General features: G+C 36.3%; 2 protein-coding genes across 7 annotated transcripts; one reads left to right on the top strand and one right to left on the bottom strand.

Moving 5' to 3' along the window:
• Positions 1 to 84,683: 84,683 nt before the first annotated feature.
• GABRA6 (gamma-aminobutyric acid type A receptor alpha6 subunit) lies at positions 84,684 to 101,810 on the bottom strand. 2 transcript variants are annotated; one of them, XM_003900470.4, is made up of 9 exons: positions 101,339 to 101,810; positions 101,023 to 101,141; positions 100,370 to 100,437; positions 98,203 to 98,423; positions 98,036 to 98,118; positions 97,593 to 97,736; positions 97,024 to 97,176; positions 95,170 to 95,429; positions 84,684 to 85,778 (listed from the first exon to the last, which is right to left on the bottom strand). In XM_003900470.4, the coding sequence occupies exons 1-9, from the start codon at positions 101,374 to 101,376 to the stop codon at positions 85,503 to 85,505; spliced, it is 1,362 nt and encodes a 453-aa protein (XP_003900519.1). In that variant the 5' UTR covers positions 101,377 to 101,810; the 3' UTR covers positions 84,684 to 85,502. The 2 variants fall into 2 exon arrangements, with proteins under 2 accessions (XP_003900519.1, XP_009207789.1); XM_009209525.2 differs by having other exon boundaries at positions 98,203 to 98,393.
• A 124,534-nt stretch (positions 101,811 to 226,344) lies between these two features.
• GABRB2 (gamma-aminobutyric acid type A receptor beta2 subunit) lies at positions 226,345 to 489,210 on the top strand. Of its 5 annotated transcripts, none has more exons than XM_017960104.2 (11): positions 226,447 to 226,584; positions 227,691 to 227,919; positions 228,071 to 228,162; positions 229,200 to 229,267; positions 314,990 to 315,210; positions 364,316 to 364,398; positions 440,320 to 440,457; positions 442,180 to 442,332; positions 445,647 to 445,891; positions 450,277 to 450,390; positions 483,198 to 489,195. In XM_017960104.2, the coding sequence occupies exons 2-11, from the start codon at positions 227,843 to 227,845 to the stop codon at positions 483,543 to 483,545; spliced, it is 1,539 nt and encodes a 512-aa protein (XP_017815593.1). In that variant the 5' UTR covers positions 226,447 to 226,584; positions 227,691 to 227,842; the 3' UTR covers positions 483,546 to 489,195. The 5 variants fall into 5 exon arrangements, with proteins under 5 accessions (XP_003900517.2, XP_017815593.1, XP_003900516.3 ...); XM_003900467.5 differs by lacking the exon at positions 226,447 to 226,584 and adding an exon at positions 226,813 to 227,018 and having other exon boundaries at positions 483,198 to 489,210; XM_017960105.3 differs by lacking the exon at positions 226,447 to 226,584 and adding an exon at positions 226,813 to 226,992.
• The last annotated feature ends 87,506 nt before the right edge of the window (positions 489,211 to 576,716 follow it).

The following is a 576,716-nucleotide window of genomic DNA, read 5'->3' as shown; positions in this document are numbered from 1 at the left end:
GGTATGATGGCAGGCACCTGTAATCCCAGGAACTTGGGAGGCTGAGGCAGGATAACTGAATTTCTTGAACCTGGGAGGTGGAGGTTGCAGTGTGCTGAGATTGTGCCTCTGCACTCCAACCTGGGCAACAGAGCAAGGCTCCGTCTCACAAACAAACAAAACACAAAACAAAAGTAGACACGCTAAAAACCAAGATTATTTGGAAGAAGAAAACAATGGGGAATTGTCCTACTATATACTAGTTTTTATCATAAAATATTATTTTTTCTTAAACAATGTACTATTAGTGCAATGACAAGAAGGTAGACCAGTAGGATCTAGGACAGACAGACACACACACACACAAACATACATTTAGTTACTTGGCATAGGGGTACATTAAAGACATGTACAGAGAGGATAAAGCATGCAAAAAGTTATGCAGAAAAATTGCAAACCATAAAGAACAAAAAGATAAAACTAGATTTGTATCTCCCACCAAATACAATGACCATTTATGGATGGATTAATAACATCACTGTGCTTGAGAGTTTATTTAAATATTACTTTTGAGAAACACAAGAGCAAATTATTATGCTCTCAGTATAGGAAACAATTTGTAAATAAGAGATTAAAATCATAAACCATAAAATAAAATGTCTGTATGTCAAAACAAATTGAAAATTCAATCCATATACAGAGACTGATATTTGCAAATCATTAAACTGAAAAGAATTTGAACTCAGAAATAAGAATAACTACAAATCAAAAAGATAATTCAATAGAAAAATAGATACATTATATGAAACATACAAGTGACCTTAAACAACAAATGAATATGAAATTATGTCAAACCACATTAGTAATTTTAAAAGTGACAATTTAAAGAAAAATTGTATACATCAGTTTGACAAAATAATGTACCTGAAACCTTAAATTTGGATAGAATATTGGGGGGAAAGTTTATCTTATACCTTACTAATAATTTGTCCAATATATTATTGGCAAATTGATACAACCCCTTTCAAAAGACATTTGGTAATAACAATTTGAAATAAATTTACCCACGATAGAGCAATTTTACTTTAATGGTGTCTCTTGTAGAAAAACAGTAAAGAACTTGCAAGATTAGACAGTTACAAAGATGTTCATTTACACAGTGCTTAATATATTGAAAGAGTGGAAATATATTAAGTATAACTCAGTAGGAGCCTGAAAAAAATCAAAATATGGTTTATTAATACAATAAAATATGACACAGAAGCTTAAATAAACTATATCTGCATGAGTACATGTCATAAAATGTTATTTATTCAATATTTTAAAATGCACAAAGTAGTAATGACTGTGGTTGGTGGATTCACATATATGTAGAAAAATTATCAAAATAAATGTCTGGAGGTGATAGTCTCCAACTCCAGTGATGTTACATGAAGGCAGCAAGAGGAAAATTATGGGAGCCAAAAACTCTAGCTGGATTTCAAATAAAAAAATTATCTGTTACATGATTTTACATTATTTTAGATAAGACTGATGTTTTACAACTAATTTTTAGTTAAAATTTAATTTTAAAAACTAAATAGTGAAAGGCAAAGGGATGAAAGCACTGGAGTATTTAATCACTTTATAATATCAGAGTCACCAATTATAGATAGGACTAAAAAAATCACAGAACCTCCTTCCAAGGGAGAGGGTCTTCTTTGCAGCGTGCATGCGAACATGATTTACCTCATAGAGACACAGATCAACTCTTTGGAGGAATAAGCCATAAAGGATAGCTTTTCTACAATCAGCTGAATATGGTTGCAAGATTGCAATCGTGTTTGCTGAGTATTTTGGCCAGGATTACCTACAGACAAGCTTACTTTTATCCTTAGCTTTAATACTGTTTTACAGTTAATACTGGTCCACAGGCAACAGTAGCACAGGTGACAGGAGAGAAGATGTTATTAACTATCAATTCCACCCACTCTTCTCGATTACAATGTTTTAATATCAACATGTTTCTTTAGGTGTGTATTCCTGTGCAACAAACTACCACAAAGTGTATTGACTTAAAACAACCACAATTTCATTATTCTGATGATTCCTGGGTTGAAACTTCAGACAGGGCTTATCAGAGACTGCTTAGTGCATTCCACGTGTTGACTATGAGGACAAGATAGCTTTTTCATTCACACCTCTGGAACCTCAGCAAGAATCACTCAAACAACCAGGAGCCAGCTGGAGACACTTCACTGAGGTCATACGTCTGAGGCCTTGATTCTTCCTATCTACTGGGTTTCCTGGTCCACCTCCATGTGTCCTCACGGATTCTGCTCTCCCCATGCCTTGCATGTCATCCCCCAGCAGCGTAGCCAGAATTCTTACATAGTAGCTCAAGGCTGCCAAGATTACTAAAGCAGATACTTTCAGACTGTTTTAGATTCAGACCTTGAACTGAGATGGGGTCATCTGTGTCCCATTTCATTGGCTAAAGTGAGTAACCAGTCCAGTCCAGGTTCAATATGAAAGAGGACTATATAAAAGGATACATTTCAGAACACATCACGAAGAGCTTTCTGGGAAACTCAGCTACTCGTTGTGTGATATAAAGAATATGATGACAGTAACTTTGTTTTCCTCTTCTTCTTCATTTCTAGTTATTCTCATTTTTCCATATAGAGAAATTGAAATCTCAGTTAATTAAGGGATAAATCTCCAAGTTTTTACCAGATTTGGTCTTAAGATTTTTCTGGTTCACTTAATGATCAGAGAGTCGGGGGGGTCATGATCTTTCCATGACTGCCTCTGTTGCAGTCTGTGTCAGCCCAACCATTCCTCTGTGAGTATCAACACCAGAGGGTGTGCCATAACTTGCTTCTAAATCAACGTCTCAGCTATAACCCTAATCCCCTGTAGACCTGTGGAAACATTTTTCTGTATTACAGTAGGCTAGAGGAAACTGCTCCGGTACTCACCTGGATTACATGGGGTTTTTGCCCCTGTGTTCCCAATCTACCCTGGAATTCTAACATTCTTGTTTCTATGACTAGACTCTGAAATTGATAAAATCAGAAGTTGAAACCTCTTTCAGGGGACCCTCAAGATAGACCCATAATCTAGTTTACTTCCTTGAACCTCCCATACCATAATCAACAATCAACATATTTCTTATCTGTCCTAATAAAGGGTGAAGCAGGAAGTTCTGTTTCTGACTCTATATATTATCTATGCCTCAGTTTCTATCACCTTTCGATCAAAGTTTTGTCCTAAGGAAAACCCCTATTGGCGTGGAGATTTATTCATCTACAAGGAAAAAGTCCTGAATGGCTTAGAAGAACTGAAATATATCTTATAGAGAACAGATCTGGAATAAACAGGATGCACTGCAGGTTTTACCTGTCTGTATGGGTAGAACCTGTGCTGTCCAACATGGGAGCCATTAAATACAAGTGGTTACTGAGCATCTAAAATGTGTCCTGTGCGAATTACAAAGTGTTCTAAGTATAAAATTCACACCAGATCTCAAAGAATTAATATGACAAACATATAACCTAACTTTATATTGATTACTTGTTGAAATAATATTTTAAACATATTGGGTTAAGTAAAGTGTATGACTAAAATAAATTTCACCTGTTCCTTTTTATTTTTCTAATTTGGACAGTACAGTATTTAAAATTGCATATGCAGCTCATAGTTATGGCTTGCATCATATTTCTATCAAACAGTACTGGAGCATAAAACAAAGGATATGATAAACCACAGTACATTGCAGCAGAAGTCAACTTGTATAGAAGAGCCAGAAGCTTACCTCCCATTCCTTTCCTCACAGCATGGTACTACCCCAGACACTCATAATTCAGATATAACTTCATTAAATATAGTGAGAGACTGATTTCCTTGACATTTGGGTTTTTTTTACCCAGTAAAGTGCATAACTGAAGGGGAAATCAAATGCAGTAGTAGAAAATGTTTGAACTTTTCCTACACCCTAATTTGTGGCCTAAGTTTTACGTCTAAGTAAGAGTGGGGGTGGGGGAGTGGGGGTGGGAGGGTGGGGGGACGGGGGGGGGGCGGGGGGGTTAGTGTATACGAAAGAGAGAGAGAGAGTTCCACAACAGGAATTGAGATATTAAGGTCAAAGTAGTCTGGACACATATGCTCCAGCTCAATCTCCATGAGCAAGTAAGAAATCTCGACAAATTATTGGAAATTAGAAACAAGATAGGATTATGGATTTCGTAAACAGAAATTAAAACTAGACACAGGAAAATGGAATCTCAAATACTAAAGTGATACTACCAGCAGAAATAAAAACACATTTTCACGTAGAAAAATAAAACCAAGAAACAGAGTCACCTAATTAACAAATAGAAGAATGAAGATTTGAAAAAAACGTTACTAAAACAAAACAACAGAAAATTTAACATGACATCCAACCTCAGAGAAATAACAGTGGACACTACAGCAATAAAATAAAAATAAAGTATTGTTCCATTATTTCATTTATTGCTTATTTGTTTACAATTTGCTATTTTAAAATGCTAAATAGAAATACTAAACTTAAAATATTTTAGTTAAAATAAAACCCAATAGATTGACTACAGCTCATTGATTACAGAAAGAAGTAGTGACCTTAAAGATTGAATTCAGGGAATCTTTCAGGGAAACAAAATTACTAAACAAACAAACAAAAAGGTAAGACAAAAATTAAGAATAATAAAGTCCAAAAATTTCAATACACTCTGGTGTTACAGGAGAGCCTGTACAGCAATAAAGAGAAGGATAGAGGTTTGTGGCTGCCTGCCACAGTCCAATTCTAGAGCTATTACAGCAGGTTAAAAAAAATGTGGAGGGGAGCATCTGCAAAACTTACATAAAGACTCCAAAACCACTTTAGAGAAAGAAGAAAGTTGTACTTTGCTGGGGAAAAAGGTGAGCCCGGACACAGGGTGACTGAAGAATTGACTGCAATCCAATCTTTCCTTTTAGTTGTTGGTTTTTTTTTTTTTAATGGAAGTTTGAAAGATACACAAAACTAGAAAATAGTTTATATACCACCTTATATTGCAAATATTTTCAATCTTGTTTAACTAACCCTCCGCGTATATTTTATAATTTTCGCGAGTGTATTTCAAACCAGTAACTTTCATTTCACCCTAGTACTGCAATATGCTTCTTGACTACATAACCCCCGACTGTTTTTCATTTCATAACCATACTGCCATTACCACATCTAATAAAATTACACTAGTTCTTTTGGTATCATCCAATAACTACTCTATATTAAAATTACTTAATTGTCACAAAACCCTTTGAGAAGTTTTTTGCTTTTTGATTTTTAAGTCAGGATCCTAAGAATTCATATATTGCATTTGAGTGACATATTTCTTGACTTTTTTTTTTAATTAACTTTTTTATTTTGAGATAGCCATAGATTCACATGAGTTATAAGAAATAATACAGAGTGATCTGTGTGCTCCTTACCAAGTTTCCCCCAATGGGAATGTGTGGCATTACTACTGTGCAATATCACAATACTGACATTGATGAATTGAAGAGACAGAACATCTCTATCACCACAAGGATCACTCATGTAGCCCTTTTGAGGGCACGCTCCCTTCCCTTCTCCAACCCCTCCTTAACACCTGGAAAATAATAATCTGTTCTCTATTTTTTTAAATCTTGTCATTTCTTGAATGTCATCTAAATTAAACCATAGTGTATATAGCCTTTTGAGATTGGCTGTTTTTCACTCAGCATAATTTTCTGCAGATTATTCAGGTCATTAAGTCCATCAATATCAGGTCATTTTTTTTCCTTCTTATTGCCAAGTAGTAATGCAAGATTTGTAGGATCACAGCTTGTTTAAATATTTGCCAGTTGAAGAACAATGAGGTTGCTTCAAACTTATAGCCTTCACAACTAAATCAGCTATAAACATTCATGTGCAGGTTTCCTTGTGAACATAAGTTTCCATTTCTCTGGGATAAATGCCACAGGAATGCAACTGCTGGGCTGTATGCTTGTTGTTGTTTTTAATGGAACCACCAAACTGTTTTCTAGAGAGTCTGTACTATTTTACATTCCTAACAATAATGTATGACTGGTTCAGATGTTCTGCATCCTCACCGATATTTGATGTTGTCACTATTTGTGAATATTAATTTTTAACCATTCTGACAGATGTGTAGTGATAGCTTACTGTGGGTTCTTGGTCTTGCTGACTTCAAGAATGAAGCCACGGACCCTCGCAGTGAGTGTTACAGTTCTTAAAGATGGTGGGTCCAGAGTTTGTTCCTTCAGCTGCTCAGATGTGTCCAGAGTTTCTTCCTTCTGGTGGGTTTGTGGTCTCGCTGACTTCTGGGGTGAAGCCACAGACCTTCACAGTGAGTGTTACAGCTCTTCAAGGTGGCACGTCCAGAGTTGTTTGTTCCTCCTGGTGGGTTTGCGGTCTTGCTGACTCCAGGAGTGAAGCCGCAGAACCTCATGGTGAGTGTTACAACTCATAAAGGTAGTGAGCAGCAGCAAGATTTATTGTGAAGAGCAAAAGAATAAATCTGCCACAGAGTGGAAGGGGACCTGAGCGGGTTGCCTCTGCTGACTTATTTGGCGTGTCCACATCCTGCTGATTGGTCCATTTTACAGAGTGCTGATTGGTGCGTTTATAACCTTTTAGCTAGATCCAGAGTGCTGATTGGTGCATTTTTACAAAGTGCTGATTGGTCCATTTGCAATCCTTTAGCTAGACACAGAGAGCTGATTGGTGCGTTTTTACAGAGTGCTGAGTGGTGCTTTTATAATCCTTTAGCTAGACACAAAATTTCTCCAAGTCCCCACTTGACCTAAGAAGTCCAGCTGGCTTCACCTCTCAGTTTTAATCTAATTTTTCTTAATGGGTAATGATGTTGAACATCTTTTCACGTGTTTACATGCCATCTATCTGTCCTCTTTGGTGAAATGTCTGTTCAGGTCTTTTGCCTATTTTCTAATTAGATTGCTTGAGTTTTTTTCTTGTAGATTTTTTAGAGTTCTTTATATAGTTTAGATAGTATTCTTTTTTTCTGATATGTGGTTTGCAAATATTTTCTGCCAGTGTTTAACTTGTCCATTCATCTTCTTAACAGAGTCTATTACACAAAAACATTTTTAGTTTTGAGGAAGTCCAAGTTATATACTGTTTTTTTCCCCGTGGATTGAGTGTTTGGTTTCGAGTTTAAGAAATATTTGTTTAGCCCTATGCTTGAAGATTTTCTCCTATTTTTTTAACTTCCACAATTGTACATTTCACATTTCAATCTGTGCTCTACTTTGAACTAATTTTTGTATAACACATGAGTTGTGGATAAAATTTCAGTTTTTCCCTATTGATGTCCAATTGCTTCAGCACCATTTATTGAAAATGTTATATTTTCTTCACTGAATTGTTTATACATCTTTTCAAAAATCAGTTGGCTGTATCTGTGGGTCTATTTCCAGGTTTCCTAGTCTGTTCCATTGATGTATGTGTCTATCTCTCCAGCAGTTTCATACAGTCATGATTACTACACTTGTATACATATTAGGTCTTGAAATTAGGTAGACTATATCCACTTTATTTTCTTGTTTTCAATATTGCTTTAGCTATTCTAGTTTATTTGTTTTTTATATAAATTTTACAATAAGCTTGTCTATGTTTATTAAATTATTGCTAAGATTTTATATGATTTTTTCTTAAATCTCTGTGTGAGTTCAGAGAGAACTAATTCTTTATGTTGAGCCTTCAAATCCTTGAAAACTCTATGTCCCTCCATTTATTTAGATCTTTGATTTCTTTCATCAGAGTTGTGTACTTTTCAGCATGAGTCCTGAACATTTTTAGTAGATTTAGTGCTAAGTACTTACATTTTGAGAAATTAAGAATAATACTACATTTTAATATCTGTATTAATGTTAAATGCTGTTGTATTTTTAAAAAGCAATTGCTTTTTGAATGTTAATCTTGTGTTCTGTGACTGCTTAACTCATGAATTCTCAGGTTTTTTGTAGATTCTTTGAGACTTTTTACGTAGACTATCCTGTCATCTGGAAATAGGCATGGTTTCACATCTTCCTTTCCCATCCATATATCTTTTGTTTTCTTTTCTTGCCTTGTTGCACTGAATAGAATTTTCATCACCATATTAAATAAGAGTGGTGAGAGTGAATATCCTTTCTGTCTCCAAACTGAGGGGAAAACTTTATCCAATAAATATAAGGATAGCTGAGGTGTTTTGTAGATCTTCTCCACTGGTTGAGACAATTCCTGTCTGCTTTTACATTCAAAGGGTGTTTGTCATGAATGAGTGTTGGATTTTGTCACATTATTTTTTTCTCCATCAGTTAATATGATCATGTGTGTTTTCTACTACAGCCTATTAGTATGGTGGATTGCACAGATTGATTTTTGAATATGGAACCTACATTCATCCTTGAAATAAACCCTAACTGGTCATGGTCTTGATTATTTTTATGTATTGCTAAATTATATTCGCTAATTATTTGTTTTGACTTTTACATATATATTCATGAGTGATATTGATCTGTATGTAGCTTTCTCTCTTTCTTTCATATTACTTTTCTCTGATTTTGTTAATGAGGTACTTCTAGGTTGCTGAAAGAAATTAGTAAGTCTTCATTCATCTTCTATTTTTTGGTAAAGATTATGTAAAATTGGTGTCAATTCTTTGGTAGAATTATTCAGTGCAACTCTGCCTAAAGATTCTTTTTGGAGGAATTTTTTATTAAAAATTTAAACTCTTTAGTGGTTCTAGGGCTACTTATATTATCTGTTTTGTAATGGATGAGTTATGGTAGTATGTGTTTTTGGAGGAATTGGTCCATGTCTTCTAAGTTGTAAAATTTATGAAGGTGAGTTGCTTGTAGTCTCTGTTATCTTTCTGACGGTTGCAGAGTCTGTTTGATATCCCCTCTTTTGTAACAGATAATTTGTGTGTTTTCTCCCTTATTCTTTGTCAGTTTTCCTAGATTTTAGTTAAAGTTACTGATCTTTCCAAAGACATGACTCTTTATTGATTTTCCCCGTTGGGTTTTCATTTTTAACTTTACTAATCTCTGCTCTTGTTGTTATTATTTGCTCCTTCTGCTTATTTTGGGTTTATTTTGTTTTTATTTGTCTAAGTTCTTCAAATGAAAATTTAGTTTACTAATTTGAGATTTTCATCTTTCTAATGTCTGCATTTAGTACTGGGTAGTGACAATAGTTGCAGTTTTCACTAGGTCCCCTCTAATGTCACTTCAGTGGAAGAAGGCTGGAGGGTAGAAGCTTCTCACTGGCACAACAAGAAAGTCTTCTTGTTACTGACCCTGCTACCAACTTGGCTTTCTCTGACACCTCCCAGATTGGTTCACTCATTACAGTTTGGTGAGGTGGAAGTCTAGGCTCCCATCTCAACCTTTCCTAGCACAAAGTACCACTGCACTTCAGCCTGAGTGACAGAGTGAAACCCAGTCTCAAAAAAAAAAAAAGAAAAAAAGAAAGAAGAAAAAGAAAAAAAAAACCTGTAAGAGTTACTCACTTTTTATTATTACATTTATTTGATGAAGAAGTCAAGTTATTTATCTTATAGAAAGTTCCATGTTCTCGATTTAGCTACTTGGAGTGATGCCATTTAACTTGTTCTTTCATTTCCTATATTTCTTATAAATATATATTAAGTCTTATAGAAAGTTTCACGTTCTTGATTTGTCCGATGGTAGATGAGATATCATTTAACTTATTTCTTCAACTCCTATTTTTTCTCATAAACCAAAAGTTAAATTTTGAGACTCATACATAGGTTTAATTCTTTTGAGAAAAAAATATTTTGAGTGGTGCTATATGCTTTTACAACACTATATCAGGAGGCACATTGGGCCTGGTTGTCTCACATTAGTGATGCTAAGGTGGATTGATCGGTTTGGGTATCGTCAGCCTATACCATTTCCTATATTTTCCCATTAACCATTGAATTTAGCATTTTGAGTTGTACTTCTGCTTCTCTGTCATATTCCCCTGATTGGATCATTGCCTGCTTCTTTACCATTTTAAAACTGCAAAACAGCAGCTCCAGGCCAGGGCTACTAGGATCAACAGTATATCATAAGAAAGTTGTAGGAGTCCACCTTAGCTATGAAACAGATACAACAGGTGCAGCTATATCTGCTGTTCTATGAACATTCTTCCTTCCTGCCTCTGTCTCTAGACTGCTCTAACTAAGCAACACAATCTAAGGAGAAAAGCTACTGTAAGAGAGTAATGCCAATGTCAGAAGAGTAGAGAGCTTCCCAGAAGAGAAGGGTCACATAGAGCAGGGATGGCCAAGTCCAGACCTTGACACCTGGAGCTCTTTGCTCCGTTGTGGCCACAGTACTATCACAGGATACTATACAAACTAAAGCCCAGGCCTTGGTTTTTCCATTCCACACACTTTACCAGAAAGATAGCTTATACCCTTGGGGAAAATAAAAACTCAGGCAAAAATAATGATATTTGAGGAGGACAGATGTAATAAGAGGGACAATAAACTGAACATCTCATGCTAATGAAGGCAAAATTAACATAACTGACTGATCAATAAATTTAAACAAGCATAAAGTATCCTCAAGTAGATAAATAATTTTGTTAACACAAGCAGAAAGAAGCATGAAAGACAATACTGGATATAAACATGTAATTGTTGACACAGGGAACTCAGATTTCCTGAGAACATAGTGCCTAGATTCAGACCTCTTGTTTCCTTTGAGCCAAATTAATGCTTGAGCCTAAGAGTAATTATATGTGGCTAAAGCCCTGGGATTAGCTAGGGACGAAAATGTATGGGCCACTCCTTCATACCATGGGCGGCCAGCTGCACAGCAGCACCGGGATGCAGGCACCGGTACCCAAAGGTGGACAATCCCTGAGGAGCATAGCATTGCTGAATACAGAAACCTCCACAGAGAGGTTCGAGAGAGGTTCCTGTCATCACACACGAATGTGCTGTCATGCTTACTTCCCCAAAGGAGGCCATGAGCAGCTGAAGCAATGGTCTGAGGCTAAGATCATGCAGAAAAACAGAGTGGAAAAACTTGTCCCAGGTACATCAGCAGAGAAATGGCCACCTACCTTTACATCATGAGACACTATGTCAGAGAATACATACATACATATATATGCATATATTTATTATACACGCACACATACACATATATACAAGATTTTCACCACTAAAGATACCACAACATGACACACTATGTCAGAGAATACATACATACATATATGTATATATTTATTGTACACACAAATATATATATATACAGTTTCCACCACTAAAGATACCACAACAACCAGACTTGAGCCTTCATGAGCCAACTTAGGAAGAATGCTACATGTACCGAGCAAATGAGAGAGCAGGATCAAAAACGAAAATCATAGCCAGGCATGGTAGCTCACACCTGTAATCTCAATACTTTGGGCCGAGATGGAAGGATCACTTGAGGCCAGGAGTTCAAGATCAGCCCAGGCAACATAGAATATCTTGTCTCGACAAAAAATTTGATAAACTAGCATGGCTTGGTGGCTTGCATCCATAGTCGTAGCTGCTTGGGAGACTGAAGCAAAAGGAAGGCTTGAGCCCTGCAGTTTGAGGTTGCAGTGAGCTATGATCACACCAGTGAACCCCAACACTGACAACAGAGCAAGACTCTGTCTCAAAAAAAAAAAAAATCACAACAAACATCTTCAGTGAAATAGACAACTGTGGAGGAAGGAGATGAATACCTGAGTAAATCCGTAACAACAATAGAAGCACTTTAAAAGATCTACTGTAGAAGAAAATAAAAGACTTAAAAATTTCCCGAAGCTTTACAACAATTTCAAATTTTAAAAATCAGCAAAATTAAATAAAAGAGACAACAGGTACAGCTAGGAACTACATTAGAGGCTTAGCAGAGAAAATGTAAATAAAATAAATGCCTCAAAGTGTACAGTAAAAATAATATAAAAATATATAACTTGCAATGTAAGAACTCTTGAAAACTAGAATATATACATTGTAAGATAAATTCTATTTATTTCTAAACTGTCTTAAAAGATAGAATGGAATTAGAATTGACAGGAAAAGGAAGAGATAAAATCATTCCAACGGTCTGATTATGAGGAGGAGAAAGAAGAGGAAGAAGAAGATAATATATGAAAAGTATAGCATCTCAAGCCCTTAGCTCATTGATCTTATTGAGGACAATAAGATTAGAATAGATGAAATATTATTTACTCAGAATTCTCAGTGGGGAAAACGTTATTTGGTTCACGAATAAAAGGGAAATTATACATATCTTATTAGGAGAAAGGAGAAAGAGAAGATAAACCTTACAGAAAATGAAAGGTATAATAGAATCTACGTAGTAAAGAAGGGCGAAATAACTTCATTAGACAGCAAAAGAATGGAATAGAATAAGACAAAACAAGGTGAGAAATAATAGCCATATTGTAAGATTGAAAGGATAAGTGTAATTATTATAGTCGTTATATTAAAAACCAAGTATTAAAGTTTTTCAGTAAGAGATAGAGATTAAAAACTAATTCCAGCTATAAATTGCTGATAGGAGTATATGCAAAAAGAGAAGATATATACAAAGTTTCAAATTAAAAGAATGTGCAAAGAGATTACAGTCAAATGTAAGCAAAATTACAAAAGTGGCACTATTCATATAGAAAACATGAATTTTGAAGCTAGTACAACAAAAAATGAAGTAAACCATTGTAATGATTACAACAAAATTTATGAAAATGCAAAACTTTAAAAACTATGTATGAACAAAAAAGTAGATATTAGGGATGCAAGAATTTATTTTACTTTTCTCAGAATTGGATCTAATAAGAAACATAGAAGTACAGACACAAAAGAATTAAATAATACTATTTGTCTAGCTATAAGGGAGCTTTTAAAACTTTTTTGTTAGTACAACATATTTTCCTATATTCATTAGAAATTTTAAATTCTTTGTCATAATTTTGATTTCAAGAGAAATTTTAATGAAAAGACATTAACAAACTATATTCTATGAGTCTAACATAATAAGGTAATAAAATGATAAATAATAAAAAGCAAGAAAATGTTTAACTTGGAAACTAAGAATCACAATTTTAGAATACTTGATTAAAAGGGAAAAATAAAAGAATATTCTGAACCACGTAAGTAAATATAAATAAAAACGAAAATACTTTATATTAATTTTTTCTTTTTTGGAGATAGAATCTCACTGGGTCACCCAGGCAGGAGTAATGGCGCAATCTCTCAGCTCACTGCAACCTCTGCCTCTCAGGCTGAAGAGATCTTCCCTCCTTAGCCTCCCGAGTAGCTGGGACTACAGGCATGCACCCCCATACCTGACTAAGTTTTCGTATTTTTGGTAAAGACAGGGTTTCACCATTTTTCACAGGCTGGACTTGAACTCCTGGCCTCATGCTATGTGCCTGCCTCAGCCTCACAAAGTGTTGGGATTACAGGCATGAGGCATCACTACCAGCCTTATAACCAAATTTTATGGGACACAGTGAAAGCAGTACATGAAGAAAAATACACAGCTCTAAATTCTTCATTTTTAAAAAGAAAGAAGACACATAAAGGAAATAAGTATTACTAAGAAAATTAAAATAATAATCAGAAAACATCCCAAAATACTTAATAATAATTAAAAAAATAAGACACAAAGATTTTGATAAATTAACAAAACTTATTTTTTGTATTTAAACAAAATATAAAAAGTAAAATTATGGAAAGTTAAGAACAAAAAAGGACATTTAATTATAAAAAATCATTACATGAAATAGTTTGTTAGCAGATTTGAGGTCTTATAAAAAATAGGGGACTTCCTAGAAAAATTAATTTGCTAATGATTTGCAGTGAGCTATGATCATACCAATGAACTCCAGCATAAACAACAGAGTGAGACCCTGTCTCAAGAAAAAAAAAAAATCACAACACACATTATCAGGGAAATAAACAACTGCAAAAGGAATGAGATGAATGCCTGAGTAAACTGATAATAATAATACTCACAATGGAGACACTTTAAAAGATCCACTGTAGAAGAAAATAAAGACAAACTTAGGATTACATAGCTCACTACAAATCATTAGCAAATTAATTTTTCTAGGAAGTCCCCCATTTCTTAAAAAAACTCAAAATTGCTTAAGAAGAAAAGGAACTTGCTTAGAGTATATTAAATAATGATTAGAAATATGGTTAGAATTTTAATATTAAAAAGGATACAAGAAAAGATGACTTTAGAGTTGAATTTTATATATTATATGAAAAATAAAGAAATCAAAAGATTTTTAAAATATTGTAGGGCATTAAATAACAGAGAGAGTGGAAAATAAATACAAAACTCCTCAATTCATATTCTGAATCTAGTTAAACTTTGGTATTGAAATTTGTCAAAATTAGTTTAATTTCTTTTCAATGGTTAGTGTGAACAAAGCAAATATAAAGTTTGGTAGATAGAATTGTATAATACCCCAATAGAATAATAAACCATGATGACAGAATTTATTAGAGTAATGAAAGGGCAATCCACATCAGGAAATTAATCAATGATCCATTATATGAATATTTAATAAATCAATGCAAAAAATTCATTGGTAGATGTTGAGCAGGACTTTGAATAAAAATACCAAATATTTCTAACTTTTAAAAATCCATTACATAATAAATAATAAAATTTATTATTTATCTTAAAAAATAAAATTCTAAAACTAATAATAAAGTTTATTATTTATTATCTTAATAAAATTCTAAAACTGTTTCAGATAAATAGTCAAAATAATTGTTGGAATTTGAGTTAGAGATTATAAAAATTCACCTAGAAAGTAAGTAACTAGTACAAACAATAGAAAAATAAGAAACTTTTCTTTGGAGGATGTTGTTTTATACCTTGAAAATCCAGAGAAATGAATTTAAATATTCTTAAAATTAATAAATGGCAATTTCTGAAAAAGAATATCTAGTGACCAAAAGCAATAGAGGAATTGATGCCAAAATCACTAATAATCAGAAAACATGCAAATTAAGCTGAAAAAAAATTACATTTATCACTGAAAAACTTGTAAAAATAAACATACTTATTAATGTATTGCTATCAGGAATATAGAGGAAAATGCCTATACATTAAATATTTAAAATGGTGTTTTCTAAAGCAACCTGGTAACATACATAACATATAAAACCTTTGATCCAGCTACCTTCTGTGATGGGAGTAGAAAGTCCAGAGACCACCTGGGGATCCTATTCCAAGATGGCCAAATAGGAACAGCTCCGGTCTACAGAAGACAGGTGATTTCTGCATTTCCAACTGAGATACCTGGTTCATCTCACCGGGACTTGTTGAACAGTGGGTGCAGGCAACGGACAGTGAGCCAAAGCAGGGTGAGGCATCACCTCACCCGGGAAACACAAGGGGTCAGGGAATTTCCCTTTCCTAGCCAAGGGAAGCTGTGACAGACTGTATCTGAAAAAAATGAGACACTTCCACCCAAATACCGCACTTTTCCCACAGTCTTAGCAACTGACAGACCAGAAGATTATCTCCCGTGTCTGGCGTGATGGGTCCCATGCCCACAGAGCCTTGCTCACTTCTAGCACAGCACCCTGAGATCGACCTCTGAGGCTGCAGCCAGGCTTAGGGAGGGGCATCTGCCATTGCTGAGGCTTGATTAGGTAAACAAAGTGTCTGGCAAGCTCGAACTGGGTGGAGCCCACTGCAGCTCAGCAAGGTCTACTGCCTCTGTAGACTCCACCTCTGTGGGCAGAGCATAGCTGAACAAAAAGGAGCAGAAACTTCTGCAGAATTAAATGTCCCTGTCTGACAACTCCGAAGAGAACAGTGGTTCTCTCAGCATGGCGTTTGAGCATTGAGAACAGACAGACTGCCTCCTCAAGTGGGTCCCTGACCCCTGTGTAGCCTAAGTGGCAGTCACCTCCCAGTAGGGGCCAACAGACTTCATACAGGCGGGTGCCCCTCTGGGACAAAGCTTCCAGAGGAAGGATCAGGCGGCAATATTTGCTGTTCTGCAATATTTCCTGTTCTGCAGTCTCTGCTGATGATACCCAGGCAAACAGGGTCTGGAGTGAACCTCCAACACCTCCAACAATCCTGCAGCTGAGGGACCTGACTATTAGAAGGAAAACTAATAAACAGAAAGGAATAGCATTAACATCAACAAAAAGGACCTCTACACCAAAATCCCATCTGTAGGTCAACAACATCAAAGACCAAAGGTAGATAAAACCACAAAGATGGGGAGAAACCAGAGCAGAAAAGCTGAAAATTCTAAAAATCAGAGAGCCTCGTCTCCTCCAAAGGATCACAGCTCCTCCCCAGCAATGGAACAAAACTGGACGGAGAATGACTTTGACAAGATGACAGAAAAGTAGGCTTCAGAAGGTCAGTAATAACAAATGTCTCTGAGCTAAAGGAGCATGTTCTAACCCATTACAAGGAACCTAAAAATCTTGAAAAAAAGCTTAGATGAAAGGCTAACTAGAATAAACAATGTAGAGAAGACCTTAAATGACCTGGTGAAGCTGAAAACCATGACATGAGAACTTTGTGATGCATGCATAAGCTGCAATAGCAGATTCAATCAAGTGGAAGAAAGGGTTATCAGTGATTGAAGATCAAATTAATGAAATAAAGCAAGAAGGCAAGTTTAGAGAAAAAAGAGTAAAAAGAAATGGACAAAGCCTCCAAGAAATATGGGACTATGTGAAAAGATCAAATCTACATTTGATTGGTGTACCTGAAAGTGACAGGGAGAATGGAACCAAGTTGGAAAACACACTTCAGGATATTACCCAGGAGAGCTTCCCCAACCTAGCAAGACAGGCCAACATTCAAATTGAGGAAATAGCAAGAACACCACAAAGACACTCCTCGAGAAGAGCAACCCCAAAGCACATAATTGTCAAATTCACCAAAGTTGAAATGAAGGAAAAAATGTTCAGGGCAGCCAGAGAGAAAGGTCAGGTTACCCATAAAGGGAAGCCCATCAGACCAACAGTGGATCTCTTTGCAGAAAACCTACAAGCCAGAAGAGAGTGGGGGCCAACATTCAACATTCTTAAAGAAAATAATTTTCAACCCAGAATTTCATATCCACCCAAGCTAAGCTTCATAAGTGAAGGAGAAATAAAATCCTTTACAGACAAGCAAAGGCTGAGAGATTTTGTCACCACCAGGCCTACCTTACAAGAGCTCCTGAAGGAAGCACTAAACATGGAAAGGAATAAATGGTACCAGCCATTGCAAAAACATGCCAAATTGTAAAGACCATTAATGCTATGAAGAAACTGTATCAATTAACAGGTAAAATAACAAGCTAACATCATAATGACAGGATCAAATTCACACATAACAATATTAACCTTAAATATAAATAGGCTAAATGCCTCAATTTAAGGACACAGACTGGCAAATTGGATAAAGAGTCATGACCCATCAGTGTGCTGTACTCAGGAGTCTCATCTTCTGTGCAGAGACACACATAGGCTCAAAATAAAGGGCTGCAGGAAGATCTGCCAAGTAAATGGAAAGCAAAAAAAAAAAAAAAAAAAAAAAAAAAAAAGCAGGGGTTGCAATCCTAGTCTTGGATAAAACAAACTTTAAACCAGCAAAGATCAAAAGGATAAAGAAGGCCATTACATAATGGTAAAGGGATCAATTCAACAAGAAGAGCTAACTATCCTAAATATATATGCACCGAATACAGGAGCACCCAGATTTATAAAGCAAATCCTTAGAGACCTACAAAGAGACTTAGACTCCCACACAATAATAATGGGAGACTTTAACACCCCACTGTCAACATTAGACAGATCAACGAGACAGAAGGTTAACAAGGATATCCAGGACTTGAACTCAGCTCTGCACCACCGGGACCTAATAGACGTCTACAGAACTCCCCACCCAAAATCAACAGAATATACACTCTTCTCAGCACCATATTGCACTTATTCTAAAATTGACCACATAATTGGAAGTAAAGCACTCCTCAGCAAATGTAAAAGAACAGAAATCACAACAAACTGTCTCTCAGACCACAGTGCAATCAAATAAAAACTCAGAATTAAGAAACTCACTCAAAACCACACAACTACATGGAAACTAAACAACCTTCTCCTGAATGATCACTGGGTAAATAACGAAATGAAGGCAGAAATAAAGATGTTCTTTGAAACCAATGGGACACATTTAAAGCAGTGTGTAGGGGGAAATTTATAGCACTAAATGCCCACAAGAGAAAGCAGGAATGGTCTAAAACTGACACCCAAACATTACGCTTAAAAGAACTAGAGAAGCAAGAACAAACAAATTTAATAAGCTAGTAGAAGACAAGAAATAAGTAAGGTCAGAGCAGAACTGAAGGAGATAAGAGACAAAAAATTCTTCAAAAAACATCAATGAATCTAGGAGCTGATTTTTTTAAAAGATCAACAAAATTGACAGGCCACTAGCAAGACTAATAAAGAAGAAAAGAGAGAAGAATCAAATAGACACAATAAAAATGATAAAGGGGATATCACCACCGATCCCACAGAAATACAATCTACCATCAGAGAAAACTATAAACACCTATACACAAATCAACTAGAAAATCTAGAGGAAATGGATAAATTCCTGGACACATACAACCTCCCAAACTAAACCAGGAAGAAGCTGAATCTCTGAATAGATCAATAACAGGCTTTGACATTGAGGCAGTAATTAATAGCCTTCCAACCAAAAAAAGTCCAGGACCAGAAGAAGTCACAGCCAAATTCTACCAGAGGTACAAAGAGGAGCTGGTACCATTGCTTCTGAAACTATTCCAATCAATAGAAAAAGAGGGAATCCCCCCTAACTCATTTTATGAAGCCAGAATCATCCTGATACCAAAGCCTGGCAGAGACACAACAGAAAAAGAAAATTTTAGACCAATATCTTTGATGAACATCAATGCAAAAATGCTCAATAAAATACAGGCAAACTGAATCCAGCTGCAGATCCAAAAGTGTACCCACCACAATCAAGTTGGGTTCATCCCTGTAATGCAAGGCTGTTTCAACATACGCAAATCAATAAATGTAACCCATCACGTAAACAGAACCAAAGACAAAAACCACATGTTTATCTTAATAGATGCAGAAAAGGCCATTGACAAAATTTAACAGCACTTCATGCTAAAAACTCTCAATAAACTAGGTATTGATGGAACGTATCTCAAAATAATAAAAGCTATTTATGACAAACCCACGGCCAATATCACACTGAATGGGCAAAAACTGGCAGCATTCCCTTTGAAAACCCATACAAGACAAGGATGCTCTCTCTCACCACTCCCATTCAACATAGTTTTGGAAGTTCTGGCCAGGGCAATCAGGCAAGAAAAAGAAATAAAGAGTATTCAGTTAGGAAAAGAGAAAGTCAAATTGTCCCTGTTTGCAGATGACATGATTGTATATTTAGAAAGCCCCATCGTCTCAGCCCAAAATCTCCTTAAGCTGATAAGCAACTTTAGCAAAGTCTCAGGATACAAAATCAATGTGCAAAAATTATAAGCATTCCTGTACACCAATAACAGACAAATAGAGAGCCAAATCATGAGTGAACACCCATTCATGGTTGCTACAAAGAGAATAAAATACCTAGGAATCCAACTTACAAGGGAAGTGAAGGACATCTTCAAAGAAAACTACAAACCACTGCTCAACAAAAGAAAAGATGACACAAACAAATCAAAGAACATTCCATGCTCATGGATAGGAAGAAACAATATCATAAAAATGGCCACACTGCCCAAAGTAATTTATAGATTTAATGCCATCCCCATCAAGCTACCAATGACTTTCTTCACAGAATTGGAAGAAACTACTGTAAAGTTCATATGGAACCAAAAAAGAGCCCACATTGCCAATACAATCCTAAGCAAAAAGAACAAAGCTGGAGGCATCACGCTACCTGACTTCAAACTATACTACAAGGCTACAGTAACCAAAACAGCACGGTACCAGCACCAAAACAGATACATAGACCAACGGAACAGAACAGAGGCTGTAGAAATGACACCACACATCTACAACCATCTGATCTTTGACAAACCTGACAAAAACAAGCAATGGGGAAAGGATTCCCTATTTAATAAATGGTGCTGGGAAAACTGGCTAGTCATATGTAGAAAACTGAAACTGGATCCCTTCCTCATACCTTATGCAAAAATTAATTCAAGATGGATTAAAGATTTAAATGTTAGACTTAAAACCAAAAAAAAAAAGAAAAAAAAAAAAAAGAACCCTAGAAGAAAACCTAGGCAATACCATTTGGGACATAGGTTTGGGCAAGGACTTCATGACTGAAACACCAAAAACAATGGCAACAAAAACCAAAATTGACAAATGGAATCTAATTAAACTAAAGAGCTTCTGCACAGCAAAAGAAAATACCACCAGAGTGAACAGGCAACTTACGGAACAGAAGAAAATTTTTGCAATCTACCCATCTGACAAAGGACTAATATCCAGAATCTCCAAAGAACTCAAACAAATTTACAAGAAAAAAACAAACAACCCCATCAAAAAGTGGGCAAAGGATATGAACAGACAGTTCTCAAAAGAAGACACTCATTCAGCCAACAGACACATAGAAAAATGCTCATCATCGCTAGCCATTAGAGAAATGCAAATCAAAACCACAATGAGATACCATCTCACACCAGTTAGAATGGCGATCATTAAAAAGTCAGGAAACAACAGGTGCTGGAGGGGATGTGGAGAAATAGGAACACTTTTACGCTGTTGGTGGGACCGTAAACTAGTTCAACCGTTGTAGAAGACAGTGTGGTGATTCCTCAAGGATCTAGAACTAGAAATGCTATTTGACCCAGCCATCCCATTATTGGGTATATACCCAAAGGATTATAAATCATTCTACATTAAAGCCACATGCACACGTATGTTTATTGCGGCACTATTCACAATAGCAAAGACTTGGAACTAACCCAAATGTCCATCAGTGATAGACTGGATTAAGAAAATGTGGCACATACACACCATGGAATACTATGCAGCCATAAAAAAGGATGAGTTCATGCCCTTTGCAGGAACATGGACGAAGCTGGAAACCATCATTCTCAGCAAACTATCACAAGGACAGAAAACTAAACACCACATGTTCTCACTCATAGGTGGGAATTGAACAATGAGAACACTTGGACACAGCACGGGGGACATCACACACTGGGGCCTGTTGGGGGGTGATGGACTGGGGGAAGGATAGCATTAGGAGAAATACCTAATATAAATAACGAGTTGATGGGTGCAGCAAACCAACATGGCACATGTATACTTATGCAACAAACCTACAAGTTGTACACACGTACCCTAGAACTTAAAGTATCAACAAAAAAGGACAACTTTGATCCAGGAATTCTAATTCCACTCCTGGAGTCAATCACAAATGCACTCAGGAAAATGGTTTGTCCTTTGTTCTCTTCTGGGAATTGTTGACTTCAGAGGTGGAGACTGACCAGTCATCTTAACACCAGGTGGAAAAGAACCAAAAAATCACATGGAACTTGACATTGACATTATAGAATTACTGAATTAATGTCAGGGTTTGATATCTTTCAGACCTCTTATTACCTGGGAAAAATAATTTACTATATGTAGATTTACATTATTTATGTATGTTTCCCTTATCCACAGTAAATACAAAGTCTAACCGAACATGGATACTATCCTAACATATATTGAGATATGACTTCAAAACCATTTTCATTAAAATAATTATGGTCCTGGGATAGAAAAAGGTTAAATACACCAAAGGACAACGGGAAGGCAAATACACCTATTAATACATAAAAACCTGATAGACAGTAAAGAGACCATCAAAAAAAAAAAAAAAGAGAAAAGAAAAAAAAGTTCTGGAGCATGATAGCACACATTCTCTATTCCCTGATCTTCCCTTCTAAACACAACTGAATACCCTGAAAATAATTCTACAGTCATTCATAAAAGGACTCTAAAAGGTGGAAAGAAGCTAGGCTGTTCATGGTCTATGAACCAAGGGCTTAAAGAATGACACCACAGTGAATTCCTAGTTTTTGTTTTGTTTTGTTTTGTTTTGCTTTGTTTTGTTTTAATTCCCATGTTTCTTATACTAGGCACAAGAAAGACCTGCAACTCAGAACTCCAACAGACATAAAAATAAAAAAAAAGAAAATGTCACTCTCTCTGTCTAAAGGATTAGCAAAGGGAAAGCCCAGAAGCTGCTTAATGAGGACACCTATACTCAGTAACTGTGGTGGGCTTGATCTGCCAGCAAGAATAGCACTAGTAGAACCCAGATGACCTGATCCATCCCATGCTGGACATGTGTCAGCAGCCGCAGGCCTGATCTGCCTATAGCCATGTTACCAGCAGAGTTCAGGCACCAGCACATACCTCACCCATACCTGCTGACAACAGTGGGGCTGATCCCTACTGAGTTGGAGTGGCAATGGTGGAACCTCGACTGGTTGATTCATCCTCTGCCCCACACCAGGTGATAGTTCTGGCACCTCATAGTTCTCAAACCAGCAAGAGAATACCACCTAGGCCTTATAGCTTCAATAACTGAAAACCACCCAATCTCAGTGACTACTGTTTCTCCACCTAACAGCAGAAGATGATCTAGATCCAGGTATCTCCTGCTCCTTTATACAAAAGCAGAAGGCGATCCAACCCTGAAATCACATAAATCTCAACCTAGGGAAAGAAAGTCACTGAGTCCCCACAGATCCTGGTTCTCTAACTGACGGCAGAAAATACAGACAGTCACTCCACACTTCCATCCCAACAAGTATGGCAAATACTGGGAAGTCTTCCATAACTAGGTGGGTAAAAAATAAGCCAGGGGAAATGCTGACAATCTTATAAGCTAAGCATGTCCTTACCTTCATGTACTAACAACAGATGGTCCAGAGAATTGCCTTCCACAGTGCAGGAGACATTAGTAAAGATACAGCAGTAGCTCAACACAGACAGAAGAACAAAGTAGAGCAGAATAGCATACAAGGGCTCAGAAAACTAAACTGCCATTGGAACTGCAACCCACAAAAATAGATCAGAATATACACAATGAATCTAAAGAGGGTCACTTCTTTGTTTTAATTAAAATATGTTAAAATATATGATTTAAATGAGATAAATTGTCTTTAAAAATAATATCAAAGAAGCCCAGGATACAGTTTATTATAGAATCACTCTATGTCAGGAAAGCAACAATTTGAGTAACAAAGGACAATCAATCTCTACCAATACAGAAATTAATCAGATATTTAAATTACCTAACAATGATTTTTAAAATTCATCATAATATTGCTTTCAGTGTAATTATAAATGTCTTTGAAACAATTAAAATAATCTCAGCAAAGAATTAAATATTACAAGAAAGGGAAATATAGAAATAAACTAATAAAATAACTGAAAAGTTTTAAAACTTTACCTGGTAGAAACTGACCTGAAAATATAAAAACCAAAGTGGAAAAGTAGATGGGCTTCATAATACAGTAGAGATGATGATAGAATTAGAAAACTTGAGAACGTATCAATAGAATTTATCTCATCAAAACAATGTAAAGAAGATAGAGAAAAGTGAATAGAGACTCAGGGATGTCTGGGACAAGAATAAAAGAGCTAATTTATGTATCACTGGAGTCCCAGAAAAGAGGACAATGAACATGGAGCTAAAATATTAATCAAAGAAATAATGACTACAACTTCCCTGATTTAGGAAAAGGCATAAGTCTATAATACAACAAGCTGGCAAAATTCTCAGTAAAATAAATCCAAAGAAATCCACACTATGACACACTACAATTAAAGTTTTGGAATCTAAAAATGAGGACAAACTATATGAGCAATCATACAGAAATGACACATTACCTATAGAAGAACATAAGTTTGAATGGTGGTCAAATTCTCCTTTGAACCCATGGAAGAGAAAAGGAAGGAGCACATGCTTTTCAGACACTAGAAACAAAGACATGTCACCAAGAAATTCTATACTCCATGAAATTGTTCTTCAGCAATATAGAGGAAAGCAAGATATCCTTAGTTTAAAAAAAATCCAACAAAGTATAAAATAAGTTGTATATAAACTTCAAAAATGGACAAAAGACATAAAGTGATCAAATAGAATATGTCATTGGCAGATAAGCAGGTGGCATACATTTATCTTAATTAGCCATTAGAACATGCAAACTAAAATTACAATGATATATCACCACAGACCTATTAAGAAACAGGGAAAACACCAAATTCTGACAAGGACACAAAGAAACTAGATCATGATCACCCAAAAATCCCCATGAGTAGGTAAAAGTGCACAGCCCCCCTGGTAAACCGAAATATCTGTTTCATATAAAACTAAACATGCATTTAACAAAAACCCAGCAACTGTACTTGTCAATATGTAGCCCAGAAATAATGAAAACATACACACACACACGCGCACACACATACACACACACACACACAACACACAATGTACATAAATTTTCCTGGAAGATTTAAATTAGATTACCTAATTTTAAAATTAGGTAGAGTAAGAGATCAACCATAAGAGCTGATAACAAAATCGAATAGTTATAACAACATGTCAGCATCACCACCTTTGCACTCTGGGACAATTTTAAAAAATTATTTTATTTTTATAAATTTATGGCATACAAATATAATTTTGTTATCTGGATATATTGCAAAGTGGTGAAATGAGGGCTTTCAGCATATCCATCTCTGAGGTAATGTACATTTTACCCATTAAATAGTTTCTCATCTTCTACCCCATCTCATCCTCCCACTCTTTTCAGTTTCCATTGTCTGTCATTCCACACTCTACATCCACGTGTACACACTATTTAGCTTCCATTTTTACATGAGAACATGTAATATTTTCCTTTCTGTTTCTTTTGAGTCATTACTAAGTAAAATAAGGATGTCTTGAACACAAGTACTGCAGTGCCTTGACATTCAATCTGATAATCAAGATGGCTACTAAGTAAGTAATGGGCCTGTAGCATATATACAGTGTGGATATGCTGGACAGAAATGGAGCAGGATAGAGCAACATCTCCTTGAGCTACTCAGTACAGCATGCTATTAAAAGTTATGAAATCGATCACACAGCCATAAAACAATTCTCAGAAAATTCAGAAAAACTTGAATCATACCAAACACACTCTCAGACCACAGCTCAATTAAAAATAGAAATCAATACTAAGAAAATTGCTCAAAACTATATAATTACAAGGAAATTAAACACCCTGCTCCTGAATGACTTGAGTAAACAATGAAATTAAAGCAGAAATCAAGAAATTCTTTGAAACTAATGAGAACACAGATGAAACATACTGGAATCTCTGGGACACAGTTAAAGCAGTATTAAGAGGGAAGTTTATAGTGCTAAATGCCCACATCGCAAAGTTGGAAAGTTCTCAAATTAGCAACCTAACATCACACCTAGAGGAACTAGAGAAACAAGAGCAAACCAACTGCAAAGCTAGCAGAAAACAAGAAATAGCCAAAATAAGAGCTGAACTGAAAGGAAATTTAGACACAAAACACCATAAAAAAAGATCAATGAATCCAGAAATTTTTCATTTGAAAGAATAAATAAGATTTCTAGACCATTAGCTAGAGTAATAAAGAATAAAAGAGAGAATACTTAAATAGACACAATCAGAAATGACAAAAGTGACATTATCACCAACTCCACAGAAATACAAAAAACCCTCAGAGACTACTATGAACATGTCTATGCACACCAACTAGAAAACCTAGAAGAAATCGATAAACTCCCAGAAACATACAATCTCCCAAGATTGAACCAGGAAGAAATTGAATCCCTGAACAGAATGATAATAAGTTGAACTGGTAATTCAAAATTGAACTGAAATTGAATTGATAATGAAAAGCCTACCAACAAGAGAAAGCCCAGGAGCAGATGATTTCACAAGCGAAATCTACCAGAAGTATAAAGAAGAGCTGGTTATCATTCCTACTGTTACTATTCCAAAAACTTGAAAAGGAGAGACTCCTACCTAACTCTTTCCATGAGGTCATCATCATCCTGATACTAAAACTTGGCAGAAACACAACAAAAAAAGAAAACTTCAGGATGAAGTTGATAAATGTAGACACAAAAATAATCAACAAAATACTAGCAAATCAAATCCAGTCCCACAATAAAAAGGTAATCTACCATGATCAAGTAGGCTTGATACTATGCTTACTACCTTAGTGACAAAATCAGTTGTACTCCAAACCCCTAGTGATATGCAACTTATCAATATATCAAACATGCACATGTATCCCTGAACCTAAAATAAAGTTTAAAAAACTTATGAAATTGTTTATTTCTGGAATTTTCCATTTAATGTTTTCAAATCAAGGTTGGCCACAGTAACTGAAACCACGGAAAGCAAAACCATGGACAAGGGATAAGGGGAGACTACTGCATAGAGTTTACTACACACACATACACACACACACACACACATACATACATGAACACATACAAACACAAATGAGTAGAAGTAAAACTGGACATATCTGAATAAGTGGCTTATATCATCATCATATCCTGGCTGTGACATCATGCAAAAGTGTTTTACAAAATGTTGAGTGAGAGATTCTTAGCCCTCTTTTCTTAAGACTGCATGTGTATTTACAAATATCTCAAAATAATAATTTCATTTAAAATAAAGCAATGAACTTCAAATTTCAGCTCTGACATGCAGACGGCTTGAAAGTTGTATTTCCCATCATTACCATAAGATAGAGCTGAACAAGTTGAAAATCAATGTTTTTTCTTTGACCCATTAGAGGACAAAGACTGCATGACAAACCACCATCCCAAAATCTGGGGAGAAAGGATCATTTAGTGATATGCAGCTGAGATCTGCTTACCTGAGGCAATAACTTCAGGAAACATAAACTGATAGGAACATGTAAATAACAATTTTGACAAAATGATGGAGGTTAAATATGGACTACTATGTGGGTAAGAAATCCCTGAAGCTGCAGTCTGAGGGAAGGGCCCCACATTTTTGTGGATTTTACTTACAGGAACACCACAGGATTCCCAGATTGAAGATTGGAGAAATATCTAGTCGTGGTTTTAACAACAGGAAAGGAAGTGTAATCATTTTGAAATAAGCCCTGAGATCCCTGCATAGAAAAGATGTATCCTCCAGAAGAAAAGACTCTTAAGGGCATGTCTCGCTCTCCAGCCCCCTTTATCCTTCCTGTGTCATCTAAGGAAGGGAAAAGACACTAAACTGGGGCCAGGATTTCAAAAACCACATTGGCATTGCTGCAGCTGGGGCAGAGAAAAGGGTCCTGGAGAGAAAGAATAGTCATATTACCAGAAATATATCTGTGCATATTATACTCCATCAACACACTACACGACATTACAATAGTGAGATTTAATCAGAAGATTATAGAATACTTTCCTTCCCCCAAAACTTCCTATCACACCAACAGGGCTCCAGTATAATCATGAATCTGAGGTGAAAGAGTTCATAGTCCCTCTAAGAAGAAGTGCTTAGAAAAGCCCAAAGTCAAGAGGAAAACAAAACTAGGACACAAGCGGAATGTGAATTCTGACACCTATGGCTACGGCACACATTAAGCACAGCCTAACTCCTAACTTGATGACCATAAACCCTCACGCAAGAGGCCTACGTAACTCAGTTTCAATGATCTGATACAATATACCTGGTTTTAAACAACAACAACAAAAATTATAAGGCCTGCCAAAAGACAAGAAAAACACAATATGAAGAGATAATTAAATCATCAGAAAAAGATGCAGATATGATACAGGCATTGGAGTGATCAGACAGACTTTAAAATAACTATGATGAGCATACGAGAATCTTTATTCTTTAATAGAAAGAGTAGACAACATGTAGGCATAGATGTGTAAAAGGAACAGCAAGATGGAAACTGTAAAAATCAAAAGGAAATATAACAGAAATGAGAAATGCCTGTGATGGAATCATTGGTACATGCAAAAAGCAGAGGAAAGAATCAGTGAGCTTGACAATAGGTCAATAAAAACTTCCCAAACTAAATGCATAGGAAATATGAATGAATAAAACATAACAGAACCCCTAAGAACTGTGAGACAACTTCAAAAGCAAAACATACAAGTAATTGGTGTACCAGAAGGAAAGGAAAGAGAGAATACAACTAAAGAAGTTAATGTAATCATGACTGAGAGTGTCCTCAAATTAATGGCAGACCAAACAACGAATTCAGGAATTTCAGAGAATACCAAGCAGAAAAACGCATGCGCATACACACACACACCACCACCACACCTAAGCATGTCATATTCCAACTGCAGAAAACTAAAGACAGAGTCTCGAAAGTATCTAGAGAAAAGAAACACCTTACAAATGGAAGAACAAGGATAAACATCACAAAAGACTACTCGTCAGAAAGAGTGTAAATGTTGAGAAAGTGGAGTGATATAATTAAAAGTATTGAAAGAAAATCCCCGCCTACCTAGAATTCTATAGTCAGTGAAAGTATTTTTCATACATGGAGGAAAAATAAAGGCTTTCTGAGACTAACAGAAAGTGAGGGAATTCACAGCCATCAGATCTACCCCGCAAGAAAAATAAAAGGAGTTCTTCAGGAAATGAAAATCAATAGATGTCAGAAACGGGTATCTACATAAAGAAAAAAAAAAGCATCTGAGAAAGAATAAATGAAGGTGAAATCTTTTATTTTTTTAAATTCATTTAAAAAATAACTATTTAAAGTAATTATAATAAAAATGTATTGGGTGAGTATAGCCAACAACATTGTCACAAAGATAGGAGGGAGAAAATGGGAATTCTTTGTTATTGGGTACTTGCACTACCCATGAAGTGGGACAGTATTATTTGAAAACTGAGATGAGTAGAAAATATATATTATAAATGATCAGGGCAGCCACTCAAAAAGTAAAATGATAATAATAATAACAGGCTAACGGATGAGGCAAAATTGAATCATATAAAGCACTCAATTTAGACTAGACAAAGAAAATAAATGGGGTTGGGAGACAAAAACAGAAGTGTAATTGAAGTTATACATATGTTGGTATTAATCTATTTCACTCATCAGTTTACATAACAATTATCTAATTACATAAATTAAAATAAATTATCAGAATGGATTAAAAAAACACCCAGAACCCAATTATATGTTGTCTACAGGAAGCCCACTTTAAAAATAAAGATACAGATCGATTAAAAGCAAAGGAATAGCAACAGAAGAAAGTTATAGCAATTAGCAAACACAAATTATATTTTAAGTGTAGTAGTTGTGTTTATTTCAGACAAAGCAGACTTCAGAACAACAAAAATAGATCTAGCATAAAGAGGGGCATAAAATAATTATAAAGGATTGAATCTCCAAGATAACATAACATCACCTAACAAAAGAAAATCAAACTACATGAGGAAAAACTGCTAAAACTGAAAATTGACAAATTTACTATTACATTTTGAAACGTCAAGGCTCATCTGCCAGTAACTGACAGATTATGTGGGCAGAAAGTCAGTAAGGATATAGACAAAATGAAGAGAACTATCAGTCAATTTGTTCTAATTGACATTTTTAGAATACTCCATCAACAGAAGCAGAATAGAGTTTCTTTTAAGCTCAAAGCAAAATTCAATAAGACAGACTATATTTTGTACAATAAAGCCATAGATTAATATTGTATTAGGGAAAGAATATCACGAAGTATGTTCTAATACCACATGGAATTAAACTAGAAATCAAGGAATAGGAAAGTAGGAATAGAACTGGAAAATTACCAAATATTTGGATATTAATTTGTACACTTCTGAATTTCACACGGATACAAGAAGTCTCAAGATGAATGAAAAAATATTTTGAACTAAATAAAAATGAAAATGTAACCTACCAAACTTTTTGGATGATAGAAAAGCAGTGGTGAGAGGGAATTTTATAGCATTGAATGTGTACTTTAGTAAAGAAGAAACATTTAAAAATTAAGATTCTAAACTTTCACTTTAAGAAGCTAGAGGAATGACAGAGATATAAGCCAAAAGTAAGTAGAAGTCAAGAAAATATAACACAACAAAAATCAATGGAACTGAAAACAGGAAAGCTATAGAGAAAATAAATGAAACAAAAAAAGTCATTAAACTAATAAACTTGTAGCCGGGCTAAACAAGAAAATAAGAAATCAGACAAATGAAAAAAGAATAATCACTGCTGATCATATTTTTAAATCTGTGGGAATACAGTTGTTCCGAATATTAAGAGGAAGATAAGATATTCTGAACAACTGTATGCCCAAAAATTTAAAAACATGATGAATTAAATAGACAAATTTCTTAAAAGGCACAAAATGCCAAAACTCACAAGAGGTAATTATATAACATGTAAAACCCCATATCTACTATATACATTGAATCAACTAAAATAACCTCTGAAAAGAAAACAGAGCCAAACTGTTACACTGTTGAATTGTAGCAAATTTAAAATTCTTAACAATGATTCCCAGATTTTCTGTGCCAGCTTCCCAGTGTGAGGCAAGGTGCTCACATTGCCTTTTATCAGTTCACTGGGCACAACAAACTTGTATCCTTTTGAGGGCCCTTTTAGATAATGGTTCCATTTCCTTACATTTATTCCCCTCTTCTATCTTGCCTACCCCTACTTCAAAGCTTAAGTGTTATTTTCTTAGACAGAACTTTCCTCACAGTACCTCTAAGTTTATTTTGTCTGTTATATTTATTACCATGTATGACTTTAAATTTGTATGATGTACATATGTATTTAACGGTATATATATTTGTATATGTTATACATATGTATTTATATTTATATATGTATTTGTGTATATATACACAAATACAAATATATATTTGCATACATATATACATATGTGTGTGCATGTATGTATAGATAGAGGAATGGAACCAACCCAAATGCCCACCAATGATAGACTGGATAAAGAAAATGTGGTACATATATGCCATGGAATACTATGCAGTCATGAAAAGGAATTAGATCATGTCCTTTGCAGGGACACGGTTGAAGCTGGAAGCCAACATCCTCAGTAAACTAACACAGGAACAGAAAACCAAACACCACGTGTTCTTATTCATAAGTGGGAGCTGAACATTGAGAACACATGGACGCAGTGAGGAGATCAACACACGCCAGGGCCTGTTGGAGGATGGGGGATGAGAGGAGGGAACTTAGAGAATGGGTCAATAGGTGCAGCAAACCACCATGGTACACGTACACCTACGTAGCAAACCTGCAAGTTCTGCACATGTATCCCTTTTTTTTTTTTTTTTAGAAAAAATAAAGGAAAAACAAAATGAAATAATACCAATTTTCCATAAGCTCTTCCAGGAAATAGAAGCAGAAAAAAAAAAAACCTCTTAACCCATTTGATGAGGTCATAGATTGAAAACATTACAATATTGAAACCAGATAATGATATCACAAGAAAGAAAAAGCACAGATCAGTATCTGTCATGAACTGTCATGCAAACACCCTCAACATAAAAAATTAGCAAATCAAATCTAACAATGTATTATAAGAGTATAAACCATGGACTAGTGGAATTTAATTCGGGTATACAAGATGACTTTACATTAAAAAATTAATCAAGGTAATCTACCAAATCAACAGGCTAAATATGCAAAATCATACAATACAATCAATTAACAATGAAAAAATGGGAAACACTCAGCACCCATTCAACACAACAACTCTCGATAAAGTGGAATGGAGGAGAACTTCCCTAACTTGATAAAGAACATTTATGAAAAATGTACAGTTAACATCATACTGACTCATGACAGACTGGATGGGAAAATGGGAAACTAGGTGAGAATGTCCTCTTTCAGCAATACTATTTGATATTGTACTAGAAACTCTAGACAGCACAATAAAACAAGAAAAAAGAAATGAAAGGTATACAAATTGGAAAGAAGAAATAAAACTGTTTTTGATTTGGAAATTACAGTATTGTTTATGTAGAAAATTTAAACGCCCTTGCCTCTCCCAAAAAAGAAGAACTTCTTTAGTTAATATATAAGTAAAGCAAAGTCTCAGGAAACAAGGTCCATATATAAAAAGTCAATTGCTTTTTTATATATCAACTATAAACAGTTGAAAATTGAATGTTAAAAGAAAACAATGCATTCGTAATAGCCTTGAAAAATAATACTTACACATCAATATAGCAAAATGTATCTTTCTTTTCCTCATACGTTTATTCACTTCTCTATCCATTCATCTATCCATTAAAAATGTGTATGAGCACATTCACAATGTTATAGGCACTCTATATATAAAAATTAATGAAAAATATACTGTTCATAAGTTTATAGGAAGACAGGTTTTAAAATATCATACAATAGCTGGGTATGGTGGCATGCATCTGCAATCTCAGCTACTCAAGAAGCTGCGGTGGGAGGATCGCTTGAACCCTTGAGGTTGAGGCTGCAGTGGGCCGTCATTGTGCCACTGCACTCCAGCCTGGGTGACACAAGAAGACCATGTCTCTCACTCTCTCTCTCTCTCTCTCTCTCTCTTTATATATATATATATATATGCTTATATACACACATATATACACACACATACACATACAGATGTAGATATGTATGCAAATATAGATATTTGTATATGCATATATACAAAAACAAACATATGCAAATACAAATATACAAATACATATATACAAAACAAATATTTATAGTTGTATATATACAACATACAAATATAAAGTCATACATGGTAATAAACATAACAGAGAAAACAGAATTACTGTGAGGAAAGTTCTGTCTAAAAAAGTAACATTTAAGCTTTGAAGTAGGAGTAGGCAAGATAGAAGAGGGGAATAAATGGAAGGAAATGGAACCATTATCTAAAAGGGCCCTCAAAAGGATACAAGTTTGTTGTGCCCAGTGAACTGATAAAAGGCAATGTGAGCACCTTGCCTCACGTTGGGAAGCTGGCACAAAAAAGCCGGGAATCATTGAGGCCATGTTAAGAATTTTAAATTTTTGTCCTTAGTAAAGTACATTACCTGTGTGACTGGTTTTTATTACAATACTAAATAAATACTAAAACTAAATTCAAGTGCCTCAAGTCAAAATGAGAATTAACTATGATGCTAACAAGGTGTGTCAAAGAAACCAAAGGCAAGATTATTATAGCCTCAGGGAGAAACCAAAATATGATACTGACATCTGAGAGGACTCTCCTACCATGAGTCATCTCCACATTTCTGCCCTGTTTTTTTCTAACTAACCCTTTCTTTCAGCTTCTCAGGCCACATGGCTGAACTTTCCTTGTAAATATAGATAAATGGGGGAGATGCGGAACAGCCAAGTTCCCAAGCTCACTTTGATATCTATTTATACCATGCTGTCCCAGCATATACCCAAAACTCATTCTCCTTGCTACACTTTTATTTGTGTTGTGTAATCAAGAATAGCCTCTAGTCTTTTTCCATCATTTTCTTAAAGCTCAATTTGAATCCCATACATACTAGAGAATTGAGGAAGCAGGATGGAGGAATAGAAGGCTCCACTGATTATCCTCCACACCCACAAGGACACCAATTTAACAACTATCTACACAAGAAGCACCTGAATAAGAAGTGAAAATCAAATGAGTACTCACAGCACCTGCTTTTAATTTCATATCACTGAAAGAGGCAATAAAGAGGTAGGGAAAGCAGTCCTGAATCAGTAACACCACTGCTCCTGCATCCCCTGACAGGCAGCATGGTCCAGAGAGTATTTCTGTGTTCTTGGGGAGGGAGAGCACAGCAATTTTGGGGCAATGTAGCGGAAAACAAAACGAGACCAAACACAGCTGATGCCCACCCATGGAGGGATCAGTTAAACCATCCCTAGACAGAGGGGAATTGCTGATCCCGGTGGTCCAAGCTTGACTTCCTGCAAGCCTCGCCACTAGGAGCTAAAGTGATATGGGGGGCCTAAATATACTTGAAAGGCAGTCTAGGCCACAAGAACTGCAACTCCTAGGTGAATCCTAGCGCTCAACTGGGACCAGAGCCAGTGAGCTGGGAGAGCACATGACCTACTGAGACACCAGACAGGGCGGCTGAAGAAGTGCTAGCATCACCTCTCCCCTAACCTCCCCACAGCTCTTGGCTCCAAATGAGACCCCTTCCCTCTGCTTGAGGAGAGGAGGGAGAAGTGTGGGAAGGACTTTGTCTTACATCTTGGATATCAGCTCAGCCACAGCAGGGCACCAGTCAGAGTCACGAGGCTTCCCTTCCAGGCCCTAGTACCCAGGCAACATTTCTGTACTCACCCTGGGCTGAAGGGACCCCACTGCCTTGACAGGAAGAACCCAGTCCTAGCAAGATTTGTCACCTGCCAACTCAAGACCCCTTGGTCCCTGAATAACCAGCAGCAATACCCAAGTACTATGTTGAGGGTTTTGGGTGAGACTCTGAAATTTGCTGACTTCAGGTTAGACTCAGCACATTCCCAGCTGTGGTGGCTATGGGACAAGATTCCTTGCACTTGAGAAAAGTAATGGGAAAAAGTAAGAGCAACTTTGTCTTGCACCTTAGGTGCCAGCACAGCCACAGAAATGTAGAGTACCAAACAGGTTCTTGGGTTCCTTATTCTAGGACTTGGCTCTTAGATAGCATTTCTGGACCTTCCCTGGGCCAGAGGGTTCACTGTCCTAAAGGATGAGTTCCAGGCCAGGCAGCATTCACCACAAGCTGACTGAAGAACCCTTGGGTCTTAAGGGAACATTGCAGTAGTCTGGCAGTACTCTTCATGGGCCTGCAGTAGTGGTGGTCATGAGGTGAGATCCTTCTGACTTTGGAATGGGGAGGAAAGAGCAGGAAGGACTGCATCTTGTGGTTTGACTCCCAGCTCAGCTGCAGTACAACAGGACACCAGGTAAACTTTGAACCTTTTTGACTCTAGTCCTTGACTCCTGGACAGCACCCCTGATCTGCTTTGGGACTGAGGAAACTCATCACCCTGAAGGGAAGGACACAGGCCTGGTTGGCTTTGCTGCCTGCTGATTGTAGAGCCCCAGGGCCTAGATGAAACATAGGTGGTAGCCAAGGAGTAGTTATAGCAGGCCTTGAGGGAGACCTAGTGCTGTACAGGCTTCTGGCTGGACCCAGTGCAATCCTAGTGGTAGTGGCCACAGGTGTGCTCATGTCACTCCACCCCCAGCTCCAGATAACTTAAAAGAGAAAGAAAGACTCCCTTTGTTTGGGACAAAGTAAGAGAAGAGATTAAATAGCTCTGCCTGGTAATCCAGAGAATTCTCCCAGATCTTATCCAAGACCATTATGGTGGTACCTCTACAAGTCTGTGAGAACCACAGCATTACTGGGCTTGCAGTGCCCCCTAAAGCTGATACAACTTAGAACACAACACCCAAGCCCTTTCAAATATGTGGAAGCCTTTCCAAGAAGAATAGGTACAAACAAGCCCAGATTGAGAAGACTACAATAAATACCTCATTCTTCAGTGCCCCGACACAGACAAACATATACAAGTATCAAGACCATCCAGAAAAACATAATGTCACCAAATGAGCTAAATAAGTCACCAGGGACCAATCTTGGAGAAACAGAGATATGTGACCCTTCAGACAGAGAATTCAAAATAACTCTTTTGAGAAAACTCAAAGACATTCAAGATAACACAGAGACAGGATTCAGAATTCTATCAGACAAACTTAACAAAGAGATTGAAGTAATTTAAAAGAATCAAGCAGAAATTACGGAGCTGAAAAATGCAATTGGCATACTAAAGACTGAATCAGAATCTTTTAACAGCAGAACTGATCAAGGAGAATAAAGAATTAGGGAGCCTGAGGACAGGTATTTGAAAACACACAGTCTAGAGGAGACAAAAGAATAAAAAAAAATGAAGCCTGCCTGCAGGACCATTTAAACAAGAAAATCATCCTATACCACTGCAGTCTAGATAAATTACTCTGGTTTTCCTACTTTAAAAATATCTATTCATATATATATGTATATATATATGAATGAAGCTTTAGGCCATTTTATTAAATTTCACCTTCACCTACTTTAAAATAAATTTCTCTTTGTAATTTGTATTTTACTAACAAAAACTCTAGATATTTCAGGATTTAGATTATGCCTGTACCATTCCTTGTATGTCTCCCACTGTGCTGCACACATAAGGAGTGCTCAACAAATATCTGCATGGTTAAATAAATAATAAAGTCAGATGGAGTGCATAAAATATTATTTATAAAATTTGTTTAAATTTGTTTGTGATGTCTGTTTGTGGAGATTAGGAATTACATATATAGGACCAGCTTAAATTTAGCTATATGAAAGATTTACATTACTCCACCCAGCCAACAAGATATGGAAGTACTAAATTACTGGTCATTCAGATAGTGGTACTACCACTGAGGAATAAGCTCCTTCCCATATTTTGAAAGAGTTTTACTTAAGTGCTTTTATATCTTACTTGGATGAGTGTATTAACATTTACTTTGGAATCCTTCCTTGGTCTTGTTTCTCTTTAACCAGTCCTCCACATTGCCAGATGAGTCCCTCTAATGTGTAAATCTGAAAGATTGCTTCCTTTGTTAAAAACCTTCAATAGATTATCTTTACCATTAGGATAAAATCAACACTTTAGCATGGCACTCAAGGTCCACTATAATTAGGCATCTCTTTGCCTATTTCTCTTGAGTTATCTATTGCCGGTCCTCTAAAGTGTTACTGACTATTCTGTGTTTTCTTTCATCCAATCTACTCTCAGTCGTCACTCACTCTTCGAGCTAAAGCTCAAAGATTCTCCTGCAGTCAATGAGATGAAGGACTGATAATTTCACTGTTTAGTCACCACTGATCAGCTTGTGCTAAACCATGAATCTCTTAGAGGAAGGAAGGTATCTTTCATCTCTTTTTAATCATTCCCTAGCAAAAAACCTGGCATTTAGTGGAATCTTATCTAGAATGTGTGTGTGTGTGTGTGTGTGTGTAATTACCTGTACCCAAAGGGGAAATGTTAATAGGACCCAAACTGCTTACCTGCTTACATTGCCAGAGGAGAGATATTTGAAAAAAAAAAAAAAAAAAAAAAAAAAGCTTTGGGGATTGATTAATATTCCCAGAATAGAGAATGTCCAAGCTATTTAAGAATATCTTATTTAGAAATACTTAAAAATATCTAATTTTTTTTTTTTTTTTTTTTTTTTTTTTTTTTTTTTTTTTTTACATAAACTGGCCTTTTGTAACCTCAGTGACCATACCATCTGTTACACATTTTAGTAACATCACTTTGAGTGAATTGCATTTTCTAAGTTTGGCCCATTGCTCATCTGTTCTGTGTTGTAAATGGCATGGCATTTTTAGCATGTTCAAATTGCAAGTAATTTAGCATTTATGAAAGTTCCTTGGTGATTTGAGTCATATTCAGACAGTAATTATGATTTGTTTGAAAATGGACTATAATGCGTGATTATTGTATCATATACATTGAAATGCATTTATTGACTTTCTAAGTTTCGAGTACAGTAATTACTCTGAAATGGAGCAAAGCCAATTTTACTTGTTTTTATCAACTTCAAAATGTGCATGTTAATGAGATTTGTATGCCGACAATTTTCATACTTTTACTTGTCCTGACTGTTGTGAATTTTGGCATGCAAGATCCCTTTGATCTGATGAGAGAAATAGGTTAGGTTTTGCTGTATCATTTTTTAACCTACGTGGTACTTTAGATCTAGAGGACAAGTCAGGATGAAAGGAGTTTATCCCTTCCCTTCAGAACCTCTTTAATGACAACAAGGAGTAATGTACACATAAGCCAGTCCCACTCCCATGCCCACTTTCCCACAAGTCCCATGTAAATGGCATGGCAGACTTAGAATCCATGGTGAGATGGGTCTAGCCATTTCTGTTCCTTATACTTCTCTAAAAATACAATAGGTAAGTCTTTAATTCATTCATCTGTTCTTTTCTTCATAGGTATTTAGTAATCACTTAGAATAGACACCATTATAGAACTGAAAATTATCATTGTTGATGAAAGAAACTCCCTGCTCTTACAAAGCTTATAGTGAAGTAGAAGAAAGACGCAAGTAAATGGTCAAGATAATACACCAATATGTGCTGTGGCTCCCCAAAATAAATAAAGCACAGTAAGCAAATCTACAGGAAGGGCATCAAGACCCAGTTAGAGGAATAAAAGAACAACTTCCTGACCAAAGTGGAAACTCAGCTAAAATCTAAAACCAAATAGAAGGCACCTGTTCACTTAAGTTATGTAAGCACAGATTGATATTAGGAGACTTATGTATAAGATTAGCTCTGAATCATGAGAGGAAAAGCAATCTGAACTCTGGTCCACAAGTACGCAGTCACAATTACTCCTCAACATCGCTACTTTCCACCTTCATCAAAATTGCTGTAGTCATTGTTAAATAAGTCAGTAGTATGTCTCATTCTAAAAGGGATAACCTTGTATTTCTGCTCTCCTTTGAGAAAAGCACAGATTTCTGCCAGCTTTTCCATGTTTAATCATGTGTTGAATCTCAAGAGCTCCTGTAAGAATACTTTGTCATTAAATAAGTCCCTCAGCAAGTCTAGATGTTAAAATCACACGTCCTCACCTGGATATACTTCAGAAAGCTTGGTGCTATGCACGAGTCCTCATTAGGAAAATGACAGAGTCCTGAAAGTTTTTCAATTTAGAGAAAATGCTACCTCATGTCTGGGCATGCTAGTTTGTGGTTTTAAAAATAAATGTGAGATCTCAGAGTCAGGTGGAATTAGCTAGCTCAGACTGTGGAATTCTGAATAGAGAAAATGATTCAGGGACTAGGACAACTTAGGGGAACTATTTATATTTGTTCTTTAATTTTCTTTTTAAAGGATCTTCAGATTATTTGCAGATTCACCACAAGAAGCATTTAGTACATGAGTGAAAATTTTCAAGGCATACATCTTTTGCTATTGAATTAGAAGTGTATATAATTGATCTGTAATTAGAATTCTGTATGATCTTAGGCAATAAACTCCTTCAAAGGGCTTCAGTTTTGCCATATATAAGATGAGGGAATTAATTTAGATAACAAATGACAAGCACCTGAGAGACAGCCATAAACACCTGAGAGATAATCACAATTTTCACATTCTGCACCCATGGCAGACATAACTAGTCAATCGCAGCCCTATTTTCTACTTAAGTCAAGTGCAACTTCTGAATCATTCTTAGCATATTGTACTAGGCAACTGTGAATCAACTGAAGCTGGCAAATAAGACACAATCTATTTACCAATCAGCAGCCAGATTTCTTATGCTTCTAATGCTGCTAATAATCCTCAAATAGGATAATTCTATAGAATGCTGTAATTGTTTTAGGTCAATGCTGTTTTCATGTGAAGTAGAAATGTGGATTTAAAAAATAATAACAAGAATGAGAACTCTCAGGCAAGCATAAAGAGCAATAACCAGCACAAATTTCATACCCAAAGATAGCTACTATTAATACTTGTAGAATTTTTTTTCTTAGTTCTCTATGCAGTGCTAATTTTTTCTTAAAAATGCTTTGGTTGGACTATTTTTTTTTATTTTCAAATTTTATGCCACACAGGTAAACAAGATTTCTTTATGTTAAACTTCAACAGATTAACATGATTCATTCTCAAGGCATTTTAATGATTTTTTTTTCTCAATGTGAGATTCAATCCTTACAATTTTTGTCTTTCCTCTAAGAAAGCAGATACTGGTGTGACAACTTAGGATATTTATAACTGTAGATATCAAAATGGTTCCCTGCGGGAACAAATTTTATTTCATGACCTCAGAAATCCTCATATTCCAGGAGACTGGGTCGACTACCTAGTACACCACATTCCTAGAAGGGACCTGTGGCACAGTTTTAGCCTCATGGTCCAAGACTATGCTGTTAAAAGAAAAACCTTGGACAAATTAAATTTAAGAGAGATTAATGGAGCAGAGAAAGATTCGTGAATGAGGCAGACCCCAGAACCAGAATAGATTCAGAGCGACTCTGAGGCCGCCATGTTTTTGGATAATATTTATGGACAGAAAAAGAAAAGTGATGTTCAGAAAATGAAAGTGAGGTACAACAACTGCATTGGTTACTACTTAGAGTTTGCCTACTCGAACATAGTTTAAACAGTTGACCACCTGTGATTGACCAAAACTCTGTGGTTGGTAAAAGAGGAGGTTACAGTCCGTTAATACATCCAGTTAGGTTATTAGTTCATTGTGTATGGAGAAACTTTAGATCAAACTAAAATTATGTAAAAAGCAGTTTTAGCTTAATTTAACACTGCTTATAATCTCTTTGGAGTCTACACCAAACTTTTTAATTCATTCTTGATTTGTATGTTCTTTTTTATCATCTTATAGTAGCAAAATCAATCTGTCTAAAATGCAAATCAGGCAATACTTCTGTGGGTCACCATTGCTCTTAAAATTCAAATACTGTCAAGTTGCATGGGGCATCAGTTGTGATCTGGCCCTTTCTGAGCTCTTTGTCTTTATTCCTCTGAGGGCCAACCCTCAACTTGCACTGTAGGCAGACTACACTATTTTCAGCTCCCATATGCTCTCCAGAGCCTGTAGACCTTTCTACAACTTATTCCTTATTCTTTATTTCTGGCAAACTTTGACTTCCACACTTGTGTTTTTCAAATATTACATTTAGAACTGATTATCCTTTCTTTGGAAGGTATTTATTTTCATAAACTGAATTGATTTACTCTTGCTTGTTGTCCTAAATTACTCTAGTATTGACAGTTACAACCATAATGGAAGGTAGCACACACTGTGGGTGCTTGGCACTCACCTCAACAACAAAGGGCCACCTGTGATTAACATGAATAACTCTCCACCTGACAACTTTTGTGGGTGATGATAGGCATAATGAATCCACACTAAGTACAAGTCAGAAGTGTAAGGGAATTAATGTCCTAGCAATCCCTGTTTATCCAATGGTGGTCAATGCGTTGGAGAAGTATTGTTAGTGTCCACAATCCATGGAGTTGGGGTGGAGAATGATTCTGAATTGTGTTCTTATGATCTACACCATCTCCCTGAGTTCTCCAGCAGGACCAAGATCCATTTACTCAAAGTGATAACTAGTTTCATAGTATTAATGCATGGTGTTGGTACTCTAGAATCTCTAGAATCATCTACTAAGTAGTACAATTACACTCAACTCCTTGTTTTAGTATCTGCTTCTGAATATTTGAAACCAAAATAAAGAGCAATGAACTAACAGTTACTTGCACTATCATTTAATGAGCACTTACTTTGCAACAGGTACTAAATTAAGCAATTTTTATGCATTATCTCATTCGACCCTAAGAAGAGCACTCAGTGAGAGGCTACTATCTCACGACAAATGAAACTGTTATGAACTATTTATTCTTTGGATCTTAAATTTTCTTATATTTCATGGTAATTATTTATTTACTGTTTTCTTTTTTTTTTTTTTTTTTTTTTGAGACGGAGTCTCGCTCTGTCGCCCAGGCTAGAGTGCAGTGGCCGGATCTCAGCTCACTGCAAGCTCCGCCTCCCGGGTTTTACGCCATTCTCCTGCCTCAGCCTCCCAAGTAGCTGGGACTACAGGCGCCCACCACCTCGCCCGGCTAGTTTTTTGTATTTTTTAGTAGAGACGGGGTTTCACCAGGTTAGCCAGGATGGTCACCGATCTCTGACCTTGTGATCCGTCTCAGCCTCCCACAGATGCTGGGGTTACAGGCTTGAATGCAGCGCCCGGCTATTTACTGTTTTCAACAAGACTAAGCAACTTAAGGTCAGAAGCAATGTTGGTAGATGTCAGCTAGTAGATATGATTCAGGCTCTACATAGCATATTTCTTTTGCCATGTTCTTTAGTCTTTTGATCTATTTTTATGTCCTTTATCACACTGAATTTAGTTATAAAAGGATATTGTTGAGAATTCTTTGATATTTTGGCTTAATGAAATTATTCTAAGATGTTACCATCTTTGAAAAATATATTAAAATTTATTGTAAAGTGTAAATGTTTAATCATGAAAAAGTCTTCTATTTGCCAAATTTATAATTCACATATAATTTTAAAAATCTCAGACCAATTATTCTGGCCTTCTTATTCTGAGACAGAAATAAAAAAAAAATACAAAAATTCTTGACTTTCAAGATGTATATATATAATAAGCCAAAATATCAAAGAATGCTCAACAATATCCTTTTATAACTAAGATCCAGATAAAGGATATAAAATGAAACAAAAGAGGTATATAACAAAATAATGAAAAGAGTAGGAAAATTAACATTACAGAAAAGAAAAAAGAGGATTAAAAAAACACAAATGCATCTAAAATGGGCTCACTTAGTCTACTTATAATAACCGACATCCAAGCCTATGCATTAGGTTAGAGAGGATACAGCAGAAAGGAGTAAAGGGGAAAGATAATATAATAAAAATTCAGTGATGGGATAATTAAGAGACTTGGATACTACACAATCATTCTTGTATCCTAAAAGTTTGCTCCAGGATTTCTCTCTCTCCTATATCATTTTTTTACACTCTATTAGATTATTTCCATCAGTAAATAAAATATGTTGTTACCCTTATTTTAAAAAATCATAAAACGCAACAATAATAAAACAACCCAATTACAAAATGGGCAGGAGTCCTGAAGAGACATCTCACCAGAGAAGATACACAAATGGCAAATGAGTGTGTGAAAATGTGTTCCCCATCATGTGTCATGAGGGAAACAACAAGTTATAGGAACAGAATTCACAGGTTCACAGCAAAATTGAGCAAAAGGTACAGAGAGTTCTCACAAACCACCTCTGTCCATACCTGCACAACCTCCCCATTCTCAACACTCTCATCAAAGTGAAGCATTTGTTAACAATTGATGAACCTACACTGACACATGATTGTCACCCAAAGTTGATAGTTTATGTAAGAGTTCATTCTTAGTATTAGCACATTCTATGGGTTGGTTTGAGCAAATGAATGATGACATATACCCACAATTACAGTATCATGCAGAGTAGTTTCATTGCCCCCAAAATCTTCTGTGCTCTCCCTATTTATACCTTGTCCCACTCCTACCCTTGGCCACCACTGACCTTTTTATTGTTTTCAGAGTTTTGCCTTTTCCAGAATGTCACATAGTCGGAATCATACAGTACGTAGATTTTTCAGATTAACTTCTTTCACTTAGTATATTGCTTTTAAGGTCCTTACCTGTCTTTTCACAGCTTGAAAGCTCAGTTCTTTTTAGCACTGAACCATGTTTCATTGTCTGAATATATCACGGTGTATTTATACATTCACCTATTGAAGGTCATGTTGGTTGTTTCCAAGTTTTGGCAATCATGAATAAAGCTGCTATAAACATCCTTGTGAAGGTTTTTGTGTGGACATAAGTTTTCAGCTCCTTTGGGTAAATTCTGAGGAGCAGCGTGATTGCTGGACCATATAGTGAAAGTATGTTTAGTTTTATAAGAAACTGACAAACTGTCTTTCAAAGTGACTGTACCATTTTGCATTCCTACTAACCATGAATAAGAGTTCCTATTGCTCCACATCCTCACAAGAATTTGATATTGTCAGTGTTCTGGACTTGCGTCATTCTAATAGGCATATAGTGGTACCTAATTATTGTTTTAATTTGTATTTCCCTGATGACCTATATAATGGGAAGCGCCTTTTCATATACTTATTTGCAATTTGTATATCTTCTTTGGAGAGTTATCCGTTCAGGTCTTTGATCCATGTTTTTTTGTTGTTGTTGTTGCTGTTATTGTTTTTTGTGGTTTTTTTGTTTGTTTGTTTTAATTGAGTTATTTGTTTTCTTAAGTGTTGAGATTTAGGAATTCTTCTTACATTTTGTATAACAGTCTTCTATAAGGTACATTTCTTACAAAGATGTGATCCAGTCTGTAGCTTGTACTTTTATTCTATCGATAACAATTTGTGCAGAGCATAAATTTATAATTTTAATAAAATGCAGCTTATCAATTTTTTTTCCGTCATAGATCATGTCTTTGGTGTTCTAAAAGGTCATCAAAACATAGAGTTTCTCCTGTGTCAGCTTCTAGGAATTGTGTAGTTCTCATTGCTTTTAAGATCATTTTTTGAGTTGTACATACAAATAAATTGTCAATTTTTGTACTCAATTATTTATACTTCACACCTTCCCTTTACTTAGTTGTATTAGATGGTGCTTCCAAGATAATATTGTGCAATGATGTTGACAATACTGAAGTTAGAATTTGATTGTGGAAAGTCTGTCAAATATCAGATATTTAAAGATATCATAAAATAGGGTGACTGTAAAATAAGTCATTCATTTAGTCGAAGTGATAATTGAAAGATTTCAAAAGGTAAAAACCTTTTTTACTCTTTGGCAGTGAAGAGACTCAGTTTCCAAACAATTGAGAAGGCCTAATAATGACAAAATGAAAGACAAACTGAAAAAGAGGCAAATTAGATCTCTCTCTTCCCTTCTTTTTTTTGCAGTTCACTCAAAATGTAAACAAAACTCTTTTACTATACCTTATTAATAGTACATGAAAATTTTGTTCAAAATAGAAAACCAAATTTTACCTTTGCATTAGTGTATTAAACCCTTTATAAATTTTGATAATTTCTTTCTTTCTTTACTAAATTTCTACATTCATGCAGTTTTATCCTGTCATTCCATTTATTCTATCAATTAAAAAAAAACTTGAAAAGCATTAAACTAGCCAAAAATTGCTTTTCCCTTAACAAAAACTACATTTTTATACCTTTTTGAAAATGTTTTTACTAAAAAGACATCTTTCTTTATACATTCTGTGTATAGAATTGTTTCTCTTTACCTAATAGTATTAATTTCGTAGATTAACTACTGTACTAACTCTTAGTAGATCTAATTTTTGGTGAAACACCTAGGATTACTTAATTTAATATAATATGACTTTAAGATTTTAAATTACTATAAAAAATTTGAAACTACTTTTACTTACCAAAGATTACTGAAGTCATGTGAATTATAAGGCATTTCAATGTTTTCTTGATAAAATATTTGATTAAAGCGTTTACTTTTTCCTTAAGTCAGTTAATTAGAAGTCTTTCATAAAATTTGGTAGTAAAATATAACAAACACATGACTCATATAAACATGTAGACATGCAAACACACAGAGCAAATTTTATAGATTTATAAGATTTTTCATTTGCCAGTTCTCAAATATTTTTCTCCCTGACTTTAGACTACTAACCTCTTGATTATCTGTTTTATGTCATAAACAATTGTAAACCAGGCAACTCTAAATTTGGATCTCCAAAGCCCATGAGTCTTAGGTGGAGCCAAGTAGAAAATGTACATCTCAAAGGCAAAGAACTTAGATCTAAACAAAGGCAAGATTTGTTTTACGAACAATTTCTTCCCCAATCTTCCCCAATCTAAAAGTTAATGGAGGCTTAGGTGCAGGGAGGGAGATGCCCTTACAAATGAAGAATTCTTTTCAGAAAACTGTATTTTGGCCTATTAGCTACTTTGTTTCTTAATTAGATTATTGGCTTTAGGGTGAAGCCCTTTAGTGAGTAGAGGAAAGAAAATATAGAGTTTTTTGGGTCGCATATTTAAATATGTGAGAAGCAGGCACAGATGAAAAGCCAAACCAGATACCTCCAAATCAAGGATTTCTCTTTTTCTTTTCTTTTCTTTTCTTTTTTTTTTTTTTTTTTTTTTTGAGATGGAGTCTCACTCTGCTGCCCAGGCTGGAGTGCAGTGGCGCATCTCAGCTCACTGCAAGCTCCACCTCCAGGGTTCACGCCATTCTCCTCCCTCAGCCTCCCGAGTAGCTGGGACTACAGGTGCCTGCCACTACTCATGGCTAATTTTGTGAGTGTGTGTTTTTAGTAGAGACGGGGTTTCACCGTGTTAGCCAGCATGGTCTCGATCTCCTGACCTCGTGATCCGCCCGCCTCAGCCTCCCAAAGTGCTGGGATTACAGGCGTGAGCCACCGTGCCGGGCTGGATTTCATTTTTACATTAAATCCTAGGTCTTCAAAAACAAGACAATGCCATGGGGCAAGATAGTGAAATGTTTCCACAGTGCACCCCCCTGCAAGGACTGCCCACTCTGTTATCACTCCATCCCTTATGAGTAGGCTTTTCCCTTAGTAGAGGAGTATTTCCATAACCTGTAGGTGTTCCAAACCATGCTTTTCCTACTCAGACATGCAAATAGACAAGCAACCCGCTGTAGTAATAACCATTTACTCTAACCAACAGCTACCACGAACCTCTAAAACTCTATCTCTTACCTATCCATCATACATATCAAGGTCAAGTTTTCTCACAATACAAAGTATTTCTGCCATACTCAAAAGCCAAAGAGATCAGATAACACAACGCTGTAGACATCCAGGCTTTCGACCTGAGAAGAATATGCCTGTTACTCTTGAAAATCCACAAAGAAAACAGATGACCCCTCCCCGCGCAAAAGAAGTGAATGTGCCTTTTCTGATTTTCTTAAAAGGTCTCGGTCATTAGAAGTCTTCTTTAGATTTTTCCGTGTGGTATCTAAGAGGGCAAAGAGGAAGAAAATGTAGGGAAAAGTAAACAGGAGAACAATTCTTAAGAAAGGAGGCAAACAGAAATCAAGCACATAATTCTAAAAAAAGTATTTTAGTCAACTGAAAAAAATTCCAAAACAGGATCTAAAGAGAAAAAGCAGAAAGCCATTTACATATAGTTTGGATTAGTTTTTAATTAAGCTGACTTTTAAACATAGAACTCATAGAAAACATTCTTTCAAACCTGTTATTACCAGATTTTGGCTGGGACAAACAGCTGATAGTTCAGGCTTTTGAACTTCTTTACCAAAGGTATCCTCCTAAGTCCCTTAAGAAAGGTTATGACTTCACCAAGGATGTACAAAATTTCTCCAAAGTGGTGGCAACTTGTTTTTATGAGATCCAGAACCATCGAACACAGCTCCAAGATGGGCAAGTTTTGCTATCCATAAATAGAGTATAACCTGCATTTCTTTTTTGTCATATTTTCTGGAGTCTTAGTTTCTCAGCTGACCATCCACCCACGAAGACCCAAAAGCTCCATGTACCCCAATAATGGAAGATGACAGAAAATTAAAAGCAATCCCCAAAAGAGAAAAGGATCAATAATAAATTAGGACTCCCAATGTCACACAAATATCAAAACAAGAAGAACTGGTTCTCTGACCTGGAATTAAACCCATGCTATGGAGGTGAAAGTGCAGAGTTTTAACTATTAAACCATAAAGGAGAGTGGCCACTGCTGTTCACTTATCAGGAGGTGAACCCAGGCTGCAGCGGAAATTTTAAGTACCAGACTACTAATGGGAGCAGGCTCCATCGTTAATCCTGCATGCAAGCCATGTGGGCAGTTTAGGTTTAACTGTTTTAGGTCAGATTTTGGCTCTTTAATTTAGTCAAGAGAATTTTAAATCTAGCTATGACACTATTATGTGTCCTTCGTTTAATTTGGTCTTCTCATCAATTGTTTATAATAAGAGATCTCTAAAATCTTTTGTTTTAAATTTAGGAATTTTAGTCCGATGTGAAGGATCTATCTTTTGGCTATTACAGTTAGAATTTTCAAGGGTGTACTTAATTCCAACAGTGACTAAACCACAAAGTCTCTTCATGTAAAGTCTAGGTGGTAATTTCCCAAGTTTTTACCATATAAGCAAGAGGTGTTCCTGGAGAGGGCACAGAAGGAGCAGTCCCCATGATCCCCAAAACTTCAAGCTTAGATATAGACTTCAAATAACAAAAGCCCCGTAGAGATGAGAACTTTCAAGAAAAAAACTCACCTAAAGCTTTGCACTTTCAGAACAAAAAGTGTATATTTAAAGTTTTACATGTCTCGGGCTCACAATCTTTTCAGATTGGCCGCCTAAGTGACCTGAGAACTTACTCTCTCTCGATGGCAGAGACCAAGAGAAAGTTTTCCCATGTGGTGAGAAATCAAGCTCTGGAGGACATAAAATAAGATGAGAGCAAAATATCACCTGTTTTTTATTTTAGAGAACCGCAGAAAAGTTTGTGTTAACGGACACCGGTCAAGTCAGCACCATAAAACTCACCGGTCTGCAGGGCCATCTTGAACAGCAGGCTAATAGAGGTTCCATGACTATGGTGACCTTCTTTATGACAGAACAACACAAAAAAGCAAAGACAAAGGAAAATGGCAGCAAAACCAAATCTATTTCTGAGCAGAAAGAGATCAAGCAATATAAATATTCATACCGTGAAGTATGAAAAGTACACCAGAGTCACTGTATCAAGCCTAGTCACACAAATCCTTTTTCCCCGTTAATCAAAACCTTGAGACAGAACAGTGAGTTTTACCATCCACCCAGCCAGATTGCACAGAGAGAAGACTGGGAGCCTGACTGGAGAGAAGTTCTTACTCTTCTGCCGGCTTTTCAGTTTTCTGGGTTCTCTTCATGGTGGCTTCCAGAAGAGGAGAGTGGCTTTGGGGATCCTTCAGACTGTGCCATAACTGTGGGGGCCAAGAGAGAGATTTCCCCTTGGCCCTCTGAAGGTTCACTGAAGGCAACTCACAAAAGGCAGACTGATAGGAGAAAAGGCATACAAATTTCTTTAATGTGAATCACAGGATCCTTCAGGATGAAGACCCCTGCACCCCTTATTTACTTTCATTTTTTTCACTGGAAAATGTTTGCTTTTGATAATCAATTTATAACATTTATATTTATTCATATAAATGTGATTTATTTAGTTCTGCTATTTTAGTCTCTCCTTTAAATGCCTTCTTAATGTCTTCGTTATATTGAAATTTTTGCTATGGTTATTAAACTCTTTCTTCTTTTTAAATTTTTGTCCTGAATATTCATAGAATTTTAGAATCTTTTTATATTAAGAAACTTATCAGCAAATGTCTCTGTTTTCACCACGCTGCACTTTTTTTATTGTTGTTATTGATCTTCAGATTCAGATCTTCCTTTATCATCAAAAACAATTTATTTATTGCCGTTTTTGCTGTTTTTGTTTCTCTACCCTCAACCCTTAATAACATCACATATGCATATGTTCAATGTCATTTGTCCCTCTTCTATATCTATAGCTTCCTCTCTAGGCTATTGTGTCTATTCTTTTTCCATTTGGTTTTGCTGAATTTTCCCTAGTTTTTTTTCTCTTCCTATATCACTAACATTTTAGTAGTAATGTTTTCCCTCCTCTTTGCCATTTCTCATCTGGCTTATATATTTCAGAAAGTATTTTGTGTTCCTAATTATAGTTAGTTTATTTTCAACATCTTCTTGTTTGTTTTGAATCCTCTGTCTTTTCTTCTATGTCTCTCTTCTTTGAGATTTTTGTTCCAATGTCATCTTTCTTAAAAAAATCATCTGACAATATGGATACATACTTGCTTGAACTATTATGTTTTCTTATGGACTTCTTATTCTAATTTCTACTTTTCCATGTGCCTTTCTTTGTTTTATGTTTCCTTTTTTTAAAAGAATATATGTATATGGTGATATGGTTTGGAACTCTGTCCCCACCCAAATCTCATGTCAAATTGTAATCCCCAATGTTGGAGATGGGGCCTGGTAGGAGATAATTGGCTCCTAGGGATGGGTTCTCATGAATGGCTTAGGAGCATTCCACTGGTGCTATTCTTGTGAGAGTGAGTGACTTTTCATGAGATCTGGTTGTTTAAAAATGTGTAGCCCACCTCCACACTGACTCTGTCTCTTGCTCCTGATCCTGCTATTTAAGATGTGCCTCCTCCTGCTTCAGCTACTGCCATTATTGTAAGTTTCCTGAGGCGTCCCCAGAAGCAGAGCAGATGCCAGATTGTGCTTTCTGTACAGCCTGCAGAACTGTGAACCAATTAAACTTTTTACTTTATAAATTACAGTCTCATTTTTTTATAGCAATGCAAGTCTGGCCTAATACAATGGCATATGTAACATGGGTTTGAAGACTTTAATTTTTATTAAATTTTGAATCATTGAATTGGGAGCATTAAATCTAGATCTGCTGCATGGCAAAGACAAATCTGAGGAAATGCCAGTGTAATAATTGGGCGTAGTAGTAGTCCTCAGCTCAGAAGTGTTATACTGAAACTCTTCCTCACTAGTTGTCTACAACCAAGGCTTTGATAGAGAGATGTTCACCACTGCTCTGTTTATTCATATCCTAATCACTCATTCACTACATCTAGAGATCCACTTCTTATCTTCCATTGAAAAATGTTTCTATCAGATTATCAGTAACTCTTCTTTTGCTTAATCACCCTTTCTGCCTAGAAAAAATTACTTATTTTTAACCCCTGCCTCATTCAGTATTAATATTCTTCTGTTCTTGAAATTATTCTCTTGAATTTTGAACACACTAACATTGTAATTGTCTTCCTATTACTCAATAACATATTAGTATTATCTGAAAGCTATTCCTCCTATTCCAATTAATTCTTGCCACAGCTCAATTCTCATTTTTCCTACTTTGTAGCCTTACTCATTCTCCCTTAGTGACATTCACTATTGGTTTATAACTTTGTAGACACTATTAAATCTTGAACCTAGACTTCTCTGTTGAGCTCTTGAATATACACACAGTCTATGAAATAGCCAAACCTGGGAATTATCCAAATATCTTAAGCTTACAATATCTGTATGAAACAATTAATTTTCCACACAAATTTAATTCTTGTTCTTACTGTTTCTATCTCAGTGAAAGGAAGCTCAATTCGAATCTCTCAATTGTGTGACCTAGACAATAAAGACTTCATCTTAGAACACTCCTGTATTTTCCTTCATATTCATTCATCAACTTTTAATATGATTTCCACAATATTTCTAGATTCTGTACCCTTGAACTCAAGGAATGGTTTTCTATTGTATACAACAGATATATAACTGATCTTCCTAATTCTATAATATTTGCTTCTCTCTAATCACATCTCTGTACTTGCCATTACTGTAATCTTTCTTTAACACAAATCTTACATCCCTGCCTAAGCCCCTTCAATGTCATCCCAATACCTCTAGGAACGGATCAAAAATTTCAACATGCATATAAGTCCCCTACTAGAAATATTCCCCTGCTCACCATTCCATACCTTAATCTAAACTATTTTCATTATTCCCACTCTTTTGACTTGGTGATTCCACTAAACGAGTTCCTTGTACAGCATGAATGGATCAATGTCTCAAGACTGAGCACTTTCCATGTCCTCCACTTATAACTCCTTCTGCTTTTGTTATACCACTGATATGATTTGAATATTTGCCCACTCTCCCAAAAAATCTCATGTTGAAATGCGATCCTCAATATTAGAGACGTGACTTAGTGAGAGAGGTTTGGGTCCGGCGGGCAGAATTCATGAATGGCTTGGTGCCTTCTCTGAGGTAATGAGTGAGTTCTCACACTATTAGTTCACAGGAACTCTGGTTGTTATAAAGAGCAAGTCACTGCCTCCTATCTCTTTTACTTCTCTTTCTCCATGTGATGCACCTGGCCCACTTTGCCTTTAACCATGACCAAAATCTTCCTGAGGACTCCCGAGAAGCAGACGCCCATGCCATGCTTCTTGTACAGTCTGCAGAACCAAGAGCCAAATAAACATTTCTTTATAAAGTACTCAGCCTCCAGTATTCCTTTATACCAATGCAAAATAGACCAACACAACCAACTATTCCCAAATCAGGCTAAATTCTTCTTAAACTTCAAGATTTTTAGAAGTCACTTTGTTCCTTCGCGGAGGAAGTCTTTCACCCATCTTTTTTGCTTTATTGTCCTACCCACCTTCCTCCAGTTGAACTTTGTTTCCCTCCCAGGGCCTCCATAGTTGTCTATTTATATTCTTCAGAATAGAACTCGTATTTAAGGAAAATGATTTTTTTATATTTAAGAAAAGGATATAGAGCTTTTAAAAATATTTCTATCTTCAGTGCATAGCACCATTCTTGGTCTAGGGAAGTTAAATAAATGTTTCATTATTGAATAGAAAAGTTTAGAAAATGAATGAATGATCACATTACTCCAAAATAAATTAATCTGGAAGTTCTCGATATAAGGAAAATAGACCTACAAATGCATCTCAATAGTCTTTAAGAACCCCCATATATTACAATGCAATAAAAAATCAATATTCATAGTAAGGTCAATGAAACCTCAAGAAAATCCTAAATGGTGTTGATAGAAATGTATGAGATGTATTTTAGAAAGATATTTATCTGAAAGCTAACATGAATTTGTTTTTAAAAATAAATAAAAGTCACATGGCGGTGTATACAATTTCCTAATAATTTCTGAAGAATAAACCGTTATTCAAATCCCATTAACTTCTACTAAAGTTTCATTTTTTTAGCCTCTTTTTTAAATTTTGGAAATTGTTTTTCAGACATGAGAACATTAATGTGGGATTCTTAAAAATAATTAGTTATCCAGATTCCTTGCATGGCATATAAGAAAATTTATATTTTCTAACAAATTTCAGCCTTGAGATACAGCTATACCTATCTATCTATATCTCACTAAACAGGTATATCTATCTATCTATATGGGTTGCATCCTGTCTGCACATAATTTCCCATGTTAAAGATTTTGCAGACAAATCCAGAATACATAATACAGAACAGCAAGTGAAATTATGTATCTTAAATTCAAAAACAGAATAGTAAAACATGGCTGCATTACCAGACTGTATGAATATCATTTGCACACAGTGGCATATACACACAGTCAGAAAGAGAAAGATATGGAGGAAAATGACAGTTTAGTGACTGTGGGTACTGGTGACTATAGCAGTGACACATTTTCTACAGAGTTTATAATTCAAATTATACAAGAAACACTGTTGATAATAAAACAGAAAAGAGCTTTACATAGTAGATATACTAGGCTATGTTTAAAAGCAAAGCAATAAATATCATTGATTATTATGTCTAACATGATACTTCGTATACGGTAGAAGCTTCATTCATACTTGTTGATTGATAATTTTGCCAGGCTGCTATGTAGCTAAGCTATTTAAAGATCATCTCTTTAGTATGGATTTTCTACTAGCTACTGCTTTAATGTGCTCTTCTTGGGGAACTGTACATATAAAACTCAATACAATCTCTATCTTTTACAGAAAATTTGAAGGAATGATACTTTCCCCCATATCTCCATGTCTTTTCACTCCATCTAAGTACTCCATCACATGGGAGGAAATGAATAATATGACTTAATAAAGATATATCTTAATTATTAATTGAAGTGTGAAAAACACACTTTTAATTGGAGTGTGGAAAACAGATGAAAGTCAAACATAGGGAGATCAAAGGCACATTATACAAGACGTTCATTGAAAGGAGGTGAGAAATTTTTTAATATAAGAAAATAAGGCCTAAAAATAAGGAACACTTTTATTTTATTTTATTTTCTCAGACAGGATCTCAGTCTGTCACCCAGGCTGGAGTGCAGTGGTGCAATCTCGGCTCACTGCAACCTCTACTTCCTGGGTTCAAGCGATTCTTCTGTCTCAGTCTCCTGAGTAGCTGGGATTACAGGCACCCACCACCATGTTAAGCTGATTTTTGTATTTTTAGTAGAGACATGGTTTCACCATGTTGGCCAGGCTGGTCTCGAACTCCTGACCTCGAGTGATCTACCCCCTCAGCCTCCCAAAGTGCTGGGATTACAGGCCTAAGTCACCATGCCTAGCCTTAAATAATGCTTTTAAAATGTGAGTCAGATCATTTTATTCTGCTTAAAACAGTACAGTGGCTCCTCATTACATTGAAAGTTGAAGCCTCTAAAACAGTGCTTCTCAACGGTTGGAGAGAGGTGGGTTTTACCTCCTCTGACATGTAGCAATACCAGAAGATGTTTGAGGTTACCATAATATTGGCTGTGTATGCTACTGGAATCTAGTAGGCAGAAGTAAGGGATGCTGTCAAACATCTTATAGAGCACAGGACAGTCCCCCACCACAAAGAGTCATCCAGCCCAACATATCCATAGTGCTGAGCCTGAGAAACTGCTCTACAGTGGCCTGAGGCCCTTCACTAGCAGACTCCAATCACTTCTCCTTTCCCATCTCCTCCAATTTTCCATGTATTTGTTGAACTCCCATCATAGTGGCTCCCTTGCTCTTTCTTACACTGTTTCTTCCTGAAAAGGCTTGTACTATACCTGCTCTCCTTACAAATCATTTTTCTCAGAAGGCTAAGTTCTCAGTGAGCCCTTCCCAAATTCCTTGCTTAAAATTTTCATTCCTGTCACTGCCCACATTGCCTAGCTTCCTTCCCTATTACACACTGCATTCATTTATTTTATTACCTACCTCTCCACACCATCTAAAACCTTAAAAGGGCAGGAAATTGATCTATTTTGCTTACTGCTATATTTCTGGCTCTGGGAATAATAGTAGGCACTCAAATCATATTTTCCAATGCATAAGAGGAAGGTACACACAAAATAACTCATGTAAAAAATATTCTGTGTTTACGAACAAAGCAAAAATATATGACCAATGCATTCAACCTATAGAGAGACTGATTTCAACTCAATAAATAAAACTCATTAGACAAGGTTTCAAAAATGGGTTGATGGAGAGTTCTATCTTGAGGAGCTCAAGAAATGACAAAGGAACCACTTAATATGAATGGACAAATGGAATTCAGGCATTAACTCTTCAAGTTTCTTACAAGCTTCAACAAGGTGGTGATAGGCACCAGATTTGAAGTTAGACCAGTTCAGGCTTCGCTCCAGTCCTGCCACCCTCTTACTGTCTGCAAACTCTTGGGCAGATTATTGAATCTCTCAATAATAAAGCCTCAATTTCTTTTTCTGTAAAATAGGGGTACTAATAATATATTTTGCAAAAGATTGATTGGAGGAGAAAATGTGAAATTGTTTGTGAAGCAAACCATATATAGTCACATATATAATTAGTTAATGATTGTTATTAGGGTTATGATAATTAGTTAATGATTGTTATTATGTTATTATAATAAAGTTTCCAAGATATATAATTTATCATTTTTATATTTTAATAATTCTAGATGTTTTATCTTTTACCTCATCACTCACCATATTTTTCATGGCTTCTTTCTAAGGACAGAAGCCAAATCAATCTGAAGTGCCACACTATTTTTCTATCAACCCAGACCCTCTATTCTCAGAATCTTCAGGATAAGTTCTTATTCTCAATAATGTTCATGCCTGCTATATTTTAAATGTGTACAAATTAGAATAAATAAATATTTTATTCACAGAAATTGTTCTTCAGTGCTTCTCAAGGAGTAAAAATTGTATATGAAATGAGATGTCAGGAATTTGCCTCCTTGTCATATATAGCTTTTATTGTGTTGAGGTACCTGTCTTCTTTAATCTGCTGAGAGTTTTTATGATGAAAGAATGGTGAATTTTGTCAAATACCTTTTCTGCATATATTGAAATGGGTTTTGTCCTTCATTATGTTAATGTGATGTACCACATTTATTGATTTGCATACGTTAAATTATCCTTGCATCCCAAGCATTGTGAATGGTGCTATTACTGTGCTGTTAGATTTGGTTTGCTAAAGATTACACCCAAAAACTGTTAGAACTAATAAAGAAATTAAGTAAAGTTATAGAATACAAAATCAACAAACAAAAATCAGTAGTTTATATACACTAACAATAAGCTTGCTGAAAAAGAAATCCAAAAAACAATCTTTTATAATAGCTAAAACGAGTATTTTTAATTATTAATTAATAATTAAGGAGCAAAAGAGCTATACACCAAAAACTATAAAATATTGATAAAAAATTCAAGAAGACACAAATAGAAAGGTTTTCTGTGTTTCATGTTTTTAAAATATGCATACTACCCAAAGCAATCCACAAATTCAATGAAATTCTTATCAATATTCCAATGCTATTTTTCATAGAAAGTAGGTGCTAAGTATCGCAGTATTCCCAACATTTTAATAATTACAATTTGATTCCAACACTACCTGCAATGATTTCATTAGATTTACTTCTTCAATCATGTGTTTCGATAAATTCTGTTTTTTCATAATTTCATCTAGTAATTGACCAAAATTGAAGAATTGGCATAAATATATACCCCTGACTTTTATTCCTCTTTGATCACTTTTTTATAACATCCAGTTTCCAGAATGTTTTTATGCAACTGTTAGAAATCTAATACTTTACTAACCCCTACTCTAAGGTATTTCTATTGATGACTCTAAATCTAGAGATTTAATGCACAACTACTGTGCTGAAAATACATTACCGTCTTCATTCTTTATTACTATATCTTTAGACTTTTTTAATGATCATATTATAATCACACAAATTCAATCCTATTTTTTTTAGCCAAGGAAAGAAAAAAGAATGGGGGTGAGCAGAGAAGAGGAGGAAGGGAGGGAGAGAAAGAGAGAGAGAGAAAGAAACCGAGGATTTCATTGGATTGGTCATTCCCCACTGATATGGCTTGGCTCTCTGTCCGTATCCAAATCTCACTTTGAATTGTAATCCTCATAATTCCCATGTGTTAAGGGCAGGACCAGGTACAGGTAATTGGATCATAGGGTTGGTTTCCCCCAACCTATTCTCATGACAAGAGTGAGTCTCACAAGATCCGACGGTTTTGTAAACATCTGGCATTACCGCTGCTAGCACTTATTCTCTCTCCTGCTTCACCTCTGTGAATCGGTGCCTTCTGCCACGATTGTAAGTTTTCTGATGGTACCCAGACATATGGAACTGTGAGTTAATTAAACCTCTTTCATTTGTAAAGTACTCAGTCGGATATTTCTTCATAGCAGTGTGAAAATAGACTATACGCCCACCGTGATTATAGAGCCAGAGTGAGCTTGAACTGGCAGAAGGGTATTTCCTGTTTTTCTCATTCATTTCCAAGTACTCAGAGTATCCCTAATGACATGAGATTTTAGGGTTTACAGATATATAATTTTGACCACATGACCCTGTTTTGCATGTACTAAATATAATTAGCATACTGTAAATCCTACATACATTTTGTTATCCATGAACATTAAAAAAATTAAAGCCTATTTTTAATACCATATAATTCTTACTTTAGATACTGACTTTGAAAGTAAATCCCACATACAATGTTTCTTCATTACATACATCCAAATTTCAGAAAAGTTAAACGTGTAACATTTTGTATCGTAGAAACAGGAAAATGTAAACTAAAGTGTTGATATAGCCGCACAGGACACAGTATTGTCTTGAAAAACTGGTACTTTTCAAGAGTAGTAACTAAGATATCGGAACTGTCTTTTAGGGTAAAATAAATACTGATCTCTAAAAGTAATGGTTCTTTACCATTTAGTCCAGTATACATTATGATACATACAATATATCTTTTCAAAAACATATGTGATCCCCATCATTACACAATATTACTCACGTAACAAACATGTACATGTACAGCCTGAATCTAAAATAAATAAATAAACAAAAATTATAATGTTTTTGTATCTTTAAAGATAGAAATTAAATAGTCAAATTGCCTCCTTTGTATGGAGACATTTTGTGGTAGGAATAGACACTTTAAATTATTTGAGGTACAAATATTCCTATACTCAAGAAATCTCCAGAATCCAAATTACAGTAAAATTATTTCTGCCAGGACGGATCCAAAACCAAAATTTTTTAAACCATCAGGGCACTCAGTACACATACACACACACACACACGCAAATATATGTATATATGTAGATAGTTATGTATAAAATGTATGCATAAGTGTGTGTGTGTGAGAGTGTGTGTGAGAGTGTGTGTGTATCGTGTATCTCTAAATTTACCACTTTGATAATAACAATAAAGAGAAAAATGAGAAAACAATTATGATGAAGGTGAAATCACCATTTCAGATATTAATGAAATGCAGCTATTTCCAGACTAACATCTTGGTGATTATAAAGCTTTTAATTTTATTAGTTTTCCAACTTGTCAAGTAAAGCATGCTTATATGTTACATTTACCAGAATGCCATTACCTGAATATTAACAATTAAGCTGCCTTTAAGAGACATGAAATTATAGACATTCTGAGTATTCCTTTTTACTACCTTTGTGCATTTACTTATAAATTTGATCAATAGAGAAAAACGTTCACTCAAGTATTAAGATCAATTCTACTAGGAAATGTGAAAAAAATTAATTCTACTGTTTTAGAATAAGCTCTAGACACTTAAAAATATCATCCAATGAATTACATTATCTATAAGACTAAATAGTGGGTTAACTTAAGCCGTTATTTTGAAATAATAGATTGCAATTAAAGAACTTTTATTATCAATGATGTATTATGAGACTAGTTCTATAAAGTTCTTTTATGTAAAGTCATATCAAAATATTGTAAGTCCTTTGCCTCCTTGAAAAAGAGAATTAAAATTTTGAATATTTCTACAAGATAAACAGAAGAGGAAAACTACAACAATATATTATAAATAACCTAATTATTTTTTTCTCTAATCCTCCCATTTTCAGTCTCCATTAAAATATTTCAGCATTTCTTCAGTTACTTGCACCAATTTTAAATGTTTCTCCAATCTCACAGCATATAATCTCAAAAATATGTAAGTAAACACAGTATAAACCATTTTAGAGGGTTTTTTCCTTCCTAATTTTCCACAGTCGTTCAAGAAACACATCAAGAAAAGCTTTGAACAACAGCTTTAAATCTGTGTCATAGCACTGTAATCAGAGTTTGATGTAAAATTATTCCCTCTCTTACGGTTTATAGAAGACATAGAGAAACTAACTACATTGTACATTTAGCTTTGAAGAAATACTCCAAAAATGTATTTAAAATGTAAAGAAATGAGGAAATAATATCTGTCCCTCTTTCCTTTTTCAAAGAGACTTTGAACAATTTTGTGGTACTTGAGCGCTAAGAAAAATAATTGAATAAAGAAAAGTTTCTGAAATCTTTGCCTTTCTAGCATGCTTCATGTTGTCAGTAAAATATAGGTAGAAAAGTAAAAGTTTCTTGCTATTCAAGAAAAAAAAATTCAGACTAGGTCTTTCATTTGAACTTAAAAAACAATAGCCCAGGCTGGGCAGGGTGGCTCACGCCTGTAATCACCATACTTTGGGAGGCCAAGGCAGGTGGATTTCCTGAGGTCAAGAGTTCGAGATCAGCCTCACCAATATGGTGAAACTCCATCTCTACTAAAAATACAAAAATTAGCCAGGCGTGGTGGTGCATGCCTGTAATCCCAACTACTTGGGAGGCTGAGGCAGGAGAATAGCTTGAACTCGGGAGGCGGAGGTTGCAGTGAGCCGAGATCGTGCCATTGGACTCCAGCCTGGACAACAAGAGCAATACTCCATCTCAAAAAATAAATAAATATATAAAGTAATAGTAGCCCAGTCCTTTAAAGTTAAGCTGCTACAAATTCAAATTAAAATATTATAACTTCAGCATATTAAATGCAACCTCCGTGTAAGCACAAATAAAACAGCTGTAGAATAAATATAAAAGGAAATGAGAAAGATTTAACTTAAACACTTAACTATAGGAAATCGACTGAACATGAAAGAATACGGTAACATAGAAAGTGAGGGACAAAAGAGCTGTAAAGCATATTTTTTTTAAATCTCCAAAAAATTATAGATGTCTTCCTTTGTTAGTAGTTACTCTAAAATATTGGCAGAATAGACAAAAAGAGAGATACTAGAGATTCATTTATATCCAAAAACTCAAGTAGGTTGAAAGTGAAAGGTCTGAAAAAGCTGTTCCATGCAAATAACTAAAACGGAGCAAAAGTGGCTGTACAAATGTTGGACAAAATAGACTTTAAATGAGAAAAAAAAAAAATTACAAGAGCCAAAGAAAGATTATATATTAATAAAAGGTTCAATACAGCAGGAAGATGTAACAATTATGAACATTTACACAATTAATGGCAGACCATCAAAATGTATGAAGCAAAAACTGACAGAATTGACGGGAAAAATCAACAGGTCTACAATCATAGTTGGAAACTTCTATACCTCACTCTCAACAACTAGACAGAGAAGTAAGGAAACAGAGGATTTAAATAATACAATAAACCAACTCAATCTAACGGACAGATACAGAACTGCCCAACAACAGAACGCTCATTTTTTCTCAAATAGACATGAGACATTTTCCAGGATAGACCACATGTTGGGCACAAATAAACATTTAATAGATTATTTTAAATGAGTATATGAGGCCAGGCGCAGTGGCTCATGCCTGTAATCCCAGCACTTTGGGAGGCCGAGGCGGGCGGATCATGAAGTCAGGAGATCGAGACCATCCTGTCTAACACGGTGAAACCCCGTCTCTACTAAAAATACAAAAAAAAAAATTAGCTGGGTGTGGTGGCGGGCACCTGTAGACCCAGCTACTCAGGAGGCTGAGGCAGGAGAATGGCGTGAACCAGGGAGGCGGAGCTTGCAGTGAGCCCAGATAGCACCACTGCACCCCTGCACAGGAGCCTGGGTGACAGAGCGAGACTCCGTCTCAAAAAAAAAACAAAAAACAAAAAAAACTGGGTATATGAATATGAATATTGTCAGGTATCTTCTCTCATCATAATGAGATGAAGTAGTAATCAATAACAGAAGTAAAGCTGAAATATTCACAAAATTGGGGAAATGTAACAACACAGTCTTATTAATAGACACCCAATGAGTTAAAGAAGAAATCACGAGGAAAATTAGAAAATACTTAGAGTCTAATAAAAATAAAATATACAAAAACTTATGGGATTCAGCAAAAGTTGTGCTGAGGGAGAAAATTATAGCTATAGATGCTTACACGACAAAAAAGGACTTAAATCAACAACCTAACTTTACAATTTAAAGAACTAGAAAAAGAAGAAACTTAACCCAAAGCCAGCAGAATAAATGAAATGAAGATTAAAGCAGAAAAAAATGAAACAAAAGAATAAAATCAATGAAACCAAAAATTGTTTTCTGAAAAGATTAACAAAACTTTATTTAGATGTACCAAAAAAAAAAAAAAAAGGCAAAACAGTGAGAGAGAGATAAAATTCTCAAATTGCTAAAAGCAAAAACGAAAGTGGGGACATTACAATGGAGTCTCAAGAAACTAAAAGGATTATAAGACATTAAAGTGATCAATTGTAGCCCAACAAATTAAATAATCTAAATAAAATGGACACAGTTTTTGAAACACAACACCTAACATGGCTAACTTATGAAGAAATAGACCATCTTAATAGACCTATAACTAGCAAGGCTGAATCAGTAATAGAAAAATTTCCTGAAAAATAAAAGTCCTAGACCTGATGGCTTCACTGGTGAATTGTAACAAAATGTACAAAATGTAAAGAACAACTAACATCAGTGCTGCTTCTTCAACATCACAAAACAACGAAGAGGAGGGAACATTTTTTCTTTTTTTTTTTTTTTTGAGAGTCTTACTCTGTCACCCAGGCTGGAGTGTAGTGGCGCAATCTCAGCTCACTGCAACCTCCACTCCCAGCTTCAAGCAATTCACCTACCTCAGCCTCCTGAGTAGCTGAGACTACAGCTACAGGTGCCCACCACCACACCTGGCTAATTTTTGTATTTTTAATAGAGACAGGGTTTCATCATATTGGCCAGGCTGATCTCAAACTCCTGACCTTGTGATCCACCCGCCTTGGCTTTCCAAAGGCATGATTACAGGCGTGAGCCACCTCACCTGGCCAGCAACATTCTTTAACTCACTTGATGAGGCCAGCATTGCCCTATTACCAAAACCAGGCAACAGCACTATAAGAAAAGACAACTAAATACCAATAACCCTTATGAATAGTAATGCACAAATCCTCAACAACATACTAGAAATTCAGCAACATTTAGAAAGGATTATACACTTTGATCAAGTGGAATTTAATTCTAGAACACAATAATGGTTCAACATAAAAAAGCAATCAATATAATACACCAAGTTAACAGAATGAAAGAAAAAAAAAACAAATGATCATCTCAATGGGTGTAAAAAGAGCATTTGGTATAATACAGCACTTTTTTATGACTAAAAAAAAAAAAACACTCAACAAAGTAGAAATAGAAGAAAAAAACTTCAGCATAATAAAAGCCATGTATTAAAAATCCACAGCAAACATCACACTCCATGTTCAAAGACTGAAAGCTTTTCCTCTAAGATCAGGAATAGAAATTCTCCAATTCTTTTCAACCCAGAGTAATTAGGCAAAAATAAATAAATAAATAAAAGCATCAAATTGAAAATTAAAAAAAATATATATGTCTTTCTGCAGATGATATATTCTTATATGTTAAAAACACTATAAATTTCACTGTGTTGTTTAAAAATGAATTTAGCAAAGTAACAGTATACAAACTCAACACAAATGTTAATTGCATTTTGTATACTGACAATTAACACTTTGAAAAGGAAGTTATAAAAACAGTTTCATTCACAGCAACATTAGTAAAAATAAAATATTTTTGGATTAACCAATTAAATGAGAGACTTTTACAACAAAAACTACAGTACACTGCTGAAAGAAAGTAAAGAAGACATATATACATACAAATGTTAAAGAATTGGAAGGCTTAATATTGTTAAAATGTCAATACTACCTAAAGGAATCTATAGATTTAATACAAATGGTATTAAAATTCCAATGATGTCTTTTGTAGGAATAGAAAAACGCTTCTAAAATTTATATGAAACCTCGGGATACCCTTAATAGCCTAATATGTCTTATAAAACAGAACTAAAGCTGGAGGACTGACACTTTCTGATATCAAAACTTACTACAATGTTACAGTAATCAAAACATTGTGACACTGGCACACAGACCTACAACAATAGGATAGATAATCATGAAATAAACTCTCAAAAGTTTGGTTAAGTGATTCTTGACAAAGGGGCCAATACCATTTAATTGAGAAAGGACAGTTTCTTCAACAAACGGTGATGGAAAAATTAGATATCTACATGCAGAAGAATGAAGTTGGATCTTTACCTAAGACCATATACAAAAATTAACTCAAAGTGGATCAAAGAGCTATCAAACCTAAAATGGTGAGTCTTAGAAGACAAAGAGCAAAAGTTTCATTACATTGTATTTGGCAACGATTTGGGGGATGACACCAAAGGCACAGGGAACAATAACAAAATAGAAAAAGTAGACTTTATGAATCGCTTTTCAAGTTGTGCATCAAAAGACATTGTCAACAGAGTAAAAAGGCAACCCATAGAATAAAAGAAAATATTTTAAATCATATAACTGATAAAAACTAATATCTAGAATACATAGTGATCTCCTAAAATTCAACAATAATAAATGAACAACCTGATTAAAAAATGGGCAAAAGACTTGACTAAACATTTCTCTAAAGAAGATATAAAATGGTCAACAAGCATATGAAAAGATGTTTAACATCACTAATGATGAGGGAAATGCAAGTCAAAACTACAATGAGATACTACCTCACACCCATTAGGATGACTACTACCAAAATACCCAGAAAATAAGTGTTGCTAAAGATGTAAAAAAGTTTAAACACTTGTGCACTGTTGGTAGGAATGAAAAATGGTATGGTCACCATGGAAAACAGTATGGTGGTTTCTAAAAATATTAAAAATAAAATTACTATATTATCCAGTAAATCCACTTCTGGGTATATACTGAAACAAATTGAAAGCAGGGTTCAAAGAGATATGTAAATAAATATGTTTATAGTAGTATTATTCAAAGCTAAAATGTGGAAGCAGCCCATGTATCCATTGACTCATGATTGGATAAGCAAAATATGGAATACACCATGGAATATTATATATCCTTCAAAAGGAAGGAAATTCTGACATTTGAGACAACATGGATTAATCTGGAAAACATTGTGCTAAGTGAAATAAACAAGTCATGAAAAGTCTGATTCCACTTATATGAGATGCTTAAAGTAGTCAAAATCATAGTGACAAAAAGCAAAATGGCAGTTGCAAGAAGCTGTTGGGAATAGGGAATGGGGGGTCAGTGTTTAATGGGTTTAGAGTTTCAGCTTAAAAGAAAAAGCTATGGAAATGGATGATGGTGATGTTTGTATAACATTATGAATGTATTTAATAACACAGAACTCTATACTTTAAAGTGGATAAAATGGTAAAGTTTATGTTGCTTGTGTTTTATCATGATAAAAAATTCAAAAAAAAACATCGTCTATGAAAATCCAAAAAAAAGCTGTGAAATGCAACTCTAAGCTAATATTATAGTAGTTTTGAACCATATTACTATGTTTTATGTGAGCTATGTTTAGGTTTGGCATAAATTATAATATTATGGGTTAGAATGCTATAAAATTACTAACCTTTGAGAATTACAACACTTCTAGACAAAGCATAACAATTGACTTACTGTCAAAACTTCAGAAAATCATTTGATCACCCATCTCCCTATATTCTTATGCCTAAAAGGGGAATTATGGCACCTCTTTATATGGATTTCACTGAGATTCCAAGATGATCGACTTGGAAAATGGATTTCAAGTGCCTTGAAATATATAAAACATGAGGACAGCAGTCAAATATTATCAATGAAATGATAAGGGTAAGTGAAACTTTATAGAATGAATAAGTATACAAACATTATACTTATGAATAAGAATACAAATATTTTTCTCTCATTAAACTTAGAAATATTTATTTGTTCTTGCACATTAAGATTTATATGACAAGGTGACATTTAAATTGGTTTGAAATAACCTGGGTGCAGTGGCTCACGTCTGTAATCCCAGCACTTTGGGAGGCTGAGGTGGGCTGATCACGTGGTCGGGAGTTCAAGACCAGCCTGGCCAATATGATGAAACCGTCTCTCCACTAAAAATACAAAAATTAGCCGGATGAGGTGGCAGGCACCTGTAATCCCAGCAACTCAGGAGGCTGCGGCAGGAGAATTGTTTGAACTTGGGAGGTGGAGGTAGCAGTGAGCCAAAGATCATGCCATTGCACTCCAGCCTAGGTGACATAGTAAGACTCTAACTCAAAAAAAAAAAAATTGTTTAAAATAAAACTACAGTGCACACACAAAGACACACAGATACACTAAAAGATATACTGTGGATTTACTCTACCTCATCAAAATTAATAAATAATTCACTATTATAAATTATTGATATTACATTACAAAGCTTATTCCAAACAATGTGAGAATTGCATTGATTTTTAAAAATAAAAATTAAAAGAAACATTTAAGAAATCTTGCAGGAAAGGATGTTTCATTATTCGCTCCCTTTCCTATGGAAGCAACTAAATTGAATCAGGTAAATATGATCTTATAGACATGACTGCTTGAATGAAATGTCACTTATAGCATTATTTAGATTTGTTTGGTCGTTAGTTTAAAAATGTTAATTTTTAAAACAGATTTTTTAAATTATTTGAATGTTATTGAACTTCTGAGTAATTGACTCCACAGATAAATGCATGATTGGTTCCAAGAGGAAATCAAGAAGGTACAATTACAGTGCTTCACAGGAGCCTAGAATTTATGCTAAAACCAAAAAGGAAAGAATTTTGCAACTTAACAAATGGGCTGGTATGGGCTGAATGTGCGTGTTCCCCCTAAATTCATATGACGAAGCCTAAATCCCTAATGCAGTGCAGTTTGGAAGTGGGGTCTTTGAGAAGCACTTAGGTCATGAAGGTGCAGTGCTAATCACGGGATTAGTGTACTTGTAAGAAGAGAACTGAGAGAGGTGATTTTAATCCCCCTCTCCACTGCATGTGAGGACAAAATGAGAAGAAGCCTGTTTGCAAACCAGAAAGAGTGCCCACACCAGACACCAAATCTGCCTGTGCCTTGGTCTTGGACTTCCCAGCCTCCAGAACCATGAGAAACACATTTCTGTGGTTTAAGTCAGCTAGTCTATGGTATACTGTTATGATTACCTGAGCTAAATAAGTTACAAATGGAAGAACATTTATACCTATTGATTTAATACTTTTAAAGTCAGTTTAAACATTAATTTTTTTAGTTGTGGCATCATAGGAAATATCCAATGTGAACTTTATTTTTTAATCTAATTTAGAAAGAAATAATTGATATCATTTATTTGGGTTCAAAACAACTGGTTAGCTATACAGGTTATGCCCTAATAACTTTTACTTTATCGAGTACGTATGTTTTCTCTTTCTCTACCAGAGTCTAGAGTGTTTTTTACATTTCTGTGAGTGGATTCATGACTGGCATTCTCCTGTGGTAATTCTAATTATGGACATATTCTGATCAGGATTTATCAGCTGAACAATTTTCATGCTATATACAAGCCCTGAAGTTAGTGAGCTCCTGCACATGTCAACTGTTAATCTAAATGTTTTTCGTATTCCGTTTGTTTGTTTGTTTCATGTATCAGAAACAACATCTGTTCCAGAGGGCATTCCTCGTATATATTGAAAGTAAAATATATCCTTACGCTTCCATGGGCACTTAAACCCAAAATGATCACAGACTGAAGAGAGAAACATTGAACAATCTAATAGAGTGAGAGGACTAGAAGTCAAGGGTACACCAAGCAAGAGTGTAACTTGGGATAACTCAATTTAATATTCTGGTTTTCATGATTTTGTTGTTGTTGTTGGAGACAGAGTCTCACTCTGTCGCCCAGGCTAGAGTGCCGTGGTGTGGTCTCGGCTCACTGCAAACTCTGCCTCCCAGGTTCATGGGTTCATGCCATTCTCCTGCCTCAGCCTCCCAAGTAGCTGGAACTACAGGCACCCGCCACCATGCCCAGCAAATTTTTTTGTATTTTTAGTAGAGACAGGGTTTCACCGTGTTAGCCAGGATGGTCTCGATCTCCTGACCTCATGATCCACCTACTTTGGCCTCCCAAAGTGCTGGGATTACAGGCGTGAGCCACCGCACCTGGCCACGTTTTTTTAATATCAAATAGAAGTGTTGGTTTCTGCTGAATCCTTTGAGGTACAGCTGCCAAACAGTGGAAGTACACTTATTCTGGGAAATAAAGTTGAACAAAATTAGGTATTCATTAAAGTTTGCATCTTTTTATCCTCCTCATAACTTTTTTTTTTTTGGACAAAGTCTTGCTTTGTCTCAGACTGGTGTGCACTCTGGTGTGCAGTGGCACGATCTCAGCTCACTGCAACCTCTGCCCCCCAGGTTTAAGTGATTCTCCTGCCTCATCCTCCCAAGGAGCTGGGACTACAGGCACATGTCACCATGCCTGGCTAATTATGTTTTTAGTAGACATGGGATTTCACTATGTCGCTCGGGCTGGTCTTAAACTCCTGAACTCAAGTGATCCGCCACCCAACTTGGCCTCCCAAAGTGCTGGGATTACAGGTGTGAGGCACTGTGCCAGGCCCCTTCTCATAACCTCTTAAAAGAGATTGTGCTCTAGCAATCAGTGATTTTCTGTTTTTCTCAAAGAAGCAATAAATGCTATTGAAATTTAAATCAAGAAAGGGAAAAATTGGAGATAATTGTGGTGAAATCATGATAATAATTTAAGGTACTCAATTTTTATTTTTATTTTTTAAATAAATAACTCTCTAGCCATGATTCAATTAATTATCATAATGTTCCCTTGAGGAAGTTAACCTGCTGGCATTTTTTGATGAATAAAGACGCTATATTTTACTCTGAGAAGTACCTCTCCCAGCTTTATTTTTAACATTAATTGTCCTTTGCCTAGAATATGATAAAGTATTGCAATAACACCACATATGTTCTTTTCATGTTGTAGCAGGAGAAGCCACAGACAAAACTCCTCAGACACCAAGTTAAAGAAGGAAGGGGTTTATTTGGCCGGGGTCTTCAGCAAGACTCCTGTCTCAAGAGCCGAGCTCCCCGAGTGGGCAATTCCTGTCCCTTTTAAGGGCTCACAACTCTAAGCGGGTGCATGTGAGAGGGTCGTGATTGATTGAGCAAGCATAGGGTATGTGACTGGGGGCTGTATGCACCGGTAATTAGGGCGGAACAAAACAGGATAGGGATTTTCACAGTGCATTTCTATACAGTGTATGTAATCTATAAATAACATGACCGATTAGGTCAGGGGTCGATCTTTAACTACCAGGCCCAGGGTGTGGCACTGGGCTGTCTGCCTGTGGATTTCATTTCTGCCTTTTAGTGTTTACTTCTTCTTTCTTTGGAGGCAGAAATTGGGCATAAGATGATATGAGGGTGGTCTCCTCCCTTATTCCCCCCTGTTGAGACTTTCACTTGTTTTATTAGTGGGAGATCTCACTTTCATTTTCTAAACTACCCATGTCTTCTTACAAGACAGATCGATAGTGATTCATATAGTACACTTGTGCTGAAGCATTTTGGTGAACTAAGGTAGCGATGAGGCTTTTAATCATTTGAAGAAGTACAGGTAGCAAACAAGGGAGCAGTAAGCAGGTTCCTATTACTATTATAACTCTTATTATAAGAGTTTTAAATTCTCCTAGCGCTGGGAACCATTTTCCAAACATGGCCCCATGATCAAACATATGCCACACTTGTAAGGGCACATGTGCCAGTTTTGTCATATCTCTAACTATGTCTTCAACTACTTGCCCTTGATTATATATGTGTAGGCAGCAATTAGTAAGGTTAAATTTCCTACAGACTTCTCCTTCAGCTGCTAGCAAATAGTCGAGAGCTAATCTATTTTGATAGACAGCATTTCTCATCTGAGTTTCTTGCCTGGCTAGAATAGTTAAGGCTCTGCCGGTTTTATTAGTGATTACTTTTAAGACCGCTTGTAACCGTATGATTCGGTTGATCATGTAAATGGGGGTCCAGTATCCCCACGAGCCATCTTGTGCCTAAGTGGCAGGCCTATAATATTGTATGATTCTCTCAGGGGGCCATTTATCATTTTTTCAATTTCTTATAGCTATGCTTCCCTTTTCCCAGGAAGCATAGACAGGGAAGCCAAGGAGTTCACCTGTTTTTATGGGCAATAGAGAGAAAGATGGTTTAATAGTGCCAGTAACACAACTACCTGCCCACTGGTCAGGTAATTTGATGTAAGCTCTGTGACCACATATCCAGTATAATCCAGTGGGGACTGTCCAGTCCCAGTGGGACTCTGAGTGGGTCCGCATGGTTTGTAACTTTGGGAATTTACTAAATGGATTTCTCTGTGTGTGATTTGAACTCCACCAAGTGACTGTCTTTGTGGTACCATTATACAGTTTCTGTCTCAGACAACTAAGTCATCCTACAGGGTGAGTGAATTCTTTTCCTTCTCTAGCTATGCAATATTGTCCAATAATTGAGGCTTTTAGGACCCAGAAATTATCAGGGTTATTCTTTTGAGCCAGGAATTCATAAGGAACTGGGTCTGTAGGTACTAATTTTCGGGCTTCCCATGGCCATTGATCTCTCATTACAGTTCCTCCACATACATAACATGAAGTGACATTGAGAGACTGGGCTACATGCTCGGCTAATTGCAAAAACAAATTTCTTGGTTTTCCTGGAATTTCTGGTACTGGCACTTTTAGTTTATCACAGAAGTTTTGAAATACTGTCTCAGGAGAGTGTTTATAAACTTTTTCTCAAACCACGATATTTACTTGAAGATCCAATCTAACTCCATCAATTTTTAGGGTTACACGTTCCCCTTTTTTTCCAGCGAGGATCAAGAGGATTGGTTATTACTAGCTCTAAGGGATTACATTGTCCCTTAGTACAGGGAGGGCCATTTTTTCCTTTCTGAAGGTGGACTGGATTTTTTCATATTTTTTCTTTAATCCAAGTGGCCTAAATGACACAAAAGCAGTATTTACATTTATTTCCACACAGTCCTAATTTATGACAGATGTACTTATTTTCTGTCATATAGTCTCCTTTCTAAAGAGAACTACACCTTATCCCTAACTTATTACTATTAATGACAGCACAGGCATCAAATTTTAAGGTGACTTGTTTGGGCACCCTTTTTTTTTTCTGTTTTGGCTAACACTTTACTTGTATCATTTATGAGCCCCTACCAGTCTTCAATTATTATTCTTATTTTAAAAACTGTGGTCATGGGAGGCTCAGATGGTTCACAACACACATCAGGTTGGTCATTTCCTGGGCTACATACCTTGTATAGAATAACATTATACAAACAAGCTCTTTTTAGAGTTTCAGTACACTTATAATAACCATAAAATAATAGGACCATAGCAACCTTTTGTCCTACCTCAGTGACTTGATGTATACACTGGAAACAGCTCTCAGTCTGAGCAAGGTCAGTTGAAGTCCTTACTGTACAAGTCCAAATTTTAAGGAAAATGAGTCCCGCGATGAGTTTTCTCATGCTTTGGCCGTGCGTAGACCAGTTAGCTTCCAGGTGTGACTGGAGCAGGGCTTGTCGTCTTCTTCAGAGTCACTTTGCAGGGATTGATGAAGCAGCTCCCAGCCATGTACTGCTCACAGTCTACTGATGTTTAAGGATGGTTCTGGAGGTTGGGTCTCAAGAAAGATAAACTGGAGTCCAACACCCTACAGTTTTTTCAACTGGCTCTCTGGATACTGGGAGCAAGGTGGTGGGGTTTAGGATGTTGCAAACTTCAATGGTTATGTGGGGATTTTCACATAGCGATCTTTTTTTTTTTTTTTTTTTTGAGACGGAGTCTTGTTTCACGCCTCGGCTGAGTGCAGTGGCCGAATCTCAGCTCACTGCAAGCTCCGCCTGGTTTACGCCATTCTCCTGCCTCAGCCTCCTGAGTAGCTGGGACTACAGGCGCCTGCCACCTCGCCCGGCTAGTTTTTTGTATTTTTTAGTAGAGACGGGGTTTCACCGTGTTAGCCAGGATGGTCTCGATCTCCTGACCTCGTGATCCGCCCGTCTCGGCCTCCCAAAGTGCTGGGATTACAGGCTTGAGCCACCGCGCCCGGCCATAGCGATCTTTGATACTTGGTTAATCTAGCATTTGTTAACCAATGATGTCCTTTGGTATTTATAAAAGTTACCACAGCATAGGGGGCCTTTATATTCAGGTTTTGCCTAAGGGTTAATTTATCTGCTTCCTGTGCTAACAGGGCCATTGCTGCTAGGGCCCTTAGACCTGGGGGCCACCCTTTGGAAACCCTGTCTAGTTGTTTTCAGAGATAGACCTTGGCCAGGGCCCCACAGTCTGGGTTAAAACTCCAGCTGCCATTTTTTCTCTTTCCGACACATAGAGTGTAAGGTCAGGTAGCCTCAGGGCTGGGACTGACATGAGCTTTTCTTTTAACTCATGAAAAGCTCGTTGCTGTTGATTGTAATCAATGTAGTTTATCTCATCTACACTTTTATTCACTGTCACCCACCAAAATATTGAATCAAATCCTGCAGCTATTTGATTTCAACCTTTTAAATTGATCTGGTATTCCTGGTGGGACTCCAATTGCATCTAAATAGACATGAGAGCCCAAGACCCATAAGGGGCTTCTCTCATTTTACAATGTCTTATTTTTTTCCTTCTGGTTGATGAAATGCCAGGGTGAAAGGGATAGCCAATTGGACTAAAGTACAAGTGCCACTCCAGTTATTCGGCAGAGTGCCTAGTAAAGGTCCATCACAATACCACCACACATCCACTCGGGGATGAACAAGGGCTGACTGATTGATAAGCTCTTGAAAATTCTTAAACTCACTGCATCCCTTCAGGTCTCCAACGGATGCTAAGTTTCCCCCCTGTCGTGAGAGACACAAAGTGAACTTAGTGTTGGGAGTCGGAGGCTGGATGGCCCTCAGGGGCTGACCCACAGGGTGCCAGACTTTGGGATATAACAGAGAGAGCTTGGCACAACTTATTACTCCAGGCTGTAGAATCCTGGTAAAGAGCTACCATGCAGCAGCCCATGCCTGGTCGACTGGAGGACCACCTTAGTGGAAAGGGGACAATCTGGGCCTCTGGCCTGCCATGTGCACAAGCATAACAATTGCTTCTGTTTAACATGCAGATGGAATATTTGATCCTTTTTAACCAGGCATTTGCATCTTGGTATCCTGTCTTAATTGCTAAAGTTTGTTTTAAGTCTTTAACTTCTATGATCTTCTAGTGAAATGAATGTATGGTTTTAGGAAATTACAAAAAACCAGTTAGGGTCGTCCATCCTTGCTCTTTAGTGGTCCACAGAACCAACTATGGCATAAAAGCTCTACATTGAGGGGCAAGACTCCTGGTTGGCACAGGGGTCTTTATCAAAGTCTCCTCGGATTAAATGGTCCTAGTTTACTAATGCCCAGTCTGAGGAGAGTCAGGAAGGACAGAAGTACTTTTCTGAAGTAGAAAGCTGCCTTTGACTTGGCAAGTCCTCACAGGGTATATAACAAGGCAAGCATTAAATGCAATAATTTGAGGCAAAATTGACATGGTTATGTTAATAACCAGATGGTCAGCAATAGAATGAGGAAAGAAGAAAGAGTAATAGAATAGATGAAAAGAGTTAAATTTTTCTTAGCTTTAGTTTGGTAGGGTTTTCCCCTGGGACTGTGGCCCACGACTCTGGAGGGGGTGGTGCTTTCTTGACTCCGGTGTGATGAGTCCATTCCTTTTTTTTGCTGTACGAACAGCAGTCTTGGTGGTTAGCAGCACAAGATAGGGTCCTTCCCAGGCTGGCTCGAGGTTTTCTTCTTTCTACCTTTCGATGAGAACGTGATCTTCAGGCTGGTGCTGGTTTACCAGAAATTCTAGGGGGTGGTACATGGGCTAAAAGACTTCTAGTTTGTTTTTTTTGGTTTTTTGGGTTTTTTTTTTTGTTTTTTTGTTGTTGTTGTTGGTGGTGGTGGTGGTGAGAAAGGAAAGTGGAAAATAAACCAAGTATATAATTTTTAAGAAATTGACCTTTTGTTTTAAATGTGGGGACCTTGGCAGTGGACTTTATAGTCCTTAATGCCTTTTTACTGATTTTAGCACCTATTTTTAGTAGTTTTTAAACCAAAGAAAGCCAAATACCATTTTACATTTAACAATGCTTCTCATATGATTTTTATACCAGATAAGCTAAATTTTGTCTTTATATTAATGTGTTATTAATGTTAAACCTAATTTTATTAAAACCTTATAGACATATTTATTTAATTTTTAATGTTTGACCATGAGGTAAAATTTTATAGACTCTTTTTAACCTTTTATAATTTTTGCTGAAGAGCAAGTTGGTGCTTTAAGAAAAACCTGTTATGCTTTTACTTTAATGTGCAGTTCACAGAAAAACTGGGTGATACTTCTTTAGCTAATATATTTACACACAGAATTTTCTTTACAATTAATGTTTTAAAACTTGCTTAAACCTTCAAAACAATAATTTTTTAAAAGTTTTTAATGTAGATAAAAATGTACATTCTTATGCCTCCTTATAATCCTTTTGCCACAGGTATATTTTACTTTTCTTATACACCTTGCACATAAACTGGTTTTTTTTTTCTATAATTTTACATTCAGGAGGCCTAGTTACTTTTAAATCATGCAATAGTTTTTGCATAAATTCTTTTTTATAATATTTTCCTGTTTCATGACTTTTGCAGACAATTCTTGGACATGCCTTAACTTTCTGACTTATTACAAATATTTCTTTCTTTAAACAACCAGTTAATTTATTTCAGGACAAGAATTTACAACATAATACTCTTTTTTTGTATAAATTTCGTCCCCTCTTCCCCCCCCCTTTTCTTTTTTTTTTCCTTAGGATACCTCTGAACTGGTGAGGTGTGCTTACAATGAGGTTGCCTCTAAAAGTTATTTTTTTTACTTTTTTTTGTTGTTGTTGTTAGCAAAGCAGTTTCCGCTACAGATTGAATGCATTTGGGCCATCAGTGTGTTACTGGGTTAAGGTTCTTTGATAGGAAGGCCTCAGTGCTTTGGGGATACGCCCTTGTTTACACTGACAACAAAGTGGTATTGGAGTGTTACAGGGTTAAGGAGAATACCTTCAGTTATCAATTACAGGTTTTAAATTTACCTTGGCTTTTAAAGGAATAGGGTACACTTTTTTTTTTAACTACTCATATATCTCTCTCTTTCTTTCTCTCTTTTTGTCTCTCTCTCTTTGACTTTCCTTTTGTCTCTGTCTCCTCTCTGCCTCTCTCTTTCTTTTTTTCTCTCTCTCTCTCTCCTTGACTCCTTCTTTGTCTGTCTCTTCCTCTCTGTCTCTTCCTCTCTCTCTTCGCCTCTTTTCCTCTTTGTCTCTTTCCTTTCTCACTCTCTGCTGGTCTTTCCTTGCCTCTGCCAGCCGCTTATGCTGCTGTTCTCTCAACCACTGTGTGTGGGGGTTGGGGGGTCTAAAACCAGCTGTAACCAAGTGTCTATATAGGGGAACTGGTTTCTTTGGCTTACAGGTTACCCTGTGCCATATCTTTGAAACAAGGGACTTGTTCAGGCTTCCTTCTTTTTTTTTTTTTTTTTTTTTTTTTGAGGCAGCGTCTCACTCTGTTGCCCAGGTTGGAGTGCAGTGGCGTGATCTCAGCTCACTGCAAGCTCCACCTCCCAGATTAATGCCTTTCTCCTGCCTCAGCATCCCAAGTAGCTGGGACCACAGGAGCCCGCCACTGTGCCTGGCTAATTTTTTTGAATTTTTAGAAGAGACAGGGTTTCACCGTGTTAGCCAGGATGGTCTCGATCTCCTGACCTAGTAATCTGCCACCCTGGGCCTCCTAAAGTGCTGGGATTACAGGTGTGAGCCACCGCATCTGGCCCAGGCTTCCTTCTAATGGCCAACCTACCTCTAATGCTGGCCAGTCTATCTTACACAAAGTTTTAAGTTTTCCTAGTGTCATGGCACTCCATAGTCTCCTTTAAATTCTTTTTTGAAAGTTTCAACATAGTTCCTAGTAGGGTGGGCTTATTTGTGCTTGACCTATGCTTCTTCAAGATAAAACACCAAGCTCACACCACACGAACACTACAAAACAAAGAACGGGTAAAAGGGGCACACACACACTTTTGCTGTTTGCACCAAACCAAAATCAAAACCAAAATCAGAGTATCCAGAAATCTAAGCCAGGTCAAAACTAAAACCAAAGTATGAAGCAATCCAAGTCAAGTCAAAAACAAAAACCAAAGTGCTGGTACAGGCACACCGTGGGTGATCAGGCCACGCTTCCACTCAAATGGAGTAGGCAAGTTCCCAAGACCAATCCTGCCAAGCAATTCAAACCAAGTCAAAACCAAAACCAAACCAAAGTGCCGATAAAGGCATGCCATGGGTGATCAGGCCACGCTTCCACTAAAACGGAGTGGGCAAGTTTCAAAGACTAGTCTTACCAAGTTTTAGATGTCCAGACTTCAAGTGCCCGTTCCTTCCCAGTGTTCAGCCACTGCGTTGATCCTCCACGGGGGCCTGCCACACACTGCTCTGGCGAGGCGTCCCACCGGGGCAAATGCCTACCCGGGAGCGCTCTCAGGATCCGCGTAGCTCCGGCTAGTCGGAGTCCTCCGCAGGGATGTTCCACAGGGCAGGCTTAAGCCGCCTAAGGCGCTGCCTCGACCATCCGCCAATCACCTCGCTTCTCAGTCAGGGACCCAAGAAATGTAGCAGGAAGTGCCCAGACAAAACTCCTCAGACACCCAGTTAAAGAAGGAAGGGGTTTATTTGGCTGGGGGCATTGGCAAGACTCCTGTCTTAAGAGCCAAGCTCCCCGAGTGGGCAATTCCTGTCCCTTTAAAGGACTCACAACTCTAAACCGGTGCGTGTGAGAGGGTCGCGGTTGATTGAGCAAGCAGGGGGTACGTGACTGGGGCCTGCATGCACCGGTAATTACGTCAGAACAAAACAAGATAGGGATTTTCAGAGTGCATTTCTATACAATGTGTGTAATCTATAGGTGACATAACCGATTAGTCAGGGGTCGATCTTTAACTACCAGGCCCAGGGTGTGGCGCCTGGCTGTCTGCCTGTGGATTTCATTTCTGCCTTTTAGTGTTTACTTCTTCTTTCTTTGGAGGCAGAAATTGGGCATAAGACGATATGAGAGGCGGTCTCCTCCCTTAATGTGGTCAAAAATATATCGTCTTCAGGTTTACTTTATGTATTTGCTACACCAAGAAATGTAGTTCTCTACTACAGTTTAGTGCATTCAAGTTCTTCTTAGTTTTCCAAATAAATAAGAATTTAATAACTAAATTGACTTTACCAGCCTTCAGGAGCTTATCAGCTTTTCCATCAATTTACTGTGTGTTGTTGCCCAAGTTCTTTTAGTTTTTTGTTCCTTATTTTTTCCTTTATAAAAGTTGATAATTAAATGACTCTGTTAATATTTTAAGTTCTTAGATGCACTGTACAAATTTGAAATAATTTTATTGTCATTATGCCTAATATCAGTCTTTATCAGTTTAAAGGAAAAGTGTCAGTGGAAACAATGGCTAGATGTTTTATACTCCAACGTTCTAACACTTCCTTAAGTTTTCAGAAATGTCTGTGCAAAGCATACATCTCAATAGGTGTCACTTCCTGATTATTTTGTTTTCTACTGAAGAAGAGAATTATGGATAGGGCAGAAATCGAGTTTGAAACTTTCTTTAGAAGTTTTAGGTATATATAGATTCATAGAGTGCCAGAGCTGGAAATGACCCTAGTAATAATATGGTCCTGCTCTCTCATTTTTCAATACATTAAGCTGTGTGGGATAGTGATTAAGCAAAAGTATCTGGAGACAGACAGACCTGAGTTTGAATGCTGACTCTACCGCTGAAGATCTCTATAGACCTGGCCAAAACCTAGACCCTGATCCTTTTAAGTTTTATAATTGAGTTATTTATTTCTAATTTGTCAAACCATTGGTGATAAATAAAGCAATGCATTCAAAATACTTGTATGGAGAATAAAAGAGGGAGGAATAGGAGATTTTAAAAGAAATGGAGTGGTGTGCTTCTTTTTCCACAGACCTACCAGGAGTTTGGTTTTTTTTTCTTTTTTTTCTTTTTTTACTACTAATGTTCTTTGATTCAATTTTCCATTGCTCTTCTCTTTCTCCTCTTCTGGACTGGGCCATGGATAAGGCGTGTATAGGCATTGACATGTGGATATGTCTACTTTGCCTCTGTATCTGTTAACTTCTATTGCAGTAGTTTCCATTGAGAACTACAAAATGAACAAGTTTGGGGAGTGAGCCAATTGGATAAAGATCACTGTCTCTTCCTGTGTTGCTTAATGCCCCAGCAGAGTATGGCAATCAACTACTCATGTCTTCTTCATTAGTGCCGTATTGTGTTGTAAATATCTCTGTTAGCACTTCTTTTCCTGGATTCCAATTATCTGCTGATGTTTCTTTTCACTAGACTGAGTTCCTTGAAGGCATATGGTATATATATATATTTTTTTCTTTTGAATTTCAGTATAGATTTGGGACATGATAAGTGCTCACAATGAATGGATGAAGTTTACATTTCAGATTAATAATGGAAAATATGTTTATAAAGGGGAAACACAGAAAGCCTTGCATGTGTTGTGTACTAAATTGTAAATCAAGAAGCTGTGAGCGCTTGACATACGTAATTTATGGTCATCATACTTGATAAGTTTGCATGTGTTTAGCATGCCCCTGTCTATGAGGACTCTCTTTTAAATGTAATGATTACACTTGATATGAATATAAATATTTGCTTAATATATGAAGAATGTGACACTTTCTTTGACATTGATTTATTTATGGGTATTTTGGTTTAAAAAACCTGCATACTTCATCTCAATTGCTATTCCCAATGTGCTATAGTTTATTGAGCTCTTAATATGTGTCAGGCACTGTAAAATAATCTCTGTATTTTATATTTTATTCCTTACAATTATAATAAAGTTTTGGTATCCTTATTTTCAACCTAGTACATTGAAGCATTCTGGTGATAAATGGCAATACTGAATTCATAGATAATTTCACGAATGTGTTAGGGGGTTTTTTTCTCCAATGTGACCTGCTAATGAATTTCCTAATGGTCTGATCTAAATCTGTTTTTGATAATAATAATAAGGTAAGAGCCAGTAGATGGACAATTACTAGAAAGATGAAATAGTATGAATAGTGCACATATTTGGATAATAGACCCATTTGGATGGTCTGTGGGGCAATAGCAAGAACACTCGACCTTCATCTACTCTCCCCTACATATTGCTTCTCAATAGCTAAAGTAGACTCACAAGCAGAAAGAGGGTGCATGATTCAATGAGGGGAATTTGCTCTTAAGAGAGTACTGCTACAAATTCGCTAACATAAACAAGTGCCTTATGTCACGCGGGTCCGTGTGAAGAGACCACCAAACAGACTTTGTGTGAGCAATAAAGCTTTTTAATCACCTGGGTGCAGGCTGGCTGAGTCCGAAAAGAGAGTCAGCGAAGGGAGATAAGGGTGGGGCTGTTTTATAGGATTTGAGTAGATAAAGGAAAATTACAGTCAAAGTGATTTATTCTCTGGCGGGTGGGAATGGGAGTCACAAAGTGCTCAGTGGGGGGAGCTTTTTGAGCCAGGAAAAGGACTTTCACAAGGTAATGTCATCACTTAAGGCAAGGACCGGCCATTTTCACTTCTTTTGCGGTGGAATGTCATCAGTTAAGGCAGGGGCAGGGCATTTTCGCTTCTTTTGTGATTCTTCGGTTACTTCAGGCCACCTGGGCATAGACGTGCAAGTCACAGGATGAGATGACTTGGCTTGGGCTCAGAGACCTGACAGGGGATGCGATGGCTTGGCTGGAAAATTTCAGACACATACTAAGTCACAAGTTAATTTATTAACATTAAGAATAAACTACTTTTATTTACTTTAATCACTTTAGTAGAAATATTTTTAAAGGTGTCAAACTCTTCTGACATTTTAAATGTCACTGAAAGCTCTTTATAAAATTATTATAAAATAATATAAATTTAGATTTTAAAAGGATTTTGGAAGTCACTAAATCAAACTCCCAAAGTATAAAGATATAGGGATGAAGGCTCCAAGATAAGTGATTCCCTGTGGATTTACTGATCCAGACTGAGGATCTATTACAGTGCACTGATGGCATCAGGCCATTAAGACTGCACCATTTTTCTCTTATAATGGAGGGCTGTATACCCCCAATGCAAAACGAGTCCATAATTTTGAACCTGAAGTTTACATTCTTTTGTCTTACTACTTCTTGTAAGCTGTCATTTCTACTTCTGCTCTGATTCTAAAGCCCCCCATTTCTTTATATTTTATTCCTCTTATCCAATTTGGGCTAAGAAACAAATCTGAACTAGATTTAATATATGAGTGAGTAATCTTTGAATGAGGATGTAGGGACTACTGTGAATAAAATGCTTGTCTTTCAATTCTTTCATTCGGGTTTATTTATTTTGACTATGTTCTACAGTTGGAGATGGTGGCAAGAGTTGGGAAGATTCTGGTCTGAGTATAACGTAATTGGTTTTCTGAAAAATTAAGAAAAGTGAACTGCAAATGAAAGCGAGGCATTGCTACATAAACATTTGGATAAATGTTTAAGTCAGACATTGAAAACAAGTTAGTAAACCACCACCAAAACAAGAGGAAGAAATAATCCCAGAATAGTAGCAAAATTATGGGATTTTAATGTGTGCAATTAGAACAAAAATGTAGAAGTTCTACAAGAACGTAGTCTTGTCAATTTATTTTGTAATCACTGAAAAGCAAACAATCTAATTTTAGAAATGCTAAGAATAGATATGTGCATATTATCTTTCTGACTCTGTATGTAAAGAGTCTAGTTTGGAAGAATCCCATTCAAGCAAGCATTATGTATTTGGAGAAATACTCTCAGGTTTTCCCTCAGTATTTACTCAAATGCTCACTAACACATGCAGTCAGAAAGACGAATGAAACCCAGGTTCTGGAAGATTTAAAGCAATAATTGTCATCGATTTTTCTGGAACAGAAAGCATTACACTGCCAAAATTGTGTGCTAAGACATTATTAAACAATGAAACATAAATAGTGACATTTTGTGGGAAGCTCTTTAAAATGTACCCATTTGGTTACTAGCACTGCACACAACTCAAACATTTCAGCAGTGATTTGGATTTTTGCTTTGTTTTGTTTCCGATATAATAGCAGGTGTCTTATTTTTGTATTAGCTCATTTTTATTATAAGCAAGTTCATTCATGATTGCATGTTTCACAAATCAGACATGAAATGCTTCTAACCTTTATTGTATCAATTGTATATTAATGTTTAATGCTAGGATATAAGATGATGTGATGATGATATTGTCAATAATTATTACATATAACAAACACTGTTCTAAAGAATTTACATATATAAACTCATTTGGTGTAGCATATGGAAATGAATTTTTAACTAACAACTACTTTATGACAAAAAGTGTGTCTCCTCCTGTATGGCTCTTGCAACAGATTATGGCTCCTGAAATTCAACCATTGAGGAAGCATTTTAAAAGATTTACACTGGATGCCCAAATACTTCAGGTCTCAGGGTGTATTTGTGTTTAAGGTATTGTCTCTTTTAGTTGCAAATCCACCCTTCTATAGTTTACTTTGTAATGCTGGTGCTGATCTGCACTGCTTTCATTTCTCCTTTTAAGATGCTTCCTACTCAGTTCTGAGAATAGAAGGCAGGATAGGGAGATAAAAAGGCAGGAGAAAAAGGAAAGAAAAGACTGCTTCGATTCATCCTATTGCTGTTCCTGCATGAGGACCATCCTGATAATGGCCCTCCAGCCTGGCAGCAGCAGTTGTTTCAGACTCTAAATTCTTACTATATTTCCAGGATTAGCCTCATTGGGCTAATACAGATATTACTTCTTTCTTAAAAGTTCGGGCCCCAGCTTCTTGGGGATCTTCCACCAAGAAGAAAATCCCAACCCCTTTCTTCTCTTGTGCCCCTAGCCTTAAGAATGGTAGCTATTTTTCTGTCTGGAATGCACTTGATACCAAGAGATTCTGGGATATATTTGGTCATGTCTATGGCTTTTAATGAAATACTGACTTCCTTGCAAATGGGAAATGAGGTACTAAAAATTCATGACATCAAGTCACATCAGTTAACTAAAATAATCACTTCTAGTTTATTACAATGCAGTAAAAGACACTAAGTCTTCTACACTTAATTATTATAGTAGTTATGATGACTACAAAAGCTGTGGGTGGGATGTCCTCTTCTGACTGGAGAATCTACAGACAGAAAAGTATAAGTTTGGCACTTTTAATTCCCAGTTTGAATGAAAAAAGAACAAAAGCACTCCTATGGCAGCCAAAATAATTTCTTAGTTTTTGTAGCTGAAGGACTGTCTTCTCTTTAAAAAGCAGATGCATATTTTATTTGTGCTAATTGTAGAATTTCAATATAAATTGAAATCTAGCACTTGCTATGCCACTTAGGAAAAATTCAGGACATGAATTGTGAAGAACAATGAAGCCAAAACTTGTATGATGACATCTGAGTGGACTCAGTTAATACTGAGAATCTTACAACTCAAGAATTTCTGGCCTGGTGCGGTGGCTCACGCCTGTAATCCCAGCACTTTGGGAGGCCGAGGCGGGCAGATCACGAGGTCAGGAAATCGAGACCATCCTGGCTAACACGGTGAAACCCTGTCTCTACTAAAAATACAAAAATTAGTGTGGCATGGTGGCGGGTGCCTGTAGTCCCAGCTACTGGGGAGGCTGAGGCAGGAGAATGGCATGAACCCGGGAGGCGGAGCTTGCAGTGAGCCGAGATCTGGCCACTGCACTCCAGCCTGGGCGACAGAGTGAGACTCCCTCTCAAAAAAAAAAAAAAAAAGAATTTCTAAGATTTTCTTGCTAGTGAAAGGAATCCGTCTTCTTGGATCTGACAAGACTATGGATTAAGACCCTTCAATAACTCTGCCAGGTAAAGAACTCCAAATCAACCAGTTAAGATGCTAAGAGAAAAGGCTAGTGGAAGAAGGAATTTATAAATATCAACTACAGCCATGAAAACTATAGCACCTATACATATCTTACTCTTTACTGGTTATCCTTTACATAGATATGGATATAGTTATAGATACATAAAAGTCAAATGGATATTTAGATATATTTGCATTTGCATATAATAAAAGGTCTCATTCTTTACCTCCCTTTTGCTGTCACCTTACTATTTTATATAAATATTTTTTCCTCCTATATATTTGAAACAGTTTGTCTGTGTCCCCTCCCAAATCTCATCTTGAATTGTAGCTCCCATAATTCCCACATGTTGTGGGAGGGACTTGGTGGGAGGTAATTGAATCATGGGGGCAGATGTTCCCCATGCTGTTCTTGTGATAGTGATAAAGTCTCATGAGATCTGATAGTCTTATAAAGGAGAGTTCCCCTACACAAGCTCTCTCTTGCTGCTGCCATGGAAGATCTCCCTTGCTCTTCCACCATGGTTGGGAGGCCTCCCCAGCCATGTGGTACTGTGAGTCAATTAAATCTCTTTCCCTTATAAATTACTCAGTCTATGATATGCCCTTATTAGCAGCATGTGGACAGTCTAATACAATATTTTGTAATTGAGTCTTTAGGAAACAGAATATTCCACTGGGACTGTGATTGTGAAAGAGCAAATAGCATCACTTAGAAATAGATACTGTGATGGATACTGTAGCTGTTGGGATTTTTGTGTACCTCCTTTTTGGACAAATGATGTGAGCATATTTGTTTGTATGAAGAATACTTGCATCTTATTGTTGTGAAACAGTATAAATATTAATATATACAAAAGTGTGTCAATGGTACTGAATAACCAAAGGGACAAGCTATGCTAGTTAGTAAGCAATTATCTGTCAGCTTTATATCCAACCTCTATACTCTATTTCTTGATGCCTGGACTAGAACTCTGTGATTTTCATTTATTCTCTGACACAAGGATTTCTGTGAGGGTCTGCTGATAGCAGAGGAGTGAGACAGGAAGACAGGAGGAAAATGAAAGGAATTTTGTCTCTTTCATTGACTTACTTTTTCTCTTGATGTTACCTTTCACCTTGTGACAACAGTTGGTTTCAGTCTCCAGTTTTTTGCATTCCCAGAACCAGTCTCATTGTGTCCTCCCACAGTTACTAGTAGCTCTTCCTCAAGAACCTGAGCCCAAATATGCAAGTGCTCTCCTTCAGGCTTTGAGATTTTAGCAGCCATGGACAAACGATAGAGATCTGAGACCTGGCTCTGATGAGCCCCTCCTCAGAGGGAATAGAATAAATAGAATCTTCTGTAGTGTGTTCTAAATTGTTTTCTGGAAAATGCCACTCCCAGGATTTCCTCCATGCAAAATGATACTTAGAGTTATATGAATTTGGGAAATGTTACAGTATTAGAGATTTATAGTGCACATAAGTATCATCATGGCTGTGAGAAGACCAGCAGAAAAGACATTTGCTTCACTTTGCCTCAACATCTCTCCTCCAGTTTTTTCACTAAGGAAACTGTTTTATTATCACTTAACCACTAGTACCATCCTATGGCATACACTGAGAAACATCATTCTCTGGAATCTTGAGAATTTGAAAGTTTTATAGTTGTATAAAGTTTTTTCTTGAAATATCCCTTCATAGGGGAGGAACATAAGGTCTATAATTTTTTTACTTGATTTTATCTATCTGTTCTAGCTCTAAGCATAAATGCTGACTGAGAGTAATAAGTGACATGTAGAATGAAGGCTGACAAGGGGCACAAGTGATGTCAGAACCCCAGGAAAATTCTTACAAAAAGTGACATACAATTGAGACAATACTAGAGAATACAAGAGGGGAAAAAAGAATAGGGATCATATCATATTAGATGAGGACATGTATAGGTATGGTTAAATGAACAAGCTATGGATTCACATCACTTGGGTTTGATTATCAGCTACAGCACTTGAGTGCTCTTTGATTTTGAACAAAATTATTCATCTTCTTTGAGCCTTAGTTTCTTCATCTTTAAATGGAGATAATAGCAGTATATTCTTTACAGGTTTGTGAGGTAGATTAAATGTGACCTAGCATATAAGATGATTAACACTCACCTGACATTTAATTATTTAATATACCCTGTATAATTATACCAATTTTATTTAGATAGAAAATAATAATAATGAAACAAACATACATGGTTCAAAATGAAAGGGTCTTTGAAGAACATCTAATCAGCTCCCTCATAGATGAGAATACAGCTGAGTCTCCCAAAAACAAAGATATTGGGCCAAGGAGCTAAATGATACAGAAGTTGCACAGACACCTCAGTCTCCTCACACTTAGTAGAATGCTGTTTCAATTAAACTTAAAGTTGTTTAGCTGTAGTATGTTTGCATTTTTCTGGGTAAAAGTAAGAGTAGTAGTATTAAAAAATTTTTTTTTCTGGGTTCTGGTCTCAAGGTGATCTGTGTGATGTTTAAGACCCAGGAACATCCAATGAGGGGTTTGTCCATTTAGACAAACCATACCACATGCTTTCTCCTACTCTTAGTTCCTACTTCCCTATAACAATTCTATGTGGGAGAAATACTGTTAGAGCGAAGCATCAGGAAGGAATGGGATTGACTGAGCAGGAAAAGAGGAAAGATGAACTATTTGAATATAAATTCAAATCTTTTATCAGCACTACGTAACTGAGCCTGGTTGTCTCCTACCTCTCATCAGGGGCAATAACATTGGGGTAGAGGTAACCACTTCGCTTCTCCGCACCTAAAGAAAGTCTCTCTAGGTGCATGAAACAGATCCAGAGAACCATGTTAATTGTTGTTTTATTTAGTGTTATAATTAGAAATGTGGAAAACACAAGAGATAACCATAGTCATAATATATAAGGCTTCCTTATAATGACTACTTTTTTCTACAACATCATAGAATTATAGTAAGTGTATTATTTTAAAAGGAGAATTTGGTAGGATAAAATACACTGAATTTTAGTCCAACTACAGCTATGTACATATGCATACATAATTTATGAGCTATGTATAATTTATATGTATACAAACACCACATTTTATTGAGGTAAAAGAGCACAGCGAGGTTAAAAACAAATGGCCAAGCTCAACATAGGCTTTACAATGCCACTGAAAGCCATTTTACTAGCATAAAGGCCTCCAACATGCTGGTATTAACCTACTGATAAAAATTTAGACTGTATTTATATTTTGCTCTCTTGGGAACTAAGCCAAAATAAACATATTTTAAGGCAACCTTTGGAAGTGTCAGCATTTCTTATTTTATCTGCCTTGTGGTAAATGTTATTCACAGTGACGATTAAAAATATTGAACAATGAAAGACAAAGGTTGACAGATTCATCTTGAACCCATTTTATCCTCATAAAATTTTTTTCTGACATAAGAAAAGTCATATTTTTCAGCAACCTTCAACTTTCTATTTCGAGGAGTAGGATTATTGCTTTTTTGCCCACACATGCTTACTGAAGCTGCGTTACAGATTTCCAATTTGATTTCGTGTTCTGAAAAGCATCTACACAAGTCTCAATACTATTTTTTAAGAAAATATAGGAAACAGGAAACAAGAACTTAGAGAATTCAGGTTGTCCTGGCTGCAAGCTATTCAGCACTGCTACTCATTTCCATTGTATCTTTGGAAAGATAAACTATCCAGTATACAAGGTTGAATCCTGCAAATGCAACTGGAAAGAGAATTCGAGAATACTGGTCTATTTTACTGGTGCCTCCAAAGGCTGGAGAGAGTGGTGGGGGCGTGACAGGTGTTGATTGTAGAATGGGCGCTCTAGTGAGCACTTTACTGGCCTCAGAAGATGAAACTATTGGCAAGGACAGAGAAGTGATTCTTTTCTTCAGATGATATTTGGAGTCAGGATGCTGTGGAAAAAAGACAAATATTAAGCCCAAATGAAAGAATAGATATTGCTTAATTGCTTATTTATTCATTCTTTCACCATTGACAACTATTTATTGACGATTTACTTTCTATGTAAGGTCAAACATCAATGACTTCTTAATAGTATTTGATGGTGTTACTTTTCCAAGTAAGGCTTAAAATACATTGTAAAATAATTTACTTGCTTCCATCTGACATTCTATTACTCAATACATCAGCAAATAACACAAAGCATATTTCATGTCATATAACTATGGTAAGCATTGTATCCTTAGGGAGGGACGAGCCAGGTTGCAGAGGCATAGCCACCCCTGGTTGTGCAGTAGTCTGTAGGGCAATGGGTTTGGGCAATGGCGTGTTTTGGGAGGAGGGGTGAATTCCAATTTGGAATATGTAGACAATTAGTACAAAAAAATTACAGCCTGGTTTATTAAAACCATTCTTCTATACACATTCCCAGCCTACATTCTCATCTTTGCACAGTCATAAGCTTGAATCAGCTAAGATTTAAAAAATAAATAAAATTAGCCTATGTATGCCAAAGGCCAGTGACAAAGAATAAATATCCTTAAATTGAGTAGGATGACTGTTCATACCTTGAAATATGCCTGCCTCTTAGCTCAGAATTTCTATATTGTACACTTTTTACTTCCCATTCAGAACTTTCTAACTGGTCTTTCTCTATCCTCAGTCACTAAAAATGATTCATTTACTGAACTCAGATTTGTTATATGCTTCTTTCTATCACTAAACCTCCTGTTTCACTGAAATCATAAGACAATCAACTACAGTCTTGAATGCGATGTTTAACACAGTAACTGGCAAGTGAGGTTAGGGTCCAGATAGGGGAAATGCTTCGTCCATGATGGCAGCAGCGCTAGCAATAAACTCCACTGGTCAGTTTCAGTGCCTGTTTCATTCCAACATTTTTCTCATCTTTATTCTAAAGTATTGGGCTTAGTTCAGAGACTCTGATTCTGTTTGATTTAGATGGCTTTCATGCTGTTGGTGTCTAGGGGGCCCTCCTCTGATTCCTATCTTTTCTTGTCTACATCCTGTAACGATCACCCTCTTGTGACTAGCTTGTCCTTGCTGGGCCTCTGCCTTCAAACACTTGCTGTGCATTACCCCTGATCTTGTAAAATGGCCTTGTTTCCTCACTGGCAGCAAAATCACCACTTTGCTGCCTGGCAGGGTATGTGACCCACGTGGGCAAACTCCCGTGGCTTTAGCCAGCAACACTGCGGCAACAGGATAAGACAGCTGCCTCCCCTTTGCTGGTTGAACCACAGGACCAAAATGACCCGCCGATGTGGTGACATTTGGACTACAGGGACAACAACCTCCAAAACTTCTTTTCTATATTCCCTTCTTGATTTTGTTATTTGGTTTGCCATGAAACTTACTGGGTATCTAAATAATAATAGTTCTCATAGAGAGCTTAGGTTCACTGTTTTTAGGGGCCATGGAGAAATCTGTTTCTTTAACAAGAGCAAAAACAAATGGTGTAGTCAAGATTTGATTTGAAAAGAACCACAGTAAATTCCAACCAAGGGCTATCTTTCTTATCTATTGGCCCAGAACTGTGGTACTTAATTCTGTGGTACAGAATTAAATTAGTCATAGGTCTTAGAGGTAGAAGAGAGTTTAAAATATTAGGAGGGCTAGTATGCTGCTCTTGAAGAGGAGATGAGGGAAACTTTCTATTAAAAACAGATGGGCCAGACGTAGTAGCTGACTCTTGTAATCCCGGCTTTGGTAGGCCGAGGTGGGTGGATCAGAAGGTCAGGAGTTCAAGACCAGCCTGGCCAACATGGTGAAACCTCATCTCAGAAATACAAAAAATTAGCCGGTTTGGTGGCGGGTGCCTGTAATCCCAGTTACTCAGGAGGCTGAGGCAGGAGAATCACTTGAACCTGGAAGGCAGAGATTGCAGTGAGCCAAAATGGCGCCACTGCGCTCCAGCCTGGGGACAGATCAAGACTCCATCTTAAAAAAAAAAAAAATAGATGATAGCTGAGGACTACTGTGTCCAGAATCATCAGGCTGTGTGGGGATAGAAGCAGAGTAACTGTCTCAGTGCATGCTGCCTCTCCTAGAGAACACAGAACCATTTTTCAAGAATTTTCTATCATATTTCTCAGACTCTAAATTTTCACCTATTAAATATAGTATTAAAATATTCTTTACCTGAAAGAGCAAAAGGTGTCACTGTTTCATCCTCCAAAAAGAGCCATCCTCCTCCCACATATGGAACACTAAAATACTTTCCTCTAGCAAACATTTCTAAGAATCATGATAGAGTAGAAAGAAGCCAGCCTTCAGAGCAGATTTTCTTTCTACACTCATTTTGACTTTTAACAGCATGCATTATCTGTCTGAAACATGTTTTTCTATTTTAGGTAGAAAGAGGGAAGACATGCCTAGTTCATTGGAATAAAGCAGTGACTATAAAACATTAATTACCATAAAACTGTAAAGTCTTGCTTATTCTTCCCATTTTTTAGAGATGTGTGGGGGCAGTTATTTGTGAATCTGTGCATTGTCACAGTGTCATAAAAGACTTAATGGGGATTCCCAAATAATCATGGTCCAGAGGTCAGAAGTACCATTCAGAACCAAACACCATGAAAAATTTGTAGTAAAATGGATACTGTAATTTTACTTAAATTAAAAAATTAAAATTAAATTATATTGAAATTAAAGGTTTCCTACATTAGCATTCCCCTTGTCCTCATCTACTTCCCCAAACAATCTTTGTGGAGGGTTTCCTAGGAGTTAAGAGAACAAGGAGAGTCAGAAATCCCTAGATTACAGTCTCATAGCTACTAATTGCGTGCAATATGATTGAAACACCTCCTAAGTGCCATAGACTCTAATTCTCTCTAAGCTTCAAGTTTCTATCTGTGAAGGCAAGGACAAATATTACTTAACACATACATTTTTTCCTATATTTTTAAGAATTTAAGAAAAATGCCTGATATAAAGATATATACACAAACATATATATGTGTATATATACACATGTATACATATGTACATATATGTTTTGCTCAGGAATCTTAGCTATATCTATTTTTTAAATCATTTTCAAAATACGTCTGCTTCTCATTCTCACCACTCACATATCTTTATTTCTTCTTTGTCTGAAATAACATCCGCCTGTCACCCATTTTTATCTTTCCCATACATCTTTTGATATCAAACTCATTAACACCTACCATCACTGATTACTCCAGCCTTTATGCATTTTTCTGCCTAGTTATTATGACTCTTGTAGATATTATTATTTTCTTTCTTGTAGGTATAATTATTTTTGTTGTGCCTTATCTCCTTTCCTAGCATGGAATCTCCTCAATGGTGGAAGACACATTATTCATATGTATGAGCATTCCACAGTGTCTAGCAAATATTTAAAACACGGTATTTGTTTAATAAACAAATGCTGAATCAACAAATGAAAAAAATCTAAACATTTCCCAAGATTTGTTGGAGGAGGTAGGCAAAGAGAAGGGTGAAAAGTTCTATGATTATGTTACATTGTATTTCAATATGGTTTTATATTACATTATAAGCACCAGTTCTAAATACTTATTGTTGACTAGCATTACAAGGCAATTTTCAAATATTATTTCATGAATTTCTTCAAAAAATCCACAATGTCATATTATCTTCATTTGATAGAAGAGCAAATGGAGGCTTAAGCAGGAAGCTCACAAAGGTAATGAGTGGCAGGATCTGAATTCAATTTCCCTCTGATGCCACAGACCACACTCTCAACAATTATTATGCTATACTTCCTATCAACTTTAGCGTTTTGGGCACAGTGTCTCAAGCTCAGAACTACTGACCTTTTGGGGCCAATCACTCTTTGTTATGGAGGACCCTCCTCTGTGTCTTGGGATGTGGAGCGGCATCCCTGGCCTCTACCAACATGATACCATTAGCCACCTCCACCTCAAGTTGTATCTCCAGACACTGCCAAATATCTTTGGGGGGAAATAGTTCCCCATGGGAAATCACTGGCTTAGATTCACAAGTGTCCCACTGCCCAGGAGTGATTGGGGGAATTTCTAACAGGCAGCAAATATGATAGGCTAAGGGAAATGCAAGAGGCCTGGCTACCCTGCATCTGGATAATCAGTTGCTAAATAACTGGCAATTGACAGCACAAGTGGATTGGACATTAGTTTAGAAGGAACATGCTGAATTTCTGAAATGAAAAGAAAGCCAATTTTGTGAGCCGTTTAAGCTACAGGTTTGCATCAGTCCTGCCTGCTCTATTGTAAGCATAGCAGCTTCAGTTGATGGTAAAATAGGCTTTTGTCAGAGTCCAGATGAGGGCTCAGCTTGAGGCTGTCACTGTTTTGAGTGGAACGCCTGTGGTTTTGAATTTTTGCAGGGCTCCCCTGCTGCTGAGTGCCATCCTGCTTTAGGTATTTATAGAGCACTGCTTTGTTTCAAGTAATGCCATATTGCAAAGGTACTTTAAGTCAAACTGGACTTTATGACCATCAACTATGTAATAGAGGGAAAAAGTGTTTTAGGAAGTATTTAGACAAATTTTTATATGTAATTCAATGAGTCTCAGTAGGTCTGAGAGGTAACCTATTGCTCCCACCATTTAAAAAGATACTCTAACCAGGACTGCCTTACTAAGGGATAAACCAAGCATTTGTTTTTAGAAAAAGCAAAGAGGGACAACACAAATAAGAGAAAATATTTTTTGAAAACACTTAGTATTGATAGTTTGCAAAAGTCATCATATTAATCATTATGGGGAAAATTAGAACTCTGTTGGGTTTTCCTGTGTTTGTGTTCAGCTGGTAGAGTTGAAAACAGACACGACTCCAGAATTTCTACAGACACGCAGCTTATTGGCAGCAATATATTGAATAGTTGATTCATGGTACTAGGGAACATGTCTAGAAAACATATCAGAATGTTTGGAGGATTCATAATGAAGTATTGGGTGGGGATTTGATAGAAGGTATGGGGAAGGGACTAACCACTTACAACCCTCATCTAATCCATCCTGCCTGCCCCATAAATCATACAATGGCACAACCAAGAAGGGCACTGTGATCTTTCTGGTACATAGAGTCTTTAATGGTCTTAATTCAGTCCTTAATTGTAGGGAGTAATGACAGTACTCAAAAAAACTCTGCTCCAGCCTGGGCGACAGAGCAAGACTCTGTTTATTTGTGCAATATTTGGAGTAGAAAAGGTAAACCTTTCAGTATTCGATTCTTCACATCTCTCTACACAGATAAAAGCAGCATGGTAATGGCCCAGTGCACCCTACTACCTTAAAAAGGAGCACAGGAAGAGTATATACCTTATTGTCCTCTCTATGCCCAAGTTTGTAGCAACTGGCTTAGAGCTTCCAGCACACAGGCAGGCTAATTTCTTCTCTGTTCTTAGCTTCGACATCACTCTGCTAAAAACGAATACCCCTCCAGACTGAGTAAGACACTTTTGCATGGCTCTTCTGCAGCTCACTATACATCTCTAACGACAGGCTTTATTCCAAGGTATTATTAAGGCTCATTGCTCTCTCTCACTTCCTGCTGTACAAGAAACTCCATGAGGGAAGAGGCCCTCCAATATCACTCACTAATATATCCTCAACACTCTACAAAAGGCCTGGCACATAAAGGCACTTATCAAATATATATGGTATGAATAATTCAATGAATGCCTAAGTAGTCAATAAATAGGTGTCAGATGAAAAGAAAAAAAAGAAATGAATACATAATACAATCAACATAAATATACTAATTGTCCTGACCAATGAAATTTTGGTCAATTTTGTGTTACATAATTTACAAAAGGCATCACACCCATGTAAAGAAGAGAAGCTACATTGAGAGTAATGACACTGCTCAAAGGATTGCAGAGGGGATGGGTGAGTGATTGACTGTCAGGAACGTAGTGATGAGGGCATAGACCTCTAAAATAACAAGAAAACTAGCAAACTATGCCAAAAGAAATCAAGGACCAAAGTTGATCTTACACACAATATAGGTACAGGTATACTCCAGACATGTTAATAGGCTCTGAAACTCATGAAGATATAAATAACTCTCTAATGTTAAGGTAGCATACCAGATAAAAACATTAAGAAAAAAATCACATATAAGTGGGATAAACACTGTTGACAATTTCTTTTCCAGAAATAGTTAATAAAAAATAAAATATCTAATTCCATATGTCTTAAAAACAGAAAGATAGTCTACAGAGCATTTCTGAAGATTTAGCTTTAAGGTGTCCTAGTCTACAGAGCATTTCTGAAGATTTAGCTTTAAGGTGTCCTTTTGGGTTTGAGATCTAGATTTTAAATTCTTGAGTTTCTCCATTATTATTATGTTTTAAGGTCAGAATCAAAGTGATAAAATGAATAAACTTTTACCCACATTCACTGTAAGTAGTTTCCTGTGAAAAGCAATGAACATACTAAAATATACAACATAGAATCACATGAAATATCCAAGCACTTAATTTCACTTCAACTTTACCACATTAGTGTGCTATTTCAATGTCAAACTTACTCGAATAATGTTGTTTTGATTACAACTGAATAGGTATTTTTAAATGTCATGGTATTTGGAAGAAAATGTCTTGCAATCAAAATATACCATTGTGTAGTATAAATTGTAAGTGTGTAATTTATGTTTGTTCCTCTACATCATATAAGACAACTTGCCAAAGTTTGACATGAACAAATGTCCTATGTAATCACCTATATTTAGTTTTGATACCTTCAAGGTTTACATTGTTTGATTTGGTCATTTTGTTTTTATGTTTATTTTTATACTTCAGCCTTTTAGAATTAAAATTTTCCTATGTATTGCTTTAAAATATTTTAAGTAAAACCAGGTTCAGAAATATAACTTTTCATAAGAAAAAATAAATGTTACCTGCAGGAAAAAGGTACTTGGAGATTATTTATATGCCATTTTAAAAAATCTAGCTTCCCAGAGGACCTACTCATTATATGTTACTATTTTAGGTTTACGGGAGGCAGTTTATATCAAAACCTGAGATCTTAAATTCCATCTTAAATTAATAACTTACACCTTTAAAATAATAGCCTGAGGGGGTGATTATGTTTTCTCCAAGGATTTGAAATCATCCTCTTCTCAGTACTGCATGTTTCAAAAAAGGTAAAGCAAAAATATTGGTCTTTCTTTTTATTTCAATATCTGACCTATGAGCATATTCAAAATCAATCCATTTTTTTTCTGTTTCTTACTTTTACTACATTACACAAATAAGAAACTGGTAAGCTGAATTCTGATAAGCACTTTTTTCATTTATAGATATGTATTAATATGTATATGACCTATGGACAATATATAGATTACATACTTATATGAATACAGATATCTTGTAACAGAATCACTTATTTCTACAAACATGAAAAAATTCTCAGAAACATTTGGAATTTATCATGACAAAAAATGGTTTTAACATGGTGAAACAAGTCTGTAGACTAGGATATTTTGTAAAAAAATATATATTTGGTGACCTTTCAAACTACATATATATGAAGAATATATTATTAAGTCAAAGGAAGAATTTTGGGACTCAACTATATTCTTAAAATGTTTTATCCTGTGGTATGCACTCTCATATATTTCAGTTTTTAAGGAATTATTGGGGAGGGTGGCCTCAGCCTCTGTAATGTTGTGGATTTCAGAGGTTCTTCTTCTTCTGATTATTATTATTATTATTATTATTATTATTACAGAGACAGGATCTAAATGTGTCGCCCAGGATGGAGTTTAGTGGCGTGATCACGGCTCACTGTAACTTCAAAATCCTGCATTCTAGCCATCTTCTTGCCTCAGTTTCCTGGTTGCTAGAACTGCAAGCATATGCCACCACCACTGAGTAATTTTTTTAATTTTTTACAGATATGGGAGTCAGCCTGCTATGTTGTCCATTCTGATTTTTAACTTCTGACTTCAAGTGATCCTCCCACCTCAGCCTCCCAAAATGCTGGGATGACAGGTGTGAGCCACTGCACTCGGCTTATAGAAAGTTTTTAAATCAATTCCTAGATTTTCTACCAACTAGAAACTTATATTTTCCCTCTTCTAGACTGTGTTTTCCACTTGTGAAACAAGGTAATTAAACTGGATCACCGAATGGAATTTTTTTTCTTTTATCTTTATTTTTTAAATGAGGGCTAATAAAAACAAATCCTTAAATTATATATTTCTACATATTATGGGGATGGCCTCTCATTTCTTGGAGAAAATATAAATTCTCAAATAAGTTTCTTAGTTTATCAAAGACAAACATTTCAATAAGAAAATGATCACCTTTTTAGTCAACAAGTGCCTCAGATTCTGAAAAGTAAAAAACAAATAGCTTTAAAACTTTCATCATAAAGTTAAACTGAGGATTACTGGGCTGCACATCATTTTCAGATATGAAAGTGCTTACTAGAATTGATCAGTTGTAAAAAAATTTCAGTTCAAAGTATCTGCCTTACTTGAATTCACAGAGCACAATATTCCTGTTCTTAGAGCTACTCTTTAAGATTTGTATTAAAATAAAAATGTATCCCTGTCAATCAGTTTTATTATCCACTAAAATAAGAATGTGCAGCTTAATTGTTGTTATAATTTACTTTTATGCAAAATTGAAATCTGGGGGCATATTAATGGTCCTTAAAATATTAATGTTACCATTTGTTTCTTATTCAAAAACCTCTGGGTACCAGAGCTTAGCCACAGCAAATTTAACATAAATTTATAACTATTTCCCACTGAATATAAGCCACTGAATATAAGCTCATTGATATACATATATTTAATATACAAATGCGAATATGAAAATGTTTTAATATGAATCAAATTCTTGGGTTATGATTCAACATTCAGAGAATCTATTATTCATTATTCACAGATGCCTTGCCCTCTTGAAATAAAGCAGCAAGCAGATTTATAACAAAAATTGTCCATTCCATAGAAGTCCCTGTTTCTTTCCTGCAGACTCTGAAACCTCATTAGAAAAAACATTTTTTCTTTTACTTTTTTCCCCCTAGTTGGTATAAGTGATTCTGTTCAACAGAAACATCTAAAGGCTTAGAATTTTCTAGTCTCCTCTGAGAGCCTGGAATCTGCCAGCATAAGTGAGCATGATGAAAGAAGAATGCCCAAAGTTTAGAGCAAAGATAAATGAAGGATTGTTCCTTAGCTTTTCTCTGTGAAGTTGGAACAGAAACTGGCCTTGCTCTTGAAAGTACAGTTATATAAACTGTGCTCAACTCACACTACTTTTGGACACTTAGTTGTTTCTTAACACTATTTAGGCTGCTTTTTCCTACAGTAGGTAACGGTAGAAAAAAAAAACAATTACCAAAACAATCTCAGCTTCCAAAGGTTCAGTAGCTTTTGATATTGTCACTGTAGGTGGGGCTGCAATCTGTGCCTTCCTTTTGGCCTTCTGTGTCTGAAGATTGGTAAAGTAGTTGACGGCTGCGAACTCGATAAGAGCAGAGAAGACGAAAGCAAAGCAAACAGCTATGAACCAATCCATGGCAGTGGCATATGACACTTTTGGCAAAGAGTGCCGGGCACTAATGCTCAAAGTGGTCATAGTTAAAACAGTGGTGATCCCTAAAATAAAAAAGAAAAGGAAATGTAATATTAGTACTGGGAATCCTATGGCAAAATCAAATGAGAATGTGTCAGTAGAGAAGATAAAACACTCTACCAAGGCAAAGTAATTTTTTAATATTTCGAATATATTTTGTATTATAATTGTTCATAATTATTATCATAAGTACTATCATTTCTGTATCTTTCAATATTTAGTGAAGTGACTTATACATTATAATTGCTCAAAAAATGTTGAGTTTGCTGAATTGAACTAGTTTATTGTAAAATTTAAGTCGTAAATACTTCTAGTTGTTTAGGGCTTGAGAGAACTTGTAACAAATTATTACCGCTTAAGAAAAAAAAACTTGAGACCGGGCGAGGTAGCTCACGCCTGTAATCCCAGCACTTTGGGAGGCCGAGGCGGGCGGATCACGAGGTCAGGAGATTGAGACCATCCTGACCAATACGGCGAAACCCTGTCTCTACTAAAAATACAAAAAATTAACCAGGCGTGCTGGCGGGTGCCTGTAGTCACAGCTACTCGGGAGGCTGAGGCAGGAGAATGGCGTGAACCCGGGAGGCGGAGCTTGCAGTGAGCGAGATCGGACCACTGCACTCCAGCCTGGGTGACAGAGCGAGACTCCGTCTCAAAAAAAAAAAAAAAAAAAAAGAAAGAAAGAAAAAGAAAAAAAACTTGAATTTCAGATCAGTTTTACCAACTAACATATTAAATAACAGTTAATAAATAAATATGGTATAAATATTAGCATAAAATTAGGTTACCTAATTTGATTCTATTTCTAGCTTGATTTTAAGGTATAATATTCACTCATTAGAAGATAAAATTTATCACTCACTTGCTGGCAGTTTTCCTTCTTGAACTATGACCTGGGGAATTTATACAATTAGGAGATGTATAATATTGATGGTCGACATCATTATGTTGGTATTCTTTAGTAATTTTCAAAAAGATCTATTTTAACATAGTACATTTAAAAAATCAAGATTTATGATTTCTATTTAATTCAAGTCTATCTTCAGACTACTAAATTTATAATCATTAAACCCAGGAAAAACATTGGAGTTTGTCACTGATGTTTCCAGTTAAAGCTCCTTTTCTTATTATTTAATTTTGTTTTATCACTGTTAGTAGTGATTCTATATATAAGTGCAACTAAATATGCAGGTTGAATCATAAAAAATTAATGAGATGACAATTATATATGGTTCAACCTAATAAAAGGGGTATACAACTTATGTATTCCTGTGTTCAATATCTTAATCTTTTGCTTTCATGGATTTACATGCAGTTTTTACCTTTCTGCTTTTCTTCAGTTATGACAAAGAAAATCAAGATAAAGCACTGCAAATAGGACACATGAAAGTCATAGGAAACCAGTCATAATTCTCGCTGAGACAAATGTTTTGTTGATTCACCACACAACTTGTGATATAATGACAGTGATTTTGCATGATACATATGTCTGCATAAAACAGGAACCTACTTTCTTTGTGGATTGAAAAAGTGCACCGGTGTGAATATTTACTCAAAATACACAAGCAATGAAAGGTTGAAGATGAACGTACGTGAAGTACAAAATGTGAGACATACCAAAAACAGTTCTTGCTGGGACGGACTCCTTATTAATCCAGAAAGACACCTGGGAAAGAATGACTGTCATAATGCAAGGAGTGTATATCTGTATCATGAAGTAGCCCATCTTCCTTTGCAAGTGGAAGTAAACTGTCATTATAACGTATTCACCTGTTGGAAGACACATACATCAGTATTATTACTGCTGACAGTCTGCAAAAACAATGCAGTTGAATATAAATCTTGACAGTTTTTAAATTAACATTGCCTGGAAGAAAACAAGCAAAGGTACATTTCAGTATACGAGAAAGCTACTTGATCAGCAGATGACAGAGCAAAGAGACACATCAGCTCATTGTTTTCAGTAGGGTTCTTTATATCATATACATAAAAAACTACTTATTCCAAGACCACACAAATCTTTACATGCACCTGGTTGCAAAATCAACTTTAAGGAAAGCTACTCATCACTTCAAAACAGCATGCTTAGCTGAGAATGGCTAAGGCAAAGGAAAAAGAAGATGTTTTGAAAATGTGCACTGGAGTCATCTTGCGGAATTATTTCCATCCTTTGGTCAAATTCTTACCTGTGTTAGATTTAATTGTCTCACTAGATACTGTTTGTCCAATCAGATCATACTGGAGAAGGCTTGAAGATTCTTCTGGGACTTCAACTGAGTAAAGTGGTCCTTTTTTCCATGTATATATGATTTCACTTTTGGGATAAGCATCTACATATTTGAAACAAATTAAATATAGCAGTGAATTTGATGAGTTGTCTTTTTTTCCTTCAAAGTGCACATTGTCTATAAAAAAGGAAATACAAACATAAATTGTATTAAATGTTTTCTTTAATCTTGATGACTAAACCCTCAATTTATGAGATTGACAGAATGATTAAGTATATTCCTAGAACCACACTGATAGTGTCATGATTACATTTCTTCCTTGATTTCCAGTATCAGCTAAAACCAAGTAATTACATATTTTGGATGTATTATTTGACTCTCAGAAGCCTGTTATAACTTACAGCTCCCAAACTTGAGTGGACAAGCATGCCCATCCATAGGAAAGTTAACCAGCCTCATGGGACAATCAGCATTGATGGTAAGCCTAGGAACATTGAAATCAGTGTTTCTGAGTTAGTATTATGGACATATCATTTAGGCGGGGGAAATAGAATTGGAGAAACCTCACCTCATGGTGTATAAAATGGTTCCATTCTGCATTATTCTGAAGAGTTTATTGGGAGTTGTCATGTTGTGTGCAATTGACTTTTTACCATTTCTGAAAAAAGTGTCAGGCGTCCAGATTTTACTGACCATCAAGTTATTCAAACTCAGAATCTCAGTTGGCCCCCCAAACTTCAGCCTCTCATCTGTCCAAGTCTGGCGGAAAAAAACATCCATCGTATACTCCTAAGAGAAAATAAAATATTCGCGCAGGCTGGAAAGACAGTTCGCTAAGAATAGTTTATTCACTAGCCTATACATCCAATCTCTAAACTTAAGCAATAAAGCAAATTTTTATGGCAATAATTCTCACAAAATTATAATTTTAGCGAGTAATTATTATTGTTCTCAAACTTAAAGTTTGTATTGTTATAAAAGATAGTGCTGTGATGTTTACACCTCCCTCCTCCACCTTGACTTTCCTTAATATTCTTCCTCTTTATCTATCCAGTCATCCATATTTCCATCTATCAATATGTCCTCCTTAATCTAGAAAATAGATTATGGAAATATTTAGTTTTGCCTTTGTGCTGGCTGGCCTTTATACCGTCGGTTAGTCTAACTATTACCCTTTGTACCTCGTTCACCCTCAAACGGACCTCAGAGCATCAGAGTAACATTCAGTAAAATTCCACACATAGATAAACCTTACTTGATAAACACACTATAGCTGCACATCAAAATTATTTTATATTGTTCTCAGGGAACATAAAAACAAGTGTTACCATGATTATTCTAAAGAGAGTATCATTTAAGTATGCATAATCAAAATTATGAGTTAATTTGTGGCTTTTATGAATAACATTGAAATGTTTAATAATTATAATAAGAGCTATTGCAAAAGTCAATAACAAATAACAACTTGCAATTACATCAAAGTATTGCCAATAATTGCTTTGCCTACTATATAAATTCCTTTATGAAACTTATTGTGACAAATAGTGATTACATTTTAAAAATATAATTTGACAAGCAATATGCCCATCCAATAATGACCCAGGATGTAATAGGGATCTATTGTACAAATAAACTGTAAAAACAGACACAAGCGTAAGATAGAATATTAAGAATACCCAGACTTCAACAACACAATGGCAAATTGTTGTGGTTGTTTATACTTGGAGTGGCTTAGAACACGAATGGAAAATATGATACTAAAATAATCCAGGATTCTGAATAATGCTGACTCTTTCTCCTTTTATAGTAAGATATTTATCTCTTGAATAAAACCCTTTCTCCCACTTTCCCTTTCTTTCTTATGTTATTTCTTCCTTCTTTTCCTCCATATTCCTTTCTCTTCTTCCTTTACTCCTTCCTTTATTCTTCCTATACATCGTCTTTTCTTGCCAACTTAAAAAAGCAGGAAATGAAAAAGTCTCCAATAACTGTTTCTTTAGAATTACATTTCCCTAATAAAACCTAATGATGAACCTCTTTAAAGACAGTTATGTTTACTTCAGCATTCGTATTTACATTTCAGTTTTAGAGAGAAATGCCACCTGAGAACCGTACAAGAATACCAGGATACACTTTGTTCTAAAAGATGAGTTCAAGTTTTCATTGCGTCTTACTATAAATACCCTCTTACGAATGCTACAGCCATCTGTACCTGGAACAGAGTCCCCAGAACACCTACTGGTCCACCCTCAACGTAAAAGGTGGAGAGCATTAGCCTTTCCAAATGACCTCTTTACTGTTTTAATAAAACATACTGATAATGATGTTTCCACAAAAGACAATTATGTTTTAGGTTTCATAGACATACTCAATAAACTTTTATGTGGAATAGGATCTGTGTGGTTTTTTTTTTCCTCCTCCAATAACTTTGCTAGAGCTTCACAAAGAAGGGGAAAAAACTCTTCTCTTTGGAGGGAAGAATTAGTGCATAGTATGCGGATGGAAGAGAGGACATAATTTTAAAAAGTCCCTCAGCTTAAAATGTTCAAGCCCTTAGTGAAATGTGAAGATTAAGCCAGGAATCTGCTCTAATGGTCATGCCCTCCCAGCATGAATACACATACTGTGTCATGAATCTGGAGCCAAGCTTGGCGGCCATGCCCATTATCATTAGTTTTGGGACTCCACTATCCTCCCCGAAATGAAAATACCCAACTCACTTAGAACTCACTCACCATCTCCACATCTGACACGGGCCCAAAACTGGTCACATAAATGTCTGTTTTGACTTCAGTGACAGCACCTGAAATTAGCCCAGAGGGATGAAACAATTATCACTACTGATGTTAAAGGGATTGATCTCAGCATTCTACTGCCAAACCCCTTATCATAGCTAGTATCTGCAATGCATCCTATTGCATTCCAGTAGATCCTTCAGTCTCTCAACTCTGAAAACTCATGTCAGTGGCCTTATTTTGAATGTATTCCAGTCAATTGGGAGAACATTAAGGAATGAAAGAAGCTAGATTTGTTCTAATGAAAATGATAGCAATTAATGTATATTGATGGCTTTAATGGGAAAATGCTAAGAAAACTGTTTTACATGAACAATCTCATTTTGCACTCATACAACTCTATGAGGCAAACATTGATCATATACCCACACAACAATTCAGGATATGAGGCTTAGAGAGTTCAAATAACTTGAACAAGGCTACTAATGGTGGATGAGGCAGAGACTGGATGGGAACATACACATGGTCTCTCTCCCGTGCCCCTGCCCCTGCCCCTTCCCTCTACCTCGTTTCTGACTCTTCTGGGTCTTCAAGGGGCAGAAACGGAGGAAGGAGACTACAGGTGTTTGTGTAGCAAAGATGCAGCTTCTTACCTCCAAATCCCGGCCGCAGCCGATTGTCATAGCCTTCAAGCAAGTTGTCCAGGATCCGACTGACGTTTTCTGAGTAGAAGTTGCCTTCATCTTCGAGTTTCCCTAGGGCACTTTCTAGCCTGTGAGTAGAGAGTCAATGACCCTTAGTCCCAGACTCAGAGAACATGTTTTATCTACTCTATTCCACCCTGTTACAAATACATTCTACACCACTTCTGGCCTCTTTCATGATTCGATATAGGAGTCACCCAATGGATGTACACTTTTCCTTTCCTCTGAGATAAAAAGAAAACTCAGGAAAAAGAATCTTACTCACCACAGAATAATGCACAGCCAGGGCAGAGGCGACGCCATCCTGCAGTGCACTGAAATGCACAATTCACCCTCCTCCTAGCGTCGTCCTCCCTACTAGCCAGCTCTGCTTTGCCAATCAACTGGAGAAATCTTTCAAACCCTTCATGTCTCTATTCCTTGTTTGCCTCAAGTCAGTAATCCAACAGATAAAGAGGTTGCCAAAAAATTTGCAGGATTCCCCTGACTCCCTTCTTTCTTGTTTCCTTCTTCTCACGTGGAACAAGGTGGTTTGTGGTCTTAGATTATGTCCTGCAGACACCCAGCCTCCTCTGACTGACTCAGTTGGGAAATGAGAGTCTGAAGGGACAGTGCATGGTCGGAGAGCAGTGACAATAATCGAATAAGGCATTAGGGGAGATTAGAAGGAAGAAATCCACTGCCAGTTTTGGCATGGAATTAGCAGGGCCCTGTGAGGAAATCTGGAAAGCAGTGGCATCTTGCTGATTGAGATTATGTTCCAATGGGCTCAGCGTTTATTATTTTTATGGTTCACAGAAGGATTCCTACACAGCTTTTACTGTTTAAAAAGTCTAACACTATTGGGACCCTCTTGGATTCCCTTTCTGATTTTCATCAGCATTACTAGCTACAGCCACACCCTTCTGTATTTAAAAATTATTCCTCATGATTTATTTACCAGCACTTGTAACACAACAGAACAACTCCCAGTCATCTTGCTGTTGAGTAAATATTTTTTTCAAGGTACTTTGCTGACCCTTATTGTCAAAGGTACATCATCTCAAGTGAAGACAGAAATGGGATCTACTGCTATCATTAGAGACCGGGTCAGTTTCTTGAATGCCACCCATAGGAGATAAAGCCTAAGAAATAGCAGGTTAAGGCTCCTCATGCAGAAATGTTACAAAAATAAAGCATCTATACACGTGGTTAATGTTGACAATTCTGGCACTATTTTATTAGGCTTGCCACAGGTCGAAAGGAAAATGTCTGAATCCAAGAAACAGCATTCTATTCTCAGTTCTGGTAGGAGGAAGTTGTAGTCAAGAAAAGTTCCTTTAAGCCTTAAAATTTTAATCTTTTCTTTAAATAAAAATTTTAAAAAGCATTGTGAATATACATGTCTGTGTGTAGATCTATTATATAGAATATATAATAAAATTATAATATATATTATACATACACACACACACATACACATAGATATTTCAATTCAGGAATATAAGATCAAGGATCAAAAGTCTCAATTCACCATCCTTCTGCCAATTTCATTCCTTACTCACCCAGTTCACAGTCTGTACCTTTGGAATCCAAATTCTACAAAGGCCATGGTAACTATTGCAGACATACAGCACAGCCTTAAGAGTCACACTTGAGAACATGACATAAATCATTTGAGGAACATTTGAATATATTATTGTCAGGGACAGACACATGGCAGCCATTTAAATGAAGATGCCTACAATGTTTTCTCTAATGTAAGGGAAACACTCCTAAAACCTTTATGTGTTCATTATGGGATCCAATGTTCACATCTGTACTCATTCTTTTTATTCTCCTTTAAACCTACTCCCACTGGTGACCATAATGCATTTTGAACTCACATTAATTGTGCTATTACCTAAATCCCCTAAATATCTGGTATATATGATGCTATGAAATAATTCTCTTCAGATGAATCACAACTTTTTTTCAGCCAGAGAACCCTATATTTATTTAGATATGTGACTGTTTTTATTTTTCGTATCAAAATGTTTGCCTTTCATCTCTGATTTGTGTCATCAGAGAGAAAGTTTTGTGAGGGTTTTCAGACTGAATGTTTTTGTCTTTTCTTTTTAAAATTTAATTTAATTTTAAATTCCGGGATACATGTGCAGAACGTGCAGGTTTGTCACATAGATAAACGTGTGCCATCGTGTTTTGCTGTACCCATTAACTCTTCACCTAAGTATTAAGCCCTGCATGCATTAACTACTTAACCTGATGCTCTCCCTTTCCCCATGTCCCCAACAGGCCAAGGCCTGTGTTGTTGTTCCCCTTCCTGTGTCCATGTGTTCTCATTGTTCACCGCCCACTTATGAGAACGTGAGGTGTTTTGTTTAGTTTCCTGTTCCTGTTATTTTGCTGAGGATGATGGCTTCCAGCTCCATCCATGTCCCTGCAAAGGACATGATCCCATTCCTTTTTATGGCTGCATAGTACTCCATGGTATATAGGTACCACATTTTCTTTATCCTGTGTATCATTGATGGGCATTTGGGTTGATTCCATGTCTTTGCTATTGTGAATAGTGCTGAAATGAACATACACATGCCAGTATCTTTATAATAGAATGATTTTCATTCCTTTATACCCAATAACGGGATTGCTGGGCCAAATGGCATTTCTGGTTCTAAGTCTTTGAGGAATTGTTACTCTGTCTTCCACAATGGTTGAACTAATTTACATTCTCATCAATAGTGAAGAAAGTTCCTATTTCTCCACAGCCTCACCAGCATCTGTTGTTTCTTAAATTTTTTTTGTTTTTTGTTTTTTTTTTGAGGCAGAGTCTCGCTCTGTCGCCCAGGCTGGACTGTAGTGGCGCCATCTCGGCTCACTGCAAGCTCCACCTCCCGGGTTCACGTCATTCTCCTGCCTCAGCCTCCGGAGTAGCTGGGACTACAGGCGCCCACCACCTCGCCCCACTAGTTTTTTGTATTTTTTTTAGTAGAGAAGGGGTTTCACCGTGTTAGCCAGGATTGTCTCGATCTTCTGACCTCGTGATCCGCCCGTCTCGACCTCCCAAAGTGCTGGGATTACAGGCTTGAGCCACCGCGCCCGGGCCTGTTTCTTGAATTTTTAATAGTCACCATTCTGACTGGTCTGAGATGGTATGTCATTGTTTTGATTTGCATGTCTCTAATGATCAGTGATGTTGAACTTTTTTCCATGTTTGTTGGCTACACAAATCTCTTCTTTTGAGAAGCGTCTGTTCATTTCCTTTACCCACTTTTTAATGTTTTTTTTTCCTGTAAATTTGTTTAAGTTCCTTGTAGATTTCGATATTAGACCTCTGTCATATGTATAGATTGCAAAAGTTGTCTCCCATTCTGCAGATTGTCAGACAGAAATATTTTCACATGTAAAAAAAAATCATGGATGATATTTTACATTTTTACAGATATTCCTATAGAACAGGTATGATTTTCTCATTAAAATGATTTTTTTTAACAAGAAACACATAATAGTTAAGTTATAGTTGTGTCTAAACAAAAGATTAACACACCTGATTTTATTTTTTCATAGGTTTCAATTAATAAGAAATTAATGTAAGAGAAGGAAGACTTTTTCTACTCTCCATAGGAAAAAATAATACTAGAGCTAGAAGGGATAATAAGCTACGTAATCTTAGTCATTTTCCCTCTGCTGAGCTTACCTTTAAAAGAATGTGATAGACCTAGCGACATCCAAGATACTCAAGCTCTGTAATCTGAGAATTTGTATTATGCGTTAACGTCTGTGTGTAATGAACTCCCTTGTTCACACATCTCTGTCAGAATTAGGACAGACAAGATCTATTAGCAGCACTGTTAATTAGATTGCAATTATCGTTTTCCTGTGGAATTAGTAAAAAAAAAAAAAAAGTTTAAGAGTATGACAATGGCTACGACTTTGGGGATGTATGGTCATATTTATGTAGCATTTTGACTATGTAAACCAGTTATCAGAGCTCTCTCATTTAGACAATTATTTCTGTTTGGCAAATTTGAGAATATCTGTCTCATACCTGCATATTTCATAGCTGTTTCTCCAAAATATGTTCTCCTTTATGAATCACCTTAGACAAATACTTGCATGCTCTGTTGTTTGTCTGTACTGGGAAGCCTAGAACTACCATCCTCCTCAACAATACTGCTATTAACTTGCCGGATTTTGCAAAAGAATAATTTGTAATCATTCCTTTTGTGTCCTGTACTTTAATTTCATATACCACCCACACCAACACAGCTTTATATAAAATGACTTATTAAAGATGTAGCGATAATTAGAGAAAATTATTGCACAGAAAGAGCAAACTTGGCACCAGACACTAAATGGCACTTTTCATAATACAAAAAAATCAATATGTCCATGCATGCATATATAAACAAACCAGATATTCAAGATAGCTACAGAATTACCTCTTGGATAACATTTACTTGCACTTTCTCACTAAAAATCTCCATTGATCTTTTCAAAAATAGCATTGGAAGTGTGCTTTCTACAGAAATTGTGTTCCTCCATAAGTGGGAGATTATACACCCTGGCAGCCATTGTGGGGAGGCCAGGAATGCTGTTATCCTACAATGCATAGGACAGTCACCTCAAAAAATAATGATCTTGCCAAAACACATCAGTAGTACCAATGCTGAGAAAACTTGCCCTAGAATAAAACCACTCAAACTTTAGCAAAATGTTCCTAGATGAATGATTTAGCCTCTCAAGTCCACTCATTTCACAGTATCTCCACAGCATTGTATTCTTGTAAGTCTTTACTTCCCCCTTATGATATATTGAGGATAGTCACTTGCCCAAACATACAAACATACCTATGTTTCTGAGACAAATAAGGATGTTAAATGATCACACTATTAAGGGAGTTAAAGGACACAACACAAATATAAAGATTATATTTGTAAATGTGCAAAAGGATTGCTATGTAAATATACAATAAGTTAAAAGCAGGCAGAAAATTTCAATTGATATATGGATATATATATAAAAGTTTACAATTCACAATGAAAATAGTCAAGAAACATAAAAGGTGGTCATTATTAAGAGAAATCAATTTAATTCTAATGAAACAAAAATTTTGTAAATTTATCTCATGGTCATAAAGTATTAAGAATTCATACCGACTGATGTTCAGTGCAGTGTCTGCAATGGGATATGCTCTTTATATTTGAAGAAGAGCAATTCCTCATCAGGCAAGACTGTCCCACACATTTCAGGATACTTAGGATCTCTTGCTTTTACTCACCAAGTGTCTCTAGTGTTCTCTATGCATGCTAACAACCAAATATTCTCATATTTTAAAATTCTTGATGGCAGGGAGTTATTTTTCCCAACTGAGAACATTATGAGTGCAACATGCAATCATTAGACTAGAGTTCATAGTTAAAACTAAAATGTGCTAAAGGCTCCGCGGGTTAAGTTCAAAGAAATGCCTGCTCTTTGGATTAGCCATCTTTCTGCATCCAAAAACTCAGATTAGTTTACAATAGATTAGCAAAACTAATCTCATTAACCTATTCCTTCCCAAATTAAGTACATAATTGGAAAGAAGAAAATAGATATAGATATCTGGGAAAAGTCACTGGATTAGAGTTTTCTATCACCTTCTGTAGGAAGGAAGAGCCAGTCCCCTCTCGGACAAGTAAAAGAGATGGTAAATTGATAAGTTATTCGCTCCTAAAAATTGAAAATGTGTAGAAGAAGAACCTACTGACATCCTCTTTCTTGGCAACACATTTGCTCTGAGAAAAGCAGAAGGCCCACACGGAGGCCCCAGAGAGAGAGACACAGGGAGTTTGGTGTTCTCCTGAAGCATAGGCATACATATATAAACACATAGACTGGTCTGCCTTCCAATTTATACACAGGAGTCCTCCCCAAATAGCAAATGTTGGTGGGGCTCGAACACAGTGTGAGGTAGTATAATTAAGAAAAGAGGAAAGTAACCCTCTCCATTCCAGTTCCTGGAAGAATTACAAGAGTGCACAAGTGGATTCTAGTGGCTCACATGGCTTTGTATAAAGGAACATAAAGGCAGGTGGAAGGGCGGAAACATTCATCACCCCATGTAGCCACCTGACCATGCAAGAAGAGGCCTACCTCCAAAAAAGATGTTGAGGACATATAACCATTGGAAGCTGCATTGTTTGTTCAACCTGTCACAGAAGGAGTTAGAGCAAGGCTGAACAGCAATTTCTTCTCTCCTTCAAATGCAATTGTCTTGAACAGGCTCCTTTATTCTAGCATTATTAAATGGCATCTAAATCTGCACAATGAAGGATGTGTTCCAATAATCTTTGCATTACCTACGGGAACAAATCTCACCAGTTATGTGCTGTACATCCTGTGTTTTGTAATTTGCTCCTCTTTAAACATATGTGGCTTAAAAATGATCCCCAAATACTCTGAAGTCTATTTGGAGATTGATAGAAAGAATAATATTAATGATATTGAGCCAAAAATGTAAGCAGAAAACAAATTTTTAACGTAATTTCCAGAAGTCCTAAGAGGAAATTGGATTTAAAAGTTTCTTTTGAGATATTTGTCATAGGTGAAATTATTGGTAACATGTAAGTTTGATACTATACAAACATATGATATAATTTGCTTTCATTGTGTAGCATATTCAGGTGCATAAATCATTTACAAGTACAATATACATTTTTATCTTCCTCTCCAAACAAATTGAGTAGAATGGTGTTAATATTCTCATTACTTGGATACATATAAGACCTGGAGAGGTCAAATAATTTCTCCATGATTGCAAAGCTATTAAAGGGTGGAGCTGAACACAAGTCTGTAGATTCATAGTCAAATAATTCTTAAGTAAGCCAGATGAACCAATATGCTAGGCTCTTGTTGCCATTAAGTTGATTTTGACTAATACAATTTTCAGTCATCATTTAATGACAGGAGAGAATGAAACTGAGCTTCAAAAACAGAAGCCCTTGCTTTGTCTACTAACAACTCAAGTTACTTCTCTCTGAGTATTAGTTTTCTCAATGACGTGAGAGTCTGAAACCAAAGGATTTCAGTATTTGTGTAACTACTTCCCATCCAGTACCAGAATACTTGGAACTTTTTTCCTTAACTGTCTTAGAACCTGTAATGAAGATCGAATCAGTCAAAAAACAATAAATACAATTGAAGACTGTGTAGGAAGAAATTAATATAACATTAATAATAACAAATTAATATAACATTAATGATAGCAAATTCCAAGAATTATGTCAACAACTCTACAGACTCTAACTCATTCACTGCTAACACAAACATCTATGAGTTGCCTGTAATTGTGCCAATGTGATAGATCGGCAGGATATGTAACTTGCTCAATCTCGCATTGCTAATAAGTGGCAGAATCCAGATTCAAAACTACATTATTCTAACTCAAAAGTAACTAGGTAGAAGCCAAGGCCAATGGCCAGAAGTCAGTGAAAAGTAAGTTTCAGTTCTATTAAAGGAAAAAGTTCTGACTGTCATTATCTATTGAAGGGTGGAATGGGCTATCATAGTAAAAAATGAGTTTCCCATTAACAACAGCATTCAACTATAGTGTGGAGTACGGTGTGTATGGGGATTTTTTTTTTTCTTTCTTTCTTTCTTTCTTTCTTTCTTTCTTTCTTTCTTTTCTTTTCTTTTTTTTTTTTTTTTTTGATGGAGTCTCGCTCTGTCACCAGGCTGGAGTGCAGTGGAGTGATCTCGGCTCACTGCCACCTCCGCCTCCCGGATTCAAGTGATTCTCCTGTCTCAGACTCCTGAGTAGCTGGGACTTCGGGCATGCATCACCATGGCCGGCTAATTTCTGTATTTTTAGTAGAGATGGAGTTTCACCATGTTGACCAGGATGGTCTCAATCTCTTGACCTCCTGATCCGCCCACCTCAGCCTCCCAAAGTGCTAGGATTACAGACGTAAGCCACCGCGCCTGGCTGGGGATGTGTGTTTTATGAGGAAATTACATGGTCCCCATGAACATTCAGCAGGACACTGAGGCTACTTGCGGGTATTCTAAGGAAGACCCAATTGATAGAGATCTCAAGTGAATATTTGCATTAGTGAAAACTATTACAGAGTTTCTTTGCAGTGATGTGAGAAAGAAGATTTAAAGAGATTCATGGTGGTAAAATGTACTGTTAAGGAGAAAAAAGAAGAGGGCTTACTAAATTATACTAAAGGAGGGAACAAAAGCAATGGATTGCATAATAACATTTATTGAAGACAACATATTTCAAGCATATGCAATGATACTGTCTCTAATCTGTGCAACTACCTTACAAATTAGCCTTTTTATGCGCATTTTACGAAAGAGGAGAATGAGACTCACAAAAATATGTTATTACCTGAGGTCTCAGAGCTATTATTACTTCTGATACCAAAATACATTCTTTTATACATTGTGCTTTATGTTTTATATCAGATCTGATCCTTTCTCTAAAGTTAGGGCTGTTAAACTCTCTGGACCAATAATAGTTTTTATATTGTTGTTAAGTAATACCCACCATCTCAGTGGACACTGTGACAAAATCTCCATGTGATCCCTTTGGAGGATCCGGTGCAATAAGGACATAATTGCTCTGGGAAGCAAAGGACAATAAAGCGACACTTCTCTGGACTGCAGCTTTAAAATGCTCTGGCTTGGTTGGGAGTAGAAAGTTGAGTACATTATAGGGCGCTCTGGGACTCCCAAAAAGTATAGGCAGGGAATAGCTGTTTCAAACTTCAAAACACAAATACCAAAGAATGAAAAAACACTCCTTAAAGAGCACATTTATATGAATGTATGAGTTATATTTGCTCAACCGGTATTCATTCAATCTAACTTTTATTTATCAAGTGCTTTTTATATTTTGAGAAAGATCACCTTCAGAAAGCTCACAGTCTAGGTATTCCTCTGCAACATAATAGTACTGACAAGATGTCAGATGCTAAAAAGTAGAAATGTTAGCCATGTGCCGTGGAGACACTGAATGAGGAGGCACCAATGGTAGACAATGGGATCAGGGATTATTTAATCAAAGAAATGATATTTAGGCTAAAATTCTGAGATTGAATAAACTCAGCACATTAGAAATGGCCATTTCAGGCTGCATTATGAGCTCAGAGGTGACACAGTGCATGTTGTGTCTGTAAACAACAAACCGAGAAAATACAGGAAGCAAAGAGAAATGCAATAGATGAAAAGAATGGAGGAGAAGACAGAGTCCTATAGAGGAGTGCGCTCCCCACTGGAGGATTGAGAAAAGGCATGGACTTCTGTAGCAGACCAGAACAGGACTGCCTAAACAATTTTTAACAGCACTGTTTCTCTGAGAATTGCCCTCAGGAATAAAATCAGGGAGGCTGTTAGAAATTTAGGCATGAAATAGGGCCTTGCAATGTTTGTGCTACAGGCTTAACCATGTATTGATTAGATGCCTTTGGAATCAGGAAACTTGAAGTCACCAGCTGGCAAGGTACTTAGAAAAATTATTTACCGTCTCTAGGTATCATTGTCATTACCTCTGAAATGGGGTAATAGGTTCAGGACAAGGATAAAATGAGATGTGCATGGAAGTAATTATCATGGGGTATGTCCATAGTAAACAACAAACAAAAATATCTATCAACATCATTGCCACCATCATCACCATAATCATCATTGTCATCATCATGGTTGGCCATATCAGACCTTTCTCTCCAGCATTTAGAAATGGGGCTGAGAAATTAGCGTTTGCTCAGTATCATTTCCTGAGGCTGTAGGTTTTGGGGGCGGGCATGTTTGACTGAGTTAAGGCAGCAACAGAGACAGAAACAGAACTGCAGCAGCCCCATGGAAGGAAGCATAGGCAAGAGTCACTGCAACCCCAAAATCTGAGAGAGCAGCTGCCTGGATTTCTGACAGCCTCCCTGATTTTATTCCTTCATAATCTAGGTGTCATTTCTGCCTTTGGTTTCCCCCAAGAAAGCGTTGTGTCTTTATTATAAATTCTTCTTTTTTGTTCAAGGCAAATTGAATGTTTCCTGTCGCTGGGTTCTCAAAAGAGCTTTAACTCAGAAGGCTGTATTCCAAAATGAAAGCAGAATTTCAGACTGTGACAATGCAGTATGACACTCAGATAGGTCGTGTGACCCATGAGAGAGCAAACCTAGAAAATGTGGAATCTTGAACTTGCTTCCTGGCCATTCCAGAAGGATCAAGCTAATTGGCAGTTACTTAACGAACTGCTGCTTAGTGAATGTCTCACACCTCCATGGAACAGAGTAAGCACGCTGGGAAACTGCGTGAACCCTTTCAGGCCACTAGGGGACTACTGAGCATCGTCTGCTGGCAGTGCTACTAACGCCCTGGAATCTGCCTATTTATCAAATGCTTGGAGTATAGAAAAGAGAGGACAGAATTTTGGGTTCAAGCCCAGTGATGTGCTCTGGGGAAATCTTATAGAAGCACAAGCAGAATGGAAGTCAATTAAACATGGATTTTGTTGGGCTTGGATAAGATGTAAACTCCAAAGCTACTGTCATGCACAGGGACATTCTCAGAGCAAGAGTACAAATAAAATGTTGAAAGTGCCTTGGAAAGGTCAGAGGGCTTCATGGGAATGAAAGTTCTTCGTGTTATTATATGAAGAATATTAAGGTGTTCTTTATATTATTATCTTAAATGATGGTGTTTTGTATTAGGATTAAATGTAAAAGAATTGCCATTTTTATATGAGTGATTCAATGTGAGAGAAGAAAAATATAAATAACCGTGGGTTCGGGGGACACAGAGATTAAGCTAAGAGGTGTTTGATGCACAATTTGGAGCTACTGTCTCATTGGTGATTGATAACATTGCACCAACAAAAAAAAATTGGTAAATGTTCTGTCTAACAAATCCTAGCTCTCCAAGAAATAAATGAGTTATTGAAAAACAGATTTTTAACAAACAGGCTTTGGAGAGAATGTGCTAGGAGTAGAGTATTTTGTACTGTCAGAATTAAAAGAGCTATATAACTGTAGACTTGCTGTGTGTTAATTGTTGTTGTTGTCCTTTTGGTAATTAAGCAACATGTTAGATATAAAAACAGAAAGATCTAACTTGCAGTGGTAAAACAAAATGGCTTACATTTCTTACACTAGAAAAAAGATGGAGGTAGGCAACTCCTGGCTTTGGGAGCTAAGAGATACCAGAGTTGACATCTCTGCATTTCGTGTTGCCTTATCTTGTGGTTGCCTCAGTTTCATATCGGCATTCAACAGAAGAAGTAAAAAATTGAGTAGCATGGCCACTTCTAGCTACAGTGTGGCTAGGGAAATGGTAAGCTGCCCCTTGATTTCTGAATTAGAATATTAGAAAATTAATAAATACAGATAAATGTTCAGATGAATTCTACAAAATATCTTTTGTTACTATTGAAACCTAGGAAAATGAACAGATTTCAATAGCAAGGGATAGTCTTATTAAGTTTTTCTTTCTTTAAATTGTAGGTGGCAGAGAAAGATGAGAGTTGGAAATCATTATTAAATTGGCCATCTGAAAGATTTGTCACAGTCAGAGAACTCCCTCCAGACATCCTTGACTCTGGGATGAACACTTAGGGAGTAGAGTGCAGCCTGTATTTCTGTTGCCACTGCCCACTCAGCTTTTAGGCCATGCTCAATCTGCACACATATGTACAGAAGCCTAGTGAACTAGTGAATGGCCCATTCTAATGAGAACTATGAGTAGTCCTTTCCTAAAAGTCATTAGTATTTTTAAGATATTCCAAATAATTCCATTGCTATTGAATATGGGTAATGCAGCTACTTTCCAAGGGCTGATGGCAAGAGAGACCTGATATTAATTTAAGAACCCAGGTCTTCCAAAGGCCTAAAATTCATGAGACACATTAGTTTAGCACTTCCCAGAATTTCCCTTTCTGTGTTGTATTTCTAAGTTATATACTGGCAGTTTTTAAAGTTTCCTACAGGAAATGATTTTTACAAATTATAGCTATTCCATCAATTAGTATTCATTTTATTAAGTCCCACCTGAGAAATTTCATATAAAATTAAGTGATAGGAAAATATTTGTCTTCATGAGGATTTGACATGCTTTTTTCTTTCTACAAATGCATAACTGAGGGTATTTCTCCTTGCAGCCTTGCTGCCAGGGAACTCAAAGTCAAAAACGAAGTACAGCTGACTCTTGTTGGTGTTGGTCTTCTATTATTTGTACTTTGTACTTGTCTTGGTTTAGAGAGGTTCCTTGAAATTCTTCAGGAAGGAGTGGGATGCAAATGAATAGTAGTGAATGAAATAGTAATTGATGATTTTCTTGGGCCACCAAGTTAATCGAATCAATTATATTCAAAGTACCTATTGATTACTTTATCTGGAGTAGTGTTTAAACTAAAACCAATAACAACATGGATGAATCCAGAATGGAGAAGACATTAACTCTTAAAGGAGACTTAGAACCAGAAGGTTCTAGGAAAATCAGGCACTAAACTGTAGATTATATGTTTTACAGAAAGGAAACAGTTACTGTTCACCTTCAGCCAACTTATATTTGAAACTACTTGAGTAAAATATTAGGTATCTTCCAGTCTTTAAAGAAGATATTTTTCTTTATGTGAAACTGCCATTTTTAACGTTAAATTTTTTTAAATTTGGTTTTCTACATACATTAATATTTACTTATTTGGTGTATAGCTCTTTGAATAATTATAAACCCAAAAATTTACTCCCCCAAATTTCCCTTATGCTGCTGTTTTGTAGCCAAACCTTCCAAAAATCCCTAATCTTTGTCATCCACCAATGGTGTTTTTCACAGTTATACTTTTGTCTTCTTCAGAATGTCATACACACAGCACATAATCTAATGGTTATGTTTTTCCACTTAGCATAATTCGTTAGAGATGTATCCATGTCGTTGACTTCATTAATAATTTGTTCAACTTTTTAAAGAAAAGTATTATTTTATTGTAACACTGTACCACAATTTGTTTATCCATTCATTGATCAAAGGATAACTGGGTAGTTTCCAATTTTTAGTGATTATGAATAATGCTGCTATAAACATTCATACAGAGATTTTTGTGTAAATGTAAGTTTTCAGTTCCTTAGATTGCAAAATCAGTTCCTTAGATTTTGTGTAAATGCAAGTTTTCAGTTCCTTAGATTAAATATCTAGGAGTGAGATTGCTAGGTTGTTTTGTAAATTAATGGCTAATCTTATTTAAAAACTACCAAAATATCTTTCATAATGTATGTATAAAATAATAAATATATTATTTATTTTTTTCCAGCAATTTATGAGAGTTGCAGTTGCTCCAAATTTATACCAGTACTTGGCATAATTGTTTATCATTCTAATAGGTATACAGTGGCATTATTTTAATCTCCTTTTCCTAATGACCAATAAGCATAATTGCTTATTTGCTATGTATATATCTTGGTTCAAACTTTTGGCATATTTTGAAAATATCTGATTGTTTATTATTTTTAAGCTTTAAGGCTTCTTACCATTTTCTAAATAAACACCTTTTCAAATAGGTAATTTGCTCCCAGTCAGTAACTTGACTTTTCATTATTTAACAGTGTCTTTTGCAAAACAAGGATATTTAATTTTGAGGAAGTCCAATATGTCAATGTTTTCTATAATAAGGTGTAATTTGGTGGTAAAATTTAAACCACAATGAGATACAATCTAATGACAGTCAGAATGGCTATTATTAAAATGTCAAAAATAACAGATGCTAGTGAGGTTGTGGAGAAAAAGGAACATTTACACACTGTTGGTAGGAGTTTAAATTAATTCAGTCATGGTGGAAGACTATGTGGCAATTTCTCAAAGACCTAGAAGCAGAAATACCATTCAACCCAGCAATTCCATTATGGGGTATATACTCAAAGGAATATGAAATAATTCTATTATAAAGACACATGTACACATATGTTCATTGTAGCACTATTCAAAAGTGCAAATACATGGAATCAACCTATATGCCCATCAATAATGGACCGAATAAAGAAAATGTGGCCGGCACATATATACCATGGAATACTATGCAGCCATAAAAAAGAATGAAATTATATCCTTTGCAGGGACATAGATGGAGCTGGAGGTCATTATCCTTAGCAAACTAACATGGAAACAGACAACCAAATACCACATATTCTCACTTATAAGTGGGAACTAAATGATGAGAACACATGGACACATAGCAGGGAACAACACACACTGGGGCCTTTTGGAAAGTGGAAGGTGTGAGGAGGGAGAGAAAAAACAACTAATGGGTTCTAGGCTTAATATCTGGGTGATGAAATAATCGGTACAACAAATCCCCATGACACAGTTTACCTATGTAATATACCTACACTTGTGCCCCTGAATTAAAAATAAGAGTTAAAAAATGTTCACACCCTTTACCTAGATATTTCTCTGCCTAAAATGGATCCTAAATAAGAAACTAAAAATACTGTGGGGAAAATGATTGAAGATACTAGATATAATTTTAAAACTAAGTGTTCATATCTAGAAAAATAAATAATCAAATGTGGTGAAATACCACAAAACTATTACAATTTTTTTACAAAGAATTCATAGCAACATGGGACATACTTATAGAGTTACATGAAACAAAATTCAGAATACAAAATTGTATTTGTACTTTGATTACAACTATGGCAAATACAGTCTATAAATACAATAAACACCTGAAAGAAAAATTTTTAAAAACTGCCTAACTCCAGATTTTCTCCTATGTTTTCTGCAATATTTTTTCAATTGGAATTTGTTTTACAGAATGCTAACTGTGATTCTTATAAAGAGTGGTGAAAAAATAGTTTCTTTTTATTATCATTTTATTTGATGAGTTTTTTTTTAAAAAATACAGAAGTGTTGAGAGAACAGTTAACAGTACACAGCAACAGAATTACAAACATAAACATGCTTTTCCTTTACTTCATTTACTTTCTTTCTTTCTTTCTTTCTTTCTTTCTTTCTTTCTTTCTTTTTTTTTGAGACAGAGTTTCACTCCTGTAGCCCAGGCTGAAGTGCAATGGCACGATCTCAGCTCAGTGCAACCTCTGCCTCCCAGGTTGAAGTGATTCTCCTGCCTCGGCCTCCCAAGTAGCTGGGATTACAGGCATGCACCACCACGCCCAGCTAATTTTTGTATTTTTAGTAGAGACAGGGTTTCACCACATTGGCCAGGCTGGTCTTGAACTCCTGATCTCAGGTGATCTTCCCACCTCAGCCTCCCAAAGTGCTGGGATTACAGGCGTAAGCCACCGAGCCCAGTCTTAACATGCCTTTTCTTATAGAACATTCCAGGTAAAGCTGTAGTCTGTTCTAACAAGTTCGCTAATCTGAGACACTTGACATTCAAGTTGTTTTGCTAATCTGAGGAAGTTGATATTTCATTGTTACTTTAATTTGTATCTCTTTACTATTAAGCTTGAACCTTATTTTAATGTTTAATGGTTATTTGGATTTCTTCATATTTGAATTGCCTTTATCCATTATATAGCCTTTATCCAATTTGTTACTCAGTTATTCATATATTCATTCAATACTTCGCTTTTAGATGTTCACCTGGTGCTTTTTTTCCCCAATGTGTTGCTTTGTTTATTGTATATTTTGTCACACAGATTTAAAAATAATTAATGTGATAAAGTGTGTTTTGTTTTATTTATTAACAAGTGATCTCAGGGCTTCTCAAATAAAGTGTTTTCTTCTGTAAGTTCAAATATCTTACACATTTTCTTCTGATAGTTTAGCAGTACTCTATTGAAATCCTTAGTTAGCTGGTAGAGAATTATTACACTTAAATTTTACCATTTAAATTCTTAATTATCTGGAATATACTTTTATGAATGAGGAGTAGTAAGACTTTATTTTATATTTATAATTATAACGCAATTGTTCTAAGAGCAAGTGGAGGATTGTCTACTTTTTTCCCCACTGGTTTTGCTATGGTTTGAAGCATCTCTCTAAAGTTCATGTATTGGAAACTCAATTGCCATTGTAACAAATACATTGTATTAAGTGGTGGAATCATTAAAGGAAAATTAGATCATGAGAGATCTGCCCTTATGAACAGATTAATACATTTATCATGGCAGTGGGTTAGTTACCATGGGAGGGGCTCCTGATAAAAGGATGAGTTTGGCCCAATTTCCTCTCTCTGTCTTGCACGTTCACTTGTCCTTTCACCAAGAGATGGCATAGCATGAAGACCTTTGCTGGATGCTAGCACTATGTTCTTGGACTTCACAGCCTGCAGAATCATGAGCCAAAGAAACTTGTTTTCTTTTTAAATTACCTAGTGTGTGGCCTTTTGCTATAACAGCGGAAACTGGACTAAGACACATTTGTAATAGCCACTCTATAATATAATTATTTTCCATTTTTGCTGGAGAATGTATTTTGGACTCTCGATTCTGTTTCATTGACTTTTTAACTTATATGAGCACCTGTTTGTTTCACTTTTTTTCCCTTAATTAAATGTGTAATAGATGTTTTGGTGTTCCTCTTCTCACAAATTCCCTTTTGAGACCAAATGATTTATTTCTCTAGCTGCAGCAAGTCCTCTTATAAATTCCCTCAGTTGAAAAGATTTGTTGAACCTTTATTTGGGCAGACAAGATTCAGTGACATATATACATATAGCCCTCTCCACAAGACTGGAAATATATGTCTAGAATCATCTCATCTTCAGAGCTCCATGGGGTTGGCAGAGGCAAATATCAGAATACAATTGTTGAGACTGCAAGTTTTCCAGCCCAATCTCTTCCTTTCCACAGGTAGTAATTCAGTAGTAACTCACTACTGAACCACCTGCAGGCTAACATCTGTCTCAGAATCTGCTTTCTAAAGAATGCAGTTTCTGACTCAAATCAGATTTTATTGACAATCTGCCAGTTTGTGACCTCCAGCACAGTTTTAAATATGTATTAATTTTTATCTCCTATCTTTCTTTTTCTTTTTTTTTTTTTTAGACGGAGTTTCACTCTTGTTGCCCAGGCTGGAGTGCTATGGTACGATCTCAGCTCACCACAACCCTGCCTCCCAGTTTCAAGTGATTCTCCTGTCTCAGCCTCCTGAGTAGCTGGGATTACAGGCATGCACCACCACGCCTGGCTATAATTTCGTATTTTTAGTATAGACACGGTTTCTCCACATTGGTCAGTCTGGTCTCGCACTCCCAACCTCAGGTGATCCTCCCGCCTAGGCCACTCAAAGTGCTGGGATTACACATGAGAGCCATTGCGCCCGGCCTCTCCTGTCTTTTTAGGTTGACTGCTACCTGTGCTTAAGATCTACCACTATGTCAAAATAACAGTTATATCATATATGTAATTTCAAAAGTATCACTAAAGAGTATTTTGAAAGATCATATTATGAAAATGTAAACCCTATGCTTTTTCCCCAAAAAAATTCAATCAGCATTTATATTTATTTTGTACTAGACCTTACACATGACTCCAGAGATTAAAAAAAGGGAGGGAGGTGGGACCATCAACATGAAGCATCTTGCCCATCTATTGGCCTTCTTTTAATGACTATGCCAATATTTCTATTTGACTATATATTTGAAATGCTGTGATTCATATTACAGCATAATATGAAATGCTCTTTCATATTAATTAATTTGCTTAGTGATTATTCAGTGGGCAGTTATTATGAGCCAAATATTGAAGTGTTTTTTGTTAAAAGAAAAGCAAGAAACTATACCTGTCTCAAGGAATGACAATAACATGATGTATGAAATAACATGATGCAAACAGGCTATTATCAGCATGATGCAAAAGTACAGAATGCAGTGAGAATTCAGATTAATGAGATCTCACTTGAAGGCTTTATTTTATTCCAGTTATTAATGAATTATTTGTCTTTGTCCAATTTTTAATTATTTCTTCTGGACAATTATTCCATATTTTTTTGAAAAATGTTTGGAAATAATAATTTATGCTTTATTTTTTCCCCTTTAACTGTGTATTTTTTCCCCTTCAAGCAGTGGCAGATTCTGTCTTTTCTTGCCTCAGGAGTGTTTGTGGCAAGGCAGAAAGCAGATAATACACTAGTTTCTAGATTTGTTTTCAGAAAGACCTAAAGGTGTAGGCATAAACAAGGTTGCTTGGAGAAAAATAAAAAGAGAAACATTTCACACAGACTACAAAGAGATTCCCCCAAGCTAGGGGAGTAAAAAAAACATAGAAATATATGTAGGTCTGGAAAGCACAAAAGAACTGTGCTATGCATCCTAGCTACACCACCTGGACACATGGTACCAGAGTAGAAACAGTGGCACGGGAGGTTAGGCAAATGGGACTACAAGCAGATGTCTCTCCCCGGGAATAGCTCCGAAGCCATAGAAAACTGCTAGATCTCACAAGTCCATCTAGACAGAGACAATGATATTTCACTGTCAACTCAGTGGACTGATGCTTAAGAACAGATGCCCTGTCCTCAATTCATGCCTTGGCACTGAATAAGATCCTATTGCTGTAGTATCAGGAAGGAGAAAGTTTCATTTCTTGTGTGCCAGAATTTGTCAACTGAGATCTATGTCTGCAAGAAAAGTGTAATGTTTTGGTCTCTTGTTTATTATTTGCTTTTTCTTCAAATACTGCTTCATTCATTATTTCATAATCCACCTTTAGGACTGTTGGGGGTCAAAATGAGAAAACAATTTATTCAGAAAACAATACTTAGAACAGAGGAATGAAAGCAATGAACTAGTTTTTCTTCTCAGAAACACTTTTTAACCTGGTTGCAAAATCTCATTTATAATGGTGGTAGAGGGTATTGCTAAATATTCACATACTTGATGCCTAAGGTTTTATTCATTACCTAATGTCGTTCCCACTGAGGCATATCCCTGAGAAATGTATGAATTTATTATCTAAGGAATGAATCTATTGTGATGGATATCACTTGCTATTCCTCATTATCTTTCAGCTCATACTCCAAGTCGCAGTTTAAATGTCAATTCCACAGCTAAATCTACCTATTCCCAACTTCCAAAAATAACAAGTTTTGATTCTTCAATTATCTATTCTCACAGCACATAATAATTCTACTGTGCACTTTCAATCATAGTAAAATCTTTTCTGTGTGTAATTCTTTGTTTCAGGCCCCTTTCCAATTAGAATGAAAGTTGATGAGTTACTTCCATAGCACTTAGCACAATGTTTGATGTACAATAACTATTTAATAAATATTTCTGACTGCCACAGAGAGGGAGTATGTGACTGAATAAACTTCAGTTTACTGTTTCAATTCTTCTCAATTATATATATACACATACATGTGTATATATACATGTATGCCTATGTATATGCATATATCCTATGAAAAGATAACATTCTATTTTTCATTTTTTCCTATGATGAAGACCCCAAATGAGGTACCAGAGTCTTTATCCGTAAAGGGAATGTCTATACATCAGAAGGTAATGGAAATGGACTTGGGGATGGAGCGAGTGGAACAGAGCTTAGCATGAACTCAGAGGGGCAAGAGCTTTTACGTGATGATTGAGAGCTGATGGAAAAACATTACAGACATATACAAAAATAAATTATGTTGATTTCACTTATTTGCATATGACCTCACTCCTAGAGGACTTGAGGTAGGGATTGACTAGTGTTTTGATTCTACTTGTAGAATATGTTCTATCCTCTCCTTAAGTTACTGGTAAGTTAAATATATATATACATAAATAGATAGATATATAGATATAATAAACATTATTTAAAAATCATTTTTATTTTACTTTAAGTTCCAGGATACGTGTGCAGAATGTGGAGATTTGTTACATAAGGAAATGTGTGCCGTGGTGGTTTGTTGCACCTATCAACCCATCACCTAGGTATTAAGCCCCACATGCACTAGCTATTTGAAAGACAGTATTTTAAACGACTGTCATTTTGCAAAGGGTAAGAAATATCTCAGGTGCTAACATTTCTTATGAGAATAAGTAGATTGAAACATGAAAGTTGAATTAAATATTTAGTTGTATTCCTTTCTGTAACCTTTGCTGTTGCACCAAGCTTGTGTAATATTCAAAAAAAGCATACTCAAGGATATCTATGTGCCTAAATGAGAGCCATGATGTGATGAGCAATTCAAGTTTGTTATTCAGTTATATGTCTTTCCTGGAGTACTCTTCATGTATTTGCACATCTGAGAGATTTATGGGGCTCCAGATTAGCTTTTTTATGCAAAAAAAAAAAAAAAAAAACTCATTAAGAAAAAATGTAATTACGTACCTCCAACCCACAGTGTGTTGGATGGATAGCAGAATCTTAATGTCAAAGAACACTGTCAAGAAAAATAATGAAAACAGCAAAATAAAATGCAACTCCCAAAGTGACCAAACTAAGCCATTAAAAATTACTTGTAATTTGTCACATCACATCAATCACATCAATCAGTTACATTTGAGGGTCCTGAGAACACAAGTGTCTGAAGATTTGTGAGAGATAAAATATGGTCTCCCATTAGTGCACAATATCTTATTGTTTAAGAGTGGTAATAAAAAAAAAATTACACAGGAGGTAAAACCCAGTAACAGGCAGTGCATTTCTGTTTTAGGTGACTTTGGTCAGAAATGCCATAAACACATACTCAGCATGTTGTTTTAATAAATGTAAAATAAACATTAAGATAACTTTTATTATTTCGGTTGTATTCCTACTCTTGATGCACAAGATTAGGAAATAATTTTTAAAAGGCACTCATTTTGTCTCATGGTCTGATACAGTTTCTTTAAATTTTACTTTTATGTACTGCTTACATCTGTGAAATAGCATAATTGTAGTGCTTAATGTGAGTATTTAACTAAAAATATATTTAATGGGCTATGAAAATGTTTATATGGTAAGAAATAATGTAATTCACACCCACTAACAAGTGTCAATATGTGAGTGGATTCGAATACAAGCGGATATGGATACTAACACAAAACTAGGTATTTTAGCAGTACTTTTACTTCTAATTTTTTCTGTAGTAGAAAGGTGTATGTAAATGTATACCTATTTCTGATGCTCTTTACTTGAGATTATTTATAAGGACATCTTCCCAACAGATGTTACAATATTGAATTTCCAAAAATGTGCTTTTTCTTTAGTGTGGATTTTTGTTCTTAGGTAAAAGTGTAAATGAATTAGCCATATGAGGTCCTTGTTTAATCTGAGAAACTGCCCAGAAATGCACAGGCAATGCTATATTAAAGCTGAAAAAGAATAAAACCTCAAGCATTCTAATTGAATCACAGTCTTATTTGACTGACGCTCACTAAGTATCTGTTGATAAATAGAACAAAAACTCAATAGAGGAAATCATGATGTTCTTACAATCTGCATGAAGGTAGAAAGGGAGGGAGTAGTAGAATACAAAATGGTAGAAATCTACAATAGCAGCAAAAAGACCTACCCAAATTCTGTTACCTTTTATTAAGTAGTGTTCTTCAGAAAAACCAAAACAATACAATAGATAGATAGATAGGTGTACAGATATTTTTCTCATAAAGCATAGTCATGAAGGGTTGTGGCTGAGAAATCCTACAGTCTGTAGTTGGCAAGCTGGAGACCCTGGAGAACTGGTGGTGTAATTCCAATCCAAGTCCAAAGACCATCGAACCAGGAGAGCTAAAGGTGTGGATTCCAGTCCAAGTGCAGGAGAAGACAAACATCACAGCTGAGCTGAAAGACAATCAGGCAGAGAGAGAGAGGGAGGAAACTGGGCTTTACTACACCTTTCTGGCCTAGTTAGCCCCTGGATTGGATGATGTCTCACACTGGGGAGGGCAGTCTACTTTATTTGGCCAAAATAAATCAACTCAAATGCTAATCTCATCCACAAACACCTCACAGACATACCTAGAAAAAAATGTTTAGCCAAATATCTGGGCACCCTAAGGCTCAATCCAATTAACACATAAAATTAACTATTACAACTCATTTTTATTCTTTCATTGTCAGAATGCCTTGGTTGAAAATAGCTACATTACTTTCAAGTTACACATATTCTGCGCCTTCACTTCATCTGTTTCCCAGAGATAATAGCAGCTCCAACTTCCTAGAGTGGTGGTAAAGTTTAAATGAGATAATATATTTCAGTTGCTCAGCACAGGGCAGAACCAAAAAAATAACTCAATAAATATTAACTGCTATTACCATTACTTAAATTAAATTAATAGAACTAATAAAGGTTTGAGTGTACCTAAAATCTACCATCTTGGTTTTCAAGAGGGCTATGACGTACAATTCTATTATGTATTTGTTGGGCAAAGAGTCAGAATATTAGACAAATAGCATGAGTGACTGCCACAGAGAGGGAGTCTTGTGGATTAGTTCAAATATTTTCATAAAGAAATGACAGGGAATCTAAAGTCAGCTATTCTCCTTTGAGTCACTTAGCCTTATTCATTTAGAAGTATGTTGCTCAGCTTTTATCTCCACTAAAACTTCAATCATAATTATGAGATATTTAACTGTCCATGTAACTGTCTCATCCTGGGTTTATTTTACTTCAACAATGTTCTCTTTGATTGTACTTTATCCACCTATTTCCAGACTCATATCCTAAAATCTTCAGGACCCAAAAAGTCATACAGAACAATATTTACTCTCTGAGCATGAAGCCTTGTCAGCCCATTTCTGATCACCTCATTCTCATTGCTTCTACTCTTTGCTGTTATACAGATGTATAATCTTTCGATATTTCTAATTCCTTCAGTCTTTAAGCCTCTTCTTAGTAGCTCTTCTCTACTGTAATGGAATCACAGGCTCCATTGTCTCAACTTCTTTCTTATCCAGTAGCCCTCATGTGCTGCCACATTTGTTACGTTTGTATCACTAACATACCTGCCAAGCAAACAACCCAATTCTGAGCACCACCTTCTCAGATTGCTATTTACTGTTGGAAAACAAAAACAAAAACTCAAACCATCTGTATTAAAAACACACTTAAATCCATATTGTTCAAGATTATCAGGCTTATGTGTATAATTATCACTCCTTTGACTTATTCCTTATCACCTTACTCCTCCATGCTCTCTGATGTCTGTTAAAAATCTTCACCTGAGTCAATTAATAAGGCCCATTCTCCCTGCTACAGGATTCCACAGAAAGTACTTGGTTAGTAAAAACTTAGGGGATGTTGTTGAATATATAATATCCTCCAAGACCACATGGTGAAAACAAACAAAAAAAGATATTCGAGGAGAATGTATAAATTTCAATATTACAATTATTTGCCAATTCCTTTCTAGTACAAAATATTCAGGAACATTTTAAAAGCATTATTGAACTAATATCATATTTCTGCATAGGGATTTCAAATTATATAACCCAAACGACAAAATATGAGTAAGGAAAGCCAATAAATGTTATTCGTTTTTAGTTCATGGTAGTTCATGGAGTTTTAAAAATATTATATATCAAATTCATTCAATTACTTTTACTACTTCGGTGCTTTTATTTTGATGGAATCTATGCACATGGTTAGATTGCCTGTTGGGTAATACAGAACCTAATACCATAAACAGCCACATGAAAAAAAAAAAAGGGAGAAGAATGTAAAAAAAAAAAAAAAAAAAGGAAAATTTTGCAACGCTAATTTTCGTACTAAGAAAATTTTCCCATTTCTTAATATAAATAACTTATGAACAGCTTCCTAACGCCTCATGCTGCACCTCGAAACTCCAAATTTGGATAGTTTTATCAGGTCAGGAAATGGAACAATATACACATTTTACACCTTTCTCACCTTCACTCTTCTTCACAGACAGCAGTAAATGTGTCCAAAATATGAAACTTGTTTGTTTAATAGAAATGCTTAAACCAATTAGCTCTAAAGAGAAGCAATTATTTAAAGGTTAGTCCATTGAAAGTTACCCATATCAAACAGATTCATCAAAAATGTGGTGGATGTTGGCAGATTTTACAATTTTGCGATTATTAATTTCAATTTTACTTTAATGTTTTATTTCCATGTGTTTTTTTAAAATAACATGCTTATTGATATTTAATTCACAGGTCATAAATTCACCCTTTAAATTACACGATTCAGTAATTTTTAGTATATTTACAAGGTTATGCAACCATCATTACTAAATCCAGAAGACGTGTTTTATACTAAATTGAAACGTTGCACCCAATACAGAGTACAATCCTCATCTGCTCTCGCCCCTAACCCCCCTTTCTTTTTTTTTTTTTTTTTTTTTGAAACGGAGTCTCGTTCTGTCGCTCAGGCTCCTGTGCAGTGGTGCAGTGGTGCAGTGGTGCAATCTCGGCTCACTGCAAGGTCCACCTCCCGGGTTCACGCCATTCTCCCGCCTCAGCCTCCCGAGTAGCTGGGACTACAGGCGCCCGCCAGCATGCCCGGCTAATTTATTTTTGTGTTTTTAGTAGGATGGTCTCGATTTCCTAACCTCGTGATTCGCCCGCCTCCGCCTCCCAAAGTACTAGGATTACCGGCGTGAGCCACCGCGCCTGGCCTAAACCCCATTTCTTGAACTTCGTAACTACTAATCTACTTTCTGCTTCTATAGATTTGCCTATCTGAACGTTTGATAGAAAAGAAATCATACCATTTGGGGCCTATTGTACTGGCTTCTTTCACAGCATGTTTTCAACGTTCATCCATGTGATAGCATGTATCAATACTTCATTCTTTTTTATTTATTCTTAGAGCAGTTTTAGGTTACAGAAAAATTGTGAAGATAGGAGAAGTGTTACCATATACTCCATAACAAGCTTTCTTATCATTAACCTCTTATATTAGTTTAGTATGTTTACAGTAATTACAATCAATATTGATACATTATTATTATTAACTATAAGTCTATATCTTTTTCAGATTTCCTTTGTTTTTGCATAATAAAATTTTGCTGTTCCAGCATCTCATCTAGGATTTCACATTATATTTCTTCTCCAAGTCTCATTAGGCTTTTCTTGGCTATGACAGCTTCCCAGATTTACCTTGTTTTCAATGACCTTAACAGCTTTAAAGAGGGCCTGTCAAATATTTTGCAGTATGTCTCTCAACTGGGATATGTCTGATGTTTTTCTCATGATTAAACTGGGGTTATAGATTTGGGGGAGGAAGAGCCTGGGGGGAAAGCGTCATTTTCATCACTGACATTAAAGGTACTTAATGTCAATGTGATTTATTATTGTTGATATTGGCTTTGAAAACCTGGCTGAAATAGCATTTATCAGGTATCTTTACTGTAAAGTTACTGTGCTCTGTGGAAAGAAATCACTATATCTAGGCCACACATAAGGAGTAGGGATTTTATGCATCACTTCCTTGGGTGAGGAGTATCTAAATAAATTATTTGTAATTCTTGTGCATGGGAGAATTGCCTTTTTCCCCATTATTTACTCAATCATTTATTTATACCGGGAATTAATTGATTTTATTCCTGAATAATGTTCCATTATATAAATATACTTCACATAGATTATCTATTCATCATTAAAAGTATTGTTTCCATTTGGGGCCATTATAAATAATACTGCTATGAATATTTCTATAGATGTTATTGTGAGGATATGGGTTTTCAATCCTTTGGGATTATACCTAGGAGTTGAATTGCTGGGTCACATGGTAAATCAATGTTTAATATCTTAAGGAACTGTCAAACTCGTTTTCTCAGTGGCTGCAGCATTTTATAATTCCTCCCCCAGCAGCATACAGGGGTGTCAATTAGTTTTCATCCTTGTCAACATTTGTTATTTTCTGTCTTTTTTATTTTAGTCATCTTAGTGTATGTGAAGTGGCAATTCACCTTGCTTTTGATCCTTATTTCTTAAATAAGTAATGATTTTGATTATCTTGTTAGGCTTATTTGCCATTTATATATTACCTTTAGAAAAATGTCTACTCAAATCCTTTTTACCATTTTTTCTTGGGTTGTCTTTTTATTGCTGAGAATATGAATTCTTTATTCTGTATTCAAGTTTCTTATTAAAACATTTTTTTCCCATTCTGTTGCTTGCTTTTTCACTTTCTCAATGGTGTCTTTTAAAGTACAAAAGACTTTAATTATAAACTTCAATTAAATGATGAAGTCCAGTTTACCTATTTTTTTTTCCCCATGTGATTTTGGTGTCATATCTAAAAAAATTTCCTCATTCAAGATCATGAGAATGTATTTCAATGGTTTCTACTAAGAGTTTTATAGATTTTATTTTTATGTTCAGGTCTATGATTCATATTGACTACTTTTCATCTATTGTGTGGGGTAGGTGTCCAATTGCTTTCTTTTGCATGTAGACATCCAGTACTTCCAACACCTTTTGTCAAGAAGTCTGTCTTTTCCCTGTTGAATGGTCTTGGCACTCTGTGAAAAATCAATTCACCGTAAATGTAAGAGTTTAATTTTTTTTTTTTTCCAGGTTTTGCTGACTTTTTATTGATTTCTTTTCTGGTTATATTGTTAAACTTATTTAATGTATTAGTACCACAATATATATAAATAACTAAATGTACATTTACTGTTAATCTGGACACAAATATTTTTCATTGCTGGAATATGTAATCAAAGAAGTTTGGAGATCATTGTGTTATGGGATCCTTGGGGTGTCACTTCACCAGCAGGAAACCTCTGTGGCCAGTGGTGCCTTTGCCCCAGTTTTGCTCGGGACCACTGAGCCCACTTGACTTGGCAGGCTGTGCTTGACTTGAGCTATCAGCCTGGATCCCATGCCTGCCAAGGGCAAGTGGAGCAGCAAGGGGGGTGTGAGCAAGTGAGTGTGGGGTCTAGCCACTGTGCATAGCCAGATACGCTGCCTGCAGTGGGGTGGGCAATCCCAGGCGGCAGCACGGGTGCCGGCTGCCTGCGAGGCTGCAGCTGGACCAGGCGTACCACAGGCGGCTTCCACAGCTGGCACTGGGGAACACAGTGACTCTCAGAGGCTTGGAGACGCCAGGAATTGCAGAGCTGTAACTACAACAACTTCGTTCTTTTTAAAATTGTTCTGGCTATTCCAAGACCCTTGCATCTTTATATGAATGTTATAACCACCTTGTGAATTTACTGAAAAGAGTAGCATACATTTTGATAGGTATTGAATAGAATCTGAAGATAAATTTGAGGACTATTGCCATTTTAACGTTAACTCTCCCTATCCATAAACATGAGATTTCTTTTTGTTTATTTAGGGTTTCTTTAGTTTCTTTCAATAATATTTTGTAGTTTTCAATGTACAAGTCTTGCATTCTTTGTTACATTTATTAGAAAGCATTTTATTCTTTTGGTGCTATTGTAAAAGGAGTTATTTTCTTAATTACAGTTATACGTAGCCTATTGCTGGTTTGCAGAAACACAATAGATTGTACATTTATCTTCTATCCCCATACATTCCTGAACTTGTTTATTTATTTATTTATTTCTAATGGCCTTTTCATCGTATCCTTAGGATTTTCTGTGTACAAGGTATCATTTTCAAATAGACAGTTTTACTTCTTCCTTTCCAGTGTTGATATATTTTAATATTTTTTCTTGCTTAATTGCTCTGACTAAAACTTCCATCACAATATTAAATAGAAGTATCAAGATCAGATACCTTTGTCTTGTTTCTTGCTGATCTTCAGAGAGAGCATTCTGTCTTTCAGCATTAACTATGATGTTTACCTATGGGGTTTTGTGGCTGCCTTCTATCACTTTGAGACAGTTTCTTTCTGATTCTATTTTGTTGCACTTTTATCATGGAAGTATGTCGGAAGTTGTCGAATGTGTTTTCTATGTCAGCTGAAATGGTCACACGGTTTTTGCCCTTCATTGTATTAATACAGTACATTGCATTCACTGATTTTTGTAGGTTGAACTAATGTTGACTTCCTGGGATAAATCTCATTGGTTATAGTGCACAGTAGGCTTTTTAGGTTTTGATGGATTTGGTTTGAGAATGTTTAAGAGTTGCCTTTTTGTTCATAAGAAATATTGGCTTCTAGCTTTCTTTTCTTATGATATTTTTCCTTTGATATCTGAGTAATATATCACTTTATTGAATAAACTGAAAAGTGCCCTCTTCTATTTCTTGAAAGACGTTGTAAAGAACTAGTGTTAATTATTCTTTACAATTAAGGTAGAACATATCAGTAAAGAGATATGGCCAGAGTTTTTCTCTATGAGAATTATTTAGATTACCAATTCAAATTCTTTACTTTTTTTTTTAGGTCTCTTCTGATTTGGTATTTGATTCAGAGTCAGTTTTGATTTTTTTTTTTTTCCCCTAGAAATACGGTCAATCCACCTGATTTATCTAATTTGTTGGAATACAATTGTTCATAGTATTCTAATTCTTTTTATATTTTTAAAAGGTCATTAGTAATGTAATTTACTTTATTCCTAATGTTAGCAACATCATTCTTGATTTTGGTTCTTGGTCAATCAAGCTAAATATTTGTTCATTTTATTGATGTTTTCAAATAACAAACTTTTTGGTCCCATTGATTTTCTCAATTTTTTCCATTAACTAGTTTATTTTTGCTCTAACATTTCTTATTTTCTTCCTTCTGCTTGTTTGGAATTTGGCATGCTCTTCTTTATATAGCTTCTTCAGGCAGAAAGTAAAATAATTGATTTGATATATTCTTTCATTTTTATTAATATATATTGGTACATAGTTATGGGGTACATGTGACATTTTGTTACACACATAGAATATGTAATAACCAAGTCAGTATTTAGGATATCTGCCATCTTGAGCATTTATCATTTCTATGTGTTGGGAACATTCCGAGTCCTCTCTTCTACTATTTTGAAATATGCAACAGATTGTTGCTAACTACAGTCACCCTACTCTATTATAGAATATTAGCACTTCTTCCTTCAAACTGTATGCAAATATCCATAAATATTCTTCTAAGCACAGCATTAACTGCATCTTATAAATTTTGGTATACTGTACTTTTGCTTTGGCTTATTTCAAAGCATTTTTAGAATATTTCTCTGATTTATTCTTTGACTCTGGTCATTTAGAAGTGTATTGAATTTTCATGTATTTGTTAATTTCTCAAATTTCTATCTTTGATGATATAAAATTTCATTTCCTTGTGGTTTGATAATATATACATATGATTTTAATCTTCCTAAATTTACCTATTCTTGTTCCATGGCCTAATACATCATCTGTTTTAGAGAATATTGCATATGTACTTGAGAGTAATGTGTATTTTGATGTTTTGGAAACAGTCTGTAGACATTTCTTTAGGTCTATTTCATTTATAGTGTTGCTTATGCTCGTAATTGTTTGCTGATTTTTTGCCTAATCTATCCATTATTAAAGATAGGATGGTGACATCTTCAGCTATTATCGTTGATTTTTCAAAGTGATTTTGAAAGTGATTTTCGTTCTATCACTTGCTGTGGCATGTATTTTTAAGCTTTGTTATTAGTTGCATACACATTTGTAATTGTTATGTCTTTCTGTTGGATTCGTTCTTTTATTTGTATAAAGTATTATTTGTGTCTAATAATAATCTTTGTCTCAAAGTTTATTTTGGGTTATATTAGAATACCCACTTTGTTTGTCATATCATTGTCATTTGTAGCATATATTTTTCCATTTGACTGAGACTGAAATTATTTGTTTTTAAATGTATAATACCTCTTGTAAGCAGCAAGTAATTCAAAATGCATGTACTTTTAATTTATTCTTTTAGACTGCATTTCAATTGGAGTTTCAAATACATTTACATTTACTTTAACTATTGATACGGTTACATTTACATTTTTCAATTTAGTATCTTTCTATATTCCTTTTGAAACCCTTTCCCTCCTTTACTACCTCCTTTTGTGTTAAATTGATATTACCTAGTATATCATTCTAATTCACTTATTTACCATACTTGTATTTGTTTTCTTTGTCACTTCCCTCGAGGTACAATTAACATCTTAATTTATAACCATCTAGATTGGATGAAATGAACTTAGTTTCAAGAATATACAACATTTTTGCTCCTATATATTTCCATTTTTTCTCCTGACTTTGAGCTACAATTGTTATGCAAATTTTATTTTTATATTTTATGAGTTCATTAATACTAATTTATGATTCCTGAGTGCTTTTCTCCTTAAATCAGATAGGAAAAATAATTACAAGCAAGAATGCATTCATACCCCTTTTATATTTAAGCACCTTTATCAGTATTCTTTATTTCTTCCTGTAGGTTCAATTTACTATCTAGTATCCTTTCCTTTCACCCTAAAGCTCTCCTTTTAGAATTTTATGCAGGATATAACTGCTAGAGATTTATTCTCCAAGTTTTTGTGTACCTGGAAAATTTTAAATTTCTCCTTCACACTTGAAGGGTAGTCTTTTTTCCATATATAGAACTCTTTTTTGATAGTATTTTACTATCAATACATTAAATATGGGATCTTTATATTTTCGGAGCACTAGAAATCAGATCAGAAATCACCTGTTAATAAAATTATGGATGTATTTTTACTGATGAAATGTTTATATTGTTCCACAGTTTTATTATGACGTTTCTAGGTGTAGATCTTGTATACTTACTGTATTTGGAGGTTGTTGCATTTCTTTGATGTGTGAATTATTATTTTTCATTAAAATTAGAACATTTCAAACTGTTGTTTATTAAAACTACTCTGCCTATTTTCTCTCATTCTCCTTCTGGAACTTTCACAATATAAATATGCACACACACACACACACACACACATATGTATGTTTGATGTATCCTATGGGTTGTTTTTAGTCATTCTTTTTTATTTCTGTTTCTCACACTGAAAAAATATCAGTTGAATTTTGTCCAAGTTTATTGATTATTTATCCTTCTAGCTGTCATCTGCTGTGACTCTCTTTAATAAATTTGTATTTGAATTATTGTATTTTTAAACTCCATAATCTATTCCATTATTATTTTATAACTTTTAAAAAATATATTTTATTTTTATTTTAAGTTTCAGGGTACATGTGCAGGAGGTACAGGTTTTTTACATAGGTAAATGTGTACCATGGTGGTTTGCTGCACCTATCAACCCATCACCTAGGTATTAAGCCCAGCATGCATTAGCTATTTTCCCTAATGCTCTCCCTTCCCCTTGACCTCTGACAGGCCCCAATGTGTGTTGTTCCCCTCCCTGCGTTCATGTGTTCTCATTGTTCAGCTCCCACTTGTAAGTGAGAATACGTGGTGTTTGGTTTTCTGTTCCTGTGTTAGTTTGCGGAGGATAATGGCTTCCAGCTTCATCCATGTCCCTGCAAAGGACATGATCTTGTTCTTTTTTATGACTTCATAGTATTCCATAGTGTATATGTTGACATTTTCTTTATCCAGTCTATCATTGATGGGCATTTGGGTTGATTTTATGTCTTTGCTATTGTGAATAGTGCTGCAAAGAACATATGTGTGCATGTATCTTTATAATAGAATAATTTATATTCCTCTGGGTATATACTCAGTAATGAGATTGCTGGGTCAAATGGTGTTTCTGGTACTAGATCTCAGAGAAATCGCCACACCATCTTCCACAGTGGTTGAACTAATTTACATTCCGACCAACAGTGTAAAAGCATTCCTATTTCTCTGGAACCTAGGCAGCATCTGTTGTTTCTTGACTTTTTAAAAATCACCATTCTAACTGGTGTGAGATGGTGTCTCATTGTGATTTTGATTTGCATTTCTCTACAATCAGTGATATTGACTTTTTTTCATATATTTGTTGCCCACATGAATGTTTTCTTTTGAGGAGTGTCTATTCATGTCTTTTGCCCACGTTTTAATGATTTCTTTTTGTTGTTGTCAATTTGTTAAAGTTCCTTGTAGACCCTGGGCATTAGACCTTTGTCAGATGAATAGATTGCAAAAATTTTCCCCCACTCAGGAGGTTGTCTGTTTGCTCTGATGAAATTTTCTTTTGCTGTGCAGAAGCTCTTTAGTTTAGTTAAATACCATTTATAAATTATTGCCTTTGTTGCAATTGCTTTGGGCTATTTCGTCATGAAATCTTTGCCTGTGCCTATGTCCTGAATGGTATTACCTAGATTTTCTTCTAGCGTTTTTATAGTTTTGGGTTTTACATTAAATTGTTTAATTCATCTTGAGTTAATTTTTTATAACATGTAAGAAAGGGGTCCAGTTTCAATTTTCTGCATACGGCTAGCCAGTTGTCCCAGCATCATTTATTAAATAAGGAATCCTTTCCTCATTGCTTCTTTTGTCAGATTTGTTGAAGATCAGATGGTTGTAGATGTGAGGTCTTATATTTGAGTTCTCTATCTGATCCGTTGGTCTATGTGTCTGCTTTTGTACCAGTACCATGCTCTTTTGGTTACTGTAGCCTTGTAGTATATAGTTTGAAGTCGGGTAGCATGATACTTCTGATGTTGTTATTTTTGCTTAGAATTGTCTTGACTATACAAGCTCTTTTTTTGTTGTTTCATGTGAATTCTAAAACAGTATTTTCTAATTCTGTGAAAAATGTCAGTGATAGTTTAATGGGAATAGCATTGAATCTATAAATTACTTTGAGCAGTATGGCCATTTTCATGATTACTGATTTTTCCAGTCCATGAGCATGACATGTTTTTTCATTTGTTTGTGTCCTCTCTGATTACCTTGAGCAGTGGTTCATAGTTCTCCTTGAAGAGACCCTTCACTTTCTTTGTTAGCTTAATTCCTATGTATTTTATTCTCTTTGTAGCAATTGTGAATGGGAGTTCATTCATGATTTGGCTCTCTGCTTGTCTGTTGTTGGTGTATAGGAATGCTTATGATTTTTGCACATCGATTTTGTGTCCTGAGAGTTTCCTGAAGTTACTTATAAGCTTAAGAAGCTTTTGGACTGAGACAATGGAGATTTCTAGATATAGGATCATGTCATCTGCAAAGAAAGACAATTTGACTTCCTCTCTTCCCATCTGAATACGCTTTATTTCTTTCTCTTGCCTGATTGCCCTTCCAGAACTTTCAATACTATGTTGAATAGAAGTTGTGCGAGAGGGCATCCTTGTTTTGTGCCAGTTTTCAAGGGGAACGCTTTCAGCTTTTGCCCATTCAGTATTATATTGACTTTGGGTTTGTCATAAATGGCTCTTATTATTTTGAGATATATTCGTTCATTACCTAGTTTATTGAGAGTTTTTAACATGAAAGGATATTGAATATTATAGAAGTCCTTTTCTACATCTATTGAGATAATCACATGTTTTTTGTCTTTAGTTCTGTTTATGTGATGAATTACATTTATTCATTTGCAGATGTTGAACCAGCCTTGCATCCTGGAGATGAAGCCAACCTGATCATGGTGGATAAGCTTTTTGGTTTGTCAGTAATTTATCGAAGATTTTTGCACTGATATTCATCAGGGAGCAAATAACCAAAATCCAAGAGAAAAAGTAAATAATAAAAGTAGACCTATACTGATTCAGATATTTTAGTCACCAGAAAGAAATATTATCAAACCTATGACTAATAATTTTCATAAATATTAGAAAAATTGGAAATGTTCACTAAATAACCTTAATATCTAAGAGAAGAGTCACTGCCAATAATTAAATATTTAAATTTAAATTTAGAATTGAAAGCACGGATTTAATAGTAGATTTGACATGGCAGAGAAAGAATAAGTAACCTGGAAAGTAAATTGGTAGAAAATACCCACATATTTTAAAATGCAGAAATGGACATAATATTTGCATATCAATATGTGTGTGTGTGTCATAGTGAAAAATCTGAGGTATGTATAGTTGAAGTCTCAGAAGGGGAAGAGAAAGAAAGATACTTAGATAGAAGCAATATTTGAAGAAATATCTGCTATAATTTTTCCAAAACAGTGGAAACATCAATGCACAGATGTACAAAAACTTATAAATACCAAGTACAGATACAAAACAAACAAAACAAATAATTTCCTGTCATATCATAGTAAAATTTCTAAAGCCATTGATAAGACATCAAAACTCTCCTGAATTCCTTCATCACATTTCTGATTTGTTTATAATTCTGATTTGCATTATTCTTTCATGTTTTTCATAATTTTCCAAGTATATTTTAACTCATTTTAAAATGATGAGTTATACTTTTGATCTCGGTTGTGCACCTAGCCTTCTGATGTGCTTTTGTCGTCTTCAGGGAGGTTATTCTGCTCCTTATTCTACATCTTTGTACTGGGTCTTATCATGATATTTTTCTGTTGCTCTTCCTCATATAAAATTAGTATCCTTAAACTCTTAGAATTGAAGTGGGGTTCACCAGCCTCACAGAACTTACTCTTCTATTGTTTTTGTGTAAAGTTTAACACTATAGATGCTTGCTTTTTGAGATTTTCTGGCTCTTCCCTCACAATCTTTGGTCTGCAGACTCTCTTCCCTTCTTCATTCTTGTCCCTATCCTGATCAATTTTGATTCCATTCTCAGCAGTTTATTTTCACAGGCTATATTTTGAAGGAAAATTTGTTGAGTGAACTGGAGAAATCGTGAGAGCAAGACTGCCTCTGGGGCAGTTCATTTATCCCTTTCTGGGAATCCTTTGCACTTACTCACAGTGAACAAAACCCCTGCCCATTTCAGCTGTTGCCTTAAAACTAAACTCCTTATGCTACAGTGAATACCAACTGGCTATTTGGGTATTATCTTTTTCTCATGTCCTTTTCTCATGTCATTGTCAGATGCCCCTCCAATTTTGTTTTTCTTATTTCTCCAGCACCAATGCCAATACTATTCAGGTGTCTTGATGGCGTATGTGTACCCACTTTTATTTTAGCATCCATAGGAGTAATTTTTCATCTAGTTTTGTCGTCAGTGTTGTCCAAGGATTTTGTTTTTTTCCTTATAGTTGCTCTACAAATTTTTATTTGTGGATTTGGAAAGAATGAAAAATAAAGCCACTGCTGCAACCATTTTTACAAAAGTGATCATGCCTTTTATGAGATAAGCATTGATTTCACAACTTGACCAAAATATTGCAAGTTAGTAAGATCAGAGGACACATGTCTCATGAATTTAAGCGCCGAAATCCTAAACAAAACATTAGCAAATAAATGTTAGCAATATGTAAAAAGGATAAAACATTATGACGAGTTGGTACTTATTCCAGCAATGCAAAGTTTTCCAAACATAAAATAATCAATCAATGTCAGTCACCATATTAATGAAATAAAATAGGAAAATCACAATATCATTTAATATATACACAAAAAAGACATCTGATAATGATAATTACCCATTTATAATTTTAAATGCCTTCTCAAATACCTAGGGGAAAAAAATGAAACTTTCTTAAGCTTATAACATTTCCATGAAATATCATATTTTATTTAGCTGTGAAATATTAAAAACTTATTCCTGAGATAAAAAGTGAGCAATGATGTCCACTGTCATGAACCCTATTCAATGCTGTATTAGAAAGTCAAAGCTAGTGGATATGACTCACCACTACCCTCTACCAAAAAGGAAAAGAACTAAGAAATAAAATTGCTATCATTCTCGTATGACATAAATATTTATATTGAAAAATCCAAAAGGATTCACTGATAAACTCTAAAAATCAATAAATTATTTTAGGAAGGCTTCTGAATACAAGTTAATATATAAAATCAACTGTATTTCTGTATTTTAATATTGCAACAAATTGATATATAGTGAAAATTTTCAAAGCAATCTATTTATAAAAGTATCAAAATTAAATATATAGAAATAAATATAAAAATATGTGAAAGGTATCTACACAGATTTAAAACATTTATGTAAGAATTACAGAAGATAAACAAATGGAGAACTATATTGAGTTTATGGATGGCAAAATTTAATATGATAAAGGTCTTATCTCTCAATTAATCTATAGATTTACCCATTATAAATCAAAAGCAAAGCATTTTCTTTTATGGAAGCAAACAAGCTAATTCTAAAATTTATGTAGAAATGCAAGCAAAAGACCCTAAATAACAAAGCTCATATTACTAGATATTCAAACATATTTAAATATCTATTGTAATTTAAAATATGTGTACGTGCATAAGGTTGCAAAAATAATTATACCAGAAACAGAATAGTGAATTCACATTTAGATCCATGATGACTGCATACAACTGAATTATCTATCATTAAGGTACCACTGCAGTGCAGAAAAGATGACCTTTGGATAAATGTTAAATAAACAGGAAATTTACATGAGAAACCTTGGTCTGTACCTCAAACCATACACAGAATCAATTCCAAATGAATCACATGTCTAAATGTGAAAATAAAGCTTCTTAAAGATGACATCGGTTCACTGAGCCTGTTTCCTGATGAGGGCAAGCTAGACTTCAGGGACAGCAAGAAAATGGGATCAGGCTCTCATCATCATTCCAACAATGTTTTTGTCTACTGGCAACCTGTAAATAAATTACTAACATGTAAATCATTCCTAGATATTCTTTATTTCCTTAAGATTATAAATGTGTGCTCTGAGAAAGACACCATTAAAAGAATGGAAAGACAAGACACAGACTGGAAAAAATATTTGCAAAACATATATTTCATCAAAGACTCACATCCAAAATGTACAAAGGCCTGTTAAAACTAACAACCTAATTAAAAAATAAACAAAAGATTTGAATATCAAACAATACATGTGAATGCTAAATAAGCATATGATAAAAAGTACAGCATAATTCATCATTAGGGAAGTACAAATTAAAACAACAATGAGAAACAACTACAAACATAATGGAATGTCTAAAGTCAAAAAAAACTCATATTAATTGCTGGCAAGGATGTGGAGTAACAGGAATTTTCATCCACTGCTACTAAGAATGCAAAGTGGAGGAGCAACTTTAGAAGACAGTTGGCAGTTTCTTGCACAGCAAAACATAAAACCCAACTGATCTGAAAAGTTATGTCTACACAAAAATTTGCACGTAAGTACTTATGGTAGCCAAAAGGTTTCATAAATGCCAAAAAAAAAGGTGAACATACTAATAAGATGTAGTACATTCATATAATAGAACACTATTCAGGAACTAAAGGGAACCAAGACCCTGAAAATATTAATGAATTTTAAGTGCACATTGCTCAGTGAAAGAAGCCAGTCTGAAAAGACGGGATTACGAGACTGGATTATAGAGCTAAATGTCAATTGCAAAACTATAAAACTCCCTGAAAATTACATAGGAGAAAACCTAGATGACCTTGGGTACTGAAATGACATTTTAGATGTAACACCCAGGGTATGATCTATTTTTAAAAAAGGAATAAGTTGGACTTCATTAAAATAAGAAATTCTGCCATGTGAAAGACAATATCAAGACAATAAGACAAGCCATGGATTAGGAGAAAATATTTGGAAAGACACATTTGATAAGGACTGTTATCCAATACACAGAGAACTAATACAACTTAACAATGAGAAAACAAACAACTCAATTTAAAAATGGGCCAAACACCTGAATAGGCACCTCTTTTAAAAAGTTACACAGATACATATAAACATATGAAAAGATGTCCCCTGTATTAGTCTCTTCTCATGTTGCTATAAAGAAATATTCGAGGCTGAGTAATTTATAAACAAAAGAGGTCTAATTGACTCACAGTTCTACATGGCTGGAAAGGCCTCAGAAAACTTATACAATCATGGCAGAAGGGTTGGCAGAAGGGGAAGAGGCATGTCTTACATGGTGGCATGGGAGAGAAAGAATGCATGCATAGGAGGAACTGTCAAACATGTATAAAAGCATGAGATCTCGTGAGAACTCACTCACTATTATGAAAACAGCATGGGGGAACCACCCCCATGATCCAGTCACCTCCCACCAGGTCCTGCCCTTGACACCTGGGGATTATGGGGATTACAATTCAAAATGAGATATGGGTGGGGACACAGAGCCTAACCATATCACACCCCATTATACATTATCTAGAAAATACATATTAAAACAACAATGAGATATCTCTACACATCTACTAAAATAGTCAAAATTTGGAACACTGACAAAACCAAAGTCTGGAGAAAATGTGGAGCAACAATAATTCATTCATTGCAGGTGGGAATGAAAAATGCTACAGCCACTTTGGAAGACAGCTTTGCAGCTTTTTACAAAACTAAACATATTCCTTCCATATGATCCAGTCATCACGCTCCTTGATATTTGCCCAAAGGAATTGAAAATACATGTGTACACAAAAACCCGCACAAGGATGTTTATATGACTTTATTTATAACCATGAATACTTAGAAGCAGCCAAGATGTCCATAAGAAGGTGAGTGGATAAACTGTGGTACATCCAGACAATGAAATATTATTCAGTGATTTAAAAAAAAAAAAACGAGCCAAGAAATCCTGAAAAGACATGGAAGCACGTTGAGTAAAATACTACTCAGTAAAATAAGCCAATATGAAAAGGCTTCACACTGCATGATTCCAACTATTTGACATCCTAAAAAAGGCAAAACTATGGCGACAGTAAGTGATTAGTGGTTGTTAGCAGTTGGGGTGGGAAGGAAGGGATGTGTTGGCAGAGCACGGAAAAAATTGAGAGCAGTGAAACTACTCTGTATACTGTCGTAATGAATACAAATCATCGCACACTTGTTCAAAACCATGGAATTTACAACACCAAGAGTGAACCCTAAACCAGAGACTTTGGGTGTTGATGATATGTCAATGGAGTTTCATCATTTGTAACAAATGAATCACTCTGAAGGGGTATGTTGATGGTGTAGGTGGTTGTGCATGCTTTGAGCAAATAGTATATGGGAAATTTCTGTACCTTCCTCTTAATTTTTCTGTGAACCTAAAACTACTCTTTTCTTAAAAGTCTATAAAAAGGCTACATACTGTATGATTTCATTCATAAGATATTCTGTAAAGAGTATTACTATAGAGATGGTAAACAAATCAGTGATTGCCAGGGTTTTTTGGCAACTTTGATATGATGTGACAAGAATGGCACTTTAACTCTGTGATCTGCTTCCACTAAATATATCATCTCAGTTTAATCACGACAAAAACAGCAGATAGATCTCAATGAGAGAAATCCTACAAAAATACCTGGCCACTATCCCTCAAAACTATCAAGGTAAAAAGGAAAGTATCTCCACCAAGAATAAACTGGCTTGGGATATATGGGAACTCTCTGTACTATCTTTGCACATTTTTTGTAAATGTAAAACTACTGTAAATTTAGAAAGTTATTTGAAAAAGAAAACAATGCCTTTCAAAAAAATAGGTTATATGGATTGTGGATGTAAAGTATAGGGGATTACTGTAGGATAGTGAAAAGATTTTGTATGATACTGTAATCATAGATCATGACACTATGTGTTTATCAAACCCATAGAAATTTATAATAGAAACTAAACAGCATCTGCACAGGAAAAGAAATAAACAGCAGATTAAAGAGATAACCAACAAAGTGGGAGAAAATATTCGCAAACTATGCATCCAACAAAGGAATAATATACAGAATCTACAAGAAACTCAAACAATCAACAAGAAAAAGGCAAATAATCCCATCAAAAAGTGGACAAATGACATGAATAGACAATTCTCAAAGGAAAATAAATGGATGTCCAACAGCATATGAAAATATGCTCAACATTACTAATTATCTGGGAGGTGAAAATTAAAACCACAATGATATAACATCTTACTCCTGCAAGAATGATTATAGTTAAAAAATTTTAAAAAAAATAGATGTTGGCATGGATGTAGTGAAAAGGGTACACTTTTACACTGCTAATAGGAATGGAAAGTAGTACAACCACTATGGAAAACGGTACGGAGATTCCTTAAAGAACTAAGAGTAGGACTGCAATTTAATCCAGCAATCCTATTACTGGGTATCTACCCAGAGGAAAATAAGTCATCATATGAAAAAGACACTTGCACACGCATGTTTATAGCAGCACAATTCGCAATTGCAAAATTATGGAACCAGCCCAAATGCCCATCAACCGAGTGGAATATATATATACACACACACACATCATATATATGTATGTGACACACATATATACAAATGTATATATAAATATATAAATGCATATATTAAAAAGTGTGTGTATATATACATACACATACCATGAAATACGAAGCCATAAAAAGGAATGACATAATGACATTCGCTACAACCTGGCTGGAGTTAGAGACCATTATTATAATTATTACTTTGAGATGGAGTCTCACTCTTGCTGCAGGCTGGAGTGCAATGGCATGATCTCAGCTCACCGCAACCTCTGCCTCCAGGGTTCAGGCGACTCTCCTGCCTCAGCCTCCCAAGTAGCTGGGATTACAGTCATTTGCCATCACGCCCGGCTATTTTTGTAAATATTTGTTTAGTAGAGACGGGGTTTCTCCATGTTGGTCAGACTGGTCTCAAACTCCAGAACTCAGATGATCCACCCGCCTAGGCCTCCCAAAGTGCTGGGATTATAGGCGTGAGCCACCACGCCCGGCTGGAGACCATTATTCTAAGAGAAGTAATTCAGGAATGGAAAACCAAACATCTTATGTTCTCACTTATAAGTGGGAGCTAAACTATGAGAACACAAAGGCATGGACTTTGGGGACTTGGACAGAATGGTGGGAAGGGGGCAAGGGATAAAAGACTATACAATGTTACAGTGTACACTGCCTGGGTGGTGGGTGCAGCAAAATCTTAGAAATCACCACTAAAGAACCTATCCATGTATTAAAAAAACCACCTGTACCCCAAAAACTATTGAATTAAAAAATAAAAATAAATAAAACATTTTTTCAATTTAAAAAATTAAAAAAGAAAGGGTGAACTTTAGTATACACAAATTAAATTAAATTATTTAGGAATTTGGCAGAACTAGAAATAAAATTAAGAATTAAAAAAATCAAATTGTATTACAAATATCTGAAACCATCTCACTGAAGGGGCTGGGGAAAATATTGCTGATCTAAGCAGCTTTGGAAATAAGTGGAATCCTCAAGACTAAAGCAAAAGGACCTGTATATGTACACTATACTCTAGTTCATAAAATATTTTCCCCACATGACTGTGATTAACAATTTGGAAATGATTATCCATGTATAAGCAATTAAATAATTAAACAAGTCAGTGGTGAATTGTGGAAGCCAGTATTCTCACTGTTGAACTGGGAGGTTACAGACAACGAAGGAAAGAAGTCTGGGATAATTCATACGGTAATGGTTTAGAGTTGATACATCAGTATTATCTCATGTCTACCTGAATATACATATAGATGGATACATATTAAAATATTTATAGTAAGAGTTTATACGTGGTATAGTATACAAACATATGTTTTCTTCCTCTGTCATCTGAGAGGGCCTAGAAGCCTGATTCCCCAGTAGCAGTGAGCACACCTAGTGCCCAGATCTCGTTTGCTCGTACTATTCACAACAACAATAGCAACAACAAAAAATCAAGAGCTCCTTGAGCAACGAAGTAAATAATTTAGTATTGGAATATAACACAAAGAATAAAATAAATATCCACGAGTCTATGCAATTACAAAAAAATCTTAAAGAAATAAATAAATGGGGGAAATAGACATATCTACCATGTAGAAGAATTCAAAGAAATTTTTGTCAGTACTTCAACTTCGAGGAAATGGAGCATAACTCCCCACTCTTTACACACACACTCACAGAAATCTTTAGCAATTTTAACAATTACAGAACAGCTAAGATCCAAATGTGTACTTCTTCTGTAAACTGTGTCGAAGGATGAAAGGAACAGAAGTTATAACAACTAGTACTTTGGGAGGACAAGGCAGGTGGATCACCTGCGGTCAGGAGTTTGAGACCAGCCTGGCAAACATGGTGAAACCTCGTCTCTATGAAAAATACAAAACTTAGCCGGGCGTGGCGGCAGGCAGCAGTAATTCCAGCTAGTCAGGAGGCCGAGGCAGGAGAATCACCTGAACCCAGGAGGCAGAGGTTGCAGTGAGCCAAGATTGCGCCATTGCACTCCGTCCTAGGTGACAGAGTGAGACTCCATCTCAAAAAAAAAAAAAAAAGAAGTTATAACAACCATCTAAATAATGACATAAAGGAAGCAAGTGGAGTCCATGAAAGCAGGGAATACCATGAGTGTTAGTACATTTGGAAAATGACTTTTCAAAATGCTAAAATAACAGTTATTCATTTGTTGAGTTGCAATATTCTGGATTCTTTCCACTGTAATTGACAGAACTCCATTGAAACTGAAGCAACAAAGAAAAATTTATTTGTTCAGGGAATTAAAAAGCTCAAAGATATCTGCTGACATGAAAAATGAACCGAACTAGGAGTTCAAAAGTGTCATTGAATATGTGTATCTCTCTATAGTTAGTCACTGGTTTATTCTGGCTGGCTTTATTCTTGAAAGGCTTCCACCTCATGACAGGGTGACTAGTGGCAGCTCCAGGTTTATATTTTTCCAGCTCAGTGGCATCTCTAGAAAATATGGCCACTCCTTCCTAATCGTTCCCCTAAAAAAATCCAAGATTGAGTCTAATTGGACAAGCTAATTCGGGTCATCACTTACCACTACAATAAAGTACAGTGGAATGCCTCAGAACCGAATGATACAATCATCTCTACCTAATCCCTATGGACTGACAGTGAAGTGGCCACTCAAGAGAAATGGGTCTTGGTGATAAAACAAGTCCAAATTAAAAAAAAATAATAATAAGCATGATTTCAAGTCTTTGGCTTGGTTACTGAATATATGTAAAAACAGAAAAAGTCAGTAAATGTAAAAATAGAAATAGGAGTACCTCTGAAGCAAGAATAGAATATCATATCCAGTTTTCCGATGTCACTGAGACAATCAATTAATATTGTCTCATGATAAATACAGGTTGAAAGACAAGTGAATAAATGTAGAAAAATAAAAAACTTTATTTATATGCTATATTTTATTTTTTTCGCTTTTGAATATTGTGTCAATATAGCATTTTTTTTTTTTTTTTTTTTTTTGAGACAGAGTTTTGCTTTCGTCACTCGGGCTGTAGTGCAAAGTTGTGATCTCAGCTCACTGCAACATCTGCCTCCCAGGTTCAAGTGATTCTCCTGTCTCAGTCTCCTGAGTAGCTGGGATTACAGACATGCACCACCATGCCCAGCTAATTTTTGTATTTTTAGTAGAGATGGGGTTTTACCATGTTGACCATGATGTTCTCCATCTCCTGACCTTGTGATCCGCCCGCCTTGGCCTCCCAAAGTGCTGAGATTACAGGTGTGAGCCATCGCACTCGGCCGTAAGTGTCTTTTAAAAACCTACTACCAGCATTCTTGTGTACAGAAGACTAGACATTTGATTATGTGATGCAGCTTTCTGAAGAAGGATAAGCATAATATGTTATTTTGTTATTCTTTAAACTTAAATAAATAAATGATGAGGCTTTAATAAAGATTGAAATAATGTCTCAAATCACTTTGCAATTTATTAGGTAATGAAGACTTTCTATAGCAAAATAAAGTCTGATTGTAAAACACATGTACAAATTGAATAATCTGATTCTAGGTTAGTATAAACTTAATAAAGTTTGACTGCTATTTATGCTAGTGCCTTAAATGGATTTACTTCCCGTTGATCAAGCAAAATATTCTCATTGTCGCCAGAATGAAAAACAAACAAAAATACTATGAATACCAAATTTCAAAGAATTCAGTTGGCCCTAAGTGAAGATAGCAAAAGTGTCCCAGCTCAGTCAGGCCTCATGAAGTCTCTCTCACACAACTGAATGGCCATGTCTTTTTATATTGTCTGTCAACAGGCCATAAAATGGCATAATAGTTCAACGAGTCCTGTATCTGAGATACACATATACTGAGTAAAAACAAGTAGCCCATTTTAGTCATATGGGTTATTTTGTACACAACAGAGACTGACTGAGGATATGCAGAATAAAATATGTATGTATAGGGGAAGGTTATAGGGTCAGTCATAAAATCAAAGAGATTATTTGGTATGGACTACACTGTATCCTCCCAAAATTCATATTGAAGTCCTAACCCCAAGTACTTCAGAATGTGACAGTATTTGGGACAGACCTTTTAAAGAGGCAATTAGAGTAAAACAAGCTCATGTAGGTGGACCCTAACCTAATATGATTGATGCCTTTATAAGAAGAGAAAATTAGGACACAGTCATACGCAGAAAGAAGATCATGTGTAAACACGGGAAGAAAACAGTCATCTCCAAGGCAAAGAGAAAGGCCTACCTCAGTCTTCTAGCTTCCAGAAATGTGAGGAAATAAATTTCTGTTGTTAAATCGTTCATTCTGTGGTATTTTCTTACGATAGCCCTAGCAAACAGATACATTCCTGAAGAATCAAGTCTCAGAAAGGATGAAAATATAGTTATATCCAGGAATTGTCGTAAAAACTAATACATATTTACTTCAGAACTGCAGTCTTTGCACTGATAAAGTGTGAATTCTGTCCATCCTTACAGAATCAAAGTGCACAATTCTGTGAGACAGAAGCTTATTGACTAAGCTTAAGTAACATGCCCGCTCTTGGCCAGGAGAAAAAATATTACCTTGGTTTACAGATACATCAACACTACATGAAATAAGAATGGGAAGAAGCCTGGATAATATAATAAAAAGTGTCTACTACACCTACTTACATCTTCCATATTGTCACCCTCGACAAAGAAAGATCAAGTACAGAGTCCCAAAGTCGACAAAACAGGGAAAAGCCCAGGGCGTTCTATGGCCAAATCGAAACTGCGTATCTGTAGAGTGATTGGTGATGGTGACATATGAGTAGGAGGAAAGTTTATAGAGGAAACAACATTTAGAGAGGGCCACATGGGTCACAGAAAGGAGTTTAGAATTAATTCTTGGTGTAGAACATTGTACAATTTAAAACTTGTATTGTGTGAAGCTACTGCAGTTTTACTCAGGGAAACCATATTATCTGTTACACAGTTTTAAATGACAAAACTATTTTCTTGGGAATATACAAAAAAAGGTGTGTAGCAAGGAATGAGGCAAGATGCCTGGTTAAGAGAACAGTTACATTATACAACAGGGAGCTGCTTACTTGGGCCAAGTCAGAGGCAGAAAAGTTGATGAGATGTAGTTATTTTCAGGCTGCACTTTGAAGGAAAAGCTAAGAGAATTTGCTGATTAACTGACTATCAAGAAGAGGAAAAAGGGATAGGACCAAACTCTTAGGTCTTTGACCTGGATAATTAAGTGAATGATACATAATTAACTGAGAGGGGACACAGGGAGGTACAGCTGGGAGGAGAGGAGGTACTTGATAAGAAATTAAGAGGTCAGTGTTGACTATGTTAATTTGAGAGGCTTATTCTTCAGAAAAAATAAAAAGTTCCACTGAGTTAAACACTGAATAGATAAGAAGATATATTCAGAAATAACTTCAGTAAATTTGAGGGTTACTGTTGACTTTGACAAAAACAGTTTCTAAGTAGTGGCGGAGACAGAAACCTGATTGATTGAGGTAGAAGAAAATGTGAAGAAGCAGTAAAAGCAAACAAAGAGTTGAAAAGTTTGCCACAAAATGGTGCAGTGATATGAGAAGAGAGCGGAATTGGGAGATGTATTTACTGTATTAGGCCGTTCTCATGCTGCTATGAAGAAATATCCGAGACTGGGTAACTTATAAAGAAAAGAGGTTTAATTGACTCCAGTTCTGGATGGCTAGGGAGGTCTCAGGAAACTTACGATCATGGCAAATGGCACCTTTTCACAGGGCGGCAGGAGAGAGAATGAGTACCAAGCAAAGGTGGAAGCCCCTTTTAAAACCATCAGATCTTGTGAGAATTAACTATCACAAGAACAGTATGGAGGAAACCGCCCTCATGATTCAATTATCTCCATCTGGTCCTGCCCTTGACACATGAGAATGATTACAAATCAAGGTGAGATTTGAGTGGGGACACAGCCAAACCATATTATTCTGCCCCGGTCCCTCCAAAATCTCATGTCCTCACACATCAAAACACAATCATGTCCTTCCAATAGTCCCCCAAATTCTTACCTCATTACAGCATTAACCCAAAAGTCCAATCTGAAGTCTCATCTGAGACAAGGCAAGTCCCTTCCACTTATGAGCCTATAAAATCAAAAGCAAGTTAGTTACTTTCTAGATGCAATAGGGATACAGGCAATGGGCAAATACACCCATTCCAACTGAGAGAAATTGATCAAAACAAAGAGGCTTATAGGCCCCATGCAAGTTCAAAATGCAATAGGGCAATCACTTAACCTTAAAGTTCCAAAATGATCTTGAGAGAAAGTTTTGTCATTTTGTTCTTTATTTTGTCTTCAAAATGAGAGCTTGTAGTGGGTAATATTTGAATTTTGCAAGATTGCAACTTGTAAAATTTTGTAAAAAAGTATAAAATGTTAATAAAATATGAGTTAATCTGAGTTCTATTTGTAAAATCGAGATTCTTTTTAGCAAAGGAGAATACATTTACAATTAAATTTTCCATAGCAACAAAAATATATGTTCATTTATAGTAACAGCTTTAAGGAAGAGTGAATTGTCAAATAAATAAATTTATCTGGTCTATTAAAGCAAGAATTTAAAAGAACTTTGACAGAGAAAACATTAAACAATGGCTATATTTTTAATCAACCTTTTAAATCAAGAATGCTCTTTCTGCATTGATGTAGAACAAAGATAAGTAAATAATGACTGTATATAAATTAGTGAGAAGTAATTGAATATTACTGACATAAAATTTGATGATAAAAAACAAATGAGGAAGTAATGATAAAGTTTTTCTATATCATATATGTATTTTTCAATATATTCATAACTACTTATAAAATCATTTAAAACAGCAAAACTGTTGATCACTGGATAATTGAGTGGTGGGGTTATGACCATCAATTTTATTTTTATAAGTTCATTTTATTATCTCTTTAGTTAACAAGAAAATAGAAAAAAATGACAGGGGGAAAATTGTGAAGAAAATGTTTTTTAAAAGTTATTGTCGAAAATTCTTCTTACTAGAAAAAAGGATTGTGAATTCTTCCCACTTCTCACTTATCATCTGATTAAGCATTCTGCAGATAGGACATCTAGATATGGGAAAACATAAGAAAATTTCTCCAATTACTTAGGTGTCCTCCAATCCTTGGAAGGCACTCAGCCTCATAGAAGTGAGTTCTTTGACATAGTATTTTGCATAACTGAAGTTCAAACTTTATTGTTTTTAACATCTATACATCTATATAGCAATACAACATGACAGGAACAAGTTTCTATTATGGATATGAATTTGTCCTCCCTTAGCTAGAAAGATCATTTAATCTAGTCCAGATGAGAATTCCTGTTATATTCTTAGCATAGGCGCATCTTACCTGATTCGTGACTTATCAGTTGTATTCCATATCCAACTGTATTTGAGTACTTATCTATTCAGATCTTTGTTGTTTTTGCATATTAAAAATGTTTTCTCTCACTGTACTGGAAATCTTTTTGATCCCTTTTATATTAAAGGCATTTGTTTCACCCTCCTTGGCTGGCCCTCCTCCCACCTCCATCCCATTCAATTATGTTTGTAACTTCCTGACATATAAATGTTGATAGTATGAAAAGAGATTATCTAGTATAATAGACTGTCAAATATAAGATAAGTTTTTTTGCTACTACTTTCTCACAACCTATGACTCTTGAGTCTTTGAAAGCCTAATAAAACTATTGGCAATTCTGCAATTCATTACTTTATACTCTACAGTGCTTGTTTAACTCTTATGGGGTTTGTTGTATTAAATTACACTCCATAATAAAAACAAGTATTAGCTCTCTGTCTTATCCAATAATGACAAATAAATTATTAGGGCAAAACCTAACAAGAAAAATAAATTGAGTTGTGGTGTTTCGAATTTCTGGTTTCAAGCTCAAAAAGCAGAGATGCAAATTTTCTAGAACTTAATTTCAGTCACATCACTGATACTTGGGGGGAAGAAAGGGAGAGGAAAAGGCAGTCTGTGAGTAGTTCTTCTCCTCGCCTATAGGCTACATGTTATAGATTCTGGAAAACAGAGAAAAAAGACGTTTTTCTGTACGTACAAGAGGTATATAAGTCCTCATAAATTCAGTGTTTCGGCTGTGAGAATGCAGTATCAAGACATTTCCTTCCCAATGATTGAATAAATTTTTTTTTCTGTTTTATTTACAAAATGTATTATAATGTGGTTCTTTCAGAGTTTTATGATAAGCATCATTATGGAACCCATGTACGTAAAATTGCATTCAAATACATCTCTTTCCCAAACTCCTGTAAAAAAATATTTTCGTCTTATTCAGTACTCTTCTTGTTTATCTGAACACCAAATACAACTTTTTTTTTTTTTTTTTTTTTTTTAAACTGGGTAGCAATTAAAGAGCTTGTGCCCTTGACATTGAAAAGGCTTCGGGGAATTGATTACAATAAAATACCTCAGGTAAACCAGCCTGGAGGTTTCTGGCATATAGTTGTTCATTCTACTTGGATGGAAAGCAAATTGGAAGGAAAGAGACACATTTGGTCTGGCAGGGAGGTGAGTGATACTTTTGAAATATTTACAGATCCCATTTTCTTTTCCAGTTCACAGTAGTTTTGGGGAGAATTCTTGCCAATATCTCAAGGAAGCCGCTTGCCTTAGAAGGGAGACATAGGAAAGAAAAGTTGTGTGAAAAGGGGAGAGTGTAAAAGAGGGAAAAGCAGGCATTTCTGTGCTCCTTTACTTGATTTGTCCTCGATCTACTTTTGGATGTGTTTTGGCTAGAAAATTTCTTTCTTTTGCACTTCAGAAAAGACATGGGTTTTTAAAAGACAAATGAGATTTTTAAATGAGAAAAACTAGCTTCTCAGTTAATTTCACCAACATAATTCCATCAAGAGTGTTAGTAGAGAGTCTAGAATCACTTAAATATGTGCCAGTCTCCCCAGGAAGTGATGACACAGAGTATTTCAGTACAATCTGTGTCCTTTGAGTATTGAGAGCAGGAAAACAGAGATTCACATCTCAGATCCTCAATTCCCTGTGATCTTCCTGTTCCTGAAAATGCCATCTTAACAGATCTGTTCAGCCTGAAACATGTCACCTAACTTCTGTCTGATCCAAAGATGTTTCAGGGAAGAGTCTTTGATGCTGGACATATGTTCAAAGGATGTATCACCAAAGTGTGAAAGGAGACTAGCATTCCTCTCACTTTGGATACTACTGAGTTAACACCTACATAAATTTTTAGGAGTACTTTCCTTCATAGCTATCATTCTATTTTCACACCTCATGTTCTGCCTCTGGCTTGTCAATGACTATTGTTTGACAGTAAAATGGCCAAGTGAGGTTCTAAAAAAGAGTATTTCTTTTATGTAAGTCCTTTGGAAGCCAAGACAAAGATTAAATTTATGGTTCAGCAATTTCTTAAGATGTAACTTTAACAGCTTTAATTCTGCACATATAGACTCATTAGTAATGTCCACATAACCTCTTAAAAAACACCACATCAAATTACCCGCTTTATATTGACTTCCTGTGAGCTTTTTGTGCCTTTGAAGGTAGGAGTGGACAGGTTCAGCAGTTGATGGCTCTTTTGTGTTTGACCACATGCACTTTGATATCAGTGGGCTGATTATTATTGAAAGAAAGAAAAAAGTGAATTTCCGAAGTGTGTAATTTCCTGTTAAAATTTTTTATGAAAATGAACTGACAAAACAAAATTAAACCTTTGTTTTATTAAAATAGTGATTCCTATATGGGGATTATGACAATGATGCTCAGTCTGGACACTGTTCATGATACTTTAATAAAGTCATTACTCTTTAAATCCTATATGAATTGATGACTTCAGTTAAATTGTATAAAACAAAAATATTTTAATAATGGTTGGAATTTTATAACATCCCAATATTTGTTGAATTCATAGAAAAGGAAATTACAGAAAAAGAAATTGACATATAGCTAAAGAAAAGAAAGATAAAATGTAATCAAGTTTTTAATAATGAATATACAAGGTATATCAAATTCTAGATTATAAGTCTACTTTACTCAATGCATCTAGATAACTGATCAAAAACTTCACAAACAATGATAAAAGAAAAATTGAAAATTCTATTATTTACCAACATAATTGTAAAAATGTTCAGCTTTCAAAGCAAAAATGCAAAGAAAAGTCAGTAGACAAGCATGAAGTTGGCACAAAATTATTGTTCTGTACTTAATGTTGGGTCTAAAGTTATTGTGGTTACAGGCCACACACATACAAACTCGAAGTTAAGTAAATTCAACAATCTTTTAAATAGTTTTCTCCATTGTAAAAGCACTATAAGTCATTTTAAACATATCTAAATAAGCAAAAATAAAAACAGCAGCAAATGATTAATGTGGAAGTTAAGACATGTTAACAAAAATACAATTTAGTCACAGAAAAATTAGCAATTGCACATACACATGAGACAGATGAATGGATATATGGGAATAAGTTGGGTAACCAAATCTACAAAATTGCTTTTTTTGACATATCTTCTGATTCTTATATAATGTAGCACTACTATTTTTATTTGCTATGACAAATAGAATTTTGCTATTTCTCTTTGCTATCGAGCCTTGAGAGTAGAGAAAAGAAATGTTATAGCAAATAGGAAAATGTATATAAAATATGACAAAGAGCTGGAAGCCTTAGTTTAGTTCAGAGAGATCCTTAGAAAATACTGTGTACCTCAAAAATGAAACTTTACCTTTTTTTTTTTTTGTTTTAACAAAGATCACTTAACAAGTAACCAACAATCAATTTTAAGAAAATGATATGATAATGGTTCTCCTAAACAAGTAAAATTGAAAGAGCTCATAACAAATAATTTAGTGGGTATCAATCACATATTCCTCTACTGTCTACTAAAATATTATCAATCTTTCAATTTTTAGGTCTTGAACTTGGCCTTAAGCATGCTAGGGATGTCCATGGGGTAAGGAATCTTAAAAAACGAATTTGTCGAATAAACTCTAACATAGAGAAGACAACATTCCTGTTCATTGGTGTCATTTTACTCTCTGATAAAGTAGGCAAGAAATGAAAATGATCAGTGGTGATGTGATTTTTGGATTTGCATTGGATTTGTTTTATCTATATGGCAAACAAATCCAATAGTGAGGAATGATAATACAATACACAATTATGGTCTTTAACAGCTTCTTTATGTATGTGATGCCCCAAATAGCAGCATTTTGAGTATAATCCATATATACCCTACTGAATATTTAAATGGTATAAAAATTCTTCTCTTCCTAATTTTTAACTGCCATCTTCATTGAGAAAATTGTCATTTTTTAAATTTTATGCTTACTATTTACCAAACATTATCTCATTAAATTCACAAAAATTATATCATTAACCCTTTGAAGATAAGGAACCTGAGGCCTAGATCTATTAATTAGGCAGCCTGAGATTTACTTTGCCAGAATGAGTGGAGCCTGTATTCAAAACACAGTCCTTCTGATTCCTATGCTTACTTGTAGACAGCCAGATTTTCAAGACAAAAGTTGTAAAACAGGAAATAAGTTAATGCAAACATGTTATCCAGGTTCCCACCCCTAATGTATTATTGATTCTGCATCCTGAGGGATATCCTAATGAACCTTGTAAAATATGTCCTCAAAACTGTCCACCTGGTGATGAAAGGGGATATTATTTATTTATAGAGACTCATCCTCCACTGACCAGGAGTGACCTCCAGGAAATTAATTCAAGCTCATTTCCAGGTTGCACATTTTGGAGTACCTAATAAAAAGCTCTAGAGTTGGATGCAAATACTAGGAGGTTCTGTTTGGATGAAACAGTTAAAAACCTGTTCTGGGTTGGTCATAGAAGCAGTACTGGAATGATAAGTGGGACCAGAAGATTTTGAAGCAGAGTGTAAGAGGCGTTCAATACACTCTACTTCTACCTTCTCTAGAGAAACCACTTTGAGAACCAATTGTTTCCAAGTAACTTTATGATACTCAGCAAAACCAAAAAGCATATAACTTTTACATTGATCATAAAATCTAATGCAGGGTATGTAGTAGGCACTCAATAAAAAATTGCTGGTTTATTTAATTATGATTCTTCTAAGTTGTATTATTAATGTTTTATTTATTACATTTAACTTGTTATTGCATTCAAAATCTATTTCGATGCATAATTTATTTTTTTCTAGATTGTTTCTCCTATTACCAAAATAAATACTGAATAATCCATCTCTTCAGCAGTTGAACTCTAAGTCTCCTTTTATTTTCTATCTAGTATTTACTTAACATATATGATTAATTATTTAATTATGATGAGGTCATGAGCATCACACATGATGTTGCATGAAGACTACTGGGCAAAGTGACTGGCACAGAGCAGACACCCATGAATATTTGTTCTTTTCCTTTTGAAATACTATCTGCCTCCATACCTACTAGCACGTGCTGAGAATGACTTCAGTTGGAATGAAGAACTATATTAAGACTTCCTGATTAACTGGTATCACAACCATTCTGGATCACGTGCTATTAGTTTATGGTTTAGTCCTCTTTCTATCACTCTATATTTCTTCATTTCTTCTTCTTCTTTTTTTTTTTTTTTTTTTTTTTGAGATGAAGTCTCACTCTGTGGCCCGGGCTGGAGTGCAGTGGCAGGATCTCAGCTCACTGCAATCTCCACCTCCCGGGTTCACACCATTCTCTCGCCTCAGCCTCCCGAGTAGCAGGGACAACAGGCGCCCGTCACCTCGTCCGGCTAATTTTTTGTATTTTCAGTAGAGACGGGGTTTCACCGTGTTGGCCAAGGACGTCTGGATCTCCTAACCTCGTGATCCGCCCACCTCCGCCTCCCAAAGTGCTGGGATTACAGGCGTGAGCCACCGCGCCCGGCCCTCTTCATTTCTTAAATTTAACCACCGGAGATGAATCTAAAGCCTTTCATCTCAAAATATTTCGTCTTCTCCTTTCTTCTATATAATATGAGGATTTTTGAAATTTCAATATTCGACATATCTACTGATTCAGAACATAAGGGAATAAAGAAAGTAAGACACAGCTTCTAGAGGCAGGATACTGGACCCAGTGATAGGAAGGATGATCCATGCAAAAAAAAATTAATTTCAGTTATGTCTATCTATTCCCAGAGGAACAGGCCAAACAAAAATCTCCCAGTTGGGTGTCCACAGCACTGCCCAAATTTGCACAAAAGAGCACCGTGTCTATGATATGAAGACTATATTTCTAGTTACGTTTTGAATGTTAGATAGAAGAAACCTGAACTTCAGAAAAATTTGGGATGCGGTGATTTGAAGATTAAAACAACCAAGCAAGACTAAGCATGGTATTAATTTAATCATCTATGTATAAATTAATGAGCATTGTGACCCACACAGTTAGCTCAACCACCATGCGCATAACCTAGGAAATGCATCAGGGACCAATAGTTCATAAGATCATTAAGCAAAGTGTTCAACTTCTTATAATTCATATAGTATAGGCAACTTGCTCCATTTTTTTTTTTTTTACTTCTTCTGTGTATTGGCAATAGCTGTGATGACAACATTTCTTAGATGTAAGGAAAACCATGCATGCTATATTATGAAACAATTTTATTCTGCATGAAAATATGGGTATGCCAAGTATTACAAAGTGTTGTTAACTTAGTCACTGGTTTCTTTCTGTCTTTACCACAAACTTCCTATATTCAGTAATTTTCTTAGCAAAAAATTCAAACAACCATTCAATTGAAGGAAGCGCTATGCTGTAATGATTGTCATATGTGCATATTCAATGCCTGTATTATTTCATTTCATTTTTTTAAAGTTTATGTCATTTATTCAGCTACCTTTTCTATTTAGGGGTTGACAAATTTTTTTTTTTTTTATTTTTTTTTTTAGACGGAGTCTTGCTGTGTCGCCCAGGCTGGAGTGCAGTGGCGCAATCTCGGCTCACTGCAAGCTCCACCTCCCGGATTCACGCCCTTCTCCCGCCTGGGACTACAGGCAAGCGACCACCAGGCCCGGCTAATTTTGTTTTTGTATTTTTAGTAGAGACGGAGTTTCACTGTGTTAGCCAGTATGGTCTCGATCTCCTGACCTCGTGATCTGCCCGCCTTGGCCTCCCAAAGAAAAACGTTTTTAAACAGAGTTGGGAACATTGAAATTATAGATAATTAATTAAACTGTGTTGTTTTAGTTATATACTACTGATTGATATTTATTAAATTAGGAAAAGTCCTCTTGAATGTGCTATGGCATAAGCTTTGTCTAAAAAAAAAAAAAAAAAATCTTCCAGAATGAACACTTGGAATTTTAGTTGGTTTTAAGTTTTTAATTTTAACCAAACTATGAAGAGAGAGCATTTTGACTACAGATAACTATGGTGAAACCATTTGTTTTGAGGTAAAATACAAAAACACCTGCCCCAAAAATATGGAAAAATTCTCTTCCTCTAATTACTTTCATTAGAAAATAAAACTAATACTTAAATGTATGAGTTAAGAATGAGGTTGAGTGTGGTGGTTCACGCCAGTAATTCCAACACTTTGGGAAGGCCAAAGCAGACAGATCATTTGAGCCCAGGAATTTGAGACCAGTCTGGGCAACATGGCCAAACCTCATCTCTACAAAAACAAAAACAAACAAAAATCGGCAGGGCATGGTGGCACATACCTGTGGTCCCAGCTGCTCAGGTGGCTGAGGTGAGAGGATCATCAGAGCCCGGAAGGTCAAGGCTGCAGTAATGATGGTGCCACCGCACTTGATCCAGTCTGAGTGACAGAGTAAGGCCCTGTCTCAAAAAACGAAAAAAAAAAAAAAGACTGAGGAAGAGAGTAAGAGATTAATGCAGCAATGAGAAACAGTGTCAAATTCACAAAATTGTACAGTTGCTGAACATTTTTGGAAGCAAGAAGTAGGTTTAGAGAACAATATGAAAGAAGTGATAAAATAATTTTACTGTTGTGATACCATTTCAGCTGTTAGATAAAGAATGAAGACTGAAAAGGAGATTGTTTTCCTCCCCTCAAAGCACTATTGATAAGGCAGGGGCTCAGGAAAGTGTTGCGTAGAAAGGGGCGTGGTCCCTGTGGCCTGTGCCCACAGACCTAAATGAGGACAGACCTTTCTGTTTTCTGCCCAAAAAGTTGCCTTTTGGTCTGCCACGCCCCCCCCCATCTTGTTCCTATAAAAACCGGAGACCCTAGCAGGCACAGACACAAGCAGTTGGACATCAAGAGAAGCAGAAGAACACACTGGCAGACACCGACAGGCCACAGAAGGTGGAAGAAGGTGGAGGCCAGGGGAATGCCCTGGGGCGATGGGAGGAGAGTTCGGCGCTGGGCAGCCTGACTCCAGGGGAAGACCACCTTCCCACTCCATCCCCTTCTGGCCCCCATCCATCTCACTGAGTGCTACCTCCACCACTCAATGCAATCTTGCACTCATCCTCCAAGCCCATGTGTGATCCAATATTTCCAGTACACAAGGGCAAGAACCCCGGATACAGAAAGCCCTCTGTCCTTTTGATAAGGCAGAGCATCTAACTGAGTTGATTAACCCAAGTCACTTGCAGACGGCAAAGCTGAAAGAACACACTAACACATGCCCACTGGGGTTTTGGGAGTTGTAAACACTCATTCCAAGATGCTGCTGTGGGATCGGAGCTCCAAAACGCTCCCCACCACCGGCCCGCATGCTCCCCCTAGGGGTTTGAGCAGCAGGGCATGAAGAAGAGACAAAATCTCTGTCGCATGCCCTGCGAGGGGGATAAGGGAACTCCCCTGTGTCACTATGGTAAAATATCAACTAGTCTTGACACAACATACTTTGATGTGCAAATATTTTTCTGGCAGATTCTACATTATCATTGAGATTTTTAAAAAGTTCATAAAATAGGATTTCACAAGCTGACATAAATTTCACTTTATATAAAGTTTCTAAAAAGCTCAGCCCACCATAATTAGGAGCCACTATGATGAGAAGACAGAAAACTCATTATTATCTATCCTTATCTATAAAAGGAAATGTTTGGCTCCTGTATTCAGGAATTCCAACAGCAGGGCTTGTCCTACCGCAAACTTTAGACATGGGCCCCAAAAAAACCCACTGAAACTCAAATCTACCAATCTCCAGATTGATTTCTTCTAGTTGCTTCCATTACTAAGTAACCTCTTCCCTCATGGTTGCAGGATACCATTCAGGTTAACCAACTATAAGCCCCCCCCCCCCCCCCCCTTTTTTTTTTTTTTTTTTTTTTTCCAATCCAGCAGGAAAGATACAGTATTTATAGTAGCTATGAACATCATATACTCACTTCCATTCGATGTCTAGGTTATGTGTTCATTCCTGAGCTAATCTTGAGGCCAGAGAAATGTAAAGTTGAATTGGCTTAGGATGGGGTCAAATGCACACTTCTAGAGACAAGGGAGCAGCCACTTCCCACATGAGGCAAATGGGTAGAGGGTGGGGAAGGGGAGATGGTCCAGAGGGAAATCAGGACATGGTTTCTGGATCAGTATCCTGAGACTGTTGTAACAGGTTACTACAAACTGGGTGGCTTAATCAATACAAATTGATTCTTCCACAGTTTTGTTGGCAAGAAACTCAAAATTCTGCAGGAACCATCTGCCTCTAGGGACTTTGACGAATGAGATCCAGGCCTGTCTCAGGTTCTAATGGCCTCAGGCACTCCTTGGCTTGTGGCTGCATCACTCCATTGTCAGCCTTGATTTCACCATCACATTGCCTCCTCTGTTCCTCTCAAAACTCCCTTTCCCTTTCTCTTATTAGATCTGTAAGTTTATTTATGTTCCAGCCATATAATCCAGAGTAATCTCCTCAGCTCAAAATCTTTAGTTATATCTGCACAGGTTCTTTTTCCAAATATGATAAAATTTACAAAAGTTTTAAGGATTAGGACATGATGTCTTTGTGTCACCGGTAAACTGGGTTCTTTCCCTACTTTATTTTGATCACAAAGAAAGAACACCCAATTGGGAAAAAGGCAAGCAGGTTTTATTCCTGGCTAGGAATGGAGATGGAGTGAGCTCTCACTCTAAAGAACCTCTTTCTACCTCCAGGAGCTGAGCTGTGTGAAGCTGGGGAATTTTCAGAATTGAGATGTGGGGTGGGGAGGTATGTAAACAAATGCAGGCAGGAACTCCAGAGTGAAGGCACAGATCATACACCTCCCTCTTCATATGATGTATGTTTAGAAAATCATGGTGATTTTCTCCTATGGGTGGAGACTTTAGCATTATAATTATATGTTAATGATTTAAAGGTAAATGGAGGGGGACAGGGCACCAGTTCTCAGTTGAACCCATCTGGCATGGTTCTTATTTCCCTCTGGTATTTGGCAAAGGATCATAAATCTCTTGGGGCATCCCAAGCTCTTTGGGGTTCATTAAGTAGCCAGTCCTGTGGATAAAGAGATTAAAGAAAAAAAAAACTGTCAAAATACAAATTTCAACTGCTTAGGCTGGCATTATCCTGGCATTATACTAAACAATATGAAATGGGAGCCTAAACAGTGGATGCCCCACACACTCAACATATTTGCAAATGGAAGCAATATGATATGAGTATCCCTATCAGATTTGGTAACCAGGATGGAGTCTTAGCTGTGCCTCTTACTTTGTAGCCTCGGCAACTTAACCTAAAATCTCTAAGCCTCAGTTTCTTAAGCACAAACTATACATAATAAATGTATCTACTCTCACAGGGTTGGGAGCTGGTTAAATAAGTACGTGTAAAAATTTAGCATATTACATAATGCATAGTATTGTATAAATAAATATTAGCTAGTGGTATTTGTCTGTTTAATTTTTATATTTACATAACAAATAAAACACCCCTGATTATTTTAGCGTCATCTTCCGCCCTAATATTGAGCCACAAGTGGAAGCAATCCGATAGTATGTAAAGAGTGAACATCTGGGAGGTAGGAGACCTTGCTTCCTGCCAGGCATCTGAAACTGTACAGAAGTTATATCATCTTGAGATAGCACATCCTGTATCTACAAATGGCACATTTAGATCAGAGGTTGGAAAAATCACAGTCCATGGGCCAGAGTCGGTCACACTCATTCATTTAGGTATTATCTGTGGCTGCCTGGCTGCCCTAGAACAGCCGGGTTAAGTAGTCCCTAGGGCAGCCTGTCCAGTCACCAATGCTGAAAAGACACCATTTGACACTTTGCAGTTTAGATGGCTTAGATGCTTATCTCTGTTTATATGCTTACTTAGAACTTTCTGCCTTGAGTTTCTGTAGTTCCAAAGCCTCACTATTCATGTTCTTCCAGGCCAATAAACCAACAGATCGCGAAGCTAAGTTGTCCAGGGCATGCACTGAATTATAGAGCATCATAGATAAGTAATAATACATTTTCAACTGAACCAAACACTACTTGATCATTTAATTGGAAGAGGAGGATAGAATCAAAGCAAAAAAAAAAAAAAAAAAAAAAAGGAAATATTTCTTTCTTGGTAAATGACAAAAGGTTTTATCAAACAGAACATAGTCCTGTTTTCTGTTATGGTTTAGCCTAATTAGGATACATTTGAGAAACGGATGTTTTAAAATGTAGACTGTTATTTATCAGAAAAGCAGACAAGTAATTGCAACACTATACCATTCTCTAATGTTGCCTAGTATAAAAGTCTGTTGGACTTTTAAGGAATATATAAGAATAGTTGTAACTGACATATCAAACTACCAGTTAGGTATATCTGGCTTCTACTAGCATTAATGTTATAATTGGCTGGATTCTAGCTCTCCTTGACTGCCCTTGGGTTTCATGCAAAGAGGGTGCTTTTTCCTTAAGATTACCACTCTTTAACAGCTATGAGAAAAGGAACGGAAAAGAGAGAAAAGAAGATAGAAAAAGAGAGAGAAGGATGGAGGAAGGGAATGAGGATGGAAGGAGAATTTAGTAAACACTCAGAAAGAGATTGTCTTTGCATCTGGGAAGGAATGGTCTGGGTCTAAGGCAGTGGGATTCCTTTTCTGACTATTTCCAGACAGCATCCTCTCTTTACCCTAATGTGCTAAAGAATGGAATTTCATATGTGTGTCTTGATGGGACAAGGACTGGGAAGCACCCTAGAATCTTAATTGATGGGGTAATTTTTTCCCAATTTTTGGAGATGTGGGGCCACTAGGTAATTCACCCCTCCTTTCCTAGATTGCTAACACATTGATAAATAGCCTCTATTAGGCAAATAAAAAAGAGTTCTCAACATTACTGTAAAATAGATAATGTAACACAAAAAAACCTTGGCAAATTCTATCTAGCATGCATTTGAGACCTATTGCTAAATTTCCTTAGATTGATGGATATCACCATGGAAAGGAAAAAAATGAGGAGCCAAAGGAAGGAGCTGGAAATGTGCATCCAAATAATTACCCCTTGGAATCGGCAGTCTCTTCCTCTCTCTAAAAACACAAATGGAAGAGAACAAGAAATTTCTTCTAACAAATTTACATAACACAGCAACTAAACCTAGACCTAAATCCAGGACCTGAGGTATTAGGACCTTACTAGTTGTATTATTAATTCCAGCATGCGACAACTTCTCTGGGCCTCACATGCAACCTCTATCATGTACAAATCAAAATATCTTACCTTTTAGAAACCACGGTAACATATCACCACCAGCAATTCCTTCCCTTCTAAGATCTGAGATACTGTAAAAAGTGACTCATACTCAGTTCTTGGGAGAACCATACACTCTGACTTCATTAGAAGAAATTAACTTATCTCAACATCTTTATTCGAAGAGATGGTAGAGTGGGAAGTGGGATGGTATTGTAACACCATACTCTATTATTTTGTAACTCCCTATTTATAAATTGCACTATAATTACTGCTTATGGGATTGAAATTGCTTTAAAATCTTGTGGGGGGTGATGTGCACAAAATCTGAGTTTTTCTATTGAAAAAGAAGTGTATTCGTGGAAAGAACAACATCACAAAATAGTAGAAATGACATCCTGGGAGCCAATTAAAAACAAACAAACAATAATCTTGGGTTATTAAAATATTATTAATCTTTTAGTCAAGATCTGCTAATTATCTTGAAAGAATATGATAATTGTGTTATTATTTTAAAAAATGTATCCCAGGAAAATTATACTAATATAAAATAAATTTGATTTTATAGAAGTTTATTTTATTAGAGATTAATATAATATATGCAGCATAACATCTTAAATATATTTATGGACATATAAGAATGACATAATCAGTTATTCCTAATTATTTTGATGTATTTTATAGTCATTTAGGTGAGTAAATCAAATTATGAAAAGATGTAAAAAATAATTTGTATAATGAACGTTGAAAGCACTGTAGTTTTGACACAGAATTATAAATGAAATTATTTGTCTTGGGAGTTAACTGTAGTATACAGCAGTCTTAATAATTTATTTTACCTCTATTCACCCCAAATAATTACATTTGTATCATAAAAGAAACTGTCTTAAATTTAATGGTGCTATAAAATCATAATTAACAGTAGCATAAAATCAATTTGTAATTTTTCAAAAATATTCACCAGAAACATAGATATTATCTGCATTAACACAGAATTTTCTATTTACACAGCACTTTTGTTTAATTGGGTGTGCAAAATTGTCATTTATAAGTAACACAGCATTCATCTTATGATCCACAAATTTAAAGAAATTATTTTCTAATGTATATTTTTTGGCAGAAGATAGAGTCATGCATATAATGAAATTTTGACCCTAATAAATTGTACTGAGGAACAAATAATATATGTAGAGTATATAGTGAAATTCTTAGAACAAAGTCACTGTTCAAAACCTATGATTTTGCCATTGCTGATTCAAACAGGAAAATATCAATGTTGAACTACAACAAAAACTTCAAGGCAGAGATGGCTGTTTGAATTCATTCTATCATCCATGATGATATATCCGCTTTTGTAACTCAGACTAATAGACACAAAATGTCAGGACCATACATAGGAAGCATACACTGCTCTGATTTCATTTTGTATGTAGTTAAATATCAGTTTGCTCTAACACCTGAAGTATTATTTTGAAAATCTTGTAAATTTGTTACTAGGTATATAGCAGATACTTCTACATTATGGAGAGAGCATTTACAATGAAATCTAGAATCGTAACATCAAAATTTAAGTACAAGACTGAAAAAAGTAAAGTGTCCTATTCACTCAACAAGTTTTCATTATCAAGTTTGTGGGAGGTGCTTAAGATACAAAGATAAGTAGGATATGGTTCCAATCGTCCTGGAATAAGGTGCCATTTGGCATTTTTAAGCAGTAACAGTAACTGGGATTATGAGCAATAACTAAATGAAATAGATATTTGACTTAAATAAGAAAATAATAAGAATATGATAGATTTTTCCAAATATCTAAGATGCTGAGATGTTGAAGGAAGATTAAACGTCATGTAACTCAACAGACCAGAGGTAACACCAAGTGAAGGCAATTCTAGCTCACAATGTACTACTCAATATTGACACTTGCCCTCTGGAGACTATAGCTATTCAGGGAATATGCTTTATAATCCTTAGTCAAGAGTGCTGGAGAGCACTTCACTTTTCCTCATCCATGACTAGAGAACACAGCATTGGTCAATTATGGTGTTCTTTACACTTAACCTAGATAGACTCCAGAATATGTCTTAACATAGGATTTCGGGCAACCATTACTAATGAAATAACCAGTATTTTAGCTGAAATATTGTCGCCATTTATTGAGGATATAGAAGAAACTCCTCAATAAATTAGTGATTACAAGAGTTTACCAGTTTCCTTCTAAGCGAATTCAATTATCTCTCCCATCCATTTAAAGCTCTTTAGTCACGCCCTTGCTATATTCTGTCTTGATAGAATAAAAGAAAGCTTTTAGTCTCTTCTCGTATGGAAGCATTTCTATATCACTGATTATTTTTAGCCCAAATTATTTGAAACTTTTGCCTCTTCAGTCTTGCTTGTGCTATAAAACTTGATATCTTACCTTTCTCTCTTTTTTTTTTTTTGAGACGGAGTCTCGCTCTGTCGCCCAGGCTGGAGTGCAGTGGCACAATCTCGGCTGACTGCAAGCTCCGCCTCCCGGGTTCACGCCATTCTCCTGCCTCAGCCTCCCGAGCAGATGGGACTACAGGCGCCCGTCACCTCGCCCGGCTAAATTTTTTTGTATTTTTAGTAGAGACGGGGTTTCGCCATGTTAGCCAGGATGATCTCGATCTCCTAACCTCGTGATCCGCCCTCCTCAGCCTCCCAAAGTGCTGGGATTACAGGTGTGAGCCACCGCGCCCGGCACCCTTTCTCTTATATGTATTTTTCTTAGCTGCCTCTGTAGGTAAAAATAACATTTCATTGCTTGTTTCTTAGGTACTTCCCTGTGATATCCAGTTCCACTATTCTTTAACAACGTGCTGTAAACTTTTAATACCAAAAAGATTTCCTTGGCATAGATGAGAATCTAAGTTCAATATCTTGGCACAGATATTAAGCTAAATTCAATGTCTCACACCAATCCAAAATGACTAGTATTATTACTGTTAGGAATTTTTCAGCTCACATTAAAATTATTGAAATCCTAAATGTCCTAGAAAAGAAATGAGTCCATTGACATTCTAACTCATGTGTTATAACAACTAATTCTGTGACCTTGGACTATAGCTTTCTCTCTTTTTCTTTTTCATTGAGAAAAATGTTATATATAGTGGAAAGAATGAATCTTAAGTTTACAGTTCTATAAGTTTTGACAAATAAATACATAAATGTAACAATCACACAAACAAATATAGAATATTACCATCACCCCACAATGTTCCCTCATGCCCTTTTACAGTCAGTTGTCTTTAGAAACAATAGCTGATGTGCTGTCTGTTACTATTGATTACTTTTGCCTGTTTTAGATTTGATATAAAAGGATTATGAAATATATTTTTGAGAATGATCTATGTTGTGTGTATCATTTTTATTATGTTATATTACACTATAGTTATATACTAAAATTTATTTATTCCCTCATTGTTGATGAACATTTGGGTTGTTTCCAGTGCTTGACTATTACGCATAAAGCTGCTGTAAACATTATTTATAATTGAAGACATATGTTTTTATTTTTCCTGAGTAGATAACCAGTGATGGAATTTCTGGATTGTAGGGTACATATATCTTTGAAATTAATGGAAACCGTGCAGTACTTTTGCAAAATGATTTTACCATTTCACACCTCTACTGGCAATGTACTTCTAGTTTCTTCACATTCTTGTCAATACTTGTTTGGTGTTGTGAGAGATCTTTTATTATTATTATTATTATTATTATTGTTATTATTATACTTTAAGTTCTGGGATACATGTGCAGAACGTGCAGGTTTGTTATATGGGTATACACATGCCATGGTGGTTTGCTGCACCCATCAACCGGTCATCCACATTAGGTATTTCTCCTAATGCTATCGCTCCCCTAGCCCCCCACTCCCCGACAGGCCCTGGTGTGTGATGTTCCCCTTCCTGTGTCCATGTGTTCCTATAGTTCAACTCCCACTTATGAGTGAGAACATGTGGCGTTTGGTTTTCTGTTCATTCTCAACGAACTAACACAGGAACAGAGATATCTTAATTCTAGCCATCCCAGTGAGTATGTGATGGCTTTACTTTGCTCTTCCGTGATAACTGGTAACAGAACTTTTTCATATGATCATCAAACACTTTTATACCTTCCTATATAAATTGCTGCTTAAAGTATTTTGCATATATTTAATACATCCATCTGTCTGTCTATCTATCTACCTGTCTGTCTGTCTATCTATCTATCTGTCTATCTATCCATGTATCTTATTGTTTTTATAGACAAGGCCTCACTGTCACCCAGGCTGGAGTGCAGTGGCACAGTGGCCTGATCATGGCTCACTGCAGCCTCCATTTCCTGGGCTCAAGCAATCCCCCCACCTAAGCCTCCTAAAGTGCTAGGATATTACAGATGTGAGCCATCATGCCTGGCCCATACTTTTTCTGCTACTTGTCTTTTCATTAGGAATCAGTAGAAGTTCTATATATTTTATGGATAGGAATTCTTTCAGGTAAATATAAGAATGTTATATCCTTGTGTCTTGTTATATGTGATATATATGTGTATATATATGTTACATATATATAATGCACACATATATGTGTGTGTGTTTTGTCTTTTGATTAGCAGAATAATTTTTATTTGGGTGAAGTCCAATTTTCAATTCTGAATTTTATTGTCGTTCTTTTTGTATTCTTTCAGAAAAATTGTTGCCTCATGAATGTATTTTCTTTTGCTTTCTTATATAAAACTTACAAGCATAATATATAGTTATATATTTTAATGTATTAGGTAGGAGTGAAAATTTGTATTTTATATAGATAATTACTCAGCAAAATTTGTTGGAGAAAAAAGTATATTTTTTTCACTCAGAATTATATGGCTGTATTTGTTGAAAATTATTTAACTCTATATATGTGGATCTATTTCTGAACTCCAGGTTTTATTCCAATAATTATCTGTGGTCACATAAATACTACAGTATCTTAATTACATATTTTATAGCATGTATGAGAGTAGTGTAAGTCATTCAAATTTGTGCTTCTGGTTCAAGATCGTGTTGCATACACTAGATACTATGCATTCTCACACAAATTTTAGATTCAGTTAGTCCATTTTTTAAAAGGCTACTGGATATTAATTGGGGCGGCAAAGTCTGTAGACACATTTAGAGAGTATCAACATCTCTTAACAATATTTACTTTTTCAATGTTTCCACTTATGCAGGTCTTCTTTAACTTCTATCATCAAGGTGTAAAGATTTCAGTGTACATTTTTTGCATATGTTTTGATTAATTTATTCTTAGAATTTTATGTTTTCTCATGCTTTCATAAATATACTGTTTTTAACATTTCTTTTCTGTGATGGTTAATACTGAGTGTCAATTTGATTGGATTGAAGGATCCAAAGTATTGTTCCTGGGTAGTTTTTTGAGGGTGTTGCCAAAGGAGATTAACATTTGAGTCAATGGACTGGGAAGAGGCAGGCCTACCATCAATCTGGGTGGGCACCATCTAAACAGCTGCCAGTGTGGTTAGGATAAAGTCAGGCAGAGGAACGTGGAAGCACTACACTGGCTGAGGCTTCTGGCCTTCATCTTTTTCTCGTGACGGATGCTTTCTGCCTTGGAACATCAGACTCCAAGTTCTTCAGCTTTTGAACTCTTGGTTCATATCAGTGGTTTGCCAGGGGCTCTCAGGCTTTTGGCCACAGAGTGAAGGCTGCACTGTTGGCTTCCCTACTTTTGAGGTTTTGGGATTCAAACTGACTTCCTTGCTCCTTAGCTTACAGATGGCCTATTGTGGGACTTCGCCTTGTGATTGTGTGAGTCAATACTTAATAAACTCCCTTTCATATATACATCTATCCTATTAGTCCTGTCCGCCGAGAGAACTCTAATATATTTTCTAACGTTTTTACGAGAATATGAAATACAGTTGATTATTTTATATTGACCTTGTATCTTCTCCTTTAAAAAATATAATTATTAATTTATCTGTAGATTATTTTAAATGTTATATAGTTATGCAATCTGTTAAAAAATGTCCATTTTCTTTTTGTTCTCTGATTTTTATGCTATTCTTTCTAGTCTTATTGCTGTGATGCTAACCCAGAATAATGTTGAAGAGAAAATGTGAAAGTGGCATCTTGACTTTGCTCCTAATTATAGAAATGTTAACACTTCTCCATTAAGTATGATATTAGCTGTAGCTTCATTTTATAAATAACTAATTTTAGATTTTAAAATATCTCTTAATTTCTATTTGCTACAAGTTTCAAGATTATTGAATTTTATCAAAAGAGTTTTTTGTTTATTAAGATAATTTTGTGATTTTTTTTCTTCTTAATTCTTCTTATGTAACAAATAACAATAATTGATTTCAAAGGTATGTCAATTTTGTGTTCCGGTAACTTAATTCTGGTATATTATATTATATATATATCATTGTGTTTGTTAAGATTTCAGTGACGTGTCTTCATTTGTGTTAATAAGGAACACTGTCTAAATTTTTCTTTTCTTGTATGTTTATTGTCAGATTTTCACATCTGATTTATACTGGCACCATTTAAAAACATTGACACACATTCCCTCATCTCCTATTTTTGAAAGAATTAATGTAATTTGGTATTATTTCTTAAATATTTGATATGATTCATCAGTGAAGCCATTTGGCCCTGGAGTTTTCTTCGTGAGAAGTTGTCTAGTTTAACTGCTTCTTTTTGTATTCGTTTTAATGAGTTACGGGTTTTCAAGGAGATTGTCCTTGTCATATGAACTATTAAATTTATTAGGCTAAAGTTTTGTATGAGACCCCTCCATTATCCTTTTCATATCTGTAAGCTATATAGTGATGTTTCTTATTTATTTCTAGATATTTGTGTTCGTTCCTTCTTTTTTCTTGAAAAGTCTTGCTATTGATCCTGTCAATTTTTAATTTAAAAAAAAAACTTTTTCTTTTGTTAATTATTTTCTGTTGTTTTTTCTTGACTTAAGTATTTTCTATTCTTGAAATATGCAATACATTGTTATCAGATATAGTCACCCTACTCTAATAGAACACTAGAACTTATTATTCCTAACTGTATCTTTGTATTGGTTGCCTAACATCTCCTATTCCTCCCATCTTCCTTATCCTCCACAGCCTCTAATAACCACTATTCTACTCTCTACTTCTATAAAAATCACAATTTTAGATCCCACATGTGAGTGTGATCATGTGGTCTTTGACTTTCTGTGCTTTGCTTATTTCACTTAATGTAATGTCCTCCAGGTTCACACCTGCTGCCAAAAAGTGATAAGGTTTTATTCTTTTTTATGGAAGAATAGTATTCACATTTTCTTTATTCATTTATCTGTAGTTGGGCATTTAGGTGGCGCCTTCATCTTGGTTATTGTGAATAGCACTGCAATAAACAGGAGTTCAATTTTCTCTTCAACATACTAATTTCATTTACTTCGGATATATACCAAATAATGGGATTTGGATTAGATGGTAGTTCTATTTTTACTTTTTTGAGGAACCTTCACACTCTTTTTTTCCCCTTCCCTCCCCTTTCCCTTCCCCTTCCCCTTCCCTTCCCTGTCTTTCAGACAAGAGTCTGTTTCTTTTGGCCAGGCTGGAGCACAGTGGCGTGATCTCGACTCACTGCAGTCTCCACCTCCCGGGTTCAAGCGATTCTCTTGCCTCTGTCTCCTGAGTAGCTGGGACTACAGGCTTCTGACACGACGCCGGAATAATTTTTGTATTTTAGTAGAGAGGGGGTTTCACCATATTGGCCAGACTGGCCTCCAACTCCTGACCTCTGGTGTTCCGCCCATCTTGGCCTCCCAAAGTGCCGGCATTACTGGTGTGAGCCACCGCACCTGGCGCATACTCTTTTCTACAATGGCTGTTTACATTCCCACCAAGATTACGTAAGCGTTCCTCTTTCTCCACATCCTTACTAGCATTTGTTATTTTTTATGTTTTTGATTGTAACCATTCTAACCGCTAAGGTCTCTTGTGATTTTGATTTGCATTTCCCTGATGATTAGTGATATTGAAATGTTTTATAAAAAATTATAACTGATTGCCATTTATATGTCTTCTTTGGACAAACGCCTATTCAAATCTTTTATTAGATGCATAAATTTCAAATATTTTCTTCCATTCTATAGATATCTGTTCACACTAGTTCTTTCTTTGCTGTGCAGAAGTTCTTAAGTTTGACGTAATAATGTATGTCTATTTTTGTTTTTGTTGCCTGTGATTTTGAGGTCTTTTAAAAAAAATCTTCGTTCAGTCCAATTTTATCAAGCATTTGTCCTATGTTTTACTCTAGTTGTTTCACAGTTTTGGGTCTTACGTTTAAATCTTCAATTCATTTAGGATTTGTTTGTGTGTGTGTGTGTGTATATATATATATATATATAGTGAGAAATATGGGTCTAATATCATTCTTCTGCAAATGTATATCCAGTTTTCTCAGCACCACTTATTGAAGACAATGTTCTTTTCCCAGTGTGTGTTCTTGGTGTCTTTGTAAAATATCAGTTGGCTTTAAATGCATACATTTACTTATCGATTCTCTATTCTGTTCCATGTGTCTATGTGTCTTTTTATGCCAGTACCATCTTATTCTTATTTATATTTGCTTTACTCTTGTCTGTTTGGGTTTAATTGCTCATCTTTTTAAAAATCTCCTTGAGTTATTATCTTATTTCAAAACTTTCATGTTTTCTAATATATAAATTTGAGACCATAAATATTTCCCTCTCAATTTTTTAAATTTTTCTATATATTTTCTATATATTATCATGTCAAAATATTTTCAAATTTCTTTTCTTTTATTTTCTTTTTTTTTTTTTTTTTTTTTTGAGACAGGATCTCACCCTGTTGTCCAGGCTGGAGTGCAGTGGCTGAATCATGGCTCACTGAAGCCTCACATACTTGGGCTCAAGTGATCCTCCTGCCTCAGTCTCCTAAATAGGAATACAGAGGCATGCCACTATACTTGGCTAATTTTTAAAATTTGTGTGTGTGTGTGTGTGTGTGTGTGTGTGTGTGTGTGTGTATGGAGTGGAGTCTCACTATGTTGCTTGGGTTGGTCTCAAACTCCTGGCCTCAAGAGATCCTTCCACCTCAACCTCCCAAAGACTGGGATTACGTGTGTGAGTCACCACACCTGGTCTATTCTAATGTCTTTTGTGATTTCTTCTTCAGTCCACTGACTATAAGTGTATTGCTTGATTTCAAATATTTGAAACTGTTCTAATTTTTTGTCATGTATTTTTAATTTTATTATGAGCTAAGAATACATATTGTATATTTTTAATTTTGAATCAATTAGTACTTGATTTACAGCATATGGTCTATTTTTTAGTAAATGTTTTATACGTACCTGAGATGAATATGTATTCTGAAGGTGTTCCAGGTGGTGTATTGTAAATGTCAATTTCATCACATTGGTTCTATTGTTGCCCAATTTTTATATATCCTTATGGATTTCTGTCTTTATGTTCTATTAATTTTTGAAAAAAATCATTTACATTTGTAAAATATCCTTCTTTACCTCTGATAATACTCACTTTCCTGAAACCTACTTTGTTTGCTATTAGTATGGCTTTCTTATGATTTGTGGTTGCGTTGCCTATCTTTTCCCAATCTATCATTTTCAACCTGGCTATGTCTTCATATATGCTTGTAGTGTGACTCATCACTAAAACTAGTCTGACAATATGCTGCTTTTAATTGGAGTGTGTAATTCATATATATCAAATAACATTAAAGTTATATTGAGTTTAAGTCAATCATCTGGCTATGTGTTTCCTAAAAGTTCTGTCTGGTACTTTTCTCCATTATTCCTTCTTTTTTGTCCTAGTTGAGTACTTTGTGTTATTTCATTTGATCTCCCCTTGTAATCTATTAGCTTTATTTCTTTGTTTTATTTCTCAACGGTTGCTACTCAAGTTAATATTATACCTTAACATGTATAATTTTTTTTTTGCCAAATCTGCTAATATTTTACTTCTGTGAATATCAGTATTTATAGCCCTAAACAGTTAGACATTTTAAATAAAAAAAATCCTGTTTTATATTCCCACATATTTAATATTTCCAATTGTCTTAATCTTTTCTTCACTTTTTTCATGACAGATTATTTTAGTTTTTATTTCTTCCCTCCAAAAGGATTTATTCTTCTTCTATTAAAGATATTTGGAGAATACTGTGTTCATAGCTCCTTTCACTACCACCCCTATACTTAGAAGATACTTTTTAATTTCATTGCTTTCATTTTTTTCTGATAGTAAGTGAGTTATCATCCTTATTGTTATTAAATCCTTATTATTGTACCATTATATTTGATAGCTGTTACCACTTTTGTTCTTTATTTTTGTTTTTAATAGTATGACTGTAATGCCCACAGGTGTGTTTTTCTTTTTTGCTTTTGTTTTTGCTTAGAGTTGTGTGGATTTTAGGTCTGTAGCTAAGTACACTGTGTCATTTTTAGAAATATTTTCATGATTATATCTTCAAATATTTATTTTCTTCTCTATTCACTCCTCTGCTTGATAATTACATATTATCATTTGTTATTATAATACTGGCCCTTTTTTTTGAGATGGGATTTTGCTATATTGCCCAGGCTGATCTTATACTGGGCTTAAGTGATCCTCTCACCTCATCCTCCAAAAGTGCTGGGATTACAGATGTGAGCCACTGCACCTGGCCACAATACAAAACTTATAGGCTCTATTATGATTTTTTCATTTCCATATATTCTGTGTTTCAGTTCAAAAAATTTCTAGTGATGTGTCCTTGTATCTGTTTGCCAACTTAAATTAACTAAAAGGGTCAGAATCAAGTTTAAAAAGCGTATTCTAGCACACCGTGTGAGAATGGACCACCTGGAAACTCCAACTGCAGAGCAATGGAGTAGGCATTCTGAAGCAGAGAAGTTAGGGTTTCATTCTACAGGCAGAGACAAAGGAGTTTTTAGCAAGATTACAATATTATTCACACAAGTTTGGCACATAGTTACAGCAATTTGACTGGTTATAGGCAGTGCTTCTTTTTAGGAACTAAACATTTAACATGTTTTACACAGGAGGTAATAAACATGGGTTTTCTGTCATCTCGTCTAAGCAAAGCAGGACAACAAGGAGAAGTTAATCTATAATAAGGGTCATTAATTAGGAAAAGCAGAATTTTTTTGTCCCTTACATCATTTAATTCTCTCCAGTCGTTGTACAGAATAAAAGCAAAATAAGAAAGCGATTTAATCTATAATCTAAGAACAGAAGCTGTAACCCTATGTGACTCAGATCGCAGTCACATCTTTCTCAAGGCTTAAAGTGTTTGGGGGGTTCTAGCATCTTTGATATTTTATTTGTTTTCATATGTTGATTCAGTTTTCTGCTATGTCTAGTCCATCCAAAGATCTTTTATACTGTAGATTATATATTATTCTCTTGTAATGATTCTATGTGGTTCCTTTTTAGGTTTTTCCATCTCTGCTTTGGCTCTCCATCTATTTACCTATTTTCATCGTATTTTCCTGATTCCTCTCACATATGTATAAACCCATTTTAATGTATATTAAACCTGCTTTAAAGAATTTTATTGCTAATTCCAGTATCTGGGTCATCTGTAGGTCTATTTCTGTTTTTTTTTTTTTTTTAAATTTTGTGTTCAATTCTCCTCTTTATTCCTACATATTTTAAATTTTAGCTGCACACCGGACATTATGCATACCATGTTGTAGAAAATCTGAATTATGCCATCCTTTTAAAAAAAATGTGTTTTGTTTCAGTAGGGAATTAGAAAATGGGAAGTTCGATTTGATCTTATTTAAGCTAAGTTTTAAGTGGGGCTGTTAAGAATACTGGTTTTGCTCTTAGAACTAGGATGTAGCCATTTATCTTTACTTGTAAGGCATGGTTCTTCTGGCATTTCCATGAAAATCCCAAGGTTCTTACTGAACCCCTCTAACTTGTTGAGACTTGAACCCCAAATGTTTCTCAAACACAGAGCTGCTTTAATTTCTGCCCAAGTCTTTATTCTCCCAGATGCAATTTGCTTCTGTGTTTTTGTAGGCCTTGCACCCAGAAGGATCCAAGGTATATTAGGGATTCCTTTGGAGAAAAGCTATTGAATTCCAAAACTCTCAGAATTTGCTTCCTTTTTTAAAAAGAATTGTTTCTCTTCTAGTTTCCAGTGCTTTAGGCAATTGTTTTATAGCAGTTGTTTTAATAATTGCTTGTTATTGTTATTAGCAGAATAATTAGTATAAATCAAGCTACTCTACCTTTATTGAAACCACAGTTTTTGAATATTAATATTAAAAATTGCTTACATTAATAAAGCACTTTGTATAAGAGCCAGCTACATATTTTGCATGCATTGTTAATTTAATTACCAAACCACGTTTTGTAAGATACTTACTATTATTATTCCTGTTTTTCAGATGAGAAAACTGAACCATAGAGAATGAGGTTCCTTCCCTAAAGCACATAACTGAAAGAACCGCCCCAGGAGTTTCAGTTCTAGAGTTTAAAGATAGGCAATGTGTCCTGTGATCTTTATACATTTCATTTATTCCTTGCTACTAGAAAGTGATTAAAATGTATCTATGTTATTATTTCCATGGCTCAAACACACACTTTTTCTAAGATGTCCAATAAGATATTTTCTTTGGCTCTGTAGAAGTACCACACAACTAAATCTTGTAATGCTTGAGTATGATGTCTGTCTTGTGACTCCTTCATATTTAGTAGCTTATTAGATTGTTACAATCTCTCAAATATACATCCAATGCCATTTGAATTGTGCATTTCCACAAATCATATTAACTCAAAGTAGCTATAACTGAATTTACCCATGAATTAGTATTTTCAAATAACTTCATACTATAGGTCAATATTCAACTGAGGCCAATAGAAAATATGTATTGGAATGACTTACCTTCATTTTCATCAGAGTTTTGACATCTCTGCATTATTTCACAGATAAGCGTTTTTATACCTGAAAATAGATGTGATTGAAGTCTTCCCTATGTATATGTAAAACATGAGAGCATAGAAGTAAAGCAACATTGCCTAACGTCACACAACTCTTTGGAGCAGATTTAGAACTCAGGTAATACATTTACCTCTGTTTGAAATTTTAAAATTTCTTACATTTAAAAGAAAGTATAACAAAGATTATTTAACAGTAAAATAGTATAAATCTCTTGCCCATGTCTATTTAACCTCTGAAATAGTGTTGATTAACTCATTGGGGTTCCATAAAATGGCTGTTTTCGATTGAATTTATATTAAATATCATCACAGCATTCAATTATCTCTTGGTACACTGGCTCCTTAAAAATTCTTAATAACTGCTTTTATGTATTATGAAATTTTACATCCTTTCAGTTGCTCAAGTCAATCATATTTTCTTTATCAACTATTTCAGGGACATGCATAGCAAAATCTAATCATGTATAAGTGAACAGTAAAAACCTTTTAGTGCTATATTCCAGAAAACTGGGGGAAAATCACCCAAAATCTCCAGATGTCTCTTTGGGAAAGCCATGTATCTTTAAATAAGCTGTATCACCTGGATGTGAGCCACACCCAACATGTTGTTCACTTGTGTTCATAACTTGTTAGGTGCACTATAGTTTATATTTCATCCTAATAGTATTATAAGCATATATTCTCATTCTCAAAGTTAAAGGTAATATCATCATAAGGTTATGTTATCATCATAATGCTAACAGCCATCATAAGATCTCCTCCTCATCTTTAGAGTACACATTCATTGTTATTTTTACTTTTATGCAATGGAAATAATTTGGTCCAGAGAGATGAAGTGATTTTCTCGAAGTTAAACAGATTGAGAGTGAGCATAAAAATTGAAATCTTATTCATCTTCCATACAAGGGACAAATTTCCTATGAGATGTATGTCTTCCTCAATATGTGTATGTCAGTGTGTAATCAAGACTTTATAAGCTATACCGAGATGATGGTAAGTCCCAGAGCCTTATCCAGAGTATTATCTATTGGTGACAGTTATGACCAGGCAAGAGGGAACATAAAAACAAACATTTTCTTGTCAAAAACGTGTGGGAGAAACTGTAGTAAACAAAGTCAAGCAGGGTGTTTTTTAGTGCCAGAATTATCTGAAATTTTCATATGCTAATATGCATGTACATTTCTAAAAGGGAGACAGAGGCATTTCCCAACATTATTTGACAAGAGGATTTTTTTCTCCAAGGCGCATCTATTACAGTAAATATATTAAAGAATACATTTAGAACAAAGTCTTTTTTATAGGTTTAGCCTCTCATACAATTCCCAGGATACTGTGGTCACTTAATACAATTCTGCAGAAAGAATAAATGGTAATTAAAATTGCATGTACATTCATAATGATTTACATCTGAGGTCCATCCATTATCAAATCCTGGTTCAGAAAGTGTCACCAAGGGCCATCTTGTGGGATAAGACGACAGTTTGTCTTTATGATAGTGACCTCAGTAGATGATATATTTAAAAGACTCTCAGCTTCACTCTATATACTGATGAGGCATCATCACTCTTCATGTCATTTAACTGTTATCTTTTAAAGTGACTGCCTTCTAAAAGATTAATAGAACCCATTATTGTTTGTGAAATTTTAACTGGGTTTAAACAGCTACAGAAACACCATCACCTGGGAAAATTGCCGTGTTATTTTCAGAGACAGAAGTTTGTGAATTGACAGCACTTTAAGTCTCTTTCAACTAGAGTGAATTTAAAATAAATAAATAAATAGGTTAGCCAATTTTTATTTCCCTGGAAGCACTGATTTTATTTGCCAATGGAATAAGATATTATATTAAAATATGTTAGAAAAGAAAATACAAATAGTAGCAATAGTGGCTTCTAAATTTATGTATAAGAGGAAAAATTTATTCAGATTGTTGAATGAAATAAATTTTCTGAAAGAACTAGCTACAGGATGGCATGGGGTTTGAGAAGGTGTTCTGCCACATTCGGTAGAGGACAATAAAGATGGACACAGGTTATGTGCTAGAAAGACTCTGATTACCTGATATACGAGCACACCACTAATGATGAATTTTAGTATGTATGTGTATATATATGTATGTGTGTGTGTGTGTGCGCATCTGTGTGTGAATGTATGTGTGTGTGTGTGTGTAATTTTTATATTTTAGTTTAGTTGCAGTCCTGTAAATAAGAGTCAAAACAAGCATTGGTATGTCTGTTGGAATCTTTCAATTCAATGGCCATTGATACTGCAAAAAAATCAAATATAAATACAGTCAAAGATACTGCAAAGAATATAAGATAAAGTTCCTTCTCTCAAGGAGCTTGAAATCTAATGAGGGAGAATTACAAGTATAAAAAAATCATTATAATGAACGGCAGAAAGTGGTAAGTCATTTTTAAACAAGAACAAACTACTGTGAAGTTTTCGAATAGGGAGAAATTTTACTGTGCGAAAATCAGGGAAGTCACCATTGAGGTGGGTGGGTTTGGAAACTCGATCTAGTGAGAAAATTAGTATTATAAAGGATTTATTCAGAGTTTCATACAAGCATAAAGCAGAGTTCCTGACACTTATCAGAAACTACTTCTTCTATGAAGTCTTTTCTGATTAGAATATAATAATGGAATATAATCTCAGTGCACTTGAACACAGCATACAGTGTGTGAATGAAAATATGAAAGGGAAGGTATGTTGGACCCAAAGTATTAATCTGAAGCCTGTTGAATGGTGATTTTATTAACTAGAGATATAGCATTGAAGTTTTTAAAAATAAAAAATGACTTAAGGTTAATCTGTAAACATTGGTTGTGAAATTAAAGTAGAGGGAAAATGAACTAGAAGCAAAAAAAAAAAAAGTACCATGATTCTGAACAAAAAAGTGTACAAGAGTTATTTCAAAATGGAAAAGACAAAGCACTTAATAAGTATGGAGAAAGGATGACAACTAAAACAATAAACCCTGTACCAAAATAAGCACTAGAGGAAAGAAAGCCAATTTGAGGAAAGCAGACGATATGTTAAGGTTTAGCAAGTTGCAAGATTTCCAGGTGCAGTGTTTGGAAAGGAGGATGGAAATGTGGACAAGAGTTACCCATGTAAAGCCAATAGTTAATAACTAGCATGGTACCAGTCATCAGCAATAGGGTATGGAATCTGGGCAATCAGAATATTTGCTGGCTGTAAGTAGCTAGTGTAGTTGTATCAATGAAGAACACAGGAAGATCCACCTTGCACTGACGGAAGAGTAATTAAGTTCATCTTGTGAGAAAGAATACAGCAAAAATGGTTGAGAGAAAGCTGTGGAGAACATATATATAAAAAGCCATTAGAAGTGGAGCCCAATAAAAGTCTAGTTATTGGAAGAGGAGAAAATAAAACGCTATATACATACTTAATGCTTCTAGCTGCTGTGTTTATACATAGTTGAAGAGATATCATAATTCACTGTCTCTCATTCTCTACTTCATTCATGCATGTGACTTGTCTGTAAGTTTACACAGGAAGAGTTTTATGTAAGATGACTTGTCTTTTATCTGGCCATTCCCTGTAGTGTTTTAGGTAGGTCTTCATAAATGTGCAAGATTTAAATTTTGAATTAACAGATAAAATGTATAAACCACTTAAACGTGTTATACAGTTTGTGTCACAATAACATGAGTTTGACGAAACAAATGCAAAGGATTCCATTTTACACAAGAAGTTCAGCGAGTTTATGAATTTGCCAATATCTCTGACATTATTAGTGGAGGATTCAGTGCTTCATCCTGGGACAGCCAGTTCATTGTTCAGTACTTTTTTCTAAAAGCTCTGCTGGTTTATATTCTACTCCCATTTTGTTTGAGTACATCAGGTAATCAGAATTTTTCTCATATGTATTCTGTGTCCATCTTTGCAGTCCTTTACCAAACATGGCAGAACACCCTCCCAACTCCCGCGCCATACTGTAGAAAGTTCTTCTGGGGATTTCTGTGTTTCTGTGTCCTTTCTTTAAAACACGCTGTTAAGGACTGGGCACAGTGACTCACATGTGTAATCTCCGTGCTTTTGGAGACTGAGGAGGGAGGATCACTTACGGACAGAAGTTCAAGACCAGCTTGAGCAACACAGCAAAACCTGATCTGCATTAGCTGGGCATGGTGGCCCCCACCTGTAGCCCCCAGCTATTAGAAAGTCTGAGGCAGAGGATCACTTAAGCCCAGGAGTTCAAGGTTACAAAGAGCTGTGATCACAACCACTGTGCTCAGCCTGGGCAAAAGAGTAAGACCTCTCTAAAATAAATAAATGAATAAATAAATAATAAAATAATGTATTCTAAGTTCAGATAACCTTCCAAGAAAATTGGTTTTTCTTTTTTGTTATTGTCCTATTGTATTTATTTTTTGATCGTAGTGTACATTAGTGGTGTCCAATCCTTTGCCCATTGATGGCTAATAAAAGAGGATATATATCAGCATCAAAACCAAATAAACACATCTGCCAGGAGAGTGAAATTGTTGCTTCAGACAATCTCTTAATATATTTAGACTAGAAGGCTTTCTTGAGTCCCTAGGACTTCATTTTGTTTCATGTACTTGGCTCTTCTTTTCTGAAGACTATCAAAAGCATTTGGATTGATCTGGTATTATAGGAAGAGTATCTTTTTCTACTTAGGTAATGTCATCAGAATCATACGTGAAAATGGACCTCGCTATTGAGTCAAAATGCTTGGAAGGAGAACTACATTGACATTGGCCCTCTGCATCTTTGCTACAAAATCAAAATCTCCTGTCTCCTAAGGCACATTTCAAGGTTTTCAGTTTAGGCCAGTATTTGTCTGGTGGGCTCACAGTGCTTGGAAGTGAAATCTTTTAGAGTTAGGCTTAGGAAATAAATATTTATCATACTTTGCTTTTCTCGTATATCCACAGGCTTATTTATAGGAGTATAAATGCCACATATACATATATTTACACTTAAACGGGTATGCACTTTCTGTACTTGATGTTTAATGCACATACCCTCATAAAATGCATCACCATAAAATGAGACTTTAACGCATTTGCTGAATCAGCACTTTTGTATTTTGATGTGATGCCTGAATATACTGTATACAACAAAATGTTTTTGATAAAACCACAGGCTAGTGAGCAAGAAGGGCTATTGTAAAGGGCTTCTTACAATATTAAAAATATATATTTTTTTATTTGATAGGCAATAGAGGTCATTAATGTCGTTTTATGAAAGCAAAAACTAAAGTCTTCAGAGGAAGCTTTGGGTTCATAACTAAACTCAACCTAACTGCAAAAGAACTAAGATTGGGACACTGTCACACCCAACCCTGTGAACAATGCTCTATGAAAAAAAATCATTTTTTTTAATGGAGCTCTATGATAGAATCATCTTTAATTAGAATAATGAAGGTCAGCTTTCTGGACAAAAATAGGTCTATGGCAATCCTTTTCAACAGTGATTTGGTTATTAAACCATCAAATTGCTTTTATTGTCATTCTAGCAGTCACATTTAACAAACGCTTATTTTGTCCCAAAGATTCTACTAAGCACTTTGCATATATTATCCTCTTTAATCATCATAAAAATCCTAAGGGATTATACTATTATAATCACTTTAATGATAGAATAGAGACCCAGAGAGACTAAGTAATTTTACAAGATCACACAGCTGGTGTTGGAATCCAAGGTTCAAACACAAACTTATTTGGGTTAAAGGCACTACCATTAACTATTATGAAAATGTCAATAGGACTCTGAATTTAACATTTTAACAATCCAGTGGATTTGAGTGTTTAACCACAAAAAAATTGATGTCTCCACATAACATAAGTAGAAATAATATGGAAACACAAAGGGCATTGGCATGAAATTAATGATTGCTTATATGTTTATAAGATAGCTCTGTTATAAGGATTAGATGAGTTAATTATCACTTAAATACATTTGCTGGTCAGACTCTACTCTTGATCACCTTCACACAATAAATATAGTATATGCCATAATTATATATGATTATAATTCTACAAAAAAAAGAAACAAACAAGCAAAATAAAACATAAGCTCTGGATTGGACAGGCACATAAACAGCCAGACATGAATGTTTTAAGTCTAATCGTTTTAATAGTTTAGTGATGATAGGCCATCCTCATGGAAACTGTATCTCCTGTTTGTAACTGGTAGAAATATATTGTTCCTCTGCTCTAATGTTTCCTTCCCCATCCCCATCTCTTTCACCCTCATTTATCTGTCAAACCAGTTCAAAAAACTCATTATGTGGAGTGTTTTCAAACATCTCCACCAACTCCAAGACCTGCTATGCCCCAGATGGAGTGAATACTGGTAACTTTTACCTCTCCTCTCTTCATATAGCACTTAACCTGCACTTCTGTTAGAAAACACATAACATACTAGTATATTTATTGTCCTATACAGTTGTCTCCTCAGTAGACCATAAACCTCTCAAAAGTAGAACCATGTCTAATTCAACTCTGAATACTCAGTACCTTGCACAGTACCTTCTACAGAGTTCGTATTAACCTATTTTAAGATGAGTTAAGCAGAATTCTTTTATATTTAATAACCACAATCATTTCCCCATTATTCTGATTTATTCTGATTACAACCCCTTAATTTTCTTGGTAAAACATCTCTCCATGGCTTTAACCCATGCTCCAACAGAACTTCAGATAAATGTATGCAATCTAAGCGCAAGTCAATCTGAAGAATGTTCACAGTGACTGGCTCATAAATGGACACATGATCCAAGTTGGTCCAATCAGACTGAATGTCAGGACTTTTTAAGGAGCCACCAGGAGGAAGGGGTTTTCAATATGGCTCCCAATCGCTTTAAAATTCCCTTCGTCATATCTGAAGAAAGCAGATATGAGAAATAAAAGGAAACAGTCCTCTATCAATCTTACTTAAATTTTTGGTCAGTTATTTCTGACTCTATCATGACAACCCTCGCTATTTTAAATTTTAAAATAAAAGTTTATTTAACTTGCAGTTCTTTTTTTTAAAACCACTTCTGAAACAAACAAACAAAATAAACTAAATTCCAAACACAATTTGTTCAGAATATTTGATGGTCATGACGGTCAATAAATAGGACAAGAGAAACAGGAGACATAAAGTCTCAATGCTAGGACTCAGGCCAGGCATGGTGGCTCATGCCTGTAATCCCAGAACTTTGGAAGGCTGAGGTGGGAAGATCTCCTGGGCCCAGGAGTTCAGGACCAGCCTGACCAACAATGTGAGACCCCCATTTCTATAAAAAATGAAAAAATTAGCCAGGTTCAGTAAGCAGTGTGCACCTGTAGTCCCAGCTACTCGGGAGGCTGAGAAAGGAGGACTGCTTTAGCACAGGAAATGGAGGCTACAGTAAACTATTATCATACCACTGCACTCTAGCCTAGGTGACATAGCACAACCCTGTCTCTTAAAAAAAAAAAAAAAAAAAAAAAAAATTCTAGGAATCCAAGTTCAATGTTAAGAAATAGATAAGGGAGAGAAAGGATCATAAAATAGAAGAGCTTTGATGAGGTGGGAATAGCTCCCAAATTCCTTACCCTAGGGACTTCAGTCACTAACAATCATAATCCTTCATTGTTCTCCAGTGGCTTCACAGTGGTGGCAATCCTCCCGCTGCTACCGTTTTAAATTTCTAACAACCAGATTTGGTGGTGGCATGTAGAGTACCAGCTGAGAGAGAGACCCAGGAGTCTGTAAAGTAGAGACCACCCACACAGACATGTTCATGTGGCATTCCTCATGAGTAAAGTGGCTTGTCAGCAAGACTGGGGACAGATTCAATAAGAACATCTCACTCCCCTTTGGGTATAACTTCTCTTCCCCTTCTTTTGGCCACTTTATAACTGACCCTTTTCTTTTTCTTTTGTATTTCTTAGGGTTCCTGAACCAAGTGATACAAACTGATGATGACTTAAAACCAGAAAAACTTATTATCTCACAGTTATGGAAGCTAGAGATCCCAAATCAAGGTGTTGCAGGATTGGTTCTGTGTGAGGACTGTGCGGGAAAATATCTTCCACACCTATCTCTTAGTTTCTAGGGGTTTGCTGGCAATCTTAGGAAATTATCCCTGCATATGTGTGTCTGTGTTCAAATTTTCCCTTTTATATGGATACCATTCACATTAGATTAAGGATCACCTTACTGCAGGATGACTTACATCTTAACCGATTATATATGCAATGCCTATTTCCAAATAAAGTCACATGCTGAGATACTGGGGCTTTGCACTGTAACTGATCAACAGTAGGGGGCCACAATTTATTCTATGACACTGGCCTTAGCAATGCCCTCATCTTTAAGGCACACATTTATGGAGCACTGTATTTACTGAAATAATACTAAACTATAAGATTTTTATTAAAACTAGTCTAGTAATCTAGGCCTGAAACATTGTTTAAAAAAAAGTGTTAAAAAAAAAAAAGCTAAATTGGTCCAGTGACAAAGTATTATGAAAGTTATAGCTCAGTCAACCTTATAAGAAAACACTGAGACACCTGACAGACACATATACAAGCACACACATACATGCAGAGTTTCAGAAACCTCAGAATGAGAAGATAATGTCTCAGCTAACACTGGATGAATTTGTTTCCCCTGTGGAGATTTTCTAGCCCTAATTTGATTTTAATTTGCCCTTTGAATGTGCTAAATTTGAGGTATGAAGAATGCCTTTTCTCCCTCTTTCTAAGTAAAACTGTAACAAGAGTGACCCTCAAGCACGATTTCTGAAAATAGGAGTGGAAATAAAGCTAAAGGGATATAATGTAGGGAGCCCGGAACGGTCATACACAAAAGAAAAGCTTTACATTTTATAGATGAAGAACATCAGGACAAGATTTGTCATTTAGAGTAGGTCCACAAATTAGATCCTACAGCCAAAGTTATTGTTGTTTTGAATGTAAGAGTAAATTAATATTTAGAGTGAAGGTTTGCAGCTTCTTTATATATATATATATATGCACTTACACACATCATTTTTGAGAGAGTTTGATGAAACAAGAAAAATCATCTTCCAACCCAAACAGCTTTCCTGATGAGGCCTGGAATGACTTATCATCTTTCCTGGACAACTTGCCAAGAGAGAGGGCGTCAGTCAGGGAATTGAAAGCAAGGAGCTTGGTCAGCGGATATCTCCTACCTCTGTTGACTTCTGTTACAGTGACTAGGCTTTTACAAAAGTGGATAAATATTGTTGTATATATTTGAAGTTTACAACATGATGATATGAAGTTATAGGATACATATAAATAGTAAATGATTACCATAGTGAAATACGTTAATACATTTTACATCTCACATAGTTACTTTTTGTGACAAGAACAGCTGAAATCTACTTATTTAATAAAAATTCCTAATACAATACAATTTTACTAACTTTATTCTTCATGTTATACATTAGCTACTTAAACGTGTTCATCTTCCATATCTGCTATTTTGTATTCATTGACCTACATATCCCCATTTCCTCTCCCACCCACAACCCACTAATGGTAACCACTGTTTTACTCTCTATCTCTTTGTATTTGCAATACTTTTTGCTTTATCTGGCTTCTTTCACTTGTCAGAATGTTCTCCGGGTCCATTCAAACAACCCAGATGGACCAGAATGGCAGAATCTCCTTCTTTTTTTGAGGTTGAATAATTGACTAATGTTACATTCCATATATATATATATACACACACACATGTGTGTGTGTGTGTGTCCTTTTCTTTATCCATTTGCTTATAAATGGGGACTTAGGTTATTTCCATATATTGGCTATTGTGAAAAATGCTGTAATGAACACAGGAGTGCAGGTATCTTTACACAGTGGTGACTTGTATTTATTTGGGTATATACTCAGAAGAGGGATTACTGCGTGATATGGTAGCTCTGTTTATTTTATGAACCTCCATACTGTTTTCCGTAATGGCTGTACCAATTTACATTTCCACCAACTGTGTAGTAGGATTCCTTTTTCCCCACACCTTTGCTAATATTTGTTACTTTTTTTTCTAGTAGGTATTTCCATCTCCGATTTGCTGACTTTAACAAAGTTGCTTCAAGAAATAACAAATCCAAATTATTTCACAAAACCACTAGGGTTTATATAGCCACTAAAACTGATGACTTGCAGACCAGACTTAAATGGTGTTAATTAACAGTTGAAAATTACATCAACGACATTCTCAGACAATCATTTAAACCATGTGACTCAGCAGCACAACTCTTAATATGAGCAGGTAGGAAGTGTAAGCTATTGACCTTACTTTTCTAAAGCTATATATTTGTTACCGTGTATCACAAGAACTACATAAACTTGGTGAGAACTAAAACTAATATGTACCCATTAAAATACTTGACAGTGGCATCCATGAGCTCACTATTGCTGTAGTTTATAAAAATGTTGAACACAGAACAAAACAGGAAAAGAAGATACCAGAAGCATATATATTGATCTAGCATTTGCTAAGAAGAATATTTCTGAGAGCAGTTTACTGGTGATGATAAGGAATCAAAGATAATGAAACTCAGTCCCTGAACGTTATTGTGTATAAGGAAAATAGCTCAATTTTCTCCTTCCCTTCTGTGATAATGGAGAAGACACCCTCCTAAAATAACACTCATCTTAACTGTACCATTCAGCATAAATACACCCATGGAATCCAAATCCTAACAAAACGTAAAGCATTTCCATCAGTTCAGAAAAGTTCTTTAGGCTCCTTCTTAATCAATCCCATTCCTGCCACCCCCAGAGGCAGTCCCCTTTCTGATTACATTTCATAGTGATTGATTTTGCCTGTTTTAAAATTTCATATACATGAAATCATTCAGTATGTACTCTTCTGGGTAAGGTTTCTTTTATGTAGCATGTTATTTTTGACGTTCATCCATGTTTTTGTGCATAGTATTAGTTCCTCTCTTTTCAGTGTTAAATAGTCTTCCATTATATGCACATGTATACAATGTGTGTGTGTGTGTTTAAGTCATTCTCTTATTCATGGATACCTAGATTGTTTACAGTCTTTGTCTATTGTGAAAAGAGATGCTGTAAATATTCTTGTATAAGTCTTTTTGTGAAAAAATATTATAATTTATCTTGAGTAAATATCTAGAAACAGAATTGATGGTTGATTGTTTAGTTTTATATGAAACTATCCAACATTTTTCCAAAGCGGTTTTCATATTTTATTCTCACACCAAAAATGTGTGAGAGTTTAACTTAATTCACATTGTCATCAACATTTGAAGTTGTCAAACTTTTTAACTTTAGCTGTTCTGGTGGGTATGTAGTAGTATCTCACTGCAGTTTAATTTACATTTCTCTGATAACTAATAATGTTCAGCACTTGTTTTTGTGCTTTTGGCAATTCTTATGTTCATACTTTTTTCCTATTTAATTAGATTGTTTATCTTATTACTGATATTTATAATTTCTTTCTGTATTCAGGATATGTAGTTTTGCCAGATATATGTTTGGCTAGTATTTTCCAGCCCATTGCTTTTTTTTTTTTTTTCCTTTGAGACTGAGTCTCGCTCTATTCTCTCTGTTGCCCAGGCTGGAATGCAGTGGTGCGATGTCAGCTCACTGCAACCTCTGCCCCCCAGGCTCAGGGCCCAAGCGATTCTCTCCCCTCAACCTCCCAAGTAGCTGAGATTACAGACGTGCACCACCACTCCCAGCTAATTTTCATAGTTTTAGTAGAGATGGGGTCTCACCACATTGGCCAGGCTGGTCTCAAGCTCCTGACCTCAGGTGACCTTCCTGCCTCGGTCTCCCAAAGTGCTGGGATTACAAGTGTGAGCCACCATGCCGGCCAGCTTGCTTATTTTCTTAACAGCATCTGATATTGATGAATTTTCAAATATTTGGGGATTTTCAAAATATTTACATTGATTTCTAATTTAATTTCATGGTGGTAGGCATTATACTTAGAACTTAATTTATATTAGAATTTCAGTGAATGTGCTATGTGCACTTGAAAAGAATGTGTATTCTGAAGTTCTTGGGGGTAGTATTCCATACACATCCATTAAGTCAATGTGGTCCATAGTGTTGTTCAGATCTTCTATGCCTTTACTAACATTTTTGTCTCACTGTTTTCTCAATTACTGAATGGAAGTGTTAAAACTCCAAGTGTATTTATATATTTCTTCCCTCAATTCTGTCAAAAGGAGCTTTATGCATTTTGAAGCTCTGTTACTATGTGCCTACAAAACATAATTGTTATGGCCTACCAAGGAATTGACACTTAGAGCATTCTAAAATGTCTTGCTTCCGTGGAAAACAAAAAGAAGGAGGGTTCACTACTTTTGTGTAAGATGAAATAGACTTTAAGCTAGCAACAGTAAAAATGGACAAAGAGCATTACACCATGATAAAGAGTTCATTTTAACAAGAAGATTTGACTGTTTTAATATATATGCATCAAACTGCCAACCCTGGGTCCCGTCTCCACTGCTGTGTCTCTGCCACTCCTAGAGGCCCCAGGTGGTTCTGCTGCAACCTCTGTGGCTCTGTGACCTGCAGCTACTGGGAGATCTGTAGGTAGGATGTTGAGATGTGGAAACAGATGGGAAGACCAGAACACTGAAGATTAGTCCAAAAATCCTGGAAGTAATCTAAAGAAAATTCATGGGACCTAAACTGCAGATGGCATTAGTTAAGGTTCTTGCTCTACTAAATATAAACGCACTCAACATTAGCGCACCCAGATTTGTAAAACAATTACTGTTAGACCTAATAAAAGATGTTGACAGTCACACAATAATAGTGGTAAGCTTCAATATCCCACTAACAGCATTAGACAGACCATCAAGGCATAATAATACTAACTAATAATGAACTTAAATTTGACACTTGAGCAATTGGACCTAATAACAATTCACAGATATGGCACCCAACTACCACAGAATATACATTCTTCTCATCTACATGTGGAACATACTCAGAGATGGACCACATGCTTGGTCAGAAAGCAAGTCTCAATAAATTTTTTTTAAAATGAAATTATATCAAGCATCTTCTCAGAAAACAAGGAGATAAAAATAAAAATCAATATTGAGAGGGACACTCAAATAAACAAAAATACAATTAAACTAAAAACAAACAACAACAACAAAAACAAACAAACAAAAACTCCTGAATGACTTTTGGATAGACAACAGAATTAAGACCAAAATCAAATGTTATTTGAAACAAATGAAAATAGAGACACAGCACACCAAAACCTCTGGGATGCAGCAGAAACAGTATTATGAGGAACGTTTATAGCACTAAACGGCAACATAAAGAAGATCAAAATATCTCAAATTAATAATCTAACATCACACCTAAAGGAACCAGAAAAACAAGAACAAACTTAACCCAAAGCTAGAAAATAATAATAATAATAATAAAGTCAGAGCAGAACTAAGTGAAATTGAGACCCCAAAAGCCATACAAAAGTTCATTAAAACAAAAAGTTTGCTTTTTTAAAGGATAAGCAAGGTTGACAGATTGCTAGTTAGATTAACAAAGATAAACAAAGAGAAGATCAAATAAGTACAATCGGAAATAACAAAGGTGACATTACAACCAATCCCACAGAAATACAAAAGATCCTGGAGACTACTATGAACATCTCTATGCATAAAAATTAGAAAATCTAGAGTACATGGATAAATCACTGGAAGCACACTACCTCCCAAGATTGAACCAGGAACAAAGAGAAACCCTGAACAGACAAATAATGAGTAGTGAAATTGAATAAATAATAAAAACCTACCAACCAAAAAAAGCCCAGGACCAGATCAATTAACAGCAAAATTCTACCAGATGTACAAAGAAGAGCTGTTACCAATCCTACTGAAACTATTCCAAAAAATTGAGGAGGGGGGACTCCTCCCTAAATCATTCTACAAAACCAGTATCATCCAGACAGTAAAATCTGGCAAAGACACAACAACAAAAAGGAAACTATAGACTAATGTCCGTGATGAACATAGACACAAAAATCCTTAACAAAATACTAGCAAACCAAATCCAGCAGCACTTCCAAAAGTAAATTCACTACAATCATGTATACTTTGTACCTGGGATGCAAGGATGGTTCACCTTATGCAAATCAATAAATGTGATTCATCAGATAAATAATATTAAAAACAAATACCATATGATCATCTCATCAGATGCAGAAAAGGCATTCAATAAAATTCTACATCATTGCAAGATAAAAATCTTCCTCAAACTAAGCACTGAAGGAACATACCTCAAAATAATAAGGCCATCTATGACAAATCCACAGCCAACATAATACTGAACAGTCAAAAGCTGGAAGCATTTCACTTGAGAACTGAAACAAGACAAGGATGCCCATTGTCATCACACCTATTCAACATAGTAGCAGAAGTCCTAGTCAGAACTGTGAGGCAAGAGAAAGAAATAAAAAGGCATCCAAATAGGAAAAGGGCAAGTCAAATTATCTATCTTCCCTGACAATGAGATTCTATAACTAGAAAACACTAAAGATTCCAACAAAGGATTCTTAGACCTGATAAATGACTTCATCAAAATCCCAGGATACAAAATCACACACAAAATCAGTAGTAGCATTTCTATACACCAGTAATATTCAGGCTAACAAATAAATCAACACAGTCCCTTTTACAATACAATAGCTACAAAAAAAATTACCTAGGAATGCACCTAACCAAGGAGGTGAAAGACTTCTACAAAGAGAACTATAAAACACTGCTGAAAGACATCATAGACAACACAAATAAATGGAAAAGAATTCTATGCTCATAGGTTGGAAGAAACAATATTGTTAACATGTCCATATTGCCCAAATAAATCTACAGATTCAATGCTATTTTTATGAAACTAACATCATTTTTTACAGAATTAGAACAAACTATTCTCATATTCATATGAAACAAACAAACAAAACAACAGTCCAAACAGCCAAGGCAATCCTAAAAAAAAAGAACAAAACTAGAGACATCACACTTTATACTATAAGGTTATACTATAAGGCTAACAGAATCACAACAGCCTGGTACTGATGGAAAAATATGAAGGGGTGGCCTGCCCCTCCACACCTGTGGGCGTTTCTCGTTAGGTGGAACGAGAGACTTGAGAAAAGAAATGAGACACAGAGACAAAGTATAGAGAAAGAAAAGGTGGGCCCAGGGGACCGGTGCTCAGCATACAGAGGACCCACGCTGGCACCAGTCTCTGAGTTCCCTCAGTATTTATCGATCATTATCTTTACCATCTTAGAAAAAGGGAAGTGACAGGATAATAGGATCATCGTAGGGAGAAGGTCAGCAGTAAGACATATGAATAAAGATCTCTGTGACATAAGTTTTAAGGAAAAGTGCTGTGCCTTGATATGCATATGCAAACATCTCCATAAACCTTTTTAGTGTATAAAGAGCAGCATAGCGCTAGCAAGTCCCACCTTTCGCCCTAAGGCTGTTTTCTCCTTTCTCAGTAAACAGAACATACAATGGAGTTTTACACCAAGATGTTCCATTGCCCAGGGACGGGCAGGAGACAGATGCTTTTCTCTATCTCAACTGCCAAGAGGCCTTCTTTCCTCTTATACTAGTCCTCCTCAACATAGACCCTTCACAGGTGTCAGGCTGGGGGACGATCAGGTCTTTCTCTTCCCATGAGGCCATATTTCAGACTATCACATGGGGAGAAACCTTGTACAATACCTAGCTTTCCTAGGCAGAGGTCCCTGCGACCTTTGGTAGTGTTAGGTGTCCCTGGGTACTTGAGATTAAGAGAATGGTGATGACTTTTAACCAGCAAGCCGCCTTCAGGCACTTGTTTAACAAAGCACACCCTGCACAGCCCAAAATCCTTTAAACCTTGAGTCACCACAGCACATGTCTCTTGCAAGAACAAGGTTGGAGGTAGGGTCACAGATTAACAGCATCTCAAATACAGAACAAAATGGAGTCTCTTATGTCTGCTTCTTTCTGTGTAGACACAGTAACAGTCTGGTCTTTCTTTTCCCCACAAAAATAAGCAGAGAGACCACTGGAACATAACAGAGTCCCCTAAGATAAAGCCACACACCTACAACAAAGTCAACACAAATAAACAATGGGGAAAGGACACCCTATTCAACAAATGGTGCTGGGAAAACTGGCCAACTGTATGAAGAAGAATGAAACTGTAGCCCTACTTCTCACCATACACAAATATCAACTCAAGATGCATTAAAGATTTAAATGAATGACTTCAAAGTATACATATTCTAGAGGAAAATAGAAAATAGTATTCTAGACAATGGCTTAGGCAAAGAATTTATGATGAAGACCTCAAAAGCAAACACAGCAAAATCAAAATAGACAATTGAGACTCAATTAAACTAGAGAGCTTCTGTACAGCATGAAAAAAAAAAAAAACCTCTCAACATAGCAAATGGAAAACCTACAGAACGGGAGAAAATATCTGCAAACTATGCATCTGACAAAAGATGAATATCCAGAATTTATTTATAAGGAACTTAAAAATCATCTAGGGGAAAAGCAAACAACCCTACTAAAAAGTGGGCAAAGAACATGAACAGTTGTCTCAAAAGAAGACAAACAGCTAACAAACATGAAAAAATGTTCAGCATCACTAAAGTTCAGGGAAATGCAAATCAAAGCCACCTTGAGATGTTATCTCACAGCAGTCAGAAAGGCTACTATTAAAAATAAAAAAATAAAACATTTGGGGAAAGTGTGGAGAAAAGAGAACACTTATTTGTACAATGCTGGTGGGAATGCAAATTGGTTCATCCTCTTTGGAAAGCAGTTTGGAGATTTTTTAAAGACTTAAAAATATAACTACCATTCAGCCCAGCAATCTCATTACTGGGTATGTATCCAAAGGAAAATAGTCTTTCTAGCAAAAAGACACATTATACATTTATTGCAGCACTGTTCACAGTAGCAAAGATATGGAATCAATCTAGGTGCCCATCAACAGTGGATTTGATTTTTTAAAAATGTGATACATATGCACCATGAAATGTACACAGCAAAAATAATTATTTCTACATGTAAATAATTTGTCCTTTGCAGCAACATGGATGCAGCTGGAGGCCGTTACCTAAGCAAACTGATGCAGAAAGAGAAAACCAAATACCGCATTTTCTCGTGTTTATACTTACATATTTATGATGTCTAGTGATCTTTTCTGAAGATTCAAATTTCATCTAGGATCATTTGCCTTCAGTCAGAACTTCCTGTGGCATTTCTTTCACGTGCATGTTTGCAAGTAACACATAAGATTTCATTTCTATGAAAATGTTTGTATTTAATGTTCATTGTGTAGTGATATTTTTATATATGTAATTTTCTTTACTTTCTTCTTTTGTTTTTTTGACAGTCTGGCTGTGTCACCCAGGCTGAAGTGCAGTGACACTGTTATGCCCAGACCGTTTATTCCCCGAAGAAGACCACCAGAGTCCAGAGTCAAAGCTAAGCAGCAAGGATCTTTATTACAGGTTCGAACCTGGAACTCTCCCTCGCTCGCGAAACGAGACAGGCAGGAGAGCTCCCCCACTGAGCTCCGAGCAGTGTTATATAGTCTAAGAAAAGTGGGCATAGAGTTATTATACAAATCAGATATATGATTGGCTAGTGTTTGAACAAGGCGATTTGGCTAACTATGATTGGTTCCTGCCATTTCTGATATTTCGGTTCAACCTTTGAGGCGGGAGAGCAGGTTTATGGCAGCAAGAGTTTATCTTACTTAAACACGTCTTGTGACCTTGCTTCAGAACTTACAAAATCTCTGGTACGTGCAGAAAAACAGGTACTCACAGAACTTACGAAATCTCTGGTATGTGCAAAGATTAGAGAGCAGAACAAAGGGTGTAGCGGGGTGGGGGGGTTACACATCTATCTTTGTGTCCTTTCAACGCGATCTCAGCTGACTGCAACCTCTGGCTCCCAGGTTCAGCCTCCCCAGCAGCTGGGATTACAGGTGCCCACCACCATCCCCTGCTAATTTTTGTATTTTTAGTAGAGATGGGGTTTTGCCATATTGGCCAGGCTGGTCTCCAACTCCTGACCTCAGGTCATCCACCTGTCTTGGCCTCCCAAAGTGCTGAGATTACTGGCGTAAGCCACAGCACCCAGTCGATAAGATTTAACCTTCTCTCAGAACTTCAAATATATTGCTCCTCTATCTTATTACCACCATTGTTTCTGATAATTCTTCAGTAATAATTGATATCTTTTCGATTGAGAGAGAATTGATTCTCTTTTATATAATGTGTCATATTTCTCTTGCTACTTTAAAGATTTTTCTCATCTTTGTTCTTCAGTAAGGTAACTATGATAAACCAAATGTCGTTTTCTTTGCATTTATACTTCATAGATTTTGCTGAGTTTTCTGAAACATTTAATTATTTCCTTTCATCACATTTAAGAAATATTTTTTCTGCCCCATTTTGTTTCTGATCTCCCTCTAGGCCTTCAACTACATGTGTTAGACCATTTGGTATCTCTCCACAAATCTCTGAGTTCCTGGTCATCATTTTTCAATCTTTTTCCCTCCATTTTTCAGATTGGAGATATATATATATGACTCTATCTTAACGGTCCCCTTTTGTCATCTCAAATCTTCCGTTAAATATATCAAGTGAATTTTATACTTCAGACATTGTGTGTTTTGGTCCTCTAATTTCCACTTGATTCTTTCTATAGCTTTTATTTTTCTGCTGGAAAGGCTGGAGAACAATGGATCATGGTTCACTGCAGTCTCAACCTCCTGAGTTCAGGCAATCCTCCCACCTCAGTTTCTCGAGGCTTTTTACTGTTTATGATCTTATTTTCATTTACATCTATGGTTACAATGGCTACTTTAAAATGTTTGACAATTCCAAAGTCTGGCTTATCTTGGGTTGGTCTCCATTGATTGTCTTTTGTACTGAGTATGGAAAGTGTTTTTCAGTTTCTTTATACATTGTACTTTGGATTACATCCCAAATGTTGTCAATACTTTGTTACAGATACTGCAGATACTATTCTGATCTTCTCAAGAATGTTTAATTTATAAAAACAGGCCACTGAACTCAAGCACTGTACACTGTTTCCTATCTCTGAGAGCTCTGTTCAGTTCATTTGCCCTAGTTAGTAATCTTGGGTTCTGTTCCACACATAGATAGTTCATGGTTAGCCAGACAGTTGGTTGAAGTTTATATGAAGATCTGGGGACACGTCCTCTGTAACTCTTCTTTCTAACATTTCCTGTTTCACTTTTTAGCTGCTGAAGTTGCCTTAAAATAGGCTTACTAATCTTTTAATTAATAACTGTCAGTTTCTGCCTGTCAGATGCCCTTGGTGTTGGCTTCCTATTAGACTGCCTGCTGCATGTATGTACTCTTAACACTGAAGCTTCAGCCTACCACACCGCCTAGAACTTAGTACAGCCTTTAGTAAGCCTCAATAAATATTGTGAATTAATTAATTGATTAATGAGACTAAACAATACACTAAGCAATACATCAGACAGACCTTAGTTCAGATTCCTCCTCTGCATTTTTTTTACATTGATACTGGGTAAGTCACTCAACCTCTTTGTGTTAGATTTTCTCTTCCTTCAGACGAAGACAATAACATAGCTACTTCTCAGATTTCCGTTGGAGACTGAGTGAATTAGATACTGTCGGCACATCAACACTTGTGAGCTCTCATTAATATTATTCCAAGATTGATTGAAAAAAAGTTTCCTGAGAAGAGTACTGTTAAGAGGCTCAAAGGAGGCAGCAACAATTTCCATTTGAAGAAGAGACTCTTCAGGGGAATTTAACATTTGAGGTAGGCCTTGAGGGATGGAAGTTATTTAATTCAAGATATTTGCTTGCAGTTTTTCACATATACATATTACATCCTTCTACATCTCTATAAGCATATAAGCATCCACGTATGTGTATCTATGTCTGTATATGTAAAGATATCGTCTATATCTAGATAGCTATATGTATGTGTCTATATATACATCTATACATCTATATATGTATGTATTTATGTACACAATTATGTATATATGTATGTATCTATGTATACCTGTATATAAAAGATGTATACAGGGCTATATATAGATACAGATGTAGTTATATATACAAATTAAATATGTCTATATATAGATATAGATACAAACATAATCATTTAAGAATATACATGAGAATTATAAATGTCATTTAAAAATAGGTCAACAAGAAGGTCAAAAGCCCTGCACACTAATACTTTTGCAAATCTAAAGATATCAAGGAAAATCATGCAACATATGAGTTCAATGCAGTTATCAGAATTATTTTACTCCCTTCATCAGAGGTATGCTAAAATCAGAATTAGCAATGTGTCTGACACTTAAAATGTGGATACAAACTTTCTTATTCAAGAGAATTGCAAAATGTGTGCCTCCGTCCTAAGCTTTTGCTGTCTCTGAAGCTAATCTGATGGTAGCTTCAGACGACATTAGAAATTCCAGTGGTGCTCCAAATGGAGTTTGTTACATAAAATATTCCAGCCTTCTTCGTCTATGATGTAAGACTAAATGTTGACAACCCTAGATGGTCTCGTAAGCCATGTTATACTAACATAAGAGAGAGCTAACCATTTGAGCACAGCGTGATTCAATGACAGAGAGACAAATATTTTTGAATTCTGGGTTCTAGCCCTGACTCAGCTACTTGCTGTGAAGTTAGCCTAGCGAAACAATATCTTTTGTTTGAAATTGAAAAGGGGCAGCTCCCCCAAAACCCCAAAGCCCTCTCATTTCTCTTCCAGATAACATTTACAAAAATGATGTTGTCAACATTCTATGAACGTGTAAGCACCATTAGGCTGAAATTGACCTATATTCTTGTGGCACTTTCATAATTTTTTATTATACCACATTTAATAACTACAGACTGAAAAAATAGTTTAAGCCACATAAAATAAAAATAAAATGGGCCGGGCGCGGTGGCTCAAGCCTGTAATCCCAGCACTTTGGGAGGCCGAGACGGGCGGATCACGAGGTCAGGAGATCGAGACCATCCTGGCTAACACAGTGAAACCCCGTCTCTACTAAAAAATACAAAAAACTAGCCGGGCGAGGTGGTGGGCGCCTGTAGTCCCAGCTACTCCGGAGGCTGAGGCAGGAGAATGGCGTAAACCCGGGAGGCGGAGCTTGCAGTGAGCTGAGATCCGGCCACTGCACTCCAGCCTGGGCGACAGAGTAAGACTCCGTCTCAAAAAAAATAAAAAAATAAAAAAATAAAATAAAATGAAGTTATGAAAACATTTAATTGAGTATATTCTTAATTAATGATGAATAACCCTTCATTGAAATAAACTTTTAAAATTATTGTCAATGGGGACAAATTGCTTTTTTTTAAGTTAAAAAAATAGTAGCACCATCACATTTTGAAATTATTAGAATGTTTACTTTTACACTAAAATCCAGCAAATTTTCTGGACAATATAAAGATTTTCCTTATTGAAAATCTATGTCTTTTAGAAATTTTCAAGTGATGTTTGTTTGTTTGTTTTTGAGTCAGTCTTGCTCTGTTGCCTAGGATGGAGTGCAGTGGAGTGATCATGGCTCATTGCAGTCTTGACCTCCTTGGGTACAGGTGATCCTCCCACCTCAGCCTCCCAAATAGCTAAGATCACAGGTGCATGCCACCATACCCAGCTATTTTTTCTGTTTTACATGGGGTTTCACTATGTTGCCTAGGCTGGTCTCGAACTCCTGGGCTCAAGCAATCCTCCCACCTTGGACTGGCAAAGTGCTGAGATTACAGACACAAGCCACTGTGCCCGGCCACAGTGATAGTTAAAGGATCAGAAATTAGCTGTATTTGTAAAGTATGTCCCTATAGGTTTAGGACGTGGTTTGGGTTACTTCCTTGTTATCATTTTACAATCTAAACTTGAATTTCTCTACTATTTTAGAACAATATTAATCCATGCTATTTTTACCACTGATTATGATGAAGAGTGATTTGAAAATGTTATCAATGATCCTGATGGCAAAATAAAATTGCAAATTGCAGAGCAGAGTTTAACAACCAGCTTCTCTCTATTGTGCCAGGAATCGGCCTCTACAGACATCCCTCCTGCTGCTATTACTAAAGTAGAATTCTCGAGAATGGGGTTCTGATTCCAGAGTTTGTCATTGCCTAGCTACATGACCCTGGAATATCAATTAGCTATTGATTTTTTGGTACCTAGATTTTCTTCATCTGTGACAATGGGATAATATACCTGCCCTGCCTAAGTCACAGGATTATTGTGAGGTAAAAAATGAGTTAACAATATGTGTGAAAATGTTTTGTAAATCATAAAGTGCTATAGAAGATACGTGTTATTATTTCAGCTTAGCTTTAAAAATATATTCCGAAGAAACAGTGTCAGAAACAAGTCTTTCCTAGAACCACTAAGTCTAAGAAAGATCACATAAAAGTAAACTTATTGCAAGCAATAAAGTTAGTGAAATAAGATTAGTGGTGATGCGTTGGACTCTAAAGTTAGAAAGAATTGAATTCAAATCACAGTTCTCTCTTTTATTAACTCTTTGACCTAGGCCATATTAGAAATTTTATTTGAGCTTTCAACTTCTCATCAGTAAATGTAGATAATATCTACTTGATAACTTATCAATTACGATAAGCTAGTACAGGTTATGCTGTAGTGACAAAAAAATTCCAAAATTTTACAGTCTGACACAACACAGTCTTGTTTGTTTTTCCTCCTCACTTATGCTACATGTCCTTAGTGGGTCAGTTGTGGGTTTAACACCATTCCTTCTCACTCAGGAATTTTTGCTGATAGAGTAGCTACCACATAAGATTGTGTTGATCACCAGGGCAGAGGGAAAGTGTGAGTAGCTAATTGTGCCCTGACTTGGTTTTAACTGCTTATATTTTGGGGACCAGTGAAAGCCATATGGCCTCACTCAACTTGAAGGGGGCAGAAATGTATGATCCTACATATGCCTTGGAGGAGATTTGGAAATATTTGAAGGGCAGCCCTAATCATTGGCACAAACTAGTTGTAAAATTACATAAACATGAAATTCTTTTCATACATGCCTGGCACATATATTAAAGACTCAACAATGTCTTATTATGTTGTATTATTATTGTTTCGGTTAAGTTGTGTTTTACACACAGAAATGACTTTGAGGTTTTCATAATCACACTTACAATGCCTTGCCCAGTGAAGCAGAAACCTGGACAATCAAACAGACACTTGAGTGCCTAGTTTATTCTGTGATATGAAATAATTTCTCTCCCCCTTAAATACTTGTTTTGCTTCCTTAAAAAATAATTGCAAACAGAAATACTGTGATTATGTGAGAATACTTTATGATATTACAAAGCACTTTGAGTTTCTAAGTACATATCTACCACATATTGAATCTATTTTATTGAGAGCTATCCCAGAGCTATCATTCCTGATGCTTCAAAAAAGGAAAAAGACTTGCAAATAGATCTTGCTTTTTAAATGACTTTGTGGTTCTTTCCCTGGAAGCCCTCCGACTCTTCTTCCATTCTGAAGACTGTGATTCAGGTTGACTCTCTGTGATCTCAAAAATATTCAACCTTCTAATCCAGATACCCATTACAGATAAGCAAGTAAGAGGAGGAAATAATAGAGAAAACAAAAGCTCTCAGAAAGTGACTTGCATAATTCCTCATACATATGCACTCAGTGACTATTTCTTTTTAGTTAGATGGTTTCAGTATTACCTCTTAGTCTTCCAGTTATCCATTTTTCTTTGAAACCTGGTATCAATTATTCAGCCTTCTTTCAATCACGTACTAATGAATATTCAGGTTCTGTATTTTTATGTACAATGTAAAGGTGTTCTATACAAAATCATGGATATATAAATTAATAATATGATTGACAAATAATACACTTATTCAATGATAAGGTACATACGGGAAGAAGAAATGAGTCATATATATTTGTTAGTACCTGTCCCTACCCCTCGTTCTCTTACCACCTCCCCACGGCTCCATCACAGGCTTAAAAATGTTTATTAAAAAACGAATGTTGAGCTGGGCACAGTGTGGGGCCTTCCTGTAGTTCCAGATATTCAGGAGGCTGAGGAAGGAGGATTGCTTGAGCCCAGGAGTTGCAGGTACCTGTGAATAGCCACTCCACATCAGCCAGGGCAACATAGTGAGACCCTGTCTCTAAAAAACACAGATACCTGTATCTTGTTGGTTATGTGTAAAGCCTAGGGAAGCTTCTCGATATGGTGCTCCAGATTGGGGTGGCAGAAAGTAGGTGGCATTCTTAACCAGCTGAGCATTTGGAGTTATAAAAGAATATATTTTTTATATAGTTCCAGCAAGTCTACCAGCCCGATGACCAGATGTGTTTAACTATGGGCCCATTTAGACATGTGCCCTTGTTTGAGACAGCAACACTAGACTGCTTTAGAAAGTACGGTTTTTGGGATAGGAGAACAACCAGATAATCAATTTTAGGCAGGTGCTATAACTCTAACAGGTTTTTTTTTTTTTTATTTTCAACTTTTTCTTATTTCTTTTTCTTTAATTTTTTTTTAGTAAATCTATTTGTTGGAATATAATTCTAGAATTTTGGCCCTGAGAGGCACAGCATTTGTCAGTGGGAGAAGGTGTGGGTGGAAACAAATGTATTTTTCGAGTCACTGCCTCACTTAGCACACAAAGCGCGACTCCTACTGTCAGGATGGATACCTGTGGGTATTCTTTCCTCAGTGACAAGCTTTGATACTTAATTTATGGATGAGCTCAGGCTGATTTTAGAAAATACCTGGTGATGTAAGACTAAGAATGAAGGAAAAAGATCAAGTTCTCACAGTAGCTGCTTGCTAATTAATCCCAGTGATTAACCACCTGAGAGAATCATCTAAGAATAGCTATATTGGGCAGTATATATTTCTATCCTTTTCCCTCTATCTTTGGCAATCCACAAACAGGAGAAAATAGAGAGTATTTGGAATTGAATATTTTGACAGTTTAAAGACCATAATCAAGGCTGTAATTACTTTAGTGATTTTTGCTTTGGTGAGCTATACTTGGAAGAGCAGCAGTCCTGCCTTACTTTTCATTTGCAGCCTTGTTTTCCTTTTAAAATCATTCATTTTGATATATTTTTTGGTGTATGCATAAAGCCAAATAAAATATTTAAGATTTTCATAAAATCCAAAACTCTGAAAGCAGTACAATCAATTCTATATAGTGTGTTTGTATATATGCAAGAATATTTGCATATCTGCATAATTACATATAAACCATTCTAATATACATTAAACGCCTACCATATTCCAGGCACTGTATTATACACAAACTCATATGTCTATATGCATGAGATTATATATTCATATATTTATTTTAGACCTAATACAGGTAATAAACATGTTGCTGAAAAATGGTCTTAGAATCAATATTATTGTTCAGTAAGTAGGTGATGACCAAAGATTTTACTGCCCAGAGAGCTCTGAAAATATTTCATTGTAGATCACTCTAGATATTTCTCTTTACATATTCTTACATATAAAACTTTCAAAAATAAGATCGACAGAACATTTGGAAATGTAGTATGGTTTAAAAATCATAAGAATGAATGTTTTTCAGTTTTATTTCCTTTCTGTTATCATTAATATGCAGATATTTACTCTCAGTAGTCCAGATTCCGTCCTCTGAACAATCAGGCATATTTCCTTGTAAAGAGGCTGCACTAAATTTCATCATCCAACAATCAGTCTGTTAATTCCTTTCAATCACACTGTGGCCTAGGAAAATGGAACAAGTTTTGAAAATATCCCACAAATTAGACATATGACTGATATGGTTTGGCTGTGTCCCCACCCAAATCTCATCTTGAATTGTAGATCCCATAATCCCCATGTGTCATGGGAGGGACCAAGGGGAGATAATTGAACCATGGGAGTGGTTTCCTCCATCCTGTTCTCATGATAGTGAGTTAGTTCTCACAAGATCTGATGATTTTCTAAGGTGCTTTCCCCTTCGCTGGGCATTCGTTCTTGTTTCCTACCATCATTTGAAGAAGGGCATGTTGACTTCATTTCCACCACAATTATAAGTTTCCTGAGGTCTCCCAGCCATACTGAACTGTGAGTCAATTAAACCTATTTCTTTTATAAATTACCCAGTCTTGGGTATGTCTTTATTAGTAGCGTGAGAACAGACTAATACAATGACCTTGAGCAAACGTGGCCCTTCCTGGAATAATTGTTTGTATCTATTCAATGAAGGAATTACAGTAAATGACTCTTGAATAGCAGTGACTTCATCTAATCCTTCCATGGAGATGAGGGCTTCCTCTCAGATCCCTAATCAGTGTCCACACTCTCCTGGCCAACTAAAATGAGATTCTAAGGAAAAGAGGCATGAAGCAGCTTACCTTCATGTCTTCACCCAACAAAACTTCAACTCAGCTTCAGCGCTGGGCACTCAGAATACAGGAGTAAACAAGCAGATATGAACTCCATCTGACAACTTTTATATTCTAATACTTCAACCATCTTCTAGGCTAGATTTGATAATTCAACTTGCCTTTAGAAATTCTAGAGGCACACGTGTGGTATATGAGGGCAAGAGATCAAATAGGTAGGACTGAGAGTTAAATCCTAGGTAGTAATGAAGAAAATGCGTTTGACTGGCTAGTATTCTGTGCATCGATCGGTTTCTAATCTATCATGGTGATTGCTGATGAGACAGCATTCAAGGATTTAGAAATCCTGAATCTTGCCACATACCAGCAGAGTTCTTTCCAGACTTCCAAATCTAAGAAGTCTGTTAGATTTGGCTAGGCACAATTTACAATGAATTTTAGATGTTAAGTATTTGTACAAAATTAGTTAGCATACCAATCAACATTTCCATTACCTGGCTCTTACTAAATACTACATAAATATGTATTAAATGAATTAACCACCCAGTTTCACCTTTTCTCAAAGTGCCAAATCCACATACTGGAATATAATGGCGAGAGGAAGGGATTCATTTCATCTACTTAAGCTTAACTAGACAAATTGATTGTATTCTAGATATAGACACAGTGGAGTCAAATTAGAAAAGGGGAAATGGCCAAGAATATTGCTGCTTATTGGTCACCCAGTGAGCTAATCATAAGTGTGCCTTGAGATGAGGATAGAATAGGACATTATAAAATCAGGAACTTCAGTGCTATTTCTCAGTTAATGCAACCAGGTTTATTTAACACCTTCTCTGACTTGAGCATGTTCTACATTCTGCAAATAAATAAATAAATACACATTTTTGAATACCCACCCAATCAGGTTTTTGTACAAATATAATTTAACAATTCTTAGTTTAGAATGAGAACAGAACAAGGATGCTATCCCAAGGAGCATTCCTACGAAGTTAAACACATTTTTTCAGATCACATCACTATTTGCTGTATTATCATCTGCAACCATAGTTTAGAAGACAATGGTACTCACAGATTCTAATGAGTGTTCAGGTCCTTTGCCTCATTGCTTTGATGGTCCTTTTTTTATTTTCCAAATAATTAGTTGTGTGTGTGTGTGTGTGTGTGTGTGTAATCTTTTTAGAAAGGGAAAGTTTCAGTAAGGTGAAATTGCTACAGCATTTCTTTTTCTGAACTGTGTACAATCCATTTCTCTAACTGTGTGTAAGTTGCCTAGGAAACTTTAGTAGACTAACATTTGATTGGATATTCTCTTGGGTTTATCATGAGAGTTTTGAGCATAGATTTAGAGTGGCATAGCCTTGGTTAAGTCGTTCTGAAGCTATAACAATGCTTTCCATGCTTACTTGCAAAATGTAAACTAAACTAAGTTTGTTTGAGGTGTCTTCATGTCTCAGTAAAATCTGTCCATGGAATTTTGAACTTTTAGACACTATATAACATAATGTCCTCAGTACTGAAACTTTGATCTCTTACCATGTACACAACATTTTTTTTTCTGATCTGTAGTCTCAGATTCTTAATGCTCATAGTTGAGATTTTTGGTTGGGGCATCCCAACTAAAAAGAAATTGAGCTGTGTAGTAAGTCAAATAAATAAAGTATTAGTGCAAAGAAATAGAGCTGTTTAAGTCAGAATAGTTTATCTGTTTGTGGTTGATGATTAACTAATCCATGATATATTTTCCTTATATATTCCTTACATAATGTATTTAGTAAGTTTAATATATGCGATGTATTACAATGTACAAACTGTTTCCACATACACATTCTATAACCTATGAGCTACGTAGAATGAGTCTAATCAGCTCACTTAAAAATGAGATATTAAAGGCACAGATAGATTAAGCTATTTGTGGATGATCACAAAATTGAAAAGATAGCAAAGCTGAAACTCATATTTGGGTCTGTCAGTTGAGCTCAGAGTTCCTTCTATAAGAATTTCTTCTTTTTGTATTTACTAAAAAAGCATATCCTGGTTGCCTCCAGCTCCAAAATATATCTAAAAACATACATTTATCTCATTCTCTATTATATCAACGATGAAAAGTCACCATCATTTCTCCTTTAGCTTCTGAAGTAACTTCCTAAATGATCTCTTTTGTAGTATCCTTGCTCCTTGAAACTCATTCTCTTCCCTGTAGCCCAAGTATTTTTATAAAATTTAAATGTAGGCATTTTTGAAGTAAAATTTGCATGCCATGAAAGGAACAGATTGTAAAATTACAATTCAACGAGTTTTGATAAATATATACTTCATCAACTACTACCAAAAGTGAGATACAAGACATTTCCAACACTCTAGAAATTTCTCTCATGCCTTCTTTCAATCCCTACTCCTCAGAAGCAATCGTCATTTTGATTACTTTTACATGAATTAGCTTTGCCTATTCTTGAATTTTATATAAATGAAATCATGGTGTATGCACTCTTTTGATTCTGGATTCTCTGGCTTCCATCCTCAACAAAATATTTTGAAATGTATCTGTATTGTTGCATGCATCAGAAGTGTGTTATTTTTAATGCAGTGTAGTATTCCATCATGAGTGTGGACCTAAATTTGCATACCCATTTTACTTTGAATGGACTTTTATTTCCTAGTTTTGGTTATAACACCACAGAATTTTTAGTAAACACTGCCCTAGAAGAGTTTTGGGTTTATAGGAGAGTTATGTAGATAGTAACAAGAGTTCCCCCACACCCCACACCCAGTTTCCCCTATCATTAGTATCTTATGTTAGTATGGTACATCTGTCATAACTACTAAACCAATGTTGATACATTATTTCCACAAGTTCACATTTTATTCAAATTTCTTTACAGTTTACTTTATTTCCTTTTTGATTCCAGGATATCTCATTACATTTAGTTGATACATTTATCTAAGTTTTCTGTTGGTTTGTTTTGATGACTTTGAGAGTTTTGAGGGGTACTGGATAGACATTTTGTAGAATAGCCCTGGATTGGAGGAGTTATTTTTTTCTTCTTATGATTAAACTAGGGTTTTGGGGGAAAAGCCACAGAGTTCAGGTTCCACTGTCATCATATCATAGCAAAGGTCCATGATACCAACATGATATCACTTTGGGCCTAAATTGTGATTACCTGGCTGAGGTAGTGTCTGTCATGTTTATCCACTATCATTGTACTCTGTTTCCTCCAACATGGACAGAGGGAACAGCAATGTGAGAAAGAAAACCCCCAAAACAGCTAGCTCAAAGTGCCTAAGTTAAGAACAGGCTTGGTAAGTTTGAGAATTAGAAAAGGTGTCAGTGTCTAAGCATGGCATGGGATGATGCTAAAAAAGTGTTTAAGCACCAATCATGGAAATTAACTCAGATTAAAAAGTTGAAGTTTTATTTTAGGTAAAATGGGGATGGTAATAATTAGCTCTAATTTTCTACTGAAACTTTCTACTACTAAGTGCTATAACACAGGGTTTCAATTCTAATTGTACTCTAATAAGTTCCGTTAACACCAACCACTCATTCATTTCCTCATATATCCCTTTTTGTCATGAGTATAGGCTCATTAGTCCCTAGTTCCTCCTTCCTAAATTTTCCCCACCACTAGAAAAGGGGAAATACCATGGTAAGTAATTGTATGAGTTAAAAGCCATCTCTGAAGAACCATATCTCTAAGAATGATGAGAAATCCCATGAATATTTACACTAAAAATATGAATCATTTGTGACCTCTGACTAGGCCTAAAGCTAAGGTCCTATTCATAGGATGTCACATTGAGGTGATAACATCTTGGAGCCTCCAGGATATAAGTTGCTACTATCTTCAGCTTATGTTTGTCAGGTGGGTTGAGATGTACATTGAAGGCCATCATTAGTATTAATTTCTTAGGAGTTTGTTTCAAAGAGAAAAATTCTCATTTTTGTACTTTCTTTAAAATTCAGTGCTGTCAGATATACCTAATGTAAATGACAGGTTAATGGGTGCAGCACACCAACATGGCACATGTATACATATGTAACAAACCTGCACGTTGTGCACATGTACCCTAGAACTTAAAGTATAATAATAATTTTTAAAAAATTCAGTGCTGTGTAAAAACACAGTGGATATTATCAGAATTTTAAATTTAAGCTATATATATATGTGTGTGTTTTGTGTGTGTGTGTGTATATATATATGTATGCCACACTATGGCTTCTAAAACATTTTTTTCAACTCTTTCATTGGCACCATCATGGTTATTCTACAACTGATGCCCCTAACAGGAAAGGAGTCTTTCTGACAAGGCAAGCTTGATAAGACAGCTGGAGTTTCTTAGAGAATGTTGACCAGAGTAATTACTGTTTCTGACAGCAGCTGTAAAGTTTCTGTTGCTAGGGTAGAATTTAACCCCTAGCTAACTGAATTCTACAAAATCGATTCTTTGTTATATTTTCCTGAAATATATATCAGGATATTACTTGAAAAGTATTAAATCCTATTTAATTAAATTAAAGAGCATAATGACTTCTGCCTTGATACTCTGGGTTCAAAAGCTCTGAAAAAATATTTATACAACAGATGAAGGAAGAGTGATTCTCTTCATTGGTCTGCTTGCCCTCACTCTGGTTTCCATAGTTGCATCTACCTTAACATTCAGCCTACTTGGTAAGAAACAAAACACACGCAGATTTGGATGTGATGAAGCATGAAACTCACTTGTTTCAGACTGGGAGTATATTATAGTTCTTCAAGAAATAAGGAAGTAATGTAGATTAAAATGCAGTACTTTTCCTAATTCCAGATTGCCAAAATTTTATTGAAAATATTTGTCCCCTAATATTCTACTAAATTGTGAGGAACCATAGTTTTGCAACACCAGGTGCCAAGGATTTGCTGAGTATGTACTATACATGAGACACTAGACTAATCATCAATGAATTACCAAGAAGTACAAATTATAATCTCCTGCTTCAGAGTTTATGTTACAGGTACAACACTTGAGACACTTGGGAAATAACTGTTAAGAGTAGCTAATAAATTAACGAGCATCATTATGATTGAAAGTTATTAATGTCTGGTTACTATCAAAGATTATCAATAATATTCAAATTAATTATGTAGACAACTCGGTTTTAGGAATTTTTTTGGATGCATTTGGCATCCTCAAATGCTGCTTGGATCATAGTAAAAGTGTTACAGGTAGTAGTAAAGAAGTAATAGGTATAATAACAGCATTTACTGACTATACACTACACACAACATGGGTATATTTATTATTTCTAACCCTCTCAATAATCCAGTGAAATAAATGTCATTAGCCACATTTTTGCACATAAAAACTCTGACATCCACATATGTACCAAATTAAAATTTCAAACTGGGCTCATTTGATCCCAGAGTCAGGTCTGCTTCCCTCAGTCATGATGCCCTTGTGTACACCAAAGCAGGTTTCAGGAGGATAGTGGATCTGAAATAAGGTCAGCACATACGAATTTTGATTCAAACATTGAGCCTTAAAAGGAATATCAATTTATTTTCTACCTAAAACCTTTTTCAATTCCCCAACATGTGGGGCATCTAATTTATCAGTCATTTTTTACTCCACCCCCAGCCCCATTTTTGCAGAGGTTCTAAGTTTGCTCTAAAATGGGGACAAAGCAGATTCTCTCCTTTAATGTACAAGATTCTCTAGTTTACTTGTCAAGCTTGGGGTACTTACTTCTCTGGCAAGCTTTGGAGCTGCGTTCTTAAGGTTCCAGTAACCTGTGTGTGTATAACACACAGTCATCCCTCAGAAGAGTGGCCTCCTCAAACCTCCATCCCCTTCTGGGCCAGAGGATTCTCCTCACTGCCGTCTGGTCCTCAAAAAAGCCAGACTATTTCCTCTTCCCCAAGAAATCCAGCAACATTTTTTTGAATGTCTTAGGCTATATGAAAACCAAACCAGACCAGGATGCATCTTGCAAGCCACCTGTCTCATGGCGCAGAAACACAAACCTTATTTTTAAATGATGAAATAAATGAACTCATTAGGACTTTGTAAAAGAAGACAGAGATACCTAATCAAATCAGGTCTATCACCTAAAATCAAACAAACAAAAACCCCAAAACAAAAACCACACATCATGATGTATGTTCAATAGCCACTGTCACTCACTCTACCTTATTTGGTTTGCCTACCAAATGTGGATTACTCTCTTTATTTGGGGCCTTGAATGCTCACTTTACTGCAGCCATCCTGGAGTTCCTCAATCCAGTCAGTCTTTCTTCTACTTTAGAATGGGAGGGAGATTTCACCTTTGCTCTTCCCTCCACTAGACTTGTCTTCCCCTGCTCCCCTATCCTCCTTCCACTAGAACCTCATAATTACCACGCTATGCTTGGGTAACACCTTTAGATTCAAATTTAAACATAATTTATTCATGTAGCATACCCTGACCTCTAACTCCTCCCCTCATAATTTCTCCCTTTTTAAAAAACCATTGTGTCACAATTTGTTCTTATATATTTACTTGCAGTCGATTCCCTACTAAAATGTATCTTTATTGGACAAAGGAATAGTGTTTTGTTTTTTTTTTTAACCACTGTAATTTCTAGTACCTAAAAAATACCTGGCTATACAGTAGTTGCTCAGTAAAAGCATTGAATATTAAGTATTTATAAGTATAAGCTGATTTAATTCCTAAAAATAGAATTGGTTTTCTTCATTTACAGTCTTATTAAGTGATGTAACTTACATATAGTTGTTTTCCCTCATTTTAGTGTTCTTAACTGATGTTTAGAAATGAATTACCAACTCAATATATGGTTTTCCCATTCAATAGTCAGCTAGTTTTTTTGAAAGTGATTTACATGTAGGAAGTCATTGAGAATCAATGCAAATTCACAAAAATGCTCAGAAGCCGCAAGTAACCTGAGGATAAGATTTTATTTCAATAGGAGAGTTTTTGATAGGACTTGGTAATCTAATAAGGAAGCATTTTACCACAAGTCAATTTCCAGAAATTTCCTTGAGTAAATTTTGAGTTGGCTGGTTAAATTTTACACGTAACTATACTATTCCCTTCAAGCATTTCCTTGTAAGGAATATATGGTGATGACTCCAACTCCACATTTGTTCCACCAGTAGATTCCATTTGTATTAGTCCATTCTCACACTGCTATAAAGATACTATCTGACAATGGGCAATCCATACAGAAAGGAGGTTTAATTGACTCACAGTTCCACATGGCTGGGGAGGTCTGAGGAAACTTACAATCATGACAGAAGGTGAAGCAAGGAACGTCTTACCCGGTGGCAGGCAAGAGAGTGCAAGCAAAGGGCAAGTGCCACACGCTAAAATCATCAGTTCTCATAAGAACTCTATATCATGAGAACAGCATGGGAGAAACTGTTCCCATAATCCAAACACCTCCCACCAGGTCCCTCCCATGAAACGTGGGGATTACAATTCCAGATGAGATTTGGATGGGGACACTGAGCCAAACCATATCACCATTCAATCCATAACCAGCAAGTCCTCTCAAGGGCTTCCTAGATTTCCTTATTTGTGTTATCTATCTGTTTAATCAACTCACCTCAACAAATATTGATAACATGTCTAAAATGGCCTTACACAATCCCTGGTGCTATGGGGAATGCAAAAGGAATCCATGACAAAGTATCCAAATAACTCCTAACCATATGCATGTTACAAGAATTAAACCCATGCTTAGGTAAGGGAGAGGATGGGGTAGAAAAACCAGCGAGACAGCTTGTGATAAAGTGAGCTTCTGAGTACAATCAAGAGCCTCACTTTACTATTCAGATAGCAAACAGTGACATGACTTAATGACAAGAAGATCAGCTTGGAAGTCATTTGACCTTTGTTTCAATTCTGGTTGTTGATTAGCTTTGTCAGTTTCCATGGGCATATTCATAGTTACCTTACTGAGCTGTTGCAAGGATTAAAATATATAATGTAAGTAAAGTGTCTCATGTACTCATTCTCAAAAAATGTGCAACTCTTGAACTGATTAGAGTAGGAAAGTAGCAATATCGAGTTAAAGAAGAAATATTCACAGAGAGAGAGATTTGAAAGTCAGTCTCCCATTCAATGTACATTTTATTTTAGCCCTATTATGTGTCAGATTATTTGGATATATGTCAGATTATTTGGATATAATCTGACACATAGTAGGGCTAAAATAAAATGCAGATTATACTGCATTGAAGAAGATAGACACAATTTGTTGTAATCTACATTTTAATGGGAGAAGACAATAAACAAGTTAAAAAGTACAGTTCAGATGAAAAGACATTGAAAGACTGTAATATAATAGAGTGATACTGACTGGTGCTGGGGAGGCATGTGGTTGGTCACTCTGAGCAGGTCACATGTGAAATGAGACCTGAATATGCAGCTAGCCAGAAGAAGATCTAGAAGACGAGCTTTCCCGGCAGAGAAGCAACACTGAGACAGCTCAGGGACAGGAGACTGCTTGCTATGGATGGGTAGCGTAGGTGCAGTGTAGTGAAGGAGGAAGAAAGTGAACCAGGTGAGATTCCAGAAGTAACATAGAACATGTGGAGGGCCAAGGAGCAAAAGGATTTGATTAGATGGACCTGCTGCACCCACTAAAGTTGTGCAAGAAAACAGCACAAGTAAAACCACCACTGTAGAAGAAGGAAACCTTAGCCTAATAAAAGAGACAAGGGTCAGATGCGGTGGCTCATGCTTGTAATCCCAGCACTTTGGGAAGTCGAGGTGGGAGGATTGCTTGAGCTCAGGAGTTCAAGACCAGTCTGGGTAACGTGATGAAACCTCATCTCGACAAAAAATACAAAACTTAGTCGGGCATGGTAGTGTGTGCTTGTAGTCCTAACTACTCAGGTGGCTGAGGTGGGAGGATCACCTGAGCCCCTGGGCCTGAGGAGGTCAAGGCTGCAGTGAGCTGTGATCATGCTACTGCATTCCAACCTGGGTGACAAAAAACATTGAAAATAGACAAGCAAAAATGAGCCTGGCTGAAATGAAAAGGTATTATTTGTATAAGTTCTCAAAGTAGTGCTTCAGATTCAAACAAAGGGAATTGGATGCCACAGTTACCAGTTTTTCTTAAAAGGTGTCTGTGGACTGTCAACAGAAGTTCATCACTAATTCTAATATACTCCAGGGCTAGTTTCATCATTTTGGATTCAGTTTTGTTGTTTGTTTGTTTGTTGTTTTTGTTTCTGTTTTAGTCCTAGCAAACATTTGAGGAAGAGTTCAGTTTTCTTCTTGGTCAAAATCTAGAGAAAAAACTTTTGACAAATCAATTTAGATTCTAAATGCACTATGTTCCAAATTAAAGTGTTAGGGAGGCACAATTTATACTTTTAAATAGCCTGTTTTTAACTTTTTATATTACTCGTCAAAAGATATTAGAGGTCTTTCCCTTATTGATTTTCCTGATACTTTTCCAGTCGCAGGCAGATTGGTGATTTATATATCTAGATTCAACAACATACATAGCGTTCAAATGTAGGTGAAGAATGGTATACACTTCTTTTAAAGCAAGTAGATGTTATTTAAATAATACATGGAAGGGTTTTTTTCCCCAAACCATGATACTCTGTTTCCCTGCTCTCTTTCAATTTATAAGAAAAAACAAAACTCAAAGTTTTCTAAGCTACAGAGCTCTTTGTATTTTACAAGCTTATAGTAGCACCACTTTATTATGCACATTTTTTTTAATTCAGTTGAGTGCCAGCAAGCTTCCCAATGATACCCATATCTATATGCAGTCTTACTACTTGAGTAGCTATAGACAGTATAGCTGCTTCCTGTATGTTTGTGAAGAGTATTAAATAAGCTGACATATACTAGTCTATGCACAGTACTCAAAAAGAGAAAATTGTCCTACACGGAAGCCTGTATCTTTCTTGATTCACATTAATATTTGAGGATTTCCGAATCTTTTATGCTCTTGTAGAGTTTTAAGGTTACTACCTGGAGGCAGACCAATTCGAGTTGGAATTTTGAGTGTATCATTAATATAACAACTTATTATTACACTACGTAAATCAGTACTTAGTAAGTGCTGATCCTCTTTTGCAAGTTCAGAAAATTTCTGCTACAGAATCGGGTTCTTTTATCTTTTCTGTGCAAAGAAAAGGTGCTAGAGTTAACCTTTAACTGTTAACTTAGTTAACAGGTCCTACGATCCTGGTTCTTAGCCCAGGTGCTGTTTTGGATGTCAGATACCTGTCATCAAAGCTCTGATCTCTCTCAAGTTCTGGTCAAGTTAAATGTTCATTTCTCTAACCACTTGCATGATTGCATCATTTCTTCCATCATTTCTCTAACCACCAGTCTGTTCTTTACCTTCAATCTGCTGGTCTAGGATCATGACTATCTGGTTCCTACATGGAAGCCTGTAACTTTCTTGATTCACATTAATATTTGAGGATTTCTGAACCTTTTGTGTTCTTGTACAGTGTTTAAGGTTACTACCTGGAGGGAGACAATTCCGAGTTGGAATCTTAAGTATATCATTACTTATTATTATTGCATTAATATAACAACTTATTATTAAATTACACTATTATTATTATTACAGTTGTGTAACATTTAACTTTGTGCATCCTTAGTTGCCTCATCTGAAAATTCTCAATGGCAATCCCAAGCTCAGAGGTTAGTGTGAAGAATAAATGAAGTACAGCATGTTAAATAGCACAGTGGCTAGCACAAGTAAGTACTCAGGCAATCAGGCAATAATGGAAATATAAAACAAACAGAAGGACAGAGACAGAGAAGGACAGAAAGAGAGACTGACAGAGACAGAAAGACAGAGAGGAACAGAACAAGATTGGTTTAATCTTATTACAGTCCCAAACACTGCCCAAAATAGTAAGGTTAGGAAGTGCTGACTTGGGCAGAATAGGAAATTTATCAGCCACTTTATACGCATTAGGAAAGAAGTTAAATTACAGCTATAATGGCCAAAACCAAATTCTCTGAGATGAGTTCACATTGTGGGTTATTGTTAAAACACTGTGACAAAATATTTACCAAAAAAAGAAATAGAAGCAGGGAATGATGGCTCATACCTGTAATCTCAGCACTTTGGGAAGCCTAGGCAGGCAGATCACCTGAGGTCAGGAGTTCGAGACCAGTCTGGCGAACCTGGTGAAACCTCTCTCTACTAAACCTGGTGAAACCTCTCTCTTCACCAACATGGTGAAACCTCTCTCTACTAAAAATACAAAAACTACCTGGGCATGGTGGCACATGCCTGTAATCCCAGCTACTCAGAAGGCTGAGGCAGGAGAATTGCTTGAACCCCTGAGGTGGAGGCTGCAGTGAGCGGAGATCGCACCACTGCACTCCAGCCTGGACAACAAGAGCAATACTCCATCTCAAAGAAAAAAAAATAGAAAAGGAAGCAAGAATTTATATTAGCAACTCCTACTCCTCTATGACTTGAATTCTAGTTGTGATTTAAGAAAGATAAATTGGGAAATGCCTCTCCATTCTTTCCCCTTTAAGATACTTCCTTCTTCAATTTAAGTTAGTGTTTAAACTTGTTCCATTCAAATGAGCCTTCACCACAGTGGAAAAGGATACACAAATATATTTTAAGAGGATTAATGTCAACGTGATCTAAAACCCAAAAACATTACAAAACAATGTGCTGATGCACTGTGAAAGTGTAAATTGTCAAAAGCAAAATTATCTACCCTTGACATTGTCATTCATCACATCGCCTAAGCAGAATTGCAATCTCAAAGGAAATGGGAGGGGAGGAAAAGTGAGAAGTGACATAAAATGATTAGTTCTGCTCCACAGACACAGGATGCTGGTGTGCTGAGGACCAAGTTAAGCATCTTAGTTGTAAATTTGTTTGTAAATGTGTCTGTGATTTGCACCATGAGAAAAAATGAAGGAAACATGAAACCACATTTTAGGATTGCATGTGATGGTAGAAAAAAAATAAGCAGGCTATATTTTATTTTTGATATTATTTTCTAACTTTGTTGAGCTTGCAGAATTTCTCCCCTTCCCTCTCCTCCATTCATGCTTCCATATGTGTTCCTGTTAATGTTAACCCCAATACTAAAAACAAAGCAAGCACATCTAAACTACTATAAGTCAAAAGGTTTTAACATTCACTTTCATTGTGGGCTTCTTAAATCGGGGCAGTTCAGCACCGTAGTTAAAAGCACCAACTCTGGGGCCGGGCGCGGTGGCTCAAGCCTGTAATCCCAGCACTTTGGGAGGCCGAGACAGGTGGATCACGACGTCAGGAGCTCGAGACCATCCTGGCTAACACGGTGAAACCCCGTCTCTACTAAAAAAACAAAAAACAAAAAACAAAAACTAGCCGGGCGAGGTGGCGGGCGCCTGTAGTCCCAGTTACTCGGGAGGCTGAGGCAGGAGAATGGTGTGGACCCGGGAGGTGGAGCTTGCAGTGAGTTGAGATCCGGCCACTGCACTCCAGCCTGGGCTACGGAGCGAGACTCCGTCTCAAAAAAAAAAAAAAAGCACCAACTCTGGAGGCATATTGGCTGAATATGAATCTCAGCTCTGACATTACTCATCCTGTAAACTTGGGCAACTTAAATTTGCTTTGCCTCAATTTTCTCACCTGTTTTTTAAAATGTTGAGGATAATAATCATTATGAGTCTCATGGAGTTTCGGAGTAGCCTAGGGTGCTCAATTCTGCAGTATGAAGCAGGCATAAACAATACCTAAACAAATGAGCAGTGCCGCGTTCCAGTAAAACTTTACTCAAAAAAAAGGAGGTAGGACTGGACTTGGCCAGAGGTCCGTAATTTGCCAACTCCTGATTTACATCATAGAATTTTTCCAGCTGGAATGAACTTTAGCGATCACCTAGTTTTACACCCTCGTTTTACATTTGATACAACTAAAAGTCAGGAAGAGAATGTAACTTAGGTGTCATCCCATCTCTCAAAAAATCATACAAGTAGTGTTAAGCAACAACACAGCAGCTAGTTATTGTTCTTCCATGACTCATGGTGTCATTCTCATCTGCAGAGTTCTAGTAATGATGTGTTATTTTCCAGAAACAATTATCCTCCAGAATACATCCAAAACTACCCAATTGTGTTAGGTTCAATCCCTAAAAGCTGACCTTGAGAGAAGGATTTCTGTGCAGATGATGAGAAAGAGGAAAAAGTAAGGCAGGGAAAGAGGGAAAGTAAGACAACGGAGGTTTCAAGCAAGAAACATTTAGAGGGCAGGCCTGAGTCTGATCCTACAAGGAAGCTCTGGAGTGTAAGTTTCTTAAGAATTGTTCTATTCCTCACCTCATAATCATTGGTGATGGGCATCCTGAGAGGTTGCACTAACAACCATCTTTTGTGTGCCTTTAATAACAGAGAAAAATACATAACCTGTTTAAAGGTAGAGATCAAAGATGCCAGCGGCAGGCTAAATACCTCTTTGAAGTTTCTTGTTTTATCTATGAATTTTCAAATGAACTGCCTATTTTCTGTGCTATATCAACGATTGCTTCAGGGTCTTTCCAAATCTTAAGTTTGATTTGCTATCTTCAGGAGTTGTTTTCTCTGATACCTGTTTTATTTAATCTTTACAGTTTTGCTTTTTTTAAAAAATTACTCTACCAGAACTTTTAGTTAAAATAACATCTTAATGGTTTTCTTTTCTCCTGTCCCATTTATTCTTCCCTTCCTTACAGAAAAAATGGAAGGGGACAACCAGCTTCTCTATGGGTACCACGTACCCCAGCTCCCAAGAAAATAAATAGAACAATTAGATAAGCATCCATTTTATAATTTTTACAGTAAATTCTTAAGTATGCTTCCAGCATAATTTTAAAAGAATCTGAGGTCTAAGTTTTTTTCCCGTAGTCAGCTCAACTTCGCACTAAGATTAAAATGATCTACGATGTCATGCCATTCTTTTCAAATACTCTCATGCCCCTTTAAAACTGGAGGTGACATAAAAGACCCTCTCAACTTACTAGTGCCTATTTGCGTAACGTGGTAAACTGCTAGTTTGGTTGTTTATTTCTTTACTGATAAAAATCTTACTGTGTTTTCCCTTTTTTATTTTTACTTTTTCTATTACGCTTATTAAATCATGACTCACCTTTATTGTTTTTCTACGGCTGCTTTCATAATACTACTGCGGATCAGAGATCAGAGTATCCTGCAAAGCCTGATACTTGTTATCATAACAAGTCAGCTAATCTCTGATAAAAATGATGTAGCAACTATAACATTGCTGATGAAGGATGGAAGGAGCACTAAACCCCAGAGTACCCTACGTCTGTCTACATCATTTGAAATCCTCATCCTGTTATCAGGGATCTTCACAACTTGGCTGATTTTGTAGCCACTTATCTCTTTACTTTAGCTAGATGCTACATTTATGCAAAAATTTATTTCAAACCTCCTATCATCCCCTAAAAACTGCAATAATATCTTGGCCATCCTTTGAGGTCCATTTCAAGTAGCATGATTTCAGTAAAGTCTTTCCCATTTACTCCCAGCCAATTCTGATGTCTCTTTTCCTGCAATCTCCTTGGATTATTCTCTTCTTACTTATCTTTCTTGTGACATTAATATTCTGCTGCTTAGAATAATTGTAATCATTTTTGCCATTCTTCCTCCCCCTTCTCCTGTAAGCTTCTTGAGGGGAATAATATTGTAAATTCATCTGTTTGTTTCTTGCAGAACATGTCCACATACATAGAGAGTCAGTATATTCACTGAATTCCTGAATTAGATTTTGATCTCTGTGTCAAAAAGGTGGCCTTGTTGTCTGGTGACATTCAGATACACCTCACATCTCATGGCTGCTGATCACCCACACTAGGGACTTCTAATAACCACAGACACTTAAGAGTTGGAAGGGCCCCACTTCAGCTTAAAGTATGAGAATTTCTCTTATAGAATTTTGGCAGATAGTTCCTGCCTAATTTGTTTACTCAACGATTCCCAAATGTTGGCATACCACCTACACTATTTTTGTCACACCCAAGTACCAACTGCGTTACTACTTTATCTATTTTCCTTAAATTTACAACACATGTCCATGTAATACACAAAATCATCTCCTGAACAATCCACATGCCCAATTCTGGATAAAATGCATGGTTGGAACATACCAAATCCCCAAAGTACTCATTGGTTCTTGTTGATGCATCACTTGTTCCAAGAGCCAATCACTTAATTCTGAGCTCACATTAAAAGAAATTATATGTTAAGAAATAAACATCAGTAGAATTGGTTGTTGGACTTTCTTTCCTGCAAAATACTTTATCTTACAGAGCTATGACTTTGCTCTATGCCACCACATACCACCACACCCTCAGTAGGTCACAGCCCTTAATCATTTTATTTGAAGCTAGAACCAAATTAATCTTCTCAGGAACTAGGAACAAAACATGTCTTCATGCCGTTTCTATTATGAGATAACTATGCTAAAACAAATGAAAGAAAACAGTGGTTATTATCACCTACTCATTAGGTTTCCAATTAAAGAAAATCTTCACTCTGACAGACTTTGACTAGTTATTCTCATTCTTCTGTTTCTGAAAAGAAGCTTTTCTTAATCACAAAACCTTTGACATTTTCAGAATATTGTGAAACGAAGATAACATTAGAATATACCTCATAGTGTTTTGTGAGAATTAAAAAAAGGGTAGAGAGGTTAGAATATAAGTACTAGGGAAGGTCATTTTCTTTCTTTTTTCTTTTTCTTTTCAAGACAGTGTCTCGCTCTGTTGCCCATGCTGGAGTGCAGTGGCATGATCTTGGATCTCAGCTCACTGCAACCTCCACGTCCCGGGTTCAAGCAATTCTCCTGCCTCAGCCTCCTGAGTAACTTAGACTACAGGCAGCCACCACCATGCCCGGCTAATTTTTGTATTTTCAGTAGAGACAAGGTTTCACCATGTAGGTCAGGCTGGTCTCGAACTCCTGACCTCGTGATCCGCCCAACTCGGCCTCCCAAAATGCTGGGATTACAAATGTGAGCCACCGCGCCCACATGGGAAGGTCATTTTCTATTCACAATGACATATATTTTAAATACTATAAACAATCATGTATTTTTATTATTAAGATAAATCATATGTTAACAAAAATTTAGAAACTATCTTATGATTATTAGTATGGGACATATTTAAATGCTTAGGCAATATTTTAGTTCATTTTCACACTGCTATGAAGAACTCCTTGATATTTGGTAATATATAAAAGAAAGAAGTTTAATTGACTCACAGTTCAGCATGGCTGAGGAGGCCTCAGGAAACTTAGAATCATGGGGGAAGGTTAAGGGGAAACAAGGCCCCCACTTCACAAGGCAGTAGGAAGGAGAAACGAACACAAACACTTATAAACCAATCAGATCTCGTGAGAACTCAGGCACTACCACAAGAACAGCAGGGGTGAAACCGACCCCATAATTCAATTACCTCTACCTGGTCCCTCCCTTGACACATGGAGATTATGCGGATTGTGCAAATTACAATTCAAGATGAGATTTTCGGTGAGGCCACAGCCAAGCCACATCAGGCAGCCGAAAAGGTTTTTGAGGAATTTATTCATTCAAATGTTATTTATTCAACAAATATTAATCAAGTTTTACTATGTAGAAGTGAAGTTAATGCAATTATTTAACACTAACATTATAATATTTTTACTAGTAGTTCTCAGTTACTCAAATATTGAATTTTTAGGACCTTCTATCCCTAGCCATTCTTGCTTATAATTTTATTACATTTTTATATCAATTCCTGCATGTATTTACTTATATTCATCCAGTTACACCATGACTATTTTCAAATAATTTTGAGGTGATTGTTTCACATATGTCTATGTGAATTGCTAAAATGTAAGTAGCAATCAACCACAATTGACATGAATATGAGATCCCGGATGTCCTAGATTTATGTATTCATTCATTCATTCATTCATTCATTCGTCTTTACAGGACAGTTACAAGGACATTTATGTCAGATGGATGTGGCAAATTTGGGTCTCTCTTTTAACCATATTCAAGACCCTATGCTACAATTGATTTATCAAAAAGATGTGGTTAGTAATGACACCTATTCTGCCCATAGTAGACATCTTTGACTTTTGCCTGTTTGGGATCCATTCCTCTTCTTTGTAGAGACAATATGTTAAGGATCCTTCTTTGGGTTCTCATCCCTCAACCACCCGTGGTCCACATGGTTTAAATATGGTTTACTCCAGCTTCAGAACCTGAGGTGGGCACAAGACCATTGATCAGAGCAAATGATTGGTTGAATATAGGACTATGATCCAAGTCTTTACATAGTATTTTATCTTGTAATTTTGGTGTCACCAAATTGCTAATCTCAGGGTTGCTAAAGTGGAGCAGCTGCTTGCTCGTCATTTTGACAAGAGACTCCACCTAAGAATATGGCCAATTTTCATAAAACGGAATTGAGAAATAAAATAGCTTAAGCCCCTGAATCCACCGTTCCTCAAGCTGCTCATCCTTGACGGTTTCAGTTATGTGACCTAAAATTCACTTGCCTGAGATAGTTTGCACTTGGTTTCTATCACTTACAACCCCAAGAGCACTACACATAAGCTTGAAAGAATTAAATGAATAATGAATTATTGTTGTTCATCAAAGAGCAAACAAGCTAGTAAGTCAGAACTATTTAGTATTAACTAAAATACTAATTGTAATTATAACTTACAAGTGCTAATATAAGTTAAGTAAGTATGCTGAGTATAATACATACACTTTTGTTTTTGGATAATAAAAACAAAAGTGAAATACGGTTTTGTTTCTTGTAGAATTAGCAATGGAATGTTTTGAAAAAGGATTTAAGGGGGGAAAAAAAAAGAACAGAGCACTGCAATTGGCTTTAGGTGCATCTAATTTGAAAGTGATTAACTCTGCCTGAGGCGGTAGATACCTGGAGCTTTGAAAAACCATCATATGTCCAAGTCCTTCAAGTTTTGGAGACCCCTTGATACATAACACAAAGCAGATTAAAGTTTACATTTTCTATATTGAATTTAATCATGTATAATTATAGGGATGGTATTACATATTACAGACATTTAATTAAACGTTAATTTCAACATCAAAGGTTTTTTTTTTTTTTTTAATTTAGAGTCAATATGTACATTTTTTAGAATTTCAAGAGTTTTGGTAGAGTCTCAAAAGACTTCTTAACCCTAGGATCCCCAACTATGGTGTATAAGTGGATACACAGTTCTGGTAAAGGAGCATCGGGAAAGGCTCGGGAAAGGCCTTTGAGGTACGTGACCCACATTCCGGAAAACTCCATTTTACACATTGGATTAGCTATATTTGGCCATCTATCAATGGCCATTCCTAAGAAATCAACCTGATAGGGATTTTGAGAAATTATTGCTCAGCCTTTGTAATGTTCTTGTTTGTACATCAGTTTTGCTCATTGATAAGGTATACCTCTTCTCCCCACTTTGGGCTTTGAATAGCTGTTGGTAAAAAGAACTTCCTTCCCATTTTATCCTTTTCTAGCATAAAGGATGTGGTGCTTTATTTCTGCCGAGACAGCATATGAATATAATTAGCATCCCCACAGTGTCAGAGCTTAGGTAATTTCCTCATATAACAATTTTACCTCCATTGGAAGCATCACTAATTTCATTTTGTACTCTGAGGCATACTTTTCTTTCTATGCTCTCGAAGATCGATTAATCTGAGGTAGTGCTCCTTTAAAAGATGCCCAGTCACTCAATTCTCAAAATTTCCTATTAGTCATTTGACTGTTAAAGTGCAGAGATCCTCTGAATGGGCTGAAGTTTCATTTCTATTATATTAACTCAGTGAATAAGAGAAGCTGAGAATGTACAGTAGACAAATATACTGGAGTTTCATTTACAAAGTCACATAGTTGTCAGGAAGGGCCTGAGCCCTTTAACTTTTTAAAAAATAAACTGTGTGATCTCAGAGCTGTTAATTTTTGCTGCTGTTTCCTCATATATAAAATGGGGATAAAAGTGATGAACATTTTTACAGGTATATTTTGAGGATTAAATAACTTGCAATAGAGAAAGGATGTGGAAGAGTGACACATTGGTCTTATTTTATTATTAATATTACATTTTTAGTTAAATAATCTAAATTGATTTCTATATCATAAGGGTTAATGTGGCTGATAATTTTACAGAAACTTATGTATAGAATTAGTTATACTTGCTGAAGGAGAAAGTGGACTCAGTAGACATGTAATTTGCACTCCTAATTCTGCACAGTAAAACCTCATTAAGTCATAAACCCGTAACATGGAATTTATGTTAATTTAGGAGAAATTTCTTTTCTAGTACCTATGAAGGCAAGGCTTGCTAGACAAATAAATAAAGGGCATTTTTAATAAGCATAGGGGAAAGTATTTAATAAAATTTAAACTACTATAGACATATCATTTCATACATAAAATAAATAAAATGACATTTATATATGATACATGAAAAGGTTATTTAAAAGAGTTCTTATATGTATATTACAGTAGGCTCAGAAAGTCATATATTTGACAATTTGTTAGTAATTGGAAAGTCTGTGCTATTGTATATGCTGACAGTACTAGGCATATATTATCTTTCTACATGTTAGTTCTTTCTTCCTACCCTTTAATATTGCTGAAATTTCTGCACAGTGTTTCAAAAGACCCCAATCAATATTCAGAGCTAAGAGATTTTTTATTCATTTATTTAAAGAATTATGAATTCAAAAGTTTAAATGATTAGGCAAAACAGGTAATACACATTCCATTAGAACCTTCTTCAAAATCATCATTCTGCTGCTTCACCAGCAGCAGTAAGGCAGGGAGGGCTAGCTGGCACCTGTGGACATATTTCATACCTGTTTGTTAACAGATGAAAGGCTATGATATGAACTATCTCATTACTATTACCCCCAGGAAATGAATTGTATTGGTTTTTAGAAAGAGGATCATGGTGACAGAAGGACAGAGTGACTTACTTTTGAACTGTGTACTATAAACTGTAATACCTGTTCTAAAATGCAAAATCTTTGTAAACGATTTAATACAGTGAACTAGTCCTTCCTTTATCAGAATATTCTGTTTCCTTGGCTGTGATCACACCGCACTCATTTTCTTTCTACTTTCAGTGTCAATGTTAATTTGACCCTTCTGGTGGCTGCAACTGTCCTTTACCAGAAGTTTCTCTTCTTTACCTTCCAGTCTTCCCACTCTGTTCATTCTTCAGATACTTTTGTAATATAAGTGGATTACATCTTCAGGATCATCAAATATATACTCATTCATTCAAAACATACGTGTTAGATGTCTACTATGGGAACTAGTTACTGGGATACAACAACGACCAAGCCGACAAAAATCACAATTTTTTAAAACTTTCTTTGCATGAAGGAAGATGGATATAAAATGAGTAAAATACAGTTATAATTACACAGTTAGGAATTATACAGAGAAAAAGTAAATAAAGAAAGGGAAATACAGTATCAAGATGGAACATGGAGATTTTCCATTGGCCCCAGCCCAGCCCTTGGTTCTGAGCTTCAGGTGCATTTATCAAAATGTCTAGTCTACCTTGGATGGCAAGCAGGTACCCCGAACTCAACACGACCCAAACAAAATGTATCACCCTCATTAACTTTCTTCTGCCACCACCACCGAGTTCCTCAAGCCAGAAATGTATGAGTCATGCTTGAATCCTTCTTTTCCCTCATTCTCCACATAACATCTGTCACAAAGTTTAGCCACTGTCTCCACATGGCTGTGGTCACTTCTCTTCATCTTCACTGTCACTATTATATTTCAGACCAACATCACCTCTCACCTGGATTCTTGCAATAGCTTCCTAACAGATCCCCTACAGCCATTATCATCTTCCTCCAGTGTGATTAAAACTCTTCCTATCACCCCTCTGCTTCAACCTATCAATAGTCTGTAATTTTCAACTGTGTCAACAGCCATTCTTGCCCTTGTCCTCTAGTCTGACTGTTCTTCCTTCATTCTTCATTCATGCCATCCTCTCTTGACTCAGGATATTTGTACATACTGTTTCCTCGGTCTGGAACTTTCTTCCCACAATCCTTCATCAGGCTAGCATAGGTTTGAAATTTCCACTGAAGCATGACTTCATCAGAAAAAAAGCTTTTCCCAAATCCTCAAATTGAGTTATCTGCACCAATTATGAATTCCATAATCTCTTATCTTTCCCAATTTATGTGTTATACATGTAATAAATTCCACGATGGCTCTTGGCTCCTTCCTACACTACAGTGTAAAATCCAAGAGGATAAGGATCACATGTTTGCTTTTTCCACACCACATCCCCCAGTACTTGTCAAGTAATTTTGAAAAAGATTAGGAGACTGTTACATATTTACTGAATAATGTTTCCATATTATGTTTAAGGCTAATGGAAGATGGTTGGTGACTTTTTAAATTTGTATTTATATGTTTCATACTGAGATGATTTTGAAACATGACCTGTTAAGAGTACTTACATTTTGCTTTCTCATTCATTTGGGATCATGGAGGATACTCTTCAGCAACTAACACATCTCCAGATTGCACGTTATTGTTCTCATTTTGCATCTTCTGAGGCAGTCTTGTCGACAAAGTCGTCCAGATAGCTGGCCAGTGTTGCTCCTGTTGTATGACTGAGACTCACTTTAGGTGTAAGTTGACCTTAGTTTTGTAACTAGTAGAAATGTTTTTTGTTTGTTTGTTTGTTTGTTTGTTTTTGAGACGGAGTCTCACTCTCGCCAGGCTGGAGTGCAGTGGCACGACCTTGGCTGACTACAACCTCCGCCTCCTGGGTTCAAGCAATTCTCCTGCCTCAGCCTTCGGAGTAGCTGGGACTACGGTTGTGTGCCACCATGCCTGGCTAATTTTTTTTTTTTTTTTAGTAGAGACAGGGTTTCACCGTGTTAGCCAGGATGGTTTGTTCTCCTGACCTTGTGATCTGCCAACCTTGGCCTCCCAAAGTGCTGGGACTATAGGCATGAGCCACTGTGCCCAGCCAGAAATGTATGTTTAATTAAATTACTTACTGCTGTTGGTAAAGGATATCCCTGAGATGTTATTGCATAGAGAAAACATATTCTTTTGTTTTTTCTCTGTTTAATTGCTGCTTGGATTTTTAATACATCTTCTTCTTCACCCTTCCTTAACTCCCATGAAATGTCTGCTCCTTTATTATCAGGCTAACTTATAATAATGGCACCAATCAAGCAAGAGAAATAAATAAAGGGTATTCAAATAGGAAGAGAGGAAGTCAAATTGTCTCTGTTTGCAGATGACATGATTGTCTATTTAGAAAACCCCATCGTCTTGGCCCCAAATCTACTTAGGCTGATAAGCAACTTCAGCAAAGTCTCAGGATACAAAATCGATGTGCAAAAATCACAAGCATTCCTATATACCAATAATAGACAAACAGAGAGCCAAATGATGAGTGAACTCCCATTCACAATTGCTGCAAAGAGAATAAAATACCTAGAAATACAACTTATAAGGGATGTGAAGGACCTCTTCGAGGAGAACTACAAACCACTGCTAAAGGAAATGAGAGAGGACACAAACAAATGGAAAAACATTCCATGCTCATGGATAGGATGAATCAATATGGTGAAAATGACCATACTACCCAAAGTAATTTATAGATCCAATATTATCCCCACCAAGCTACCATTGACTTTCTTCACACCATTACAAAAAACTACTTTAAATTTCATATGGAACCAAACAAGAGCCCGTATAACCAAGACAACCCTAAACAAAATGAACAAAGCTGGCGGCATCCGCTACCTGACTTCAAACTATTCTACAAGGCTACAGTAACCAAAACAGCATGGCACTGGTACCAAAATAGACATATAGACATATGGAACAGAACAGAGGCCTCAGAAATAATGCCACACATCTACAACCATCTGATCTTTGACAAACGTGACAAAAACAAGCAATGGGGAAAGGATTCCCTATTGAATAAATGGTGTTGGGAAAACTGGCTAGCCAAATGCAGAAAACTGAAACTGGACCCCTTCCTTACACCTTACTCAAAAATTAATTCAAGATGGATTAAAGACTTACATGTAAGACTCAAGACCATAAAAACCCTAGAAGAAAACCCAGGCAATACCATTCAGGACACAGGCATGGGTAAAGACTTCATGACTGAAATACTAAAAGCAATGGCAACAAAAGCAAAAAATGACAAATGGTATCCAATTAAACTAAAGAGCTTCTGCACAGTAAAAGAAACTTTCATCAGAGTGAACAGGCAACCTACAGAATGGAAGAAAATTTTTGCAATCTATACATCTGACAAAAGACTAATATCCAGAATCTACAAGGAACTTAAACAAAATCACCAGAAAAATACAAACAACCCCATCAAAAAGTAGGCAAGGGATATGAACAGACACTTATCAAAAGAAGACATTTATGTAGCCAACAAACATATGAAAAAAAGCTCATCATCACTGGTCATTAGAGAAATGCAAATCAAAACCACAATGAGACACCATTTCATGCCAATTAGAATGGCGATCATTAAAAAGTCAGGAAACAACAGATGCTGGAGAGGATATGGAGGAATAGGAATGCTTTTACACTGTTGGTGGGAGTGTAAATTAGTTCAACCATTCTGGAAGACAGTGTGGCGATTCTAGATTCTAGAATAATCTAGAACCAGAAATACCATTTGACCCAGCAATCCCATTACTGGGTATATACCCAAAGGATTATAAATCATTCTACTATAAAGACACATGCACACGTATGTTTATTGCAGCACTATTCACAATAGCAAAAACTTGGAACCCACTCAAATGCCCATCAATAAATGTGGCACATATACACCATGGAATACTATGCAGCCATAAAAAAGTATGAGTTCATGTCCTTTGCAGGGACATGGATGAAGCTGGAAACCATCATTCTCAGCAAACTAACACAGGAACAGAAAACCAAACACTGCATGTTCTCACTCATAAGTGAATGTTCAACAATGAGAACACATGGACACAGGGAGGGGAACATCACACACCAGAGCCTGTCAGGGGCTGGGGGGCTGGGGGAGGGATAGCATTAGGAGAAATACCTAAAATAGATGACGGGTTGATGGGTGCAGCAAACCACCGTGGCAGGTGTATACCTTTGTAACAAACCTACACATTCTGCACATGTATCCTAGAACTTAAAGTATATCTAAAATAATAACAATAATAATACTGGCACCAAATCTATATCTATTCAGTCTTTATACCTGAGTGCCACTAAACCTTATTTGTTTTCCTGTTCATTCATTATGGCTTATTCATTAAAACACTGCTAATATTTATTAATCACAGCCAAATATACTACACATGTATTTACTTCATTCTAGAGCAATCCAATGGAGAGGGTATTCTTTTCCTTCTCAGTTTTCCAGAAGAGGAACCTGAGACTTAGAGGTTAAATGACTTTCCTAAGTTACAAAGTTACTAAGTATTTGACCTGGGTTTTGAACCCAAAGATTTACCTCCAGTTCTTTTATGCTCTCAGTTTACACTATACTGTTTTACTTGCTGAGATGCAAGCTACTTTCGTTTTAACTCTTTGCCCCTCTCTTCCTTAATTTTCTGTATATAGTAGACCTTTAATACAAACTTGTTTCATCACTCCCTGGGCCATTATTATTATCATCATCATTATAGATGGGTGACAGTATTTGTGGTTTGTTCTGGCTGCTGAATTTTGTTCTTTCAACCCAAACTGAAGCTAGCCTAGGTAGAAGGGGCTGATGCTGCAGAAAGAACAACGTGAGTAACTAAAGGTCAGAAGGAAAACCCTATTTTGAGATGTGTTAGAGGTTCGAGGGGAAGGGGAACATTTTAGGGCTTCATCATTTGGTTACTTGGGACTAAACTGCTTTGGGAATCTTCTGGACATCATGCTGATAATATCCTAACCACCCCCCACCCGTCGCTCCACTCCCCCCCATCATTCTACTCAGCTGGTGCAAAGGATTCTCACTGTGTATAGAAGTAAAGAGAAAGGAAAATCAGCAGTTTTCCTTGGCCATAGTTCTACATTCTGAGGTAACGCTAAACCCAAGTAACTACAGATGGGAAACTTCCAGACCTTCCTGCCTCCACCCTCGTGTATATGTGTGTGTGAGTACGCGCTCGTGTGTCTTTGGATGGACTCCTATGAGCCTGGGAGTCTAGTAGAGCGCCGCGCGGCATATCAGCACTGTGTTCACGGTGCTGGGCTTTACCTGTTCCTAACCTAGAAACTCCTCTGGTGGGTGAAGGAACTCAGCTTTCTCTTCCTGTTTATCATCCAACCTAGAGGAACTGTCGGATTCCCCCCTTTCACAGCCCTCCCGCCTCCACACTTCCCCTGGAGTCATCCCCACAAGCTGCCCCCAAATGACCCTCTGACCAATGTGGGGGAGGGGAAAGGTTATCAGAAGGTAAGTGGGTCAAGAGTGCAGCACGGAACCGGACCCTGAGAAGCCCCCAGGGCTGCGGGGACCGCAAACCTGTGGAGCTACACCCGCCACCTGCCGCCAACTCTGCGGGCCGGCGACCCCTCCTCTCCGCAGGCAGTGGCCGGGGCTAGCTGGTGCGATCCGCGCGCAACTCCACCCGCAGCCGCCACGGGCTCCGCGGGCGCCGGGAGCTTGACCCGCCGCAGCAAAACACTGGCAGCGGGCAAGGTCGCTGACTCAGGAGACTCCGGAATCTCGGCTGTCTAGTTCACTGGTTAGGAACGCTGACTCTGAAATCCAACCCTGGTTTCACCTCATGCCATCTGAGTGACCTTGGGCAATCTCCTTGGCTTCAGTGCGCCAATTTCTAAATCTATAAAATGGGGACACTGAAGTGATAGCTAAACGCTAGAACTGTTGCCAGAATTAATGAATGCAGCGCTATAGCACGCAGTAGGCACTCACTTAATAGTGACCATGATTGGCAGCAGCATCGACAGGCTAAGCACTGGGGTCCAGAATAGAGATTTGAGCTCTGGCCTTTCCAGTTCTTCACCCAGGGTGGGGTGGGGGGAGGGGTAGCGGGAGCAACTACTCTACCCGCCTCTTCCCCCGTTCCAAGATAAACTCAGGAGTACTCGGAGAGCCACTGGTTAGGACTCGGGTTCCTTCGGACGGCCCTGTGTCCCCAGACTCGTAGCACCTCATGCCGCCCGTGGCGCCTCTCTTTCCCGAGAGCGGAGGGAAGACTTCTTTTGTGAATTGAGTATCTCCCTCCCCCAATTCCCCACCCCAAGCTTGCTGCCTCCTCCGGGTCCCGGCGGCCACGGCGAAGCGGCCTGAGCTCCGGGAGGAAGGGAAGAGGCAGCCTCTGGGTGTGCGAGTCCCCTGGGCCCGGGGAAGGGAAGAAGAGGACGAGGTGGCGCGGAGACCGCGGGAGAACACAGTGCCTCCGGAGGTCGGGGGGCTCTTCCTCATTTTGCCTGCCTTCTAGGGACCGCTCGGGCTTCTTGTATTCAGAGGTACAGCCCCTGAACCGCCGGGAGTCCCTGTCCCGTGCCCGGGCCGAGGGGCCGAGGGGCCGGGGGCACCAGCTCAGCACGCGGCCGGAGTGGGCGGCGAGCGCGGGCCCGCGAGGTAAGCAGGGATGGCTGGAGGGGAGTGCGCCTGCACGTGTGTGCGCGCGGGTGCGCGCAGCGGAGGGGGCGCGGGGTCCCGGCCGGGGCGCGTCCCACCCGGCCACCTGCCCTTCCTGCGCTGTGCTGTCGCCCACGCCCTCCAGTCCCCCGCACCTGCGCTAGGGCGCTCGTCACCCGCATCTCTCACGCCTCCACGTCCCATCTCCCCCTCATCCAAACCCCACCCTGCCCACTAATAATTCCCACTGCAGAATCAGACCGAAACCTGGAGAGACAGCGTTGCCTTTCTGCTCCCCTCGCCCCCCTCCCCTCCTGCTATAAATAACCCCGACTATCGGGTCAGGAACGTCACACGGCGAGAAAACAGGACCCCGAGGTTTTCTTCTCTGGCAATAGGGGGCAAAGGGTGAGGAGAGGAGAAAGAAATCGCTCGTGAGTAGTGAAGAAAAGCTTGCTCTTTGACTACTAGAAGAGACCAGCCATTATTTTATTCTTCTTTTCTCTCCCTTTCTTCCTTTTTTTATTTTTCCGTGCCTTTCTTATTCTGTACCCGCCTCCCCAACCCCCCGCCCCAAATCCAACGGGTTGCACAGCTTTCCTCCCATTGGTTTTTCCCTCCCTCCCGCTTCAACTCCCAACGCCCCCTCCCCCCTCCTCCCACCCGCCGCACATCCCCCGTCCCCCCACCATCCCTGTCTGGCCCCAGGCAGGGCATGCTATTTGCCAAGGAAATAAAGTTCAAACTCCTTTGCCCCTGTGTCTGGCCGAGACTAGAAATGGGCTTACCGGCACCCATCTTCCGCTGGCACCCTACACCTGCTCTCTAATTTTCTAATCTGGTTTTGCATATTTAAAAGAACACACACACACACACACACACACACACACCCCAAAAACCCACAACCCGCTAGGTGCAAAACTGCCTCCTGCAACTACCGAAACTTACCAGACGCTGTAGTTATTTTGTCTTAACGAAAGGATAACAACAAAAATTTTATTCTGGATGCTGCTGTGGGGTGACTTTTCTGTATTATTCAAATATGTATGTATTATTCATATATGAGCTTTTCCTTTTTTCCTTTTAATTTTTTTTTTTTAAACAAGGAAATCTGCTCGATCCCCGGCAGCCGCCGCTTCCCCTTTGATGTTTTGGTACGCCGTGCGCATGCGCCTCACATTAGAATTACTGCACTGGGCAGACTAAGTTGGATCTCCTCTCTTCAGTGAAACCCTCAATTCCATCAAAAACTAAAGGGATGTGGAGAGTCCGGAAAAGGGGCTACTTTGGGATTTGGTCCTTCCCTTTAATAATCGCCGCTGTCTGTGCGCAGAGGTAAGTGTGCCCAGCGTTTCTTTTCTCCGTTCTCACTTTGAAGGGTTCTGTCTGCATACCTCTGAGCAGGGAAATGTAGTAGGGATCCGATGCTGAAAATGCTGTGCCTGCTTCCTTATTGATGCCTGCTTATTGTCATTTCTTTCTTTAGTGTCAATGACCCTAGTAATATGTCGCTGGTTAAAGAGACGGTGGATAGACTCCTGAAAGGCTATGACATTCGTCTGAGACCAGATTTTGGAGGTAATGGGGTTGCCTTGCAAATAAGAAAGAGTCCAACCACAGCCGAAGCTGTCTTTTGAGCTTTGTGCGCGCTCTCTTCCCTCTCCCTAGTTGTGGGTGCATGTGGTGTACTGAATGTGTCTCTATGTTACCATATTGAGAAACTGATCAAAACTTAAGCTGGATTGTTGCTACCCAGCACTAGCGTGGTCTTTCAATGAGACCCTCTTAGTGTGTACTCAAATTTGGTGACTGCTATCTTTCAGCTTCACTGTTAAGAATCCTTTGCTTCCCTGTCTTTGCTTTGTTGAGATATAAACCTCTTAAGTTTAGTAAACGGTGTGCCGAGAGAACCAGGCTTACAGAAGGCCACCGAGGAACATTTTTTAGGACAATATGTGCAGGCAGTTGGTTGAGAGGTGGCATTAACCCCCTGTGCCTGCCTACTTTGGAAGAGTTCTTCTGGCCATGGTTACCGTGGCTCATGTCTGGATATAATCCACTCCTCCCAGCCTCACAGAAGTGGGGAGGACTGGGGGATGGGAGGGTAGGGAGAAAATGGGAGGGTTAGAGAGGGTAGGGGAAAGAAGAACCTCTCTCTGCCTGCAGCCCTAGATATGCTGATAGACTTATTTAATATTGCTTCAGACTCTTATGAAGCTCAAAGAGTTAAAACCTGTGCACAGAAGGGGGTGGGAAAGACTGAGGAGGAGGGGGTTTCAGCGCAAAATATAAAAATCCCTGAGGCTAGAAGGATTCTTGTGCTTCTATGAGTTGTGTGCATTCACTTGCTGAGACATATGCATATGTAGACAGAGCTGGAATCCCTTGTTCACAACATACGTGCGTGCATATTCAATACAGCATTTCTTAGACAAGTGTGTGCCTGCTACTTTAAAAAAAAATTTTTTTTTTAAACAAAAAAGCAGAGGATTGAAAAATTTGAGAGTGAGTAGTGCAGAGGGGTTTGGGGTAGAGTATCTTATGCCCAGGGATAACTCTTGCTGAGAATGAATGAAGTTCAAAGAAATCACGTGGCTGGCCATCTTGCTTTGCAGGTCCCCCCGTGGCTGTGGGAATGAACATTGACATTGCCAGCATCGATATGGTTTCTGAAGTCAATATGGTGAGTGTTGATGTTTATGACTACTTCTTTGCAGACTTTCGTTTGGGGACAGGAAGGAGAAATGAGCCAGCTATTGGGGGTGGGGGTGTGCCTGGGTATGTGTATGAGGTGGGGGTGAGGGCATGGAATTTCACCCTAGAATCCCCTGTGTTGAGGTTAGAGAGTTGGCTCTTTCTGGTCCCTAACGATTTTTTTTAACCGGGTTCAGATACTTGGAGTAAAACGCATCACACATTCATGTGTAAAACACAGTCACGTGCAGGAGACCCCCTACAGAAGCCTCATCTCCTAAGGCTCAGAAATAAACACAGCTCATCAAGTGATTTTTCTGGATTTGATGTGGGCTCATGGGAAGAGAGGAGAGTTTTGATTTGACATTTAATGGAGAATATAGCTTACAAACAAAACTGTAATAAAGGCCCTGGAATACTGACGCCCACTTGTTGCTTTCAAAGATCACTGTTTACAGTTAGTGGCAAGCCCCCATCCCCCATTCCTGCCCCAGCTCCTTTGCTTGCTGCTTCCTTTAACCCCTCCTGTCCACCAAAATAAAGATTAGCCACCCTGTTTCTAAAAGGTAGGCTCAGACCCATGTGTCATCCCTGTTCACTTCAGCAATTCATTCACCACATGTCTTAAGCTTGTACAGTTAATTGACAGCAGTACTCCTCAGTGTCTGCCTCCTTGGACTTGGGGCAAGTGCTAAGAGGAAAAAGCCTGTATTCCCAACTAGGAAACACGTGTTGGGGGGGGTTTGCTTCAATCAGGAGCTCCCCCTGCTGCCCATATTAGAACACTGCAGACGTGCAATAAAATGACAAGTGTCCCAGACGCCCCCACATACTTGGGGGCATTCCTCCAGTGACTTTTCTACTCTGTGTTTTTAAAATCCCGTGCTTTGGAAAAGTCCCTCTAAATAGGCCACATTTTAATGTAAAATTCCAGTGTTACTTTCAGTCCTGATAGCACCCAGCACATTTCAGAAGGTTGAGTTTTGACATAGTTCTGTCTAGAAATTGGACGAATTATTAAAGAAGGGGGTATAGTATATAAGCTTTCATGCAAAACATTTCTAAGCCACCCCTCAGGACTTGGAAATTAGTTCTCAACATAATACAAATTTCCGTATTCCCAGAATTCAAACAAGAAGAAGCTCAGTAATCAGCATAGTCCTTACACACTGTCCAATGATAAGAGATAAACCCGAGATTTCACAAGATTCTGAAGCAAATGAATACTATGCTTATACCTTATGAGTACGCAAGGGAATTCAGCTATTTCTGAAATGTTTTAATGACATGAATCTTCTCGTGTTCTAATTTGGGGAAAGTTTGTATCACATGCAATATAAACGCAGACTAAAGACAATATTGGATGTTTCAGAATCATAGATTTCCCTCACATTATGAAAATCTGTGTGGTTACAGAATGTTTCTTGGGATAGTATTTAATTTCTCAGATATATGAATATTCACTTTTGGTGAATTTGAAAGGTCTTTCATCAGTTTACGTTTTGAGCTTCAGCATAAAAATAAAAGATATCCTAATGTGGGTACCTTCCTATGTCTCAGGAATTTGAATCTAAATTATGCTGTTTAAAACAAAGTAATATAGAAATCAGGTGTGATTCTGTGCATCCTACACGTGATTGATTCAGACTCTTCTCTTTTGCATTTTGCTTTTTTTATGCTCTTCTCTCAGTCCCAAGTCTTATTTTACCACCACCTCCTTCTTTAGAGCATCACCAAATGAGATTTTGTTAAATGTATCAAGAAAAATTTAGAACCCAAAGAGATAATCATGAGATGACTAGAGGTTGCTGCAATAGGTTAGCTAATAACTTAGAGGTATTATACCCTAACACTGTTTAGAGTGATAGAATTTTTATTTTTCTTTCCTTTAAGTTCTATTCATTTTTTTTTTTTTTTTTTTTTTTGTCTACGTGCAACATTTTGGAGAGCTATCTGAGGTGGAAACAATGCCAAGACCTGCTAGTCAAAATATAGATCCACCTAAGGCAAGGTGTCATCACTTAAAGCTATTTACTGTTGCTGAAAAATCATGAGATGTTGAAAGTGCAAAAACAAATGTCAGGTTGTAAATGGGACAACATTGCAACATTAATGATTAGAGCCAAGTGTTGAAAATTCCAAGCCAGATTCCTTACTTAGCTTTATGCTACACCCATGGATTTGTCCGGCTAGATTGTGACTTGTTGAAAAATTAACAGTTATTTCAGCTGGCAATCTTAATAACCTAAAATTATCTTCAAAGAAAAATTTGTTGTGATGTTTGTTGTTATTTTTTAAAGATGATTATTTGTTTTGAAGCAACAGATGAGAAATTCCATCACTGGTATCTAAATAACAGATGTTTATGGTGTGCTGTCCCCTGTGTGTAGGTCTGAGTGTTAGTGCCTTTTGATTAGCTTCAGGTCTGAAAGAATGGTTGATTGGTTCCTTAAATGAAACTTCAAAATTGATTTAACAGACACATTTATTCCTCATTATACTTTGTGGACTGCAATCTCTGATAATTGTAACTTTCTCTTTTTATAGCATGTCTTCCTTTGAAAAATGGTAGGGAACCAGACCATTTAAATTGTCATTGACTCATTTGTACTGTACAAATAAATGTCCATGTCAGTGTGATGCTCCTTGTAAATCACAATGATAGAAAGACCCGAAAGTGAATCAGGAGTCTCAGATGTGAGTTCTACTTCTGATGCTTAGTCATCCTGAGGATATTCACAGATAGACTGGGCTCACTTGACTCATTCATTAAAGGGGAGTAATAGTCCCATTTTACCTATCTTGGGTGAATATCAGAGTATAGATATACCTTGTTTTATTCTACTTTGCTTTATTGTGCCTTGCAAACATTGCATTTTTGTAAATTGAAGGTTTGTGGCAACCTTGAAATGAGCAAGTCTGTAAGGAGCCTGTTTCTCTAGTAGCATGTGTTCACTTTGTGTCTCTGTGTCACATTTTGGTAATTCTCACAATATTTCAAATTGTTTCATTATTATTATATCTGTTGTGGTGATCAGTGATCTCTGATGTTACTATTGCAATTGTTTGGGGGCATCATGAACTGCACTGATGGAAGGCAGCAAACTTAATGGATAAATGTTGTGTGTGTTCTGACAGTTCCACCAGTGGGTCATCCCCCTGTCTGTCTCCCTCTGTGAGCCTCCCTATTCCCTGAGACACATCCATATGGAAATTGGACCAACTAACCGCTGTACAATGAGAGTTGCACATCTCTCACTTTAAATCAAAAGCTAGAAATGATTAAGATCAGTGAGGAAAGTGTGTCAAAAGCTGGGACAGGCAGGTAGCTAGGTCTCTTGCTCCAAACAGCCAAGTTTTGAATGCAAAGGAGGAGTCCATGAAGGAAATTAAAAGTGGTAGTCCAGTGAACACATGAAAAATAAGAAAATGGAACAGGCTTGTTGATGATATGGAGAAAGTTTTAGTGCTCTTGATAGAAGATCAAATTAGTCACAACATTCCCTTAGAGACAAAGCCAGATTACCAGAACAAGGCCCTAACTGCATTTGATTCTATGAAGGCTTAGGAGATGCAGAAGAAAAGTTGGAAGCTAGCAGAGCCTGCTTTAGGATGTTTATGGAAACAAGCTGTCTTCATAACATAAAAGTGCAAGGTGTATCAGCAAATGCTGATGGAGAAGGTACAACAATTTATGCAGAACATCTAAGATAATCGATGAAGATGGCTGGCTATTCTGCACAACAGACTTTATTAGATAAGAGAGTCTTCTATCAGAAGAAGATGACATCTAAGACTGTCATAGCTAAAGAGGAGAGGTCAGTGCCTGGCTTCAAAGCTTCGAGGCACAGGTTGACTTCTGTTAGGTGTTAATGCAGCTGGTTGCCTTAAGTTAAAGCCACTGTTCACTGACCATTTCCTACATCCTTGGTCCCTTAAGAATGATGCTAAATCTACTCGACCTGTGCTCTAGAAATGGAAAAACACAGCCCAGATGACAGTATATCTGTTTGCAGTGTGATTTACTGAACATTTTAAGACCACTGTTGAGACTTACTGCTCAGAAAAAAAAAAAAAAAAAAGATGCGTACTGACTTACTGCTCAATCAGGTGCAATGGCTGATGCCTGTAATTCCAACACTTGGGGAGGCTGAGGCTGGCAAATACCTGGGCCCAGAAGTTCAAGACCAGCCTAGGCAACATGGTGAAACCCTGTTTCTACAAAAAATACAAAAATTACCTAGTCATGTTGGCATGTGCCTGTAGTCCCAGCTACTCAGGAGGCTGAGGTGGAGGATCACTTGAGCCTGGGTGGCAAAGGTTGCAGTGAACTGAGATCACACCACTGCACTGCAACCTGGGTGACAGAGTGAGAACTTGCCTAAAAATAATAATAATAATTATTATTATTATAAGATTAAAATTAGAAAACAAACCAACAACAAAAATAATAGCTGCTCATTGACAATGCACCTATTCACACATGAGCTCTGATGGAGATGTACAAAGAGATTAATGTTGTTTTCATGCTTGCTAACACAATGTCCATTCTGTAGCCCGTAAATCAAGGAGCAATTTTGACTTTCAAGTCTTATTTAAGAAGTACAATTTGTAAGGCTATAGCTGCCATAGACAGTGATTCCGCTGATGAATCTGGGCAAAGTATTGAAAACCTTCTGGAAAGGATTCACCATTCTAGATACCATTAAGAACATTCATGGTTCATGAGAGGAGGTTCAAATAGCAACATTAACAGGAGTTTGGAAGAAATTGATTCCAACTCTCATGAATGACTTTGAGGTGTTCAAGACTTGAGTGGAGGAAGTCACTGCAGATGTGGTGGAAATAGCAGAAGAACTAGAATTAGCAGTGGAGCCTGAAGATGTGATTGAATTGCTGCAATCTCATGATCAAACTTCAATGCACAAGTTGCTTCTTATGGATGAGCAAAGAATGTGGTTTCTTGAGATGGAATCTACTTTTGGTGAAGACACTGTGAACATTGTTGAAGCAACAAAGGACTTAGGATATTACATAAACTCAGTTGATAAAGTGGCAGCCGGGTTTGAGAGGTTTGACTTCAATTTTGAAAGAACTTCTGCTGTGGATAAAATACTCTCACACAGGATAGCATGCCACAGAGAAATCTTTTGTGAAAGGAAGAGTCCATTGATATAGCAAACTTCATTGTTGTCTCATTTTAAGAAATTGTCTCAGCCATCCCAGCATTTAGCAACCACAACCCTGCTCAGTCAGCAGCCATCAACGTGGAGCCAAGACGTTCTATCAGCAGGAAGATTACTACTCCGTGAAGGCTCAGATGATTGTTAGTATTTTCCAGCAATAAAGTATTTTAAAATTTAGGTATGTACATTTTTAACGTGATGCTATTTCACGCTAATTAGATACAGCATAGTGTAAACATAACTTTTGTATTCACTAAGAAACCGAAAAAATTGTGGGACTCACTTTACTGGGGTATTCACTTTATTGTGGTGGTCTGGAACTGAGCCAGCAATATCTTTGTGAGGTATGACTTCATGTAAATTTATTGGTAGTCTATGAACATACTTAATGAAGACAACTCAAGAGACCAAATGTCCACTCCAGCTACTCTCTTAAGTGTGCTTGAGTTGACGATATAATTTACTAAGTCTCAGTTTTTCTATGTTTTAATTGAGAAGGGACATATTAACTTGGCTTCCAGCTCAAAGTTCCATGTTTCTCTATTGGATATAAAGAAGTTCCAGGAAAGCTTGAAAATCTAGAAAATCATGATGAAAATGCAGAACTCCTAAATGGCGTGCAGTTGTGAGTTCTTACTGGCAAGCTAGTGGTGGTGTCACAACCATGTGACTTAGGTGACTGTCAGCTCAGCTCAATAGATCTTTGGAAGAATGTGGTCTCAATTAGAATGCTCCTGAGCAGAAAGCTTGGCCTTGGAATGAAATATTTTTAGATGTCATGTTAAATTGGCAGGAATCTTTTTGTTAAGATTCTTTGATGAAAAGTGCATTTTAAGATTCAAATTTGGCTCTGAGGATTATGGACTGAAATAGCTTCCTCTTCATTTAAAGCAGATTCTTCTCCATCTTAAAACAACACATTTGCCAACCAAAGAGTGAAGCAATATTTCACTTTTGAGGAAAGAGTTCTAGTAAACACATACACAAATTACCTTTTTATGGAATGGCAAATGGAGAAAAGTGCTGCTGTTTTTTAAACAGATGTTTTCTTGCATCACCAGCTGCACAGTTTAAAATTTCATTCAACAAACTTATTTAGCAGCTACTATGATCCAGGCATGTGTTAGGCCTTATGGACAGAGTAGTGAACAAGACCAATCCATCCCTTGACCTCATGAAATATATTATCTAGGTGTTTACTTTTTTTTTTGAGACAGTTGTCTTGCTTTGTTGCCCAGGTAGTGCAGTGGTGCAATCTTGGCTCACTGCAATCTTCACCTTTTGGGCTCAAACAATCCTCTCATCTCAGTCTCCTGAGCAGCTGGGACTACCGGCATGTGCCACCATGCCCAGGTGATTTTTGTAGTTTTAGCAGAGATGGGGTTTCACCATGTTGCCCAGGCTGGTTTCAAACTCCTGACATCAAGCGATCTCCCCACCCTCAGCCTCCCAGAGTGCTGGGATTACAGGCATGAGTCACTCTGCCCAGGTAGGTGTTTACTATTCTTATAGTTACATCAGATTCTTACTGTATTTATGCCTAGCTTACGTCTTTCCTTTTTTGTAAGACTTTTTCTTAGCAGCCAAGTAAGTGCCTCATGGTCTTTGTCTCCTATAAGTTCCTTCGTCACTTGCTGATTTTATCATTTTTCTGGGTGTTTGGTATTTCAAATGGTTTATATTTTGCATATTTATTCTCTCTTCCTCCATCATGTTTATAAATTACATCATTACAAGGTTTTGGTGTCTCTCCCTGTGTGGTTTTGTTTTATATACAAATGGTTGTTTGGATATTTGACTCCTGGTGAATGCCACAAGTATTGAGTGAAAAATTCACTTTTATAGTAGTAATTTATTATTATTTGCTACACGCTGTACTATTTTTGTGGGGAAATAGAGCATAGAATCATAGCCCACAAAGTCAGATATTCACCATTTGGGACAACAAGTGTAGAAAGAATCACAATGTGGGGTCTTGAGTGCTTTGAAAGAGGAAATACACAGGGCATAGTGGGAATTTACTAATGTGTTACATGGAAATGAGTCAGGTGAAGAAGGGGGTTAGAAGTGTGTGAATAGATGTTCCAAGCAGAAAGAATAACATAGAGGAGGGTGCGACACAGGATAAATAAATGGTATTAGGGATTTGGAAGTCGTTTTAAAAGGCTGGAGTGGGAATGAGGAAAGGATAGAGTTGGGGTTGAAGCCACAGGTGGAGATCAAATGATGAAGACCATTTTTGTGTCTTGCTTAATAATTGAATATTTGTCCAAAGGCTGTAGGGTCCCATGAAATGATGTCAGTAGAATTGCATGAACAGATTCAAACCTATGGAAGATGATTCTGAAGTGTAGAGGTGGATTGAAGTGGAGCAAAACTTAAGGTTGGAAGATGAGTTGAAAACCTAATGCAAAATTTCAGGAAGATTTGATGAACTAAGACAGGAATGCAGAAAAAAAAGATATAAAATTATTGTGTTTATAAGATGAAAGTGACAGGACTTGGCGAATCCCATGTTTCTGACAGTATCCTTTACTGATATAGGGATGACAAGAAGGGCAGTGGAGATCAGGGGGAAGAGGCCTGTGGGCAGATAGTGAGTTCACTTTGGGAAATGTTGATTTTTTTTCTATACACATGGAATCTCCAAATGGGTACAACCAGAAGGTGACTGGAAAATATAGGTGTACAGATCAGGAAGCAGTCATCTAGAGAGACAAACTGAGCATTGTCAGCATATAAGTAGTGCTTCTAACGATGTGAGTAGATACAATTTAAATGGAAAAATGCAAAGACAGCTAAAAATGGAAGTCTGGTGAGCCCTGTATTTTAGATAGTGGAAGACAGAAAAGGAACCCACAGAAGAGATAAATAAGTAGCAGTCAGAGAGTTAGTGTGAGACACTCCAGATAATCATGTCTTAAAACCTGAGAGTTTGAGAAGCAAATAGTCAGCTGTGTCAGATGCCACAGTGATCAATTGAAATATTCTAAAAAATTTCTCCCAGATAGAGTAACAGGAGTGCACTGGTGAAATGTAGCAAGAGGAGTGTCCGTGGTTGAAGACTATACTTTTGAGAAGTTTGGTTCTGAAGGGACATAGGGAGAGGGAAATTGCTTTTAAAAGGTCATATATACCCGGGCACGGTGGCTCGCTCCTGCAATCCCAGCACTTTGGGAGGCTAAGGTGGGTGAATCACCTGAGGTCAGGAGTTCAAGACCAGCCTGGCCAACATTACAAAACCCCATCTCTACCAAAAATACAAAAATTAGCTGGGCGTGGTGGTGCACGTCTGTAATCCCAGCTACTCAGAGTCTGAGGCAGGGAGGAATGTTGAACCTGGGAGGCGGAGGTTGTAGTGAGCCAAGATCACGCCACTGCACTCCAGCCTGGGCAACAGAGTGAGAGTTATATATAGTTTGATGGAGAAACAATCTTCAGAAAGGAGTAGGTTGAAGATACAAAGTGGGTAGCAGGACTGGAAACTCAAGGCTTGCCGGAAAACTTATATATTCTCTGTGAACATACTAGACACTTTGTATCGAAATTGGCTGCTGTGAAAATAGGTAAGTTAGTTCACTTAGGAAGCATAGAGTAAAGGAGGTGTGAACCCTCCGTGACCACAGACAACCTTAATTCTAAACAAATTATGCCCACACAATTTTGGGCACAATTTTGGCGAGCTGTTGTTTTCTCCTTCCTCTTTTCCTCCTTCCGTTTCTCCTCTCACCCTCTTCTGAACTTTTGTACAGTGCTCAACCTTGTCCACCTCATCATAACACAAATATAAGGAAATAATTATAGCTACCTGTCTCAGTCCATTTAGTGTTGCTACAACAGAATACCTGAGACTGTATAGTCAATAAAGAAAAGAAGTTTATTTGGTTCACCATTCTGGTGGCTGGAAATTTCAAGATTGGACATCTGTATCTGGTGAGGTCCTCATCAGGCTGCTTCAACTAAAGGCAGAAGCAGACAGGGAACGGGTTTCCTGTGCAGAGACCACCTGGCACAAGAGGAAGCCAGTAGGGGAAGGTACCAGGCTCTTTTTAATATTAGCTCTCAGTGGAACTAATAGAATGAGAACTTACTCCCCAGATAAGGCAGGAACTACTCATGAGATCTCTGCCCCCATGGCCCTAGCACCTCCCATCAGGCTCAAACTCCCAACAGAGCCACATTGGGGATCAAATTTCAACATGGGGTTTGGAGAGGACAAACATCCAAACCAGGGCACTACCTTGTATTGAGGTTTTAACTTGTGCAAGTCTTGTGTTAATGCACATCAAGTTAACCAGTCCTCTTATAAAAACTGAGATAGCCACTATTAGCCTATTTAAAAAGGGGAAACTGAGGCCCGGAGACGTTAAATGATTTGTTCAAGGTCACATAGCTAGCAAATGACTGCCTTCACATCTCTCAATCTTAGCCATCTTGTTACACTGCATTTTAAAATGTAGCAAAGCCATATTTTTTGATCATTTGCATTCCATGAGGAACTTGTTTCGTTATAGTTGTTGCTTTTACTCTTATTTTTTGGAAACAGTTGGTGGACTAAATCAACTAATCCTTCTTCAAATATTACTGTTTCTGCTCTCTACTCCACCTTGAAAAAAAACCTTAATTTAATTAAAATAATTTTTTAAAGTAGGCACTTTGTTCACAGTGTGTTAAATGTAATACACAGTGCCTTATATAATATTCACAGTGTGAATAATACAACTCTCCTTGATAAACTTATATTTTATATTACATCTCTTGAGCACAATTGAAACCAAGCAATAAATGAAGATTTATATAAAACATTGAGGAAGTGAAGATGTTGATTGTGTCATAATTTCTTTCATTGTGAATGGGTACCGTTTGTTAACTTGTCTAATAATTTTCCTATTGCTTCAGCAAAATCTGTCAGGTAACCATTAATGTCAAAAATTTATGGTAAATATTTGTCAGGAAATGTTGCCTGGTATATGTTCAAGAACTGTAAGCTGTCTCAGTAGTTTCAGGATATGTATGAGCACTATGTGAATATTCTACATCTTTTTCTTTTTTTCTTTTATTATCAAGACCTAATTTTCAGTTGAATTTTCAATAATGAGAATGAATTTTCATGCTTACCAAGAAATTGCTCCTGCATATAATTCTCTTAAAGGTGGTTGAGTATTTTTCTTCTCTGGGTTTTTTTCTTCTTTTTTCCAGTCTTTCCTCCCTCTATCCCACATAAAACAAACGCAGTTCATCATAAAGTTTACGTCTCTAGAATACTGAATTCATCTATTTTTAGGCAGTACCCACTTGACAGTGCCAGTTTCTATTTCTCTTGGTTAATTCTTACAGCACATCCTTCACTGTTGCTTTTTTCCTTCAACAATCCTCTGACTTGACTCTAGTGTGAAGTAAGCATCTGACTGTGTGTTTACCCTGCAAGTGAAAGCAGGCAAGGGAGGCGTCTTGAATTTCATATTTCAGAAGCGCATCATGGGTGTTTTAGCTTTCTCTCTTCCCGAGAGGATTAAATATTCATGGAAATTCCTACAAGAATGTAAGTCAGGGAAAGTATTTTTCCTGGGAAGGAGGGCTTAGTTGTGATCAGGGGGAAGGGCAATGACTTATTTTATAATCATTCTATATCAGGTTTTCTTCACCTTGGCTATATTGGAATTTGGAGCCAGATAACTCTCTCTTGTCGGGGCTATCTTGTGCATTGTAAGATGTTTAACTGAATTCCTTGTTTCTGCCTAATGGATGCCACTGGCATCCCTGAAATGCTGAAAACCAAAAATGTCTTCAAAAATTATCAAATGCGCCCTGGGGGGGGGGGGCAAAATTGTTTCAGGTTGAGAAGCCACTATTGTAAAAAATTGTGCTGTGCTTTTGTCTCCAAGAAAGTAGAGGAAAGGAGATTTTCTTTTTGAGTGTGGTTTTTGTGCCTAATTACCATTTTTATTTGTGGTTAGTAGCACATTGAGGGAAAAACAGTTTTAAAATACCAACAAACATCACAGGTAAATATTATCTATATCCCTATCACTTCATTAAAATTGTGTTTTCATTTTCCTATGTTACCTTCCAGTTTTAGTCTATTTTCCTATTCATATCTTACACATTGCATTCACTTATTTTATAGAGTATTATAGTCTACATTTGCAATTAACAGACCATAAATAGTTTCACAGTTTTGTTAAAAATATACATACCACTACTACCACCAATGTAAACTATTTTATGTTTCTCCATGTTCTATGAGCTTACAACATATGCAAACATATGAGCACATTGATAATTACTTTTTAATTTATTATCTTTTTATTTTTAAAGAAAGGAGTCTTAGTAATATACTTTATAGATTACTGGCCAAGATTTTTGCTATAGATTATTTGAAAATAAAGGAACCCATTATCTACTTAGGCAACAATAACAGTAACATGCAAATTATATGCAAAATAAATAACTGAATTTAAATAGCATCTAAATGTAAATCTATTTTTTAAGTTTTATATGACTCTAACTCATATTTATACAGCTATATTTTACTCTGTTGTCATCTTAATATTACTTAGTTTTTCCAAAATCAATTACATTTTTGGATGGCATAAAGATACTTTGAAACAGACTGTTAAAAGAGAATGAAGTAATTAGATGTCTGTGATTTTAAAAGATACAAATGAAGGATTTATGTTGCTTCCATTTATGCATTTTATTTGAAAAATATACATTTTATTACGCAAGGAGAGAAATCGGCTTATAATATCTTGTCATGATTTATGTAGAAAAATATAGGAGGTACGTTTAGCCCATTGGCTCTTGCTGGTGTTCTCTTTGTTCACATTCTGTCGGCATTCCTACTGCCAAGTTTCATTTTCTTGCTATACAATTTGGCATCTACTGCCTACTTACCTGCCAAGAGGTCTTAACCTAGAAGTAATTGTCTGGGCAATTGAAGATGAAATGACTTCCCTCCTAACACAAAGGCAACCATTAAATTAATGAAGTTTTTAAGGTGAATCTGCACGTGTCTTAGAAAAGCAATACATGAGTAAGCCACAGAGAAAGACAGGAGATGTCCAGGTGAGCAAATACATGGACAGGTTTGCATGCATCCCCAGTACTTCTCACATGCCTATCAATTTAGAAGCTCAAGAAATATGGAATGAATTTGTTGGAGGAGTAGTTGAAGGACTGTCATATTAGGCAACCAGGAAGTATTTATCAACTGCTAACTTAATTGGCTCTACACCAATTAAACTGTGTAGAAGAAAGATATGAGATAGTTCTTACACACAGGTATGGCTCTCTCTGGAATGTAGAAGGAATCGTCTTAACTGCCCTATGAGGCAAGTGAAGAGTTGAGGGAGAGAAGAGTGTCTCAGACAGTGGGACAGGAAAGGGGTGTAACCCACAGGTAGAAGACTCAAAATAAAATGTTGAGAATACATTTTTACAGTGATTCTCAAACTTTTCTTTGCAATAATCATCTGAGTCTAGTGTGAATATTCATATTTTCTGGGCCTACACCAGAATCTGAGTCAGTAGGTCTGAGATGGCGTTCAGGTACTCTCTGGGAGGATCACTGTTTTAGGAGTACTAGTTTTGTAGTGAAATTGGAAGCTAACATTATCACATATAAAGTAATTGGACAGCAACTAACCAGTATCTAGTTGTAATATGGGCTTTTGTGACAATAATTGAAGGAGTGAGTGGGTAATACAGACACACACCTACATAAACACACAGATATGCTACACGTATACATAGATATACACATATATACATACATATGAATGCTTATTTACCTAAGGTGTGTTACGTACAAGTTTGTGATAATTGAAACAAAAGTGTGAAAAATAATTCAAACTGTTGACCACTCAAACATTCATCCCTGTATGTATCTCTAGTAACAGCTCCTGGCTGTTGAGCTCTTACCATGTGCTAAGTATCCTGTGTGAAGATGTATATTAAGTTTTAGATAACTTAAACCTCACATCAACTTCATAACTTAAGGACTATTACTGTGTTAATTTTAAAGATAAGCAAACTAAACTTTGAGTAGTAAACTTGTCCAAGGTCACATACTGGTAAGCAGCATTGTTGAGAATAGAGCCTCAATAAATAAATATTTATTTATTTAGGTATTAATATGCAATGTATGTTATCAAACATATCCAAAATAGAAATTTAAAGAGGATCTGATAATTTTATAAGCAAGCTATAATATTTTCATCTCATATTCACCCTGGCACCAGTTTTGAGGGTTTTTAAAAAAATTTCTCATGTAAATAAGAATATAGTGATTAATACTGGAAGGTTACAGTTGGTTTTGTTCTGCATATTAGTCTGCTACTGGGAGATACTGGATCATTGGTATGTAGTATGGATCATTCAAAAGTGATTACTGTTTTCTATGAATATAGTTACATTTATTCCTACCTTGCAACCTCTAGAGTCTAAACCTCTTTAGAGTCTAAAGCATTAACATAGAAAAAATAATGTTTTGGAGAGTGTACTTTTCATCCCTTTCAGGAGGGAGTGTTTGTTTTGAAATCAGTATTGAATTTGCTTGTTTCTTTGAACCACAAGTTAACTGAATTGACAAAGGGCTAAATAATTGAACAGCTGGCTTTTAAGCAAGTATATAAAGAGAGTCTTTTAAAAATTGTCAGGTTTTTGTGAGCGTATAGAATTTTTGTCAACTGTAGATTTTTTCTAGAAATACTTTTAACATGAATCCTGAATGAAATGATTTGTGAATTATTTTAAAAAATGCCATAAATTAAGAAGCAGAGATGTTAAAATAGTTTTAAATATGAGTGAGCAGGTACCAGTTACTAGGTTGTAAAATCTAATCACCATTTCTGTGTGCCTTTCATTGTTCAAGCCACCGTACTCCAAAAAACAACATTTAGATACTTTTGTTTATTATTTTCCTTGACATACAGACAAAGAAACTTCAGGACTTATTCTGTAATTCATATTTCTATTTCTTTTGCCAAATGAATATTTGAGTTAATAGACTGAAGATCTCTTGAAGTGTTCTTTGATCAGTTGGGTGCACCATTCCTCTTTCAAGCACCGTTAAGCCAGTGCGCTTTTGACGTGGATAGGACTGTGCACTGGATTGTGTGACGTGGATTGACTGGGAAGCTGTGCACATTTGCATCTGTTGTATGCCTTGAGAGAATGCACACAAGTGTTTACTTGAATCCTATTAGTATGTGTATGTAGCAAACCATTCTTTTTTAAACAGAGTTCACTGAAAAATGGCACCTCTGTTATTTTAAAAGTCATAATATTTTAAGTCCTTGCCATGTTTTCAGAGGAAAGAGCTGTAGAATTATAGACCACAGGAAAGAAAAAGCAAAGAATTTCTTTACATTTCCTTCAGATTTGGGGGAAAGCTTTATCTTAGACTGCAATTTTGAGACCAATTTCTCTTCTATAAGAAATTGGAAGAGATATATTTTCCAATTGCTTTGTAACACTACAGAGTAAGATTTCCTGGCAAATATATCCCTCTGGTTATTTAGAAAGATCAACTATTGTTTTAAGATCATAATTGTACATTTCCTAAGAGACCATAAACCTCTTCCTGTCTATTTAATGGGCGAGCTTGAAAACCATGTTTTAAAATGGCTTTATCTTCTTATTTTACCCCCAGCTCTGATCATTCTCGCCAGGTAGTCCAGTTAGATAGTAATTTGTTGTTTAGTGGGACATTTTTAAATAGGCTGCTTTAGTCAAATATAGCTTTAGGAAAATGTTATAAATATGCCCAGATGTTAAAATTCCCAGATTTGGACAAAATACCTCTTGGTTGTTCACGTTCTCATTTGAAAAATTGCCACAATGCTGGAGCTCTGGGTTCCCTGTTTTGTTGTTGTTTTAGTGCATAGTGCACTCGAGGTGAGACTAAAACCCAATTCAATCAAACGCTACCTATGCTGTTGGACATTAAAGAGATACAGAGACAGAGGGATCCAGAGAGGGAGATGGAGAGAGGGAAAGACATATGTGGTTACTATCCTTGAGGAATGTGTATTCAGTATTTGAGAAATAGCAGAAGGCCTATTTTACATTGTAGCTGTGTGTGTGTGTGTGTGTGTGTGTGTGTGTGTGTGTGTTTGCTATGAAAGAATATTAGAAGTATGTAGTAAAGACTTACCAAGTAAGAATGTGTTTATAATCAGGAATTGTTGTTTTGGATTTAAATAATATGGAATAAAAATATCAAAATACATGTAAATTCTCTCTGTTCTTTTAACCATTTAATAGTTTACAAACCAAAATTTTAATTTAGAGGAGTCAATTAAAAATGAGATTTGATAAAATTGCATTAGAACTTTGACGTACAATTGGGATATAGTTGATTATGACTAGTAACACTACTAAAAATTACTACCGTTTATTGATAAACTTCTATGAAATGAAATGTAATTTTAAAATAATTCCCTATTTCATTCTTAAAAGCTATGAAGTATTATCACATTTTACAAATGGGGAAATTGACGTTTTGATTTTTGTGAAACTGGAACCTGTGAGAACCAAAACAATGCTACAGCTAGAAAGTGCTGGAGCTGGGATTTGGACCCGATTTCTCTCCTATCTCATTTATTTTGTGTTCTTCTGATGTTAAAGGAAAGAAAATTTGAAAATTCAAATGGAAGAGCCTCCACCATAGTCTCCCAGGTTGATAGTTAATAGTCAGCATGCCAGCTCCCAAAATGACTTTTGGGAAACCCACACAAATCAAACAAATAGAACATAAATAATAAAATCTGTACTATTGCAGAAATACACAGTCTAAGTTATTTTGAAATTAATTCAACTAGTAATTATCACTGTTTCAGCATCATTTAAATTTGTGTATACATTGAAAAATTATAATTTACTTTTTTCTTGGTTGTTGTAAATCATCTGTCATTACTGGAGAATCAATGCAATTCTTGCCCCAAAAATCCGTTCTGAAAAAAAGTGTATGCTGATCCTAATAATTAAGAGCAAAATTATATTTTGATTAAATTTTATAAGAGACTTTTAGATGAAGAAAAATATCAGCCCTTCATGTCATACATGTTATTTTAATGAGGTGGCATACCCATCTCAGAATAGTTAGTAAATTGATGTTAAACTTTGTGTGAAATAACAATTGCGTTGTATTTCAAGATCAACTCAAAAAACTTTAATTTGAATTCACTTGTGATTTTTAAGATTGGGAATAATCTGTTCAAGCGAAACATTTCTAATCTATTTTTTTCTGCTTTATCAAATATTCAACTGGATTAATGAAAATTAATAATAAAATCATTTTAGATGCATGATATGTATAATACTATATGTATGCATAATATTTAAAAATAATAGCCAAGTTCTGTATTTCTTTGGAAAGCAGACAATCCTTAGGTTTAAAGATGCTATTGTATTTTTTGATAAATTATTTCTATAATTATTCTGAAAAAGTCAATATTTATATCAAAGACAGGAGAGTTGGCAGTCCTGGATTTGTCCTGAATTTGTCACTGATGATATTTAAACCTGTACAAATTTCTTAACTTCTAGAAAACTATTTCTATATTTAGAAATTATGAAAATTGAAAGCTATCATGTTTACTTTGTAAAGCAGGTAAATTTCCTGGTTATATAATTTTATTAATATTCTGGCATATTTTTATCAGAATTATTTTTGTTACTTATGTCCACTATAGAAAAATCAGTAAATATAATAAACTATAGTGGAAAGTGAAGATCTTAGTGTGATCACCCAGATACAACTGCTGCTAGCAAAACAATCACAGTATCTTCAGACTTCATAGAAACTCACATACACGCACATGAAATAAAATAAAATAGTGTCATATATTGTGTTTCAAATATGATTTTTGCTCTTAATGTTTTGTGAACATCTTTTGATGCAATCTATAATTTTTTTAACAGTTGCATACAATTCTCTTGTGTGAATGCATCATACTTGTTAAATCAGTCCTCTGTTGATGGACATTATGATTATTTGGGTACTTTTGCTATTGCGAACTAAGTTATATTAACCACTCCTGTGTATTCATATTTGATACATTTGGAAAATTATTTTCTTTGGTAAATTCTTAGCAGTTGGATTACTGGACCCCAGAACATGTGTATTTTAGGCATTGATACTTGGTGCTTTAAAAATATTCTAGTTTATATTCACACCACCTGTGTGTGAGAATTCCATTCGCACACACACCTCTCAGTTCTGGGCATCTCTGTCAGTATATACATTCTTTTCATCTTTGCTAATCTGTAAAATAGTTAATTTGCCTGATTAACTAAATTTTATTGCCAGTTAATTATCTCAGACACTCTTCTGTGTTTATAGGTCATTTGTATTTCTTCTCCCTGAATTGCCTTTTTATGTCATTTATTAATTTATTTTCTATTGGACAATTTATTTTTTTATTGATTTGTTGTAACTTTTTACATATTAAGGCTATTGAGCCTATATCACATATTGCAGACATATTTCCTTGTATAATAACTTTATGAATAATATATTTGATTGTCCATAAGGTTTTTATTTATGCACACCAAAATAGTGATTTTTGATCCTGGTTTTCAGACTTTGAAAAGTACACACCAATATTTTTTAAAAATAAATATTCAGATATTATTCCAGTATTTTATGAAAATTTTCACATAAAATTTGAGTTCACTTGAAATATATTTTGGGGTAATTTCCGAAGCAGAAATATTGATAGGTAGACAGGTAGGTAGATTGAGTGACAGATAGTTGTGATACTAAAATTTAATGAAATAATCTGTCCTTTCACTACTAATTTGAAATGTTCTTTACCACACAGGAAATCCTTCTTGTCCTTATGTCTGTGTTTCTACTCTGTAATTTGCTTCATTAATATTTCTCCCTATTTTTGTGCCAACACCATGTGGTTTTAATTACTCTAACGTAAAATGTAAGACAGATCTCTTATTACGTTTCTACTTAATTATATTTGACCATTATGAAATAGTTATGCTTCCATACAATCTTTAAGTTTTGGCAATTTAAAAATGCGACTACTATTTTTGTTGTAATTGCTTTAAAATTTAGTGAGGAATATGGAAAGAAATTTACTTCTCAACAGGATTCCTTCTTTCTATTGAAGGACAGGATATGTTTCCCATTTTATACATATTCTGTTATGTTCTTCGGTAAAATTTTACAGTTTTCTCCATGTAGGTCTTGCATATTTCTTATTAAATGTATGCCCATACGTCCTACATAATTCTTGTTAAATTTATACTTCAGTACTTTATAGTTTTTATGGTTATTATCAATGGGATTTTTATATTCAATGATTATTTTTGATTCATGGCCAAATGAACAAAGACAATACAATTATCTGAAGATGGTTGTCTTTTAACTTTACAACTTAGGCTACCATTTCCATTTCAATGTATACATGAGGTGCTTTGGATATCTTATGGAAATTAAAAAAAAATTCTTTGAATATAGTAAGCCAAATCATCAGCACATGCTGTGTCTAAACTCTGTTGTCTCTTACTTGAAGTATAAATGATATCGTCACAAATAAGAGATCTTCCATAATAAGAGCATCTACACTCAGAACAAAACAGTTTAACTGACACACTGTGTGTGATATTGCCTCATATACCTGTTTCAGAGTGGTAACTTGGCTCCATTCAATACTAAATCAGGACATGACTTACATTCAGAGGCTTGGTCACCTAAAGACTGAGGGTCACCAAAAGCTTTCCCACTAGGGTAGTCTAAGTTCACAGTCGGTTTGACCATTTTGAACAGGTTGAGTTGTCAGTCTGCTTTTCTGAAAAGTTTTTATTATCATGTTGATCCACTCAGCTAAGAACGGTTTAGTTGTGCACGAAGTTCAAGATTTCTAGAAATTATCTCAAAATATGTTACTGTCTTTTAGAATACATATACCATATACATTTTAGAGAATTTAGAAAGTCTTTCATTGAATTGTAACTTTTGTGTTGGTTAGATCAAATGTATCTTTGAGGAAAAGGCAAAAGCTCAGAAATTGTAGGAGAAAAGAATTTATATAAACTATGCCAGCCTAATCAACAGCATGCAATATTTGGTTATCGTACATGTAGACATGTTCATGTGTACACTCACCTCTACACACATACACACACACACACACACACACACACATATATATATACACACACACATATATATAAATTTGGGTATGAAATTTTTATTTTTTCTGTTTAAATAAGAATTTATCATCTCCAGGTTGATTTATTTAATACTGGGAAACTTAAGTTAGAGATGCATTAGTCGAATGGGATATAAGGTAAAATAAATAACAATGCCACTTGTGTCAGCTTGAAAGAACTATGGATAAGAAAATGTGCTTCTTGTAATTCAATCTAAACAAATTAAAACAAAGCTGGCATTCCATGCTATTATGCATTATTTTACCAAATATACATTTTAAATGCAAAATGAAATATCTATACTAAATGGTTGTTTTCATATTGAAGTATATCATGCACTAATTTCTATAATTTCAGGCTTCTGATTTGATGTATCAAGAGAAGCGTGGTCTTTTGATGAATGTGTTTTGGTTCTGTATATTTTAGTAAAAAATATAGAGAAAATACTTTCATAAATAGAATGCTTACTGAATTACAATTGAAAGACCTTTTTTACTCTTAATGGTCTATAGATTTATTTTCCCATCTAAAAATTATTAAGTTTTATCTTCAAATATATACATTAGAATATTTTATTTGTTAAACTGGAATTCAGGGAACCATGATCTTGATGATCATGCTTATCTCTATTTAACTCGTGTTGGCCAAAATATTATTGATGTTTTAGATCAGGGGTCAGCCAGATCTGACCAAGTGCCTGTTTGATGAATACATTTTTATTGGAGCACACTTGTGCCCATTAGGTTACACACTGTCTATGCCTGCTTTTGCACTCTCAACACAGAATTGAGTTGCTAGATGAGAGACTATGTGGCCTGCAAAGTCCAAAATAGTTACTGCCTGGTTGGTATAGAAAATTTTTTTTCTGATTCTGTTTGAGAACATTAACTACAACATAAAATAGAATGTACTTTGTATATAAACCAGAAATGAAAGCCATAGCCTATTTACTTGCATATTATTATTTTTCATGCTTATATATTTGCTAAGGCTTTACTTGAATGAGCAATGGTTCAAATTAGATAAGAATTGTGTTGAAAGTGTGGGATTTCACAGCTAAATACATTTTATGAAAAAAATTCATGTTATGGAAAGCGTAAGAAGCAAAATATCTTTAGTAGTAAAATTGAAAGAATTACAGAATATAATATGAGGGTCTCTGCCTCATCTTAGTCTGAGGTTTGCATTAAAAACAGATCACGTTGTATTCTATTCTTTTAATATATTTTAACGAATTTTTTTCAGTATTAATAAAGATGCTCACTAGGATTGCAGTTAAAACTTGGCTTTCTTGATCTGATTGGCTAAATCAGTTCATTGCTAACTTCTCCGTTTCCTTACATCTGAGGTATTATGGTATATTTACTGTTTACAAACTATTAAGTCACAACAATTGAAACTCACTTTGTGTACAATATGGTGCTCCTGCTGAGGTCTGTTCTTTGGTTTAGTTTTTCTTCTTATACCCATAATTTCAGGATACAAACTCCAGAAATTGATGTTGTCTGTCTATAGGTGTCAAGTTGCATCTGCTGGCCAGCAAATAAGAATCATTGTTTAAAGAGTTCTACGTATTTTACTGTCACATTTCTGCTATAAAATGAAGAGCGTGATTGTACCTTATGTTCAAGTATGCTTTGTAGTAAATTATGAAGTTGTATGGCCAAATACCATATGGATGCTTTTGAGAACATTAATGTTTACCTTAATGTAAGAAGGAGAATTAATAAAATATTTTCTACTCTTGGTTCTTAAAAGTTTTGTTCTACTGAAGAAATAATCTCAGAGCCCATTAGACTATGCTTCATGAAGTCAGAGCCATGTCTGTTTTTCTGACTATTCTAACCAAAGGCACGTCTAGCTCAAAAGGAATCTGACTAATGGTGGTTACATAAGAAACTACTGAAATTAATGTCAGAATAACCTCCAATCCCTTTTATTAGTGTTTCTTGCTACTAAGAAGTTATAGAACAACAAAATTATTGTTTCCTTCCGAAATTGAAATCCTTGCTTGCATTCGACTTGCAGTATCTACTCAGGATATTTCCATTGATTTTTGGAATTTTCTCTGGAAGCCTTTATACTGCATGATCATAGTAGTCTTACAGTTATATAAGATTTTGCATATCAATGGAGGTGACAATAGAATATTCAGAACTCTTCAAAGTATAGTTCTTATTTATTGGCCAGCAGATGCAACTTGACATCGTTAGGCAGACAGCATTCATTTCGGAAATGTGTACACTGAAATTATGGCTAGGGTTAAAAACTAAACCAAAGAGCAGAGACAAGCAGGAGTACCAGATTGTACATAAATGAGATTTAATTGTTGTAACTTAACAGTTAGTAAATATTTCAGATGTAAGAAAAACAGGAAAGTCAGCAATGAATTGATGTGGCATGTCAGAGTCGAATTTTAACTGCAATTCTTGAATATCTTTTGATATTGAATGTCTTTGAAATTGGTTGAAATGTATTTAAAGAACAGATGTAACACAGTCAGTTTTTCTAGTTTGATTAGAAACTAAATGCATTTGGTTGTTACTTCTCAAACCAGTAGAAATGCAGGAATTTTTTCTTAAAACTAATAAAGGCAGGATTACTTGTGAAAATGTGTAGGATGCATGTATTTTCCCTTGATGTTTTTATAAACACTGGTAGCAGTTCATAGTAGTTAAAGATCTGGGTTAAGTAATCTTGACTCTGCCACTTACTAGCTATGTTATGTGATCCAAATTACTTAATTTATTAAATCATCACTTTTCTCCTCCATATGAATAATTTGGGTATGAATATAAATAATAATAGTATCAAACACAAAAGATTATTCCAAAATTAAATGATTTACTATATGTATAAGGCTTATTAAAATTCCCTGCACATACTAAAACTCAACAAATTATATCTATTCATAATATTACACACACACACACAAATTTAATTTTGCATGATGTCACAAAATCCCCAAAACACTCATGACCTGTGTTTATATAGAATTAACACCAAGTCAAGAGTGATGATATCCTGAAAAGCATATTAAAATTTAAGGTCAAAACAGCTGTGTGTTAAAGGAGAATCCTAGGACACTGGGCTAGGATTCAGGAGACCTAGATTTTAAACCCGACACACCTACTCACTCGTGTGTGACCTTGAGTATGTCTCTTTTCGTTGTTGTTTTTCTGGGACTTAGTTCCATTTCTCTGGGGAGAAGAAAGGACAGGATTGATATATCCTTTTAGTCCTGAAATCCTGAAAATCTTTGAGTTACAAAAAGAAAAAAAGCACTAGATCTTTATTTTAAAATTTGCAACCAAAGTTGGAAAGAAGTAGAAAAAAACAAGCATTGCTTATTAGGCTAGGAAAAGAGCCGACAAACGGTGGTGATTTTGTTTATCAGAGAGTCTGCTTTTTTCCAATGGAATAGTTTGCAATTGTTTTTCGGAATAAGTGCTTTGCTAACTCTGTAGCGCGTTAGAGGTATAATCCTCTCAAGGTAGCGTGCCTGCAGGAGTCTGCAGTCGTGTTCTTGGATGCTGTATTTTTATATGGTAATGCCAGTTCATAAGGCTGAGAAGAATTTTATTGAAAAGCTAAATGCAAAACGGGATACTCTTTCCAGAGGTTGTTTTATTTCTGAATCAAAGGTGTCTAATCTTAAATGTGTGATAGCACCTAGGGGCCTATTAAATGTACATGAGGCTAACAAGAGCTCTATCTTCAAATGACAAAGATCCAAGATTCATGTACAGAAAATGACACCCTTCTTACTGAAAATAGCATAGGATTGCACCTAGGGAAATGCAGATGTCCTACTAACTTTATAACTTCTATTTGACTTCTGTGATAGAGGAAAAATTAAGGAACTGGTTGTGCAGCTTAGTAATGCTAGAAAGGCAACTCAGTCTTCTCTGATTCATTTGGAAATATTTGTCAAGGTCTTTCTCAGAGTATTACAAAATTGTAAAATAAAATACAAATATTCAGAAGACATGGCCCATTCTACCTTCAAAGTTTGGTTTACCTGCTTTGTTGAGGCAGAGATTTGTGACTTTGACATTATCAACTTGTTCAGGTATCAACTTCCATAAGTTGGTTTAGGTATGGTTTTTTACCATGCATTAAGAACTATCACATTCTGAATTTTACTCTGTTTTAGCAGTGGTATTTCCTAATTGAATATAAATACTTACAACAATGATAATACCAACACTAACATTTTTACCACATTCTGGGATTTTAAAAGTGCCTTAATATGATCCACATCATTTGATTTTCCCACCATTTCTATGAGGTGAACATAAGTGTTTATGTTTCTTCTTCCTTTTCTCATCCCTTCCTTTCTTCATTACTTCCTTTCCTACTGCTCTCCTTCCTTCTTTGCTTCCTTTTTTTTGAAAATAAACTCCAGAAATTTAAACATCTGGTTATCATCTAAAGTTATATGGTTCCTAAATAGAATTTCAACTAGAATTCTGATTCTACAGACTCACGTTCACTGCTCTACTTACTGATTCAGGAAGCAAGTTATTGGAAGTATAATCAAGGTAACAAAAAATAAAGATATGAATAAAGAGTGATGGAGGTTTTAGTGATTATGGATAAGGTACTTGGAGCAAGCACCAAATATATTCCTTCAAAGAGCCGATAAATGTAATAGTAAATCCTAAAGGGGCAGCTAGGACTTGCTAAGCATTATTTCATTTTAATGCATTGGGTAACCTCAGAAAACCAGTAAAACCAATAGTCCTCCAGCTTTCCTGTCCATAGGAAATTGTCTCAGTCTGAAGAATTGACACATTTAATTAAGTGTTGTGAGGATGTTCTCAGTCACAGCCAACAAGACATAGACCTCCTGCAGACAGCGTAAAAATCAATAAGTATTATTTTATACCTGTTTTGTGAGTTAATGTATTGCAGCAACTATTGATTGTTGGCAAGATGTGTTGATCATTAAGGTCTAATATGGCAAGCTATGATGAGGAATTTAGCAGCGCTCCTTTTTCATTCATTTCACTAAGGTAAATATCCTTTATCCATAGTCCTGGAGCCCACACCAAAGCAACAGAGCTTCTTCTCTGGGATTAGCTACAGTACCAACTAGCATAGGATATATGCACTTTTGTGAACCAGTTTCACAGTACTGAAGGGTCTGAACCGAGAGAGCTGGCAATTATAACACAAACACTTGCCAATTTAGGCAAGTTACTTAATCTCTGAGCCCCAGTCTCTTCAACTGTAAAATGAGGTACATAAATCTCTTGAAGTTGGGGGAAGATAAAATATAATACTATGTATCATTTTTAGGGTATTTCCTGTGTACAGAAAGCCTTCATTTTGCACATGGTTATCACCTCATGTCAAAAAGGATGCTATTCCCAAATAAGCTGCAGAAAAAAGGGATGAAATAGTGGGCAGCCAGTAACTGAATATTAAGAAATTGAACAGACTAAAATAAAAAATAGGATCACATGAAGATTTGTTCTTTGTTAAATTAAAGCATACAAATAAAAATTAGCAAAGCAAAAAGCATTTTACATTTCACCAAGTTCAAATCCCTTTATTTGATGTTGGAAGAGCTCAGTATTAGTTAGGTGAGTGTTCAAGGTTGTAGATGACACAACACAAGTAATCTGACATCGAACTATTATAAGCTATAGTGCTTAACCTACTACCAGGGGCAGGTGCAGACATACTTCCTAATTATACAACTCACATAATCTCATGACCAGCTGGAAGGTGTGGTTATATTTTTTAAGGTTGCTCTGAACTTTTTTCTTATCTTTAATGTCCTTATATTTCACTTGGTATTAAGTTATCCTAAAAGCAAGTAGCTATGGCCCATTTTATGCTCCATTTTCATGCAAAATCTAATATAGTATCAACATTGGATAAGGGAGAAAAACCAACATTGGAAAAAGAACTATAAAAAAAATGTGATCGTGATGTTAGATATGTGATTTAAAATACCAAATATAGTTTATTCCTCTTTGACCTTGCTTGGCTTGTTGAAATGATTTCTTAGATTTACATTTTACATCACAAGACTCATAGCAGAATGACTTGTAAAATTTCATCTTTCCTCACCTTGATCTTTTAAAATCAAATATTTTGTCTTCTTAAATGGGATGGTATTGATTCTTTTTAGTTTCCCATAAAAATGTGAAATATTTTTCTGAATCTAGTCCCATTCCTTTAATTTTCATTTTTTAGTAATTATAAACCATTTATTGATAGTCTTCATGCTTTAATACCTCAATTTTTGATGAGATTTACAAGTAACAAGGTTCTTTAATGAATTTCTATAATTTGAAAATAGTAAATACTTAAATCCTGAAGGGTTCAATGTGAGGCTTCATTGATTTTTGCCTTCATTGAAAGATTGTGTGGCCACATTTATTGGTAAAATGATTCTCAGAAGAGCAGGCATCTAGAGGAGAGCTTCATAAAGCCTTCTTCATAAAGTCATGGGTGTGTATCTGGAAAATATATTCTTGTTTAAACAAGGGGTAATGCCTTAGTGTAGGCCCAACATGATTACTGTAATACCAAGCAAAGTAGTTTTCAATTGCAAGATAATTGAGATGAACATAATTAACGCCATGAGTCTATATGTGGGCATGGATCAATTTCTATCCACTGTCCAAAATATTATCAGTTCAACTGTGGCTTATGGTCTCCAAAAGAGACCCTGTGACCTGCCTATTCATCTCATTTCTAGTTTGTGCTAAAGGGCATAGCGATTTTCAAAATAGTGACATGAAACTTAACCTTTCTTTACAGCCTCTGAAATGGCCATCTGAACATGTTCATTACCACTTCATAAACTCTGTCCTGAAGCTACTTACTGTTCTTTGTTAACCTTATAAAACTCAAAAGGTGGTTGTTGTGAGGTTGGTGCCTAAGAAATCTTCACTATCGCTGTCTACAGTGATTTGTTTTAAAAGCTAATAAATTCCACTTTTAACTAAAATGTAATATCTAAGCATAACTCAATAATTTGTAGGTATGACACAAAGAGTTCTGATACTAGTTTATAAATTGCAGTTTGTCATATGTCTTTTTCTACATTCGAAAATAATGAGCATGCTTTAAGGTGACCTCTCAACGTACCCAGTGACTTTATCAGCATCTCTTTTCTGTTACGCTGCATGAATCAAAATATCTCCGTGATGTGGGTATATTTAGAGCAACTCCTAGAAGTCTTTGACTTATGCAGGATGCAATGTTTATGAATGCTGGGCTCTCAATAATCAAGAATAATTTTATAGTCAAGTAGCATCACCTATAAAAAACCTGCTTTATGATGGGGTCGTAGATAGTAACAGATATAATTTCAGTTCTCACAGTGAAATGCGATTTTTTACTATGAACCATCACAAAAGTCAAGGACATTCAGAGAATTTTAATTTACTATTAGAAACATTAGAAGGCAATCCTGACTACCTGTTTCTCAGTTAAGTTATGTCAACAGGGGTAGTAATGTCCACAACTACCGAGGTCTGTATGAGGCCTCCACTTGGGAGACGGATTGAAACTGTAAATAATTCATTTTTTAAACCATTGGAATTTTTCTAGCTCAGGCTTTCTGAAAAATGACTGCTTTTCTCTATTCTCAAAGGAATTCTTATTGTTCATACTTTTTATTTTGTATAGAATGTTAAGAATATAATCTTCCTCCATTCAGTGGAGGAAGTGATTGGCTAAAATTCTTTTCTTCAAATGTACCTCAGTATTCTCTCATGAAAAAATCAGACATTTTCAGTTTTATTTTATCATCTGTGAGTTATTTTAGTTGCACTTCCTTCCTTCATGCCAGAATTTAGATAAAATGTGTTGATTAGATTTGGCCCTTTAAATTGACTTTTATGGCACTGTAGTCACAGTTCTGGGAATTACTGTGACACCTTTTGGGCACATGATACCTTAATGCAGGCAGTGGGCTGCTGCAACAGTGGCAGTGCCTAGCTAATTTACCCTGGGTACCTGGAGAGAGTGTTTACACCAATCCCCTATCAAATGTTTTTCCAGGCAACAGTGAGAATGCACATACATTAAAAAAGAGAAGTATATGATCTATATATTTCCTCAATTGACTTCAACCTAAGTCACTGGGAAAAAAGAATAGTTATTTATCATTACTTATAAACTGAGATGAAAGCTAACCCTTATAATCTAGCTCACATTTTAAAAATAAGGATATCACCCTTTGCTACACAAATTTATTTTTGGAGAAAAACTCAAATCTGAGTTAACCCTACCCCTGAGAAGCCTGTATATCCTATTAGATCAAGAGTTTTCCATGTTGACTTTGGCAGGTAGGACGATTTTACTTCTCCCAGAATTATGTAAGATAATTTCTCAGGTCACTAATATAATCCCTTCAACATAACTATCTTTATGAAAGGTTTGGGTCCCAAACACCTAATGAATATTGTGTAGAATAACCTTCATTGTATCACTTTCTGTCTTGGTAATTCGCATATTCAAACCATAGGAAATCCCTGAGCCATCAAAACTTAGTTACAGAGCAGAACAGGGCATAGGAGCCTCTCTGACAAATTGGTAGTGCCCTAAAGACATGGAAGAAGTGAGATGTTTACTAACTCTCTTAAGTAGAGTATAAGTTGTTACTAGAAACAAAAGTGGAGACAACTGGATGGTTGGGAACTAATAGACATGGGTACCAATGTTTTCCAGTTCCTTGGGTCAGAACTTTATTTTCATCTTTGTCTTTGTCACCTGGGATACTGATAGCAGTCCACACTACCTTGTTGGATTGTTCGAACATGGATTGAGCAAAACAATTTCTTCAGCTTCTCAGTATGAGCATTTGGTGAAATGTGCTAGACAGTTAAATTTAGAATAATAAAATCCATTGATTTATAAACTTTTTCAATAAAACACATCTTTAATTTCTTTGCAAACCCTACAGCAAATATATAGGGAGAGTGTGGCATATCAAAAACAACATTGCTTTCAAAGTTATGAAATGCCAAGTTCAAGTTTGTTTGCTCTCTTATTACTTATCTTTGGAGAAGTTTCATTGCCTTTCCTACCTTCACTTCCATCTTCTGTAATATGGGTATAGAAGCAATAACCTGCTTACATGCAAATTACATTGTTGGTAGCCACTCACTCACCCATCCTGAGTGAAGGCAAGGTGAACTCACATAATTTCCTCATCTGCAAAGCAGGGATGGCAATAATACCTACCTCATGGGGTTGTTATGAACATTAAATGAAAGAATCCATATAAAGCCCTTAGCATAGTTTCTTTCAGGTATGTACTACACAACCAATTGATATTAGCTAAAATATTGATGGTCAGTATATATATCTATATATATCCAAAGGAGTTAAATTTTAACAACAGTAAAAAAAAAAATCTTTAATTTGTTTAAGTTTTACTCTATGCAGACTCGCTAATAGGTACTATTTTGCATTTGAGGAAGATGAAAGTGAGAGAAAGTAAAATCCTCATGGCAACTCAAGTAGTAAATGTCAGAGTGAACACTCCAAGGCTTATGAGTGACACTATAAAGTCCATATAAAGGCTTATTTTCTATAGCAACTGCCTCTTGACAAACCTCCATGAAGCAGCAGGCAGAAAAGCTGCCATGGAATCTGGCTGACTTTTGCATGTCAGGTTAATAATGCCTCTGACTTCTTCACATATATTTCTAGTACTGCATGCTGCTTTTTGTTCTACCTATGTTACTATGTCTGTTTTTGATACCTGTTGATTAGTCCATAGACTGAAATTGAGCATGTTTTCTTACCTATCAAATAAAGTTATTTGAGAATTACATTCTTTGTGTATTGGAAATAATCTTAAAAACTTTCAGCCACAGAGTAGCAATTTATAAATTATTTTTGTTACTAACATGAAAGAGGTAAATTCCTTTATGAGTTCTTCTACGTGTGCTTCTAACCTTTAACTCTAACAAGTTTAGTTAATACGTTTGCATGATAATTAAAATTTAGTGATGTTTAAAGGAAATTAAATCTACTGTGGAATTAATGGGATATGCGAAGCATACCAGACTGTAAACATCCTTTTTTTTTTTTCTTTTTAGCTAATTAATATGCTTAGGAAAATTAAAAACAGAAAAATCTCTAGCAAAATTGAGTTTCTCATAGCTACAGTTGTATGCAATAATATACTCATTCATTTTCCAAAGTAAAAAGATCTGTTTTGCAAAGTATCCCCCGAATAGAAAAGAAGATATTTTATAATAATAGACCCAATATTGCTGAAAAAAAACAGTGCCTTTTACTTCTGAATTTTTTAAAAAAATTCTAATTCCCCTTTTACTTTTGTTTACCCAAAATGTTAAATATAACTTCAGAAAAACTTGTTGAAGATTTTAATATGGGAATGATCAGAAGGGATATTTTAATGAAAAAATAATGTCTCCCAAAGAAGAGATTAACTTTAGAAACAGGGTTTATTTGCTTAATATGGTCATTTTTTTCTACCTATCTAAGCCATGTTCAAGTGAACTCAGTAGCAGTTGACATTAACTGACCTAAATTTATCATGCATTATTATGCATGGCAGCACTGACAAATATGGATAAATGGGATTATAGCTACTCCCTAATGAGCATGTTCACTGTAAGGCCTTGGGTTCACATACATTTTCTCATCTTAAAGTCATTAACAATTATGAGAGTAAAGTATATTTAGTGTGAATAAAGTAGAGATTTGAAAGATTAATCAATTTCCTAAACTCTCACATATAAATGAAAGAGATTGGTTTGATTCAAAATTCAAGCGAAGGTTTGAGATGACTAGAATTTGGAGTGGTATGTAGACATTAATCTTGGCTGAGACATCTGGGAGACCTCATAGCCACGAATCTAAGTGATTATGGAGCCACTGTACATGTTTCATAATTAGTGCACGTCATTTTACATGCACGTTGAGGATCATTTGGAGGCAGTACACCTTATATGGATGACCCCATTTACACACACACACACGCGCGTGCACACACACACACACAGGTATATATACTTTTAGGGCTAGAGAAAAGGCAAATCTCTTGTTTTCATTTTATTTATTCAACAAATACTCATTAAGCATTTGCTCTAGGGCAGACACTATATCTGGGAGATAAAAAGATGAACAAGACAGACCAGATGTTTTCTCTTATGATACTTATTCTAGTGCAGGAGACAAACAATAATCAAGTCAACATGCAATTAAGAAAATTACACAGTATTCTGTGCAGAAACTAAGCAGGTGGATGTATGAGAGAGTAGCTTATGGATGGAGAGACTGTTTTAGAACAAGAGGTTGGCGTTTCAAGGAGGTTTTATTTAAGCTGGGCTGTGAAGAATGGGAGGGCAAGCCTTGGGAAGAGGTGGGAGAAGAGTGTCTGCACTCTGGTCATATAATCAGCAAACACATTTGTAACCATTTAAGCAAAAGTGTCAGGTGATGAGCACATCACTGTGCTCCCTGGAGCTGCGATCATGAAGTTCTGGAATGAAATCACACTTAGCTGATATTTTTGGCATGGGAAGAGTACAACTATACGAAAAACATCTGCTTTCTTGCTTCAAATGAAATGTGGCCAAAAATGACTGACTGAAATGAATTTGTTTTTGAAAAAGCAACAGAATGATGAGGAAGCTAAATTTCAGTAATATTATAGCTCATCTCCAGCTTCATTGTAGTTAGCATTTCCAGTGTGTGTGATTTTTGTTGCAATTTCTATTAACTGTCAATTGTGGGGATTTTTGGAAAGAAAATTCATTTGTATTTTATTTTTAATTTTTAAAATAATTTCAACTTTTATTTTAGATTCAGGAGGTACACATGCAGGTTCATTACATAGGTATACTATATGAATGCTGAGGCCTCGGATACAAATGAGCCCATCACCCAGATAGTGAGCACAGTACCCAACAGTTAGTTTTTCAACCCTTGCCAACCATCGTCCTCCTTCCCCCACTGATTAGCCCCAGTCTATTGCTGCCATCCATATGTCCATGAGTACCCAGTGTTTAGCTCCCAGTTATAAATGAGAATATACAGTATTTGGTTTTTCATTCTCGCATTAATTCACTTAGGATAATGGTCTCCAGCTGCATCCATGTTGCAGCAACTGCCATGATTTTGTTCTTTTTTAGTGGCTGCATAGTATTCCATTGTGTATATATACCACATTTTCTTTATCCAATCCACGGTTGACGGGCACTTAGGTTATTCCATGTCTTTTGCTATTGTGAATAGTGCTGCAGTGAACATGTTAGTACATGTGTCTTCATGGTAGAATGATTTATTTTCTATTGAATATATATCCAGTAATGGGATTGCTGGGTAGAATGGTAGTTCTACTATTATTTTAACATTTTAGTAGTTCAGTTAGTTAAGTAGTTTAAGTAGTTCTTAATATTTTAAGTCCTCTCTACAAACCAGCATCTCTTGTTTTATTTATTTGTTTGTTTTTTGGTCTTTTAAATAATTGCTGTTCTGACTGGTGTGAGATGGTATCTCACTGTGGTATTGATTTGTATCTCTCTGGTGACTAGGGATGTTGAACATTTTTTCATGTTTTTGTTGGCTCTTGCATGTCTTCTTCTGAGAAGTGTCTGCCTTAATTTTTGCCCACTTTTAAATTTTTTTTGCATGTTTAATCATATAAATTCCTTATAGATTCTGGATACTAGACCTTTGTTGGATGCATTCTTTGCTAATATTTTCTCCCAGTCCGTAGGTCATCTATTTACTCTGTCGATCCTTTTGCTGTGTAGAAGCTCTTTAGTTCAATTAGGTCCCACTTGTCAATTTTTATTTTTGTTACAATTACTTTTGGGAACTTAGTCATAAATTCTTTCCCAAGACTAATGTCCAGAATGATATTTTCTAGGTATTCTTCTAAGATTCTTATAGTTTGAGGTCTTACATTTAAATATTTAATCCATCCTGAGTTAGTTTTTGTATATGGGAAATGTAGGTGATCCATTTCATTCTTCTGCATAAGGCTAGCCAGCTATCCCAGCACCATTTGTTGAGTAGAGAGTCCCTTCCCCATTGCTTGTTTTCGTTGACTTTGTCAAAATCAGATGACTGGATGTGTGTGCCTTTATTTTGGGATCTACCTGTCTATTTTTGTATCAGTACCATGCTGTTTTGGTTATTGTAGCTTTATGGTATTGTTTGAAGTTGAGTAATGTGATGCCTCCAGCTTTGTTCTTTTTGCTTAGTATTGCTTTGGCTATTCAGGCTCTTTTTTCATTCTATATGAATTTTAGATTTTTAAAAATAATTTTGTGAACAAATGACTTTGGTAGTTTGATAGGAATAATGTTGAATCTGCAGATTGCTTTGGGCAGTGTGGTCATTTTACCTCAATTGATTTTTCCAACTCTTGAGCATGGAACAGTCACTTTTAATTGACTTTTATAGATACTTTCTTACAGGAGATTCGAGAGGTAGAGCTTTACCAAAACCCAAGTATGTTTTTATAATATGCTGTTTGAAATTGAATTAGTCTGTGTTGTTGATATTAACCATGGGTTGAATTGTGTGCCTCAAAATTCTTATTTTAAAGTACTAACTTCCAGTTCCTCTGAATGAGACCTTATTTAGAAATAGGGTCTTTGTGGAGGAAATCAAGTTAAAGTGAGGTTAAGAAGGTAGCTCCTAATCCAGTATGACAAGTGTGCTCATAAAAACGGAATGGCACAGAGACATTCATAGTGGGAAGACAATATGAAGAGACAGAGGGAGAAGATGATGGTCCATAGGCCTAGGAGAGAGGTCTGGAACAGATCCTTCCCTCACAGCCCTCAGAAGAAACCAGTCTTGCAGACACCTTAATTTTGAGCTTCTTGCTTCCAGAACTGTGAGACAATAAATCTCTTTTGCCTAAGTCACCTAGTTTGTAGTACTTTGTTATATCAGCTCTAGCAAACAAATATAACCATTAATTATGAAAACAAAAAGATACATAATATACATATGTTAAAAATAGTACTTAGATATATATTTTTTTCCAGAATATTATCTCACATTTTCAGTTCGAGTGATGAACAAGACTTGTTTGGTTTTGTCTTACCTAGTAGCTTAATAAGAACAGTTTATGTGAGATAGAACTGGGAAACAGTGATTACACAAGTTTGTGTGTAATTCTTGATATTTATCAATTTTTCCCAAAGATTGCATATTTTACAGACTGAAAAGAACAATTTAAAGGTCAACTTTTGGATATAAACATAAAGGAGTTTTATGCAGTTTAGAAAAGAAAAGAGCAAGATTATTTAGGTACTTTGATCTGTCTTTTTAACCTCCCCTTCTCTCTTTTGGTGTAGGACAGAACCATCACTTTTGCTATCAAATTAAATCTGTTTATGAAAAAGTACCCATATAATGATGCATTTAGTACATTTGTGATGTTGCCACTTTCTCAATTATTCTAGACAAATATTTTTCTTCTTCTTTAAAACTATACTGTGATCAATTATTAGTATGTGTACAAATAACCAAATACTCTTGGTGTTATGATTGTTACTGTAACGTGATCATCATTAATTTGGTTACCATATAGAAAGAATGTGATTATGAGCCTCTAAGCAACTATAGATATTACTTCTAGGGATGAAAGCAGAAGGTGTAAAATCTTGGAGATACACAAATCCTCATGGGAAATGAATTTTTTCTTCCCCTTTGTCTTCTTCCCATAATGATTTTTTAAGTGACACCTAAATGCCAGACATAAGGGTAGGCATTTACACTCATAGGTATGCAAATAAAATACATAAAATACCAATTTATGAGTTGGAGGTTGCAGTGAACCAAGATTGTGCCATTGCACTACAGCCTGGGCAACAAGAACGAGACTCCATCTCAAAGAAAACAAAACATTTATTATCCTCAAGGCCATAGTGAAAATCTACGCTTCAATAATTAAAACTCACAAATGCTATGTAATAAAAAGATATGCTTTTAAATATGGTTACTGAGAGAACTTTGTTCTTTTATGTTCAAAAGGGATTTTTTGAAAATATGGAATGTGTACACAATGTAGTACTATTCAGCCATAAAAAAGAATGAGATGCTGTCATTTGCACCAACGTGGATCGAAGTGGAGAGTATTATGTTAAGTGAAATGAGCCAGGCATAGAAAAACAAATGTCGCATGTTCCCACTTATTAGTGGGGTCTAAAAATCAAAGCAATTGAACTCATGGACATAGAGAGTAGAAGGATACTTACCAGAGGCTGGGGAGGTTAGTGGGGGAGCTGAGGGAGAGGTGGAAAGGTGAATGGGTACATAATGAGTAAGACATACTATTTAATAGCACAATGAGTAACTGTAGTCAATAATAAGTTGTACATTTTTTAAATGACTAAAAGAGTATAATTAGATTGTTTGTAACACAAAAGATAAATGCTTGAGGGGATACCGCAGTCTCCATGATTTGATTATTTTACATTGCATGCCTGTATCAAAGCATCTTATGCACCCCATAAATGTATACTCCTACTATGTATCCACAAAAATTAAGACTAAAAAAAGTGAAAATAAAACAAAAACAAAACAAAACAAAAATAATTTTCTGGGAAGGTGAAGCTCCATCCTAATCTTAGAGTAGTTATAGATTAATGTTATAGAAAGATCATGCAGGTTATGAAGTAGGGAGGCCTTAAGGAACTATTTCAAGAGGCAAAGCAGAGATGATAGTGACCTTTTCCAAGATAGTAGCAATAGAGTGTGGAAGAAGGATTTCTATTCACTCAATAAAGCTGTGCAGGTTATACGGAGCCACTGTTCTGATTGATTAGTTTGCATCTCATTCTGAGTGTAGAATATCTTGAGTTTTACTCCTTGAAGGTTGTGATATGAAGAGAGGATTGAGAAATATTTAGGAGACAGAGTCAAAAGCAGAGATGTGTAAATAAATGATGTGATAGAGTGCCGTGAGTGCAGAAATCAACGTGAATATGTGTAAGGTATGGAGCTGACTCCAAGAGAAGTGTGAGTAACTCTTTCTCTGAGGATGTCAGAAGAGACTTTTCAAAGAATGCAATGCCTTAACTGATTTTCCTCATGCAGAAAATGGGATAAGTGCTTTTCAGGCAAAGGAAACTGCATGCTCCCAATGTGGGAAGTGCTAAAACTGAATGTGATATCCAGGGATCTACACATTAATTAATACTGCTGGACTGTATTTACAAACTATGAAGAAATGGTAGAAGTATTAATGGAAAGCCTTTTTATCTTACAAAATATTGTCATAGATGGAAATTATTAAAGTTTACTCAGCTAATGATATTTAATATATGCTTTGTATCAGTATATAATTCTGTACTGGTTGTTGGGATGCTTTAGTCAAAGGGTGAATTTCCCATGCAGTGTTTTATGTCTCTTATTTTGAGGCTAATTCAGAATGAATGAAATAAGAGAAATCTAGCACTCCATTTATGTAGTGTTGCCTCATTTCTTTATATAGCTATCTATAATGAAATTTCATATTGCTAGTTAAAAAAGGAGCCACAAAGCCTCTCCAAAGACAGAATAGCTTAGAGGAAATTGGGTTGTTCTGGCAAATTAATTACTCTACCTTACTTATACAATAGAGGTTTACAGATTTTCATGTCATATTTTCATATTAGCAGAACACTTTATGATTACTAGGATGTGAACGAAGATGAGTATCTATGTGACGTATGCAACCAATTAAGAATACAGAGGGGAAATAATTTGGCCTACACTATTCTGAATTGGTTTCAGGGAAAATGCTATGCATTCATCCTCTTATCTAGACAACTTCAGCCTTCAGATCTGTGCTTGTCTCTTCTTCATGGAAACCACAGGCTCAGTCTTTTTTCCCTTGAGAAAACTGGACAGTTTATTTTCCTTATTATGAATGTAACTACAATTACTTACGCAAGTGTATTTTAATGTCTATCTACTTGTTAAAGTGACAACAACTTGAGAGGAGGAACATCATTTTGGGAGACAAGAAGTAAGTTACTCGTTTTGGCATGAGAGTGTATTGTAGTAGTCAGAGGTTCTGGGTCTTGGATCAAAGCAATTGCATGCAAATCCCATTCTCCACCTCTCAAGCCTCATCTCTAAAATTGGGACAACATTGCTATTCATGTCAATGTAGTCTTAATATGCTTATCACTTGTCTCTCCATCTAGCATGCCAGTTTATGAGGTCAGGGAAACTGGTATCTACTTTGCTATGTCTCTATTGCCTAAAACATTGTTGGGCACACATGAGCTCTTAATAAAGTGCTGTGGAATAGATGAATTAATACACAGGACATGTAGCTAGGTAGGGATTTAGTGAAGCATAAATAGGTTTATATCCAGAAGTCTCTTAGTATAGTACCTACAGCAGAGTAGGCATTTAGTGATATAAAATATTTTTATTTAATAACTAGGACTCAAAACAGTATTTATATTTAAACAGTACTTGAATATTTTTTGTTCAAGTCTTTTTGCATGCATATGTTTCCATTCCTCTTTGGTAAATACCTACAAGTGGGATTACTGGGTCTTGGTGTAGATGTATGTTTAACTTTATAAGATCCTGCCAACTGTTCTTCAAAATGGTCCCTTCATTTTCACTGTCACCAATGGTGTATGGAAATTTGGGTTGCTCTACATCCTTGACAACAGTTGGTGTTGTTCTTTATAAATTTAGCCATTCTAGTGGGGGTGTAGTGGTATCTCATTGTGGTTTTAATTTGCATTTTCTCTGATGACTAATGCTGTTGAGCAATTTTTCATATGCCTATTGGCCACTTTGCATATCTTCTTTTGTGAAGGGTCTGTTTTAGTCTTTTGCTCATTTTTAATTGAGTTGTGTGTCACGTTGTTATTGAGTTGTAGCAGTTGTGTGTGCATTCTGGGTATTGTCCGTTACAAGACGTATATGCATGTGTGTGCATGTGTGTGTGTACACACATACATTTTTACATATAGATACATTTTCTCCGTGTCTTTGACTTGCCCACTCACTTTCATAACGCCTTTTATCCTTCAGTACTTTTATTTCAAAATAATTTTAGACTTACAGAAGAGTTGCAAAGATGATACAGAAAGTTCCCAAATAACCTTCACTTAGCTTCCTCTGATGTTAACATCTTATATAACCATGGTATATTTATCAAGATTAAGAAATTAATGTTGGTACAATACTACTAAATGGTCTACTTTATTATTCACCATTAAATACCAGACTTTGTTTATACTTTTCCAATTTTTATATTAATATTCTTTTTCTGTTCCAGGATCCAATCCAGTATCCAGTCCAGGATACCACATTGCATTTGTTTTATATGACTCCCATTCCCCTCCATCCTATGACCGTTTCTCAGGTTTCCCTTGTCTGTCTTTCATGACAATTTTTCAGAGTTCCACTTAGGTATTTTCAGAATGTCCCTTAATTTGGGCATTTTGATTATCAGAGCTTTAAAATTCTTACAAAGTTCAATTCACCAGTGTTTTCTTACCCAATTAATGGTTTCTGTGTCCTATTAAAAAAATCTGTCACTATACAAAGGTTATGGAGACATTCTCCTATGTGGCTCCTTCAAGAAGATTTTTAGTTGGGATCCAGTTTGAATTAATTTTTATCTATGGATTTGAGGTAGAAAATCTTTTTTTTTTTTTTTTTCCTATATGGATAACTAGTTTTCCAACATTATTTGTTTACAAAGACTGACCTTTTCTCATTGTATTGCTTTGGTGTCTTTTTCAAAAATATAAAGTAAACTAAGTATGGGTCTATTTCTGGATTCTAGTCGGCTCCATTACTCTATTTGTCTCTTTTTCCAATACCACTACCTCGATGAATGCCATGTTGAAGTAGTGGTTGGTAAACTTCTTCCAAAAGAGGCAAATAATAACTATTTTAGAATTGCATGTCATCGAGTCTTTCTCACAATTATTCAGGTCTGTCATTATAGAATGACAACAGCCATAGATAATATATAAGTGAATGGCTGTGGCTATGATCCACTGAAATTTAATTTACAAAAACAATGTGTGGGGAATTATTTGCTATTTATTTAGAGTAAAACTGGAAATCAGATAATGTAAATCCTTCAACTTGATTCTTGTTTTTCATAATTGTTTTGGTTAGGCTAGTTCCTACACAGGCTCATGTAAATGATAGAAAAAGCTTAACAGTTTCTACAAAATGCCTAATGGGAGTTTTATTTTATTTGCATTGAATTTATCCATTGGGGAAATTTGACATTTTAACAATTTTTTTTTTTTCAAACCATACGTCTTCATTGATATGGGTCTTTTTTAATCTCCTGAATGTTTGTATAAACGTTTTGCCCATTTGTTAAAACTTTTCCTTAATATGTTGAATTTTCAATGTTTTTCTAAAGTTTATGACAATTTATTTTCCAGCTGTGTAATTGCTGACCTTACAGTCTGTGAGCTTTCTAACATCCTTCATTAATCTTAGTGCTTTTGTATGTAGATTCGTTAGTTTTTAAAATATATATATAATATACAAAATCATGTCATTTATGAAACAAGACAGTGTTACATCTTCTTTTCTAATCTTTGTGATTTTACTTGCTTTACTTATTTATCACATTGGCTTTAACTTCTAATACAATATTGAATAGAAATAGAAATGATGATAGCAGGCATGCTAGCTTGATTTCTAGTGTTGGAAGGAAATAAGTTTCTAAATATTAAGTCTGATATTATTTGCAGAAGTTTTTATAGATGTCCTTTACTGGAGAAAGAAAATTCCATCCTATTTATAATTACTGCAGATTTTCTTTTTAGATCATGAATCAGTATTGAGTTTTGCCACATGCTTTCTCTGAACTTAGTGATGTGATCATTTATTTTTCTTTTCTGTTCAGTTAATGAGTCATGGAAATGTATTAATTGATTTTAAAATGTTAAAATGTGTTGACATTTCTTTGCTAAACTCTATTTTATCATGCTCTATTACCTTTTTGACATATTACTAAATTTTTTTGGCAAATATTTTAGTAGGGATTCCTGTGTCTATGCTTCTGTGAAAAATAGTTGCACAGTTTTCTGTCCTTATAATATCCTTTCCTGATTTTGGGATTATGGTTTTTGCTGGTCTCAAGAAAAGACTTGGCCAGGCGCAGTGGCTCATGCATGTAATCTCAGCACTTTGGGAGGCTGAGGCCAGTGGATCACTTGAGGTCAGGAGTTTGAGACCAGCCTGATCAACATGGTGAAACCCCATCTCTACTAAAAATACAAAATTAGCCGGGCATGGTGGCGCGCACCTATAATCCCATCTATTTGGGAGACTGAGGCAGGAGAATTGCTTGAATCAGGGAAGCGGAGTTTTTAATGAGGCCAGATTGCACCATTGCACTCCAACCTGGGCAACAAGAGCAAAACTGCTTCTGGGGGAAAAAAAAAAAAAAAAAGTCCGGGCGCAGTGGCTCACACCTATAATCCCAGCACTTTGTGAGGCGGAGTTCAAGACCAGCCTGGCCAACATGGCGAAACTGTGTCTCTACTAAAAATACAAAAATCAGCCAGGCGTGCTGGCATGTGCCTGTAATCCCAGCTACTCGGGAGGCTGAGGCGGGAGTACCGCTTGAACCCAGAAGGCAGAGGTTTCAGTGAGCCGAGATCATGCCATTGGACTCTAACCTGGGCGACAAAGCGAGACTCAGTCTCAAAGAGAGAGAGAGAGAGAGAAAAGAAAAGAAAAAAGAAAATACTTAGGAATGTTGGACTCTTCATCCATTTTTTGAAGTTGTTTGTGTAGAATTTACAACATTTCTTGTTTAAATTTGATAGAACTCACCAGCAGAGTCATCTGCAATTATGAGGGTTTTTTAATGTGCAAAATTTTTCATTTGGAATCATATTTATTTCATAGTTATTGGTCAATTCATATTTACTGTTTCTTCTTTGTGTCAGTTTTGTGAATTGTCTCTCTGAATGAACTTGTTCCCCTTCAACTAATACATAAAATGTATTCATGCAACATTGTTCATAATATTTCCTTATTTTCTTTTAAATTCCATTAGGTTCTGCAGTGATATTCCTTTTTTTTTTTAATTCCAGATATTAGTCTCATTGATTTACTTAACTGTTATTCATTTTATTGTTTTTTACTCATATTTATTATTTCCTTCTTTCCAGTTTGTGCTTAATTTGCATTTCTTTTTATAATTTCTTAAGATTAATCCTAGATCATTAATTTTAAGCCTTTCTTCTTTTCAAATATGGGCATACAAAGCTATAAATTTCCCTCTAAAGACTTTTTTGGTTGTGCTTCAATAATTTTGAAATATGATTTTGTTATTTAATTCAAAATATTTTAATATCTCATGATTTATTATGAAATCCATGAATTTTTTTAAGTGTTTTAATTTGAAAATGTTGTGTGATTTCCCAAGAGTTTTTTTTTTCATTAATATGAGAATCTAATGTGATTCTGTTGTTGTCAGAGAACATGCAGTAAATGACATTAGTTTTTATAAATTATTAAGACCCATTGAATATCCTTGCACATGCTTTACTAGATTATTTTGGTAATATTCTATGTGTATTATATTCTGCTGTTTCTGGGTGTGGTGTTCTATAAATATTCATTAGGTTATTTTGTTTGTAGGTTATTCACATCTTCAACACCATTCTTGAGGTTTTTTTGGTCTACTTGATTCATCAACTGCTGAGAGATAGTTGTTAAAATTTCCAACGTACATTGTGGATTTTCTGTTTTTACCTTTGGATAGGTCAACTTTTGCTTCATTTATTTTAAAAGTCTGTAATTAGTTGCATATACATTTCATGCTATGACTTTTTGATGTATTGATGTTTTTGTCATTGCGACAGTCCATCTTTATATTTAGAGATGTTCTTTATGTAGAAGTCTAATTTGTCAGTTTTTAATGTAATCACTCTAGTTTTCCTCTTTTTAGTATTAGAATTTTTTTTCATTCTTTTATACCTCCCTGTATCATTATATTTAAAATGACTCTCTTGTGAAGGGAAAATATATGAGTGTTCCTTTCTTGTCCAGTTTGACAATCTCTCTCTGATAAATGGAATATCTATTTGATTACATTTTACTTTTTTTTTTTTTTTTGAGATGGAATTTCACTCCTGTTGCCCAGGTGGAGGTGCAATGGCGCGAGAAAGGGATTCTCCTGCCCTCAGTCTCCTAAGTACCTGGAATTACAGGCATGCGCCACCGTGCCTGGGTAACTTTGTATTTTTAGTAGAGATGGGGTTTCTCCATGTTGGTCAGGCTGTTCTCGAACTACTGACCTCAGGTGATCTGCCCCCCTTGACCTCCCAATACATTTTACTTTTAATGTAATTAGTTATCTATTTAGAAGTTTAAATCCACCTTATTGCTATTTCTTTTCCATTTGTCCTGAATGTTTTTTGTTCCTCTTTTTTATTCTTTTCTGCCATGCTTATTGAAGGTCTTTTAGTTACCATTTTTCTGCTCTTTTTCAATTCTAGGATTTCTACTTGATTTTTAAAAATAGTTTTTATGTCTCTGCTGAGATTTCCCATCTGTTATCTTCTTATACACATCCTTTTCCCTTGAATCCATAAAAGTTTGTGTAAAAACTCTTTTAAAGTCTTTATCTAAGAATACCAAAATTTCTGAAAAAAAAAAAAATAACAACAATCATCTCTTGATCTCCTTTCACCAGCTATTTTCTTTCCCATTTGTCAGTCATATTTTCTTGCTGCTTCTAGTCTAGGAGTTCCTTTAATGTTTTTCATCCTCTGTCTTGTTGGAAGTCCCATGTCTGCAAATACTGTACGACCTGTGTAATTCCCAGTCAACTCACACATCTCCAGAAATTGTTTTCTGCAAGGCCTTACAAAGTTTGGACCTGTTCAACCACCTCTTAGTATTTGGCCATGTCTCAATGAAAAAATCTTATGGGGATTTCTGTAGTTTCTTCTCTGTGCAACTCCCTCCTCTCCAGTATCCTTCCCAGTAGCTTGCTTTACAAATTTCAGCTACCTCAGCAGCCTCCAAATCTTAATCTTTTTTTCTCCCTAGTCAAAGTATTGCTCCCTGTGGAAGGTATAATTTCCTTTGCTGTGCTTTAGACTGTGATCCCAGGCAGGAAGTTGTGGTGTTTATGAACCTCACTTTCCCGTGTTTCTTTCCTCTAAAGATCACAGCCCCGTGCTGTCTGATGTTCAATACTTAAACACAGTTGATTCATATATTTCATACAGTTTGATTGATTGTTTAAAGTAGGCAGTAGAGGGAGAAGAAACATGAGGTGTGGCAACATGTCTAATGCTCATACTCCTCATAGTCAGAACCAGAAGTTAGAAATATGCTTTCATCTCGTATTGCTCATCCAAGATCATATTAGATTTGTAGATTATTTAACCCAATTCTTGCACACAAATGTATGTGTTTTGTATCTATTCTAATAAATAATGCATTTCTTTTATGATTATATTAAATAATGAAAGTACTGATATTTTAATTAATCTATATATTTTTATTTATCATAATTTATACTGGAATATAGCTAAGTCTATAGTATAGTGAAGTTCATTGTATTAAAACAACTTTATTTTTTTTCACCCTGTTTTATATTTTAATTTAGATCATGATTTCTCCATCAATATAATGAAGGTACATTTAGGTTTCCCTAATATTATGAAAATGTAGAAAAATTATTATAAATTATATAATGTATATTTTATGTAAGATTATATAACAGTTTTGCCTTACATGTATAAAATATTTATATACCATATCAAAATAAATATAAAATAAATTCATGAAGTAATTATAATTTAAAATATGTAAAATCATTTATATTTACTATACATATTTTATATTTATTGTATATGTATATATAAAATAATTTTAATAATGAAATGTTGATTGTTAAGATATTTTATATTTTTAAGTTATTTAATATTTTAGGTTAGGTTATATTTTATATTAGGTTATATTTTATATTTTTAGGTTATTTAACTTATTTTTAGGTTATTTAACTTATATTTTAGGTTATTTAACTTATCCAATTTTCTTTTGCTTGTAGATAAGAGTAACTAGAGAAAAATCTATATTTAAATGCAGACACAAACACAATACACCTAAAAGATAATCGGGTTCAATGTCAAACAAATTTTGCCAAATTATCCTTGGAAAATATGTTAGGAATATCTGTGTAATGCTGAAAAACTGTGGTAGTAAGCTAAGCCTAAGCACTTAAGTTAGTGAGTCTCTGAATCTGTTCCAATAACATTGAAAAATGAAAGCATAATTAGGTCACTATCTTTTAAACTGTCAAAAGGGAAATAGCATAGTTAACAACTTTAAAAATAAAGCACTCAAAAGAATACTGCAATACAAAATAGATAATGGAAAAATCACAACTGTCTGTTGAAAGGTAATTAATTCCACCTTGCTAAAGGCAAATTATTTTCTCACCCTTTGAATACTACCTAAAGCACTTTTTTTTTTTAACAAAGACTTGTCACAAAGCAAATTTTTTAAAAAGAAGTTCAGACTTCGTTTAGAAGGCAAATCTCATACATGCGCATTGCTCTTTGTGATTTTTTCTTGATTTCTAGATAGTTTTATAATTTATTCAGTGAGTTTATAATGAATGTTTTTACAGGGCCACTTATTCAGGACCTTTTCAGACGTTTCACTAGTGCTGAAAGTTTATTATTTAAAACATTCTATTAACTAGATGACACATGCCCTTTTAAAAAAATCAAGAAACATTTGATTAAGTTAATAATTTGAGTTTAAAACATTTGGGGGAAATTTTGACATTGCCTGATATGTTTGGAAACATCTTTTAGTGGCATAAAATCTGAAATGAAATTCACTTATCAATAATCTCCCTGTAATGAAACGGATTTTTACTTTCACAATGAAAAAAATATTATACATATGGGTCTATAATCATTGCAGGCATAAGAGAGATTCATGCTAGTGGTTTAGACATTACTTGAAAAGGGATTATAAAGTGAGAGAAGGGAAAGGAAAACACAACAAGGACAACAGAAATGAGAAACATGCAAGCCAAAAAATCTATTAACCAATTGCCTGTTATAGATTACACAAAATAACAGGCACTTAATATACATTTTATCCCGGTAACAATGATATGGAGGCCCATTTACCAGATCCCTAAGAAAGACTATGTTCTTTTCATTACTCTATGTTGACTTCAGGGTCATCCACTCCAGCCGTCTGTTTTGTATGTGGGTGGAAAAAAAAAAAAGGAAAGAATGAAAAAAAGAGAAAAAAAGCCAACCAACCAACCAACCAAACTCAAAAAACCAAACCTGAGTCTCAGAAAGATGGAGGTACTTAGTTTACTTAATTAAGGACCCACAGTAAGCAGCAGTCTGAATATTCTTGGATGTCCATATCCTCAGTGATATTCTCTGTAGTGGACTCAGGAACATTATCCTCAGAGTGATAAAAAATATCTTAGTAAATGAACTCAGAGAGAATCAACATATTCAATTATTTTTAAAGCTAAAATTCTGCACTCACAGAGCTCATGGAACTTACATCTTGAGGACTTTGAACCATTTGGCTTGTTTTCTTGTTTTTGAATGACTTCTTTTTTTCATTGCTCTCCTAGCCAGTGGGCTTGATATTTGAACCATGAAATCAATTTTCCTCATCTTAGAGTGTGAAGGGCTACAGGATATAGTACTTTCTCTAAAAAAAAAAAATTATTAATAGAGACAAGCAAGGCAATTTGGGAAGCATTCATGTTCACCATGCTTTGCACTTCCCCCTGCCACCGCTGCCTTCTGCATCCTCCTAGAATGATGACAGAACACTTGACCTTTCCATGCTATTATTTTATCCAGTCTATCCAGTGGGAATTGTGATAAATTACTTGAAAATGTTTCCCTGGATGGTTCTCATATTAGAAGAACAATTATTTTTGTTGTATTTAGGTTTTGTTTAGTTGGTTGTTTTAAAAATGCTGCATGGCCATTAACAAGTATGGTATTGGTGATATCCAGAGAGGTTCTGAAATTCCATCATTTAGAGATAGCTACACTGCATACACTTGACTGATTTCAACTGCCCATTGAAATCTTAAACGCTTGGGTGTTTAGGAAGAAGTCCATGAACTTTCACAGCTGACATGGGCCTATGGAAGTTAGCTAGTCTTTATTTTACAGATGAAGAAATGGACCCCAATAAGGAGAATTATTTGCTTAAAGTCATTTTGACTCCCAGTTTGCTGTTCCCATGTTTGCTACTTATTATTGTTCATAATTTGAGCCACAATAAGTGGGGCATGCTTTCCCTCTCAAATAAGAGAGATAAATAATACTTATTTTTCTATTTTGAATTATTTTTTTGTTGGGGTGATCAGCCTCCACACCAGGCCGTGGGGGCTAAGAAGTCTGGTGGAGTCAAAGGAATGAGACAAGACAAGTTAAGAGTGCATAAAGTGGGTCCAGGGGGCCAATGCTAGTATGGAGGCTGCAAAAGTCTGAGCTCTGGAAGCCCACACTATTTATTGGTGATCAAACAAAGAAGCAGGTGGTAAGGATGTGTGGATGTGGGGGTAAACAGGTGAAGATGTGAAGATGTGGGAGTAGAAAGGTAGTAGTGCATCAAGTGTAGCTGCAATGGTTTAGTATTTTATTTTATGCATATGTAATATGCTCTGCTGCTTGAGATAATGGAGAACATGTTTATGAGCCTGGGAGAGCAAGAAGCAAGGAACCAACAAGTCTGTGCACATTCCAGAGGCCACGAGGGGTTTTATGCCCTGAGCCTTGGATTCCATTCAAGTCACAAGGGGTTTTATGCCTGGGCTTAGATTGTGGTGTGGCAGGGCAGCCGTCCACCCTTTGGCACAGAGCCAGGTGTTCCGAAGGTCATGAGGGGGTTTGGACCCTGGACCCAGGACATGTTCCAAGACTCTTTTACATTATGACAGACAAGCCAGTCCTGCCTCAGCTCTTCAACCAACATTTTTAAAATACAGTGATTGATAAGATAGTATTGAAGAAAATGATGAATGCTTAGGTTTTGAAAAAGGGTACCTGCAAGAAGAATTTAGTAGGTTATCATTCTTGATTTGGTGAGTGCAACTTCATGGACAGTTGTTCAACCAAAATACGGGGTCATTTCAGATCCAGCATCTCAAAGCCAGTAGATACAGAAATATTATATTTTTGGTCCATAATTAATTTAGAAATGCATTATGCCATTTTAAGTACAGCTAGAAAAATTAAAATTAAATATTTTGACTCTGTCTCAACTTTTCATTAAAGAAGGAGTGGTGGTTCATCAAAATTATCCATCAAAATTAACATGAAGTGCTGCATGACACATACACTATTTGTTATCTGAATCCTTATAAGGACCCAGTATGGTCTATTTTAAGACATCCATGTCAATCCCCTTTCTCTTTTTATATTTGTTTCACATAGGTTTGAAACATGACTCAAAGATCCATGGAGAGCCTTCTAAATTTCATGCAATAAAGTATTATTTTTAGGAATGTATTATGTGTTAGCTCTTCAACAAAAAATATGGGTGAAGCTATGTTTACTCTATTTCTTAATGTTGAGTATTTCAAAATGTTTCTCAAAGAAACATTGCACTATCTTATAATTTATAATAATTTTGCCTTTGAATTAAAATCCCCAAATAAGGGAAATTTTTACTCAAAGAGATAGACAAGTGACAGCTGCACTCCAAGAGCAAAGTCAGTCACCAGAGGCTTCTTGAGTTCAGTTGGGTTTGAGGACAGGCCAGCATCCTAGCTGAAGATGAAATGAATGTCCCAAGGCCTCTCTGTCTCCTTTACCAGTCACGTTGAAAGGCTGTAATAGAACTTAGCTTGTGTAATGTTCTAGAGAGTGGAGTTGACAAGGGGCTAAGGGATCTTGTGAAGAGGATGATGTTGGTATTATTGTCTTGATTATGTTGTCTCATGTTCTAGGCTTTATAGGTGTTTGTCAGCACCACAGACTGACTGAACTCAGCCCTGGGAGATTCTAGTGTTTGTTACTAAATAAAACACACACACACACTCACACACACAAAGTCCAAAATGGCAGTGCATTTAAAACTTGAGTCCCCATGGAAGCTCATGATTATACTCTCCTGAGTTCACATTAGTTTCTAGCTGTGAGATAGAACACTTTAGCAATCCTCATGCCATAGGCTCAGTGGTGCTTTCTTCCTGAGAAGTGCTAATGTCCATCACCACACCTGGGATTGTGTCCTTCAGATTCAGTCCTGTAGCAAGCCTCAAAGATCAGGGTTTGGGAGAGGTTTGCCAGATGTTAAGAGAACTATTTCTAAGGGACACTGCTGCTTTATGTACTGAAAGAAGTGATGCAATCATGTTGAGATCACCTGTGAGTTTCAACAACATATTCTTGATCTAAAGCATAATGCAAGAGCTCACTGAGAACTTATCTTGGGAGGTTCAATAACTTTGAACTCAGTTTTTAAACATTTCATACCTAAAATACAACACTTCTAACATGAGGATGAGGGGTGTCTCTCCTTAAATGTTGGGTGTTATTGAATTCTGTACTTTTTGAATGGAAAAATACACAAAGGCATCTGAAGGTCATGAGTTTGATGGGAAATAAAGCCTTATGATAAGCAGTTTTAGTAAATTTGATATAGGTGTATACATATATATGATTAAACTATTCTTGGATAAAATACTTTGCCAAGGGCACAAAGATGTAATATTTAAGGATGCACTTTGCAGAGTTATCAACATTAGTAGAAAAAATGTTGTGAAGAAAAATACCACATTATGCAGTGCAAGAGTATTGGTGGTGTCTAAAACTGAGGTGACTACTCTGCAGATGTTAAAATTATGATGTCGAATATACCTAAGATATATTTTAAATTTTAAAAATAAAATATCACGTTTACTATGGTCACAAAATGCTCATATTGGTTTTCTGTATGGATATATGACAGCCACTAACAGTGGATGTTTCTAGGTGGTAGATTAGGCTTAATTATTTTCTTTTTTTTCTGATTTCTAGTTTTTTTACAATTACTATGGATTGTTTTTTCTTTTTTTTCTCTTTTTTAATCGGACAGATAACACTATATATTTATCATGTGTAACATAATATTTTAAGGTACATATACATTGTTGAATAACTAGTTGATTATTTTTCTAAGAAAATCAATAAAGCTCATTTTAATTTTGAGGAAACAATCTTAACTGGAGACTAAATAAATAAAAAGTTGAATCAATAATGAGTAACTACTATCTACTAGTTTAGAAATTTTGAATGATTGATTTACTTAATCCTCTTAATAATCCTCTAAGGAAGTATTATGATCACATTTTACGGGTAGGAAAAAAGAACTGGGGAGGTTGCATAATTAGATCAAAGTCAAATCATTCAGCTAGTGAGGAATAGAATCAGGGATCACTCCCAGGTTTCTCTGAGTTTTCTTCCTGTGCCACATTGCAGTTTGGTGGCCTGTTCCCAGTGGCTTAACAGCTTCACAAAGAGGAGATGGTATGTTCTTGTCACCATTGCTAGTAGACCTCCTTAACACCTCCACCTCCCCGTGTGGGTTATAGCGATATTCCTGACTTCTCATAAGTCCCGTAGGGATGGAAATGTGAAGTTCTACTTGATTACAGAATGTGTAATATGAAGGTTTGCAATAGTGGATCAAAGGAAGCACACCAGCTTATCTGCTTCCATTTATTTTACTTTTCCAACTCATTACAGAAGACATAAGGATAGGGAACTACGAAATCCCTTTCTTGTGTGCTGCCAACTCATGAGGAAGTCTCACACATCCTCTATTTTAGAGTAGCACATCTCCTTTTGGAGTTGCCCCGACCTTATTTCTGGTTCAGCTAATAGCATGTTTGAAAACCTACAAATACTAACATAGAAATCTTCCATTTATGGCCACAATTTTAATTATTGAGGCTTGAATGCCATTCACCTTCTGGAGTATAGAATACACAATTTTGAGTTGTTAACATTTAATTTCTCAAGGATACCTTGATATAGTGAACTATCAGGATAATTCGGGGCAAACATTTTCAAATTTCTTTATTAGAAAAAAAATCATTAAACAATTCATTAAAATCAGTGCAATAGAAAGATTTTTTCATAAGGTCTAATGGCATTAAACCATTCACTTGTTTTCAAATTATTTTGCTATGTCAATCAGTTTTTTCTTTCTTCTATAGTATTTTGCTGTGGAATAATCATTGATTTTTTTGGATATTATTGTTATATTTATTTTTGAACAAATTTTTAGGATACAAATAACTAGATATTATAAATAATAGATAGCTCTCATGAGCATTAAGGTAGCATATTCAAGGAAAGTTTCTTTACAATAAGAGTGTTCAAATGATCTGACATTTAACCATATAAAAATGGAATAATACTTGTGAAGAAACTTTACAGCGTTCAAAATATGAAGATTATAACTGGGAATAGCTGGATATTAATTTGTGACTAAGCGTCATGTGATCTTTGGTATTAACTAAAAACAATCACAACAGCAACCACTTTAAACAAGGAATCTTTTGTAATTCAATTAGAATTTCAAATGTCAAAGTACTAGGAAAGATGAGTTAAAAGGCTGTAAACAATTAAAATACTTCATGTAGGCTTATATTTTAAATTTTGACTACTTATATAGAGAGAATTTCTGAGTAATAGCATACACTGTCTTGGAGGAAGCATTATGACAAATGTTGATAAAATGCTTCCTTACTGATCTGAACTTTCTTTAAATAGAATTAAAAACAGCAAGACACCAAGTGGCATTTAAAGTTTGATAATGTTCAGTCTTCCCTTGTGAACATTATTTGCTGCCTGGGGAAACATCAAGTAGATTTTATAGTGCAAAATATGGCCTCACTTAAGAAAACCCTTCACATTTAATACTTCTCCACGTAGAAAAGTAAATTTACTTATTATATTTTGGAAGATTCTGGGAATGTTTTCAGTTGTCAGTAATCGTACACCACACACTCACACACACACACATACACACGCACACATAACAGTAAATATATTCCCACTGCCTTTTGAATTGTGAATGTAAATGTGTTTCTAACCATAAGTCAACTTACTTAGATAGTATATATTAAAACAACCATGATTTACATATTGGAGCTAGGGCAGTAGAAGAAAAATAAAGTCAGCTCTCATGGTCTCTTCTCATCTATTACATAATCCAAGAAGCATTCTTAAATTCTTCTTTTTGTGTCATCAAGTGTAGACAGTCAATAGCGTACTATAATCTAGTAACTCATATACTGTTTTGGGGTATCTTTCTGATTAGATTACAAGCTCTAATAATCTAGTTGAAAGAAAGAAATGTTTATCCAATCTTGTCACTACTATAGTACCTACAATGCTTGGCTCCTATAAGCATTTAAGTTGGTGATATTTTTAGAGATTGTATTTTATGGTAACTATAGATATCTATTTAGCAGTGTGTTTTGAGAAAGATGTACTATGTTAAATAGGATTTGTAAATTTTGCTTTTTAATTGACAAATAAAAATTGTATGTATTTGTTGTGAAATATGCATACGTTGTGGAATATGTATACATTGTGGAATTACTAAATCAAGCTAATTAACATATGTAATTACCTCACATCAAGTAAGAGTTTTGTAAACCTAGAATGCTTCAACATTAGCAAATGCATTAGGATAATTCAGTGTATTAATAGATTAAAGGCAAAAATATATTATAATTTCCCCAGATTCTAAAAAGATAGTCCATGAAGTTGGTCAGATACTTTTATCAAATTGGTAGTTTTCCTCTGTACCAGCAACAGTCCATTACAATGTGATGGAAACATACCCTGAAATATGCATAGTTATTTGTGGAAGGAAGAGCAAAACTCAACCTGCATAATTTTTAAAATATATACTTTCTTATTTTGTTGGAACCAATGGTATAAAGATATCGGTTCTTCCAGGTTGATCTGAAAACACATTGGAATTTTCATCAAAATTTCAATGAGAATTTTTTTTTTAAGCAGAATCTTTCATCTCAAAGAGTAAATTTGTAAATTAACTCAGTGAAACCTAGCACATAAAAAGGTGACATTTCAAATCAATGGGGAAATAATGAAATAACTATAATGATTAGTAGCTATATGGCAAAACTTATAATTAATAAATTAGAAGATTTTTCTCTCATACTTATTTTCCAGAATTGTTGTGGGGGGTGGGGGATGGGGACACATAGAACAAAGTGTAATTATCTATAATATCTAAGCATCTCATTTGTATCAATAAGGGAAAAATGGAAAAATGAGAAGAGGCATTGTGAAATGTTCCTCAGCCTCAGTCAAAATTAAAAGTATTATGAATTAGAATAACAAAGAGGTACCACCTTATTTTTGGAAGACATTGAAATAATATTAATATTCTAAACAATTCAAAACTTTTTGTTTGCCATTTAATAGTATCCATCAAAATTAAAACTTCATATATCACTTGATGCAGCTTACTTTCACTTAACACAATCTTACTTTTAGCAATCTATCATTCAGAAATGCTAGCATTAGTGCAAAAATATATATTTGCAATGATATTTGTTCTAGCATTGTTTGTAACAAGAAGATTGAAAACAATGTAAAATCTGTCAATGGGGGAATAAATGTATATACTTTTGTAAACCAATAAAATAGAATACGAGGTAGAAATAAAAAGAGTAAAGTAAACTCACATGTACTCATTTGAAAGATGTCTGAGATATATCATAAAGTGAAAATGCCCGTGGAGCTAAATATGTACAGGACGGTCCGGTTTGACTCACATCAAACTGTTTTGCGGCGGGTACCTTTTGGGGTGTAGATGTAAAAATGGTAACAAAATAGCGTTTCCTTTTTACATTGTATACTTCATTATTAGAATTTATGACAAAATATGTCTTTGTTACTATTTAAATTACAACTAACATACATCTGTGTAGTGTGGGTAAAAAGCGCGCACACACACGCACACACGCACAAATTACAACAAAGAAATTTCAAAGGAAAAAATAAAGAAATGCAAAGTCATAGACCCTGGTAGCCATGTGATGTGTGCTTGGGTTTCAAGGAAATGGGATGATTAGCATGAAGAACTTTTAATGCCTGCACTAATTGGGGCATAGATGATCACTTATTAAGTAGGGAATAGAATAATGAGAAGGGACTAGATTCTAAAGTTATTTAGAAGGCAGATTCAACATGATTAGATAAAGAGAAGAGACGAAGAAGCACAAACAATAATGTCCAATGATAAAACATGGAGGATTATTTTTTAATTACCACATTAAGACCCTCTACCTAGATTATAGGTATGATGAAAGGTATTTTATGAGTCAATTTTAAGAAAAGTTCTGGAATCCTAATGGTATTTACTTTCTGAGATCTTATAGTAAAGGCATATGTTCTTATTTAAAAAGCAAGATTGAAATATGGACTTTAATCAGATAGAATTCACAAACCTACTATACTTTTTTCAGTACTGGGTACATTAACTTAGTTATTAATCTGTTTTTGCATCTGAGTTGTGGGGAGTCACCCTCAGTATTCAGCAGTTCACATGATGCTATTAAGGTTATCAAGACTTGACAGGTATGTCACTGCCTCTTGTTACTCATTTTCATTCTGTTCATGAAGCTGAATGCATATCGAAAGATAAAACAGATGCTCTTTTATAGACAGAAGGCAGTGTGTTTGCAATTTAGTGTGCTATTTTACTTAATTTGCTCTAAGACATAATCTCCAGTAAAATATGCAATAGAGTTCTCAAGCTCAGAATTTTCTAGGCGTACCTCTCTTACCTTTATAATTAAGAGTTGGAAGACCAGTCATCCTTCTTGGTTTTGAAGGTTCTGAATGGGGTGCTGCCCACTATGCCCTCAGGCAGGCACCTCCCCAAATGAATAAAAAAATCATTGCAGTATTGATGGGGCCTTAAAAAGGATTCTAAATGACATCTCCACAAGCCTTTCTTCTGGTTTGGAACCAGTACCATTCTTATCAGATGCTCAAATAATTGCTTTTCTGTAATTATTTTAATAGTTTAATTTGCATAATTCCCATAAATTGTATTTGCATCTGAGAAGTTTTACGGAGAACATGAAATATAAATAAACATATTTCTTTTTTAAGGGATGCTAACTAATGATAAATGCCATTAAGTGATGAGCCATTGACTTAAATCTCATAGGATCAAACTTTGGTCTTCCAACTCTTCATTCAGTTTTTACCTTTATTATATATATAGCAACAATTTTTTACTATAAATAATTTGCTGCAACTCTTGCATCATATATAGGAAATTTGTTTTCTTTTATTATTACTATTTTTCTGATCTTTTTGTGAATTACAAGACCAACAGTTATGTCATTTTAAAGATCAATTTTGCTGTCAGGGGCATATTTGGTAAGTATTAGTTTCATTTTACAATGCTGGCTTTATCTACTCCCAAAAAGCACTTCCCTTTTATGCAGAAAGTTTTGCAAACGAGGGAGGGACCGATGGCATTGTGATAGCATTAAGAACCCTCCCAGAACAGTAATCGGATACTAGAGTGAGGAAGCAAATCTCTGAATTGGCATTAACCTGACTGCTATTTGGAGCCCCAGAGGAAAGGACTTTATAGAAACAACTCAGGAACAGTAAGCATGTGAGAAAGGATATCTTGCTCTAGAAGCATAATTTGAGAATATTTTGAAGAAAATGTTCACCAGGAGGCACTTATGTGTTTTTATTAACTCCTTATCAAAATTTAATGTGAACTTACTGTGTGACAAATACTATATAAGGCTTTGAAATTTGTATCAAGTTACTCACTAATTTTAGACCCACGTTTTCTCTTCTGTAAAACTGAGATAAGTTTAACAGTCTTAGAGTTTATGGGCTGGGCAGACAGTAATGATTCGGGATGCTTATGAGCACTTATGCTGTGCTGGGCAGTACACTAAATGCTTAGTGACTTACAGTGTCTCAATTAAGCCTCGTAAGGGTTCAGTCTGGTATAGGAGGTGCCTATGTGACTTAAGTTCACATTGGTGATAAACTGTAAACCACCTTGTGAACCATGTGTGTCTGGCTCTAAACCTGAATTCTCAACTGCTACTCTCAAATGTTTATGACTTCTTTGGACTTTTTTTTTTTTTGGAGATTTATGTTTATTCTATCTCTCAAAATGCTGGACATACAGTTTATATTTTTGAAAATTGTTTTTAGACATGGCATGTGTAATACAAGACAAAATGAGGTAATTAATTTGTGAAATTGTTAAGACTCCTAGCCAGAGACAGTAAGTATAGGTAAGTGGCATAAATGGTTTATAACTAAGCACATTTACAGCTGAGACAATATTTTTTTCCTGAAAACATTTATATGTAGGGCAGGTTTTTTTTGTTTTTTGTTTTTTCTTTCTCTACAGTTTAGTGATCAGCTTCCATGCTTACAGCACAAACACTGGATTTTCTGACTTAACTACAAAAACCATTTTCCCTATCCCCTGACCCACAATTGTTAATTTGAAACTCATTGGTATGCTTTAGGGAAACATTTGATTTAACTTTGGATTTAAGTTTATAAAACAGTGCAATCTCATAAAGAGAAGGAGCTTGTATTCGTATATTCAAGTGGTGACTAAAATAAGCCTAAAGCTATTAGGCTTAATGTAAGTAAGTGACTTTTGATAAGCCTAAGGCTAAACATTTTTGGGTAGCATTTTTTCTTTGCCTCTCAAAGGACAGCTTCTTGACTAAATATTCCATCAATGCAGTTCGTTTAACTTGCTATGGAAAAAAAGACCTACATGGCAGCTGAGATATTGCTTGAGCATATGAGCTGGTATACCTTTATCAGTGTAGCCTGTCTCAGTAATTTCACTGAGATGCCAGGCTAGTGAAGAATTCAGCTCCTTAGTCAAACCACCTGAGTTTGAGTTTAGATCCTCTCATTTCTTGCCTGTGTGACCTTAACAAATTTATTTACTCTGTTTGTCTTTTGTTTTCCTCATTTGTAAGGAAGAAAGATGATGGTAATGTCTATCTGATAACATTATTAGTGAAAATTAAATTAAGTGATATAATTTATGTAAATTGCTTGGCACAGATTGTGAGCTAAATCAATGTTACCCATTATTATCTGCCTCGTTTATGTTGCCTGCCTTTTTTCATGGGCTGCTAAGAAAAAGCTGTATACATAAATATAAGGGTCATTCTATCTTCTACGGTGCTCATGTTACTACAAAATAAATAATTTAAGCAGAAACTAGGCTGATCTTCTCTGTAGGGAAGAAACTGATTAGAAAATCTATTACTTATGGCTTTGTTACTCACAAGCCATCCATTCTCAGCACTAATAGTCTATTTGTTTGAAGAATGGTAGCTGTTTCATTAGATTTCATAGTTTCAGCCATCAGATGATGATCAGCTTAAGTTTCAGTATGTCTTGCATTTCTTTCGAAAGCATCTCTTATCTCTAATAATATGTTTATCTCTTGACACAAAGTCAAAGTATAGGCACTTAACATAATGTAAAAAATCTGATCTTTGCAACATAACCATGAACACGTTTTTGGTTCATGAGCTTACTATTTTTTCCTAGCTAGGAATGACTCCAATTGCTTGCTCTATAGCCATGACATTAGTGTATACCTTTTGTAAATATTTTTTTTCTCAGAAAGGAACCACATAAAATTAGTAACAAAGAAACAGATAAACATATTTTGCTTTAGTCTGGAAAGGCTCTTTCTTGGTGCCGTGACTATTGAATGGATGATACAAGAATTTAGAAGAGAAATTAATTTTAGCACTGGGGATAATAAAAATATAACTGCGATGTGCAAAAATCAGCCATTTTTAGAACTGGGAGATTTCTTTAAAACATTCTGTAATCAAAAGCCAATAATCATAAATTAGAAGCAATAACTTTTTTTCCCACCCTAGAGGTTTCATAAGTATCTTTCTAGCTGTTAAAACGTATTTATACAATCATAGCTCACCAAAACTGCATTGTTAATGTGAGGTAATGATCCATGGGTAAAGAAGACTAAAGACCACGGTGAGAGAAATAGTATATCCTTCCTCCAGAGGCTAAGGAACAAGGTTTACTGGCCCCAAAACATACTCCTAGGACTGAACCTAAATGTCCATATCAGTATGTGACTGGTAGGGCCTCTTGAAGTGATTAGAGTCTTAAGTTCCTTTTAGAAGAAAATGGAAAAAAAAAAAAAAACCAAAAAAACGAAAAACAAAACTCCAAACCACTTGTGTCAAGCCAAATTTTTCTGTTCCATTCTCTCTAGGGTCCTCCACTTTTCATCCAAATCATTTTGACCCTTGAAGCAGTAATCCTACTAAAAGACAAAGCCATAGAGGAGGAATACTGATTAATTTGTTCATCCCATTCACCTGATCAATTATTCTGTGAAGGGAGGTATATAAAAAAGTGTTCATCTGTATTTTAAGAGAGACGGGCAAACTCTCTTCTCTTGTAGTTCTTAAGGGATGTTTAGCCCATGATACTGAATCTTCTGGGATCAGCCAATAGCTTTTCAGTGTTAGGAACTGCCAAACTCTTCTTTGAACTCTTGGGTAGTAAAAGTACAAATTGTAAGAATTTAGGAGCACAGCAGTGGAGGAGTTCTCTTTAACCATTTGTAATACCTATAACTCCAGCTACCATTTATCTAGTGTTTACTATGTATTAGGTCCTAGAGAAAGTGCTTTTTACATGTTATTTTGTTTAGTCTTCACAACTACTGTGGGAATTGGGCGTTAATGTTACCATTTTACAGATAACTAACAGAAAGGATAAATAAGCAGTCCAAATTCATACAAATGAAACAGGAGCAGAACCGGGACTGGGTTCCAAACCCATGCACGGGCTTGATAGGAAGTACTGTCTTCACATTTAACAACCTTTCTAAAACCTTTTCTATTTGACTCCATATGCCAAAAATGAATTTGAGTGTTTCACTTTCATTCAAGTTCCATAGTTTTCAACCCAAATAGCAGTATGTTCACAATTGATCACACATGGCATTTTTCTTGGAAGCAATCAATAAGAGTGTGGGCAATGGGAAGGACAATGACTCTCCCCCAAATCTCTCTTATTACCTGCTCCAGTCCAATCTGTATCATTTTACCACTTTGGGAAAAGTATTGAAGGTCTCTGTGATCATTTGTCTAGGATTATTTTATATATATATCAATGAAAGTGCTATAATGAGCTAAAAAACTCCAAACCTGGAATGATTTTCCTGATTGGCTTGTCACCCCACAGAAGAGCAAGGGACAAAAGATGAGTCGTTTTTACCAGAAAATACTGGGAAAAGAACATTTTCAGTATCTGTGATACCACAAAGGCAGACAGACCTAGAAAGAATATCAATTCTTTGTTCTTCTGGGCAGCATGAATACAAGCCATGGAACAAGGAACTTGTAATTTACTTGAAATTTGCTTACGAACGAGCTAGTCTTGTTGCTAAACTGAAGACTTAGTTTCAGTCTTTCTCCTGTTAGATTTGGTAAAGATTCTTTCTCTACCTGACTTCAGAGGATATCAAAAAGCTAGTGGCACATGAGCTATGTTCAATGATATCCAAAATTATTTGTGTGAGGTAGTTCATCACAATGACCTTTCTGGCATTTGGAAAACAGAAGAGTGCCAGTGTTAAGCTGAAGCCTCTTTAAAATGAATATTTATTATCTGCAGTGGTGGAGAACGAGACCTAGGAGGATAGAACTGAATGGGAGGGAAAAGCATATCTGTCTTTTTCAGAATGGCACAAAGAAAGTCACCGAGATGATGAATAAATTTATGCATTACATGGCTCACTTCACATGCCACACACTGATGCCCTTCAAATCGATGTGCCGTCCTTCCAGACTAACCTGTTGTGTGCCCAGGCTGAGATATTGTGGTATGCCTAGAAGAACCAGGCTGGGGCATATCATAGATGGGATCAGAATATTTTTCAATGATATATGTGGGAGATTAAAATGCAATCCATCATTGCTGACAACGTGCCTTCCAGTGTGCATTTTCCAGGAATTTAGAGTCAATGGGCAAGATATTGACTTCCAGAGGCTGCTCATTCGTGGTAGATGAAATGTACAGACCAAACTCTGATAATTCTAGGGGCAGAAATGGTGGCTTATTAATTTTATGATGCCTATTTCCAAGCAAGTGATCTTGTACAGGGTGGATGTTTAATAAATATTTGTGTAGCTGAAGAGGAAGACCTTTTGCCTTTTTTTATTTCTCTGCTAATCTTTTCTATTCTTCAAAGTTCAGTGTGGACCCATCTGTCTGTGACTACCCTAACCCTAAGTACACATTCCATGTACTACAGTTTACTTAAATGGCCAATGGCAGAAACAGAACACAAATAGGCGTAAGCAAGGAGGGAATGTATTTTCCCAGTAATTAAAATAATGAGGGGTTATTTTGGTCTAGAGTATGACTGAGTCTAGGTGCTCAAACAATACCATCAAGAACCAGCCATTTCCCATCTTTTGGCTGTACTTTCCTTTTTGTTGCCTTTATTCCCAGGCAGGTGCTTTCCAAATGCACCCCCGCCACCACTACAACACCCCACCAATCACTCTGCACTAGAAAGTTCCAGTGTGTAAAGGAAAACAGATTTATTTTTTCCAAATTGCTACAATGGCAGTTGCAGAATTGTCTCATTGACCATTGACCTAGCTTAAATCACTTGACAATCTATGAACTAGTAGGATGAAATAATCTAAGCAGTTGTTATCTCACATGAACACTTTAGAAGGGGTAGGTCAGTAGCATCTGAATGACATGAACATGGTGTGGGAGAGGGCTGATTTTCAAAGGGAATTATTGGTTTGCTGTGACTACAAATGGATGCTTTTAGACAGGTACTATAAAATGAATTTACAAGGGGTTCTGACATTGTATAACTGGAAGACCTGTTTATTCAGTAGAGGTCAGAGCAGAGTTTCTATGAGAAGAAAGCTATGTATGCCTTAAAAAGAATGATGCTCGGTTCAACGAAAGCAAAGGTAGTGACCTCCATTTTCTCTTACATTGGTGAGACCCTAACCAACCTTATTAACTGGCCTTTTATAATGGCTTATTAAATGGCCTTATTAACTGGCTTATTAAATGGCCTATTATAAACACTGTTCCAGGAGAAATATGAATTGTTGTGACAGTATATTGGAAGGCATCTAACCCAGATTAGGATGCAGGGGTAGAGGATGGCAGTGAAGATGAGGAGTCTGTCCTTAGACAGGGCTTCCTATAGGAAGTGGCATATATTTTAGAACCTAGTAGAGAATGAAAAGGAGTTGCTCAAATGAAGAGGAGAAGAGAACGGTCATACAGACAGAAGAAACAGCTTATGCAAAGATCTAGCTCTCTGAGAGCCTAGCAGATCAAGCAAATTAAGGAAGTTCAATATTCAGAAGCATAAACTGTGAGCCGGGGCAGGTCCTCATAAACCACACTAAGAAGTTTGAACCCTATGCTGAAGGCTCTGGAGCACTACTGAAGGAATTGTAAGCAGGGTGATGCAATGGCCAAAACACCATTTTGGGAAGTTGTCTTTAGCAAAAGTGTGGAAAATGCTTTAGAGGTAACAAGGCCAGATGAAGTGAGACCAGTTGTAATAATCCAGGTGAGACATGATAGGGGCCTAAATACAGTGGAGGCTGTGAGATAGAGACAAGTGAATTCATTGTATATGTGGAGTTTACAAAACACAAAGCTCTTTGCTGTGAACCTTGGATGGCCCTTTAGGTTTTCAGTTGTATACTCAGACTAGTAGTTCTGTAAAAGTAACAATGAAAGTACTGAGCATTACTTTCAGTTTCCTTTGAGAGGAATAGGGTGGGAGGATGAATTTATGGACCAACACTGTTGGAGGCCTTTCTCCCTAGCCGGTCTGCTCTGAGACTGTCTCATCTTTGCTCTGTTTTTGTACTTGAAAGGTGGGTCATTTCTCAGTGGAGAAGTGTGCAGTTACACTTAACCACGTGGTGGGGTGTCTGGGGCACCTGGAGAAGGGAAGTTAGTAAGAAAGAGTTCCTGAAGGAAAAGAAATGAACACAAGTTGATGACTTCTTTTTAACTTTAGAGTGAATGGTAAATACCTGTGGATGTCTCCAGAAAATAAATCTCTCTCTCTAAATATTTTTGTGCTGATGTTTTAAATCTGGGAGTGCTTATGAAGTACATGTGATAATCACTGAAGCCATCTCTTTTAACAAATTGACGGAATGAACCAATTAAGTTAGGCATAGTCTCAATCCGGGTGGGCATAGAACATATTCAGATAAAATAAAGCTCTGCTTTTTTTTTTTTTTTCCTCCTTTTTCTTTGTTTTTGAGCTTCAATTTATGGCAATTTTCTCAAGCCACAACAGTTAGATTTGTAAAGATAGAATCCTCTTTAGTACACCAATGGGTGAAAATCACAAGGAAGCATATTTATTACAATTGTAACCATCCAAAAGTGCAATACTAACCTTGCCAGGTAGAGATTTTTGTTACTGGAAGTATCCAAGCAGAATTTGGGTTACCATCTGTCAGGGATTTGGGAGAAAGACTTTTTTCATTAAAGAGGAAGGTTGGAAAAAGAAAATAAAATCATGAGAATCCCACCACTTTTAACATTTTACTGTATTCTCTAGTCAAATCCATAAATATATTTATTTTATGCTGTATTTTAAACTAGCAATGATTTCTATATTTCTGTTACAATGTGTTTGTTCTTACCCCATACCACATTAAATTTTTTCCAAAGTTTTAACAGTAGGTTTTTCTGAACCAGAATGCTAAATCCAGGATTACAACATGCACCTGAGAGTTACTCATGTTAAGTCTGTTTTAATTTGTCTCTTTTTTATAACACTGTTTCAATAAGGAGATCAGGCCAGGAGTTTTACACAGTATTTCATCTACTGATTTGTCTTTTGTCCTCCCCTACCACCCCCCTGCCCCTGGTTTCATCTTAATTTTTAAATAACAAATCCTTTTCTTTATTCATTCAGAATTGTTTTTTGAGAGGCAATCACGTGCTAAGTTCTCTGTTCATCCCTGGAAATATGCAGAAGCAAACATAGAGGAGTCTTGTTTTGGTATAGCTTGCAGGCTAAGAAGAAATTAGAACAAATGGAGGAGGATGCATAACACAGAGACATCAATTATAAATTATAAAAGGTTGGGAATGGTGTTTGATGCAGTGTGTTATCATGGCTCAAGGTGTGTTTTGAAGAATTCTAATTCCCCCCTAGTTCCTACTCATTACATAGTCAAATGAGTTTGAGAAATGCTGGGTTACACAAGATTAAGAAATGTCTTTAGTGTAGGACTTATTGTAGCCATTAAATTAATGTGCATAGCAAATTTCTAAGAAAAGTACAGAATGCATGTAATGTTCTCCTGACACATTTGATCATGGCGTATATTTTTTGAAAAGCATCTTAGTGGAACTATCATTGTGTGAAGCACATTTTGTCTAGGCTGATGACATGTAAAATCCTAGCACAGGCAGGTAGGAAATATTCTGTGAAAGTCTAATGATTCCGAAATCAAACAGAACAGTTGCTGCCTAGTTTTCAAAACTTTTTATAAGTAACAATTAAATATGGAACAAAATACCAAACTTAAAATAATTTTGGGCCAGGCACAGTGGCTCGGGCCTGTAATCCCAACACTTTGGGAGACCGAGGCGGGTGGATCACCTGAGGTCAGGAGTTCAAGACCAGCCAGGCCAACATGGTGAAACCTATCTCTACTAGAAATACAAAAAAAATTAGCCGGGCCTGGTGGCAGTCGCCTGTAATCCCAGCTACTCGGGAGGCTGAGGCAGGAGAATCTCTTGAACCCGGGAGGTGGAGGTTTCAGGGAGCCAAGATCGTGCCATTGTACTCCAGCCTGGGCAACAACAGTGAAACTCCGTCTCAAAATAATAATAATAATAATAATTTTGATAATATTTTATTAGTCTTATCAAACTTCTGCATTATATGAAGCAGACTTCATCTATGGACTTGTATGCCATAGGGGGCATCTTTGGATAACTATGACATGAAGATTTATAAAGCATTTATTTTTTAAATAAATTCCATAGTTATGCCCTTTCCTTTGGGGTATCATGTTTTTAGAGTAGAAGTTGTGGATTTAGCACTGTACTGGGCAGAGTTACAGTGCTCTAACTAGATTCAAATGGCCACCATAGAGAAGGGAGCTACAGTATTAAAAGACATTAAAGATGCTCCTTTCTGCCACGAGGCAGCCTCTGAGACAATATTGAGGAAGAAGAGTTAAAGTGAGAAGAAATGATGTTTGACTTTGAAAATTGTCACGGGTAACCACTTTGCCACATTGTTATCTGAATTCTTTCAATCAAGAATCACCCCTACTACATGAAACCAAAAAGAACAGAAACAATAGTTGGATAGACTTAGCAGACTCCTTTTGTAGGTCTCCTTTGTAGAAAGCACATAGGTTCATCTTCTAAATCGCTGAAACCAAGAAACACATGCACACCTAGTGAGGGATGTTTGCAACCCACATCCCTAGAGAGTATTTTAATGTTGAATGGGGAAGTTTGAAGGCAGCAAAGCTTACTATTTATGGTAAAGCGGAGCGTGAGGAGGGAGTTTGAGACTGGGGAATCCCATTCACTGGGGTCTGTCCTCAGCCAGCCTTGAAGTGGCTGTGTAAGGCAAAATGACAAGTTTCAGGGTTTCAGTTTTATCTTCTTTAAATTGGGGTCTCAGTGGAATAAAGGCCTCCCATTTCTAAGTATTGGATTCCTCGTGATGATTGAGAGATTTATGACCATTGACTCCTTTCTGGATCATTTAATCTGGAGCCTGGGAAAAATGAATTTTTCCTTTAGCTAAGTCATTCTAGTTCTAGACTATGAATTTTCCATTTTTATGAAGCCCTGAAAGCACATTAACCACTCTGCCTTCAAAGCTTGTGGGTCAAGATGCATATGAACTTTTTATAAGAGTATTACCATACTTTTATTATTAATTTTTCTTTAATGGATTAAAGCTAACCATGGTTAGTACCATATTTTTGATGGAATGAACTGTATACTATTAGCATCCTTCTGCTCTGGATGAGGCTAGATACTGTTACACTTTTGCAGAAAAATTATTCACAGAATAGGACTATTCTAAGTGATATTTATGCCATGTATGGAAGTAGGTAACATATTTTTAAGCTGTCCTTTACAGCTTCACTTTGGGGAAGTCAGAAATTTATTTTGGTGTAAGGAACAACTTCATTTACTATATGGTCCTGGTTCCTTTGTCTATGGCAATTTGTTTTCAGCAGTAAGTATGAGTAATAAATAGAAGGAGGCCTATTGAAGAGAAAGTACCGAAAATGACAGTAGTGATCACATATTGATCTCCTATGTGTGCCAGGCCTTTATATATTTCACTTCTCAGAGTTACAAAGATTCTGCCAGTTGGCTTCTTCACTTATGTGGCCACATCTAAAATGGATTCCATTCATCTAGTTATCTTTAATCAATGTTTTCAGGGAAAACTGGATTTAGTATATAAAATGCTGTGCTTGAAAACTGGGCCCATGTATCACACTTGGCAAGGCACTTGATATGTACCAGATAACCACATATTTGGTTAAATGCTTTTGTTGTTTAAATAGATGTATATTTATGTCATTAATATTTATATAATGTTCATATGAGTTTTTCATGTATGGTATACCTGTTAATGACAGCATACATTTACTATTGATTTAAAATCCCAAATCTATGACCCTTTATCTTAATTGATAATGGGAATGTTTTCCCATCATTTTCCTTTAGATATGCTAAAATAAGAAGCATTGCCACATTCACCCTCAAATTAAACTTTTATGCATTTCTTAATGGATAAAAGTAGCACCTTTTAAATTTTATGAAGTGCACTAATGGCCCTAACTTGGCCAGGTTTACTATTTTAGTGATAAATGATCTGCTTCAACACTAATTCCTGGTAAACATGTTTTAAATGAACTGACTCAAATCATCCTGAGAACTAGGTGAGGTACAAAATATAAAGTAGTAAAGGAATGCTAATATGTTTCCTTAATGGCTGTTATTTGTTTCCTGTGTTTGTTTAAATAATTACCACCAATACCAAACACCTTCTTTGTACCAGACACAGAAGTGCTCTACCAGGCACATCTGCTCTTTAATTCTTATAATAATCTCACTGTTGTAAACATTATCTCCAGTTTGCAGAGGAGACTGCAGGAGTCCCCTTGTTGGCAGCCACACAGGAAAGTAGTCAAGGAATACATGTTATGACCCATGAGTCTAATATATAAATAGCTCATTAATATATTTATGTATTTTTGTGTGTAAAACATCATGTCTCTATTATTTTTTTTATTTTTATTTTTTAAATTTATTTATTATTATTATACTTTAAGTTGTAGGGTACATGTGCATAACGTGCAGGTTTGTTACATATGTATACTTGTGCCATGTTGGTGTGCTGCACCCATCAACTCGTCATTTACATCAGGTATAACTCCCAATGCAATCCCTCCCCCCTCCCCCCTCCCCATGATAGGCCCCGGTGTGTGATGTTCCCCTTCCCGAGTCCAAGTGATCTCATTGTTCAGTTCCCACCTATGAGTGAGAACATGCGGTGTTTGGTTTTCTGTTCTTGTGATAGTTTGCTAAGAATGATGGTTTCCAGCTGCATCCATGTCCCTACAAAGGACACAAACTCATCCTTTTTTATGGCTGCATAGTATTCCATGGTGTATATGTGCCACATTTTCTTAATCCAATCTGTCACTGATGGACATTTGGGTTGATTCCAAGTCTTTGCTATTGTGAATAGTGCTGCAATAAACATACGTGTGCATGTGTCTTTATAGCAGCATAATTTATATTATTATTATTGTCTACATATATATTATAAGCTTCTGTAATCAACCCCCAAATTTCAGTGACTCAACACAATAAAAGTGTGTTTCTCACTCATTGAGAGTGAGCAAACAGCTTTCCCCTATGCTGTTACTCAGCAACTCATCCATTTCCATTTTGGGGGCTGTGTCATTCTTCAGGGTCATGGAGAGGAAGAGAGAGGACTACCATTGTACTGACTGGCATTCGATGGCCTCAAAAGGATAACAGTGAGGTAGTGATGGTGGCGGTGGGGAAAGCCGAGTAAAAATAGACCCAGGTGTAGCGGTCTCACAGAATAAAGGGATTATGAAGTCTCTGTGTGTATGGGTGTATGTACACATGCATACATATACTCATGTAGTATAAGATGCTAAATTTGCAATACTGAGAGCACTGCATTGAAAAAGGTACTTAATAAAGAAGTTTCAGTTGGGTGTGGTGACTCACGCCTGTAATCCCAGTACTTTGGGAGGCTGAGGCAGGTGGATCACAAGGTCGGGAATTGGAGACCAGCCTGACCAACATGGGAAAGCCCGTCTCTACTAAAACTCCAAAAATTAGACAGTCATGGTGGCATGCGTCTGTACTCCCAGCTACTTAAGAGGCTGAGGCAGAAGAATTGCTTGAACCTGGGAGGCGGAGGTTGCTGTGATCTGAGATTGCCACTGCATTCACTCCAGCCTGGGTGACAGAGTGAGACTCTGTCTTAAAAAAAAAAAAAAAAAGTTTCAATGTGTTCATGGTCACTCTGCTATTTTGAGCTACTTAAATTTTCTTCATTATAATTTTTCATAGTCTTCAAATTTTTGGTGATTTTATTATAATGAAAATTGATAGCCATAATTTTAGAAACTACTGAAATTGATGTCTATATATCACGCAGGCAGGACTAGAGTGAACTGATTAGGTTGCACAATGTAAAAAGTGTTGTGTAAATGCTGACTCTGCACTTGCAGAAGGTAAGCTATGTGGTGTTTGGGAGGTCATAGTCACCAAAGGAGGGTATGCCACTTCAACGCTGACAATCCTGGCTTGTTTGTGCATTCAGTGTACATAAAGCATATCTGATGTAGACACAGAGTGTGATAAAACTTTGTGCCCAATGCTACTTTGGTCTCAATTTTTTAATAAACATTGTCTTTGCATCTAATAGTAGTCATATGCATTTATGTTTCATCTTGGTCCATCAGGTATTCTCTTGGAAGCATGAGAATTCTCTTGACTAAGCGTATTTTTTGTTGTTCTTCCAGGCCAATTCTGCAAATTGGCCTTCTTCTCAGCTTCTACAAGCTTGTCAAAAGCATGAAAGCAGGGATATATACTTATTTTAAAATGTCCTTTCCTTTTACTACTGTCAGATCTCTTTAGAGCCTGCTGCTTCAGAAAGAATGAGCCTAGCCCATGCTGAGCAGAATGAAAATAAGCACCTAAAATATTGAAAAGGATCTACATAGCACTTTTTGTCTCTCTTTGCCAGTTTCCTCACACTTTTTCACTGCTTAAAATTGAAGGAAAAAATAAAATAGTTAAGATGGGATGAACTCTGCTCATCACAAGTATGCATAAATAAGACAGATTTGCACATAGTATGATGTAGTATGCATTGTACTCAACTATGAAAGGTATTCATGGAAATCTATGTGGGATATCAGTTTGTCTTCCCAGTCCTCTCCTAATGTCTCTTTCAAAGTTACTCTTTTGTAACCAGCAAACTAACAACCTTTGAAGAAAACTCCATAAAGGTCAGAAAACACAAGAAGATTATTGTAAATAATTTTTGTTTTGATGTGCTTAATAATAATATGTACTTCTGGCCAATGTGTTATAGGCAGAAAATTAATTCTTAAAACTTGATGACACAGATTTCAAACATCATTTTCAAGACCACCATCAGATTTACCACATCTGCTCAAAGTGGCAATTTATGTCAGTGAGTTTATTTGGTTTGAAAACAGAATGGTAATATGTATGCAACCTTTGTAATTCAAGGTGAGGTTTTAAAACAACTTAATGGTGTTATGTCAGAGACTCATCAATGCAATTTCCCCTACATGTCTTCCCTTTGTACGGAATATATGTATTCCAATTTAATTATTTCCCTGATCACTTTGAACAAACCAATCTCTGTGCACTCTGTAGCAACAGAGACTTTGGGATTATTATGGTTTATTTGCTCAGTGTAATTGTTCAAAAGGAGAGGGAAAGAATAGCTCCAGTTATTCTTATGTTTTTAAAAAACATAGGAAAGTTTGCTAAATAACTACATAGAAATTCAAATTTACAAAGCAAGTGAAGGTTTCTTTGCAAAATGATTTTGCGTTTGCCATACACAAAGCTGTAATTAACAAACGTCCCTAATATACTTTTTAAAAGTGAACAGTTTACAGTGGTGTTATGACATACACATAGTTGTGCCACCAATCTTGAGAACTCTTTTTCTTTTGGGAAACGGAAACTCTACACCCTTTAAACAACAACTCTCAATTTTTCTAGTCCCCAGCTCCTGGAAACCACTATGCTACTTTATGTCTCTATGAACTTGACTACTCTAGATACATCATACAAGTGAAATCATATTGTATTTGGCATTCTGTGACTGACTTATTTTACTTAGCATAATGTTGTCAAGGTTCATCCATGTTGTAGCATCTGTCAGAATATCTATCTTTTTAAGGCTGAAAAAACATTTTGTTGTATGTTTCGACCCCATTTTGTTTGTCCTGTCATCCACTGATGGACATTTGAGTTGCTTCCAACTCTTGACTATTGTGATTAATACTGCTATGAACACGGGTATGCAACTATTTCTTTGCGATCCTACTTTCAATTCTTTTGGATATATATAGCCAGAACTTGGCTTGCTGGATCGTGTAATAATTCTATTTTTATGTTTTTGGGAACAGCCATACTGTTTTCCAAAGCAGCTGCACCATTTTACTTTCCTACCAACAGTATACTGGTTCCAGTTCCTCCACATCTTCATCAACACTTACTGTTCTTTATTTTTGCTTTTTGTTTGTTTATAGTAGTTATAATAATATACATGAAGTAATAGATATCTCATTGTAGTTTTTATTTGCATTTTTATAATGATTAGGGATTTTCAGAATGTATACATATGCTTGTTGGTCATTTATATATTATCTTTTGGAGAAATGTATTAAAGTCCTTGGCCAATTTTTAAATCAGGTTGTTTGTTCCTTTCTTATGAGTTGTAGGAGTTTTAAAAAATATATCCTGGATGTTAACACTTTGTCAGATATATGATTTACAAGTATTTTCTCCTATTCCTTAGGTTGCCTTTTAGCTCTGCTGATTGTTTCATTTGATATGCATAAGTCTTTAAATTTGATGTAATCCCATTGTCTATTTTTGCTAAAGCTATTAGTTATATCCAAGAAATTATTGCAAAATCCAATGTCTTGAAACTTTTCTGTGTGCTTTCTTCTAGGAGTTTTATAACTTTAGGTCTAACATTTAGGCCTTTAATCCATTTTGAGTTAATTTTTGTATATGGTATAAAATAAGAGCCCAACTTCATTCTTTTGCCTAGAGTTATCCAGTTATTCCAATACCATTTGTTGAAGACACTATCTCATCTTTATTGGGTAGTCGTGGCACCCTTGCTTAAGAGCCTTTATTCGCACATTTGAGGGTTTATTTCTGGCTTTCTATTCTATTCCATCGGTCGTATATTTGTGTTTATGCCCCTACCACACTGTTTTGATTACTACAGCTTAGTAATAAGTTTTGAAGTCAGGAGTCAGGAGGGGTGAGACTTCCAACTTTGTTCTTTTTCAATATTATTTTGTTTATTTGGGGTATATTGAGGTTTTCTATACATTTTAGGATACAGTTTTCTATTTTGAAAAAAATACCATAGTGCTATTCAGATTTTGATAAGGATTGCATTAAAACTGTTGTTTACTGTGGGTAGTATTGACCTCTCAACAATATTAAGCTTTCCAAACCTTGAAGGCAATATTTATTTTCATTCATTTGTGTCTTTAATTTCTTTATCATCATATTACAGTTTGCAGAGTACAAATCTTTTGTTACCTTAAGTTTATTCCTAAGTATTTTATTCTTTTTGATACTATTGTAAATGAAGTTGTTTTCTTAATTTCCTCTTTTGTATTTTTCGTTGTTAGTGTATAGAAATGCAACTGATTTTTGAATGCTGATTTTGTGTTTTGCAACTTGGCCAAATTTATTTAATAATTCTAACAGTTTTATGTGGAATATTTAGGATTTTCTACATATTGGATTATGTTATCTGCAAGCAGAGATTATTTTACTTTTTCCTTTCCAATTACGGTGTCTTTTCATTCCTTTTCTTGTCTATTTGCTCTGACTCGACTTTCTAGGGCTGTGCTAAATAGAAGTGGTGAAAGTGGACATCTTTGTCTTTTCTGATCTCAGAAGAAAAGCTTTCAGTCTTCCACTATGGAGTATGATATTAGCAATGGACATTTTGTATATGGTCTTTATTATGTTGAGGTAGTTTTCTCTTTAGTTTATTGAATGTTTTCATAATGAAAGACTGCTAAATTTTGTCAAATGCTTTTTCTGTATCGATTGAAATGGTCATATGATTTTTTCTTAATTTTGTTAATGTGGTGTATTATACTGATTAATTTTCATATGTTGAACCATCTTTGCATTCTAGGAATAAATTCTTCTTATGATGTATATTCCTTCTTATGTGCTATTGAGCTTGGTTTGCTAGTATTTAGTTGAGGATTTTTGCATCAATATTCAATATTAGTCTCTAGTTTTCTTTCCCCATAGTGTCTTTGACTTTGGGATTAGTGTAATGCTGGCCACATAAAATGAGTTTGGAAGTGTTTCGCATTTTTTTATGAGATTGGAGAGGATTGATTCTAATTATTTTATAAATGTTTGGCAGAATTCACTAGTGAAGTCATCTTGTCTTGGGTTTCAACTATAAGGTGAGGAATAATAGGTGAGGAATAATAATAATAAAGTGAGGAATAACATTAGGCTACACTGCCTTCCCATGTATAGAGTTAGACTTTCACATATCATATGTAATTGTGTGTCTTGAGGCAAAGTTCACATGTCATGTGTAATTGTATATCTTGGGACATGTTACAGAGGTAGTAGTAATTCTGTTTCACAGAAGCAAAACATGAAACTTAGAGATATTAAGCTATTTCTCTCTAAAACCATCAGGTGTTAATTAGTGTAGGTAGTCCTCAAGCATCCCTTCAAATTGTCAATTAACTATTCTTTTCATTGCACCTTCTCCCTCTCTCCAACTGGTGTGTTGACATTTTTGCCTTCTCTGAATGCATATGAAAAGTCAACATGAATTTCAGTGGTCACGTTTAGTCTAGAACAGCCAGCTCTCAGAGACATTATGGTTAGGTGCACCCCTAGGAGATTGCTTTTATAGTACTGGACTAGGGATATAAAATTGACTGCTGATCAGAAAGGATTTTGGCATATGTAATTAACTATATCATGAAGTTATGAGCAGATTTAAAAACAATTTATTTTGCATGTAGTTAGGTAAAAAGACAAATGTGTTAAAGACTCTGGTATTATATCTGATGTAATGTAATTTCCTTTTAGTTATGAGTTTTGCTGAAAATGAATGATTTCCCAACAATCACCAAATGCTTCTAAGAGAGAGCAAAAAAGCAAAAGGGGAGTAGCAGAACACATGTACACCTATTCTTCTGAAAACGTGTTTCTTCTAGACTGATGATAATAAAAAATAAATTACTGTGTTACCTCTTGTATATATGCAACGTTGTATTTCTGAAAATCATAATTCTGAAGCATTAGAAAAGCTAAATTATGACATTTTCTTAAATTAAAATGTAACAAAGAAAATTCTCTAGTTGATAAAATTAGGCCCCTCACTGTATGGAGGTATAGAAAGGAAACATAGCAAAGGGAGAACACCCATTTAGGATTTTGTAATGAGTCAATTTCTGAGGGAAACTGAGCAAAACATCCTGACTAAATGAATGTCATGGCAAGGTTGAGTTCATCTGCAAGAAAACAGGGAGGAATGAAAGGACTGCTGATGATCTCTGGAAGGTTTGCCTCTCAAAAGCTATAGACCAATCTTTAGATCTTCCCCAAGCTCTGATCAGGAAAAGTCAGTATGCCAAAAATACATTATAAGGTGCTTAGAGCTGGTCTCTTCCCAATCCATCCCTGCTCTAGGGCCTTGACACTGGCTGTTTCCTGGGCTTGGGACTTTCTTCATAGCTTTGCATGGCTGGGCTTTTCTACACATTCACCTCTCTGCTCAAATATCCACCTCCTTAGAGGTTACCTCTTCATCTACCCTTTCTGTTTTCTGATATTTGTTTCCTTGTTAATACTTTTTCTCTTCTAGTGAAAGCAGGGGTTCTGGTTGTCTAAGACCAATATCCATTCAGCCCTTTGCAGATTTCCTAGTCTGTAATGGAGATGCAGCAAATTTTACTTGACTCTACATCTTAAAAAGTCAGCAAATACTGAGGTGCCACTTAGCACCTTTAACATGGCTAGAGAGCTTGTTGGGTCTAACAGAGGCTGATGATATTCAAATAGGATTTTTCTATTAGTGATAAAAATGTATTCATACAATCTGGGTAAGAGCAGCAGGAGAGAGGCAGAGGATGCTATTTTTTTTTTCTATGAATCCACCAAATCAAGCAGCAAAATTCAGTTTGATTTTTAAGTGAGATCAAGCCCTTATTCTAATGTTCTGTCTCCTTTAATCAAAATTACTCCCACTTGGTGTCTTACACATGAAACAAATGAAATTGTCAATTTGTGTTCCTATGCTCCTGGTAGGAAGTTTGTTCTTGTATTTTTTTCCTCCTCGAGGTAAGTACAATGCTGTTGTCTTTAATGCTTTATATTCATGGAACCTGCCACCATACTTACACTTTTTCCTCATCTTGGGTCATGGCCTATTGCCTAACTTCAGCATTTTATAATAAGTTAGTTATATAAATGGCTATCATTGTATATTTAGAAAAATCTGCTGAGTTCTCTATGGGATGGTTGCGTTCAAAGGGATACAATCTACATAGCTTTGCTAACATTGCTTTAACAAGGCAAAATGTTTAATAGAGAATTTGGAAAATCCCCTAAACATTAGGATAAAGTCTGAATTTCCCTCTTAATCTGAACACAAATTACAGAGCCATTTAAAAAACTCAATATAAAAATAATAAACTTTTCATTTTTCAAAATTAGGCTTGATAACTTGATAAATTACGCTGTGCGAGTGTTGCTAATTATTTAGAATCCGAAATTCTTTATCATAGTCAAATAAACTTAATAAGCTTACCCTTATACTCTCTACCATGTCCATGTTGGATCGCATGAAATTGGTAAAAGTCACACATTTTTTAACTGAAAAAAATGTTAATTTTTAATGGTTCAACTCAAGTGTTAAGTAATAATTGTCACTATTCTGCTGAAAAGAATCTTCCTGATGGTGTGAATTTAAGCTGAGCATGTTTTAGTTTGTTGGACATATTTCTCCAGTTGAATTATTTCTGAATGAGCATATTGTTGCAGGTAGCACTGTACATCCCTCCAGTTACTTTAGGCCCTTCGGTGCTAAAGTATACCCTCTGCCAAAACTAGGGATGTTTTAATTATTTAACACAAAGTTAGCTTATGTAACTACCTTTTGCGTAAAATCATGCGTGTTTAGGAGCATGTGTACGTCTGCACAACTTCAGTGTTCAAATCACAGAGAATTCTCAGGGACTGACATTCATTTCCCCACCCCCACCCGAGAAACAATTTATTTTATGTATGTCCCAGATAGTTCTAGTATATGACTGTATGTGTGTGTGTGCGTGTGTGTGTGTGCGTGTGTGTGTGTGCATTTTGGAGGGAAGGTGGAGGGGAATAGAAGCAATGTTGGCAAAGGATGAGTCAGAATCAAAACTGGCAGTAAGTGGGTGTTCCAGAGGCAGCTTGGTATAGTACTAAGAACATGGGCTAATGGTCCGAGAATCCCACAACCAAACCAGGTCTTAGAAAATTATTGACTGAGTGATATTGGAATTACCACTTGCCTCAATGTGTCTCAGATGTGTCACTTGGAAAATGGAAATAATGAGATTAATAATAATAACAAACAATAATAATAACAAACATGTGTAGAATAAATCTGAGTCAGGCATTCTACTAATCATTTTCTTTGGGTGAATTTATTTACTCATAGGAACTATGATCTCCCTTGTTTTATGAAACATGGTGTCTCAGGGAGGTTAAGTAGCATGCCCAAGGTCTCACAGCAGCTAGTTAAGTGGTTAATCCAATATATAACTTATAGTGCTATTGTGATGATTAATGAAATAATGCATGCAAAAAGCAAGAACCTGGAGACAATGTTAAGTATTAATGTGGGTGCAGACTAATTAGAAGATAAAATACTCTAAAGCAATTTGAGATAAATTTATAGGGCAATAAAAAGCATAAATTGATAGCGAATAAATCATATATACAAAGTACACTTTAAATGTTGATTATCTCAAGGTGAACCGAGTCCTCTGCTAGGAATTTTACATACTAAGATAAGGGTCAGAGATAGCCAGTTATTGGGCTGGATTATTTTAGCAGTCCTTAGAACCAGTCCCATTATCACTGAGAAGGTAGGTCTATGATAAGATGCAAAATGAGCTAAGCAACATAGTGGAAAAACTGATTATCTGGACCATGTGCATTTTTGTTTCACATACAAGAAAATAATTAGTCACTTCTGAACTTGGATTTCCCTTATGAGTGATCTTAGGTGCAGCTTCCATGTCCTGAATGTGTCTCTAGCAATTAGTCAGGGCTGCTACCTTGTGCTTCTTCCAAAATGCTGCAATTGAACATCTGGTGTGATGGCTTCTATTAAGGAGGAGCTGAGTTTTACTCCATTACATTCTAGTTTAGGAGGTTGAGAATGAGGAAATATTACCATGACCTATAATTGGATCAGCAATCTGTGGGCTCAGATGTGGAAGACAGAGCGTTTTAAAGAACTAGGAATGTGGAAACAGCTTCGTGGGAATACTTGCAATCCTCTCTGAGTTTCATTTGCTTTTGATAGATAAACTATGTCCTTCAGAAATCCTTATTCCCAGCTCTGGGACCTCGGTTGGTAGAATTAGAGCAGCTATGAAACACTGAGAGATCACCAGTAGCTCTGAGGGTGTTTGAAACAGGTAAGAAAGAGAAAAAGTGAAACCTAGCTCTCAAATGCCAGTGCGTGGAAATAACAAATTCCTTGGGGGATTCAGGAATAATGATTACTAAAGAGGATTTTAAAATCAACATTTAAAACCCATTCAGGAAGCATAAACAAGCTTTAGTGTATCCATGAACAAATACTCATGAAGGGTCACCTATGTTAAAGATAAGATGCCTGGATCACTTAACAAAGAAACGATGACGTGGTTTCTGACTTCAGAAGCATCGTACAGTAGTTTCCCTTTATCTAGGATTTCTATTTCCATGGTCTCAGTTACCAGTGGTCAACCACTGTCCAAAAATATTAAATGGAAAATTATAGAAATAAACAATTCATAAATTTTAAATTGAGTGCCGTTTAGAGTAGTGTGATGAAGTCTCTCGCCATCCCACTCTGTCCCACCTAGAAAGTGAATCATCACTTTGTCCAGCAGCTCCACGCTGTATGTGTTATCTGCCTGTTCATCACTCAGTAGCATTCTTGGTTAGCAGATCAGCTGTCACAATATCACATTACTTGTGTTCAAGTGACCCTTATTTTACTTAATGATAGCCCTAAAGCCCAAGCGTAAAGCTTCTGGCATATCATCATAGTTGTTCCGTTTTATTATTGTTGTTAATCCCTTACTGTGCCAGATTTATAATTTAAACTTATCATGGGTGTGTTTACATAGGAAAATCATAGTATACATAGAGTTCTGCACTATCTGTGGCTTCACACATCCACTGGGGGTCTTGATATGTGTCCCCCATGGATAAGGTGGGGGCTATTTTGCAGTTTAGTTGGGGAGATTACTCCCCTCATCTAAATAACCGTTCAATTCAGTAGTGTTTCACTTACCACAGAACAATTACACACAGCATTAGAAGGCTCAGAGGATGAATGTTGATGTCTAGGGGAAGTGGAAGAATCCTCATGGATGTTTGAAAGATAGGTAGGGTTTGGCTAGACAGAAAAGAGGGGCAGCAATTCTCCATTATAAAAAAAAAACATAAAAGGAAAGAAAATATGTATCAAGAGAGATAGAAAAGTTTAATTCAAGCAAAAGGTCAGGAAAGTGATTGGTTGAAGGTAAGTGTAGTGTCAGAGATGCATAGGATGTCTGAGACTCTTAAACAGGGATCATCCTTTCTATCTCAGATTGTTCACCTTGGATGAGAAAACAGAGATGAAGAAAGGTGAAGTGAGTAGAACAGACTGTGAAGAGCTTTGTAAGGAGCTTGTAGTTCATGACCATAGGGTTTCTTTGAAAGCTTTTGCAGAAGAATCCTTTGACTTGAACTTCCGTTGCAGTACAGAGGGTGCTATTAGACTTAAGTGAACAGCTCTGTGTGTATGTGTATGTGAGAATAATGTTTACATCTCCTCTGAGTATTGAACAAGAAGCAGATATGAAGTCTTTACCTTAAAAATGAAATGATATTTCCTGAAGGTGAGGTGAAGAAGACTGAAGTTAGTGCCAGAAGAAGATTTTGAGGTTGCTTTGTTGTTGTTGTTGTTGTTGTTGTTGTTGTTTGGTGTTTAAGAGGAAACATAGTAGTGATTTCACTGATCAATGATGGCTTAAGTGTTAGCCTCCCTGGAAAAGGAAAAATGGTGTAACAATTAGTGCTCTTACTCTCTGTGTGATTCTAAATGAACTCCTTTTCAATGTAAAAGAAATTTATACTTTGTAAATAATAAGTCTAAAGGTAGAGGCTTCTTATTTATTTGTGACTGTGAGTAAATTTTCTTTCTCTTCATACCAACCTCTGAAATATGTATAATTTTCTTTCTCTTCATACTAACCTCTGAAATATGTATAAGGACATATTTGTATATTAAACACTAGTTTTATAATTTAACTCAACAAATAATTATTTGTTTAGTTTTGTTATAGAAATGATACATCTAACAAAACACAGATTAACAAAAATAATTGAAAATCACTTGACATATCATCACGCAAAGATACTACTATTAATATTAGAAATATTTTTAGGCATATTTTCTCAATCTATATGTATGTTTCCCAAATTGGGTCATATTATGCATATTGTTTTGTAGTCTTCTCAAAAACATAAGAGCTAATAATATGTATCAGTAATATAGTAATAACATCTATTCATGTCATAAATATTTTTATTATAATATATTTATGCCTGTATGTATTTTATTATATGTTTGTACTATGTTTCATATACACAATTTTATATTGATGAAGAGTTAGGTTTTTACTAATTTTTTTTTATTGCTAATATAACAATAAGTATTTTGGGGGTATTAAGGCCTATGTGGTGTCTTTCATTCATGCTTTCATATCTTTTATAATTTGGGGGGTTTTTTATTGCTACTACGTTCTAAGCTCTGTTTTAGGCATAGGGGTACATCAGTGAATAAGCTAAGAAAGCTTCTTATTTTCATGGAACTTACCTTCCAGTTGGGTGACATGAAAATACATGAGGAGACAAATAAATGAATATTATTAACTGAAAAAATATGGTAAGTACTGTGAACATTATAAAAATGAGGGATGCGACAGGGATTGCTAGGACTGAGAGGAAGGGAAAACCTCACCGAGGAGGTTTGAGCTTTGAGTTGAGCTCTGAGTCCCAGGAAGGAACCAGCCTCGCCTGGGGACATAGCCTGTCAGTTAGGTTTTCAGTCAGTTGTTAAGAAGAAGTTTGTGAAGTCTGAAGGAACTTGAAGTATTTGCCAAACAGAGAAAAGGCCAATGTGGATGGGCTTAGTGAGTGGAGTTGAGGGAAAGGAAGAGGGAATACGTGGTGAGATCAAGGAGGTAGGTAGAATCCAGGTTATATAGGCCTTAAAGGCCATCGTAATAAGCTTGGATTTTATTCTAAGTGCAATAAAATGCTTTTAGACCGTCTTAAGCAAGAAAAAGACATGATTTGCTTTACATTTCTACTACACTGTAGGAGCAAGGGTTAGCCTCAAGGACATAGTAACAATGGCATTATGGTAACTCATAAATATTAGTGCCTTAAACTAGATTGTTTGTATTGGAGATAGATGTAATAGACTTATGACAATATTTGGAAGTAAAGCTGTCAAAACTTGCTGCTTAATTATTTTCTATAAATATTCCAAAGCATGCAAATACAAATATCAGAGCAAAGAATATGCACATTTTAGAAATCTCTGTACATATTCCAATGTATGCAACAGGAAATTTATACCACGTAAGAGGCAATTGTAGTTTCTACCATTTACCAGAAATACTGACTTTATACACATGACTAAGATGTAATCTTTACTCTCACAGCCTATGATGTTGAGAATGTATGTACTATATAACTTAGGCCTCATTTTGGTATTATTCAGGTAATAATTTACACATCAGATGTATTTTCTCCCATGAAGTGGAAAAAAACAAGTTTTTAATTGTGAAAAGAGTTTGACATTCTACTCTTTGGAAATCAGCCCTATTGTGTCATATTTTAAAAAAATGGAAATACCTGACAAACTGAAAAACTTTTCTAAAATGCCTAAAGTTAAAACGTTCTACTTGGAATGATAGTAAAAGCTACAAATATGCTGTGCTGCACAATTGTGGAGTTTTATTCACATGAAACTTGTATTACATTTAAATTAAATAACACTTGCTCTCATAGTTTCTAAATCACAGATTTTTATTACCCTAAAAACATTAACCTTATCTTATGAAAGACAGAAGGTCAGATTCTCAGCTCAGAACCTCAACTTTGGTATAGCATGAGTGAAGGAAAATAATAAATGATGGTATATTAGACACAGTTGTTCTTTCAACAAGGGGTAATTAAGATGAAGTTAAATATTTTGTCTTTTAAAATTATGAAAGCCTGATAGCAGAGAGAGCGATTTCTCTGAAACCATCTAATTTTGGAGACAAAGCCATTATCTAGAACTCAACAAGCAAGTTTAATCACGAAAGCTCAAGATTTTAGTTCAATAATGGTAATTTTCAAAGCTTATAAAGTATAGTTCTAATGGACAAAGCAAATTAAGCAAACCACACCTTATCACTGATGAAAATAAACTTTAAACTCTGATCATTAAAAAATAAGCTGTTAGGTGTCTTTAAATGGCAGACAAAATACATGTGAAACAACCCCTTTCCCCTGCTATCTTATTGTCAAATAGAGAAATGGTAGGGAAAAAGACATAATTAAATTGAGAATTTCCCCATATACATAGCCATGCTTTAAAAGAAAAGAGGAAAAACTCCATAGATAATAAATACTGAAGTCTCTACAGAAAAATAAATGCATATTGGAAACCATATAAATGAAGATAAATGAAGGGGAAGGGGAGGGCTGAAGCTCATCGTTGAATAATCATTCAAGTCCAGGTGGGGATAGAAGCCACTCACATGCAACCTGCAGACTTGAAACAGGCGAAGATGTTGCATCACACATCCAGAATGAAGTTGTATAGCTTCAAGTGGCCAGAACAATGCCATTAGTCTGGAAAATAAGAGTAAATGGAAAGTGATTCTCAAGGAGATATTTCTCATTTTCTAATGATAAAACTCTTTCAGTGGCTAATGTTGGTGTTTCCTTTTTTTTGGTTTGTCTTATTAGTACCTAAAAATTGTCATTGAATGAATATGTTGATTCAGGTTTAGATTAATGAAGAGAAATTTAGAAAGCATCCAAAAATACCACACAAAAAACTGCAGTGATTATAGATATCACTGTAAATATGTTATTACTTTCCATAATCCTAAAATATCTACCCAAGATATTTGTTTATTACAAAGGATAATAGTGCTTCACGATGCAGAAGCCCAGCAGATGCTACCTTAACCAACTATTCAAGATTAAGATGACCAGGAGTTTTCCAGAATGTCATTTTGACATTATGTACACTTTATGCGTACACTTTATATGATGGATACAACATTGCTTAGGTGATACACTGACCCAAATGGTAAAATCTCAATCTAATCATAAGCACACATCAAACAAATCCAAACTGAAAGGCATTCAAGAACAACAACAAAAAAACCTGACCGCTACTCTTCAAAAGCGTTAACCTCATCAAAGACATGGAAACATTGAGGAACTGTCACAGGTTGAAGGTTAAGAACCATAAGTATTAAGTGTAAGGTGATTCTTGAGTTGGATCCTTGAACAGAAAAAGGGCATTATTGATATGAAAGATAGTCTAATAAGGTCTGTAGTTAATATTATTATATAGGTCAATTTCCTGGTTTTATATTACTTTATGGCTTTGCAAAATGTTAGTTTTAGAGAAAGCTATGTAAAAACTATGCAGAAACTCTATATATCGTTTTTGTTTCAAACTATAAAGTTAAAAGAAATTTAAAAGGCAATACCATATGATACATATGTATGTGTGTGCATATTCAAATATCCTATAACAAGAAGTAAATGTCCAAATAAAAAAATGTTCAATGAGGATGAATAGGCACTTTACAAAACAATAAACTTAAAAAAGATAAGAAACACAGACACGTTTTTTTACAGTCTGTATTTTTTAGACACTGAGCCAGAGAGACAGGAAAAGTTTAAATCTTGGCAATAGAAAACAAATTATAAAGACAATAAAAGCAAAAACAAAAAGTGTTTAGACATATAGAAGATTTTTAAATGACAACATGAGTTTAAATATAAGGTCAGCAGAGGATTTTCTAGAATGGAATTATTTCATCTGCAGAAATGGCCTTGGAAACCACCTACTCTAAGTGCACTGTTGTACAATTTGGGAATTGAGAGCCTATAACCATTTTGGGTGGCCCTGCCAGACTGTCCTGGTGGAGCCCTGTGTCCCTGTGTATTCATGAAGGAGACTTAACTTATAGCATAACTCTACCTTTTTTATTCCCTCCAGATGTCAGACGGCTTTGGTTTCCCCCAGTTCCTGTGTTAATTAGCTGTAGTTGTCCTTTTGGCTTGGAAACAGGCTCAGAGATTTGAAAGGCTTCCTTCAAGGTCACATCAGAGGAACATAAACATACTGGGATATGGACCTAGGTGTGTCTGATCCCAGAGACTATGCTTTTTGGAAAGCAGTTTAAACATTTATTTTTTTATTTATATACAGAAAAATGCACTCACTTTGGTATACAGTTCTGAGTTTTGAAAAATGCCTAAAATGCTAATACCACCACTGCTATTGAGAAGCAGAACAGTTCTGTTACCCAAAATTATTCTCTCATGCTTGCCCTTTGAGGTCTACTGCTCCCCCATCTTGAATCCCAGGGGACAGTTCATCTGTTCTTCATCCCTATAGTTTCACCTTTTTCATGTCATACAAATGGAATGATACAATATGTATCCCTTTGAATCTGGCTTCTTTCACTTAGCTTTCTGTATTTGAAAACCATTAATGACATTGCTTATATCAATAAGTTGGCTCCTTTTTTTCACTGAGTAGTATTCTGTTTCAGGGATGCTTTGCAATTTGTCTATCCCTCTCTCTGCTGAAGAGCTTTCAGATCGCTTCCACTTCTGGCAATTAAAATGAATCTGCTATAAACAATTGCACACAGGAGTGGGATTGCTAGGTTTTATGTCAAATGTCTGTTAACATTATAATAAATTGTCAAACTGCTTCCCATGTGGCTGATAGTTTTGTATTTCTGCTTGCAATGCATGAGACTTTGGGTGTACCTTCTCACCAGCACTCGGAACTGTCAGTTGTTTTTTGATGTTTTTATTTGCACTTCTTTAATGAGTGTGTGGTAGGATCTCACTGTGTTTCTTAATTTGTTTCCATAATGACTAGTGATGATGAGCATCATTTTATATGCTTATTTACTATATTTGTATCTTTGGTTAAGTGTCTGTTCACATCTTTTGCTTATCTTTGTTGCATTGTTTGAATTTTGAGAATTATTATATGCTTATATTTATGGATATAACTTGTTTGTCAGATATGTGATTTGCGAAGATGTTCTTCCAATCTGTAGTTTACATTTTCACTCCCTTAATAGTGTCATTCCTAAAGAAAAAAAAAGTTTAAATTCTGTTGAGGTCCAATTTATCATTTTTTGTTTTATTGCTTATACTTTTAGGTTTGTATCTAAGAAGTCTTTGCTGAAAGTCAGAAAATTTCTTCCATTTTTCTCTTAAGGTTTTATAGTATTACACTTTACACTTAAATCAATGACACATCTGGAATTAAATTTTATATACAATGTGAAGTATGGGTCAAATTTTTAAATCTACATACCCATTTGTCTACTTGTATATGGATGTTCCATTTGATCCAAACCATTTGTTATATAATAAGATTATGCTTTCTCCAGTCTACTGTCTTTGAACCTTTGTCAGAAATCAGTTGAACATATTATTGCATGGGTTTATTTCTAGACTCTTCTGTTTTAGACCCTATGTTTCTACCAATGCTACCACACTGTTGTGATATTAGTAAGTATTTAAATCAGTATAGTAAGTCCTGATACCAGATTGCGTGAGTCTTCCAGCATTGTTTTTCCCTTTCAAAATTGTTTTAGCTATTCTCTTTCATATATATAAAGATATATATGTATTTTTTATATAAAATATATATGTATAAATTTTTGGAATCACCTTGCCAACATCTACAAAAAAATCCTGATATGATTTGAAATGAAATGAATAGCATTTAAGATGAAACGAAATAGCATTTTATCTGTAGGCCAATTTAGGGAGTATCGACATCTTAACAATATTCAATCTGTGAGTCCAGAAACATCTCTCTCTGTTTATTGAGGTCTTTATACTTTTAGCTGCGGGTGTGTGTGTGTGTGTGTGTGTGTGTGTGTGTGTACATGTACGCTACTTTAAGGAGTACAAAAGGAAGAAGAAAAATAATCAAGAAACTCACTCTTATAGTAGTATTTCTCACATTTTGATTATTTCCTCAGTCTTTCCACTTTGCATCGTCATCAGGTAGTTGCGATTTTATTTCTTCCAGAATTTTTAGTTGTAATTCGTCAGAGAAATTACCTGCAATGGGTTTACTTTATCTTGTTTGGTATTGAAAATCAATTGGCTTTAGTTTTAATTATATCAGTCCTTCTCGGGTGGTGATGACATGGATCAGGGAGCACCCAGAAGTGGTTTATTTGGGGGTTTTCAGTGTGAATAAACCAACTGTGAAACAAGTTCCCAAAGGTGGAGTTGTCAAATGTGAAGGATAGCCTTGCAATATTAAAGTACAAAGGATTTATCTCGGGTGGCTAGGAGCCTAGGGGAAAGGGTAGAAGACAGGACCACGCTTTCTTTTTATGTGCACTAACACTGAGTTAGAATCAGGAGCTTCTTCCTTTCTTGACAGTGTCATGATGTGTATTTGAAAATAAATGAAATCAAAATTGATGTGACAGTTTGCAGAATCACCAGGGCCTGTCTGGGAGCATTTTTTAGCAGGCACTGCCTTGCTGACAAATAACAGAAGTGAGCATGTAATGCAGAGTCTCACAATCTTACCATTTATTTAGTTCAAAAGATAAGATAATGTCCTGTGTCCAAACACATCTCAGCTGGTTGATAAACTTCAGCACCTTCCAAACAGTATTATTTCTCCTAACTTGCAAGAGGGCTTATGAAAGAAGTGTAAGTAGCTTTCTCTTCTTGTAGTGATAATAGTCTATTTTTCCATTTCAAGAATTGGAAATCAGTAAATGTATTCTTTCCAGCACAGTCTTAATTGCATGGTTTATTTTTTATGTCCTATTTTTAGGTTATTTGTAACATAGGAACACACAAAAATATGTATCTGATCCTTTTTCTGTTTTCTAGTTATATAATCCATGAATCTTCTTCATCTTGCTTTTATTATAAACTAACATGCTCCTCTAGAGATCTTCAAACTAATTCTTCACTAAAGCACGGTGCTGCAGAACAGTCCAGAATGCTAACTAAAGTAATCCACTAAAGCAAATTTCACCAACAACTATTTGATACACATTTAGGATATTAATATGTCTTTTGTTAGGATAGAAGTTTGTTTGTAAAATTGGAAGGTCCTACCCTGATTTCTGAGTAAGGTCAAAATGTGTGTGTTTTCTAAGCCACAGAAAATATTTAAATGTTTTTTACAATGAGTTACGTTGTTCCTATGAAAACTGTTTGGTGTTAGAGCAGATAATATGAGTCATATTTCAAAATGATATAACCAAATTAAGATGTATAAATCTCAACAAACGTTAGAAAAATGCAAGATTTTACTGAATTTTAAGTGTGTGTCTTATACACAAAACTATGCAGATTTGGACAGAAATCCACTAGGCATAGCTTACTGGACATATATTCTTTCATTCACTCGTTATTTGAGCCCTTGGCACTGCTCTAGCCTCTCAGGTTGCAGAGATAATTAATACATGACTCTAGTTTTTTAAAAACCCTCAAGTAGGGCATTGTGAACTGATTTTAAAATAGAATTGTAATTATGCTTTTCAAATGAATATTTGGACCTTCAGTTAGTCATTCAGATGAGGGTGAGAGAGCAATTACATTGTACCCATAGGCTTCTAATGGATAAAATATGTCACGTATAAATGCTTCATTCATAGAATATAGCTTTTTGTAGTTTACAAATTGCATTTGAGTTGTACATTTAATTTTCATAATAACCTTCTGATTAGATCAGGCGTGTGTTAAAAGCCCCATTTATATTTAGTGGAACTGAAACTAAAAGAAGTTGTGTATATTTACCTCCTAGAAACAGAATTCAGAAATGGTAGAACTGGAACTCCAAGAGCACTGGTCACATTACAGCAGCCAGCCCACTGTGTCTAAAAGTTGTAGCCCAGCCTATTTGTCCATAATGTTGGGATTAAAATTCTCGTGATAAACTGACTGAATTCATTTTGTTTAAATAGCTGAGAAGCTTACATTAGCCTCAGTGTACATGTCACCTTTTCTGGAAAGCCCACCTTGATTAGACTAGACTGATTAGGATTCTCACTTACAAACTCTCGCAATTACTACCATAATAAGTTACCCACTTTGTAACAATCTATTTTAAATAAGCATACCCTTCTAAAATTTCATGGGGCTAATTGTCTTGACTGCTATGTTTCCACTCTCCCTATGTATCACTGGCTCAAATGAGCAGGTCTTACTGATTCTTCAAACATGCCAGGCCTGTCTATTTATCGTAGGGCCTCTACAGATTCCCCTCTGCTTGGCATGTTCTTTTCCTAAGAGCCAGTGGTTTGGGCTCCTTCTCTGCTCTCTGCACAATACCAACTCCCAAGAAAAGCTTTTTGTCACCATTCTAGTTAGATATTTTGCACCTTGATTTATGTGCTTCATAAAATGTAGCATTATTTGACATGATTCTGTTGATCTATCTATGCTTTGTTTTTAAATTCCCTGAGAGCAGGCATTTAATCTGTCTTGTTTACCACTTTCATCTCAGCACCTCAATGGTTCCTGTCAACTACTGTATACAAATTATATATTTAATGAATGAATGAATGGAAGAATGAATTGATGAATTCTTAGGTTTGGATGTGCTAGTTGATTTTGTTAGTACACGTAGAAACAAATACATAACTATTTTTAAAATTGTGTTTATATCTCACCTAAAAGAGTCCTGTGTACTCCACTTTGGAAAACACAAATTAATCATTAGGTAATTATTCCTTAATATCTTTCTTCCTTGGAAATATATCATAAATTTCATGTGAATATATTCTCTTCACTTCTGTATTCATAGTGCCCACCACTGTGCCTGGCCCATGCCAGGTACTGGGTAAGAATGGGTTTAATAAATTAGTATTTGCCTATATATGTGAATAGTATATGTTTGTACTGTGTGGCCATACACACACACACACACATACATACATATATAAATTTGTTTTCTTGGCCAGATGTGGTGGCTTATGCCTGTAATCCCAGCATTTTGGGAGGCTGGGGTGGCCAGATCACCTGAGATCAAGAGTTCGAGACCAGCCTGTCCAACATGGTGAAACCCTGTCTCTACTAAAAATACAAAAAAATAGCTGGGCGTGGTGGCACACACCTGTAATCTCAGCTACTTGGGAGGCTGAGGCAGGAGAATTGCTTGAACCCAGGAGAGGGAGGCTGCATTAAGCCAAGATCGCACCAGTGCAGTCCAGCCTGGGTGACAGAGTGAAACCCTGTATCAAAAAAATAAAACAAAATTAAAAATAAATGTATTTTCTTATTAATATAGAGATGTTTGCTTATCCCCCAGATCTGTTTGGGTGTAAACTAACCATGTTTTTTTTCTCACATTTACAGGATTATACCTTGACAATGTACTTTCAACAAGCCTGGAGAGATAAGAGGCTGTCCTATAATGTAATACCTTTAAACTTGACTCTGGACAACAGAGTGGCAGACCAGCTCTGGGTGCCTGATACCTATTTCCTGAACGATAAGAAGTCATTTGTGCACGGAGTGACTGTTAAGAACCGCATGATCCGCCTGCATCCTGATGGCACCGTCCTTTATGGACTCAGGTCTGTTGTCCCCAATTCAAAATATAACTTTTCCTGAACAAAATAGCTGTTACTTTTCATTGGATGGAAGTATTGTGCTATTTTCCTTACTCTTTCTTCAGTTCAACTAAGAAACAGCTAAGCCTCCTATCCACTAGACATTCAAGAGCTTAAGGTAGCCTGCTTACAAAGGGACTTAACTCCAACTAAGACTGAGCTTTTCTGAATTATCTTCCAATATCAGCTGCTGATCCTAAAGCTGCTTTCTTTAAGGAGTAGGGATAAACAATATCAAAATAGCTGAGACACAGGGCTTCTTTAAAATGCAAAAAACATGGTGAATGCCAAATAATTGTTTGAATGTGGGAGACGCTGTGTTTTAGAAATTGCTTCTGAGCTGCCTGAACGGGATCATGGCCCTCTGATGATGAGAAAGCTTATTGTGACCTCTTACCTTCCAAGGAGCAATCAGACTTGCAAATAAATAAAGTAGTCATCTCATGTTTATTAATAGGAAATTTATACTCAAATATCCCTCTATGTCAGGAGATACTTGTGATACTCTGATATTTGGGTGAGGATAATTTGTAGAATAAGATCGCTTTTCTTTTAAAGTTTATTCTGTACTGAAAGCATGTTTTCATATTAAAAGATGGTTTTCTAGGAAAAAAAAGGAAAAAATACAACTTTTTCTGAAAACACTATAATATAAAGAATTCTCTTCATTAGAGTGGAAGAAATTCTAAACTCAGATTTTCAGTTGCATAATTTATTCTGTGTTACATGAATATGTGGTTACCTTCTCATAATGGTGATAATAATAACATTAATATTCATTTATTGAACTCTTGCTATGGGTCAGACATTGAGCTAAGTGCTTTCATGCGTTATTATAGTAAACCCTTACAACAACCTCATACGTTAGGAACTGCTATTGTCTTTATTTTCAAATGAAGAAACAGAGGCTGATGCAATTTGCCAAAGATTGCAAAGAAAGTAATCTCTGGAGAGGATACATGAACCCTGTTCCAAGTTCAGAGCCAGAGCCCTCAACGGGATGCCTCCAATCCCACATATTTCTTGGCTATTCTATCTCATTTTTATTTTCTGCTATATTCAATACTCCTGACTGATACATCATCTCAGATCCTAAGATTCAGCTCTTTTGTTTATGATATTTGTAGAGAAAAAGGCATTTGGCCTTCAAGGGAGGGAGGGATGAGAAAGGCAGAATGAGAGCACATTTGTACTCCGTGGCAAGCACTGGTGGTAGAGAAATGAGTTAGATACAGGCACTGCTCACATACATGCCTCAGAAAAGAAGGAAATAGAGAGAGAATGTAAGTTGACTGGTAAAGTTTGAAAAGATTCTACTGAAGTGGTGGACTTCGAAAGTACTAATGGAAAGAATTGTGTTCAGCAGATACATGATACTAAAATTATTACTTGGAATCAACTATAAAACATACCGTATCAGAGAGGCCTTGATGAGAGGGTGACCATGTGTGCAGTGGAGAACAGGGAATGAAAGAAGGTTGTAGTTTAACATTTTTAAAAAGTTAAGCATGGAGGGAGGTAAGAATCTAGAAGAAGGCAGGAGACTTAGAAATGATAAGTTACCCAGAGCAGACCCAGAGCTGGATGCATTTTGTCCATCATATCACTTCATCTTCACAAGAATAATGCAAAAATCACCCTGGGCTCTTCCTGTTCCTCCAGAATACCTATTTTTAGGGCACAGGACGTGTCATATTCTCCTTTGTATACCCAATACTGACTAAGCACTAAGCACCTACACTGTAAATAGCAATGCAGTAAAGGTTGAGGATGAATTCATAAATGCATGTAGGCAAAGTTGAGTGGACAGGAAAATCAACAATCAGAATGCCTTTAGAATCGAGAGGAAAAGGGGGCCAAGCACGGTGGCTCACGCCTGTATTTCCCAGAACTTTGGGAGGCCGAAGCGGGCGGATCACAAGGTCAGGAGATTGAGACCATCCTGACTAACACGGTGAAACCCCGTCTCTACTAAAAATACAAAAAAATTAGCCAGGCGTGGTGGCAGGGGTCTGTAGTCCCAGATACTCGAGAGGCTGAAGCAGGAGAATGGCGTGAACCTGGGAGGAGGAGCTTGCAGTGAGCCGAGATCGCGCCACTGCACTCCAGTCTGGGCGACAGAGTGAGACTCCGTCTCAAAAAAAAAAAAAAAAAAGAATTGAGAGGGAAAAAGGGTAAATCAATATTATAGATGATGAATTGGTTCTTTATATCATTAAGTCATTAATCAAACAAAACTGATGACAAGTTATTCTTATCGTTAAGATCACCTGGACACTATTGCTGTACCTTTAACTCATGACATTGGGAAATCATCATTCTCCCATTCCCACTTCCATCAAAGGCTATAAAAAAATATGCAGGCTCCTGAACACGTCTAACATGCATAGAATTAACGCTTCCCCAAGGAGAGGACTCATGAATGGTGATTGTTCTCTCAGCTGTATTGTTAATTGTGAAGGGGAGATTAATAAGAACATTCATCAGAAATATATAGATGTCCAGTTCCAGTTTTAATGGGCAAATAGTAGAACAATTTGTTCCTTAGAGAGAAATTTAATGCATATCAGATCTTTCTCAACTCAAGGAGGTTCATTTGCAATAGATAAGTAAAAGGAATTCAGTTAAAGTTAGCTATTTTTCTATTTAATTTCTAGCTCTATTTTATATAGTGCTAAAATATATTATTCTATTGTTACAGTTGATTCTACAATACTTAGCCCCTCCTGCTACTTACCCACCCCCAGCCAGTAATTTTCTATTGCTGATAATGTAGTAAGAAGTTTATTTTTTGTCTGTATTCCATAGGGCTGCATTGAAACGACACTTAAAATAGTAATAATATTAATAATATTAGTATCGGTAGCTAGTACTCATTAAGAGACTTAGCATGTACTTGTCACTGTTACACAGAACTTTGTAAAAAAGTTACACAGAACTTTGCATATATTATCTTATTAATATTAACTTTAGCCCTGCAAAATGGGTACCATCATTTTCTCCATCTTACATGAAGAAATGAAGAAACTTGCTGACAAAATTACACAGCTGCTATGCAGAAGAGCTTAGTTATCTGAAGGCAAAGACGTTGATCTTCACTCTTCTGTCCTGCTTCTTAGGTACTGGCAAGATGGAAATAAAGAATAGTAGGAATCACCTGAGAGCATACAGGGAACAAAAAAGATAAAAAAGTGTTTAGATGGAAACAACTTTTATTAGTCCATAAGTACAGGCTTTATTCTGGATTGATAAAAATAAGGCCCTAGTGAACAACCTGCCTGAGTCTTCTGTGAAAGGTGCATTATTCAGTCCTGTGGTTCACACCGGTTCCAGTTTAGTAGGGAATTTTGCTGTTAGGATTTCTGAGGCACAGGCAAGATCTTTGTAAAGAATTTGGCACTGGTAAAGTTTACTAGTCTGGGTAAGATGTATTGAAGGGCAACCACGTAGACCTGGATATGGGAAGCTGGCACAGGAAAAACTTTAAATATCAAGGCAGTGACCAAGAAATTGGGTAGAACTAAGCCTGTAAGCTAAATGTCTTGTGAGTTTAAGGCAAAATTTAAGGGCTTAAACTTCTTTCCCATTAAGACAAATGAAGATTGGTGGGGAAGGTTAAAGGAAGGACCGTCATTTACACCATCTGAGTAAGCTTCTTTCATAGGATTTTCTTCAGAGAAATCTTCAGATATTAAAACATAATAAAGATAGAGAAAGCAGTATTGCAAAATATCAATGCTTATTGAATTTAATGGTAGGTATGTAAGTGTTCATTGTGTTGTTTTTTCAACTTGTCTGTTTGAATGTTTTCATAATAAAATTTGGGGCTGGGCATGGTGGCCCATGCCTGCAATGTCAGCACTTTGGGAGGCTGAGGTGGGCAGATTGCTTGACCTCAGGAGTTCAGGACCAGCCTGGGCAAAATAGCAAAACTCTGTCTCTACAAAACATATAAAAATTAGCTGGGCATGGTGGCATGTGCCTGTAGTGCCTGCCTCTCTGGAGGAGGCTGAGGTGGGAGGATGGCTTGAGCCCAGGAGGTGGATGTTGCAATGAGCGTATTTATACCACTGCACTCCAGCCTGGATGACAGAGCCATACCCTGTCTCAAAACACAAAAAAAATGGAGAACAAAATTTCATGTTTCAGAGGCCTAGGGACCTTTGGTTCTATTATCTGGGAAATACCACTCAACATTTACAAGGTCTGCAGTCATGGGATGATAGTTCCCATCTCTCATGTGTAGCGAATCTTCTATGAACACATCCTTTTAGTACCTGTGTCAGAAGAAGGGGTCGTCTCATCTCAGAGGATGTGTGGCTCAGTGGGTGAGATCCATAATCCATGATCACGGATAGCCAGGCTAAGCCATTATCCAGAGAGCGGTGCTCAAAGCTCTTCAACCAGAACCTTGCTACCACTCTTGTCAAATTTTCATTCTGCAGAAGCATGCCCACTGCTTCTGATGGCGCACAACATGAACTCTAAGTCTGCTCATGCTCATATTTTGTGCTTGGTGAGCAAGAAATTTAAGCATGCACACCAGCTGCTCAACAAACTTGCATTAAGGTACAGTGGTCTTGGGGATTTCAGGAGATGAGATGAGGATTTAGAAATATGGACCCTTTTTTATGGACTAAGTTCTAACCGTTTTCATTCTGATTGGATCTCTGTTTTCCCATCTCTAAAAGCACAGGATTGCAGCATGCCCTGGTTATTCCACTGCTTTTCAGTATGAAAATCATTCCAGGGGCTCTGAGAACAGATTTCTAATGCTATGCAGATAGATAAATGGACCCAAATGGGCAATCCAACCAATTTCCTTAACAAAGAATAATGATAATGGAAGTTGGGTTTTAATTTGGACTTTTGTCAGTGGCTTCTCATTGAACCTTAAGCATATTTCCAGGTTTTATTGTCGTCATTCATAGGAAGATGGGTGAATTAGATGCTATCAATATTTTCACTACCCAGTCATTATTTGAGTCAATGATTAATCAATGTAAATTAATGTATAATCTATGAGAATAAAAAATGAAATCATATAGTTGGAGTAGCACAGTAACTGGTGGATAGTAAGTGCTCAGTACCTCTTAATATTTAATAAATAAATGGAAGCATGGATGGGAAATTATATAATTTTACCCTAGCTATCTTTTCATTGTTCTGTGAAGTAAGACACTAGTTTCTTTGTGTAGAATAAAAAGAGTGGGACTGAGCAAGCACATTGAAAGGAATGGGAAAGGCCTAGGCCAGGCATGCCTAGAATGCAAAAGAAAACTGCTGAAGAAAATTCAAAGGACTGTCAAACAGTGTTGAGGACACAAACTTATAGTGGAGCCAGGTACCTCCAGCCATTGCATTTGACAGCTTGAGATCACGAGTAAGGAAATTAGATGCCTGGCATGGGACCCAGGTGATGACAACTCTTAAATAAGACCCCCAATCCCCAAGCCAGGTGCCTCAGTTGTAGCATGCCTTCAATAATTTTCATTTAATAACGTGTTGTATGGTTCTCCCTAAACCCAGTCTCTCCTTTTCTTCTCATCATGTCTTATCACTCTTCCGTTTTCTCAACTTTATTTGAAGAGCTTCAGGAATAATTAAGTTATAAATAGTGCTTATTTTTTTTATTTTTATTATTATTTTTTGTGTGTGTGAATCTGACTCTGTCTCCAAGGCTGGAGAGCAGTGGTGCAATCTCGGCTCAGTGCAACCTCTGCCTCCCGTGTTCAAGCAATTTTCCTGCCCCAGCCTCCTGAGTAACTAGGATTACAGGTGCTCGCTACCACATCTGGCTAATTATTTGTATTTTTAGTAGAGACGGGGTTTCAACATGTTGGCCAGGCAGGTCTTCAACTCCTGACATCAAATGATCTGCCCACCTCGACCTCCCAATGTGCTAGGATTACAGGCATGAGCCACTATGCTTGGCCAAGTGCTTTTTTCTAAAAAAAGACTTAAAATGGCAGTTTGTGATCAAAGAATATTGAAAGCCTTGAATACAAAATTCTCACTGTCTTAGTTGATTTCGGCTGCTATAATAAAATACCATAAACTGGGAGGCTTTGTAAACAGCAGAAACTTATTTCTCACAGTTCTGCAGCCTGGGAAGTGCAAAATGAAGTCACCAGCAGATTTGGTATCTGATGAGGTCCTGTTTCCTTATTCATAGATGATACCTTCTCACTGTGTCCTCACCAGGTGAAAGCGGCAGAACAAACTATGGGCACCAATCCTGTTAGAGCCTGCCCTCAGGACCTAATCATTTCCCCAAAGGCTCTACCTCCCACTACCATTACATTGGAAATTAGGTTCAACTCATGAATTTGTGGGACACAGATATTCACAATATACCACTCACCTTCACTCTTGGTCACTGTTGATAACTCAGGACAATCCGATTATAAAATTAAATACATCCTGTAATTTACCAAACTATTTAGAGATTTCCATCAAGAGATATGGCTAGATGTGAAGAAGAATGTTTTCTTGGGAGTTGGTTAGCTGTAGACGTGATAACAAAAGACGTTCCGGTTGACTAGGCAGAAAAAATCCTATCAATTTAAAAAGCAGATATTTAAAACAGACTGAAATATACTCTATTCCAAAATAACATTGGCCCAATTAGATCATTTTCAGAATAGTTTAAAGAAAAATGATATAGAAAATATAGAATTTTTGTGTGAGTGTGAGACAGTGTCTCACTCTGTCACCCAGGCTAAAGCGCAGTAATGCAATCTCGACTTGCAGCAACCTCCGCTTCCCAGGTGCAAGTAATTCTCCCACCTCAGCCTCCTGAGTAGCTGGACCTACAGGCATGTGCCATCACACTTGGGTATTTCTTGTATCATTTTTGTAGAGGTGGGGTTTCTCCTTGTTTCTCAGGCTGTTCTTGAACTCCTGGGCTCAAGCCATCCACCTGCCTTGGCCTCCCAAAGTGCTAGGATTGCAGGTCTGAGCCTCTGTGCTTGGCCTGGAATTTTTAAAAAATAATTATTTTAGGTTCAGGAGGTACAAGTGCAGGTTTGTATACTTGAGGTATTTTGCATAATGCTGGGATTTGGGCTTCTGTGGAGCCCATCACTCAAATATTAAATAGGAAGCAGAATTCTATCAATGAACTCAGCTGAAGCTCAAGCAGGTAAAAATCAGATTTAATCTGGTGTTGACATGCTCATCGTAAAGAAGGTCACATAGATATAATTCAGACTATTATTCACTTAAAATAGGATATTTATTGGGTTTCAAAAACTAATGAATAATTACAATGGACAAGAAATCAGAAGACCTGAATTCTTGTCCAAAATTAATGATTCTTCTGATCACTCATTTAAATGATTGCTAAATGTTTATTCTAGCTCCCCAAAGCCCATTAATTCTGTGGCTTTGCTAATGTATGACATATATCCTTTTAGCACTTCCATCTCATTACGCATAAAACAGTATTTAAAATATTTCAATTGCTCAAGAAACTATTTATCTCCTTGAAGAAAACCCTGATTTATTAAGCAATCGAAAACATCATAACATTCAGGTACACAAAAGAGCAGTCAACTTGAATTATCAATTGATGTCATCTTTTTGTGAGCATAACAGTGCGCATTTTCATTTAAACTTAGAATCTAAATCTAAATTGGCTTTATTTATTTATGCCAAGTCATTAATACTACATCATACTTTATCACATTGAAAACTCTTCAACAAACACAGTAAAATACTTGTTGAATCATGAAGTAATACATGTTTCTTATTGACTATTTAGAAACTATAGTTCTTATGAAAACAAAATTACCCCAATCCTACCACACAGAGATAACCACCACCTTGGTCTTGCTGTATATGCCTTTCAAGTATTTTTCTTTTAAAAAAGTATATATATAGTTTATTATGAAAACATTCATCTTATATATACAATTCTGTATCTTTTTAAATTAACAATGAATGTGTAATAAGCATGTTTGTCACTTCAGTAAAACCCTCCTCACCATCATTCTTCAACCATGATAGGACATTTAAAATATATTTCTTGATCCAACATAGGATATGGCTTATGGTTTTGATATAAGATGAAATATTTGGTTGTGGCTACCAAATGCAGGACGATTATTTAAAATTTACTTCGTATTTTAATGAGAAACAGGCAAAATTATTTGTGACACATTTATAATCTTATAGTTGTGCTGTTGTAATTTGTAGTCTCATTAGTTGATGAAGTAGCTCAGGGTATATACTCCTACTAATTTTATTAGGACAGTTCTTATGGAAGGAATGCCTTTCTTATGTTCTCAGTTGTAGCTGACCCATCTAAAAATCATTGTTTGTCTTTTTGCATAAGGGAGGAGGCCTTAACTTCACATGAGTACACACCTCCCATGTGGAACATTAGATCAGAAACTTGTCACTTCTGATTAAATGTTCATCTTCTTAAAGAAAGGTTCAGCAGGAAGCAGAAGGTAATTCAACCACCTCCTGCTTTGTATGTTCTGTCATTGGGAAATGGCAAAGGATAATGTTAGTCTGTAATGAATTTAGACAGGCAGGATTTTATTAATGTTATCGTCTTCCTCTACCCTGAAAGTTTTACCACAGGATGACTGAGTAGTCATCTCACACTGAAATATATTTTATCAAACTTTAATATATCAATTTTTAACTTGGATTTCCTAATTCATTTTCATAGAGATATTGAGTGACTATATTTTGTCAAGCAGAACAAAAGAGATTTCATTAAGAATATAAGTCCTTCTGGCCAGAATGTGAGAACCTATTGTCTAAATTTTCCCCGTCTTCAAAGCACCTGTCTCTACCTGTATGTGAAAAAAATGCATATGATGAACTGTTACAGAATGCAACCTCTTTAACGAGTTGCAATTACTTTTTTAAAAAAGATCTTCTCCATAATTGTCCTATAAGATTAAAAATAAATATATTTAGAATTAATTTCTGATATATTCAAATTCACTTCCTTTTTTTTATAGCAAGGAAAAGGGAGGTTCAGAGTGGGAAGTAATTGTGCCTAACATCCTGGAGACAAAGGCAAACCACAGAGCAGAATCCCAAACTCCTAACTCTTAGCCCAGGGCTTGTTATTATTGTTGCTACTGCTACTGCTGCAGTTATTTAGTTACTTGGAATCGTCCTTGTCTGAGTGATGTTAGATAATCATTTAAATCCAAGTCAACAATCGCAGGATCAGAAATGCATCATTTTTCAGCCTTAGAAATGGAGAGACTTGTATTCAGCAACCCTAGGACATAATCCAGGGCTCATTTTGTTGCAATCTTTTACTAGATTTTTAAATAAAAAAACACTTAAAGAGGAAAAGCAAGTTTGTCTCTTTTCATTTTTTTCTAAAATATTTCTGACCCATCATATTCTGGTAGCCAGTGGATCTCCTTGACTGTTGGCTACATGGGTCCCTAGTTGTTTTCACATCCGTCGATTTCAGTGGAATGAAAGTCGGCTGTGGCAGCACTGAAACCAAAGTTGTGGAGGGGATTGCTGCAGGAAGGAGCAATGATTGGAGACTCCAGAGGTTTTGAAGTAGGGAAGAAGTCAGCTGCGCTTCCAAGAAAGGTAGGGATTTTATACTGCAGGCCTGAAGAATGTACAGTAGTATTATTGAAGTAGACCTTGTCTGCAAAGAGGAGAATTATTGAAATCCATTGAGGACATTTTATTAATGGGCTTTTGAAAATATCTATATATAGCATTGTTATACATAGTACATTCAAAGGTAGTACTTGCATATTCCTGATTTCATTAGGAGTGAACCCTCTGAGTTACCAGAATACTGTTAACATGGAAAGAAGCCAGGTCTTCATTTTATCCTTTTTTTTTTTTTTTTTTTTGAGCAAAGTATTTCCCAGTAGATGTTTAAAATTGTTGCTAGTGTGTGTGTGTGTGTGTATGTGTCTTCATTAGTAGGTATAGGTGTATATATATATCTATATGTCTGTAGATATGTTTGTATATATGTGTGTGTATATGTGTATTTGTAGTACACACACCCATAAGGGCACAGTTTTATCATTTGTCTAACATTTAGACTGAAAAACAATAATCTGCCGGGCACGGTGGCTCAAGCCTGTAATCCCACCACTTTGGGAGGCTGAGACGGGCAGATCCCGAGGTCAGGATGAGAACCCGTCACAAGCTAGCAGGTAGAGCCCCGTCTCTACTAAAAAATACAAAAACTAGCGGAGATGAGGTGGATCCCTGTAGTCCCAGCTACTCGGGAGGCTGAGGCAGGAGAATGGGCGTGAGCCGGAGGCAGAGCTTGCGGCAGGCTGAGATCCGGCCACTGCACTCCAGCCTAGGCTGACAGAGCAGGAACTCAGTCTCAAAAAAAAAAAAAAAAAAAAAAAAAAAACAGAAGAGACTTCCATTGTTTCAATTCTTGAAGTTATGCAGATTGTTCTCAGCGTTGGTTTAATGATTAAGTTTTCTCTGATTACATTTGGAGTAACTTTTGCATCACTTTGATTTCATGAAATCAGTAAATTTTGTTGGCAGCTTTTGCTGGCACCTTACTTGGCAAATGGGAAAAATACAGAGTTAGACTAGTATAATGAGTTCACTTAAAACAGAGTTTTAATTAGATAAAGACATTCAAAGCAAATGCAAATGAGTACTTGAATCAGTGATTGTAGTAGTAGTAACCTTTACTGGGTACTTTTATATGTCGAGCCCTGAATTATCTCATTTACATCAAAGAAGTTTGTGAAGCAAGCGACTGTTATGTCCATTTTATAGTTGAGGAAACTGAGACTTTGGGGGAATAAGTAACTTGCTAATGAGTTTCAGGGCTCAGATTGAACTCAAAGCCCATAATCTCAGTCACTTCCTCAAAGTCTGAAAGAATGCAATCTTCGTCCAAGTAAGTGAATGCAAGACTCTTGAGAAAGCAGTTGCTGAAAGTGTTGATGGATAGAGAAGACTCAAGGGTCTAGATTTCCAAGGTCCCTTAAAAAGAGTGAGTAGTCATTCATCTCCCCTCTAGAGAGATGTCTTAGTCATCATTCAGTAATGGATGAATATAACTCAATTAGTTTTAAACAACACTCCACAATGTGGACCGTTGCACTGTTTCTGGCTGGCCCATTGTTTTTCTTATAAATACAGCACATAAAGTATGTTCCTCAGGTGTAACTTAATATGATCATTCCTTTTATCTATTATTCTTAAAAGGGTTTCCCTTATGCAACTACTTACACATATAAGGTCATTTTGTTACACTTTTCTGAACAACCAAGTCCAAGTAAAAGCTACATGCAATATAGTTTGTAATTTGAGGTATAGAGGTTTTGAAAATCTGTTCTATTTCACAGTTATACAGCTATTTGTTAAGTTTCAAAAAAACTCCAGATTAGGGAAAACTGACTATTGAAAGATTAGATTACGCCTCAGTTTAATTACCAAAGACACAAAACTTTATTGGAAGTTAGGAGGCCACGCAAAGTGGTCTGCAGGGAAATATCTCTGCATGACTTTTAAGGCTCCCAGAGACTCTGAAGACCACCAGAGAATCATCCTGCCCACAGGTTTTCTGCTGGATTGAAGATACAGGGTCTCACTCTGGTCTGGTGTTCTCATAGTTCAGGGCAGCTTCGAACTCCTGGGCTCTAGCAAACTTCCCTCCTCAGCCTCCCAAGTAGCTGGGACTACAGGTGCACACCACTACATCTGGCTAATTTTTAAACTTTTAATACAGACAGGGTCTCACTATGTTCCCAGGATGGTCTTGAACTCCTGTTTGCAAGCGATCTTCCTGTCTCAGCCTCCCAAAGTGCTGGGATTACAGGTGTGAGCGACTATTCCTCTGTCCAAGAAACTTAATTCTTACTTTGTAACTCAGGAAGAAATTACCCAAATAACCTCTACACTTTAATTTCAAGGCTGCACAAACATCATTATCCCTTTGAGTTTCTTGATTCTACCTTGAGCATCAATAATCATTCTAAAGGGGAAATCAGAGAGTACTAAACCAATAGCTATTCTCTAACTGTCAAGCAACTAGAAAAGTACATCTGGCTACCAGAATATTGGGAAAGATCCCAAAGTACATGAAGAAAATCTATACTTATTTTCTAGAATAAGTACCAGGAGTTTCAGACTTATTTCCCATGGGGAGAAAAAAGTAGGTAGAAGCTTAAAAAATTGCACAACCTATGGAAGTTACTACCAAAAATGTTTGTTAAAAGACTTTTGGTAAATGTTTTAATCACATGCTTTGCTAATGGATGTTAAGGGAAGATTTCTACCTCATTCCTATGTCTTTATTTTGGAGGTCACATATAAAGCAAGCCTTTCCTTGAAAAACCAAACCAGTGTAATAGGTTAATGACTCAAATCACATTCACCACGTTACAAAATGCTCAAGCTATTTTACTTCTCAGAAGTAGCTCATTATCTGCACTCTATGGACAGAATAAAAGGCAACACAATGCTAAATGGCCATAAATCCCTAGAGAAAGATGCTAATTCCATGTTGAATTGTTCCCACTAGCCATAATGGAGAAAATAATTAGGACTTTATATTTTAGCAGCTGTAACAGGATGACAACTAAGAGAAACTATTGAAAAGACCAGGATAAAGACCAAATCTTCTGGCATAAAAATACTAGGAGGCATCTGTGCATTTTACATCATTGCATAATGAGACCAAACAACACAAAACTTAGAATAGCAGTATTGCAATGTGTTAAGAGTACGGGTTGGGGACCTGACTGCCTTGTTTCAATACCTTTAGCTGTGCTCTATCTTTCTAAGCTTCAGTTTCCTCATCAGTAAAATAGGGCTTAATTGTTCATGTCTTGTGGGATTACTCAGGGGATTAAGTTACAAAAAATGCTGATAAAGAATTTACTAAAGTGCCTGGCACATAAGTTGTTTGTAAAGATTAGTGGCTATTACTAGCATCACTGCTGGTACCAGCCTTGACCTTTTCTGTATTTTTCATCATGATGAGTGGGAGATGACTTTTTTTTTTTTGCAAGAGAAAATGGTGGTGGTAAATTCTTATTATGTATCAATACTGTGCCAGGCTTTGGAGATACAGGAAGATAAATGACACATCCAGTCTCTGTGACTCAAAAACTTGGAGGCTGGTGGGAGAAGAAAATATGTAACAGATGATGAGAGGTAGGATAGGCTAAGTAAGAGCCAAAATCTGGAGTCAAAGACATAGGGGTTGTTTTACTGGCCACGTGTCTTTTGTAAGTCAACTGACAACTCTCAATCCAAAATAATATTATCATTTAACTTACAGGAATTTGGTCAAAAGTAAATAATAAATCATTGCATTTTTAAAGAAAAGCGAACTGAAGCTTAGACAAATTCAGTAACTTGTTCAAAGGTGTACTAGTATACATGTCAAAGATGGGGATAGGTTCCAAGTCTGACTCCAAAGTCTGTGCCTTTCATGATGATTTAATGGGTTGAATGTGAAGCAATGACCCCATGCATGCAGTTGGAAGTGGCAGAGCAGACAGGGACATACTCAGAATTCTCTTAAGAGGAATAGCTGAATGCAGTTACTCACTGTGATTACCTAAATGTTAGGAATGTCTGTACAGTGTTCCAGAAAGAAGCCAGAAAAAATAATAATAAACTCTAATTTATGTTTAATAAAACAGGCACACTCCAGGAAAGTGAATCATTGAAGCTTTAATTCATTTATCCATCAATCCATCCAATCAAGTCCTGAGTGAGCACCTCTTGTCACTCTAGGTGGAGGATAGAAGGTACAGGAGTGAATAAGCTACACATAATCCTTACTCTATAAGCTTGTACTTGGAGAAGGAAAGATATAAGCTACCAGCAAAAGAGATATTTAATGATAGCTATAATGTTTACAAATTGTGATGAATTTAATTGTGGAAGTTTAACATAATAATATGATCAAGAGTGACTGGAGGAGAAAGTGGAATCCTACTTTAGGAGGTGACATTTGAATTGAAATGTTATCACTAAAGTTTGGTATTGATGATTTTGTCAAACTCTGTGAAATACTTGAAGAGATTTATTCTGCACCAAATATGAGTTATCAGTGGCCTATGACACATCCCCTAGGAAATTTTGAGAACACATGCCCAAGGTGGGCAAACCACTACTTGGTTTGATACATTTTAGGGAAATACAAGGAATCAATTAATAACATGTAAGATGGACATTGGTTTGACCCAGAAACGTCGGGCAGCAGGAGGTTTTCTGGTAATGGATTCAAATATTTTCTGATTGGCAATTGGTTGAAAGAGTTATTATCAATAGAAAGAATGTCTGGGTTGTGATAAGGTGTTTTCAAGACCAAGGTTTTATCATGCAGATGAAGCCTCCAGATAGCACCTTTCAGAGAGAAAATTGTAAATGTTTCTTATCAGACTTAAAGAGTCTGTTCTATTTGTAATTGCAAAAGGGAGGAGGCTGTAATAATTTTTCAGATTAACTTTGGAATGCCCTTGCTGAGAGGCAGGGTCCATTCAGGTGGTGGCGGGGTTTGGGGGGACTTAGAATTTTATTTTTGGTTTACATTCAAAAAGCACAGATCTGAGGAATAAGTGTTCCAATTAGAAAGAATGAAAGTACAGTAGTCCTAAGGGCAGAACAGACTCATGTGCTTGCAAGAAGAGAAAACCAACTACTTTACCCAGAACTTTATGTTCCCTCTCTTTCATATCACTGCCTTTTTTATTCTTTATAACTACATGCATTATGCATTTGTTTACTACTTAAAGGCCTGTCACCACTGACAGTAGAAACCTCTGTGTTTTTTCCAGCTGTTTGTACCCCAGTATCTTGAGGAGAGTACATCCTAAAAGACACAATTTAAAAAAATTGACTGAATGGATGTATGTATGCATGAATGAGTAATTGCCATTTCTCCACAGCACTTTTCCAGTTTATCAGTCTGACTCCTGACTCTGTTTATCAGTTTGTGGGATCTGAGGTTTCTGCAGGGTTTAATCTCAAATTGATTTATTACTCTATCTGTCAGTGAATGCAATTCATGCAAAATAGGGTCAAACAATGGATTTGCATACTGAAGTAAATTAAGGGGAGTAAAAAGAGAAACATTAAATCAAACTGATATTATTTAAAACCCAATTATCAAAGACTATTATGTTTAAATGAGGGGAAAAAATCTGATTGTCCTATCTAGTAGACAATGTGTGGTATTTCACTGTATTGGTAAGAAACCTCATTAGTAGTGAGACTGTGCTTCAGGTGATGTCAATTTCAACAACTGATAAGAAGACATTTTAAAGATAGGATCAGCAATTGTCATGAATTCAATTTCCCAAATTATAAATTAAATGCAAATATGAGTTGACCCTGTTAAAATTTCCATTGGCATGGCATTTTCTTATGTTATGTGATCATTTGCAATCACTGCGATATTCTCAAAGATACACAGAAATGTCAAAGTGAGGGAATTGTACTGTGGTAGAATTTAGGTGACCCATATTAGCCTCCTAGCATAGAATGAGTCGATGAGAAAACACTTTCTAGTGAGAGCCAGGGCTTTTCAGAAACATGTCTCAGAAACTTCATTACAGCTAAATTCAAAGGGATGTTCTCTTTTATTCATGATAATCAAATGTTATATGACTAAAATGTCGTATAACTTTTTATTGATTGCAGAGCAGTGGTATCATATTGTTTCACTGGCATAGGGTATGTCTTTATGTAATTTGGAGTATCTTGCCTGTCCTTCAGAGGGAATGTGTGTTTCTGTGAGTATGCATGCACATGTGTGTAAGGAATGAAAGGAGAATACTATGTGGGGGAGAAAAAACACATTTGCTCAGAACAGTATTTTTTCCCAAATATTAAGTATGTAAGCCCATTTGACTGGAACTATAGGTTGATTTTCCCTTTGGTAAGTTAGATGTGACATGAGGATCAGTCATATGCCAGTGTAAACAAGGATTATGATATGATAATGAGAAACATTTTTCCCACCCAAATCGGCTCTTCTTAGCTAATTTAGTGTGTGAATAAATTATATTTCTTACTGCAATACCAATATGATTCATTAAGGGTTAATTTATGGAGCCTCCCTAAATTACTGTTCTACTCATTGGTCATCTCCCCTGATGATGGGTTGAGACAAACCACATGTCTGGTCCTTATTTGATGGCAGATGAAGTTACCGAGGAGGAGAAAAATGCTGTGTCCACTGCATGGGTGGCCAGGTGCTTGGCAGAGCTATGCATTGAAAAAACAGATGAGAACAACGACACAGGTGTGAAAATGAACTTTGCCTAAATTCTAAGCAGGAGAAAAACAGGTTTTAACCTGAAAGACCAAGTTCCAAATAATATGGATTATCAGACATTCTGATTTGGGGAACCTCAAACTCTGGACTCACTTAGGGAGCTGAATTAAATCTGTGTCACTAAATGGGTTTTAGGTCTAATATTTATTTTATTGTGAAACATCTCAGGCATCTTAGACAAGGAAGAGGCTATATCCCTGGGCCACTTTCCTTTCTTGTGATTTTGATTTTTTAGTATCCTGATCAGGCTTGTGTTTGTTCTATCATAAATGGGATCCTTGGCTCACCTTTGTTGTTTGTAGTATTTTAAAATTATGAAAAATTGTTATTGTTATTGAAATTAGTGTTGTTCAGTGACAATTTTCCTTAATTACAAAAAGCTATTTTATCTTTGCAAGTTTTCAGTTACTGTAGGCGTGAATAGAACAGAGCGTAAAATATACATATTACTAAATGTAAAATAGATCATTATTGTAGTTGCTGACAACAAAGATTTGGTGGGGGAGAAGAATAGGAAGTAGGGAGGGAAGGGTGTAATTCTGTATTCTAGGTGCCATCCAGTTATTGCAGACACAATTTTATGTTCAGGAGAACATCAGGGTAAGGGCTTACCTCTGTGGATAGCATTTACTTCAAACCAGGTACTGAACGTGAATGTATTCCTTCTCTGAGCCATGACATCTCTGTGCTTCAAAATGTGGCTTTCATTTTCTTATTTTTCGCAGTGCTCTGTGGTAGAGGGAAGCAACGGAATCAAGAGAGATTTGGGGACACTAGACTTTTTGACATCTTTGGGTAGCACCATCTGCATGAACAGATGGGGAAACATGTCACAGGGCTAGAGGGGGACTCCGAGATAAAAAAAGAGAGAGAGAGAGAGAGAGAGAGAGAGAGAAATGAAAAGGGAATGAGGGAATGCAATGGCAGGGTAAAGCAGATTGAGTGTCAGTGGCTGGGAATTCTTTGCAACCTGACCCAGGTAGTGGTCACTGAATGGCTGCCATCTATGGAGTCCAGCGGTCCCCGGTATAGTGCTGCCCAGCATTACAGCAGGCATATTGCTCAGCAGTAGGAATGGGCACATACCTCTGTTTGTCTGTGCTGACAAGAGGAGATCCCTGATGCTGTCAGTTACAACTCCGCAGGGAGGACAGCATGGTTTGGTTTCCATTAAGTTTTCCATGTGGCTACAGGCCAGCAAAAGGGCTGCCTCAGTGCCCTGGTGGAAGATTCTGCACAAGAGTGGGGACCTCATCATCAATAATTTCCCCCAAGTTGACAAAAAGCATATGCTTTTGCTCATGATACTTTACTTACTTACGTTTCTTTATTTTTTTTCATTTGTTCATATGCTCATTCAATCATTCAATTTTTATTTTATTTACTTAAAAAAGTAAATGTGTATGGGTACATAGTTGGTCTATGTATTTATGGAACACATGAGATGTTTTGATAGAGGCATGAAATGTGAAGTAAGCACATTATGAGGAATGGGTTTTCCATCATCTCAAATATTTATCCTTTGAGTTACAAGCAATCCAATTACATTCTTTAAGTTATTTTAAAATGTACAATTAAGTCACCATTGACTATAGTCACCCTATTGTGCTATCAAATATAGGTCTTATTCATTCTTTCTATTTTTTTGTACCCAATAACCATCCCCATCTCCCTCCCCCTACCCCAGTTAGCCCCCATTACCATTCTCAGCCTCTGGTAATCAATCTCATACACTCTATGTCTATGAGTTCAATCATTTTGATTTTTAGATTACCCAAGTAAGTGAGAACAAGAGATGTATGTCTTTCTCTGCATAACTTAACTCACTTAACATAATGATCTCCAGTTCCATTCATGTTGTTGCAAATGAATGGATCTTATTCCTTTTCAAGGCTGCATAGGACTCTATTGTTTATAGCTATCACATTTTCTTTATTCATTCATCTGTTGATGGACACTTAGGTTGCTTCCAAATCTTAGCCATTGTAAACAGTGCTGCAACAAACATAGGAGTACAGAAATCTATTTGATATATGAATGTCCTCTCTTTTGGGTATATACCCAGCAGTGGGATAGCTGATCATATGGTTTTATTTTTAGTTTTTTGAGGAACCACCAAACTGTTCTCCATAGTGGTTATACTATTTTACATTCCCACTAGCCATGTACAAGGGTTCCTATTTCTTCACATCCTCATCACCATTTGTTATTGCTTGTCTTTTGGATATAAGCCATTTTAACAGGTGTGAGGTGATATCTTATTGTAGTTTTGAATGGCATTTCTCTGATGATGAGTGATGTTGAGAATCTTTTTATATTCCTGTTTGTGATTTGTATGTCTTCTTATGAGAAATGTCTATTCAAATATTTTGCCAATTTTTATCAGACTTTTTCCTATAGAATTGTTTGAGCTCTTTGTATATTCCGGTTATTGATTCCTTTTCAGATAGGCAGTTTACAAATATTTTCTCTCATTCTTTGGATTGTCTCTTTACTCTGTTGAATGTACCCTTTACTGTGCAGATGCTTTTTAACTTGATGTGATCCTGTTTGTCTATTTTTGCTTTGGTTGCCTGTGCTTGTAGGTATTGCTCAAGAAATCTTTGCCCAGACCAATGTCTTGGAGATTTTCCCCAATGTTTTCTTGTAGAAATTTCATAGTTTGAAGTCTTAAAGTCTTTAATCCACTTTGATTTTATTTTTGTATATGGTGGTACATAGGGGTCTAGTTTAGTCTTTTGCTTATGCGTATACACTTTTACCAGCACCAGTTATTGAAGAGACTGTCTTTTCACCAGTGTGTGTTATAGGCACCTTTGTCAAAAACGGGTTCACTGTAGGTGTGTGGGTTTGTTTCAGGCGCCTCTATTCTGCTCCATTTGTCCATGTGTCTGTTTCCATGCCAGTACCATGCTGTTTGGTTACTAGACTACTGTAGTATATTTGGAAGTCAAGTAATGTGATTCCTTCAGTTTTGTTCTTTTTGCTTAGAATACCTTAGAATAACTTTGACTATTCTGGGTCCTTTGTTGTATTGGGGCCTATCTCTCTGTTTGCTTCTAATAATATTTGCCTTATGTATCTGGGTGCTCCAGTATAGGGTGCATATGTATTTACAATTACTATATCCTCTTGCTAAATTGACCCCTTTATCATTATATAATAACCTTCTTTGTCTCCTGTAGTTTTGATGTTGAAATATATTTTGTTGGGTATAAGTATAGCTACTGCTACTCTGTTTTGGTTTCCATTGGCATGGAATAACTTGTTTCATTTATTTATTTTCAGTCTATGTGTGTCTTTATAGTTGAAGTGTATTTCTTGTAGGCAACAGATTAATGAGTCTTGTTTTTTCATCCATTCAGCCAGTAATGCGCTTTGATTGGAGAGTTTAGTCCATTTACATTCATGTCATTATTAATAAATAAAGACTTACTCCTACCATATTGTTATTTATTTTCTGGTTGTTTATGGTATTCTCTTCTTTATTTTCTTCCTGTCTTCCTCTTGTGAAGGTGATTTTCTCTGGATATGATTTAGTTTCTTGCTTTTTATTTTTTTGTGTATACATTGTATGTTGTTTTTGGTTTGAGGTTACCATGAGGCTTGCAAATAATATTTTATAACCCATACTTTTATGTGGTTGTCTTTATTTTGTTTTTTCTCTACAACTTTTAATTTCTGGAGTTCATGTGCTAGATGTGCAGGTTTGTTATATAGGTAAACATGTGCTATTGTGGTTTGCTGTACAGATCAACCCGTCATCTAGGTATTAACCCCAGCATCCATTAGCTATTCTTTCTTATGCCCTCCCTTCCCCTACCCCCATCAATGGCAGGCCCTTGTGTGTGTTGTTCCCCACCATATGTCCATGTATTCTCATCATATAACCCATTATTTTAACCTGATAACAACTTAACACCATTTGCATAAGCATACAAGCAGACAAACAAAAATAAAACGAATAAAAATTCTACTCTTTAACTTCGTCACCCTACTTTTAAACTTTTTGTTTTTTCTGTTTTTATCTTGTTGTATTGACTATGTCTTGAAAAGTTGTTGTAGTTATTACTCTTTATTGATTCATCAGTTAGCCTTTCTACTTAGGAAAAGAGAAGTGTACACACCCCAGTTACATTGTTATAATATTCTGTGCATTTCTGTGTACTTCCTATTATCAGTGAGTTTTTTTATCTTCAGGTGATTATTTATTGCTCATTATTGGCCTTTTTTCTGACTGAAGTACTCTTTATAACATTTCTTGTCAGACAGGGCTGGCATTGATGAAGTCCCTCAGCTTTTGTTCATCTGGGAAAGTCTTTATTTCTACTTCATGTTTAAGAGACATTGTTGTTGGATACACTATTTTAGGCTAAAAGTTATTTTGTTTCAGAACTTTAAATATGTCATGCCACTGTCTCTTGGCCTGTAAGGTTTCCACTGAAAAGTCTCCTACCAGACATATTGGAGCTTCATTGTTATTTGTTTATTTTTCTCTTGATGCTTTTAGGATCATTTATTTATCCTTGACCTTTGAGAATTTGATTATTAAATGCCTTGAATTAGCCTTTTTTGGGTTAAATCTGCTTGGTGTTCTATAACCTTCTTGGACTTGGATGTTGTCTTTCTCTACGTTTGGGAAGTTCTGTTATTATCACTTTGAATAAACTTTCCCTTCCTGTCTCTCTACCTCCTCTTTAAGGCCAATAACTCTTAGATTTGCCCTTTTTAGGCTGTTTTCGAGATCCTATAGGCATAAGTCAGTGTTTTCCATTCTTTTTTCTTTTGTCTCCTCTGACTATGTATTTTCAAAGAGCCTGTTTTCAAGCTCACTAATCTCTTCCTCTGCTTGATCCATTCTGCTACTAGGGGACTCTGATGCATTCTTCGGTATGCCGATTGCATTCTTCCACTCAATTTTTGCTTGATGCTTTTTTCATTATTTTGCTCTTTGTTAAATATATCTGATAGAGTTCTGAATTCCTTCTCTCTGTTATCTTGAACTTCTTCGAGTTTCCTCAACACAGCTATTTTGAATTCTCTGTCTGAAAGGTCACACATCTCTCCTTCTCCATGATTGGTGTCTGGTGCCTTCATTCGTTTGGTGAGGATGCCATTTCCTGGATGGTATTCATGCCAATAGTTGTTCTTTGGCATCTGGACATTGAGGAGTTAGCTATGTATTGTGGTCTTCAGTGTCTGGACTTTTTTGTAGCTGTCTCTCTTGGGGAGGCTTTCCAGATATTTGAAATGATTTGCGTGTTGTGATCCAAGCTGTATGTGCTTGAAGGAGCACCCCAAGTCCAGTAATGATGTCGTTCTTGCAGATTCGTAAAGGTATCACCTTGCTCGCCTTAGACCAGATTCAGGAGAATTCTCTGGATTACCAGGCAGATAGTCTTGTTCTCTAACCTGACTTTCTCCCAAACATACAAAGGCTCTTTCTCTGTTCTTAACCACCTCAAGCTGGGAGTGGAGTGATACAAACACCCCTGTTGCCACAACCACTATGACTATGTTAGGTCAAACCTAAAGCCAGGACAACGCTAGGCCAAGGCCTGCTGTAGCCACTCCCTGGCTACTGCCTATATTCATTCAAGGCCCTAACACTCTGCAATCAGCAGGTGGCAAAGCCAGCCAGGCCTGTGTCTTTCCCTTCAGGGCAGCGAGGCCCCCAGGCCCTAGGTGGGTCCAGAAGCGCCTTGCAGTGCTCAGGGACTGGACTCAAAAACCTTAGAAGTCTACCTGGTGTTCTATTGTGTTGCAGCTGAGCTATCACTCATACCATACGACACAGTCTTTTCTACCCTTCCCTCCCCTTATCCAATGCAGAATAGCCTCACCCTTACCCACACCATCCCAGGCTATGAGGAGTACTGCCAGACTATTGTCGTTGTTCTCCTAAGGTCCAAGGTCTCTTAAGTCAGCTTGTGGTGAATTCTGCCTGGCCTGGGACTCAACCTTCAGTGTAGTGGACTCCCCTCTGGCCCAGGGCAGGTCCAGAAATGCTGTCCAAGTGTCAGGTCCTGGAATAGGGGACCCCAAGAGCCCACTTGGTGCTCTTCTCCCCTGTGGCTGTGCTGTTACCTGAAACCAGCAAGATTCAAAGGATAACCCAAGGTCCTCAGTGTAGTACCTGGGTATCACTGCTGGTTAGTCAGGGCCCAAGGGCTCTTCAGTTAGCAAGTGATGAATGCTGCCAGGACTGGGTCCTTTCCTTCAAGGCAGGGCATTCCCTTCTGGCCAGGGTGTGTCTAGAAATGTTGTCTGAGAGCTAGGACTTGAAATGGGGGACTCATAACTCTAACCAGTGGCTGCTGTGGCTGGGCTGGTATTCAAAATGCAAGACAAAGCTCTCCCACCTCCTTCCTCTCCTCTCCTCTCCTCAAGCGACAGGAAGGGGTCTCTCTTGGAGCCACAAGCTGTGCAGCCTGGGCTTGGGTGGAGGGGTGGTGATGCCAACACTTCACTGACTGTCCCAGCTGCTGTCTCAGTATGTCACATACCCTCTCTCAGTCCACTGTCTCTGGGCCTAAATCCGCCCTAGGAATGACAAAATAGCTGCAGTCCTTATGGCTTAGACTGCCTTTCAAGTTTACTTGGAGACTCAGAGTGCTGTAGCCCTTGAGAGCAAGGTTTGTAGGAATTCAAGTTTGGACTGCTGGGATCCGTGATTCCTCTCTGGCTAGGGCTGGTTTAAATGCTCTCTCTGTGGGCAGGTATCAGCTGAGTTTGGTCTGGTGTTCCTTTCTGTTCTAACAGGACAGCACTGAATTCAGTGCCTCAGAATTTCTGTGTTCTCCTTCCCCCAGCAACCAGAGATGCTCTCAGCACTACTGTAAGACTGCCAGGGGTGGGGAGGGGGTGGCGCTGGCCATTTGAACTTTTTGTTCCGTCTCTTCAGTGCCTCTTTCGGCAATATGAAGTTAAACACGGGTGCTATGAATGCTCACTTGATATTTGGTTCTTAGGAAAGTGTACTTTTCTGTGTAGATAGTTGTTAACTTGGTGTCCTTGTGAGGGGAACAATCAGGGGAGCTTTCTATTCTGCCATCTTGCTCTTGATTCACCTCCACCAGTCATCTTTTTTTTTTTTTTTTTTTAAACAGAGTCTTGCTCTGTCACCCAGGCTGGAGTGCAGTGCTGAGATCCCAGCTCACTGCAACCTCCGCCTCCCAAGTTCAAGCAATTCTCCTGCCTCAGTCTCCCTAGTAGCTGGGATGACAGGTGTGCACCACCACGCCCAGCTAATTTTTTTGTATTTTTAGTAGAGATGGGGTTTCACTATGCTGACCAGGCTGGTCTCGACCTACTGACATCGTAATCCACTCGCGTTGGCCTCCCAAAGTGCTGGGATTGCAAGTGTGAGCCACTGTGCTCGGTCTCCAATCTTTTGTTTTAATTCATGTTTATTGAGTAGTTATCTTCTACCAGGCACTATACTAAATATTTTATAAGCTTTTCAATCCAAGAGGTGGGTATTTTTACACATGAGGGAAGTGAAGCTCAGAAAGATTAAGCAATGTTCCTAAAGTCTCACAGAGGGCAAAGGTAGAGCTAAATATTGGATCCAAGTCCCTTTGACTCCTGAAATTATAACAGTTACCCTGTATTGCCCCTCTAACTTTTATCTTTCTATGAAAACATGGTATTGTAATTGACAAAAAGATCCTCTTTATATTGGAAGATACATAATGCGTGAATGATTAGCTTTATTAGTTATAGCTCCTATGTTAAAGAAAATAAAATCTACAAATTTAAATTCATGCCACAAATATTGTAGGCAAGATGTTTTGCTAATATGTTTATTCAACTTAGGATATTACTGTTGCACATCTACCATATCTGTAGGCTAGATGGGCTGGTAAGGTTTGCAACATAATTGTTGACATTTGTGTAAAATTATATGCTTGTAAAAATATGAGGCAATGGATGCCCGAAAATTTATTGGGCCCTCTGCCCACCATCCTGTACTAACTTATTCAAAAACTGTATTTTTCTCTTTCCCGCCCTCTTCCCTCTCACCTCCTTTTAATAACAGTAAGAGTTTCTTTTCTGGTTACCTAAATAACACATGTTCATCCTAGAAGATTTGAATGTAAATAATTTTAAAATGTTAAATGTTAGAAAACATACCCTGTAATTATACCTTTAGAGCTACTCATCACTAGCAGGTTAGGCAGAATTTCCTTCTGTGTTCTTTGAATAAATGTTTTTTTATTTTCACAGAAAATTGTGATTGTATGTCCATTTAACAATTTGCTTTATTCACTTATGATGTAGTGAATATTTATTCCTTTTTATGCAGTATTATCTTGAAGGCTACATAATCTACCATATTTGTGTGTAATGCTATATTTGGCCAAAAATCTGCTTTGTAATATTTAAGTGTGTTCCAACATTTTACTATTTGAATGCTGTCGTTGATACCTTCTTGTTGATTTTCCATTTTTTGATTATAATTTTTAGTATTGACTAGATTTTTCAAAACTTGTATAATTTGCACGAGGAAAATGAAGTGCTATTTTTAAGAGAGAAAAATTCTGTAATAATAACTAGACCCATATTCCCAGATTAACGTGTATGAACATTTTAAGGCTTTTGAAACACAGACATCTCTATGTAACACTGCATTGTGGTAATGATAGTAACCTGACTTCTGACCCAGCTGGGGAATGGGACATGCTTGTTCATCAAACCAGAGTCGCGATACAGAGAGAACATTGCACTACTCTGGATATAGTGGGCTGATATCCAGATTTCTAGTTCCCTCCTGCAAAATCATCTGATTTTATTGGCCACTGTGGCCTTATTTGTAAAATAGTTATAGTAGCTTATTTGCCTCCAGGATACCTAGCTACCTAGGGCACCTAGGTCCCATCAGGTGAGGAACTGTAAAAAATAAATAAATAAGTTTTCTAAGTAATCCGTTTGGTGTATGCTTATGGGGTGATTGGGAGGGGGTGACAAGTACACTGAGACATAGGGGACAACTTAAAGACTTAGGGCTACCCGGATAAAGCAGACTGTGAAGAAGAGCAGAGGGAAGGGGATTCCAGGTAGAGGGAACAGGACATGTGATGAATGAACATAAAGGAAGAAAGATAAGTAAAAGAATTTGAGAAAGGCTGGAACATGGGCTCTGAAGTGGGGAACTATGAGAAATGAGATTAAGTTAGAGAGGGAAGAAGAGTCTTTTGTTAGTAATTTTTAAGAGCTTGGACTTTAGGGGAAGGGACGTCACTGATAATTTTAATCATAGAGTACATGATCAAATTTGCATTTAGTTGTCCTTTTGATAACTTAGAAATCAATTTAGAATTTTTGAGTTCTTAGGTCTTGACTACGAATACATAGCACTTATTATTGCAATGAAATTTTTCTGAACTGTTGGTTACAAAGTGTCAGTTGATAGAATAGTAAATGTAAACAGTATAATATTAAAATTTTCTCAGTTCACGAGCTGAATTTAGCCCTGAGGTTTACATCAGAGTGAGACCTGGGTGCACATTTTGTCTAAATCCACAATACATTATTTTAATATTTAGAAGTCCTTCCATGGTGCTTTTTCTTTGAAAATATTACACTAAAATTTGAATACACAAGAAAAGATCATGAGACATCTCAGTAACATTTTCATCATGATAAATAAATATCAAGCATCGAGACAGAGATTTAGCATGTTTTAAGGAAATCTATAACATTTTTGAAGAAGTTTAACTCTTTTTTGTAAAGCATCGACGAATAGATGAATGATACTTTCATAGAAACATACAGGAAGATAATTGCTTTATAAATTATTTTTCAACATTTGAATATTAACAGAGAATCATCCTGCAGGGTTCTTCCAATAGGGAAGAACCTGTAAATAAATTAATAAGGTATTTTTAGGGCTGATTTTAATAAAGTTGAATGAATGTTTGTTTGGTAAGTAATCAAGAATTGATGAGAAGAGGGTAATTCATAAAAATAATAAGCATAATTCTGTTTTATATTTCTTTTTCTTTCTTTATTTTTATTTTTTTGGAGACAGGGTATCACTCCATTGCCCAGGCTGGAGTGCAGTGACAGGATCACAGTACACTGCAGCCTCAACCTCCCCAGCCCAAGGAATCCTCCCACCTAAGTCTCTTGGGTAACTGGGACTACAGGCAAGCACCACCTTGCCCGACTAATTTTTTTTTTTTTTTTTTTTTTTTTGGTATTTTTAGTAGAGACAGGGTTTTGCCATATTGCCCAGGCTTGTCTCAAACTCCTGGGCTCAAGCAGTCCGCCCCCCTCAGTCTCAAAAAGTGCTGGGATTACAGGCATGAGGCATCATACCTGGCTATAATTCTCTTTTCGTATGGCCAGAGGTCAAAGAAATTACTGTGAAAGAATTACTGGAATTACTGTATAAATTAGTAAAAGTGATTTTGTTTAACACCTTGGATGTTTATCTGTAGATATATACATGTTTCTCAATGTAGATATCTATAGATAAAGAAACATTGGATTTTTTTCTGGAGTGCTTCTTAACACATAGTACCTGTTGCAGCTTATATCTATGAGTTTTTTTTGGTATCTACTGTTCTTCATCCCTCCAAATTGCTCACACATTGAAGAGCATACATATTGGTATGCATTCCTGTGAGCACACTGTCAAAGCCCTTGGCACATAATGTAATATGACTCTGCTATGTAATCACGTGATCTCCTCATCCCCATAAAGTGCAAGATGAATCTCAAAGGTTACAATAAACAAAAACAGCCAGACACAAAATGGAACATGCATTAATATTCCTTTTATATGAAGTATAAAAACAGACAAAGCCAGTCTTAAGTTTATGGCAGTCAGCGGTGTGGTGACTCTTGGGGAACAGCAGTTTCTGGGGAGCCCATGGGGAGTACTCTGGGGTGCTGGAAATAATAACTTATCTTCATCTGGGTGCTGTCACTCAATTCTGGGCCCTACACTCATCTAGTTATATGCTTATACGTTGAGCCCTTTTCCAGACATATGTTTCAATAGAAAGTTTTAAACTGTTGTATTTCAATAAAAGTTAAAAAGCATGCACCTTTTTATAATTCATTGACAGACTGCCAAGTTGGACTCTGGAGAGCATGTGCATGACTCCCAGAACTTTAGAGTACCTGCTCACGATCTCTTTGCGATCTCTTAAAGACACTGCTGTTTACCTAATTTGATTGTCCTTTGCACTGATAACTCATAAGTCTATCCATTTGACTTGGAAATGAGTTTATTTCCCTCAAAAATTGAGTGAGCTCACAGTATAAATGGTGCTAGCCGAATTCCAAAACACTCTTTTATGTTCATATAAAAAGCAAGAATCAGACTAATACATTCAAAACCTTGTTATGGTTCTGCCCTTGGACTGCTGATACCTGCTATGAGGCAGACCAAATGTCTTGTGAGCAGGCTGCAAACTCAGACACCCACTGAGGCTTGTTATATTAAAAAGTAAGGAGAATCTGTTGTGATGCAAGGGATGGAGACTGAGAGATACTGGAGAAACCACATTCTTCTGAAAGGCATTTGGGCTCACATTTTTAAAGCAATGTGTTAACCAATTGGAGTAAGTTGTTGATTAAATGCACCCTGTGGTCCAGTAATTTGTCCTATACATTGTATTATTCCCTGTATAACTATTCCGTGTATAACTCTGCTGTATATAACTTGTTGCACATGGCCTAGTTCTTCAAAGTACTCTGAAAACTTTTATTGAACATTTCATATGAACACTAGTCTTATAAATGCTACCAGTTCAATATCTACTTAAATCTTGCAGTAATTATGCTTTGAATATAAAACCATGTTATCCAGAATTAAGAAAATTGATTAATACCCACCTTAGGAAAGTACTAATCTTAGATGTTTATTTTCAAATGAATCTAAGGATGTAAGTGGTATATCTGTCTGTGTGGTTTGCATCTCTTCTTTAAAGAAAAAGAAAAGTTTTAGAGAAACAAGTATAAAGACTGTGCAGGGGAAATCTAGAAACTATATTGTTGGATGCTTTACCTGCTTTTTGTAGAATACTAATTCTTGTGATGAAGCAAAAGGTATATTTAACGTGTCACTTATTGTTTTGGAGGCTACTGTTTGGCAGAGCATTCTTGCCAGTTATGTAAAAGGAAGACATAAACACGAATTTGCTATTCTAGACCTGATATAAGTTGTATGCTTTTAATATAAAACATCATTATACATGCATATATGTCTATAAGGCATTAATTGCTATTTTTTGCAATGATTTTTTTGCTTCATTCTTTCTTGTCTTTCTTGAAAAAATATTCTACCATGTTTCCCCTGACCTTACTCAGAGTATTAAAATAGATTGTAATAATGATGGTAAGAGTGGTTAGCATATATTGAACAATAATTTGCAAATGATTGTTCTAAGCACTTCATATACATCCTCTTGTTTGAATTATCACAGGCACTGAAATAAAACAGGCATTTTAATCTAAGTTTTATAGAAAAGGAAACAGAGTTAGAGGAATTAATAAAATACTAGTGTCACAGAGCTGGAAATGCCAGGTCCAGATTTATTTCCAAGCCTGGTTCCAAATGTCATCCCATCTCTTTTTCAAAATGGTAATTCTGTGTTTTTGGAGACAAAATTGTAAATCCAGGAGAACTTCCCTGTTCCATTACAAATGTTGCTTACTTCCCCAAATCATCAATTTTCCTGAAAATTTACCGTAACTCAGCTAATTTCCTTTAACTGTGAAAATTGACTTAAACTCACAAGTCTTCTATCTTGTAATGAATTATAAAAGCAATTTGTCTTAACAATACCATGCATAACCTATTCTTACTTCTGCTTCACCATGGTATGAAATTTTCACCTCCCTATATTAGGTGAAGAGTAGTTTAATAGTAATTTAATTGGCTTTTATCATGTTTGAGCTTTAAATTACACTTCCCAGGGAGCTTGAACATAAGTACTCGCATCAGAACATCCTTTCCTGATCCTTAACTCAGTATTTTTCTTTCTTTCTTAAATCAATGTTTTTAAGCCGAGTTTCATGACCCTGTCACTCAAACGGTAGTGATAGCATGTTATCAAGCTATCAAATTCCATGTTATCCTCACAGCAACTCTATACACTAGGCATCATTATTTCCATTTTAAAAACAAGCAAACTGACCTCTTTGGGTTACATGACTAGAAAATGGTAAACTCTGGTGTGTTTGTCCCTGAGTCTAAGTGACTGGGTGGCTACCCGAAGCATGTTCTTTTCTCTCTACTGAACTGATACCAAAGAAAAGAGGGCTAACACTCACAACATTTTTTTTCTGCCCTGTGTTCATCTACTACATTGTTTAAGGCTGTGATGAAAAAATAATCTAAAATTCAAAGAAATGTACTGTATTAGTAAAAGGAAAGTTGCACTGAAACCTCATAGATATCCTGGCTGTGGCCAAGTACTCATACAGTTCCATGCTGACTGGAATAAATCCTTAACCTTCAGTGAGTTTTAGTTTGGTGTTGGGTTGAGTTGCCCTTGCAAACCTCTAACTAACTCTGTGTTTCAATTAGGGCGAATCACTTAGTTTATCGGAGGCTTTTATACCACATTTACAAATTACAGATTATATCAAGGGCTGCTTAACATTAGCCCTCAGGACAGACAAATTCATATAAATATTTTATTCGACCAACACAGTACTTTCAAAATTAGGGCATTTCATTTTAAAATGTAGACTTCTTAATTATCTTTTTAAAAATCTAAAGAGCATGAACACTGGGTCTCCTTTCCCACAGGTAACAATAAGCTAAAGCTGGGAAATTGATACCGTATCTAGACGGAGTGTTTTCTGTAGTTCACCACATTCCCCACCATTCCCTTTTGTCTTATGTCGAACCTACTCCTCATACTACAGAGGTCGTAAGCCTACCATCTATGCATCTGAGTTTGTGACTCCTTGATTAGACTTAAATCCCTTATAATTTCAGCATATTGTGTGTTTTATGTCATAATTATGCTCTGAAGTTTTCAGTAGATAAAATACAAACTAGTAAGCCTGAAATTTAAAGTCAACTATTGTTTACTTTCATCCATCCTTCACCAGGTTTAAATCTCAACACATTTGCTTACCAGTCAAGTTGTTCTATTCATCTTACCACAGTGTCCTGGTTCTGGTCATGTGCTCACACTACTCCATGCTGACTGAATATCCCTCCAGGCTAAACACTGTATCTAGCAAAATCTTGTATATCTTTCATCACCTAACTTGTAGCTCATTAGCTCATTTTATCTGCAATGGCTGCCTCAGCTTCCAATCATTTTCCTTATTTCAGGATTTTTTTATTTTTTTTCGAGATGGAGTCTTGCTGTGTCACCCAGGCTGGAGTGCAGTGGTGTGAACTCAGCTCACTGCAACTTCTGCCTCCTGGTTCAAGTGATTCTCCTGCCTCAGCCTCCCTAGTAGATGGAATTACAGGTGCGCATAACCATGCCCAGCTCATTTTTGTATTTTTTAGTAGAGACGGGGTTTCACCATGCTGGCCAGACTGGTGTTGAACTCCTGACCTCAGGTGATCTGCCTGCCTTGGTCTCCCAAAGTGCTGAGATTACAGGAGTGAGCCACCGTGCCTGGCCAATTTCAGGTCTTATACATTATTGGTACTTACCATGTGATGCCTAATAATAATACTCATAAATAAAAATAAATATAGTCATTTTACATTTATAGGTAAAATTTGTGGAAATGCTTTTTCCATGCCAAACAATTTCTGTGCATTGTTTTAGTCTTTATATCTATGTTCAGAGGTAGATGCCCTAATTGTTTTTGTGCTATTGTTATTATTGAGTCTCAAGTAGGTTAAATAATTATCCAAAGTTGCTGAGGCAATAGCTTCCTAGGTTAGTTTATCTTGCATCTGAGCTTTGATTGTATGGTCCTTAAGGTCAAAGACCATAACATCATAACAATTTTGTACAATGCCTTCTACAGGGTTTAGCAAGCACCATGCTGAATGAAGGCTATGAATAGATTAATAGTGATTAATTCATCTAGTATCATTTAGGTGTATTACAACTCTGTAGTTTAATGACTTTTTGAAAATTATTGACCAAATTATAATAAACTTGCACATTTAGGTTTTAAATTTATATATTATCCAATTCAAAATCCTTATACTTGCCTTAACTCCCTGATGGTGGAGAATAAAACAGTGGTTCCCAAGGGTGTAGGGGATGAAATGAGGAGATATAGGTCAAAGGATACAAAGTAGCAAATATGCAGGAAGAAGCAGTCTGGAAAGCTAATGTTCTATGTGAAGACTATAGATAATAAAATTGTGTTACTAATTTTTGTCAGGTGGACTTCAGCTGCTCTTGTCACACACACACACAGGCACCCCTAGGTAACTCTCTGAGATGATAGATATGTTAATTTGCTTCACTGCAGTAATCATTTTACTGTCTATATGTATCCTGTCAAATTCAGCTATAAACCTCAAAGTTGCAACTACATAAAACAGAACAAAACAAAGGATTTAGGAGCCACTAGCTTATTGCACTGTATTTCTCTCAAGAGATGGCATGCATTTGGTAATTATTAGTCTATTTTTTTTTCCTCTCAGGAAAAGAGTCTAATATGCTTTTGAATGGGGCAGGGGGAGAGGGGGTGGAGTGGGAAAGGCAAGAAGGCTATTGAGAAAGTAAATGTAAAATCAGTTGTGTCACAGCAGTACAATACATCTCAATCACTTAAAAATAATTGCTCTAGAAATAATTACTCATTAGCAATGTTGTATGTTACACCACCACAAATGCCTTAACTACTGTGAACACTGAGCATGAAAATTGTAACCAACTTATAATGTTGCATCCCAGTGCTCTGAGAATACTCCTAAACCATTTTGTTAATAATTACCTGACGGAAATATATCTTTACCTAGCCCTTGTTGTCATTAAGCATGCTTTGAGATACTTTAATATTTCTAGGCTGTATTAGCACTCTTCAGTTATGTAATTACATTTAGCAATCGCTAAAGTTTTTGTCTGTTTTTTTAAGCTAAAATTCATTACAAGCCAAATTAACAAAGGTGTGCTGAGGCTGCAAAGGATTTAGGCATTTGCTTCAGTTCCTAGGAATTAAAGATAGAGGCTGCTTTGGTGAACCTGAACGTAGGGAACCCCGCTGAGACTATTCTGAGTCATTGGTAGGCCCTGCTTCCATCACCTTGACAGGTGAACCTATTCTTTACTCGTCATCTCCAGAAAGGAAAATCTACCATCAACTCAGTAGAGACATTTCATTATTTTACATCCCTGACTATCTGCCAAGGAATCTTTCTGTTTAACCTAAATCCTCCAAGTCATTTATGTTATAATTTATAGGCAAAGCTTCCTGTTTGGTCCGTTGCAGAAAATGTGAACAGCTGATCCTCACTCCCTAAAGCCCTCCATGTAAATGGAGACTGTTATTACATCTATTAGTCTTCTCCTTCTCCAGTGAGGCAGAGTTCATTCAGCTATTAAACAATTCATTTTCAGATTTTAATCTCCAGTATCATTTTACTGAATTATGAAGCCCTCGTGCCGTATTTTTTGCTCTTTATTTTTTAAGAGAAAGAGAAGAAGAGACAGGAAAAAGTCAAAGACCAGGATGGGGAATTACTGGGAAATAGTCACGACGCAGCTGTTCTTTATCTTGGTTGACCATTCTCTCAATCTTTCAACCCTGTTCCCATCTTCCAGCTTGTGTGAAATGAAATTGTCCATATGACAATGGTGTCATACACATCTTCTTTTCTAACGGCTCCTGTTATCACTTTCTTTTTTTCATCCTGGGGTCAAGTGTGATCTCTTTCATCCTTGCCTTCTTGCCAATATGCTATAATATTGTTAGTGCTTTTTATTATAAATTGTGTGTAATTTCCAACATGAGCATTTATACCCTTTTCTTCCGAATCTTTTTGTTTCTTTGAAATCCTTCTTTAAAATGAGCCCCAGTTTCTTTTTATTATGATTCATTTCATTCTGCTTTAATTCTTTATTTAGTCAACTGAGCTTCTTACTAAATATGCCATCATTTGGGTACAAGGGGATGTTTTTCTTCGTTTTATCTCGTGTTTTTAAACAACCCTGCATTACAGATGTGTGTTTTGAGAGGGAATTTTCAGTCAAGTGCATTTTTTTTTCCTGATTCGTCTTCTAGATGATTTTTGTTTTAATCTCTCTTCAATTATAAAAGGTTCTCTCAGTTTTAGTTTTTGTTGCCCTGATTTGCATGTACCACCCTCCCCCAGTCGACCCTTTAGAACTCCTCCAAGTAATTAAAAGCTTCTGAAGGAATGAAATGATTTCCACAAGTTAGAAGAAAATTATGCTTATTGCTTTTTGGGGAGAGTCGCAGGGTTCTGCTTCCACTCAATTCGGAATAAATTTTTGTCCAAAGTTCAAAAGGAACTTTTGCATATTAGCAGCTCCTCTACATAGCAAGAGGTAAAATCAAGACCCAAGTCCAGCACTGCTTGATTTCTATTGTCTCATTCTTGCCCTCGGTGCCTGTGTGCATGGCAAACTTATGTTCCTTTACCAAACACTGTGCTGCCACTCCTCACCGTTACGACTCATGTAGTGATGCAGATCTTTGTGTACGCTTTTCTTTTCTTCTCTAATTGCTTCCATTGGATAAAATCCTGTAAGTAATACTACTGGGTCAACATGTGGGAGATTCTTGATATCCAAGTTATCCTTTACAAAGGTTGAACCAATTTATATTCTACAAGCGATTATGAGAATGTCAGTTAATTCACATCCTCATCACATATTATATATGAAAAAAAAGACAATTTGCTAGGAGAAAGATGGTATTTCTATGAAAAATGTAAGCTATGTCCTCATGCACACTGTATGTCAATATTAACTTCTGATAGATTTAATAATTAACTATAAACATTGAGACCGTAAGACAGAAATATGAGGCATACCTCAGAGATATTGCAGGTTTTTTCGTGGACCACTGCAGTAAAGCAAATATCACAATAAAGTCAATCACAACTTTTTGTTTCCCAATGCAAAAAAAAGTTATGTTTACACTGTACTGTAATGTATTGTGTGCAGTAACATTATATTTAATACAAATAATGTACATTCCTTATTTAAAAAATACTTCATTGCTTAAAAAATGTACTAATGATTATCTGAGCCTTCAGTGAGTCATAATCTTTTTGGAGGTGGGGAGCCTTGCCTTGATGTTTATGGCTACTGACTGATCAGGGTGGTGATTGCTGATTTGGGGTGTCTGGAATAATTTATTAAAATAAGACAACAATGAAGTTATCATATTGATTGAGTCTTCATTTCACAAATGATTTCTCTGTGGCATGCTTTTCTGCTTGATAGCATTTTACCCATAGAACTTCTTTCAAAATTGGAGTCAATCCTTCAAACCATGCTGCTGCTTTATCAACTAAGTTCATGTAATACTGTAAGTTCTTCATTGTCATTTCAATGATATTCATAGCATTTTCACCTGGAATAGGTTTTATCTCAAGAAATCACTTTCTTTGTCCATCCATAAGAAGAAAATACTCAATCATTAAAGTTTCATCATGAGATGGCATAAATTCAGTCACATCTTCAAGTTTCACTTCTAATTCTAGCTCTCTTACTATTTCTACTACATTTGTAGTGACTTCCTCCACTGTAGTCATAAACTCCTTAAAGTCATCGATGAGGGTAGAATCAGCTTATTCTAAACTGTTATTAATGTTGGTATTTTGACCTCCTCCCATGTGGTGAATTCTGGCCAACCACCGTGGCTCACGCCTGTAATCCCACCTCTTTAGGACGCCAAGGCAGGCAGATCACAGGGTCAGGAGATCAAGACTGCCCTGGGTAACATGGTGAAACCCCATCTCTACTAAAAATACAAAAAATTAGCTGGGCCTAGTGGTGGGCACCTGTAGTCCCAGCTACTGAGGAGGCTGAGACAGGAGAATGGCATGACCCTGGGAAGCAGAACTTGCAGTGAGCCGAGATCACACCAGTGCACTCCAGCCTGGGTGACAGAGTGAGACTCCATCAAAAAAAAAAAAAGAATAGTGAATTATTTACAGGTTTTCAATTTACTTTGCCTAGATCCATCAAAGGAATCACTATACATGACAGCAATAACCTTATGAAATGTATTTCTTAAATAATGAGACCCAGAAGTCAAAATTACTCCTTGATCCATGGGCAGCAAAATGGATGTCGTAGTAGTAGGCATAAAAAATATTAATTTCCTTGTATATCTCCATAAGAGCTCTTGGATGACCAGGGCCATTGTCAATGAAGAGTAACATTTTGAGAGGAACCTGTTTTCTGAGTAGTAGGTCTCAACAGTAGGCTTAAAATAGTTAGTAAATCATGCTGTAAACTGATGTGCTATTATCCTGACTTTGTCCTTCCATTTACAGAGCACAGGAAAAGCAGATTTAGCATAACTCTTAAGGGCCTTATGATTTTGGGAATGGTCAGTGAGCCCTACGTTCAACTTAAAGTCACCACCTGCATTAACAAGAGTCACCAGCCCTTAATAAGAAGGTCAGCCTGTCCTTTCAAGCTTTGAATCGAGGAATTGACTTCTCCTCCTAGCTATGCAAGTCCTAGATAGCATCTTCTTCCAATGAAAAGCTGTTTTGTCTACATGTAAAGTCTGTTGTGTGGAGTAGCCACCTACATCGATTACCTTAGCTAGATCTTCTGGATAATTTTCTACAGCTTTTCTCCATCAGCACTTGAACTTCACCTTGCACTTTTATGTTATGGAGATGCCTTCTTTCCTTATACTTCATGAATCAACCTCTGCTAGCTTCCAACTTGTCTTCTGCAGCTTCCTCACCTCTCATAGCCTTCATGGAATTAAAGAGATTTACGGCTTTTCTCTGGATTAGGCTTCAGCTTAAGGGAATGTTGTGGATGATTTGATTTTCCATCCAGAGCTTTCTCCATATCAGCAATAATGTTGTTTTGCTTTCTTATCATTCATGTGTTCCCTGGCATAGAACTTTAAATTTTCTTCAGGAACTTTTGTTTTGCATTCATAACATGGCTATTTGGCACAAGAGGCCTAGCTTTCAGCCTGTTTTGGCTATCACATGCCTTTCTTACTAAGTTTAATCATTTCTAGCTTCTACTTTAAAGTGAGACACATGGAAACCCTTCCTTCACTAGAATACCTAGAGGCCATTGTAGAATTATTAATTGACCTAATTTCAATATTGTTGTGTCTCAGGGAATAGGAAGGCCTGAGGAGAGAGAGAGATGGGTATGGCTGGTCGTAAGCATTCTATTAAGTTCACTGTCTTATATGGACATGCTTCATGGCTCCCCAAAACAATTATAGTAGTAATGTCAGAAATCACTGATCACAGATGACTGTGACAGATATAATAAAGGTTGAAAAGTTTGAAATATTGTGATAACTACCAAAATTTGACACAGAGACAGGCAGTGAGCACATGATTTGGAAGAAAATGGGAACAAGTAGACTTGCTTGACACATGGTTGCCACAAAACTTCGATTTGTAAAAGCACAATGTCTACAAGGTGCAATAAAGCAAAGCACAATAAAAGGAGGTATGCCTATCTTGAAATCTTCATCTTCTCTCAGGATGAAGAGGGATTTTCGTGACACAAAACAGTTTAAGAAATAAAAATGTAAATGATTGATAGCTTTTATCACAACAAAATATCAAAAACTCGAATGCATCACTAAGCAAAAGAGAAACGCCCCTCAGACAAAAAAAAAAAAAAAAAAAAAAACCCTGCAAGTACATGAATAAATAATTTACAATTAAAGAATTGAATTGAAACTGTTAAATATGGAAAAACTTCCTGGTAATCATAGCTTTTCAAAGATGGAACAGTTTCCTTTCAGAGAGAATGAGTTCCAAATCACTGAAGAGATTCATTAGAACAATAATTATAGAGATCTTATGGATGGAATTCAATCATTAGAAAGATATTTGTATAGACATCATTTTATCATCTTTTCTACTTTGAAAACCTGTAATTAAATGATGATATTTCCACCAACATTTAGATGGCACATGCAGTTTATGGAAGCGCCTACATTTGACATAGTTATGCTGATCATTTACAACCCATGGAACGCTAATATCCCATGTATATCCCGTATCTCATGTAGAGAACACAGGCTATTGAAAATAGAGTAAGTTACTGACAAGCAATAGCCTTAGTGCAAACTTAGGGTAAATTCTCTTCATAACGTTTTTTAGAGGGAAAAATGCATATTCACCATAGAAACAGTGAAACTATAGAAAATATAAGAAAACAAAAATCAACTATATTTCCACTGCTTATTTTAGTATATTTTTAGTCATTGTTACAGTTAATAAACCTTTTAAAATAAATATGAAATCATACTATACAATGTGATTTCCTGTATGCTCTTTTAATCTTCACTTATTAATAAAAGTTTCCTATGTCCTCACTCTTCTTAAGGTGTTTTTTATTATATCATGTGACTGGATCAAAATTCATTTAAACATCCTTATATATTAGCTAGGTATACATATACATCTATGTAGTATGTATATGGAATCAAACTTCATTTAAATCTCCTTATATATTAGCTATAGATACGTATATACCTATATAGTACTTACCTAGAATGTTTCTGAGATTTTTTTTGCCCAACTATAAATAAAGTTGTGTTTAACATCCTGGCATACAGTTTTGTATAAATTCCCATTAGTTTATTAAAGTGGAATTTTTAGGAACACATGTTTGCACATTCAGTGGATTTTGATTAATGTTGTCTAATCACCCTTCAGAAAGTTTGTGGCAATTTACAGTCCTCCTGCCAGTATGTGCAAGAGGATCTGTTTCCCTGAAGAATTTGTAGTACCAGATATTATAATTCCTTTAATTTTTGCTGATTAGATAAGCAATGATTGTCATGGCTTAATTTATATTTCTAATACATATTTGTGGTTTCTAATGCTGTTAAGCATTTTTCCACATATTTACTTTCTATTTTATGTAAAAGAAAATGTTTATTTTAGTTTTTGTTGTAGAAAATTTCAGCTCATCATAGCCCACCTAAGAAGCCTACTCCACCACCCAGTTAAAGCAGCCTTTCCTCCCTGACCATTGGTCACTGACTCGTTTTATTTTCTTCACGATATTTGTCACCATCTGAAAATATCCTGTGTTTGTATTTGCTTAATTGCTATTTTCTGGGCCCCATAGTGGATTGAGGGTCTGACTGATGTTGGGTTTTCCTGAAGCCGACACCAAGGGACCCTATGACAAGCCCTCACACATATTTTCTGTGCAGTTGCAGCCATGTACTGCAGTGAAACTATGTGTGGGGGCATGTTAGAGACTGGGTCAGCCACAGAATATGTTGCCCACTGAACTTTCAGCAAGTGCCCTACCACGAAAGAGAAAAAATTTAATTGCACATATTTTTTTCCTCCGTTCACTGATGCTGCATGTCCCAGGAAGGTGTGTAAATAGGTGGTGGTGGGAAAGAGAGGATATAAAGGCCGTTTTATTTATCTGGGGGTCGCTCTAATGGCAAGACTCCTGCCAGATCTCCCCTGCTGGGTTGCTGAGGCTCCATAGAGCTTTGCCTCATGCATCACAGTTTGCCGTCTTTGTTCAACCCTACAGTTGCCTTTCTTTCACAGGTGGTGGTCCTTAATAAATGTCCTTCAGGGTCTGCTTCTGGAAAACCCAACACTAGACAGAGCTGAATCCTTTAAAGGGCCCAGAAAGTAGCAATTAAGCAAATACACACACAGCATAGTTTCAGATGGTGACAAATATGAAGAAAATAAACCTGGGGATGAGGCTGTGGCCAATGGTGAGGGCAGAAGGGTTGCTTTAGTTGGGTGGTGGGAGAAGGCTCCTTAGGTGGGTTGTGATGAGCTGACATCAAAATGATAGGAAGGGGGAAGTTCATTTAAGGCGGTAGGAACCTTCATTCCCTTAACCCCAAAATCCCAACACAAAGGACCCAAGAATGGAAGAGTTCTAATTTTTTGATGGACAGCCTAGCTAGAAGAACCTCAGATTTTAAATACACTTCTACAATGTATTCTATCAGTCAGAGACCTGACAGGCAGCAGATGGCACACTGAAAATGGGGTAATTTGAGGAGACTGCAATGAAAAGACTATTTACAAAGAGAAGAGCAGCACTCCCTTCCTCCCAGAGATAGAATCCCCAGGTTGCCACTAGCTCTGCAGCCTTCCAGTTCTGAAGAGGAAAAGGAGGGAACAGACAAGGGAACCTGGCCACAGGTTTTACAGAAGCAAGACAGGGGAACCTGGCCACACATTTTGCAGAGGGAGACAATTTCCCTGGTCTCCCTCTCCTCCAACCCCAGACTCCTGCCCCGCTCCCCGTTGGCCACATCTGCCCTGAAGCCCAGGGAGCCAGTTTCAGAAGTCCAAACTGTCTACTCTTTAGGGACACACAACTTGGTGGTTAAAGGTAGATTGTGGAACTGAAAAGGAAGGGAAGACGCCCAACATGTGTAGTTCACATTTTCAAATAATACTTGGAATAAGTGAAAAGAGACCCAGCTGAGGCTGTAATTTGGTCTGTCACTGGCTAGCTGTACATAAGCATCTTCAAGCCACATTTTTTTTTTTTGCATTTGTTAAAAAAATTAAAAGACTTGGATAAAACTGATAAACTTGTTCTGAAATGGTGTCACTCCGATGTGTCACAAATCAAAATAAAATATTAGAGAACTATTTTAATGAATGCAATAAAAAGTATCTGGCATATTGAGGCATTTGTTTTAAAATGAGAAAAAATTAATCACTTTTGAAATAGCGAGTGACTTTCTAGTCTGTAAGAGACTCTGGTTCAACTATATTTCTTATCATGATCTTTAAAAATTTTTATTTGTTTTTATTTTTATAGATTCAGAGGTTACATGGTCAGTTTCGTTATGCGGATAGATTGCATGATGGTGAGGCTTGGGCTTCTAGGGTAGTGTTCACTACTCAAATAGTGAACACTGAACCTTGTAGGTAATTTGTCAACCCTCACTGCCCTCCTACCTCCCTGCCTTTTGCAGTCCCCATTGTGTGTTGTTTTCCTTTGTAGGTACATGTGTACACATTGTTTAGCTCCCACTTACAAATGAGGAACATGCCTTTCTGTTTCTCAGTTAGTTTCACTTAGGATAATGGCCTCCAGCACCATCCGTGTTGCTGCAAAGACAAGATTTCATTCTTTTTCATTGATGCATAGAATTCTACAGTGTATATATACCACATTTTCCTTGTCCAGTCATTTGTTGATGGATACGTAGGTTGATTCCATGACTTTGCTATTGTGAATAGTGCTGAGATAAACGTATAAGAGCAGTTATCTTTTTGGCATAACAGTTTATTTTCCTTTGGTTAGAGACCCAGTAGTTGGATTGCTTGGTTGGATGGTAGCTCTATTTTTAGTTCTTTGAGAAATCTCCATACTGTTTTCCATAAAGGTTATACTAATTTTCATTCCCACCAACAGTGTATAAGTGTTCCCTTTTCACCATATCCTTGCCAACATCTGCCATTTTTTACTTTTTCATAATAGTCATTCCGACTGGGGTGAGATGGTATCTTATTATGGTTTTAACATGCATTTCTCTGATGATTAGTGATGTTGAACATTTTTTTTCATATGTTTGTGGACAACTTGTGTGGCTTATTTTAAGAAATATCTTTTTTGTTAGTTAGTTTGTTAATTAGTTTGTTTGTTTTCGACACGGTCTCGCTCTGTCACCCAGGCTAGAGTGCAGTGTCTCAACCAAGGCTCTTTGCAGTCTTGACCTCCAAGGCTCTTTGCAGTCTTGACCTCCAAGGCTCAGATGATCTTTCCATCTCACCCTTCCAAGTAGCTGGGACCACAGGCGTGTGCCACCATGCCCAGCTAATTTTTGTATTTTTTGTAGAGACAGGATTTTGCCATGCTTTCCCCGCTGGTCTTGAACACCTGGGCTCAAGTGATCTGCCCTCCTCGGCATACCAAAGCACTGAGATTATAGGTATGAGCCATAGCACTTGGCCAGAAATGTCTGTGAATGTCTTTTGCTCACTTCTTAATGATGTTGTTTTTTTACTTGTTCCATTGTTTGAATTCCTTGTAGATTCTGGATAGTAGTCTTTGTCAGATACCTAGTTTGCAAACATTTTCTCCCATTCTGTAGGTTGTCTTGTCCTTTGGTTTAATTAAGTCCCGTTCGTCTCTTTTTGTTTGTGTTGCACTTGCTTTTGAAGTCTGAGTCATGAATTATTTGCCTAGATCGAGGGTCAAGAAGAGTTTTTCTTATGTTTACTTCTGGGATTTTTATAGTTTTGAGTCTTATACTTAACTATCTAATCCATCTTGAGTTAATTTTTGTATATGGTGGGAGGCAGGAGTCCAGATTTCAGTGGTTACAATTTAACAAAGAGAATGATTACTCTTTTTCAGGGATGCAGACTTCCTCTAAGACACAACTTAGAAGATAGTATGTTCTCACCTCTGAGATAAACAAAGTACCTATAGATGAGACCGCCAGGAATGTAATATGAGAAAGGTTGGTCATCAAGGAATTAGCAACAGAATAAGAATAATGGCTGAGGTTGATTAATAGCTATATCTATTAATATTTTCGATTGAGTAGTATTTATATGCTCACAAAAAATGAGGTTTTTGTTGGATAGTGTTGCTTTGATTCCACAGCATGCTATTTAAGGGAATGTCTTCGTAATAGTGCCTGCATTTGTGGCAGAAACCTGTGTAGCCCTTTCATGGTCACAGTTTCTTTGCAGAGGATAAGATTCCAGAAAATGAAAGAGTCACAGAAGGCCAAACAGCTGCAGAAGAGTACAAATAGCTCTAATCTGAAATGCATGATTTATCAAATGGGAACATGATTGCTAGCAATCTTACTTTTTTTGGTGATTACAAAGTTGAGCATAGTAGTGCATGTGACTCTATATGAGGACTTTTAAAGAGCTTTTAAAAACAATTATGCATGAGTCTAGGAGATTTTAATCTAAGCAGAAGGCCTCTGTGGAGGTAAATCAAGAGGATAGAATGGCGAGGAATGCTGAGGGAGACCTTCAATCAGGGAGAAATATTAAGTGGGACTCCTTGGGGAGAGGCCTGTATTTGCTTGTCTGGGGTGGGCTAATCTACATAATTGACTAAAACAGAATGAACAGCTGTGAAATGCAGCATTTGAATGTGTGGGTAAAACAAAATTACAAAATATACAAGGTCACAGAACATGTAATGTATTTTCATGGGATTACAGAATTTCTAAGCTCATTTGGTATATAAGAAATTGATCAATCCTCCAGAGAAGCTAAATGACTTTAACAAGGTCAACTAGGAGGTTAGTTACCACATTCTAGTTAAAAATGTGGTCTCTGGAGTCAAACATCCAAAATTCATATTCCAGCTCTACCACTCACTGTGTGATTCTTGGGGAAAATCACTCTACTTTTCTGTGCCTCAATTTTCTCATGTATAAAATGGGAATAACAATAGGACTTAATTCACATTAAATGAGATGATATATGTCAGTGACACTAGATAGTGTCTGGAACCTAGTAAGTGATCAATTAATATGTTAGTTATTAGTGAGAATGCCAAAGTGAAAGTCACTTAACTCCTACAAGCAATGTTTTATCTGTTCTACAAAAATAAGAGCATATTTTAAGGAAATATAAGTAAGATATTAATTCCATTTTCTAACTAAGATGGTTGTGAGACACAGAATAACCTCAAGTCTTCTTGGAGAATTTGAAAGTAAAAATTTTTTAAAGTAATATTGGAGGAAAAGACTCAGGTGAGCTCTTTAGAATTTTCAGAAATTTAGTTCATACTCTAAGGCTTAAATTCAGCAATTAGATCTTTTCGCCCATTAGCTGAAGTTTTTATATTAGTTTGCTTTGTAGTTTGCAAAAATATATATCGATATATTTTTTATAATTGGCATTTTTAACATGTTAATTTTTCTCTAGTAATTGATGCCCACTAATGCTGGAGAATTTCTTTATTCTTTGTCATTAGAATAAATTGTGCTTCTATGTAAATACACATTTTGAACAAAGTAAAAGCATGCTGTGTATTACAACAATATGTTTTGAATATAGTTAGGGTTAAGGCATCTAATTTTTTTAAACATACAAAGATGTATTTTTTCTTGTGGAATAATTGGATGGTTGCTTATATAAAGAAATCAAATAAGGTAGAAGTCCAAAGTCACTTTCTTATAATTTCTGGGTAAAAAATCCTAACAAGAGTCTCATATGTTTGACCATATATTCTAGTCCTGAAGCCCCTCTTAAGGAGGCTACTGAAAGGCCCAAGTTACGTCACCTTGATTATGATTCTGAGGTTTTCATATCAGCTGGCAAAGGCATTTGTTATTACTTAAAAGCTATCTTTGGTCATATTCAAACTTGGATCCAGATGTCATATCTGAATTTGGAATGCTGGCTGGGCATGGTGGCTTATTCCTGCAATCTCAACATTTAGGGAGGCCGAGATGAGAGGATTGCTTGAGCACAGGAATTCAAGACCTGCTTGGACAATATAGTGAGACCTTGTCTCTACAAAAAATTTAAAAAGTTAGCCAAGTATGGTGGTGCACACCTGTAGTTCCAGCTACTTAGAAGGCTCAGGTAGAAGGATTGCTTGAGCCTGGGGGAGTGGAGGTTGCAGTGAGCTGAGATCATGCCATTGCACTCCAGTCTGGGTGACAGAGTGAGACCCTGTCTCAAAACAAAACAAAAACAACCTTGGGACCGGGTGCGGTGGATCATGCCTGTAATCCTAGCACTTTGGGAGGCCGAGGCGGGTGGATCACCTGAGGTCAGGAGTTCAAGACCAGGCTGGCCAACATAGCGAAACTCCGTCTCTACTCAAAGTACAAAAATTAGCTGGGTGTGGTGGCGGTTGCCTATAATCCCAGCTACTCAGGAGGCTGAGGCAGGAGAATCGCTTGAACCTGGGGAGTGGAGGTTGCTATGAGCCGAAATCGCACCACTTCACTCCAGCCTGGGCGAAAGAGCGAAACTCTGTCAAACAAAACAAAACAAAACAAACAAACAAACAAAAAACTTGGAATACTATGGTAGCATCAATAAATCTCAGGTAATGACACTATAAAATATTTACTATGGCTTTGGTACAAAATACTGGCTTAGTTGTATTTCTTGATTTTATAAAATATTAACTATGCCTGTGGTAAAAAATACTGGCTTAGTTGTACTTCTTGATTTTATAGATGCCTTGAGTGACTGTTTAGGCTGTGCTATGTATTTGTTTTCTTGCTCTATGTTAATATTTTATGACACAAGTAATTTTGGGATAATATTTTCCATTGGCTAAGTAGTAAAGAGTTTATCCAAACATCTCTTAGTCCAGTCAGAATATTAGCATTTCCCAAGGGTGGTCTTCATCATGCAATAGAATTTACCCCATGGAAGAACCTTTTCCACTTTTAACTGCAGACGATTTACTGTGGGTAAATAAGACACATTCTTGAGGCATCATTGACTCTTTCCTTTGATTGAAGACAGAATTGTTTCACAATGGTCTTAAAAATTAATCAGGATACCTGCATAATGGTGTACTAGCCTCACTTCAAAGACTCCTAGTAGTGTGGTTGATTTATTTAAGATCCACTAAGGATGTTTGTCATCACTCAGAAAGACATGTTCATGAAAAGCTCATTAACTGTGTTTATTGTGTTGACTTCTTCCTGTAGAAATAGCTCTGTTATAAATCAAAAAGTCCCAAAGAACAGATTTAGATGCTTATTCCTGAGCTTTTTGGAATAGATTAATTCCAGGATAGCTTCTTCTATATTTTAACTTCCAAATATATTTGCGAGTTTTTACATGAGTTAAATAAGGCACTTACTAAATATAGAGAATTGCATCAAAATCTTTAGTTTTGGAATGCTTATGTTTATTGATCCCTCCCTTTGTTTTATTTATTGTTATATTGGTTTTATTATTATTATTAATATTTTTTATTTAGGGTTGGTGGCATGTGCCAGGTACTTATCAAAGGGCTTGAGATATAAGTATGACAGAACAGATGTGGCTCCTGATCTCATAACACACCTGGAAAGATGCAAGCTTGTTGTACATCTATATTTTGTTTCTTAGAATTCCATATATATGTAGGGAGTAATTATTTATTTTGCAAATTTATGTGTTGGGAAGCTATTTACATCCATCTTGATATCTCTGCCTTGCTTATAATGTAAGTGTGTGGGTATTCTACATGTCTTTATGTATATAAAGATGTACTCACACTGCCAAATAACTTCTAGTAAAATGAGTTATCACTATCTACATATTAGCAGGTAGTAATAACTATAACAAAAGTTGCAGAACATTTTATGAGTTAAAAATATTCCTACTTTTGTTATATCACACCAAAGTAGGGTGGCAAGTTTTCATTGAAATTTTCAGGATGAGGCAACTAAGTGTCAGAGAATACAAATGACTTGTCTGTTACTCATCATCGACTACGTGATCCGGACTCCAAATGGACTATTTTGGCTGCAAAGTTTCTGTTCTAATCCAACAGAAGACACTTACAAATGCTTTGTAAATATTGACTAGAAGACATTATAAATGTCTTTTAGCTTTATGAAGTGTATTATACCATTAAACCAACAGTAAAATGCTGGACTAAATAGGAATATGTTTGTGAGGAAAACACTTTCTTCTAATTTATTTTTAAACCATGAGTAGAACTCATTGCTCTTGCAGTAGTATTAGCCAGTATATTTTTCTTGGTGTTTCCAGCACCAGTTCACGGATGCTAGTTGCCATGAACATGTATCAGCAGAAAGTGTGAGCCACAATCTATAGTAGCAATTGCAAACTTCACTCATTAACGCAATCAAGTCTTCTAAACTTGGCTCTCTCTCTTTTTTGTAATTGTGTATATGTTCTTGTAACTTTCATATCTTTTGTATCCATTCTATCAGATGAGGTTAATTTTCTCTAGTTTCTCAAGACATGATTATTTCTGCCATGTTACATAAATAGCATTGGTGTTTAATATGCCCATCATGTACCTAATTTTATTTCTGTTGAAAATGTCTGTTCTGTATAGTAAAGATCTCTATATGTTATTGGCAATTCAGAATGAATGTACATGTAATACCAAACTAAAAAACAAAAAACATCAGTGGACCAGTGAGAAATTTAGCCAAGTGTCACAGAGCCAAAATAAATTGTAATTTTTTAACCTTGAGTGAACAATAAAATGCAAATATAACTTTTAATAGAATTTATAGAATATAAGAATTTGGTAAATCCCATTGAAAACATAAACAATCAAGTTGATAAGATAAACTCTGGTACTATTTATGTAATCTTAAATGAATTAAAATGTATCTATTGTTAAAATATAAAAAGAACCTCTACAACATTCTAGACACATTCTAATTTTAAACCAAAAAAAAAAAAGAGAAATAATGTAATAAAATAATCCTCCAAATATTAATAGAAAGAATTACAATGAGCAAAACCAACTCCTGGCATCTTTATAAATTCATGTGCTTATTCATCCATCAGATACTTATTGAGTTCCTTACCAGCAAATAGAACAAAATCTGTGCCCTTAAGCAGCCTAAACTTTATTAGAAGACAGATTCTTACAAAACATAAAGAAGGCTGGGTGCAGTGGCTCATGCCTGTAATCCCAGCACCCTGGGAGGATGCTGGAGGATTGTTTGCGACAGGGAGGTTGAGACCGCAGTGAGCTGAGATTGTGCCACTGCATTCCAGCCTGGACAACAGAGCAAGAACCTGTCTCTAAAAACAAACAGGCCATAAATAAGCAAAATAATTTCAGATTTTGGTGATTGCTTGAAGGAAATAAACAGAAAGATAAGATGGAGCATTAGTTAAGGCAACCACTTTGGGTGGGCTGCTTGGAAACGGACTGTCAGAAAAGATCATTTTCAACTGAAGGATCAGGAGCGAGGACTCTGTAAAGATCAGGGAGACACATGTTCTAGGCAGAGTGAGCAAGTAAGAAGGCCGAATGATATTGATTGAGGACATGGAGTCAGATGATACTGGGAAGGAAGGAAAGGACCAGAGTATTCCAGATACAACAGGCCATAGCCAGGACTCTGGCTCATCTTGGAAGAGCCATTGAAAATGTTAAGCAGAGGAGTGGAAAGATCTAATTTATGTTTTTAAAAGATCTGACGGTTGTGTGGATAATGCATAGTGGAGCAGTGAATAGGGAGACTGGGAGACCAAGCTCCTGCAGGGCCTTGGATGTAAGGTATTGGGGATGTAGACTCAGAGGGGAGGCAGTGGGGATGGTAAGGAATCGATGCAGCAGAGCCAACAGGACTTGGTGAAAGAAATGAAGGAATTGGGATAAACATCAGCTCTAGGAGACTTACGAAATTAATAGAGCACAAACCTTAATGAAACAGAAATCAAACTAAAGAGCCGAGAATGACTTACTTCAAGTTACTCACGTTTCCATTCTGTATCTGAGGAGTGAGACTCTCATACCTGACTCAGGAATTCCATCGGCTCAGTCCACCTGGGTTACTGGTTTAGATTTTGTCCAAGACTTTTTAAATAAAAATGTCTAGCTATAGATAATTTCTCCCAAGCTGGAGCTATATCTTTCTTCTCTGTTCCCAACACATAGTATAGTACCCCTCACACTAGAGTAAGCTAAAGTTGATCAAATTCAGCATTAATTTCTACTTTTAGTTTCCCTCAGCAGATGTAAATTTTCAAAGGGTCTACTATGTGCCAAGTACTCTGTTGGAGTTTTTACTAAAAAATGGAACTCATACCTACATTTGGTATGTTTTAAAACTTGTGTACTTTCATGATCCTATGATGCCTCATTAATCAGAAAACATACTTTGATAACTCTTTTAGAGTTTTTTTATATATATATATAATTATATATAGTTATATATATTTATATATAATAATTATATATAGTTATATGTATTTATATATAATAATATATAAAACAATATATAAAACTCTAATGTATATGTTTTTTGGCTTCTAGAAGGTCAACAGAAAGATTAGTAAAAAATAATGACAGAAATATAAAGACAAATTGAAGGAACGTATTTATTTTTTCCTGATAAAATAATAAAGGTACTAAGTGTTCTAAATAAATAACTGTGCCATCCCATAGGAGTATACTGTCTAGGGGATCATGAAAACATCAGATTACTCAGGACGGAAATCAGGTATAGATAAAATACTGAAATCAGGTATAGATAAAAGGCTGATTGTGTGTTATATTAAAGCACTGGCAAAATACTATGTTATGTATAGAAGGGTGAAAAATGATGGACCAAAACTCAGATTGATAGATTACGTTTTTCTGATCTTGAGGAAAGGAGGAGAAAATAAATGTGATAGAAATGGGAATATTCTTTGCCCACATTCTCAGTCAGCAGTGATGCTTGTAAAATAGAGTTTTGGCACCACTCCACCTCTCCCCAACACACTCTCGGGGCATGAGAAGTGCCTTTTGAAGAAACTCTCTCAGATTATTTTGATACAAGTAGATAATGGACCATACGTTGGGAAATACGGATTTAGTCCAGTCTCTATCTTCTGAATCAGTGTGAGATTCATAAAGAAATATGGTTATTAAAGTTGCATCAGTCATTTTCATTAATACTAAGGCTAAGTCACAGTCTCTTCTTTGATACTTAGATTTAAATTCCCAGCTCCAGCCTTAGACCTGCTAACAACACTCATCATTGCTATTTATCTTCTAGAATCACAACCACAGCTGCCTGCATGATGGACCTAAGGAGGTACCCACTGGATGAACAAAACTGCACCTTGGAAATTGAGAGCTGTAAGTCGTTCTGAGAATCCAGCTAGACTGGACTCTGCTTTAAGGTTCTTTTGCAGAGGACTCCGGTGCTGGCTCATGTCCGGACCACAGGCCCTGAGCTAGGGCTAGGATCTGCCAGCTCACTAAATTTGGTTGAGGGAGGCATTGACAGCATCTTTTCTCAGTTATGCTGCCACCCTCTTAGTCTCATCCCTAAATCTTCGGGAGAGATATTTAGGGACGAAATAATCTGACAATAAAAGGAATATGCTAACAGCCGGGAAGGGGACCAAGGGCTATTTCAGGCATTTAAAATATGGAATTGGTGCAAACAGTTACAACAGGCTTTGGAAAATAGGTGGAGGTGGCAGAGTGTCACAAGTTGTCCTGTCTTTGTCTCTCATAAACTTTCTATCTTTGTAATTGCAAAATAAATGTGGTCTTTCAGATTAGTTAAAACATTCATAGAGTAAGGTTTTATAGAATGTTTTCTGTTGTTATTTCAAGGGACTATTTTCAGTCTCTAAAGTATATTTTTTGCTGAAGGCCATCTGATGAGCAAGATTGTGAGAGTGTGTGTGTGTGTGTGTGTGTATGTGAATTCTGTTTACTGTGCTGACCTGTTTTGCAATGTGCTTGCTTTTCTAGGCCATGATTTTAGCTTCCACATTGATGATTCAGTCAGCTGCCCTATTGGGTGGGCTAAAATGGTGATTTTATAACACATCTCCATTTTGGAGGTCACACAGGGAGATGGTTTGAGGTAGAAGAACATTTTGAGTCTCTGTCACTTCTTTGCAATGTTTCCATACTTTATCTCACGAAATCTTTATCCCACTAAATAATTGGAAGCTGACAATTTTATATCTAGAATTCTAAATAATGAGTAACCGGACTGCTGTGAGGGTACTCTTAGCCTTTGTGAGGAGTTTTGGCTCTGGCAAGTAGCATGACTAAATCATTGCTCTGAGCAGAAATATGGCATTTATGACACATTGCGGATATTTTCGCTCGATTTAAAAGATAGCTTCCAGGGTAATTAAATTACATGTATTTTTGAAGAAACTGATTGCATACTTGTATTTCAAATCATCATTATTTTCAAATTATATTTTTGCCTTATAGAACTAGTTAATGAAATTGGTCCATAGGATTTCAATGATTAACTTTATGTAAATATTTTTAGGATAGCATTGCATGTTGCATTTTCTAAACTTATGGCTACAATTTAGAAAGCATAATAATGTTCTACGAAGTTCAAATTCTTTTGTAATTTCACATTGTTGATATAAGAATATGCTGAAATAAGCACATTGCTATGTACCACTCGTGAATTTCTGTGATGGAAGCATGTTTTGTTCCAATTTTGGTATATGTGCTGTCAGAGACAGCATAAGAGCATTTTTTTGCGGGAAAATTATTCTGGGATATCAAATAATCATAGTTTAGGTAGGTGAAGGACTTTCATGGATATTATTTCATTTGAGCCTTCTACAACCCTCTCAGATAAGTAAACAAGGCCTCTTTATTTTAAAGAATGGATGCCTAAGGATGCAGGCAACACCTAAGAGTTTTCTGTTATTAAATTACAATTTTGACTCTAATATTTAAAAATTACCATGATGATTCTTTAGGCTTTACATATCTCACTTCTTTTCACAATCACCTTGTTAAGTAAGGTCGATATTAATATTTCTGTCTTTACAACCATAGGGAGTCAAAATCAAGGAGGTGAGGTGATTTGTCTAAGATCATTCAGCCACTTAGTGGTACGGTGGCTCTGTGCTGATTTGAAAGATAGCTGACTTGCTTAGAAAAGACACTGATTTTGGAGAGACCAGATTAACAGACCCTTCTTCTAAAACCGCTTAATCTAAAAAGTAGGAAATAAGCTGGCCTTATGGAAAATTTGGGCTTATTCATATTTAGACTGTTAGCAAATCATTGCTACAGAGAATTAGATATGGTGTTATATTAATGATATACATGGTATCCAGACTTTATTGTTGTAAACAGGTTGTTTACTAACTAAACGTATTGAAATGAATTTAGGATCCCATTCCTTAAACTACTAGTTCTCTGGGCATTCATTCATTCTCTTTCTCTTTCTCACATCCTTCTTCCTCTCTCATCTTGCCCATCCCATCTCTCCCCTCGTCTCTCTTTTTGTCTTTCTCTCTGTCCTTCTCCCTCCTCCTTCCCTCTGTTTTTCCCTCCCTTCTTTCTCTGCTTTCCTCTTTTCCTCCCTCCCTCTGGCAAATGAAAATTAACCTAACTGTGGCATTACTAAATTATTAATACTTTGTCAGCATATCAACAGTCAGTATATTGGATCAGTTCAGGAGAGGATAACATAGGCTGACTCTTGGCAGCTTGGAGTCAGGGAATATTAGGATTGAGCTAATGGTTCATTCATTCATTCACTCAGGAATGTATTTGTTCATTAAATTTTTTATTGAATGCTAACCTTTTACCAGGTATCGTAATAAGCGCTGAAGATCTAATAGTGAAGAGCAATATACAATATCCCTGGCCTCCTTTATTAAGGTGAGGGAGATAGATATATAGGTTGTGTATCCCAAATCTGACATGCTTTAGACCAGAAATGTTTTGAATTTCAGATTGTTTCAGATTTTAGAATATTTGCAATATGTTTGTAAGTAGTATATTACATACTTAGCAGTTGAGCCTCCCTAATCCAAAATCTGAAGTGCTCCAGTGAGCATTTTATTTGAGTGTCATGCCAGCACTCAAATTGATTTGGATTTTGGAGCCTTTCATGTTTCAGATTTTTGGGTTACGGATACTCAATGTCTAATTTAAGTCAATACATGTATGAATATAAAATTGCATTACTAAAATTGCTGCCAAGATGAAGTACTTAGTTCTATACATCTTTTAAAAAGGCTGTTTAAAGCAAGCCTTGAAATAAAGTACTGAGGGCTCTAAAAGGTTAATATGGACCACACCAACTTCATGACTTTTCTTAAATATAGAGGGATGGAGGATGTTTCATAGAATTCATGAGATTTGTAGAATTAGATGGGTCTTGATAATATTTATCACTATGAAGGCCATGAAACTTAACTGCTAAAATTGAAAGGAGAAATCCATTCCTAGGCATTTCCAATTCTGTCTCCTAAAGCCACCTTTTACCTACATGTTCCTGTTACCTGTGTGGTCAGAGGAAACTCTACCATATTTTGTCTACATAGCATGCATTATGTTTCTGTCTCTCTCTGAAACTTTCAGTACAGGTTGGGAAAGGGACACTGGAATACTGCCTCTTTTTCTAAGGAAGTGTCACTCAGAAAGCACCAAACAACAACAAAGTTATACCCAAGCCTACATAAACAAAATTCTTTTGAATGCACTTGCTGTTTAGGAATGAGTTCTGGTACAGAAATAGTGAATCTCCCCAGGTGTGCCAATGCTTTTGGAATCTGATGCTGCCAAGTATAATTTAGAACTGTTAGTACAAATCAAAGATTTCTCTCTTTAAAAAAAATAAGTTTTAATCACATTGTCAGGAAGACATTGAAAGTCATTACACTGTGAGGCCACTTAACATGTTCCATCCAGATATAAAAAATAGTGAAAAGGAGGTGGTGGAAGTATTATATCTCTTTGAAATGGGAATAGTCAGGGGGATACTCAGCTGTGTTCTGTGCCAGCTCAGCTACACAATACCAATGTCAACTACGTGGCCTCATTATGCCCCCCTCTTCCCTCCCTCGGGAGAAAAGCTGCCTTATCTAGTCTTCACTCTGGTTCCAGGTTTTCCACTTAGGGCATGTGAACTGCTTGTCTGAAAAGGAATAAGGAATTCTCTAAACTAAACCCATTGATAAGCTGCTCAGATTACTAAAAATCCAAAGGACAATTCTTTGTTCATTCATTATGTGTTTTTGTCTCATCTTATCTCTGAGTCAATTGGACTGGCCAGCGTCAGTGTCGCAGAGAAGACGTTTAGCGTTCTCATTTTCAACAATGTGGATTTTCAGTCAATCTCAGCCATAGTGGGATCTACGAAGAACTAGAAGACATAAAACTTTCTCAGCAGCTCTTTCACAGGCACCTTCACAGGGATACACAAAGTGTTTACTGAAACAGCCCGTCAGGCATCTCCTTTTAAGATTTAGATAAAGAAAAAAGTCCTACACACTTTGTGACAGCATCAGAAACCAATTGTTGCTGGCCTCTCAGAGTCGCTGATTAAGTCGCTGCCAAAGTCACTCACTCAGTGGACCCTCTTTCTTCAGGGGTAAAATGGAAATAATAATACCTAACACAGGAGATTGTTATGAAGCTCACATGAAGTCCTTTAGACAAAGAATCTAACACATTGCTTTAGTCCATGGTAGACATCTAATAAATAGCAACTTCAGTAATTAATAATTACTATTACTATAATAATCCCAGCTTTGGTTGTTATATTTTAAAAGTCCCATACTACCATGGATTGCACTAATTTTGAGATTAGTAAGTCTAGCCGAGGAGACCCAGAGCCCATACAGAAAATGAGACTTACTTGGAATGTCAAAGCAAGGGCCAGAATAAAACCTACGAAGGTTTAGAAGGGTGATGCTGGGCTCTAAACCTTCTAAACCTTCGTAGATTTTATTCTGGCCCTTGCTTTGACATTCCAAGTAAGTCTCATTTTCTGTAGTGCTATCTACTTCCTCATAGACTGTTTCAGCCAGCTGTGCCTACAGTATAAGATGCAAATTAATTTGTTTTATTTTGACTGTAGGGAAAGTATTAATAGCTAGCTTCAAAATCCAAAGACGGATATTTAAAAACATTTTGACCTCTGGATTTGGATTAAGTGAAAGAACAGTTCATTTATAAATATAATCCCTTCATGGTTTTATTAACATTTCTATTGGCCAAAGAAGGTAATCAAACCTGGTGGTCATCTAAAGCCTATTTGATTGACATAGCAAAAGATACTTGTGAGTGTGTGAGAGTGTTTTGGTATAAGCATCTCTTCTTCTTAGAGTATGCACCATGCTTTAGGAAGGCAGAAGACAGAAATGTGCCTGTTGTGTTACTGATTTCCAATTTGTATACTATATAAAGACAACATGTTGTTGGCTCATTGATGGAATAACGGCTGTGTTTTCTTTATTCAACAGTTTTATTCTAAATCATCCTTGTCAAAGAAGTCAGTAGAGATTGATACATTGAAGCATTTGAGATATTGCATCCAAATTTACTATAGCAATGAGTTAATATATTCTGTATTGGGTTATGCTATATATTCACTAATATTTCAGTAAACATAAACACGGTATTTTTAATAACTTAAAAAATGAAAAGTGCATTATGTTTCTCCACCCCCAGGTAAACATCAATAGCACCTTAGAGTGTAACAGTAGTCTCAAAACATCTGTAACAGAGGAAGTAGTGAGCTGGTGGGGCTCTTTGCAAATGTGGTATAGTGAATAAGAGGGTATTGTTTGAATAGAGATAGGCTTGTCTAGTATGGTTTCCTCAAGCTAACTAAACAGGTCAGTTAGCTTCTTCGAGCTGCAGTTTCTCATTTGTACGATATTGTGACCCTTAAAGGTGATAAGATAATCAAGATAGAGATCTTTGCGCAAGGCTTGGTACTGATATTTCCATAAGTAGCAGCTGTTATCATTATAGCATCATCATTATCATTATCAAATTACTGCTGGAATACTATGCTCAGTTAGAGTTACATTTTAAGAGGGATATTTAGCAAGCAGAACAACCAAAATATGAATGATATATAAACTATGGAGTCTGGAAAGCCAGTAGAAGGAACTGGAGTGATGGAGGGAACATTTACCCTGAGGAAGGAACACTTAGGCTAGGAAGGATGGCAGTGGTTGAACAGGATAGCTATTTTCAAATAAATGCAGAATTTCCTCTTAAGGAAAGAGAGTAGACTCTGTGTACCCTAAAGACAAAATTAACTAATGGTAAAAGATGCCAAAAGGCAATTTTCAGCTGAAAGTTAAAAAAAGAAAAGTTCATAGCAGTTACAGCTGGTGAAAAATCAGATGGGCTGCCGTATTCTGTAAAGTCATTTTCTGGGAGTAAAGGAATTCTTTGACTGAGCAAGCGATGGGATTACATTGTCTCTAAGTAGCTGTAGGTTAGGGGTTACTTGGCACAAGCAAAAATATATAGGACTTCAGTTAAAGGACAACTAGGCAAGCCCTGGTTTATGTGAGGATGCAGATCCCATATGCATATACCTCTGAGAGCAATGCTATTTAGGAAAAGATGAAAATCACATCCCTGCTAAAATTTAAAGTAGAACAACCTATGTGTTTTGCTGTTGGTCTGTTGTTGTTTCGCTAGCAATCTTTCTTCTCTCAGATTTTCCTCATAGGAATATATCTCACACTTGTGCCTATGAGGAATAAGGCTAAAACCCTAATATTTTTCTCTCTTTCTGAATAATCTAAACCTTCTTGAATATTTTGATCTTCTTAAGGCTCAACGGAAGAGAAGGTATGTGTGCATGTGTCTGTGCATGTATGTGTGTGAAAGGAGGGTGTAAAGTGGAGGTGTCACATAATGAAACTAATAAATATTTTAGGTGATCCTTGAGTTATTTTAAATTAGAAAAATACTCCTGTAAAACTCCAGTGAGGCTTCGTTGTAATTATTTATTGAGAAAAAAGCAAAGAGCATTGCAAATGCTCCATGGTGTCACTGCATACAAATTTAATTTGCATCACTGTTCTATTTTGATATTTTCTTGAATTGTGTCCAGTGTTGTGGAAGTGAGGGATTTATATTCCATTCTCGCTGTGTGAAGATACTTTGTTGGAATGTGATCTTGGTTTAACAATTGATCCCCCATGACCATAGACAAGTGCTTGGATATGCATGTTGAACCTCTGGCATTTCCTATGGATATTTCTGACCTTGAAGTATATCTGCACTCGAAGACTCTGCCTTTTCAATTTTCCATTATTAGAAAGTAAACTGGTGACTTGAGTATAAAGGGTATGTCTTAATATTGAATATTAAAAATAACACAAGGAAACGCTTTCCATCTAAAGGGTTCTTTCCCCTAGTAAAGAGAAATCTTATTTGTTTAATGTCCTCTTTTAATGTCTCTGTTTTCTCCCTCTGAGGTTTGCACTAAATACATCGTTGGTCTCTTGCATAAATGTGCCATGGATCTGAACTGAAACTTTTAATTCTTATCTTCCAGATTGCTAATATTTATTTTATTCTAAAGATATTATTATTGGTAAATATTTTGTTTTGGCAGTCACGTTTTCAGTTTCTAAAACTCTTCTTTATGATGTGGTTACTCATTTTCCATACTCACTTGTTCTCATGGAATGTCCTTTTGGTTTTAAACATCAAAATTTAAATTATTTTACAAGTTTTCTGCTCTGTTCCTCTTTCTTTCTCTGACGATGTATGTTGGCTTATCTTGGTCTTTCTTTTTTCATGCTGATGATTTTCTTCAGATGTCTGCTAATCTTGGAATTCAGTTCATGTTTGTAAATAAAAGACTAATTTGACCAGATCAAGTCTCTCATATGGGTTTTTAAAACCTATATGCATTTCCTCAGCACTTTTCCATGATGGTTTCCATAGTCAGCCTCTTTGCTGAAGAGGATGGTACAGGAGGAGATCTGGCCGTGCTCACCAGTCTCCCTCTTTGAGAGAGTGTGCTGGGACCTTTCCCAGATAACCACGACTTTCATCTGGGCCTCCTGCACTTCAGATTATTTCACTCTCACTCCTAGGAGGAAATGGGATTCCTTTTTTTCCCTCTATTTATAGAAGTGCCCAGAGCTATCTGAAACTCTGTCCTGATTCTCTTCAGTCCAATATCTAAATTAGGAACTAGGCAGCCCCCACTTTGTTTAAGGGGCTTTCTTATGTTGTAATCTTGGGTGAAATCACCACAAACAGTTGTAGGAGAGAAAGAAAAGCAGTCTGGCAGATCCATGGACACGCTCTCACGTTGAACTTGCTGACTGAGTTTGGAAATTCTCTAGGGCATATGTTCTCAACCTTGCTGCATATTATAAAATCACTGGGGATGGTTTTTTTTTTTTTTTAATTCAAATGATGAGGCCACACCACAGGCCTATTAAATTAGCAATTTTAGAAGTTCTTCAGGTGACTGCAGTGAACAACCAGCATTGGGAATGACTGTTCTGGAGCGTGATTCTCACATGTGAATGGGCAGGAGAATCTCCTGGAGGGCTTATTAAAACCCATCTCCAGGCTTTCTGACTCAGTGGGCCTGGGTGAGGTCTGCGAATGTGCATTTCTAACAAATTCCCAGGCCATACAGATACTGCTGGTGCAGGGACCATAGGTTGAAAGTCACTGCTCTGGACTTTAGTGGGAAGATTGGCTCTCTCCTTAGCCCTGCTTCATCCAAATCCTTTTTTAGGTTGAGGTTTCTCTTTTTAATTTTTGAATCTACGTAACCTCATTTACATTCTAACTTTTCTAAATTTTTCAATAGTTTTGGCTGAATGATGGCATACTTTCCCATTTTGTCATGCTAGTATGGATTCATTACTGTTCCTTCCTTTTAGAATTTTTCCTGTAAGATTGGAGTAGGGCGGGAAAGGTAAATATGCTGTCATAAACTGGAACTCACCTTTTTTAATACACAGATTAATATTTAACTGCATATGCAATAGTTAACCTCATTTTAAAAATTTAAGAGTATTATCACATATATCTTATTTTCTGAAATATTCTTTAGAATATAATTTGCAGTTCCTCCCTAGTATCTACATTTAAATGAACCATAATTTCTGTAACCAGTTACCTATTTTAGAACATAAATTATTTCTACTGTGTTGCTATTTTAAGTGTTACAATTTGTATATGATTGAGGCTGTATCATCGAATACAACCATGATTTTATGTATATGAATGTATATATATGTGTATATAAACATATATTTTTGCGTAATATATATAGCTATGCTATTTTGTATGGTATGTAAAATTAAATGTAAATTCAACTTAAGAAATACTAAAAATTTATTTCTCCATTTATAAAAGGCATATTTTCATGTGCTCAATAGCCACATGTAACAAGTGGCTGCCATACTGGACAGTGGAGACAAATAGAACATTTCCATCATCTCAGGAAAGTCTGTTGAATACACTAATATATAAGATGAATACATAGAAGTTGAATTTTCACATCATAGAGAATGTGTAATTCAAATACCCAGTTTGCACGTCATAGAGAATATACAATTGGATATTGTTCCATAGGAAATTTTCTACTTAAACCTTCAGGATGAATCTTTTATAGTATCACTTCTTTAGACTTGGTTTACATTCGTGATATTTGATAAGACTTACATGTTACATGGGCAGCATTTTTCTAATGTAAAATTAATGGGTTAAAGGAAGATATAATTGAATACTTAAGAGGCATTGCAATTATTGTACAAGGTAAGCCTTGAACAGATCTTATAGCAGTGCAGGGTATCTATTTTATAAGGTATCACTAGAGCAAATAACTATTTTCTACCCTTAAATACTATCAGTTGTAAGTTTCACTATTACATTAAGAAGAATAATGAAAACCTGCCCTGGATGTGTTCATCTCTTTGTAGATATATTCTACTCATTCCTCTTTGTATGATAAAATGTAAAGGGGACCCCAAGTCCATTTAGAATTGAAATAGTTATTTTTGTATTTATAAATTATTATTGTATTATTTCTATGTGGAAAAACCAGAGAGAAACATAATTCATAATGTTATCAAATTATTATCTCCCACTCTCACAAGTGAAAACCCACCTTCTGGTTTCATTTCCCTCAAGACACCATTAGACTCTGATATAGCGTGCAAAGTGGAACAGTTAATGAAGGGTATGTGTATACCATAATAACTGCTGGCCCAAAGGGCAGATTGTGGGTAGACTACCTATATCATCCTGGCAGTGGTCAAGACTTTCACATGAATCAGTAGATACCTTTTGGAACCTAGAATTTTAGATACAAAGAGAGAGATGGAGGGGAAGTCTTTTAGCAGTAGACACCACCCCCTATTATGTTTTTACCCTGTAACGTTGAAAAAATCAATATAAATTCTGTGTAAAACCCGGGTAAGTTGAATCCACTGGCTTCCAATCCCTCATTTGTAACAAGCCGACTGGTAACTAAATGAGCCCAGAGCCTGAGAACAACGCACCCCTTTGACCAGGTGGTAAGCACAGCTGTCAAGCTTAAGAATGTGTTGGCACAAGGCTCAGCTTTCAACTCAAAGAACAGCAAGGAGCAATTATAAGGATACTGATTCCCATTATGGGTTCTCAAAAGGGAAGCATTTTCTTAACGACTAAATGATTTCCAGTGTCTCTCAGGACACTGAGTGTTTGATAAGGCTTTGCTCAAAAACCCACATTGTGTCTATTTACTTTTCTGAAGGTGATGGTCACCTTCTTTTAAATTTCTAATGCTAATTTTCACCCTGCCTTCAAATTGCCCATTAGATCTAAAAAAGGCAGTTTAGGTCTTCACAACATATTGTAAATCTCTCTGTGGGCAAATTTCATAGCGGGAGGGTGGTGGGAGTGCAAACGTGTTTACTTAGTTTTCTTTTAGGCTCAGGAAAGGTGCCAACAATGCCATCATCCTGCAAAAACTCTCCTCTTGGCTGGGATTCATTTTATACTTGATCCTAATTAGGTGAAAATACCACATTTGCAGATTTCTTAGCATTTTCAGTGAATGCTGGAGAGCACTTTGTGAAACCTGATGTGAACATCCTCAGCCAGAGGCGTAAATACACCCACAAACCTTCCCTGAAGCATTTCCGGAAACCTCCTGTTGTTTTTGTTTGATAGTTGCAGCCCATTGAACTGCAACACTGACTGACTTTTCTCAGATCCTAGACTTGGCTTCCTGTGTTACTGCTTGAAGATATTTTTCTTTCCATAGATTTTCAATAACGTGTGCTAGTTTTTGCAAATCAAATACCTCTTTCTTCATGGTAGCCTCCAGAGTCTATCATCTACCCCTGCTCACACCTCCACTGCCGCCAGCCCCATGAAAATTACATTGTCACCATCACCATCAGTAGTAACTACTCTGTATTTAATGATTGCTTTGTGCCAGATCTTGTGCTGTGTACTTACAAACAAGATCTCACCCAACCCTCTTATGGGGCAGCTACTTATATTATTTCCTCTTTACAGATGAGGACATGGGGTCTTGGAGAAGTTGTATAACTTACATAAGGCCGCCCATGTTAGCAAGTGAATGTATTGATTAAGGTTTGGTTGAAGAAAATTGAATCCAATAAAGCTAGTTTCAACAGAATGGGATTATATGGGTTAAGGAATTATCGGCTGGATTGAAGAAAGATGTGAGGCTGTGTGCTTTTACAGATGACTCCCAAAATCACAGCCCAGTCATGTATTGCCAAGGCAGCCACTATTCCTGCTGGTATATTGGGAGCACCTGCCGAATAAAGAAGTCACTGCTCTAGCTGCTAAACGGAAACCACAGTGCTTCTCATGTAGTCTGTATTAGCACAGCAGATGTTCTGTGCCATACTTTTCTCTCCATTCAATGTAGTCCTGAATTCAAGTCCCCCGCAAGTACATCTGAGTGGCAGAGTCAGGATCACGTTTAGAACCATAGAAAACAGTGATCCTGGGAAGTGTAGTTTGTGGTAAGTCAGAACCCAGTATCAAGCAGAGTGGCTAAGCTGGGATTTAAACTGAGGTCATTCTGATTTTAGAACCCATGTCTTTAATCACTGTATATGTTGTTTCCTTGTTCACGCATCTAACCTATGATTAACGCATTCCTCTTTGTATGATAATTTCATCAAATCCTACCTACTGAAGTGTATGCTTTCAGTGGACGTTTCTTTGCCTGGCCCATACCCAAACACTGTATGTGTAGAATTCCTTACTTTATGAGACAGACCCACCTCCATAACAGTAGTTTAAAAAGTCAGAGAATCATCTTCTCAGCCTCCCTTAAAACTAGAAGGTAGGTGCAAAACCAAGGCACCGCCAATCACATAACTTTGAGTTGGAAATGGGTGGCAAAAAATAAAACAGTGAAGAGATCGATACCATCCTGGCCAAAGTAGTGAAACCCCGTCTCTACTAGAAATACAAAAATTAGCTGGACATTGTGGTGCACGCCTGTAGTCCCAGCTACTCGGGAGGCTGAGGCAGGAGAATCGCTTGAACCCAGGAGGCAGAGGTTGCAGTGAGCCGAGATCACGCCACTGAACTCCAGCCTGGCAAGAGAGCGAGACTGTCTCAAAACAAAAGAAAACAAAACAAACCAAAAAACCCAAAAAAACAGACAAACAAACAAACAAGAAAACAGTGTCTATGGAAAAGTCCAGCCTAAGAAGGATGGCAGCTGTGGCAGTGGATGGCAAGCAGTGTTTAGTGGCACATGCTGATGATATCTGCGGTGGAAACTGATGATCAGTGGAGGCAGCACCGATAACTTCACAGGACCATTTCTGCCCTGTACATTTGGGCACTGTTGCTGACTGCATAGTTTCCACAGTGGATCCTCTGCCTTCTATGATCTGTTCATTGTCAGTTTAATTTAGCCAAAGTCAGTTTTTGTTGTTTGCAACTAAGTACTTTGACTGCTATGCTTATCGAAGGAAGGGTTATGTCCTGTATTATCTTTTATCTCTTGTTCTGCTTTGTACATGACAGGCAGTCAGGAAATTTATCAATTTAACTAATTTCACTTAAGTTTACTCTAGATATAGGTCCTCTCAAGAGAAAATACAAAATAGTGAAATTAGGAATCCCCTAATATACATATGACCCTCTGCTGGAATTTATAACCCTTCCTGGCCACAAACCATTTGATAAGTGATTTCTGGCTACTTAAATAAATATATTAGGTACTTTATGTAAATTATCCTATGGCCATATTTATTTATCTGTCTCTATCTATCTATCTATCTATCTATCTATCTATCTATCTGTCTGTCTATCTATCATCTATCTACCTCTGGCTATCAATTATTGAAAACTTACTGTGTACTGAATGCCTTATGTTCATTTTCTCATTGTTGTGTATTTACCATATGAAAATAAAATGAAGCACAAAGAGATTAAGTAAGGTCACACAGCTCTTGAGATATCAAGTCAGGATTCAGTCCCAGACAGTCTATCCTCAGGTGTCATGCTCTCAATCAGCGTAACACCAAGCTACAACTACATTTAAAATATACTGAGGAAAAATGATGCTTAAGTCATATGAGCACTAATGTCAGAACTGGGCGTTAAGGTGTTAAACTGTTTTAATATAGGAAGTGATTCTTGTGTTCCTTTCGGTCGTTGTTATTAAGAGAAGTGTTTATACATTGACAGAATGAGCATTTTAGTATCATAATATCCATAAATCGGTCAAGAATATTTTAGATCACTGCTACTTACTTTGTTTCTTAAATTTGTTTCTGATAAATAGGACTTTTTTAAAAAAATTATTTTTAATTAAGACACAAAGCCACTCTCATTGTTATATTAATTGATTTCACATGCCACTTTCACTACCTTTAGAAATAAATATTTATTATGGCTATACATTGAGGAATTTTGTTTATACTTAAAACTCTTACATAAAGTACTATTGAGCATAAATTTAATTAAATATACTGCCAAATGGTAAAGGTTGGTGGACAGAAATGGGAAAAATCTATTACAGATGTGCTGGCCTTGAGTTGTATAATTGTGGCTACTTTGAATTATATCAAAATCATTTTAATATGTGAGAAGAAGACAGAAAGAATTCTAGATTACTTATAGATGCAGAAAAGTTATTTGACTGTGTCTTTCTAATTCCAGTTTTCTTATCAGCGCTTTAAGTGAAGGTCACGCTAATGGGATACAATTTTTTGATTGTGAAGATACATTGAAAAAATGTACTTTAAGGTTTAACAAAAAGGGTCTTTTAAGTTTTGAAGAAATATCTTCAATGTAAGATGAGCAATAGCTACTATTTGGAATGTCATTTTGTGCTACACATTCTAGGTGAGCTCTTTACATTTATCATCTCATTTAATCTTCACAGCAGCCCTTTGGGCAAGCATAATGTCATTCCTATTTTACAGATGAGGAAACCGAGGGTTAAAGAATTTAAAACTCACATTTGGACGTGTTGAGATTGAAATTAATTTACTCCCGAAAGTCTAGTTACAATCTGATATTGTGTTAAGCTATTTTTTATAACTTTATTAAGATGTAATTGACAAATAAAATTGAGTATATTTACTATGTACAATGTGATATTTTGATATGTGAATACTTTGTGAAATGACTACCACAAACACAGAGTTTGATAATTCAACTATGCTGGTGATACTTTTCGTTTAGTTAATAAAAACAGTATAGGCTCAAAAAACAGGCATCCTGTAGTTGATAATTAATTTAACATATACTTACTGATACTTTACTAGGCTTGGAAAACCGTGGAAAGAATTCAGAGAAAATATGTAAAAAGACTCTTTCAAAAGCCAAAGAAGGGATTCGTTATTAACAAAAGTGGGTTTGTTATTCTCATTTTAACAACCTCTCTCTTCTGGGAAACCACAGATGAGGAAAATGCTGTATCCGTTTTTCCAGAAAGAAAAAGACAAATGATCTGCCCAATTCTCCATTGCCAAATAGGAGGTGAATGACAGTCCCGAAGCCAGGAGGAATCTTCAGTCCCTCTAATCACAGCACTCTAACATAGTGAAGTCCAAGCAGGCCATGACCTAACTCCTCCCTGCGAGGAATAGATGGGGTTGACTTGGGCTCAGTATGTTTTCCACTTCCTGATGGAGCTGTTATTTTTCTAGGCCTGCTTTCTGGTATTTTAAGCTTTTTGGTTAGCCATTGTATGCAGCTATAAGAGCCCAAAATATCGGAACAATTTGTGAAGCACAATATGCCACATAGAAGACAATTGTCTAAAACTTCCACTCAAAGAAAGTAAGTTTTTCTCTCTTTTTTTGGCTATGGAATGGAGGAAGAGAGGATCAGAAAATAGAAACTTCTCCTTGACATTATCTCCTGGCCCTTCCACTTAAAGTCTTTTTTTTTTTTTTTTTTTTTTTTTGAGACGGAGTCTGGCTCTGTCGCCCGGGCTGGAGTGCAGTGGCCAGATCTCAGCTCACTGCAAGCTCAGCCTCCCGGGTTTACGCCATTCTCCTGCCTCAGCCTCCCGAGTAGCTGGGACTACAGGCGCCCGCCACCTTGCCCGGCTAGTTTTTTGTATTTTTTAGTAGAGACGGGGTTTCACCTTGTTAGCCAGGATGGTCTCGATCTTCTGACCTCGTGATCCGCCCGTCTCGGCCTCCCAAAGTGCTAGGATTACAGGCTTGAGCCGCCGCGCCCGGCCCCACTTAAAGTCTTAATCACAGATTCTCCAAAGATCATGTACTTATTGTATTCTTGCAAATCACATTGAGTTGGAGAGAATTACCTTTTGATGACCGCAAGGTAGAAGGCATACAGGCTGGAGTGGGCAGTCTTGGCTCTTCAGCCCAATCATCCTTTAAGATCCAGAGACGGAAGTCATTGTACCAGAAAAAAATTTTTTTGAATGGCCTAAAGGATTTTTTTACTTGCTCTTCTCTTTGCCTACGGCATATTTTCTTCCCTTCTTTGCTTAGCTAACTCCTACACACGTTCAAATCTAAAATCAGATTTTATTTCTTAACAAAGCCTTTCTTAATTTCCCTCTCTCAAAGTACCTGTAACGTTTCTTCATAGGAGTTTGCACAATTCCAATACTTATATGTGTTATTTCATAATAAATGTCTGCCTTTTTTTCCTGACTGTGAACTCCATTGGGTGAGTATGAGGATTATTTTCTTAATCATTATGCCCAAAGTGTTGAGGGCAAAGCATTGTAAATCTCAGAACTATTTGTTGAATAATGAATGGATAGATGAATAGTTGGATGAATAAGGAATAGACAGTCACAATCATGTTTGTTAATCATTTGCTGTCTTCAAGGAGCCCCCTTTCCTTTTTGCCTTCAAACTCAGGTCATCACTAGCTCTTCAAACAATGGAAAGATAAAAGGGGAAAAATGGGACTGTTGTGTTTTATAAGGCTGGAAACTCTCAGAATATAAAGTATATCCATCCCTTCATAAAAAAATTGCGCTCCAGCTATCAGCTGGCATCCTTCCCAATCTAACCAAAGATGAAGGATAAGTAGCCCCTTCAGTGAATGATCGTATCTTTTCTTGTTCATTGTGCTAATATGGTGGGTTATATTATTTGATTTCTAATGATAAACCTATCGCAACCTTGCATTCCTAGGATACATATTACTTAACCATAATAGATAGTCGTTTTATATGAAGTTAGATGTGATATTCTAATATTTTGTTGAAGATTTTTGCATCATGAAGGATATTGGATTGTAATTCCTATTTTTTTTTTTTTTGGAAATGCCCTTGTTAGGACTGATATTAGAGTTATGTTGGCCTCAAACTATGAGTGGGGACAGTGATCCATCTTCCTTCTCTATTTTCTGAAAATTTGTAAACTTGGCATTTTCTTCTCTTTTTGAATGTTTGATAGATTTCCAACTAAAGTCATCTGGACCTGAAGTTTTCTTTTGAGTAAGTTCTGGACAAATCCAGTATCTTTAACAGATATGAGACTTTAAACAGATCAGACTTTCTGTTTCTTCATGTGTCATATTTAGTTCAGTACATTTTAGTTCCCAATAATTTTTTTCCATTTATTCTAAGATGTTGGAATTTGCCATAAAGTTATTCACAGTATTCACCTATTATTCTTTTAATGTCTATAGTGTCTGTGGCAATAATCCCCTTTCTTTCTTAATATGGTGATTTGTATTCTCTTTATCATTGATCAGTTTTGCTAGATATTTGTCAATTTTGTTTGTATTTTCAAAGAATCATCTTCTGACTCTGTTAGTTTTCTCTATTTTCTCAGTATTTTTTATTTCATTGATTACTGCTCTTTATTATTTTCTTCCTACACTTCCTTTGTATTTATTTTGCTCATTATTTTCTAGATTTTTTTTAAGGTGATACTTTGAGCCACCGATTTGAAATCTTGCTTGAATTCTACTATAAGGGCTTAAAGAAACATGTTTCCCTCTTATATACCCTGCTTTATTCGCTTTCCCAAATGTTAATGTATTTTCATGTTGTTTTAAAAATATTTTCCAGTTGGTTTAGTGATTTCATTTTTGTCTTATAATTTATTTGGAATTGTATTGTTTTACTTGCAGTTAGTTGGTGTTTTCCTATATATAGTATTCTTAATAATTTTTAACTCAATACTTTTGTAGTTTGTTTTATAGTTTCTATCCTTTTAAAATTTATGGAGAATTGTCCATCTTGGGTAAATATATCATGCATTAAAAATGAGTATTGTGCAGTTGAAGGTTATTAATACTGTTCTAAATGTGAAAATTAGATCAAAATGGTTAATGTGGTTGTTCATACTTTCTATGTTTATATTAGCTTATTTTCTAGCTCTATCAAATGCTGAGAGAAGTATAAAAATTCCTACTATGTTTTTGTAATTTATATTTCCTTTGATTCTGTAAATGTTTGCTTTATTTATCTTAAGATCATTATTTGTGGCGTATACACTGAGAATTATTAGGTCTTCCTGATGAATTTTCTCATTTATCATAATGAAATGTCCTTTTTTATCTCTGGCAATATTCTTAGTCTCAAAGTGCATTTTATAGGATATTAAAATAACCTTTCTGACGTTATCCACACTTTTCACATAATGAATATTTTTATCTTTGTTTATTTTGATTTTATCTGTATCTTTGTATTTAAAGTGGTTCTTTCAGGCCTCACATAGTAGAGTCTTGCTTTTTATGTGCTTTGAGGATTCCTCCTGCTTTTTAGTTGGATGAGAATGTTAAGACCATAGTTGGCAAACTATGAGTCATAAGCCAAATCCAGCCCATGGCCTTTTTGTACTGCCCACATTTTAAAAATGGGTGTATGGCTTTTTTTTTTCTTTTCTTTTTTTTTTTCTTTTACATTTTTGAAGAGTTATTAAAAGGAGTATAGAGAGAAATCTTATACCTTAGCAGTTCCTTTTGACTCCATCACCCTTTCCTTCACTGTGTACACTATTAATGCAACTTGATTGTTATACTTATTTTTGGGAAATCAGATGTCCTGTGATTTCAAATGGAAATTTCAGTCAAATTTTCAACCAGATACCGTTCATGTTTTTATTTAAAAAAAAAAAAAAGATCTCTGTAAGAAATTTAATCTTGTTTACTTTGGTCCTTTTGGCAGTCATTTCTGCATCCCAATTAAAAGAATTTCCTCCCAGAATTGTACTGTTAACACATTTTATAACCATATTACATACATTTTATCTGAATTGTGAATAAAACGTTTGAATAATATACCGGAATAATGCACTCTGTCACATAAATGTCAACCCATTAATACATTTTTTATGAATTTACTTAACTAGCTGCAGATTTGCTTAACTCTGTAATTTAGCTTTCTTTTCACCTACTAATCAAAATGATTATCCATAGACATTCAAAAACAGCTGTTTCTATAAGTGAAACATGAACTATGAATAGCTAATATCTCTTAAACACTTTGTATGTGCCAGTCAGTTTTTTGAATTGCTTAAATGAAGTAGTTCATTTAATCCTGAAAAGTACTATCAGTAATCACATTTCCAGATTTGGAAAGTGAAGCATAGAGAAGTTAAACAACATGCCCAAGGTTACACAGAGTGGTGGAGTCCGAATTTGGTCCCAGGCTGTTTGCTCCCAAAGCCTGAGTCATTAACAACCAATCTTGCACCATTTTGTTACTGAAGGAGCATTGATTTGGGATCATGAGACCTGAGTCTGAGCCACTGACAAGTACCAGATTTCAATTAAGTTCTTCAAAGAATGGAGGCGTTATACCAGAAAGTCATTAGGTATTCTTTAGCTCAAAATATTATGATTATTTTTGTTTACTTACCTATTTGATCATTTCCATATGAAGAAGAGGCAAGGATAATAGTAAATACTATCACATAGTGCTTCTGTCAAGGTCCTAGATAAACATTTTGTGCCTTACAGGAATGAGTTTTGGGCACAGCTCTGTCTTCCCTTAGAATTAGATTTTAGCAGCGTTGACTCCATGGGCATGAGACCTGGAACACAGGGGCCATGATGAGAAGGGGCCTGGAACACAGGGGCCATGATGAGAAGGGGCTCACATCAATACTCTGCTGTCATGGTTCTGAAATTCCTAACAACGTATGAGCAAGGGACTGCATATTTTAATTTTGCACCCACAAAATTTGTCACCAATCCTGCTGTCAATTTTTCTGCTGTAGTCTTGAGGTGCTGCACAGATAGCAGAAGGCTTAGGCGTATGTTACAGGGCTAGAGAATGCTCCCTGGTGTGGGAACATAATAGCAGTCAGTCCCTTCTTAGAATCAGTCCCTTCTTAGATCAGTGAATGCTGAGTCTCCTGGTTTGGTGGTCTGTTTTCATTTCTCGCCTTTTACATTCTAGAAAAGCAGAATTTTCCATTACATCTTGTTGATATCTGCAGCCAACTTCTGTGGGTCAGTACCTATTATCGTTTTAATTGGAGAAATAATGAAACGTGTTTACTTACATTTTGCATACAGAAAGAAAGATAAAGACATTTCTTAATTTGTTGTCCCCATTTTCTCTCTGGGCATGATTCCTAATGCTAATATTATATGCTCTTTTTTTGGCGATGATGTTATGTTTTCTAATCCATATGAGAATTCAGAATTTGTATTTCAAATAGAACAAGGCCTTATTCCACCGTGAAATATTTCACATCCAACTCTCATCTGCTCCCACCACCCAGGAGAACATCTCAGTGATTAAAGAAGTTAAAAGCTTAAGTTGCTTTGCAGAGAGCATAGCCTACTAACCCTCCTTTTGATATCACAGCTTGTTTAAAAATCTGTCTCATTATATTGACCCACAGTTCTCACATAAAAAAGAGGGGGGCACAGTTTGCCATTTTAAAACATATGCTCCTGCTTAACAAAGCTAGTTGAAGCAAACCTGTCAAATGCCAAAGTGTAGAGTATTAAAATTTCAGCAAAATGTCAGGAGAAATGGGAAAACTGGTGAATTTAAGAAAATCTGTCATAAAGATTGCATTGCATGTTTCTTTCTGCCTAAGTTCGGGTGACATATGGAGGTTTAAAAATATAACCTAATGATGTGTCTTTATGGGAAAAAGTTTATATAACCTAATTGCCACAAAACTGTCATTTCTGGTTAATTTATTAGAGTAATAAAAGATGTTGTGTTCTTCGAGCTTAACTGGAATGCGTTCTGTCCAACAACACTGACAGTCCCTGAACCATACATTTTCTATTTTTGGCACTTATTTGAAACCTAAGGAGATGCACATGGTTAAGTGTAGGTATAATATGTTTAACCATTTTACTTGGCTTACTGGTTTGGAAGCAAGAATATAGGCAAGTTTGAGATGGTGCTGAAAGTTTTATGTTGTGGGAGGAGACTAGATGCAAAGATTTGGGAGAAAGGATATGGAGACTACTAACAAGGGCCAGAGAACTTTTAAGAAGTGTTAGCTCTCAGATTTCACCCAATTTTTTAAAAATTTGAAATAACTTGAGGTTTACAGAAAAGTTGCAAAGATAGTACAGAGATTCCTTCATGCTCTTTACCCAACTTCGCCTAATGTTAATATTTTACATAACCATGGTGCAGTCATCAAAACTATGAAATTGACATTGATAAAATCTTATTAACTAAACTAGTCTTTACTCAGATTTCAGCAGGTTTTCCACTAATGGAATCCAGTCTTTTTCTGTTCATGAATCCAACCTAGGGTGTTGCATTTAGTTATCATGCCTAGTTAGTCTCCTCTAGCATGTGAGTTTCTCAGTCTTTGAGTTTCATGACCTTGCACTTTGGAAGAGTACTGGCTCTTCCAAAGTGCAAAAGTATTCTTTAGAATGTCATGCAATTTCATTCTGTCTGGTATTTTCTCATCATTAGACTGGTTTACCCAAATGTTTAATTTACTTATTTAAGAAAGTACACAAACTTCAGCAGAGCTGACTTGAGTGCAAGGGAGTAGCAGGGCTACACTGAGATATTTACATTTGGCCACATAAAGGTCAGCATGATTAAACTGGCCTAATTATCTCTGAGTTTACACATGGGTTGTAAGTTTGTCATATGCAAATTGATTTCACACTTTCTTGAAAGAAAACTTAACACCAAGTAATATGTGTTGCCTAATTATACATTGCCTGATGTTGTTGTCAAACAGCCCTATGAAATAGGTATTACTATTATTATTAATACTATCATTATTATTATTATCTTTAGTTTGTAATTGAGGAAATTTAAACTCATGAAAAATTTAGGTAAGTTCACAGTTGCATAGCTCATAATTTCTGACTCCAAAGGCCATCCTATTTACTCATTAAGAAATAAAACTTCAGGTTTTGTGTAATTTGTTCCTCCTCTGAGAGAAACTCATGTAAAATATTACCATTTGGATATATCCTAGAGGTTTTAGAGTTATTCAGATACTGATATTATATTGGTGAAAACATTTTAGAAAAAAGATTTCTTTCCTCGACACTGCTAAACACATACTCCCAACAATTCCTTAATCCCTCATATTCTTCTCTTTTTCTTATTTCTATTTTTCTCTGTTTCTCTCTCTCTCTACACATACACATACACACACACACACACATACACTGCAGAAACATACACATGAGCCCACAGACCACATACACATTATATATGTTTGTATATATCTATAAATGTATCGGCAGATTTAATGAATATGAGATATATTAAGGATTATACTATTAAAACAAACCTCCCTAATTGTTGAAATTGCTTATGCTTCAGTACCAAGATGATATTAGTAGAAGCCCAGTGTTTTTCACTGTTAACATGAGTCAGTAGAAGAAATAATTTTGGGAATATATATTAGAAGCTTTATTATCTACAGTTTTCACATGGTAAACGAGCTAAGATCAAATCAGGTACACCAACTAAACTGAACCATTTGGATGATTACAAACTATTAAAACTATAGCTTCTAATGGTTTAAGCCTCAACTTGGATGCATCAAATTCTGGAATTGTTCCCATTGTCTGTTGTTATAAGAAAGTTCACTGAACTGAAAATTACACATTGTCTAGCTTAACAATTCAATTTTACAGATAAGTAATCAATATTTTCAAGGTCACTGATCTGGTTAATGACAGAATCAGGGCTAGAACACATGGGTTATAAGTCTCTTCTTACTTGATAGTCTGTGGTTCTGGAAAATAAATGAGTTAGGTATTGGTTAAATAAAGCTTTCTAATTATATTTATTTCTCACATTTTGTTATAAAAAAGAATTATTCCAGGCTTATGGCACACTATATGGATATTGTATGTGATTTTATTTCCATTTTTACCAAAAGTAAAGCATACTTACTATACTCTGAAATAGAGTAATTAAGCAACATGTTGCTGTTGAAGACAAATTAGAGTATGAGGATGCCTAAAGATTTGGTGATGTAGTAAACGTTATGCTACTTATTGGTAGTAAAAAGCTAAAAAAAAGACACAAAGCCCTAAAACATCTAATTTTATGGAAAAGGTTGTGTGGCATAAGAATTATTAACTGCATTAAGAATTATTATATCTTATATCATTATTCTTAAATTATTAATTCTTAAATTATTCTTTAACTATCAAAGATATTACAAGTTATTAAATTATTAATGCCAAACATATTATCCATCTTCTAGAGTTAACATTAGTCAAGAATGTATGTATCTTTATAAGATAACACTTGTCCTAGCAATATGTGGTTTGAAAAAGTTAGCATCAAAGCAAATTATACCTCTCAGTTTGAAAAATTTCGATAGGCTATAAATAATAAATTTGTGGAATAATACATCTTTAAATGGCTCTTTTTAATATATTAACAGACTAATTTGTAAAACCTTCCATTGACAGCTTTGATGAATGCTGTTTTGAGTATCTTTTCTGCTGAATCTTTCAGAAATGTTTTTACAAGTTAGAATTCAGGAGACAGCAACTCATGTATGTGACATCCATAGGTACTTTTTGCACCTCATAAAGTCACTTTAGAGGACTATGTATTGAAACAGCATTTTCTACTCTCAAATCTTCCATGGATTGTTGGAATTATAGTCAGCAAATTTACTTCAAGTGAACTAAGAGCAACTTTGAATTGAAGATACATGTTCTTAGTTTATGAGTCCACATAATAGTTTTTTTGTCTGTATTGTGACCAACCTACATTTTTTTTTTACTTTATCTTTCAAAACTTGCTGTTGGCTTTGTGTGCCAGTTTTATAAGGTTTAGTTTTGAAATTAAATCCTTAAAACTGTTAGCGTTTGTGTATTACTATATCCCCAGATTTAATTATGTTTGGTTAATTTTCAAACCTCATGCCATTTAAAAAATTTCTAGGTATGCTAGTCTATTATAGTTTAACTTTTACTTAAGCTAAGTTTTTATGATAATACTGCATTTGATTTTAGAGTTTCTGCCTTTAAGTATAAAGTTTTAACTATGGAATTCTTTCCTAAAGAAAACAGTTTGACATCAAAGATGGGGTCTCTCACATCTATTACATGGGATTTATTACCCATTTCAGCATAAAAACAGAAAAGTATGAGCAGTTACTAGGTAGTGGATGGATTCTGTGTGGCATATATACCTGACACTATTTATATTGGCACCAGTGATTTTAATGGACATGCTCTTTGATTCTGTAAAACGCAGAGGGCTGGATTTGACAAAAAGTTAAAATATCACACGTAAACCTCAGAGAAGCTTCAGGTTACTGTGACAGCCTCAAAGGATATATTCTCAGCAGAGAAGACGAGAGGATACCAGGCTGCAGAATGCTTCAGGGAGCACAGCCTCTCGGTTCCACAGGGAGGTTGGCAATATTGGTATTTTGCTTCTCTTGGGTGACAGCCTGCCAGGACACAGGAAGCCCCACATTATACCAACAATTCCAACGTATTTGACTTACCTTGTTAGGAAGATCAGTGTGCAGAAGTGTGAAGTCAGTCATTCACAAGGGCTTCGGACCTAGGGAGCACAGCACACCCAGTCAGCACCCCTGCCACAGGATCAGGAAATAGACGTGATGAGAAAGTAATTACATTTATTGTAATTACAAAATATTGCATTTCTATGTGATCATGATATATAAATATGAAAACTCAAATATAAAATTTCTTTATCATTCCTCCCCCCCGTTCCCCAGAGGTAGCCAGTGTTAATAGATTATGTGCCCTTTAGAACCGTATTCTATGCACATTCTTCTGTACCTCCTCCTCCATACCAAGTACACGATATATTTTTATGTGGTCAAGTCAGCTAGTCTTCTTGCCTTCTGACTTCTAGGTTTTGTGTTTCTCTTATGATGTTTTACTACTAAACGATAATAATTTTTTTTAGTGGGGGCGCTGGGCATAGTGGCTCACGCCTGTAATACCAACACTTTGGGAGGTTTGAGCTCAGGGGTTGGAGACCAGTCTTGGCAACATGGTGAAACCCTAACTCTACCAAAAATACAAAAATTAGCTGGGCATGGTGGCGCGCCTGTAGTCCCACACACGGGAGCATTGGGGCGGGGATGGGTAGAATCAGTTAATCACTTGAGCCTGGGAGGCAGAAGTAGAGCCACTGCATCCACCTGGGGCAACAGAGAGAGACCTTATCTCAAAAAATAAAAAAAAAAAAAGTATGAAATTTTATGTTTTTCCAATATATTGGTATAACTCAATATTTCCATAACAAGTTGAGCTCCATAAGTTATTTGGCAACATTCTAAATATCATTCAGCTTCCCGGAATGTATAAGGAATAAGGTCTGTATGCTCCTAAAGGAATGTGAAGAGTTCGCAGTCTACATTTATAGCATATCAGGGCACCAAGCTAATTTCATTTTTTAGCTTCTGGACTGTCTTTACTGTGGAGATAATTGAATAACATCAAAAATTATTTAAGTGGTTCTTGTGCCATTAAATCACAATAAGGGTCATTTAGGCTAGGAGATTTTATGGGAGAAATCATGTCACTATTTAAAATGTTGGCAGATATTCCTGGTTTAAATAAACCTATGAGGGCCACTTAGGATTAATACAAACCTCAGATGGGTGAAAATGATGACTGGGTTCATTGCATCAACCCACAAATTTGTGGAGACTGTCTAGTAGTCAATTTAGCTGAATAACTTGGACATTAAGGGAGAACAGTAGAAAAGAAATAATTTGAATCGGGAATTCTCAAGTAACACACACACACACACACACACACACACACCAGACAATAGGTAACGGTTACTAAAAGTTAATTATGTGCCACACACTGTCCTAAATCTTTTACGTGTTTTACTTGACTTATCTCACTTTTTTCTTATAATCTGTCTTCCACACAAAGTCTCTTTAGACTTACCTGCTGTCTTATTAATTCCCCTACCGTTTTACTGGAATACACCATTGAAAGACTAAGCTTATGTATTTACTGTGGTACTCATTCAAGAATAAGCACCATTACAGCAAGGATCATGTTTGTGTCACCCAATATTTTATACCTAGTAGTTAACACAGGGCATGGCACAGGCTATATGATCAACTAATATTTGTTGACTTCATACAATAATTTTGTTTTCAGATTTTGTGAGTACAGTGATTCTTAAATGACCAAAGGCTAACAAGCTAAGGGCAATTTCCCTAGCTCCCATTTCTCTACCCAGAGTCTTTTGTCCCCACCCAAAAAGAAAAAAGATTTTTGAAATACTAAGGATAATGTAAAATGACAGTTTCAAGCATCAGTTACCAAGACTGTTTCTGTTTGTTCCAAAATGAGAGAGGTTCTACGTATTACCACAGATGAGAAAGGAACAAGGAGAGAGGAGTTTGCTGCAAAAAGTTTCATGGTGAAATGTTTATGAGAGATTTTGCAGTAAACACTTCAAAAATGATTGATGTGCTAGAATTCAGTGGGGAATATGTGCAGAGTATGTAGAGATGCAGATACACTTGTCAAATATTTGCATCTGGAGTGCAAGGGAATATTCATCCCAGCTCTTGTGATGGAGCTTCTTAGTTTAAGAGAGACCAGAGGAAATCAGAGACCCGGTACTTTCTGGAAGAGGTCAGGGATACTCAGTGAGGGAGATTCCAGCTGCAGCTGGGAATTGCTCCTTCTGTAGTCGACATCATGGGTGCCTGGGCTGTGGTCCTGGGTAAGCGTATGTAAAGGGGAATAGACAAACTTCCATTTTGAGAGGATGACAGAGGATGAAAGAAGAGCAGTCACAGCATATGTGTGTAACTGTATAATCCCACCTTCTCATTCTTACATCATTTCTACCATATATCAAGAGACAATTCTTCCCCCAACTCTAAGAATGGGGATGAGGGCAGGATAGAAAGGGAGCATATATCTGTATGAAGAAAGAATTTCATCTGTTGGGTTCACCTAGTACAAGCCCTGCCTTAGAGTAAGTATTGGATAAATACTCATATTTGTCGTTAAATTAAGAAAACTCTCTTACGTTGTCTCTGGGCTTTGACACAATTATCCTCAGTAATACTAACTGTCCCAAGAGCCAAATTTGCATTTCAGGTGGAAGTTTCACCAAAAGCTGAGACCATCTCTTATTCCTATTAAAACGAAGAACTTATACTCCTGGCACATAGCTGATGCTATTAGTAAGTAGGTGTTGGATGAATGAATGGCTGAATGGCTGGATAAAGGAATGAAGTTGAACACTGTTACCATGAAAGAAGCCTGAGGCAATCTCCACTTTTCTGTCTTAACCGAATCCATACAAAGACAAACTGATAAGCATGTCTCACCTCACTCCACCCTCTCCTCAGTTATACACCACCATATAACCAATGAAAAATCCAGGCACTCATCTACATTCTAACAAGTTAAAGAGATAAGATATGTACAAGACATTTATCTTTGTGAATAAGTTCCTTATTCCATATTTAGTAAGGTAATTTTACAGTGGCCTTTGCAATTAAAGTGTCTCATCTTTTTAATAATTAATTGACCACATATATTTTTAAGGGAGTAACTCTTGTATTTGGAGATGACCTTTATCAGAAATTGAGAACCAGCATAAATCATCTTCCCATAAAATGCATATATGTGTGTGTATATACACATTGGACCTTAGAAATAGTCTGTATAGCCCAGGTGTGGTGGCTCGTGCCTGTAATCCCAGCACTTTGGAAGGCCAACGTGGGAGGATCGCTTGAACTCAGGAGGTGGAGGTTGCAATGAGCCGAGATCGCACCACTGCACTCCAGTGTACGTGTATATGTGTGTATATACACACACATATATACATTTTATGCATATATCTGTCTATACACACACACTTTAAGAAATTTTTGCTTGTAATCTTGTCAACTACTTGTTCCGTGTCATTCAACAAGTATTGTTAATTTCTTTTTTTTTTTTTTTTTTTTTTGAGACGGAGTCTCGCTCTGTCGCCCAGGCTGGAGTGCAGTGGCCGGATCTCAGCTCACTGCAAGCTCCGCCTCCCGGGTTTACGCCATTCTCCTGCCTCAGCCTCCCGAGTAGCTGGGACTACAGGCGCCCACCACCTCGCCCAGCTAGTTTTTTGTATTTTTTAGTAGAGATGGGGTTTCACCGGGTTAGCCAGGATGGTCTCGATCTCCTGACCTCGTGATCCGCCTGTCTCGGCCTCCCAAAGTGCTGGGATTACAGGCTTGAGCCACCGCGCCCGGCCAAGTATTGTTAATTTCTTAGTGTTAAGTTTAGATGACGTGATGTTGCTTAGGATTTGGTACAAAATAATCTACAGTGGGGGAAGAAGGTTGGATGTAGATTAGCACTATCTAATGAATTGTTCTGCAGTGATGGAAATGTTCAACTGTTTTGTAGAGCTTCACTATTCAAAATGGTAGTCACTCACCACATGTGGCTATTGAGCACTTGAAATATGGCTGGTGCAGTCAAGGAACTGAATTTTTGATAGCATTTAATTTTAATCAAGTAATTTTAATTAACAAGTGGTGAAGGGCTACTGTGCCAACAGCACAGAAACAGATAAATGTAATTGACATGAAATGATAATACTTCAAGCTGGGTAATGAGAACAGGACTTATGTTAAGTTATTTTCTTGATTATATGTTTGGAATAGTCCATAACAAAAATTTAGAAAAATTGAAAAAAAAGACAAATGCCACATGATTTTATTAATATGTAGAATCATAAAAAGTTGAATTCATAGAAACGCAGAGTAGAATGGCGATTCCCAGGCCTAGAGAGAGAAGGAAATGGAGACATGTTGATCAAAGGGTACAAACATTCAGTATGAGATGGAAAAGTTTTGGGGATCTAATGTACAGCATGGTTGGTGATGAATGTGTTAATTCATTTGATTATGATAATTATTAACCATTGTATTCGTATATCAACTCATGATGATGTACAACTTGAATATATGCAATCTTTATTTGTCAATTACATATTTTAAAAGCAAGAAAAAAAGGAAACCAAAACATTAGTAGACAAAAGTAGAGGAGAAAAAAAAATGAAGTCTTTAAAGTCCTATTCTTTGTTGGTTTTTTTTTTTTTTTTTTTTTTTTTGGAGACGGAGTCTCGCTCTGTCACCCAGGCTGGAGTGCAGTGGTGCTATCTCTGCTTACTGCAAGCTCCGCCTCCCGAGTTCATTCCATTCTCCTGCCTCCCGAGTAGCTGGGATTTCAGGCGCCCGCCACCACGCCTGGCTAATTTTTTGTATTTTCAGTAGAGACAGGATTTCACCATGTTAGCCAGGATGGTCTCGATCTCCTGACTTTGTGATCTGCCTGCTTCGGCCTCCCAAAGTGCTGGGATTACAGGCATGAGCCACCACGCCCGGCCTAAAGCCCTATTCTTTTGATGTCCATCCAAGGCTCCCTTTGCAGGATGAGCAGAGGCTCTTTGGATTTTTGGCAGCCTCTCCTCAGAGGAGGTTGCCAAGAGACTGGCTCAGGGGACCTCATGACAGCTCTGAGTAGCCACAGAGTTGCTGGAGAGGAAAATGGAAGCTTGATCTGTCAAAGTGAAGAATAGGCCTGTAAGACTAGATTGCAGTGTGAGCATGAACGGTGCTTTAGAATTGAGGCATATGCTGCCATTCCGATAACATATAAGGGATAGACACATAACATGTCACAGAAGCCAGAAGATTCTAAACCAGTGAGTAGATTTTAGGTCCTTAGGAGCCAAGTCGTGGGACAATGAGTATGGTTGGGAAGGAGGAAGGCCCAGGGTAAAATATAAAGCATGACACAGGGAATCAGGGAGATATCCCAATGTTATTTACCCAGTGAGCAAAGAAAAGGGCTTGGAATAAACAGGCTTTTCTTTCTTAACAGAAATGTTATTGATATGGTGTCATTCGCTTATGTGATTAAAGGCTGATCCAGATAAAGGACTGCAGAAGTTCAAGCTATGATCTGTGAAAGCATCTGAGGATGAATGGATTTGTGCTACACTAGGAAACAGGGAGGAGCTTCAATTCTGTACTCCCTCAGTCTGATGAGTATCTCAGTAACTTTGGGAAAGTTTCTGATTAAGTACTTTCTTAGTCCGTAACGACATGCTCTCCAGACTTTCTGGTTGACTGTAGAGGATAGTGCTCTTCCTGGGACTGGAGGGAGCCACATAGCCCTGATATTTGCTTTCCTCTGCCACTTAGAGGTTCTTCTCCCCGTTCTTCCCCCTTCTTTCCTTCTTTGCCTTCAATGTATTCGACCAAGTATGGACAAAAAATAAATATTTTCTTCATTTGCACAGCAAGGCTGAGATTAGATTGACTATTTCAAGAGCACTTCACTAAAGGTGTAATTATATCAAAATGGAAATGAACAGGATGCTGAACATGCAGCTAGATAATATAACTGGTTCATAATATTAATGGGTTATATGTGTTGGAATTATACTGCATATCCCTTACTGTACTGTGTATATAAATATCATTTTACCTGATCTGCACACCAGACTTATGAAATATATATCATTATTTAATAGATGAGAAAACAGCTCAGAAAAGTTTATCTTTTGGTATAAACTGCAGAGCTAAAAGATAGCAGAGACTGGATTTGAATCTGAGTTTGCCCACTCCAAAGCTCACGCTCGTAACCTTTTCAGTATACCTTATTATTTCATCTTCAGCATGGAGATCCATGGATGGTGTCACCCTGCTTGGCTCCTGACCTGCCTCCAAGTGGCAGACATTTTTCCTTTTGTGAAGTGTACCCTGAATATCCACTCACCCCCTTCAGAATAAAGCCCATCTCCTTTTCTAGGATGTTGTCCCAATGCATCAACCATGTCAGGGTACATCTCTACATGTAATAGATGAATTATCTATGCAAACCACCTGCAGGATTTCCCTTCACCCGAGTCCCTCTCTTGCCTTATGTGACAAGGAGGGCACAAGTTGACTTCATATACTTTTCATCATTCTAAATAAATCCTTATAATACCACTATCATTATAAGGATGTGATGGTAGTGCTGCTGAGAGTGATGGATTCCATTCACTGAATATCTAGTATATCTAAGGAGCTATACTCTGTGTGTTACACATTGCCAGTAGTCCCAACAGTAGATATTATGATCTTCATTTTACAGATGTAGAAACTCAGGCTCAAAAAGTTGAAGTGACTTACCCATGGTCACTCAAGCTGGTAAATGCAAATGCTAGAACTTTAACCCAGTACTGTGTGATTCCAAAGCTCATATTTTCTCTACTGAAAAAGATCAAAAGAGAAATAAGTATATGTACAGGGAAGATTGAGAGGTCTCTTAATTCTGTCATTTGTGGACAAGCCTCTGTGTCTCTGCATCTTTTCTGTTCTGAAGCTTCATGATAGGGTTTATGAAATCACATAAAGTTCTGTTTATTGGCCGGGGGCGGTGGCTCAAGCCTGTAATCCCAGCACTTTGGGAGGCCGAGTCGGGTGGATCACGAGGTTAGGAGATCGAGACCATCCTGGCTAACAAGGTGAAACCCCGTCTCTACTAAAAAATACAAAAAAAAAAAAAACTAGCCAGCCAGGTGGCGGCTCTGTAGTCCCAGCTACTCGGGAGGCTGAGGCAGGAGAATGGCGTGAATCTCGGGAGTAGCGGAGCTTGCAGTGAGCAGAGATCCGGCCACTGCACTCCAGCTTGGGCGACAGAGGGAGACTCTGTCTCAAAAAAAAAAAAAAAAAAAAAAAAATCTGTTTATTTTAGAGCCCATGACATTTTTATGCCTTTCCTTTAAACCTCTCCTACTCACCCCACATTCAGTAAAGGCCATTTCTTTTTACCATTGTAAAATCTTGAGCAAAATTGACCTCAAGATTGTGTTGTACCAATACGCAACCATTTTATTTCCACCTCACTGTACAGTCTCTCATTCTGGCTCCATGTAAGTGTGTGATCACCCTGGTCTTTGCAACATTTATGTTTTTCAAAAGTTTCTGCATTACTTAAAACTTGATTGAACTCAGCTCTGGAAACTCTTGGCTCTTTGATTTTAAAAAGTCAGATTCCGCCCACAAGATCATTGCATGTTCTAAACAGAAAAGTTAGCAACTTAGTATATTGCTCCTGAAACTGCCCAGGAAGCTCATGCCCCTCAACTGTTACAATGCAGCTCAACTCTCAATGCCTCAAGGCAGTAGTTGTTACCTGCAAATGCAATTGGGTGCAAAGTTACTACAATTGGGTTTTAAATAGAGATTTGGGCATTTCATTAAGAAAGAGAAAGAAAATTGTAAAGTCCATAATTTTTGTAGGCTGCAGTGAAAGTGACCTACCTGACTTTTCATAAAATAATAAGGTTGCTTTCCAGGGCCTAGGTAACAATTCACACCCTCAGTAGTAAATTAAATTCCTAAAGAGGTAACATTTTATAGAAAGAAATTGTATTATTACAGAGTTGTGGGGTAAGGCATACCTGATTCCAAAACAGTAGGTTCTATTTCAAAATCTATTTGTCTGTTAATGTGTAGTCTTTATACTTCTTATATCAATAGCTGAGATATTTGCTTAAAATGTAGACTTCTGGGCCGTATTTCAAGCTTAATGAGTTAGATTCTATAGAAGTAGGGGCCCAAGCAATAAAAAAAAAAAATGAGGGACACATAGATAAGTTTTTTATAAGGGAATTGAATGAGATAAACTCTGTAAAGTTGGCAGGATGCTCAGTTTATTGCTATAGTTAATTGTGTTCTTTGCCTCTCTTTTTGCTCCTTGTCCTTTTTCTTCTTCAGGATTTTCCTCCATATTTTACCACATTTCCTATCCAGAAAGAGTTCAGTCAACCCTTTCACACTGTGGCACCGGTAACTGACAGTGGCTTCAAATGTTCCCCTTTCTGGAAGCTGCGTTTACATTTTAACATGTGTTAAACCCTAAGCTTCATTTCAACCAAGGAATGAAGCTCTAGTAGTACAACTTGATTTGACTCAGAAAGGGGGTAATTGGAAATGGCAGGCAGTGAAGGCTTCTTTTAATGGAAGCTAGAATTAATATATGAAAGTCTGCTTTATAGCCAGAGGGTGTGGACTCCATCATCCAGAATAGTGCAGCACCTGGAAGGGGAGAATCAACACTATCAAAATGGAATGAAATTTGAGCATGTGTTATTTGAAATATCTTAATACAGATCATCTAGTAAGTGTCTTGTTCTGTGATTGCTGTGGGATTGTTTTTTTAAATTTTGCTTAAATATTTAAAATGTTTATAAATCTAAGCATACCTCTCAGGAAAGGGGTAAATTCTTAAAACTCAGGAAATTCACACACACACACACAAACATGTGTGAGCACACATACACTCACACACATCCTGCAGTAGTAATTCTTGGAATATTAAGAAGGTGTGTTTGCATCTCTTTATAAACTCCACATCATGGAAATGAGTATCAATGTCCACAATTTGTTTCTGCTTTTACTTTCGTTGGCTTTAACGAGTATGTCTTACATTGCTTAGATAACTACAGTGAGTTTATGTTTTAAACAGTTCTGTCTTTCACTGAGCACTAGCTCCTGAAGATCTCTTCTTTTTAAGGGGCCAGATTCACTGAAACACTGAAAGTATATTTTAGATATTTCATTTAAAATGATAACTAACATCATTTCTAAGGTACTTTAAACCAAAAAGTAAGAGAAGGCAGTTTAGTGAAGAGCGGTGAATATGAGGAGATCCAATTTCTAATCTAGTTGAATCACTTTAGACAGCCACTTCTCCGGATTGCCTTAAAATGAGATGGCTTACCTAGCTCTCCTGGGCCTTGTGTGCAGGTGCTCCTTTGCAACATATGTTCAGGCTTCCATGAGGCACTCCAGCTGGAATTCCACTGGAACTGATTCTATTTTAATAGCTCTCACTTTTGCTTCAACATTTTTAAGATGCAACTTTTCAAATACACTCTTTATTGTGTTATTGAGACATTTTGTGACATTTCACTACTAGTAGCTATAACTTTCAAACCAGAGTAATTGAAATCTACATATATTAAATGTTATTGTTAGCATAATAGGAATAGGTTAGGGGAATGCCCTTTATCTAATCTTAGAAATTCCTATAACTGCACTTTCATTTGAGCATCATGGTAAATACATCACCAAGGCCATTATCACCTTGAACCCAGAAATGACCAGTTGATGAAAACATGTGTTGCCCCTAGAACCACAGTAAACAAGTAAGAAACAAAAAAACACATAACCTCAAGTCAAACATGTGTGACAGTTAGCTCATTTTAAGAGCTAGAATAAGTGTATTGGGAATACATTTATTTATAAGTATTGTAGGAAAATAAAATTGACATAGAAACAATGGCTTAATTCATCTAGAAGTTCATATTTCAGTAAACTTAAGACTGAATATTTTTCTTCCCATGATTAGGAGCAACTCTTGTTGAACATTTCCTATGTGCTACCCAGTTACATAATTTAGCCTTCTTATGTCTCACTACAATCACCCATTAGCTATGATTATCCTTCCAATTTACAGATAATGAAACAGATTTTCCAAAAGGTAAATAAATTGTGTTAAGACACAAAGGTAGTAAGCCTATTGTCTCAAATGTTTAGTTTCAGAGTTCCCAGAGTTCACAGCCTCAACTAAATAGGTAATAAAAATGAAAACTAGAATTCCAAGTAAGAAACTCTGACTAGATTTTCAATCTAAATGGCATTATGCATGTTGGTTAAATATTTGTAGTAATTTAAATAATATGTTTAGACAAATTATGTATTTGTATGTAATAAAAATACAAATATGTATTACATACATATTTTACACAAAATATGTATAAAATATTTATAAGTTGATCTGCAAATGTAGACACTGTATGTTTTCTATAGGAAAGTAAGATTCACATAACAAGTTACTGGTTTATAAATTTAACAAAGGGCTATTTGTAAGGGAAAAAATTAATGTTGAAATCTCTAGGATCCTATGCCACACATAAGTTAGTGAAAATAAGTAATTTAATAATAAATTGAACACTTACTCTGGAATATTTTGTAAATTGCTTTCCAGTTTAAAGTAACCCCTTCCATCAAAGAAGTTGCAATCTAAAACAATTCTTATTCATTTCTGATCAGCAGGCATTAGCAACTTTGTTTTGTTTTCTTTTTATAAAAACTTCAAGTCACTAAATAGAGAAAAAAATCTTGTCAGGTAGAATGGTTTTTAATTACATTTATTGCTGAGGATACTCTTTTCTCAGTGATATGGGTTTAATCTCTCAGTAACAGCATCATGTGTTGTATTTCTCCATCAGTAAACATTCTCTATAAAAATGAAAAGCTTACTTCAAAGACTTATGACTAATTCCTGAAGATAAGGGATGGTTATTACCTCGAGGGAGGCAGATTCACGATACAGAGGGCCTGTTCCTCCATTAGGGTTTCACAAAGTGCTAGTGGGCTACAGAGGCTGATTCCACACGAGTGTCAGCCTGCAAACACAGTGATTCCACAGACACTCAAAACTCATTAAGTGATGTGTATGCCCATATATATTTTAAAAAGATCATTCACAGAAGTTTTTTTAAAGCTTGCTAAAAATTGTGACTTAAATTTTTTTAAACGTTATGTTTCATATACAGAGCAGAAATAGTTAAAGTCGTTTTTCTTACTTTAGGTAAAGCTTTGAATATTACTACATGGTTATATTTAATAACCTGTCCTAACTGCCCTAGGTTGCATTCCTACTTTTTTATTCCTCCTTTGTCTTTTCCTTCTTTTCCTCCCTGCTCATTTTTGATGTTTCTATGTAAATTCTTTTTGTTATATATACCCAAGCTACCTTTTTAAACATTTTAAAATGCAGGGTACATATTTATTTTCTCCCTACTTCTATCACATGGCCCATTTGCCTTGCACCTGCAGCGGAATTTACCATGATTACAGCAGTAATTAAAATGCATTGCAGGAAGTAGGGTATATGGCAGTTTATATTGTTTTTTTTATGAACATTCAGTGTATTGGTTAATGTTGGGCTGGGATTATTATGTTTTACTGCAGATAAGATATCTTTAGTTATAAATTTATATTCGATTAACCTATTAGCTAATTTCCTACAAAATCCAGCAGCACATAAATATCCTTACATAAACAGCACATGAAACCAAAAGTTTTAGGGTTTCTGCAACCTCACTCCACAATATCTCTTGAATATCTTTTTTTATTCTCTTTCCTCAACTTAGGAAAAAGGCATTTTTTTCTCATCTTTTCACATATGGGTTTCATTTCCCACTTTACCTCTGATGGTCCTTGTTACCTATGCATTTGATCAGGTCTTATAAAGTTTAAATTCTCTATATCCTAGAATTCTCTTGATACCATGGTTGATTCTAATTCAACCATTTTCGTGTATGGAATGCCTGCTCCATTGCTAGCATAAACTAAGTTTAATTAATTATCTGTCCATCAACCCATCACATGTCTTTAAGAGAGGAATTCTCCTTTCCCCCCTTTTATTTTCTATTTCTGCTTAAAAGATGGATGAAGCTGTGCCTTTGTGATCCCCAATGCATGATTTCAGGTTTTAGATTTGATTGAGTATTTCAATGATGAATGCAGAACCATTTAAATTTTTTTACTTAAGTGTATGTGGCTAAATCCTGAGGGTATTATGGGATAAATCATTTTTAAAAGGATCAAGATGCAGACTTTTATCCAAGGAAATGTTTCATCTTGACTATGGATTAAATAGAATAAGCAACAGAAGGTTAAGGTTAATGACAGAACCTAAAGCAATGATTACATTTCCTAATGATTAGCCAAAGATAGTAGTACTTTCTTTCCTGGTTGGTCAAGAATCATCATCCTAGTCATTATAATAATAATCTTCTTATCATTATTGACATCATAGCTAACGCCCATTGAGTACTTTTAAATGCTGGGCTGTTTAAAAGCATCTCATTTAAACCGTATGATGTCATTGTGTTACCCCTGTCTTAAGTATGAGAAAACTGAGGTTGACAGAACTGAAGTAGTAGTTATTGTAACCCCACAGCTAGAAAGATAGTGCTGATACTGAAAACAAAGCCTGTTTGACTCCAAAAACCTCATTCTTACTCTTGCCATAATGCTGTTTATTCAGAAGCTATTTAATTATGGGATGACGGGGATTGTTATTTGTGAGAAGGAAGAATCACAAAGACAAACCACTATAAGGCTTCGGGGACCCACATCCCGGAGATAAGTAGGAAATGCAGGGACAGTATCACAGTCACATACCATTTCTGAATCAATGAGCCATTCTTCCACTCCCCTGATAACTCCTTGAAGGGAACACCAACCCGCTGTTGCTAGATCTTCTGATTTTTCAAGGGAAACTAGATACCTAAATTTTTATGTGAAATTATATTTAAGCAACACTCACTGTCATAAGATTTAGTCCCCTGGCCAATTCTTTGTAACCTGTATCATGAAGATTTAAACTTGCTATCTTTCCCCTTGGTGCTTTCAAGTCATTCATTTAGTAAATAGTCATTGGATGTTTACTGTGGGCTGCGATGTATGTTAGTGTCTGAGCCCTGGAAGACGACTAGGACTCAGCTCATGCACACAAATAGCTTCCTGAATAATGAAGCATGTGAAAAACAAATAATCAGTTTCTAAATATCCTTTTGCGTCTCACACTGAACTATACATGGTTAGCAATAGTAAAACTTGCAAAACATGACTTTTTGTCTAGGGGGAATATTTATTTATCTATTCAGCAAATCTTTATTGGATGTCTACTATGCAGCATGAGCACTGTCCTCAACAATAAGCTGAATATAAACAATTGAAAAATTATTGGGCTTAAGGAGATAATACTGGAGGAGAGGAAGCAGATAACAAACTAATAAATGTATAATGTGGTGTGTAGTTGTGTGTAGCCATGAAAATCAGTAAGGCCATGTAGGGAAACTTAGAGTAATGAGGAAAAAACTGCTAAGCAATATATAGTGGTCATGGAAGGTCATTCCAATAGGGTAGGATTTGAACAGAGACTAGAAGGAAGTTAGGTATTGAGTCATGTGTTTAGTGAGTAAAGAGCATGCCTAGGGAGAAATTAAATTAAATGCAAAGGCTCAACAGTAACCAGTTTGAAGGCTTTTGCTAATTGCCTAGAGATCTGATAGCTTTGACAGGGTGGAGTTTGTAAGAAATGATTGGATCTTAGGTATATTTAGAAGACAGTGCCAATGTAGTATGCTGATGGGTTCAATGAACAGCTTGAGAGAAATGAGGAGTTATGGATGAATAATTGAAAGGATGTTTCATTTACAAGTGGGGACCATTATGTGAGGAACTATTAATAGTCTGTCCTAGGAATCAAGATTTCCATTTTGAGCATGTTAAGTATGAGGTGATGCTAGATGAAATATCAAGAAGGCACTTGGATTCAATAGCATAGAGCTCAAAAGGGAAGACTGGGGTTGGGCGTGGTGGCTCATGCCTGTAATCCCAGCACTTTGGGAGGCCGAGGCGGGCAGATCATCTGAGGTGGGGAGTTCGAGACCAGCCTGACCAACATGAAGAAACCCCGTCTCTACTAGAAATACAAAATTAGCCAGGCATGGTGGCACATGCCTGTAATCCTAGCTACTCAGGAAAGCTGAGGCAGGACAATTGCTTTAACCTGGGAGGCGGAGGTTGTGGTGAGCCAAGATCGCGCCACTGCACTACAGCCTGGGCAACATGAGCGAAACTTGGTCTCAAAAAAAAAAAAAAAGCAAGAAGACTGAACTGAAGACAACAATGTGAAGGAGATGGTAAAGAAGAAACTCAAGTGGCGTAGACTTGAAGTGGCTTGAAGTACTGTGGTTTAAAGACAGACTTGAAGTACTGTGGTTTAGACAATACAGACTTTGCTGTGATCTGAAAAGGCTGGAAGTTGCTTACTGATGAGTTGGACCATAGAGGAGGAAAAGCTGTAGAATAAACTCAGAGGCAGCAAATCCCTGGCATGCACAGAGGCTAGAGCTGGGAATATATAATAACTGAGAAATAATCAAAATACTTTAGTTTCCTATCTTCTTTGTTTAGAGCAGTCCACAATACTTCTGACACTTAGGAATCTATTCCAAAAAAAGGTCTGTTATCAAGAGACAGTGAGAAAAATGTTGCAGAGTGAAAGTAGAAAGGATTAGTTCACCACGGTTGATAAAATGGGTTCAATCAGTGGAACATTAGGTGGGAGGTGTGTTTTTTTTTTTTTAGATGAGGTTCTTCTCAGATGTGAGCCCCAAAAGAGCACGGTTCTGGAATTGATAATATCAGTGCTGTTGGGCATATTATATATTGTTTAGTTTTTTTCTTAATGTTATGAGTGTACTGAATTGGATTCCCTTGAAATACGTTGTCTGTTTGAAGTGCTTCTGTAAGTCACAGAATCAGTGGGAATGTGTGGGGACAGTTAGACCAGAAAGGCAGAACTCGCATGTCTGTGACTAATTTATCTTGTGTATGAGATGTGAAGGGACTTTTACTTGGGTCTTTTGGTTTTCTTTTAATGACTATTTACCCATATTGATTGCATTTGGATGCACAAGGGATGTCTTTATGTAACACACATTTGCATACGTTTAGGAATTTCTAAGAAGAAGAAAAAAAAGCATCAATATACATAACAGCAAGTGTGTTGATTTGGAATACTTGATACTCTTAGCACTTTACTGTGTTGAATTTTTCTATAAATAAATGTCCTATGTTAGTGCTTTCTACCTAAACATGCTGGGAGCTACTTATTCCCTGAATGGAGAAACACTGTTCCTGTGATTTTAATGCAGGAGAGCTTAGTGCGTGCAGCACAGCAGAGAGGAATGCAGGCTCTAAAGTCACACTGCTGGGTACACAGCCTGACTCTGCCTCTGCTTTCATAACTGGTCCTTTAATTGCTTTATCTGTAAAAACGGGAATTTCAATACCCAGCTAGAATTGATGTGAATTTTAAATGAGTGAATGAATTCTGTAGCATGCTTAGAACAGTACTGGAACAGAGTAAGCACTGAGTAAATACTAACTGCTTTTATTATTGTTAATATTATCTAAATAATGTTGATAGGGGAAGACAGGGACATGAATGCTTCCCTTTGAGGGGAGAACGGCACAAGAAAAGGGGGAGCCATACCTCAGTGGATGCTAAGTTATTCTGGGTTTTAGGGAAGATGTAAATGAGTAAGTTTCCCAGACTTAAAGTCATATTTCAGAAAGAGCCCAAAATAGGAGCTATCATGTCAAACACCTATTGCAACTAGGGAGTTAAGAAAAAAAGTAAGCCTGACCACGTATACAACAAAAGGGGGTGATGGGGACTAGGCATAACTAAAAGAGGACATTCCTCCTCCTAAAGAGGGCAGGCACCATCAGCTGCAGATGCTCATGGCCATGCAGGAGCATCCTGTTGAGGGATGCAGTCCCAGTGGGCCCACACTTCCTAATTTTTCAAAGAGAAGTTGCAAGTTCAATTATTTAAAATGAGGACCTGAAAATTTTGCAAGTAATTTTTTTTAAAAATAAAATACTGTGGGTGGTCCAGAGCAACACATCTGCAGATCTGATTTGACCTGTTTACCGATTCTAGGCAAAACAAATGAAAAAGGATTTAATCGACTAGCTAATCATTGAATTTATCTCATTATAAAACATTTTTATGGACAGGTTCAGTGACACATGCCTGTAGTCCCAACACTTTGGGAGGTTGAGAGGGGAGGATTACTTGAATCCAGGAGTTCAAGACCAGCCTGGGCAACATAAGGAGACCCTGTCTCTACAAAAATAAAAATAAAAATAAAAATAATTAGCGACGCATAGTGGTGCACGCCTGTGATTCTGACTACTCAGGAGGTTGAGGAGGGAGGATCGTTAGAGCTTGGGAGGTCGTGGCTGCAGTGAGCTGTGATTGCACACAGTACACTCCAGCCTGGGCTACAGAGTGAGACCCTGTCTCAAAAACAAACAAAAAACTCCAACATTTTTATGAATCGTATATTTGGCTCTCCCTTGGTTCTATCATCAGGACTTTACCCCTCTTTATCCTCAGACTTTTAGCATTAAAATTAAAATGTGTCTCCTTCAATATCTCATAAAAAATGTGTTACCTGATCTTACCCTTGTCTCTGACAACCAACTCTAGAATAAGGCTCTGTTGCATAGGCTGATTGGGGTGCTATGCTGTATCATCCCATCAGCACTTTCTTTTCATAGAAATTCAAACCAATAAGCTTTTTTATTTCTGGTGCAAAGATGCATTGAAGGCTATTAAAAGAGATTGAACTGTATCTTATCTTCCTCTTAGATACATATTTTAGAAATGGCCTAAAATAGATACATACATAGAGATATACATACATGTAGATTATTTTTATAGGACAATTCTTTATGATTTAAATGTATATTTAAACAATTAGTCATTATTTTTCCTGTCTTCTAACTTTGAGGTCTTTCTAAAAGTATATTTTCAAGAGAGTTTTTGCCCCAATCATGGATCAGAAACAAAGAATTGTCTTGTAATAACAGTCTTGTAATCCACCCTGCTATATTCTGGAGATTGATTCTTGTCAGAGAGGGGGTTTGGAGGCAAGAATATGTCTTAACACTCTCTTACTGCCCAGTCTGACCACCTGTCAGAGCTAAGAGGAGGAAGAAGTGAGAAAAAGTGTAGGAATTATTCTAACCTTGGAACTCTTAAATAATACCAACATACTGCTACATGATTTTTTGAAAAACAGGCTAAGAACGTTATTTCTTGCTCTCTGGGAAATTTATAGCAAAGTAGGTGCTGACTTTTCCAAAAGCTAAATTCTGGGGTTACTTGTTCACATGGATGGCTCTTTCCACCAACCTACTAATTAAGAGGACATTTTTAATGACCAGTTGGCAACTCGTCCAGGTTAAATTTTCCAGTGAGTAATAAAGGTGGCCTCTACCTGTTGACTTCAGGTTTTATTGCCACCTACATGGCAGGAGGATTTCTGAAGTGTCTAGACTACTAAATTGTTAACTTTATTTACAAGCTGCACAAGACTTCATTCTCCTGCTGGAAGACACTGAGTACCCAGTCTTGCCAAAAAGCCTCATTGAATGCTGGGAGAGAAGAAAGGAGAGAAGATTTTTTGGATGATCCAGAGCTCATAGGAAGTCACAGAGCAGTTTTCTCTAGGTGAAATGACAGATCTACAGAGTTTGACCATAAAGCCGCTGGCACATTTTAACAAATAGAGGTGGTAGATCTGTTCACTTTTCTCTTCCCATGTAGGCCATCCCAAGTCATGTAGTTCTCCTAAAATTATTTCCAACTCCACTTCTGCAGAAGCCAGCCTTTCAAAACAGGAGCTAAATTCAGATTTATCAGCACTGTGATGGGTAGACTGAGCTAAGCTTACCTACTGCTTAACAAAAGCACAGGACACCAAATGACACTTGCTGTAACTCACTATAATCCTCCTTTGTAGCAAGTCCATCCTTTGTCTTCCTGTAAGCAATCTAGACTTTTTTGCCATTTCATTTTTGAAAAGGAAATATCTTCTTGACAAGGTCATATCCCAATGCCATGCAACACTGAACTAAGTCTTACCTTGCTTTTTTTCTTCTACATAATTTGGTCTTAAGATTTTTAGCCCTGCTGAAGCCTTCGTCATACTGAACTTTAGCCATCACTGAGATGATAACTCAGATCTTACCCAAAGATTCTGGTCAGAATTGGTCTTCAGCAGGCTGAAAGGAGGAGCCTGGCAAGCAGAAACAATTTAATTTATTTTGAAATAAAAGTTCTGAAGAGATCAGTCAGGGAAACTTCCTTAACATCATTAAAATTGCCTTCACAAGTTAGATGCACAATAAGAAATTCACCATTTCATATTAACACTTAAGAAAGACAAGAGGACAGGCAAATATACTAAAGAGTATTGTGCGAAAGGTTTCGGATCAATATTAACATAGTTAAGTTCTAATTATTGGCAAGTATAGCAAACCTATTATGAAAATTCCGTATGAAGTTTGGCCAATCTATTCCCAAGGGTAAAAAGAAACATTCTCCCTAAGCATCTCTCTCTCTCTTTCTCAATTAAGTTTGATCATTTAAACAACATAACAATGTGCAAATAAATTCTAATTTCTGATAGGGGGAGGCAGTCTCTCTCTCTCTCTCTCTGTGTCTCTCTCTCTCCTCCTCCTCCTCCTCTCTCTCTGTCTCTCTCTCTCTTTCTCTGAGAAAGCATTTGTTCTTTCTAAATTAAAGGACAAGTTTAAATCCATCTTATACAAATTTCGTCTTTGTAAAAGAAAAGAGGCTATTCACTCATATGTATGAGAAATCTGCACTCTATGCCTATCTTAATGCATATTCTTATCTACAGAGTCAAAAATAGAACTGTCATTTAAAATATTATTTTTAGAAAAAGTGTATTGCTCTTAAAACTCCTTGATTGAGAACAATTCAATGATCTCACAGCAGGAACTGCCAGTTTCCCTGTAGGAAATCTATTTCACAGCATAGATTTGGGCATACTAATCTGTTCACAGCCACATGAGAGAAACCGGGAACTTTATCAGAATTTCTAAAGCAAGTTGTGCTAATAATAAGATCTAAAGAATTCAAAGATGAGAAGCTCCAGGGTTAGAAGTTGCCAAATGTAAATCTGATGGGGCCCATAGGCATTACTTAGTTGTCAACGTGTATAATTGGATCGATTTCTGCCTTCTCTTTTTTAAAAATAAGATCTAATAAAACTGATTCTGTCATAAACACAATTTGCTATGCAGGGCCCTACATTATACCATCAAACATTTAGCTAAATGTGAAGCCTTTACCTCAAGTAAAGATTGAGTAACCAACAGTCTGTCAATCCAGAAACTTAGAAGACAATTAACTAAAATTGCACCTCACTTTCCATCTAATCTCTAACATGCTCTACAAATCCTGCTTCAAAATGTCTCAGCTTCTTCCCTTGTCTAACCCCACAAACACTTCTGCAGTCTAAGTCTTTATCATGTCTTGTTTGGATGACTATCACTTCTTAGACTGGCACTGAAAAACGAAATGCCCCCAAGTGTCAGGTAGGTTGTATACATCAGTTTGTCCAGGTGTACAGAGTATGCGACCTCTCTAGCAGTCAGCCTCTACTCAACTCCAGGGAATTATTTCTGTCAGGTCTAATTTTTTTTCCAAGAGAAGTTAGAAATCCCCCAAACCCTAATCTAGTAGAATTTTTTACAGAATTGGCAAAGTGACGTTTCTACTAGACTAGGATTTAAGAAACAATTCTTTGAAGATAAGGGCATCATACACCTTTGGGCATCATAGACCCTTGCTGAATGTGTTATTTCATCCCCTAAACTGTAATAATCCAACAAAGTGACACAGAGGTCTCTCATCAAATCTCTGGCCTATAATTGATCATTTGCTGTTAATTGAATAGACTTTTCAGCAGTTAATTTCTGAGAAAATATTGCTTCCTTGTGTGTATTTTTGTCTTTGGCTGACAGAGCTCCAATTTTTCCACCTTTCCTAATATTTTTTTTTCTCCATACTTAGTTTTTCAAAATATTTTGGGAGATGGAAGATTGTGTGTGTGTGTGTGTGTCAGAGAGAGAGAATTGGGTTATAAATTAAATAGATAATAAATAAATATCCAACACAAAGAGAGAGAATTGGATTATAACTTAAATAGGATATTCTTGTAAAACAAGATCCCAATGTTAGGGGGCCCATAGACCAACCTGTGCACATTGGACAACAGTGTTAAGATTTCTTCCTATCAGATAGGCCATGTACAGTGGCATACCATAAATTTCCCAACACAAAGAGAGAGAATTGGATTATAAAATAAATAGGATATTCTTGTAAAACAAGATCCCAATTTTGGGGGCATGTAGACCAACCTGTGCACATTGGGCAATAGTGTTAAGATTTCTACCTACATCAGGTATGCCATGTACAGTGAATTGAATCTCTGATGAGTTGCCTGACTGCAGATGGACTTCGGAAGTTTTGTTTTTTTATTCCAGATGCATCTTGAAAATCTCCCATTAGAACGCCTATTTATCTTTGGAAGAGACATTTAATGTTGTGAAATTCTGTTGACTATTTCCTGGTGTTAGTGTTTTGAAGCTAAACGTAGTCTTTGAATGTGTATATGATTCCCACTGAACTTTGGAACATGTGGTAACATTTTTTGACACTCAAAGTGACATTTTTTTGCCATGTTTTAGAGACACACAAACAATTAGGCTTTATCTAATGCAACTGAGGAAGATGCAACATACAATAAATGTGTATGTGCATGTGAATTGTGTGATTAGAAAATTTGGAGGGGAAATGGAGTTAAATACAACAAAGTAGAAATTCTAAAGTGCAAATTGGAAAAGACTGGAAAAAGATGCTAATTGTTAGTCTTAGCTTTTAGAGATAAAAAATATGTTAACTCAGAATAGTTAAGCTAATGAAAAATATATGGTTGTTTGTTTTTCAATTTTTATTTAAATTTTCTACAATAATAACAATAATAGTAACTAACATTGATTAAGTTCAGAGTATATGCCAGGTCTCATGCTAAGCATTTACATGTGGATTATCTCATTTATCTTCACAACAGCACCATATGTTCGAATTAAGTTGTAGTATTTTAATGTTTTTTAAATCATATGCAGAACATTTCCTTCATGACTACAATTTGAAATAGTTTTTAAAATGCAAAATGGTAATTTGAAGAAATTCAAAGAATGGAATTTGGAACTTTTATGGACTACAGATATCAAGAGATTCCTAAACAAGACCGTGAAAGATTAATAACTTAGAAAATATGTTATTGTCTCTCACAGATTTTTTTTCCTTATCCGTGGAATATGTTCTTAGAGCAGTATATGAATTTCTAAAAACATTGATTTTTCTTTAAACAATATTTTCTTTTTCTTTCTTTCTTTTTTTTTTTGGAGACAGAGTCTCTCTGTGTCGCCCAGGCTGGAGTACTTTGGTGCGATCTCAGATCACTGCTACCTCTGCCTCCCAGGTTCAAGCAATTCTCCAGCCTCAGCTTCCTGAGTGGCTGTGATTAACAGGCGCCTGCCACCACACCTGGTTAATTGTTGTATTTTTTAGTAGAGATGGGGTTTTGTCATGTTGGCCAGGCTGGTCTCAAACTCCTGACCTCAGGAGATACACCCGCCTCGGCCTCCCAAAGTGTTGAGATTACAGGCGTGAGCCACTGCACCTGGCCTTGTCGTTCCTTTTCTATTAACAATAGAGTACCATTCATGCATTCTTTCACGGATTCTCTCAGTTAAGAGTTAATTGAGCACTTACCATGTGCTAGAAGTACAATGGTGAGTGTTATTTCTGCTCCCAGGTACCCAGATTGACTGGCATTTTGATAGAAAAAAAAAATTTGGTTAAATTAGATCTCGCTGATTTTGTTCAGATAATGTCAAATGATTGGTTCTAAATTTATAGTCCTTTGTGCACATTTACTTGAATGAGATTCAAGTATCCAAATGTGGAGAACAATCACTTGTCTATTTCATGGCTAAGAGCAATGGAAACATAGAAACCCTTAGATGATGGAGAGATAATAGGTATTCTTTGGTCATTGCTTCATCAGCAGCATTCTGCCTTGCAGCTAGTCGTGCCAGTCATACTTTTCATTTTAGATGCAGTTTTGAAAGAGGTTTCCATTCTATGACTGTCATTTTCTTTCGCAATGGTTTATTGTATTCTCTAGAATCTAGGTTACTTTTTATAACAGTGAATCTCTGTGGAATTGGCCAGAACAAAATGCTCCCTGACATAAAAGTGCCAACTGAGCTGGCTTTACAGAATTCATACTAGATAACTTGGGAGCTTTTCATGCGAATTCATTGAACAATTGAAGGAAATAGTACCTGCCAGGTGCAGGTGAAAGGCTCACCTAAATGTAACCCCCGCCACATGGAATGTCACAAGTTGTGTGATATAGTCAGATTTCAGAGAAAGAAATAGCCATTCCCAAATCCTAGTGAATAGAAGAATAAAAATAAAATAGCAACATTAGTAACTAGCAATGTCTTCATTACACTGCTATCTAAGAGGCCCCTGTGCATCTTACTTGAATGAGGCAGTCAGCTAGAGAAGTTCCAAAGCACAATTAATTTAAACCTGCTTTGGAGATAAACAGGCAAAGGAAAGAAGCATGGCTCTGCTGCTTACTAGTTGATTGGAGCAGATATCTTAACCTCTCCATGTGTCTAATTCTTCACCTGCAAACCCGCATAATAATTATATTTTTCTAATAGGGTTACTTAATATGCATTAAAAAATTGAATGTTCCCAACACAAAAAATTGATAAGTGTTTAAGAAGTCAGACGTGATAATTACTCTAATCTAATCACCATACATTATCTATATTAAAATATCACTATGTACCCCATAAATATGTGCAATTATGTGTCAATATAAAAACATAACAATACTACATTGAAATGTATATTACAAAATAAGGCAAAGAGGCAGGTGTAATTAACTAATAAATTGAAATACTTTATAGACATGACAACTTTTGCTTTAAAGTTATTCAAGATAGAGAGAACTTAATATAGACTAAAGATATAAGTTCTTCCTATAAACCATTTCATCTGGGCCTCATGCTTGAAAGACATTTATTGACATTGACAACTTGTTTTCTTTTCTGCACAAGTGGAATGTATGTTAGAGCCCCACAAAGCTAGGATCATAAACCTAGGCTAAAGAATGGTAAGTCTATGATGAAAAGCATTGGTCTGTACTTCCTATTAATTCTGCTCAAAACACAGTTTCTCCTTCGATGTAGCTTGAGCCTTTCTTAGTACCACTAATTTGTCTTAACATGACCAAACGTTTTTCATGTGAAAAAGCATACATGTGTGATCATGATTAAGGACCACAGGAAAATTCATGGGAGTGAGATTTGGTGGGGGAAGTATTTTATAACAAAAGCCAGAAAGATTTTCTTAATTAAAGCATTTTAAAAAGTACTTACAGAATGGCTCTTCTGGACAAGTGTCTTTATTATATAGTTGAAGAGCTTTTAAAGTAATATAAAAATTATTCAATAATTTAAAATGAATTTGTAAGAAACCTGGTTTATGGTATGCAATAATTATAGTGACTAGAATGGTACTTCTTTAGTTTAAGTGCCTTATTATCAGTCAGCCAGAAGGATCTCATGTAAATATTTGAGTCAAAGAAGTATCAAAAGTTATTTTTTATTTCTCACTTTAAGGTATGCTGTGGGTGTACACCTATGTATACAGTGGGAAGTACAACCAAATATGAAATGGGTAGTTGGAGTAGACACATTTTAAGATCCCTTTAAATGCAACATTTCCAACATTTTATATTTAAGTGATCATCCTACATGTGAATGTTTTGGAATGTTACCATTTTGAGATTCAGCATCGAGAATTCAGTATTCATTCATTCTGCCTTTATCAAGAACCTCTATATGCAAGGCACAGTTCCAGGGAATGGAGATAATACTGTGAACAAAACGGAAAAAACCCAAAGCTGTATCATATACTCTTCCTAGCTATCACAATGTCTAGATGAGTTTAAAACAGGAGACTTGAGGAAAAATCTTTCAAAGAATAAAAGATGAAGTGACTACCAAATAATATAATTATTGTTATAGAAATAAATATATTGTCCTATATAGATTTTTATGTGTGTGTATGTAATCATAAATAATACTGTTTTTGTGTATTTCCCATTCAGTATATACACATTAAAAGTGACATAGTGTGGAATATAGAATAAATAGTATAGCTTGCACATGTTACCCCTGGATTACACATTTACATAATGAAAGTTTAATGTATTATATTTTGAAAATACTATGTGATTGTTATCACTTGAGCACCCTGGATAAAATGTGAAACAGGAAAATGAATCTTACTAAAACATATAACATTTTTCCCCTGTAACTTGTTAAAATTATAAACAAAACATTGAATATTTAAAATCTACTTCTTTTAGAATCTTCTTTACAATTACAACTGCAGTGATTCTAGCCTCTCTGGTTATTCAGAAAACACCAGCTATTTATGTTTCCAAGAAACTAACTGTTCCTAATGTTCTATCCAGCCTTATTTGTAAACATAGTTGGTGTTTCTGCAGCTAAAGAAAGATTGCTTTCTAACTCTAATGTTTCCTTTTATTTGTTTTTTGAGACAGGGCAGTGCTCTGTGGCACAGGCTGGAGTGCAGTGGCACCATCATAGCTCACTGAAGCCTAGAACTCCTGGGCTCAAGCGATCCTCCTGCCTCAGCCCCCTTAGTAGCTGGGACTACAGGCATGGGCCACCATGCCCAGCTAATTAAAAAAATATATTATACTTTAAGTTATGGGATACATGTGCAGAACGTGCAGGTTTGTTACATAGGTATACACATGCCATGGTGGTTTGCTGCACCCATCAACCCGTCATCTACATTAGGTATTTCTCCTAATGCTAACCCTCTCCCAGCCCTCCAGCCCTGAACAGGCACCGGTGTGTGATGTTCCCCTCCCTATTTCCATGTCTCCTCATTGTTCAACTCCCATTTATGAGTGAGAACATGTGATGTTTGGTTTTCTGTTCTTTTGTTAGTTTGCTGAAAATGATGGTTTCCAGCTTCATCCATCTCCCTGCAAAGGACATGAACTCATCCTTTTTTTATGACTGCATAGTGTTAAATGGTGTATATGTGCCACATTTTCTTTACCCATTCTGTCACTGATGGGCATTTGGGTTGGTTCCAAGTCTTTGCTATTGTGAACAGTGCCGCAACTAACATATGTGTGCATGTGTCTTTATAGTAGAATGATTTATAATCCTTTGGGTATATATCCAGCAATGGGATTGCTGGATCAAATGGTATTTCTGGTTCCAGATCCTTGGGGAATCGCCACACTGTCTTCCACAATGTTTGAACTAATTTACACTCCCATGAACAGTGTAAAAGCGTTCCTATTTCTCCACATCCTCTCCAGCATCTGTTGTTTCCTGACTTATTAATGATGGCCATTCTGGTTGGCATGAGATGGTATCTCATTGTAGTTTTGAGTTACATTTCTCTAATGACCAGTGATTGTGAACTTTTTTTCATATGTTTGTTGGCTGCATAAGTGTCTTCTTTTGAGAAGTGTCTGTTCATATCCTTTGCCTACTTTTTGATGGGGTTCTTTGTTTTTTTCTGGTAAATTTGTTTAAGTTCCTTGTAGATTCTGGATATTAGCCCTTTTTCAGATTGCAAAAATTTTCTCCCATTCTGTAGGTTGCCTGTTCACTCTGATGGTAGTTTCTTTTGCTGTGCAGAAGCTTTTTAATTTAATTTGATCCCATTTGCCAATTTTGGCTTTTGTTGCCATTGCTTTTGGTGTTTTAGTCATGAAGTCTTTACCCATGCCTACTGCTCAAGGAAATAAGAGAGGAAACAAGAAAAAAAAAAAAAAAAGGAAAACCATTCCATGCTCATGGATAGGAAGAAATTACCATACTGCTCAAAGTAATTTGTAGATTCAGTGCTATCCCCATCAAGCTACCATTGGCTTTCTTCACAGAATTAGAAAAAACTACTTTAAATTTCATATGGAACCAAAAAAAAGAGCCCATATAGCCAAGACAATCCTAAGCAAAAAGAACAAAGCTGGAGGCATCACGCTGCCTGACTTCAAACTATACTACATGGCTACAGCAACCAAAACAGCATGGTACTGGTACCAAAACAGATATATAGACCAATGGAACAGAACAGAGCCCTCAGAAATAAAACCACTCATCTACAATCATCTGATCTTTGACAAACCTGACAAAAACAAGCAACAGGAAAAGGATTCTCTATTTAATAAATGGTGCTGGGAAAACTGGCTAGCCATATGCAGAAAACTGAAACTGGACACCTTCCTTACACCTTATACAAAAATTAACTTAAGATGGATTAAAGACTTAAATGTAAAACCTAAAACCATTAAACCCTACTAGAAAACCTAGGCAATACCATTCAGGATGTAGGTATGGGCAAAGAATTTTTAAATTTTTTATAAAGGCAGGGTCTTTCTGTGTTGCCCAGGAGGAACTTGAGTTCCTGGCTTCAAGTGTTCCTTCAGCTACAGCCTCCCAAATCTGATGTTTCATATGCTGCAGAAACAGAAAGATGTAGCTTAAAAAATGAAAAAGTAAAAACACAAACCATGGACCTGAATTTAAATCCCACCTCTACCAGTGCTATGTCCACAGGCAAAAAAACTCAAATTCTCTTGTCTTTTTTCCTTATTTCCTTTTTATTTTTTATAATCAAAAATTTCAATCATATACAGAAATAGAAAATATAGTATATTTAACTCTCATGAACTCACAATCCAGCTTCAACAGTCCCATTTAGTCTATACTTTTATTATACCCCAATGTGATCCAGGTATGTCTGGATCAAATAATAGATATCATGCAATTATATTCATAAATATTTCTCTTGTAACACCAAAAGATAAGGATTATTTCTAAAGCATAGATAAATACCGTTGTTACACTTAACAATTTAAAATAATTCCTTCCCTAAAATAAAAGTTTAAAAAATAAAAACATAATAAAATAATTTCTTAACATCTTTGAAAATTCAGTGTTCCTGTATATTTAGACATATCATTTTTTAACAGTTTAGTTGTTCAAATTAGGATCAAAATGAAGCCCATACAATTGTAATTTCTTGCCTCCTTCTCTTTCTATTTTACTTTTACAGTTTTTATGTTAGAAAAAATGAGTTTTTTTTTTTTTTTAGTTTCTCACGGTCTGAAAGAATGCTGGTGGTATTATTGTAGTTCAGTATCTTCTTTTCCTTTTTCTTTTTTTTTTTATTAGAGACGGGGTCTCACTCTGCTGCCCAGGCTGGAGTGCATTGCTGCAGTCACAGTTCACTGCAGCCTCTAACTCTTGGGCTCAAGTGAGGGTGCAATATCTTTTTTTTTTTTTTTTTTTTGAGATGGAGCCTCGCTCCGTAGCCCAGGCTGGAGTGCAGTGGCCGGATCTCAGCTCACTGCAAGCTCCGCCTCCTGGGTTTACGCCATTCTCCTGCCTCAGCCTCCCAAGTAGCTAGGACTACAGGCGCCCGCCACCTCGCCCGGCTAGTTTTTTTGTATTTTTTAGTAGAGATGGGGGTTTCACCATGTTAGCCAGGATGGTCTCGATTTCCTGACCTTGTGATCCGCCCATCTCGGCCTCCCAAAGTGCTGGGATTACAGGCTTGAGCCACCGCGCCCGGCTGCAATATCTTTTAACATGTTATCTCTGTTCTTTTTTTCTTCTGTTTCCCATAGTGTTTTGTTTCTGGTTTGTTTTAGGTTTTAAAAACTTATACTCAGGTTACTGTATTTTTTGACCAAAATAATTCAAAATGAGAAAGGTTTTTGCATCAGGAAATATATAACATTTGGTTGCCTCTCTTTTTGTGGTGTTAACAGCCTCAATTCATTTATTCATTACACCTCAGAGAATGGTCATATTCTCATTCTATTGTTCTTTCTTAATTTATCAGCTGGAATATTTCTACCTAAAAACAATTTCCCTTATTTCAAACATTTTATTACCCTGAGAATGGACAAGGCTTTATGCTCACTATTTGCCAGTTTTTAAAATAATGAATTGGTTCTCTGGTATCATCTAGTGTTGATCATTGAAGAGACAGAAAAAGAGAACAACTTGTAGATTTAAACATATTACAAGTATTTTGATCCATGCAAATGCCATTTTTATTGACATCCAAATTATCCCCTTATTTTTGCCTCTTGGGAACCTCTTTACATCAACAGCTGAACCTTCTTAGACAAACAAAGTATTCTTTGTTTTCTTCCTTGCTTTCTAATGTGATAAAATAGCCTAAGCTCATCCTGTACTCTTCCTATCCCAGACTGGGAATCAGCCATTTTTCTCTAAAGAGCCATTGTTGCTTTTAGTGGAAAATAAGTTACAGATTACAACCTAGGTAACAGGAGTGTCCATTGCTACAGGATTGGTCATTTGTAAGGTCTTTTCAGTAGCCTGCTCTATGAAATACATAATCTTTTTACGTTTTGTTTTTTTTGAGACAGAGTCTCACTGTGTCACCTGGCTGTAGTGCACTGGCACAATCTTGGCTCACTGCACAACCACCGCCTCCGGGGTTCAAGTGATTCTTCTGCCTCAGCTTCCCGAGTAGCTGGGACTACAGGTGCCCGCCACCATGCCGGCTAACTTTTGTACTTTTAGTAGAGATGAGGTTTCACCATGTTGGCCAGGATGGTCTTGATCTCTTGACCTCGTGATCCACCTGCCTCAGCCTCCCAAAGTACTGGGATTACAGGCATGAGCCACTGCGCCCGGCCTCCATTTTTTAAAGACAAAATATAACATGAGTTAGTTACTTACTCATTGATATTTCATCTGTAGTGCTTTTCCAGCATAATATAAATCCCAGTTATCAACAGTTTGTAAATCAGAGAGGAGATAAAAATAATTCATTTGTAGTTTCATTGTATTAAGACATAAGTTAGAACATTTTATAGTGTTTGGCAAATGGTAAAGTTTTTAAAATAGTCTTGTTATTATCAGGTATTATTATCACCAATATTGTAGTAAAAGCGTAGCTATCCTGCTGCCATCCTTATACCCTGAGGGAAAGAAATCCTATGCCTTCCTATGCTTTCATGAGCTCTGTGTATGTGTGTGTGTGTGTGTGTAGGATGCAACCTGGTGCTCTTGAAAGGTATTACATTTCAAACTTAGCTAAAAATGCTATTTAAACAATGGAAAAAAATGTTTAGGTTTATAGAAGTTTAGCAGTGTTGTTTTATGGAAGTCTTAAAACTATGTCAACTCTACATAATAGTGAAGGACAAGAAAATGATATAGGTGAGAAAAAATAGCAAATAATCATTTTATGAGTTTCGAATACATGTTTTTTTCTAGTACATCTTACCCATGAAACCTTATCAGTTTGGACTAAGTGTGCTTAGATGTACTTGGATGAGGTAGGGTTTTTTTTTTTTTTAAATTTTTTCCCCCTCTCTGCCAATGCAAAAAAAAAGACAGTCACACATAATGGTGCCCTAGATTTTCATCACTAAGACATCAAAATAAAAAGTTGCCACCCACAGATTTTCAAGGAAGCAAAGCTGTTTCCATGCAATTTTATATTCTGGTCAAGACTTTTTGGATACGAAGAAAAAGCCCACTTAAACTCACTAAAGTAAAGGACAGTGACTGCTCACACTTTAAATTCATGACCACACACCACCTAGGCCTTTGACACTGCTGGAAATTAACATTTAACCTGCCTCGCCCATTCATTCTCCCTCTGTCCTTAACAACTACTTCATACCTTCTCCTCTCTCCCTTTACTTTTTCAACACCTCCTTCTGCATTCTCACTCTCAGCTAATGACCTTGCTTCCCACCTCACTAAGAAAACTGAATCATCATATAAGAGCATTGAATACTCCCACCACTACTTCTACCCACCTACCAGAATCCACACCCACATGCTCTGCCTTGTCCCTGCTGTTCTCATGCTTCCATCTAAATATAATCCCTCCATCTTGCCTACTCAGGGGGATGGCGCCAGCCATTCACCCTCTCTTTTCCACACCATCATTTTTTACTTCTCTACTGACAATATTAGAAACATGCTGTTATTTCTTCTAACTTCAAAAAGATAAATTTTCCCCAATGAACCCTGCTAGCTATCATGCCACTTATTTGTTCCCTTTTTTAAAGCAAAATTACTTCAGTTGCCTACTCTCTATTTTAACATAAAACTCTTCCAGTATGCCTTTCTCTTCCACCATGATACCAAATTATGTTCCTCATGGTTGCCAGTGACCTCCACATTGCTAACTCAAATGGACACTCCAGGTCTATCTTGCAAGATCTGTTTTAGCAGAAGCATTTGACACTGTTCCTTAGCCTCTACTCCTTAATACATTTTCCTCCTTTGATTTTATTGACTATACTCTTACTAGGTTTGCTTCTCACCTTACTTATAATTTTTTCTCAGTGGTGTCTTTGTGGTTTCCTTCTCATCAACCTGAATTCTTAATACAAGACATCAGGACTTAATTCTTGGTCTTCTTAATCTGCATTCATTTCTTTGGATTTTCTCATACGTTGCATGGCTTTAAATATCATCAGTATGCTGATTGCACTGAAATATTTGTCTCCAATCAGGCTTCTCTCTTAAATGCCAGGCTTTGTGTATTCAAATTTATATGTCCAAAACTTCACTCTTATGTCTTCCCTAAAACCTGTCATGCATGTAGTCTTCCCTATCTTTCTTGATGCCAACTCCAGCCTTCCATTAGCTTAGATCAGGAACCTTGAGGTCATAATTGTCCACTCTCTCTTTTGTATATCCCACATGTAATATTTTGAAGATCCTACTAGCTGGATCTTCAAAATATTTATAAAACTCCATCACTTCTCATCATTTCTTTAGTTTCCACCTTGCACTAAGCTACTGTTGTCTCTTACTTGGGTTACTACAAGAGCCTTCTAACTGGTTTCCCTTCTTCGGTTTTTACCAACCCAATGTAGAAAATTCCCAACAAAGAAACTTAGAATAATTATGTTAACGCACATGCCAGATCGTGTCTTTTTTTGCTCAAAACTCTCATTCAGAATAGTGAAAATCCTCACTCAAATTCCAAACAGTAGCCCAAAACATTAAGTATTATATGACCCCCACCCTTGCACTTCTCTGACCTCATTTTCTACTCATTCCCCTTGCACGTTCTGTTCCAGCCATACTGGATTTCTCATTGCCTCTCCAATATACCACACATGTTCCTGGCTTTGGTCCTTTACACTGACTGCCCTCTCTACCTGGGATGCTCTTCCATGTATAGGATTATGACTGAGGCCTTCATCTATTTTATGTCTTTGTTCATGTATGTCAGTTTTCCAATGAGGCCCTCACTGACTGTCCTGCTTAAAGTTGCAACCTCAGTGTCCTCCCAAGACGACAGGTAGCTTGCTCTACTTTTTCATTTGTCCAAGACACCTATGACTCATATTACTTTCAAACATAGTATGTAATTCACCTATTTGTTACTCCTGTTATCCATAGCCTGTCTCCCCCTGCTAAAATGTATTTTCAGTGAGGGCAGATATTTTTAATCTGTGGTTTTTGTTTTTGTTTTGACCAATGTGCGTAAGTGCCAAGAGCACTGCCTGGCACATAGGATGCACTAAATAAATATTTATTGAATCGGAACACAACAAGCTATCTCAGACACATTCCAGAATAGGATGCCCAAGATTCTTTGGGAAAATCCAGTATTCCAAAAATATCCAAGGTTCTTTGAGCACTAGGACTCAAAGCAGGCTTTGGGAACAAAGAGTGCCTCTCTGTGTTTCTCTCTCTGCGTCTCTGTTTTGCTCAGGATCCCTGTGCACGTTTTCCATGACACCTGCGATTCATTGTTCTGCCACTGTGTATTGACTTCCTCCAGTTTCTCATAGGCAGTTATGGTCTCTCTGTTGCTATCCTCTTTGCCCTTTCCAAACCATGACCTTTTCATATTCCGCTGATGAATGAACTGACTCACTCTTTGTGAGTCCACATTTTTAAGAAAAGAATATGATTGATACAGCCTAAAACAGATGTCCACCCAGGGACAATTAGCCATGCTAAACATGAGTACATAGTCCTTGGTTCATCAGGGGCTATGGAGAGGAGCAGTGCCCAATAAGGTTGGCTCTGGATGGGCAGAGAAACCTGAATCTATCCACTATAGTCATCCTTTTTAATGTGCTGCATTTCTAGAATAAATTACAAAGACAGAAGGCAGATTCAAATCACATAGGGCCTTATAGGTAATGTTGCTACTTAAAAAATACATGGAATTATTCTGGTGATTTCTTACTACAATACATCTTAAAACACATTGTCTCGTTAGCCTATTCAAGTTACTATTTGCTTAAATTTGGGTAAGTTTGCACATCTGAAAAAGTCACAAGATATTAGTCTGCTGTTGGCTTCACCTGATCCTATTCATGTGTATGTCATTGGTTCTAAATTCTGTTTTCAAATTTAAATTGCCTCATCCTTGCTCTTTTTATTTCCTAAAACCACATATCCAGCCATGTACCCTCTAATGTTGGAGAAACTTGAAGTTGAGAGCAAAATAAGGAATGAGAACTAAAGTTGGTATGTCAGCAAATTAATAACTAAAGTCAGTTCTTGAGTAAGATATTTTTTCTGGTATAAATAAAAACCTTTTGCATGAAGAACAAACTGAGAAGACCTATTCTTCTGTAGGTTGGATACTAAATAAACCTTCAAACACTCCTATACATATTGCAAAAAGGCAAAGCTTCCATCTAAATAAAGAACCATCAGAATAACTTTCTATCTGTGTATATATGTTTGACATGGTTTGAGTCAGATCCTTTTTTTTAATCAGTTACAAATCTGATAGATTTTTACTACATACCTACTGAAGATGTTTATGGTTTACTTTGAACACATAGCAGATAAAGAAACCAGTTTTTTCTATTGTGTAAATGTTAGTAGAGCTTATTTATTAAAAAACAGTTATATGGCACCTACTGTGCTCCAAACAATGTCACAGTTGTTTTATATATATATATATATGCAATGACTATGCCATTTGATATGTATATACAATGTGCATACATATATGTATGTGTATAGGTGTTATATATGAGTGTGTTATATACATGTATATGTATATATGTTATATATACACAACGGTGACAATTATGACATCGTTATATATTGTTATATGTATATATTATATATATACCATATATAATATATTTAATGTATTTTTATATAATATATTTTATATATTTTCTATATATTATATACATGTCACAGTGAACAGAATAGACACATTTTTGCCCTCTAGGAATTTATATTCTAGTTCAGGGAGGCAGATAATGGAATTAATTAGTTGAGAATTTTATTTCTGAATGATCAACTATAAAGAAAATCAACCAAGGAAATATTATAAAAAGCAATTATTATAGGGGACCTGGGTGACATCTTAGTATAAGGCAGAGAAGTCAGGCTTTATGAGGAGTTCATTGAAACTAAAGCCTGAATGAGGAATAAGAAGCATCCATGTAGAGATCTTCACAAAGGGAATACAAGGCAAATGCTAAGAGACAAGAATTAGCAAACTAAAGAGGACCAGTATAGTTTGACTTAAAGAACAGGGGAAAAAGTAGTAATATTAGGATGGTACAAAAGTAATTGCAGTTTTTGCAACTAAAAGCAATTGCAAAAAGTAATTAATTACTTTAAATTACAAAAGTAATAATTTTTTTGAATTAGTCTTAATAGATGACTTCAAAGAGGTGGGCAGGAATGAAGTCAGATCGTGTAAAAAGGTTTGTTTTATTTATATGGTAAAATGAGAAGCTTTTCGAAGATTTTGAGCTAGGTGCCATAGTTAGTGTTTTGTTTGCTTATTGCTGTTTTTTAAGCTCACTTCCCACTACAGATTGTAAGGGGGTAAAAGTGGAAACAGGCAAACCAGTTAGGCATCTATATCATTTTCCGCAGCATGAGATGATGTAGTCATGGTCTATGATATCAGCTGGGGGAGACAAGGAGAATTTGGTGTATATATTTTGGAGGTAGAGCCCATAGAAGTTGCTAGACTTTCCTTTTGGGATGCGGTTGTGTCATATTTGCAGATATATCTGTTATTCATTCTCTTAGATACAGATTTAAATATTAGAGAGTCTCAGAGTCCCAGGATACCCCATATCTAAGAATATGTAAATATATGCATGTATATATAAATAGGACATTCTTGATATATTTTAAGGAATGTTTCAAACTTTAGAGCAGAGTTTCACTCTATGTATAGAGGTGTGGTGTGTTTATTAAATATGTAGCCTCCTAAGTCCAACCTCAGGTCTACACAGTTTGACCCAGGACTAGTCATATTTAGCAGGTTTTGTAGGTTCTATAGGTGATTTGGTGGCCCAACAAAATCTGAGGAGACTGTAGATGGCCCAACAAAATCTGAGGAGACTGTAGAGGCAAATCATTCTCTAAGTCTTAGTGCTACTGTCTGAAATACCAATTTGCTGAGTTGGTAATATTAGTCTTTTACTTTTCTCTCTCATCGTAGAAACCATTTGTGTGTGAAACTGTAGCTCTATAAAGATAATGTAGTTTGGAGAAAACTGCCCCTTGGATCTGAAAATCAGCTGAGTTTTGCTCCTGTCAAAAAATTACACTATTATCTGCAATTGCACAATCTTTGGGGACTAAAGAAATACCTTTTAGCACATTAGGTTTTTTGTTTTGCTTTATTAAATCATTGTCGCTAGTTTGCTTTAATGTTGGATCCTAAAGAATATCCAAGTTTTATATAGAAAACTACTAATAAAAACAGTTGATTTAGATTGGTAGGGTCAGCACAAAGACACCATGTACATTGGACTTATCTGCTACCAAATCAAAAATACTGCCTTGATTATTTTTAGACATTTAGGCAACTTGTCTTAGACAAACTGGGTTACAGATTCAAGTTGTAAGGACTAGAGCTGCGATTCAGGAGGCCAGTAACAGCTTGCACACCTCACCTAAACACCTCGTTATCTTGAAATTTTGAGCTTGCTTTTGATATTTATCAGTTTGAAATCACTGACCTAATTACTTTTTGGTTAGGATATGAGCAAAGTTCCTGTAGCTGTCAATAACCAATGTGGAAGGAAGGGGCTTCCCCATTCTTAACTGGTTTACCGAGTTTGGAAAGGTAGTGGCCAAGGTACTCCTTCCTTTACTACTCTGTCCAGCCCTGCAAGAGGAGGTATATTACTCTATCAGATATTGTTAATGTGCTTAGTATTCACTGACAATGCAGATTAAGTGATTTGCCCAATTCCAAATCCCTGAGTGAGCACTTAGTAGCTTGTGCATAAGAAATTAACAACTATTTTCTAATTTGAACTGAAGCCAAAAGTTATATTGGAAGCTTAATTGTTAAACTATCTAAAATTAAAAATAAATATTTCGCCTTAGCTATAAATATAAGTAATCAGAATAATAATAGCCAGTAATCATTAAGACAGTGTTCTAATTGCTTTGCAGGTATTTTCTATAGTTCTCAGAACAACATGGAAAGTATAAGCAGTATCATTGGCTTTTTTACGATAGTTAGGCTTTAGTGACTTACTAGAAAGTAGGCAGAATTTGAATGGAAATCTACCTGATTTTCTGAAAATTGCATTTGTTCTTAGCGTTTGTACTAAGGCCATGTGGCCATTTCCAAGATAACAGGTTTATTAGTTTTTTATTTGTTAATTTTTAATTGACAAAATGGTATATATGTAAAATTATTATGTACAGCATGAAGTTTTGAAATATGTACACATAGTAGAATAAACAAACTCAAGCTAATTAACATACACATTACCCCACATACTTATTTTTTGTAATAAGAACACATAAAATCTATTCTCAGCAATTTTCAAGAATAGAATACGTTGTTATTAACTATAGTCACAATTCTCAACAATTTTCAAGAATAAAATATGTTGTTATTAAATATAGCCACAATGTGGGACAATAGATCTTTTGAATTTATCCCTCCTATCTAACTGAAATTTTGTAACCTTTGACTACCATCTCCCCAGTCCCACTCCTGCCAACCTGTGGTAACCACTATTCTACTCTCTACTTAAATGAATTCAACTTTTTAGATTCCACATATAAGTGAAATTATGCAATATTTGTCTTTCTGTTCCTGGCTTATTTCACTTAACATAATGTCCTCTAGGTTCATTCATATTGTCGCAAATGACAGGATTTTTTTTTTTTTTTTGTCTTTTTAATTGTGAGTAGTATTTCATTGGGTATATATACCACATTTTCTTTATCCACTTATCCATTGATGGACACAGGTTCATTTTATATCTTGGCTACTATAAATAGTATTTCAGTGAACATAGGAGTACAGGTATTTCATTGTCATACTAATTTCAGTTTCTTTGGATATATACCCAGTAGTGCAATCGCTGGATTATATATATGGTAGTTCTATTTTTAAGTTTTTGAGGAACTTCTATGCTGTTTGCCATAGGCTGTACTAAATTTACGTTCTCACCAGTGTTATACAAGTGTCCGGTTTTCTCCACATCCTCACCAATACTTATCTTTTGTCTTATTGATAATAGCCATCTTAACAGGCATGAAGTGATATCTCACTGTGGTTTTAATTTGCATTTCTCTGATGATTAGTGAGATTGAGCATATTTTTATATACCTGTTTGTCGTTTGTATGTTTTTTAAGAAATGTCTATTTAGGTTATTTGCCCATTTTTTAATCAGATTATTTGTTTTCTTGCTATTGAGTTGTTTGAGTTCCTTTTGTATTTTGGACATTAACCCCTTATTAGAAGTATGGTGTGCAAATACATTCTCTTATTCTGTAGGTTATCTCTTCAATCTGTTGATTGTTTCTTTTGCTATGCAGAAGCCTTTTAATTTGATATATTCCCATTTGTATGTTTTTGCTTGTGTTGCCTGTGCTTTCTGGGTAATAGCTCCAAAAATTATTGCCTAGACCAATGTCATGGAGCTTTTCTGAAAACCGTATGTTTTCTTCTAGTAGTTTTACATTTTTAGGTCTTACTTTAAGTCTTTAGTCCATTTTGAGTTGATTTTTATATCTGGCATGAAACAAGGGTTTTAATTTCATTCTTCTGCATATGCATGGCTGGTTGTTCCAATGCTATTTATTGAAGAGATTGTCCTTCCCCATTATGTGTTCTTGGCATCATTGTTAAAAATAAATTGGCTATAAATATATGGATTTATTTCTGGGCTCCTTATTCTGTTCCATTTGTCTATGTGTTTGTTTTTATGCCAGTACCATGCTATTTTCATTACTATAGCTTTGTAATATATTTTGAAGTCAGATAGTATAATGCCTCCAGCTTTGCTCTTTTTTCTTCAAAATTGATTTGTTTATTCAATGTCTTTTGTAATTTCCTATGAACTTTAGGATTGTTACTTCTATTTCTGGAAAAATATCATTGGAATTTTGATAAGGAATGCATTTAATGTGTAGTATGAACATTTTAATAATTTGAATTCTTCCAACTCACGAACATGTGTGTATTCTCTAAAGGGACAGAATTAATAGGATAGATGAATATGTGAAGGGGACTTTATTAGGAGAATTGACTCACATGATCACAAGGGAAGTCCCACAATAGGCCATCTGCAAGCTGAGAAGCCAGGAAGCCAGTCCCCAAATTTCAAAAGTAGGGAAGCCAATAGTGCAGCCTGTGGCCAAAGGCCTGAGACCCCCTGGAAATTCACTGGTGTAAGTCCAAGAGTCCAGAAGCTGAAGAATTTGGAGTCTGATGTTTGAGGACAGGAAGCATGGAGCATGGGAGAAAGATGGAGACCAGAAGACTTAGTCAGTCTAGTCCTTACCCGTGTTCCTTTGCCTGCTTTTATCCTGACTGCATTGGCAGCTAATTAGATGTTGCCCACCCAGATTGAGGGTGGGTCTGCTTCTCCCAGTCTACTGACTCAAATGTTAATCTCCATTGGCAACACCCTCACAGACACATTCAGGAACATCCTTCAATCCAGTCAGGTTGACACTCAACCATAAAAATGTGCTATCTTTTCATTTCTTTGTATCATCTTCAATGTATTTATAAGTGTTTTATAGCTTTCTGTGTACAGGTCTTTAACCTCTTTGGTTTAATTTATTCTTAATTTTATTTTTTAGCTATTGTAAATTGGATTGTTTTATTGATTTCTTTTTTTGGTTACTTTGTTGTTAGTGTACAGAAACTTTACTGATTTTTATGCTGATTTTATCTCCTGAGTCTTTATTGAATTTGTTTATTAGCTCTAAAAAATTTTTGGTGGCACCTTTTGGATTTTCTGTATATATCATGTCATCTGCAAACTGGGATAATTTAACTTCTTCCTTTCCAGTGTGGATGCCTTTTATGTTCTCTTGCCTAATTGCTCTATGACTTCCAGTTGAATAGAAGGGGCAAGAGTGGACATCTTTGTCTTATTCCCTATCAGACATCCTTGTCTTATTCCCTATCTAGCATAAAAGCTTTAAACTTTTCTCCATTAAGTAGAATGTTAGCTGTGGGTTTGTCATTGACAGCCGTTATCATTCTGACTACATTCCTTCTATACTTAATTTGCTAAGAGTTTTTTATTATGAAAAGGTTTGTTATTCATTTACTTCTGATTATCAAATTGCCCTAAAGCTTAATAGCTTAAAACAGACCTTTCTTATTTTATAACTTTTGAGGATCAAAAATAAGGATTGGCTTAGCTAGGGGATTCCAGCTCAAGGTCTCCCATGAAGTTGCCATCAAGCTGTTTTCTGGGGCTGTGGTCTCATTCGAAAGCCCAAACAGGAAAGGCTCTTCTTTCAAACCCACTTAAGCAGTTGTGGCAAGCTTAAGTTTCCCGCAGGCTGTTGTAAAAGGGCATCAGTTCTTCTGACTGTTATCTGGAGAGCTCCCTCAGTTTCCCACCATGCGAGTCTCTCCATGGGGCAGTTTACAACATAGAAGAGCAAGAAATCAGAATGACAGAAAAAGGCTGCAAGGAAATCCTGGACAGAACCTTCTATCTTTTTATAACCTAATTTCAGAAGAAACATATCACCACCTCTCTTGTATTCTTTTTTTCAGAAGTGCATCAATAAATACAGCCTACACTCCAGGGGAGGGGAATTAAGTTCCACCATTTGTGGACTATCAAAGAATTTGTGTACATATCGTTCAAATCACCACAGCATACTAATTCCGTATTCAACTTGAATACAAGAACTATAAATATCTAAGGATGTTGCATTTATCTTGGCTGAGTTTGGGTCTTGAAGATTCTTTAATAAATAGCAATTATTTAATTTTTAATATCTTAATAATCATTTAATATCTCTCATAGGTCCTGTATTTTGTTTTGTTTTGTTTTTTTTTTTAAGTTTATTTAAGGAATTTTTTTTTTCCTGAAGCCAAGAATGTAATTAGTAGTTTAGAAAAGAACAGATTTGCATAAATATTGGTCAAGGCTTTTTGTATTACTTGAGCTATTTTCTGCATAACTGTTTTTTGAGATGAAAATTTTTTATTCTATGCAAGAAGCCCCAAATGGTAACTCCTTGGCCGGCACTAATGAAGTCACTTTCAGAGTCTTGTTTGTGTGAATTAATTTGCATAGGTATTTAAGGGGCATATGAAGAGAGTTCGCAATTCACTTATTCACATATGTACGCCTTTCAGTGGGTCGATAGTCTGATATGAATGAACACTAGCTTCAATTATATATAAACGCATTAGTTTCCTTTTCAAAATATGCAAGCTCCACTTCATCAAAGGATAACCAAATGAGTTAAATTAAACTTGAACGTTTTCAAATATATATATATAAATTTAGTCTAAAATGTAAAAATGATCTTTAAATCCCTAGCTATTCAAAAGTATATTATGTTTGCTTCTACTACAGAGGAAGACAAGTTGGCTAGTTTTTGGTAATTTTTAATAATTAAAATTTTAATAAATTATTTGTAATTTTAATTAAATCACAGGATTTTAGATTACAGATCCTCTGGAACTATAATTCTCAAAGTGTGGTCCAGAGACACTTGGGGGTTTCTGAGACCCTTTTGATGTGTCCTTGAGGTCAACACTTTCTTCGTAACAAAACCAAGACTTTACTTGCCTTATTCACTTTCATTTTTTCACAATGTACAGTCATGTTTTCCAGGGGCTAAATGAAATAAGGTATTTCAAAAATAAATGTAGAAACTAATATGAGAATCTGAGAATCCATCTATCTTCTGTTAATCATTAACATTAAGGAGATTTACAGAAATTTATAACAATACAGTCTTCTTAATTTTCTTCTGTTTTGGAAAATATAGTTATTCTTCATAAAATATTAATTATATTCATCAGATAATAGGATCATTTTTGTTGGTTTCAATTAATTAATGATAAATATTTTTAAATTTGTGTTTTAATTCCTAACATGGTAAATATGAAATGCTATAACCCACATAAACAAAATTATTTTGTAATCCTTAATAATGTTGCAGTATAAAGGGATTCTAAGACCAAAAAGTTGAGAATTGCTCTTTTAGAATAACAATTTTTTTTCAGATATAGAAACTTAACTCTATAAAGACTGTATGATTTGCTCAAAATTCTACAGCTCATGTATAGGAGGGCGGGGACAGGAACCTAGGTAGGTCTTCTGATTTGTGTTGTGTCATATGGCTTAACCTATAGTATTCATAAAACCAGTTGGAGATTCCCTTTAGCAATGTCCAGCTGTGATTATGAATGTCATCCTGGAGGTAAAGATGTATAAATCGCCCAATGAATGGGGAAAAAATGGTTTGTTTTCTGTTTTCTACAGAACCTAGCATTCTCTATTAGATTTTGCTACTTTTTAATCTAACCCAAAACCTAGTAGATTAAAACAAAAAACATTTATTGTCACTCAGAAGTCAGGTCGACTGGGAGGTTCTGCCAATCCAAGCCAGGCCCAGCTGATTTTAGCTGGGCTCACATATGTATCTGTGGTCCTCACAGAGGTGGGCTGAAGACTGTCTGGCTGGCTCCCATGATGAAGGTAACTGAGTCACATGGCCCTAATCATACAGCAGGCTATCCAAGGCCTGTTTGCAGCATAAGCTTAGACCTGGCCCAAGGATACTGTTTTTGATTAAAGCAAGTAACAAGGGCAGCTCACATTCAAGGCATGGGGAAATACTCTACCTCTGCATGCGGGGAGCTGCAAAGTCATGTTACAAAGTAGAGTGCACATAATTACAGAATTTTTTGTAATTTTACAAAATAATTCAAAAATATGGCTTTGAATAATAGTGTCAGGTGTTACATGTAGCAACTATGGGACTGGATTTCAGTGTTAAAGCAGATTGAGTTCAATTCTCATTTCTGGCATTTGGACAAGTCACTTAACCTTTTTAACTTGCACATTCTTCATCTGTACAATAAGAAAAATAGTTTCTCCGTTAAAGGATTCTATTAACGATTAGATGAGGCAATGCATGTAAAGTACTTTGCTTCACACAAGAAATGCTTTAGAAATATTAGCTAGTGGCCATTTAAAAAGCTCATGCTTTAGATCAATTCATTGAACTGACTCTCCTAGACAAAATAGCAATGCCATGTTTAACTGTGCATATATGTCTGCTTGAGCAGCAGTCCTGCTGTCCACCTCCAAGGACTCTCTCCTGCTATTTACATAAGCCCTTTCTCCTAACACAAGTTCAGTCTGTCTCAGTAAATATGTACTGAATATCTGATATTTGCCTCCTTTCTGCTCCAAGCCATGGTTACAAATTTTAAGAATGTGTGCTCCTTGTTTAAATAAGAACTCATAGTTGAGTAAAAAAGATAAAATCCTTACCAGATAATTTCAATTAAATGTACTGAGTGCTAATAGAGGATAGAACAGATAAGGGTTCACATCTAGAGTTTAGGGACAGTATGAAAATTTGTCTTATTATTCAGGATACATGCTAACAGTCCGTATTACAGACTAATAACTCTTTTAGACGCAAAATTTATCTTCAGGAGCATTCTGCCTGCAATTCCTTAAATAAGCAAGTCTTCAGCTGACCCCTATCCCAGTGAAGATGTGCAAAAGAATGGGTTAAGATGGAGAGACGCAGACCAGTTCCTACATCATTCAGATAGGACTTTACTTTCTCTGTTACCTCTTATTAGAAAGCAGATATGTTGGTGTAACAGTTGATGACACTTTATTGCACATTTGTGCATATCACCTGGACCATTCAATTGGCCTTGTTAATTTAAACATCTCCCATTATCACTTTTGAGTTAACCAACTCTTCTGTGTGACTATTTTCACCAGGGAACATTATTCCATTTGAGCTGTAGGTATCAGCTCTCTCTGGAGACAATTGTGGCAGAGTGGTTTCCAAAATCTATCAGGCCAGAGAAAATCATTATCAGTGGGTCATGGCCATTCAAACGAAGCTTTTGTTCAACTTAGGAATGAAAATACGAATTAAAAGTCAGCAACATCAAGAAGTTTCCCTCAACACAGAGACCTTTACTCCAACTTGGTAGCTACTTTTTATAAATGGGTACTGGCAGCATTGCCTTTCTTTTAATGACTCTGATACTCTAAGACAAATACATGAGAATTCCATATCCCAAGCCACTAATGATGCTTAGGATTGCAGTCCGACTACCTTGCAATTCAGCGAATGACATCTGCTCATCACTGCATTCTCAGGGGGATCTGAGGAGCCACAAGTAAACGGATTAGCATGTTGACAGTTCAGTTCAGCAAACTTGGGTGAGTGCCACTCTGAATTAAGACCTGTATTAAGAAGGAAAAGAGCTACAGAGAAGGACTGGACATGGTTCTTCACCTTCTTGAAAGATAGTCTAGAGGGGAAGACTATCCAACAAACATCCACAAATCCTCTAATGCAAAACTGCCTGTGAGAACCACACTCACAGAAATTTCACTAGAGTGCTGTGGAAATATCAGAGGAGTAAAGATAGAACAATTGCAACTTAAGGAAAACAAGATAGTGTCTTGGGAAAGTTGGAAGTTGAAATCTGTTTTTAAAGGGTGCAGACAGTTGATGTGAAAGGGGAAGATATTTTAAGTAACTGAAATAACTTGAACCAGTACCTTGAGGTCAAAGGATTTCTGAGTATTGCTGAAGAGTATGAAAAGTAAAAGATGAGAGATTTGGAAAAAGAATAAGAATAATAGAAAATGAGGCTGCAGGTAGAAGCTAGAGTGATGGAGTTTTGAATGCCTGAAGAATTTGCATTGAAGTTGAATTGAAGTGGGAAATTCTCACTTCCCCAATTGGGATATCCAACAAGGAATTTTCTATGTTTTTTTTTATTATTATTCTGTTTTAGTTTATAAATTATAGAAATTTATCATAAACATTTTTTTCATCTTTTAAAATTTTTATTGAGCTGTAAGATACAAAGTGCACAAATATTAAGTATACTGATCAACTTTTTTTTTCTTTTTTTTAAATTATATTTTACGTTCTGTGATACATGTGCAGAACATGCAGGTTTGTTACATAGGTATACACATGCCATGGTGGTTTGCTGCACCCATCAACCCATCATCTACATTAGGTATTTCTCATAATGCTATCCCTCTCCTAGCCCCCAATCCCCCAACAGGCCCCCATGTGTGATGTTCCCTTCCCTGAGTCCATGTGTTCTCATCGTTCAGCTCCCACTTATGAGTGAGAACATGTGGTGTTTAGTTTTCTGTTCCTGTGTTAGTTTGCTCAGAATGATGGGTTTCCAGCTTCATGTATGTCCCTGCAAAGAACATGAACTCATCTTTTTTATGGCTGCATAGTATTCCATGGTGTATATGTGCCACATTTTCCTTATCCAGTCTATCCATTGATGGGCATTTGGATTGGTTCCAAGTCTTTGCTATTGTGCACAGTGCTGCAATAAGCATATGTGTACATGGGTCTTTATAGTAGAATGATTGATAATCTTTTGGGTATATACCCAATAATGGAATTGCTGGATCAAATGGTATTTCTGTTTCTAGATCCTTGAAGAATAGCCACACTGTCTCCAACAATGGTTGATCCAATTTACACTCCCACCAACAGTGTAAAAGCGTTCCTGTTTCTCTACAGCCTCACCAGCATCTGTTATTTCCCATCAACTTAAAAAAAAAAAAAATAGTAGCAGCATATGTAGTATAAATATTGGAGGAAGGCAGAAACCCTAAAAGGTTACTGACAAGTCTATTGAAGAATATGAATAAAAGATGCAGAAATCCAATGCCAGAATGTAGTATTCTTAGCCTAATGAGGCAAAATATTTAAATAAAACTGGCATGAATACAAATTTGCAGAAAAATTTTGGACCTAGCCCCATCTCTGTATTTTCTGCTATTGATGAGTGTAGGTCATAGACTATTTAAGGAAACCATGCCCCTGAATAGAGACAGCATCAGCAATGTTTTCTTCTATTCCTTGTAAAGGAGATCGGACTAGGAAAAAATATTTTAATGTTGGAGTTTATGAAAACTTTTGTCCAGAAAAAATCCTTGTTCTTCTTTGGATATGGCTAGATCCAAGATTTTTCTTGCCTGACACTTACCACATGGCAAATGACTTACACTCGGTAAAAATCTCCCAATCTCCTGCTACGCTAAGGATGGTCCATGGACAAATAGCATCAGCACCACCTGGGAGTTTATTAGAATTTCACTATCTGGGGTTTCACTTATTAAATCAGAATCTGCATTTTCACAGGATTTTCAAGTGATTTTTGTGCACATCAGCTTAAGAAGCATTGGCCTACTCTTTATGCCAAAGGTTTTCTGACTTGTCAATGTTACTTCAGGACTTAGAGTTCATGCATATGGATAAATCAAGGTTAGATGAAGGGGAAGAATCCTGAGAGCGATAACGCTTTAGTTCTCTGTAGAGATGGAACCTTATAAAGAGCTTAAGGCAGTGCCTGGTACATAGGGCTCTATAGTTGGTAGCTGCTATATATTATCACTGTTGTGGCTATTTTGTTTATTATTATTAACTGGTTTCTTTTACCTGGGTCAGTAGATTAATGGCTTAGTCTCTCTAAACATAAGTAAGAAAATGTAAGAAACACATTATGGAGCCAAATTTGTAGAAACAGCTCCCATCACCCTGCTCCCGTACAAAGACAGCAAATACACGGTTTTGCATTGGAATCTGAATGAAGATATGGTCTTTAAAGCCCACAATCTGACATTTTACTTGCTTATTAATGATTTCCTATTCTCCTACATCATAAGACTTGAATTTAAAAAATTGTACTTACACAAAAAAACAATAGGTCATCTTTGATGAAGGTTGAATGCTGGGCCATGACTTACTTGATGGTGTCCTTACTAAGACGCCACTAGATAATCAAACCTGACCTACCCTATGCCGATAATTTTGAGCTACTTGAGGTCTAGAAATGATTTGACAGCAAAAAATGTGTGTCTAGCAGTTCATCTAAAGAGCAGAGTGAAGAATAAGATGCAATTAAGGAGTCAGAGCAATCACTCAGAGTGTCTTCGGAACACTTTCGATATTGAGTTGAAAGAGTTCTGGCTGACAAGTGTGTGTCTGTCTCTGCCTCTCGAAATATCCCAGTGACTCTAATTGGCATCGACTGCGCTCAGTCCTGTACCTTTGCAGAGCACACAGGCCTTTGCATGGAGTGGATTTCATTCTAATGGTGGACTGACAGACTTCTAATTATGGTCACTCAAGCTAGTCATGAGAAGAATGCTTGCCTTCTGGCTGAACATTCGATCATGCTGCTTCCCTGAAATATTTATCTCTCTTGCTTCATGAAAAGATAATTCTATCTCTATGTTATGGCCACTTTTTTCTCTCCTGGAAACATTTTTGGAGGGAAAAATGGTTAACCCACTACAAATCAGAATCTGTCTCTGAGGGACTGTGGGTCTTCTCCAGTGCTTACCTAGCTTTCGAGGGGACACAAATAAAGAGCACTGTGTATGACTTCCCTAAAATGTGTGAATAATTGCAGTCCAGTATTTTATGGAATGATTATACCAGGGAGGGTATTTTTCTATGCTAAAAAATGTATATGGTTAAATAAATTTGGGATATTGCAGGAGTAAGTAAAATTAAGCAGATTACTTATTGCAGGTTTTCCTGAACTACTGTTTTAAATGTTTTATGACTTTATAATAGGGAGCCAAAATGGGTAGTTACTCCCAAATATATTGATTGTGTAACCCTTTTCCATGAAGCACATTACAGGTTAGTGTTTCTGAGAACAGAAATCAAGTTTTACTAATAGTTATTTACAGACTAATAATAGTAACTATACAACATTTTAGATACAAATGGAGGGTATGTGCTAAATTATTTTATGATGAAGTATTTTATTCAAAAAGTGCTGTGATGTACACATGAAATGCTGTGATGTACACATTAAATTTATGCACCTTTTAAGATGGTTCTTAAAAGACTGAAACCACCATGATTAGTGTGAACTATCGCAATAACATTGACCCATAGTTCTCATTGATTGCCAATTGGTTATGATGACAAAATTAACAGATTAAAGCAACTGCTATGTGACAATTGCTATACTGGATACAATCCTAGAATATTTACCAATCCAAATGAGAAACAAAGTTTAAATAAGTAATGAGAGAACAATAAGTCACCTTAATTTCCCACTAGAAAAAATAAGTAGTGGCATTAATTCACCTCTTCTAAATGTTCTCATTGGTTCCTGCTGTTTAATATCTTGGCACAGGTTCATATTTTTTGCACAGTAAAACAATTCTAAAATGAAATATTGACTTAGTAGATAACAAAATAGATATGTAGATTGACAGTAAACAGAGAAAAAAACTTTTTAAAATGCTATGTTATATGATCAGGTAATGTCACAACTGTGAGATCGTATTTAGTTATTATGTAAATGCTTTAAAATGGTATTTCTATTTCTTAGATCCTATATAATACATATTTTTCATCAATGTTTGAAAGAGAACGTATCTATCATTCGTATCATATGTATATATATTTTATGGATTTTGATATTTGTCCTTCCTGATCAGAGGCTTGTAACATTTCATATAACTTGAATTTCTTCAGGTGAATGCCAGTGAATTTGTATTTTAGTTTATTTATAAGCCCTCTGAATTATTATGTGTCTTATGTTTTTGACGATAATACAAACTTATTTAATGACTCAGTTTCTGGAATCCCATTAATAAAATATAAATGATGAGTTTAATTTGCAGTACATTAATGAAGTACTTCAGTGCATTACCTTCTGATATCTTTTTAAAGAAATCTAAATTTTTTTTTTAACTCATCATTATTATGAAACCTGTAAAAGTCAGGTCAGATGTATTTGCATATGTTTTCTTTTAGTTTTTAATCACTTTGAGAGACTGCTAAATATTCCTCCAGAGAATATCCAAAGAAAAGAAGAAAACGAGGTCTGCTTTAAACGAATTCTACGTAGTATATCGAGTTGTCTTTTAACTTGACCATCTTGGAACTGTCATGGAACTCATTGCTCTTTCATCTTCAGAAACCAATGATGCAATAGCAACATTTGCTTTCCATTTGCAATCTTCTATTCTCAGTTAGCCTAAAATGAAGTCAAGAGGATTGGATTTGCTAAGACTAGCAGTAGCCAGAAGTAAATACAGTGTGCTGCTTATTGTGTCAGATTCCAAAACCCAAAACATCAAAATAACTTTGAAACTTCTTATTAGCAATTTCCAAAACGTTGGAGGGTTCTATAAGTGTGGTTGAACAGCTATGTTTTCCATTGTGCAAATTGTGTGTATTCATTTAATAACCACAAAATGGGACACGAAATATGTTTTGCATTCATTTTTAATAATTCCAATTTGAATAACTATCAACTGAAATATTCGTTATTATCTGCTGGTGCTGTTCTAAGCATTTTACATCTTTTTCTTTTTTTTTCTTCCTGACAGCTCTGTGAAGTGACTATTATTATTATATTAGGTGTCACAATTTACAGGTTAGGAAACAGAAGACAAAGAGATGTGCAGTAACTTAGGAAGAACTAATACATAGGGAGAAATATATAATGAAGAACCTTGAATTATTCTTCAGAGTTCTCTTTATTAGGTGTTTCTTTACTCACTCAGAAAATGTTTATTTAGTGCTAACTGTGTGCCGGCACTATGCTAAGAGCAAGAGGCAGAAATAAAAATGCAATGCATGATCCTCTACAATATATAAACATCTAGAGAAACCATTTACATAAAGCAACAGAAACTCAAATTCACATGTGCATTAAGTAATTGCTTTATTAATTTAATAATGTTTACTGAGTGCCTGCTCCACACAAGGTATTGCCTAGCAAATACTGTCATTTTGCCAAAAGTTTGCGGTTCTTAATAATGTTTCTGCTGTTGGAAAACTAATCAGCGTCTCTTATATAACCTGGTTGAAATGCTATAGACATTCGCATTCCTCTGCCTACAGATAAGCTTCTGTTATAATATTTATAGCAATGGATAAAAGAAGGTAAATACTGAGGAAGATTAGGAGGAAAGAAACCTGGAGGACCATATATACTCTATTAGTTTAGACCTAGTTCTTTATGTAAGAAATACTGAGTGTTTCATTTTTCTTTTCTCTTCTTTGGAAGATGGCTGCATTTGTTTGTATGAAAATGGACATTTCTTGAACATAGCATGTATTTTTTATGGCCTATTGGTGGGGCAGGGAATGCAGTGGAAAAAATGCTTTCCTTGAGGTCAGTCACATAGATACAGCATCAAGTCCTTAGTCTATCACTTGCCAGATGTGTGATTTTTAGCAAGGTCCTTAATCTCTCTGAATCTCAGTTTTCTCAATGATGAGTTAATGACAAAAGTAACTAACTTGCAGGATCCAGGCTCATTATTTCAAATAATGTATATAAATACTGTTCACCTATAAAATGATTGTTGTGAAGATTAAATGAGATAATGAAAGTGAAGTGCTTAATAGACTTCCTAGTAAAATGAGTAACAACACTCAATAAATAACTGCATTTATTTTAATTGCTATCATTATCTTTTTCATTTGCTAGACAAGTGGTTCTCAGTGTTTTTATGTGTCATCTACAATAGAATTATCTGGAATGCTTATCAAAAAGAAAATCAGATACCATGCCAATTCCTGATTAGCTAAATAAGAATCTCTACTGGTTTCTTGGGCATCTTAAACCCAGTGTCCTTGAAGTAGAGGCTTTAGCTCTTTGTAGAAAGGGATGGCGTCTAGTTAACAAAGTGCCTAGCATATACCACCAACTAACGCAATAAATGGCAGTTGCTATTTTGCAACATGCTGCTGGTTACCATCTTGGAAAACCATGGAGAATCTTGGTTAGGAGCAACTTCATGGGACATGATTACCATCTTTTTTCATAAACGCCTTTTTTCATGTTTATATAATAAAAAAATTTACAGTGCATTTCTGAGTACTTGGTTTGATTTTAGGAGCTGTAGTCCTTTTGTTGTTTTAAACTGGTTTATCAAAGGTAGGATTGTCATTGTCTCTGAACTATTTCATAACTGAGAGGTATGGATAAAGAACTGATAAGAAATTGGATTACACTTGACATGGAGCCTCAGACTGAGTATTTTGTCACCACATTAGGAAACTTGAAATCATAGGAAAAGTACAGTTATCCTATGGGATAGGCATCTCACTTCTCAGGATTGGGTAGAGAATTTTAGAGGGAAGTGAGGGGCTCTTTTCTGAGAATTTGCCTACTATTCAATTCACTTAATACCTGGAATGTATGTTGAAATCATGAGTCTGAAATTTACTTTTATTTATTTATTTATATATATTTTTAGAGACAGCGTCTCACTCTGTCACCCAGGCCGGAGTGCAGTGGTGCCATCATAGCTCACTGCAACCTCAAATGCCTGAACTTAATCCTCCCACCTCAGTCTCCCAAGTAGGTAGGACTATAGACATGTACTACTATGCCTGGCCAATTTTTTATCATTTTTTTCATAGAAACAGAGTCTCACTATGTTGCCCAGGATGGTTTGAGCTCCTGGCCTCAAGTGATCCTACTACGCTGGCCTCCCAAAGTGCTGGGATTACAGGCATGAGCCACTGTGCCTTGCCCTGAAATTTACTTTTAAATGAAAGTTACATAAAAAAGACTTTCTACCAAAGCAAATGGCTCTTCATTAGATCATACTAATAAAATATTGCTGGTGTATAATCAATTAAAACTCTACAATTTGGATTTCAATATAGTTTGTGGTGTTTGCAAGTAAAGAAGCTTTTTGAAAGTCGTTAACTATATCCAGAGGCCTTCGGTTGTGGTATTAGAATTTCAAATGCTCTATAACTCTTCCAAAAAACTGTAGTTCTGCATCAGATAAAGTGGCTACTCTTATGAAAAAAAGGGAACTGTAGATTTCTAGAAGAGCTAAACCATACAGCTTGAGCTGTGCTGTTTGATGTAGATTCTGCAATTGAAGGTATCCTAGTTCTTTGAAAAAAAAAAAACCATTTTTTTCTGCCTTATTTTAAAGATTGAACTCCCTCTCTTTGGAGGAAGGAGAGGTGGTTTGTTGAAAATCGTCTGGGGCTAAGAGTCAAGGATTGGTATTCTTGACGTCCCTGTCACACTGACTAGTCATATGTCAAAAGGCAAAGAATTTAAGCAGTCTTTTAAATTTGTTGGTTTGTTTTTGGAAATGGCAGAGCAATATCCATCTTGCCTGTCTCCCAGACTTGTAAAAATCAACTATCCAGATGCAAAAGTTCTTTGAAAAGATGAATGTGATATCTCTTCACATGAAATGTGGTATATGCTTTTTATTTGGGGTTTTTTTGGAGGGTGGGTGAATTTATAAGATATTATTAATATTCACTGGATTTTGTGGCATACATCCCTGTATAGCACTGTTTACAATCTAATATGTGCTTATTCATTGCTGTTACATGTTTTCTTACTAGCTAGGATTATATGTATGCTCATTTCTTAAGATTGTACTCCACCCTGTGAATTGAGAGTATCATTAATAACAGAGAATATGTCTTTGTTATACAGAATCTCATCCCCAGCAACTGTGCCCTGATATGCGTAGTAGGTGTTTAATAAATAGTTGTGGAATGAATGGAAGCATGCCTCCAAAATGCACTGTGCATGTCCAATGTACACTATGCAGTTATATCTACTCCTCAAAGCGATTGAAGTTAATGTTGTTTTGAACTTTTCTGTGGAAGATTTTCTTTGAAACTAAATATGTTACAAAGTCAAATTTCAAAATCAACTACATGAATATTGAACAGATGATTCTTCGTAATCACTTCTGGCTTGAAATTCAAATGTAATTCATATGCTTTATATTGGGGGAGAATTTGTTAATATTCAGCATTATACTAATAGTTTAAATTATTGTTCTCTTATTTTATCTTCTCATAAAGTAAACCTAGGGTTATGTGATGATGTTATATGATAATGTGGTAATGTTTGATAGAATGGGATTCATAATCAGATAAACCTGGGTTTAAGTCCCAACTATACCACTTCCTAGTTGCAAGAGAGTCTATACTGTTAATTTCTCTAAGCTTTTGTAAGTCTAATATAGGCCTCATTATACCACCCTAATGAGATCGTCATGAGGATAAAATACAGTAATAGACTTGAAATGTTTTGTATGATACCAAACACATAACAGCCTTTAGCTATATCTTTATATTATTTATATCGTTGATCTTCTAAACAGGTTTCTTTTTTCTGTTTTGTCTGTTTTTTTGTTTTGTTTTGTTTTCTGTATTTGTGTGTGTGCATGTGTATGTTTCCTTTCACAGATGGATACACAACTGATGACATTGAATTTTACTGGCGTGGCGATGATAATGCAGTAACAGGAGTAACGAAAATTGAACTTCCACAGTTCTCTATTGTAGATTACAAACTTATCACCAAGAAGGTTGTTTTTTCCACAGGTTTGTATCACGGAAAAGTGTTAAGGGAAAATAATCTTCACCATGTTTTGTTAAACGTGTTCACTTATATTAGAGTTATGTCCCAGGGAAGCACAACGACTTTAGAAGACAAATCCACTGAAAACCCTCAGTTTCCCATGAAGCGTATTGCTCCACTAGGGACCCATACTATGACTTTCCAGAAGCCACCCCAGCAGAGCTGAGAGGATCATCTCAGTGTATCTCATTTGCTAGAGAAGCAACTAATTTTTAGAAAGAATACAGGAAGAGAAAGAGGAAGACTTGACTCAGAGCTCTTCCCCAACATTATAACATTATGCTTCCCACGGAATTGTTCATAATCCCTTGAATCACTGGGAGAGCCAAATTGTGGTTCATTCAAGTCTGATCACATGAAATTCTCCAAAGACAATGGGAGGAATTAATGTTTTCTTCAAAGGATTTCTTTGCACAGTTTTACCTCCTTTGTGAACAGAAAGCTGTTTCAGGTGTTAAGATTATCCCGAGGCCTTTGCCATCTTTATCCTTCCAGTATGGAGATTTTAGATGGTCATACTTGATTTCATCAGCAAAATTTTTGCATTTTTGTAGCAATAAAGCTGAGGAAAGTAATCATTTGGTAGACACTCATTTAGGCAAAAATATTAAACCCACAGAGGTATGCTTCTTTATATTTTTCTTATTGAAATAAACCCCACAGGCACAGAAATAACTAATACTGTAATGGCTCTTCTGCTAAGAAGTCAGATACTTTGTGTGCCTGCAAACCACTTCAGGCAAAAACTGTGTGACTTATTAAAAATACAAAGTTGCCTTTAACTTTAAAACAACAACAAGAAACAGAAACTTTTCCTAAGTTTGAGGTCTGCTGAATTCCTAAAAATCTATGAAAATGAGTTCCTACTTAGAATATTCTTACTATCATATTCAGACACTTAGCCTAGCCCTCCAAAAACTAAACAAGGCTTTCTTCCAAACAATGAGAATATCCTCTCCCTGGCTACTTATCATGTGAACTTCCTATAGTCTAAGACTGTGCTCTGTTAGTTATCTTGTTTTATTAAAGGATAATTCCCCAGGTCATCACCATCAAAGGACCCAGATTTAGGAAGCTGATTCTTTAGTTGTATCTCCCATAAATATTGTTCAAAAGCAATGATTCTCCACCTTTTGGTGGGTCAGGTGTACTTTTAGAACTCCAATGGAAGCAATGAAACAATTATAAAAGAAAAGAATGCATATACGTGAAAACCTACAAAAACCCACATTCCCTGAAACATCACCACTGATCACAGACTTAAACTGTAATCTGTGGCTTGAGAGGAGTTTTCTTTTACTATGACCAGAACATGCAGCCTCACTCTCATGTAAGACTATCTTAAAGGATGAACTTACTAAGAAACAATTGAAAGAGTGAAGAAAAGGACTGTCTCAAATTGTCCTAACAATTACAGAGGAGGACCATGTTTGATTCACTCTATGAGGCTGAGTAGGGAAGAGCTGGAATTCTTTTAATTACTGATGAGTACAGGATGCTTTCCACACTAAGTAACTCCTGGTAATTAGAAACTCAGGGCTCTCAGACTACTTTTGCAGAAGAAAGTGTCCTTCACCAAGAGCTAAATCTGAATTGAGAGATGATGTACTGTTTATGGACCGCTAAAGAAAAGTATCCTATAAATATTGATTGATAATGATGATGTTCTAAAATTGCCTTTCTAGGTTCCTATCCCAGGTTATCCCTCAGCTTTAAGCTTAAGAGAAACATTGGCTACTTTATCCTGCAAACATACATGCCTTCCATCCTGATTACCATCCTCTCCTGGGTCTCCTTCTGGATTAACTACGATGCTTCAGCTGCAAGGGTGGCATTAGGTAGGTCATTTTATTACTGCTTGTGGACTTTGACTCTGTGTGTACATGTCTGCGTTTGCATGCACGCGTTTTCCTTATCCTGAAATTTGTGATGCATGATGAACTGAACCTCTCACACTGCAAGAGTTTAGCTATGAGACTTTGGGTGATCTGATTCAGCATTAAATCAAGTAAACATGAAGTAAAGCTCTTTCAGGTCATTATTAGTTAACCGTATAGCTGTTGATAATGAGATTAGTCCCATCAGTTTGATATTTTTATTGAAACATATTTCATGTAATGTTGCTTGCATAATTGTTCAATTTGTGTCTGTGCTTCTTTACCTAAGAAGAGTTCCCTTCCATCTTTTTTTCCTGCATGAAAGACGAAACAATGTGGTGTGTAGCAAATGGATAAACAGAAAGAATTCTAAAGTCTTATTAACATTTCAGAGTAGCATGGCTAAGGCAGGAGACAACAAAGTAAGAATATTGAAAAGTAATCTGTGGCATCTCTCATCTTATGCTTGATTTTTTTTTTTTCTAACAAATACAAGAGGAGAATAAATTACATTTCATAAACATTTTTGTTATTAACTTCAGATAAAGTAAATTAATGGCCTTTTACACAATCTTGTTTATTGTGGTTTCTGACTATTCCCTTTAAAATGTTGAATTGTTCACTTTTACCATGAGACCTCAATTCAATCATTACTTTCTTAGAAGAGCCACTCATTTATTATTCAACAAATAATTGTTAAATACCTAACATATGCTAATTGTACTAAGCACTGGAGATACATCAGTCTTCTGAAAGTTATATCTAGCAGTAAAAGATATGCAATAAATTTAATAACCACATAAATTATACAATATGGTAAATCTATAGAAGGATATAAAGCAAGGGGGCATGGGTTTGTTAGGAGTTCAGTTTAGAATAATTAGGGCCAACTTCACTCAGAAGTTGTCATTGGAACTAAGACTTGAAGATTAAGAGCAATGTGGATATCTGGGTGATAATATTCCAGATGACTGCAAAGGCCCTGGGTGGGAGCAATCCAAGAGTGTCAGCAGGAGGCTTATGAGGCCAGGTGAGTTCAGGGGAAGTAGCAAAGACAATGTTAGTGAAAGGGGCCTAAAAGATCACAAAAGGGCTGTCACAAAGGGATGGTAGGCCACGGCAAAGTTTTGCTTTTATTTTGAATGAAATAGCCATTGAATGAGCATAAAAGTGGCATGATTTGATTTCTGTTTTAAAGGGATCACTTCAGCTACGGGGTTAAAATTAAATTATGTGGCTCAACGATGGAAGGAAGGAGAAGGAATGACCTCTCAGGCTGAGTCAAGCACCTGTGATGTATACATTCGCAGTGCCATAGACCTCCCCTGTGTTGAGACTAACCACAGTTATAACTTATGTTTACTTAGTTGTGTGATGTCCTTTTCCCCTTCAGCAATGAAAGATCCATGGAAGAAAGGTCCATATCTAGTTTTATATCTGCAGTGTCTTGCATGGGGAATGGTGCTCAGTAAACAGTTGCGGAATGAAAGAATGAATAAAATTTGCAAATATCCCATTTTTCCAAAGTTGAAACCTGTCTTTTTTGTATCTATTACAGGAAGAATAAATAATTTATTAAGTTTTTAGAAGACATTTTAAAAATGTCTTTATGTGAGCAATTTTTTACTAGGTTCAGAAAGACTTTAAAAATGAGATTTAGATAAATAATAAAATCAGCAATGTCAGTTTTATTATATACATATGATACAGGATCATCCGTAGTTGAAATGATGAAGAGAAAATTGAAACTGGAAAATGTCTCAAAATGATGGCTATACAGAAGACATGAGAAATGTAAGATACCTGTATCTAAAGCAAGACCAAGGTTTTATGGGTGTGCTCTGAATCAAATGCTCAGATTTGTTTTTTCTGTAGCTGTTCCTTGGTGGAGTATAAAAACAAAATGGAAACTATGACATTATTACTAGTGAGATAAATTAAATCAGAAAACTATGTCCCCCCAAAATCATAGGAATGAAATTTAACTTTCAGCATGTGTTATCGGATAGTGTTTAAGGGCCTGGATTCCTGAGTCAGAAAGATTCTCATTCCAATGGCAACTCTACGACTTTCCATCTGTGTGATCTTGACCTCTGATCTTTGTCTATTTTCACGTCACTATTTTGCTACAAAGCTGGACTTTATCATACTCAGGACCTTGGACTTTCAGTGCATTTACCTTCCAATTACAGCTTAGAGGGAAACTACTTCCCACTGTCAGAGATACCAACTCAACAGGACGAACAATTACAGTCTGACCCAGTGTCACATTTTCCATAAGGAGTCCTAGAATGCATCTGTGTTATTTATCTGGGCATTATATACCTAATTGTCCGGTCCATATACCTGAGGACTATGATTCCTCCTTCTCTGTTATCCTCCACTTCTAATTCCTAAATGTTTTATAATCATTTATTTATATTGCCTGTATAATGTATTCTTTAATTTCAATACCCTTGTTGTTATTTTAATTGACTTCACTTTCATCATTCAGTTGAATTACTCTGAAAACCTCTTAACTGGCATTCGTTACTCCTGCCATGCCTGCTTCTCCCCATCCTCCACACTGCCACCACAGTGATTGTTCTAAAAGCAAATTGCCCCCTTGCTTGAAGCTGGCCCCTGCTCCACATTGCCTTTAATTTTAAGTTCAAACTCCCCCATTAGGCTCTCTGTATGGCTCATAACCTCCACTCTTCTCACGATTCTTCCCATCCTGTCCAGGAATGTACACACAGTGATTTTCCTAAGATCATGGTAATGGGCTGTGTACTCTCCCCGAAATCCAACCTTGATATAAAAGCTCTCTCTACCAGCAGTCCCTGTAAGTCAAACATGACTTTTGACCCCCAGTTCTGGGTTGCCTGGGTGACTTTCACTCATTCTTCAGAAATCAACTTAAAAGTCTCTATTTCCTAACCTCGTCCCTGCCACATCAGGAAGTTGACCTAGAGTCCTCTCCATATTCTCAACTCTCACCTTACATATGTGCCCATCATAGCATTTACTTCACATTTTAAACCCCCACTAGATATATAACTATGAATACAAAAATTTAATTAAAAGAAGTGATCAAAATGTTCAGTGATCACTGTAAGTTAATTTGTTCCTATCTCCATACCCTATCACATGGCTGGCATAAAATAATAAGGGCCTAATAAATAGGCTGTGGCGTATATGAATGAGAAAATGAATATAGATCACCTTTCCAGCTATTATGAAAGAAGAAAGGAGATAGGAACATTATTACTCTAACTCTCCCATTTTTTTTTCAGGAATCACAACTGTCCTCACAATGACCACAATCAACACCCACCTCCGGGAAACTCTCCCTAAAATCCCCTATGTGAAGGCCATTGACATGTACCTGATGGGGTGCTTTGTTTTCGTTTTCATGGCCCTTCTGGAATATGCTTTAGTCAACTACATCTTCTTTGGGAGGGGGCCCCAACGCCAAAAGAAAGCAGCTGAGAAGGCTGCCAGTGCCAACAATGAGAAGATGCGCCTGGACGTCAACAAGGTAAATTCAAAGGGCAAGCCCTCCTTGCTTCTTAAACTCATGGAAGAATGCTAGCAATACAGGTTGATGACCTTGTTGAGCAAATGAGGAAACCAAGCCCAGGGAAGAGAATGGGTAATTTTCCCCAAATCACACAAACAATGAATGATAAAAGCACAATTACAGACCAAACTCATGACACAAGATTGGGATGCCCTTTTCATTAACAGGAGGAGTGCTCAAAGATGAGAAGACCTTTATGATTTTTTCCCACATATGAGTATAGTACCTGTAATTATTTATGCTTTCTTCAAATTTATTCACCTAATTTATTTAAAAAGGAAATTTAATGTCACTTCAGTCAGTATTACTTACTGGACAATAGCTCTATATATATATATATATGTAACAAATTTAAAAAACTATATCATTAAGTTCTAATTTATACTAGATGAAGTCTCTGGTCCTTAAATCTGCATTCTCTTTGACTTAAAGGAAAGATAAGCAAGTATAGAGATGTGTTACAGACCAACCAAGGAACAAACTGAGACTCTTTCTTTGAAGTAATCAGAAGAATATAAGAAGAGTAGGGGGGAAAAGACAAATAATTTTCTCCTTAAATAATAATGCCTTGCACATATACCACTTATCACTGCAGCATTTGACTATATGAGGCCACCATCTTGCTTAAGTCAGACATGGTCAAATAATTCCCACAAAACTGTAAACTCTGTTTATTTGTTAAGTCAGTAGTTTTCAATTATGGGTGCCAATGGAATGACCTGCACAGATTGAAAAAAAAAAAACTGAAGCCTTTGTCCCTTCCCCAGAAATTCTGATTTGATTTTCTTGGAGAAACCATGGGCATCATAATTTTTAAAAGTTCCCTAGGTTGTTCTAATCTGCATCCAAATTTGAGAATCACCACTTTAAGGTTTTTGATGGTAGTCCCAGTAGAGCCAGCTCTCTTTACTCTTTATATTAAACTTCACCTGGCTTCCTGTTATAGCACTTTCTGCACTAACAGAATACTTTTATATGTCTTTTCCCAGAAACCACATTTAGACGTTTAGCAAAAGCCAAAGAAAAGTCTGATTTTCATATCTGTCCTAAATACTGTTTATAAAGAAGTGTGTAATATTGGACCAATAAATAGTTCATCATGATGGGACTAGGAAAACATTAATCCTTTTAAAACATCTGGAATTATCTGATTATTTCTTTGATGTTTTGATATTTCTAAATTCAATTTAATTCCAAGGATAGCAAAGCATAAATAATCTCTACCATGAAGTTGTATTTGGAGCAAACCATATGGAAGCTTCTAACTCAGTAATGTTTTTCACATATCCATAGGTCCAATATTTGGTTTTAGACTATTGTCTAATCCAAGGCACTTCTTGCTTAGAAGATGATATTTGCAACATTGCAAATTTTAAGTATGGCCCTTGGAAACCAAAACACCATAAGGGTCTAGGAAATTGTCAAATTCCTTCCCATACCCAAGGTTTGACTTACTGGAATCTGCCAATAGATTCCAACTTACCATTGTGGTTCTCTCAGGTTGTCAAATGAAAGAGTATTTTCTAAACTTATTTTCTGATTTTCCTGACATAGTAGTCTTAGAGAAGAAAAGAGAATAAATAAATAAATAAATAACACTATCTCATAGAACTTCAGTTTGAAATGAGTCTAAATCAATTGCATAATGCAAGTCTAACTTAATAAGATAACATCTGATCTCTTCACTTTCATCTACCCTATTTTTTATACCAATTTGCATTTAAATGATAAAGTTAAGACCTAGAGAGAGAAGGTTTGATACAAACTGAACCTGCAGAGCTTCAGATAGTTCTAAAATGGAAATAGAGAAAAGTTCACCAGGCAGTTACCCCATAGTAGTGAAAAGCCTATCCTCTTGGCTGAAGGTAGACCCTACAATTCAAGTGATGGAATAGGAGAGAACAAAAAAGATACCAGAGATTATTTAGTATTTTTCAATGGTTCTCAAAACAGGGGCATTTTCTTCTCCCACAGGACATTAGGCATTGTCTGGAGACATCTTTAGTTGTAAAAACTAGGGGATGAGATTTACTACTGGTATCTAGTGTGTAGAGGCCCAGGTTGCTGCTACACATTCTGCAGTACACGGGATAGCTTCCCCATAACTTCTTGTTTTCAGACATAAGAAACTGAGGTACTGAAAAAAATAATATCCTTGTCATCTAAATATTCTTTAGCAAAGTTGTTTCTCCATTTTCTTTGAGCAGCATGTGTGAGAATCAAGACATCAGGAGTCATGATTTAGAACAATGGTTCTGAACAAATATTTCAGAGTCTTTCAAGTTCAATATTTACCTTCCCATTTAACGACTGTGTGACAGTAGACAAAAAATTTGGCCTCTCTGACCCTTTAGTTTTCTCATCTGTAAAATGGGGTTAATTCCTCTCATAAAGTTATTTATGAATACAATTGTGATAATGTGGAAAGAGGATAATATAGTCCTCAGTACATGGTAGGCACTCAGTAAGTGATAAATATTAATAAAATATTAAAATACAGTAAGTAGTAAGCATTATTACTTTTTAAAATAAAATGTGCAGTCCCCATACTTATTGGTGATGCTTGCGTATGTGTTCTACATGCTCTACCATGTGGAATGCAGTAACCTGCCTAAAACAGAGTATTGTTTAGAGGCGAAAGTTTTGTGTTAGAAGTTTTAAAGTCAAATCAAGAAAATCATTTTTCAAAGGGTATTAGCTGTAAAATCTATAGCAAATCAACTGCATCAAACTTTATTAATTATTTCTCAGAGCAGAAAACCTACAACGCATTTTGATTAGATTAAAACAAAACGCTGACCATCAAGCTTTCCGGACTCTCACTGTTTCTTTGTTCACCCAGCATGCAATGTTAGAGGAGGTCCACGTTGCTCCTGATCATGTGGTGCTGTCTTTTGTGTCAGCATCATGAATAATACCACCCCATTTCTTATCAAGAATGTCCCTTCTTTTCAACTGTAATTCTATAGTTATTTTTTTTCCCAAGATCAAGCACTTATAATCAGCTAAGTGTTGTTGGCTGCTCTGGGAAAATCGGAGTGGGATTAAATTTTTCACCTTCCTCTGGTGATTTCCTAAAGGTGGAAGGAGTGTGTCAGATTTTTGAAAGTGATTTTTGAACACATGCTCTGTCCTGAGGTCAGGCAGGGTTGAAAACGGGAAGCCTGCCTAGGTGGGAGCCCAGTGTTGATTCAGCAGATACTGCCGCATTTTTTTTTCAGCCTCTTTTCTGTATTAGCTTCCCTTACGTTTTTGTTTTAATAAGTGAATTTGCAGCTCTTAAATAATTTCCATCCTGTCATTTCATCGACGTAAAAGCCTATGTGCCTAAAGAAGGTGAAATAGACAAGGTCGCATAGCAAGCATTTAAAAGTTCTGATCTGGATTTTTCTATCCTTCTCCAGTGTACATACAAGTGTGCTGGCAAATAAAAATAAATAAATAAAAAACAAACAAACAAAAACTGAAAAGTTAATTCCATGTTAGTTTATATATTCCAACTCAGTTGATTTCACCTGAAAAATCCCAGCTACCTGCACATGAAAGTTTATAAGCAAGTGTCACTTTCACAGTTGTCTTCATTCGACAAGTAGTACTGTATTAAGATTTTAAAAATAAAATTTAAACCAACATGAGGTCTACTGAATATTTTTTCCAAAGTGTCCTTTGAAGTAGTTTAAACATGATCTTTATTCTAATGCTAGGAGAGTCTTTCCTATGTTCTCTTGCATTCTTCTAGTGGTGTGTGTGTGCGTGTGTGTGTGTGTGTGCGTGTGTCCTAATGGAATTTGCTTTTGATTGATTTCACCCACTGTTCCTGCCCATAGCTTTAGGTTTCAACTCCCCTTACTTTTCTTTTAAGCTTTATATTGTTCCCTTGTTTATTTTTCTGCCAAATACTAAAAACATGTATATTTGAGAATCAAGTTATTCTTACCTTTTTACCACCATGGTACTTGCACATATCAAATGCACCTGCAGCCAACAGTTTTCTAACTAAAGCTGCACCACAGAGATCTCCATTTAAGAGTGTTCTTTATTCTGCATTCGTGGGTGCTGTGACTCTTTGTGTTGTCTTTAGCCATTGTGCGTAATCTTTTCTAATGCAAAGCCACTAAGATACTTTCAATCAATTTACTTCTACTGCTTGGAATTTGATGTTTTTTTTAAAAAAACAAAACATTTTTTAAAAACTTATTCAGATTCCCATTCTCTGTTAGCCTTGATCTAAAGGATTTCTAAAGACCAGTAGCATTTATCTATATCCAATTTACTTTAACCATCAGGCCTAATCTAGTAGCATCAATCGACTTAATTAGCACATTCTCTACTTTGTCTTCCAGATTTTTTATAAAGATATTAAACAAAATGGGACCCAATATCGATCCTTGTGGGACCCTACTGGAAACCTCTCCCCAACTAGACGGACTACCAATTACGATTTCTCTCTGTATACGGTTAGATAGCCAGTTTTTAATCCATTTATTTGTATTTCTGTTGGGGCCAATTTGTTTAGCTGTTCCCTTAAAAAAATGTGTGGGGTCTTTGCGGATAACCTATGAACATGTGTCCACAGAGTCTTGGGGATAAGTTAAAATTTTTTCAGGAGACCTTTGTGGGGCTTTCCTAGGTTTAGTTTTTCAGTATAGCTTTGGTGAACCTAAGCTTTGGTGTTTCGCTCAGGAATTATTGTTGTGTTAGGGAAAGAAATTAAATGGATCGTATTTTGAGAATTCTTTTCATTTGTCCTGAGAGGACAAGAGTATCATTATTTCTTAGTTTTGTTGTTGTGCTTGGTTTTTTTCAGATGCTTTGGATTGAGTAGGTGGAGAATTAATCATTCCTTTTGTTGGTTAGCTCAGAATTCAGAAATTTGTCTACATTGCTAACTTGTGTCTAAGAATGTTACGCTTGCATCAAGTCCTTGTTGATTTCTTGTTATTTATTTTACAAATAGGTATTGTATTGGCAGGCTCATCATTACTATAATGACAGATAAAAGCCAATAATTGACATTGTTGCTTACCAAAACTCTTGACTTAAATGAACTCTAAAGAAAGCCTGTTTTTGACTCATAGTTTAGTTTCTGAATCCTCATGTGTTGGTGATCTTAATTGGCAAGTTGTCATTCATATTGCTTTCCAAATTGAAGGAGGAAAAAGATAATTGTCACCATTCCACCCTATCATCTACTACTTGTTCAACTCCAGTGTTTAGCAAATGATATTGGATATTCGTGAATCTGTTCTATGAGGACTTGATGCCAGAGTGCTTCCATTATTATATATTCTAAGTATAAGGCTCTCCTTTAATTTTGTGGCTTTGACTCCAGAATCTTTAATACATCATTGTTGTTGCCTTTGGGGTAGGGGACAAAATGGATAAGCTACTGAATTGCTTCTTTGTTCTGGATTTTGTCACTTTTTGACTTCATTACTTGTGTTATATAGTAGCAAAGTCTAGTAAATAGTAATAATTACATTACAGAAGAGATGTTTGAAATTTTGTTAATCACTATTTTTTGTTCCAATCCCCTAAACATTCCATCACCTAGTATGTCTGTGCTCTCAGACTATCTCATTTATGTTGTTGCTGCTGTCCTTATTTTTTAACTTTAGTTAGTCTTGTTGAAATTAAAGTAGACTGATTTGATTGGGCATTATTCTGGGTCAATTGTTAATTATGTAGAAGAAAATATGTATGAAAGTTGGATTTATGATGAAAATGATTGAAGAAGGCTGTATTTCTGAAAACCAAAATCAAACACACTACATGATTGTTGTAAAGACTGCATAAAACCACATGAAAATTCAGGATATCCTCAGATGATGAGGATATTTTGAAAATTTGCTCATTGGCGCATTAAATTGTTCAGTTGATGGCTTGAAAGAGTTAATACTCTCTTATCCTATGATTTGAACACTAATTTGTTAAGACTTCTTCCTCTATCTCATGAAGTGTCATATTAACAAAAATGTTCAATGAAAATGAATTTTATAAATTGAAATATGAATTCTAATGTCTTTTGTTTTTATACTTTTCTATGTTGGGTATGTCTTTCTGCTGTCCTTTGAGTCCTCTTTTAGGTTCACACTATGAAATAAGGTCTAGTATTTGAAAGTTCAAATAACGAGCTTTCTAGTAAACTTGTAACCTGTAAGAGCATCAAGATATATGTCACAATTGCAAAAGGTACTGGGAAGAATAGTGGATTTTATGGTTATATGTACTGGGTTCATATTCAGGCATTGTCATTTATAAGCTGTGTGACATTAGACATGTTTAACCTTTCCAAGCTTTAATTCCTCAATTGAAAACTAAAAATCTAATTTCTGTCTTATAGAGCTGCTGAGAAGAATAAGTGAAATAATTATACTAACAGCCTTATGTAGTACCAGGCAAAGGACATTCAAATAATAGTTGTAATTATTCTGGAGATGGTGGCAGGGATTGTGTATCTTTCTTAGATTTTATTTAGTTCTATAGCTATTTTTCTGATTATAAAACAAATTCATGGTAGTTCTTAAATTTACACAAAAGATAGTGAAAATCACCTGCACACTCCCACACAGATATAATCATTATCAACATTGCCTTTTATTCACATTTAATGACATATTTTTATATAAAAATCATATTCTAATCTTCTATATACAGTTATTTCCTAATTACCTTTTCATATCTTTAAGTATAAGTATACACCATTTCTAATAGCTATAAGATATGTAATTGAATGTGTGTGCCATAATTTATTTAACATATATTCAATGAGCACCTATTGTTTGATGTTTGCATTGTTTCTAAGTGGTTTTCCATTATAAACAACTATAAAATCAACATCACATTGCTGACAGGTTTACACACCATTGTTCCTGATATATTTCTTAAAATTGATTTGCTAGGTTCAAAGATATATGACTCTAAAGTGGTGATATATATTGTCTGGTTGTTCCCTAGGAAGGTTCTATAGTAGTTTACATACCTAATAGCCATCTGAGAGTGTGGTAGTACACACACACACATACAAACACATACACACAGTGTATATGCACACAATTACCTTGCACTCCCACAAATGAGGAAGAAACAGAAAACATGTTTAACTTGGTCCAATTGTGATAAATGCTGGAAAAGAGGAGAGAGAGAAGAATCCAAAATCCCGTGTGTAGTATCTATCCTCTCTTTCCAAAAGCCACAAATAATAAAATGGCAATAGAAAAACAAAATAAAAACTATCAATACCCATCTCAAACTGAGGCTCTGCAAAGATGCAGAGATGCATAAGCAGGTCCAGTAATTAGTGCAAGCAGAATCAAAAGAAATCTATCTAAATTTTAATTGAACATATGGAAAACCCAGAAGCAATGTCTCCATCAAGATGAAGCATCTAAACAAAGAAACAGTGTGACAACTAAGTGAGAAAACTACCACATGGGGAAGGCAAGGAGAAGACCTCAATATGCAAAAGACAGATAATGACCTTTATATTTTTAAAAAGTATATTCTGGCCGGGCGCAGTGGCTCAGGCCTGTAATCCCATCACTTTGGGAGGCTGAGGCGGGCGGATCACTTGAGGTCAGGAGTTATAGACCAGGCTGGCCAACATGGTGAAAACATGTCTCTGCTAATGATACAAAAAATTAGCTGGGTGTGATGGTGGGCACCAGTAATCCCAGCTACTAGGGAGGCTGAGGCAGAAGAATGCTTAAACCCAGGGGCTGGAGGTTGCAGTGAGCTGAGATCACGCCACTGCACTCCAACCTGGACAACAGAGCAAGACAATATCTCAAAAAAAAAAAAAAAAAAAAAAAGTATATTTCAAGATACTAAAAATGTGTTTAAAAGTATCTCAAAAGTATATTTAAAAAGTATATTTCAAGATAAATGAAAACATCCTGTAACAAAATATTTTCTCACCAAAATTGAAAGAATATGTGAAACAAAAATCAAAAATAAAATAATAAACAAGAAGAGATTAAAAGAGGGAAAACGAAAGCAAAGCAATCCTTATGGAAACTAACAAATCAATCTAAAACAGTAAGAAAGATAATCAGTTGGGCCAAAAAATCAAGGCAGTAACACAAAGTTCAGGTTGTAGTAAATCATGCCAAATGCAGAGGAAAAGGTTTTATAGATAAAAATCTCTCAGAAGAAGCATAATAAATATACAGAACAGGTACTGTGGATCAACCATGCAGAACCTTAATGTTAGCGAAGAATGGAAAACATGGAATAGAAAAAAAATTTAAGTCTAATGTCAGAATCTAATTATAAAAACGCTGATAATAATAAACACTTCTTCACTGGGCACAGTGATTCACACCTGGAGATCCCAGCACTTTGGGAGACTGAGGCAGGCAGATCACTTGATCCTAGGAGTTCAAGACCAGCCTGGGCAACGTGGTGAAATCCTGTCTAGAAAAAATACAGAAATTATCTGGGTATGGTGGCACGTGCCTGTAGTCCCAGCTACAAGGGAGGCAGAGGCAGGAGAATTGTTTGAGCCTCGAAGGTGGAGGTTGCAGTGGGCCAAGACTGCACCATTGCTCACATTTCCTGGGTGAAAGAGGGAGACTCTATCTCAAAATACTAATAATAATAACAATAATAAACTCTTCTTGAATACCTACTACGCGCTTAGACAATTTACATATATCAGTCTTTATTATTACCCCATATTGTTATCATTATATTCTTATGAGTAGTGAGCTGAGACCCGCAGAACATGATTAACTTTCTTAATGTTAGGTAGCTAAGCAGTGGTTGAACAGAAAATATGACTACAGAACCTACATACTTAACTACTATGCTGTACATTCTGTATTTGTACATATATGTAATGAAAGTAATTAATCCTGCTAATTACCAGGTTGTTCCCTGGAAAAGTTTTGCTGTACCTATTAGCACCATTTGAAATTAATTAATAATTGCATTAATTAATTTATTTACAGGTATGTATAACAAGTTTAAAAGGATGTAATGGGTTCCAAGATTAAAAATTATACAACGTATTTAACTACTTATTATATTCCTCTGAAATTACTGAACTTCCAGTAAGAAAAAGTGAATGCCCTACAAGGAGAAAAGAAAGTTAGCTTTTAATTTACTCCACAGCAGTATTAAATATTGTTAGACAATGGAAAATGTCTTAAAAGTTTCTGAAGGGGAGAAAGTATAACCTAAATTATTACTATTGATTCATAATGACAAATGAAAGATACTTTATCCTCAATTTGCAAGGCATTAAGGAATAGCATCTATGAGTCCTTATTTGTGGGAAATAATATTGTAATATAACAATCTAGACTCAAGTAAAAGGTAGTCAAAATTAGGAACTTTGGAACAGGAAAGACCGGTATGCTAGCATTTAGAACTAAAGATAATGTGTAGAACCTGCAAGTTATGCACATGTACCCTAGAACTTAAAGTATAACAATAATAATAATAATAATAAGATAACGTGTAGAACTAAAGCTATACACGTCCAGGAGTTAAAGTTTCCAAATAAAACCGAATTGAAATATTTTAAAAACTAGATACTAAATATGCGTAAAAACAGTGAAACAGGAAAATAATCTTATAATATAAATTAAAATTATGCAGTGGTATTTTTGAGGAGAGAGGAGATGTTTGTTTGCTAATTTATAACAAGAACTTAGTATTTACTCTTTTATTTTTAGAGCTTATGAATCCAGAAGTTAAAGATTAATAATAAAATTAGCATAGATAACATAGATTCCCATTATGACAGTGTTTCTCAAGGGATCTGTCGCAGATTGCCAACATGACAGTCACTTGGGACATCTGCCTAAAAGTAGATTCTAGCTGAGACAGTATAGACCAAAATCTTTAGTGGGGAAAGCTTAGTAATCTACATTTTTCTATGCCCCAGGTTTCAGTGGTATACACTACAGCATGACAGCCTGAGGACCATTATAGTAGAAGATGTAATAACTGATAATGAATCTTACAGAAACCCTTCATAACCTGAAGGAAATGAAGAAAGATGCAGATGATGTAGCTAAATCTTGATGTCAGAAATAGAAATAAGGATGACTGCAAGGCTAATTTAGAGCACAAATTCAGATGACAAAATTAAGGCCAAGCTTCTTTGTGTATAGCATATATCAACTCATCTATGGAAAGAATAGATTCTCAGATTGAATCTAGCAACCAACCCAACAAAATGCTTTTTAATAGAGATATTTCTAAAGTAAAGGTAATAGAAACTGTTCTAAATAAAGTCTTGGGAAAAAACAAATGAGGCAATTACAAATCTGAAGAAAGCTGAGAATTGATCATTATTACTACATAAAGATGAATTTAAGATAAAAGTATCACAACCAAGAGATAGTTTTATAATCATAATTACCATCCCAAATAAAGATATGATCATTATAAATCATATAATTCAAATAAAAATACATCCAAATAAATTGAAGTGATAGGAAATCAAAGGAGGAAATGACAGAAATGTTAAGTGGTATAATTATAAAGTTTACTATTTGTATAAACTCTTATGTGCAAGTCACGTGTCAAAGATACAATAAAAATAAAAATTAAATTGAAGAACATTTAGAAAATAATATTAATTTTAAATACTACATAATTAATCCTCAGTTATGTGGTTAAATTAGTTAACAATGAAATGGCCATAGCTTAAAACATCTTTCTAGCAAGTAGTTTTCAAAACTGAATTACACATACAATTTAAGAAGTTAGAAAAAGTTGAGCAACAAAATACCTAAATAAAGCAGAAGGAAAAATCAAGATCAATTATAAATTAGCAAAGTAGAAAATCAAAATAAAATAACCCACAAGTAAAATAAAGACATAATCGATAAAGGAAAAGGTTATTAAGGAAGCAAAGAGGAAGACAATATGAATATACCAAAGCAGTAATTTTTAAAAGCATAATAATTAAACAGTGAGGGGAAATTAAAAGAAAACTATGCAAAGATCTTAGAAAATGTGAATATATAATTCATGACACCCTTAGAAAATATGAATTAGAAAAAAATTAGCCTAGGTGAAATAGAAAAGAAAAACAGACCAATTAACCAAAGATGAACTCAACAAAATTGACAGAAAAATATAACTCCCACTCAAAACGAGCATTTAGGCCAGAAGATTTCAACAATGAATCCTATCAAACATGAAAATGCAAATACCTCTAGTGGTATTTAAAATCTTGTAAATCGGTCGGGCGCGGTGGCTCAAGCCTGTAATCCCAGCACTTTGGGAGGCCGAGACGGGCGGATCACGAGGTCAGGAGATCAAGACCATCCTGGCTAATACGGTGAAACCCCGTCTCTACTAAAAAATACAAAAAACTAGCCGGGCGCAGTGGCGGGCGCCTGTAGTCCCAGCTACTTGGGAGGCTGAGGCAGGAGAATGGCGTAAACCCGGGAGGCGGAGCTTGCAGTGAGCTGAGATCCGGCCACTGCACTCCAGCCTGGGCGACAGAGTGAGACTCCGTCTCAAAAAAAATAAATAAATAAAAATAAATAAATAAATAAACAAAATCTTGTAAATAATAGCAAAGAGAAAGAAAAACTTCCAAATGATTTAGATGGTCACATACCATAAATAAGGTACCAAAACTATATTTCAAAAACAAAAGTATGTGAAGGAAACAATGGATCCACTTCACTGGTGAACATTAGTGGGGAAAATTTTTTGAAATTAATTTTTCAACTAAAATCCACAAAATACAGAAAGCAAACTACATCATAACCACAGAGTGCTATTTCAGATTATAAGGGCAATATTTTCCATATAGATGAGTTGAAAGGGTGAAAAACTTTATATATATGTATATAAAATATATTTATTACATTTTTATATTATACCATTTCCATAGATACCAAAAAGGACATTAACAAAAATTAACAAAAATTTAGTATTCTTTCTTGGTTATAAATTTAAAATCTCTTAGGAAATTAGAAAGTGAAGAATGCTTCCTTACCTAGGTCTCTCTATTTCTCTTTATCTACCTGTCTTATGAAAAACTCTGACTCTTGCCTCTTGGCTTAGGATGGAACAGTCCAGGCTAGAATGAGAAATGGATGCCCGCCATCACCACTATTGTTTAATTTTTTTTAAAAAAACTAGCTAATAAAATTACCTTAGGGAAAGTAAGGAATATTGGAAAAGGATAAGAAATAATTTTACTCTCATACAAGAGCAACAATTTATTCAAACAAAATTTAAGGGAATTAACTGGGAAAAACTTAGAAACAATATGAGAAGTTGGGAAGTCCCCACAGCTTTTTCCTATATGGAGAATATATAAACAATAACAAATATGTAATGGAAGAGAAGAAAAGAGCCCTTTTCCCAGTAATAAGATTTTAATTTAAAAAAACTTTGTGTTTTTTTAAAGTATTTTTAAAAGGTAAAATTTATAAGAGATCCGTTTTTTCTAAAGTATTCTATGAACTTTGTGTAATGTCATTGTGTAATGTCATTGGAAGGGAAGAAAAGAGCCCTTTTCCCAGTAATAAGATTTTAATACAAGAAAACTTTGTGTTTTTTTAAGTATTTTTAAAGGTAAAATTTATAAGAGATCAGTTTTTTCTAAAGTATTCTATGAAGTTTGTGTAATGTCATTTTGATTTTATTTCCTTGGTGGTTTATTTTAGAAATTTGATCCAATAACTCTGAAGTTTATTTGAAAGAAAAGTATGTATGTGAGGAATCCAGAAAGTGAAAAATTTTAGAGAAGAATTTTTCACTAGAAGTTTCAGTGACTGATAAAATCACAGCAGTGGGTGCAATATAGCACTGGCCCAATGTTCTCTATGTGAAGGAAACATAAATTAACTTAGAAGCATAACAAATTTAAGTTCTTAATAAAAATATAATTTCACATCATTGGAAATCTGTGAATTATTCAGTAAACAGTGAGCGACGATTTGGGAGTATTTAAATGCAATACCACATATCTAACCTATCCCTTTCTCCAAGTTAAATTTTAGATAAGTCAAGGATTGAAATGTTTTTTCTAAAAATAGGAAAAAAATACATAAAAGGCAAAAAATCATGTATAAATGTTTTAATAAACATGGATTAGATAAAACATGGCAGAAAATTCAGACTCTATAAATAAAGAATGATAATATTCTTAACCTTGCAAAAATATTTAATTTCTCTATATATTTTCTTTCTTTCTTACCAATCTTATCAGATAAATCTTTTCCTTTTACAGTGACCATATTTTTTTCTTTCTAATTACATTTTTTAAAGCACATGGTTATTTTCATTTACAGAATAGTTAAAAATGTAAGAAAGTAAAACTCTCTGAATCCTAATCTTCCCGAGAAAAAAACACCAGCAGTACTTTGCAACAGGTTTTCATATATATTATAATGATTTATGCATCTCTAAGACCTTCTTTCTCACTTTCCCTTCAGCAGCACTGATTATTGATTGCTCTTTGCAGTTTGTAATGGGTATAATCTTGTTATTTTAACTTGTATTTATCATATTTCTTAAAATATTGAGCATTTTTTCATACATTCATATGCAGTTTGAATTGGCTTCCCTGTAAATTGCCTATTCTTATTCTCACCCATTTTTGTTAAGGGCTTTTTTGTTTTCAGTTTCAAGAGTTCTAGGTATAATAAAATATTAACATTTATTAATATACGTATTTCAGATATTTTTCCCCAAGCTCTCATTCATGCTATGAAAAGTTTTTAATTTTTAAATTGTCCATGTACTTATTCTATTATAATCTGTAAGTTTTCTGGAAAAGCTAAATTCCTCTTGGAATGCTAGGTTAAGCATATGGTCTTCTAAATTTTTCTGAGACTTTTAAAATAGCTAATTTATTGTTTCATGATTTGCATTTAATGCATCTTGAATGATGAGTTACTGTTAGCACAAGAATGATCAACTTTATATTTTTCCAGAAGTAAAACGAGTAACACAAGCATCATTTACTTATTTTAGAATCTTTTCCCCAGTGGTTACATTTGGAACGTGGGTTGGAATGGTAGGGGCACTTCTGCTTTTCTCTCTATATTTTTCTGAAGTGTTTGTTTTTGTTTCATTTGTATAAATTTGTGGAGCACAGATGCAATTTTGCTACATGCATAATTTTAATAATGGTCAAGCCAGGGCTTTGGGGTTATCCATCACCCAAATAACCTACACTGTACTCATTGAGTAATTGTTACAACTAGTATATATCACTTTTAAAATACAACAGTGTGTGAGCGTGTGTCTGTGTGCCTATTCTCACCTGACTTGCCAGTATGATCTTTTCATTACGTTGTTGTTTTTTTCTATCTCATGCACACACACACACTCACCTGCCACACACATACAAACCACGCAAAAACAAAATTCCTACTTTTTCCAATTTGTATAGCCTTTAACTGGAATAACACAAGATAATTGCAACACCGTATAAACAGCACATTAAACGTTTCTAGTGATTTCTAATGATTATTGCTGTCAAGTAAGAATGAAAGGGCTCACACTTGTAATCCCAGCACTTTGGGAGGCCGAGGCAGGTGGATCACCTGAAGTTAGGAATCCAAGATCAGCCTGGACAACATGGTGAAACCCCATCTCTGCTAAAAATACAAAAATTAGCCAGGTGTGGTGGCAGGCACCTGTAATCCTAGCTTCTCAGGAGGCTGAGGCAGGAGAATTGCTTGAACCTGGGAGGTGGAGGTTGTTTGCAGTGAGCCAAGATTGCACCACTGCACTCCAGCCTGGGCGACAGAGTGAGACTCTATGTCAAAAAAGAAAGAATGAATGAATAAATAAATGAGAGAGAGAAACAAAGAAAGAAAGGAAAAAAGGCAAGGAATAGAAAAAGAGGAAAGAAGTAAAGGAGGAAGGAAAGTAAAAATAAACAAAAAGAATAGTTAAGCCTGAACAGTAACTGCCCTACCCTGGGTGTAGGCAAACCCGTGCTGACTGCCTTTCTTGCAATGCTGTCACCAGAGAGTCAAGATTGCAGTGACATGTTTAGCCAAAGGCACCTCTAATATTTTGTTTCCAATCTTGGATGTACCTGTAGCAACGCTGCTCATGGCTCTGCAGACATGGGTCCTCATGAAGACAAATTAATCATCTACCTCAGTGCAGCAGACTGAGGTTCAGGAGTCTCAGGCTTCAGGTCTCAACTCTGAGGAGCCGTATATGTGATATTGGAAATGTCAACCTCTGTCAAAAAATAAGGATGTGATCACCAAGATCTCATCGAGTAACCTCAAAATTACATAGCTCTAAAATACTCATTGTTTCCTTGCCTGAATTTCATCAGTCTCATTACCTCCTTTCAATTAAACCTACTTTCATTTATTTCTACTACAAATGAGTGTTAATTAATGTGCAATTTATATACACTTACACAGAGTATACATCTTACTGTTACTTGAAACCTATTTTCTTTAACAAGTTTCCTTTTGGAAATATGAAAAATGTCTATAGAAAACAATATTATAAAATAATCCCTTGTGTTAGCTACAATTTAAAGTACTTTGGATGTGATTTCTGTCCTAAAAATGATGCAGCTATAAAGATTTATTGTATATTTCGAAATAGCAAGAAGACCTAAAATGTTCTTGACACAAAGAAACGATACATGTTTGAGGTGGTTGATACACTAATTTCTATGATTTGATAATTACACATTGTAAGTATCAAGATATCACATGTACACCATAAATATGTATAATTACTATGTATCTATAACAAATAATAATTTAAAAATCCATAAAAAGATGCTTCTTACCCTGGATAAATTAGAATGAAAATTATGTATTTCGTAAGTTGTAAAGTAATAAATAACCAAGCAGTCAGGAACATTAGATTATAATAATAATGTGTCCTGATACAGTTTTCGTTTATCTCAATTATCACTAGATACACAGAAGGTAGATATAATCCCCATTTTATAGATGAGAAAATGAAAACAAACACCTAGGAAGTCATTGATGAAATAGTCTCCCAGGACCAAAGGCCTTGAATCTTCCTGCCATGTATTTTATTAATGCAGTCAGTTTCTCTCTAAATCCCACCTGATTCAGTGAAGCTGGACATCTCCTGCCCTGCAAAGAGTGAAAGACTTAACTACGACTAATTTTCTTTCAACTGGGTTTCTTCCAAGCATGAGAATCACAATCAATGAGTTAAATTTTGTAAATATATTTATTCTGTCAGAATACCTAGCTCAGCACTAAACCAAATATTATAAATCACAAAAAGTTTATATGTAACGCTGTGTGTTTTTTTCAAAGCATGCAGTAATATTTTGCCTATTTTTATGCCCAATTTTTATTCTAGAATTTGAAACACAATAACACTAACATACTTCTACCGTATTACTAGATCACTTCCAGAAGCCAAACCCACCTCTAGTAGATTATTAACATAGCCTTTAAGGAAAAATGTGCAATAGTTTTCCATCTTAAGACAAAGATTACCTTTTTAAAGCCCCCAAAGTTAGGATGAGGCTTACATATATTATTAACCTTTAATTTATTTCCTTCTTTCCTTTTTTATCTGTCAATATATTGATAGCAAATCCTAGGAAATTCTGGTATCATGAAAGTAGTTCTCACTGAGAAAATTCTGGAAAGATTATGGACTACTTATTGAAAGAAGAGGAAGGAAGGAGGGAGGTAAAGAACAAAGGGAGGAAGGAAGCAAGAAGGCAAGAAAACGGGGGAGAGAGAAACTTTTCCATGGATAGCTTTGTTCCGGAATCAAGGGCTGGCATTAATTCTTGATCAACATTTTATTATTAATAGTCAATTATTTTGTCAAAACAAGTATAATACCTCCAGCAAGTCTTGTTCTCCTATAGAAATTAGGAACTTCGTATGGCCTCTGCTGAGAAGAGGTTTGCAAGATTACTTGATGCTTATTTAGTTTTGGCAAAGGACACCTAGAGAGACATAACAAAAATGGACCTGACATAATCCTGAAATCTCCCTGAGCAATAAACAAGCTGTCTCTTTGCCTCTCAACACTTCTGCTAGCTTCTACTGCAGAGAACGTCTGGAAGTTGGACCAGTTTCAAGGGCACTAAAGCAGGCATCCTACCTTGAGTCAGAGGGTACCTACTGTGGCTCCCTAAAGAGGGCTCAGATTAAGCATCGATGAGCCGTGAGAGGGCAAGCCTGCTAACCCCAGCTGTCACCTTGAAAGCACACTGTAATACTGAGTCCTCACATGTGACAGAGGATTTCAGATTTCCTTAGTCCGGGATCCGGGATTGTTGACTTCAGTTGTTTAGTGGAGAATGTTGGTCTCTGAAGCCACAGACGTGGGCTGCATTCCCGTGAGAGCCTTTCAACTGCACGTTGCTCCCCTGACATAGCCAGCTGCAGTATAACACAAAGCATTTCTCACAAAGAAAAGTTTGGGAGGCATATCACAAATGTGTTGATCAGCAAATATTTATTAAACCACAGCTCCTGGAGACCAAGCCAACAGTTAAGAGTACGGGCAGTCCTAAACATAATCAAACCTATTTGATTATGGATTGGAGACAGCCCAGAATCTAAGCCCCAAGACTGTCCATTAATCACTATGTGAGGATAGGGAAGCTCTCAGAGCCCCAGTTCCCTCATTTGTAAAAGGGGGCTTACATTTCCACCCCGGAAAGATTTCTTAAGGATCACATGAAGAAGCACAGGGGAAGTGCTTGGAACAGCAGCTGCCATTTGGGAGGTGGAAACTTTGAAGTTGATACCTACCAGGAAAGTGTTCACAAGGGCAGACCTCTGACTTCTCCCATTTCCTAAGATCTGTTTCTAAATTCAGTAGCACTGGCTCTCAGTCTAACGGCACAGTCAGTCCACTGTCTCGGTGGTGTTTTTTGAATCAGTAATCGGAATGAATAGTCTATTGTACAGATAATACATGCCGCTGAGTTTCAGAGGACGGAGGTATTTTCTTCAGACGCATGTTGAGGGAAAGATTCACACAGTAAAAGGTACATTCCATATCAAGAAAAACGAAGTGGGGAGGGGCGCAAAGAGCTGCTCAGTACAACCAGGACGTATGTGTCTATCGCAGAATTATAGTAATTTAACCCTGGAAAGACGTTTAAAGGGTTCTATCGTTTTGTAAATGAAAAGACTGATACCCAGAGGAGGGAGTTACTAGTCTAAGGTCACAGAGCAGTTATGTAACAAACACTAGACTCTATTCCAGGCCTCCAGTACAGCCTGCTCATTCTGCAGCACTGCTTCTCATTCCTTGACTTGACAGGACATAACAGCTTGACCTGCATCGTTCCTCAGTCCTTGGCATTGTTCCAACAAAGCTGATCTGAAAAATAGTGGCACACAGGAAACCATTCTGGTGCAGTAGAAAAGGTTCTATCCCTTCTCCTACCCACAGTGTAAAATTGAGCAAGCCACTTCCACTATCTGGACTGCTAATGATGTCTTCCAGAAGCTAGCGTTTACCAAGAGCTTACATAAAGCCAGGAGCTGGCCAGGTGCTCTGGTTATCTCTTACTGTCCACTGCCCCATAACAGCACTTTATAGAGAGGGTCACTCTCAGACTGTAACATCAGAATCAACAATCTATGAATGTAAAGTCCCTCATCCCTGGATTTGCTGAATCAGAATTTCTGATTGCCTAATAATACATATTTCGGCAAATTTCCAAAATGACTCGATGCTCACAAAACTTTAAATCTTGTCGGTTCACTAGGTGATATACTCTCAATTTTACTGATGTGCTCTAATTTAACTGATGTGAAAAAGCTGAGGCCCAGGGAAAAGTAACGTATTCATTCACACTGCTAGTTAGTGGCAAACCTGGGATTTGAACCCAGGTTTTTGTTTTGTTTTGTTTTGTTTTGTTTTGTTTTGTTTTGTTTTGTTTTGATAGTTTTCAATATTTGACCCAGAGTCTAGCTGAGATTTTAGTCTTTGGCAAAGCATCGGATTGTCAGCTGGGGTTGATCTTCCTTCTTATCTTTCTAAATTTATAATTTTTGTAATTTCCCAACTCAACTTGCAGCTTATGTTTTATAAAGTTAGCAACTTTCACTGTCTGCCGTCATCTTCAGATTTCAGAGCCAAGAGTAATTTGGTATTAGAATGAAAGAGAGAGATATTTGACAGGGCTGTGTCAAATTAACAGCAATTCTAACAAGAGAGTTGAGGAGTGAGAGCGGATGGTGCATTTGACAAATACTCACTGGGGTAATTCACCGTGTAATTGGCCAAACTCACAGAAACCACCAGACTGCAGCTGTGTGAGGCATCCCTGCCTGAGGTGAACTCATAGTTCCCTCTGCATCTTAGACTCCCCTGAGGGTATAATCAGTACCTTGGTTGAGATTGATTTAGCATTCTGAAAGGGGAGCGCGCGCACACACACACATTACAGATTGACTCTTCTACCCTACACCAAATAGATGAAGACCATTTAGCAGACTTGGAGAGCTATTCAAAGTTCTTGGAAAATTCCTCCCCGTAACACTTCAAAGTTCTTGGAAAATTCCTCCCCGTAACACCTGTTTTATAAATCCTATAGTCATTGACTTTTATAACTTTAAGGGATCTAAGATATTATCTAGTCCAGTGCTTTTTCATCTTTAACATGCATAAAAACGACCTAGGGGTCTTATGGTAATACAGATTCTTACTCAGTAGGTCTAGGGTAAGGTTTGAGATTCTGCATTTTTAACAAACTTCCCAGAGATGCCAAAGTGACTGATCTGTGGACTAAATTAAATAGCAAAGATCCATCCTAGGACATGTAAATGAGTTACACCTGAAGTACCAACTCAGCATGACTCTTGGTTGCTGCCTTGAGAACTACACTGAGGATTCAGTAGTTGAATCTGAAACCAACTGGTCAATTAGCAGTGCCTACCACAGGTTTAAGAGCAGGAAACCTACCTGAAGATGCTCTTTCACTTTCACATACAGAAACTGAAACCCAGAAATTTCAGTGACTTGCTCAGGGTCACATAAGCAAGTTAGTGGTAGAACTAGGACTAAATAAAGCTGGAATATAAATCTAGATTTCTCTTTCTGAGTTGCACATTTGAATCACAGATTGCGTGTGAAGCTGTTTTAAAATATCTTTCTTCAGTTCTATTATTGGCAGCCATAGAATCCAATTTGAATTCAAGAAGCCAGGGTTACTCAGCCTAGCTAAGTCTCTGAAAAGCTCTGCACCTTTGTGGAAAAAAAAAATTTATCTGGATCTTTAGTTTTATTATCCATGAGATGAGGAAGTCCATGCCTGGTATATCAAATATATTCTAATGGTGTAGATGGCAAGGAGATCAAAGATATGAAAGCAGTTAGACAAAACATAAGGGACTTACATGAGGGCATTTTTGTTAAAAATGCTGTAGAATAACTTTAAACTTTCTTTGAAGGTTATTATTTTTTGAAAAAGATATTTTTTTAATTTATTTATTTTTTATTATTATTATACTTTAAGTTCTAGGGTACATGTGCATAACGTGCAGGTTTGTTACATATGTATACTTGTGCCATGTTGGTGTGCTGCACCCATCAATATTAAAAATCTGTGTGTGTGTGTGTGTGCGCGCCATCGTCCTAGGTTGAATTTTAACTAAAATGATTGCAATTTTGAATTTGTGATAATGAGGCTCTTCTAATTTCCCACTCACCTTTAATGTATCTGGCCTATCAAAAATCATGCATAGGCATGTGAAGAAAGAGAGAGACAGAAACAAACAAGCTAGCCAGAAATCTTGTTAATGATTTCTTGTTCTGAGATAAGGTGGCTTCCAGTAGCATTAAGGCTTCACGTTTCTCCATTCATATCTAAGAGAGATGGAGATTTATTTTTATACAAAGCCTTCAAGAAACCTTTCCTTTCATTTCTCTATTATTTAACTTTTATTTTAAGTTCTGGGGTACACGTGAAGGTTTGTTACATAGGTCAGCTTGTGTCATGGGGGTTTGTCGTACAGATTATTTGATCACCTAGGTATTAAGCCTAGTACCCATTAGTTATTTTTCCTGATCCTCTCCCTTCTCCCACCCTCCATCCTCTAGAAGGCCCTAGTGTGTGTGTTGTTCCCCTCAATGTGTCCATGTGTTCTCATTATTTAGCTCCCACTTATAAATGAGAACATGTAGCAATTGATTTTCTGTTCCTGCATTAGTTTGCTAAGGATAATGGCCTCCAGCTCCATTCATGTCCCTGCAAATAATATAATCTTTTTCTTTTTTATGGCTGCATAATATTCTAGAGTATATATGTACCACTTTTAAAAAAAATTTAGTCTATCACTGATGAGCATTTAGGTTCATTTTATGTCTTTGCTGTTGTGAATAGTGCTGCAATGAACATGCATGTACATATGTCTTTATAATAGAAAAAATTTTATTAATGTGGGTATATACCTAGTAATAGGATTGCTGGGTCAAGTGATATTTCTGTCTTGAGGTCTTTGGGAAATCGCCACACTGTCTTCCACAATGGTTGAACTAATTTACACTCTCTTCAATAGCGTATAAGCATTCCTTTTTCTCCACAACTTCATCAGCATTTGTTGTTTTTCGACTTTTTAATAATAATCATTCTGACTGGTGTGAGATGGTATCTCATCATGGTTTTGATTTGCATTTCTCCAATGATCAGTGATGTTAAGCTTTTTTTCATATGATTTTTGGCCATATGTGTGTCTTCTTTTGAAAAGTGTCTGTTCGTGTACTTTGCCCACTTTTTGATAGAGTTGCTTATTTTTGTCTTGTACATTTTCCTAAATTTCTTATAGATGCTGGATATTAAACCCTTGCCAGATACATTGTTTAAAAAAATGTTCTCTCATTCTATAGGTTGTTTACTCTGTTGATAGTTTTGTTTGCTGTGCAGGAGCTCTTTAGTTTAATCACACCTCATTTGTCAATCTTTGCTGCTGTTGTTACTGCTTTTGGTGTCTTCGTCATGAAGTCTTTGCCTGTGCCTATGTCCTGAATTGTATTGCCTAGGTTGTTTTCTGGGTGTTTATCGTTTTAGGTTTTACATTTAAGTCTTTAATCCATCTTGAGTTAATTTTTGTATGTAGTGTAAGGAAGGTGTTCAGTTTTAATCATCTGCATATGGCTAGCCAGTTATCCTAGCAACATTTATTGAATAGGATTCCTTTCCCCATTGCTTGTTTTTGTCAGGTTTGTAGAAGATCAGATAGTTGTAGGTGTCTGTTCTTATTTCTGGGTCCTCTATTCCATTGGTATATGTGTCCGTTCTTGTACCAGTACCATGCTGTTTTGGTTACTGTGGCCTTATAGCATAATTTGAAGTTGGGTAGAGTGATACCTCCAGCTTTGTTCTTTTTGCTTAGGATTGCCTTGGCTATTTGGGCTCTTTTTCGGTACTTTAGGAATCTGGTTCTATATGAATAGTTTTTTCTTGTTCTGTGAAGAATATCCATGGTACTTAAATATGCATACCATTGAATCTATAAGTTGCTTATGGGCAGTATGGCTATTTTAATGATATTGATTCTTCCTATCCATTAGCATGGAATGTTTTTCTCTTTTCATTTCATTGGCTCAGTTGATATAGTCCTTCCCATTCCTGAACCAATCTTTGGCAAGGGAGGGGAGGTACCAAGACTGACTTAAAACAATCAGGCCTGCACCTAAACACGGGGTCAGTCTCAACTATTGTCGCCATGAATGGGATTGATTCAACTACAACATACACTGTGAGAAGCTAGAGAGAAAATATAAAGAATTAGTCTTACCTGTCTATATAAATCAATGAATTTATAAATTCTCTCTCAGGTAGAGAAGTTTAAAGTTGCAAGTATCAATAGCAATGGGTACCTTTTGTTACACATCTAAAAAAACTTCTAACACCTACCCCCATGTGTGTCAGACATGAGAGTAGGCTCCTTAACTATGTTATCTCACCAAAAAGAATGTGATTTTTTTCTCAGTCTTAAAACATCCCTACAAATAACATTTGCTCATTTTAAGATTAGGTCATAGAACTTCATTTGAAAGATGAAGAGATGAAGGCTCAGCTAAGCAATGGAACATGCCCAAGGTCACATAGCTAATCAGCAGAGGAGCTAGCATTCAAAGCCGATTCCAAACCTCATGTCTTCGAGACTTTAGAAACTGTATAAATGGTCTTATCTACACGGGAATTCAGGATGCTACTTTCAAAAGACCATCTACAAAATGTGATTTTATATTAACATTATCGTCTTAATGAAACTCTCTTTAGAGATGCATTTAATTGGGAGAAAAAGAGACTTACTTCTCATCAGTAAGTGAAGCCTGAAATAAACCTGAAAGCTTAGTTCTGCTGATGACTACAAGCACTCCCTTCCCAAACTCTGACTGACCCTGGTGGAAGATAACAAAATGACGTATTTTGAGTTATCTCTTGCCTCTGCCCACTATGAGGATACAAAATCAAACAAGATCTCCAAATTAAGCATCAGAAAGAAACATCATTATTCAATCTCTTTCCTTAGGCTTGTGAATATAAGGTCTCAACTTTAGATAATTTCTTGACACCGAAACTAGATGATTATACAAGCACAGACCTAAAGGAAGCTCCCTGCCAGAGGGCTGTAACAAAGAGAAGCACATCTGTATTGATGCATTCATTTGCTTTGTAAAGAGAAGTTGAGCAGCTGCTCTGTTGCCCTCTGTCACAACATAGCTGTTTGAGTAAAGAATTGGTTTACCATTCCAAACCTCTCCTGATTATTGCATAACACAAGCACAATTCCTCCCTGCCTTCTTCTATAATAAAGTTACTGTTCCTTCAGTTTATCAGATTCATCACTTTATGTGAGTTATCTCATTTAATTCTCACAATAGTGTAATAAAACGATAGTACTTTGCCTGTGTTTACAATTGAAGAAACTGAGGCTTAGAAAGGTTAAGGATCTCACATAGATCACAGTTCTGTGACCTTGACTTTCACCCAGTCAGCTTTTAGCCTGATAGCCCAGCTTCAGTGCTCATATTCTTAAACATGATATGACTGCTTTACCGCCCCCTCAAAAATGTGAATTTTTACAGGGTCACCTTAAGAGTTTGTGCAGTCCAGAGGTAAGATTATTCTAACATGGGACCCTCTTGTTTCAGTAGCTCTTCCTAAAATATATAATCAGAAAATTGTAAAGTTAACAGAATGTGTCCAGAGGGAAAAGATAAGATGCCTTGAGTTGTTGTGCGGATGCAGACATAGGGGCTTCCTCTAACTTCCCCTTACTATCCATAGGCCCGACAGCTCTGTGTTCCCTCTGACCCTACCCTTATGAAGGCCCAAGGCCACCTTTAGCCTCCACCTTTCTGTGCTCAGGCCATAATCTCTGTCTGTTTTGTCCACTGCTCCTGTCCTCTGTGCTTGTCACTGTTCCTACAGCTACATAGTGGATGTTCCTATTTCCTAAATGTCTTCACATCAAAATAATAGGAAGTTTCATTGTTTTAAGAGGACATATAAAAAGTCCAAGGAGGCAGTGTAGCATCAGTCTCAAGGATGAGTTCTCAAAATTACTGTCTAGGTACAAATCTTAGATCTCTACTCCTTGTGCTACTTTTAGCAAGTGATTTAATCTTTCAGAATCTGTTTGTTCATCTATGCTATGAGAGTTAGTTCGTGTACCTACTGCATAGGATTGTGATGAGGAATATAGGCACATGTAGAGTCCTATTAACAGGTGCCTGGAATATAGTGTGTACATGGCCACTAAATACTGGCTAATGGTATTATTCCCTTTTATTTCAGCAGATATTTATTGAGTCCTTACCAAATATGTGCCTTGCTCTCGCAGTGACCACATTCTAATGTGAAGACACAGCTTAAACAAATTCCTTTAGAAGTAATATATAATTATAAATGGAAATAAGAGCAGTGAAGGAAGTACCTACATTGCTATAATGGGGCATCTGATGAGATAAGGGAAGATCAGGAAAGACTCCCTCATGAAAAAAAAAGAATTTGAACTGAGGTCTGAAAGATGGGAGCTGTGTAGTGGTGAAGAAGGAAGAGGAAGGATCATCCTCCTCTCAATTATATGATGCAGCAAATATTAGAAATCCCTTGGTTCTATTCAAATAGATTCATATTATTTAGCATCAACCATACGCTAGTAAGAATTTGACTGTAGCTTATAAATGCTTTTTCAATTAGTTATTTGCCATACATATTTGTTATAAAGACATTTGTTCCATAATCACACTCACTTTAGCATTAGTTATGTGGCTTTTGCTGTACACAGTGAGCACAGGCTTACCAGCGTACACTGAGTTATTTTGATGACATCATGTTTTATTAATTAGTGCTGAGTCAGTTCCCCTCAGTGCTTCTGATTTTTTTAAGCACAGCTACTAGATCCAGTGCTAGTTGAGCATTAAACGTGTATCAAAACTTTTTCTCACAGGATTCAGTAATCCATGAGATTCCATGTATCCTCCCCATCCAACTCATCTCTGTTCAAGATCTCTATTTTGGCACTACGCTCGTGCCCCCTGCTATTCCAGAACCAAATGTAACTCGGAATCTGTAGAAGCAAAGTCCACTGGCTGTGTTCCCCACACACCTATGAAAAAGAAGGCTGCTGCTTCTCTGTTAACCTTTTGTTCTGTGTTCACTGGGAGTCCTGCCATAAGGTTTGCATTAGGTCAGCTTTCTGGCTTCTTGGCCAAATAAACAAAAAACAAGAGGAGGTAGGAGTAGAAATATATGGAAAAAATGTATCTGGTACATCTGAGTAGAACTTCTTATAGTCTAGATGGGGTTTGTGAAGTCTCTGAGCTTAGAAATTCTCTTTTTCGGTCAATGTCTTCCAGGGGGAAAGAGTTGTCAGATTTTTAAAAGGATTCAAACATTAGTGCCTTGCCTCGGGGGGACAGAAACCAAACCTTGGCTTCTCTGCTTCCAACAGAAAACTAGAGGCAGGTTATGATTTCCCTCTTGCCCAGAACTGAGGCAGTGACTGGTTTTGTATGTCCAAGCCCATCCTCATTACTTTTTGAGACAAGATTGACATCAGTTTCAAAACTCATGAACGAGAGAGAACCATGAGACCTCCAACGACCTGGGAAGATTTGGATGACAACCTTTAAGTCAGTCATGACCTGTCAGTAAATCTTGAAATTTAACATGATCCACTTTCACATTTACTACTCACTGTCAGAGATTTTGGAAGATTATAAAGGGGAAAGGAGTATGGCTGTCAGCCACCCCTTTTACCTCTTAGTGATGTGCACTGTCATCATCATTGACAATATGTATAATCCCAGGGAAAAAAAAACATAGCTCCTTTTCTCCTCATGTTTGACTGTTCTCCCCACTGCCTTTATTCCTGTGTATTAGAAATGGTTGACGGACTGGACTGTCTCCAGTCTTGTGGAAAGAAACCAAAACAAATGTTCTCTATGGTGTTATTTAAAAATGGATTGGGATACTATGGATTACTAGGTAGATGGTGTGTACAAAAATCTTTAGCAAGTCATCACCCATAATGCTTTTGAGTTGTGTGAACCAGCTAATGAAAAGATTAGATCAATTGTCTCTCTCCAGGTTGGGAGTTGAGTCAATAAGCTAGATGAAAATTAAACAAGAGCAAGCCTTCACCTGTCAGGATGTAAGCTCACAGGTGTAAAACTTCTTTGAGTTATCAGGATTGGGTAGGCAGATTATCATTCCTAGCTCCCTGAAACTTGTCAAAAATAAGATTTGGAGCTTATGTAAGCTCATTGCAAAACTTAACTTCATTCTGCACTTTCTGAGGGTTCATAATAATTTGAAGCCAATGCCTTCTTTGAATGAAAGAAATGTCTGTTAAAATTGATATATCATAAATATAGTTTTCTTCCCTTTTTCCTTCTTCAGATGTTTTCAATCTGATCCCAATCTTTTTCCCCATACAATGAAGATGAATCCCTACTTTGAACCTTAATTGAAACTAGTAGCCTATACTTTATAATAAGAGGCACCCAGAAACAATTCTAGCCTTCTAAAAGAAATTACTCAATTCATCATTCATTTTATTAATTGTGCTTTAATAATATTAAATGTAATAATTTGAATGTACTCTTCTCGCCCCAAAATTTAACATTCATCCTCCTATCTCAACCTGAATATTATTCTTAAAAAAAAATCGGTAATCTATAGTTTATTTCCCATTTTTAATGCGTTCCACATAAATTAACAGATATGTAGAAAGGAACCATTTTCCAAAAGAAATGAATTTGATGCTGTGAGAGTAAAAGAAATGGAAGATACCAAGCTGCAAAAAATTAGGCAGGCTCCTCAAGATTTTCTAATTCAAAGGGTTACTACAGAAGTTGCCACAGCAAGGCCTACACAGTGAGGAAAAGAAATACTAGCACTGGATCATGATCACAGCAAGGAACCTACAAGACTACGAGATTTTTGCCAGGCAAATTTTTCTTAACCTTCATTCTTCTATTATGCCATACATGTTTTAAAGGCAGTTGGTAATTGTATATTAAATGGAAGTGGAAGGCAAATCTTTAATAAATTAAATTGAAAAGGAATTTGATGCAGCAGCCTGTGGGCTAAACCCTTAGACCAAGATGTGATTTTGGCCACCATAATATTTAAAGTTTGGAATTTAAATGGCCTTCAGAAGGGCTTTTGTTTTTTAGTCCAGTTCACTACAGGGTGAACTTTTCCCAAATCTCCACTACACCTGCTTCACATTCTTATATGACCTCCCTAGCCTTATTTGGGTGTGTGATCCCAGACTTATTCTAACCCTCTCAGTAATTCAATTTAGCAAGTTTTGTTTTGAATACTTACTTTGTACCAACTGTACTGGTCAGCTTTAGGGATACTCAAGCAGCAAGACACAGTCCCTGCCCACATGTTTCCCATCATAAAGGAAACACGAATTTGTTGAACTTAGAGTTAGAGGATTGAAACTGGGAGAGGGAGTTAGCAAAGGATTCCCCAAGCCCACCTAGATAAAGAACACTGAGGCCCAGAGACAGTAACATGGGATTAGAACCTGCGCTCATCTCTGAGGTTAGTGTTATTTTCACTTCGTTGTGGATTTTGACAGAGGTAGGAACCCCTTTGAGAAGGACCAAAAGGCAAAAGGGGTCAGTTCTCTTGGCAGCTCATGCTTTCGAAGGTCTTCTCACCTTACAATTAATGCAGATTAATTAATTATCTGTATCTTCTGGGATCTTTTGAAGAGTAAAATCTTACTCTTCTCTTTCTGCTCCACATGTCTGCCTCTTACTTCCTCTAAAACCATCATCACTTGAAACAGCAGTGTAAAGCTACACATGTTCACTTGATTTACCCACTTGATCAGATTAATTATTTTGTGTTGGAAGTAGAAGATGACATAGGTCCCCGATCCATAAAGACTGAATTCATTAACATGATTCTTTAACAAAGGTTTTGTTTACCAAGGAAACTTGAAGATAGGCATTCAGGTGGCTTACTCATTAGAATTTAAAATTTAAGAATCAAAACAACAACAACTAGATAGCATCATATCTCAGAGCCAACAGTGTCCACTTCATAAGTATCTTTTCATCATATTTTGAAAACAGTGGAAAAAGCATAGGTTTGAATCCATAAACGTAAGTTTAAATTATTGTTTTACAACTTAACTAGCTTTGAACAAGCCATAAATTTCTGTGTTTTGATGGGAAGGGCTGTTATAAAATGCTGGTAGTACTAACTCCATTCTCATAGTCTGGTTGTAAAATTTAACTTTATCATTGCATAATAGAAGTTAAAAAGGCAGAGTAGAAAGAATCCTCACTCATTTCCACCATTTTTTATTAAAAATTACTGTAATGAAACTACCTGGGTATTTTAGCAGTATTTCCTGTTTACTTTCCAGTTCCAAACTCCCAATTTTTGTTGGCATTTCTCCATTTTCATTGGCACAGAGATTTGAAGAGTCAAAGATGTTGGCCTTCCCTTGCTCTCATAGAATTTGCATTTCATATTCTGATTGAGTGAACTTTCTTTGACCTCTTAAAACACTAAGTGCATGGTAGGTAGTCTCGGAGTGTTATTTTTGGAAAGACTGCTTTGGATATTCCCAGGGGATTAACAGTCCATTGCTTAAGCACTTCAAGTCACTCGGGTCACAGTGCCATTTCATGGAAGATAAAACACCGTCTCCTCTACCCACACACAAGTCACAGTAACTGGAAATTTCACAGTTAGGATTCCTTGGATTTTTACAATTTCTCACTCTTCTCTTGATGATATGACTGGTGAACCTGGATTTCAGATAGTCCCATTTCACCTTCGCAAGGTAAGCGTGTGATGTTGTTAAGTTATTGAGGGCTTTGAGTTGTTTTTCTGTATGTGACTATAGACTATCACAAGGTCATCTCTCCAGAGTATATTACTACTGTGAAGAAGGTTGCAGGAAGGGAAGCAGCAAGCCTAAACCAAACTTAGAATTAACTGATTATTATGTAAAAATAAGGCCCTCTCTTCAGGGTTTAATACAATAGATTTTAAGCAAAATGGAACTCTATTAACCAAGCATGTTTCTTTCCTTGTCATGAAAAATGTTAGGATAGACATAGGAAGAGTGGAAAGCAAACTTCTTAATCTAAAACATTTAACACGATGGTTGTTAGAACCATCATCACATGGGTCAGTCTGGAAAATAATTCAAGACAGCAGGGAAGTCCATTTGTCAACCAACAGAACAGCTGATTCAGTTGGTGTACAAACTGCCCTCATTCACAGAATCATTTGGAGAAGGCTCTGGGATGTTAGTGCAAATAAATCAGTCCATCTCAAACTTTCAGCACTTGTTTCTTGATTGATAAGCACAATAACTCCAGATAAAGCATGATTTCCAGAGCAGATAGTTGAATTGGAAGCAGGAGACTTCTTTGTTGGCATTGGCCTGCTTAACAGAGCCTCTTCAAAAAACTTTGTCAGGAATGGACTTGGGAGTTAAAGCTAGACTAGAAAGCAGATGGTAGGGAGCCTCCTACTGAAGCAAGGCCTGCAGCATAGCTCCTTGTAAAGGCAATTTATCTGCAGAGAATGGCAGCTTATTCACCAGTCTACCTCTTCCCTCTCCTGCCTTTCATTTACTTTTGCTTCCTCCTCTCTCTTGTTTCAACTACTAACAACAAAATTCCCATAGCCCCTTGAATAGGCAAAAATGCCCAGACAGAATAATTTGATAAATATTTTTCTACATTTTCCAGGGCAACAGAGATTGCCACATAGTCCTTCTGATTGGTTAAAGGGAAATTGTCTTTCGTTAATGTCCTAATGGGAAAAAAAAAAAAAAAAAAAGAAGAAGAAGAAGAAAGAGGAAAGTTTACTGATTTCTCTTGTGTCTCCACTGCTCAAGTGAAGAGAAAAATAATTAGGAAATCCACTTGGGCAAGTCTAAAAGGGCTGGTGTGGAAACTCGATTTTAAGGATTAGCTAAATTCATGTGACCATTACTATGCCTTCCATTTGCTAAAATTGAGTCCCCTAAATATAGCCTGGTACAGAGAAGGCACACCAAGACAGAACTCATAATTGAGGAAAGTCTTGAGAATGCAGTTGTATAGTTTGGTAATTGGGAACAGAAACCTTGGAACAAACAGGTTAAATGCCAACTCCATTACTTACTGTGTAACTCTGGGCAAATTGCTAACTATCCCTAATTCTCAACCTCCTCATTTTTAGAATTGGAGTATTAATAATCCTGTTTATAGGATTTTCAAGATCAGCATTAAATAGGATAGTTGTTTAGAACCTTTAATACAATGCCTGCCTCCAGTAAAAACTCAATTAATGGAAGCTGCATAATTTGTTCTCTGTCTATGAAAGCTGCTTTTCAGCTTGGTGGTGTGGACTGTGGTCAGTCTCCAGCTTGTGTATCATTTTTCTGGCCTATGATCCTCCTTTATTTGAAGTCATTCTGTCCAATAGACTAGCAGTTTTCCAAGCGTGGACACCAAGCCAGCATCCCAGCGTCACCTGGGAACTTGTTAGAAATGCAGATTACTGAGATTCATTCCAGATTTACTCACTCGGGAGTCCTGGGAGTCGAGACCGGACCTGTTTTAACAAGGCCTCCAGAGTAGTGTGATATGTATTCAAGTGTGGGAAGCACTGTAATAGACCATCCCTCACCAAACCAGTACCTGAGTCAGGCTTCCCTGATTGATTTTAAGACAGGCTGGAGGCAGCATGGAATATTATTTTATTAAGATAAGCATCAACGACCCAGAATTGTTACAATGTTCTACGACTTTTTTGTCATAAGATTTTAGGTAATTCAGTTTATTTTTCTGAACTTCAGTTTCCTGCCCTGTCAAGTGGGGCTCTATCCTGTTCTGCTGCTGTTCTGCTGTGTATAGTAGGCCTCCAAAAAAGTAAAAATTAAAAATAGAAAGTACCTTATGAAAACAGATATTTCAAAGGGGAAAAAGGAATGATAATTGCTATTGAATTTCACATCCAGATTTGTAAAGTCATTTTTTTTTCTTTTATATAAACAGTAAAAGAGATTATAATTCAATAAACTTATGGGTAGTTTACCTGCAGGCTTTCTCCACTTTTACCCTTTAAAACACATGTCAAAAATGTCAAAAATCCTGTCAATCTCCTGTACCTTTGCTCTTGACCTTGCAATTTTGCTCCCAACACAGCTCACACCTTTTGAAGTGAAAAGAAGAACAATAAACAAGACAAGGGAAAGAAAGGGAAATGAAGCCAGTTTAGCAGTCAGCCACTAAAATTTAGCAGCAGCTAGGTTCTTTAGGTCCTAGCCTAAAACATTGAAACCCAACACTGTTCTGCATACTGAAAATGGTATTATTGTAATAGATTTTCCTAGTTAAAAGATAATTTGAATTTTACAAATTTTTTATTATAAATTAAATGCCTCTAATTTCTGTCCTGCCCTACCTATACTGTCTTGTAGAGTTGTTGAGATATTTAAATGAGATGAATTATATCTGTTAGGATTCTTTGGAATGCAAATAACAGAAAAACTAAGTAATACTGGCTTAAGAAAGAGAGAGAGAAGGGAGCAGGTGAGAAAGATGAATAAGAATGAAGAGGAAGAGGAGGAAGAGGGAGGGAGGGAGAGAGAAAAAGAGGAAGGGACAGGTAAAGGAAGGAAGATAATATACTGTCTTGCTTAGTATCAGCAAGTCAGGTATCCAGATATAGACACAAAGCACCAATAGGTCATGGGCTCTTTATTTTAGTGTTGGCTTCTTTCCAAATTAGGATCTGCTCTTACAGTGGAACCATCTCTCAGTAGATTCTGTTAATTTGAGGCCACTCACTTCTAGGTGCAGATCCAGGGGGAATATTTGAGAGTTTTTACTCTGCTATTCCCAGCTGAAGGCTCACGGCATGCCATTGGCTCAGAAAAAGTCATGTGCCCACCACTGAGCCAATTATGGTGTCAGAATGGTTCTGATTGGCCTACACCCACAGCAGACACCCAGAAACTGAGAAAGGGGAAGTGGTGGTTTCCCAGACGGAAAGGGGAGTGCCTGGTGCTTGATGAACAGGCAAAGCACAGATGTCTATTCTCTTTACTTGCAAGTGCTGCAGTTAGCAGGACTCTGAAATTTAGTGACATATTTAACTCTAGACACACTTATCCATCCCTCATTAAGGAAATTTTTGTAAGCATGCCATGCCCCTCCAGTTGACTGCCCCTACCATGCACTGAGAATACCTTATTTTATGAGCTATGGAATGCTACAGGGATTATCTGGGCACCTGCTATGCCTCAGCATGAAAAAGTGTAAAAATAGCCGATTCTCCTTCTTGCTGTGCCACCTATTCAGTACGCAAACTTGTACTAAGTTTCTTAACCTCTCTGTGTCTTATATTCCACACACGAGATCAGTGCCTGCCCCACAGAGATACTGGGATAACTGAAAGTGGTCAATATGTAAAATGGTTAGTTATGGCTTCTAGTTGTACTCACCAAGTTCCCTTCTCTAGGGTTAGAAAAGAGCATACGATATGGAAGTAGCACTGTGGGAAATACAGTTTACAGATCTCAGGTACCTGAGCATGCTGCTGTAGCAAGAGACCTGTATAAATAAACGCAGAAGCCTTAGAGCAGGGAAGGAACTCAAGAGGTGGTCCCAGAAGTTCCAGTCTTTAGGCTGGTGTTGCAAAGTTAAACCCATCTTATTGATGACTCACAAAGAGGTGAGTGAGTTACTGAGAGTTCACAAAATTAATTCCATTAATCAATATTTACTTATTGAGCATCTGCTATGCCAGGTGCCATGCCAGATGTTTGGGGATACAATAATAAGTGAGGCAGATTTTGTGTCTCTCATCATCAAGAAGTATAGTATGGTGGGGAAGACAGAAATAAAGTAAATGATATAGGCACGGGCAGAGACTTCATGACTAAAACACCAAAAGCAATGGCAACAAAAACCAAAATCGACAAATGGGATCTAATTAAATGAAAGAGCTTCTGCACAGCAAAAGAAACTTTCATCAGAGTGAACAGGCAACCTACAGAATGGGAGAAAATGTTGGTAATCTATTCATCTGACAAATGGCTAATATCCAGAATCTATAAGGAACTTAAACAAATTTACAGGAAAAAAACAACTCCATCAAAAGGTGGATAAAGGATATGAACAGACACTTCTCAAAAGAAGACATTTATGCAGCCAACAAACATGAAAAAAAGCTCATCATCACTGATCATTAGAGAAATGTGAATCAAAACCACAATGAGACACCATCTCACGCCAGTTAGAATGGCAATCATTAAAAAGTCAGGAAACAACAGATGTTGGAGAGGATGCAGAGAAATAGGAACACTTTTACACTGTTGGTGAGAGTGTAAATTAGTTCAACCACTGTGGAAGACAGTGTGATGATTCTTCAAGGATCTACAGCCAGGAATACCATTTGACCCAACAATCCCATTACTGGGCATATGCCCAAAAAATATAAATCATTCTACTATAAAGACACATGCACGCGTATGTTTATTGCTGCACTATTCACAATAGCAAAGAATTGGAACCAACCCAAATGCCAATCAATGATAGACTTGATAAAGAAAATGTGACACATATATACCATGGAATACTATACAGCCATAAAAAGGATGAGTTCGTCATGTCCCTTGCAATGACATGGATGAAGCTGGAAACCTTCATCTCAGCAAACTAACATAGGAATAGAAAACCAAACACTGCATGTTCTCACTCGTAAGTGGGAGTTGAACAATGAGAACACAGGGAAGGGAACATCACACACCAAGGCCTGTCAGGGGGTTGGGGAGTAGGGGAGGGATAGCATTAGGAGAAATACCTAATGTAGATGATGGGTTGATGGGTACAGCAAACCACCATGGCACATGTATACCTATGTAACAAACGTGCACATTCTGCACATGTATCCCAGAACTTAATGTATAATAATAAAAATTAAAATAAGCAGTCTATTTTAAGTTGAAGTATTCTAATGATATGAAAGACACTAAGGAGTAGCTGCACTTCATAAATTGATACAGGTGTTTAATACACTCCACCTTCCCTACCCCACCACCCTCCCACTTCAGTCTGTTAAGATCTCCAGTAAGTCTGAGATGATTTTTACCTACAGAAAGTTCATCACTCATACATATACACCACAAGAGCAAACATACTTAATTTTCTTTTAGGTATAATTATTTGTGGGTTTTTTTGCCATGTCAGTGGAACCAGTAAGTAAATAAACTTCATCTATGGCTTGTCATAATAATCAACTTTGCCTGGTGCTTTAGTTTTTCCAAGTTTTTCTTCACATATATTATTTCAGTTAGTCTTCCCGAATCCTATTCTTAGTCCACGGAAGAAACTAGATTCAAAGGGTTAGGTAATTTTTTTCCAGGTCAAAAATAACAAATAGAAGAGTCACAACTACAGTCTTTTGACTCTGACTCCAACCCCAGTATTCTTTTTGGAGACTTATTCGCACTAGGATGCAGCAGCAATTCCGTCTTTCTCACCACTGTATCTGTGATACTTGGATAGGACCAAACACATATTGGATGTTCAATCAATTTTTTTTTAATTCATGAATTAAAAAAATACGTAACTAATAGAACTTTATGGATTACCTAATTCAACTCTTAAATTTGGATAGTGAAACAGAAACCCACTGAGATTAAATAAATAACTCAAAAATAATTGGTTTTAAGCTTTCAGCAAGTTTCCCTTAATAGTAATCCATAGCTGCCAATAGTTTTTATTATGATCGTTATTGCTATTTTATAGTTTGAACTCAACCAGGTCTGGTGTCAACTCGTAACTCTCCTTATTATAATTGCTCAATAGAGAAGCAAATATCCCAGTGGTTAAAGAAGGGAAATTTCTGAACATCATGCATAGTGGCCAAAGAAATTGTGCAAATTAAGTTATTTTCCAAGTCACTAAAGGAACAGTTAACAACCCAGAGAAGAAGAGAAAACAAGCATACTGTTGAAATAACAGTGAAGGATGGGTGTCCCATTTCCATCAGGTTTACTTTCCTTAAGTGTTGGAAAGGACTCCCCACTCCCAGCATTTGGACTGTAATGGTCAACATTTCAATTCCAGCTCCACCATTTAGTAACTATGTGGCTTTGAGAAATTTGGTGAAGGCTCTCACCTATAACCTCTGGGAAAAAATGCCATTTCCAAGGTATGTTGTGAGCATTCAGTGAATCAGTTGCTGCAAAGCACTGGTACTTAACAGAAACCTTTAAATGTTGCTTCCTTCTGTAGGTCAAGGAAGTCCTCATTAAAGCCATTACCTGACCCTTCCTTGGCAGATCTTTTATAACATTTATTCAGCTTTGTTTCCAAATCATATAAACTTTTACAATTCATTTTAATAATATATTTGTTTAGTATTTCCTCTAAGCAAAATGATACCATAAAGTAAACATGCAGAATGTCTGATCAGTAGGCAGAGATTAATTGGTCAATTATTATGTTCCAGCATATTTTATAGCTTTTATTTCTCAAAAGATTTTAGATTTGAATTTATAATACATGGCCATTAAACCACAGATGAAAGTTAATTGTTAATATATAATCTTAGCAACATTCTTTTTTACCTTCTGCATAATTCATGAAGCTTAGAGCATTGTATCTTCCAATTAAGTGTTTGGTTATATGCCTTGTTTCCATATATCATCAGAGCCTATCACTGGCCATTTTTTTCCTTATAATTTCAGAAACTTTACTGGTAATTGGTATATCTTGATTATCCACCAAAATAAATATACTCTCTTGTTAATAAAAACTTGTTCCGTCTAGGTTTTATTATCTGTAGCATTTGAGGCCTCTTAAAAATAAGGCATACAAATCTTCCCTTCTTAACACAAGAAAGAACGTTATATAATAATTTAATGTTTGGAAATCATGATATCTATTTATCCTTTGCTTCTAGCTTTGCAAGAAGAAATTATCCAAGAGAGATGAATTGACTATCTGCATAGCCAACTAATTGTACTCCTGAGGCCCAGAATTCAATTGAGCACAGTCAGCTGCAGGCTTGTTGCTTCCTCTCTAATCCTATCCTCTTCCCTTTCCTCTTCTCAGTCCTCCCCACCAACGGTGGATCTGGCTGTTGTGCTCCTATTTTTGAATTCCTTCTTATTCTGAATACTGTGGTTACTTTGATGAGTCACATAGGTCCTCCTGCATTTGTATTCTTCAGCACTATTTCTTTACCCTGTTTATATGGACATCACAAATTTAAGGTGACATCTCATAACGGGGAGTTTTAAGAAACATCAATTAGATGAAATTGTACCCAAAAAAATGCCTGACATAAATGGCAAGTACTTGATAGTTACCCACTATTTTTAGTTCTAGTTTTATTATTAATTCATCTATAATTAGGCTACTTTTGTGAGCACAATTCAGTAATTAGTTTCCTAACACTGTTGCATGCCTAGCACAGTTTAATTTGTATGTGTTCATATCAAGACTATAAATTCTTCAAAAGGTGCCATGTCTTCGATTTCTCTGCACACCCTAAGAAGAACTAATGAAAATGATACTAGCAACAGTCTGTTATATAATTACATCATTACAGCAATCCTCTAGGGTTGGATTATTATATCATTTAATAAATGGAGAAACTGAACCTCAAATAGCTTTAGTGGTAGAGTCTCAATTCAGACTCTGGTAATGTAATCGCAAAGGAAGCTCTCTTTACCACTATTATAAATCCCTTAAGTGCCGTTCATAGTGCCTTGCCTAGTAAGCACCTGTAAAGCTTCTTTGTTCTGATTGTCTTTTGGATTCTTCTCCCTTGCAGATGGACCCCCATGAGAACATCTTACTGAGCACTCTCGAGATAAAAAATGAAATGGCCACATCTGAGGCTGTGATGGGACTTGGAGACCCCAGAAGCACAATGCTAGCCTATGATGCCTCCAGCATCCAGTACCGGAAAGCCGGGTTGCCCAGACATAGTTTTGGCCGAAATGCTCTGGAACGACATGTGGCACAAAAGAAAAGTCGCCTGAGGAGACGCGCCTCCCAACTGAAAATCACCATCCCTGACTTGACTGATGTCAATGCCATAGATCGGTGGTCCCGCATATTCTTCCCAGTGGTTTTTTCCTTCTTCAACATCGTCTATTGGCTTTATTATGTGAACTAAAACATGGCCTCCCACTGGAAGCAAGGACTAGATTCCTCCTCAAACCAGTTGTACAGCCTGATGTAGGACTTGGAAAACACATCAATCCAGGACAAAAGTGATGCTAAAATACCTTAGTTGCTGGCCTATCCTGTGGTCCATTTCATACCATTTGGGTTGCTTCTGCTAAGTAACGAATACACTAAGGTCCTTGTGGTTTTCCAGTTAAAACGCAAGTGATTTGTACACATGGTGGCAAGACAGCCTGAGTGCTCCATGTTGTCTGTTTAGTGTGCAGCCTACTCAGAGGGGAATAATTTGGAAGATATTCTTAGAAGACTCAATAGCATTGTCAGTCATTTGGTCATAACCAGATACTCCTCATCTTCCTTTTTAAGGTTGGCATGCTGTTGAGATGGCATTGTGCTTATGAAACATTATCTGTAATGCCATGCAAACACATTACTTGAAGATGATCTATGCTTTTCTTACTAAGATGACAATGGTGTCCTGGGAAGGTTATTCCCACCGGTTTCTAAAAGATTCTCTTGTGATTGGAGCAGGCTAGGGGAATCAAGACAGAGACTCAGGAAACTGATTTGGCCAGTCTCTTAGCTTGAGCACAGAGGATCAACTATGACGTCTTTCATTTTGGCATTTAGAGATGAGGAGACTTCTGAACATTATCGTGCATGGTGGCCGAGAAAATTTTTGCTGAACAGCTATTTCCTAGGTGGTTAAAGTAAGAGTTAACAGCACAGAGCAGAGTAGAAAATCAGAAATGACGGTTGTAACAAAAAGCAAGCAAGCAAGCAAGCATGACCCTTATCAGTTCCACACAGCATCTGGTCTACACGTACTGTGTCTAGTGGCAAAGGGTGAGTAAGAGAGATTGTTTTTCCAACATCACAAGCTTTTGACAGCATACCTAAAGAGGTTTTTATAGTTTAATCAAAGATAACCATGAAATACAAAAGTTAGAGAAATAAGAATTGTCTTAGATACTCAGGTTAGATTCAGAGTCATTCAAATATACAAATACAGAGCACAAACTAGCAAACAGATTGTTTTTCTTAGAAGAAGTTGGCTGTCCCTGCAATTTTTGTCCCTGAAATTTTATTTCTGAATTTAATAGGGTATTTCAAGAGAAGGATTTGTTCATTGCTTTAAAGGATTCATGATCCTCTCCAGCTTTCTTTCTTTTTTTTTTTGGCTTCCAAAATTCTGATTATATTCTTAGGAGACTGGCAAAGTAAGGCTTTGGAGAGATTGAGTGAACTATATTTTCTTATGTGCAATGAAATTCACCATTGTATTTTTCAGCGCAAATAATATTTCAAAGAGTATGAACACACAGAGAGTTAATTTGTGGGTTCATTTGTTTTGGGCTTGATTTTCTTAAGAGTGCTTTGATTGTATATGTTGCAATCTGCTTAATCAAGGAAAATATGAAAACTAGTGGAAAATAACAACAAGGCCACACAAACATGATAAATGAAATGAGCCTCAGGTGATATTGTAGAAAAATATATAACTGTTAATCAGGCAGGCATGATGTGTTTTTTTTCTATTTTTAAATTATGCCATTGTGCTTCTTTCTACAGTAATTGGACATACGCATTCATATGTTAGACAAGAAAGGGAATAAGCTAATATGTCTTCCATCTGTCAATATGAGGCTCATGTTTTGCTTTTCACATAGAAAATAGTGAATTGCTAAATTTTCCTTAAAGTTTAATTTGATTGAACTATTTATTGGAGGATGACTTTGCTATTTCTATTTTTAAAACAAGGAAACCTCTTCTTTTTAGAGTAACATCCCTCATTGTGCATAGCAGCCAGTATCCTCCTGTAGATAATGTATGTTTTCTTGGTTTCTTGTTTCCTTCATGATTCAGCAACTTGGAATATGATGGAGTACTATTGCCCTTGCATTCCAGCTGTCCAAGAACAACGACGAACCTTTATCCTTCAGATTTCTGAATTTGCCCCAAAATGGGAGGGTATTTGTTTCCACCCATGTAGGAAACCTTGGCCCTTATGTTTTGATTACAGAATCTTGAGCACCTCTGAATATCATCTCTGGGCAGAATCTGACCAATATTCTTCGTATAGGCTCAGAGTAGAGATTCCTCGTGTTTCTCCAGGGACACACTTTCTCCTAGGCAATCATTTTGGGGCATCACACTAAGTAAAGTGCCTACCCCTTGTCAACAGGGGGTAAAGTTTGACTAAAAAACATCAGGAAGGAACATATTGATAACTCAGGGGCACAACTCCAAAATGCCATTCTGAAAAGGCTCTTCTAGAGTCAACTCAGAGCCCAAGTGTACAAGTGGGCTCTTATGTGCAATCACTATACAAGCCATAAAAATCTTTGATATTGCCATTTATGATTACAACAAAATTTTAGATGTCCAAGGAAGTCAACAGAACAATCCAGATCAAAGTGCATCTTTGCAGCTTGAGCCTCAAAAGCATAAAAACAGGAATTCATTTCTGCTCTCAGTGATACAAGAAATGAGGCAAGGGAAAAAAGATGGGACCTTAGAAGCAATGCCCTAGAGTAAAAAGCGTACATTGGCACTCAGTAACCACAGAGATAGAAACAACTGACTCATCCTCTCCAGAAATAACAGTAGATGTAGAATTTATTCTTCAATATATGTTTCGTTGAATTGAAATGCAGTCATCAAATGCGAGGAGGGGTGCTAGACCTGATAAATCTAGGAAGACCAGTCAGCTTGGTAGCCACTTGTTAAGCTAAAGGACCACAAAGGTGTGTTTAGTAGTTCTGATACGGGATTACTATCAGTTTATACATATGTATAGATTTTCTTTTAATTATAAACAGCCAGATAGCCAGCAATTAAGGTGTTTTTTCATCTTTGTGAAATTCATGGACAAATTCTGACTCTAAAATGCACAGTCTACATGAAATCTTTGATCACAATCTGTATATATATATATTGTACATGACTGCTAGTAGGTATGAAATGCATTTCAGAATTGAAAACTCATGCAACATAACCATGTGTTTGCATAAGGAATGTTAAAATTCTTTCTACTGCAATTTATTAACAGGGGAAAAGATTCAAGCAGTGCCATCTAGACCTTTTCTCTTCTCATTTCTTCAAAAGCAGTGCTAAGTAAAATAATAATAATAAAAATGGTTTATGAACCAAAAGACTTTACATTCTAGCATTAGGAACACACACAAAAAAATCTGTCAGCTTACAAAAGCACAACACATAAAGAAAGAGCAGTGGAATGCGTAATGGGGAAATGAATCATGTTTATTTAAAGCAAGACCTGCATTAAATTGGCAACTAAGATAATTTCCATCTTCTATAGGTAACTGTGTTCCAGTTTAATGATTACCTTCATACTCAACAAGAAAAATGGCAAAGCAACATCAACAAAACAGGTCTTACAACATATCTACGTGTATATATGTGTATATATAGATCCATATAAACATACATACATATATATGCATTCATATGTTGGAAAACACAAGGAATAAGCTAATATGTTTTGTTTCCTTCATTAAACCAGTATATGAGTATTTTTAATTTGGCAAACAAAAATCGACATACTGAAATAAGTAACACAGGGTACTAAGCATTTCTCTATCAGCAAATCAATGCCTACAGTTTTTATGAACCATTGCACAGTTTAACTCCACGATAGTACTGTACCCCAGAACATCAGAAGTTAAGTAGTTGTCACATTGCTTATCCAATTGCTCTCTTTTTCAAGGAAACAAATAACATTGTCCATTGGTGATTCAAAAACAAACATGTCTTAAGAAAGTGAAAAATGATAAAAATTCCTCCAAAGAGGAAGAAAAAAAAACTAAACCCCACCATGTTGGTTAGGGCAAAATACTAAGTATTCACAACTGTAGCAATCATGCCATTTGGCTAAATGTACAGAGTACATGTAATGTGAGCAACCATAACTTTCACTGAGCGTGTGTAAATATTAAAACAGATTTCTTAAATATTTTTAACTTCTAATTTGTATTTTATGGTAAGGCAATGTGCTAATTCTGTTTATGGCTTAAGTTGATGTGTTATAATATGTAAATAATTAAACATGCTGTAAATGAGTAGTCAATAGATACAAACAATTGTTTAGTTTTTTTCTTAATTTTTATTTATTTTTTACTAAGTACGGTTACTGCAGTGCCCCCAGCAGAGTAATTTAAACACCCTTTTGCATAATGGTTTGGGAATCCCAGACAGAAGGGTTTCAATTTGCTATCACACACACAGTCACACACAGTCACATACACACACTCAAACACACATAATCTTTTGCTTATGCACTCTGTCTCTCTCCCCGTCTATGGGAAACACTCTACTGTTTATGTAGTCAATGTAACAAACAAGAGATAGCCTTTGAAATGGCAATTGGGAAAAGCAAAAATGATCATTGATTACTTAATAGAGTTTTTTATATGTCAGAGTTCAAGAAACCAAAGTTTGCAACTTAAATCTCAGTTTTCAAAGAGTAGAAGTTTGTATAGATGGCACTACAGAAAATAAAAAAGTTTATTCACACCAGCTCCAGAAATGTGTTACAGACAATACATACTAGAAGACTTTTTTTTTAATAATAGTATTTTGTCCTTAGGTAGTGTTGTTCGTTTCAACCAAAGACTCCAGAATTATTGAAAAAAAAAAGAAAGAAAAAATATGAGATAATGGGGGAAAAAAGGACACTGCTTCACACCAAAGGTTTAAAAAATGTATTTTCCAAATGCACTAGGAACATTGTAAAAAACAGAAAGGAGTGAACAGAATGCTAATGAAGATCCTGCCCTAAAGTAATCCATTCAAAAAAGAAAGAAAGAAAGAAAGAAAAAGCAGGACTCTTAAAAAGCTATTAAGTTTTTTGAAGTTGAAGTAGAATATTTCTGTAGATACATTCAAAATTCTGACATCAAATTTTAATTTGCTTAAATAAGTTTTATTTGTGGTGAAGATCAATTGATTCAAATGATGAAAAACAAAACTGTATGTCCTTTGAGTTCCCAAACCAAATGTCACTGCCCTGTCACATCCTCTAATCTGATGCCCGTGTGTGTCCTTGCGCCATTTGAAGCAAGTTGACAGTTCCATCAGTTTGTTTTTTTCTTTTTTTTTTTTGGTTGTATAATTTAAGTTCAACCATGGTCATTTTAAACATAATTAAACAAAGTTGCCTATAGTTTAATTTAAATCTCACAACATTTTTAATTTATTTTGCATGGGTGTTTAAATAGTTCTGTTATGAGTATTGTCCCTGCACAGTTCTAAATTGTCCTTTTATAAAAAAAAAAAAAAAAGTGGTATTCTAGTTTCTTCACAATGTAGTGATTATCAGCCTTACTAATTACCTTGTAGCCTTTCTTAATATGCACATAATGCACATTTTCCAATGGCTAGAAAAATGCAAAACACAGTGGATATCATTGCATCTATTTTCATGTCTTTCTAAAAACAAGACTACTAAAATCTCTGGGATACATGAGATAGTTAAAAAATGAGGATTATAAATGAATAGCACATAAGAATTATTTTCTTGAATTTAAACTTATTGCAGCCAGTTTCAGCATGTAAATATATAATAATGTTGGCTAGTGTGTAATTCTTGAACTAAGAAATATAAATAAAAATAAAAAGAGTGTGTGTGTGGTTTCATTGTGTTCAGAATATTTCTTGTTTGAACTGTTAGTATGAGTTATATTGTAGAATGATGGCTTTTGTGAAATGCAATAAGAAGCCTGGGAACTTGGGACCTACTGTCAGGCAAACTTGAATTTAAGCATTGATTTGCCAGTTCCAAGGCATAATTGTGTAGTGACAACCTGCCTCTCAGTTTTCTTATCCATAAAGCAAAGACATGATTTTATCTTTTTCACAGGGTAGTTGTGAAGGTGAAATGAAATAACCACAAAGAAGACCTTAGCACAGTACTAGCTATGTGGTGAGTGGTCTACAAAGAGTAGATGCTATTGTATTTTATTATCATCATTCCAGAAGATTCTGCATATATCTCACAAATGCTATTACCAGATCTAAAACTTCACCAAAATTAGTAAATATTCCCTAAGTTTAGATATTTTACGTTAAGGATAACTCGTTAAAAATTTGGCTTTAATCATGAAAACAAAAGATAAACATGAGGTGTTCATTTATTTAACATTCAACATATATTTGCTGAAGACATTAGGTAATCACTTCTTAAAAATTGTCATTTAATTCTTACCATATTCCTGAAAGTACAAGAAACTTGAGCTCGGGAAGAATAAGTCCCTTTCCCACAAGAGAGAAAGAGCCTGGATTTCTACCTAGGCTGGACTCACCCCCACATCCTTGAAAGTTCTTTCTACCTCATCATTAAAACTGGGGAACAGGTTTATCCAATTCTCATTCTTTTAGGAGAAACATTTCCCAAAAGACATGTGCCAAGAGGCTGCCATCTGCCAGAGTGTGCGCTAATACTGGAAAAACAGTGGCGAACACAAAAGTCCCTGCTCTCTTGAATTATGTGGCACCTCTCAAAGGCAGGGAAACTCTCCTGACTCCAGCGAATCATTCGGTGACAAACCTAGTGTTTTTCACTCCTAGTGACTTTGGAATGCCCAAACAGCACGTTGGTAGTCTCTGCTAACTTGAGAGAGAGCCCTATCAGAACACAATTGTCCAATAAAGTCACAGACTAAGAAGCGTTATGGTCGAGGAGTAGTATAAGCTACATAAAAGACCCACCTCTAAAATGGGTAAGACTCAGTTCTCAGGTTATGTTGTAAATGGTAAAACCTAGGAATATTAAATTCCTACATCTGTGCTTGACATCCCACATGGTAAGTTTCACTATTTCCTTTCAGCAGAGAGAATACATGTAAGCTCACATACATGCACGTGCTCACGTAACTGGTGGTGGTGTGTTGGGGTGTTAGTGTGTTTGCATGTGAGTGTGCCTATGAGCCCATGTAGGCAGGGGAAGATGGGAGGACCAGTAGGAAATGTTACCAGTGATGGGGTTCACAGTTTACAATTTACCTCAGAAAGGGAAAGTCTCCAGATATTGTCCCCCCAAAAAACTGGCCAGTTGGTGTTGGGATAATTTCCCCCTCCATATCCAAAAGCTATACTTTCTTAAAGTGGACCCTTTAGATACCCTTGCTCTGTTCTGAAACTTGTTCTAATTCTGAAATGTTACATGCCATTTGTCATGCAGAATATTTCTTTGAGCCATGAAACTCACCTCCCAGAATAATACCAGTTTAATGGAGAAAATTTTCATAAATTCATGAATGTTCCCTAAAATCTCTGTGACAGAGCAATAGCCAATGTTCAAATCCTCTCTCATCCTCTACACCATAGCACCGCCATCCCACTATGTGGATTAGAACCAAGAATAATCTTGGGATGACAAGTCCCAAAACAATTGGTCCTTTTATCAATGTATTGATTTGCATGTGTTCTGGTCTTTTCTCCTCTTTTGTTTCAAATAAGCTAGCTAGGTCATTAGTATTGATTATGTATTTGTTTTTGCACTTCAGAAATTTTAATGGGAAAGAAAAGAGAAGCCGCTGACATGCAGATGAAGCTTAGCACTCAGGAAAGTGCAAGGATAAGGGTAAGAGTGAAAGGAGAAGGGGAGCAGTTTCTCAGAGACTGGGACGGGGAAGAAGGACAGCAGGGCTCCATAGCAGTAGAGACATGCAATCTCTTCAATGGTAGAGACCTGGGGAATGGCAGGGCTCAGAGCAGATGGTACAGTGACATTTAGTATGCCAGGCCCTGGGCACTGCCCCAGGCATACTGCTAAAGCAGCAGAGTTCTGGGAATACAGGGCAAGAATCAAACAGGCTGGGACACCTCAGCAGAAAGGAAATCTGGCATTTCCTACACAGCTGAAGTGAGGCTCATCACTACACTTCCATCTGGGGCCTTGTGTGTCCCTGGTCTTTCCACCCCAGGAAGTGATATGAGAAACAACAAGATGAATTTGATATCAGAATTTAATATGCTATTCCTAGAAATAGATATCCAAGAGTGTAGAGGTAATGGCTCCAGTTCTGAAAGATAGAAGGCTAATGAGACCCAAAATTTGAGTGGAGGGTTAACATAGCCCGTTATCCTATGTCTTGCAAACCCAAATGCATACAGGGGGCTTAGTAGGAATTGTAATCAAGTAATAAAGGTCTGATGTCATACAATAGGGCGTGGGGGAACCATAGAGAACTGGCATGACATGCTCTAAAGACCCAGCCACTGTTGAGCCCTAGCTGATTGTTGCCTTGAGGAATTGCGAGCTCAGTGTTGTCGGATTCATCTTCGAATACAAAAAAAAAAAACCCAAAACATTGAAAACACTTTCCAGACAGGTACAGAATGGTCAGAGAGATGCTGGCAAATCAAGTTTTCCCGTGCCCAGAGTTCTACGTGGATGTTTCTATCGCTGTCAGCCTCAAGCTGAAGTTGAGGAGGGAGTATGTTAGGAACTCCCTGAGAGTTTATGTCGACTGAACAAACTTTTATACCATTTTAACTGGAGCAATGTCCCTTTCCTGGTGGTTGACATCTTGCAAATGTAAAAAAGTAAAACAGGGCTTTTTTGTGTGTTCTTGAAAGACAAGAAAGTGATAGAAACATGTTAGTATAAATGGGTACAGAAAATTGCAAGCACACATTTTAGCAGTGTGAACTGTTAAAAAAGTATGTTTGGCTTTTAGAAGACTCACTCTGCATCAACAGAATGTCTCTGTCCTCTGCATCGGCAGCCCCTTACCCTCCCAACGTTTCCTGGACTCACCCTGCATTGAGGTGGGCCTGACTGAGACTAACAGACAAAGCCCTCAGAAGAGGGATTTTAGTGAGAAGCTAAGGGTTACAAAGGGGTAAGGAATGGCTGGAAGAGCCTTGGAGAGAGACAAAGGGTGGGCAGGGATTCAGAACTCAAGAGGAGACTCGGGGAGCCCTGTCTTCACTACATCAACAACTCCGGTGATGGAGAATGGGACAAAAATGAAGTGAGCAATAGAAGATGCTAACGCATTTCCACCACCCTGAGACTCAATGTACATTGGAGTTTAGTCATGAACCTGAAGTGCAGAACTAATAGAAGGTTATCCAGAAATTTTGGGATAAATCAGCAGTGAGGGAAGGAAGGCGTGTACAAATATGAAGAAGAAATTGACTCTAATTATAATAATATATGTGTACAGCTGATAAAGAAAACAGTTTGAAAATTGCTAGTCTGCGGTGACTGGCTGAGGAACCTGATCTCCCCCACTGGTGTCCCTGGAGAAGACCAGGGAAAGAAGGAGAAAGAAAGCAAAGTAGGGAAGAAAGAAAGAAAAGGAAGAGGAAAAGATGAAATTTGCAAACATTTTCAGCGCCTGACCACCCCCCAGCGTGAGCTGTGAATTTAATTCACACGCTAGAGCAAGGTGTGAATTATTGCCATATCTCTACCGCAGAGGACACAAAATGCCAACCACAGGCATTGCATGCCCCAGAGGGCTAGCTCTAAGTCTCAGGCACTTCACCCCTTTACTTGACTGCTACCCAACAGATTACTCACTTCTGTTTAGCTTCTGGGGATACGGCACCTGTGAGAGTAAAATTAGAAATAAGGTTAAATCTTTAAGAGAGAGAAAAAAAAAAGAGAAGTGTTTATTTCCAAACTGCTATTTTATGTTTACGGTTTTAGATTTTTTAAGTTATTCTGAAAAGCTGAGAACTGCCAAAGTCTAGATATGTTGGTGCTTCCCTTAATTTATTTGGGTGACAGGAGAGGGTCGTTGAAATAAACCAAGTGATTAACTTAAATATATCTTCTACAAATTTTTGAAAGCCAACATTAATGCTTGCTTTATCTCTTTTTGCATATGGCTATTGCTATGTCCTCATTTAAATCAATTTTGAATTTATAAATGCAATACTTCTCAATGTGGAAGATTATGTTTTATTTCTACACCCCCAAACTAAGCCTTGAATATACTTAAGACAACACAGAGAGAGAAAGCAGGCTTCTCCCATCGTCTTGACAACTAGACATGAGGAAGCTGAAGTTTCCCAAGGAAGCAAGTGCTTTTGCGAACTTGCAGGCTAATAAATCCCTCCCAAAAGTTGTGTGAGATCTCTGTCAGGGAAATGCACAGTTCTGGGTACACTGACACAGGAGAGGCCCAGGATAGAGGTCACAGTTCCCATTCTCTGAGTAAACCAAACCGGACTGAAAAAAAAAAAAAGGAAGGGTTCTCCCCATGCCTCATTCTCTTTACAAGCTTAAGAACACCCTCGGAGGGATCAAAGCTCCATTCAAGGTTGGCGACCTTTCCGAAGTGGCTTGCCAGATATTTATTTATTCATTTTAATTTCTCATTCCACTTGCCAGGAATTCATTTGAACATTTAGAGAATCTCTCACTCTATATAAAACAAAACTATCGATGCATACAAAGTACACAATGATTAGTAAATAAAAAAAAACTTTTAAATGTTTAAGAAGCTTCCTCTAAAATTAAATTATATGGAGGATCTTGCCAATTTGAAGGGAGCTTTTTGCATTCCGGCTTTGGCAGATACTAGGGACGTTGGCTCCTGGGTACAGTTCTTGTTCCAGGAGCAGTCTTGGAGCTCTGGGACAGCCACTTTGAAATTCCTGGTTTGCAGTGGACAGGGAAAGGCAAATTCTAGAGGAGTTTTCCAAGCCCATACAGCACATGCAGAGCACATGTGGGCTCTCTGGCTTTCAATGTCTCTTTCCAGGATGTATTAGTCAGGGCTCTCCAGAGAAATAGAACCAGCAGGATGTGTGTATATTTCGAGACACACTTATTATAAAGAATTTACTTACGTGATTATGGAAGATGGCAAGTCCAAAATCTTCAGGGTAGACCAGCAGGCTAGGGACTCAGGAAAAAGTCATCATCCCAGTTTGAAAGCCATCTGCTGGCAGAGTTTCTTCTTGCTCTGAGGCAATCTCTTATTGTATTCAGGCCTTCAACTGATTGGATGTGGCCCACTTACATTATGGACGGCAATCTACCTTGCTCAAAGTCCACCAATTTAAATGTAAACTCACCCAAAAAAACACCCTTACAGAGACATTCAAAATAATATTTTGCCACATATCTATGTAATACTAAAAAAAAAAAAACCCCAAAAGAATATGCTATTTCATAATGGGTGCTTTTGCTCATAGAACCAATCTTGTTAGCAATTTCTGAGTCTTGCTCCTACTTCATGGGTTGCCCCTTTTCAGGGTCCTTGACTGGTTCCTCATCTGCTCCTCAACCTCTTCATGTTGGAATGCCTCAAATTTACATTTTCATTCCACATCTCCCTCCTAAACTCAAAGCACCTTCTTGAGATTCTATTTTAACCATCTAGTGGACATCCCAGACACAAAATATTTAAACCTGATCTTTCTTCCAAACTTGATGGCAACTTTATTTCTCCTGCCAAGAACCTTGTAGTCCTATTTTATTCCTCTTTTCCTCTCAACTTGCATCTAATCCATCATAAAATCATAGTGGCCATTCTTTCAAAATATAACCAAAATCTGACCACTTCTCACTCCCTTCTCTATTACCTCCCTGTTTGAGTCACCACCATCTTTCCCCAGATTATTTCAATAGCCTCCTAGTTAGTCTCCCCGCTGCTGTTCTTGCCTCCCTACAGAATGTTTTCAACATAGCAGCAGAGTAATCCCTTTAAAAAGCAAGTCAGATCACATAATGGCTCTGCTCAAAACACTGTAATGGCTCCTCATTTCAATCAGAGTAAAAGACAACTTTCTTACCACGTTCTGAAAGTCCATAGGCGGCCTGGTTCCCCTCACTGGCCCCCTGATGCTGACTCCCCCGACTCTGAGCTCCAGTCACCCTGGCCTCATTGTTTAGCTCAACAAGCCAGACACGCTCCTACCAGGGCTTTCACTCTGCTCCCATCTCCCCAGAATCTGCTTAGTTCCCTCACCCTCTTCAAAATTTTCAAAGAGCCCCATCCTTACCACCTTATTTGGTTTTGTTACCAACCCTCTACTCCCTAACTACACCACTCTCAGTATTTGCCTCCTTCTCTGCTCTACTTGTTATTTTCTTTACCTAGGCTATTGCATAGTCAACTTATTCATTATGCTCTTTGTCACTTGTCTCCCCTGCTGGAATATAGATCCTTAAGGGTATGTGTCCTATTTGCATTTTTCACTGATTTATTCTAAGGTAGAAAAATATATACAGTAGATATTTTATAAATTTTTATTGAATGAATGAATGAATAAATAAACAATTGTAACACCCAAATACCTATCCAAGGCATAAATTGGGTCACTTACTAAATGAATATTGCCGTGGCAACAACCAAAGTTTCTAATTTAGTAAGTTTGGGGGTGGACTCACTGGCCTGTATTTTTTACAAGCAATCTAGACATTGTCATAAAGTTTGAGAACACTGCTGAAGATCCCTCAAGGTCCTGATTTACCATGACAATGTCAATGCCTCTTAAACTTCCTGAGTTGCCACAGCAGGGCTCCGGTTAAAGATTTTATTCTATCTATAAATCAGCAGATGACCCAGAGAGTGTCCTGAACAGAGAAAAAAAATGTTTGCTGACCCATTTTTTTCTTAAATGATAATAAAAGTTGTGCTTGACGATATAGTTTTGCTGTGTCCCCTCCAAAATCTCATCTTGAATTCCCACATATTGTGGGAGGGACCTGGGGGGAGGTAATTGAATTATGGGGCAAGACTTTCTCATGCTGTTCTCATGATAGTGAACAAGTCTCAAGAGATCTCATGGTTTTATAAAGAGGAGTTCCGCTGCACAAGTTCTCTCTCTTTGCCTGCTGCAATCCATGTAAGATGTGACTTGCTCCCCCTTGCCTTCCGCCATGATCGCGAGGCCTCCCCAACCACGTGGAACTGGAAGTCCATTACACCTCTTTCTTTCCAGTCTCAGGTATGTCTTTGTCAGCAGTGTGAAAACAGATGAATACAGTAAATTCATACCAGGAGTGGGTGCTACTGAAAAGATACCTGAAAATGTGAAAGCAACTTTGGAAATGGGTAACAGACAGAGGTTGGAACAGTTTGGAGGGCTCAGAAGAAAAAAGGAAAATGTGGGAAAGTTTGGAACTCCATAGAGACTTGTTGAATGCCTTTGATCAAAATGCTGATAATGATATGGACAATGAAATCAAGGCCGAGGTGGTCTCAGAAGGAGATGAGAAATTTCTTGGGAACTAGATCAAAGGTGATTCTTGTTATGTTTTAGCAAAGAGATTGGTGGCATTTTGCCTCTGCCCTGGAGATTTGTGGAACTTCCAACTTGAGAGAGATGACTTAGGGAATCTGGCAAAATGAATTTCTAAGCAGCAAATATTCAAGAGGTGACTTGGGTGGTGTTAAGGGCATTCAGTTTTATAAGGGAAGTGGAGCATAAAAGTATGGAAAATTTGCAGCCTGATAATGCAATAGAAAAGAAAATTCCATTTTCTGAGGAGACATTTAAGCCAGCTGCAGAAATTTGCATAAGTAATGAGGAACCAAATGCTAATCTCCCAGACAATGGGGAAAATGTCTCCAGGGCATTTTCCCTGTGTTCGTGGCAGCCCCTCCCATCACAGGCCCAGAGGCTTAGGAGAAAAAAGTGGCTTCCTGAGCTGGGCCCAGAGTCCTTGAGCTGTGTGCAGCCTAGTAACTTGGTGCGCGGCATCCCAGCTGTTCCAGCCACTCCAGCTGTGGCTGAAAGAGGCCAATGTAGAGCTTGGGCCATGGCTTCAGAGAGTGCAAGCCCCAAGCCTTGGCAGCTTCCATTTGGTGTTGAGCCTGCAAGTGCACAGAAGTTAAGAACTGGGGTTTGAGGACATCAGCCTAGATTTTGGAAGATGTAATGAAACATCTGGATGCCCAGGCTGAAGTTTGCCACAGGGTCAGGGCCCTCATGAAGAACCTCTGCTAGGGCAGTGTGGAAGGGAAATGTGGGATCAGAGCCCCCACAAAGAGTCCCTACTGGGACACTGCCTAGTGGAGCTATGTGAAGACGGCCATCATCCTCCAGATCCCAGAATGGTAGATCCACTGACAGCTTGCACCGTGCCATGGACCTGGAAAAGTCTCAGACACTTAATGCCAGCCTGTGAAAGCAGCTGGGATGGAGGCTGTACTCTGCAAAGCCATAGGAGTGGAGTTGCCCAAAACCATAGAAACCTACCTCTTGCATCAGTGTCATCCTCCAGATCCCAGAATGGTAGATCCACTGACAGCTTGCACCGTGCCATGAACCTGGAAAAGTCTCAGACACTTAATGCCAGCCTGTGAAAGCAGCTGGGATGGAGGCTGTACTCTGCAAAGCCATAGGAGTGGAGCTGCCCAAAACCATAGAAACCCACCTCTTGCATCAGTGTGACCTGGATTTGAGACATGAAGTCAAAGGAGATCATTTTGGAGCTTTAAGATTTGATTGCCCCACTGGATTTTGGACTTGCATGGGGCCTGTAGCTCCCCTTTGTTTTGGCCAGTTTATCTCATTCGGAATGGCTGTGTTCACCCAATGCTTGTAGCCCCATTGTATCTAAGAAGTAACAAACTTGATTTTGATTTTACAGGCTCATAGGCAGAAGGGACTTGCCTTATCTGAGATGAGACTTTGGACTATGGACCTTTGAGTTAATGCTGAAATAAGTTAAAACTTTGGGGGATGGTTGGAAAGGCATGATTGGTTTTTGAAAGTGAGAACATGAGATTTGGGAGGGGTCAGGATGATATAGTTTGGTTGTGTCCCCTCCCAAATCTCATTATGAACTCCCACATGTTGTGAGAGGGACCCGGTGGGAGGTAATTGAATCATAGGGCAAGTCTTTCCTGTGCTGTTCTCATGATAGTGAATAAGTCTCATGAGATCTGATGGTTTTCTAAAGAGGAGTTCCCCTGCACAGGTTTTCTCTCTTTGCCTGCCACCATCCATGTAAGACATGACTTGCTTCCCCTTGCCTTCTGCCATGATTGTGAGGCCTCCCCAGCCACATGAAACTGTAAGTCCATTAAATCTCTTTTTCTTCCCAGTCCCGGCATGCCTTTATCAGCAGCATGAAAACAACTAATACACTTGGGAGTGTACAGAGCTTAATGGAAAATATTTTTTAAAATTAATATTCAGTTTCAAGAATAGAGATGTTCCTAATTTCTCTCCAAAAATGGAGACTCTTCTATTATGGGAACTTTTATCCAGGTACTATTGACCTTCTGCTTCATGTTTCCATGTATCTTATTTATTTGCAACTCACGATTTTCTTTTCTCTTGACCCTGACACCTATTAGAGAAAAGGAGAATGACAATGAAAATAAGACCTAGATATTTTATCTAGGGTATAAATAGAAAAGTCCACAACTTAGTCACAAAACTAGCTACAGGCCTTAACTTGCTATATGAGCTCAGGAACTTCATTTCAACCCTCTCAAGTTCAGCTTTCTCATATATAAAGTAGAAGGAATAATCTTTTGGTACTTATGTGAAAAAATTCTGCAAAGTGTATATGCTATATATATGGTTATATGTGTACAGTATATATGCTGCTATAAATGCCAAGTGTATATGCTGTATATGCTGCTAATATCAACATAATTAAGTAGTCATCTTCATTTTCTGATCTACATTTATAATGAACTTTTTTTTTTATTTTTACGTTTTTATTATACTTCAAGTTCTAGAGTACATGTGCATAATGTGCAGGTTTGTTACATATGTATACAGGTGCCATGTTGGTGTGCTGCACCCGTTAACTCAACATTTACATTAGGTATATCTCCTAATGTTATCCCTTCCCCCATCCCCACCCCATGACAGGCCCTGGTGTGTGATGTTCCCCACCCTGTGTCCAAGTGTTCTCATTATATAATGAACATTTCTTACATTGTCCTGTCTATACTGTACTGAGGATAATGGCTTACCATTAGACATGACAGGAGTTCTCCCTGATATAGACAATAAGGAGATGTTTTGTCTGAAAATAATTGCAAAACAATAATAAAATTGACTGAAAGTTAGCCTTATCATCATAATCCCTCAATGGTCAACAATTTCAGAGGTAAAATACCACTTCCCCCACTGAGTCATACTTCTGCATTATCACACCCACACCTTGGGGAACCACGTTTCTCCACTCATAACCCTTGTGATGACTAGGGCTTCAGAGCTGCCCCATGATTCAGGTCTGACCAATTAATCTAATCTATCTCACCTGGCCACAGGGATCTGTAGAAAGATAAGAGACCAAGTCAGTCCCATCCATGGCCTGTAATCCTGGGACTTCTGTGTGTGGGTGAGACATGTCTTTATTGCAGCTGGATTTGAGGATGTGGCAGCACATAAGAGCGACACTCCTGGCAGCTATCTGCCAGCACAAGGAGAGTGTCTGCCTGGGGACTGAGCCAACACAAATGAGAGCAGAGACAAGAAATGGAAAGAGTAAGACCGTGTCCAGATGGTTTCATTGGATCACATGGAGACACCTGTGCCTGTACTTTTGAGAATATGAAAGTTCAAAACTAGTTTTATTTTTGTATGTTTACCACTTGCACTCTGAATATAACTGAGACAAAAGTCTTTGTTAAAAGGAGTTTGGTTTAACTGGGAGGCATGCTAGTGAAAGGTTAGTTCATGTCAGAAGTAAAGTGTGCCATGTGGCCCAATGAAATAATCCTGAGTTCTAGTTCATCTCACTTCTGAGCCACAGTTTCACCACCTACAGAGTGAGAGAGGGAGGGAAAAGTAGAATAGATGATTGAAGGATGATTCAAACTTTTCTTCAAACTCCAAAAGTTTCCAAGCCTATCTCAGGCATAACTTGGTACATGAGGGAAATTCTGGAAACCGTTCTAGCTTTGAAAATAGAAGAAGGACCGTGAATCACCTGCCAAAACATATCAATTAAACATGCAAACCATAATTTCTATAATGCATTATGACACTGGATTGACTATATGGAAATCCTGAAGTAATTAACATGACTGGCTGCCATAGCATCTCATTTTTTGCCATTATAACTACATTTTGATGTCAAAAGCACGTGAGTCTTCTGTATTTACATCCATTCTCTTAATGCATTATAATTACAGATGTAATCAAAAAGAGAGGTTTGATTTTTCACCTAAGTGACACCTTTAATCACTCCTGAATGAGACATGGCTCCAATTAGAGATATCTTTAAAAAATCATGACTAATAGTATCAGTTATCAGAATTCCAAATAGAAGCCCTTTATTTGAATGCCATTTCCCTTTAGTTTATTTTCCTTGGGAAAGACAGTTTCCTGCATGTGACAGCAGAGGGTAAAATCCTTACCACTGAATTTTTTCTTGATTAAAATAAATTCAACAAACTGTTTTTGACTCCTTACCAAATGCTAAGTAGTATAGAAGTTGAGAAGTGAGTAAGTCTCCCAAACCTGCCCACAATCGATTTAGAATGTAATGGAGGATACAAATGGATGAATTAGGCCTTAAGGAATCAGTAGACAAGCAGAGAAAGGGAAGCACATATCATGCAAGAGAAATTGCCTAAGTGACTATAAAGTCTGGGAGATGGAAGGAGAGATATTAAATCTGCAAATGTAACCAAGTTAAGATGAGATCGTACTGGGATAGGGTGTGCCCTAATCCAAGGATTGTTGTTCTCATAAGAGGAGGAAATTTGGACACAGACACAAAAGGAAGATGGCTCTGTTAAGATGAAGACAGAGATTGGAGTTGTGCTACCACAAACTAAGAATCCCAAAGATTGCTGGCAAACACTAGAAGCTAGGAAGCAACACAGAAACATCCTCCCCCAAAATCCTGCAGCGTCTGGCCCTACCACCCACCATGGGAAAGGGATGTCCCTGGAAGCTACTGATTCCAAAAAGAGGGGCAAAGAGAGTAGATCTAAATTCTGCATTCTGCCTGTAGCAGAGTTTTCTCAGCTGACCAGCAGATCCATGAGCCAAGAACAAATACTTGCTGGTTTAAGCTACGAAGATGAGAATTGTTGGCTATATCACATTATTGCATTTTAAAAAACAAGCTATTACATTGACCTAGGTACTTTTCCCTTGGCTTTTATCTTCTTTTCTCACTGCAATTATCTACTTTCAGGTTTCTCTGACTTTTCTGAAGCAGCAGTTTTATTTGATAGTCAACTTTTTTTCCATACCTGGTGATTCAACATCCTATCGTAGATATTTAAATAGTTCAAAACCCCTCACTTCCACACACTAGAATGGAAAAAAATTTTCCTGAAGCTGTATGGCAACATGGTTTCTGAGATAAAGCCCCGTACAGTTTATTATTTTTGTTCATTTAAAGCATTTCTCCTGAAGTTAGAACTTTGGCAGAAGTAACCATAGTAACAATGAAAAAGGCTCTGGTGGTCTGTGCATCATTTTGCCCAGCAGTATGGCTTGTGCAGGCAGGAACTCAACCAGTATCAAGCAGGTAAGTATATGAGTGATTGAGTGACCATGGTTGCTTTTATTTTAAGGCAGAAAATACATTAACATATCCAAGGTGTCTGTTTTGAAAAATAGATTTTAAACATTGAAGAGGAGGTTGGTTGTTCAAATGGCAGTGTATGCACTTTATAGAATTTCCACAACTTCAGTGGCCAAGGGAGTTAGGGGATATAAAATATTTACAACAGAAGTAAAGGGTCATGGTTAACAGCAAGGGCTTTAGCATCACAGTCTCTAGAACTGAAGTCTTACTCCTTATGATATGAGTCCCTGGGCAAAGTATAGAACCAGTCCTTAATTTCCGCTCCTCATCTGTAAACAGGTGATGATAAATATCAATACCAATTTCATAAATTTCTTTCTGAGGATTATATGATTTAATTAACATTGAATATTCAGAACACAAAGTATTCAGTATATAAACGCTAGCCAGTATTATTGCTGTTGTTATTTACTGTTTTATTATAGTTCAGATCATGTTATCACTGAATACTTGTGTCTCCCTGAAATTCAGGCGTTGAATACCCCTCAGTGTGATGGTATTTGGATACTGAGTCTTTGGAAGGTAATCAGAGTTAGTTTAGGTCATGAAGGTGGGGCTTTCATGGTTGCATAGGTGGCTTTATAAAAGGAAAAAGACAGAGAGTTCTACTTCTCTCTCTCCCCATGCACAGATGGATAACAAGCTGTATGAGGACGTTGTTGAGAAGGCAGCCATCTATAAGCTTGCAAGAAAGCTCTCACCAGGAACTGAATCAGCTGGCATCTTGATCTTGGAAATTCCAGTCTCCAGAACTGTGAGAATACAAATTTCTCTTTTTCAAGCAATCTAGTCCATGATATTTTGCTACAGCAGCCCTAGCCTGCTAAAGCAGGTTTCATTCCTTTTTCATTCTCCTAGCTAGCACATTCTTTATGACACTGAATACTTTCTTAATCATTCATCTCAGAGTTTGTTTTCTCAGTCATTCATCTTAGAGCTTTCTATAATCTTTCTATGATTTAGAGATCTTTAAGGTTCAAGTCACAGAAACTCAACTCAAATTTACTTAAGCCAAAATAGAGATTCATTTGCTTATATAGGTAACGGGGAGAAATTACTTTTGTCCCTTTTCTCTGTCTACCCTGTTTTTAACTCACCTTCCATTTGCTCAAGAGAGACAGAGGTGCTAAACTAATTGCCCAGATTGTGAAATCATAAAAGGTCTTGTTTGCTGGTATCCCAAAGTGACTGCACAGCCACGCTGTATACAGGGTCACTCCATATACAGTGGGATGCGTATTTCTTACAAGAGTGATATGTCGGATTCCGTGTGTTATGAAGGGATAGGATACACCCTATTATCCAAATTTTATTTTACTGCCAAAGACAAATCAATTGATCCAATAAAAAGGATGCCACTATTCCTAATGGATGGGTCCTAGAGTAGAAAAAATACATCCATTGTATAGAATATAATTTATTTTTCTGAGAACGTTAATCGATTGGCTGAGAGGCCAAACTAAATGACAATACATTTAAGTAAAAGTAAGAAAGAGTTCAGTTAGACAAAAGCAGCTGCAGTCCATCTTCTCCCTTAAAAAAAGGCTCAGAATTTACTCCCGATAGTGAATGTGAAATTTCTGATATTGGTAAACAATCAATCAACATTGATTTGTACCAGCATTATTATCATCACCAGCATTATTTGCCAGTAACCTGGTAGGGACCGTAAATTGAAAGGAGAATAGCCTCAGATCTTTCCCCAGCTCTTGAGGAGCTTATGTTCTAGAGTAAGATCCTTAACTGGTGATATTCCTATTAAAGGCCCTCCTCTAAAATTTGCATCTTAGAATTTCATGTTTTGCAGCTGTGTGATGTAGCAACTAATTTGACATAATTTACCACATTAGTGTTTGTAAATGGGGAAATGACACCTCTCTTCTGACATGATCAGGACAAGAGCCCAGGCCTTATATTCACTCAGGACTGATTAATCACTGGACCTGAGTGGCTTTTCCTGGAGGTGGAGGCTTTCCATAGAGCTTTCCATCGTGACAAACTCCTTAAGTGGGTGGCACTTTAGCTTTGGAAGATCAGTCTTGGACAAGTTAATGCTTACTCTTCTTTGCAGTACTTTACTAAAGGGAATTGCTAAGACAAACTATATGAATGTTTTTGAAAATTTCACACATTTCACTGCACCATGCTTTTTCTCTTGTGTTCTGTAAATGATAGTACCTGCTTACCCAATTCTCTCAAACACTGTTACAACCTTGCTCATCTTAAAGCATTTTCCAATTTGTTATTCATGGAAAAACAACCATTTTCTTTTGCATTTATTTGATTGTTAGTGAGATTAATTTTTTTTTGTTGCCCATTTTTATTTCTTCTTTTGTGAGCTGCCCAGAAGGTGCAAATTTGAAAATAGATACACTTCTGGGCTACCAGTTTAAACAGAGTTGAGCTCAGCAAAATGACAACCAGCTTATAATTGAACCAATACCTCCAAATGATCTTTCTTGAAGGATATTTTTTTAAAAGTTTTATTTTTGATTACTTCTGGCAAAGTCCTTTGCTTTTCTCCTCTTACTAATGAGTGATCAAAAACAGCAACATGCCTATCTTTGTCAATCAGTGTATTTTATTGTTATTTTCCCAGTGATTTTTAGGTACATGTTATGGGTATGTATCTGGAGACACTGAAATTTCCATCTTAGGTTTTGGAATAATGAAGAGGCTGGAGAAATAGATTCAGATTCTTGTCAAAAATATTTTAGAAGAAATTCCACAGTCACAAAAGAACTCTGTTGATACTTGGTACTTAATCCAGTCTGCTATCACCCCACTACTTCCTTTCTAATATAAGCTAGCAATTATAGACTATAATTACCAATCTGCTATTTAGTCATGGAGACCACACTAATGAGAATCAAGTTAATACCTGAATCCCTAGACAAGACTTTTTCAAAATTTATGTGCTGGTGAGTCACTTGCATCTAAATCACCTGGGCTTTCCCATTTCTTATATATCAAATCATGGTTTCTGGAATTAAAACTTAAAGAAGCTTCATTTTTTAAACAAGTCAGGGGTTATTTTGTTACATACTGTCCTCTAAGATATTTAATTATTACCCCTTTTTCTTTGAGGATGCGGGCAAGCATTTGAGTGACTCAACTGTGATGTCAGCCTCTCATAGATTTTGCTGTGGTATTTATGCACTGATCATGTTAATTTCCTCATTAACTCAAGTAGAGTGAGAAAAAGGGGAAAACAATGATGTGAGAGACTCAATTTGCAGAAAAAAATTAACTATTAATGATCCAGAAGGTTTGGATGAACAATATTCCCCAGTCTTGCCAAAAAATAAAACAAAACAAAAAACCCACAGCGTTTCTTATTTAATAGTGCCTTCACTTAGCTATTTTAATAAGACCTAGTCAACTGAAAAACATCTTTGCACAAATGACAAAGAACAGTGTCTCATGTGTAAAAAATGTTGTGTCCTGAGAATCAAGCTGGATAGGCTTAGAGCCAGGACAGATCTGGATATGAATCCCAGATTCTCTCATTAGCTCAGTGGCCTTGCTAGAATAACTTTCCGATCTACTTCATTATCTGTAAAATGTGGCTAAAACTTATTCTTCTTTGTAAGTTTATAAATATTTGTAAATTTCCTAGTCTTTGACAGATACTTAGTAAAGCCCAAGATAGGAAGTGGTTCATCAAAATATGTACTATGTCCAAGGTCAAAGAATATATGACATCAAGTTGCAGGATCTTATAATTGGTAGATTTTACATATTTAATATGGGAGTATCTGATGGGTCTGTTTTGCTGACTCCGAAGATGAGAAACAAGAACAGGCATCAAGGCTTTTTTCCTCTCATCTCAGATTATATCATAATTCTCAGATTATATAATAATTGAGTTACAAGTTATCAACTATATAATTGAGTTATGAGTTATCAATTATTATATGATAATTGAGTTATCGTATAATCTGAGATGAATATATTGAATTGCTAGAAGCAAGTTCCTAGCTTCAAAATTGTTTAATTTTTTTGGTTGTTGTTGCTACTGAAATTTTCTTTCCCTGGCAAAGACAAACCGGTTGATCCAATAAAAAGAAAGTCACTATTCCTAATGAGTAGGCTATAGGAGCTGAAAAATGAATAAGAAATAAGCCTCTACCTCCGATGTAAAAATGGCGGAGAATGACCAGGGAAAACCCCTGCCTTTGATGACAAAAGTATACGAAAAGATTGTGAAAGGATTAGTTCTGTATGGATGTGCTGCAGTGCACATCCAATTCACATGAAAGTATGAGGCCCAACTCAACTCCTTGACTTTCCACACTCAGAGTAAGCAATGGAGTAGAGCCTATCAGGGGCCCTATCCCATGTGTGCAAGTGGGACTGTCAATCAAGGTCCCCCACATTCTCCACCTCCAGAGTGATTTGTGAAGCAATCAACCAATACCTCTCACCTCAGTAGTTTGCTATGGAGTGGACATGTCACCCACAGACCACCTGGAGTTCTTCTGGGGAGACTGATAATGGAATTTGGGAGAAAGATCTTTCCTTTCTTGGGCAGAGGACAGAGAGAGATGCCTGATGGAATTATTTAGTTACTATATCCAAATATCACAAAAGCCCAGGAATCTTTAGTTACATGAGTAAATAAAATCCTTTTTTATTCTTGAGTTAAGTAGATTTGATCCATTAAGAGTTTAATTTCATTGGTCTGAGATACTAGGTTAGAAAGAACCAGAACCAAGTTTGTTCTCCCACATCCCTTGATTCTGTCAAGTGACTCAGTGTTCTTCAGCAATGATTGGCTATTTTTGAGCATTTTACAAAAGTGTTCCCGGATGTTGCTACTGCCATTGTTATTGTTGGTGCATTAATATGAAGCTATAAGTATCATAACTATGATTTCTATCCCACTAATTTTGACCTGACCCTAGACATCCATACCTACAGGCATTTGTGCTCTCCTGATTCTGAAGCCTAGGTGAGTGTTAGAGCATGCAGTTAGCTGGAAAGGCCATAAAGCAGACTAGCTTTCTGAGAAAGAGCCTGCCAGGAATGCTGCTACAAGCATATTGTGTGAGCAGCTGGCCTCAGCAGTAGTGAGAATCTACCAGTAAAGAAGATGGAGAAATAGATTTTCAAGCAACAGTTTGGGATCAAGGGAGTCCTGAAGGCAAAACCTTTGCATATATCCCTACTTGCCTTTTTGATGGAATCCTAATGAAAGGACCCCCAGCCCATCTAGACATGGGAATGCAGTTTGATCTGCTGTAAAGCCCATCTCCAATTTGAGTGGAATTCATCTCATTTCAAACTCAAATGATGACTCACTCTTATTTGGACCTCCTCCATTGAACAGGCTGTGCAACCTCCTTGGATGCCAGGCTAAGTGGAGGACTTTCAGGTTATGACTTTCCTCCTGCCTCCACCCACTCCATTCTTAAAACTTTTCCTGTAAGAAGTGACCTCCTAGGTCACTGGGACTTAGTCAACAGTCCTCGAGGGCATCATAAGGCAGGATAGCAAAGGAGACAAAACCAGACAGACTCAGGTTTACATCTTGATTTTCCTTCTTCCTTCCTCTGTTCTTTCCTTCATCATTCATGAAACACCTATAATGTGCCAGACAATGTATTAGATACTAGGATGTAGAAATAAACTCTGTTCCCTTTAAAAACAGAAGGACATTCAATCACTGAACACCTGCAACAGTTTCTTGTTTGGGCCAGCAAATTTCATCTGTCTTAGTCTCAGAGTCCTCATGTGTAAAATAAGGGATAAAACGCCTACCTTGCCTAACTGAAGGCTTCAGGTATGAGAGAACTTGGAACATAAAAGACAAAGGATTTGAGAATGAAAATAGCACATTTTTTAAAAAGATTGTTAAAGTTAGCATATATTACCCAGAAACCTCTATGCGTTTAACTTTGTGGTAGTAGGAGGTAAGTAGGAGAAAAACGATGAACCTATGGGCCGATTGACCTCATCTGTTCTTAGTCTCCTGAAGTCTGTTCTGTAAAATGGTAACAGTCCACCTCCTCACAATGGCTGTCTAAGAATTAGGAGTTAGTTGAAAATATATAAACAAACAGAAACATTTTAAGTACCCTTTGCAAATTGAAAGCCATGGTTCTCAACTGGAGATAATTCCTCCCATTCACCCCACCACCATTCAGGGACATTTAGCAGTACCTAAAGAGGCTTTTGGTTGTCACATCTGATGGGGGAGAGTGCTACTACTTGCATCTAATGGTTAAAGGTCATGGATACTGTGAAATGTCCTACAATGCAGAGGACAGCCTGCCCCCCTCCCGTCATGCATACTAAAGAATCATGATGACCAAAATGTCAAAAGTATCAAAAGTTGATAACCTCTACTGAAAAACACTATGGAAATGCAGTGTTATTCCAAGAAGGCTTGGATGTGTGCAATCAAACACAGAGAAGAGAGAACACACAAAGTGGGCAGCTAGCAAAGTCTAAGAAGTAATACTTCCCTCAAAGATCTTAAAGTCTTGTTGAGGAAATAAGACTCACACAAGAAAATAATTTCTAGAACAAAATAAAGACATCTCCTCATACCCCACTATAAAATATTGGATGGAAATTAGATGATAATTCTTCCAGATCTGCTGTTGACTTTTCATACGACCATTGACAAGCTATTTACCCTCTCTGGGATGAATTTGCCATTGAAAATGGCCTCTGTAGGCAGGGTTCAACATTAGCATTTCATTTTCAATTATAATCACCAGTTTGTGAGAGATATGGTAAAATGAGCATACACTTTTGAATGTAGTATCACAGATTCAATATCTTCCACATATTAGGTGGGAAAACTTGAATAAATCACTGAAGATCTTTGAGGCACTGTTTTATTTTCTGTAACCAAGAGATATACTAAACACCTTTCAGTAAAGATCCCAGCACATAGTAGCTATTTTTTTCTGGTTATTATATTATTATGAGCTCTGGGGAATATTTAAATCTTTTCGTCGGCCTGTATGCTTCTGCAGTACTGATGAGCAACAAGACAGTGAGGGTCTTTACCAGAGTGAGAGAGTTCGATCTCACAGTAAGCCTCTTAGTATAAACCAAAGACTTTTCTGACTATGCATCATGGGAAAGTTATCACCCTTTGAAAAGCTCAGTCATCCCATCTATGAAGTACAATAATTATTGCCTTAAAATAACAATAGAAAGTTATGTGTGCATTTTTGGCTAAGCGTGTTGGCTCATGCCTGTAATCCCAGCACTTTGGGAGGCCAAGGCGTGTGAATCACGAGGTCAAGAGATAGAGATCATCCCGGCCAACATGGTGAAACCCCATCTCTACTAAAAATACAAAAATTAGCTGAGTGTTGTGGCACTTGCCTGTAGTCCCAGCTACTTGGGAGGCAGAATAATTGCTTGAACCCGGGAGGCAGAGGTTGCAGTAAGCCGAGATTGTGCCACTGCACTCCAACCTGGCCACAGAGCGAGACTCCATCTCAAAAAAAGAAAAAAGTTATGTTTGTATTTTTAATATTTCAATTTAAGACTATGCCTTCTGTTTCCTAGTACCTTAACCATCTGCAGAATATTCTCACCTTCTCCATCTCTAGGTCCAAAGAAGAACGAATCTTGCCTTCAAAACTCAACCTCAGGATCCTCCTTATTTACACCAACTCCAGGAAATAGGTGAGAAAAAAATTAAATGAAGGAATCTAGTATAATAAATAACTGACTCAGGAATTAAAAACAAAAGAGAAAACAGGCCCTTCCTAGATTGAGATGGGGGTGGCCGTTTGGGGAAGATTTGTGTGGGAGGAGAGAGCTTGTCGGGGCAGCTATGGTGTATGTGACATACAAAATACAAAAATGAGATGAAGAACAAGCAGCTTTCAAAAGCATTAGTTGTGGATATAAATGAAATCAGTACATTGACAAGATATTTGCACTTCCAAGTTTATTTCAACACTATTCACAACAACCAAGATGTAAGGTAGATCCGGGTGTTCATCAGTGGATAAATGGATAAGGAGAACATGGTATACATGCACAATAAAATATTAATACTTTTCAACCTTCAGAGAGAAGTAAATCCTATCATTTGCAACAACAGGGATGCAGCTGAAGGACATTAAACTAAGAGAAACAAGTCAAGTGCAGAAGGACAAATACCACATGATATCACTTATATGTAGATCTAAAAAGTTAAACTCATAGAAGCACACAGTAGGACAGTGGTTACCAGGAGCTGGGAGTGGGCGGCAGGGGTTAAATGGGAAATTGGGAAAATGTTTGTCAAAGAAAATAAAATTTCACTTAGAGGTGAGAGATGAATGGATGAAGAAAATGTGGTGTGTGTATATACACAATGGAATACTATTCAGCCATCAACAAGAATGAAATCCTGCCATTTGCAACATGGATGGAATTGGAGGACATTATGTTAAGTGAAATAAACCAGGAATTGAAAGTTAAAAACCACATGTTCTCACTAATGTGTGGGAGCTTAAAAAAAAAAAAAAGTTGATCTCATAGAAGTGAAAAGTAGAATAGGGGATACTAGAGGCTGGAGAAGGTAGGGGGAAGGGGGGCAATAGGAAGAAATGTGTTAAAGGATATGAAATGACATCTCGATAGAACAAATGCACTCCAGCGTTCTATAGCACTATAGGATGACTTTAGTTAACGATAATTAATATATAGTTTCAAAGAGCTAGAAGGAGGATATTGAATGTCCTCAAAACACAAAAAATGATATATGTTTCAGATTATAGATATGCTAATTACCCTGGTCTGATCACTATGCATTATATGTATCACAACTTCACTATATACCCCCAAATATGTACAATTATTATTTGTAAATGAAAAGTAAAATTCCAATTACAGGAGAAATAAGTTTAGGAGATCTATTATATGACATGGTGATTACCGTGAAATAACATACTATATCTGTGAAAATTGCGAAGAAAGTATATTTTAAATGTTTTCATCACACACAAAAAATAGGCATGTGAGATAATGGATATGTTAGTAAGCTTGATTGAGTCATTCTACAATGTATACCTATATCAAGACATCAGGTGGTCCACCACAAATATATACAATTTTTATTTGTCAATTCAAGGAAAATAAATAAACACATAAAAAGTATTACTCTGGACTTGGAATGGAAAAGTTTCTCAAGAAACTTTCACAGTTTTTGGAAAGTATACTAAAAGCTTAATTCCTATATTTACAAAATAGTCAGTGTAAAGGACTTTAGAGGAAACTAAAGAGGGGCCTGTTTCTCTTCCACATGGATGCAGGTCAAAGTGAACAGAATGTCTGTGAGATGGAGAAGCCCTAGCAAGCAGGGAATATGAACAAATAAGGCTTGAGGAATTACTGAAATTATAGAAAGGACTCTATGTCCTCACAGACTACAAATTGGGCTTTTAAACAAATTTTTTCAGATTTTTTTTTTATTTCAATAGATTTAGGGTTACAAGGGTTTTTGTTACAAGGATGAATTGTACAGTGGTGAAGTTTAGGCTTTTAGTGTGTACCTGTCACCCAAATAATTGAGTACATTGTACTCAAGAGACAATATTTAATCCCTTACCCCTCTCCCATCCTCCTCACTTCTGAGTCTCCCATGTCCACTATACTACTCGGTATGCCCCTGCATACTCAAGGCGTAGGTGAAAACATGCAGTATTTGACTTTCTGTTCCTGAGTTACTTCACTTGGTATAATGGTCTCCAATTCCATCCAAGTTGCTGCAAAAGTCATTATTTCATTCTTTTTTTGTGGCTGAGTAGTATTCCACAGTAGAATTCCACAGAAAATTCCATAAATTTTCTTGATACACTCACCAAGTAATGGGCACTTCAGTTGATTCCATATTGTGAATTGTGCTGTGATAAGCACATGAGTGCAGATGTCTTTTTGATATAATGACCTATTTTCCTTTGGGTAAATACTGAGTAGTGGGATTGCTGGATCAAATAGTAGATGTACTTTTAGCTCTTTCAGAAATCTCCATACTGTTTTCCATAGACGTTGAACTAATTTACATTCCTGCCAGCGAGGTATAAGCATTTCCTTTTCACTTATCTGTGCCAATAACTATTGTTTTTTGATTTTTTAATAATGGTTATTCTCACTGGGGTAATCTGATCTCTCATTGTTGTTTTAATTTGCATTTCTCTGATTAGTGATGTCAAGCATGTTTTCATATGTTTGTTGGCTGCTTGTATGTCTTCTTTTGAAAAATGTTCACGTCATTTGCCCACTTTTTAATGGGTTTTTTTTCTTGCTGATTTCTTTGAGTTACTTGTAGATTCTGTATATTAGATCTGTAGTTGGCAAATATTTTCTTTCACTCTGTATGTTATCTATTTACTCTGTTGATTATTTCTTTTACTGTGCAAAAGCTTTTTAGTTTAATTAAGTCCCATTCATTTATTTTCCTTTTATTGTTGCATTTAGTGTTGGGGTCTTAGTCATAAATTCTTCACCTAGGTTAATATCTGGAAGAGTTTTTCCTAGGTTTTCTTCTAGAATGTTTATGGTTTCAGGTCTAATATTTAAGTCATTAACCTATCTTGAGTTCATTTTTTCATCTGATGAGAAAGAAGGATCAAATTTAATTATTCTACATGTGGCTGTCCAATTTTCCCAGGATCATTTTTTGAATAGAGTGTCCTTTCGCTTGTGTATGTTTTTGTCTGCTTTGTTAAAAATTAAGTGGTTGTAGGTGTTTGGCTTTATTTATGGGTTCTCTATTGTTATATTGTTCTATGTGTCTACTTTTATACCAGCACCGTGCTGTTTTGGTTACTATAGCCTTATAGTATAATTTGAAGTCAGGTGACATGATGCCTCCAGACTTGTTCTTTGTGCTTAGGATAGCTTTGGCTACTTTGGCCCTTTTTTGGTTCATCTGTCTTTTATTGAGTACTATTCCATTGTATTGATATGTCACATTTCATTTATTCACTTAACAGTTAATGGATATTTTGATAGTTTCCATGTTTTGGCTTTTATAAATAATAGTGGTATGAATATTCATGCACATGATTTTATATAAACATAGGTTTGCAGTTCTGTTTAGTATGTACCTATGTTTAATATATTTAGTAATGGCCAAATGATTTCCCACGAAATGGTACTTTGTTGTAGTTTTTGTCTTCATTTGTCTAATGACTAATGACATTGAACATCTTGTCCGGTGCTTATTGACTATTTGTATCTTTTTTGAAAAAAAGTTTAGTCAAATTCTTTACCCATTTTCTAATTGGGTTATTTGCCTTTTTATTGTTGAGTTGTAATAATTTTTGTATATTCTGATTATAAGTCTCTTATTAGATATAATTTGAAAGTGTTTTCTTCATTCCTGATGGTGTCCTTTGAATCATGAAAGTTTTTAATTTTGGTGAAGTTCGATTTACCCATTTTCATTTTGTCATGTGTGCTTCTGGGGCCATATCTAAGAACCGTGGCCTAAACCAAGATCATGAAGTTTCATTCCCACATTTTCTTGTAAGAGTTTAAAGTTTAACTCTTAAAATGTTTTGATCTCCAATCTAGTTTTACTTAGTTTTTGTATATGTATATGTATATGTATATGTATATGGTGTTAGATACAGATCTAACTTCATTCATTTGCATGCAGATATTCAGTTGTTCCCTGTCACCACTTGTTGAAAAAATTAGTCTTTATCCATTGAATTGTTTTGAAACTTTTGTTAAAAATCAATTGACCATACATATAAAGTTTATTTCTAGATGCTCAATTCTACTCCATTGATTTATGACTAGCTTTAGTTTAGTACCACAAAGTACTGTGGCTTTTTAGTAAGTTTTGAAATGAAAAAGGTGATTTACCCAACTTTGTTCTTTCACAGGATTGTTTTGATTATTCTGTGTCCCGTGCATTCCAATATAAATTTTAGGATAAGCTTGTCAATATTTTTCAAAAGAGCCAGGTAGGATTTTGATACAGATTGGTTTGAATCTGTGCTTTCAGTTTGGGGATTATTGCCATCTTAACAATATAAAGTGTTCCATTTAATAAACATGAAATGTTATTCCATTTATTTATTTTGAATGTCTTTCAATGATATTTAGTAGTTGTCAGTGTACAAATCTTGCACTTCTTTTGCTAAATTTATTCCAAAGTATTTCATTCTTTTTGATGCTATTACAAATACATTTTTTCATAATTTCCATTTCAGATTGTTCACTGTAAGTATATGGAAATTAATTTTGTAGATTAATTTTTTAATATTGCATATTAAAACTTGTTGAATGTGTTTATTAGTTCTAAGGTCTTTTTTTAGATTTCCTAGAATTTTCTATACACAAAATATGCCGTTTGTGAATAAAGATAGTTTTACCTCTTCCTTTACAAACTAGATGTCTTTTATTTATTTTTCTTGACAAGTTGCCCTGGCTAGGAACTCCCATACAATGTTAAATATATATAGCAGGCACAGTTATCTTTGTCTTATTATTGATCTCACAGAAAAACACTCAGTCTTTCGCCATTATGTCTGATGATATTAGCTATAGGTAAGTTTTCTGTAATGCTCTTTATGAGGTTAATAGGTTCTCTTCTATTCCTAAATTGTTGAATGTTTTTTGAAAATTTGTTGGATTTTATCAAATGCTTTTCTTGGTATCTACTAATATGAGCCGTGTTATTTTCTTTTTCCTTTATTCTAGTAATAAGTGGTATATTACACTGATTTTTCTATATTAGACCAATATCACATTCCTGGGTTCAGGCTCATTTGGTCATAGCTTATAATCCTATTTACATGTGAGTGGACATAGTTGATTTGTTAGTGTTTTCTTGAGAATTTTTGCATCTATGTACATAAGGAATATTGGCTGTAGTTTTCTTGTGAAATCTTTGTCTGCCTTGGTACTGAGGTAGCACTATTCCCATAGAATGAGGAAGTAGAAAGTATTTCTTCCTCTTCTGTTTTTTGGAAGACTTTGTGAGGACTAATATTAATTATTCTTCAAATATTTGGTAGAATACACCAGTGAAGCCATTGATCCTGGGCTTTCCTTATAGGAAGATTTTGATTACTAAGTCGATGTTTTTACTTTTTTTTTTTTTTTTTTTGAGACGGAGTCTCGCTCTGTCGCCCAGGCTGGAGTTCTGTGGCCGGATCTCGGCTCACTGCAAGCTCCGCCTCCCGGGTTCACGTCATTCTCCTGCCTCAGCCTCCTGAGTAGCTGGGACTACAGGGGCCCGCCACCTCGCCCGGCTAGTTTTTTGTATTTTTTTTTTTTGTAGTAGAGACGGGGTTTCACCGGGTTAGTCAGGATGGTCGGAGCGAGACTCCATCAAAGAAAAAAAGAGAGAGAGAGAGAGAGAGGAGGGAGAGAGGGAGGGAGGGAGAGAGGGAGGGAGGGAGGGAGAGAGGGAGAGAGTCTTAGCACTGAGGATAAACAAAGATGATTCTGCCTCAAAACCTCCCTGTCGACAATGACATCCTGCCAGTCACTTCTCCACAGAGTGGAAAGATTTGCTTTTCAAAGTGTGGTTCCCAAACCTTCAGTACTGTAATCACCTGGCAACAGAATTTGGGGCCGTTTCCCAGATCTGTTGAATCATAATCTGCATTTTGCCTAGATTTCGAGGTAATTTATGGGCCCATTAAAATTCAAGAATTACTAATTTAAAGGAAATAGTATTTATTGAACCATGCATTTCCCTGTCACTTTATTTCACCTAGACTACAACATAGCTACACAACTTATGGGATAAGAAAATCTCAGAATGCTATTACTGTAACTTTCTTCACTGTAGTTGTCTTTCGCAGTTCATCACCCCACTTTTACTGCCTCATGCAGCTGGCAATCCAACTTCTCTCCTTAGGAGGTTTTCCTCTTGGTTATTGATTCTGTCTTCCGAAGTATAACAAGTACTTTGGGCATAAGCAGGATGTTCATGATGGTCTTATCTGTTTCTTCAATATGGTGGGAAGTTTCTATTAACAAGGGTGAATGTACATTCCAGTATTACAGATCAGATTTCTCAACACTCCGCCTTAGTCAGGCTGGTTCCCTTTACTGGTCACCTGTCATGAAGACAAACATTGATTTTTCTCCATTAATAACGTAGTTCAATTCTATATCAAATAAATGTGTTTTTTTCATCTTTTACATTCTAGTTAGCTGCTCCCCCTAGAAATGACAGTATTGCCCAATCACTTCTCTCCTCAATTTTGGTACTGAGAAGCTGTTGGCTCTTTCTCAGCCCCCCTGAGAACTGTCTGATTGTGCATGAGAAATGACAGCAGCCATCAATGCTCCTTCTAATTTTTGTCTTAGGAGCAATGGCTCCATCTTCAATACCTCTGTTTCAAAGTGTACTCTTGATTCAGTCTTTTCTCTACTACATAGTGGATTTGTCATTGTTATCTCTTCATACTTATTAAAGAAAAATGACCAGTTACACCCATAATCTATTAAAAGTGGCCACACTATGGTAAATAAATAATTTCTTTGAGCCATGGTTTCTTTGGTTAAGATTGTGGGCTCTGTTTTGGGAAAGTTTCTCACATTTTGAGTTTGATTGTCAAGGAAGAGATCTGCTTTAATCAAATATTCATTTGAGAAATTTGTAAGCTGGCTTCATTTTTTTGTTCCCCCAAATTAATATCTTGACTATTTTTATATAAGTAAAATAAAATGCAAAGAGTTATTTTGTTCAATTTTCTATTTTCTAAAAGAGGAATTTGTAAGACGTATCCTTCAAAAACAACTTAAAACCCCAAACAAAATAAATATAAGTAACCAAAATCTTGAAACTTTGTAAAAGGGCTCTTCAACTAATCTCCTTATTATCTCATCCTTTCTCCATTCTCATTGACTTATCAACTTGCTGTCAATTATCTCAAAGCTCCTTTGGTTACAAGCAACAGAAACCTGTTCCTACTACCTCAAATATGAATACTTTAGTATTTATTGTTTTCGTTAAGATTTCAGAATTTTCCCAGAAACCAAAGGCAGAAGATGCTTCACAATGACTCAGCAGAGGGAAAGCCATCAGCCAGCAGGGTGACTACTCTTACTCTCTCTTTCTATGGAAACTTGTAAACTCACTTCTTTACTTTTTGTTCTATTCTTCTGCCTCATTCTTTTCTCTTTCACTCATTTTGTGCTGCTCTGTGAACGTAATTTTAAAAGACCATACCCACAGCTCCCAAGTTTAAATACCCTTTAAGTTCAAATACTAAAATAACCTTTTAAGTTCTTTGAAACTGAATTCCAAAGTCTCAGAAGAGAATGCAATGAGTCCAGATTGCTCAGCTTTCTCTCCTGGTCCAGATAAAGTTGTCCAGAGAGCCACTTCCAGTAACTGACAGAGAGAATGGGGTTGAATTTTTGCCCCAAAAGTGGCTATTATGACACACTGTGACTGTTTCTCACCTTACCTTTCTTTTTCAAAAAGTTGCCACACTTTTCTTCCCTAAGCAATTCAAAAACTAATTCCATCAGTCTCAATTTTTTTCAAGCAAAAAAAGAATCAGTACTTGAGCCAAGAAAAGTGGTGAGATGGGAAAGAGCCTGTGGCAGTTTTTTTGGGGCAATCCAAGAGCCTGCAGGTTCTGATGAGGCTCACACACAGGGCAACTGAATGAGATCTGCTATCCCTTGGAGTTGTCGATGGACAGAAAACCAGTTCTGTTTGCTTCTGTAGCCCAGCAGTTCACACATTAAAGTCACTGCTATGAGTCTGTCTCAGAGCAGTGTCCAAATAATGTAATAACGTTTCACAGTTATTAGCCTTTTCTAAGTTATTGCACTTTGCTCACTCCTGGCAAGAAGCCCATGTCCTGGAGCGGAACTCAACTTTTAAACACTGGAGTGATTGTTCTGTTTTAGATAATGGATTTGCCAATGGATACAAAGAAACTTTATGATCCTCAAAGCATCGTTCACTTATCTATTTTAAATATTTAGCGTTTAATGCTCTTGGCTGATTAAATCAAACTCAGGACAATGATTTCTCTACAGGTGTCTGAAGAAACAGTAAAACCACATTTCTGCCTTTTGAATTCACTGTCTATGGGGTTCCAATAACCCTAAAGGAACATTTTCAGCATCAGAGAAGGTTATAGCTATGAAAGTTACCTGGTAGGGTATATTTGTAAAGCACAGAGGGTGCATATGCTGTACAGTAAAAGGATGGTGTGTATTATCCTAAATGTCTTATCATGGCCTGTAGTGACATTTGATCTCTTCTCAGTGACATAATTCGATCCAAGTATGCCTGACTAATATTGGGAAAAGTGACTTATCTTTCCTTACTTTTTATTTCTGGTATATCAAAGGATCTTTTTAATGTAGAAAGGTACTACATGTAAAACATTTTGAGTTTATCATAAGACATATAATGGGACCACCTAGAGAAGAGATAACACCCTCTTCCAATGCCCTCTTCCTCAGCCCAGCTTCTCTCTTGTAACAAATGTCCTATTGTAGCCTAGAAAAGATGAACTTAATCTCAGCCCCAGATCTCAAACTCTTAGGCTCAAGGAATCTTCACTCCTTAGCCTCCTATTACCTTTCTCAGAGCACCTTCTACTCTTTGTTTTATTTTGCAGTGTTATATTCTGATCACCTTCAAGCCTACCCAAAACAAACAGTTACTGTAAGTATTTTGTCTTACATTTTTGGACATTTTCCTCTTTCTGTCCCCTAAATATTATATAAACCTGACCTGAGTCTTTCACATGCTCTGCTTTGGGAATTTAGAATTGAAACACAGAAACTGATGCAAGGCTGCCAAAATGAAGGAACATGTAGACTACGGGGGTTTCCATTGTCCCAAGAAATGGCCATGTGCATGTAGATAAATGGGCGGGGAAGCTGATATTAAAAAGAAAAAGATTAAGCCAATGTCTACAAGATACCAATGTCAAAAGAAAAAAAAGAAATGGAGAGAAATTGCTTGAGTTCTTGACAGTTGTCCTCGTGAAGTATGGGGCTCTACTTATCAAGTATTACAAAATATCCAGAACTCTTAGAATACACCTCGCTTTAGTAAGTCACCATGAGTCAGTTTCTATTTCTTGCTATTATTAGCTTGAGAATTTCCTATTTCTTCACCTTGATTAAGACAAATGGATAGTAACTGAAGATTCATTAGAACGGAAGAAGAACAAAAATATACTCATGGCCAAATCAGGGCACTGTCATTCAAAATAACTACCCACAGAACTGGCAATCATTGCCAAAGGGCTTTCACAGTCACTGCAAAATTTAACTGCCATACCATTCTATATAAGCAAAACTCATTTTATAGATAAGAACAAGGAGGCATGGAAAGGTTAAATAGCCGCATAAATCATATGTGACAGAAACAGAAATATACTGGAGTCTTCAGACTTCCACACTCCTGCACCTTCCACAGCATATTCTGTAAGGTGCAGAAGATAAGCCCTGGGACCAAACTCCAGTTTGATAAAAGAAGTTCCTGGTATATTATTAATCAGAATTGTGAGCCAAGTCCTCCAACAATGCCCTAATTGTTCCCAGCTTCACCAGTCACTACCGTATATGAATCTGTATCTCAGTCTTCATTTGTAAAATGCATGCAGCATGGAGGTAGATATTAAAGATGATGAATGAAAAGAACCCAGCACAGGGCCTGGCATCCAGCAAAGTTTTACCCCATACACTCCCATTACAATATAATACTGCACTTTCTAGGCAAACAAATCCACAGAGAGATCGATTCAATAGTATCCTCCTCCTCCTCTGCTTCCCTCAAATTTCACAGGGTACAGATTGACCAGCAGAGCAGTACGGCGGTTAAGGCCTTCAGAAAGGGCAGCCTCTCTGCCTAGTGAGTGGGCTTGGTGGGTTTTATACCTCCAATCTCCAGAATTGATTGTCTTACCTTTAGGATTTTATCTTCTATGTTTCTGCTCACAGCTCCTCCGTTATTGAGCCTTGGCTTGGTAAACAACAGAAATTCTTGGTTTTGCATTTGCTTGTTACACATGGCCTGACTTTGGTGTCATTTTTTGTGTCCCAGATACATTTCCACCCAAAAGGACAAAGTGGGGACTCTACTCCTCCCCCACACAAACCCTTCACTACCTTTTCACCAACTCTATTCTCTAATAAAGCCACTTTTACAAACATATTTTTATTTCTAATAAATTATTACATTTATTTGTTTGTTTGTTTGTTTTGAGACAGATTATCACTCTGCTGCCCAGGCTGGAGAGCAGTGGTGCAATCACTGCTCACTGCAACCTTGACCTCCAGGGCTCAAGCAGTCTTCCCACCTCGACCTTCCAAGCAGGGGGACTGCAGGTGCATGCCACCACACCCAGATAATTGTCTTTTCTGTTTTTTAGTTGAGACAAGGTCTCACTATGTTGACCAGGCTGATCTCAAACTCTTAGGCTCAAGGCATCTTCACTCCTTAGCCTCCTATTACCTTTCTCAGAGCACCTTCTACTCTTTGTTTTATTTTGCAGTGTTATATTCTGATCACCTTCAAGCCTACCCAAAACAAACAGTTACTGTAAGTATTTTGTCTTACATTTTTGGACATTTTCCTCTTTCTGTCCCCTAAATATTATATAAACAAAGTTCATATTAGGAAAGCATTCCATCTTGCTCATTACTCACAGTTCAGTTTTCTCTCCCTCTCTATAAATTGCTTTGCCATTTTTATTCTGTTTCTCCAGCAATAACTCCTTCCAATTTGTCAAACACCTTCATCTTACTTCTTATCTTTCTCATTGCAAAACATTTGAAACCCTTTGTGTAAGAGACACCAGATAAAAATAAGTTGAATGGCGTCTACATGAATGGTACAGTGACATTTAGCTCATGGAGCATATGTGGGAAAGTTGAAGTGCCAGCTTCTTCAGATCTCTCTGTTTTTTCCTCAAATCCTTATGAAGAAACTAATGAATGGCAAGAAAGTGTAATTGAGGGTCTTGTCTAAAATATATTAATAATTTCTTATTATGGATGCATTATTCTCTCCCAAAAAGAAAGGGACAAAGATGTGGTATTACACTATTTTTCAGGAAAATAAATCTGAGACTCCCAAGTTTTGTTCTGAAAGGGATAGAAAGATCTCTTCAGTCCTGGTCTGAATGCTGCCCACCACCACTGCCATAGATTTGGAAAAAGCTTCCCACAGGCTGAGTCTGGACCAGGAAGGAATGCCAGTGACATTGACCTTGAGCCCAACCTAAGAAATGGATCTCAGAATGAAGCCTTAAGTAGAGAAATTACATGCCAAGTGTTATTAAGTACTTCTGTGATTTCATAGAGTCTTAAACTTGATATTAAGAGTCACATTTCTCTTGTTTTGGGAAAAAATATACCACTGAAAACATCTCAGTCTTGCAAAGTCATGCTGAGTGCCTATACTGGAATGAAGGGGTACAGATATGGGGAGCTGAAAGTTTTGTCTTCATCAGTGGCAGAGTGTGACTCCACACAGATTACTTTGACTTTTAATTTTGCTTTCCACAGGGAAGCATTGGCAGGGGCAAGGGTCAGAAGAGGGCAGTACATACATATCTGCAAAAGTGTGGTAGGTCAGGGCAGAGGAGAAAGAAGGGAAGATAGTCCTCGTGATCCCCCAAGAATAGCTGAAATCATGGTCCCCGAGGACGGTGGTATTTGATAGCCAGTTGTAGAGGTGGAAGTGTACTATTTCTGCATTTAAATTTCTATATGTTACACGTAAGCCTTTAGTTCAGCTTGGTTAAGCACCATCACTGGTGTCAGCCATGGTTGGTGGGGGGATGACGTATGTTTTTTCCACAGTGGGGGTGAAGTAGTCTGGAAGGGTGTCCATAGGAGGAAAAGATCATCAGAGGAAGAGTAAACAGAGTAAGAGAAAGCAAGAAGCAATTAGAATGCATCTTCACAATATGTTGCCATTCCCAGAGGATTTGCACAATGACTTGCAGGGGTCAAGGAGAGAAACTGACAGATTTCCTGCAGCTGTGGAGGATGGGAACTCAGCTTGTGTTCCTCAACTTAAAAAAATGACACAGTGTTGGAGAAGCGAGGGCATTCAAATTGTACACACAAAATCTTTTGTTTGTAAGGCAATGGGTTCCTTTCTCCGATCTTTACTCTTAGAGATTTGATATTTGGAGATATATTGCTCTTCTGATAACCCTGAATATCTGCTTTACTCTCTCACAGTCTCAACTCCAAGCAGAATTTTATCTGTTTCTGTGTTTCTATAACACATGTTTGGATTCAAAATACAGTCAAATCCCTCAGGGACAAATTCAAAGGAGAAAAGGGGAAGGTGGAGGGGAGGGAGAAAATAAAGAAAACTAAAGACAGAGAGAGAAGACCACGGGGATTGGAGGAAAGTGTGGTAGGTTGAACTACTGCTTAGGCTAAGCTATGCAGCACTGATTTTCTTAGTATCTTCTGGAGTTAAGCGATTGATGACATCTAATCTAACCCATTGCCACCAAACTGCCACAGGACAGTGATGTGATCCTGAGAGATAACCTTTGTATTAGGCAGCATCATTATCCAGAAAACAGAGGGGACTGATTTAAAATTCACTCCCAAAAAATAGGCACTGTCGGGCAAAGTAGGACAGTCACAAATGGGCACAGGGAAGTATGCCTCCTCTTTACACATCTAAGCATACTCACCAATTTACATACAGGAAATGGTCTAGATTGTTCCATCTCTAACAGTTAGCTAATATTTACTGAGCACTTACTAAGTGCCCAGTCTTGGGGACTTACCTACATCATCTCATCCTCCACTGACGACCACCAAGGGAAGTCGGTGCTATTATTATCCACATTTTAAATGAGCAAACTGAGATACAAAGAGGTTCAGAAACTTGTTCAAGGTCACAAATCATATGGTAAAGAACAGAGATTTGTACACAGGCTACACTACTGACGGCCATGACTTCACCTCTCATGCTTTCTCACCATCTCCTCTCATGCTTTCTTTTCCTACCTGTGATTTTTCTCTCCCTTTGCTGCCCGTCTTACTCTCGTAGCATGAGCCTTACTCATCTCAGAAGACTCCAGTTTTTAAATATCCTAGCCTACCCCAAGTGATTGAGGCAGAGGACAGTACTCCTTATTATCTACATCTGAATGTACTCTATCCTGCCGCAACTTCCCCTCTGCAGGGCTTCTGGGTGACACTCAGCCACCTTCTGATCCTCTTCCATCTTTAACCAGTCTGATGTGCTCAGGGTATGAAAATCCACTTTAGTAGATCTTAAATTTGAAAAGCGAAAGTCATTGTTTGAATTCTTTCTCAAACAATCATTCTCTAGATAAGTCAATTTATTTAAGCACTTTTGATCTCTATTTTCTCATCTGCTAAATGGAACTGGTATAATGCCTACTGCATAAAGCTGTCATATGGAACAAAAGAAACGAAACAGGAAAAGTGCACAGATGTATCCAATGTAAATTATCGTATCTAAAGAAGCTTTAGATATGATTATTATTATCATCATAACTTATTAGGGAAGGTTTTTAATCCTCATTTAGTAGAGGAAGAAACTGAGAACCAGAAGGGAGGTCTTGCCTCAAATTAAACAACTAGTGCACGGCAGAGGTCAAAACAAAGCAGACATTTCTTTGTACAAGCATTACCTGAACACTTACTACATGCTAGGCTCTGCAGTACATGCCGCAGACACAGATTAATTTGCACAATGCGACCTTTTATTAAAATGGATAATTCTGGTATGGCCTATCTCTCTAAATATTCATGAATATTCCCAAAAGAAAAAAATGCCAAGGATCCTAGAGAGATGAATTGTCATCCTACGGTCAAATGACAGATGATATAGACAGTGTCTACAAAATAAATAATAACTCAGACACCTAAGCTGTTACCCATTCCTTTCCACTCTGCTGCCTTCAGCTGAATGTAATTAGAAAAGTGTATCTCTAGAAAACTAACACTCATTTTACAATGTATTCTAGCATCAACCATAAATTATTTTCTTCATCGGTGCAGGAAATTAGGTGTTGACTGTGTTTAAGTTAGAAAAAAGAGTTGATTCAAATTCTACATGAGAATATCATTTAGAGAGTGAGGGCTTGGTAAAAAGAGCCACAGACTAAGATTTTATAAAACATGGTTCTAGTCCAGCCAGCTCTTCACTATGCTATGTTGAATGGCCACAGTTTCACTTCTGGTGCAAAGAGAGTGTATGTATAGTTGGGGAGGGGGTGGATCAGACAGCTGTCAGTGGAAAGGTGGCCAGGAGGCTTATATGTTGCCTTTCCTGCAGGCACTGTCTTTGTAATAATTTTATTTTGATTTTTTTGTTTTTAGTTCCTGGAGGAGTCACCACTTAATAGACAGTGTTTATACACAAAGAATGAAAAGGATGAAAGAGGACTCATCCATGTCCACTGGAAGATATTATTCTCAGGATTCCTGGGCTGAGGCTCAGATTTCCGGAAAAAGAGCAGAAAAAGTAAGAGGTGGCTGGAACCATCACAGCTCCATGGGTAAACCAACAGAAGACCTTTCTCTCTCCTATTACCACTTCCAGTTCTGGCCCTGCAGATCTGGCTTTGAATAGGTGGGAATAAGGTAGCAAGCAGAGATAAAGTGGAAAAAAGTTGACTCCAGACTACACAAGACAAAGGAGAGGATAAAAAAATCAAAATGTGACAGAGATTGGTGTCTTGGGAGTGAGAGGTCATTATTAATAATAATAGTAGCTTCCATTTCCAGTGTCTACCATGTGCCAAGTATTGTTCATAAGTTGTTCTAATACTTATAGCAAGTTAAATACTACATCAGAGAGGTTAAGTAAATTATCCAAGGGTAAACAGTAAATATTGGAGCTGAGAGATAAAGTCATGTCTATCTATCTTTAAAATCTATGCACTTTTTACATGTTATGCTGGGGTATGGCTATGGAAGGATATAGAAAGCTGAGAATATTTACATCAGCTAACGCCTATATTCAAAACTCAAATTACTCAGTTTCCTCCTCTATACAATAAAGATATTTTAGTCACATTTGGAAGCATGATTTTGATCAAACAGAAACTTAACATCTTCTAACATCTGCTTTGGCAAAGCACACATCATAATAACTCAAAAGTAACCTCATTTAATTCTCAGTGAATTAAACTCCTATGCAATAAACAGGATAAATAAGATAAGCCCAAGAGCCTTGGTAAGATTCTGCAATTTGAGATAAATAAGTGTAAGTATAAAAAAATCTTAGTTTCTTGAGAGTTATGAAGCTTAAGAGCTAAAATGCAGTTCGATCTTTATGTGGAGTGGTCCAACAATAAATTATTGAAGGGAATAGCTGGGAGGATTTTTTAAGGTCATTTTTTTCTCATGCATCTACTTCACCTTCTTGCCCTCAAGTAATCTTCCAGTCTCTGCTTAAATGTGTTCAGAAATGAGGAACTCATCATGTTTGGAAACTTCTTGCATTGAGCTCAACTCTGTAAATCATAGAGAATATAATGCCTAATTTTTTTTTTTACTTGAGAAATGCTATTCATTTGGCACTGTCTCTGGGCTCCTGACAAGCTGAAATAAAGGGGAGAAAAGACTCAAACATTTTCGTGGAATATTTTCAACATGACATATAATCAGAATAATTAATGCAAGTGCAAATGTGATATTAGTTTCTGGAAACGTTTATCTTATGAAATGAATCATAATTGCAATGGCAAGGCTTGACATTAAAAGAAAAGGATAAAAAGTCTTTCTTTCTTTCTTTCTTTCTTTCTTTCTTTCTTTCTTTCTTTCTTTCTTTCTTTCTTTCTTTCTCTCTCTCTCTCTCTCTCTCTCTTTCTTTCTTTCTTTCTTCCTTCCTTCCTTCCTTCCTTCCTTCCTTCCTTCCTTCCTTCCTTCCTTCCTTTCTTTCTTTCTTTTTCTTTCTATTTTAATAGGATCTAACTAATTCACTTGGCATTAGACATATCATGACATTTGTCAAACATATTCTTTTTAGACTCTACCTTTTAAAAAGGTGGTTGTTTGAACAAATTGATTTGGTGGAAAGGAGGCATTAAATGTAGTCAAATGGCTGGTCTTATAAACAAAAAATACTTGGAGGATGTAGAAGAAATGAATGTCCTGTGTACATTGCTGGATCACAGGCTACGCATCTCCCCATATCATTACAATATACTCTATGATGCCCCACCCCCAATTCTCCTCTATAACCTCATATCTTATCACCCTCCATCCACATTATTCTTGAATTTTCAATCAGCCTGAATTATTTCTAGTTCCCATACTTCATACTCTTGCCTTCCCCACTCCTGACCACTGATCTGTTCTCCACAGCAGTCAGTGTAATCTTTTAAAATGAAATGCAATCACGTCACTTCTCTGTCTAACCCTCAGTGGAAACGTATTAGGCTTAAGTTTGAGCCAAGGTCTTTAACCTTTGATTCACAGGACTCCGCACAATTGGATTTTACCTTCATTTCCATTTCATCTTGCACCATGTTTCCTGGAGTTCCCTCCTCCACCCACACTGGCCTCTTGCGTGTGTCTCCTTCTTCCCTCAACCTCCCTTCAGGTCTTATCTCAGAAAGTATTCTTCCAAAGCACCCTGTCCTTCACCCATCTTAAAACTCATGTTCTGCATCTTAATAACCTGTATGCTCAACCCTCCCTCCTACTAAACTGAAATCCCTCTAAAGGTAGGGATCATGGTTTGTGCACTGCTGTATCATCAGACTGAGCTGAGTTCATTTGGCACTACAGAGCTTCAAAAATTATTTAGACACAAATGATTGGGCTATAGAGTACAGTGCTGTCCAGTGATTATGAACTGGGATGCGAGCTGCTTTTAAAAAGTGTCTAAGGCTGGGCACAGTGGCTCACACCTGTAATCCCAGCACTTGGGGAGGCTGAGGGGGGTGGATCACCCAAGGTCAGGAGTTCGAGACCAGCCTGACCAACATGGTGAAACCCCACCTTTACTAAAAATACAAAAATTAGCCAGGTGTGGTGGTAGGTGGCTGTAATCTCAGCTATTCGGGAGGCTGAGGCAGGAGAATTGCTTGAACCCAGGAGGCAGAGGTTGCAGTGAGCAGAGATGGCGCCACTGCACTCCAGCCTGGGTGACAGAGCAAGACTCCATCTCAAAAAAAAGAAAAAAAAAGTAAGTTTTACTTCTTAAAAAATGCATCTGTGCATGTGGCCGTATGTTTATATTTGTGTCAGAAGAAAACTCGTATTGACTGGAACGTGTACTCGACATTTTCCATGGGATCAGCACCAATGTCTACTACAAAGCATAAGCAGGGAAGAGGTTGCTCAGCATGTTTACAGGAAGATAGTCTGTGTGGTTCTGTTTCAACCAAATTGATCCATTTGTTGGGCATCACCTAGCTGCACAGGATGTCTCCCAGAGATTAGCTGTGGTGTCTTCATTTGCTTTTGAATATGTGAATAGCTTTGGAAGTGCTTGGCAGGAGGTATCCTTTTCACATTCTCCTGAAGTAATAAAAACAGAAAAACCTTTTTAAGGAAGAATGTGATCAGAAATGATGTTTTCAAAATGAAAACGTGTTCTCAGTCCATACCACACTCTCTGAAGATTGTGCGTTCTATCCTGGGAATGGAGGCACGGGGTGGGCAAGTGGAGGCTGGTGCTGACGTGGCATTTGTGTTACATAAATCCTCTCTCCCAGAAAGAAGCTGTTAGACCGACCCCAGTGGATTAATGCTAATGTCTCTCCTAGGAGTTTGGAATTTGCATTTCAAAATGCTGGTCGTTTTTTCATTTTGTTTGAGTTGAGGAGATATAAATTGAGGGGTTACAGGGCAACCATTTGACATCATGGGCGGGGAAAGAAGGAAAAGCCAGTCAGCCAAGGGGAAAGAGTGAGATAAAAGACAGCAGCAGTGATGAAAGATGATATGGTTCCAGAGAGGCAGTGACAGGTCCACAGAAGAGAATGGGCCCTGGCTGCCTCGAAGCACGTTATCTGTTTACTTATTTCCACCCTGTTTAAGACTAGACTGCTCATGCTTCTGTGATAGATTCCTGCTTTCTTCTAAGGTGCTTTCTTGACTTAATATAGTTTGAGCAGATTTTCCTTACTTGAAACCAAAAGTACTTACCTAGGCAAGGATTCTGTAGTAATACGGAGTCTCAAGGCCTTCAAAAGTGACTTTAAAAAATGTCAAAGAAAAAAATAGAACAGACATCTATAGGAATGTAAAGGACGGGAGACATTGGGTTGACAGGAGGTGATCTTTTGTTCAGCAAAACTGACATGGGAACCTACTATTCTTCTCTAGCCTAGAAAGACAACTGATACGCACAAACTAGCCAGGCACAGTGACTTGCACCTGTAGTCCTAGCTACTCTGGGGGAAACTGAGGTGGAAAGATTGCTTGAGCCCAGAGTTTCAGTCTAGCCTGTGCAACATAGTGAGACCTTCATCTCTCCTAAAAAATTAAAAAGTAAAGTGCACAGACTGCCTGACTTGCTATTTGTTTCTCCAAATTGTCACAGAGATGTCAGCAGGTGACTTGAAAGCAGTGCTTCAAATTGTGTAGAAAAATCAAATTATTTATTCTTTATTTATTGGTTAAATTACTAAGAGAAGTACTTGTCTTTCAGGCCCAAATACTTCATTTTCCTGGCTAATCTTCACTATTTTTCATTCACAAAGGATTTTTGTTTTAGGCTCTAAAGTCAATTAAGGACACAAAGGTTTGCTGTAAGTGAGGTGTGAAGATACTTGTACTCTCAGAAATAAACCCTAATGTCATGTGGATATAAAAGGCATAATTGTAAAGTGGTAAATCTGCGTGCTTCACTTGGTATAGTAACTGGTTCTATGGTCTGGTCTCAGCGCTGTGTTCTAACATTTCGAGTGAATAGCAACATAATTGGCATAAGCGTAAAACTAGGGTAACTATTTTTTAAAAAGAGTTATACTTAAAATGTATCCATGCAGTAAATTTAATGAAGATATAATGTACTTGCAATACTTCATAGTTAACCTTGTAATGCAGGCATTTCCTTATGAGGTTCTGTTAGCCCCACTTGTAAGTAGTTAACGCTGGTAATGGCATCAATAGTGACTGCTGTTAGAGGAGAGTATACTGTGTGCTGGGTTATGTGCAAAGGACTTCATAGTTAGCTCACTCAAACCTTTCAACAACCTTTAAAGTTTTTAAAAACATAAGGTTAAAAAAAACAGTGTATAGATAAGAGAAGTGAGCATTTATTATGTGGATCTGCACCAGCCTTCATTCTTAACAAACTACCACATTATGTAAAATGGATACAAGGCCAGAAATGATGATAGCACCCGATCCATTTAAACAGGCTTTGGTTAGCTACCCTGATGGCAAATCTTGCAGGAATTGTCAGAAAAAAATGGAGATTTCAAAGCGTAAAACTTCACTTCCAGGTAACAAAACTAGTGACTTTTCAGGGTCTCCTAGAGTTTCAGTCTCCTTTTTGAAAAGGTCTAATATTGAGTATTTTGTGGAGTTTTTCAAAGCTGATTTTATTTTTATTCCAATTAGATAAAAAAGGAAGGGAAATTTTGCTATTGAAGGAGTTCCTCAGAGTCATAACTTTATTGACTTTGGTAATAAGCAAAAACATAGCATTCATATATAAGGTACTTATAATGTTTATCTCTCTCAGTGTTTACAAGGGTGTCCACTAGTGTGTGTGTGGTGGGGGGGGGGGGCGGGTCTAGATGGAAAAAGATACCTAAATTATAGTCTTGTTGATATGGTTTAGCCCTGTGTCCCCACCCAAATCTCATCTCAAATTACAATTTCCAGGTGTCAAGGGAGGAATGGGTAATCCCACGTGCCAAAGGCGGGAGGTGATTGGATCATGACAGCAGTTGCCCCCATGCTGTTCTCCTGATAGTGAGTTCTCACAAGATCTGACGGTTTTATAAGTGTTTAACAGTTTCTCCTTCACGTGCTCTCTCTCTCTTGCTGCCTCGTGAAGAAGGTGTCTGATTTCCCTTCCGCCGTGATTGCATATTTCCTGAGGCCTCCCCAGCCATGAGGAACTGTAAATCAATTAAACCTCCGTTGTTTGTAAATTGCCCAGTCTTGGATAATATCTTTATAGCAGTGTGAAAACCGACTAATACACTTGCATTTGGCTTTAATTTAGTAGGTATACCTGAACAATCACATTACTTCTATTTCCCCATTTCTCTCAGTTGCAAACTTGAAATTTGAATGTGCATAGTCTTGTTTTAAGAATCAAAATGCAAAGTACTGATATTATATACTTAATCTTGATATTTTTTCCCCACATGGAGTGAGGATCATTCACAAACCACTGGAAATTTCTATTGAGAGGATTTCTAAAGTGTTTTTTCCCTGTGCCACCTCCCCCAACTCAACTTGCCACCCTTGCCTCAGACCTTCAGAAAGCATTATTTGATAGGGAAACTGCACTTTCTTTAGAGGGTTAATGGAAACTTTTGTAATATAAAATTGTACTAATGTGATTGAAATAAATGGAGCATTTAAATCAATAACAACAAATCATTAGAACAGCGGGTAATTAACCTTTCATCTCTGCAAAGAATTATTTAGACAGCAAGGCAGAGCAGCATCTTGTATACAAGTGTGTGTTAGTAGAAAACCTGTTGGTCCAAACACTGTTTTAATCCTGAATTAGAAATATGAAATGGAGCATAATTTAATTTTGAAACTGATGCTTTTCAGATGCAAAACTTCCAAAGGTGACTGGAGATAACAATGCAGCATCTTCTCTTTACATAGCCGTGCTCTTCTCTAGATTACAATGGTTTTTATAAACATAATTTATTTTGCTCTGAATGACTTGGACAAGAAGAAATAGCTTTTGAGAAATGTGAAATATGTCTTTTTAAATGTAAAAAGATGTAAGTACTCTTCCAAGGAAGGAACAGGGGAAGGAGTTACGATTTTTCTCAGATCAAATAACCACCAAACCATTAGATAGGTCTTGGTGGTTTTTTGTTTTGTTTTTATTTGTTTTGTTTTCAGAGACAGTGTCTCACTCCTTTGCCCATGCTGGAGTGCAGGGGTGCGATCATAGCTCACGGCACCATGTCCGGCTAATTAAACAACAAAAAAATTTGTAGAGGTGGGGATTTCACTACATTGCCCAGGTTGGTCTCAAACTCCTGGGTTTAAATGAACCTCTTGCCTTTGCATCCTAAAGCACTGGGATTACAGATTTGAGCCACTGTGCCTTGCCAGTTGGTGTTATTGATTATTTATCTGCCACCTCTAAGGAGATCTCAACAGAGTTCAAGTTATTTGAATTAAGCTAGACTTTAACAAAGGCAATAGATCTTTAGCATAAATCTAATAGCATAGCCTCACCAATATATAAAATCTGGTATAACCCTTCTAAGGGAAATGGTAGGACAGATAACATTCTTCAGTCATTTGTTCACTCAGTAAAATTATTGAAGACCTAATATGTGTGTAGCACTTTATAAGACACTAGAAGAACACAATAACAACTTACCTATTTTCTAAACTCAAGGAATATAAAAGCTAATAAAAGATACAGGCAATTCATAATTGCCATAATAGTTAATCACTGGATCAAAGTAGAATCATATAAAAAAGAACATGCCATTCAGTCTTAGAACGTCAGGAATGGCCACTTGTAAAGAGCATCAGTTAAGCCAAGACCTAAGGGGTGAGTAGGAGTTGCCAGAGCAAGAAGGGAGGCATGACTTTGTGCTTAAAAGAATATAAAATGCAATAAAAATAAGAGAAAAATGTGAAGCTACAAGTACTTCCATCTAGCAAGAGCTGAGTTCAATAAAGTGAGAGCGCAGAGCTGAGGCAGAAGAGATGAGTAACAGCCATATCATAAAGCACGTCATGTGCCCTATGAAGATATTTAAGATTAGGCTCACCTACTTTATTCTATACTCTCGAGTCTCTGCCCCTTAGCCCCTTTCTGAGTAATTTTAGCTATGTCTTTAGGTGGCAGATATATTTTACAAAGCCATTCTTATATCTTGCCAAGAGCCATGCTATCAAATTCACCTTGCCCCGTGTTTGACTTAGCACCTCTGTATCCTATAGTTGGCACCCAACTGTTTCAAGCTTGCCAGAGTGGTTTTATTTCCAGTGTTGTCCATTCTTGATCCATTCGGGTAATCAAGTCTTCCTTGGTTGTGTCATAGTCATTTTAGGGTGGTAAAATATCACTAGTTCATGAATGTATCAATGTCACTAAAGATTTTTCCCAATGGCTGGTGGAAATCATTCATTAAAAACAAGCCAAGAATGGACACTTTTCTGATATAAGCTAAAACAAAATGTACCATAAAGAAAATGCAACAGATTCAGTAACCATCAGGGTATAAAATCCCGCCCTAGTAGAGAAGAACAGTTATACCTCCTTATGATTTATAAACCAATTTCAACTGGTAGCGTTTGAAAACTTTCTTTTGCATTAAAAATATGATATCATAAGATGGTTTTAGACCAATCAAAATTCTTATAAAATTTTGTGTATGAAGATATTACCTGAAGGGCTCAATTAATTAGGCTAGGTCTAACTATCATTTTCGTTTTCTTGAAATCAGCAATTAGGAAGGTAAATTCTTTATATTTTATCCAAAGGATGGGAAGCAAGTTAGAAGAAAAGAAAGAAGGTCTGATAAAAGCATTATGTTTTTCTCTGGATGGCATTTTCATAATTCCCATTGTAAGTAGGTGATGGAAAATTTCAGCAAAATTATTCAAACCTTCTTCATTCTTACAGTTATAGAAAGGGTATACTACTTCAGTCAGTCTTAAAAGTCTTCCCCTCTGCTGCATTTGATTTGAATATGCATAAATTATATGTCCTTTGTCACTTTACCATTTTCATGTTTCTTGCTTTTCTTGAACACAGCTAGGGTAAGGGTGGAAGAGTCATTTATTGTAACAATACATTTTGAATTGTGCATAAATGTTTAACATTGAATAGCCAAAAAATAGGGATTAATAAAGCCTTTATCAACATAGAGGAAATGTTCAGTGAAATGTTATTATTAGTTACAATAGCCATGCTGCTATTTGGAGAACACTGTGATAAATTCCTCACAACAATCCAGTTGGCAGAGTCATTTTAACTCCACTTATGAATGAGGAAATTGTGTAGAGAGATTAAGTATTTCTCAGGTCACACAGAATGTCAGAACTTGGTTACCTCATAACCCAATCTATTCTATCTTCTTTCTGGAAAAACACTCAGAGGAGATTTCCCAGCTTTCCTTTTCAGTTGATTGTGGCCATGTTACTGAGTTCTAACCAAAAGTCACTCTTGAGGATTGAGGAGTCCCACTTCCAGGCTTAACTCATAATAATGTCCCAATGGACAATTCTCTATGCTTCTTCCTCTGTCTACCATAAACTTTGAAAGCTATGTTTGAGAATGGCAAAACCACAAGGCAGACAGAGCCTGAGTTCCTGAAGTGCCACTAACCAATCAGAGTACTTTTATTCAGGTCTTTTCATAAAAACACAGAGATATCTATTTTATGAAACCACTGAGATTTAGGGGTTTATTTATTACAGCAGCTAGGGTCATCCTAACCAATACATAGAACTAGTAACTAGAAGAGACAGAATTTGAATTAAGGTATGCCTTCCCAAAGCATATACTCTTAGCCACTTCTCAGCTATCAGATGATATAATACCTCCAATATGCTGCTTCTGGGGTTGTTATAAATAGACATTATGCTGGAAACTGATTCCTTGAAGCATTTGCAAAATATTTCCCAAGCCTCAGGCTCAATGCTAGTTCCATCCAGAAGGTTGGTTTTTTTGTTTGTTTTTTTTTTTTTTTTAATTCTCTCTCTCTCTAGGTGCTATCATTTGAATGTGGTTTGTCCCCAACAAAACTCAGGTTGAAATTTAATTGCCAGAGTAATGCTGTTGAGAGGCAGAGTCTTTAAGATGTGATTAGGTTGATAAGATGGATTAATGTCTTTCTTGTGAGACTAGATTCGTTCCTGCTAGACTAAGTTAGTTTTTGTTAGAATTTTGTTAGAAACATTGTGCCTTCTGTTTTGTCCCTTTCCCATGCCTACTTCTGCTTCTGCTTCCCTGCCATATTATGACACAGCATGAGATCCTCACCAGAAGCCACCGGATGCAATTGCCCAATCTTGAACTCCCCAGCCTACAGAACCGTGTGCTTAATTAACCTTTTGTCTTTATCAATCATCCAGTCTTTGGTATTCTGTTATATCACATGCTTAATGCATTACAAAATGGAGTAATGATAATTACCTAATGGCTGCCTGCTTGTTTATGAAAATGTGCTTGCTGATTTAGTGATTTCATTGATTAAGATCATTTTTAATAACTGCCCCCTAAAAATACAAATTATTTGCACATCGCTGACTGAACACAAGCAATTATTTATCATCTAGTGCTATGGAACTTAGGAAATTAAATGTGCGTTGGAATTCGACAAAATAAAGGGGAAATAAATTTCTATCTCTGGATGCATTCATGATTATTGAAGATGATAAAAAATTATCATCAAGATGAAATGATCAACCTCATTTTTTCTAACACTTTGGTCTGAAAGACTTTGTGGAAATCCATCTTGTCAGCATCACAAAAATGAGTTGTGGTTGGTGGAACTGATGTATTCTGATATCACAGTTAGTGCCTTTCAACCACTCAATCCCCCTGAACTCCGAGTAAAGTAATCTGCCAGAGGGGTTCAGGAATAAAAGCTGTATTTACAAGGCCATTGATAGAGCCATTTTGTTAGGGTTTAAGCTATGTATTAAATGAGAAGAGAATATCTTGTCACTCTAAGGTAATGTGCTGTTTTAAACTGCACTATGAAAATTCTTTGATTATTTCAACAGAACTAAAACTAGGTAAATAGTCTCTAACTTTTGTTTAAATATAGTGGGAAGAAAGAAGATCCTTCTATCTAAGAAAATCTTCTCCATCTGCTTTTTGGTGTTTGAAGTTTTTCAATAAGTTATAACGTCAAAATCTCAAGACATAAAAATCCCCTTTGGGTGGGAAATACAGGAACTAAAATTTAAGCTACTTGAAAATGATCTGTATCCTAGATTTTCTCTAGAGCAGATTGTGATCAGCAAGAAGAAGGGTGATAGTTCACTGTCACAAAAAGAGCAAAAAGTTCAGAAAGAAGAAGTGGGGAGCTCTCCCAAAATTAATTTTCTCCCACTTTACTCTGCCATGAGCCAGTTTGGTAATCAAATTTTATCTAGATGAATGTATGCATAAAGCAGAAGGAAAATTCAATAGCATCTTTTGGTCATGGCTATGTTCCATAAACATATTTTCACATCCCTAATATACTTCTTAGAGCCAAAGAATCTAACTATAAAAGCTTTTAAAAAGCTTCAAATTGGTAGGAATAATTCATTTACAAATGTATCTGGTGGTAACTGTCTCCTTTAAATCCCATTTTCATGGTATATGTGTAGGTCTTGTTTTGAATATGCAAAGTACTTTGAATTAAATTTCACTGTGCTTATTAATCACATCGAATATTAGCAATGGAGCCTCAAAATAACCGTGCCTCCCAGAGAATGGCTTTTTCACAGCTTCCCAAAGTACATTAATTATTAAAATATAGCATGAGAAATTATTCCTCCATGTTCACCTATGTAACATATTTCAAAATTGGTATCTTACTGACTGACGTATTTTGCACTAGCTGTATTCTTATCAACCTAATTCCCTTTTCACTGGAAAAAGAAGTGACTGAAAAGATAATGAAAATAAATTAAGGTGCATTTATCTTAGGTCACGTAAATGTTTCATATTCCTTATTTTTGAGGGACTACATGAAGGCAATAGCACAGGTGGGTAGAGGAACGGGAAGAAGCTTTTTTTCTCTTCAAGGGAAGCGTTTCTCACACCTATCCTTTATAAACCAAGAAGAGAATACAATTGGTCAGATTCTGGAACCTTCGTTGCACATAGTTTCCTAGGATATAGGATCGCTATATCAGAAGAGCAGCACATAGAACAGTTACCTTCCTCTCCTCTTTCTTACACCTATCCTTATAAACCAAGAAGAGAAGAGAATTTTGTCAGATTTTGGAATGTTTGTGGCACAGGGTTCCCTAGAACATAGGGTCACTATATCAGAAGAGCAGTACGTAGATCAGTTATCTTCTTCTCCTTTCCTCTCTCTGATCTCTTCTGCTATGACAATAGGAGGCAGAAAACTAGAGGCTGAAGATGAAGGTTTGGGATTAGGAAAAAGGAGTGCCCCCTTGTGCCTTTACTGTAAGGCAAAGTTATGCTTAAATGGAAAGTTCCACTTCTAGAGTTTAAGCCCATCTTAAAGGGATGCTTGAATTGTTTTTTTGTTTGTTTGTTTTTGTTTTGTTCCAGCTTGTAGTTTTACTGGAAAACTCACAGAGAGGAAGGAAGCACGTAACTTGGGTCAGGAATATTTTATTCCAGGATCTCTTGACTAAAATACCATCTAATAGCTACCTCCTACCGCACAACAACCCATAGGATGCCACATTCACGTCTTACAGTTTATATAAATAAATGAAAGTAGTACTCATTGCACTGATAAGATTCGAATTTGACAAAGCAACAGATAAAAGGGGTATTATACTTTTAGCAGGTTTGAAAGTTCAAGAAATAAATAATAAATTCTATATATAGATTGTTGCCTTGGATTTCTACCAGCTGGATTTCTAGAAAGCAGTCATACTCCCAAGTTCATTGTTATCACAGAGAAAATCAGTAGCCTTTGTAGATTTCATTTAGTCCCATTTTATAACCAAATAATACTCCCAAATCTCTTAGCTATAAGATTGAAGAGAATAATCATGGTTTAGGTAAGTAGAAAAAGTTTGTTTTTCTCCTTTTCCACTGGACAGGTATGAATTTACCTAGATTTATCATTATTGCATTAATTTGTTTTGGTGCTTGACAAAGCAGTAAAGAACAAGGTACCAGTATAGCAGGTTACTGATGTCAGTCTTCATGGATGGGAATTTGAAAATTGTGCCATTTCCTGCCAAATCATTGCCACTTAAAACTAAAGGACTGAAAAATTTTTAAGATAATACAACTTCCCCTCCATTTTTCCTGAATCTCAAACAATAAAATCTATTACATAAAGTATTTAAGTGGTACAGGGAGAAATTAAAAAAATTAAATTAAATAGCCCTTTTCTTTAATGTTCTATGTTGTTTAATGAAGAACATAGAAAAGGAAATAGCCACAAGAAGAGACATGAGAAAGATACAGATTAATGGAAGCAGAGATTCCAAATAAGATAACCAGGAGAAACATGACCCTCACAAGAAACCAAAAAGATAGTGAGGAAGACACTGATTTTTTCACCATACAATACTTGGGACTCCAGCTCTATGTCAAAAGCCAAGGATCAAGATAATTTCAGCAGGCTGAAAGGCCTTGCTCCTCCAGGTGCCTGACACTAGGATTATTGGTACACAGTGCCAACAACATCCCTTTGCGGTGCTTAGTTAAAGATGCTACATAATGGAACATTGATTTTCATGTCAAACCTTAAAAGTAGTTGTCAGGAACATCTGGCTACCAAGGACAGGATCTAAAATCAAGCAGGTGACATTTACAAGAGGGTGAGAAAGTAGTCTGAGACCTGGTTAGAAGCTTGGCTTTCCATTATACACTTACGTAGCTGCAAGCAAATAATCTACCATCCTTGTGCTTCACTTTCCTCTCAAATGGGATAACAGGATTACCTACCAAAGGGTTGTGGTAAAGGTTAAATGAGATAATACATAAGGAACACTTATGGAGTTACTTACACAGAGTTAGAACTCAATGACCAAGTCCCCACTCTGCCCTGATGACTGTGATATTAAGGACATAGGGAGGTTTTCTAATCAAATCGTTTCCCCTTGTAAAGATGGAAAAACTGAGGTGTAGAAACAATAGAGGCTATTATGAGTAAGGTAGAGATTAAACAAGGCTATTTGTTTGAACCTTACATCACAAAGAAGTCACATGAGCTACATAGCAGAAATGTGTGTAGTGGCAGTAAGGATTTCAGAAGCCCAGCCCTCGGACCTGTGCCTGAAACGTCCACCATACAATTTGTGCCTGAAACTACCCACACCTTTCCCCGCACCCCCTCACAAAAACCAAAGGGTAGGAGTGTCCGCTGGAGCTAGCAGGCCATGGGGAAAAAGACCTGTTTCAACAGTAAAGCAGAAGGTTACTTCAAGCTGCTTGGTAAATCCCCAGGCTCTTCCCAAAGTGGAAAGCTGAGAAGGCCTCCTATTTGATGCTCCAATTCTTAGGTGAAAGAAAAAAGTATCTCCCAGCTTCGTCATTGCTCAAGGTGAGTTGAAATAGGACGACTCACAGGCAGCTGTATTTACTCTCCTGTGCTGTTCCCAACTGCACGGGGTCACGCGGTGCAGTCTTACTGTCAGTAGCCCAGAGAATGCTCAATGAAGTTCCTACTGATTGTTAAAGCTTTTTTTTTTAGTGTGGCAGGCAGTAATTACCATTGTGAGGCATAAGACTATCTCTCTCTTTTTCTTAATACAAGGGAAACGAACAGTCTCTTGTTCATCCTGATTGTCTTCTGGCTTTGACACTGAAAATGGAGGCTCTGGGGACAATGAAACATGTCTTTGTATTCTCAGTCTGTGTCTTTAAGAAAAAAAATTGTAATAGAAACATACTAGGTTGGTACAAAAGTTATTGTGGTTTTTGTCATTAAACGTAACTATCAAAAACTGCAATTACTTTTGCAGCAACTGAATAATTCAACGTGTCTGAATCTATTAGGCTACATCCTAGCATCAGAACATGTTTCAGAACTTGTAGCTCTCAAACTCACACCTGAAATTCACTATATTTAGGGCTTTGGGGAACTGTCCCTGAGTCTCCTGAAATTGATATAAAATTGTGTTTTATCCACATGTTGTAAGAGAAAGACTTCAATATTTTTTCATATTTTAATAAGGTTCCCTGTCATGAAAATGTTCAAAACTGCTAATCTTAGCTTGCCTCACGGAATACTGAATCTGAGTTCCCATTCCAGACCTGCAGCTGCAATACAGCTAGTCTCTAGTTTGCAAGTGCCTCAAACCCAGTTCAAACTGACTTAGGAATTAAATGGGATGTGTTAATTCTTGTTATTAAAAGAAGTCCAGGAATATCTTGTTTCAGAAATGGCTACACACAAGCTTTTAATCAAGGTCACCAAAACTATTTTTTTTTCCTCTTTCTCCATCTCTGGACTACAATCTTCTAGTTTTAGGAAAAGTCTTGCCACACAGTGAAAAGAAATCCATTGTAGTTCCAATTTTACAATCCCTTGGCTGAGCAAACCCAGCAGAAGCAGTGCATCTCCTATACAGTAATTGTAATAATTGACTCTAGTTGGATCGACTTGAGTTACATCTTGCATCCCAGAGTCAAGCACTGTTGTTGAGGGATCTCAACTGGGAGCAATTTCACACATGTAGCAATACCTGGAGACAGTTTTGGTTTTCAGAACTTGGGAGTGTTACCAGTATCTAGTAGGCTAGAAGATAGGGTTTCTGCTCGACATTCTACAGTGCACAGGTCAGTAATTATCCAGCTCCAAATTCAATAGTGCCAAGGTTGGGAAAACTTGCTATAGCCAATGTATGGGAAGAATGTGGTTGGTCATACCTGGAACTCATGCCTATACCTGGAATAACAGAAGAGTAACCAAGGATGAGAAGTACAGAAGAAATGTTTCCAAAGGAAAATAAAAATATCACAGCCTGAGGAAAGAAAAATTCATTCCAGGCAAGCAAAATCAAAACAGATGTCTGCTACAGACATCATAAACAGTTATCCCTGTTTAAGCACTCCCTGTCATTGAAAGAATTCCAAAGTGTCAGGTACTGCACTTAATTTATTCTGTGCTTATTATTTAATCCTCACTAATGAATGAAACAATTGTTATTATACTCATCATATGGATTTAGCATGCAAGGCTTACCCAGCTAATAAGAAGCAAAAAGGCCTATCAAACTCATGATTTCTGACTCCATAGTCTAAGGTCTCTCTCCACTTTATCCTTTGTCTCATAAGATTTGGTTTGGATAATAGAAAAATAAAAGCTTTGACTACTCAAAAAAATAAGAAGAAATAAAAAGATCTTGTCAAGTGATTACTCAGATTTCTCATGACTTCAATGAAAAGTAATGTTGGTCTTGCAAAGGCATTACATAGGTTTTACATATTCTTTTTTCTTTTCTTTTCTTTGTATTTCTTTTCTTTTCTTTTCTTTTTTTATTAGCCAGGCACCACGGCTCATGCCTGTAATCCCAGCCCTTTGAGAGGCCAAGGCAGGAGGTTTGCTAGAGCCCAGAAGTTTGAGACTGGAATTCTTTATAAAAAGAAATGGCCTTCATTCACTGGGGCTATTTAATCCCCTGGGGGTCAAGGTCAAAGACAAAAGCATGATAAATACTTATTTATTTCCCTTTAATTACCAGTGCTATACCTAATGGTTGAAATCCTAGCAATCTTCTGTGGTTCCCAATGACATATATTTTGTCCCTGTGTCTCCTTATTTTGGTGAGTACGAACTATGTCTTATGAATTTGAAGCTTTTAAAGTATAACTAATGGCTTCTACCAAATTGCAGTAATTATTCTTTTTTCTTTTTTGTAACTGTTAATATTGAAAACTGCAAATGTATACAATTATTGAGAGAATAGTAAATCATAAATTCATGTGTTTATCTTCCAGCTTAAGCAATTTATAATTTATAGCAAATACATTTTTCCTATAGGTCCACATTCTACATCCCCCAAACCACATGATTTATAAGCAAACTCATGTTTTCTATCTTTCTGTAGTATTTATATGTATGGTTTACAAAAAAGAGACCTATCTAAAAATAAAATCACGTCTACATTAACATTATGGCAACTAATCAAAGTTAAAAATAATTTTTCAAAATCATCAGATAACAAGTCAGTTTTCTATTTCACGAATTCTTATAAATGTGTGTATGTGCATTTACATTTTATTTGAATTAGGATCCAAATAGAGCCAATGCACTTTAAATGGTTATGTCTCCTAATTATCTTTTAATTTTTGGGTACCTCCATCTTTTTTCTTTTTTCACTATTTTCTATTGCATAAACTAACTTTTAAGTCTTGTATATTTTCCCATAGCTTGGGGCCTGCTGACTTGATAACTGTTAAATAGTTACAGAAAAGAATTTTCATCATCATTCTTTTTAATGCTCAAGTTATCCCACTTTTAGCCAGTAGATGAAAGAAATGGTTATTAATTAATTCATTATGCCTCATAGTAGAAAATTATAGAAAGTATTAAAATTAAATAGAAAACAAAGGAACAAAGAGAATAAAAATGCAAATTATCCTATTAAAATGTTTTTACAAAAGGAAAATAGAACTCAGTAAAAGACTTTAAGTAAATCATTAAAAAAATCAGAAACAAGAACAGACATTATGTCATGCCAATACAGTTAATGGAGTTCCCTTATCTAAACAAAAATATTTTCAAATTTACTAGCAAAGCAAAATACAATTTGATATTGGGTATAAAATGCGTAACTTTAACAAAGGGAATCTCAAGATGTATAAATAAAAGGACAGCAAAGATATACTAGAAAAATCGATACACAAAAAAATCAAGGGTCATTGTCGTGCTATCAAACAAGAAAAACATCAAGCCAAAAATAAAATCAAGCAGACAAGGATATTTTACAGAAATGACAACCACAGTCCACAAAGAAGATATATCAATTATTAGTAACTATGCACCAAAATACTACAGCTGCAAGTTTCAGTGAGAAGAAACCACAGGTAATGCTAATAGAAATAGGAAAAACATGGACACAGGATGGGGAGAAACACACACTGGGGCCTGTCGGGGAAGGGTAGGTTTGGGGGGAGAGCATTAAGGAAAAGAGCTATTGCATGCTGGGCTTAATACCTAGGTGATGGGCTGACAGGTGAAGCAAACCACCATGGTGCACGTTTACCTATGTAACACACCTGCACACCCTGCACATGTACCCCAGAACTTACAACAAATTTAAAAAAAGAAATAGGAAAAACAAACTGATAATAGTTTACTTGAACATACCCATCAATCCAAGACAGTTCAAGTGATGAAACTGTCACTAAAAATATAGAGGACCTTGTCTTAGTCACCTCAGGTTACCAACCAAAAAAGCCCATAATAGATGGATTTGCACCCATTTGTAGCATACTGAATGGCTAAAACTGGAAGCATTCCCCTTGAGAAATGGAATAAGACAAAGATTCTGACTCCCATCACTCTGGTTCTTTTTTATGGCTGTGTAGTATTTTGTGGTGTGTATGCATCACATTAAAAAAAAAAAAAAAAATTCGCGAGGCGGGCAGATCACCAGAGGTCAGGAGTTCATGACCGGCCTGGCCAACGTGGCAAAATCCCATCTCTACTAAAAATAGAAAAGTTAGCCGAGTGTGGTAGCGTACACCTATAATCCCAGCTGCTCAAGAGGCTGAGGCAGGAGAATCTCTTGAACCTGGGAGGCGGAGGTTGCAGTGAGCCAAGATCACCCCACTTCACTCCTCTAGCCTGGGAGACAGAGACAAACTCCATCTAAAAAAAAAAAAAAAACAAATCCAGTCCACTGTTGATGGGCACCTAGGTTGATTCCATGTCTTTGCTGTTGTTTGAATAGCATGTGTCTTTTTGGTACAACTATTTATAGGAAAATAAATATTATATATATATAGTAATGGGATTGCTGGGTCAAATGGTAGGTCTATTTTTAGTTGTTTCAGAAATCTCCTAACTGCTTTCCATAAGGGCTAAACTAATTTGCATTTCCACCAATATTGTATAAGTATGTGTTCCATTTTCTTCCACAACCCCGCCAAAATCAGTTATTTTGTGACTTTTTAACAATAGCCATTCTGACTGCTGTGAGGTAGTATCTCAGTGCGGTGTTGATTAGCATCTCTCTGATGGTTAGTGATGTTAAATATTTTGTCCTGTTTGTTGGTTGCTTTTATGTCTTCTTTTGAGAAGTGTCTGTTTAAGTCCTTTGCCCAATTTTTAATGAGGTTGTTTGATGTTTTCTTATTAATTTGTTTAAGTTCCTTACAGATTCTGTATATTAATCTTTTGTCGGATGCATAAATCGAGAATATTTTCTCTCATTCTGCAGATTGTCTGTTTATTCTGTTGAGAGTTTCTTTTGCCATGCAGACACTCTTTAGTTTAATTAAGTCCCATTCGTCTATTTTTTTATATTGTTGCATTTGCTTTTCAGGTCTTCATTATAAATTATTTGCCTAGGCCAGTGTCTAGAAGAGTATTTCCTAGATTTTTTTTCCAGAATTTTTATAGTTTGAGGTATTACATTCAAGTCTTTAAGTCATCTTGAGGTAATTTTTGTGTATAATGAGAGGTAGGAGTCCAGGTTCATTCTTCTGCATATGGTTAGTCAATTTTTCTGGTACCATTTATTGAATAGGATATCTTTTCCCCATTGTTTATTTTTGTCAATTGTTGAAGATGAGTTGGTTGTAGGTGTGTGGCTCTATTTCTGTGTTCTCTTTTCTGTTCCCTTAGTCTACGTGTCTATTTCTTTATTAGTACCATGCTGTTTTGGTTCCCATATCCCATATCCCTGTATCATAGTTTGAATTCAGGTAATGGGATGTTTTCAGTTCTTTTTTTTTTTTTTTCCTTAGGATTTCTTTTGCTATTTGGGCTTCTTTTTGTTGTTGTTCAATGTGAGCTTTAGAATAGTTTTTTTCTAATACTGTGAAAAATGATATCCGTAGTTTGATAGGAATAACGTTGAATCTGTAGATTGCTTTGAGCAGTATGAACATCAGTTCTTCCAACACATGAGCATAGAATGCTTTTCCATCTGTTTGTGTCATCTGTGATTTTTTTCAGCAGTGTTTTGTAGCTCTCCTTGTAGAGATCTTTCACCTTCTTGTGTTGTATTCCTAGGTATTTTTTTTTAAATTTGTTTATTATTATTATACTTTGAGTTGTAGGGTACATGTGCATAACGTGCAGGTTTGTTACATATGTATACTTGTGCCATGTTGGTGTGCTGCACCCATCAACTCGTCATTTACATCAGGTATAACTCCCAATGCAATCCCTCCCCCCTCCCCCCTCCCCATGATAGGCCCCGGTGTGTGATGTTCCCCTTCCTGAGTCCAAGTGATCTCATTGTTCAGTTCCCACCTATGAGTGAGAACATGCGGTGTTTGGTTTTCTGTTCTTGTGATAGTTTGCTAAGAATGATGGTTTCCAGCTGCATCCATGTTCCTACAAAGGACACAAATTCATCCTTTTTTATGGCTGCATAGTATTCCATGGAGTATATGTGCCACATTTTCTTAATCCAATCTGTCACTGATGGACATTTGGGTTGATTCCAAGTCTTTGCTATTGTGAATAGTGCTGCAATAAACATACGTGTGTATGTGTCTTTATAGCAGCATAATTTATAATCCTTTGGGTATATACCCAGTAATGGGATGGCTGGGTCATATGGTACATCTAGTTCTAGATCCTTGAGGAATCGCCATACTGTTTTCCATAATGGTTGAACTAGTTTACAATCCCACCAACAGTGTAAAAGTGTTCCTATTTCTCCACATCCTCTCCAGCACCTGTTGTTTCCTGACTTTTTAATGATTGCCATTCTAACTGGTGTGAGATGGTATCTCATTGTGGTTTTGATTTGCATTGCTCTGATGGCCAGTGATGATGAGCATTTTTTCATGTGTCTGTTGGCTGCATGAATGTCTTCTTTTGAGAAATGTCTGTTCATATCCTTTGCCCACTTTTTGATAGGGTTGTTTGTTTTTTTCTTGTAAATTTGTTTCAGTTCTTTGTAGGTTCTGGATATTAGCCCTTTGTCAGATGAGTAGATTGCAAAAATTTTCTCCCATTCTGTAGGTTGCCTGTTCACTCTGATGGTAGTTTCTTTTGCTGTGCAGAAGCTCTTTAGTTTAATTAGATCCCATTTGTCAATTTTGGCTTTTGCTGCCGTTGCTTTTGGTGTTTTAGACATGAAGTCTTTGCCCATGCCTATGTCCTGAATGGTACTACCTAGGTTTTCCTCTAGGATTTTTATGGTATTAGGTCTAACATTTAAGTCTCTAATCCATCTTGAATTAATTTTCGTATAAGGAGTAAGGAAAGGATCCAGTTTCAGCTTTCTACTGATGGCTAGCCAATTTTCCCAGCACCATTTATTAAATAGGGAATCCTTTCCCCATTTCTTGTTTTTCTCAGGTTTGTCAAAGATCAGATGGCTGTAGATGTGTGGTATTATTTCTGAGGACTCTGTTCTGTTCCATTGGTCTATATCTCTGTTTTGGTACCAGTACCATGCTGTTTTGGTTACTGTAGCCTTGTAGTATAGTTTGAAGTCAGGTAGCGTGATGCCTCCAGCTTTGTTCTTTTGACTTAGGATTGTCTTGGAGATGCGGGCTCTTTTTTGGTTCCATATGAACTTTAAAGCAGTTTTTTCCAATTCTGTGAAGAAACTCATTGGTAGCTTGATGGGGATGGCATTGAATCTATAAATTACCTTGGGCAGTATGGCCATTTTCACGATATTGATTCTTCCTATCCATGAGCATGGTATGTTCTTCCATTTGTTTGTGTCCTCTTTTATTTCACTGAGCAGTGGTTTGTAGTTCTCCTTGAAGAGGTCCTTTACATCCCTTGTAAGTTGGATTTCTAGGTATTTGATTCTCTTTGAAGCAATTGTGAATGGAAGTTCATTCCTGATTTGGCTCTCTGTTTGTCTGTTACTGGTGTATAAGAATGCTTGTGATTTTTGCACATTAATTTTGTATCCTGAGACTTTGCTGAAGTTGCTTATCAGCTTAAGGAGATTTTGGGCTGAGACAATGGGGTTTTCTAAATATACAATCATGTTATCTGCAAACAGGGACAATTTGACTTCTTCTTTTCCTAACTGAATACCCTTGATTTCTTTCTCTTGCCTAATTGCCCTAGCCAGAACTTCCAACACTATGTTGAATAGGAGTGGTGAGAGAGGCCATCCCTGTCTTGTGCCAGTTTTCAAAGGGAATTTTTCCAGTTTTTGCCCATTCAGTATGATATTGGCTGTGGGTTTGTCATAAATAGCTCTTATTATTTTGAGGTACGTTCCATCAATACCGAATTTATTGAGCATCTTTAGCATGAAGGGCTGTTCAATTTTGTCAAAAGCCTTTTCTGCATCTATTGAGATAATCATGTGGTTCTTGTCTTTGGTTCTGTTTATATGCTGGATTATGTTTATTGATTTGTGAATGTTGAACCAGCCTTGCATCTCAGGGATGAAGCCCACTTGATCATGGTGGATAAGCTTTTTGATGTGTTGCTGAATCCGGTTTGCCAGTATTTTATTGAGGATTTTTGCATCGATGTTCATCAGGAATATTGGTCTAAAATTCTCTTTTTTTGTTGTGTCTCTGCCAAGCTTTGGTATCAGGATGATGTTGGCCTCATAAAATGAGTTAGGGAGGATTCCCTCTTTTTCTATTGATTGGAATAGTTTCAGAAGGAATGGTACCAACTCCTCCTTGTACCTCTGGTATAATTCAGCTGTGAATCCATCTGGTCCTGGACTTTTTTTGGTTGGTAGGCTATTAATTATTGCCTCAATTTCAGAGCCTGCTATTGGTCTATTCAGGGATTCAACTTCTTCCTGGTTTAGTCTTGGAAGAGTGTAAGTGTCCAGGAAATTATCCATTTCTTCTAGATTTTCCAGTTTATTTGCATAGAGGTGTTTATAGTATTCTCTGATGGTAGTTTGTATTTCTGTGGGGTCGGTGGTGATATCCCCTTTATCATTTTTAATTGCATCGATTTGATTCTTCTCTCTTTTCTTCTTTATTAGTCTTGCTAGTGGTCTGTCAATTTTGTTGATCTTTTCAAAAAACCAACTCCTGGATTCATTGATTTTTTGGAGGATTTTTTGTGTCTCTATCTCCTTCAGTTCTGCTCTGATCTTAGTTATTTCTTGCCTTCTGCTAGCTTTCGAATGTGTTTGCTCTTGCTTCTCTAGTTCTTTTAATTGTGATGTTAGAGTGTCAATTTTAGATCTTTCCTGCTTTCTCTTGTGGGCATTTAGTGCTATAAATTTCCCTCTACACACTGCTTTAAATGTGTCCCAGAGATTCTGGTATGTTGTATCTTTGTTCTCATTGGTTTCAAAGAACATCTTTATTTCTGCCTTCATTTCGTTATGTACCCAGTAGTCATTCAGGTTGTTCAGCAGGTTGTTCAGTTTCCATGTAGTTGAGCGGTTTTGATTGAGTTTCTTAGTCCTGAGTTCTAGTTGGATTGCACTGTGGTCTGAGAGACAGTTTGTTATAATTTCTGTTCTTTTACATTTGCTGAGGAGTGCTTTACTTCCAATTACGTGGTCAATTTTGGAGTAAGTACGATGTGGTGTTGAGAAGAATGTATATTCTATTGATTTGGGGTGGAGAGCTCTATAGATGTCTATTAGGTCTGCTTGCTGCAGAGATGAGTTCAATTCCTGGATATCCTTGTTAACTTTCTGTCTCGTTGATCTGTCTAATGTTGACAGTGGAGTGTTGAAGTCTCCCATTATTATTGTATGGGAGTCTAAGTCTCTTTGTACGTCTCTAAGGACTTGCTTTATGAATCTGGGTGCTCCTGTATTGGGTGCATATATATTTAGGATAGTTAGCTCTTCCTGTTGAATTGATCCCTTGACCATTATGTAATGGCCTTCTTTGTCTCTTTTGATCTTTGATGGTTTAAAGTCTGTTTTATCAGAGACTAGTATTGCAACCCCCGCTTTTTTTTTGTTCTCCATTTGCTTTGTAGCTCTTCCTCCATCCCTTTATTTTGAGCCTATGTATGTCTCTGCGTGTGAGATGGGTCTCCTGAATACAGCAGACTGATGGGTCTTGACTCTTTATTCAGTTTGCCAGTCTGTGTCTTTTCATTGGAGCATTTAGTCCATTTACATTTAAGGTTAAGATTGTTATGTGTGAACTTGATCCTGCCATTATGATATTAACTGGTTATTTTGCTCGTTAGTTGATGCACTTTCTTCCTAGCCTCGATGGTCTTTACATTTTGGCATGTTTTTGCAATGACTGGTACCGGTTGTTCCTTTCCATGTTTAGTGCTTCCTTCAGGGTCTCTTGTAAGGCAGGCCTAGTGGTGACAAAATCTCTAAGCATTTGCTTATCTGTAAAGGATTTTATTTCTCCTTCACTTATGAAACTTAGTTTGGCTGGATATGAAATTCTGGGTTTAAAATTCTTTTCTTTAAGAATGTTGAATATTGGCCCCCACTCTCTTCTGGCTTGGAGAGTTTCTGCCGAGAGATCTGCTGTGAGTCTGATGGGCTTCCCTTTGTGGGTAACCCGACCTTTCTCTCTGGCTGCCCTTAAGATTTTTTCCTTCATTTCAACTTTGGTGAATCTGGCAATTATGTGTCTTGGAGTTGCTCTTCTCGAGGAGTATCTTTGTGGCGTTCTCTGTATTTCCTGGATTTGAATGTTGGCCTGCCCTACTAGGTTGGGGAAGTTCTCCTGGATGATATCCTGAAGAGTGTTTTCCAACTTGGTTCCATTTTCCCCCTCACTTTCAGGCACCCCAATCAGACGTAGATTTGGTCTTTTTACATAATCCCATACTTCTTGCAGGCTTTGTTCATTTCTTTTTCTTCTTTTTTCTTTTGGTTTCTCTTCTCACTTCATTTCATTCATTTGATCCTCAATCGCTGATACTCTTTCTTCCAGTTGATCGAGTCGGTTACTGAAGCTTGGGCATTTGTCACGTATTTCTCGTGTCACGGTTTTTATCTCTTTCATTTCGTTTATGACCTTCTCTGCATTAATTACTCTAGCCATCAATTCTTCCACTTTTTTTTCAAGATTTTTAGTTTCTTTGCACTGGGTACATAATTCCTCCTTTAGCTCTGAGAAATTTGATGGACTGAAGCCTTCTTCTCTCATCTCGTCAAAGTCATTCTCCGTCCAGCTTTGATCCGTTGCTGGCGATGAGCTGTGCTCCTTTGCCGGGGGAGATGCGCTCTTATTTTTTGAATTTCCAGCTTTTCTGCCCTGCTTTTTCCCCATCTTTGTGGTTTTATCTGCCTCTGGTCTTTGATGATGGTGATGTACTGATGGGGTTTTGGTGTAGGTGTCCTTCCTGTTTGATAGTTTTCCTTCTAACAGTCAGGACCCTCAGCTGTAGGTCTGTTGGAGATTGCTTGAGGTCCACTCCAGACCCTGTTTGCCTGGGTATCAGCAGCAGAGGCTGCAGAAGATAGAATATTTCTGAACAGCGAGTGTACCTGTCTGATTCTTGCTTTGGAAGCTTCCTCTCAGGGGTGTACTCCACTCTGTTAGGTGTGGGGTGTCAGACTGCCCCTAGTGGGGGATGTCTCCCAGTTAGGCTACTCAGGGGTCAGGGACCCACTTGAGCAGGGAGTCTGTCCCTTCTCAGATCTCAACCTCCGTGTTGGGAGATCCACTGCTCTCTTCAAAGCTGTCAGACAGAGTCGTTTGCGTCTGCAGAGGTTTCTGCTGCTTTTTTTTTTTTTTTTTTTGGTTGTTGTTGTTTAGCTGTGCCCTGTCCCCAGAGGTGGAGTCTACAGAGACAGGCAGGTTTCCTTGAGCTGCTGTGAGCTCCACCCAGTTCGAGCTTCCCAGCAGCTTTGTTTACCTACTTAAGCCTCAGCAATGCGGGCGCCCCTCCCCCAGCCTCGCTGCTGCCTTGCCGGTAGATCACAGACTGCTGTGCTAGCAATGAGGGAGGCTCCGTGGGTGTGGGACCCTCCCGGCCAGGTGTGGTATATGATCTCCTGGTGTGCCTGTTTGCTTAAAGCGCAGTATTGGGGTGGGAGTTACCCGATTTTCCAGGTGTTGTGTGTCTCAGTTCCCCTGGCTAGGAAAAGGGATTCCTTTCCCCCTCGTGCTTCCCAGGTGAGGCAATGCCTCGCCCTGCTTCAGCTCTCGCTGGTGGGGCTGCAGCAGCTGACCAGCACCGATCGTCCGGCACTCCCCAGTGAGATGAACCCAGTACCTCAGTTGAAAATGCAGAAATCACCGGTCTTCTGTGTCGCTGGCGCTGGGAGTTGGAGACTGGAGCTGTTCCTGTTTGGCCATCTTGCTCCGCCCCCTCGTATTCCTAGGTATTTTACTTTTTTGTGGCTATTGTAAATGGGATTGTGTTGTTGATTTGGCTCTTAGCATTATTGTTTTATAGAGATGTTACTGATTTTCATACATCGACTTTGTATGTTGAGACTTTGCTAAAGTCGTTTATCAGGTCTAAAAGTCTTTTGCCAAAATCTTTAGAGATTTCTAGATATAGAATCATATCCTAAGTGAAGAGAGGTAATTTGATTTTCTCTTTTTCTGTTTGGATGCTTATTTCTTTCTCTTGCCTGATTGCTCTACCCAGGACTTCCAGTACTATATTGAATAGGAATGGTGAGAGTGGACATCATAGATGACTCTTGTTATTTTGTGGTATGTTCCTTTGATGCCTATTTCATTGAGGATTTTTATCATAAAGGAATTTGGATATATTGAATGCTTTTTCTGCATGTATTGAGATGATTCTATGGTTTTGTTTTTAATTCTGCTCATGTGGTGAATCACATTTATTAATTTGCATATGTTGAACTATCCTTCCATCCCAGCAGTAAAGCCCACTTGATTGTGGTGAATTAATGTGCTGCTGGATTTGGTTTCCTGGTATTTTGTTGAAGACTTTTGTTTTTATGTTCATCAGAGATATTGGCCTGTAGTTTTCTTTTTTTGTTGTATTTTTGCAAGACTTTAGTATCAGAATGATAGTGGTTTACTAGACTGAGCAAGGAAGAGGTAACTCCTTCCTTATTTTTTGGAAGAGTTTCAGTATAATTGGTACCAGTTCTTCATTATATGTCTGATAGAATTCAGCTGTAAATTCATCTGGTTTAGGACTTTTTTTGGATTGGTAGTTTTTTTTTTTAAATTATAGATTCAATTTTGTTATTCATTATTGATCTGTTCGGGATTTTACTTCTTCTCTTATCTTGAAAGATAGGTAGTCTTTCACTGTGTATATAATAGTGTTGTCTCTAAAGATTTGCATGTATTTTAACTTATTAAAGTCTAACACTAATAACTATTTATCTTCTTAGATAAAGATCTTACAATGTTTTTATTTGGTGTACCTTGTTCTTAATTTATATAATTTTAACATTTCAATTCTACATGCATTTTAAACTCAACAAAATGTTATTAACATTATGTTGCACTATCAATGTTTATTTATAATTGCCCACAATTTTTGCCTTTTCACTGCTCTTTATTTTTTTCATCTTTGACCATGCTTATGAGATCCTTTTTCTTCTGCCCAAAGAACATCTTTTTGTGTTTATGTTAGTACAGACCTGATAGTGACCAATTCCTTTGATGTTTTTACGTCTGAAAGTGTCTTAATTCTGATTTTATTCTTGAGTACTATTTTTTGCTGAATATCGAATTGTGGATACACGATTTTAAAAGATAATTTCCTTCTGTTGACTTCGACCTTACACTATGTTTGTTGAAATGTCAGTTGTCAGTTCTTTTGTTGCTGCTTTCAAGGTTTTTTTCTGGCTACATTTATAATTATCTTTTTTCTTGGTTTGGAAGATTTTTACTATAATGTGTGTAGAGATAGGTTTCTCAATGTTTATCTTACTCGAAGTGCTTAAAACTGTATACCCTGCCCTGTGACTTAATGTCTGTAAGTTTTGAACATTTTCAGCCAGTATCTTTGCAAATATTGTTCTTATCTTTCTCTTCTCCTGGAATATTTATTACACATGTACCTGACCATTGGCCACCACTTATTCTTTTAAATTTTACTAATTTTTGTCTTTCTGTGTTTTATTCTGGCTATTTTATTTATTTATTTTTACCTACCTTCTGGTATATTGACTTTTTTTCTATTTTTTACTTATGCTTTTATCCTTTCAGTCTTTTATTTCACATTATTTATTTTCTGGTTCTTGAATTGTTTTTTACAGTTTCTAGTTCTCAGTCAAAACTGTCCATTTTAAATCTTCTTTACATAAATTTCTTTAAATGTAAATGTTATTTAAATGTATGTATTTCAAGACAGTCATGACTGAAGACTCCGTGTCTGTTTATATTGTCCAATGTCATCCATGTTGCATGGTCTGCTATGTACCTTGTTATTTTATAATGTGTGCTAGATATTTTGTCTGAAAAATATTTTACAAATGATTTGAACTCTAGGAAGATTTATCTTTCTTTAAGAAAGACTTACATTTGGCCCATGAGGACTAATACTATAGAATGCCTTGAAGCACTGGCACTCTGTGATCACCTCAATCTAATTTCGGGGATTGGGAGTATTCTATTCTGAGCTGAAATATCTATAAAGGCTGTACAATTCTGCATTCATCTGGGAACACTACTCAAAGAGAGGGGTTACACCAGACTTACCCACAATTGGGAGTCTTAGGACTCCAAATCCTTTTTTCCTATCCCATTAGACTGTCAAAAGGCATTTCTCAGCCTCTCAGTGGTACCTCTGGAATCAGGAAAGCAAACAAAACAAAACAACATAACACAAACAAGAAAATCCAGAAAATAATGACCCCAAACACCAGACTGATTAACAAGGGAAACATGGGGGTAGCGAAGAGTGCAACCTGATTGAAATCACTTTACCATTTTTAAAATCACTTAAACCATAGACATGCGGGCTTTGCAGAGTATTTGTTTACAGGACATATTTTTAGGAAAAATCTTTTTCTTTTCAGACAAGTGATATATTGTAGAATATCAGGATTTTTAAAACTGAGTGATGTACTACAGTGGATGCTACTCATTCAGAAACTAGGAGGTCTCTAGAGTCACTCCAGAATGGTAATGATGAGGAACGCAGTGCATATTGCTCTCGTGGGAGTTGAAAACTGAAGGCTTGGCAACCAAAAAGGAGTGCTTACATGTTGGAATCCAGAGAAGAATTCTGTGGAATTTACCCAAAACTTTAAATTATTATTCTAGATTATACTACAGCAGTATCAGGTAAATATTGATTACTTAACTTTTAAAATAATGGATTTAAAATGATTTATTTATCAATATTAGCTATAAAACAAAGGTGTGCTACTTGGTCTATCATTCCTGCATCCTGTCAAAGGATAATGCTCTTATAAAAATGACAATTTATACAAAGAAGGCCTGTCTATGCCATCTGCTACCACAAGGAAATAGTAGGGTTCACAGGGCATCCAAAAGATGCTTGCTAATATTTACAACATGGTCCCGAGAAAAGCAGAGCAAAAAGCATCAGCTACGTAGTGAGAAAAGCAAGAATAAGCAAAGTTCAGACAAGTGGCTCATTTCTGTTGCCATTCAGGGTTATCTCTAAATGTTATGAGGGTATGTCATCTTCACTATTTATAATCCTCAAAATTTTAGTGGATTTTTTTTTTTCTGGCTTCCCAGAATTAGAAGTTTTTTCCTGTGTTGAATAACATTTTTCTTATCTTCTGAGCTCTTAAGGGAGAAGCAAGGTCTAAATGAGGATTTTCTTATGCCTCTAAGAGGTTAGACACAAACTTATGAACTAGGTTTTGCTTACCAAAAGCAATAACCAGGAACTTTCAGATGGAAACTAGTGACTCAAAGAAAGAGGGACAAGTGAGGAGTAGCAAACAGATTTCCAGTGGTGTTGGTGGCAAAACTGGCACTAGCTCTGCTTTGTGCCTCTAGTGGCTGCAGCACAAAGCATGACGTCACATGTTCATTGCTGTACTCACCACCTGGTTCTGTAATGACTTTGCCTGTGATGTGGGTAACCTAGGTTCTAGTTGTTCTTGCCTGTTTTCAGGACCCGATTTTCTAGTCTTTCACCCTGTGCTTTATGAGCTGCCAACATCGCTTCTATTCCTCTCACCTTAAATCAGCCAGAAGTGTTTTCTTTTGATTACAGTTATGGCTCATGAGTAGTATAATCATCATCATAATTATCATCTTCATCACCCTTAATAGCTAAAATTTACTGAACATTTAAGGTGTGCTAGACACTCTGTTAAACACTTGATGGACATACAAAAACGTCTTTAGCAAAAAATGGTCTCTTCACAATTCTGACAAGTCATTTTCATAATTATCCTTATTTTACTTTTGAAAAACAGAGGCTTGAAAAAGTTAAGGAATTTTACCAAAATTAATCCCAGCACAAAAGCTGAGATTTAAACCCAAGCACACTTAATCTCCACATTGAACTGTTTGCCTTATTAGTAGTATCATTGATGTTATTATTGAACTTCCTTTAACAGACTGTATTATTTCTAATCATCTTACCTTAGGTTATCCTATTACTATAATAATATTTCATCAGCCTTCTTTTGCAAATTAGAAAACAGAAAATAACTCCATTGCTCAAGGTTGCAGCCAGTAGATATGAAAGACTGAGGTTAAACCCCGATCTTTTGACTCTAAATGTGATTAGAATTTTATTACACTTGCAAAATTCTAAAATAATTGTACTCCAATTTCGAGTACAGAGACTACTTCAATAACAGTAACCACAGTGCATGATATTGAAAAATCAAAGGCTACGTGGTGTTTCAGTTAAGTTTGTGTTCCTCCCAAATCTCCAATTTGAATAGGCTTTTATTAAATATTTGGTGGGGTGAAAAATGGAATCATGTGATATCATATCTCCTAACCTTAAAGATAACATGCTGTTGATAACTGTAGTTTTCTCCCATTTGCAGCATATAAAAGTCTGACTTCTCTGAAAATCACCCCATTCACTTTGTCCTCGTTGAAAAGTAATACATGAGGCTGAAATGCAAACCCTTCCAAACGAATAAAATGGAATATTAAATTGTAAATAGGGAAAAATATATCTACAGGGTTAGGTTCATGGCAGCACTGTTTTATGCTCGTGCAAAAATGCAAATAACTTAAAATTTCTATGTGAGCTACAATAATCTCACTGCGATTCATTTTATTAGCATTATGCATTTTCTATTATTTATTAAATATATCACCTTATTTAAATATCATTTGGCAGTCTTGATTCAAATCCTTGTAGTAGTAACAAGCTCAGACCCCTGAAGTCAGCTTGCCTCCTCTCCCTGGTGCCTCTCCTACTCCGGTTCCTGTAACTTTCCACCTAGTTTGCCCCATTTCAGCCACACTGGCTTTCTCAATGTTCCTTGAATATGTCAAGCAGACTTCTGCCTGAGGGCCTTTGCACTTTCTCCTTCCTCTGCCTTCAATAATATTCCCCCTGATATTCGTATATTTGGTTCCCTCACCTGACTTGATGACTCTATACAAATATCGTAGCTATAGTGGGTTTATCACTGATCCCGTGTAAATTAGCATTATTCCACACTCATTCCGTTCTCCTCACCACCGTGATTTATGCTTCTTCATTGTCCTTATATTTGACCTAGTATGTGTATCTGTGTGTGTATATATATGTGTGTATGTATGTGTGTATATGTAATTATTGTTCGATTGTCCCACTTAAAATGCTAAAAATACAAGTTTCAAAATCATGTCCTGGTCTGATTTGGTCACTACTGATTTTCCAATGATTAAATCAGTGCTGAACACATAGTTATTGGTCAGTGAACACGTACTGAGCAAAATAAGTTAATTTGGGCTCATGTAAGCCCACTGCTGAACTCCTAGCTGAGTTGTTCACTCTTGTCTTTTTGAGAAATCACCCTCTTTTCTGTGACTAGAAGGGTTCAGCCCTATTGGTCATTTTTAGTCTTTTACTGTTCCATACGGACACTCACTCACTCTATTTCTTATCATGTTATGTTTGAATTCAGTTATTCTTTCTTGTGCTCCTTGACCCTGTGCTTGGATTTCTGGCCTTCCCCATAAATCACTTTGAATTTCAGCAAATACAATGCCTTGTATTTTAAAAATTGCTTTTAAGAACCATATTTAGATATAAGTAGATCGACTTCTCTTTAAAAAAAAAAAAAAGAGAGAAAGAAAATACCCTTGGGCCATTCGGCCTAGCAGTAAGAGAAAAACAGTTACACCTGTTAACTTGTTTTCATTCTTGTACTAGCAAGAAAGAATGAGAGTAAGACTGGTACCCCTTCCAACTTTCTTACCTACAGATGATTTTCTGGGGGGCCCTATTGAAGAACTGAAAAAGTCTGAAAGCTGAAGCAGAACTGAGCAAAATTAGCCTTGAACAGGTCTCATACATAAGCCCACCTATTATTGAAAATGTGAAACCTAAAGCAAAATATTAAAACAAATTAATTTCAAAAATTCAAGTTAATTTCCATTCAATTCCTTAGTCTAAAACCAACATAAAAAGATAATTACATATTAATGAGGTGAATAGATTTTAAACTACAACAAAGACGAATATTAGATTTACCAGCAGACAAACCAATTTGAGGTGAAGCCATCTTATACAGGTTGGTGACCTTGGGCAAGGCTCCTGGACTTTCTGAGCCTCAGTTCTCATAAACATTGAATTACAAGACAGAAACACAAAATTGCTACTGAAGAAAGAGGTTATGTTATTTATCGCCACATGGTGCATAATATATGGTCCAAAGCATCTTCTCAGTCGTTTGACCTTTGTGTTTATGAATCTCCTACCTCAGGAACAGAGGGCTTGTGTAGCACCATTTATTTTTAAGTTTGTCCCACAAATAGGCCCATTATAAATTGCCTTTGTGACATACACATCAATTATCTTCAGTCTTTTAAAAGCACTCACTGGCTTGGTGTGCTGGATCACACCTGTAATTTCAGCACTTTGGGCGGCCAAGCCAGGCAGATCACTTGAGACTAGGCGTTCGAGATCAGCCTGGGCAACATGGTGAAACCCTGTCTCTACAAAAAATAGAAAAAGTAGCTGGGCATGGTGATGCCCACTTTTAGTTCCATTTACTTGGGAGGCTGAGGTGGGAGAATTGCTTGAGCTCAGCAGGTGGAGGTTGCAGCCAGCCTAGATAGTATCACTTCCAGCCTGAGAAACAGTGTGAGACTCTGTCTCAAAAAAAAAAAAAAAAAAGAAAGCACTTGCCCATGGGACTAAAAAGATAAAAAAAAAAAAAGAATCTCATGCCTTCTTTATGATATTTAGTTTAGGTTTTTGTTTCTTTGTTTTCAATGCCTGTAGAATCTGTCGTGAGGACCCTCTTTTCATTGTGTGTGTGTATATGTGTGTGTATGTGTGTGTATGTGTGTATGTGTGCATGTGTGTATGTGCGTGTGTATGTGTGTGCATGTGTGTATGTGAGTGTGAGTGTGTGTGCGTGTGTGTGCACGGGTGTATGTGTATGTGTGTGTGCACGTGTGTGTATGTGTGTTTATCTGTGCATGTGTATGTGCACACGTGTGTATGTGTGCGTGTGTGTGTATGTGTGTGTGCATGTGAGTGTATGTGTGTATGTGTGTGTGCACGTGTGTGTGTATGTGAGTGTGTGTGCATGTGAGTGTATGTGTATGTGAGTGCATGTGTGTGTGTGTGTGTGTGTGTGTGTGTGTATGTGTATATGTGTGTGTGTGTGTGTGAATGGGTCCCATCTAAAGGCTTACCAATTTCATAATCTTTTCAAGGAAACTTTTGACTTTGTTGATTCTTCTGTTGCATAGTTTCTTTTCCCTTTAATTTCTTCTCATATCTTTAGACTATTCTTCTTACCATGTCCTTTAGGCTTAATTTGGTGTTATTTTTCTAAATTCCTAAAATGAATACTTAGCTTATTAATTGTAATCCTCTCTTCTTTTGATCTATAGGAATTTAAAACTTCAAATTTCCTTTTAAGGACAGTGTTAGCTGTATCCCACATGTTTTGCCATGTAGTATATCAAATGAATATATATCATTTGATATAGTATATATAAAAATGAATATATATAAGTATACATGAATGATTATAATATATTATATATAATAGACATATATAAAACATATCCCACACATTTGGATATATATTATATATATTGAACATATATATTTATATATATTATATATTTGGATATATAATATATATTTATATATTTGGATATATAATATATATATAATGTATATCCAAATGTGTGGGATATGTTATATATATCTATTATATATATAGTCTATATGAACAATCATACAAAACTGAGTAATATATAAGATTTGAACACAACACGATTTATTCTTTCTACATAAATATAGATATAGAGTTAAGTAGACCTCATATATCTTATACATATGTAAACATCTATGCAACTATTATAATTATAAAGTATATATAATTATTATAATTATATTATAAATTATATTAAAATTTTGTATTTGACATATTATAAACAATATTAAAATTTTGTATTTGATACATAGGTTGTTTTAGATATGTGTTTCTTGAATTCCAAATATATGTATATATATTCTTTCAAATAATGTTCTATAGTTATCTAGCATAATTTATTGTATTCATCACAATGATTTTAACCTTTTAAAATGTGACATATTATCCTTAAAACTACAGGGTTAATTTTTGTAAATGTCCCATGAGTGCTTGAAAAGAATGTATATCTTGCATATTAGATGCATTGTTTTAATATAGATATAGATATTTACATACGTATAAGATATATGAGGTCTACTTAACTCTGTATCTGTATTTATGTAGAAAGAAAGAATAAATCAATTGTGGTGATGTTCAAATCTTATATATTATTACTCAGTTTTGTATGACTGTCCAATCAAATTCTGACTATTTATTCAAATAAATACTTATTGAATCTTGATAAGTATTAGGTAGTATTACACTATTCCATGGATCATCTGATTCAATACACACAACAATTCTATTAGGTTAGTGCAAATGTAATTGTGATTTTTGCATTGCTGGAGCTTGCCATCTGATATTGGAATACATTCTTAAATAAATGTGGTTATTTTATACATCATTTTAATGGGCATTCTTTGCTTTATCATTTTTTGCTAATGACTTATTACTTTCTGCTTATATTATGTTTATTTTAGACTATGGAAAAGATGTTAGACAAAAAGTAAATTTGAACTATTTTCTTATTTGAGTTTGAAATGGGTCGTAATGCAGGGGAGATAACTTGCAACATCAACAATGCATTTGGCCCAGGAGCTGCTAGTGAAGTACATTGCAGTGGTGGTTCAAGAAGTTTTGCAAAGGAGACAGAGCCTTGAAGATAAGGAGCTTAGTGGCAGGACATCGGAAGTTGTCAATGACCAGTTGAGACCAATCATCAAAGTTGATCTCTTACAACTACACAAGAAGTTGCTGAAGAACTCAAGGTCGACCACTCTAGGTCATTTGGCATTTGAAGCAAATTGGAAAGGAGAAAAGGCTCGAGAAGTGAGTGCCTCCTGAGCTGAGCAAAAATCAACAAAATCATCAGTTTGAAGTGTCATCTTCTCTTCCTCTATGCAACTACAAACCACTTCTCCATAGGATTGTGACGTGTGACAAAAAGTGGATTTTATACAACAATGACTAGCTCAGTGGTTAGGCAGAGAAGGAGCTCTGAAGCACTTCCCAAAGCCAAACTTGCACCAAAAAAAAAAGGTCATGGTCACAGTTTGGTGGTCTGCTGCTGGTCTGACACACTACAGCTTTTTGACTCAGGCAAAACCTTTGCATCTGAGAAATGTGCTCAGCAAATCAATGAGATGCATTGAAAACTGCAATGCCTGCAGGCGGCATTGGTCCACAGAAAGGGCCCAATTCTTCTCCATGACAATGCCCTACTGCACATTCCACAACCAACACTTCAAAAGTTGAACAAATCGGGCTACAACGTTTTGCCTCATCCACCATATTCACCTGACCTCTCGCCAACCAGCTACCACTTCTTCAAGCATCACGACAACTTTTTGCAGGGAAAATGCTTCCACAACCAGCAGGATGCAGAAAATGCTTTTCAAGAGTTCACCAAATCCCAAAGTAGGGATTTTTACACCACAGGAATGAACAAACTTATTTCTCATTGGCAAAAAAATGTGTTGATTCTAATGGTTCCTGTTTTGATTAATAAAGATGTGTTTGAGCCTAGTTATAATGATTTAAAATTCATGGTCTGAAAGTGTGATCACTTTTGCACTAACCTAATACAAAATTAGAGGAAGGAAATCAAATCTCTAAAATATTAAGTAATTGTCCATTGTCCCGCAGCGGGTAGTGGGATGAAAGCAATGGGTGGGATGGGATGGGGTGGGTGATCCATAACCAGTACTGCAATCCAATTCTATGTTACTCCAAGCTCATGCGTTCATAACATTACACAAAATTACTTTAGGTAACAGTCTCTGTCACATATATAGGAAGGAAAGATTCTTTGTTTTTCTCCATCCTTCTATTCTCCAGTGTCTCTGAGTGTTAATTTCTCCTTAACCAGGAATGACTTTCCTTGGTGAGGTTGCAGCTTTGTCTTGCAGATTTGAACTGGTAACTGTGTTGTGATGCTCATAGAAAAGGTTAAATTCTGCTATTTATTGGAGACAACGTAGCATCTAATTGGGAATGTAAGCTGAAGAGAGATCCCTATTTGTCTTGGAAAGATGAATAGATAGATGGATACATAGATAGTTATTAAAAATAATACTATTCTGTAACACTCTCCAAAGTTGTTTCCAAAGGTAAAAATATCTAAGCAGTCTTACTCTCCAGTATACTGGTCACCTCTTGACAGGGACTGTATCTGATGTGTTCATTGCTGTATCTCTAACACTTACGATAATGTAGGCTCTTGGTAAATCTTTGCTAAATCAATTAATGAATATATGCTATAAAATTATACCAGCAAAGGAATTACTGACCTTTAAAAATTTAAATCATATGAAGTTATATACAGTAGATAAAACCCAGTAGATAAAACAGTAGAAAAAACCCAGGTCCCACTCCAAAATGGACTCTTCTTGCTTTGTTTCAAAAGTATTTTCAATCTCTGCTTCAATATGTCAGTGAATTCGCTGATGGTATAGTACAACAACAAGGCAACCTCACTGCAAACTGAAATTTCCAGCAGGGAACTTTTCTGCAGGGTGTCATCTGTAACTTGCAGTCCACAAATCACTTAAGTTATCCCAGGTATTATGGACTTTAAATGGTCTCCAGAGAAAACTATCCTAATAGCCTTCTTTTATTGTTAGTACAACTGTAAAGAATTATTGTCATCCCCTTATTGAAAAATGTATGAGACAAGATAATAAAAAGTGAGAGTTATATAATAAATCATTTTGACCAGGTATGGAGGTAATAAACATAGATCAACTAAAAGTCTAGCACATTGACTAATGGCAATATCATGGCTATTTCTATGGGGAGAGACCAGTTCATCTTTTTCTGAATGAGTGCCATAGTAGAAAACAGAATCATTCTGGCTTATTTTTATGATTGTTGTTGCCTTATTATGATTGCTTTTTAAATCACAACAGTTTAACACTGGCATGGTAATATGAGAAACCCAAGTTTGAAATACATATAAATACAAATATCGTGCAGTGACACTGCAATAACTTTTTCCATTATTTTAATGACATTTGTCATGCACCAATCATTTAAATAATATCAAATTAGAAATTAATAGGTGTTGTGCAAAATTGAACATTGAAAATTTGGGGTTTGAATTTAAATTGGGAAAGAACTTTGAATAGACATTAAGACTGAAAATGGAGTTTTAAAAATACATTTGACAACATTTAAATCCCTGCTGTTTTTTACTCCTCATTTCAGTAAAAAAAAGAAAAGTCATTCAACTAAATAAGAAAAAATTCTAAGATGATCTGACTGTACTTGTAGGGAGCTGCTGCTTTATTGGATTCTGTAGGCAGCAGATAACAAGACGTCACAAACATTCTGAGTTCTTCTGTTTCTGTGCCCTTTAGTGTATGTCCTAATGCTGATTTAAACGTTTTATGACAATCAAATAACAGAGTTGCAATCATTCAAACTTTGTGATACCTGGAAGGTTAAAATTGATCTTTTAAAAAAGGAACAGTTTTACAGAGGCATAATTGTCATACAATATACTACACAAATTTAAAGTATACAATTTGATAAATTTTGACGTATCTATAGACCCATGAAACCATCATTGAAATCAAAATAATGAACACGTCCATCACCCACAGAAGTTTCATCCTGGTCTCCTGCAACCATTTATTCCCACCATTCCTGTACTGCTCCTTCAGGCAATCACTAATGTGTTTCCTGTCACTATACATTGGTTTGCATATTCAAAATGTTTACATAAATAGAAAAATGCAATGCGTATTCTTTTTTGCCTGTCTTATTAAATACAACTATTTTGAGATTCATTCGTGTGGTTGCATGTATTAATGTTTCATTCCCTTTTTTGCTTAGTAGAATTCATTATATGGATATTCCTCAATTTGTCTATCAATTTATCTATTAATGAATGTTTGGGAGTTCCCAATTTTTGGTTATGACAAATAAGCTGCTATAAGCATTATTGTACAACTTTGTAGGACATTTGTTTTCCTTTTGGTAGGGTATGTACTTACAAGTGGAATGGCTACATCACATAGTAGTAGTATGTTTAACTTTGTAAGAAATTACAAACTGTTTTCCAAAGTGATTGTATCATTTTACAATCTCAGCAGTACATATGAGTTCCAGATTTTCACATCCTTACCAACATTGGTAGGGTTGATCTTTTAAATCTTAGCCATTCTAACAGGTGTGTAGTTGCTACCCATTGTGATTTTAATTTGCATTTCCCTAATGACTACTGACATGAGAAACTTTACATGTGTTTTTTGATTAAGATTTTCTGACCATTAAAAAAAATTGATTGTTTGCTTTCTTCTTGAATTATTAAGCAGTCTACATATATTCTGGATACAAGTCTTTATGATAGATAGATAGATAGATAGATAGATAGATAGATAGATAGATAGATAGAGATATAAACAAATATTTTATCTCAGTGGCTTTTGTTGTCATTCTTTTAACAAACTTCTTTGAAGAGCAAAAAATTTTAATTTTGATGCTTACATTTTAAAATTTGGTCTCTTATGGATTGTGCTTGTGATGTTATGTCTAAAAACTCTTTGCATAATTCAAGGTTACAAAAGTTTTCTCCCATATAGTCTTCTAAACTTTTAACATGTTAGGTTTTACATTTAGTTCTGTGTTTCATTTTTAGTTAAATTTCTTCATATGATATAAAACAAAGTTGATGTTTTGCATATGAATATTCAATGGTTCAAGTACAATTTGTCAAAAACTCTTATTTTTCTCCTGATTTTCTTTTGCACCACTGTCAAAATTTAGTTGTTCCTTACTGTGTAGGTTTACTTTTGGAGTCTTTATTTTGTTATGTTGATCTGTTTGTCTATATTTGTGCCAAAATCACGTCCTCTTAATTACTGTAGCTTTATACGAAGTCTTAAAATCAGATAGTATCAATTCTCCAATATTTAGCTTTTTTTTTTAATTTTTAAAGTTGCTTTGTCTAGTCTAGGTCCATTTTATTTCCATCATGATTTTAAAATCAGTTTTTCAATTTCTGGGAAAACCTTTGATGCTATTGGGATTGTGCTGAATCTATAGATCAATCTGACACCTGAACAGTATTGAGTCTTTTGATAGCTCCCTGTTTTTTCAAGGCTTTAATTTTTCCCATAAATGTGTTATACTTTTCAGTATCATAGGGCTTTCACGTCATTAGTAAAATGCATCTCTGAGTATTTAAAATTCTTATGATATTATAAATAGTTATGCTTTCTTAATTTCAATTTCTGATTGTTCATTGATTATGTACAGAAATGCAATTGATCTTTTTGTGTCAAACTTTTATATTACACACTTGCTAAACTCCTTTATTAGTTCTAGTAGATTTTTGTAAATTTCATCTAATAGCATCAGCTGACTCTCATTTCCAACATAGTTTTATTTCTCCTTTCCAATCTGAATGTCTCTTTATTTTTTTCTTCCTTTCTTTTTCCTTCTCTCACCACTCCCTCCCTTCCTCCCTTCTCCTTCTTCTCTCTCTCCTTTCTTCCTTACCTACCTCCTTTTTTTCCATCCTCCCTCCCTTATTTCCTTCCTTCTTTTCCTCCCTTCTTTACTTCATTTCTCCCTTGCTTCCTCACTCCTTCTCTCTCTTTTTCTTTCCCTGACTGCACTAGATAGAATCTTCAGCACCATGTCTAGTATGTGTGGTGGCCAGGCACAGTGGCTAATGCTTATAATCCAAGCACTTTGGGAAGACTGGACTGGAAGGATCATTTGCAGCCAGGAGCTTGAGACAAACCTAGGAAACAAAGTAAGATCCCTATTTTACTAAAAGTAAATAAATAAAAATTATCCAGGCATGGTGGGGCATACCTGTGGTTCTAGCTACTTGGGAGGCTGATGAAGGAGGATAGCTTGAACCCAAGAGTTCCAGGCTGCAGTGAGCCATGATCATGCCACTGCACTCCAGCCTGGGTGACACAGTGAGATTGTCTCAAAAATGAACAAACAATTAGTAGGAGCAAGTTATTTTTCTATTGCTACTTTTTTTGGTAGAAAAACTTTTATTTTAGGTTCAAGGGTACATGTGCAAGTTTGTTATATTGATAAATTACATGTCACAGGGGTTTGATACACAGATTCTTTCATCACCCAGGTAATAAGCATAGTAGCTAGTACCCAATTTATGGTTTTTTGATCCTCACCTTTCTCCCACCCTCCACCCTCAAGTAGTCCCCAGTATATGTGGTTCCCTTCTTTGTGTCAATGTGTGCTCAATATTTTACTCCCACTTCTAAATGAGAACATGTGGTATTTGGTTTTCTGTCCCCGTATTCTCCTAAGTAGCTAGAATCACAGGTGTGTACCACTGTGCCTGACTAATTTTTGTTTATTTATTTTTAGGAGAGATGAGCGTCTCACTTTGTTTCCTAGGCTTGTCTCAACCTTCTGGCTGCAAGTGACACTCCCACTTCAGTCTTCCCAAAGTGCTTGGATTATAAGCATTAGCCATTGCACCTGGTTGCTACATGTATTAGACATTGTACTGAAGATTCTATCCAGTGCAGTCATGGAAAGAAAAAGAGAGTACACTTGGGATAATAGCCTCCAGCTCCATCCATGTTGCTGCAAAGGACGTGGTCTCATTCTTTTTTATGGGTGCATAGTATTCCATGGTGTATATGTACCACATTTTCTTTATCCAGTTGACATTGATGGACATTTAGATTGATTCTCTGTCTTTGCTATTGTGAAAGGTACTGCATGTGTCTTTGTTGTAGAACAATTTGTATTCCTTTGGGAATATATCCAGTAATTGGATTGCTGGGTCGAATGGTAGCTCCGTTTTGATTTTTTTGATAAACTTCCAAACTGCTTTCCACAATGGCTGAACTAACCATTGTGGAAAACATATAAAAGCATTCCCTTCTCTCCTCGACCTTGCCAGCATTTGCAATTTCTTTTCTTTTTAATAATAGCCACTCTGACTGCCATGAGATGATATCTCATTGTGATTTTCATTTGCATTTCTCTGGTGACTAGTGACGTTGAACTTCTTTTCATGTGTTTGTTGCTTGCATGGATGTCTTCTTTTGAGAAGCATCTGTTCATGTCCTTTACCCACTTTTTAATAAGGTTGTCTGTTTTCTGTTTGTTAATTTCTTTAAGTTCCTTGTAGATACTGAATATTAGACCTTTGTCATATGCATAGTTTGCAAATGTTTTCTCCCATTCTGTAGGCTGTCTGTTTACTCTATTGACAGTTTCTTTTACTGTGCAGAAATGCTTTAGTTTCATTGGTCCCATTTGTCAATTTTTTTGTTTTATTGCAATTGCTTTTGGCAACGTTGTCATGAAATCTTTTCCTGAGACTATGTCTAGAATGGTATTTCCTAGGTTATCTTCCAGGGTTTTTATAGTTGTAGGTTTTACGTTTAAGTCTTTAATCCATCTTGAGTTGATTTTGGTATTTAAGAAGTGGGTCCAGTTTCAATCTTTTGCATATGGTTAGCCAGTTATCCTAGCACCATGTATTGAATAGGGAGTCTTTTCCCCATTGGTCATTCTTGTGGACTTTGTTGAAGACCAGATGGTTGTAGGTGTGCAACTTTATTTCTGGTCTCTATTCTGTTCCATTGGGCTTCTACTTTTGCTGAGAGCTTCTATCAGGAATAAATACTGGATGCTGTTAAATGTTTTTTCTCCGTCTATTGACATGATTATTCTTTTTAAATAGGTAATATAGTGAAAATAGTAATTAATTTTTGTATGTTTAACAAAACTTGCATTCCTGAAATAAACCCCAGTTAGTCACGATGTATTGTACTTTCCCAGTACTGGATTCAATTTGCTAAAATGTTGTTTAGAATGTTTGCATGTATGTTTATGAGTGTTAATTGTCTGTAGATTTATTTACTTGTAAGGTCTTTGGTTTTGGTAGCTAGTCTCATAGAATGAGTTCAAAAGTATTCCCTTTTCTTCAATTTTCTAGATAATTTTGTGTAGAGTTGATATTTGCCCTTAAATTCTTGGTAGAATTTACCAGATTTACCAATCTTGGGTTGGTGTTTTCTTTATGGAAAAAAATTTAACTACAATTTCAACTTCTTTAGTAGATACAAAGCTAATATTATCTCTTTGTTTATACTTTGTGTATTTTAGGAAGTTTATAGAAAAGAAGTTCATTTGTAATATTTTCTTATTATGCTACTAATATCTATAGAATCTGTAGTAATATAGCTTCTCTTATGGCTAATATTGGCAATTTGTATATTCAATTTTTTTATTAGTGTGGCTAAAGGTTAATAATTTTATTGATCTCAAAAAGACTCCTTGATTTCCTTAATTTTCTCAGTTGATTTTCTGCTTTCTATTTCATTTATTTGGTCTTAATTTTGATTCTGTTCTTTCTTCTGCTTACATTTGATTTAATTGCCCCCTTTTTTCTAGTTTCATAGGATAGACATTGAGGTCATTGATTTGAAATATTTTCAGTGTTCTAATATCGGCAACAAAATATTCGCATGTAAGGTGGACAATTTTGTTTGGGTGACCGACAGTTGCCCACATTCAAGTGATGAGAACAAATATGAGAAAACCACCAGGCCACAAGAATCTCTTCAGCACCATACTCTCACCTCATTTGTGGGAAACTTGAGTGGAGAAACAAGGGGAAAACCAAGAGATGTGTCCTAAAGAAAATGAAATAGTCAATGCTTAGGCTAGGTTTCAATGCAAAAGAACAGTGCTAACCAGAAGCAGAGCTGATTGAGTTGCCCAGTCCCTCAGCTCTTATAAAAGGAGATTCCCAGAAGTCTTCAGTATGCTCTGGACTAATCCAAGATGCTCAAGTTGAGTAGCAAAGAGAGTCCTAATCCTAGTTATGCACAAAAACTCTGTAGAAGAGTAACATAGCCCTTATTTGTGAAGGCTGGCATGAGCAGGGATCAATCCATGACCACGTGATGTCTTTCCATTTGTTTAGGATTTCTTTAATTCCTTTTAATAATATTTTGCAGTTTTCAGTGTACAAGCCTGCCTTGAACATTTTTAGGTACACCTATTTCTCAATATTTTATTCTTTCTAATTCAATTATAAATTGATTTTAATGTTTTTATTTTCAGATCTTTTTATTGTTTGTATTATACAATTGATTATTATATATTGATGTTCTATTCTGTAAACTTGCTGAACTTGTTTATGGGCTCCAATAGTTTTTTATGCGCATTCCTTAGAATTTTATATGTATAAAATCATGTGCAAATGGAGATAGTTCTGCTTCTTTGTTTCCAATCTGAAAGCTTTTTCTTTCTTTTTCTTGCTTAATTACCCTGACTAGAACCTCCAGTACAATGCCAAGTAGAAGAGGCAAGGGTGAGCATGCTTATCTTGTTTCTGATCTCAGGGGGAATGCATTCAGTCTTAGATCATTAAGCATGACATTAGCTATGGGTTTTTTTAATAGACGCTCTTTATCAGGTTAAGTGAGTTCACTTGCATTTCTAGTTGGTTTAGTGTTTTTAAGATGAAAAGGGGCTGAATTTTTTTCTAATGCTTTTTGTGCATCAAATGAGATGATCACAGGGATTTTGTCCCTATTTCTACTAACATGGTGTAATGACATTTACTGATTTTCCTACGTTGAACCAATCTTACATGTCTGGGATACATCACAATTGGTGGTGGTATGATCATTTCTTCATGTCGATAAATTATGTTTTCTACTATTTGTTGAAGAGCTTTGAGTCTCCATGAAAAATGGACTCTGATCTGTAGTTTTCTCTTCTTATGATGTCTTTGTATACTTTTTGTATGAGGGTAGTATTGTCCTCATAGAATAAGGTAGGAAGTATTCTCCATATTCTATGTTACTGGAAGTTTTTGAAAAACTGGTGTTAGTTCCTTCAGTTTTTTTTTTTAGAATGTATCAGTAAAGCCATTTGGTCATGGGCTTTTCTTTGGGGAAAATTTCTTGATTACTAATTCAATATATTCTGCTGCAGATCTATTCAGATTTTCATTTTCTTCTTGAGTTTGTTTCACTAGTTTGCATCTTTCCAAATATTTGTCTTTTTCTAAGTTATATAATTGGTCCACATATAGTCATTCACAGTATTCCCTTTTAATCCTTTTTATTTCACTTATTCAAAAGATAGTTTTGCTGGGTATAGATTTCTCAGCTGACATATTTTACTTTCAGTACTTTAACGATGTCTTCTCACACATGACTGCATTGTTTCTGGTGAAAAGTTTACTGTTATTCTTAAATTTACTAATTCATGCATAACATTCTTTATTACTGGTTTTGAGCTATTTGATTACGATGTGTCTTGCATAGCTTTTAAAATTATAACTCTTAAGATTAAAATTTTTTTTTTTTGCTTCTTGCATCTGTAGGTTTATAGTTTCCTTCAAATCTCGGAAGTTTTTGGCCAATGTTTCTTGATAAACTTTTTCTGGATCTGGACTCCTCCTCCTTGGTAGATGCTACTCTCACATATACTAGGCTGTTAGAAGCCGTCCCTGGGCACACTGATGTTCTTTTCATTGATTTTTACTGTGTTTTCTTTTGAATATATTCTATTGATATATCTTCAAATTCCCTAATCTATACTGAAATATATAATTAATGCCTAATCTGCCATTAAGTAGATCCAGCGTATTTTTCTTCTTAGATATCATTGTTTTCATGACTAGAAGTTCAAACTGATTGGTTTATTACATCTTTCATGTCTTTACTTAATTTTTGAATGTATAATTACCACTTTATTATTATTATTTTGAGATAGTCTCACTCTGTCATCTAGGCTGGAGTGCAATGGCGTGACCTTGGCTCACTGCAACCTCTGCCTCCCAGTTTCAAGCAATTCTCCTGCCTCAGGCTCCTAAGTAGCTAGGATTTCAGGCACCTGCCACCATATCTGGCTAATTTTTATATTTTTAGTAGAGACGGGTTTCACCATGTTGGCCAGGCTAGTCTCAAACTCCTGATCTCAGGTGATCCACCCGCCTCAGCCTCCCAAAGTGCTGGGATTACAGATGTGAGGCACCACGCCTGGCTATAATTACCGCTTTAAAATATTCATCTGCTAATTCTAATATCTGTGTCAGTTCTGTGTCACTGTTTCTAGCCCTGTGTGAATGCCAAGCACTGAAGTCGTTAATCCTTTTGGATGGTTCTGTCTCTCATTTTAGGTAATTTTCTAACATTCATGCACTACTCATGCAGTACATAACATTCATGCAGTACTCTATTGTATACTTTATGAAGACCCTCTGTGGCTATGTCTCTGAGTTCTCTCCTCTCCAGTACTGTGTCCTATTAACTTTAATTACTTCAAATGTCCCATGGGCTTAGGGTCTCCATATATCAGAAACTTGATACAAACTAACATATTTTATTCCTACAGTTTTCTTGGCTTTTATATATTTGTGCATTCATCCATGTATTATTTAACAAGTATATGAGCGTCTATTATTGTGAAGCCTTTGCTAGTCATTTTGAATATAACCTGGGGGCAAAACCAAGTAAATTTCCTGCTTTGATAGAGTTCCTTGCCTAATTAAAGAAAAATATATTCCCAAGTTCTAAGATAATTATCCTGGAGAAAAAAAATAAAGCACGGTCCTAGAAGCCTATTTTTAAAAATGAACTCAACTGTGATGACTTTATAATGTGTCATCTTGATTAGGTTGACTACATTTTCCAGTATTTGTTTTGTGTGCCTCTCCAGTTATGGTGTGCTGAGGGAAGATTCTTGGAAAATTTGGAGAAAGAAAGGGAAGCAGTAGCCATTATTTAGCTCACACACATATTTGTGGATCTGATGACACTGTTTTTGTAAAGCAGAAGCCAGATCTGAAACTGCTGTACTTTATTCTGGATCATTTTTTAGCTTCTTTGACTTCTGGGCAAAGTCTATGTGTTTAGTTTCCAGCTGAAGGACACTGGCTTCTACAGGGCAGCTTTGTCACCAAAGTCAGAGACAAGAAAACCTGGCAGGGTTTCAGCCAGTCTTATGGGGCTCCAGCTTACTCCTGTTCTCCCCATTTTATATCCATCTTCTCTACCCACAAGGCACAAAGAAAACAGCTCACAGAGATGGCTTCTCTGGCTTTCACAAATGTTCCAGGCCAATTCCTTGTTCAAAACGTTTTATCTATCTATCTATCTTTCTATCTCTATTTCTATCTCTCTATCTCTCGCTAATCTCTCTTAGCAATTGCTGAATTTGTATTAAAAAAACAAAAAAACAGAAAACAAAAAATTAGGGCCTTTTATCTTCAACTTTGGGCCTTAACTTAATTTCAGAATAACAGGAAAAATCCCTCTCATGATACTGTTAAATTTTATCCTCATGGCAATAAGACACCATGGAAGGATCTTAGGATGGGGAATGATGTAGGATTTGCATTTTAGAAAAATAGCTCTGCCTTCTGTATGAAAAATGAGGATGCAAAAGGGAGGATGTTTAGTTAACATGCTGCTGGAGCAGTTTAGGGGAAAAATGATAAAGGCATGAAAAAATGGCATGAAAAATTAAGAGGCTGTGGAGGAGACATTAGGAAGTAAACACAACAGAATTTGGTGAGCTTTGATGTTTTTCAGCTCATAAAGTATTTGCATTTTGAACTAGAAATTAAGACAGGAAAACGTGGGAGGAAATAACTTATTGGGAACATTCCAGATACAAAGAATTCTAAGTAGGAAAATATTCAGGGACAAAAGTATCTTTCTAATATCACTCAACAGCTCTGCATCTCTCTACTTCTAAAGTAATTTGTTTAGCTTCTTTTAAATTGTGGCTTGTGGACCAGCACCTCCTGCATCTCTAAAAGTTTATTGGAAATACATAATGTCAAGCCTCATCAGTAACTCCTGAGGCAGAATCTGTATCTTAACAAGCTTTCCAGATGAATCACCAGCATGTTAAAGTTGGAAAAGCTGTGCAAAGATTCTGCAGTTTGGTCTGAATCCCATTTTGCTCTCCCAAACTATTAAAATATTCCAGATCAATGAGGAAATAACTGACTATAGAAATGTTTGGAATTTTCTCTCTCCACTCTCCCAGAAACAAGAAAAAGCGTCACATTCTTTGTCACATTTATTACCTTCAAAGTACTATTTTAGCCTCTTCCAACTCGTTGGAGCAGGTGGGACTCCTGACACCTTATCACCACTTGTAATTTTCGAGCATCACAACAGCCATGGCTGTCAGTGGGATTTTTTCCAAGGCATTCGGCATACAGCAGACTTAGCACAACTTTGGTGATGCTAATAATAAAAGGCCTCCCTTTGGGATGCCACAGAAGCAGAGGTAAAACGTTACCTAGTTATAATTAGATTAAAGAAGTTTCTTCTGATGAAGGCATTTTCCCCTTTTGTAATTTCCTCTTACTAATACTGAGCAGAGAATAGATGAGGCTATTTATATCTCTGAATGCTTTTAATGAGACTGAAGGTGAGCATTGGACTTGAGAGGGAAAGCATCATATTCTTACACAAGCACCTTTATCAATAGATATCAACAATCCATTTCAGCAATATTCAGCTGAGATCTGTTTATTTCAACCTGCCATGAAGCAGTGCCTAGCACTATGCTCAATCAGTAATTATTAATTGACTGATATCCAGATAAATGAGGAGCTATGACATACCTGATTAATTTTCAGTCTTCCCCAACCAAACACTTTTACAATGTCCTGGAAGGCTTTGCATAATGAGCCCACTTCTCCAAGCTCATCTCCGGCCATTCTGCTCTCCTTATTCCAGCCATGAGACTTTCTTTCATTTCCTTTAACATCCCTGAACAATTCCTTCCTTAGGTCCTTCAAACATGTGTCTCTTCTGCCTGCATCCTCCTTCTTCTTGACTATGCCATTCCATTGCTGTAGGTCTAAGTCCAACTTCTATCTTCTCAGAAAGGTTTCAAGACTACTTTTCTCCTGCCTACCACCTAACGTAGGTCTCCTAAGATAATTTTCTCATACTACCCTGATCTTTTCTGTAATAGCACTTATCATAATTCGTACTTATTTATCTCTTTAATTCTCATTCTCCTCTTGTAAATAAAGAGACCAATTCTTTCCTACCCACCCAGGGCCTAATGCCTAATCATCGCTCGTAAACAAATAATAGTTGGCCAAATATTAATGCTACCCTACCTCTAAAAATGAGTTCTTGTACCTATGAATTTTCATGGCTCCTTTTATGTGCTGTGTAGTTATTCACTTAACCCTAGTTTTTATTTTTTATTTTTTACTATGTTTTGTGCTCATTTAGAATGTTCGATTAGATTATCAACTCTTGGAGGAAAGTCATGTGTTTGTTTTGTATAGCCTATTCCCTGCCCATGATAGGTCTCAAATAGAGTTAACTTAAGTGATGAGTGAATGAATCCTCTGCCCTGTGGATAGTTCCTATTGTACAGAAGAGCATTTAACTATTTTAAGCTCAGAGTCACTTAGTAAGGTAAGTCAAGCATTTGCAAATTTCAAATGAGGTTAGTGATTTTTTTTTTCTTCTTTAGGCTTTTTTTTTTTTTTTTTTTTTTTTCCAGAACTGGGGAATCAAACCAACTTTCCTCTTCGCTATGAGATTTGGGAAGGAAAATGAAGGAGAAATACTTACAGTCATATAGATTTGAGTTAAATAATTCTAGAAGGTGCTTCTTTCATCTTGACGAGTATCCTTCACTGAGAAAGTAAATATAAAAGGGAAGCATGATTTGAGGGAAGAAGGCCTTTGGAAGAATTTAGCTTTTGATACTTTTAAATGAATTATCACTAAGACATCAGAAAAACGTACCCTGTATGGACAAAGAAATATTGAGCTATAGCTTCTGAGTCTCTGAAAAAAATATATGCTTCTGGTTTTTTTCAAAAGCTCATTCACAAATTGAATGTCTGTGTGTGCCCGCCACTGTTCTAGGCTTCAAAGCCATAGTGACCAAGGAAAACAAGGTCACTGACTGCACAGTCATCATCTGAGAATAGAGATAGGAAATGGGATAAACAAACAAGAACAATAGTATTCCACGGAATACATGGCACAAAGGAGGTAAAACAGGCGGGTGGTAACTGAAGAGCACTGTTTGGCTTGGGTGGTCAGGAAAGGCTTTTACAAGGAAGGTGGCATTTGAGTGGAGACTAAGGAAAGACATTTGAGTGGAGACTCAAAGATAAGAAGGAGCCACCGTTCTTTTCGTTTCTCTTCCCCCACCTTTCCTTCTCTCCTCTTCCCTTCACTTCATCCCAAGTTCCTATGAACAAGACTGAACAAGACTATGGGCTCCTCAAAAGGATGTGTCCACTTCCAATCCAGGAGTGTTACATGACTATCAGGGAAGCCTGCTTAAATGAAGGAGCAGTTAAGAAAATCTTTGTAGCTGGCAGAGAACCCAACTGTTGTTTGAAAAACTGTTGATGCTGTTTTCCTGCCCACAACCTGGTGATCCTTTGGAAAGGTGAAAAGAGCAAAAGATTAGGGTGCAAGAGAGCAAGTGTGTGAGGGAGACTTGTTCTTGCTTAGAAGCAAGGGGATGGAAGTCAGGTCTCCACATGACTTGTAACTCAAGTTTGTTATTTAAAATCCAGCATGGTGAATTTAGTATCCAAATGCACATCCTGTAACCTAAACAATCCAATTTCAAGGAAACATTCTTTCACTGATTCTGAGTGTGGCTTCCTAATGACTCACCACTGTAGAGCGACATAATGTAATTGTTGCTCTAGTGTTGATGTGTTGGTGCAATGTACTTTCTCTTATTATGTAGACACTTAAATGTATGCCTTTCTATATATGCTTCCAGGAAGTGAGGATAGTTAAATGTTGTTAAACAACTTAACCAATGTTCCCTCCCCTTCTTGTGTTTTCCATTTAACACCAAGACCTGCAGGGTAATAGCAGTGCCTTATGATCTGTAATTTTACAATGGGCTTGTATTGTCCTTCTTTATATTATCTCTACTAAGAGGAAAGCATTCCTCATTCTTACTCTTTGAATTCCGTGGAATCTGGCTTCATAAAGGGGAATCAATGAGAATTTTTCAGTGCTGACAGAAAGAGGAATAATGTGTATACAATATACAATTTCTAATATTAATCTTTTCTTCATAAGAACCTGAAAAATTGATGAACCAGTCAAGAACTCAACTAATTAACAAGTTAGGAGAACTTCTGGATTTGGTTTTCTTCCTTGAAGTCATTCACTTATTAAATATCTAAGTGTACATTAACAGTTTATATGTAAGAAAAGAGTACAACAAATACAATGCTGGATGCTGAGAAAGAGCTAAAAGAATATGGAGTGTGCTGAAAGGGTATTTTCAGCCCTGTTGGTTTTGAAATTATTTGTAGTAACAAAAGAATCATAAAAATAACACAATCATAAGAATGACAATGGCCTACAACATTTAGTGAGCATATGTCACTTGCTAAGCATCATGCTAACTGCGTGATATAAATTTTTCACGTTTGAATCTCACAGAAAATCCGCAAATGACCTCTTTTCCCCAGAGTAGAGGTGGGCAGTTCCAGGAGGAAACTGCAGTATGCCTAATCACCACACTTTATGTAACAGACGTGCCTTCGGTGGAGCATCACTGAGAATCGCAGTCCCCAGGCTAAAAACATCCGCATATCGTTGGTTGTCTATAGGATTAAGTGCTATTCCCCATAAATCTGAAGCTGGCATTAGGTACTCTAGCCTGTATAGTATGCCAATACTCTACTATAAATATGAAAAAAAATTTATGTTGCCTTCAAAAAAAGAGGTTAATAGCTATCTCCAATTAGGTAACAAATTGCTAAATTTAGCAAGTACCTGTCTTTTTGCAGAAATCAATTCTTCATTACAGAGCTCTTTCACAGTTTAAAGAAAATGATCACTTTTCCAATTTAAAAAAAACTTTTACTGAATAAATGCCTTTAAGCCAGTTAATTTAAAGCTAAGTTAATATTATTTCTTAGTTTTGTTGCCATTTTTCAGAGACATCTGAAGCCACAAGTTACTAGGGAGATGAAGGGTCACAGATTTAGTTTATTTTTCATTATAATGAATCTCGACAAGTGTTTGTTATTTTTAATCATATCCTCAAGGCTGGGAACCATTTCCAGAGATTCTGATTTACCTGGTCTGAGATATAGACTGGGTATTAGAAAAATTTTTAAGTGTCCAGCAGATTCTACCTTGTAGCTTTAGAAGTTGAGAACCACTGCTTTATAATGTCTTTTTGAGAGGAAATAAAGAACAGAGCATCATAGAGGATCATTTGCCTCAATTTCTTTATTTAGTAAAATGAGGCCTTTTAAATAATATTTTGCAATTATCTTTTCACGAACAGAGTTCTTTGCAGGAAAAAAAAAATTAAGAAGTAAAATTTAACCAGAACCTTCACTTGTTAAAGCTGATAAGTTTATAGCTGCTCTGATCCTCAAGTTGCAGGGGGGATAGGGCAGCAAGTGGAAAGAAAGGAGGATGACTTCAGTCCCAAAACATTCTATTCACCTGCACTCTCCCACTTCAAACTGAGCCAAAGTTAAGGCACTCTTTTCACTTCTGACACACACAGGGACTGATAATGTTTGTGTAGCTCACCCAGGCAGATGGATGGACTGATGGCAGGACTGGGTGAAAGTGAATGACTTAGGGGTTTAGCTTAGACTTGAGGGGGTCTAAGGTCACTTCAAAGCTGAGGGAGTGATGAATTGGGCACACCTAGGCCAATCTGTGGCATGCTAGTTGGAAATCAGCTCTTCTTTAAGACACAAACATAGAACTAAAAACTCCTAAGAGCAGTTCAAAAACCACTAGGTGGTCCCTGAGCCCTTTTTGGGCTCAGAGAATGGCCCAGTAAACAACAAATGGGTTGATTGATTCATTCGCTCAATAAATATGCTTTGGTGATCTACAGTGAAACGTTTTATTCTAGGTGCTGAAGATACGACAATAAACAAAACAAGCCTAGTCTTTGCTGTCAAGAAATTTTCAGTCTAAAAGAGGAGGCACAATAATGAATAATACACACAGATAAAATACTACAAATTATGATAAATATTAGGGAAGGAGTGTGATGAATAACCATGCGAGGTGACTTTAGTCAAGGAGGTCAAAGATAGTAGCTGTGTGAAGGGGACATTTATGCGAAGGTAGAAAGTTTGGAAAGAACCAGCCATAT

The sequence above is a fragment of the Papio anubis genome, chromosome 5 (genome assembly GCF_008728515.1).
Source record: "Papio anubis isolate 15944 chromosome 5, Panubis1.0, whole genome shotgun sequence".
NCBI lineage: Eukaryota > Metazoa > Chordata > Mammalia > Primates > Cercopithecidae > Papio > Papio anubis.
The sequence above is the reverse complement of the archived record's forward strand: the minus strand, read 5'-3'. Positions and strand labels throughout refer to the sequence as shown.

What these genes read in the sequence shown, in the direction of transcription:
- GABRA6 (XM_003900470.4), bottom strand. Translation starts at nt 101,376, where the DNA reads ATGGCGTCGCCTCTGCCCTGGCTGTGCATTATTCTGTG. An exon ending in TCCACTCAAGTTTGGGAGCT is followed by an intron (nt 97,737 to 98,035) that starts GTAAGTTATAAC and finishes TCAAATATGTAG; the next exon opens with ATGCTTATCCCAAAAGTGAA. An exon ending in CCCAGCAAGAACTGTTTTTG is followed by an intron (nt 95,430 to 97,023) that starts GTATGTCTCACA and finishes TTTTTATTTTAG; the next exon opens with GGATCACCACTGTTTTAACT.
- GABRB2 (XM_003900467.5), top strand. Translation starts at nt 227,843, where the DNA reads ATGTGGAGAGTCCGGAAAAGGGGCTACTTTGGGATTTGGTCCTTCCCT. An exon ending in TCTGAGACCAGATTTTGGAG is followed by an intron (nt 228,163 to 229,199) that starts GTAATGGGGTTG and finishes CTTGCTTTGCAG; the next exon opens with GTCCCCCCGTGGCTGTGGGA. An exon ending in AGCTGCAAGGGTGGCATTAG is followed by an intron (nt 442,333 to 445,646) that starts GTAGGTCATTTT and finishes TTTTTTTTTCAG; the next exon opens with GAATCACAACTGTCCTCACA.